Source organism: Malaclemys terrapin, chromosome 3, assembly GCF_027887155.1.
Source record: "Malaclemys terrapin pileata isolate rMalTer1 chromosome 3, rMalTer1.hap1, whole genome shotgun sequence".
In the NCBI taxonomy this organism is placed as follows: Eukaryota; Metazoa; Chordata; order Testudines; family Emydidae; genus Malaclemys; species Malaclemys terrapin.
Window position 1 is genome coordinate 52,860,992 of NC_071507.1, and position 569,106 is coordinate 53,430,097.

The 569,106-nt window shown below is 43.1% G+C and overlaps 7 protein-coding genes and 3 long non-coding RNA genes across 25 annotated transcripts; 4 read left to right on the forward strand and 6 right to left on the reverse strand.

Moving 5' to 3' along the window:
- Positions 1–606: 606 nt before the first annotated feature.
- ENAH (ENAH actin regulator) lies at positions 607–172,511 on the reverse strand. Of its 12 annotated transcripts, none has more exons than XM_054021360.1 (16): positions 172,251–172,511; positions 108,562–108,727; positions 82,328–82,505; positions 50,570–50,654; positions 26,531–26,850; positions 24,463–25,254; positions 21,688–21,986; positions 21,272–21,396; positions 20,726–20,780; positions 20,335–20,383; positions 18,655–18,721; positions 15,775–15,804; positions 15,505–15,567; positions 9,454–9,532; positions 8,422–8,479; positions 607–3,487 (listed from the first exon to the last, which is right to left on the reverse strand). In XM_054021360.1, the coding sequence occupies exons 1-16, from the start codon at positions 172,253–172,255 to the stop codon at positions 3,450–3,452; spliced, it is 2,409 nt and encodes an 802-aa protein (XP_053877335.1). In that variant the 5' UTR covers positions 172,256–172,511; the 3' UTR covers positions 607–3,449. The 12 variants fall into 12 exon arrangements, with proteins under 12 accessions (XP_053877335.1, XP_053877344.1, XP_053877337.1 ...); XM_054021369.1 differs by having other exon boundaries at positions 24,463–24,573; positions 172,251–172,510; XM_054021364.1 differs by lacking the exon at positions 607–3,487 and adding an exon at positions 4,488–5,521 and having other exon boundaries at positions 24,463–24,573.
- A 1,791-nt stretch (positions 172,512–174,302) lies between these two features.
- Positions 174,303–187,350, reverse strand: LOC128834136 (uncharacterized). 2 transcript variants are annotated; one of them, XR_008444392.1, is made up of 3 exons: positions 187,279–187,350; positions 178,021–178,151; positions 174,303–177,349 (listed from the first exon to the last, which is right to left on the reverse strand). It is a non-coding gene; the product is annotated as an uncharacterized LOC128834136 (long non-coding RNA). The 2 variants fall into 2 exon arrangements; XR_008444391.1 differs by having other exon boundaries at positions 178,021–178,182.
- Positions 187,351–190,181: 2,831 nt separating this feature from the next.
- LOC128834137 (uncharacterized) lies at positions 190,182–195,082 on the reverse strand. Its single transcript, XR_008444393.1, has 3 exons — positions 194,560–195,082; positions 193,623–193,695; positions 190,182–190,263 (listed from the first exon to the last, which is right to left on the reverse strand). It is a non-coding gene; the product is annotated as an uncharacterized LOC128834137 (long non-coding RNA).
- A 24,802-nt stretch (positions 195,083–219,884) lies between these two features.
- On the forward strand, positions 219,885–233,198 carry SRP9 (signal recognition particle 9). The gene is made up of 3 exons (XM_054022668.1): positions 219,885–220,053; positions 226,850–226,918; positions 231,115–233,198. The coding sequence occupies exons 1-3, from the start codon at positions 219,982–219,984 to the stop codon at positions 231,232–231,234; spliced, it is 261 nt and encodes an 86-aa protein (XP_053878643.1). The 5' UTR covers positions 219,885–219,981; the 3' UTR covers positions 231,235–233,198.
- A 111-nt stretch (positions 233,199–233,309) lies between these two features.
- LOC128834139 (uncharacterized) lies at positions 233,310–247,988 on the reverse strand. The gene is made up of 3 exons (XR_008444394.1): positions 247,398–247,988; positions 245,439–245,545; positions 233,310–240,660 (listed from the first exon to the last, which is right to left on the reverse strand). It is a non-coding gene; the product is annotated as an uncharacterized LOC128834139 (long non-coding RNA).
- Positions 247,212–298,387, forward strand: EPHX1 (epoxide hydrolase 1). Its single transcript, XM_054022669.1, has 10 exons — positions 247,212–247,393; positions 248,780–248,859; positions 276,078–276,271; positions 279,529–279,709; positions 283,587–283,814; positions 285,334–285,463; positions 285,961–286,175; positions 290,070–290,178; positions 291,501–291,626; positions 297,643–298,387. The coding sequence occupies exons 3-10, from the start codon at positions 276,089–276,091 to the stop codon at positions 297,866–297,868; spliced, it is 1,398 nt and encodes a 465-aa protein (XP_053878644.1). The 5' UTR covers positions 247,212–247,393; positions 248,780–248,859; positions 276,078–276,088; the 3' UTR covers positions 297,869–298,387.
- Positions 298,388–308,375: 9,988 nt separating this feature from the next.
- On the reverse strand, positions 308,376–347,948 carry TMEM63A (transmembrane protein 63A). Of its 4 annotated transcripts, none has more exons than XM_054023078.1 (24): positions 347,847–347,948; positions 343,730–343,798; positions 342,691–342,885; positions 337,808–337,887; positions 336,420–336,480; positions 334,871–334,908; positions 333,364–333,506; positions 331,392–331,443; positions 329,951–330,059; positions 329,455–329,525; positions 328,880–328,960; positions 327,734–327,857; positions 327,235–327,368; positions 324,126–324,263; positions 320,588–320,741; positions 319,634–319,740; positions 316,958–317,044; positions 316,194–316,256; positions 314,946–315,108; positions 313,783–313,888; positions 312,550–312,717; positions 310,641–310,756; positions 310,157–310,219; positions 308,376–309,467 (listed from the first exon to the last, which is right to left on the reverse strand). In XM_054023078.1, exons 3-24 carry the CDS (start codon positions 342,871–342,873, stop codon positions 309,315–309,317), a joined length of 2,394 nt encoding a protein of 797 aa, XP_053879053.1. In that variant the 5' UTR covers positions 342,874–342,885; positions 343,730–343,798; positions 347,847–347,948; the 3' UTR covers positions 308,376–309,314. The 4 variants fall into 4 exon arrangements, with proteins under 4 accessions (XP_053879053.1, XP_053879051.1, XP_053879054.1 ...); XM_054023076.1 differs by having other exon boundaries at positions 343,730–344,008; XM_054023079.1 differs by lacking the exon at positions 343,730–343,798.
- An 18,120-nt stretch (positions 347,949–366,068) lies between these two features.
- Positions 366,069–370,233, forward strand: LOC128835127 (left-right determination factor 2-like). Its single transcript, XM_054024532.1, has 4 exons — positions 366,069–366,333; positions 367,356–367,602; positions 368,682–368,921; positions 369,894–370,233. The coding sequence occupies exons 1-4, from the start codon at positions 366,069–366,071 to the stop codon at positions 370,231–370,233; spliced, it is 1,092 nt and encodes a 363-aa protein (XP_053880507.1).
- A 36,922-nt stretch (positions 370,234–407,155) lies between these two features.
- SDE2 (SDE2 telomere maintenance homolog) lies at positions 407,156–422,493 on the reverse strand. The gene is made up of 7 exons (XM_054023813.1): positions 422,326–422,493; positions 420,597–420,714; positions 418,059–418,170; positions 417,291–417,460; positions 414,682–414,793; positions 412,431–412,797; positions 407,156–408,040 (listed from the first exon to the last, which is right to left on the reverse strand). The coding sequence occupies exons 1-7, from the start codon at positions 422,431–422,433 to the stop codon at positions 407,825–407,827; spliced, it is 1,203 nt and encodes a 400-aa protein (XP_053879788.1). The 5' UTR covers positions 422,434–422,493; the 3' UTR covers positions 407,156–407,824.
- A 29,856-nt stretch (positions 422,494–452,349) lies between these two features.
- LOC128834382 (histone H3.3A) lies at positions 452,350–460,807 on the forward strand. The gene is made up of 4 exons (XM_054023050.1): positions 452,350–452,456; positions 453,980–454,134; positions 456,451–456,604; positions 460,169–460,807. Exons 2-4 carry the CDS (start codon positions 454,007–454,009, stop codon positions 460,295–460,297), a joined length of 411 nt encoding a protein of 136 aa, XP_053879025.1. The 5' UTR covers positions 452,350–452,456; positions 453,980–454,006; the 3' UTR covers positions 460,298–460,807.
- The last annotated feature ends 108,299 nt before the right edge of the window (positions 460,808–569,106 follow it).

The following is a 569,106-nucleotide window of genomic DNA, read 5'->3' on the forward strand; positions in this document are numbered from 1 at the left end:
AAGAGGTAAATGGAGGAAAGAAATCAGTGTTTCCTATGTGGAATAAAATGGAGAGTAGAGAAGTGTTAGTCTCAAGGCTCTAATCCAACAAATATTTAAACAGTTACTTGGAGTATACTTTAAACTTGTCAAGCAAGATTTTTCCTACCTTCTGCACAGCAACGTGAAACTTTAAGGATGGGGTTTCTTTATTACTAGTGTTTAAATATTTTGTTATACCGGGAAACAGCAGAGAAAAAGTTGGGAAAATTCAATCTTGATTTTTTCATAGCATTTTCCTGGACATAAGGGCAAAAGCCTGTGCCAAGTCAGACCAACAAAGAGGGTCAACATAAGCAAGACTGACTACAACTGTCCTGAATTTATGTACAATAGTTTTCATTCATAATTTTCCATATTCCCTTTGATTACATTCTTTGTAGAGCAAGCATTTAAAAAAAATGCCTTGAAATTTATTAACAGAACAGCAATATATAAATCATCAAGTGGTAAAATCATAGACTAAAAAGGTATTTTTCGCATTTCAGTAAGACCCGTTTGGGAATTACAACAGAATCTTCTAGATTTACCATTTATCAAGCTCCAGAAATGAATGGTGGCAACATATATATATTGCAATTTTATTTCATTCGCTCAAACAAAACAAAAGTTAGCATGTAAGAAATTTAAAATGACACAAATATGGTAAAAATAGCAGAGAATGAACTGAAAAAAACTAAAAAGGAGACAAACCTAAATGCATGAAAATTCAACATTCATTAGTGTTTCATCTTCAGTTTTGATTGACACTTGATGCTTGAAAACTTTTTTAAACAATGAACTTGAAATCATGACAACTATCTGAAGAGATTTCAGCACCAGCACTAAGATTTATACATTCAGTTTGTTTGCAACTGACTTGTTAGCCACTTGTGTATAGCACAGATTTATCACAGATCAGATCACAGTGTTGAGGAAAGCAATACCTTCCTGGAATTAGAAAGGATCTCCTAAACTGTACTCAGTTTAAGACATCCACTGTACAAAAGCACAGAACCATCATAATATGGTTTTTAAAGAACTTAGTTCAACAGTGAGCAAAATAACCTTAGCTTCTGTAGTTCATTTTAATTATGGAAATCTCAATATGACAGCAAGTGTTTACAGTAAGCTTTAATTCAATTAGATTTTCTGGAAAGGACCAATTCAGCAATATGAGATTATGTAAAGTATGTATGTAGAAACAGCACACACACAAAAAAAAGACATCTGCTCTTCTTTCTTTTAAACAGAAATCATGTTAATTTTAGACCAAGGCACAAACGTTTAGTGCATAAACCAGGTTCCCCCTCTCCCCCACAATCTGACAGTTTAATTGTTTAATATTACTTTGGACCACTTATACCCATTACATTTCTAGTAGGCTACTCCTGAACTTCCCTAACAAACAAAATCAAACATGATTTCTGACAAGAATAAACTTCCTTAATGTTAAAATGTTTGCAAAAACAAAAGTTATCAAAGATGAAAATGCCTCCTTTTATTTCACGCTTGCTGCAATTTGTTTAATGCCTTCACTAATGCATGCAGAAAGATGATCAGTTTTTGGAAAGATAATTATATATTGATTTAGGTAATATTTCCATTGTAAACAATTTTACAATTTGAGTCTCTATAGAAACAGGAACATGTTTAAACTGGAGAAAAATTCCTCATTCAAGCCTTTCAGAAGCAGAAAGTGCTGTTGATTTGCTTTGGTTTCCAGCACTTAGGAGCTATTTAAAGCTTTTGTTCTATGAATGGAGCTAAGTAAGCTGTAACATGAATAATGCCTCCAAAACCATAGGTATTTTTTTTCCTAATCAGCAGATAGCAAAAAAATATGGCACTATTACAGCTCAGAAAAATTCAAGATGCAATGAAAAAGTGCAGATTTGATCCACAATATTTCCCAAAGTATTACGGATCTGCCTTGCAGGATTTTTATTCCACTGAATTTTATTAGTTTAAACTAAGATTTGCATATATGAGGTATTTTAACAATTTTTTAAACCATGGGAAAGAGGAAAGTGTCATCTGCCCTGAAAAGTTCTCACCTTGTTTTCTAAAGCTAATGCTGCCCCACTACTGTTCTTCTGCTTCCCTTTTTCTGCTTTGACCTAATGCTCCATCATAGCCCTTGCCCTTGTTTCCTCAGAGTCAAAAAGCAGCCTCAGAGAATACAGGAGCAGGTAATTGTTGTGCATCCTGTATTACCACAGGTGCATCACTGGTAATAGCTGATAAATTTAAATCGACTTGGATTTTGATCAAGTAAAGAAATGAAACAAAAATGAGATGGGAGTTTTAGAACCATTACTGAATCGGAAATACAAATAACTCAAGAAATGATACAAAAAGGATTAAGTACCTGGTTCTGTTAACATGGTTACTGATAAAAGTCACAAAATTTTCCTCATTATTACACATGCATGTAATATGAGGAAAAATAGTGCAGAAATTAATCAAAATATTTTTAAACCAAAACTGTCACCTTCCCCCCCCTCCCACCCCAACTTTTTTCCTTGGCATTAATTAAGCCTTAAAAATGAAAAAGGCTACTTAATATTTATGACATGCAATGTTTTTTGTTTAATTAAAAAGCTGATTGTGTTGTGTTACCTTACAAAAATATCCACATGCATAAATCTTAAAAAAAAAAGTCTGAAAATCTACTGTAAATCTACAACATACTAATGATTTACATTTGACCACTGGTTTGTATTATGTAGAAGTCTTAGATTTGGTAAAGCATTGTAACGATTTAGGAAGGCATCTACATCTTTAAACTCTGGACTGCTTGCTTTTTTGTTTACAAAATTGCATGAAGGCTAACTAGAGAGGCTTCCTATCATAAAATTCCAAAAACTTGATATGCCATCGCTTTCTAGGTGATATTCCCTTTAAAGCATACACTTCTAATTATTTCATATTTTGTGATCTGAACTTACATGTCTGCTCTTTGAAGTTATTAATGGAAATATCAAATATGATAGGAAGACAAACCTGAGATACATTTGCAGTACAACAGTATAGCTTGCTAAATCCTTCATTAATAAAGAAAACCTCTCTGAAAAGCCTTCCCAAGCTTTTCTCCTTTTTTGTGTTAACAATGAATTCTGAAATATGTGCAATTTTATCTTGACATGAGAACATCTCAATGCACTGTGATCTTGTCTGACAAATGTGGGAATTTCTGCATAATCATTACAGTAACTTTTAAGACTCTTTTCCACCCTGCTGTAAAGGTCAGAAAAAAGCAGCAAACTAGGAAGGAAAAAGCATATCACCAGAGTGATGTGTCTGAAAGTTTTCAGAATGTCGTTTTCCCCTCCTTCCAAGTGTCTGTCTCCAGTTTCTTCTAACAGCTCACAAAATGTAGTCGACTTTATACCAAGTGAAAGAGTCACATTGGCTTAGTCCTAGTCTTTCTATGCAGTATTTGATTTGCTCAGTTCTTGCCTGATTGCTGATTAGGGAAGGAAAAAAGCATAAATTAACATTACATATTTAAAAAATACACTCGCCTAGACTGACACATCTGTCCTTTGAACAAAAAGTTCATCCTACCAGAAGCCATCTTGTTAAAAATACAGTATACTGGACCTTAAGATTGTTTGACACCACGAAACAGAATTTAATTCTGACCCAGATTACATCTTTTTTCCGGTATAAAATATTCTGATATTTGATACTTCAGTCTGTTTCTCTCTGTCTCCGCCCACACTATTGCCTTTTTAATGGAGGGAACCACCACCAGTTCACATGTCAGGAGGAGGATTTGGGTTCTATACTGACTTCCACCATATTGTTTAAGTGGTCACAGTATGTAGCATAGAAGACAAAGCAAGCAAAAAAGGGAAGAAAAAAGAGGCAAGGGAGTTGCTACATTAATGCATACAATTATTCATCCCAGTATTGAAAAATTAGTGTGGGACCATGAGTAATTCCAGGGGCAAGTTAATGATAGAAAGGGAAGGGAGCTGTCATTTGATTCATAAATATCTACACTATCATAATTTCAATGGTGTCACCCTCTGCAGCATGGCCTGCTAAGGTGAGGAGGTGGTGTCACTGGCCCTTCCACCACTAGTTCCAAGCTCCAGTTCCTCTGTTTTTTGGAAATTTTGATAATACAGTGTCATTGGAAATGGGCTGTGTTGGGTATAATTCAAAAGTCCTTTTCTCCCACAAGCACAATGGCACCAAACATTACAAACTTAGAACAATGACGTAGATACAAATTTGAGAAAATGTTTAAAAGTCAACATTTTTTTTAACATATGCATGTCAAACTTGCAGCCCTCACAAAGTTAAATTGTGGCCTTTGACTGACAGTACTGTGTTATCAGTTAATGCTCAGAACATACCACCTGATTAATTTTTTTAATGTTACAGATTACTATAAATGGAAGGAGTGCTTCAGGTTGATTTGCAATCATCTACAAAAAAGAAGCGGTTCAGAGGTATTGATAATCAGCTTTGTTTATTATGCCAAAGGAGTTATAATGTGGCACTGGTTAGACAACAGCATCTAGACAGAAATTACTGGAATCCATCTGCAAATAGTATGCACACAGTTGCATAACATACATTACATCATATAATTAATTACAATCCCTAAGTAATTTATTATAAAATCCTTGTTTTTACTTTGGTCTTGATCATTTTTAGGCACCAACAAGGAGATGTAAAATACCAACCAGTAGCTGAATTTGTGGAGAATAATATCGCAGAAGACTGGTTAAACACACAATGCTTGGCGGCACTTTACATGCTATAAGAAGTGAACCCATATCATAGAATTATAGAAGATCAGGGTTGGAAGAGACCTCAGGAGGTCATCCAGTCTAACCCCATATCTTTACAGTGATATGTGAAATTGGCTCCTTTGTTGATGGCACTGGCATTCCTGAGACCCCAGGTATTTTGCATAGTGGCAGTACTGTGAACCAAATTCTTAAAGGGAAAAAGTTGAGATATACTATAAAAGAACACACCCAAGCACTTGTTGCCCTTAAAAAATGCTACCTACATGTCTTCTTTGGAAAGCATAAAGATGTGTTTGAACTCCCAAAGGGTACAGGACTTACGAGACCTGTTCCATGCATCTAGTGTGCATTCCACTCTCAATGACCTATTGTGCACAAAGGAGAGCTTCAATATCGCAGAATGGATCAAGCAATTTGAAGAAGATGAATCTGCGACAAAGCCAACTTTCGGGATGGTGCGGTGATACATTAAGATGGTTGAGTCTTTGCTGCTCTTTATTTGATCTGTCAGGACTGCTAATTGGAATTTGCACCTCACAGCACTAGAAGACTTAGTTAAATGCTTTTTTGCTTTCGATTTAACCAACTATTTGGCAATGATTGCCTGGTATCTCACTGAAGTAAGAGGTGTAGAAAAGTCTGACCCTGATATACGAGAGGAATTTCAAAGAGGAAATCGGGTTGTTTAAAGGTTGCCAGTTCCCTTCTCTTCAGCTGGTTCAGACAATGGCCTATCACATGAAAAAGAGAGCAATGGAAGTCATTGGGGGAGTTGGTGGGCATAACACAGCACCCGCATGCTCTTGTTTTTCAGGTATGCAGCAGAATCATTAAAAATATTACCAGAAAGAAGAGACTCAGTAGTACTGTGCCTGTCCAAATCAAAATAATTGACTCCACAAACATCTTCAATGTCACAATGAAGCTACTGTCTCATACTCACACAAACAAGCTGACCACACACACCTTGCAGGAAAAACACTCCAGCACGCATAGAATTACTCAAAGAATTTTGTTGTCGCATGGTGTAATGAAGCTGCTGCCTTGTATTGTTCTGTGAGTTCTTCGTAGGTCCCATGAGGAGGTTGACGCTACAATTATTTTGCATGCCATCAATGCCACAGAAACAGGTGCTCCGGAGCTCTGGATTTTGGATTTCTCTGTGAGACCCTACCCAAGATTTCTGCAAGATTGTTTTAGTGCTTGCTGCTGGGGAACAGACTTGCCATATATCCCTCAGCAATGTGTTCCTATCACTTGAACCACCAAAAGCCACCACACTGCCAGGTTTCCATGCCCTTTCAGGATGTAACACCACTGCAAGGTTAGCTGGAAAGACCAAACGATCTTATTGGAAGGCATTTGATTCAACTAAGCCTCTCTCCCTCATTCTGAAGATGCTTGGCACAGCTGAGACAGTCACTGATGAGATCATAAATGCACTAGGAGTCGTCCATATGTCAAATTTACCATTTGAAGACTAACATTACATCACTTGCAGAGTTACAGTGGTGGATGTTTTCCAAGAAGCAGACAAATGGAGAAAAATTGCCACTGACAAGGGGTGCATTACACCTGCTCCTGAATCAATCCTTCAGCTAATCAAATGCTAGTATATAAAGGCCAGATCCTAACTGCCCTGCAAATGACTGGCCAGAAGCCTGCCTTGTATGGAGATGTATGAGTGCGCCACGGACAAAGATCAATGTGACAATGTGTGTAGCTGTTGTGCCCCTGATGGAGACAATACCAACAGTGACTTTGATGAATAAATGTTTTCAGTTCTACATGTCAAGGCTAACTTCCTTAGGATTAGCCAAGATCATTGTCATTTTTATGTAAGCAATGCAACCCTGTGTTAAAATATAATTAAAAAGGTGATTTTTAAACAGTTTCTCAAGTATATAGCTACATATTTATTTTAGATTTGTCATGTTTTGTACCACTGTGTTAGTGGGAAAAGGGCTTTTGAATGATACCCAACTCAATCCATTCCCAATTACAATGTATTATCAAGATTTCCACCAATCAGAGGACCTGGACCTGGGAGCTGAGGGAGAGGAGTGTCTTCCCCCTGCTATGCTGCAGAGGGCGACACCACTGAAATTATGACTAGATTTTTATGAATCAAATGATACCTCCTTTATCTTTCCATCACTAACTTGGTCCACAGAATAATATTTTCCTAAATTATGCTTCCAGACTACATACTATTTTCTATATAATGTGAAAGTAGCCAACAACCACTCTGCTCAGGGCTGATTAACTCATCACTGGACACTAGGCAAACATACACAGATGCTGCTTAGTTTAAACTAAGCAACATCCATGCACTAGGAGCCAGTCACTGACTGGCTTGGATAGAAAAGGATTAATTTACTCCTCTCCTGTCCATGTCAGTCAGCTATTAGCTCCTGCTGTGTGGACACTGCTCCATTAACCTCCTGGTCCCTGCCTCCCCAGGTCTCTGAGCGGTCCCTCTCCTGGCTGGCTTCCCTATTCCAGCACCTGGATAATGGCAGCCAAGCTCGGGGTGGTCGTCTGGTTCAGTTACTGGTGCAACAGCTAGCCCCATGACAGTCAGGAGGAGCAGCAGTGCTAGCTACCCCATTGCCCATTAAGGTTTGACCTCACCATCCTTCCATCATGACAGGGGGGCAGTGGGACTAAATTTAAATAAGCAGCTTTGTGACCTGGTGAATAGGGTCACAGAACCACTCAGGTTGTCTCTCCTTTGTCTGAATTGGGTCCTAAGTACATGCCTATATTGCCTATTTCTTAATCTGGCCTTGACTCTGCTACTCTGATTATAATGATTAATGATAAATATTAAGTAGTGTCATCAATACTGCCAACCCAAATTAAAAAAAAAAAAAAAAAACTACGCCACCCTCCAAAAAAAATCCTGAGACTGGTTTTCAAATTATGAAATTAAAACAACAATTTTGGAGTTATTTGACTTTTGGTTTTTTGAGCCTTTAATGGTCATATTTTCAAACTCTCCAAAACCCAAGAGGGTTAGAAATCTACTTATTTTAAAATGAAAGCTGTGATTAATGTAAAATCCCACCTCCTTGAATCATGTGATTAAGAAAAACACCAAATATCAAGAATTACGATACAATGTTGAAAGCAGTCATTGGGCTAAAATGGATAAATACTGACTGCTTTGAAATATGTGACTCAACTGCTCTGGCTTTTAAGTGGTACATTATTATATGACAATCTTGCCTTTCCTAAACTAAAGCAACATCATGAGATGGTAAACATCTGCAAGGAGGATCTTGCTCAATTTCTGCACCCATCCATCCACTTTTAAAAGACAGACATTGTTCAGCATCATTGCTCTATCCAAAAACCCTGCAGATAAGGTATAAAGTACCTGATTGTGCAAGAATAATCAAAACAATTAGGATAAGTTAGTTTTTCTTTTACTACAGGATAGTGAGAAAATGAGTGAACATTAGAAAGAGCAGTTCTATCATGAATTTGGCATTCTAGAATCCTCAGAATGTAGACAGAATCTTGAAAGTAAGTTTCCATTTCTGCATCTTTTCACCTTTAAGAAATGCTTATCCATTCTTTAAGACTTGGAGATCCAAAATATGTAGTGAATCAAGTTCATACTCACCATCAATGAGTTCTTCCTTTAATTTTGTTAATTCCTTTCTCATTTCATCTAAAATATCCTATGGTATCAGAATACAAGTAATAATAAATTAGTGTGGTTTAAACTTTCAGGTAAGAAAAAATTTGAAATTCTAATTTTTGTTCATTTTGAAACATCTCAAACTTATATTCCAGTCTGTATCTATATCTTCAAAATTCACCCTTAAACTCCTTTACTATTAGTGAGTAATAAAAATCCTATTTTAAAAATATGCTGCCCAAATCTTATAACTGATTTATACGGCGCTTATCCCACCTAAGGTAGGAGGTACTTGAGTTACAACGATGTATCCACAAATTTCATGTTCTCCCACAACAAGTGGTGGCAATTTATGTAAAACTAGGAGGCATAGCTATAACTATAATTGCCCTGCAGATAAGATGTGAAAGACCAAAACAAAGAAAGAGAGAACCTAGACCAACAAATTATTCTCAGTTACACAGATAAAAATAAGTAGAATCTGACAGTAGTGCTACCATAATGCCCTTCTCTCATCTCTATCGCCTTTCCTATTGCTGATTTGATATTTTAGATAATGATTTTCTGAAAATGCATTTAAATCTAGAGTGTGAAGGAATACAATTCTTGTGAAAATGTACTTTTCAACTTGGCATCATCGATAATCATTGAGAACAACAAAGAAGCATCCAAAGGATTGCTGTCTTGCTAAAACTTTACCATTCTCCTCAATTGTTAAGATGGTACACTTTTTTGTTATAGCTGAAAATATTAAATCAAACACAATATTCATTATCAGTTAAAACAATCTTGAGACTATATTGTTGACTTGCTATATGTCATTGCAAAATTACAGCTTGTAGAAAGTATTTAACCAGATATAAAAAAAACAAAAACAAAAAACACACCTTCCTGGATTTAGGTTTGAAACTAGGAAAAGGTTAAAGTTTGGTATTAAATCAAGAACTGTTGAAAGTCTTTAACAGTTCTGCTATTACTTATTCTGAAAAGGTTTCTACTGAAGGTACTATATACCTGCTTCAATCTGTCATAGTCTAGCCCTTCTGACTGCACTCCATTGGCACTGGTTTGCCCAGATGGTGTAGATTTTGGTCTGTAGAACATAAAAAGAAGCGATGTATTACAGGTCTCTAATTACTGTATGTAGGCTTATTACAAAGCAGACATTCCCCCCCAAAAAATTAATGTGTTTTCTTAATAGTTACTGTCTTCCAAGATTGTGATAAAGAATTAGAATGAAAAGAGGATTTTTACAAAGATGTAGGCAGCCCAAGAAACACCAAAGCTGTACATACAGAATGGAAACCACCAGTAAAGGGCATTTTCCTGACATGGAAATATTACATTAATATATAATGACAAGGTGGGTGAGGTAATATCTTTTATTGGACCAATTTCTGTTAGCAAAAGTAACAAGCTTTTGAGGTATGCAGAGCTGTTCTTCAGGTTACCATAACTAACACAGGTACAACACTGCAAACAAATAATATATAATGAGTTATTAGTTCAAAACAGGAACAATTCAACAAGCAGAACTATTTTTTCAGTGATCTCTTATTTTTTCCTCCAAGAGCACATGAGAAAGGAAGAGTATCCCCTCTAAATTTATCTTGTAAATCTTTTATATATTTTTATTTTTTAGCTTAACTTCTTGCTCATTAAAAAGGGGCCTATGTCACAATGACCTTTCCCCTCTGACTAAAGAAGGCAGTATGCTGACCTTGCTACAATATAATACATGGTGTACCTCCAAAAAGAATGCTGGATTGATCTATTCAAAACATGCTTGCAAACTGTGTGAACCAGATGACTGCAATATTTACAGAAATTACTAGTTTGGAAGTTGTAACACATTTCTGATGCACATAATCTTTTCCTTTAAATCACCTATAAATTTGTTTGCAGAAGACTGCCACATTTAAAAAAAAATTCTGCATGCAGAGCTAACATTCTTAAATAAACAAGCTACATAGGAAGTTTTCAATAAACTCTCCACATTTGTGTTTTCTGCCGTCTTCCATCCATGTAGTGTACATCGCTCACACTTGGGAACATACATACTTACTGCAGATATATTCATGTCTCAGGAAATGTTTGCCTGATGGGCTATTGGGGTACATGCAAGGGATGAAGGTTTTAAGAATAAAATTCAACCATCTTCCTTGAAAATTATGCATTAACTTCCCCTGGATTCCTAGACACTTTTGAGACTTGATAGTAATTCCTGTGTAGTAGCATACCCAGGATCTCAGGCCCTGCAATAAATTGGCTCACATGGGCCTTGATTTAGGTAGGCTACACATGCCTTGGAGAGTTCAGTAGACTCTATATGACCCTCAGAGTGGCATGGGAGGAAGCAGTAGATGCCTGAAGCAGCCATCCTCTGCCCTCCCCTCTACCCGTTGCTATCCAGAATGGGCCACTCCTCTTGTCTAGTTTACCTATTGAGTATTTTAAATAAAATTGTGGCCACTCTGCCAAAGATTCTTGATGTTTGTCTCTCTTCATATTTACCTCATGACACTGAACAACTTAAGCTGAAAATTCATATTTAGTTTTGGTGAATTAATTACTTTTGAAATCCTTTCTTCTTCTAACACCTTGCTTCTGCGTCATTCTGGGACCATTTTTTTAAACCACATGCTTCTGTTTGCAGAATGATTAAGTTTACAGCTGATTTCAACATTTGCTTTTCCTTATGTTAGAATTAACCTGGTGTATTTATGGTAAAGAATCTCCCTAGTGGGGTAGGAGGAAGCAGGTTCTCTTTCACTGTCTCTCTGTGCTGCGCTGCTCTGAATAGGAACGTAGAGCGAGGCTGCAGTTTTTGGCTTTGGAGCTTTTATGTAAGAGAAACACTTAAAAAAAAAAATTGTGTTTCTCCTAGCTTTTGTCATCCCAAGATGAAGCTTTATTTACTGAAAGTAGGGCCGTCTGTGGCTGGGAGCAGAAGCCAGCATGGGGACACAGCTCAGCAACAAATTTCCCCTCCATGCAGGATATATAACATGGCCTCAGTTCTTCCCACAGCTCCATAAACACAAAGCAGAAAATTTACGAGTAATTAAAAAAAAACTGATAAAGTGAGGTGGGAGCTTGTCAAAACTCCCTCCTTTTAATGTCTTCTCTTCTTTCCTTTGCCTTGCCATTTAGCTAATCCCTTTACATTTAGCCAAACTCAGGAAAGCTGTATCCCCCCGGCCCCAAAAGCGAACAGAAAAATATCATGGAACTAATACAATGCTCGCAATTCATCATTATTTTCAAGTTGTATCCCTTTTCCTTATAGCCTAAACAGAAAAGACAAAGGGTAAATTCTTTGGGACATCCACTGTCTATTACACTATGTTTTTACAATGCTTAGAACAGTAGGCCCCATTCTTGGTTAACCTCTAAGTGCTACCTAAGTTGATAGAAATCTCTCTGGAAAATATTTCTAATGGAAGGAGAAAAACTTTACCACTCCCCACCCGCTGCCTCAGCTTTTCAGTTGGACTGGTACTGTACACTCTGCTACCAGATAAGCTTTTTCCAATATTACAGAAACTTTTCTAACTTGTGTGATTCCAAGCAGAACATGGGCTTTCCCCTGCACTATAGTCTAGGCCTGTGGTGTGTGCAAAAGGATATTAATTGAAAAACAAATCTGAGATACAAGAGTTGAGATTTTTTCCCACAACCAATTTATATAGGCCATTTTTTAACCTATTTGAAAAATCTGACACCCAAAATACACATTTATGCCCACAGTATAATACTGGAGAGGAGACACTTGAAACCAATATGTCTGTGGGTTTATCTACACTAGAAATGCTACAGCAGCACAACTGCAGCTGCACTGTCGTAGCATTATTGCAGTTATGGAAGGGGTTCTTTCGTCACTGTAATAAATTCACCTCTACAAGATGCGGTAGCTAGGTCGATGGAAGAATTCTTCCATCGACCTAGAGGTGTCTGTACCGGGGCTTAGGTTGGCTTAATTACATTGCACAGGGTATGAATTTTTTCACAGCTCTAAGTGATGTAGTTAAGATGACCTAGGTGCAGTGTAGAACAGCCCTGAGGCTGTTCACCTTTTCTAGAAAGCAAAATCCTCAGTGCAGATTGAAGAATCCAGCATTTTATTTTAGTAGTTTCATGGGTAACATGAAGAAAAAAAACACCTCAAATTTTCTGAATTAGAGCAAATTGAAATAAAAGTTGATCCAAGGATTTTAAGCTAAACTGTGAGCCAATAAGATGTTAGAATATATGGAAAGTTAAATAATTGTACAGTGGAAGTAGTTGAAAACTATAGTTCACCTTGCACCCCAAAGAACAACTACACAGTCTGTGCTAATGCTATGAAGCCAAGTCACAGACTGAAGTCTGTTGTATAATCTTTAGATACTGAACTCTACTATATTTCTAGATAAAAAAAACTCCTTGTTTGAAACTTACAAAGTTAACTTTCCAGCAATTGCTGTTTCACCGCAAATCTGCAAATACTATTGAAAATGAACAAAGAAGCTGGTAGCAAAATGTGTCCCTCAGACATTTAGTTAAGAGAATCTAAGCATTATTTTTGTTTTCACACAGGTAGTTTTCCATATATCAAAAGTTCTTCTACACACTCCATAGATGGCCCATCAGTCCCTGAGGATTTCCATCAAGTCTCATTTAACTGTTCCCACTCTCAGTGTCTTGCTTTCTGACTAAAAAGCCCTGAGTGGGAAAATGGGAGCTATTATTCCAGAGACCAATAGTGTGATTGCTGACTAATGACAATAGGAACAAAGTACATACATGGAACGGCAGAATTTAGCCCTTACAAACACAGACTGCTTATGGATTAGAGCTTTAAAAAACATTGCCAGTGTTTGCACTCCTAGTCACATTTCCCATCAACATTACAATCATAATTTGTCTGAGAACTGGATAAGAAAGGGTCTATAGAATAGAAAAACCTAAATTCTACTACTCAGTGTGAAGAAATTCAAATTATATGTTTTTCCTTCATCGATGCCTTGGTTTCTTGCAATAAAGGTATTTTGTTCAATCAATCCTATCAACTCTAATTTCCTTTGGAATTTGTTTCCACTTACACTATTTGGTACCCTTCATTTCTCACATCTGCACTTGTAACTGGCTACTGATACTGCCAAGAGAAACTACTATCTAATGAAAACACAGCCTCCAAAATATCTCAACCATGAATTCCTGAAACCTGTCATTATGCAAGGCACTGCATTTAGCCGTATGGAGTGGAAATCCATCAACTTCAAAATTTGTTAGTCTCTAAGGTGCCACAAGTACTCCTGTTCTTTTTGCGGATACAGACCAACAGGGCTGCTACTCTGAAACCTGTCATGAATTCCTGAGATTGCTTCTGAGCTCCCCCATGTGGTGATTCATAGCATTACCTATCAAGACTGTGAGCCAACTATAATGCGCAATAAGAAAACTTGATTTAAACATGCAAGATAAAGCTTTGATTCATGCTAACATGCAAAATACCACCACCAAAGATAATTAGCTAATGGGGGAACTTTTCATACAAAAGAACAGGTAGTCACCACAGTGTTTGCTTTCATGAAAAAGACATTAGCAAAAACAATTTTTAAAAAGTTGAGAAATTTGTCAGTAATTTTCTAGATTGCACCACGCTTTTTTTTTTTTTTTAGTGAAAACTATTTTAATCCTGTACCATTTTGTCCAGAAATATATTTAGTCTTTTAAAGTACTTTCTTAAGGCACTTTATTTAGGCACTTTATTTAAAAACAATTTAACTCTTTGAACACTGGCATTTTAAAAACTGCTAAATTAGTTGCTTTGTATGACAGATGCATAGTTTCACTCCCCGCAAAAGTTTAAAATATGCCCAAAATTACTCAATCACAATTCTGCAAATGTCTTTGCAACATAAACATGTTAATATGTTGAATGAGCAGGGTATGCATTTACCATGTCCTCTCTTTTAAATAAGGATCTTTTAGACATTTATGTTAGACAAAATCTATTCAGTGAGCAGATCAACTTTACTGTATGATGAACAGCATCTATTCTTTTAGATGGTGATAACAGTTGTGAAATACATTCTGGGATGAAATACATTCTCGGGAAGTTAGTAGCTAGATGATTCTATGCGCCAATCTTACTACTTTGAAAAACCGTAGCTTCTCAGGACATTACACCTTAATAAGGTGCTCTTCAGAAGCTGCAATCAGACATACAGTTATACTGTAATCCACATGTTTAAATTACTGTATAATTGAGATATTTTATATAAGTGAAATTAAAAGTTGCACAGCATTACTTTACAATGAGATCTATTTTTGACTATAGGATTGTTCTTTGGGTCACTATTGATGAGATGTTGAATTATTTTAAATCACATGGGAAAACATGGTGCATTCTGCAATTGGGGATGAACAGAAATTATATTGCACCCAAGCAGCATGACATACATCTTAAGCACCTTATTTTGAATTGATAGCAGATAAACTGCCTTGCATTTAAAATTACCAATGAAGCTACCTATCTTTAAGGATTCTGAATATGGATACAACTATAACTGAAGGAAAGACAGACAAATTGTTAAGAGGAGTTTTATGTCAGTGGTTCTCAACCAGAGGTCCGGGGCCCTCTGGAGGGCCACAAGCAGGTTTCAGGGGGGGAGGGGGGAGGCTGCCACGCATGGCGCGCAGTAGACTTGCTAGGGCCCAGGGCAGAAAGCCAAAGCCCCACGGCAAGGGACTGCAGCCCAGGACCCTGAGCCCCGCCACCCTAGGCTGAAGCTGAAGCAAGTTAGCTTTGCGGTGCCCGAGCAACTGCCTGCTTCCTACCCCTTAATGTCGGCCCTGGCTTTTATATGCAGAAAAACAGTTGTTGTGACTCCTGTGGAGTTTTTATTGCATGTGGGGGGGGGGGGGGGGCGAGGCGGGCTCGGAAAGGAAAAGGTTGAGAACCCCTGCTTTATATCATTTGTGTTTGTGGTGATTACCAATCCATGTAGAAAAAGCCCAGCCCTGTTCTAGTCAAGTTGGTTAATTTAAAAAAAGTCTCAAACCCTAACAGGATGATACCTGTTTAATGAATCATAGAACCTGTTTTCAGAAACAATCAGATTTTTCCATGGAGACTCCCGTCTATGAAGGGGGAAAAACACTAACTTAGGCTATATTAGAACTAGGTTATATGCAGTTTTAGAAAATGAGTTATATTACAGTTTAAATTACTATACCAATTAAATCCTGAACACTAAAGGAAAGGATACTTAAGTCATTTAGAAGCTTAATTTTAAATAGGATAAGTAGGTATTTTATTTATTTTGCACATTTACTATGAATACCAACCTCCCTGTTGAGTCTCCTTGCTGAGTTATTCTGGAAAAAAAGATAAAAAAAATCCTGCTTTACTTGTCAATTTTTCCAGACATGTCCAACAATCCTCATATGCAACTTAGGTCTTCTCTGCATATGTTAGAGGGAGACTGAAGCAGGGCCTAGCAAGAAGGAGACTCCTACTACCTGTAAATTGAGCTTTGGTGACAAAGCATTAAACAGTGGACCAATGTACTCTAAGCAGCCGTGCTCACTGACTAACTAGGGACAGAAAGGCCTTCATAAAGACAGTTCTCAGCATACGTCTTTGCTGAGGAACAGACGTCAAGATTTCAGTGACTTGTAAGGTATGAAAGGACCTTCCCATGGCAACCTTAACACACATTCTATTGAAGCTTTTTTCCCCTCAGCCCATGAAGTGTCCGTGGCCAATGCTGATGGGGGAAGAGTCTTGGCAGCTCTAAATAAAAAAGTAAGACCTTTATCCGCTTGGATCTGCTGCTGCTAGAAAAAAAATTACTTTTTTGGATACCTTTCCAGGTGACAAATATGGAGTCCTTGTGTGACTGGATGCGTTCTACATAAATACAACTAAAAGGCTCTGACTCACTCAAAACTATGCCAAAATCTCTCCTTGGAGGATTTAGAAGATGGGCAAAATCTTGGTGGGGCAGTTTCCTGCTATGAAAGAAGACTCAGACTTGTGAATAAATACTTGGACTGTTCTGAAAACAGCTTTATTCTTACAGAGGGTCATAAAACATTCTTAACAGGAGATGGCAGCTCTCCGGCTCATCTGATTGAAGCAATCATGATGATAAAGGCTGTTTTAAAAATGAAGAGGAAGTTATTTAACTGGAGGTTCTTCTAGATGTGTGGTCCCTATCTGTATTCCGCTGAGGGTTTACACATGCGCACCATGCATCCGGCACACCATGAGCCTGGAATCAGAGAATTTAAAAGTAGTAGTGTCTGTTGGTCTGTGCATGTGCCCTGAACTTGCTGCATGGTTTCATCCACGGTTATAAAGGGAGGAGCGGACTGACTGCGTCTCCAGTTCCTTCTCCACTGCAAATCAACAGATCTGCAGCAGAGAGGAAGGAGGGCAGAAAGTGGAATACAGATAGGGACCACACATCTCAAAGAACCTCCAGTTACAGATAAGTAGCCTCTTCCTCATCTTTGAGTGATAGTCCCTATTGCATTCCATTGAGGGCGACCAGCAAGCTAAGTTGGAAAAGGGCACAAGAATGTAGATGGGAGAGATGAGTGGAAGACAGCTGCACTGAAAGAGGCATCTGCCACTGAGTCTTGCACCAAGGCATAATAAGTAGCGAAGGTGTGACTCAAACTCCATGTGGCCACTCTACATATATCCTGAAGTGGCACGTCCTAGAGGGAGGCCATGGTCGCAGCATGGGCTCTTGTTGAGTTGGCCCACGCTCCGAGGGTGACTGCCGCCCCTTAACTCTTTCAGCTATTGCAATAAACAGTCAGAGATCTCCTGATCGATTTTATCCTGTGTAAGTAGAAGGCTAAGGCCCTACGGACATCTAGGGAGTGGAGTCTCTGTTACTCTTCCAAAGTGTGCCATTTTGGGAAGAAAACAGCTAAGTGGATAGGTTGATTAATGTGAAATTGGAAGACTACCTTTGGCAGAAGTTTGGGATGCAGAGGCGAGGAAATTTTATCAGTACAGAAAGTCATGAAAGGAGAGCCCGCCATCATGGCCCCAGGCTCGCCAACTCTTCCTGCTGACATGATAACCAACAAAAACACGAACCAACAAACACAACATGATAACCAACAAAAAACAGGCCCCCAAACTATTTTATTCAAACTACTAGACACTACCTAAAAACAACAATTTGTAAAAATTAACTATATACAAGGTTGCTTGAAAAAGTGCGTCACAAGCAAATGGACAGCAATTGTTCCAACCTGGACCATACGGCGGTGAGAAGGAACTGGAGATGAAGTTGGTCTGCCCTGCCCTTTATCACCTTGGATGAAACCATAAGGCCAGTTCAGGGAGCACGTGCAGTCCAATTGACACTACTACTTTTAAATTCTCCAGCTCTGGATGCATGGTGGTACAGACGCAGGGTGCGCATGTGTAAACCCTCAGTGTAATACAGTAGGTACCATCACTCGAAGAACACCACAGATTTTAAAACCAAGTTTAGACTCCACAGATGGACCACAAGGTTAAACTTGGTTTCAGGCAAGATATAGCACTAACAAAACATCTGATATAGAAATGAACTCCTGTTATGAACTTTTCCATTTTCCTTCTGATTGCGCCAAGAATGTAAATTTATCCCTGAAGGATGGTTGGTCATTGGTTATGAAAGCATGTGTCCCACAGACCATTGTTTAAAACAGCGGTTCTCAAACTGTGGGTCGGGACTCCAAAGTGGGTTGCAACCCCCTTTGAATGGGGTCACCAGGGCAGGCTTAGACTTGTTGGGGCCCGTGGCTGATGCCTGAGCCCCACTGCCCAAGGCCAAAGCCTGTGAGCTTCAGCCCTGGGCGGCAGGCCCCAGGTTGCAGGCCCCCTGCCTGGGACTGAAGCCTTGATCTTCAGCTTTGGCCCACTGCCCAGAGCAGTTGGGCTTGGGCTTTGGCCCCCCCACCCACGGCAGTGGGGCTTGGGTGGACTCAGGCTTCGGTCCCCCCTGCTGGGGTTGCATTCATTCCTCAATCCTCCTCAAAACTCAGTATCAATATTCCTATACCCATAAAAACATCAGAAATGAAATCTATTCAGCTGCCTTACTTACAATAGTTAGATGGTATTTATTATTTTTATTCCAATATTTTTTATGCACAACGAGTAATGACAATGCTGCACATCTGAAAAAGATAAGTACTGGTTTAAAAAGTGTGTACCTGGAGATAACAGGTGACTTGCTTCCATTCACTGTATTTGTTCTTTCCCAAGGTTTCCTTGTTAGTTCTTTAGATATATAAATAAAAACATTAGAGACACCAGCTTTCATATTCATTCATCACTAACAACGCATATGAAGTAACGTCAGGTAGCTATGGACTTAAGATACTTAATTTTTACCATCTTGCATTAATTCTTCAAAATTAAACCACCACCTGGAAAACTATTATCTTTTATTTATTTATTTTTTTTATCAGTTACACTATGTGTAGTGCAGGTATCACCTAACTGTTTCACTTTGTCTTTGTATAGTACATTGTGCAAGAGGGCCATAAGATCGGCTGGGACCTTTAAGTGTTACTCCAACAATCACCTCTTTAGATTCATTGTATTCATATTAATGTTGAAAGCTAGCCTCATGTATACTCAAGTTCTGTGCTCCATCTAGTGGAGTATGTTTTCAGTTCTATTAGAAATTCTCTCCAAGAAGTTTTGGCTCACTACCTTGAGTCACCTACAGCACTCTAGATATAAATAAGGGTACATGATCATGGGCAATGAAATGCACTTCTGTCTAACAGTTAAGGATGACTGCATAAGTCACTGGCAGGGTACAGCCAAGAATCAGCTATTTGTGATTAACTGCAACAAATAAAAGTCCATTACTCTGTCTAGAGTCCTGTTGTAGTTATTATATATCATTTGAGGAGCCATGCTGCAGAGATATTAGAGGTATACACTTTACTAATATAAGTTTAGAGATATTAGTATACAAGTATACTTTGTCAGGATACAGTAATAACTGCCAATAGTCCAGGTCTGACCATAGTTGTCTTTGTTTTTTTCCCCCCATTGAACTCCTATCCCTGCCAGTGTCCTGTGATTGTTGTCAGGCAATTTGCTTGATAGGGAACAGAGAAGAAGGCTGCCAGTTGCCTCTTACTCCCACACACTCAACTCAGTGGGTCCCTGCACTGAGATGGGAGTTCTGGGGCAATTTCTCTTGGTGTATGACACCTGCTCTTCCCCAGTGGTATGAGATGTTTGCACTACTACCGGATAGCAACAGAAACTTAGCCATTCAATGGCAGAATACATGAGGTTTTGATTATGGGACAAAAAACAGATGGCAAATTCAGTAGTCTACATTTACAGCTTTGTCCCCACATAATACTATTATATCAATGACTGCCTATCCTGCAAACACATTGCCATTAGCTTCTGTTAATTTTTTAAAACTTTGAATCCAGTTCACGTGTTTGCAGCTGTACATTTCATGTGCAGTTTTACGTTTAGCTATGTATGGTAAATGCCAGACAACAAACCTATTTAAAAATCGCATGACTTTGTTCACCTCAACTTTGTTCAAAGAGTGTGTACTATTTATATTAAGGCTATCAGTGGATTTGTGGACAGTAACATAAGAGAAAATAGTTAAGATTAACCATAAATGGGGATAATTTGAGCTTTAGACAAATTATTACCAACGAATAAAAACAAGATTTATTTTTAACTACTGATCATACTAAGATACTTATATCATTTCATTTTCATGATAAAACACTCAGGATTATGAATTCTGATATCATAACAAAACAGTTTTTAATAAAACTTCAGCACTAACACTTAAAGGGAATTTTGAAAAGTTAAAGTGCACTTCACAGATTTATACTACTTACCAGGTGTGCTTGTTGAAGAAGGCTTAGAAGTTGAAGGCTCTGATTCTTCCTGATTAAAATGAGGAGAAAAAGCTTTAGAATCCTGCAAATCTGGTCAGATTGATGTAAAGTTGTTTAACGGAATTGTTTATATTTTTATAGCTAAATCTTTTTCAGGCAGTTAATGAGCTCTGTTCACATAAAATCTCACTAGAAGTACAGAAGAAATTTGTAAGAACTAAACTAAATGTTTAAGACAACCCCATTGTACTTGTACCCTTTGAAAAAATGGAGGTTATATTTTTCCATTAAGACAAGCTGTAAATGATTTGTAATTTGAACCACTAGAATAGCTTTCTTATATGGCCTGGTATTAAATAATTCAAAGCCGGCAAAATAATAATCAATTTACAGTTTTATCCTCTTTCTGCTCTGGTTCTGTTGATCCCTTTTCAGCAATTCTTCTCCTAAAAGACAGAAACATGAGTTAAGAATGAAAGGGAGATGGCTTAAGTACCAAAGTTATAGCTACAAAATGGAAAATATTTGTTTAGTAATGTTAAAGGCATACACGACTTGAAATCTAGATCAACTTAAAAACAGGAAAAAGCAGTTTCAAGTATACACTTTCCACTGAGTCTTCTAGCCAACACCAGTGGTTTTGCAATCACATTTTCTTATTTAAAATGTTGGTTTTTGCTCCCACCCCGCTGAGCAAAAGACACACACAGAGGAAACTAGCTACTTGACTATTCACGAGTGAAAATAAAGTTGACTGTACACAAAGTGCTATGAACGCACAAAGGAAAAATATTTCTGTAATTTTTCAGTTGTAGATTACAATAGTAGGTACATTCTAAGATAGAGGAATGATTTTTAAGTTCACAGTATTCCTTTAAGATTACTGTGAAACTATCATACTATCTACAGCTGTGTAAGAATACAATTATTTGTTTACCTCCTGGCCAGCAGGGCGCTCATTTCTTCCATTAATCCACTGCCTCCCAAGGGAAGTGGTCCATTTCCACGAACACTGTCTGTTTTAGATGAAACTCCTCCACTTGAATTAGAGAACTCTTCACTCTTTATGACAGTACACAAAATAATAGTATATTTGAGAACTATTGAATAAATTCATGATTTTACATTCATGCAGAAAAACACTAATGTAACTTACTACAACAAAAATCACCTGGGCATAAAATACAGCTTCAATGAATACATCTAACAACTCTGCTTTAATTAGTCAAGTTGCTCTCTGGGTAGACCTATTCCTGCTATTCAAGTTATTAATATGTTAGTAGAAATTATTTCAAAGTTACCCTCATAGAATTTAGAAGTGTAAGTCACAGACAAATCCAGATTTACATTTACCCGTGACACTTTCCTAAGTTTGGCTCCAGCGAGTGCAGCTGCTAGTCCAGTTAAAGGGCGACTGTCTTCAGACATAGATCCCATAGAAAATCCAGAGGTAGGGAGAGGAGGGGCAGGAGGTGGAGGAGGAACAGGAGGAGGAACTTGGCTAGGAAGAGGAGGCGGTGGCGGTGGCCCTGAGGGTGGAAGTGGAGGTGGTGGTGGTGGACCTGGGGGAGGTGGGATTGCTGCTGAAGACGGGGCTGGGCCAGGTGGTAGTGGAGGTGGGGGTGGAGGTGCAGGTGGTCCTTGGATGACACCTATTTGAAACGAAAAACAACATTAAGAATTAAGACGAGCTGGATTTTATTTCCATTGAAATAAGGGCTTTTCTTCTTAGTACATACTAAGAAAAAAAATAGTCTTCCTAAATTAACTAGAAAAATATTGTGTCTTGTTTAAACACAGGAAAAATAATCCACCTTGGGGAAAACAAGTTTTTTAAAATACATTAATAAGCATTATATTGTACATAATGCTGTAGAAGAAAAGAGGTTAGCCAAGAGAATCCTTAGACATGCAACACAATGACACTAGTCAGTCTTTTCACTATAACAAAAAAACTGCTACATAAACAGAAAAGTGGACAGAATTTTAAAAGAAAACCAATAAGGAGTAACACAAGCACTACAGATTATAAGAGAAAAACACTCCTTCACCTGATAACTCAAAATGGGTCTCAGAATGCAAACCTAAAATGGAATGTTACTTTGCAAGCAGGTGCTCCCACTCCACCCAAACATTTAAACAAACCTTTTAAAAGTTATTGTTAAACTGAAAGTTCTGAAACTTGATTTCTAGACTTACATAAATACATCTTATCTGTAAATATTTCAGAACTTAACTCTAATTATTAAATACAAAATACATTAGTGAGTTAGAGAATTGTTATTCTTGTAAGATAAAGTTTATAGGGAGAGCAACTGTTTTTAATTTTGTGAAAAAAATACATTTCATATGACTCCTTTAATTCTCTAAATTGAGAATGATATGCAGTATGCTTTGAGGAAGAGCATTGTTTAAGTATTACTACAAATGCAAAAAAAGAGTTTATTCCATGAGCACAAACAAGCAAACTATATATGAAACTAACTTAAATTTTTTTTTTAACTTTTTCTGATTATTATAAAACATCTTAATATATTATTTGAGTGGAAGATCATCATCCAACTTAGTAAATTTAAGAGCTTGACTTCACGTAAAAGTTGCACCACTTTAGCTAAAATTAGTATTTAGTTTAACTGGTGCAGACGTATGCATGGATACTCAAATCTTTTTAATCCTTAGAAGATTAAGGTTTAAGGTTTAAGATTGTTTATGTCAACTTAAAACCTGTTGATTGTTGACTTGCATTATTTTAAACTAGGTTTATATCAAATTAAGAGCATGCACAAGCTTTTGCATCACTGTAACTAGAATTTAGAACTAATTGTAGCTAAACTGGTGTGACTCTGTCCGGGGTGGGCAAACTATGGCCCGGGGGCCACATCCGGACCTTCAGTCGTTTTAATCTGGACCTTGAGCTCCAGCTGGGGAGCAGGGTCAGGGGCTTGCCCCACTCTGCGTGTGCCATGACTCTGCGCAGCTCCCAGAAGCAGCAGCATGTCCCCCCTCCGGCTCCTACATGTAGGCACAGCCGGGGGGCTTCACACGCTGCCCCTGCCCCAAACGCTGCCTCCGCAGCTCCCATTGGCTGGGAACCATGGCCAATGTGAGCTGCAGGGGTGGCGCCTGCGGATAGGGCAGTGGGCAGAGCCGCCTGGCCGTGCCTCTGCGGAGGAGTCAGAGGGGAGTCATGCTGCTGCTTCTGGGAGCTGCTTGAGGTAAGTGCCATCCGGAGCCTGCACCCCTGACCCCCTCCTGTGGCCTACCCCCCGCCCCAGCACTGATCCCCTCCCACCCTCCGAACCCCACGGTCCCAGCCCGGAGCACCCTCCTGCACCTCAAACCCCTCATCCCCAGCCCCACCTCAGAGCCCGCACACACACCCCACATCCCTACTCCCCGCCCCAGCCCAGAGCCCCCTCTCGCACCCTAAACTCCTCATTTCTGGCCCGACCCCAGAGCCTGTAAGCCCAGCTGGAGCCCTCGCCCCCTCCCACATCCTAACCCCCAATGTCATGAGTACTGATGGCCCACCACACAATTTCCATACCTAGATGTGGCCCTCGGGCCAAAAAGTTTGCTCACCCCTGCTCTATGTGTAGATCTGGTCTAGCACATGAGTGTGTGTATTCACAAATTCACACAGTCCAGATATATCTTGTAGTAATTACATACATATAGCTAATACTTGAACTACCTCATAAGTATCAGTAAATGGTTCAGATTACTTTTCACTAAGACCAATTCACACATTCAAAGCTCCATCATATGCTCCTTGGTTCACACTGCAATTAGGAATTTACTACTACTACCTAGTTTCAGGGAATTCTAAATAAACTAATGATGCAGAATTCAAATAATCACGACTCAAATAGTTCTTGAAAAATAAGACCCAACGATTCTAGATATGTAGTTAAATCTTTCACAGAGCATATTATCCCAACTCTTCTTCTCTTCAGAGCTTTATAATATCCTCTATCATCCCTTCAAAAACTGTATTTTGTTGCAGTATTAAGATCACTGCAATTTTCAAAAGTATTCTATTAATTTAAGACAATAAAGGGTTTGATGCAAATTGGTTTTGGGTGCGTTCCTGATTAGTTAATTAATAGCAATAACAGAAAGCCTTACCCTGCTGGGTCGGAGGTTCAATCAGCTGAGAGGCTGCCTGCAAGACTGGCTCAGAAGCAGAGGAGTCTCCCAGCACAGAGTTTAGAGAGTTCTCAACAGAGGCAGGGGTAGCTGCAGAGGGAGAAGGGAGAACACTAGGCTTGGATGAGGGAGTTGAGGCATTAGGGGAGCTAGGAGAAGGCGAAGTTTGAGGTCCAGAGAGTGAGATAGGTGGAAAGGAAGGCAGTGGTGGTGGAGGCGGCGGCGTTGAATCTGAGGTAGAAGGTGAAGGAACTGGGTAAGTTACAGACTCAGGAAGCCCATTGGGAGGAGGAGGAGACTGGGGCATTTGGGACACAGAACTAGAAGCAGAAATTGGCAGGACAGGTCTTGGACCAGTAGCTTTGCCTGGTGGGCTGCTGATCATTACTGGCGGAGATGGGGGAAGTGGTGCAAAACTGGGAGCAGACCAGACAATGGACTTTGTATTTGGAGGCAAAGAAGTTGGGGCATTCACAGGAGAAGGTGGTCGAGAATTTTTGTTCAGAGGACGAGGAACTGTAGCATAATGGGGAAGAACAGGGTGGAAGGCAGAGCCTAAAGATGTAGCAAAACGTGATGCGGAATGCCTTAGTGGCGGTGTAGGGGGAGTGGAAGTTGGTGGTGCAGTAGTCACTACAGCGTAATCCGGAGTGGAATCTGACCCTGGAGCTGATATTGCTTTTGCATATGATGGAGGAGGTGCTGAAGGAGGCTGGCAACTGGAGTATTCAGGAAGTGGTGTGCTATACAGGGAGTTGTCGAAAGATGAAGCTGGACAGAAGATGGAAAGCAGCAGCAAAGGCAGGATAAAAAAGGAGAGAGAGAAAAAGGGAGCTAATGAAGCAACAAAATCAGCATTCAAACAAAATGTATAAATGTAGACTATAGTTAGTACCAGAGGATTAGGCACAAGTGAAAATACTGATAGGAAAGTTTTTACATACTATAAAAATCTACTTTTTATTTCACCAACTATTTTTGTGCCAACATTTGAATTTACAAGCACATTTTGGAAATCTAAAGAACTATGGCATAAGTTCTCAAATTCCATTAGTGAAATGGATTAGGCAACAGGATTTACTAATTGGTCCTTCCATATCAGCTTTACCTTTGATTGGTTGCAACTCAAGTGTAGTGATCTTAACATTCATTCTAATTTCACCAATAAAACTAACATTAGACAGTAAGTAAACCTGATTCTTCCCCTCCCCAGAATAGGGAGATCACTCCATACAAGAGTAAAAATATTCAAAGTGTAACACAAAGAAATCAATACTTTCTTCTCAAGCAATTTGTTTTACATTCGATGGTTTAGTTTCACCAGCAGTTGATTTCTCACATGCATTAAGTTAAGTTAAGTAATTAAGAAATGCTTAACTACATGTATCATTACATTACAAAATTCAGAAAGCGAAGTTAGCTCCTGGCTTATCTTTGGATCCCAGCTTGCTGCAGATAGTTTGCTACAGGTTATAGCTACTGATGCATCAAAAACTGATATCTTAATATAAACCATATTAATTGATAAATAAGAAATAAGACTCTTGGTGTGATATTTGCCTTGTGATGTTACCAAGCTGGCCTATGCATGTGCACACATCTAGAGTGTACAGATTCTCTTAAGCCAATGGTATCATTATCAGAATACATAAGAATGTATATGGTCTTGCTTAATTGATCAAAGTAGACTAGAAAGTATTTAGAAATGTTAATCTTCAAATGGTCATGTCTTCGGGTGCCAACAAATTCAAAAACCTTTTGTGCAATTAGAAAATACAGTAAACAATAAGCACCATTTACTCATTTTATTTCAGTTATTGGAAATTATGACAATTCTAGAGAAAAGGATGTTCTCCTGAGGTCAGGCATCCAGAATTACAATAGTTAAATAAAAGAAGCTAATCCCAGAAAAATTAAGATATATGCGATTGAGAAACAGATTTTATCTTCACATAAATACTTACTGTCAACTCTGCCCTGTCCCACTCCATTGACCAAACACACAGTCAAGCCAGTACTTGAATACATTCAGTTTTGAAATTCTTACCAGCATTTGAAATTCTTCTCTCTCTCTCCCACTCCAGTTGTTCCCTTTCTAATTGTTCCTGACGTTCTCTTTCTTGTCTTTCCCGTTCAAGTCGTTCAAGTCTCTCTCGATCTTGCCTCTCCCTTTCTTGTTTCTCCCTTTCTAGGCGTTCCTGCCGTTCCCTTTCTTGCCGCTCTCTCTCCAGCTGCTCCTGTTCTAGTTGCTCTCTCTCAAGTCTTTCCCTTTCTAGTCTCTCTCTCTCCAGCCTCTCCCGTTCCATTCTCTCACGATCCAGTCTCTCCCGTTCAAGCTCCTTCTGCCGTTGCTGCTCTTGCAACTGTCTGCAATAGAGAAAACAAGGGAAAGGTTAAACTGAAGAAAAGATGCAGGAGTACTATAAACTAACAAAATATGTGCAAATTTGCTTTGTCATTAAAGTTTTTTGTGTGTGCATTTGCCTAAGGATGCTGTTGTAAGAAGTCTTGACTAAGATAAAAAGGTGGTTTTTAGAACATGTTGTCTAGCATGTGCTAAATCTATAGTAATAGCTGATGTTTTACACATGCTTAAGTACAACTTGTCTTGTCCACATTAGTTTTAGAATGAGAATGAGTGCCAGCTAACACATTCTAAAACACCTTTTTCCTAGTTTAGTTAAGTCCTTCACGACTGCACTCAGTGTTCCATTTTACCATAATTAACTTTGTTTGCTGGCTAAATGTTTCCAAGTTCTGTGTCCATATTTGTTCAGATCTCTCAAGTTCTGGACAATGTTTTTATAAATCAAAAACAGATTAATGAAAATTTCCTGTTAGAGTCTAAGAAGACAAAAAAAGTCTTGGATTTCAATCAAATATTTAAGAAAATATTACAATAGCACACTGAGACACACAAATAAGATGACTTATGATGGGATTAAAATTCCACACTATTAAGATTAGAAGGCAGGGATTGCTTTGAGGTGCTCCAGACTGAAATTCGATGAAGATGAATCAGTGATGGTGCAGTGATACATTAAGATGGTTGAGTCTTTGCTGTTCTTTATTTGATCTGGTACCTCACTGAAATAAGAGGTGTAGAAAAGTCTGACCCTGACATATGGGAGGATTTCAAAAAGGAAACTGGATTGTTAAATGCTCCCTTCTGTGCAGTTGGTTCAGATAAAGCCCCAGAACATGAAAACAGAGCAATGAAATTTGTTTTGAGGGGTGGGGGGCATAACAGCACTTAAGTGTTCTTTCCAGATTTTTCCTGACATCCTCAGAACTCCATCAAATTTTGAATGAAATATTAAGCATGTCTAGGGTGACTTCTCCAGAAGTAACCAAGCACCATCTAGGCTCATTAGGTGCCGTTAAATGCTAAGAAGGGGCTTACTTGTACTTGCAACCTATTCACATATGATGGACTGGAACTCATTAATATAATGACAGAAGCAATCTTCAGTGATGAGCTAGCTAAAGACGTCAGTCGAATGGATACTCTGGGTCATGACTTATATGAAGCCTTCAAACCCTACAGAATTATCCAAGGCTCTGTCAATCTATGGGCTCCAATCAAGAAGAGCAGACTAAAACTGTACTCGAATGCAAACAAGTCAGAGTGAAACTGGCAGGAACTATTCCAGAGCTAGCCCCAGACAGGTCATTGTTTACTCATCTCCTGGTTATGTCCAGACCTCAGAGTGATGTTGAACTATGTGAGATTTTGGGAAAGTACAAGTGTTTTGTGGCACCACATCTGATGTTTGGATGCAATGGAATAGTTCAAATGTGCCAGGCAAAAAACAAACTAATGCACATCTTGCATCATCTTCCTACACCAGCATCTACTGGCAACATGACCAGTACCTTATGCCTGCGTAGGCCTTTCAGCGTAGCAATCATAGATGGTATGACTGAGGTACAAACTCTTGACAAACCAGAAACTATTAACTCCTGCTGAGATATGGCTGAACGCTTCATGATGAGGCTACAGAGAAAATACTGAATATATGACTAATTGCACCTCGTGTTTGACACGTATGCAATGGAACTGATTAAAAATATTACCAGAGAGAAGAGACTCAATGGCATTGTACTTGTCCAAACCAAAATAACTGACTCCACAAATATCTCCATACTTGTCTCATACTGGCACAAAGGACAAGTTAACCACATACCTTGCAGGAAAAATGCTTCAATATACAAGGTATTGCCTGAAGAATTCTGTCATTTCATGGAGTAATGAAGCTGCTGGCTTGCACTATTCAATGGAGTTTCTTTGTAGTACTCACGAGAAAGCGGACACTAAAATTATCTTGCATGCCAATGCCATCAATGCCATAGAGATGCTACTGAACTCTGGATTTTTGCGTAGACAGAGATGCAAATTATCAAGCAATGGAATGGGTCTGGGATGAGCGAGCACATCCAAAACTACCCTCCTCTATCAGTCTTGGAGGATGGACTGATTACACCAGTTGTGTGTGAAATATTACCCGCTCCAGAATCAATCCTTCAGCTAATCAAATGCTTGTGTGCAAAACCACCTTCAAATGATTGGCCAGCAGCCTGCCTTGTATGGAGATATGAGAGTGCAGCATGGATGAAGATCAATGTGTCTAGCGGTGGTGCCCTAGCAGAGATGACACCAATAATGACTTTGATGAATAAACGTTTTCAGCCCTACACGTCAAGGCTAATTTCCCCAGAATTAGCCAAGGCGAGTGTCGTTTATATGTAAGCAATGCATCCCTATGTTGAAGTATAATTTTTAAAAGTTGATTTTTAAACATTTTCTCAAATATATATCTACACACTTGGCTTGTCATGTTTGGTATCATTGTTTGTGGGAGAAAGGGCGTTTGAATGATCCCTAGCTTGATCTATTTCCAACAATGCTGTATTATCAAAATTTCCACCAATCAGAGGACCTGTAGCTGGGAGCCAAGAGCGGAGGGGGGCGGTGAGTTCCCACAGCCACACTGCAGAGGGTGACATCACTGAAATTATGATTCTGTTGATTTTTATAAATCAAATGATACCTTCCTTACTTTTCTCTCACTAATTTGCCCATGGAATGAGATTTTACTATATTATGCTCCCAGACTATTTCATCACCTTTTTCTTTTCTGTGTCTAAGGGTGTAGGCCTCCAGTCAGACTCTAAAACATTAGTTTCCCAAGGCCACACAGACTACTGTAACAATTGCTCTTGTTCCTACCTAGTTTCTTTTGACTCGGGGGAAATTATAATCTACATTTCCAGGGAAGAAAGACGTGTGCAGTATTTTTTTCCCTCTGTAATAATCATTAAATCAGACCACTCATGCCACTATTAAATAACTACTTAATAATAATTTAGTTATTCTCTTAGGACTTTTTACTCTGGTTGAAATATTACAGAAATGTTAAAACTGTGCCACAAATGCTATCTTGCAGCCAAAAGTTAATTACACAATCACTAGGACAAAATTATTCTAATTACAATTTAAAATGTGGGTTACTAAAAAACTAATATCTGAATGGCACTGAAAATTCAAGATGGTGTATTGTAAAACTGAATGATCTGCATTGCAAGCCTATCTTCAAGAACTCATGGTAAATGGGTGAAGTCCCAGAGGACTAAAGAAGGGCAGACCATAGACTTTAAAAGGGAAAATAGAGGACCCAGGAAATTATAGACCAGTTAGCCAAACTTTGATAAACGGAAAGATACTGGAACAAATTATTAAACAATTAATTTGTAAGAACTTAGAGGACAATAGGGTTATAAGGAATCGCCAGCATGGATTTGTCAAAAACAAAGCATGCCAAACCAACCTAATTTACTTCGACAGGGTTACTGGCCTTCTAGATATGGGGAAGCAGTAGATATGATATATCTTGAATTTAGCAAGGCTTTTGCGACAGTCCCAGATGACATTCATATAAGCAAACTAGGGAAATGTGGTCTAGAGAAAATGACTGCACCGAGGATGCATAACTGGTTAAAAGACTACACAAAGAGCAGTTATCAATGGTTCACTGTCAAACTGGGATGTTGTATCCAGTGAGGTGCCACAGAGATTTATTTTGGGTCTGGTACTATTCAATATTTTCATAAATGATGGAGATAATGGAGTGACTGAGCACTCTTGATCAAAGATTTTCATCAGGAGCATCTACAGGTCTGCGCCTGTGCCCTAGATAGCCTCATGCTCCAGTATGAGGGTATATTTGGGAGGGAGAGGGAGACTGCCACCACTCCAGTTTCTTCTCAACCATAAAAGTCCAGTGAAATGACTCCAAAGCAGCATGGAAGAAGGGTTATTAGTGCAACACCCATCAGGATCACTTCTTGAAGAATTCCAGTTACTGTACAAGGTAAGTAACCTCTCCTACTTTGAGTAGTGTCCCTACAGGTGCGGTACCAACTGTAGAACACACTGGAAGCCTTGCCAGATCTGGAAGCAGCCATAAGAGCGTAATGGTGGTAAGATATGTGTATCGAAGAGCAGGTTGCTGTCCTGTAGATGTCGGAGAGAAGTATGATTTTCAATAGGGCTACAAAGGTAGATTGAGCCCTGGTGGAAAGAGCTATCACCCTTGGAGGGGAGCAACCCCCTGAAGCTTTATAACAGGTTAAGATGCATCCCACAAACCATTTGGATGTTTTTTGCGTGCATCGGATGTCCTCTCATTCATTCTGCAATTGGGATGGAAAGCACTAAAGGACTCAGTCTGTTGAGATAAAAAGGCAAAAGCTCTTATATCCATCATATGGAGGCATGTTTCTTCTCTTAAAGAGCAAAGGGAGAGGCTTGGGACAAAAACACCGGTAGGTAAATCTCCTGATTAATGTGGAATTCTGAAGCAATTTTATGTAGGAAGCAAGGGTGTGAACATAGTGTCGCCTTATCACAACAGCACACTGCGTATAATGGACCAGCCATCAAGGCTCCAATCTCCCCTACCCTCCTGGCTGAGGTGATGGCTATGAGCTGTGAGATTGACAGACAAATGAAGGAGGAAACTGTTCTCCAGGAGTTCAAATGGGGGCCCCCTTAGCACACTGAGAACTAAGTTGAAGTCTGGCAAAGATGGGCTGTGACAAGTGAAAGATCATTGGTAAAAACCCTCAGGGCAGTGGAGAGGCCGAAGGATAGAATGCAGAATACTGTTTGTGGTCCCTGAATACCACAAAACATAGGTAATGTCCATGCAAGCGGATATAAAAATAAGCGTCCTGAAGGTCAAGGGAAACAAACCAATCTTCTGGATCCCAAGAGGGAATTATTTCTGCTAGAACTAGTATTCTGAACCGTTGAGAGTGGACAGAGGTGTTCGCAGACATTAGGTCCAGAATGGGTCTCTACCACCCATTTTCCTTCAGGAACAGTAAGTACCAGGAACAGAACCACTTTCCAATGAAGTCTGGTAGGACAGGATTGATCTCTTCTAGTGTTAGGAGGGATTGTACCTCTCTTCTCAGAAGACCTTTGAGAGAAATAGGGTGACCATATTTCCCTATGCCCAGGCAGTGGGGGAAGGAAGGAGGCTGCTGGTGAGTTGAGCACTCCCACTGGGGGCTAGTTCTCTGCACAGCGCTGGGAGCAGGACGTACCCCACTGGAGGGGGAATATGGAGGAGCAGCAGGGCTGGGGGTGTATGTGTGAAGGGCAATGCAGGGCGAGGACAGCGAGAGGGGGATCACTTAAAGGGCCGATGGGTGGGTAGCAGAGGTGACACATAACTGGCCGCCACCTGGCACCTGCCCGCAATCACCAGCCACAGCAGCTCGCAACCTGTGCCATCTGGAAAAGGGACAGGGTGGGGTCCTGCTGGCCAAGAGCCAGCATGCAGCGGGAGCTGTGCTGAGTGATCAGCAGGTGGAGCAGGCAGGCTTCATGCGCTGCAGCTTTGCCCCACCACCAGCCTTGCACACCCACCCCCATAGTCGACCACTGGACCCCACCACTCACCGCTGGTGAGCCGGCGGCTGGTGAGCAAGGATCCGGCCAGCAGCAGGACCCGCCAGTACTGATTGTGTGGGAGACAGAAAATACAGGACAATTTGCCCTTTTTAAAGAAAAAGTAGGGACACCTACAGGAGGACTTAAAAACAGGACGCCTGGTCACCCTAGAAATATGGAAATAAGCATCCTGAAGATCAAGGGCCAAGAACCAGTCCCCCTGTTCCAAAGTTGGAATAATTGCTGCTAGCGTGACCATCTTGCATTTTTGAGCCTTGATGAACTTGAGTGCTCCGAGCTCCAGTATGGGTCTCCAACCTCCCTTTTTCTGGGGTATTGGAAAGTAAGGAAAGTAAAACCTTTGCCTCGTACTTGCTGAGGTACTGGTTCTATGAATCCTACATGGAGGAAGTGATCTCTCTCGTCACAATAAACTCTTGTGAAAGAGTCCCTGAAGAGGGACAGGAAGGGTGTTGTGGGGAGGGAGGGAGGGAGGTGAAATGAACGATATCCATTACGGATGATTTCTCTCACCCATTTGTTGGATGTTATCCATCCCCACATGCTGCGGAACAGAGCAACGCGGCATCCAAAGGGATGAAAAGGGCTGATCAGTGTCAGGTGGCACTGGAGGGAGTGGTCTGTTTGCACCCCAACCAATCCGTCAAAATTGATGTTTTGAAATGGATGGTTGGGAAGATGATGATTGTGGGCCCAATGTTTTGTGCTTTGAGAATCTAGACTCTCTCTTTGGTGGCTCATAAAAACGTTGAAATTGATAGTATGTGATTTGAGGGCTGAGAACTGTATTCTCTCTTCTGTCCAGGTGTATAAATCCCAAATGACCGCAGGGTAACCCTGAAGTCTTTGAGCATATGGAGAGATGCGCCCATCTTTTCTGCAAACAATTTGGTGCCTTCAAAGGGAAGGTCCTCCACATGTCATCTGTACTTCCTTGGGGAAGCCAAACAAATGTAGCCAATGGGCTTGTTGCATCACAATTGCTGTAGAGATGGATCGTGCCATGGTATCAGCTGCGTCGAGTGCTGACTGAAGTGTCGTCTTGGCCACTTCAGTTGTCCTTCATTGATAACGGCCCTAAACTGATCTCTGTGTGATTCTGAAGCTGATCAATAAACAAACTGATTTTGGAATAACTGAAGTAGTTGTATTTTGCTGTCAGTGCTTGGTAATTTGCAATGCGGAATTATAGCATAGCCGAAGAATAAGCATGGCTGAAGATTAAGAATAAATAAGTTGAGGTGTTTCCAATCCCTATCATATAGGGTGGGCTTTGCCTGGTGTTGACAACCTCTGGAGTTCACCGCATCCATAGTGATAGAATTAGGGTGTGGATGGGAGAAAAGAAATTCTGTATCTTTGGCTGGGATGTAATATTTCTTATCGACTTGTTTACAGGTTGGCACAACCGATGCAGGTGTCTGCCGTAAAAGCTTGGTGGGCTCCAATAGAGCCTCACTGATGGGGAGGGCTACTCTGGATGACAAAGAAGAGTACAAAATGTCTACCAGTTTATGGTGTGATTCTTTTACCTTCTTTAGAGGTAACTGCATAGTGTCTACCACCCTGTTAAGCTAGGTCTTGAAAGAGTTTAAAGTTGTCTATTAGAGATGATGGAGGGGGCATCACTGCTTCATCTGGTGAAGAGGACAAGATGTTGGTCAGGGTTGTGACCTCTTCATCAAGGTTGGCCTCCTGTTCCTCCCTCATCTATTCGGGAAGTTCAGAAATTCTGGATGCAGAGGCAGATGGAAGGTGCCTTTGATTCATGGTGGGCCACGCTAGATGTTTGGGAGGAATGATGTCAATATGCCTCTCATGGGTCCCAGTAAGGCCATTGGAATGGCAGGATGGGTCCCGGTGGACAATACGGCTGTGAAGGCCCAGATTGGTAATGGGCACTATAAGGTGCATGGAAAGAGCAATGGGATACAACGTCGTCCTGCTTGCTGATTCTCGACTGGAGAATCGAGGTGCATGGTATAAATGCCTGTGGAGACTCCAGAGTTCAGGGCAGAGTCAGTACCAAAGCCCCAGTACCAAGTAGTGGAGACTCAGGTACATCAGATACTGTAAGGTCTTTTGAGTATCTGAATTCCTGTGGTGAAGTGGAGGGCAGTATCAGTGGTGGCTATCAGTGCTGAGACAACGGTATCGATAGGGTCAATGACGAAGGCCAGCCTAAACGCTCGAACGTTGTTTAGCATACCATTGATGGTATGGCACAGCAAAAGGAGGGACAGCATGTGTGCGGGGCCGAATGGACATTGCTACCAAAGTTCTCCAATCAACAGCGCAGGGACGCAAGCGCACCTAAAGTGGGGCACCCATAGGGACACTACTCGAAGAAGAAAGGAAAGTTAAGAGGTGAACCCACAATATCCTGCTCTGGGGAAGACCATATTCTAGACCTGGAAGAGCAAAGCTCAGGAACCAGTAGCAAGGCAATACCATTACTTCATCCAAAGCAACCTCCAAATACACAGGCACAAACCTAGCAAGACAACGTAGGACAGCTCTTCATAAGAAGCTTTTGGATTTAAGTTATATGCAGAGTTTTCTTTTGACTAGTGCATATCTTGTTCATGGGCTGTGCTGCCACATACTGCTGAGGTTTCTTACCTGAGACATGCTTCTTTCTTACCTTCTTGACAAGAAAAAAAAGCAGCAGCAAAGCTTAAGAGAAAGATGGTACTGTCTAATCAGAAATCAGAACTGAAGCTCTCTCTAGAAAGTAGCACTGGCTGTGTCACCAAGCTATTGCCTGGTGAGCCAGGATGATCTGACTACCATAAAAAGGGCAGGAAGAAAAACCAGAGAGAATGTAGTAGAGTTCTTTAAGAAGGGTGTATTAGTACTTTATCATCATCTGAAACCTAAGTCTTTAGTCTCATTTCCTCACAAGTTCTCTTGCCTCTCAGGCAAGTCCAAAGTTTACTAAGGAAGCAGGCCCCAGCCTGTGCCAAACTCAATGCCTTTTTCCCCCAACATGAAGACTATTCCCTACTGCTCCTTTCTGGAGTGGTTTTCCCTCCCTTTGACGCTCCTTCAGCATACCAGTCTTCTTGAGTGCATATCCTGTCTCTCCTCCTCCCTCTGGAATGAACTGGGTCTGGTTTATATAGGCCCCAGAACCCTCCCAGCAGTCTCTGAGAGAATTGGTTATTTGGAGTCAGCTGCTTTGATTCCCTGCACAAATGCAACAGTTCACTTTGTCATAGACTGAGCTGCAAAACCAGAAAGCCTTGATCACAACGGGGATCTTGAATATATAGAGGTCCTGGATTGAACAGAATGGCTCAAGGCTAAATCACACTTCTTTGGAATATAACTTAATCCAACAGGCACTAAATCCTTTAGAGGCCCCAAATGAACAGAAACGTGGTCAAATTACTTCGTTTTTAAAACCTCCTGTAGAAGACAAAACAGCTTCAAGCACTGCTCTCTAACACTTTGGGCCCAAGAATGGAAGCTTACACAGACAGAAAAATGCCTCAAGGAATGGCCCTCACTGAAGTAAACAAAGCAGTGAGTGGGTAGGTCTATTGCAGACATTTGAATTAAACAATGCACCATGTTTGAAGCCTGACATCTGTTAGTCTTAACAATAGCTCACACAATACACAGTCAGGTGTTCTGTCCTTATCTCCATCTCTGGGGATTTTTAAGAGCAGGTTGGACAAACACCTGTCAGAAATGGTCTAGATAATACTTAGTCCTGCCTTGAGTGCACGGGACTGGACTAGATGACCTCTCGAGGTCCCTTCCAGTTCTATGAAATCAGATCACAGAAAATCTTCCCAAGTGAAATTTCAAATGATAAAGAACTGATCTAATTTAAAATAATCCAATGTCATAATCTTATCCAGGACAAATCTTTACCATGTGAGACTTCTATATAGGGTTGACAACCCTCCTGGATTGGCCTCAACCTCCCAGTAGGTGTTGCAATGGGGCTAAGGCAGGATCCCTACCTAGGGTGACTAGATGTCCTGATTTTATAGGGACAGTCCCGATTTTTTGGTCTTTTTCTTATATAGGCTCCTACTACCCCCCACCCTCATCCCAATTTTTCACATTTGCTGTTTGATCACCCTATCCCTACCCATCGTGGCTTCATGTGGCTCCCGGAAGCGGCCAGAATCTCTGGCTCCTAGGTGCAGGGGTTCTCTGCGTGCTGTCCCCGCTCCAAGCACCGACTCCGCAGCTCCCATTGGCCAGGAACCGCAGCCAATGGGAGCTGTGGGGGCAGTGCCTGCAAGCAAGGGCAGCGTGCGGAGCCGCCTGGCCGCCCCTGAGCATAGGAGGCGCAAAGACATGCCGCCGCTTCTGGGAGCTGCCTGAGGTAAGCACTGCCCAGCCAGTGCCCGCACCCTCTCCAGTACCCCAAACCGCTGCCCCAGCCCTGAGCCCCCTCCTGTACCCAAACTCCCTCCTAGAGCCCACACCCCAAACCCCCTCCCACAAGCTAACCCCCTGCCCCAGCTCGGAGCCCCCAGCCCAGAGGCCGCACCCCAACTCCCTGCCCGAGCCTGGTGAAAGTGAGTGTTGAGTGTGGGGGAAGAGTGAGCAACAGAGGGAGGGGGGATGGAGTGAGTGGGGTGTGGGGCCTTGGAGAAGGGGCAGGGCAGGGACGTAGCCTCAGGAAGAGGTGGGGAAGGGGGTGGGGCCAGGGTGTTTGGGTTTGTGCGATTAGATAGTTGGCAACCCTACTACTATAGCATGTGTGGTGAGGAATGACAAAACCAGTTCCATAAAAGGGCCTAGGAAAATGTAAAGAGAAACAAAATAAAGATAACCAACATCAGATTACAAACTAGCTAATTTTGTTTTATTTACAAATCATGAAACCCTATTTAAAGAGATTGCAAACAAACATTATTGAAAATAATGAAAGCTAAAATACATAAATTCTCAAATCTACTCTTCAAATAGCAATGTACTTTTCATTAACTGCAGCAACTGAAACTACTATTATACAGTAAAACCATATAGTTACAAACACCAGAGTTACGAACTGACCAGCTAACCACACACCTCATTTGGAACCGGATGTACGCAATCAGGTAACAGCAGAGAGAAAAAAAAAAAGCAAATACAGTACAATACCGTGTTAAATGTAAACTACTAAAAATTTAAAAAATATTTGACAAGATAAAGAAATTGTTTCTGTGCTTGTTTTGTTTAAATTAAAATGGTTAAAAGCAGCATTTTTCCTTTGCATAGTAAAGTTTCAAAGCTGTATTAAGTCAATGTTCAGTTGTAAATGTTTGAAAGAACCATAACACTTTTGTTCATAGTTACGAACATTTCAGAGTTACAAACAACCTCCATTCCTGAGGTGTTCGTAACTCTGAGGTTCTACTGTACATTAAAAAAGTTGCAAGTGTAGTCAAGACAAGACTGCCTAATCTCTCCACCGCCTCCTTTTTCCACTTCTAAAGAAAGGAAGACACTATTCAACTAAAATAACGTTTTGCGGTCTATTAAACACGTCCACATTACCTGACATCTCTATCACATATAATCTGATCAAACTGTGCTTACTAGACCTAAAGGAAGTCAGTTATTCCATTATATTTTAGACTACTAATTATATTTTGTCTACACTTAAGACATTTTGCCAGCATATCTATGTTGGTTAAGGGTGTGAAAAAAAAAAGCTCTACTATGAAAGGAAAGACGGACCCTTTTCTATAAACAAATAGAAGGAGGAGTTCTTAAACTCATTATGGAGAAAACTTTTTCAAGAAACAGGTTTAATTAGAAATCCTTCTAAGGATTTCTGCATACCATAGCCCATTAATCCTACCTACCACACAAAAGTGTATCATCTCTTACCCATTTTCCTTTCCTACACTCTCTTCCTCGATTTTTTTTTTTTGCCCTCTTATTACCCACATAAGTACTCCCCCTTCCACTATGCGGCATAGAGAATCAGGAAAAGCCACAGATCTAACTAGTAACAGGCTGTCTTATGAGGCCATCTCCACAAGCCTTGGCATAAGGGGTGTGATGGGGCAGGGCCATTGCAGATGTCTCTGTGGTGGTTCTGGGTGATGCAGCTGACCATAAGCAGCTCAACTTTGGCTGCCTAAATTATGCAATTTTGGCCCCACAGCAGCCCTGCATTAGGAAGGCACAAATGTGGCTTTTAATACCTCCATATCCCCTACGCCTCCCCAAACTGCGGTGGGGGCTTCGTGCTATTTCAATAAGATACGCAGCACAAAAATCTCAATGTTTTATAGCATTCTGCTGACCACATCAAATGTGAAAAAAATGCTAAATAATTCATATAACATCTTAATGCCATTCAAATCTTTTCAGTTATAGAATTAGGTTAGTTATAATTAGGGTTAAATTAAAGAACTTTCAACAATACTATTAAGCTTTAAGTTTAAAATAAAATATATCCCTTTCTAAATCTTCCAATCCACCTGAAATAAAAATTACATGAGCCAATCTAGCACTATGAACTAAAAACTCCCAAAATATTAGCAGTGGCATAAATCAAAACCATTCTCTGTATACACACTACGCTGTACAGCAGTGTAATTAAACTTCTGTGTTCTGCCTTTACTTCTGTCAGTAACTTAACCTCATGAAAGTAATAAACAAAAGCTATAACAGAACTTTAAGACATTTAACACTTAAGAAAACATCTAACACACGATGTTTCTTCTGAAAACTAATCAGACTCTTGAGTACTTACAACAGGAGCCGGTCAATCCTTGGTCCATTACTTTTTTGAAGGACAATGGGAGGCCTATACACTTTCATTAACCCTACAAGCTATACAATTATTCTCTTCTTATGTGGTTCTTGTCCTCTTTATAAATACTTGTATGCAGTGGTGATGATTTCCAAGACCTTTTTATAGACCTTAACTCAATGAGTTCTCCACTGACATGATACAAGATACTGCTCCCAGTGTCTGACTCAGAGGCCTCACAATATATTATTTATCACAGCTAGACTAGGAGGTACAATATTATAAACACAACATGACTAGCATGCAAAGGCATGATATGAACTAATGTTCTGTATTAAAACAGAAGTTATAATGCTTATTTGTTCTTAAGTCATTTAATACACACACCCATTTGAGAAAATTCATTCAATATTGAATAACCAAAACCAAATCAAATTTACTCAAAGTTTTACATTTCTTTCACACATCCTCTATTGTGTTAATCCCTCCCTATACTGACTACCATTTCCCCCATGACAAAATGGGGGTGAGGTGGGGATTCATATTTGATAATCTAACTGTTTTTATAAAAAAAATTGGCTATAATATGTTGGAAAAACTGCAGCACTATATTTCCTTTATTATGCTTTGAGGTCTATCATTGATCCCATATAAATGAATACTGTTTAGAATAATTGAACCCTTTGCCTTCAGTTTTGCTTAGTCATTCTGCCTAATGCTGGGGGCACTAACTGTTACATGCTAATGTTTTAGAAAAACTTCAATAAATAAAATGAAGATAGCATTAGCAAATTTGAAGAGTAAGATGTCAAATGGCCAGACAAACTATTTAAATATTGATTTGACCGCATGATGTGTAACTACAGCCTTATAAAAATACCTCATGTAAAATGTTTTGAATTGCATGTTTGGTGCTAGTGACTTTATAGATTATTATATCATTAAATGTGCAATAAATAATTTAGGTTCAGATCCATTAGGCCAGCAGTATCAAGTACCCAGTTAAAGTAAAAGAATTTAAAAGCATTTGAGTCTTTTGAGAGGATGAGATTATAAATCTATTATACACCAAAGAGAAAACATTCAGTATACATATGTAATTAAAATTCTTTAATAGATTTTATTTTGTAGCTCATCCAAATGCTTTACATTACTGAGATACGTTCTTTCACCTTGAATAGTTTTAGACTCAGTCACTAATGGCCCAATCTTCCCAGGTGTTTAGCATCCTCAGTTCTTGAGCGCTAAAATGTAATTGAAATACATAGACTCCACAAGATCAACTGGATATAGAAAACATTATTAAATTAAAATGACTAAACAATTTTCTTAAAAATGCAGATTCTCACTAAAAGCTAATGCTAAGAATTTTTTTCAAAAAAATCTTTGTACTAATTACATTCTAGAGAGATAAATTTGATGCAGGATTGGAGAATCTCTTGTTCTCTCCTATATCTGCGAATTCTGTCCTTTCAAATCAATGCAAAGAAAGGCTGAATAGCTGCCTGACTAGAGATAACATCTTCACTAGTTCTGCTATCGAATTCAATAGGTAAAATGTTGGTTGCTATAGCCCAATATATTATAAAGGCACAAAAAGGAATCTTAATACTCCTAACTGAAGTGAACAGCCGGTATTACAAAGTACACCTATGATTAATCAAAAAAAAATAACCAGATTTATTAAAGATTTGAGAGAGAAACCCTTTCTTGTTACTTGTGGACAGGAAGTCCATCTGAGATATTTATATAGGTCTTGCCTGAAAATTCTTGAATATGCCATGTCTCTATCCATGGGTGAAAGTAACTTAAAGGACTTGGTACGCAGGATAGTTGGGATCCTGGCCAAGGTGGTGGTGGGGACCTTCGGGCCCCCGGAAGGGGTGGGGCCTCGGGCAGAAGGGGCAGGGCTGGGGCCAGACTCCCCCAGCCAGCCCTTCAGCGCTGCCCGGGGCTCTGGCTGTGATTTAAAGGGTCCGAAGCTCTGGCTGCTGCCGCAGTAGCAGCAGCCGGGAGCCCCAAGGCTCCAGTGGTGATTTAAAGGGCCGGGGGCTCCAGCTGCTGCCAGGAGCCACGGGCCCTTTTAAATCATTGGGCTCTGGGGTAGCTGCCCCTTCCCTCCCCCCGTCGGCAGTCCTGCTGGTACAGTGCTTACAGCGCTGCCACAGCAGCGCTCTAATGTCGGCTGTGTACCGGCCTGTACCAGCAGCCACTTTCTTACCAGTATGCCATACTGGCCTACTTTCGCCTCAACCTCTATCTCAAATACATATAAATAACCTGCAGTGGAATTCAACTCTCTCTGGGGTAAGGAGCAGCAATAGCTCATAGCAGTTGAAGACCATTTGAATTATACTATATCAGATTAAAACACAAACTCTAGGGTGAATTTAGGTAGGCAAAGTTTCATTATCCAAATAGGCCAGGCCACTGGGACTAGCAAATTTATTCTTCTGCAAATTTACCATGTGCTCTTTAATGACCACAAGTGGCAGAAAACCTTTGTTAAACTGTCCATCCAAATAGTGGCCCTGCAGATTGGGAGGGAGGTTTTAGAGAGGCTGGAAGTGCTGGACATTTGTAAGTCTGGTCTACGCCTAAAAGTTTAGGTCAACCTAGCTCCGTCACTCAGAGGTGTAAAAAGTCACACCCCTGAGATATGTAGTTAAGCCAACTTAAGCCCTGGTAAAGGGCAGATCTACACTAACCCCCCAATTCGAACTAAGGTACGCAACTTCAGCTATGTGAATAACATAGCTGAAGTTCGAAGTACCTTAGTTCGAACTTACCTCGGTCCAGACGCGCCAGGCAGGCTCCCCTGTCGACTTCGCGGTACTCCTCTCGCCGAGCTGGAGTACTGCAGTCGACGGCGAGCACTTCCGAGTTCGACTTATCTCGTCCAGACAAGACGCGATAAGTCAAACCCAGAAGTTCGATTTCCTTGCCGCCGAACTACCGGGTAGTGTAGACCTACCCAAAGAAACTGCTACATTGACGGAAGAATTCTCTTGAGGGGGTGGATTTACTAAAGTGCCAGAAAAACCCTTCTGTCAGTGTAGCAAGTGTCTACACTACAAGTGCTGTAGTGTACATATCTTGATGCATTCAAAATGCACGTAGAACATCTTTCTTAAATGTTCATTATTCCCACAATTATACAAAAAGACTTTTCCTGAATATTTTGGTGGCTTTTTATTATTACAAGGAAGTCTGTGGGAATTTAAAAGATGTTAACACAAACAACTGTACACCTCAAGTTTAAAGTTAACTGAATTATATTCCGTTTAAAGAATGTATTTACTTAAGAAAAACTGGAGAAGGGTTTATAATTACACAAATTCTAGTCAAATATTTCACAAAATTACTAGCTTTTAAAACTATCTTGAAATAATTGAAAAAGCAAGCATGGATGTAGCCTTCTGATTCAATGAGTGGACTCTTCTTGGGCATACGTTTTGAGTTGAGGGGGCACTGACCCTCATCCAAGCTCAGTGTGGAAGGAAAGGGCTGGAGAGTGAGCCCACTGGCATTGCAACCTGGCACACAGGTACACAGCACTACTCGGGTTTGGCCCGGCTGCCCTCTATCATGATCGAGGGGCAGCTGGGCCAAATTTGAGTGAGTGGAATTGGAACCCGGAATAAGGGATCACAGTGCCACTCAGCTCTGGTACCTTTGGTTTCATGATTTCTGTGGGTGAAGCCGAATCCCTGAACCCACACTAAAGCTGCCTCTGTGGAAAAGTGACCAAAATGCAATGCTTTTCCAGCCCTTTTTGCTACAGATAGTAAAGCCACCAGCATATAAACACACATTGAAAGTTCTTTTAAAGAAAAAAGCCCACAATACACCAAACTTGAAAATGGAAGTAAGTTAGACACAAACAAGAAGAGTACAATAAATAGAATTTAACTCCTCTTCTCGTTTCTTAACTAGAACTCTATTTGAATATTCTTTATACTACTGTATTTTCTCAGAAATGTTTTTAAGTCTTAGGGAAAAAGTGTTGGATTGTATTGAATACTACTTAAATCTTCTATCTACTATGTTTCTTTTAAATTTGGCGTGGTACTATAGATTTCAAATAATTACAGTTTTTTGAAAGATGACAATAAGAAACTTCCAAATATTAGAAATAAATATTTCAGGACAAAAAAAATGACACAGAAGAATATGGAGTTATTTAAAATCTCCAGTTAACTGATCATCAGTAAGAAAATTAATGGAGAACAGAAGTCACAGAACAAGCTTTTATCATCTTTTCACGGTCCTTGACAAATGACCAATGTTAAATATGGACGAACAGGAAGATCATTTATTTTTAATACAATTCAATTTGTTTTTAAACACGGAAACTTTATTTAAAGTGATTCCTATATAGATTTAGGAAATTCCACATATTGGGAAGAGTTGCACAAATAACTATAGATTATCTACTATCTGTTTCTGTTCACTACTTCCTACGAAAGTTGCATGCAAAAAAACAAGACTAGAATTAAATCCGTAAGTGTTTTTAAAATTGGTATTTTGTTACTAATTACTTGATATTGAAAATTTAACATTTAACTTGTTTCCTAAATTCCACTGAAAAACACTATCTTGGTTTAAGAAAAAAGTTATACAAGGCATACCCCAAACTGGAAAGGTTAGTAAATATTATACCCTGTTGTTAGAGGGACTGAAATACTCTGTTCACAGAACAGGTACAGCACAAATAGGGAAGCAGAGCAAGTTTTCCAATACTAATTTAACAAAAAACTACAATCCCCTAGAGCATGGGGTAGTCAATTATTTTTTTCAAGGTCTAAATTTCTTGGTCAAGGTATAGTCAAGGCCCACTCCCCCTAATTCCCCCCCACAATCTTCCCAATCACCTGGCAGCTCCCTGCCTGCACTGCCCAGAGAGTAAGGTGACCTTATTTCCCTAAACTGAAACAGGATGCATGGGGATGGACTGATCCACCTATCTCATAGAACTGGAAGGGACCCCGAAAGGTCATCGAGTCCAGCCCCCGCCTTCACTAGCAGGACCAAGTACTGATTTTGCCCCAGATCCCTAAGTGGCCCCCTCAAGGACTGAACTCACAACCCTGGATTTAACACGCTAATGCTCAAACCACTGAGTTATCCCCCCCACCCCCGTGTTGCTGCTTGCCCACTCCCCAAAAAACATTCCTCCGTGCCCCTAATTGAGACAAGTAGCAGAGATGGGGCGGGAGGGAGGAATGGGTATGGCCTGGGATCTGAGCAGCAAAGCAAGGAGTGAATGTATAAGAGTACTTTTGAGCTCGGATCCAGGAGGTGAAGCTGTTGGACTATGATCCAGTTAGTGGTGCATTGCCCCTTTGGGGGCTGAGATAGCAGAGGGGCAGCAAGGAGGCTCTGGGTAGCCGGAAGGACCAAGGAGACTCAAGAAAGTAGCTCTGGGGAGATGCGGGGAAGCTGAGATGTGGCAAAACAGGGTGACTGGAAGTGGACTGGGGAGGAAAAGAGGCTGGTTTGGGGGGGCGGGCTGGAGAGGGCTCTGGGGACTGGCCCTGAAGGTCGGGGGCAGGGTGGGGGACTCTGGGGATCACTCAGGAGCAGTCGGCACAAGGCCAGAGTGGGGGTGGCAGGAGGCATGAGGCCTCAGAGTGGGGTGGGAGGGTGGGCTCCAGGGACCACTTGAAGCACAAGCATGGCTTCAGTCCCATGCACAGAGGCGACACGTGGCTGTGGATAGTGGGAAGGCACAAATGAAAGGTTCGTGGGGGGTGGGGGTGGCATGCGCTTTCTTTCCCCCCCCCCCCCCCCTGAGTTTTCAAGACACCCAGCAGCAAGCAGGCAACACTCCCCCTGGCAGCAGCACTCTTCACGTGTCCCTGCAGCCACGAAGTGAGGAAGCAGGCCGAGTTCCTCCTCTTCCTGCCTATATGGGGCTGCTTCACCTTACCTGCTGCTGAAGTTCCACACGTTGCCTCTCACCTCTAGATGGTCTGCAAAGCAGGCACAGCACTGGGACTCCAGCAGCAGGAAAGGCAAAGCAGCCCCATGAGGGGGGTGGAGGAGGAGCTCACCTTCTGCTTCCTCTCTCTCTGCACAGGAGAGTGTGGCTGCCAGGAGTGCTGCCTCCTTGCTTCTGGGTATACCCTCCAGAGGCATCTGAAGCAATCCCAGGTGGGTGGGAAGGGGGGGGGGGAGGGGAAGAGAGAGAACCAGTGAGCCCACATGCCCCATCCATGCATCTCCTCTGCCCCTGCAGTCCACTCAAAAGCATCTGGCATTCCACATCTGGCAAGTGGTGTTCTCGTCCATCCTCCCTGTGCAAGGAAAAGGCCGGGGTAGAGACCGTCGAATCGTGGAAGTCAACGAATGGCTACGCAGGTGGTGTCGGAGAGAAGGCTTTGGATTCTTCGACCATGGGATGGTGTTCCAAGAAGAAGGAGTGCTAGGCAGAGACGGGCTCCACCTAACGAAGAGAGGGAAGAGCATCTTCGCCAGCAGGCTGGCTAACCTAGTTAGGAGGGCTTTAAACTAGGTTCACCGGGGGAAGGAGACCAAAGCCCTGAGGTAAGTGGGGAAATGGGATCCTGGGAGGAAGCACAAGCAGGAGAGCGCAAGAGGGGAGGACTCCTGTCTCATGCTGAGAAAGAGGGACAATCGATGAGTTATCTTAAGTGCCTATACACAAATGCAAGAAGCCTGGGAAACAAGCAGGGAGAACTGGAAGTCCTGGCACAGTCAGGGAACTATGATGTGATTGGAATAACAGAGACTTGGTGGGATAACTCACATGACTGGAGTACTGTCATGGATGGATATAAACTGTTCAGGAAGGACAGGCAGGGCAGAAAAGGTGGGGGAGTTGCGTTGTATGTAAGAGAGGAGTATGACTGCTCAGAGCTCCGGTATGAAACTGCAGAAAAACCTGAGAGTCTCTGGATAAAGTTGAGAAGTGTGAGCAACAAGGGTGATGTCGTGGTTGGAGTCTGCTATAGACCACCAGACCAGGGGGATGAGGTGGACGAGGCTTTTTTCTGGCAACTAGCAGAAGTTGCTAGATCGCAGGCCCTGGTTCTCATGGGAGACTTTAATCACCCTGATATCTGCTGGGAGAGCAATACAGCGGTGCACAGGCAATCCAGGAAATTTTTGGATAGTGTAGGGGACAATTTCCTGGTGCAAGTGCTGGAGGAACCAACTAGGGGCAAAGCTTTTCTTGACCTGCTACTCACAAACAGAGAAGAATTAGTAGGGGAAGCAAAAGTGGATGGGAACCTGGGAGGCAGTGACCATGAGATGGTCGAGTTCAGGATCCTGACACAGGGAAGAAAGGAGAGCAGCAGAATACGGACCCTGGACTTCAGAAAAGCAGACTTTGACTCCCTCAGGGAACAGATGGGCAGGATCCCCTGGGAGAACAACATGAAGGGCAAAGGGGTCCAGGAGAGCTGGCTGTATTTTAAAGAATCCTTATGGAGGTTGCAGGAACAAACCATCCCGATGTGTAGAAAGAATAGTAAATATGGCAGGCGACCAGCTTGGCTAAACAGTGAAATCCTTGCTGATCTTAAACGCAAAAAAGAAGCTTACAAGAAGTGGAAGATTGGACAATTGACCAGGGAGGAGTATAAAAATATTGCTCAGGCATGCAGGAGTGAAATCAGGAAGGCCAAATCACACTTGGAGTTGCAGTTAGCAAGAGATGTTAAGAGTAACAAGAAGGGTTTCTTCAGGTATGTTAGCAACAGGAAGAAAATCAAGGAAAGTGTGGGCCCCTTACTGAATGAGGGAGGCAACCTAGTGACCGAGGATGTGGAAAAAGCTAATTTACTCAATGATTTTTTTGCCTCTGTCTTCACGAACAAGGTCAGCTCCCAGACTGCTGCACTGGGCAGTACAGCATGGGGAGAAGGTGACCAACCCTCTGTGGAGAAAGAAGTGGTTCGGGACTATTTAGAAAAACTGGACGTGCACAAGTCCATGGGGCCGGATGCGCTGCATCCGAGGGTGCTAAAGGAGTTGGCGGGTGAGATTGCAGAGCCATTAGCCATTATTTTTGAAAACTCATGGCGATCGGGGGAGGTCCCAGATGACTGGAAAAAGGCTAATGTAGTGCCCATCTTTAAAAAAAGGGAAGAAAGAGGATCCGGGGAACTACAGGCCAGTCAGCCTCACCTCAGTCCCTGGAAAAATCATGGGGCAGGTCCTCAAGGAATCAATTATGAAACATTTAGAGGAGAGGAAAGTGATCAGGAACAGTCAGCATGGATTCACGAAGGGGAAGTCGTGCCTGACTAACCTAATTGCCTTCTATGATGAGATAACTGGCTCTGTGGATGAGGGGAAAGCAGTGGATGTGTTATTCCTTGACTTTAGCAAAGCTTTTGATACGGTCTCCCACAGTATTCTTGCCGCCAAGTTAAAGTAGTATGGGCTGGATGAATGGACTGTAAGGTGGATAGAAAGCTGGCTAGATCGTCGGGCTCAACGGGTAGTGATCAATGGCTCCATGTCTAGTTGGCAGCCGGTTTCAAGCGGAGTGCCCCAAGGGTCGGTCCTGGGGCCGGTTTTGTTTAATATCTTTTTTAATGATCTGGAGGATGGTGTGGACTGCACTCTCAGCAAGTTTGCAGATGACACTAAACTAGGAGGTGTGGTAGATACACTAGAGGGTAGGGATCGGATACAGAGGGACCTAGACAAATTAGAAGATTGGGCCGAAAAAAACCTGATGAGGTTCAACAAGGACAAGTGCAGAGTCCTGCACTTAGGACGGAAGAATCCCATGCACTGCTACAGACTAGGGACCGAATGGCTAGGTAGCAGTTCTGCAGAAAAGGACCTAGGGGTCACAGTGGACGAGAAGCTGGATATGAGTCAACAGTGTGCTCTTGTTGCCAAGAAGGCTAACGGCATTTTGGGCTGTATAAGTAGGGGCATTGCCAGCAGATCGAGGGACGTGATCGTTCCCCTTTATTCGACATTGGTGAGGCCTCATCTGGAATACTGTGTCCAGTTTTGGGCCCCACACTACAAGAAGGATGTGGAAAAATTGGAAAGAGTCCAGCGGAGGGCAACAAAAATGATTAGGGGTCTGGAGCACATGACTTATGAGGAGAGGCTGAGGGAACTGGGATTGTTTAGTCTCCAGAAGAGAAGAATGAGGGGGGATTTGATAGCAGCCTTCAACTACCTGAAGGGGGGTTCCAAAGAGGATGGAGCTCGGCTGTTCTCAGTGGTGGCAGACGACAGAACAAGGAGCAATGGTCTCAAGTTGCAGTGGGGGAGGTCCAGGTCGGATATCAGGAAAAACTATTTCACTAGAAGGGTGGTGAAACACTGGAATGCGTTACCTAGGGAGGTGGTGGAGTCTCCTTCCTTGGAGGTTTTTAAGGCCCGGCTTGACAAATCCCTGGCTGGGATGATTTAGCTGGGAATTGGTCCTGCTTTGAGCAGGGGGTTGGACTAGATGACCTCTTGAGGTCCCTTCCAACTCTGATATTCTATGATTCTATGATTCCAAATTTAGACTGCAGTCTGCCTATTGACTACCCCTGCCTGAGAGGAATCACAACCAAAACGGGGGCTATTGAGTCCCCATCCCATTTTAATCCTTTACTTCTTTCTAAGATTAGAGAAAGTGCCCTCCCTGTCACTCTTTGACTGACAGAGAACGTTAATAGGCAGCGATATCTAAAGTTCAAGAATGAAGATATTTAAAAACAGAGACTTGGACTGGAGAATATATCAGTCTGGTTGAAAGGTGTGGTACTGAATTCTCCCAATATTCCTACTAGTAATCACTACCTTAGTGACTGGCCAACGCCAGGAAGGTCTATGTTGTCCAGATTGGTGGATCCCTGACTAAATATTTATCTGCACTAGGTTTTTGCACTGGTATAGCTGCAACAGTATAAGAAATGACTTGGAAAGGGTAAGCTGTATCACTACAAGTCACTTGTTTTTTGCACCAATGTATCTGCACTGGTGGGGAAAATTAAATAAAAACACCATAATATAGATAAGCCCTTGAAGATGGAATTTCTGACATAGCTAATATATTTCCCTTTGTCAACATTATTACATTTCTTTTCTATGCCTCCTTTAACAGATTGGCTCTTGATGACATCTTCAAGAAACGTGTCTGGATGTTCTCTGATGCCATTTAAGCTGCTGGGTTATTGTGGTACTTTGAAAAATTAAATTTTAAAAGGAATATGTCTATTTTAAAATGTGAATTTATCAAAATGCGAGCTTCAATTAAAAAGTTTGTAAGAATAAAGTTACCAGCAGAATATACTAATTAGAAAACGATTTACTTTGTGTAAATAAAAAAATAAAATGGCTGAAATACTAAGGAAGTTAGGTTTAAGAATAGGATCTTATTTTTATGAATGGTTGAAATTGTACTGCAAGGTAAGTACTGTGTACATCAGTGAACTATACTGAACCAATTGAGCATTAGGAGACTTTGAGCATTCATTTTTCTAAAGCGGTCTTCTAACTGATATTGGGAATATAGAGCCTTTAAAGAACATAACTATGTGTGAAGGAATAAGGGATAACAATCCTCTGGATCAGAATGCCTGGAGTTGGCATGGCATGGCTACCTGATCAGACCACCTGCACCCAAGGAAAGAAGTGGAACTTAATTAGCTGACCCTTATAAAAGAGGGCAGCAGGAATCCAGAAAGGAGACTGCAACGTTCTCCAGGAAGCCAAATGCCTGGGCTGGTGCTCCCAACCAACTGCCACAGGAAGTACTGCTGAAAGAAACTGTTCTGAAAACTAAATGGACAAGAGGACAGTCCTTGAGGGCTCAGGCTCTGAGGTAAGAGCCAGGAAATCTTGTTACAGGCATTACTGGTGCAAGAGACGGACTGGAGGGAAGGCACTGCTATGCTTGCACAGACTTAGAAGTAAGAGTTTGCAAGGGGTGGGACTGTGTTCGTAAAGTAAGCTCAATTAAAGAAACTACCCCAGCTAAAGATAGTTTCCCAGGACTACTTGAGAGAAACAGATGAGGGTTCTCCCAGGGAGCGAGCTGACAGGAGAAAGGAACTACAAGATAGGCCCAGTCTATTACACAGTGAAAGAAACTTCATGAGAAAGAAAGCAATGGGGCACCAGGTGGGAGTTAAGACAAAAGAACCGAGTCAAATAACTGATAATATTATATTTCAATTCAGAGGATTGTAAAGCTTGTTTAATAATGTTCAGGTAAATTATTTCAAGGAACACACATTTTACATTTCAATATTAAATCTACATGGTACAATTAATGCACAATAAATCTCTCACTGCTATTACAATGTAAAATTAAGATCTGTTGGTATCTCTCTTCAACGCTGAGTATCAAAACCAGGTAAATATGCCATTAATGTACCCTTGTTCACTAAAAATCTTACCTTCTCTGGATTTCCAACTCTTCATGTGATGGGCCATTTTGCACTTGGGTGGGGAGCTGTGAATTCTGTCGAGGCAATGTTGGACCTGTGAGTGAAGATTAGAAGTGAATGTAGCTTCAACTTTCAAATTACAAAGGCACAGGAAAATAGGAGAGCAAACACATGGAGTTACCTATTTTTTTTTTTCTTTCTAGCAAAATGAAACAAGCTCCATAACACAATATAGCAAATGAAAACGGCAACAAATTGTTTTATGTATTCCCAGACAGATTTTATTTGAAATGGATGAAAGAGTTCAACTGGAATGCAAAAATAAAGTTTTACATATGATGAGACTTAGCACTAAACACATGTATTCAATAAGCTTTGAATAGGCTCACAAATTTGAGATTTTCTGAGACAATAAACACACACTTTTGGGAAAAGGGGAAGACTCAAAGAATTCAAAAACTCACCTAAAAAGAACACTGGAAACAAAAAACAGGAGAGAAAAAACATCAGAAGCTTATCACCATACTGACAGTATGAAGATAAAAATTTGTTCCTCAAGTTGCACTGAAATTTACTTGCCACATTTTAGCTTGTCATCTTGGATCAAATGTAAATTCCTTGGACTAAATGTAAATTTTTGCTAATTATGTCTAACACATTTATCTTAAACGCTGAATTTGCAGTTGGAGCTTAGAAATGTCACTTTCAAGGACACAGACAACTTAAAAAGTACATTATTTTTTCTTTAAACTTACTGTTAGAAGTAACACCTAAGATTACTGTATAAAGTGATTAGTGGAAAAAAGTCATTTTGCTTTGTACATTTGGCAACACTTCATATGTAGTAATTTTCACTGACTACTCTGTATAGTCAGTCCATTTCCTCTTTTGTATGTGTGGGTCTCACATAGCAATAGAAGTGATTAGAATTTTTATAATAGGAAAGTGTCATCCTAAAACCACAAAATTTAGCATTAGGATTCAAAGTACTACCTTAAACCACTCATAACTTATTTTTAACTGACTAGATAGTCAATGTGTTCACTTAAATATGGTGCACTATATACCTAGTTTTACTCTGTGGTCTCAATTTTTCTAAGTTCTCTATCAGGGACAAAATAATCTGTATAGGAGTTAGTTTTGATTCACATCCTTCCTCAAACCAAGGGAATGTCTTGAAAGACCAGTCTTATAGCTTTCACTATTTACTCTGTACTTGTTCTCAGGTTAAATTGAGGTTATAAAAGATTAATAAATATTATATCATATGTGGATGTTCACTATAGCTCCCACTGAAGTAGAAATGTAAAATTATATATTTAATATGTAATGATTTTAGGAATTGCTTGCTATACTCCAAATTGTGTTCCATTATAAATTAGATGACTGACCTATTTATTTAAAAAAAAAAAAAAGTGTTCCATGTTTTCCCAAGTATCCTCAGATATTTCCTATTTTGAGCCAAATAAAGAATTGTTTTGATTTTGACTTTTATATGGCAGTCATACCTAGACATAGTGTGGCTCCCAATACCACCATTTAAAAAAAAAAAAAAAAAAAACCCACCCAAAAAAGCCTTATTTGCATCATAAGCAGATACACTCTGTGGCGAAAAATATGAAGAGTACAATATAATTCCTTAGACATGTCTCAAAGGATACAATGTATTGTTTACCAGTTGGATATCCAACTGAGTTTTTGAAATGTGACAGACAAGGTATCATCCAAGAGAAATAACATTTAAAATATAAAAATAGCAAAGGGGTATTAGACTGTGTGGGTATGATGTTCTCTAAACTATCAATTAAGCAAGGGAAAACAGATTGCTTAGGTCACTGGGGAAAGAGGCTAACCTAGTCAGAGACAAGAAAAGCTATGTAAATGTTAACAGACCATATTCAATAGGGAAGAAATACATGTGCATGTTATGGAAGGCATTAGCAGACACTTAGATACTCTTTTATTGTATATTCACTCTTGAATGTGAGCAAACATCTTTTGATCTGGTCCATGTCAAGAACATACTGAGGGTCCAGAACTCAATGAAAATTATACATACATTAAGCAAAAAAAATAAAAATAAAAAAAAAAAAAAATACATAAAAAGAATGCAGAGTAAAAGCTTACTCAATTGTGTTGTGATTGAGAAAATATGGTTGTCCATATACTGATAGGCGATGACTTCCGGTCTAAAGTGGTAATCAAGGATGTTCACACCTAAACAAAGGGACCTAAAAAGTATAAACAAGAAGGGTACAAGCCAAAGGTGGGGGGGGGGGAGGAGGAGGAGACTTTCAATGACTCAAAGTGGTGTGACTGAGCAGGGTTAATTGACTTGATGCAAATACATGCACCTGGCTCTACCACTGGGTTTACATCGCTGGTAGCACTGATGCAACTACAATTTTGCTGGAAAATGGGCCCAACGCTTTTTAGAACAAAGAAATATTAGCAGATTGAGGAAAGCTTTGGATAACTATAGTGTAAGAAATTGTGGCCGGGGTGGGGAGGCTCCAGTTAGAAGGCAATCATTGCATACATCAAGTATGCGCTCTGTCTGGTGCATGCATAAAATGTATGGGGAAAAATAGGGATGTGCGGAAATTAATTTTTGATTTTTATTATTATTGGATAGGCATTTTTATGGATTTCAATTCTGAAAAATAACGGAACAAGCCAGATTTGCTTATTTCTCCTAAAAACTCAAAAGGCATTTCAAATGTTGAACATCTGTTTTACATCCTGATCATTTTAAAGGACATAAAAAAAGCAAAAAGCTTTAAGCTCTTACAATCTCTATTTGAAAATAACCAGTGAAGTATATGTACAAATTTGAGTACAATATCTTGTGATAAATATACTGTTTCTCTAAAAGAGGATTTTGTACAATGCTATAAAAAAAACAGATGCCTTTGAAGAGATTTACCACGGCCTTAAAAGAACAGGGCAATTGTTTAGATAGTGTATCAGCATCTAAACTCCTGGAATAAAGCGTTTAGGAGAGGAGAAGATAGCACAGAAAGCCCATGTCGAAAGTGTACAGTGGACAAATGTTTTCATTCCTTATTCTTGCTTTTTAAAAAGTGTAATTTCATGCCTAGATTCTGCAAAAATAGTTAGAGAAGGAAAATTCCAATGAGATACATTCACTTTCATATTTTAAAAAAGGTCACAAAATTAAACAACAAAAAACCAGCCAGAAATATAAAAAATGGCTGGTTATGTTGAGGCAGCACAACAGGATATTTGCTGACTATCTGGTGCAAACTTAACACTGTTTTGTTTAAAGAATGCATCTGACACATAAAAGATGGCATGTTTACACAAGAAGGCGGCAGCATTGGTTCTATAGGAGTCAAATGTTTTTCTGGGGTCTGAAAATGTGTTTATTACTGCAGTTTTTTAAAAAACATTTTGCTCTAGCCTGAGTTTTTTTTAAAAAGTACCTGAAGCCAACTCTATTACAGCAGAAAATCCAGTATAGTATTTACAGAGGAGGGTATTCCTGTCCTTCCTGACTTAGTGCCTTATGAATACCATAATAAAAAAAATAATCTAAGTAACATCCCAGTAAATGAACTAGTGCAACTTCTGAACTGCATCTACAGTTTTCTGAGAAGATGTCTTTTTTCATTTAACATTCATGTTTCATGTTGCCCTCCAAGGCATCCTGAAAAATTAGAGTTTATTTCTGGTATGGGGAATTATTTCCATACAATAACTTAGAATTAATTCATTTAGATTACTTGCGAAACCTTCATCTCTCCACTCCTAACTTAAGACTTTACAATGTTAAAAGCACTTGTTTTTCTGAACAGGTAACAGTCAGCACTAAAGGGATTTGTTTACACTGACAGAAAATATTGGCAACAGGTGAAAATTAACTGGTTCAAGTACTTGAATTCTGTGTCACCTACAAGAAAATCATATCCACTGTTGTCCAAAAACTCAGTCTCATCCAAATAAATGTTTTTTGTCTTGACATAAAAATATTGACAGTGCATCTAAGGCTTTTTCTTCTCATGCAGCCCTATATTTCCTTCAAGAACTACTCCATGACAACCCTGTCTGCATTACAATGCAAAAGAGAGCTCAATTCCAAGAGCTAAATGATTTGACTCCAAAGGTGACTGCCTGCCTGCCAAAAGTTGCATGAAAACCTCAGTTCTAAGTGGAACTGTATGCTATTTTTGCCAGTGTAATCTGGAAAAAACTGAGGGGGGAAAATACCATACATAAAACATAGGGACTACATAATGCCTTTCCATTTCTCTCCTTGTGATGTACATAAATGCTTTCCTCATAGTCCACGTGAATTACATTTCCTGTACACAAACAGTTTATCAATAAACAAGACCATTTATTTATTAACAAAAAGCTATGTTTAATATAGGTAACGTTGCATCAGGACCCACTCCACAAACACAAGGCCTTAAAAGCATAGAAAAGAAAAGTTACTTACCTTACAGTAATTGTGGTTCTTTGAGATGTGGATCCTGTTGTTTTAGGTAGACCCTCCCTCAAAATTCAAAGCCCATGTTAGCTGAGGACTCTGGAAGTGGGAATGGAGCAAGGGTCTTGGGATCCACACTGACTAAACATCTCTAACAATCACAGTTACTGTAGGATAAGTAACTGTTCTCTTTGAGATGTTTCAGTGTGTATACCACCTTCGGTGACTGGCGAGCAGTATCCTATTGAGGATTCAGGGCATGAGGAGTATCAGCTGCGATAGAATGAAGGTCTCCCAAACCTGGCATCTGACTTGGCAACCAGGTTCTGTGCATAATGCTTAACAAACATGACTGGATTGCTTCACAAACATGACTGGACTGCTTCACATAGTAACTTTGCAGATTTCAGATACTGGCACATTGCAGAAGCATTTTCAGGATGCTGCTTGAGCTCTGGTGGAGTGAGCTTTAATAGTGGGAGTGGTACACCAGGTAGCTGGTAGCACAGAGATACAATGTATTATCCCATTTAGAAAGTCTTTGGGATTAAATGGCTTGTCCTTTGGACTGGCCAGCACACAGACATGGGGATGGTCTGAAAGATTTGGTCCTGTCAGTACAGTATCGAAGAACCCTGAAAATGGCCAAGGTGTGGAGTTTCTTCTGTCTGCATGGAATGTAGCCTTGAGAAGACACAAGAAAGTTGACTGATTCAAATAGAATTCCAAAACAACGTGAGAAGGAATTTTGCATGAGGAAGGATGAAACTACTACTGCTCAGTGGTACTTTACAGGGGAGTAGATCAACCTGAGCCAGTGCTCAGGTCTCAGGCAAAGTATGGCAAGCAACATCACATATGGATATGGCTTAACAATATAAGGCAGGTCCATACTGTCATCACTGGGTATGAAGTCGCAATGTTTGGTAACAACCAGAGAGTAAGGAAACTTAAGGTAAAAGTATCCCCTTCCTATGGTGGAATTCTTCCTGGCTCCTATGAACTCTATTGTCTGTGATGGGATGAGACACTATTTCTCTTATCAAAGGGGTAGCTGTGTTAGTCTGGATCTGTAAAAGCAGGGAAGAGTCCTGTGGCACCTTATAGACTAACAGACGTTTTGGAGCATGAGCATCCGAAGAAGTGGGCATTCACCCATGAAAGCTCATGCTCCAAAACAACTGTTAGTCTATAAGGTGCCACAGAACTCTTTGCTATTTCTCTTAGTTCACCAAGAGTCCCAGCCAGGTGAACGTGAGAAGGGCACAGCTGAAGCCTATCAAAGCTTCCTGATGTGATCTACCTCCCATCAGCAAATCATTCAGATACGGGTAGCCGTACATGCCCTGGTTCCTTAGGTGGGCTGCCCCTATGGGTAGGCATTTTATAAAAACTTTTAGTACCATGGAGAGTCCAAAGGGTGGTATCTTGTACTGATAATGGCTTGGCCCCACTGTGAATGTTGAGTACTTCCTCGGGGTTGGGTGGATGGCAATGTGGAAGTATGTCTCCTATAAGTTGAGAGCCACAAACCAGTCCTGAGCTTGAAGGGATGGAATAATGGAGGAAAGTATTGCCATCCTGAATCTGAGGTAGCATCTTATTTGTTTAGCTTTCTTAGGTCAAGGAGAGGACAAAGAATCCTTTTCTTCTTCAGAATGATTAAGTATCAGGAGTGCAGACCCCTTCCTCTGTACACCTTGAAACCTGTTCTACAGCTCCTAAGTAATGAGGCCACTTCCATTTGCAAAAGCCTCATGAGGAGGGTCCCTGAACAGGTATTGGGAAAGAGGGTTGGTAGGGGGCAGGGAATCGAACAGAATGGCACAGCCATGGACAACGATGCTCAATACCCATTTGTCAGCTGCAGTGTGCATCTATGCCTGATGAAAAGGGGCAAGCTGATTTCTGGAGGTCAGCTCCAAGGTGGTTTTGGTGTAGCTCCTGATTGTCTTGTCAAATCTGCTGCTCTTCATAGGGAGGTTAGTGCATGATGGAAGAGGTGATGCCAGGCTCCTACATGAATAGAGGGGTAAATTTCTGCATGAATACTGAGGCTGCAGACAGAGAGAAAGATGGCATTCTCTGTCTCTGAGGTGGCACTGGAAAGCTTATAGTATAGTGCTGGGATATACATGCTCTCAAAGAATATAGTGCCTCATCCATTAATATGCTAAATAACTCCACGCCTTCAAAGGCCAAGTCCTCGACTGTGGATGTGCATAAAATGTGCTTGAAGGCCTTGGACAGGACCTGGTAGCACTTTTCCACATGCCTGAAGGTCAAGGGGAGCAAGGCCAGGGTGTGCCATAAACTCTTTGCTGGGTATAAAATGCAATCACTGATTGGGAGAGCAATTCTTGTGGGGCGCAGAGGAACTGAAGATGTCAAACAATTTATGGGTGTTTTCTTGGATCACAGTATGTTTGCCCTCCTTGACAACAGTCACTGGAAAATCCGGAAGTCATCAACAGCGAGGTGTCGGGCCACAGTAATTGCTTCATCTGAGGATGATCAGGATTCTTTAGGCAGGAAACGTTGCAATGTCTTCCTCACTACCTCCGCTGCATCTTCAGGTGGTCTCCTCCTGGTTCTGGTGAGGGTGCTCCAGCAAACAATGCCATTGATGACCATAATCTTCCTCCTTTTTGCCAAGATATAGAAAGGAGCCCCACTCCAGAATCTGTGGGATGGTGGGCCTCAAAGTCAATATGGCCATAATGGTAGGTTGTACTGGTGCTGGCCAGACTGTGGGTGACCCATCTATTGCCAGTTCTGCACCGGGGCTCAGTACTATGTCTTCAGAGTACCAATCTTATCTCTCAGGTGATGGCTCCGCAGTCAAGGTATGGGGAGGAAGAGTGGCCCAGTAAGGAGCAGGAGAAAGCACTCCACAAACTGCAGTTCCAGTGGGCATGGTTCCAGCACTGATGTTAGTGGAGCTGGTATGGTTGTCAGCACTGTTGTCATTGTTAGGTCCAGCGCAGAGAGTAGCCGTGAGGAACTCTCAAAAGGTGTATCTTGTGATCAAGAAGGGTTCCAGTTCCAGGGCTGGAACACTAATTACTTTACATAAAGCTTCAGGCACTCATTACATTACATTACATAATTTGAACATATATTACATCTCAACTGAACTCATTACATTGCATAAAGCTTAAGAAAAATCTCCTCCCCTGACTTCCTGCTATGTCTGCCCCTTCTTAAAATGTCTCTGTAATCAGCATGGCCTTTCCTAGGACAAGAGGGTTAAAGCTTTCCTTAACACCCAGGATGAGGTTTGCACATCCTATTACACATCTTCTCCAGGAATGTAGTTATGAATACACATAATAGAAGCCCTGCTCCTTACCAACCCAGGGATAGGGTCTACATACCCCATCACATCCTGTTTAAAAGTTACTGAACTACACAGACTAAGAGCAACCTGCTGTATTTAAAAGTTAGCTCACTTCCTATAACATGCTGCAGCCTCATGTACTTTTAGAAATTGGACGCAGTCAGATATAGCTATGTCAGAAGGGTGGATGCCGGAACTCCAGCAGCACATCTCCCTACTCTGCTCTTTCCCCCTCTTGGACTCCCATCCCTGTATGAAGCATGCCTCAATATTCAATACCTGAAACCCAAATGTGTTACAAATGACAAAGGTGAAACTCCTGTACAGCATAGCTTAGCCAAAATAATTTAGTGATTATCATAGTTTTTACATTAAAAATGTTTAAAAGATTCTTCTCACTGTATGAAACACATGCAGTTATAACATGCCTCAGAGATCAGCAAAAGAATTTGAACTCTGAGATCTCTACTTCATACCTCTACCCGCTTCTGCTACAAAAGTAACTGATAGTGACTGGTCCAAAAATGACTAAAGCAGGGCTTGGCAAACTTTTTGGCCTGAGGGCCACATTAGGGAATTGAAATTGTATAGCAGGCCATAAATTTGGGGTTGGGGTATGGGGGGCAGGTGAGAGCTCTGGTTGGGGGTGCGGGCTCTGGGTTCGGGCAGGGGATGAGGAGTTTGGGGTGTAGGAGGCTGCTCTGGGCTGGGAACGAGGAGTTCAGAGGGTGGGAGGGGGGATCAGGGCTGGGGCAGAGGTGCGGGAAGGGATGCAGGTTCCACCTGGGGGTGTGGGCTCTGGGGTGGGGCTGGGGATGAGATGGTTAGGGTGCAGGAGGGTGCTCTGTGCTGGGATCGAGGGGTTTGGAGGGTGGGGTGGGATCAGGGCTGGGGTAGGGGGTTAGTGTAGGGGGAGAGGCTCATGGGTGCAGGCTCCAAGAGGTGCTTACATCAAGCGGTTCCCGGAAGTAGCAGCATATCCCTTTTCTGGCTCCTACGTGTGGAGAGGCGCCCAATCCTGCTAGTGCCAGAGCAGGGCCATGCCGCGGCTTCCGGGAGCCGTGTGGTGTGGTCCCCAACCCGGCACCCCGGCTGGAGTGCCAGAGAGGGTCAAGCCACGTGACCCCTGACCCAGAACCCCGGCTGGAGTGCCAGAGGGTGGCCGAGCCGAGCGGCCCCCGAGCCGGCGCCCCAGCTGGAGCGCTGGGCTGAGCCGCGTGGTGCGGCCCCCCGACCTGGTGCCCCAGTTGGAGCGCTGGAGCGGGGCAAGCCCCAGATTCCACTCCCCAGCAGGAGCTCGGGGGCCAGCTTAAAATGACTCACGGGCCAGATTCGGCCTGCGGGCCATAGTATGCCCACCCCCGCACTAGCGGAAGGCTTGTCACACACTTTGCCAGTGGGTTACACACAACTACTTAATTTTTTTCTAAAATAATCATAGAACTATAGGGCTAGAAAGGTCCGCAGGAGGTTAGACGGATGACTATCCAGCTTCCTTTTGAAAACCTCCAGCGAAGGAGCTTCCATGAGTTCCCTAGGCAGTCTGTTTCCTTCTCTTACTGTTCTTACAGTTAGGAAGTTTTTCCTGAGATTTAATCTAAATCTGCTATGCTGTAGTTTGCACCAATTGCATTTTGTCCTGCCCTCTGTAGCAAAAGAGAACTGTTCTCCATCTTTTTTATGGCAGCCTTTCAAGTATCTGAAGACCGCAATCATATCACCCCTTAATCTCTTCTTTTCCAAATAAAAAATACCCAGTTCCTTCAGCCTTTGCTCATGTGGCTTGCATTCCACCCCTTTGATCATCTTTGTTACCTCTGGATCCTTTCCAGTTTCTCTACATCCTTTTTATACATTAGTGACCAAAACTGGACACAGTGCTCCAGCTGAGACCTAACCAGCGCTAAGCAGAGTGGTACTATCACCTCCTATGATTTGTGTGCTATGCCTCTGTTAACCCAACCTAAAACTGCATTTTTTATTTTTATTTTTTTTGCAAAAGCATCGCATTGCTGATCATGTTGAAGTTGTGATCCACCACAAATCCCAGATCCTTCTCAGCAGTGCTTCTGTCAAGCCAGTTTCCCCCTATACTATATTTGTGCATTTAGTTTTTCTTCCCTAAGTATAGCACTTAACAAAATGAAATTCAGCAAAGACAAATGTGATCTATAATTCAGCTCTCCAATTTATCAAGATCCCTCTGAATTTTAGCTCTATCCTCCAAACTACTGGCAACCCCCCCACCTTCAGCTTTGTCTCATCTGCAAACTTGATCAGTATACTCTCTATACCTACTCTGACGGGTTGGATCACAGAAACCCCCTTGGGAGCTGCCACCTGATGTGCAAAGACTACCTCTGCCCCTGTTTTCCCTGCCAGCTCAGGACTCCAGCACCCAGTCTTGCTGAGCCAGACACTCCCATCTGCTCCAACACGGACCCAGGGTCTGAATCACTTGTCCCAAAGCTGCAAGTTTACCTGAAAACAGCTCACAGAAGTGTGCTGGTCTTTAGCACTCAGATGCCCAGCTCCCAATGGGGTCTAAACCCAGATAAACCCGTTTTACCCTGCATAAAACGTATGCAGGGCAAACTCATAAATTGTTCGCCCTCTATAACACTGATAGAGAGATATGCACAGTTGTTTGCTCCCCCAGGTATTAATACATACTCTGAGTAAATTACTAAATAAAAAGTGATTTTATTAAATACAGACAGTAGGATTTAAGTGGTTCCAAGTAGTAACAGACAGAACAAAGTAAGTCACCAAGTAAAATAAAATGTGCAAATGTATGCCTAATCAAACTAAATACAGATAAGTTCCTCACCAGTTCCCCAAGTGTTTCCTGATCAGGTACTTAACCTGGCGAATTCCTCCCTAAAGAAGCTAACCAAATGCCTCACAAAGCTTACTTAGAAACCAAGCAAGTATACAGCCCATATTCTTAACCTCAAGTAGAAAATGATATATATGTACAAATAGGATGAATAGATATAGTAGACCATAACCTTTACGGAGATATGTTACATGGTAAAGGCAGCACAAAACATATTCCAGTTATATCATACATACATTTATAAACACCCCCCCCCATGAAGCTTTATGGGGTACGCTGTCAGACCTACATCCGGGTCATTAATAAAGATGTTAAACAACATCAGACCCAGAACAGATCCCTGTGGAGCCCTACTTAAGACGTCTCTCCAATTCTACATCATTCGATTAATAGTTAGTCTTTGGTCGCAGTTGTTTAATCATCATGTTTATGTATCCACTTAATGGTAGTTCTGCCAAGCCCGCATTTCTCCAGCTTACTTATCAGAATGTCATGTGGGACTGTGTCAAAAGCCTTGCTGAAGTCCAGGTATATTATGTCCACTGCATTACCCTTATCTACTAAATCAGTTACCTGTCAAAGAAGGAAATCAAGCTGGTTTGGCATGATTTGCTCTTGGTAAATCCACAGTGGCTGCTAGTCATTACCCCTTAATGCTCTATAAACAAACATTGCCTATGAGTAACTCAGATTTTCTAAACAGGCACATGAAGAAGGAACATGTAAAGCAAAGCACAGACTGCAGAAATCAAATTTCTTGTAAATGGGATCCCTAAAAAGGTAAGACACTCCTACAAGATGAAAGCTGTAACACAACCTCCTCCTGTTTCAAGAAGCTTTAAATGATAACCGTACAAGATAATTCACAGTTGAGGTTTTCAAAGCAATCTAGGGGATTTAGACATTTCTTCCATTAAAATTAATGGAAGAGATATCTAAATCTCCTAATCCTACTTTGAAAATCTAAATCAAATTTAAAATCATTCAAAGATATCCCACCAAAATACCTACAAGAAATTAGCCAATTAATATCCAGACAAACTATAGATAACTGATATTTATTTTAAAAGCTAATTTGTGTTTTCTACCTCTATCCCATACTTTGTCGTAACTGTGAACTCTTAGAGGCGAAGATAGTTTTTATTTAAATTTGTGTGTTCGGACAATACCTCACACAGAGGGAATTACTTTAACTATCAGCTTCTATATTCTCGTGAAAGAAAAGTCAAACATTTATATTTCAACTTTGGTCTTTAAATGACTAAGCATAAAAAACCAAGTGTAGGCTTTTGGCTTTTTTAAAACAGTTTTATTCTCAACTATGGGAATAAAATTACTACTGTATACCTAGTGAATCTGTTTTTATTGATAAAAATCCTGTAGGAAAAGAAATTATTTAAAAAAAAAACCAAGGAGCTTTTAAAAATGTTTAAAGAGATTATAGTCTACTAGAATGTGTGATCACACACTCCAAACTCCTTTTTTAATACCTTCTTTTCATATCTGTAGTTGTACAAACAAGGCTCTAATGGGAAAAATATTCCATGACTTGCAATGATTACAATGCAGACAACCAGCACCACATCCAAGCACAGTTTTCTGCCAATTGTTGCATTTTTCTGCATATTTATATTTGGTCCATTTGCACTGTCATATGAATACATGTCTCCTAAATTGCCAACAATTAACAATGTTTTCACATTGCATTTGTTATTAAAATATATATTGGAAGTATTAGTGACAGAAACTTACAGAAAGTTTCCACAAAAGGAGTGTTGACATCATAAATTACTGCACTTGTTCTCTGCCCAACTCTCCAGGACAAATGTGAGCTCTAAATGATCAGTATTTACAGGATGTCAAGTTAGAGGTACAGCATCAACTATCCATGACATAGGGTTATGGGTTGGTTCAGTAATACAGAAAGGAGAAATTGTGCACTATCTTAGCAATCTTTAAATCATAACTGTTGAGGGGAGCAGGACGGGTGCCTACTTCACAGCTGGAACACATGCAAAACAGATGCACCAGAAAAGATACTACAGCAAATAAGGGATTAAATAAAAATTTAGAAAGCAAAGCGTGCTACATAATAAATACAAACTCTTATAGCATCTTTCAGAGATCTCAAAGTGCTGTGGAACCATTAAACTCCAAGCTCCTGTAAGACTGGTGTCAATTGGGTAAACTGAAGATTAAATGACTCACTCAAGACATCACATTAAATAATAGTAAGCATCAAAGTGAGGAATGGAATCCATGAGTCTCATATCTTAGTCCCTGCACAAGTCAATACTCCCTCCTCTTCTTAGCAAGAGACATTGGCCATAAGTAGGGCCCTACCAAATTCATAGCCATGAAAAATGTGTAACGGACCATGAAATCTGGTCTCCCCCATGAAATCTGGCTAGTGCAGGGGAGGGGCAGGACTGGGGGCTCCTACCATGCACCAGGCTCCAGCTGCTAGTTCTGGCTGGGCAGGGCAACAATGGGACTTCCACTCCCCCTGCAGGAGCCGCTCCCAGAGCTGGGTCAGACCCACCTCTGGGAACCTCGCCCTGCTGGTGGAAGCTCAATGGCTGCTGGCTGGAAGCTCAACTGTGAAAGCAGCACCGCCAGCAGAAGTGAGCGTGGCATGCTATGGTATTGGCAACCTTACTTCTGCGCTCCCGCCAGTAGCAATGCAGAAATGAGGGTACCAAAACCATACCATGCCACTCTTACTCCTGTGCTGCTGCTGGTGGCAGCCCTACCTTTAGAGCTGGGCACCCAGCCAGAAGCTACTGTTCTCCAGCTGCCCAGTTTGAAGGCAGTGCCACCATCATCAGCAGCAGCACCAGAAGTAAGGGTGGCAATACCACGACCCCCCTACAACAGCTTTGCAGCCCTCTGCCTCCACCACAACCATCTTTTGGCTCGGGACCCCCCTGGTTCCAACACTGTGAAATTTATGATTTTTTAAATCCTCTGATCGTTAATTTGATCAAAATGGACTGTGAATTTGGTAGGGCTCTAGCCATAAAGAAGGATGACCTATGGTACTCTTCAGTCAAATTCTGCTTTCATGTAGCAATTCAAGCATACACGGCATGAGTTACAACAAACAAAAAAACAGAGGCAGCATAGGAAGAGCTGACCTGGTAAAACAGACAGGCAACATTGCTATGCTTTGTCTACGCAATATTATTTTGTAAATATTTAGTAAGCATTATTTGGCTGCACTACAAATTTCAAAGACAAAATTCACGAGGCTGATATGTTTCCAGTAAAATGCTATATTATGACCTTCAAACAATAACCTACCATCCAAAGAGCAAATGCAGTTAGCCATTTTGAAATAGGTTCTCTTTGCAAGCTGTGCTATCATTGGGACAAAATGACGACTTAAAAAAAAAAAACCATCTGTTCCCAGTAAATTAAGTTTGTTCAATCATTCTGTCACTACTTTGCTCAAACCAACTGAAGAAAGAGGGGCATAAGCAAAATAGTGTCAGGATGACTGATTGACCATAATCACTTGCAGAACACATTCTGGAGTCTGTTTACAAGACCATATTATCTTCACAAGTTTAGCGCAGGAATGATAAATCACTAGATTTGGTAGTTCATTCATTCTGTGAACTCATGTTACTGTCACCAGAAGAAGAGCCAAAACGTTCATCCTTTATATTTTTAAATAATCTAAAATGCAAAAAATGCTCTTGTAATTACTGTAATTTTCTCAGCAAATATGTATCATTAAAGACCTTTTGTAAGGCTCTCTTTTTTACCAAAAGAATAAAAGTTATTAAAAAAGAATTCAGTGTTACTGGAAACAGTACAGCTATAACTCAGTCAACTAGGCAAGATCTATACAGCAATACTGTGGTTCAGGAAAGTGAGCTCTCTTTGGAAAAAGTGTTTTGAGATAGACGTAAACACATATGTAATTCACAGCGCAATCGTTTAATAATTAAAAACTGCTAAGTGGTCACGAGCTTAAGTAACATTAACATTAAATTAAAGTAGCCTATCCTAACCCACACTAAAATAGATTGTGAGGGATCTGTTATTCAAATCAAAATATGAAATATAGTTTTCAAAGGAAGAATGGATTGAAGGTAAATGGTGAGTAGACTGATGGGAAAGTATGAATCTTAGAATAGCAATAGTGAATTGTTTAGCTATTTCAAGGAAAGTTTACAGTCACATTTTGTGAAATGAAAACTTCCTCTCTCACATATTTTCCTCCACTAAAACTAAATTATTTTCAGGGACAGGAAAAAGAATTTGCCAGTGAAATTAATTTGATTTTGAGCTAACAGAAGGATCTGAGGACCTGTTATTACAAGAACATCAATCTCATTTTCCCCAAACAAACTAGCTGTTCCATCTACCTGATTTTATTTGAACAGAAGAGATTATATCACCAAGAGGATTTAGCAAGTGTGACATACAAATAAAAACAAAGCTTTATATTCAACACAACAAAATAACTTAATATTGATCATTAAAATTCCTCCTGAAGTAAATATTAGGAGTAGCTCAAGAGCATTTATTAAACAAGGAGCATTTGCAAGAGTTTCAAAACCAGAGTAAATATATATCTGTTTCAGTAAAGAGCACATAGCTCCTTCCTAGAAACTAGTTATTCCTATTAATAAATTACCGTATATACTTGTTCATAAGCCGAATCTTTTTGGGGAAAAAGTGACGCATCAAAGAGCGGGAGTCGGCTTATAAATGGGTCTACACCAAAATTTGATGATTTTAAACTCTATGGAATAATTGAATTGAATATCTAATACATTGTAATTTTGTTTACCTGGAGCATCTGCAAGCATGGAGCCCCTCAACTCCCATTGGCTGAGAACGGCGAACCACGGTCACAGGGAGCGGAGGGGCTCCATGCTTGCAGACGCTCCAGGTAAACAAAACATCCCACCAATGGCTTACCCTGACAGGCCGGGAGCCAAAGTTTGCCGACCCATTTATTGATGTCAATACTGCCTTTTAAAGTTGCAAAGGCTTTGTTTAGTGGACTAGATTGGCTTGAAATGGATCTCATAAGTCTCGAGCCAATATGAAAATATAATGTGCAGAATCGATGGAATCTCTAATAAAACTGAAATAGCCTGTTATCCCTATAGACATGCCAATCTACAGGGCTGCTTTGAAATAAACAAAGAACAATAATAATTTGACAGTGATAAAGCAGGTGACATTCCTATATAAAGTCCTACAAAATCTATAACTATAATAATCTATTTTCATACTAGTATTTAAAATGAACAATGGTGAAATCAAAAGAAAAAGGTCTTATGCAGCGTTCAAACTTAAAGTTGTTGAATATGCAGAAGCAAACAATAATTGCGCCGCTGCTCATGAATTCTGTATCAATGAGAAGCAAGTAAGAGAATGGTGAAAAAATAAAACACTAAAAGACATGCCAAGAAGCAAGAAAAAAATTTCCAATCAGGTGTGCTTCACTTCCTGAGCTAGAGAAAGGTTGTGAATGTCGACATTGTCACTAGAACTGGAATTCATCTGCGTGCTCTGCAAATGTCGAAAGACGACAAATACAAGTCAGTAAAACCGTCAATGTTTGTCGCATCAGCAGGTTGGTGTACTCGCTTCATGAACCGCCCTGGTCTCTGTCTTCATCACCGAACAAAGCGCAAAAATTGCCTAGAGATCTGGAAGAAACAATCAAATCTTTCCAAAGGTTTATTATAAATATCGAAAGAAATATGCATTTGAACGGTCACAAATAGGAAATATGGACGAAACACCAATGACATTCGATCACCCGAGCAATAGAACGGTAACTGGTGTTGGGTGAAAAATAAGTTTTAATTAAAACCACTGGCCATGAAAAAAAATCCATTTTACAGGGGTTTTTATCATGTTTGGCAAATGGATCAAAGCTCCCTCCCGTTATTTTTAAAAGAAAAACCTTGCCTAAAAACATGAAATTTCCTGCTGGTGTCATTGTACGTGCACACGAAAAGGGATGGATGGATGAAAGTGGGACTATTGAATGGCTGGAAAAAGTGTGGAATAAGAGACCAGGAACACTTTTCAAGAAACCTGCTATGCTTGTTTGGGACATGTTCAGGGCACACTAGATGGATGAGGTGAAAAACGTGGCCAAAAATATGAAAACTACTTTGGCTGTAATACCTGGAGGCTTAACTTCAGTTCTACAACCGCTTGATGTCTGCCTGAACAAACCCTTTAAAGACAGGCTACGCAAAATGTGGTCTGAATGGATGTGCTCAGGCATGGCAAAGTTGACAAAAGGTGGGAATCTTATGAAGCCAAAAATCAATCTGGTCGCCTAGTGGATCGAGGACGCGTGGGTGTCCATTCTCTCGGAAATGGTAGAAAAATCATTTAGGAAATGCTGTATCAGCAATGCACTCGACTGGTCAGAAAATGACACAACAGAGGCTGATGATGAGAAGGAATCTGACTTTGAAGATGACACTGCCGACATCTACGATGACAATGCAGGTGCAGCTGTGACTGAAGCTGAGTTTAATGAACTGTTTGGTGAATCAGACTGATTCAGACTTAGAAGGATTTTAAGACTATGCATCTGAAGAAGTGGGCTATAGTCCACGAAAGCTTATGCTCTAATAAATTTGTTAGTCTCTAAGGTGCCACAAGTACTCCTGTTCTTCTTTTTGCGGATACAGACTAACACAGCTGCTACTCTAAGACTTTTTAAAGTCTCATATTGTTCTAAGTTACTTGTTTTAAATATCCATTTACTGATTTTAAATATTGACTAATTTTGAAGGTGAATACATATTTGTTCAGTTATTATAACAACGGGTTTTTCATTAGATTACAGTAAAATAATTCTAGCAAAACTTTTGAGTGTTTGTGATACCAGCTTTTAAAATATAGCAGGGGTCGTCAAACTTTGGCTCCCGGCCCGTCAGGGTAAGCCGCTGGTGGGTTGGGACATTTTGTTTACTTGGAGCGTCTGCAGGCACGGAGCCCCTCAGCTCCCAGTGTCCGCGGTTTGCTGTTCCCAGCCAATGGGAGCTGCAGTAACTTCATTAAGAATATTACTTTTACACTGGGGAAAACATACAATAGTTAAATGACTTGTCTCACCACCTAACCAGAAAAAGAGAGGAAAATGGTTGAAACAAACTCCGACCTGTTTGCAACCCTTTGGAGTTTATGAACCCATGCCAAAACTATGCAGCCTCAGAGATAAAGAAGGCATTAACAGGTGACAAAACCACCCAATAATCCATTTATCAACCCCACTCAGAACTGCCAAATCTTCCCTTTATGGCTTCTTCCTGCCTTTAAAAATCAATTTCCTGCTAGTCATGTGCAAAGTATTACACTTCAGAAAAGAAAAATAAATTTCAGAATTACAAAATGGGAAATAACTGACTAGCTGGTAGTATGGCTGAAAAGGATCTCGGGGTAATATTGGATCACACAGTGCATAAGAATCAACGACGTGATGTAGTGACAGAAAAGGCAAATATCATACTGGGGTGGGTTAACAGGAGTGTTGTGTATAAACCACAGGAGGTAATTTCCCCAATGTACTTGGCACTAGTAAGGCCTCAGATAAAGGACAGTGTCCAATTTTGGGCACTACACTTTAAGACAGATGTGGACAAACTGGAAAGGGTCCGGGGTGGGGATACAGGATTAGAATACCAGACCTATGAGGAAAGGTTAAAAAATGGGCATGTTTAGTCTTGAGAAAAGAAGACCAAGGGGTGACCTGCTAACAGTCTTCAAACATGTTAAAGACTGTTACAAAGAGGACAGTGATCAATTGTTTTCCATGTCCACTGAAGATAGGACAAGTAGTAATTGGCTTAATCTGCATCAAGGGAGATTTAGGTTAGATATTACAAAAAACTTTTTAACTACACCTCTACCCCAATATAACGTGACCTGATATAACATGAATTCGGATATAACGTGGTAAAGCAGCGCTCCGGGGAGGCGGGGCTGCGCACTCCGGTGGATCAAAGCAAGTTCGATATAACGCGGTTTCACCTATAACGCAGTAAGATTTTTTGGCTCCCGAGGACAGCATTATATCCGGGTAGTATAAGTATCGTTGAATATAGGAATAGGCTTCCAAAGAAGGTTGTGGAATTCCTGTCACTAGAGGTTTTTAAGAACAGGTTAGACAAACACCTGTCAGGGATGGTCTACATATATTTGGTCCTGCACCAGTGAAGGGCTAGACTGATGACCTCTCAAGGTCCCTTTCAGCCATACACCTCTATGCTTTTATAGTCATCATCCATTTTATCTATACCAGCCAAATCTCTAGTTTTACTTCAGCCATCACTTTGTTCTTTCTATCTATCTTTAGAGACTGACAAGGGTGTTCATCTTTTATACTTGCAGCAAACCTGCTCTACAAAAGGGGTGCACAATATCTTATAGCAAATCAAATCTGGGTTTTCAGTTAAGGGTTTGGGAAGGTATAGTGTAACAAGAATCCAATAAACACAATTATCCAATAAAGAATAATTGGACCAAACACCCCTAAATTGGAGTATAGAGATTGATCTATTATCTATACCAGTGGTCCCCAACCTTTTCCGTGGGGCGGGCGCCAGACAACTAGCCGCCGAGGACTGTGGCCGCTGGACAAGCAGCCGCCGAAATGCCATCGTGAAGTGGCAACGTCAAGAGGCGTCACCGCCGAAATGCCACCGTGAAGCAGCGTCATCAAGAGGCGTCGCCACCAAAATTCGGAAGCATTTCAGCAATAGCACTTCTTGACGTTGCAGCTTCTCGGTGGCTGCTTTTCTGGCAGCCAGTAGGCGGGCGCACATGGATGCTCCGGTGGGCGCCACGGCACCCGCGGGTACCGCGTTGGGGACCCCTGACCTATACTAACATCAGAAACAAAGCTATGCTGGCGTAGAGGAAAAATCTCTCTTCGTAAGTATCAAAGTTAATTGGTATCAATACTATGATAAAATTGTTGTATTTTACTTTAATTCTATCAGAATTTTTAAATATGAACGCTATTATCTGCTTCAAAGACAACTGTCCATCTTTACCTATAGTACTAAGAAATATGACAGTGTGTTAAAAATAAAGTTGGCATAACATCTGCAAGGTTGTGCATAAAATTGTAAATGCACCACTCAGTTTAAAAAAAAAATTGCTTTAAGACAGTTGCAACTTGTATTAGCTTTACTAAAGATCAATACCTAGCATCAACAGAATTAAAATTAAATAGTTTAACAAAGTTTACATACATTAAACTCTTTTATCCTCAAAATGAAAGATACATCCATGGTTTCTAAGTTAGGCCAATTGTAGAATCTTAAGGACATTCTTTGAATCCTACTCCCAGACTTTCACTCAATGTTTTTATGCAATACATTATTGGAATTTAGGATGCTAGAGGCAAATAGAACCCTGCTAAACACTTAGTGATCCCCAAAACTGTATTACAAATAAAGACAAAGGTAATACTTCTTTCAATAATATTATATGCAATAGGATTATAAAGGAATAGCAATACACCATCAGACAAAGGCTAATTACAAAGTTCCTGTTATTAAAATACATATTTTAGGTTTAATGTTTTGACAGATTGAAAGGGTAATCTTTCCAACTAATCCAAGTTGTTTTGTATTTAATTTGCTTGTGGAAACTCAGTTTCGCTAAAAGAACAACAGCTATTACTATAGAAGCTAACATAAAAAATTGAAGTCTAATAATCTTATACATTTATCCTCCTTTTCTCCTTTAATCAGTTTTACATTTAAACAAGAGAAAAAAAAAAACTTACTAGCAAAAATGGAGATATTATCCCATTTCTGACAACACAGATACTGCCACATCCCATTACTATTCTGGCAAGGAGAGACGACAATGCCCTCCAGAGAACTGTCAGAATGCAAGTAAGCCACCATTATTGCAACTCAGCAGAATCAGCTTTTCCCCCCAATACACATTTTATAGATTCATAATGCAATCTGAAGTTTAGAATTCTTGAAGAGCATTTTTGAAGGGTTTCCCCCCATCGTTAGCAGGATCTTAATTTCATTCTGGTCGCGTACTTTCACATATTCTAATAAGGCTGTTTGAGTTCTTACTGCAGTTTGTATTTCCCGAAGATACTAAATTATTCATTCCACGATATGCACAATGCTAATAGCACTCCCCCTAGCAGCACTGATTCTGTTAACTCTATCTTTGCTGCTTAAAAACTAAAGCACTGCAAATTAACATACATTCTCAGCTTTAAGAGTATTATGAATTTTGTAAGATTTGACTAATAAAAATGAACTATGACTAGTCTGTCTTCAAGCCTTAGTTTAGTAATCAGTAGTAATAACATAATTTCAGAGAAAGATTTAACCCTCAACCTGAATATTATTTGTTAGTTTTCAGATGAAACTAGTATAGCTTTTCCCTTTTCCAATGTGTATTTGTTGTCTCCCCCCTCCCCCTTTTGCAATTTAAGTAAGAGATACCTAGGATTAAGTAAGATTGTTAGGGGAGTTTGGTTCTTTTAAATTGTCCTTATACCCATCTTTATATCCAGAAAACCATACACTCATTAAAAAAACCCACAAGAAACAAACTGATGGTTAGAAAAAAAATGATGCCAATCAAACCCAGAGGATTCTTACATAATCACAATTATTGGGAAATGGAAGCAACTACATGAAACAACCTATGCAACTACTACAGACACCATCTTATAAGCATCTTCTCTCTCTGCCCTCATCTCCTTTCACTACTAACTCAAAGTCCCCTCTAGATACAAGTCGCACATATACATTTATTCTTCTCATGCTCATTCTTAAACCACTCACTTGGGCTAGCATTTCTTGAGTCCCTAAAATAGATACTCCACAATAGCATTTGTTGTTCCTTCCCAGTTCAGATAAAATGTTTTTTTGAGGACTCTATCACAGGTGAATAGATTGTGGTCAATATTGGACACCTCATACTATGTTATTGTTTTTTTATGGACAACCCTGAAGGGAAAAAAAGCAAAGACATGTATGCATACCATTACATGGGTCTTCCCCTATTTACAGCTATTCTCTTAAAAGATTGAATATTGTAAGTGAAGGCTCTCAAAGGATTCTCCTCACAGCTTCGCTCCCTTAACATTTTCATTTCAGACACTTTTGGACTTTCAAATTGAACTTTTCAGGAAGCAGACATCAGGAACTTTCCTTATATGTACTGTGTGAAACAAATTCCCTTCCTTACATCTACAGTATGCAAATGTACTATTGTCTTTGCTATAGGTGATTTTTCTTGTAATCAACAATACCAATTTAAAAATACAATCCTGGAAGATTAACAACTTAAAATCAGACATTCCTTTCAACTGAACTCTGGATAACAGTGCTAGATATCTTTTAGCTGATTAAGGGTCCTGACGCCTTCTGACCCTCTTAGATGTATGACTACCCACTGTTTCATTACATCTTTCAAAGCTTCCTAATATTAATAACATTAAATATTAAATTATTAAGTATAAAAGGAGTTAAACTTCAAACTGAAGATTTTGGGGGCAAAATCAAATTTTTAACATTTACAATAATCCAGATGATCTCAGAAGAATACCAACACAATTAAGTAATATTAATCAGGTTATGAATAATTCTACAATTTGTCTGAAGAATATGCCAAGCATAACTGTCATGCCAAAAGAAAATATGTTAGTGTGTTTTCCACAATGCAAGAAGAGATTCACTAACATATGATCAAACCAATTGCAACTACACTGGCAGTCAAATTTCATTATTTTTCTTCTATATTTTCTTAGCCTGTATAGTAAGCAATTCTTGCACCAGAACTGGACAGGTGCAAATAGGATTCTCCTATTCAATTTGAAGAATGTGAAGGATTTTAATATTGTTACACATAGATCTAGGTAAAGAAACTTTAGAAAGATCATTGCAGGTAAAATACATCCTCTTGAAAATTAATATTTTTAATATAGATTTCTCAAATTTGTTTCACCTATCACTATTCCATCTGGGGTTAAATACATTGTAACTATTTTAATATATAGTAGACAACTCAAAAGGACCAAAAAATCAGATCAACCTACCCAATAAGGAAACTGCTACTAAACACTAAAATTCCCAGTGTATATTCTTAAAAATTTGTACATACTACTTTTTTAAAAAAAGGATTGAGATTTGCTTTTATAAAAAGCTATTTAAGTTTGGGGCAGTTTCAGCACATTTCCTAGCAACAGTCGTGCTGATGACATTTGAACTGCTGAGCCAGTGATTCGTCCAGGTGAAAAAACTTCCATGATGAACGAGTAGTAGAAAAAGGGATAGAGAAAAGCCCTGCATTTTAAAGCTGATGTTATCTAGTGCAGATAAATAGCTTTAACATATGTACATCAAAAGAGGTTTTTGTTTTTTGGTATGGAAAAAGAAGGGAAACTTAGCTATGAGCTCCATAAAACAAGCTGGATGATGAGACATCCTGGTTTTCATATTAAGTTAGCAGGCTGGTTAAACATCCTTGCCTGATGATCAAATGCCCAGGTCCCTTTCCTTTGCCACTGCTAATGTAAAGTGCATCTTGAACCGAAATGTATTAGAGTTTGGGCACACCAAATAAAGATATTTATTTGGATGAGAGCTAGCTAGCCAAGGCTTAATCCTGACAAGACTGACATGATACTGATTAGCAGAGGCAAGCAGCTAGAGATGCCAAGAATAATATCTGGCCCTTTAATTGAGGTTGTATACCTTTAGTTGGGTCAGGTTTATGATGTAAAAATATGGTTGGGCTCTCAGCTGCTACTAGGAAAGCAGGCAGCAGCAATAGCAATGTCAGGTTTGTATCATCCACAGACAGCTTGGGGGTTGCAACCATTCCTTTCAGATTAGGACCTTGCAACTACCATCCATGCCCTTGTCACTTCAAGATTAGACAAATGCAATGACATTTATACAGAGCTGCACCTTAAAAAGCATTCAGAAACAAAAGCAGAGGCAGAATGCAGCACTCTGCTTGGTAAGTAGAGTACCTCACCGTGATTATATTCAATCCATGCTGCATGGGCTGCCTATGGGTTTGTGTGTGATTTTTAAGGTGGTTTTGACCTGTAGAGGTCAAAATGGTTGAGCCTTTATGTACCAGAATGCCTTTACCCATGTCATGCCATCACAGTTGAAAGCAGCAGAAATACTAGACGTGAAGTCCCACTGAAGGGATTGCTGGCAGGGCATTCTCTAGGAGAGCTTTATGGCTTTGGAATTTACTCACTTTGTCCAAAGTTGTCCAAATCCAATGACCTACAGGAACACTGCAAAAGCTCATCTTTGCATCCTTTCTTTTCTTCCCCCAACCCTCCCAGCATTTGGGGAAATTGTTAGGGGGCAGCAGGAAGGGGAAGATTAATTGAGTTGTTTGGTTTGTTGGTAGTAGGTTGAGGTGACTGTATGGCTGTGCTTTAGTTATATTTGGTTATTTTTTTCTTGTTTATACTTTTAAAGTTCTGCCAGGAGTCCCTTGAGAATACAGATAGGCACTCTTTATTTAGACTTGTATGAACTAAAAAAGAAATCAATTGTTCAGAACAGACTAATGTAGGATGTATGTGCAGCAGACTGCTAGAACTTCTGCTACAAAAAAAAGTAGCAAGAGTATACTTGTGTGTGTCTGGATATACTTTGTACTAAATAGTACAAGTCCCATCAAATTTAAGTAACCTGCACACATGGACCATTATAAATATTTCAGTTAAATGAAAAACTGGATGTGTTGGCTGTAATTGTTAAGGCATAAGAGCACTGCTGAGTCTCATGCAACCTCATTGCATATGTCATTTCAGTCTTGATGGCAGCTTAGTTCTGATGAAGAGGTGATTATTAAAGTTGGGTAATGTCAGAATAAGGAAAATTACAAATTGTTCAATGACAACTAAGAAAGAAAAAAGTGCAGAAATACACCGAACCCTCGCTAGAATGCAGATTTGGGATCCATGCACGGTATCGCGTTAACCCAGGGACCGCGTTATAGCAGAGACTGTGTTAAAATGAATTGCGATTAAAGTAATTAAATTTTGGATCCATGGCTGCGACCGCGTTATATGCAAATTTATGCTATATAGACGCGTGTTCTAGCGAGGGTCGATGCATGTTTCCATTTTACCTACTTTGGTTCTTATATTATGCCAGGGACTCATACTATGGTGATCGATACCAGTATAAAACTGTAAGATAGAGGGGTCCAGAATAACATGGCTGCCTGAAGCCTGAGCTCTGAGGGGGATATCAAATTTATCTGCATCCATCAACCCTCAAAACCTATTAAACTCCCCCAAAACCAGCAGATTTGAAGAAAATGGATTCTCCAAAAAATCCAAATATTTAAAAAAGAGATACCTCAACTAAGAAGAGTGTTACTGGCTCAGAATGTGAAGAGCCTTCTCAAACTCCAAGTGGCAGTCAAATCAGGCAGAAATGCCAAGGCTGAAGAAAATCAAATGGCGGGTATTTTTGAGTAGATCTTTGAGTGTAAGGCCATGAAAGAGGATCTGATGCCCAATCTTCTAGCAGTAATGAAGAAAGTTACTGCTGTGAAAAGAGTATGTCACTGTGCCAGAAACTGGCCTAAGAGAAACAAGTGAGACACAGTCATAAGGCACTGATGGAAGACAGACAGACAGAGATGCATCTTAAACTGGATGATATAGAAAAAATAGAGAAGGAAAAATTAAGGGAATAACTGAAAACACTGTTGACTGAAATACAATCTGGTATATAAAAACTTTAATTGCAGAGTCATTACATCTGAGCTCTCTAGAACAGGTGAAGTTGGAGAGAGCACACACAGTGCTGCTTCCCCCACCTGAATCTCATAATAATGGACCCAGAGATCTAATTGTGAAATTTCACGATCTGAATATGAAAAAAAGCCAGAGAGCATTCACTGCTCATACTCAGAGGCTGCAAGCTACAATTTTTCCATGACCCTTCTGTCCTAACTTCAAAAAAGAGAAGGGAGCTGGGGGGGAAATTACAACAGAACTCAGGATGGCAGATATCCGCTACAGATGTGAATTCCTATTTAAACTCTAATTCAGCTTCCTAAGTCAGTATTATACAGTAAGCAACTTTAAACAAGAAAAAAATACACTCCCAATTACTATCTCAGACATACAGAAGAATATTACAGAAGTAGTAACGAAAGATAAATTGCCGAAAAACTCTTGGCAGACAATGAAACACAAGAAAAGGAAGATAGGAGAAGAAAAGACTCTAGAAACTGTACTGGCATTGGAAGAAATGAAGCTGAAAAAGAAACCTCTAATACATGAGGAATAACCTAAATATTAACCAGAAGGAACTTCTTGGGGGTCACCAAGGATGAACAGTAAGTACGTTAATGTTATGAAAAAAATTGTATGAAGTTTGTTTTAATTGGGGCCATCATAACTCTGCTGGTAGATTCTAAAACAGAGGAAAATATATTACAGTAAGAGGGGATTTGGAGGGATGTCCCAGGGATAGTGGAGATTGGAGAAAATAGAGAGGGTATGGGGAGGAGTTTTTAGGGGTTCTTTGTAAATGATCCCCATGTAAATCAGATGGCAATCTGTCCGTAAGAACATATGTTAAGGTCCCACAGATGGAGAATGTGCCTCCTTTAGATTGCAAGAGAAGCAGTGTAAGTGTTCATAGGCCGAGTACAGGGGTTTCAGATTCCACAAAACACAATCATTTTGGAACTGATTTATATGCTATGTTGGTATTTTACTTATGGATTTAAAGTAAGGGGAGAGGAGAGGGAACCAGGGAGGTCGGGGAGATCATTACAAGAAATAAACAGGGAAGCTTACAAACAGAAAGCAAGCCATATTCAGACACACGATCATGAATGCAACATAATAAACGAGAGAAACTAACCATGTAAGGGTTTGTGCCAAACTAAAGAACAGTACGTTTTTCAATAAGCTAAATAGAGACAAGGTGGGTGAGGCAATATCTTTTATTGGACCAGCTTCTGATGGCAAGAGAGACAAGCTTTTGAGCTTACACACAGCTCTTCTTCTTCAGTCATGGGAAAGCTACTCAAAGTGTCACAGCTAAAAACAAGGTGGAACAGATTGTTCAGCATAAGTAGATAGCATATTGTAAGAGGTTGTTCAAGGTGAAGTTGCCAGTTAACACCTTTGGCTAGTTAACACCTTTGCAAGTGTTAACCCCACCTTGCAGGGTCATAGAAACTGGGCTCCACCCTGAGCATCTACATAATTAAACATCCCCTTAGCATGAGCCAGCTGGCATAGGCGCACCGCAGGCGTCTCATTGTCGTGTAGACATGCCCTCTGAGTAGCTTTTCCAGATCTTCATAGAATCATAGAATATCAAGGTTGGAAGGGACCTAGTCCAACCCCCTGTTCAAAGCAGGGCAAATTCCCAGTTATTATTTTTTTTTAAACCCCAGTTCCGTAAATGGCCCCTTCAAGGATTGAACTCACAACCCTGGGTTTAGCAGGCCAATGCTCAAACCACTGAGCTATCCCTCCCCTCTGAAGAAGAGCTCTGTGTAAACTCAAAAGCTTATCTCTTTCACCAACAGAATTTGGTCCAATAAAAGACCCATTTTGTCTCTCTAATATCCTGGGAACAACACAGCTACAACCCCACTGCAAACAATATGTTAAATAGTTTTTCTCAATGGCTCTTCCTTATAAAGTAACCTCTCTGAATGTCAAAGGGCTAAACAAGGTCATTAAAAGGAATAGCGCCTGGAAGAACTTAAAAAACCCACTCTCAGATTATTCCACTCATTTTCAGAAAGGTCAAAGAATGGACATGAAAGGTAATTTGTTTCAGCAGACTTTTTTGCTTCAGCTAAAGAAAAAAAAAACAGGAATGGAAATAATATTTGCTAAACATGAACCTTTTCCATTAAAGATCAATTTAAGCATAAGCAGGGATGGTTTATCTTGTTGGAGGGCGCAACTGCAGGGTTATTAATAACAGTGGGCTCAGTGTATGCTCCCAAACAAAAGCAAACCCCCCCTTTTTTAAGGGCTTCTTTAAAATACTGCAGCACTTTGTGGGAAAAATGGTTACTAACCTTTCATAACTGTTGTTTTTCCAAGATGTGTTGCTCATGTCCATTTCATGCTAGGTGTGTGCGTGCCACGTGCAGAGTTGCTAGAGTTTTTTTCCCTCAGTGGTATCTGTAGGGCCAGCTCTAGCACCCTCTGGAGTCACACTCTTGGTGCTGTTGCTAGACTGAACAGGCGCACTGCAAACTGGTAGTGTGGCTGACCAACCACAAACCACAGGAATCTCCTGTGGCTGGGAAATATCCAGTAAGTACGCATCCTTCAGGTCGAGGGCAACATACCAGTCTCCAGGGAGGGAATGATGAAGGCCAGGGAGACCATATGGAACTTCAAACTTTTGAGGTATTTGTTGAGGTCTCGCACATCCACAATGGGGCGTAGGCCACCTTTGGCCTTCAGAATGAGAAAATACCAGGAGTAAAAAACCTTTCCCTCTTTGTTCCACAGGTACTTCCCCTATGGCCCCCAGTAGTAGGAGGGCTTGCACCTCCTGGGTGAGCAGGTGCTCGTGAGACGGGTCCCTGATGGAGGACGGGGAAGCGGGGTGGGAAAGAGGGACAGAAAGAAATTGGAGGGTGAACTTTATTGCCACAGTATTGAGAACCCAGTGGTCCGTAGTTATAGCGGTCCAAGCAGGGAGCTAAAGCAACAAATGGTGGGAAAATAAAGGATGAGACAGATCCTGGTTGCAGGCTGGGAGGTCGCCCTACCACTAAAGTATACCAAACTAGTAAGAACCGTTAACTATCCACTAAGTGTAACTATTTACAAAGAAAAAAGTTCAAAGAACCACTGAATGGGAACCATTTGCTAGAGCAAGGGGAGCATTCCAGTGCCAACACTGGCAGTAAGAAGGAACTGAAGGAGGCCGGCGGCATCCTTATACCATGCATCTGGGAACCACACCAGAGGACACTAGAGCCAGTTCCCTACGGATACCACTGAGGGTAAAAACTTCTGGCACCGGTGCACGTGGTGAGCACACACATCTACAATAGAATGGACATGAGCAAGCACTTGAAGAATATATGATCATTTGAAGGACTGCTGGAGCAGGTTAAGTTGGTCACAAACTTATTCAACTTATTTCAACATCTAAACAAAATCTCTTTTCAATGTAAAAAATATATAGATAGATATATGATATGATACTTGCCAAATCAGAATGATGATGAAATAATCATTTTCTCCAAACAGGAAGTCTAGTTTTAGATGCATTAGTCTTATAACCTGAAATCATATTTTATTTGCATATCTTTGTTCAATAGCTATGTAATAGCAAGCAGTATTATGCCTAGACAAATAATCTTTGTTTATGATTTTCACTATACACCAATATTCTCTAGGTTATCCATTCCTAAAACAATTTTTAAAGCAGTTATAGTCAAAGTAAAATAATATAAAGTTTCATAGTGATTCTCCCAGTGCCTGATCTGAAGCCCGTTGATGTTAATGGACTTTGTTTCAGGCCCAGGTTATTTCACATCAAATGTACTCAGTTTGTAAGTTAAAAGATGTTTTTCCTAGCTTCTAGCTCAGGGGTTGGCAACCTTCGGCACATGGCCCATCTCGAAGTGGCCACTGCTTCCCGCAGCTCCCATTGACTGGGAACGGTGAACCGCAGTCACTGGGAGCTGCGGAGGGGCCGTGCCTGCGGACGGTCAACGCAAACAAAACGTCTCGCGGCCTGCCAGCGGATTACCCTGATGGGCCGTGTGCCGAAGGTTGCCGACCCCTGTTCTAGCCTGACAAACTCCAAAGAGTTAAACTGTTTTTTTCCCCTCTTACATCACTAGTATCAACAACTTATCCTTGATAGCAAACTATCTGTAGCTATAATAGCATGTTCATAAGAAGGCTGTTGTAAGGGATTATGCTGCTACCATTCACATTTTAGTAGCAGTATTTAAGTATGCTAGCTGGGTTCAGAGCTAAGTGCAAACTGAATATTTTTATTTAACTTAAAATGTAGTGAAATATTTAGGTCAGAATGAATTTAGACTACTTATTCCCACTTTATTTTCTTATATTTAAATAGGTCACAATCTGACTTTATATTCAACTAAGCTTAAGGAACAAAAGGTATGAAGCTAAAGAATACTGTTTACAAAATAAGGAACATGTATACAGGGAAACTGTAATAAAAGACGCAATCTTCTCTTTAGCATTATGTTTACTACTCAATTCTTTCATTTTTGTGCTCAAGACAATCTGATTCTTCTAGGCCTTACCCTTTTCACACATCAAAAGTTCTATATAATCAAAGTTTCTCTAACAATTTAGTTGATGTATGAAGCAGAACATAGTATTTGAAATGCTACTAGTAGAAAGAAATTGTTTTGGTTGGCTAAATAAGTAAGTGGGTTTCACTTGAAGACACAGGTAATATTTTTTGTTGACTAAAACAAAAATCACTTTTCTAAGTAGCCACATCTTACAAAGGGCAAGCATGCCAAAACTTATTCTATTTCAAACTGTTCGCACAGTTTACATGTTGCTGTAATTTCCTTGTCCTTTTCACAAACAAAATATTTGGGTTGAAATAAGAGGTCTCTCCTTAATGGCACAAGCAAGTTATGACTCACTACAGAATCAATGGCAAGTTTGGTAGTGAGGAACAACAATTTTATACATGCATGAGTATCTGGCAGGGAAAATATAAAAAACCCTGGAAAAATAAATTATTACTGTGACTGAGTCTTGCAGAATTATCATGAAAATGTACTATCACATGCAAAACATCTACTTGCTCATTCTCAAAGAGGAAGCAATTTTACTTGCTTACCAAAAAAATTGCCCCAGGTAAACAGCTGAGCAAAATTTTGCATACCAGCTATATTTCTTTCACTTTTCTCTCTTGCATTTAGAACTTTTTCCATTCTCCCTTCCTGTCAGCATACTGCTAATTAAGGTCACATTGTAACTGAAGACATTAAATATCATCTTCATTCCTCATCCAAATTCCCCCCAATGAAGGATTAAGGCAAGAATTTTATCATTTTTTATTTTGATTAAGAATTCACACAAAATAATTAGATCAACTATGAAATGTGTAAAGACTATACATTAAAGCAATGTATTTATGATTAGGGCTAAAAAAAGCAGTTTGTTTCATTTAAGTGTCCTACAAACTTTCAATATCTTTACAAATTTATAAACTGGGAATACAATCCAAGACTTGCATTTGGAATTTACTGCATAATTCCTGTTTATTACATACAATTGTTAATCTAACCAAATGAAATGAAGAATACCCAAGTGTCTGAAACTGACAAGTAGTACAGATACTTTTCAATAGCATTTCCAACTGTTCTAAATTTGAAATCTTCCTTAAAAATTTTAACAATCTGGCAGGAACTGTTCTCTACACTGTTTCAGACAGCACATCTAGGTTAGGCTTAAATTCTAAAGATTCCTTCAGAAAACCTTGCAGATATAGCTCAAGAAGCCAGGATGTTGTTACTCCCTGTTACTAGTGGCTTCTTTAAAAGTGAGAAACTGGAATTAAGACAACAATGTGCCTATTAAGCTTACCAACTTAAAGCACTGGATCCATGGGGGCTAAACTCCCAGGATTGGGAAGAGATGTTAGATTTTCTTCATTTGATTTCCCCTTTTCATAATAAATTAAGATCTTATATAACAAAAAAAAAAAGAAAAATCTGTATAAAATTCACAACATTTTCTCTAGAAAGGAAAATCCTCAAAAACATCTTGAGGAAAGAAAAATTAAGATTTAATATTTAATTTATTTTAAACATTTCCACAAGTAATAGATGAACTGCTCTCAGGAATGGTACTTGTGTGAATGATAGTCAAAGCTGAAACATTCACCAGCTGGTAGGAGAGTTTAGGCATATAAATACACAATCAACTGAGGTTTCTGGAGGCACATCCATACTAAATAAATAGTATCTTCTCTACTAAAAAACTCAGTGTGCATTAAGAATCACAAAACTTGGCACTGAAAGGTCAAGAAATTAAAATTTCAGTTTACATTTTTCATCTAATCTCTATATTTGAACAATTTGCAGTCAGAGGAAAAAGTTTAAAAGCCTTACCAGTTTCCTGTGAATTCAACACTTCTAAGGCATGCATCATGGCACTTGCGAAGACATTGGCATCTTCTTTACTGCCAAAGTTAAGACCATACACCTGTCTAGCATCACGCCACTGGTGGAAGGTCTGTGTAGCTTGATTGTACTTCAATCCTTTTGGAATGGCACAATTTATTACCACCTATAATGACAAAGTAAATACTTGTAAGTAAATTTTAAGTCTCAAATATTTACTGTGATTTTTTTCTAATACAACTGAGCTTTAATTACTTTCCTGTAGCCATTTTTGATTATTTAAATGTTTCATCCCATTTCTAAGAGATACAACAACACTTAGCTACTCATCAGAAGGCCAAGTGAACCTCTCCTTTTAAGCCAAGTCCCAACATTGCGGTGAAAACCTGGGGGCTGTCAATTTCTGCATAATTTTAAGGTTTAATTTTGTACTTCTTTTAACTATATGAACTTTCCGATGTGAGCCAAGACACCGTTTTCTTTCAGACTTTGAGAAGTATGTACTGTCCCCTTTTCTCTCAGTGGGGTGTTACTTTGCTATCATTAAGCTTCAGAGTTCAGTGTCAACTGCTTTTTCTATGACCATTTCATCAGGAATAACCTTGTAAACTGTGAATGTGTGTATGCTTGGATATCAGAAGTTGTTTACAACCCACAATCCAAAAGGCTGTCTCTGAGCTTTAACATGTCTGGTGGAGTGGCTTTCTGTGCATAGCAGGCAGGGAGAAAATTAGAGAGCTCTTGGGGGTGCTAAGTAGATATAGGTAGTTTAACAAGGAGATAAGCTTATTTAAACTCATTTGGCAGGTAATTGCAAGGTTTAACATGGACTCCACTCTAGACAGCTAACCACTCTTTGCCTGCCAAGCAAAGTTGAAAGTTAGATAAGAGTGGTGCTATTTGTGAAGCCTCTGGAGGTACCACTCAAGAGATTAAGAAAAAACTAAGGCTAAGGAAGTGGTCTTCTAATGAGCAGCACTGTACATTAAGTGATCTGTTTAAAGTGTTCCAAATATACTGAGATGGGGGTTGCCTTATATATGGGTCACTACAATGATGAAAAAAGTCTGCATTAAAACACAGCAATTATTTACCCTAGACCATATCAGTTGGCTTACAAATAAAAGCAGTGACCATTCTTATTGATCCTCATATCCCTGTGACCTTCATAATATGTTTTATAATACTTTAGAGCATATAAAAGGAAAAAATGCAACTGCCCCAGACTAAAATCCTACATAAATGTGTATGCAAATATGGTGCAACCCTTGAATTCCTGGCAAGTTACCACCGTGACTCTTTAAACTATCTTGGTGCCCTCCCTGATCCTGATCTGCTCTGTGGACTGGTGAGGTGTCTGATATAACTTAGATATATCCAGGGGCCAAAGTTATGGCAGTCACCCAGGCTCCTGAGCTGCACAGAATCTCTCCAGCCACAGCTCCAGAAGACCCCTCTAGATCAGGACTTGCAAAGGAGTCTTTGGGAAGCTGTCTTATGGCAATCTTCTGCAGTTCCTGAATAGGGGACAGCCAGATATGGGACTTTTGGGGCAAAGCGGAGACCCCTGGCTGCCCCTATGCGTAGGAGATGGAGGGGGCACACGCCGCTGCTTCTGGGAGCCACATGGAGCTGCCCCTGACTGTGCTCCCCGGCTGGAGCGCCGGTGCACCGAAGAGGGGCAAGCCCCAGGCCCTGCTCCCCAGGGGGAGCTGGGCAGCCGGATTTAAATGGCTGGCGGGCCAGATCCGGTCCCCGGGCCATAGTTTCCCCCCCCCCCCCCCCCCCGCTCTACAAGGACGTGTGATGAGACCACATGTCTCTAGACTCCATCTTGGGATGTCAGTAATTTTCCACCGACCGGTCTGGGAACCAAGCTTTGAAACAAAGGGTTACCGCCATATGCAAAAGCTATATAAGGCAGCAAATGACATCATTTGCGGTTCTTCGCTCCCCACAAGACAACCCTGGAAACACCTGGGGAACAAAGACTGAACTGGGGGAAGTGCTGGACACAAGCTACAGAGATTTTTAGCCTAAGAATGAAACACCTGGGGATTCCAGGCTGTAAAGCAAGTGCTAAGTGCAGCTTGCCCCTTAAGAATCTGCAGCCTGCTTATATCATCTCTTAGGCCTGGTCTACACTATGAGTTTAGGTCAAATTTAGCAGCATTAAATCGAATTAAGCCTGGACACGTCCACACGACGAAGCCCTTTTTTTTGACTTAAAGGGCCCTTTAAACCGGTTTCTTTACTCCACCTCCAACGAAGGGATTAGCGCTAAAATCGACCTTTGCGGGTCGGATTTGGGGTAGTGTGGACGGAATTCGTCGTTATTGGCCTCCGGGAGCTATCCCACAGTGCTTCATTGTGACCGCTCTGGACAGCACTCTCAACTCAGATGCAATGACCAGGTAGACAGGAAAAGCCCCGCGAACTTTTGAATTTCATTTCCTGTTTGCCCAGCGTGGAGAGCACAGGTGACCACGCAGAGCTCATCAGCACAGGTAACCATGATGGAGTCCCAGGATCGCAAAAGAGCTCCAGCATAGACAGAACGGGAGGTACAGGATCTGCTCGTCATATGGGGAGACGAATCAGTGCTAGCTGAACTCTGTAGCAGCAGTAATATTTCAAAATATTAGAAAAAGTCTCAAAGGCCATGAAGGACAGAAGCCATAACAGGGACGCACAGCAGTGCCACGTGAAAATTAAGGCGCTAAGGCAAGCCTACCACAAAGCCAGAGAGGCAAACGGAAGGTCCGGGGCAGAGCTGCAAACATGCCGCTTCTATGTGGAGCTGCATGCCATGCTAGGGGGTGCAGCCATCACTACCCCAATCGTGTGCTTTGACTCCATCAATGGAGAATCATGAAACAGGGAAGCAGGTTCGGGGTACGAGGAAGATGATGATGATGATGATGAAGACAATGAAGATAGCTCACAGCAAGGAAGCGGAGAAACCGGTTTCCCCAACAGCCAGGATATATTTATCACCCTGGACCTGGAACCAGTAACCCCCGAACTCACCCAAGGTGTGCTCCCAGACCCTGAGGGCACACAAGGGACCTCTGGTGAGTGTACTTTTGTAAATATTACACATGGTTTAAAAGCAAGCGTGTTTAATGATTCATTTGCCCTGGCAATCACGGCCAGTACAGCTACTGGAAATGTCTGTTAACATGTATGGGGATGGAGCGGAAATCCTCCAAGGACATCTCCAGAAAGCTCTCCTTCATGTACTCCCAAAGCCTTTGCAAAAGGTTTCTGGGGAGGGCTGCCTTATCCCGCCCGCCATGGTAGAACACTTTACCACGCCAGGCCAGTAGCACGTAGTCTGGAATCATTGCACAACAAAGCATGGCAGCGTATGGTCCCGGTGTTTGCTGGCATGCAGACAACATCCATGCCTTATCTCTCTTTGTTATCCTCAGGAGAGTGATATCATTCACGGTCACCTGGTTGAAATGGGATGATTTTATTAAGGGGACATTCAGAGGTGCCCGTTCCTGCTCGGCTGAACAGAAATGTTCCCCGCTGTTAGCCACGCGGTGTGGGGAGGGGTGAAGTGATCATCCCAGAGAATTGGGTGTGTGTGTGTGGGGAGGGGGGTAGTTGGGTTTGTGCTGCATGTTAACCCGGAAACCGCAGCCCCTCCTTTTACACTGCAAACCCATTTTAAATGACCAATCCAACGGGTCCTTGGTATGGGAAACTACTGTTTGAAGCCATTCCCACATGTTAAGAAGGTTAAAAAAGCCAAAAGACTGTGGCTTACCATGGCTGCCTGCAAGCCGAAATCTGTTGCCTGGCACTGCGTGAGTGATCTCTCACACCAAACCGGCAGGCCCTCAATATAAGAGGAAAAATGTGACCTTGTAACGAAAGCACATGTGCTGTGTAATGTGAACAGCAAAATTTAACGTGAAAGAATGTACCCATTGTTCTCTAAAATGTGTCTTTTTTAACCACCTCTCCCTTCTCCTCCACCAGCTGCAAATGTTTCTCCTTCACAGAGGCTAGTGAAGATTAGAAGGAGAAAACGGCGGACTCGGGATGATATGTTCTCGGAGCTCCAGATGTCCTCCCACGCTGATAGAGCACAGCAGAATGCGTGGAGGCAGTCAATGTCAGAGTGCAAAAAAGTACAATATGAATGAGAGGAGGGGTGGTGGGCTGAATCGCGGGCTGAAGAGAGCAAGTGGCGGGCTGAAGAGGATCGGTGGCGTCAGCTTGCTGACAGAAGGCAAGAGTCGATGCTCTGGCTGCTGGAGCATCAAACTGATATGCTCCAGCGTATGGTTGAGCTGCAGGAAAGGCAGCAGGAGCAGAGACCGCCGCTACAGCCCCTGTGTAACCAACAGCCCTCCTCCCCAAGTTCCATAGCCTCCTCACCCAGACGCCCAAGAAAGCAGTGGGGGGCCCCCCCCCTCTGGCCACCCAGTCACTCCACCCCAGATGATTGCCCGAGCATCAGAAGGCTGGCCTTTAATAAGTTTTAAAGTTTTAAACTGCAGTGTGTCCTTTTCCTTCCCTCCTCCCCAACCCCTCCCGGGCTACCTTGGCAGTTATCCTCCTAAGTGTGTGATGAATTAATAAAGAATGCATGAATGTGAAGTAACAATGACTTTATTGCCTCTGCAAGCGGTGCTCGAAGGGGGGAGGGGAGGGTGGTTAGTTTACAGGTAAGTAGAGTGAAGGGGGGGGTGGAGGGTTCATCAAGGAGAAACAAACAGAAGTTTCACACCGTAGTCTGGCCAGTCACAAAACTCGTTTTCAAAGCTTCTCTGATGCGCACCGCGCCCTGCTGTACTCTTCTAACCGCCCTGGTGTCTGGCTGCGCGTAATCAGTGGCCAGGCGATTTGCCTCAACCTCCCACCCTGCCATAAATGTCTCCCCCTTATTCTCACAGATATTGTGGAGCGCACAGCAAGCAGCAATAACAATTGGAATATTGGCTTCGCTGAGCTCTATCCGAGTCAGTAAACTGCGCCAGCGTGCTTTTAAACATCCAAATGCACATTCCACCACCATTCGACACTTGCTCAGCCTATAGCTGAACAGGTCCTGACTACTGTCCAGGCTGCCTGTGTACGGCTTCATGAGCCATGGCATTAAGGGGTAGGCTGGGTCCCCAAGGATAACGATAGGCATTTCAACATCCCCAACGGTTATTTTCTGGTCCGGGAAGAAAGTCCCTTCCTCCAGCTTTCGAAACAGACCAGAGTTCCTGAAGACACGAACATCATGTACCTTTCCTGGCCATCCCACGTTGATGTTAGTTTAATGTCCCTTGTGATCCACCAGGGCTTGCAGCAGCATTGAAAAATACCCCTTGCGGTTTATGTACTCGGTGGCTTGGTGCTCCTGTGACAAGATAGGGATATGGGTTCCGTCTATCGCCCCACCACAGTTTGGGAATCCCACTGCAGCAAAGCCATCCACTATGACCTGCACGTTTCCCAGAGTCACTACCCTTGATATCAGCCGGTCTTTGATTGCGTTGGCTACTTGGATCACAGCAGCCCCCACAGTAAATTTACCCACTCCGAATTGATTCCCGACTGACCGGTAGCTGTCTGGAGTTGCAAGCTTCCACAGGGCTATCGCCACTGGCTTCTCAACTGTGAGGGCTGCTCTCATCTTGGTATTCTGGCGCTTCAGGGCAGGGGAAAGCAAGTCAAAGTTCCATGAAAGTGCCCTTTCGCATGTGAATGTTTCGTAGCCACTGGGAATCGTCCCACACCTGCAACACGATGTGGTCCCACCAGTCTGTGCTTGTTTCCCCAGCCCAGAATCGGCATTCCACGCCATGAACCTGCCCCAGTAACACCATGATTTGCACATTGCTGGGGCCTGTACTTTGTGAGAGGTCTATGTCCATGTCAATTTCCTCATCACTCTCGTCGCCGCGCTGCAATCGCCTCCTTGCCTGGTTTTGCTTTGGCATGTTCTGGCTCTGCATATACTCCAGGACAATGCGCGTGGTGTTCATAGTGCTAATAATTGCCGTGGTGATCTCAGCAGGCTCCATGATCCCAGTGCTATGGCATCTGGGCTGAAAAAAGGTGAGAAACTATTGTCTGACGGAGGGGAGGGAGGGGCGAGTGACGACATGGCTTACAGGGAATTAAAATCAACAAAGGTGGCTGTGCATCAGGGAGAAACACAAACAACTGTCACACAGAATGGCACCCCCAAAGATTGAACTCAAAACCCTGGGTTAGCAGGCCATTGATTTCACAGAGGGAGGGGGAAGCAAATGAATACAGAACAAATCTGGTCCATCTATTTTTTAGATCTTAAGCTGGCAGCAGATGGTGCAGCATGACTGATAGCCATCGGCATCTTCTGGGTGCTTGGCAGAAAATGCTGTATTACGACTGCTAACCATCATCGTCAAGACGGTTCAATAGGACTGCCAGCAGGACTGAGTCTCCAGGAGACAAAACATATCTGCCCAGGTGCCTCTGACTGAACTCACTGAGGAATACGACGATGATGGATATCAATTGTAATACACCATCCACTGCCAGAAGGCAAGGAGCTGCTGCTGTATAGTAATGCAGCCCCATGTCTGCCAGCACCCAGATAGCCAATGAAGGCTACCAGTCATACTGCACCGTCTACTGCCAAAAGGCAATTAGCTGCTGCTGTGTAGCAATACAGTACCACATCTGCTGGCACCCAGATGACATATGGTGACGGTGAGCTGAGCTGAGCGGGCTCCATGCTTGTCGTGGTATGCTGTCTGCACAGGTAAAAAGGCTCGAATCGATTGTTTGCCGTTGCTCTGACAGAGGGGGAGGAGCCTGACGACATGTGCCCAGAACCCCCCGCTACACTGTTTTTGCATCATCAGGCATTGGGATCTCAACCCAGAATTCCAATGGGCGGCAAAGACTGCGGGAACTATGGGATAGCTACCCACAGTGCAACGCTCTGGAAGTCGACGGTAGCCTCAGTACTGTGGATGCGGTCCGCTGACTTAATGCACTTAGAGCATTTTATGTGGGGACACACACAATTGACTGTATAAAACCGATTTCTATAAAACCGGCTTCTATAAATTCGACCTAATTTCGTACTGTAGACATACCCTTAGGGTGAGAATCTGCTATTCATATCCAATCTATTTAGTATATTATGTTTAGTTTGCATTTTGTGTTTATTTGCTAGGTAATCTGCTTTGATCTCTTATAATCACTTAAAATTGATCTTTTGTAGTTAATAAACTTGTTTTTGCTCTGTCCAAACCAGTGAGTTGGAGTAAGGTGTGTGGGAATCATAATTCGGGGCAAAAGGCTGTTGCATATTCCTCTCCAGATTAAGCTCATAAAATTCACCCCCTCCCTCACGCTGTAAAGTTCCCTCTGCAGCGCAAAATGGTATAATTTGGGGTTTATACTCCAGAGGTAGTGTGTGCTTGAGAACTGGAAAGCAACCTTCCTATGCCTGGTCTAGCCAGAGAGCCTGCTTGTAACTGCAGCTGGGTGTGTCCCTACCTGTATGTATGCTAGTGAAAGTGCAGGCTGGAGGGCTTTGTAGCTTGGGACAGCAGTACAGTGTGAGAGGGAGACCAGGCTGGTGGGTCAGAGTACTCAGTGGTACCCCAGGTCCAGGTGGCACTCAGGGGGAGCCCATTACACCTCCATCCTCACAGGGTCCAGGAGCTCAGGCTCCAGTCCAAATCTGAACATCTACACAGCGATTTTTCAGCCCTGGATCCTGAGCCCTGCGAGCCCAAGTCAGCTGACCCAAGACGGCCATGGGTTTTTTAATCCCTGTGTAGACATATCCTCAGATTCCACAGTGAGTTTGTAGGGTTGGCAGTTTGAAACAAAATCTTTACATGTAAACTGCTCGGAGTTGATCTGAAAGCCATTAATACCAAAAATATGTACCTGTGTGATACCAAAGACATTTTACAGAGTAGAACTGCATTATTAAAAGATTTTATGGGCTCAGACCACAAAGTTTTGTATGCAAACATGGTAAGAGATTTCCAGAATAGAAGACTTTCTACCTTTATCTATTTGAGAAAACATGGACCTTATTCTGCTTCCATTACATCAGCTTAAAACCACAGTAATATCAATAGTTATGTCTACAGTCACACCAGTTTAACTAAAACTGCATTTTGTCCATATTTCTTTAATTGAAATTCCCCAATGTACATCTGCATTAATTTACAGTTAAGGTAGTTATACTCAAGTTCTAGCCCTTATTTAGTAAGTTTACTGCTGTTAAAGCTAAACCTTGAGAAGTATGGAAGTGATCAGTTAAGGTAACATTCTATTATTGTTGTAGTTTATGCATTTGCTTAATATTGATGTGAAAATTCACCAGAAACATTCCCATAACCACATTAGGTCTAATTCACAAAATGTATAGTACCAGTGAATTTTCAATATACGCATCAATATACACTTTTCATGGGACATGATAGCCACAGATTAGTGACAAGTAGGTTAACAGTTTTCATACATACCTTGAGAATCAAACAATGTAATTGGAATGTATAATGTAAATGCTGACATTAATACTAAGTAAATCATTAACTATAAGAGCAACAGAATGTTGCCTTAGTTTATCATGTGCATACATTAAAATTCAGTATTTTTGTTTTTGAAATAGTTCCTAGATATTTTCTATAAAGGTTATACTATTCACTCTAGCAACCTTAGCTAAGTTGATATTTTTATAAATGAAAATTTATTTAAAACCAACACTGCCAAACAAAGCATTTATAATCCAATAGCAGGGGTTTTTTTGAAGTTACAGGAGACTGAACAAAATGCACCTGTCAAGATCAGAAACATGACTGACCATACCACCATCAGTAACTGTCATTTTATATTGGAAAGTGGGGATATTGTAAAGTCAAAGTAAATTTGTCAAGTATGCCTTAAGATGCATTATTTTACTATTTATTAAAGTTCCCAAACACAGCCATTTATCATGCAGTTTTAGAATGCATACCGAATACACTATCAATTTTTGCCATAGGTTTATCAGACAATTAATTTGCATGGTCAGCAGTGAAATATCTGAAAAAAGACCCATTAGTTATAAAAAATATTGATATATAAAATTAGAGATGGAACATGAGAAAAATTGACCTCCTTTCTAGTACTATTTTTAATATTTCAGTCAAATGCCGTTAGTGAGGACAAACCATTTTAAGTTACAGAAGTTCACAATTAAACCAGTATTGTCCCCACAATATACACATCCAGATAAGTAATCAGGTAATTATACAAAGATCTGTATAAAATATATCAAGATCAACCTATAACTAAGCTTCAACACAATCTGCATAACAAAAACAGAATCCATCAAGCATTGAATTTCATTAGTGTTTTTTCCTATCAAGACTCCACGGTTAACATAGCAACATCTCAGCTATTATACATTAGAAGCAAGAGGAAAACCAAGGACAGGGCAGGCCCATTACTCAATAAGGGAGGGAAATAACAGAAAATGTGGAAATGGCAGAGGTGCTTAATGACTTCGTTTCGGTTTTCACCAAGAAGGTTGGTGGTGTTTGGACATCTAACATAGTGAATGTCAGTGAAAATGAGGTAGGCTCAGAGGCTAAAATAGGAAAAGAACAAGTTAAAAATTACTTAGACAAGTTAGATGTCTTCAGGTCACCAGGGCCTGATGAAATGCATCCTAGAATACTCAAGTTGCTGACTGAGGCGATATCTGACCCGTTAGCGATTATCTTTGAAAAGTCACGGAAGACAGGAGAGATTCCAGATGACTGGAAAAGGGCAAATATAGTGCCAATCTATAAAAAGGGAAATAAGGATGACCTGGGGAATTACAGACCTGTCCATTTAACTTCTGTACCCGGAAAGATAATGAAGCAAATAATTAAGCAATCAATTTGCAAACATCTGAAAGATAATAAGGTGATAAGTGACAGTCAGCATGGATTTGTCAAGAACAAATAGTGTCAAACCAACCTGATAGCTTTCTTTGACAAGGTAACAAGCCTTGTGGATGGGGGGGGTGGGAGGAGAGGGGCGCGGGGGGAAAGCGGTAGACCTGGTATATCTTGATTTTAGTAAAGCTTTCGATACTGTCTCATATGACCTTCTCATAAACAAACTGGGAAAATACAACCTAGATGGAGCTACTAAGGTGGGTGCAAAACTGGTTGAAAAACCATTCCCAGAGAGTAGTTATCAGTGGTTCACGGTCATGCTGGAAAGACATAATGAGTGGGGTCCCGCAGGGATCAGTGATGGGTCTGGTTCTGTTCAATATTGTCATCAATGATTTAGATTAGCAATTCTCAAACTTCAGGTTTCAGAGTAGCAGCCGTGTTAGTCTGTATCCGCAAACAGAAGAACAGGAGTTAGTCTCTAAGGTGCCACAAGTACTCCTGTAATTCTCAAACTGTGGGTCATGACCTCAAAGTGGGTCGTGACCCCATTTTAATAGGGTTGCTATTGCTAGGACTGCTGGGGTTCGAAGCTGAAGCCGAAGCCTGAGCCCCACCGCCTGGAGCGGAAGTTGAAGCCCGAGGGATTCAGCCCTGGGTGGCAGGGCTCAGGCCCCCTTCCCAGGGCTGCAGACCTTGAGCTTCAGCTTTGTCCTCCGCATCCAGGGTGATTGGACTCGGGCGAGCGCAGGCGTCAGTCTCCCCTCCTGGGGTCGTGTAGTAATTTTTGTTGTCAAAAGGGGCTCGCGGTGCAATGAAGTTTGAGAACCCCTGATTCAGATAATGGCATACAGAGTACACAAAGTTTACAGATGATACCAAGCTGGGAGGGGTTTTGATGTGGAGAAACTGGAGAAATGGTCTGAAATAAACAGGATGAAATTCAATAAGGACAAATGCAAAGTACTCCACTTAGGGTACGTCTTCACTTACCGGAGGGTCCGGCGGCAGGCAATCGATGTTCTGGGATCGATTTATCGCGTCTGGTTAAGACGCGATAAATCGATCCCGGAAGTGCTCGCCGTCGACGCCGGTACTCCAGCTCGCCGAGAGGAGTACGCGGCATCGACGGGGGAGCCTTCCTGCCGCGTCTGGACCCGCGGAAAGTTTGGACTAAGGTACTTCGAATTCAGCTACGTTATTAACGTAGCTGAATTTGCGTACCTTAGTCCGAAGTGGGGGCTTAGTGGGGACCAGGCCTTAGGAAGGAACACTCAGTTGCACACATACAAAATGGGAAATGACTGCCTAGGAAGGAGTACTGTGGATAGGGATCTGGGGGTCATAGTGGACCACAAGCTACATATGAGTCAACAGTATAACGCTGTTGCAAAAAAGAAAAAAAGCGAACATCATTCTGAGATGTATTAGCAGAAGTGTCGTAAGCAAGACACAAAGTAATTCTTTTGCTCTACTCCGCGCTGATTAGGCCTCAACTGGAGTAGTGTGTCCAGTTCTGGGCACCACATTCCAGGAACGATGTGGACAAATTGGAGAAAGTCCAGAGAAGAGCAACAAAAAATGATTATAGGTTTAGAAAGCATGACCTATGAGGGAAGATTGGAAAAATAGGGTTTGTTTAGTCTGGAAAAGAGAAGATCGAGAAGGGACATAACAGTTTTCAAGTACATAAAAGGTTGTTACAAGGAGGGAGAGAAATAGTTAATTTCTGAGGACAGGACAAGAAGCAATGGGCTTAAATTGCGGCAGGGGAAGTTTAGGTTGGACATTAGGAAAAACTTCCTGTCAGGGTGGTTAAATACTGGGATAAATTGCCTAGGGAGGTTGTGGAATCTCCATCATTGGAGATTTTTAAGAGCAGGTTAGACAAACACCTGTCAGGGATGGTCTAGATAATACTTAGTCCTGCCATGAGAGCAGGGGACTGGACTAGATGACCTCTCGAGGTCCCTTCCAGTCCTATGATTCTTTGATTTAAAAAAAGTTTAGACAGTTAACGGCAATCTCAGAGTCATCTGTAATTCTACCAGTTGAGTTAGATCTACAGCAAAGTAATTTCACAAATCACAACATGACAGGAACTAGCGTATCAGCATGCACATTTTGCTTCATGGAAGACTGTCAATCCTAAATACTGTATTATTTCACACCTTAAATTTAGTTCAGCTTCAGAGAAAGATAGTCCAATTAATATTTCTGTATTTTTTTTTCTTTTAAATGAAAATTTGTCAAACTTTGACAGACGTAAAATACCTTGCCCGTATAGTGGAATTATTTTAACACTAGAGAGATTAACATCTACTTATTCTTTGTAGAAAAAAACAAAAATGAAGGTATTGTACTTGATTTTGCTTATTTAATGATTTTTGTCCAAAGCACATGGCATAGTTTTAGGGCATCACCTACACTACAGAAACTGAGTTGGGGACCTTATTACAACATGGTTGTCTCCTGACTAGAATACAGAAGGATAAATTTTGTAGCATTGACTGTGTTGCAATTAAGTTGCACAACGAGGCTAAAGCTTTAGACATGTCCTCAGGTTCCCAAAGTGATTTCTGTAAGGCAAATGTGCCCTTCCACAGCACAGTAGTGTCTGAACAAAAACCATATTCAGTTTCCATGGATTCACATGCATAATCAGTGAATTAGAAGCAGCATGTGCATCTAGATCTTAACATACAAGTTTATCCTGATGCATTACCATGAGTCAGTTGTTCTCTGGATGTCAAACACAGTAGTAGCAGAAGACAAAAACTCCAAACTAAATCTGTATATGTCTATTAGATTTAATTTACAAGGACTGAAAAAAGGGAGAGCTGCACCTTTGACAGCTTCCCTTTAACCATCTCAATGAGAACTGCCAGAAAATAGTTAAACATAAATGAGTTTTGTCACTTTTGCTTCTCACTACATTCACTTTCATGGACAACTGAATGTTGATGAGATACCCAATACAAGAGTACTACTTTCACATCACCCTCCAATAGCATTGGTGCCCAAACTTTTCCTCTCGAAACCCCTCCCCCCCCCCATCAGTAATGGAATGTGTCCGAGGTCCCTTGGGCCAAAAGCCAAGCTGTGGCTGGGAACAGAGCTGCAGCTGTGGCCAGGAACAGCGCCGGAGTGGAGCTGGGAGCAGAGCAGGGCTGGGTGGTGTTCCCTCCCCACCCCACGTGGGGATTGGCCTGGGCCCTGCAGCACCCCCCTTGATGTTCCTGCACAGCCCCTTAAGGGGCACGGCCCACCGTTCTGGGGACCACTGCTCTATGGTGTTGAAAGAGTGGTGGAGCTAAACCATTTCTTGACTCTCAAAGCCTAGGATGCCACCTTCTCCATGCAAGAGATGTAAAACTTAGTTTAAGTTATTCTAAAGACTTGATTATAGGGGAAAGTTATGCTAGTATAAACTAGGATGTTAATTTAAACAAATGTACCAGCATTAACCCCACCCCACCTCATGCAGACACTTATTCCAGTATGACTGCCTTTTTTGATTCACTATGTTGCTTGGAAAAAAGTTGCTCTTTCATCAGAATAAGAGTAACCGCAATGGGTGTCATACTGGTAAAACATGCCAGTGTAGTCATGGCCTAAGAAATGTTTGTCAGACATACTACACTGGACCAGTACACACCATAAAGACTTCATAAAAGACCGAGAAGGCAAAGAATAGAAAAAAGCTTAACTAAAAAGATCTAATAGCTCTCGCCTCCCTGTAGGTACTTGTTATGTTACAATAATAAAAACAGAGTCCTCAGTAAATGATGTTTTATGTGGCAGAGAAGAGATGGTTAGGTAGATCAATCACAGCTCAAGAAAGGTGGTTTCAATTAGACAATGAGGGCCTTAACTCTCCTCATCTTTGTCATGAAGGATAAAGAAATCCTAAGGACTTGCCAAAATGAGAAAGTTTTTGCAAATGTTTTTGTGCACAAACTGTTGTGTAACAACATACTACAATAACTGCATCCACAAAACCAGCTGTCACCTGCTTCCCCCTCAGTGAGCGTGTACACAAAGCACTGACTTTTTTTCCTAAAATAAGTAATCAGTATTCTGGATGAGTATCCTATGGTGCTTTGTCCCGATGCTGGCCTCTATGCACTCTGGGATGTTTCTTGGGATATAGTGTAGAATACATGTTAGAAGCCATTGGAATTCTGGGATTTGGGATCATACTTGCGAGTTTCCATGATTCTTCCCCGGATATCCCATCATTTAACTGCCTTTTACAACCTGGCATCATTTTCAAAACCTCTGTTAACCAGCATGGCGGGATCACTTCTGCATGCCATGATCCTGACATTTACTAATACAGAGGCTGCTGCACATGTATTTGAGATCATGCTTCCAAGTGATGGCTGCTTTGGAGGCTAGCTGTCACACTACCAAGCTGATCTGGCTAAAGGAGGAGGAGGAGGTCAAGCAGCTACTTGTGGATGATCTTTTCTTGGAGCAACTTCACTTACTGCAGAGCAGTTTCTGGACTTGTGAAATGAGCAGTAACTGGTAGGAAAGGAAAGTGATGGAATCCTGGGGATGACTAGCAGAATTTCAGATGACAAAGGCCACTTTCCTAGAGATCTGCAGGGAGCTCACCACAAATGTACAGCATCAGAACACCAACATGAATCCTCCTCTAAACAAGGAGAAATATGTGGGCATTCCCATCTGGAAGCTCAACACCCTGACAGCTTTCAGTCAGTGACTAACCAATTTGGTTTCTTAGGTTGACTGTTGGAGCTGTCATATAGGTGTCATACCAAAAAGAAGGTGCTGATTGGGTGGGCCAACAATGCTCAGGATGTTATTGATGGATTTGCATGCTTGGGATTCCCAAATTGTGCTGGGGACATTGACAGGACCCATTTTTGCCCCCCGCATCAGGCCTCAAGATTTATAAATAAAAAGGGTTATTTCTCCGTGTATTACTCCAAGGCCTGTTTGATCATTCAACAATATTAATGTGGGGTGCTCTGGAAAGGTCCATGATGTGAGGATCTTTTGAAATTCCCATCTGTTTTCCCTAATGAAAAATTGAACTTCTGCTAACAAGATCACTATGGACATTAATGGTGTTGTGATTCCCCGTCATTCTGGGAAACCCAGCTTACTCTCTGCTTCTGTGGCTTGCCAAGTCTTTTACTGAACACGGACAGGAGAAAGGACTTGTTCTTCTATACCTTGAGAAGCTTCAAGATGACAGCGGAGCGTGCATTTGGAGGGCTGAAAGGGAAGTGGGGATGTCTAATAAGACTCGAGGCTGCTGAGCAATATCTGCCCTGTGTTACAACTGCTTGCTGTATTTTGCACATCTGTGAGAATAATGGACAGAGTCCCACTGATATGTGGGAGGTAGAAGTGAATAGACTTTCAGTGGGTTATGAGCAGTGAGATAGCATTCCTCTGCAAACTGCAGCAAATCACCAGAGGCCACATTGTCAGGGATGCTGTGTGCTCCCTACTTTGAACTAAGGGCTGAAAATGCTGAAATGATATTTTATTTTGCTTTCTTGTTTTGTTTCATTGCATTGTGTGTTAGTTGTAGTGTTTTGTGGCTCAACTGTTTTATAAAGGCTTTGCACAACAGTCTATTGAAAAATCATTTGTTGTATTTAAGGGACGTGTAATTATTTTTCAGAAAAGCTCAAAGTTTACATTAAAAACTTTAATAAATATCAAATAGTGCAAACAATAAAGCCTTAACTGAACAAGTCTGTGCAATCTTTAACCATACTCACAAACCACAAAAATTAAACAATGTAAATTTCAGAATAAAAAAAACATGTGAAACATCCTTAAAAGTACTGAGTGCACACATTTGCAGTTGCACTGTTCACAAACACGATAAGGTGCGGGATTTCTGCCTGTTGTCTTTCCCCGAGGTTTAGAATGACAAGGGAAGATGCCATTATTTGTGGTTGTCCACATGAAGGTGGAGTCCCAGATTTAGCTGTTTTCTCTGTCTGGGGGTGTGGAGTGGGGAGAGAAGTGCCTGTGACTGGAATTTTGGAAAGCATACCGCTGCTCCCAAGTAAGCTCTGTTGCCATGGATTGCAAAACATGGCTGAGATGTGATTATAGCTGTAGGAGCTAATATTGCATTAACATGTTCTCCAGCAAAGCTGTCTGCTTCTGCAGGTTCCTGTCTTTTTCTATGGCTTCCCCTTTCAGCTCTTTCTCCTTCTCCACAATGAGAACTTCCCTCCAGTCCTATGTCTTCTTGCTCCTCTCATGTGTAGGAGACAAAAGGTCAAACATTTCATCCTTGTCTTCCTTTTCTTGACACAGATTTGCCAGGCTCTTTGTAGTAGACAACATTCCTATCCTTTCGGGGTTTTGGGGCTTCAGTTGCAGAAGCTGGGCAACTGAGAAATAGAACGAGTAGATACTGTACAAATTCCAGTTTCCATGCCAACAATGAAAAAAAATTTCCTCAGTTTTGGAAGGCCATTCCTATAGCTTCTTCCCATACTGGGATGGGCTTGAAAATGGCAAGACGTTTTCCATGTTACTTCCCTTTTGCATAGAGGTCCTGTTCTTATTATAGGTTGCTGGTGTGGTGAGTGGCAGGGTGGGCAGAAAGGGTAAAGGGCTTGTCATTGGGGTGGGCGATGGGGTGCTTGCTTTGGAGGATATTAACCTGATACAAGTCACCGTGCAATGTTTATGACAGAACAGAATGGCTTCTTTGCCTTAAATTCTGTTTTGTGTCACCTACAGACATTTACAAAGTGCACTGAAAAATAAATAGAGTTCAGCAATAATTGTTGAGAATAGAAGGGGTTAGCAATGCTGGCAGTCTGATTACACCTAGCCGAATGCCTTATAATTTCTATGCCTTTTAGATCCCTCACTTTGGGAAGTATACCTCACAAAATTCTACGTAGAGCTGAAAATTCAGGCCACTGTTCAAAGTACTTTTTATATTACCTTATTTTTATTACATCTGGTTCTGTAATTTATGTCTCTTTATTTAAACCCATCACAGTGCCAACAGCTTGAATGGGATGGGAGGTGGATGAGGCCACAGCAGTCAACTGAGAGGAAGTGGGGAAAAGGATGAGAAATGGGGTTTGGGAGTGGGTGCCAGCCCTGCTGGGGCTCATGGACTATTAAAATATAAGGGTCAACAATCAACTATTGAGTCAGACTCCCCTCCCCAAATTGTGAGGAAATATATCACCTCTTCATGACACTATGAGGATGTGTGAGGCATGGCTGCTGTAGCAGTGCTAAAATAATGAGAAAGGTATGTGGCTCCAGGAGTGTATAATCACAAATGGGGTGATCCTAGTTGCAACATTTAAATAGGGATATAACATTTCATCCATATGACTCCAGAGCATTATAGAGCACACAGGCAAAGAGAGAAGTAGACTCTGGTGTGATGCCATGCAGTGTGGGATAGTAGTTGGACTGCCAATTTAGTTCAAAATACAGATGCATTCACATGAACTTAACACACTAACTCGTTACAAAATTAACTAAATCCATTTTCAAAGTAGGTTATCCAATTTTCAGTTATTGGCTGGTTAATTTGAAAGAAGAATTGCATCATGTGGACCCAGGATATTTTAATTTGAAAAACAAACGTTAGTGCAAAAAAGCCTCTTGGTGTAGATAAACCTTAAGTATACGCATGCAAAGTAAAGCGCCAAGGCTACTGTAATTAAGTTTTAGTTGTATTTAATACCTATTTTCTCCTCCAAACTTTTAAATCTTTCTTAGCTGAATAACTGGACTGCTGTCGATATAAAAGTAAATTACATAAAAATTAAATTGAAATGAGGTTCACTTTTAAAGTGAAAGCCTCTCTCCCCAATCCCCAACACACATACGTAGCAATATCGGTATTTTAGATTGCTACACTACGCTATCCACCTCTCAAACACCAATCAAAAGGATGGCAACCCCTCTCAAAGCCCCCCTTTTTGCAATTGAAAAACAGTGCCTAGTAAAGATTGCCCTAGTACACCTTCAGTAAGATATTCCCTTCTATTTTACTTCCACATCTGGATGAATAGCTTCTTTTAAAAAATATGTTGGAGCTGCAATTTCCAAACTTTATTAGTTCACGTACCATCTTCTTTGAAAAATAATGTTCAAAGTACCATATGTAAACTTGTCCTTTTTGTGCACATTTATTTTAGGCCTTAATAGGCTTAACAGAAGTATTCCCAGACTCTATCGTAACATAATCGCTTAAGGTAGGTTAAAATGGTCAATTGTAACCTTTTTAAACATCTCAGGTTTTTAGACAATGCATCAAAAGAAATATGAAGCAGCCATTATTTGTCTTTTGTCTTACTCAAATGACAAGAAACAATTAAATGTGTCATAAATGACATCTTGATATATTTTGATATGTGGCTGAACTACATTCAATGGCTTGACTTTTTTAACTTGTCTAATTTAAGTTCAGAGTTCCTGCTAATTCTCATCTGGATTATTGTTGAACAAGCCAAAATTCACACTAGAAAATGTAAGTTAAGAGAAATACAAAATGTTTGTATAGCTCTCAAAGAAAACAAAATAAAGTGCCATTAATGAAACAGGTGTGTGCATAAAAGGACAGAGGGTTCAGACAGGAAAGGGTAGAGAGGTAGGGAAGTCTTGGCTGGCAATGGGGTCCTTTATCTGGTCAAAAGGTAGCTTCAGCTCCAGGAGGCCTCTTGGTCCTCAGCAGCTCCGACTCTCACCCAGGCAAGGCCCCTTAATGCCTAAAATGCTGGGCAAACAGCACAGTGGCTCCCCCTGCTAGGAGGCTCAAATTGCAGCCAGCCAGCTACTCTGCTGCTGAAGAACCGACTCTTTAGTCCACAGGCTTTTATCCACCGCACTCAACCACCTCTCAACTTCCCTGCAGAAACAGAAAGGAATTGGTCTGCATCCCAGTCCTGCAGGGCAAGGTCTGAAAAGGGAACTCCCTGCATTGCAGCAGCTTCCTGTGTGGATGCCTTTTGACCTTGGCAGTCACAGGTAGTCCCAGTTTTGCAGCCACTCTAACCAGCCTTGTATGCTTGTGTTTTTTCAGGTGAGACGAGCACTTGCGACATGATAGGTAACTTCACAAATCTGCCTCAGGAGCTCAAGCTTTGTGGGTTGGCACAAGGCTGAAGACTTTGCCTAGCAGAAATCCAGCCTGCTGTGGGCCAGATGAGAATACAGCACCCATCTGCACAGCCACTGCGCACAACATATCGCTAAAAAAACTACTATGCCAGCATGGATGGCAAGTGTTATTCCCCATTATGACTTAAAGCAGCTAGAAGAAGCAAAATGCACTCTCAGGAGTTTTCTTGTGCACTGCAGTGTACATGACAACTTTCAGTTTCAAACACATTTTTTAAAACTGTTTATCGTACCAATTTCAACAAGCTCACATACCACCAACACTACATGTACCAACGTTTGCAAAACCCTATTCTAAAGCAATTTCTTTACAGCCTCCTAGGCAGTTTTATTCCCATGGCACACTACATTTACATCTGTAACTCCAGGGTGAAACAATCATTTTATGAACGTATTTGAGATTAAAAAATTGTATCTAAATCCAAAGATGTAATTGTTTCCTAGCCCCCTTGTCACTGAAGTCAAATTTAGACACTGACATATCAGTGATACTTTACATTATCTCACCAAGTTAAGAATTCACCATCCACAAGCGGACAAATACTCTTGGTAGACATCCAAAACTCAGGTGTAAAGTGCTGAGCCTTTTCTGCCATTATTTTAATCATAGTTCTTTTAATCATAGTGATTATTTTAGTTGCCTTCCACTGCCATTCTAACAAACCTTACACAGTATCTCTAAAGGTGTTTACAGCTACTGACAGTCTCATCCATAAGTTAAAATTAAAGCAGTAATATTACAGAAAGGTTATAGTTAGCGAATCAGAAAAAACTATTTTTTGTAAAAGGAGACAAACTGGGAATATAGGGAAGAAACATGTAAATATGTTGTAGCAGCAGCAGGAAGAAAAGGATAACTTATTTGAGTTGACCTAGTTTAACCTTAATCACCTCAAAACAGAAATAAATGAAATGAAAAGTGATGTCAGTTCCTGGTTACAACAACTTTCTATACTTAAGACATCTGCACTTGGAAGCATTCCATGTAATAATTTAGAAGCCCTATTTCAGAGATTAAAATCACTCATATACTACATACAAGAGAATCATCTCTACTAATATAGTAGAAATTCACTCACATAAGAAGTAGTGCTGTCAATTAAACAGTTTAACTCAAAAGATTAACTCCAAAAAATTGTGATTAAAAAAATTAATCACACTTTTATTCGCACTGTTAAACAATAGAATACCAACTATTTTTTGATGTTTTTCTACATTTTCAAATCTATTGATTTCAATTACAACACAGAATACAAAGTGTACAGTGCTCACTTTATATTATTTTTATTACTAATATTTGTACTGTAAAAATGGTAAACAAAAGAAATCGTATTTTTCAATTCATCTCACAAGTACTGTCGTGCAATCTTTATCATGCAAGTCAAGTATCAGGGGGTAGCCGTGTTAGTCTGTATCTACAAAAACAACAAGGAGTCTGGTGGCACCTTAAAGACTAACAGATTTATTTGGGCATAAGCTTTCGTGAGTAAAAACCTCACTTCTTCGGATGCATAGAGTGAAAGCTACAGATGCAGGCATTATATACTGACACATGGAGAGCAGGGAGTTACTTCACAAGTGGAGAACCAGTGTTGACAGGGCCAATTCAATCAGGGTGGATGTAGTCCACTCCCAATAATAGATGAGGAGGTGTCAATTCCAGGAGAGGAAAAGCTGCTTCTGTAGTGAGCCAGCCACTCCCAATCCCTATTCAAGCCCAGATTAATGGTGTTGAATTTGCAAATGAATTTTAGTTCTGCTGTTTCTCTTTGAAGTCTGTTTCTGAAGTTTTTTTGTTCAATGACAGTGACTTTTAAATCTGTAATAGAATGACCAGGGAGATTGAAGTGTTCACTTACTGGCTTCTGTATGTTACCATTCCTGGTAACAGTCCCTCCGCAAAAGAATAAATGGACACAAATCGGACATCAGGAATGGTAACATACACAAGCCAGTAAGTGAACACTTCAATCTCCCTGGTCATTCTATTACAGATTTAAAAGTCACTGTCATTGAACAAAAAAACTTCAGAAACAGACTTCAAAGAGAAACAGCAGAACTAAAATTCATTTGAGTGCAAGTAAGAATGGCAAAGAAATAATCTTTTTGGAGCTAATTCCAATCGCAAGCCTGTAAAAATTAAAAAAAACCTGAATAACTTCATGGTTTATGATGAATCCATGTTTGCAGAAAGTTGGATGGATACTTGGCACCCTGACCTGGAGCTCAAATGAGGCCATTCAAGAATAGGTAGTTTTAAATACTGGGTAAAGCTTCCATCAGGTGCTTGGATGAGCTCCTCAGGCAAGTAGAGGCTCATATTAAGTACTAGATTCTTATATGCAAATCTTGTGAGATGTGGAGGCTGGTCAACACATGCAAATACTTATTTCATGAGATGTTCTCTGAAGATCGTTGAACATATTAAATGAACCATCTATAAAGCTGTGGAGTATTGTTTTTTGGCGCATATTTCAATCCCAATAGCACACTACAGCTTCTTTTGGATACTATAAAGTGATGAGTAGATTGGGACTCCCGTCAGAGTTTCTGGTTCTATAGTCCTTGCTCTCAGGAACTGGGCAACTTAATCTTTCATATAGACTCTGTTCTGTCAGTTTTGGAGCTGGACAAGTCTATTTCTGGGGAGACTTTTTCAGACTATCCTACTGCATGACTTTTTGCACACCTATCAGTCACTGACGATTATTTTATAAAAATACTGAAGCTATCCTACAAGGAAGCTTTCATGAATGGTTTGGAGAAGAAAAAGTCATGTAATATTTTAGCAAAGAGAGAGGATTTAGGAAAACATATCCACTTTTTGTTAATTCGGGATCAACATCCTTAGCTGTAGCTGGTGTCTATTCTTTGTAGGAACTGAAGCCATAAAAGTGAAAACTGTTCACTGTACTGTAGGATGTAGCCAAGGGATATTGTGCTGAGCACCCACCACTCTGTGGTTACTTGAGATCAAGCTGACCAGAAGGGACAAACTGTTTGAGAAATAAAGTGGGGAGGGGGAGGGGGAGAGATCATGAAATTCGACTGGGGCACAGTTCTCGTACGCACCTTCAAAATGCCTGTCTCGAACCTCCCTGATGTCTCACGGGACCACATTGGGCTGGCAAATGAGAGGAAGAGGGACGACTATGTTTAAACCCTTTGTCTCTCTCCTTTCTCTTAACAGCATACTGTCGAGGAAGCCCCCATGACCTGGATGGTGAAGGCAGCGGGAACTGCTTCCTCGCAGCTTGCGGCGTGTAAAGGCCAAGCGAACTCAGGATAACCTGAGAATCCTTCAGGCCATGCAGCCTTGCATCTGTCTGCTCCGAAAAGAGCACATTCCCTTCAAAGGGAAGGTCCTAGGTGCACAACTGCATTTTCTGGGAGACCCCCGAGGCTTGCAGCCACAAACTGCACCTCATTACCAAGGCAATGACTCTGGTTGCTGAGTCAGCCACATCCCATGCCATCTGGAGAGAGCCCCTCACCACCGCTTGCCGTCCTCCAGGATGGCTGCAAATTCCTGCAGCAGGGAGTTTAATTTATTGAGGGAATCCCATAACTTAAAATTGTATCTCCCCCACAGGGCCTGGTGGTTAGACACCCTGAACTGGAGACTGGAGGTCGGATAAACTTTCCTGCCAAAAAGGCCAAGTCTCTTTGTGTCTTTCTTTTTAGATGTGGCGCTCGCCTGACCCTGCCTATCCCTTTTGTTGGCTGGCGATACTAGCAGCGATTCTGGAGGCAGGTGGGTATGCTGATATTCAAACTCTATGGCAGGGACACAGTACTACTTTTCCACCCATTTGGATGTTGGCAGAACAGATGAAGGGGTTTGCCAGAGTGACTTAGCAATTCTTAATACTCCGTCATGCACTGGTAATGAGACCCTCGCCAGAGCTGCTGCCGTTAACACGTCCAACAGGGTGTCTGATGGCTCTGCCAACTCCTCCGCCTCTTAGCTCAGGTTGGAGGCCACCCTAAGTAAAGCTTGGTGTGCTCTACAGCAAAAGTTCTCAACAGGGGGTCTACGAACCCTTTCAGGGGGGTCCGCAAGGCCCCACAGCTAAAACCCAGAGCCTGAGCCCCAGCACTTCCCGCAGGGCTGAAGCCAGAAGCCGCGGGGTTGAAGCCCTGATCCCCGGTGCCCCCCACAGGGCTGAAGTCAGGAGCAGCAGGGCTGAATTCTGAAGCCCTCGTGCTCCCCCCGGGGCAGAAGCCCATAGACAATGAGCAGAGTTGGGGGAACATGGGGGTGTTGCCCCTCTCTCCCGAAACTACAGTGCAAGAGCAGGGCAGTCATGGGGCAGCTCCACCACCCCCTTCTCTCCCCGCCCTCTGGCCAGGTCGGAGGTGGGAAGCCAGAGCCGGGCAGTGTGGGACAGCTGCTGCTCTGGCTGGTGCCATGAAGCAGGCAGCCGTGGCGTTTCCTCATCGTCGTCTGCTGCTGCTGGGACTTGAAGCTGCTCCTCAGCTCCCAGTCCCCTTTGTTCACACAGCTGGTGAGAGCCACCTGGGCGGGGGACCTGGCCCCATGGCTGGCAGAGCCCTCAGGGAACAGGGACCGCAGGGGAGCCCTCCCAGCACACAGCCCCTAGCTATCCCCCTTCCTGCACCCTGAGCTGTTTTCAAACTTTTTGAGCTGTGCCCCTCACCTTTGAGTTATAATTTTTGGTTGTGCCCTCCTCCCCAACCCAAACAGGCTGGGTGACCTGTTGAAGTGAGTCAGGGGGTGGAGATGGTGCTCCCTTCCTGGACCCCACTATGCGGAGCTGCCTCAAGCCCTGATGGCCCCTGCCCACCCAAAACAGAAGTTAAACTACACCTATGCCCAAGCAGCTGCCCCCTCCCAGCCCCAAGTTCCCCCCTTCTTCCCCCGCTGGGCCTTGAAGGTTTTATAGCATGTTATGGGGGGCCTCAAAGAAAAAAGGTTGAGAATCCCTGCTCTAAAGTCATCTGGAGGGGACAAGTGAGAGGGCCCCGCTACCGCCTCTTCTAGTGACAAAGACGATGATGGCACCACCAGTGGAGGGGCTGGGGCACTCTCCCGCACTGGGGAAGATTCCTTTGGTGTCGGTAACTGCTCCTCTGCCCCTGTGTCAGAGTCCGTGCCTTGTGCTGAACTCTGTACTGGTGGTGTGGGGGTAACTTCTCCAAAGTCACCAGAGAGGAGTGATACGAATATGGCACCAGTATCATTAGAAGGTCCCATGGATTCCAATAGGGCCATTGAGCCACGCAGCCACTGCCAGCGTAGTGCTGGCATCCAGAACCCAAGGGGACTGCTGTTTATGCGGCGAAAGGCTAAACTGTCGGTCCAACTCAGACAAGTCTCCCCTCAGTGACCACGGAGGGCTCTGGAGGCTTGTGTCTACAGCTGACGTCAGGGACGGAAGACCAATGCCTAACAGGTAGTAACCGATGACTCTCCGAAGAGCGGTGCCGGGTTGACGGGGTCTGGTGATGTGAAGGTGAGGAGCAGTCCCATACAGGTGGCAACCGGCACGCCGAAGATCATTTGGGGAAAGGAAACTTGCACCAAGGCGTTGTGGGAGGAGGATTGGTACTGGGAATGTGGAGATCAGTGCCTCGAGGCTGGCGATCCGCACCGCAGACGGTGGGGACTGCAAACCTGGAGCTGACGACCTAGATTGCATGGCCAGGGACCATAGTTGCGGAGCTGGGGATTGAGATCGTGGAGTCAGGGAACAGTGCCTCTGCTCCAGAGACCAGCAATGCTCCACTGCCCTTTGAGGTGGCCCACAGCTAGCCTGCCCTTGGATTGGGGAGCCTTAGCGGTATCTGCCGGCAGACGCAGAGTAGGCAGTGCCGGAAGGGCAAAAATGTCTCTAGCTGCCTGGAAGGCCTCAGGTGTCGAAGGCACTAACAAGCACCGAGGTCCCCTGATCCCACGAGTCAGAGGTGGGCTGAGTGGTCCAGTCAGAGAGGTACCTCCTTGCAGCTCTGGGGTGGGCGGCCTGATACCTTTCCCCTCTGTGCTCGGTGCCAGGGAGCAGCTGCGCTGTTTCTTCTGGCTCTTCTTCCTCACCTCTTCCATTATCTATGGGGGCACGTGAAGGCCCTGCCCGGGGTCAGTTGCTCTTTCGAATTTACAACTTGTCATCCCATCAGCTCACAAACTTCCCCTATCATCACTATACTGAAGACTTTAATGCTCCATTTTGTATGGATAGAAAAACAGTAATACCGAGACATTGGGGGGGGAGGAGAGAAAGAGCTCAAAGAAGAGGGTACAGTGGAGTCGCATCATAGGCGCATTTAACTTACACGATTTTAACTATACGCGTTCGGCAAAACATCAACAATAATTTAAATATTGTACCTGTAGTGCGGGCAATTCCACCTGCCACTCCACTCAGCGTTTGACTATATGCGATTTTCACCTTACGCGCTGAATTCAGAACCTAACCCCCGCATAAGATGCGACTCCACTGTACTGTTGTAGTTGAGTCTGGATCAGGGTCGGCTCCAGGCACCAGCCCTCCAAGCATGTGCTTGGGGCGGCACCTGGAGGGGGGCGGCGCTCACCCCGGGAGAGCGGGGCCCCGGCCGGGCTCAGCGCCCTCCCCTGCTGCGCTCCCCGCCGGCCCTGGTCTGGATACAATAAGGTTCTGAATGACAGATCTGGATACAATAAGGTTCTGGCTTTTAGGATGGCTAGAAAAGGTTGGAGCTGCCAAGTAAGAAGAAGTGAAGCATCTGATTATGGCATTGATGTGTAGGGCAAGGGAGTGGGAGTCAAAAATAATCCCCCAGGATTGCGGGCCTGTAACTGGAAGGATGATGGCATTGACAGTGAGAGAAGAAGGGAAATGGAGCAGGTCTGGGAAGAAAAATTATGTTTTAGCCATATTAGAACTTAAACAGTTTATTGTGAATTAAGTTGGCTTGCACATAAATTGCTTCATGTTGTTCTCCTTCCCTGAACCTCTGTCCACTTGTCTGTCCTTACAGCAATAACCATACTTTCCTCGAATGTTTAGAAAATGCCTAATAAGTCTTGGACAATATCATAAGTTAAATTTGTATTTTATTGTTTTGGATAGTCCCATTACTTTACTGAACAGAGATTTTTTTTAATGGAATAATTATAATAGTTAAAACTAAGTTCCCTTTGAAAATTATTAGAGGTTCACATACCTGATGATCTTGAATCTTCCTGCCCACTACTCTAAATGTATTGTTTCCTGTGTGATGATATATATGAACTCTACTGAATCCAGTCGATCCACCAGCTGGTACCCATTTCTTATTGGTATCATCGTAGACCATAACTGCAGCTCGTGCTTGGCAGATACTCTGTTCACTATTAAGACAAGAAAATAGATATTTAATGTTAAAAAGTAAAAGCAAAGTTAAGGCAAATGAAAGCACTACATGTAAACCAAAAAAAGCAAGTTAAGGTAACCTGACAGGAAATTTTACCTTTCATGCATGTAAAATTGCTAGCACCATATCACAACAATTGTTTCACTTACAGTGTGTCATTCTGAAGTAGAGTTCCGCTAACAAAAGGTATGAACGAAGAGAACTGTATTAAGGGTAAAGATGAACCAATATAATTAGACTTTTCCTGTAGTGTAAAAAAAAAAACACTTTACTACTAAATATGAATTTAAGTTATCAGCACTTTAAAACCCTGGGTAAAATTTGCAAAAAAGAGAATAAGGTACTTAGAAGCCTCAGTCTCATTGACACTATGGCTTTACTTAGGCTTCTATAATTAAACACTTTAATAGAAGAAAAATGTAAATGATGGAATAAGCTAACAGGTAGGAAGTGAGATTAATAAGTATAGGAAGAAGCTCTGCAGTGAATTCAATGGGAAAAAAGTAGATATTGAACACACCTATTTGGGATAAATTTCAACATGTAAATAAACTTGTTTTGTTTCCAAGAAAATAAATTAAGATTTTCTTTTCACATATATTTTACATCATATGGTATCCAGAAATTTCAGATACAGCTATGACCTGTGTTTCCCCTAAGCTGCATGGTTGGGCGGCCGCCCAGGAGTGATTCAAGTGCCGTGCATGTGATTAGCAGAGCCACGCACATCCGGCAGCCTGTGTTCAGGTGTCCCTTTCTCCCCCCGGCTGCTTTACAGCCACATTGCTCCTGCAGCTGCTCCTAGGACTCTCCTGATAGCTGTGCAGAGCTGCTGGAGGCTGGGGGGGGTGGAGAGAGCTGATGTCAGGGTGTCCCCCAACCCCTGTACCTCATCTCCACAGAGCAGGGGAGAGGGGACAGGGCTCAGAGCAGGAGAGCTGCTATTGTCTGAGGTCTGAATGAGCCTTCTGGGCAGTGAGTGCCTTAAAGAGACAGCACACCATCTCTCAGACTTCCCCAGCAGCCAGCACACAATCAATCTCTCTCACAGTCTCTCCTCCTCCCCCCTGACCATGTACCCCATCTCTGCAGAGCAGGGGAGGGGGGACAGGGCTCAGGAGCAAGAGAGCTTTCAGTGAGTGCCTTAAAGCGACAGCGCATGGCATCTCTCAGAAAATTCCCCAGCAGCCAACGTGCAGAATCTCTGTGTCTGTCTGTCTGTCTCTCTCTCTCTCTCTCTCACACACACACACACACACTTTCACAGTCACCTCCCAACAAATCCTTGTATTATTATTATTGTTACTCCTTGGTACTTCCTACAATGCACATATATTCTCTGTAATTTTATTCTTTCAAAGTGTGTTATTTTAGTTTTTTGACTGGTCTATGCATTTCATAATTTTTATTTCTCTTACACTTAAATTCTCTAAGTAGTGAGTTCCAAAATGCCTAACCTGTCCTGTCTGGAGTAATTATCCCTATGGTAACTTTTTAAAAATATATATTATATCTAGGTTTTTTGTTTCTACTGATGGCGCACATCCACACATTACCTCGGTGCACATTAATTTTTTCCATCCATGTGTGGAATAAATTTTGAGGGAACATTGGCTATGACTCCTCCCTCAGCAAGAGGGTGCTCCTTTGATCTGTGAAGCTCCCTTCCATGCTTCAGCTTAATACTTTGAGTAGAATAATCATGCTGAGATCAAGGTACAGTCTAAAGCGGAGAGAGAATTGTCTGACTAAGCAAGGAAGTGGGACAGATCAGAGGCATACTATTTATTGAAAGGGAAGGGGAACCCGAGTTGTTTTTACTAGAAATGTCCAGACACTGTCTGGCAATAAAAGTAAATACTTATCAGTAAATCAAATTCTCCAAGATGATGTATTGGCAGATCCAACACTGCAAGCCATGCATTGCACATGCCTTCCAGAAGGAGTGTTACCTGCCTTTTTTTGGAGGGGAAGGAGGGCAAAAGGAAGAAGGGGGATTCTGCAGAGGCAGTCTATGAAGGAGAAATGCAAGAAAATGAACTATATTTATTTATAAAATATGAAATGTAAAGAAGGGTTTTCCCACATAATTTTAAGCTGGTTTAGTTTCTTCCTTTTCCCAATTTTCTCACTTCCTTCTGTTAGGAAAATGGCAATATGTTTCACTTTTTTTTTTTTTTTAAACTATGTTAACTTTGAAGTTTTGAATGAACGTAGTTTTCCCCTTTGCTATTAAGCAGAGGTGCCTATGTTCAGTAGCCAGTGAAAAGTCTGTGTACAGACAAAAATACATCAGCACACAATACCAGTCATCCAGCTGCAAGAGATAAGAACATGTTTGCATTACTTCATGCATATACTGCACTGCAACTATTTCAGGACGAAGGCTTATATCTGAGTACTCCATAGGTCTAAAGATGAAAAAAATCTACCCCCAAAATTTTGGGCTTTAAGGAATTCTGTTGCATTAAACAAGTGAGGTTTCACCATCTAATACAGTGGCGTACAGCCTTTTTATCCTGAAGATTGAACATATTTCAAGAGGCCACAATCAATAGTTGGAGACAGGTACTGTGCTGCTTTGTTCCTACTGTGCCAATCAGGCAGTGCAAAGGGGACAGCAACCATCCACAAGTTCCCCTACTGGGGATTTCTTCAGTGTGGAGGAAAGCCCAATGGGCAAAGAGTCAGTATAGCTGGGTCCTATGCCTCCCTTTCTGCAGCTTCTTCTGCAGGAGGTAAGCTGGGGTAGGGGAGTGACTGGACTGTGCTACACTGTACTTCTGGCTATTCCAAGTTGGCATAAGGACCTTAAAAACTGTTGCCTGATGACTCAAGTTAGAGGAGTCTGGAGATTGTCCTAATCTCATCTGAGATTATTCTCATTCTCCCAGCCTGCCCTGGGTGGCTGTGAAAGAGAGATATTCTTTGCCAGGTGCTCCCCTAAGCTCAGGAAGCGCAAGATGAACCTCTCCTGCTCTTCCTGTGTCTCCCAGAGCCCAGTAGGTATGCAGGCAATGGAACAACCAGAGCCCTCAGATCTACTGCCAGGACTGCAAGAGAAACAGCAGAGCCAGGGCCCTCACCTCCTTTCCATAGTAACAAGTGTGATAGACCCAGGCCAGTTGGGTACAACAAAGTAGTAGAACGCAGATATACTGGCCACTGGATTGTCAGTTTTCTGTTCCCTGACTGACCAGAACAAGGGCTGCTCCAGGCTAATGAGAACACCTGACTCCCAATTAACCTGCAAAGAGTCAGGTAAGGCCATTAAGGTAATGTGAATACCTGACTAATTTATAGTATCAAAAGGGCCTTAAAGGGCTCACTCCAGTCAGGCTGAGGCGAGCCAGGGAGCCAGAGGAGAGGAAGCACGGCTGAAGGGCTGGTTAATGAAGACACCTTCAAGCCATCGGTAAGGGAGCCCTAAGGTAAGGGTAAAGAAGAGAGAAGCAGGAGAGCTGTGAGGAAGTGGCCCAGGGAAATGTAGCAACTCTGGCAGTGAAAAGTTGGCTGCCAACAGCTGCTACCATTAGGGTCCTTGGGCCGGAACCCAGGGTAGAGGGCGGGCCCGGGTTCCCCCCAACTTGCCACTATAGAAACACCTCCTGGGAGGGGAAGTCAGGCCCCTGTCAGGACAGGAGGCTAAACTGTTCTGAAATAAGCCCGTAGGGGCAACAGAGACTATGGGAGTTCTCTCACCAACCTTCTTGCTGGCTTGTGATGAAAAGGGCTCAGTAGACTGTAACCCTGGCCCTAGAGAGAGAAGGGCTATGTGGAGGGTCGCAGTGAGCCACTGAGGCTAGCATAAACCGTCTAGAAGCGCAGGACCCACGGGGACAAGGTTGGAGCTCTGCCACACAAGGGATTCTGGAATGTCATATGGAGCAGCTCAGGGAACATGTTTTTCCAATTCAAAATCAAATACATTTTCTTAACACAGTCTCAATTTGACAGCCACAATTCAGAGCCTCAAGGACCACAAGTGGCCCCAGGCTAGATACCAATGAGTACGAAGAACACTGGACTTCATTTTAAAAGATGTTTAATGTGTTTCACAGTTCTATTAAAGTATACTGTAACTGGCTAAGAGGTTATCTGATCTGAGAATAGGATTATTTAAACGTGTAACCTACTCCCATACTTAGTGTTTCCTTACATAATTAACTTGTTAAAGTCAAAATCTAAAACCCTCTTACATTGTTTATTTCAAATACCACCAGTAGACAGAACTCCTATGAAGCACAGTATAAGGAATATGTGTAATACTGTTGAATTTCTAGAAAGAGCAAACATGAACACTGGAAGTCTGAAAATGTATAAAGTCAAGTACACTAAATATTTGGTTGACTTTACATGTAAAGTTGATGTGTATACCAGATATTGTAAACAACAACGTAGTCAACAAGTACAAGCTGTAATTCTATTGAGAGGCTCCTTTCAATAATTTGTAGGTAGAATATGGTCCCAACACAATCTACAAAAAGATCATGCTTCAGATTTTCAACATCTCCTCAATTTAGCCTTCCCTATTATTCCTTCCATTTCCTAGTACCTGGAAATAGGCATTTCTAGAGGCAAAGACCATTTCTGATGAGAAATTAGTCTTCTCTCCCCCCTTTCATTACTTAGTTCTCCAAGACCCTTCCCTTCTACCCCTTTGTTGCTACTCACCTCTATTGTCTTGATCACTGTCCCCTTATTGCATGCTAACATCAGATCCTATGTAACATTAGATGTGCTGCCAACATTAGATTTTAAATTCTCATAGCACTTCTAACGGTGCCTGATGGAACAATATACCGGGGGAATTGAAGTCACAATATCAACTTGCACTGGGCACACCAAGGGCATAGTCTCACAGCCCGACAACATCACTGCAAAAACTGTATGAAAATGAGTAACTCGTTTTTTCATGTCATCAGAACCTCCAAACTATAATTTCAACCTTTATTTGTGTATATTTCTGAGGTGCTCTTATCACGTATCGTTTTAAAGAAAGTCTTCTGATGCCAGTTCATTGTCTTCATCTTTTGATACTCAGGTCTCAGTGCCATGACATCTTATTTCATCATTTTTATGCGAACTTTGTGATCAAAACATACACACTCTGAGAGACACACCTAATGCGATCTCTATTATATAAAATAAAACAAATATGCTTTCATTCATGAATCATACATGTTAAACTATGAAGCCCCAGAAGGTAACCATTATATAAGTTTGAAATATTTGAATTCTAAGTTAACTTAAAACATTTCCTATAGTGGTGGGTCATTCTAAACCAATGAAACCAAACAATTTAAACACTAATAATAAGATGCCAAACATTTCTAATTGGCCCATAAAAACGTTGTGCACCAAAATACTTACTTTACTTTAATTTCATTCAGTTCTGCAGATATTAATGAATATATATGTTGATCCGAAATCACAAATTCAAGTTCACAAAGTATACTACGCCTTTTCTATTTCCAAATGCCAATTTAAATATAACAAAACCACGTCCTGCTCTGAATTTTATTCCTAATACCAATACCTTATTTACCAAATTATGCTTAACATATGGTGCACAAACCATAGGTTTACTGTTCTTGTACACATCTTTCAATTTAGCTATGCTGTTTGTAACCATGAAGTCAAGTTAAACTAAAAGTATTTTATTATTTGTGTTAATTCCACTCCCGTCACACATGCACACACTAAAAAAATTTCAGCTTAATTTGCATTAAAAGAACCATGGTACAATACATTAAAATCAGATAAATTAACAGGTTTGAATAGCTACAAACAATGCATATGTAATTCATCCTGAGAGAAAAATAATACCAAGCACATCTGTCATCCGTGAAATATGAATCTACTTGTGACTGATTTTGCTACATAATTTTCCAGCTGTTACTTGGTTGTCCCTTTTTTCTGGGTTCAATAATTCTCTCACTGCTAGCTGAACAGAAATTTTGAATGCACAAATTCCCGAGTCTAAGCAATAGCTAGTGCCAAAACCTCATTTTGCAGAAATGCATTTTGCAAGTGCAAATCTTCTTTCGTTTCTTTATAATTTAATCTCTCATGTGAAAATACAATTCATAGTTGCACATTATAGCTTAATTTTAGTCATTTGTATTCAAAGTTTAAAACATTTATTTTCTTGAAGGACTAGGACAACCTTTTTCTTTTCTTTCCCAATTTATTCTTTTTGGGGAAAGAGACACTGAATATATATAGCAGCGTTACAACCTGGTTGAGTGAGCCCTTCTGTACAGTTAGACTATTGTGACTGGACCCAATCACTCTCAATCCCACTTGCTTCCAAGCCAACATTCTGGGCAGTAGTCGTGGTTTCTAGTTGTGGTACTCTAGGGCACAATCCCAGGCTCAGATCTGCTGTTTGATGCCCCTTCTTGGGAGATTGGATGCCCAACAACCCCAAACCCTGAAATTAGTGTTAGGCTTCCCAAGTCTTCCAGTCTCTTACACACCCTCTTCCCCCACATAGGCTGCAGGTATACTGGACTTTTAGTTAACACCTTTGGGGACATGAAAGGAAAGCAAGGAATACAAGCTTAAAGGAATTTCTTAACCACAGTGACTTTACTCTTAAAGCACAAGAAAATTACATATCTTTGAAAACAAGAGATCTCAAAACAGCCTGGAAACACACCCTTGCCCTAGTCTGATCTCATCCCTTTTGAAAGTTGGAGGTTTGTCAGAATTTCAGGATGGGCAGAATCCTTCCTGCTCTCCTTCTCCTGGCAAGTCCTTGCAGAGATGATCAGCTCCCTGAACAGAGCAGAACCTCACTTGTTCTTGGATAGGGACCCTGTTTCTGAGCTTGTGCTCCAACTGAGATAACACACAGATACCCCCAATCACGCTTGCCCCTTCCTCCTGTGGGCCCCTGAGTAGAAAACCCATTGTTCCAGGTGAGTGGGCTAGTAGTTAAGATGATTAAAGTCACTGGCCCCAGACTCGAGTCATGATGGTTCTTACCATTAGTTCTTCAACAAGGTATCTAACACCCTTCCCAGGCAAGACAGCTGTCTGGAATGATGCACAACTGGTTATCTTTGACATGTTCAGGTTTGTGCAGTCAGTGTCCAGCATTTCCATACAGAGAACAAGACAGAGTTCATGATCTAACTCAGACATATCCCATTCTGTCACACATAGCTCACAGGTAAAAAAAAGTAACTGTCCATACTAGTCAAATCGTGATAGAAACATACAGTAGAACCTCAGAGTTATGAAACCAGAGTTATGAACTGACCAGTCAACCACACAACTCATTTGGAATCGCAAGTACACAATCAGCAGCAGCAGAGAAATTAATAAAGCAAATACAGTACAGTACTGTGTTAAATGAAACTACTAAAAAATAATGGGAAAGTTTAAAAAAGATTTAACAAGGAAACAGTTTCTGTGCTTATTTTGTTTAAATTAAGATGGTTAAAAGCAGCTTTTCTTCTGCACTGTAAAGTTTCAAACCTGTATTAAAGTCAATATTCAGTTATAAACTTTTGAAAGAACAGCCATAACATTTTGTTCAGAGTTATGAACAACCCATTCCTGAGGTGTGCGTAACTCTGAGATTCTACTGTAATAGAAATAAGCTTTTACTTCTTGATTTCAACCTTAATATGGACAGAGTATCACAACAAAATACAATGGAGGGCCCATCATATGACATGAAGTAATTGACCTCATGCTAGCTGCAGTAATTCTGCATGTAAAGTCACTCTTGCAATTCAGTGTCCACACTATTAGTATTAATTCTGTTGTGATTTAAAAGCTAAAAATAGCTCTTAGTAATTACAAAAATAAGTATAGTCTTTCTGCAAGAAGAAAAATGAATGACGGAATCAAGAAAGTGCACTTCCACATTCCATGCATGGCTGCTCAGACAAAGGGCATGAAGTAACACTACCATCTCAGAAAAATCCATGAGTTTCTCATGTGATTGAGCCATCCATTGGGCAATGAAAAAAATAAACTTGATGTTTGCAGAAAGAACTGCTACTTATAGTACAGTAACTGTGGTTTTTAGAGGTCTCAGTGTGGATCCCACTATAGGTGTACATCAGAGTCTCTTGAATAGCAGTGTTCATCAGGGCCATGCATGTGCTCAGACTCTGTGCTAGGGCATAGAACATGGAGTGGCTATAGTTGGCCCTTACTTCCGTCAGAATTCAAAGCCCATTTTAGCAAGACTCCAAAAGCAGGGCTGCAGTGTGGGTTGTGGGGTCCACAGAAAACATCTTGAAGTAACCGTTTTCTTTAAGTATCTGTCAGTGTGGATTCCTCTGTAGGTGACTGGCAAGCAGTATCTTCTTCAGGATAGTGGGAATGAGGAATATCAGTTAAAATAGTGATTGCAGTACTACGCTTCAAACTTGGCATCAGCCCTGGCAGACAACTGCAATGCATAAAGTTTAATGATATGGAGATTTAAAAAAAAAAAAAAAAACTTTCACCATCTTGCAGATTTCAGTAATCAGCACATTCCTGATGAAGACAAAGACGTCACTTGAGCTCTGGTGTGAGCCTTGATGTTCAGCGGGAGAGGTACAGCCAACCAGTAACAAAGCACTGTATTATTCATTTTGATGAGATGGCTCAACTTTTAGAATGACTGGCTGTAACCAGAAATAAACAGGAAGACAGAACCAAACTATCCAGACTATCATATAATAAAGCAAGGCTCTGGAAAACTCCAGTATGCTGAGTGGGGCTTTGGGAAGAAGACTGGTAGATTATGAAACTCAAGAGACCTCCTGGGGGATGAATTTCAAGTGATGTTTCAGCACTACCTTCTTGCTGTAAAATGTTACATAGTGAGGTTCAAATTTACCCTAATTGCAAGCTCAACTGTAAGAAGTGGATAACAGTTTATGCAGCATCACAACAACCTGTAGCAACAAATTTTGATGGGAAAAGGTGTAAAAGGGGAGACAAGCACTGAATTAATCTGAACAAAAAGTCCTACTGATAATTCAAGGACAACATTAAGATCATGGTCGGTAAACAAGAAAAGCATGAAACTGGAAGTTCAGTGAGTCAAGATTGGCATGTCGGAAATTAAGCCTGAAAAAATCTATGAAAAAAGTGAGAGGATGGAATACTTCATCCATCACTTCTTTTCAGGGGTTTTAAAAAATGACTTTGGAGAGATACAGATGGGTAGAGGCAAAGCTAAAGGGGCAACTGCTGATTGAAACAAGGGAAGGAAGGAGCTTCGCCATCATGGCTGCCAACTTCACTATCTTTTGGGATCCCAGGATCGACTGTAACATCAGCCCTTTTTCGTCCTGATTCTGAGATGTCCTGACCATCGGACCAGGCCAGAGAGAGGGAGCCAGATGACACCACCACTTCCATCAGCTAAATCCCGAATCACCACCTGGGACATGAGACTTTGTCTTTCCACCCCCTCCAAGCCCCTTCCAATGTGTCCTTTTCCTTCCCTATCTTATTTCTTCTCTTTCCTATCTCTAGTTTTTCCTTTTGTCTAATGAAAGTCTGGCTTACCTGGCCAAGACTGCATATTTTGCAGCAGTGCTATAAGTCTGTGACCAGAAAAGCAGTTAAGAGCATGCCCAAAACACCCCAATTGTAGTACAAGTTTGCCAGATCTCAGAGTGGCTGGTAAGCCTGTGCGCTGTGCCTGTGTTTTTACAGCAGTGAGGTGGCAAGTGAGAGTCAACACCAAAGACAAAAAACACATTTTCTATTTTTGCTGTTCTTTTCTTTTCCCTTTTGTGTATGTTTGTCTTCTTTTGTCTTCTAGGAAACAGGATTGGACTTCAACAGCAGCAGCGACAGCTGCAGCCCCATCTCCACTAACTTTTTCTCTTTTCCCCCAAAAGGACAGATGATATCATCTAAAGGTCTGTAAAACAAGTTTTTTCCTTCCAAAGACCCTCGCCAGCTAAAGGGAAAGGAAATAAGGGATGGTGTTAAAATGAAGGCCTTATTTCATATTTTGAATCCATTAACTGTTTCTTTTTTCTGTAACCTTAATGAATGGTGTAGAAGATTTTTAATGGTGTGCTTGCCATGGTACTAAACAGGCCAAGGTCTCTGCATACCAAACCCCAAACTTAGTTTAAAGCTGTTTAATATTGGACAGTTGCAGGATCATGTTAACTCCCTTAACTCTTCAGGCCCATATATTCCAATTAAATTAATACAACAGGCTCTTTGATTCATGGATAAGTGTGTAATAGTCTGAGAAACTTTGACACCATTGTGTGAGAAAAGACCACGTGCCACTGCGTAGGTGAATGGCAAGCAGAGATTCCTGCAAGGTGGATCTTAAAGGCCACCTTGTTTCAAGTGGAATAAGTAGTCAAGGATTCCTGATATCAGGCCCTGCACGGAGTCCAGTTGCTGTTAGCTGCCCAAATCAAGAACCTCTTCCATTTTGAAGAGTAGGATTTCTGGTTGATGTCTTTCTACTCTATATCAGGATCTCCTAGACTTGCCTAGAGCAGCCCATAGTACTGAGCCAGCCAACTACCATGTCATACAGTTCAGTGATTTTGGATTCAGAGTATCTGGCCATGGTGCTGTGAAGTCAGATCTGGGCAGAGCAGGAGCTGGATAGGTGTTTGAATGGACATCCATAGCAGGCCTGTCAACCAAAATTGCCTCCGCCAATGGGAAGACAAGGATGATCGTAATCTTGTCCCATTTGATTTTGAACGCTACACTAGAGATCAGGGAAATAAGTGGAAAGGCATATAGAAGGCCTTGAGACCATGGTAAAAGGAGGGCATCTGGAAATAATCCAGGTTCCCACCTCTTCTGGAACAAAAGTTCAGACACTTGGTATGGTCATTGATGGCAAACAGATCTATTAGGAGTTCCCAGTGGAGGAACATCAGCTCTATAATGAAATTCCATAGCAACAATTTGTGGCTGGTCACAGATTGTCTGCATAGGAAGTCCACTAGGTTGTTGCAGACTTCCAGAAAATGAATACCTATTGGGGTTATTCTATTTGGATGGCTTCATGTCCAAAACCTGATGGCCTCAAGCAGAGAAAGAGACTAGCATGGACCTCTTTGCTAACTTACGTAGTGTGTCATGGATGTGTCAATCACGAATAGCACCTTGGCGTTTTGGAGAACAGGACATTTATATGAAAACCAGCATCTCCGAAGAACCAAGTCCCCTACATTTGTTGATAGTTCAGATGGGCTCCCCAACTTGTCACTGACCTGTGATTAAAGGTGTTTGTAGGGGAAAGAGCTGAAAAACATTGAATCATAGAAATTTAGGGCTAGCAGGATCCTCAAGAACGCATCAGATCAGCCCCCCAGTGAGGCAGAACCAAGTACACCTAGACCATCCCTGACAGGTATTTGTCTAATCTGTTCTTAAAAAATTTAAATGATAGGGATTCCACAACCTCTTTTAGTAACTTATTTCAGAGGTGAACTATTCTAGCTAGGAAGTTTTTCCTAATATCTAACCTAAATCTCCCTTACTGCAGATTAAGTCAATTACTTCCTGTTCCACCTTCAGCAGACATGGAGAACAACTGATTACCATCCTCTAACAGCCCTTAACATATCTGAAGACTCTTACCAAGTCTCCTTAGTCTCCTCCCCCCAGATCAATCACACAGTTTTCCAAACCTTTCCTTATAGGTCAGGTTTCTAAACCTTTTATCCTTTCTGTTTCTCTCTTCTAGACTCGCCAATTTATCCACTTCTTTCTTAAAGCATGGTAACCAAAACTGACCACCATGCTCCAGATGAGGCCCCACCAGTACAGAGCAGAGTGGGACAACTACTTCACATATGACACTTGTTATTACATGCCAAAATGATATTAGCCTTTTTCCACCTACTTCACTTTGTAGAGACACAATCAATATGCAATCCATTATAACCCAAAGATCCTTTCAGCAGTATTACTGCCTAGTCAGTTATTCCTCATTTTGTATTTGCGCATTTGATTTTTCTCGCAAATGTAGTACTTTGCATTTGTCTTTATTGAATTTCATCTTGTTCATTTCAGAGCAGCTCTGTAATTTATCAAGGACATTCTGAATTATAGTTCTGTTCTCCAAAGTGCTTGCAAACCCGCACATCTGTAAATTTTACAAGCACACTCTCCACTCTATTATGCAAGTCAATGAAAATATTGAATACCAAACCCCGAACAGACTCCCTGCAGCATGCCACTAGATATTTCCTCCCAGTTTGACAATAAACCATTGATAACTTCTCTGAGTGTGATCTTTCAACCAGTTGTGAACCCACCTTATAGTAATTTAATCTGAGGCACATTTTGCTAGCTCGCTTATGTGACGGTCATGTGGGACTGTGTCAAAAACCGTAGCAAAAAAATCAAGATATATGATATCTACTGCTTCCCCTTTATCCAGTAGACCAATAACCCTAATAAAGAAGGAAATTAGGTTGGTCTGGAGTGATTTGTTCTTGGCAAATCCCTGTTGGCTATTATTTATCATTCTATTATTCTGTAAGTGCTTATAAATTGATTAATAATTTATTCCAGTATCTTTCCAAATATCAAAGTTAGGCTGACTGGTCTATAATTCCCTGCTCCATGTTCCCCTTTTTAAAGAAAGGTACTAGGTTTGCCCTTCTCTAATCCTCTAGGGCCGCACTCAACCTCCATTAGTTCTCAAAAATAATCACTAGTAGTTCCAAGATTGCTTCAGCTAGTTCCTTAAAGTACCTTAAGGTAAATTTCATCAGGCCCTACTGACTTGAATACATCTAACTTCCCTGAACATTGTTCTTTTCCTTATTTTGTCTTGTAAACCTTTTCCTTTGTTGTTAATATTGTGTTAAGCATATGGTGACAATTAACCTTTTCACTGAAGCAAAATAGGCATGAAGTGCCTCTGCCTTCTTGATGTTGTCCATTATTAGTTCTCCCTCCCGGCTAGTGGACTTACACCTTCCTTTGTCATTCTCTTGCTCCCAATATATTTATAAATCTTATTACAAGCTGCTATGTAGACATACATTCTTGGATTCCTGCCACCAGCTCAGATCTCTAATGACATGAGGTGAAACCACATCTTTCTTGTTAATTTGCAATCTCGCTGATCTGAGCCAGAGTTGCAGGGATCGCAACTCTGGACTTGTGAGAGGCTTCAGGCCATTGTAGTTTGAACTGATTCTCACTCAAGTAACCTCATTTGCATTGACAAGACTCTGTCCTTAGGGAAGTATGCTCTCATAGACCTGAAGTCAAAGCTCCTGTGATCTCTATCATCAGTGATGGGATACAAGACAATTTTTTTTTTTTTTTAAATCAGGAGAGGACGCTAGGAGAACAGGTAGACGGCATACTCCAGGCATGCTGCCATTGATGCTAGGATCTGCCTTTAATCATCCAGTCATCAAGGACGGATACATATCAATGTCTTTTCTTCAGAGATAAGCATAGATACACATTTTGTGAAAACCCTCGGTGCCATGGAGTCCAAAGGGGAATAGCAATTGGGTCCCACCATTAGCCTCAAGCACTTCCTGTGGGATGGGTGGATAGCTATGCATACTGCAAGTCATGAATCAGTCTTGAGTCTAAAGTGATGTAATGATGGATGAATGCGTTAAATACTCCACCTCTGACTGTATTTTGTTCAAGTCTCCTCAAGCCTAGGATAGGGCAAACATCATCTTTCTTATTCGGAATAAGGAAATATCAAGCATAGAAGCCTCTTTCCCTGTATTCTGTAGGTTCCTCTCAAGAGTAGCAGATCAAACACCCGCTGCATTCCATGTTGCTGCCACAAGCAGTAAGGAGGAACTGAAGGAGGGTCACAACTGCTCTGCCTTTTATTCCCTTGCATGGGACCACAAGGTGGCACATGTGCAGCCCCACAGACACTACTACTCAAAATACTCTGCTTGTGTGCATGAGACATGTGCATCTACAGTAGGATTCATACTGACATATTTGAAGAACATGGGGGGAGGAATAGCTCAGTGGTTTGAGCATTGGCCTGCTAAATCCAGGGTTGTGAGTTCAATCCTTGAAGGGGCCACCACCTAGGGATCTGGGGCAAAAATCAGTACTTGGTCCTGCTAGTGAACGCAGCGGGTTGGACTCTATGACCTTTCGGAGTCCCTTCCAGTTCTATGAGATAGGCATATCTCCATATATTATAAGCTTTCAATTGATGTGTATCCGATCCAGATCCTTTCCAGAGGAAGTGTTTTTCAAAGGACAACCAGGTACTTGAGAACTACACAAAGAAGAGGACTGTGCTCTTGGTACTTACAGTCCAGAGAAAGCTTGAAGTCTTTATAAAGGTAGGTTTTAATTTTAAGCCTTTCCTAGTTAAATGGACTGATGTAGTAACAAGTGTTTCTGTGACAGCATTTTCAAAAGAAAAAAAAAACTATTTTCTCCACAGTACAGGAAATGGTTAGTACCCCCCAAAGCAGCAAAGATGCAACAGCAACACTAATGCCTCCAGGCAAAGATTCTTTAGTTGTCTTGAAGGGAAATAAGTTCAAATTATTGGCTGCCTCATATTACTAAAAATTAATTCTTACTGATATTCTATATTCCAAATAATTGTACAAATTGGATATCAGTTAAATGTGGGGGAGATAGCTCAGTGGTTTGAGCCCTGGGTTTAGCAGGCCAATGCTCAAACCACTGAGCTATTCTTGAGGGGGCCCATTTAGGGATCCGGTGGGGGGGGGGGGGGAGGGGGAGAAGAGAGACTGTCAGGGACAATACTTGGTCCTGTTACTGAAGGCAGGGGACTGACTCGATGACCTTCAAGGTCCCTTCCAGTTCTATGAGATAGGTATATCTCCAGATATATTCTAGTAGTTAAAGCCACTGTTTTAATGTTAGGGATCTGCAGTGAAAATTAAACCATCAGTTTCAGCTATTTGAGAAATGTAGATGTAAGCATTTAAAAGTAAGTATGCATAATCTCTACTAATGCAACCATGTATTGACAGAAAGAGGTACAAAAATGAAAACCCAGTATTGGCATATCAAGCTATTTAGTTATCAAAAATGGCTGTCACTGGCACTCAACCCAAAAAAGTAATAATTTTTTCTCCCACTTCCCAAAAGGTTGAAACTACTCTGTTATACATTCAACTAGAGAGTAGTTACTTATTTTGCTTTACAATTCTGGATGACCCATACAAAAGCAAGAAAAATATAAGCTATGTCAGAATTGTTCTTTGATGGTCATGGATTGTTAATGGATATGTTACTATCTACAAACATGAATGTTGAAGTAACAATAACTGGCCAACTATTTTTAACAAGCAAGCATGCATCAGTTGCTATAGTTTGGCCACCCCTGCAGTTAATTAAGTTGATATAAAATCACCTGAGCCACATTTAGGACATCTGGATAGCACAGCATTTAGAACACTAAGTGGTAGCCAATATTTACTACTTACATTGACCAGGTATTAATTACTTTTTAAAGACAAATTCTAAAGCCTATTTGGAACTGGTCTAAATACATTAAAGTCGCCAACCAAAGTGAAATAAAAAAGGAGAGTGGGGTACATAGAAGATGAATGCTATTATCAGAGTCACTTCTGGTTTATATGCTTTAGTATTCATTTTACTGTGGGATTCAATATAGTCAGATCTCTCGGTTAAGCTGTTAGAGCTTAACGTTATGGAGTGAAAACCTACAAGATTTTTCTGTTCCAGAAAATGGTGACGGTGGTGAAGTAAATCGTACTCTTCCTTTAAAGAATCAGTAGTGAACCAGTGCCACAGCATGATGGCAAGCATACTCCCAGGGGAATTCTGCACGCAATATTTTAAAATTCTGCATATATTTACCAAAAATTACACAACATAATCCCACCAGTTTCAATTATTTTGGTAATTTATTTCAAAATGCCTGTCAACATGTAGGTCTAACAATACAGACAACAAGAGAGATTCAGGAAATGTTTTTTGACAAAGATTCCTTACTAGTCATATTTTAATACAGAATTTTGAACAAAATACAGAAACATATTTCCCAGAAGCAGTGCAAAGGCTTGGGGAAGTCAGGGGTAATGGAGGAGCTGAGGGAGAGGGAAGTAATTACTGGGAAGGAGGCTGGGAGCAAACCTGAAATGTTGTTGGGTGTGGGGGATTGTTAGGGAGCCTCCCCCATGACAGCCCTGGATGACCCCTAGCCTCTCCCATTCAGTCAGGCACATCTCTCCCCATGTCCCTCCTCCCCCATCCCCACGTGTCCCTGAAACCCCATTCACCCAGCATCCCTGATCCCCCACTCCCATTCAGACCCTGGCTCAAAGCTGTCACTCCACTAGCTCTTGTGTCTCCGTGCCAGTGTTTCCCCGCCCACTAGTGCTTCTGAACCACAGTCTATGAGATTCCCCAGCAGCTCTGTGTGCCCCACTCTGTCTGTTCCCTCCCCCCCATATCTCAGGCCTCCTCACCTGGCCCCATGGGCAGAGCACTGAGGAATGCAGCCACTGCCCCTCTCCATGGCTGACTGTTCCTCAAGTCAACAAAGCTGAAAAGTTTCATCAAGGCTCTACCCTCGATTAGGGCTTTGTACGTGAAGTCAATTAGACTACTTGTTTTAAGTTATTTAGTTGATTTTGAAAATCCCATCTTTAGGAACCTAAACATGGGCTCAGGAACCTAACTCTAGGCTCCTATTTTGAAAACTTTGTCTTGTATGCATAAAAAAATGTTCACAAAGTTCACTAGTAATACATACTGTCATACCTATGTTCATAAACTGATGATCATATGTTGCTTCCTTTGTGCTCTTTAACATCAAGGTAGCAGCAACCTGTCCTTTGTTCATCAATATTTGGTAAAGAAGATGGCGACTTCCTTTAGAAGCAGATCTTGACACATTTTCCAGTGCTTTTGTCACCTTAAGTTTGGACTATTTCAGTATGCTCTGCATCTGAATGCGATTCCAACAGGGGCAAAACATTTTTTAGTAAACACTCTTCCTATTCTTCATACTAATATCCACATAGGCAATAAAATGGGATTTTCATAGCTGCATGCTTCCAGAGTGGGTAGCAGGATCATCCTTTACATATTGACTTCCAAAACAAGGTGCATTATATATAAATATCTCTTCCATCTTCCTCTGCGCACTAAGCATGAAGAAGAGTTCTGCCAAAAGAAAGGAAATGGTATGGGCTAAGAGTGGATGACCAATATGCAAAACTTGGTGAACTTATGTATCGTTCATGTGGCCCTCTAACATATCTCAAATCCAGTAGTCAAATACATGAAGATATAATTGTTGGTACTCCTCAGGAATGAACTTTGATGCTTAACTGAAAGAAATATTGCTTGAATTTACTTATGGAATGAATGCTAAGACAGCTGAGAGGACTACCTGTCTGAATTAAGAGTACAATGCTGTATCTCATTACAGAAACTCCCAATGTCAAATAAAAAACCTCATCTGAGTGGAGATAGTAACCATTGGGATGTATTATCTAATGGACAGGAAACATAATACCACCTCCTGCAGATGTTCCATCTAGGTAGTGCTGTAAGAAGCGGAATGAGGTTCCAAGGTCATGCTCGGTGACCTAGAAGGTTGGAATAAGGTTGATATCCTAAGGAAGCATTTAATGTTTGGATTTGTACAAAATTACTTTTTCTGGAACACGTGAGAACATCATACTACAGATATTTTGACTTATTTGCACTCATACACCCCACATTAAGACCGTCCAATAGGGACTCAAGGCTGTTTCATTGTTGTTTCAGTGATTTTGCCCCAGTCAGTAGAAAACGTTCTATTTGTTGATTTTTCTTTTGGGGTCCATGACAGCAACCATGACTCCAATTATTTATTCACTGTCTGGTCCTGGAAGGACAATTGGTTTTGCAATACCAGACCTCCTCTGAACGGCAGACATCAAAAAAATCAAGGCTAGGTAAACAAGGTCTGAGTCATAGCCTCCAGATCCTAAAAAGGCATAAACAGCATACTACCACTCTCTTGTTCTTATATTTTGTACTGTCCTGGTGACTAGTAGAAGGGGTGGAAAGACATAGCAAGGACTTTGCCCTGCTTTGCAAGAGGTCGTTTACCACTTCTTCTATGTCCTGACACAGAGAGACCTCAGGCCACTTTATTTACTGTTTCCAGATACAAAAGAGGTCAATCATCGGTCCAGCAAATTGACTTACAATGAGTGAGATATTTCTGGGTGTAGAAGACACTCTGCTATTCCAACTTCTGCCACATAAGATTTGGGGTACTCTGGTGTTGACAGCATCTGCTGTGCCTGGTTCCCTCTGGGGGAGTGGGTGAGGAGGTGGGTGAGCAGTTGGAAGAGTGGCTGCTGGTACAGGATACAGGGACTCAGGTGAGACCTTCCATTCGATGCGTTCATTTTCTGGGCTTCACTCCCCTCATGGAGATGGGGAGCTGCTTGCCTCTGTGCCAGTTCTTTTGCAATCCTGCCAGTCTCCTTTCCTGCCAAGGAAGCGGGGGAGCTTAGGCAATTCTGCCCAGCCTGCATTCTCTCTTGCCCAGCACAGCTGACCTCTCCAATCTTCATGGCGCCTTCCTTGCCTGAGGAATTAGGCTGGATACAAATCTATATTTTAAACAAAAAATTAAAGAGAAACCTACCTAATTTAAACTGAAAAAAAAAATCAGATTTTAAATATAAACCTATTTAAAAATAAATTTGAAATTATGACTGCCTATACTAAACCTTAACCTTACTGTAACATATTAAAGTAATTTAAATGAAATCAAAATATTGAAGCAGAACATGTTTGCTGCTAAAGTTTTAAAGAAAGTCAGTGCTGACCTGGTGGAAGTCAGTGGCTAAGCACCTGGAACCAGAGTTTGTTAAAATGTTAAACCAGCTTTTGACAGCAAAAATTTCTTTCTGCAGGTGCAGAGAAAATTTCTCCTTAATTTTAGTTTATTCAAGTAGTTCAGTTTAATCACTAGTTCACGCAAAGTCAAGAAACCAACTGGGAGTTGAAAAAGCAGGAAAGCTTGTTTTTCCTCTTCCAATCTATGAATAAAAATTTGGTGTGAGATCATGAGATTCACTAGTTCTGGAATCCTAAGGATGTGGTGACCAAAAATGAACAGTTCAACTACAGATACTACTACATTTAATAAATTCGTTATAATACAAAACGTCTTCTTATAAGTCCGGCACATTTAAAGTAGTTTTATTTAAGTAATAAATTTTTTTAAAAAGCTGTTTTGTGCATTTTTAATGGAATTCCAATTTCCATCCAAATGCAGTTTAACAAAACAAGTAAAAAAATTAATCTAGTTAATAAAAAAAATCATTCACTGTTTTCTAGCCCAAAAATGTAAAAATTAAGAATCCCATAAAATGTATTTTAAGTTATGTAATTACTTAAATAAATGTCTATAGATATAGTTTATTCTCTTCATTAGAAGTAAGTACCAAATTTAGTGTAAAGACAAATTGTGCACAACCAATAAGAATCAGCTTCTCTCTAGAAAATTTACTAAAACACAAATGAAAGTTAAGATGAAAATCAATTTAAATCATGGTTTCCTATTTGCGGATTGAAATTATTAAAATCAGTTTGATTGAAATAAGTAGTAAAAACCTGACAGACCCAAAAATGATTAGCATCTCTTTCTGGATGAAGATACAGAGACTGCCAATCAGCTTCTGCCTTGGACCATTCTGGCAGGATCCGAAGTGCTCAGCACATACCCTAGGAATCCCCATCATACTGGGAGCAATATCTATACTATATGTACCTCACAGCTTCAGCCCTTCAGTATTCCTACATAGTATCACATGGAAGTCAAAATGAACCATCTAGCTAGACTACAAAGTCCATGCATAATCTGCATGAGCGACCTTCCAACTATTAATTTAATTTCTGCCATTCTGCTAAGAGATTGACTCTAGTTCCCTAGTCCGTATAATACAACAAGGGGCCTATACAAGCTGCATCTGAGTTCACTTCAGCTTGAAGCACCTATACACAGCATGCTTTCCAAAGCTGTTTCAGCAAGCTAGACAGTACCCAATCACGATCAATAGCTAGCTTCAGTACCAGGTGCAAGTAGAAAAGGTGTCCAGCCAATTTTTGTGCCCCAGCACAGGATGATTTATATCTATCAATATTCTAGATTAAAATGTTAAGTCTTTCTGTATTAATGAACCATCTGCACAATTCTAAAAACCGTAAGTACTCTGATATTACCTAAACAGTTCATGAGTGTCTTTCATAATTTCAGAAAGGGAGGAGCCCTTACAATTAAATTTTCTGTGTACCTCCTTTCAGTGCCACTTCTGCTAACCTGCACATGAAGATACTCAGGTAGACTCTAGCCTTGTGAACTATCAAGAAGCCATGCCCTGAGGCAGAGGATCTGAAGTTGGAATGAAGACCTGCATCTTGGGAGAGGAGATTAGGAATGACTTGAAGCTTGATTGCCAGGCAGACAGACAGACGAAATAGGTAAGGATACCAAGTTGGTCTCAGTCAAGTTGGAGCTACAAGGATAACCCCAGCTTTATCCTGTCTGATTCTTGTTCATCACTCTCAGTATTAGGGGGCTTGGAGAGGAAACACACAGAATAGGCCCTTTGTCCAAGATAGGAGAAAGCCGCCTCCCAGAGAGTGACGGTTGCCCTACACCTCCTCTTGAACAGAACAGAGGACACGTCTTGTTCACAGAGGGGACAAAAGAGGTCAATCTCTGGAAATCCCCAATTTTGGAATATACTGTGGAGAATTTGAGAATCCAATTCCTACTTGTAGTCCTGGGAGAAACACCTGCTGAGAGCATCGGCTATGGTGTTTTGAATGCCAGGGAGGCAGACAGCTGAAATATGAATATGATTGGTTATGCAACAGTACCACAACTTCACTGCTTAGTCCCACAAAAAAGGGGCTCTTGTCCCTTCTTGCTTGTTGATATAAATCATACAGGCCATGTTCTTTCCGTCATGATCCTGGTTGATATACCTCTGATGAGGGACAAAAAGGCAGGCATTCCTGGGTGCCCTGAGCTCTAACAGGCTGATGTGGACAGTGGTTTCCTAGGCAACCATTTCCTGGACTTTGAGAGTATTGAGATGGGCTCCCCCATCCCAAAAGGGATGCATCCGTCATCACAATGATCACTGGAGTTGGACGAAGGAATGAATGCCTGAATTGACATTGTGCTGATCTTCCCCCAGACTAGAGAATCTTTAATATGACGGGGAACCAAGACATGTTTGTCTAAAATGTGCTTGTTCAGTGTCATTCTAAGCCAGCCCTGGAAGTAATGACGGCATAACCTTGCATGACTGATAAAAGTACAAGCTGCCATATGACCCACGAGTTGTAGACAGTTTCTTACTGAGGTTTGAGGACACTCTTGAATGGTCCTGACTAGATATGATGTTATGAATTTGTCCATAGGAAGATAGGCCCTGGCTGTCAATGAATCCAAGGATGCCCCAATGAACTCTATTTTCTGTACAGAAATTAACATGCGTATTTTAAGACTGAGTTAAAGACCCAATTCCAGGAATAGAGAAAGGGCCATCTGAGTGGATGACACCATTGCTTTGTAAGAAAGACCCTTGAGCAGCTAGTCATCAAGGTACTGGAATACTAAAATTGCTCTTGAAGATAAGTGGCCACCACCTCCAGGTCCTTTTAAAACACTCCTGGGGCCCAGAAGAGTCTGAAGGGAAGTACCAGGTATTAAAAATGATCCTGGCATATAATAAAGCACAGGTATTTTCTGTGAGATGGGTATATCCCTATCTGGAAATAGGCATCTTTTAGGTAGAGGGCTGAAAACCAAGGGAATTATAACTGCAGATTCACCATCCTGAACTTCTGAGACTTTACGAATTTGTTTAGTAATCTTAGATCCAAAAATAGGTCTCCACCCTCCATCGTTCTTTGGTATGAGGAAATACCTCAAACAGAACTCCTTCTCCTTGTGTAGAGCTGGGACTGGCTCTATCACTCCTATTAGAAATCATAGAATATCAGGAGTTGGAAGGGACCTCAGGAGATCATCTAGTCCAACCCCCTGCTCAGAACAGGACCAATCCCCAGATAGATTTTTGCCCCAGATCCCTAAATAGCCCCCTCAAGGATTGAACTCACAACCCCGGGTTTAGCAGGCCAATGATCAAATCACTGAGCTATCTATTCAAAGAAGGGAGATTATTTCTAGCCTTAGTAAAAGTTCACGAGAGGGGCTCCTGAAGTGGGACAGGGAAGGAGGAATAGAAAATGGACAGATTAGCCCAATTATTACCTCTATGACCCATTCATCTATAGTGATCCGCTTCCATGTATGTTGAAATTGGGAAAAATCAGTCTCAAAAATGGGGGAAAACGGGCTAAATTTGCAGCTGGCAATCTAAAGATCTGAGAGGATTTGGTCCTTGACCAATCTGTCAAAACAGATGTTGATTGAGTAATCATAAGAGGAGAATAAGCATCCCTCTTCCTCTGAACTTTACATCTCTTCTGGGGGAAGGGGGTCAGTGGGTCTTTGAGACCCTGAGAATTGGACCAGAAGAGATTTCTGGGCTGAATTTTCTTTTATTCATAGAAGTACAGACAGCAACAGATTGAAACATGGCTCTGGAGTCTTTCAAAAGTGTCAAGAGACTCACCTGTAGTTTCTGAAAATAACTTCAAACCACTAAAGTGGAGGTACTACACAGTGCTTTGGACCTCTCTGGGAAACCCCAACAGATGGCACCACGATGCCCTGTGCATAACTACTGCTGTAGAGATGGACCAGGCAGCAATGTCAACAGCATCTAAAGATACTTGAGACTGTTCTGGCTAATTGTCCCTCAGCCATGATGGCCTGAAATTGTTCTTTTTTGTTCCTTTTGTGGAAGATGATCAATAAAGATCCATGAATTTACTGTAGTTTGTGGAACTGTATTTTGCCATAATTGCTTGATAGTTAGCAATCAGAAATTGGAGAGTCACAGATAAGTAGGACTTGAACCCAGCGTTGTCTGTGGCCTGCTGAGTGACGGCATAATAAGAGGAAAACGTGTGAACAGAGGACCATGTTGCAGCTCTACAGATGTCCTGGATAGGGATGTGTGCCAGAAAGGCCACCAAAGACACCTGCGCACTCATCAAGTGGGCTCTGACAATTGGCGGCAGCAGAACCCCAGCCAGGTCATAACAGGACCTTATGCACGAGGTAATCCAATTGGAAATCCTCTGTGAGGACACCAGGTGATCCTTCATCCTATCCACTGTAGCAATGAAGGGTTGAGTTGATTTTTGGAAAGGCTTGATACATTCTAAGTAGTAAGCCAAAGTCCCCTCCTCACTGGTCTTGTGTGGTTTGGGACAGAACACCGGGAGGAAGATGTCCTGGTTCTTTTGAAAGGTGGAGACCACCTTTGTCAGGAAGGCCAGGTGGGGGCCGCAACTGAACCTTATCTTTGTAGAAGACAGTGTATGGAGGTCCTGAGATCAAGGCTTTAATTTCAGAGACCCGTCTTGCCGATGTCACCGCCACCAGGAACGCAACAATTTCCATGACATGGAAAAAGGGAGCAGGAACCCAGCGGCTCAAAGGGTGGGCTGGTGAGCCTAGAGAGGACCAAGTTAAGATCCCACTGTGGGACAGGAGTCTCTCAAGGCCTCTCAAGAATCGGTCATGTCATGAGAAAACACCGTCTGGCCCTGGATCAGTGAGTGAAAAGCAGAGATGGCCGCGAGATGCACTCTAATGGAAGAGTGTGCCAGGCCCTGGTTCCTCAGATGAAGCAGGTAGTCTAAGATAGACTGTATGGAAGAGCGTGAGGGAGAGATGCCACACTCGGATGCCCAGCGGGAAAACCTTGTGCACTTGGCAAGGTAAGTCAGTCTGGTTGAGGGCTTCCTATTCCTAGGAGGACCTGTTGGACCTCATCTGAGCAGGTCCGCTCCTCTGGGTTCAGCCACGCAGCATCCACACCAAGAGGTGGAGAAACAAGAGGTTGGGGTTCAGAAGCCGACCATGGTCCTGTGACAGCAGGTCCGGTCACTTGGGCAGGGGCCAGAGAGGGGCTGCTGCCAGGTTCATGAGTGTGCCGAACCAGTGCTAGCGAGGCCACGCCAGGGCGATCATGATAACCTGGTGGCTTGTCTCTCGATCTTTGCCAGGACCTTGCTGATGAGAGGAATCAGAGGAAATGCGTATATCAGGTTCCCTGACAACAACACAAGGAAGGCATCGGAGAGGGAGTTCATGCCCAGGCCTTTCCGTGAACAAAACCAGTGGCATTTCCTGTTTAGCTGGTGGCGAACAGGTCCACTTAGGGAGTTCCCCACCTCTGGAAGATCATGCAGGCTACCTGCGGATGGAGTGACCACTTGTGGTGAGAGGAGAAGCCCCTGATGAGGTGATCCGCTAGCGTGTTCTTGACACCAGGGACATGACAAGCTTTGAGATGGATTTCGTGGCTGATACAGAAGTCCCAAAGACGGAGTGCCTCTTGGCAGAGAGTCGACAAACGTGCTCCCACTCGCCTGTTGATGTAGAACACTGAGGCCGTGTTGTCCGTCAGGACTCTCATCACCTTGCCTGACAGGTGAGGTCGGAAGATGCCACATGCCAAGCGGACCACCCTCAGTTCTTTGACATGTGTGTGCAACGTCATCTCCTCCAGGGACCACATACCCTGGGTCTGGAGGTTGCCACGGTGCACGCCCCAGCCGAAGTCCGAGGTGGCCGGTACCAACTCGACGGAGTGATGGGGGGGTGTCAATCAGAACCCCCTCTAAGACAGTCGTGAGATCGGTCCATCATCGCAGTGAGGAGAGTACCGTCAGGGGAATGGTAAAGTCCTTGTCAAGGTGATCTCTGGACTGGGAATAGACAGTCACCAGCCATTGCTGCAGGGGCTGCATCCGAAGCCGGGCATGGCAGACAACGTATGTGCACACTTCCACGTGATCCAGAAGATGCAGGCAAACCTTGACCGTAGTCAGGGGGAATGCGGAGACCTCCGCGATGAGGTCCGGCAACATTTGGAACCTTTCTAGCGGCAGGAACGCTCTGGTGCAGGTTGAATCGAGCACCGCTCCGATTAACTATCTTTTGCACTGGAACCAATGTAGACTTTTTGTTGTTCACCAATAGGCCCAGGGAGCGGCAGATGGCTTACAGCACCGCAACGTCCTCTTGGACCTGAGACCTGGAATTGCTCTTGACTGGCCAGTCATCAAGATATGGGTAGATCTGGATACCCCGACGCCTGAGGTAAGCAGCCACCACTGACATGCAGTTGGTAAACACTCTGGATGCTGTCGCCAGGTTGAACAGGAGGACCACAAACTGGTAGTGGTGGGGGCCCATTGTAAACCTGAGGAAGCATCTGAGACTTTGAAAGATCGGTATGTGGAAGTATGCATCCTTCAAGTCGAGGGAGGCATACCAGTCTCCCAGATCCAGGGATGGGATACAGGCGCTCTGGTGGGGTTGACTCCCTTGGCCCGGAGATTGCTGTGGTTTGAACTGCTTACGGGCTGGACCTGGAACATACAGCCCCAAAGTTTTCAGGGTAGTGCGGGAGTCCTTAAGGCCATGCAGTTTACTGTCAGTTTGTTCTGCAAACAGGGCCTGACTATTGAAGGGGAGATCCTGCATCAATTGCTGAGCCCCTATTGACAGACCCGAGAGGAGCAGCCAGGACGCCCTTTGCATGGAGATGGCTGAGGCCATGGGGTGAGCTGCAGAGTCTGCTGCGTCCGAGGCTGCTTCAAGAGTCGCGCTCGCTGCAGCCGTGTCCTCTTTGAGGATTGCCCAGAATTCCTTACTGGACCCTTCGGGCAGTAAGACCTCGAATTTGGCCATAGACTGCCACATATTGTAGTCATAGCGGCCAAGGAGGGTTTGGTGGTTGGCTACTCTCAACTGAAGGCTGGAAAACGAATACATTTTTCGCCCAAACAGATCCAGTCTCTTCAAGTCTTTATACTTGGGCATACCCCTGGGTTGACCCTGTCTCTCTCTCTCTGGTTAATGGCCTCAACTATGAAGGAGTTTGGGGCCGGGTAAGTATAGAGATACTAGTGGCCTTTAGCTGGCACAACATATTTGCACTCAGCCCTTTTTGAGATGGGTGGCAAGGAGAAGGGGGTTTGTCATAGGGTCCAGACACTGAAGAGTGCTCCTCTGAACCTACTTCCCAAAGTCCGAGGCCTAACAGCTCCATGCGGACGAGTGCTGGTGAGATGTCCCCCGTGATGGGGAATGGTGCTGCTGAGGTGGGGACACTTGGAACGGTCCCAAGGCGGGTTTACCCCAGACTTCAGTACCACCGGAGCCAGTGTGGGTGGCACTAGTAGAGGGCTTCCCCTTTGAAAGAGGAGCCTTTGGTGCCTCTGCAGCTGACTGGAGATCCTGTGGTGTAGGCGGTACTGGTAGGGCCTCCAGCATTGAAGGCCTCATCAGATGCACGGGTCCTCTACTGTTCCCTGGAGTCAGAGGATTCCTAGCTGCACTAGGAGCCCTTGGTGGTGAGGCTGCCCCTTAGTACTCCAGGGATGGCAGCTGGCCCGACATGAGTCCTTTGCCTGCCGTCCCCTTCCTGCCTTTGGTTGGAGCCGGAGAGCTCCCCCGCTGTTTCTTGTGGGTTTTCGTGGCACTGGTGACAGCAAGTGGCACCAGGGTGAGGTCGGTGCCAGTGGAGCACTCGGTACTGATGCAGACATGCTCAGTGCCGAGTCAGAATAGGATGGCTCCAAGGCTGGTCTAAGAGTCACCTCCATTAACAGGGCTTTTAGATGGATGTGTCTATCCTTCTGAAAGTACCAATAGCGTAACTTTGCTTAATGGTACTGGCTGGGAGGAGTGCTTTTCCTTGCCTTCCTTGTCCTATGTAGATGGTAACGAGGCTTGGTCAGAGCCATGTTTGCCTTTAGACGAGCTTCAAGACTTTCCAGTCCCATGGTACCAAAGGAGTCTTTTGCCTCTATGGTACTGGGCTGAGAAGTCATGGCTTCTGAGACTGTCACTCTAGGAGGGGATTGAGGTCATTTGGAAGCAGGCTCCTTATGAAGGGAGTCTGAGAACCTTTCAATGAAGTCTCTAGGGTCTTCCCTTTCCCTGAGGAGACCTGAGCCAAGATCAAAGGTGTGCCAGATCTGCACAGAGACTGGTGCCTGGGGGAAAAAGGCCTCCTGACCTGCCTCTGAAGCAGGGCAAAGGGAATGATCCATCTGTAGCCTCAACTTGGATCTCCTGATTCTTCCCTGCCCCAGATTTAAGGGCCAGGCAGAAGTTATACTTCTGGGGAATATGCAACTCTCCCAGGCAGCAGACTCTCTCATAGTGGCCATCACTAATCAAGATGGCCTTCCTGCAAGTGAGTTAATGTTTGAACCCTGGGAGAACTGGGCATGCCCTTCCAAGAAAGATAAGCCTCCCTGGAAGGAGGGAGAGGAGCAAACTGATACTTAGTAGTAAGTGTAAGCCTAAATCTAACTATCAACTATTTAAAAACTAAAATAACTATAATATGAAGAACTTTTGCCAAGGCACGCTCAAAGCTGACACTCTAAGGCTCCGTCTCAAGCAGAGGCAGTTGAGACGGAACAGAGTCCTATAGCCTCAGTGTCTGGCACAAAGATGTATAGGACACGTGTGGGCCAAATGGACACTGCTAGCAGAAAAATCTCCAATCAAGGGCTCATGATGCTTATGTGCACCTGAAGCAATTGAAGTGAAGCACTCATAGGGACACTACTCAAAGAAGACAGTATGTTATAGAACCTGTTACAAACACTTTGAAATGAAAAAATATGCCTCAGTGTTATGGTTAACATTCACACAATTGTTGTACAGTAGTTTAACTAGCTGAAATGCTTAGAAATAAGAGTCCTCGTTCTGAATCTCTTTTTCAGTCTTTGAGGAATCAAAAAAATCTGCTTTCCCATATGAAGTGAGCAATAACTTTGGTACTTGTGGCACCTTAGAGACTAACAAATTTATTAGAGCATAAGCTTTCGTGGGCTACAACCCACTTATGCATCCGAAGAAGTGGGTTGTAGCCCATGAAAGCTTATGCTCTAATAAATTTGTTAGTCTCTAAGATGCCACAAGTACTCCTGTTCTTTTTGAGGATACAGACTAACACGGCTGCTACCCTGAAACCTGTCAAAAAATAACTTTGGTGAATTTTTTACAGACAGAACTAGAACTGGTCAGATGTAGATGAAATTTAAATTCCAATTTCTCCCCCTTCCTTCAAATGTGAGAGGGGAAAAAGTTTCTGGAAAGAACAGCTGATGTGGTTCTGTCCAACAAGACAAGTGGCTCTGACAGGTAGTAAAAAAAGCAACTAGCTAGTTCCAAGTCAACAGTCACAGCTAACAGTGTTGCAACTCAGTTGTAAATTATTGTATTGAGGGGTGCAGAAAATCTACAACCATAAAAGAAAACCAGGTGTGACACATAACTCTGTCCTTTAAACTGGGCAACTTTTTTAGATTATTATTTTCACAAGACATCTAGTGAGTTTCACCGGCAAGCATGTGTGATGTTATTAACATGAACTGTGACCATATAGATCATTGTTGCAACCAAAGTCCTATAGTTGCACCAAATATTATTCATAGATTCTAGGACTGGAAGGGACCTCGAGAGGTCATCAAGTCCAGTCCCCTGCCCTCATGGCAGGACCAAATACTGTCTACACCATCCCTGATAGACATTTATCTAACCTATTCTTAAATATCTCCAGAGATGGAGCTCTTGTACAAAGGAGGTCAAGTAAGGTGTCTATGAAAAGGTTGTAATTTGCTGGTTATGATTATGCTGTCTGTATGTGTGTATTATTTTTTTATTTTAAGTTATAAATATTGGATATGTACTTGTATCTCAATGTGTTTGATTCTAAGTAGCATCAGTGAAGCATTTGGTCAGCTTCTTGAGAATGGGTACTTACTCAGAATAGTCCTATCAAGAAACACTTAACTGACAATGGACCTTGGGAGACTCCAATCCACATCTGAGGAGCCTTCCTGGGAATGTTCAAGGTAGCATGTGAGCAATGGCTGCTGTCTGAAAACTGAGTCATGCAAGAACATGTGACTTGCCCATGTGACTCCAAACTCCATCTTGCTGTTGTGATTTTCCACAGTAAGAACAAAAGGGTCCTTCCACATGGCAGAGGATATAAAAAACCCTGGAAACCCCTCCATTTTGTCTTCTATCCTGCTTCTGACCTCTGGAGGAACTATGCTTGAAACTGAAGCTCTGAACAAAGGACTGAATGACCCATCCAAACTGGGATGTCTGTACTCCAGAGACTTGATTGGTTTAAATCAGCAGTAATCCCATCAACCCTGAAACAAGCCTGAACTAAGAACTTTGCAACTGTTGTATGTATTTGATTCCATTTAACCAATTTTAATTCTCATCTATATTTCTTTCTTTTTTATGAATAAACCTTTAGATTCTAAAGGATTGGCAACAGCATGATTTGTGGGTACGATCTGACTGGTATATTGACCTGGGTCCGGGCTTGGCCCTTTGGGATCAGGAGTCTTTTTTTCCCCCCTTCTCCGTTTATTGTTTTTGGTTTGGGTATTGTTTTCATAAACATTCATCCCCATAAGGAGTGGTGTTGGTGGTGACACTGGGAAACTGGAGTGTCTGAAGGAATTGCTTGTATGACTTCTGGTTAGCCAGTGGAGTAAAACCAAAGTCCTCTCTGTTTGGCTAGTTTGGTGTGCCTTAGTAGTGAAGGACCCCCAACCTTGGGCTGCGACCGCCCTGCTCTAAACAATTTGTCCTGAATTGATACTCTCAGTAGTGTCCCGCCAAAGGCCGCTCTGGGGAAAAGTTAACCACCAATGCTATGCACTTTACACGTAGCTCTGGTTCTAGGATGTAATTTTCACTTTCAAATTCTAGCAACAATCCTTCACATTGTTCTTAAACTAAGTATGATCAGACTACAGGCCCAATTTCTTTTATGCCATGAGTGCACACTTGTAGTTGATCAATGGCATACATATAGCCTAAAGTAGTTTAAAAATAACCCTCAAGAAGTCAAATGCCAAAAAGATGATGCCATTTAGATATTTCACTTAACTGGTATCGCACATACATTCTATTTTCCCCTCCATTATTCTAAGGCTGTGGCTACACTCAAAACTTCAAAGCGCTCCCGCAGCAGCGCTTTGAAGTACGAGTGTGGTCGCGTGCCAACGTTGGGAGAGAGCTCTCCCAGCGTTGCAGGTACTCCACCTCCACAAGGGGAGCACGGCTCCCAGCGCTGGGGCACTGTTTACACTGGCGCTTTACAGCACTGTAACTTGCTGTGCTCAGGGGGGGTGTTTTTTCACCTGTAAAGCACCAGTGTAGTCAAGCCCTAAGCCTGTAAACTCCCTCAAATCCAATCTTTAGAGCCATGAAAAGGCAATGTCATAAAGTTGCTTTAGAGTTTACATGCACAGGAATTAAGTAATTGAAATTTGTATTCTCTGAAAAACATACATTTGATTTTGCATGTGTACATACTTTTTTTTTTTTTTTCTGTTAGTGGTTTAATACCTTAGATATATGCAACGTAGAAGCTATTCTTGGGTTGAAAAGAAAGTTTCCTGACTTGTGTGTAAAATCTTCAACATTACACCACATAAATGTATTTTTTTTTCCCCTATTTCTTGTTTGTTTTAGAAGAGTAGCTAGTACCCTTTATTTCAGTACATGGTTTAAATGATTACCGACAAGTCATACACATTACAGTATGTGGCAGCCTAATGTGTGCATACAACTTGAAATAGGGTAGCGAACTAGCAGAAAGGCTTTGAGACGAGCTGTACCCCCTCCAATATTGTTTTAAAACGTGCCTTCGCTGGGGAAGAGAAGACAATGAAATAAAATCCCACCTTTAAAATGGCATCACAAACAGCAGAACAGTTTTGTTTTTTTTTTGTTTTTTTTGCACGCAGTGAACTACATGGCTCAGGCATTTGAGAGCTAGCACAAAGGTTATCATCACACAACTACTCACTTCTGACAAGAATGAAAGCGAGTACCATATATTGAAAGTCATTCTATACCTTTCCTCTTAACATAAACAAAGAAAGGAACAGTTACACAGTTCACCCAGGGATACAACAAACACTTGAAGTGCCTCATCTTGGATGCATTATTCCCCCACTCCTGCAAGGTGGTATACACTCGCTGCCCAGAATTTGGGAGTTTACGAGTGGGGTGGGGTGTCAGGACTACAAACATACCTTCCTTGTCATTTCAACCTCTGTTGTATTTTTCTCCCCATCCCTTCAAGATCAGCACTGTCCCACCTTTCTTCACACCCACTACTGCACCACATCCTATGTCACCAGAATGCCCGCATTGCCATATTTATTAATAGCCTACTCTATCAGCCCTGGCCCAGTAACTGTTCTCACCCTTCGTACCTCATGCTTTCAACTGGTGACTGGTCTGCAGAGACCAAGCCATCCTTCCCCTCCTCTTACTGCTGAGCTCTCAGACCCACCTCACACCTTCTGAGACCACTGACCATCATTCAACTCCTGATTTCACTGAAGTGTCTCATAAGTGATAGTGAGGGGCAGTTATCTACTCACATAACTACTCACTGCATCTCCATCATTGTCAAATTGTTTGCTGAAATCAGCTAGCTCACTGCCAGCTGACCTCTCTCACATCTCATCTCATTGACTGCTTATTGACTCCCTGCCATTATTTTGTTTGTCCCCATTTATTCACTGCTCTTATGTTCTACAATCAAGTTGCCTGCCACTCAAGGCTCTTGCCACACCCCTCTTCTGCATCATAGCATCTACCATCCTCCTGCTTCCACCAGCCCCTACTCTCCCCCTACTGGGTCCAAATCTTTGTTATTGTCACCCCTCTACATTTCTCAGCTGGTCCTCTTCCTCTCTCCAGTGTAATAGAGGGCGAACAATTTAGGAGTTTACCCTGCATAAGCTTTATGCAGGGTAAAACGGATTTATTTGGGATTAGACCCCAATGGGAGATGGGTATCTGAGTGTTAAAGACAGGAACACTTGTTAGCTACTTTCAGGTAAACCTGCAGCTTTGGGGCAAGTAATTCAGACCCTGGGTCTGTGTTGGAACAGATGGGAGTCTCTGGGGGCTCAGCAAGACAGGGTGCTGGGGTCCCGAGCTGGCAGGGAGGCAGGAGTAGAAGTAGTCTTGGCACATCAGGTGGCAGCTCCCAAGGGGGGTTCTGTGATCCAACCCATCACAGTGGCGTAGTCTAGCAGGATCTGTGCACAGCTGATTGCTTTGAGATACTGGTAGTGATTTTAAGTGTGGTGGTTGGAGAACAGACAAAGTGGTTACTGGTTTGTTATTTTCTGTTTGCTTATTTCGGGTAAAGGAAGTAGGGACAGAAAAGGAAGGAAAATAAGTAAGAGTGAAGATCAGAAGAAGCTAGAACTACACAAGTTGCAAATTGCCCAGAAAGGCTGAACACTGGGCACTGAGAAAGTCTCTGTTAACTAAGAAGCCCCTGAGCTGAGTGCATCTCAGTTTCAGTGAACTGCAGATGGGTGTGGCCCAACCTCTGTGTCTGTGCTAAAGCTGACTGGAGTGTCTAACTCAGCAGGACAGGGTGCTGGAGTACTGAGCTGGCAGGGAAAGCAGGGGTAGAAGTAGTCTTGGCATATCGGGTGGCAGCCCCCAAGAGGGTTTCTGTGATCCAACCCATCACACACACCATCTCAATCATCCTTCTTCCATTCATCTCCCTAGTTCACTGATTACATCATCTACAACTGCTATTTGGATTTCCGCTCCTCTCATTTCATTCTGGAAACTCTTCCAATCTTGCTTCTGACACTTGCACACCACTGAAACTGCTCTCAAAGTCTCAATCTCTATTCCTAGCCAAATCCCCAAGCCAGTACTTCATTCTCATCAAGCTTACATGCTTTTCTATGCCACCCCTTATACATAGGGAGCCCCTCATGTGCATCTGCAAAATCACCTCATTGGCTTCCTTCAAACCCCTCCTCTGCTGCCTACAAATAACTTGACAATGATTAGATATCTGATGTGTGGTGACTGCTGTTTATCATACTGATAAGCATTGTTTCATAGTTACACTATGCTCCCCCTGATTTTTATTCTCCTGTTGTCTATTGTCTTATACTAAGATTGTGAACTCTTGAGGGTATATGGGTGGTCCTTCTCTTGTGTTTGTACAGCACCTAGCCAATGGGGCCTTGATCTATGACTGGAGCCCCAACAAGCTATTGTGATACAAAATGATAAATTTACACACCCAAGAGGATTTTGAATACTGAAGTTCCTCTGATAATCTACTACAAAGTACCAATCTTTGGCTTCCATCTTAATTTCAAATTCAAATGTGCAACTACTGTACTTCTGATCCAATACTGGTCATTTTTTCCTCTTGCTATTTAAAAGTAAGCAAATCACCAGGGCTTGGTCTATACTACAGACTTATGTCGGTATAACTACAACACTCAGGGATGTGGATTTTCCACACCCCTGAGCAATGCAGTTATACTGACCTAACCCCCAGTGTGGACAGTGCTATACTGACCTCTCAGGGAGGTGGAGTACCTACACCGATGGGAGAAGCTCTCCCATCACCGTAGATAGCATCTTCACTAAACACTATAGCTGCATCGGTGCAGCTGCAGTCAGGAGCGGCGCCAGGGTTTTTGCTGCCCTAGGCGGCAGCGCTCCTCAGAGCATTTGGTGGCAGGGGTCCTTCCGCTCCGCGTCTTCGGGGCTCTTCAACAGTGAGTCCCGGAGCAAGTGAAGGACCCGCCACCGAAGCACCCCAAAGACACAGTGTGGAAGGACACACACACACACACCCCCGTCGCCGAGGATGGCAAAATGCTGCCCTCCAAATCCTGCCGCTCTAAGCGACCGCCTCGGGTTGCCTAGTGGAAGCACCAGCCCTGGCTGCAATGCTGTTATGCGTAGACAAGCCCAAGATGACATAACACAGGGAATTGCTAACGGGCAAGCAAGTGAATTGGATTACAAGTTTCTTCCCATCATAAACTTATGATTCTATGACTTAATATAATACAAAGCCTGGATGCTTGTCCTGGCAAATGTATTACTCCCCAGCAGGTTACAAGACAGCTCAGAAAAAACCTACATAGAAAACAGAAATAATACGTCAAGGTAACCACTTTTCCTTGAACTTATTCAGGCCTGAAACCAGAATTTTGCACCATCGAAGCAAAAAGCACAGCAACACAGGGACCATAAATAGCAATACTGAGTTGACCTGAGGCAAACTCATAAGACCATGTAAACAGAAGCATGTATTGACAGAGAAAGGGATTCACAAGTGTCAGGTAAGCCGCAAAGCTGTTGTTTTAAGGAACCTGACCAAAGACTTGACACATGGACCTCACACAATGTGCTCTTCCTTGTTTTCAGAACCACCTTTTAGGTTCATTCCCCAATCCTATGTCAGGAAACATAAGCCCACACTTCTCTACTCTGCAGCACACAATGGGCAGAAGGACTCCACCCTGGCAACAGGCAAAGCTACAGTTAGTTTATATTTGCATTTTCTTCCTCCACTTTCTGACATTTTTCTGAAAGGAACACAACACATTGAAAGCCCTGTGCTCCATTTTTTTTGGGGGGGGGCGGAAGGGAGGGGGCAACAGGTTTGCTAAGACAGCCCAACTGAAGCATTGTGATGACTAAAAAGAGGACTGAAGTGGAGAGTCAGCAAATAGACAATGCTAATACCAAAAAAAAAACTGAGTCTGCCAGATTGACAGGAGACCCAGTATGCTCCCAGAAACAAGCCACAATTACAAATTCAATGGCTTATTTGCCATAAGACTAGCAACCATGAAAGTGAAGATTTAGATGGTTGCTACAGAGTTACTGAAAGCATGTTCTAAATACTGGCACACAGTAGTAACAAAGAGATTCAGAACACTATGAAAAAATGCACAGAGTAGGTAGGCAAGAGATGAGATGCACCTGTCTTGTCAGTCAATACAGCTGTGAGATAAGCCACAAGTACTGCTAATTATATCTCAATTAAATTAGTTATAATCCATTCCAAGTTATTACAAGACAAAGATGCTTCAATTCAAAAATTCCTCTCAGCTGAGATATTTTGTTCTAAAAAAAAAAAAAACCAATTACTAGTGTATACTATATTAGAAGAGACAGAATGACTAGCAATTACAAAATCTTGCTTAATATATTAGACTCTCCAAGAAAGTTTGAATTTTAGTATGCAGATTATTGCTACTTTTAAAATAGGGTTTACAATCTCATAGTATTTTGTATACCTAATTCTTGGGAGAAATTTCATGAATTTAAAGAACATGGAAGAAGCGCAAATATTTTGAGCTCAATACAAACACGACTATAATCCAGTATAGTGTGTTCGCTAAGGTTTTTCTAATCACATCACAATTTAGCAGATATAATTCCTTTAAAGGTACTGCCCCCCCAGCCCAGATCTTGTGATAAAGTGTGCACAGCTTCCAGCTCCCACAAATTCCATTGCGACTCCTGCCATTTACTCAGCCTCCTCCAATAATCTCCAGCATTCCAACATCTTTCTAATAGCAGCAATGTATTTAGACTTGCAGCCAGAAAAAAACAGGAGAAAGGCTGGAGAATCACTCCATCATCAGGAAAAGGCCACTAAGAAGAACAGACAGGCCTGTCACCAGAGCTGATCTGGAGAACAGAAGGGTGTGCTGTCTGACAGAAGCTAAGATACTGGATGTGGACCTGAGGCTGAAGAGGATCCTAGTGAGAGCAGAAAAGAATCTACTGATTGTCCTTCATGTGGGAACAAATGATACTAGATTCTCACTGGAACTTATCAAAGGAGACTATGGCACGCTGGGGAAGATGCTTAAGAAAATGGAGGCTTAAATGATCTTCAGCGGGATTCTGCCTATCCCTACATAAGGGGAAAGGCGGAGACACAAGAGGACTATCAACAGATGACTCAGACAGCAGTTGCTAGAAGAAGGGTTTTGGGATGTTTGACCACCGTGAGGCATTTGTGAGCAGAGGACTATTCTCATGGGATGGACTCCACCTGAGGAAGGGAAATAGAATTCTGGGATGGAGGCTGGAACAACTGATTAAAAGAGCTTTAAACTCGGGGAGATGCTCATGTAATCTTCATGCCTATTTTAACACAGAGGGAGGAAAATCAAGAAAGAAAGGATACAGCAATGGAAAGGAACAGCAGTGGGTAGTAGAATGGAAATTAAGAGGAAGGATGGTGCGGATACCAGTCAGATAGGTGATACTGGTAGTAGAATGACTATCCAATCGGGCGAGAAAAGTGAGTCAAAGCCAAGCAGCAACAATTCAGATGATTGTAAACTAACAAGTAGCCGGGGTAACAAAATGGAGGAACTAAAACTACTGGTGCAGGAAGTGAAATCAGGTATTACAGGGATAACAGAAACATGATGGAATAGTAGTCATGACTAAGGCTACGTCACAAGTATTTTTAGTAAAAATCATGGACAGGTGACAGGCAGTAAACAAAAAGTCATGGCCCGTGATCTGTCCATGACTTTTACTATATACCTCGAACGAAAACTTGGGCCGGGGGACTGTGGGTGCTCAAGGGGGCGGGGCGGGGCTGCTAGCTTGGGACCCCTGTAGTGCATGGCCCAGGACCCCAGCTGGTGCTGGAAGGCCAGGCTGGTGATTCCTAACTTCCCAACTAGACCCCCCTTGGGGTCTGTGGCGATGGATTCTCCAGCACTAGAGTCTGACTATGCAGCAGGGGGCACATTCCTTGCTGATTCAAGCTGATGAAAGGAAAGTTCCCCGGCCTGGGTCCGACTGGGGTCTCACGGCTTTCTCCATAAGGTACTTGCAGAGACAAAGTGCCCATCCTTCTTGGGTACAGCTGGGAAATGACCAGCAAATACTGCACCGAGCCAAGATGTGAGCTTACCCCAGGCAGTAGAGGCAGTACTGATGGTCTTCAGTGACCAAGGAGGATAGCAGACAGGAGACGCAGAGTTTGAAGCCCAAAGTCCTGGGCATAGTTTGGTACCTGAACAGGGCACAGAGGGGGGGTCCACCATATATAGGACCCTACCAAATTCACAGCCATGAAAAACACATCATGGACTGTGAAATCTGGTCTTTTGTGTGCTTTTACCCTATACTATACAGATTTCATGGGGGAGACCTGCATTTCTCAAATTGGGGATCCTGACCCAAAAAGGATTGCAGAGGGGGCTGCTGGCAGGTAGCCCAGCTCTGAAGGCAGCTCCCGGCCAGCAGCAGTGCAGAACTGTGTGGGAGGGTGGAGGGGGGAAAAGAGAGAGAGAGAAAAAAAGAGTGTTGCGGTACTGCAACAAGAACCTTACAAACCCTCTCCACATACACCACCTTTTTGGATCAAGACCCCTACAATTACAACAATATGAAATTTCAGATTTAAAATAACTGAAATCGTGAAATTTGCTATTTTAAAAATCCTATGACCATGAAATTGACCAAAATGGACCATGAATTTGGTAGGGCCCTAACCATAGACTAATCTAAATTTAAGTAGTGTTCAAACTAATAAAGTCTATTAAAAGCTATTAAAAACTAAAAAAAAAAACTATGAACCATTTACAACTCGATTGATATTGCAGAATGACATGAAAACTGTGGACATTAAGGGTTCCAACCCAGACCAAGTGGCAGTGAGAAGGAGCTAAAGAGCCTGTCAGTCCATCCTTCTCTTTATCACCTCGGTTGGAGACACAAGGGGAGCCGGGGGGCAGGGGCGGGCACAAACCAACGGACGCTACTTTCAAATTCCCTGACTCCCAGGCATGTGTGGGGAGCATGCGTGACCCACAGTGGAATAAAATAGGGACCATCACTCAAAGTAGTAGTTTTGGTTAACTCAGACAGTCCTGTGCTGAGAACCTGCTGAATTTCTGCAGCCTTCTGGTTCCAGCTCTAAATGCATACACAGCATTAATCAAAGCTTTCAAAGACTCATATGAGGCTTCAAAGACTCTTCAGCGATGCCTGAATCTACCTAGTAGGTTTCTTAGGGATGCTGTCCCTTCTACCTCCAGGACACCTGTACCCATTCTCAGATCCTGTCAGCACTTGTGTCTAATGGTGTCATAGGGTAATGGGATCATGCTCTTACAGGGAGACATTGGTCATGGACCACTTGCTTTCCACTTCTTTGTGTAGGTGGATAACATCTGAGGAATCTTATAGAACAAGGCTGTCTTGCTGCCCCCTACCACTTCCCTTTCCCTCCTCTGGTATCTCTCCTTCCCAGCTCTCATCAGGTGAGGAATACCTTCCCCCAAATCAAGAATTTCCTTCCCTTTATGATATTTATACCCTTTTCTTGCTTTTGTTTTTCCTTCAAGAAGCTGAGGTTTGGAATCCACATGGTAGGAACTATCAGGTGTGAGCTGACATGTTCCTAGTGCCCAGCAGGGTTTTTTTACCTGACTGTGCTACAGAACAAAAGGGAGACAGACCTCTTTCTGGGTATGTCTGTGATGGAAAAGAAGCCTCCAGAGGAGGAGCTGTCTCCACCTGCCAGCTGGGAGGAACTACAGTCTGGGCACAGACTAGTACAGAAGATTAAACAAATTAACCAAGGATGGCATCTCACACTACTCTGGTATGACAGCCAATAATGTGGAATTTAATTAAAATGCTGCTGAGCTGCAGCCCTTCCATTCCCTTTTGTTCATTTTTAAGTTACCACTGTGTTTGTTATGGAGTATTAGTGTGCGAGTCTTAAAAAAAAAAATGAAGGTAACACGAGGGACTCAGGAAGGTAAGGGGAGAGAGAGCAAACCAACCAGAAGACTGAGAAAGAAAGGTAAAGAGTTCACAGCTTTTTAAAATTATGTTTGCTGGCAGTTAACATCTCTAGCTCTCTTGATTGGCCATTGTGTTACCCAGTCACCCAGTTTTGAGAGATCTCTTTGTAACTCTGTTTTGGACTTAACTATCTTGAGTAGTTTCGTATCATCTGCAAATTTTGCCATCTCACTGTTTATCCCTTTTTCCAGATCATTGATGAATATGTTGGACAATTTCACACACGACACATTTCAAGTTTGTGTCCATAATTTAAAAGTTGTACAAATTATAATTAACTTGTCAGCTTCATGTTTAAATTATTTCTTCCTTCCCTTCATCTAAACTAATTCTCCAGAAAAGAACACAGACTATTTCAACTTAGTTTTTTTGTGTACAAAACTTACTGGAAATCCTTAAAGCTGTAAAGTTTAGCTTTAAACAAAGAAGAAAAGTTACTATTGGTAAGCAATTATTAAAAGCCATGGCCAGCCTCAATCCTTTTCCCAAACAGCTCTGGAAAGTAGGGAAGTAGAAGGAAGAGAAGAGAAGCATCTTGGAAGGGGAGAGGCTTTTCAAAGTAATTTCAGTGTTGATATTATAGCAGTGAAGAAGGGGTTTTAAAGTTATTTGGCTGTGGGGACAGCTATGTTGTGATCAGAAGAACGCTGCAGTTTCTTCCAACTCCCTCCCCCAAAAAAGTTATAGGACCTGTGTTAGGTTGTTTTTCTCTACAACATACACACAAATGTCTCTGGAAGTTCCCAACTGCTTATGAAGCATAAAACCAAGCGTACCACAATTAACAAATTAGTGTGGTTAGGTCTATGAAGTTAGCTGCTCCTTTTTGCATATACTTTTCCAAAGTTAAAAGGCATTTTATGTGTAAAATGAGAGAGTAAGATTAAGTAATTTTTAGTCTTGCACAGCTTCATATTGTACATGTTCAATTTCTGCTGCATTTTAATTCAAGTCAACAAGTACAGAACTCATAGGGGATTAACAAAACAATTTATGCATGTCTGCCGTTGCTTTAAAACAAATGGATACCTTACACAAAGCAAAGCTTCAAGCCATAAGAACCAGCAAAAGCAACAGTATTTCATATGCTAATGTCAATGTTTAAATTACTTACAAAATGTAATCTAAAATGAAGTTGGTTTCAAAATCCAGAAGTAAAGGTAAATTATCTTCAAGTGTTAACCAAAATTTAGTTCCACAACCCATTGAATTTTCATATACAAGTGTCAGTTCAGAATTAATAGTGATTACCGTCTCACAAATAGCTATAAACCCTGGACTACAACTGCATGTGCCAATGTGCAGAATCACTTAACATGCATTAACCACAATTTCATACATATACACACACATCCATTTTGTACCTTTTTTTAAAAATTATTTATTTATTTATTTACACAAGTTAACAAATATGTAGGTATAAGGGATAGATTTTTGCATGGTAATATATAAACCACTGCAATACGTACACCTTTTTTCACATGCATGGCATTCTTCCCAGGCATTTTGAAATGAAGATCAAATCAACAGCCCACTAGTTTATTATTTATATTATTAAACCTAGACATTTCTGGTCTCTCATCAAGCAGTTTCATCAAGGCAGTGAAATATTCATTGAAATACAAACTTGCACATTAAAACATTGGCTGCAGCAAAGCGTAGTGAAACATTTATCCTCCAGTGTCTCACTAGTGAATCTGATAAGATCTTAGAGGAGACACTTATTTTGGAGAGTTTATATTATTTTCTACCACTTTTGTCCCCATCCCATGTCCCCTGTGGAAGTCAAACTAGGCTACTAAACATTACATTTTCAGTTATCTTCTTGTCACTTGTCCATTACTTAAGTGTTTGTTTCGCAGACCACATAGAAAGAAAGTAATCTCCCAAACACCACACTACATTTATTCCAGAATCCATCTAGAGACAGTCTCTACAATTTTTTTTTTTAAAGTTTCAAACTCAAATGATAAAGTAATTAAAAGCCAATTTAAGGTTTTGGCCCAGGATTTCATATGCCATTGAAACTGAATTATTTGGCTCGTATTTATATTTAAATGTTTTCAGAATCCACAAACTACTACTAAGCTTTTCCACACAAAAGTCTCTCCTTCTTTTGAAATCTTATGACGTTGCTTGGCAATATAATTCCACTGCCAGGAACACAACAAACACCCTTTTTTGTCTGGCTAGAAGTCTGATCATATTGCACAGGTGTCCTTTACATCTGAAAAATAAAAAATGGCTAGGCAAGTACTTACATGTAACCAGAGTTACAGCAAGCATCTGAAAAAAAACGTAAATGTATACATCACATTAAGTCTTCCATAGAAAGCCTGAACTATAACCTCCCCTTGGAGTATGAACATGCAGAGATATGTGCAGAGAATACAAATTTAATATATCCTGTACTAAGTGACATTCTGTTTGTTGCATAGCAACAGGAATCTGCTGCAGAAAAACAATATGGAACTTCCTTTCTTGACCTGCAAAGCTACAATTAACCGTATCAGTCTTTCTGAAAAATACAGAGCCCCATAGTATACACAACTGCAAATAATATTACAAATGTAACAAACAAGTAAGGTTGCTAGGCCCAATATTTAGCCTATTTTATGTTAGCAGAATCCTTCTACTTGAGAAGCTTTTTAGAAATCAGGTTTCCATACTAATGAGTTTCATTCTTAACATACCCCAGTTCTGGCTTGCAACCTGAAGCATACTAATTCTACAGAATTGTGTCTTGGCAGTTATGGTAATTTTAATAGCTCCTTTAAAAAAAAAGCCAAATATTGTTAACAGAATATCCCCCCCCCCTCCAAAAAGGAATTAAAATACTCCAAGATTACTAGGAAAAACTCAGAATATAGCCTAATATTTGTGAACGGTTTTGATGTTTTTTTAAAATAAGCTTCATAACAAAATAATGAAATTAAGTCCAAACTACCATAAGCTTTTTTCCTTGCCAGGGTGATTTCAAAACTTTAGATGATATTCAAAGTTTCAAAGATGTCAAACTATTCCCATATGGCAGAAAATTACTGAGTACGCTTTAATAGGGTTTTTTATATTTGACAGTACCCTAATTCTTGGGCAGGTTGGGGGGAACTGTGCTCACACTATACTGGATACATTTTCAACTCAGTTACAACGATCAAATACTACTATGAATAACTACTGCTGTTTTCTGCTTTATTCTTCCTTTTATAGCCACTTACTTTATACTGTTGTGGCTATACAAGTTATATTTTAGTTATATTTATGCTCAAAAGTATTAAAAAGAAAACCCCAAAGTGCTGGGAAATTCATGTTTTATATGGAACATGAAAAAGCTGAAACACCAAATTAGATTGACACCAATATCATCACTTGCCACTTCTCCTGACCTTCTCAAAAAAGGCAAGGTTGAGTTCCTCAAGAGCCAGGACCAAAGTAGTCTAAAGATCAGTCAACAGCTAACGTCCCCCACTACAGACATTTCTCCATGACAAGAAACTTAAAGTTATATTTCCTTCTTGGTAAGGAAATGATTTTTAAAGAGGCAGGCAGGTTATGGAATTTATGCAAGTGAAAACTGTGCTCAGTTTACTCCATCACTTAATAAATCAAGACTTGCAACAATAAGGGAAACCAACTTTATAGCTCCTGTTAGACAAGGAAGAAGTCAGTGATTTGCAGTACTAAGTTTTGCAGGTATTTAAAATGCTTTACAGTCACACAGGCCTGAAAAAGAAAGTCTGTTTCTCAGTGCAGAAACAACTGCAGAAAAAGTGACTTGTCAGATGTTTTACTGTCATTAGTATTTTTAATCTTTTGACCATTATGGGTGAAATCCTGCTGCTAGTAAAGAAAATGGCAGAACTTCCATCAACTTCACTGAGAGCATGATTTCACTCTGTGTATCATGAAGAATTATCAACCAAAAAAAATGTTATTTTTCTGCCTGAATAGTTTACTACAAGGTAAACCCAGATGTCTGCAAACAAATCTTGATTCATTAATGAATCAGTTAATAGGCCACCAACAAGTTTCTTACTCTCCTTTTACGAAGGAAAAACCGCAAGAATTCAGACATATCGGACAGCAAGAATAGTTATTTCCTAATGTTTCACGTGAAGCTAGCCAAACCACTTAATCATTAATCACTTTGCAGACAGTTGCCTTAACTCTGAATCTTCATTCTGGAAGTACTTATCAAGCCCGTCTCATTTATGGTGGTTTTCAGGATAGAAGTTAAAATTAACTAAAGATAAAGTCTGCAATTAACGAGGCAAGTCATTTCTTTAATCAGGATAGGAATACACCATAACTATGTTTATTTTATTCAGAATAGTTAATTTTTTCCTATAGAATATAATACGTAAGTGGTCAACTGATTAAGTCTCTGATGCCTTTTTTTGTTAAAAATTGTGTGCCAAAACTAAGTAATTCCTAACGCACCTTTCGCCTACACAGGCAGCACACAGAGGTTAGTATCAGAGTCTATAATAAAAATAGTGTTATTTCTTAACTTACCCCAATGAATAGGTTTGTATGAATTTAAGGTTGGATTTTCAAAGTGCTAAACACTGGCCTAACACGGCTCCATTTGAAGTCAAGGGGATTACTACTATGGTCTTCAATGGAAGCAGAGTTAAATCCCTCCAGTAAGTGATGTGTTTTTTTTTTGGAGTCTTGTTTATGGGTGCCATTTTTGTGGGAAGGCTTGCTGAAAGTTACATCTTGTATCTGAACACAGTCATGCTTAGACTCTGTTTGACCTGTGGAATGCACATAAAGAGTTGGACTCCTTTAACTAAGGATACTCCAGAGTTCACTGATTTAAATCAAGGTGATTTGAAATGGAATTAAATCACCAGGTGAAAAGCCTCAATTTAAATAATCGATTTTAATCAACTTTCCCATTTGTACTTCAGTTATTTTCTAAAGAAAGGTGCATTCTCACTGGCTGACATGCTGATTTACAACTAAAGAGAGTCGTTGGCACTACATTTGGTACATTTGTTTGCTACCTAGGAGGGTATGCTATAACCATATACATTTATTTAAGCAGTTATATAGTTTAATATTTTCAGATTAATTGTACATTTTCAGCATGTTAGAAAATGGTGAATGATATATTGCTTATTTACTAGTTAATTAACTTTTTGCTCATATTTGTGCTAAGCTGCATTAGGAAGGTAACTAATTTAAACATAAAAAGCATATAACATTTGTTTTTATTGAAACAACCTTACATTTTTTTGATACATGAACTTCTCATCAAAACATGTTTCACTTTTACAATTAAATGATTTATTAAAGGAACAGAAAGATTAATTGCAGTCAGTGAATTAAACTGATTGTTTCAGGTTAGACTGCAAAATTTTTCAAATATGACAAAGTGAAAGTAACTAGAGCTTAAGTCGTTACTTGCTAAGTCCCCTGAAAATGAGACCGTCTCCTAAGCTATTCTTCAACCTATAAACCCAGTAGATCTCATCCCCTCCTTCCTTGTTTTTATTCATAGACTGGAAGAGAAAGACAAGTTTTCCTAATTTTTCAGCTCCCAATCAATTTCTCAACTTTGAATGAATTAGTTCAAATGAAGAAAATATTTTTTTATGCCTGCAAAAGAGGCTACTACTCTGAAAAGCTGTTTTAGCACTTCATCAAACTCTAGCTCCAGCCGCTTAGCTAGTGACTTCCACAGTTTCAGTGATGTGACTTTCTTTAAAACCATCAGCAAGCACATACTGCTTGAATGGTTCACCTCCAGCATTGAAATTCATTCATTATAATTGACCTGACTGACTGGGTGATTATTAGATTCCCGTGTCATAGCGGCAGTATCTTCTTCAGCAATTAGGCATCTACCCCGATACTTTAGTTTGAGAATACTGACAAGAAAATGAGGTGGAGTCAGTGCTTCATTAATTGCTTCTTACTGCCTGCAATTTAATTTTGTTGTTGGTTATTTCTTTCTTCAACATCTCTTGGAAGTTCTTTCCAAATTTCAGCAGCATCAGCAATACAGCAGCCATCTTTCTGCCATCTATCCAAGGCTATGGAAATATGCTGAATATACTGAAACCTATCTTCTAACATTGCATTTTAGACCAATGTTGACTACTTTTGCTGTGATATTTCCATCTATTTTGTCAAGATTTTCTTCACAAATTGACAACAAAATAGCCCAGCCCTTAATAAATGTTTAGTTGCAGCACTGCTGGTGGTACCAGCAGAAACTCTGAAGTTGTAGACATTGTAGATGGACGTTCATAATTCCTTTTGTCTAAAATAGACCCTAAAAACAAAAAAGGAGTAAAAAAAAGTTACTCACTATTACTCAGTGCACTGCTTTAAAAAAAGTGAGATTGTAAACAAAAGATTAATAAATCATAAGGATTTAAATCTATTTAAATACTTAAGCAACATACTGAACAGTTTGAAAGACATTAGATGTTAAAATTCATAAATGTCTAATAAAACTACTTTTAAACAGGAAACATCACCTACAATATTTGATTATACTCAGCAATAAAAAATAATTTCAGAAGTCCAGCATTAACAGTTAAAGTTTAACTGATAAATACTCTCACAAATTAACATTCGAATTATATTTTGAACACAAACATTTTGACATTCATAATTAATCCACAAAACCACAAATTTATGACAATCTAAATTTATCATTTACCAGCACAGGAAGACATGGCAGGTAGTCCATAACAATGATGCAAAAATAAATGTACTAACCAGTTGATCCAGATTGTTCAGCCACGGTCACATCATCTTCAGTCATTGCCTTCTGAGGTGTATTTTTCATAGTGCTGTTTCATTCTCACAACCAGGCCTTGCACCTCTTTGTTGTACTGTTTACATTTGGCACACGTTTTGTTTTTTGTTTTTGTTTTTTTAAATAAACCCAGAGGTACAGGCATTTCTTGAAAATATTCCCGAACAGGGTCTTGTTTACAACCTGCAGCCATGGCAGGCTTTTTTCCTTCAGGTCTCCGGTATTGAAATCAACACTTAGAGGCTGTATTCTGAAGAACGTTGTCCCTTCTTTCCATTGAGTCCCACTTTGACACTAGTGTTGCTCCTTTCTGGCTGCAAGCTCTGCACCTTCTCCCTTGTTACATAACTCCTCTCTCCAGCCTCAGAAAAATAAAAACAATTCCAAGACTTCAGCTCATGTAACACACATGCCTTTTGCAGCTCGTTATTCTATTTTTTTTAGAGACAGAAATGGAGGCAATTGAGAAATTAATGGCTCTCTCTTTTTTTGGTATCTGTCTGTATACACAAGAAAGCAAGGCCATTTACCTGAAATGCCAAGATCCATCCAGAAGCAAGGGCAGAGGAGTATTTTTCCATGAGCTAGAGAGTAAATTTCCATGTTGAGTGGAATAACAAATATTCATAATTTGAGAAGTGAACCACTCAGAGCTCAGGTACAGAGAAACCATAAAACAGGAGTATGAGCCCACACAGCTGGGCTTAATGCACGTAAGAACAGCCATAATGGGTTAGACCAAAGGTCCATCTAGCCCAATATTCTGTCTTCTGGCAATGGCCAATGCCAGGTGCTTCAGAGGGAATAAACAGAACAAGTGATCCATCCCCTGTTGCCTATTCCCAGCTTCTGGCAATCAAAGGCTAGGGACACCATTCCTGCCCATCCTGGCTAATAGCCATGGATGGACCTATCCTCCATGAATTTATCTAGTTCTTTTTTGAACCCTGTTATAATCTTGGCCTTCACAACATGTTCTTGCAAAGAGTTCCACAGGTTGACTCTGCATTGTGTGAAGAAATATTTCCTTTTGTTTGTTTTAAACCTGCTGCCTATTAATTTCATTTGGTGACCCTTAGTTCTTGTGTTATGAAAAGGAGTAAACACTTCCTTATTTACTTTCTCCACACCAATTATGATTTTAAACACCTCTATCATATCCTCCCTTGGTCATCTCTATTTCAAGCTGAAAAGCCAGTCTTTTTAATCTCTCCTGATACGGAAGCTGTTCCATACCCCTAATCATTTTTGTTGCCCTTTACTGTACCTTTTCCAATTCCAATATATCTTCTTTGGGATGGGCCAACCAGATCTGCACCCAATATTCAAGATGTGGGCATACCATGGATTTATAAAGAGGCAATATGACATTTTCTGTCTTATCCCTTTCCTAATGATTACAAATATTCTGTTAGCTTTTTTGACTGCTGCTGCACATTGAGTGGATATTTTCAGAGAACTATCCACAAAGACTCTAAGATCTCTTTCTTGAGTGGCAACAGCTAATTTAGACCCCATCATTGTATATGCATAGTTGGGATGATGTTTTCCAGTGTGCTTTACTCGGCATTTATCAACACTGAATTTCATCTGCCATTTTGTTGGCCAGTCACTCAATTTTGAGAGATCCCTTTGTAACTCTCTGCAGTCTGTTTTGGACTTCATTATCTTGAGTAGTTTCTTCTTCTTCTTGCATCTGAAGAAGTGAGGTTCTTACCCACGAAAGCTTATGCTCCCAGTACTTCTGTTAGTCTCAAAGGTGCCACAGGACCCTCTGTTGCTTTTTACAGATTCAGACTAACACGGCTACCCCTCTGATACTTGAGTAGTTTCATATCTGCAAATTTTGCCACCTCACTGTTTACCCCTTTTTCCAGATCATTTATGAATATATTGAATAGTACTGGCCCCAGTACAGACACCTCAGGGGACACCACTTTTTACCTCTTGCCATTCTGAAAACTCTTCATTTATTCCTGATCATGATGGTGTCATCTGGAAACAGAAGCTGGGTCCCAACAGCTGTGATGACTTTGCCAGTCTCTCACACCCAATAGCACAGTCCATGGATCCTGCACAGGATCAAGCCCTTAATACAGTACATGACCTATTGTGCCATATTTATAAAGCTTGACCTCAAAAGTTAGATTTTTTCCCGATTCTTTCTTTGTACAAAAAAGCAGCATTTCACTCAAAGGGGAATTTTGTTTGTTTGTTTAGAACAGAGGGACATGCCAGGAAAACACAAATTTGGAAATAAACCTTTGGGTTCTTTAGGTCTTAGATTATCAGATGTGTATAGAAAGTTAGCAGCCCTCTTCACCCATTTGCTTCTGACAGCACGGATAAGAGTAGGAGCTCACCAGTATATGCCTCATGTTCCTCCTTTGACTAGATGTTTTAGCAGAGCATGGCACGTCTGATTAAGGCAGCAGCTCCACTGCATCTAAAATGTGGATATTCTATATACACGCTCCATACAGTATGCACACGAAATAGATGTTGCCAATCAACCTGTTCCATTCAGACTAGAGTGACCAGATTGAGATTAGATTGAGTGATGCATTAACGTACACTGAGCGACTGAAATATATTTCTCTACATTTACTACAAAGTTATGAGCAGCACACTGGTCACACTATTTTTATGATAACTAATAAAAAACAGAAGTTAAAGTTGCCATAAGAAGTCAGATTAGAAGTGTTATACTCTAGTTTTCAGCTCTGAGCCAACACTTTATTGAATTGGGAACAGAAATTCAGTAGTGTTTTTCAAACTTCTCCCTTTTGAAAGAATGAAGAAGATTGAGCAGGGAACTAAAACAAAAATCTCCCTTGGTATTAGCAAAAGAAAATAAAAATTAACTGAATCAATGTCTATACACATTATTTTAAAATCCATGTTTTCTAGACAAGTCAACACATTGATTATGAAAATATCAGTTTACTAGTAATTAAAATGTTCCTATTAAATTCTAAATCTGATCAGAACTAGGAGTTACACGCGCATTTTCAAACCCTGAAACAGAGCTGAGATTTAAGCATTGTCCAGCCCCTTTTATGCCTTTTGCAATCATTCCACTATTCTGATTTATGACCTCTGCCATAATTAAGTTCATCAGGATTTTTTTTTTTTTTAATTGTTTGGTCATCAAGCCACTCCACTGCATTTCAAACATTGGAATACGTTTGCTGTAATATAGCAAAATTACTTAAGCTTATTTCATAGCAGTTTAGTGAAGTTTTACAAAAACATTAACAATTAACTGCACATACCAAATGTTAAAAGCATTGCACAATTAAGTTCTTCACTAGAATCAGTCATTTCAGTTTTTTTGCAGTTTAAATTCTCAAATCTCGCTTACAAAAAATTTGCTATTTCATTAACTCCTACAAAATCGTTTGGACTCTTAATAAGATATTTATCACTGGATGAAGGGCCAAATTCTGCTAAAAAGTATACACATTTACTTCCCATTGATCTCAACGAGAATTTAACAGAGGGCAGAAAATATGATATTGTGCCCATCAAGGAGTGAATTACATTATGCTGTTTTATTAGCATATTTGGCTCCCCCCACAAGAGGGAAAGAGATTGAAATGGGAATATTCTAGAATACCCAGAGAAATGTAAACAAAAGCAAATAGGTTCTTTTAATGTTTTAAAATTTTACTTGTTTATGTAGTGAACTTGCAAACAGACTGATACTGGTACGTGATCTGGGTAGCGAGCAGATAAAACACCAACATGAAGACTTCACAGCAAGCTGCCTTTTTTTTTTTTTTTTTTTTAAAGTTTACACAGAAATTAAAAATAAGCTACCTAGAGAAAATTATATTGTGTATAATACATAAGAAGGCAAATGAAACATTTGCTATCTTATAGAGATTTAATTTAGCATTTGAGAAGTTTCATTTATTATAAAAGTAGACAGCTCTCATGCATCTTTCCAAAAAAACACTGAAAATTACATTGCAAGGTTCCAGGACAAGATTTGCTCTGTTTGCAAACCAAAGCAATTTTTCTGTCAATACTTTAAAGTCAACCAATGATCTCTCTCTTGTGCTAAAAGTTGTACGAGTGACTTTATAAAAACCTAGATTGTCTACCTCTTCCAAATACAAACAACAACAAAGATTCTGCAATTAGACTTCCATTGACAGTTTTGTTGAAAATGCACAAGACAGAACAGAAACCAGCTCACTCTTGCATTGGTGTAATGACTCTGCAAAGTTAACACTACTGCTAAAATTGTTTGCTAAAGTAAACAAATATGACCCACATAATAAGCGAGCACTTATGTTGAACAAGGGAGTGCCATTTCTGATAGTAACTTTTTTGACAAAAATTCTTGCAACTTCAGTATACTGAATATCTAGGTTATTTGAAAGAAAAAAAAAAGAGTGAACAATTTCAAGTATAAAATTCTGACCAGAATCCACAGAATTAAGCAGCCTATCAATTTTCACTACTAATAAAAAGTTCTCATCTCCACTCCAGCAAAGAAGTAAAAAGAACAAGCATGTTAAATGAAAGCCATCAAATGTACAAAGATTCTGGAAGGGAATTCATCATAAGAACATGGACCATTTAACATTGTGTGTGACACGCTACTACTATCAGTTTGTTTTAATGTTTTGTTTGAAAAAGGTTGACATTTCTATAAATTGAGTTTTTCTAGAATTCCTTCTAATTTACATGCAAAAAACTATTTTCCCAATTGATGGGAAGCATGGGCTGCGAAGAGAACAGATCTTAGCAGTAAGTACTAAAACCTAAAAGGGACATTTTGAGAAGTTATTCTATTTAATGTTTGAGAACCCACAGTGCTCCAAACCGCACAAGGTAATGAAAACAGTCCCTACTTTGAAGAACTTAAAATCTAAATTTAGTTTTCTGTGTAAAATAAAAATATATGGAGATAGATATACCCATCTCATAGAACTGGAAGGGACCCTGAAAGGTCATTGAGTCCAGCCCCCTGCCTTCACTAGCAGGACCAAGTACTGATTTTTACCCTAGATCCCTAAGTGGCCCCGTCAAGGATTGAACTCACAACCCAGGGTTTAGCAAGCCAATGCTCAAACCACTGAGCTATCCCTCCCCCCTGTGTATAGCTGCTTCTGTAATATGAAGTTAATGTGAGGGGTGAGGTTTCGAATTTGGGAAGAAAGGTAAAATACCAGAACCTCTGAACAAAAAACAAAAACACACCACAAAAAATACAGCCACTTAACACAGCTTAAAGTAGAATCCTCCAGAGTCTGTTCATGCTGCAAATCCGCTATAACATAGCAAGTAAGCACTGTTAAATTTACAGATTTGATTTCTGACACCACACAAAAGTGCTACTTTGCTGGACTTGTATCTCGCTACAGGGTGCAATCAACTTCTATTTTTCCTCCCACATGCTACAGTGGATGTAGGCAAGTTTCTTGGCCACACTTTCTTAAAAGGAAACTATTTGTCATTATTGAAAGAATGTACTAATTTTAGACTAAATGGAGATGGTTCTTACTAATGTTTCCTTATGTGCTCCAGCTTGGTCTAGCCACTTTCTAATGTAAATAATTATGAAAGGTAGATTTATTTTCCTTGAGCATGGATCTTATGCTTACCCTTTATTGTCCCCACTTAAATAGAAAGCAAGCAAAAACATGATCAGTCTCATTTAACTCCACAATTTAGCCCCTGTATTGACTTTAAAATGAATACTTATCAGTAACTATCAAGATGCAAATCAAAGGAAGAAAATTAGGTGGAACGATTAATCTGAGGGAACATAAGAAATGCACAGCACTGCATAAAAAGTGAAAGTATGGTCTTTCGACCCCTTTTCTAGAGGCAACTTATTTGTAAATATCTGGTGGAAACCTAGGATGAAACAGAAGTTACAAGAATGAACTAAAATGTCAGTTGTGCAGGGAAGCCAGTGCTAAAAGTTGCTTATTTTCAAAAGCATTAAGGTTGTATAGAAGTGGGGTTTTGTTCTTTAAGTTCTGTCTCTCTGCTATGGAAATGAGCAAAATCCTACAATTAGAAACCTGACTCTAGCCAGGTGGTTTAGATACAATTGGCACATATATTTCTACAATGCTGAATAAAGCAGACATGAAGTATCAGGAATGATTTTAGATGAAAGGTCGAAGTTGAGGGAAAAAAACAACCTGAGTCTAAAAATGGATTTCCCCAGTAGCAGAAGATGCATGCAACTCTGCTTAGTGCTCTGTTCCTACACTAGTTATGCATGAAATGCACTGGGTGCGCAGGGAGACAAGTTCCATTATGAAGTACTCCCAAGTCTGATGCACACATATGCCTAAGGCAGGGTGGAAAATACCTGTCAGATGCTCTTCCTTAGACCAGGTCTACACTACAAACTTTGATCTACATAAGTACGTATATTCCACATAGATACTTGGCTACTTACATCAGCACTTTGTATGCTCAGTAGCAGTGCTTGCATCAATGCAAAGTGCAGTGCACCACAGGTAGGTATCCCAGTGTGCCACATTCCACCTATCCAGCACAATGTCTTTTGGGATATTTTCACAGATTGTTGTGGGATGAAAATTGAGTCATGCAGGTATCTCCAGGAACTAGACATCAAGTTTCCAGCATACAACTTTCTCCATTCCATAATGTAATCCATATCCCATAATTTTCAGACGTTTTTAAGAAAGTGTCCCTCAAACCCGCACAACCCTTTTTGCTATCCACCATCTCTGACAGAAGCATGGAACTTGCGCTGCTCTGTTCTCATGAATGTTGCAAGTACAGGACGTATAGCTCTCCAGCATTTGCAGGGCCATAGGAATAACCATAACAAAGGGGGGGCATGACAATTTCGTTGAATATGAAGTATTGTTGTAGTCGTGTTGGTCCCAGGATATTAGACACATAAGGTGGGTGAGGTAACGTCTTTTATTGGAACCACTTCTATTGGCAAGAGAGAGAAGCTTTCAAGCTTACACAAAGCTCTTCAGAAGAGCAAACTTGAACACGTGTCTCTCTCGCCAACAGAAGTGGATCCAAAAAAGACATTACCTTACCTACGTTGTCAGGGCCGGCTTTAGGGCGATTCAGCCGATTCCCCGAAATCGGGCCCCACGCCCCTAAGAGGGCCCCGCAACGTCCCCAAGGAGCTGCCACCGAAGTCCCGTCACTGTCTTCGGTGGCAGCTCAATCGCTGCCACGGAGGAAGGGCCCTCCGCTGAAGTGCCGCCGAAATCCCGGCACTGGCGGCAGCGGCAGCTCAATCGTTGCCGCTGTCTTCAGCGGCATTTCGGCGGAGGGTCCTTCTTCTGCGACAGCGATTGAGCTGCCACCAAAGACAGCGGCGGGACTGCGGCAGCAGCTCCTTCTAATCGGGCCCTGTGGTGCCTAAAGCTGGCCCTGCATGTCGTCTCTCTGATTCTTTCAAGGCCAGACTGCTAAGGGACATAACAAAACAATTCAGGGATGTTGGTGGCATTTCAAAAGCAGTTGCAGATAGTGAAGCACTGGTTCTGGGCCCAAGAAACAAGCAGAGAATGGTGAGATCACATAGGAATGCAGATTTCGGACGATAAGCAGTAGCTGTAGAACCTTCGGATGTGAAAGAACATGTAATAAGGTTCTTGGCGGGCTCAGCAGTCTAGTGGTTGGCACATCTGACTTCCAGCTCCTTGCTTCCCTGACAGAGGGGTCTCAGTTCTTAAGGAGGTATGGAAAGGGGAGGGCCCAGGTCCCCTTTCCATCAGGTCTCAGTCCAGAGCCCTGTGTGAAGTACACTGGCAGGATCCTTCCTGCAGAGAGTCTAAATCCACTGCCCTGAGCTACTTCCCACCTCTCTCTCTTCAGTTTGGGGCATGGCCATTATAGCCCAATCTGTAGTGGCTTAACTCAAATAGCACCCCCTTTGTGGCATTTTGTGGTGTCCTGCAATGGCTTAAGGGACCTTTGGGCAGGGCAGATGCAAGATTGGAGGGGCCTAATCCCACAGTGTCTCTCTAGTTCATTAACAATTCACTCACTGCAAGGTGCTCTTTGGTCTCTTCAGCCACCTCCCTCAGTCATGGAAGCAGTGCTTCTTCCCCGGTGGCTGTCAGGCTTCTAGCAATGATTCCCTCATGTAAGGAGGCAGCAAGTCAGTCAAGCTCTGAACTGACTCAGGTTCTCTCCTTTTCTTCTCCCTCCAAGCCTGGCATTGGTTACAGATATAGCAAGGCAGAGCTAGCTGGGTGCACTGTCTCTCTCTAACCCTTTTTGTGGTGGTTTGAGGCTTCTCAACTTCATCACAGGCCATATTCCTGGATTTGTGTGCCAAGCTTGCCCAGCCCTCCAGCACAAGGACACTAGAAAGAGATGCACTGACAGCTGAAAAGTGAGTGATAATAGCACGCTGGAAGCTTGCAGCCACAGGTTGTTATTGGTCAGCAGGAAATCATTTGGAGATGGAAAATCCACTACGGGGGCAGGTGTCATACATATATGTAGATCCATTAATCATGTCCTGCTATGAAGGACTGGAACTCTCAGGAACATGTAGGAAATAGTGGATGGATCAGCAGCAATGGGGCTCCCAAATTTCAGTGGGGGCAGAAGACAGCACACATATCCCTATTTTGGCACCAACCATAGAGCAGGGGTGGCCAAACTTACTGACCTGCCAAGCTGCATGTGACAATCTTCAGAAATTCGAGAGCTGGGGTGCAACTGCCAGGGCTTGAGATTTCAGCCCCACTTCTGCTGAAGCCCCGAGCCCTGAAAGATGCACCCCGCAGGGCTGAAGCCCCAAGACTCACCTCCCATTGGACAGCAGTCCCTACGCCACCATCCCATTGCAACGCAGAGGTCCCAAGCTCCCACTCCCATCTGGTGGGTGGAGAATTGGGGGGAGGAGGCTGTGAGGTGCTCCATGAGCCACACTTTAAATGTAAAAGAGCCACATGCAGCTCATGAGCAACTATTTGGCCACCCCGCCATAGAGGCTATCAACAGAAAGGACTACCTTTTATATGATTATGCAAGCATTGGTGGATCACCAGGAAAGCTTCACTGAGATCAGTGTGGGCTGGTCAGGGAACTTGCATGATGCTCACATCTTTAAGAACACAGAACTGTTCACAAAGCTGCAAGCAGCGACATTCAGTAGTGATCCTGAGAGACCAAGCCTACTCCCTGCTTCCCTTGCTCATGAAGCCACACACTGAGCACTCTGACAGCAAAAAGGAAAGATTCAACTACCAGCTCAGCAGATGCAGAATGACAGTTGCTAGATTGGTAGGGATGCTGGTGGTATTTATTCACAAGATTGGATCTTGGTAAGAAAAATATTGCAATGGTTATAGCTGCCTGTTGTGTGCTGCACAATATCTGTGAGGCAAAGGGGTGGGGGGGAGGGGGTTGCTGTCTGCTAAGTCTGAACAGAAAGACAAAAGGGCCATTACAAGAGCTCAAAGTGTACCTATGCAGCTGCAGGATGCTTTGAAAGAGCACTTTAACAGTCAGCCACATTAGTGTGCTGTGCTGTGCTGGACTGTGCTCTGGCCCTGAAGGCTTGGGGGCTGTAAGAATTGTGTGGTGCTTGGTATAGATTTATAAATATTATACTGTGTCTTTTAGTGAATCGAATATGCGGTGCTTACTGTCAATTTACCTATATGACAGGGTGTTCTGTTGAACCTATGAATTCTGTGGTGCTGAACAACAACAAATACTGGGTGCTTTGAGTACTACTATGCATTTTGCAGTATGTGTGGTGAACTAATAAAGGTGACTATTTCAAAAACAATTTTGAGTGACAAATACAATGCAAATAAAGGACAATACAAACTTCTAATTTAAATTAATGGAACAACTTTAACATTAGAGAGGCAGCAAACATTTCTGCCCATTTCCCCGCACAAATGAAGTCCATTTTGGCTACATATACACCAACTGTGCTTCTCCCAGATCAGTGTAGATGAAGCTGTAGAACTGTCTTTCTTCTCTGGAGTTAAGTTGTAGGAGTAGGGATGTGGCCCATGATGCCATGTGGAATGTTGAAGGTACGGGGAGCTGCCACCATGGAATTCTCCAGAGACTGTAAAAGATGGCAAGTCTGTGATTACTGAACCTGTAAGATCGTCACCCAGAGACTACATTATTTGTGTTTGCTGCCTGAGAAGCCGTTTATGTCCTAGTGCATCTTCCTTTTCCTCTCCTTTTCCTGCTGGGATTCATGGATCTTTCTTCATTTTCTCCGATCCTCTCTGTTCCTCTCCATGCCATCCGCCATGTTGGCGCTGAACATATCCTCCCTAGTCTTCTCTCTCATCCTCATTGGGTCAGCCATTCAGTGGGTATGGAGGGGGCACCCCTCAAGGCCACAACAGCAGCAGCTACCGATAAAACAGATGCAATCACTGGATTTACAGCCACAACGGAATGGGAAAGAAGTTTCAAAACTCCCTTCTCTTATTCCCAATGGTGCCTGCTGAGGTCATCACAGAGTGGGCATGGGAAACCATCCTACCACAGAGGAAGAAATAAGGCAGCCATCCCTGGAAACCTTGCAGAGTATCTCCATGAAAGTTTCATCAAGATCTCTGAGGAAGATACAAGGGACATCCCTATATACATAAACAAAGTGATCCCCCCCACCTAACCCTACAGGGAACTAAAAGCAGATAACTCTACCTCTTTGTTGTACTGCTATCTCTTCTTGTACCAAATAAACAATGAAAAGTCAATACCTGTGTCTTGTTAACTTGGGGATGGGCTGGGATCCAACTTTACATTTAAATATTGCAAGGGAAAATATATACACATACTTACCTATGGTTCTTTCCCCTTCATTAGGTTCATCTGTGCTCTGCTTGAGGGACTGGTTAGATTGTGGTAGCATCACAAATGGATCCTGACATAGCTGGACCCTTTCCACCACATCTCCCCCCACACCTTTCTCCTTACTTTCCTTGGCAGGAGTCTGTGTCTAAGGCTCCTCCAAGGTATCCACAGTGGTCTTCAGGGTGGTGGGGTCTCTCTGCCAAATATGGAAGGCAGCTCATGGTAGGTCTGCAGCTCAGCCCCATATCCATTGTTGGCCCCTCTGGCCTTGTGGTATGCCTTCCGCAGTTCCTTCACTTTCACCTGGCACTGCTGCTGACCTCCGTTATACCTCTTCACCTGCATCTCCCCATGCAATCTTTTTGTAGATGTCCACATTTCTACAGGTAGTCTGTAGCTGTGCTTGCACAGCCTCTTCTCCCCAGAGGCCCAGAAGATCCAATACCTCCTGTCTACTCCAGGCAGGAGCATGGTTTAGTGAGCGAAGCCAGCATGGTTGGTTGGGCAGTTGAACACAACAAGGGAGAACTGCTAGGTGTGCTTGCCAAGGTGGGCAATCAGGAAAAGGCATTTCAAAAACACTGAGGGGGTGGATTCCAGTTTCTGAGACCACTGGGCAGTGGAATTCACAACTGTGACCACAGCAGTCACTGCCAGGCATTTTGGGACAGTTGGAGAACCGTTAGGGTTGACAAAGGTCACATAGTATCTACAAAAAGCAAGAGAGAGTCCTGTGGCACCTTTAAGACTAACAGATGTATTGGAGCATAAGCTTTCGTGAGTGAATGCCCACTTCCTCAGACGCATGACATCACGCTTTTTTACAGATCCAGACTAACACGGCTACCCCTCTGATACGGTATCTACACTTGCACTGCACTGACCTCAGTAGGTTTACCATGGCTCAGTGCTGTTCAGGAAGATGGTTTTATTGCACTGCCTTAACAGGATACTTACATCAGCCGGAGACAAATTTGACTATACACACATGCATAAATAGGCTGACAAGTCAACTTACATTAACCTAACTTTGTAGTGTACACCAGACCTCAGTGTGTCAGGTAGGCGTTCAGTGAATAGGTGCTGAATGAACAACTTCTTCCCATTTTGTGGGGAGGTAGAGAAAGGACCATCTGGCCCTTCATGCCCTATAGTTCAAAGTGGGAAGAGAGAAGAGCAAGACAAATTTATCTGACTCTGCTTAAAAATACAGAGCCTTGCATTAGGATCAGGAGGAAGCAGCCTGCATGCATGTATGCTACCAGACCGATGCTGAATTTTAGAATGCCTTCCTGGACCCCCACATCATCTGTAATTTCTAGATCTCTGCAATATAACTTGATAAGATGGCCATAAGTAGCCTTCTATAAAGAATATGCATTTTGGGTGATGTACATTTCATTTACTTAATAATCTTGTGGAATAAAAACTTATAAATCTACTATCAAAATAATTCATTAAACTATCCAGAGACTTTGGAGAGAGCAGTTGTCAGATTCCATGTCAGATGTGGGGTGGCGGGTGCAAGAATTACTTGCAACTGTCACAAATGAAGCGCTAGCTAACAAAATCTGCAATAGTATCAGACAGATGACTCAATGTGTCTGTTAGGCTACATCTATACTAGGAGCGAGAGAGGCAATTCCCAGCTCTCTCTCACATACTTGTGCTAGCTTGATGAGAGCTAGCGTAAGTATAAATAGTAGTGTAAGCCACGCCAAATATGTACCCACAGGGTTCAAGTGGGTTTGTATTCGGCATGCTGCCTCTGCTACTGCAGCTACATTCCTATTTACACTTGCGCTGGCTCTCACTGAGCTAACACAAGTATGTGTACGCGAGCTGGGAATCCCACCCCAAGCTCATTGTGCAGACATAGCCTCACTCTACTTAGAGCAAGGAGAGTAACCTGAACTGAATTCTTGTGCCCACCTGAAAAAGTCTGCCTACACTTCCAATTTTACTCTAGAGAAATGAGCAATTTAGTGATTGGGAACATGTACAGCAATACAGTACGATTTAACTGACTGCTATGCACTGTCAATATTTTGTCAAATATTTCAAAACTAGATTACATTTCCTATTCCAAATATGTAATATGTCATGCAGGTAGTAAAAGCTACAACAAAAGCCCAATTCTGAAATTTTACCCTATACAGCAAAGCATGCTGTAATAATACCCTTCTTATTCTCCCATTCTTGAATTACTGGCTCTTTCTGCTTGACCACTGTACCAACATTAAATTACTATAAATGTATTGTCATGAGTAGTGTCACCTTTTGAAATAACTCTAGGACACACCTGAGATTCCTCAAGAATTTCATATCCTAATGAAGCTAGCTTTGCTACTATTGGCTTGGAACTACTTTTTCTTCCCATTTTCTTAATAGAGTAGTGAATGAAATCGTATCTTAATGCAGCCTCTAAAATATCAAGAAAACGTACCTGCCCAGACCCAAAGTCTGCTTGACTGACTTTTGAGATATTTTATATATATATATATATATATATATATATATATATATATATATATATATATATATTTTACCCAAAGAGAAATTATTTACCCAAGGTAAGTAGAATTTTTGGAAGGTTGTTTTAAAGAAATCTAAAATCAAAATAAAAAAGTTAAATAAATCATGAATGAGGAAACCATATAACTTGCTAAGAAATGGACTTCATTAGAAAGATCAGATCTGCTACTTTTCCTGTTTAGAAATTCAAGTGCTATTAAAAATGTATCAGAGGGGTAGTCGTGTTAGTCTGAATCTGTAAAAAGCAACAGAAGGTCCTGTGGCACCTTTAAGACTAACAGAAGTATTGGAGCATAAGCTTTCGTGGGTGAATGCCCACTTCATCAGATGCAAGTAATGGACATTTCCAGAGGCAGGTATAAATCAGTATGGAGATAATGAGGTTAGTTCAATCAGGGAGGGTGAGGTGCTTTGCTAGCAGTTGAGGTGTGAACACCAAGGGAGGAGAAACTGAGGATAAATGGACACTTGCGTAGTGTCCATTTATCCACTACACAAGAGGATAAATGGACACAAGTCAGATATCAGGAATGGCAATATACAAAAACCTGTAGGAGAACACTTCAACCTCCCTGGCCACACAATAGCAGATGTAAAGGTAGCCATCTTACAGCAAAAAAACTTCAGGACCAGACTCCAAAGAGAAACTGCTGAGCTCCAGTTCATTTGTAAATTTGACACCATCAGATCAGGATTAAACAAAGACTGTGAATGGCTATCCAACTACAGAAGCAGTTTCTCTTTCCTTGGTGTTAACACCTCAACTGCTAGCAGAGCACCTCACCCTCCCTGACTGAACTAACCTCGTTATCTCCACACTGATTTATACCTGCCTCAGGAAATTTCCATTACCTGCATCTGATGAAGTGGGCATTCACCCACGAAAGCTTATGCTCCAATACTTCTGTTAGTCTTAAAGGTGCCACAGGACCCTCTGTTGCTTTTTATTAAAAAATTTAGTATAACCTATAATAAAGGGGGATGGTCAGACCCAGACAATTGTAAACAAAGTAACATATTAGAAGGAACTATCATTAAAAATGAAAATTTTGAACATTTCATTTACTGTTCTTCATGAATTGTAGAAAGATGTCAATCAACCACTAACATACAGATATTCAGAATACTGCTCAATAGAATTTTGTTTAAACAAATTCTGCTATTATATCACAATAAGAAGTCACACCACCACCAAAACAAAAGTTATATCTTGCAACTTGCATGATATACAATTACTGTAAATTATTGCATTCTTAAACTAAGATATTTTAACAGCCACTTTTTTCAGCATTCCAATTGGCTATGGAAATCCCTAGTCATGTATACCTATTTCTGGATACCTATTATGAGATTAGTCCATTCACGTAACACTATAGTCAGACCAACACCTATTCTGTCAGTTACAATGCAAAAAGAGCAACAGACATGTAAGAATCAACTGTTTACTTTCCCAACATGAGAAGGAAAAAAAAAAAGCCTACTGCATAGTTAAGTTTCTGAAACAAAACTTGTTTTATTACAGGCGCTTGTTTTTACTCCTGAGCAATTCAAGATTTAAAATTGACCTGAAGTCTGTGTTCAATACCAAAGATCTACATAGCTGTTATATAATATTCAGACAGCTACAAACAAGCCACTACAAAATCTAATTGCCAAGGTCTGGTATTTACTGTTGATGTTTACATATATAACCTATTGTATTGTCAATTACATTGCACAGATTTCAGAATCTGGTTACAATTACAGCAAGCTGTATTAATAAGGGAAAAATTGGTAAGCTACTGTATTTGCTAACTTCTAACCACCTAGCTACCCCAAATATAGCAGCAGCCATTCATAAGTCAGCCCAGCATAACTTCAGAATTGGGATAGAAGGAGAATAGTTTTCTGATCACTTTGCCGTATGCACCTTATCGCACGCCTGAGAGTGCAGAAGTGTACACTGAAGTTATAGTTCAGAACAATTTTCTCTACCACTGTACACTGGAAAGATTATGCACATCTATTCCTTTTATATCTGCCAGAGTGCCAATTGCATACATTCTGTCTGCTTGTTATAAATCAAACTATAAGCTTGTTTTCTATAGAAAAGTAGAAGAGCCTCCATCTCAGAACTACACCTTAGTTTATGATCATTTATATCTAAATGCTTGTCTAGACTATGATAAGATATTTTAAAAAGGTGTTAGCTATTAAGTTTTAAGACGTGGCCTGTCTCTGGTAAATTATGTTTGACATATTAGCTGGTCACATTGAAGCATAGGCTCTTCCTGTCATCCCGTCCCATCCCCCAAAGGGTTTAGCTTAATCAGAAAACATGTTTTAAGGTATAACATACTTGTCTATAATACTGTTTAAAGACAAGTTAACTAATGCCTTTTAACTAACATGTTTGAGAAATACACCTTTTATCCTAATTTACACAAGCCCTAAGAGAACACATTCACTGAAGTCTTGGCTACACATACATGTTGTACCCATTTAACTAAATAGATTGAGAAACTGATTCAATTTAACACTGACCAACACAAGGGGAATACACTGATTTAACTAGTTAATAAACCAATTTAGTTACATTGATACAATTTGTATGCTTGGGTAAGGCTTGGATTTACACAATTCCTGAAGAATTCTTGAGGTTCCTTTAAAATATCAGCAATCATTCACGATGAACATTTAATTTCAATTTCCCTCTTTAAAAACTGTTGTCATTTAGTATTTAAAGAAAAACACAGATTTTTACCATACTTGTGAGACATTTTGCTTAGACCCTGTAAACATATACAGACAGTTTAAAGTTGATTATACAAACTTCTAATTAGACAGCCTAAGGGGAGGTCTACATTAGAAACTTTTGCTGGTGATGTTGTTGGGGCATGATTTTTTGTAACACTTCTAAACTAGCAAAAATGTTTTTGCCAGTATAGCTTATTTCACTCACTGAACCAGTACAAGCTATAATAGCAAAAGAGAGCTGCGTCTACAATAGGACAGCTAGTTGATATAACTATACCAACAAACCTTTTTTAGTGCAGACATGACCCAAGTACAATAATTGTCTCAAAACTGCCCAAACAAATTCACCTCTAAAATATGCAGCAAATTAGATATAAAACTAGGCTTTTTAAATAATCAAAACAGTCAAAACTACTATGCACAAAATATGCAATTACTATGAATTAACTGAGTATTTTACAAGTGTTGAGAAGCTAGCCACTTCGTGAAATATAGCTGTACGAATAAGAGAAAAAAAGTTATGATTTAATATATAAATTACAAAACAGCTTTAAAAAACCAATTTAAGGCATAAATAACTACAAACAAAATACAATAAAGCCATCCAAGGATTAGAATGCAAGAAAAAAAGAACCAAGCTCTCCATATGCCAAGCCTGCATGCATATTTGCACTTGGGAAAACAAAAAACAAAAAAACCTTAAGAACAAAGTTTAAAATAGAAACTTCTTACATTTGTGAAGAATTCCTATGACTTGACACTTTGTCACAGCAAAGGAATGTGCGGATTATATCATGTAAATCTTACTGTTGCGTTCTAAAGGACTTGGCAACTGCTTATCATTAATCTTTAACACAAAGAAGATTCAAATCTAACTACAAGTAAGACAATACCTTTGAAGGGCAATTTACAGCATCCCCCTCCCCCCCAAAAAAACTGTTTAACCTAATGGGTAGGCCTACATGGATCACAATAATGCATCTCCAAATATACCAGCATTCAGTCTACCAAGTCACATTTCTCACGAAGTCTTGCACCAATCCAAAGAGACCTTATGGACACAGAACAGGCACGAAACGGCTGGAGGGGGTGGAAAATAATCTCCAAGCAAATACGACCACATAAAGATTCAGTCTCTCAGACAAACGGGGAGACACACACACACACACACAAAGGAATTATTAACGTATGGCTCGATGTTTGCATCTGAACTAACAAATCCCAAAAACAATATATTCACCACTGCTGGGGGGGGGGGGGGGGGAATTTTTTGCCTCTATTGATTACACAGGGAAAAACCCAGCTGCTGCTGCAATGCAACACACGCCGATAAAAGGGCAGCGCTTCTCCCTCCCCGCCTTGGGCACGGGATCGCGAGTAGCCTCTAGCCCCGCAAAAAGGACGCGCCAGGAGCTCACGAGCCGCCCCTCGCGCCACACAAATCACGGGGACTCTCTCTATTTACGGACAGCCGCGCCCGGCCCGCTCGCTCCCCAAGGCGCCGGGCGGGTTGGCCATTATCCCTGCGGAGCCAGCCCTGCCCTCGCGGGCCGGGCCGGCGCCCGAACGCCCCTGCCGGGGAACAGACACAACGGCTGAGAACCAATGGCCCCCAGGGTGTTTTCACAGAGCAACAAGCCAACGGCGCAGGAGAACCCGCCCCTGGAACAACGCCCCCCCCCCCCCCCAGACCCACGGGCTGCCCCCCTTCTCGGGCCTCCTCCCACCGGAGATCCCCACAGCGCACCCCATGCAAACACCACGGTGCGGGGTGGGGCGATGAGCCCCGGGGCGGCCGCTCACCTCATGGTGCTGCCCGGGCCGGGGAGCCACTCTCCCCCCCTCCTCTCGAGCCGGTGCTTCAATGGGCAGCGAGTCCCTGAGTGCGAGCGAGTTCTCCGTTCAGCCGCCGGGTCGGGCCGGGCCAGACCCGACCACAGCGGGGAGCCGGGGGTGAGGGGAACGAGGAGGAACAAACCAACTCGCGGAGTAGGGGAAAGTGGAAGGGACGGGAGCGCCTACACCAGCGCGCGGGCGTCTCGAGACACCGGTTTGCTTGAGAGGGTGGGGGGCGCACGGCCGCACGCAGGAGACGCGGTGGGCGGAGCGGCGACGCCACGCCCACTACTGGTCTGCGTTCAGTGCGGATTCTAAAGAGGGGAGAGAGGGGATGTGAAGCAATTGCGGGTAAAACGAACGGGGTTGATGTGCTTTCGCGACCCCTATTGGGGAGTTGTGGTCCTTCTGCACACGTGTATAGTGTAGGGGGTCCTGTGCCCACAAGCACTCCACGTAGTATTGCTGAATCCTCCCGTGCTTTCTATGCAAAACAGAAGTTCATGTAGTGTATGTGACCACTTGGTACTCTCCCTCTATACTTACCTTGTATGCTTACTGTTCAAACCCCAGGTGATTTCTCTGCACAACTGCATTGCATATACTGTTGAACCTTCTTACAGCCCTCTCTACATATCACTGCATTCATTACTGGTGAATACTGTGGTGGTTTTTCTGCATATGTGTATTGCATTCATTGATTTCTCTGGTTGTTCCCCCACCCAGCTGCCCTGCAATCCAATGATCAATGCTCCACTTTTTCTCCTACACAGATGCATTATAATTTCTCTCTCCCTTGGTCCCTGTGAGTCTGCGATATGCATCTACATGATGTTCCCCTGAATACCACTGAGTTTTTTTGCCAGTTGTGAACACATTAGTTCCCCTTGGAGATTCTTCTGTGGCCTCTTTATGCCAGCTCTGCCACTGCAAAGTGCCATAAAGCCCAGTGAACTGACAATATGGGAAGTTTCTGGATAATAGACATCCCACCAGTGAGTTCTATCTCCTTCTCTTGAAGCCCCCTCCCCCCACACACACCTAGGGGCATGGTAGGGTCAGGGAACCAACAGTACACTCACAGAGGGCCATTACAGCTTAATATAAATTAGAGCAGCCCTCGGGCAATGACTGGATCAGTCCGCATGGTCATTTCCACCGCTGCTGAGGCTTAGCTCACCCACAACTAAAAAAGGGAATCATTAATTTTAATTCCCTCCTCCCTGAAATCCATGGAATTGTTTCTTGCCTATCACACCTGGCATAGCATCAGGCTTTAGGGAAAGCGGAGGGCAGTCAATTACATTTACAGAGTCTTCTTTACAGGTAAGGGGGCCCAATCAAATGACTTTGCAAAGCCCCCTTAGACTTTGCAGATTTGATTGAACCAGTTTTGCACATATCATTATTAGGGTTTCCATCCCCCCAGGGTTGTCCTGGAGTCTTTAGGCATTAAAGATTATGTCATCTGATGAAATCTCCAGGAATATGTCCAACCAAAATTGGTAACCCTTGTCACTATACCCAATTCTTTCTTCAACACTTTCTCTACTTAAGGCTTGTTTCAGCCATATTTTCTTATGCTGAGTAATCCTTTACTCCACAAGTAAAGTTGTAGAATTAGGCCCTTAATTTTTCAGGGACGTGTACAATCAGGGCAGCCTACTAAATTAAGTCTACAGGTTTAATTATTCTATGTTTTGTAATTCTTCTAATTACCTTTCTATGCTCCCATGAGCATAAGGTGCAGGATGTGATTTTAGAAAACTGGGAATATTATTTCAGTCTCATGAACATTTCTGTTACATGTTTTAGTAACCACATGTCTATACTAAAAACACATGGTATACAGAACTTCCATCAATTCTTGTTCAGACAATTTCTGTCAATCACTGAATACCCATTCTCTCCCATCTCAGGTATCTGCAGGTACATTAATACCTTTACTGTTTTCTAGCCATAGGGGGTGGGTGGTTGTTTTCTTTTCTTCCCCTTCCAAAAAACAAAAATCAAATCACACCAGTTTCTCTAATTTTTAAGATTAGGAACATTTAGAGGAAACATTTCTTTAAAAATTACATATATCATGGTCACTCTATACATTTCTGTTCTCATTTTCACATAATTGATATTTACTTTAATCCACTTGAAAGCATTTAGGTCACATTTATTTCACATTACACAGCCACCTCTTCACTGGACAGCACCATTTCTTAAACGGTTATCTCAGATAACTAGTCCAGAGATGGAGTAAGAGGGGAGAGAGTGAAGAAATATATTGACCATCTGTTATAAAACAGATTAAGAAAAGGAAAGAAGATCTGAAACTGAAGCTTGTGACCATGTATGTGGAAGGAAAATTATTATACTTCTATTGGCATGAAGATTATGTAAATGAAAATTTTACTGTAGAGGCAAATCACAAATGCAGATAAGTAATCAGAAGACAAACAAGTATCAAATATCCTTCCCAACAGGTAGGTAACTTTGGCCACAATGTAAACACAGACTGAAAAAATGAACTAATTTGAATTGGACAAATAAATCTGTTTACTGTTCTTTGATTACTGCTTTAAATGCATGTAGCTCTCAAAACTAACAAACAAACACAAGCAGTAGAATGGAGATCACCTATACTAAAATCACAGTTTGCAAGGCATGAAATACTACAGGTTCTGATCGCTGATAATGGACCCCAATAGTTAAATACATTATTTCAAGAATTCACTAAAATCTGAGATTATCACCAAAATATCCTCAGAGCAACAGGATGTCTGAGAGAGCTATTCAGACAGACAGTGAAAAGTCTCTTGAAGTCAGCCAACCATAACAATAAGCATCTGTATTTAGTTGCACTGGATTTAAGAATATACCAAGAGAAGGAATGGCATCACCTTCACAGATGGTAATGGGCAAATTAACAAGGCTGTTGCTTTCTACAGGAGCTCAGTTATTCCAAACTAGAGGAAAAACAGAATTTGCTAATAAAACCAAATGAAAGGTAAATTAAACAAAATTTGAGTACGAGAGACCCCGGTTTGTTGAGAGTGTTTAATACCTGCCAACCACCTGCAACAATCTGGTCAATTGTCCTGAATCAACCTGCCATTTATGCAAAAAATTACCAAAGAAACCTTGCAAAAGGGCTATTCCAGTATTCTGCATGTTGGTGGTAAATGTAAAATTGGTGCCTGGAACATCAAAACACATTCTGAAACAGTTAAATCAAGCAATTGAAAAGTCTGAACATTGATATCTGTATTTTATCTAAACTACACTGGCCAGAAGTGGTGAAAAGAAAGTTGAGGATTATCCTTTTTTGTTCTCAGGCCATCCCGACAGGTTTTCCAGCAAGGAATGGCCATTGTACTTTCACCCATTGCCCAACAGGCACTGCAGGGATGGCAGTTGATTAAGAAGTGACTTTTCAGCAGCCAATTCCATAATGGCTGCGGACATCTTACCATCGTTGCCATGTGTGGTCCAACCAAGGCCTATAACGTAGCTGAAGATATTTACCAACAACTGCAATCAATCCATAATGAAACTCTGAGAAGAGAGGTCATCATGATCCTGGGCAACTTTAATACACAAGTAGGAAAGGATAGTGACCTGCACAAGTACTCTCAGGAAGTTTGGTATCCAGCAGATGAACAGAAATGGGCAACTGATAGAATTTGCAGCTGCCAATAACATGGTGATTGCTGATTCACTCTTCCATCACCCAAGATTCACAAACAGAGCAGGTACAGCCCAGATGGTTTCACTAGGACTGTTATTGATCATGTCCTCGTTAACAATCATTGGTGATCAACAGTCACTGATGTATCGGTTCGCAGAGACAAAAAATGTGTCTCCTACTTTGAAAAGAAAAAAAAAAAAAGTTAGTGGGCTGAAATTAGTCTGATTCAGCTCTTCTTACAACCAAGCTATCAAATGGCTTTCTGTTCTGAACTCCTTAGGGCGATCAAAGCATTAGAGACTGAAATCTCTCTCCCTCTGTCATCTGATGAAAAATGGTGTTTCAAGTCATCAGGGCTGATTGCTGCCAGCTCAGCTCTGGGGCCTTTGCCTTCCAAGGTCACCCATGGATCAGTGAAGAGACAGATACAATGGTTGAAGCGGAGAAAAAAAGTGAGGGTACAGTCTGAGTCTTCAGAGACACGTTTGTCAAGAGCAAAAGCAAAGGCTAAATGGGTTCAATTTCAGAACATCAAGTTTTGTGTTTAAAAAAACAAAAACAAACAAACAAACAAAAAAAAAACCGAGAGAGAGAGAAGGAATCCTGGGCTGATTAAGGCAGCCAGTTTAAAACAAACTGCTGCCAGACACAAGCTACACATCCTTTACTCAATTATGCAGTGTTTGTGAAGGAAAGTGCCACCAGCTTATTCAGCATGGAACTGAGATGGCAACATCAGCCCAAATCTGAAGGACCAATTGCATCAATGAGACGATCATTTCAAAATGCTCCTCAACTGTCCATTCCCCGCAGTCCCTCTTCCATTTGAAGTGCCACCTTACTCAAATTATGACCTGACACTTGGTGATGGTGTTTATATGGTTCCGTTTATTGTTTGCCATTTTGGTTTGTAAAGAACAAATAGTCCGCCTTGTTGAACAGCCTTCTTGTTCCTTTCAGGAAAGAAAAGGCGGGAAATCTAGTGGCTTGTTGCTAGGCAACGGGAGGGATTATATAGGCTGGGAAAGAGCAGGAAAGTTCCTTCTCCCTTCTGCTCTTTTCTTGGAAAGAAGGGAAGCAATCAGACACCAGTTATCCGCCTAGAAAACAGCTCATCTCCAAATGGAAAAAGATCTAGTTTGTTGTTGGGGTTTATTATTTTAAGGAAAGCATCCATCCATCCATGGGGTTTTACCTTGAATGGTTAGGACTCTTACCCCCAGAGAGGACGTCGCAAGGGGGTTAGGGTGGGAAGTTAGTTAGGCGTCTTACATGATTCTTCATAGTCATTCATCGCCATTCTCCGCTGCAGTAGCTGTTCCAGTGGTGATCGTGGTCCGGTGGGTCGCTGTCATCTATCGAGTCCTGGTCTCAGCAGCAGCATCTGAACAGGGTATAAAGAGCAGTCATCACTTACCACCTTTTGTAATTCCTGTGTGAAAGAGTACATGGTTATAAATCTGTTCAGTATTATTAATCCTCTCTCCCATTCCTTTTGTTTATCCTATTCCTAATTCCCTAGTTAATAAAAATCAGTTGTTTCAGTTGTGGTCTCTGTAATTATTTTAGATAAGCTCTGATAGATGGACTATACTGAGGGAATCTTGAAGTCTTCTGTTGGCTCCCCGCAGTTTTCTGGAAGTAGGGTCCTGGAATAAACTATAAAAACTAACACCGCCTTCCTTCAGCCAAGAAGAGATGTGCATCACAGTCCATAAGTTGAAGTCTGGGAAGGCAACAGGAGTTTGTAACATTACCCTGAGGTGCTGAAAACAAGTGAGAGTATGTGTAGTGCCATGGCTATAGGCTCTTCTAGACCATCTGCTGTACTAATACCATCCCTGATGACTGGAAGAAGGTTGTTATTCTGCCTCTGTTCAAAAAGGGCAATAAGGCCAAATGCAGCAACTATAGAAGTATTACACTGTTGTCAGCCCCAGGGAAAGTCTTTCTTTCCATGTCAATGTCCTGAATCAACAATACCCTTCATGACAAAGGCCAGGATACTCAGGGCAACTTCAGACCTGGCCATTCCACTGTCAACCAGATCTTTACCTGGAGACAGCTTTTTGAGAAGATGGCTGCATTTCATAAGGCATGAGCAGCACTTTTTATAGACTTCCATCAGGCCTTTGATTCAGTGCATCAAGCAAGTTTGTCGTATCTGATGAAGTGACTTGGCATACCTGGGAAGATAGTGACAATGACAGAAGAGTTCTATAATGGAAAAACAAAACAAAACAGAAGTGGTTCAGTCAATGCCAGATTCATAGATTCCAAGGCCAAAAGGGACCACTATGATCATCCAGATAAGACTAAATTGCTGGCCATTATCATCAAACAGCCTCCAGCTCCAGATTACAACCTGCTCAGTATTAACCTGCTCAGACAGAATATTGAGCAGGTGGCAACTTTCAGGTCAGTAGTGTCATAAACAATGCTGGAGGATGCTTGGAAGATGTGTACACTGCTGCCATGTTTTGGGCCCTTCAGTTGCCTCTGTAGGGCTGTTGTGACATAATGTTTGCTATGAAGCTCTGGGTCTATAGAACCAGTTATACTGACTCTGTTGTACAGCAGCGAAACATAGGCACTGAGGAAAGCTGAAGAACACTGAATTATGCTTTTAAATTCTCATTGTCAGTTGCTCCATATCAAGTAGCAGGACAAGATCAGAAACGAGGATATTCAAAGCTGGTTTCAGCAACTTTATCGGTACAGACTCATTAGAATGGGAAGACCAACAAATTAAAAGAATGCGTACAAAGGAATGCCACTATAAAGCTGGCAATAATGTTGGCATCAAAACCTTCAGTGGCATGAAAGGATTACCAGAGATGGATGTAAACTGAATATCCAACCAGACCACCTTGCCAGAGATCGATCTGGATGGTGCTTGATTTGCAAGAAGGCCACATCCCTTTGGGATCTGCCATCATGATGATCATGGTGGTGATATATAAAACTACTATTCAAAAGCACATCTAGGCAGCCAATCCACCTGAGAAGGGATGGCACAGCCAGAAGCCAGCAAAAGTTATCTCCACAGTAGAGCCACAATCATATAGTACAGAATCTTAAAAAATGTAGGCCTGGAAGGGCCTTGAGAGGTCATCTAGTCCATCCCCTCACTGATGTGGAACCAGGTAAACCTAGACTATCCCCAAAAGGTGTTTCTTGTACCTATTCTTAAACCTCCAATGGCGAGGATTCCACAACCTCTCTTGTAACCTATTCCAGTGCTTAACCATCCTTAGCATTAGAAAGTTTTTTTCCTAATATCTAACCTAAATCTCCCTTGTTGCAGAGTGCCCCCGAGTCTTCTTTTCTCAAGACTAAACATACCCAGGTTTTTTTACCTTTCTTCATAGGACAGGTTTTCTAAGTCTATCATCATTTTTATTGCTCTCCCCTGGACTCTCTCCAATTCATCCACATCATTCCAAAAATGTGGCACACAAAATGATATGTTACTCCAGCTGAGGCCACACTAGTGCCAAGCAGAGTAGGACAATTACCTCCCAGGTCTTACATATAACACTCATGTTAATATGCCTGCCTAATGCCCAGCAGGAGAGAGAAGCCACGGCCCCGCACCTGCCAGGGACAGAGAACTCCAGGACTGCAGGCGCCGGCGTTCTCGGTCCCAGGCAGGCGTGGGGCCGCAGCTTAAACTGGAGAAAAGCCACGGCCCCGCACCTGCCAGGCACAGAGAACTCCAAGGCTGCAGAGGTTGGTGTTCTCTGTCCCTGGCTGGTGTGGGGCCCGTCTAGTGTCCAGCAGGGGAGAGAAGCCGGGGCCCCGCACCTGCTGGGGACAGAGTACTCCGGGGCTGCGGGCGCCGGTATTCTCTGTCCTCGCGGCTTCTCTCTGGATTCATATATTATGTAATATTAAATATGATGTTTTTCATATTATTTAATGTACAAATACAAAATAAGCCTTGAAAAATTGTTGGCACCCGTCACACTCTTCTGAAAACACGAATGTGTTACTGGCCACAAAAAGGTTGGGGACCACTGCCCTAGACTGATATTAGCCTTTTTTGCAACTGCATCACAATGTAGACTCATATTCAATTTGTGATCCACTATAAACCCCAGATCCTTTTCTCCTGTACTACTGCCTAGCCAGTTATTTCCCATTTTGTAGTTGTGTATTCGATTTTTTCCTTCTTACATGTAGTACTTTGCATTTGTCTTAAGTGAATTTCATCTTGCTGATTTAAGACCAATTCTCTAATTTGTCAAGGTCATTTTGAATTGTAATCCTGTCCTCTAAAGCAATAAGAATCCCTCCCACCTTGGTGTCATCTGCAAATTTTATAAGCATACTCTCCAAGTAATTAATGAAGATATTGACTAATACCAAACCTATGACAAACCCCTGCAGGACCCCACTAGATATTTTCCCAGTTTTACAGTGAATCATTGATAACTACTCTTTGATATGGTTTTTCAACCAATTTTGTACCACTAAATAGTAAATTTAATCTAGACCACTTTTCCCTAGTTTGATTATAAGAACATAATGCGGGACTGTGTCAAAAGTGTTTCTAAAATCAAGATATATCACATCTACTACGCCAGTAACCCTGTCAAAGAAGGGAATTACGCTGTTTTGGCACTATTTGTTCTTGAAAAATCCATGTTGGTTATTCCATGTAACTATTATCCCCTAGGTGCTTACAAAGTGATAGTTTAATAATTTGTTCCACTATCTTTCCAGGTATCGCAGTTAGGCTGACTGGTCTATAAATTTCTAAGGTGTTCTTTGTTCCCCCTTTTAAAAATAGGTATTATGTTTGCTCTTCTCCAATATAAAACATTGTGGAAATGAACAGCAAGAAATACTACAGAAATAAATTAAGATTACTTGAAATACCTAAACAACCCAGATTCCTGTTAATACAAGAGAAACAGGTGAAAGATTGATTCCTCAAGACAGAGTGAGCTGCGACAGGATCTGTAACAGTGCTAGAAACATCATTTCACATCTTGGACTCACAGAGGGCACCAAATACAGAGTTATTCTGGGGGATCAGCATTGTCAAAATAACCAAGCCCAAAAAGCACCTGGATTAAGATGTAACATAACAATCATGGAATGAGTCATTAGCAGCCATATGCAGGAAAAACCAGACTGATTAATACAGGGTTAAAATAAACTACAATTGATGAGTTAATTGACTTTTCCTTTGCAGGTCACCTTTAAAGATGCTATCATAGAGGAATTAAAGTAGTTTATTGGGGCGGGGGGGAGAATAGGTACATACGTTACCAGTATATAAGTATCTGCTACTGAAATTAGCATAAAAATATATTATGCCTCAGACTTTGCCTGTATATACACTAGAGAGCTAATCCTCAGATATATTAGGGTCATCCCTCTGTGTAGGGGGATCCACTGGTAGCGTAGAATTTGTGCCAATACCTCCTCCATTGCCCCACCTAGACCAAGTTCCTGTGGACAACACAAGGTCCTGGCCAGGGGGAAAAAATTATGTGACAGAAGCTTGCCCAGGCCCCAACAATCCCTGACTGCCATATAGATGTCTTGGGGCTATTAACAGCTCACAAATTAGAACAGCCTTCAGGCTGCTGGATTTGACGTCAAGGGATTAGATTGGTGCTCACCGTCCCCAGGATCAGAGGACTTCAAGATGGTGTAAAGCCACCTTTGCCTCCTTCTCCAGAGTTGTGCTTCTCAGCTCTGGCTGAGGTTTGAGATCTAGATGTTACCAGAAGGCTAAGAGATCTCAATCTGAGTTGAGTGTCATGCTTTCTCTTCAACCAGCCTGACTCCTGGGAGCTTATTGGATACTAGAGACATGGCTCAATCAGGCATAAGCCTGTTTGAAGACCGAGTGTTTCTATTTAATATCAGCCAGCTGCAGGAAACTTGGCAGTCTACTCCTGAGGGCTGTTTGTGAGCAGACCCAACTGAGTCAGTCTCACAATAGTGTGGGCCACCTTCCATATAGGGTCATGAGGGGGAAGCATGACTCATGCTTTGGAGGCATCAATAATCCGGTCTGAATGCATCAAAGGAAGCCTGACTCTTTCAGGGAAATTTTCCCCCGTTTTCTCTGAAATAATTTCCCATTTTGAAATATTTGTTTCTTTGGGACTGTCACGGGGTCTTCTCACTGCTAGTGCGCCTCCTCTTGGTCACTCTGGGGTTTACCTGGTTCTAGGTCTGATGACTCCTTTCCGCCTCTTGCTGTGCACACTACCTTTTCTTCCTGGTTCTCAGCAAGGCAAGATGCTCAATGTTCGTGGCTTAGCCCTCTAGCCAAGTCACACATGTCCTCCCCTTCTAGAATATCAAAGTCTCTTCTTATGAACAGGCTCAGGCAATCTTCTGATTCACTGGCCAGCTGATGCCACTTCTTCAAGGGCTGGCAGGGGAACCCAAGCCAGATTCCAGCTCCAGGATCCTCTAATCTGCAGTCAAGGTCTGCTCCGTTCCGGACAGACCTTATCGCCTTTTCTATGAGCCTTTCCTAACCTTCTGGTTCCCCCCCCTTTCTCTGGGTTTGCCAACCCCAACACTCCCTCCTCCCAGGGGTAACTGTAGTCTACACTAGCTCTGTAGTCCCCAAACACACCTCCCTTCTCCCCAGGAGTGAACACAGAGTACTTTTTTACAGTCTCCCCTCTGCTGCTAACTTCCTGTCTTTATAAACCAAGCCCAGCTCATTTCTCCTCAGCTGGGCTCCCTCTTTATTCAGTCAAGGGATTAGTTAAGCCACCTGATTCCTCTCACCTATGGCCAGTTTGGTTAACTGGCCCCCTTCTTAGCCTACATTAAGTCCTTCAGGGCAAGTGTGGGATGAACACCCCATCACAGGTTTGTGTGTATTTAAGAAAAAAAAATGTGGCTAAGAATAGATCTTATAAGATACATGTCTCACTGTTCCAACGGTCCTAGGGCAGCAGTATTCATTCAAGGTCACTTCAGCCTGCTTCAGTACACTATAAACAGCACTATACTCAGTTTGAGAGATTTCTGGAGGTGGCCAAAATGGTTTGTTTATTTTCTCTTCTTTTGAAGGCTGTTTTTTTTTTTTAAATCTGTTTAGGATTTTTTTTTTTGGGGGGGGGGGGGGGGAAGACATTTGTTTGATTATTTTCTGTAGAGGTATTACATGGAAAGAAAACAACATTTATAAAACAGACAGAACCTGAGAAGTTCTGTGATGGAAAGTTAGGTGAAAGAAGTTAAATTAAAGGAGTAATTTGAGGGAGAAGACAGATGTTTAACCCATGAAAAGAAGGAGTTTGTTCCAAGAATATAGGCCAAGGCAAAAGAGCATAGCTGTGTCACTGTGCCCGTATTAACTCATTACATGATCAAAACAGAAAGAATTTAAATAATTTATTACCACCACTGATGATGCTTGTCATAACTATAAAGGGTAGGATAACAGTTGTCCTGTGTACAGTACTATAAAATCCCTCCTGGCCAGAGACTCCAAAATCCTTTTCCCTGTAAAGGGTTAAGAAGCTCAGGTAACCTGGCTGGCATCTGACCTAAAGGACCAATAAGGGGACAAGATACATTCAAATCTTGGGGGGGGGGGGGAAGCTTTTGTTTGTGCTCTTTGTTTTGGTTTTTACATTCGCTCTCGGGACTGAGAGGGACCAGACATCAATCCAGGTTCTCCACATCTTTCTAAACAAGTCTCTCCTATTTCAAACTTGTAAGTAAATAGCCAGGCAAGGCGTGTTAAGTTTTCCTTTGTTTTCTCAACTTGTAAATGTACCTTTTACTAGAGTGTTTATCTTTGTTTGCTGTACTTTGAACCTAAGACTAGAGGGGAGTCCTCTGAGCTCTTTAAGTTTGATTACCCTGTAAGGTTAATTTCCATACTGATTTTACAGAGATGATTTTTACCTTTTTCTTTAATTAAAAGCCTTCTTTTTAAGAACCTGATTGATTTTTCCTTGTTTTAAGTTCCAAGGGGTTTGGATTTTGATTCACCAGGAAATTGGTGAAGGTTTCTCAAGGCTTCCCAGGCATGGGAATTCTGGGGATGGTGGCAGCGGACCAGAGCTAAGCTGGTAGTTAAGCTTAGAAGTTTTCATGCAGGCCCCTACATTTGTACACTAAAGTTCAAAGTGGGGATACAGCCTTGACAATGCTCATTTATCGATTTCACTCAGGACTAGACCATTAAAGTGATGTAGCTCTGTACAATGCAATGGAGCTATACTAATTTACACAGATTGAGGATCTGACCTTTAGTTTAGACAATGAAAATATGCTGGTCAGTGTTATTTTAAGTGACTTTTAATGGCAGGTTGCCATGTGTCAGCACATTGCTTGTGTTTGAGTAGCACATCCTGAAAGGAAATGCTTGTGACCAAAACAAAGAACTATTTAAATTTATATGTCAAAGGTTTTCTATTCAAATTACATGTGTACTCCTCAACCTTGTTCTTGTGAGGGTCACAATCTGTTATTTTAGCATTTTTAAAGATTGTCAAATGTATAGATTGGTAGAATGACTCAGCAGAAAAAAAATACAGGAACAGTCAGCAAGGTCTTTTCTTCAAGGGATAATGTTTACTAAAAATAAAAATAAGCAGAAAAGAAAGCAGAAAACTTGCCAGGATGGGGTTCAACCCAGTCCAAAAACCCATGAGTGTGCAGCACAATCTTTGTAACATGAGCATTTTTTTTCTCCTATGTTACCCAAGCAAACAATCTATAGCACTTAATTCAAACCCCTCTATAACAGGAAGGGAAACATGAGCCTAGATTAACCCTTTTTTCACCCCTACATCCTATCACTCATTATAAAGAATCAAGAAAGCTAACCACAAATCAGGGCAGTGCGTGTCCTCCAATACATTCCCAGCACTGACTAAAATATTTTGGAATTTTTTCCCCCCCAAAAATGAAACAGTTTTGTAGAGAGATTTATTTTTTGTTTTCTCAGATTATCACAAAATTATTATTCAAGTTACAGATTATTACTCATTAAGGGTTTTACATTGTGCTGTTGGCTACTTTGTGGGGGCAAAAATCTGTCTATAAGCACCGTCCATTAAATACAATTAATTGTGTGCTGTGTCAAATGATTCCCTGACATCCAAAAACATTATGATTGTTGTGTTGACCCTTGTCTTTCATTCACCTCTGCCCAGTCTCTGCATTGTTAATTTTAACTTCTTTTGTGGTTTCTGGGGTGACATTTAATTTAGACCCTGTATGATATCATCAACCTCATCTTTTACTTTCCATCTCATTTTCCTCTCCCATCTCTTAATGGTTTTACTTACCATCAATCTGTGTACTTTTTATGCAGTACAAATAAAATCTTTTTAATCATTATGTACTTTGCTATATTAATCTTTCCTGTTAATGTTTTAGGAGAAATTGTACCTGGCTGCTCTAAGTTACACTGGGAAATTGGTCCAGCACACAGCTGGTTCAGTACTGCGGGAGTGCAAAACTGTTTAAAGCCATTTTTGCCCCATTTCCTCTTGAGCTGGGTTGTATGATCCTCAGTCACAGTCAAGGATCTGAGCCATTAATTATCATTATTAATTTGGTGCCAACAGTGCACTTGGAGCTGTACATGACAGGAAAGAAGACATGCTCCCTGACCTAAAGATTTTCAATCTAAGGCCTTGGCTACACTGGCAATTCACAGCGCTGCACTTGCTGCGCTCAGGGGTGTGAAAAAACACCCCCCCCCCCGAGCGCAGCGAGTGCAGCGCTGTAAAGCGCCAGTGTAATCAGCGCCTGCTGCACGCTCACTCGCAGCGCTGCAAGCTATTCCCCTCGGAGAGGTGGAGTACTTGCAGCGCTGCGAGAGCTCTTGCAGCGCTGGCGGCGCGACTACACTCGCGCTTCACAGCACTGCCGCGGCAGCCCTGTGAATCCGCAAGTGTAGCCAAGGCCTAAGGGTGTAGTTTTGCAGGCATTGTACACCAGTGAAATTCTTGGGAGTTGAGGGTGCTCAGCACCTCACAGAAGTGGGCCTCAAACAGATACAAATGTCCTCCACTATGCTGTCAAATATAATGGAGAGGGATGACTGCAGGCGGAATGATTGTGGCTCCCTGAGATAAGGCCACCCTGGATAAGGGGTCCAGCTATAACTTATGCTACTGGCATTGCTCACATAAGGTCCCTTACAGCAAGAGAGGATTAAGTATAGCAGAGGTTCAGGTCTGCCATGCCCCCTCTTTTCCTTTACATCAGAGGATATCAGGACAGGAAATGGCCACCTTGCTTCTACCAGCTGTAAGCCATTGGAGAAGTCTCCCCAAATCTCCAATTAGTTTAAAGCTACTTTGCACTGTGCAAAGTGTCCTTAGTGGACCAAAGAATCCAGACCAAAATGTATTGGCTGACCCAGGGAAAGGCTCTACCCTGATTTCAGTGGTAACAAGATCAGCCTTTTGAACATCCTTCTCTTTCCTCCCCTCCCCTCACCACGGGTGGGTGAAAATACTTTTACTAAAGGGACAAGGTGGGTGAGGTAATATCTTTTATTGGGCCAACTTCTGTTGGTGAAAGAGACAGAGCTCTTTTACTGACATTGGTTAGTGTTTGTGGACTATAAATTTAGAAATAACTTAAAATAACAATAGTGCCTGAATAAAGGAGATGATGATCGCCTCTTCACTTCTTCCCAACACTGCAGTATTTGCTTTTTGGCAACAGCTATAGCCAAATCCACAATTTGGATTTCAAATTTAGCAAATGATAAATCATCCATAAGACCCAAAATACACAAAGCAGCAGTTGTAAAAATATCCTTTTTCAGTGTTTCAGAAGTAGCATCACAAACATGTTGCCAAGTGAATTAATGTTTCTATAGAAAGATACAAGGAGAAATGAACGCTATAAGATCTTAGAACACCAACACATACTGTTATCATTACTATAACTAACATTAAATTCCAAAGTAAGGTACACTCTATAAAATAAATAATGAATAGCTTGCAATCGAACCTCCTCCACACATTTAAGAATATGGTTCCATATTTAAACCACCTTTGAAGTGAAATATTAACTCCACTGAGCATTTATTCTATACTTCCTCCATTAGTTCAGTTCCCATTTTTCATAAAATAACTACAGAAATACAGTAATGGACCTTCTACTGTTCCTATTGGTCTTAGTGGAGCAGGAGCAGGCCTGATATCTTTTTTCTTGATATTGTAATCCTATCTGTTTGTTGTAAACAAACTTCTATATTATTATTCCATTTATCATGTGGTCCAGCCAGGATTTATTCACTTACACCCATAATGTAAATATTACAACGAACTGATTATGTACATCACTTACCTCAAGTGGATGGAATCAGAACTGTTAAATGATGTGTCATAGCTCTATACTGCTAATGGAGATTTGCCTTTTAAAGAAAAGAGAAGAATTTTGCAATGCCTCTGTATACACACCTGAATTCACTTTTCACCAAAACAATTCCAGTAGGGGTGTTGTCTGTAGATACTGTATATTAAAAACTAGGTAATACTAGTTGTGTGAAGCAAAGAAAGAGAGATTTATAACAAAGCCCTGAGGGATGTTCAGACAATCTGTTTATTTAACTGTGATGACGGGCTGAATATTCCTAACTCTCTAATTGTGAATAGAGGTTGCCTTATGCAGTGGAATGACTCTCATCACAGTAGAATGAATGTTTCATTGTTAATACACCGGGGGGGAGGGGAGGGGAGGGGAGGGAAGAGAAGGAAGGGCAGGACAAAATGACAGCTTTGTATAGTTTTAAATTATTATTCTTATAAAAAAATACTACAACTATAGGACTGAGATAAGCAACCTGTCACCTCTCAGCTGCTGCTGGTTCAAAACCAACCCAGGTTGGTTGTAACCATAACCATTAGCATCTGATAGATACAGAGTATACATCAAATAATCTGTAAAATGAACAGACATAATGCCAGGAGGATGTACTTAATATTTTTACCTATTTTTGTTGGCAAATCCTGCCCCTTTAGCCACAGAGGGCCCCAGATGCAGTGGATCCAATGCAGCACTGAGTGCAGGGAGAAAGGGACAGGATTTTTGGCCTTGCAATGCTTGGGGCCATGCTCTGTGGGGGTCCTTGGATGTCCCTTTGCAGCAGGATCTGGGGTTGGAGAGAAAGAGGTTATCTAATAAAAGGGAGAAAGAAAACATTGACAACAATGTTAAAATATTATGGGCTATATCCAGCATTTGTTCTCCGCCTCACCCACCCGGACAAGGCAATAGGTGACCCTATGTGTATGTATGTGTGTGTGTGTATATATGTTTGGATATTGGTTTTGAACAAAACTGTTTTATACGGTACTATTTTAAGCTTGAAGTTGAACTTGTAGCAGAGACATAATTCTAAGATCATTAGATATTTGAACAGGTGGACTTCAAATTTATTGTTCCAAATTATGTTTCTAAAACATAAAGGTCCAGCCACTCAGCCCAAAAAAGCTGCTATGCATCACTCTGATAGCACAAAGCTGGCTTAATCAGTTAAATGAAAAATTCTCTGGCTCAGGCAAATGCCAACCACCACATGCTTGTCCCCACCCAAGCTGGTGTAGGTAACACGTCTTGGGCATGGTTGGGGAAAAGGATGTGGCTGGAGTACTACTGAAGTCCGGTGATCCCAGCTGCAGAATGGCCCTTCAGGGACTGTTCAAACTTTGTGAAATTTAGAACAGCCCTGAGGCTGTTCCAAGCTATGCCAGGGGCTGAACCAGGCATGGCAACTGTGATGATTAGATCACAACACTTGCTTAAAGCTATCTTTGCCTATTGTTCTCCTCTGCTGCACATAGTGGAGCTGCAGCACAGATGAGGAGCAAGCCCAAAGAATCCCGAACATCTGTTAAAGTCTTTAAACATAGATCAGATCATATTTAGTCATTTATTCCAATTAATCTTTCTGTGCACTGAGGTGATGGGTTTTAAATACTTGGCCTGGTTCATTCACACCCTTTAGCACTTCTCATTCCTTAGCGTATATATGTTTCATGATCTGCTTCTTGCTTGGCTATTTGGAATGTCCTTTTCGTAACATCAGGTAATAAAATCTTTATAAATTGTCGTCTTTGGTTCAAAAACAGAAAATATGTTTTGTAGCTATTGCTTTTGTGAAGTTTGAAAGAGATGCACAAAATTCCAGCTGGATTTGTGTGTGAATGTAACAAGCAAAATGTGTTAGCTAACAAGAGCCATATTCTACTCGCCTTCTGCATGTGGAATCCTGAGCAAGGGCTGAGGCAGTTCTTGGATTTCTATGTGACAATCAAGATATTAGACTCTATGAGAGTCTGACACACAGAAATTCTGTTTATTCATTTTGATTCCTTTGTTCTGTAAAACTTTTCATGTGTGTCAGTTGCAGGTAAATCTTGGCATGGAGCCTTGTGCTCTAAGAAATAAATTATTTCAGTACATTATAGGCTGATTCTTGACACAACTACATTTTACACACTTCAAAATCTGTGCAAATTTTGGTAATATGGCTTTTCTAGACTTAATGGACCAGATCCTCAGCTGGTGTAGGTTGTACACAAGTTGAGGATCTGGTCTTGTATTAATATGTTTCTTTTTTCATTTGGTGTAAAACAAACCTGGCCAGATTCTCTTTTATAGAAAGGCCCCTTTACAACATTCTGTAATTGACACCCAGTTTTAAGTCCCTTTACACTGAGAGGCTAGTGCAAAGGGGCCTTAGTGTGAATAAGAATCTGGCTCAGAGTCTTTGATTCTGCAAGGCCTTGTGCAGTGTGCAATGGAGTGTGAAAAGTTATTGGGCTCCATAACTACCTTTCCCACAATTTATATCACTGCCACCTTTCATGGGCCTCCCAACTGTTTCTTTCGAGACTCCCAAGGCGTCATAAAGGTGTTTTTATTTCCTGCCTCCTGCTGAAGTGAATTTGCTAAATCACTCTTTTACAAATGCTCTTCTTCAGAAACTTAGAATACCTCATAAGCCACTTTTCACAAGCAAAGTCTCTTGACTTTAGCAGGAAACTCCTGACTTCAACTATACCCGCCTGAGGTTCTGACATCTTCCAGATGTCTGCTGATTTTTGTCCTACTATTGCATTCTCAGAGCTACTATGTGGATCGCGTATAAATTATTCTATTCTAGTTCTTCCACTTCACATGAGTGGCATGTTGTGAAGTGCTTGGGAGTTGAGAGCAGGTGATCCAGGAGACACTGGAGAGAGAGTCAGCCTTCCCACCTGCCCAACATTTTCAGCATTAAAAATCTTCTTCCCCTCTTCCACACTATTGCTGTTTTGAAACCTAGAACTGAAAAATACTATATATAAAAAAGAGAGTTAAGTATTACTATTATTGTTAATTGGGAGAAATAAAATTATCCAGGAGGCCAGAAATGGCAGAGGATGCTTGTACTGCAGGGATCATTGGTGGGGGGACACAGCAAGAATGTTTAACCAGAATCAGTGCTCCACTAGATCCTGATTTCTACATCTTCAACTTCGAAGTAAAGTAAACTTTTCCTCTTAACATCGTTTGGAATAGAATTTTATCCTAGGAGAGGCACTGTATACTATATTGCCAGTTCCTGAGGCACCTTCTTTGCAGCACTATGGGAACAAATAAACAGCAATCTGGTGTGCATCAGAGATGGGCCACTAGTGAGTGGCTAACTGTGGAGGCATGGTATACAGAAGGATGAGAACCCGATTTAGTAGAGAGAGATGTACATTCATATTGTATGCTCCAGATTGGGGATGCAGTAGGTCTGGTAAGAGGACATATCCAGTTACATTGTCTCTTCAGCACTTTCTGTTGAGAGGAAAAGGCAAGAGAGCTGGGCATCCTTCACGCTCTTGCCTTTCAGCACCATGCCACTGCCAAACATTCCTTCACTTTAGTGTGCATGTTCTTTTACCTCTCAGCAGCAACCACATCAGTTACACGACAGGGGTCATGTCTGGAAATAAGCCATTCATTTGAGTAATCTCCCAAAACTAAAATAATTTTAAAAACAGACAATTGATTTCATAAGCAGACATGGTCCTGAACCAGATCTAAACACCCATGGGTGTCTGGAATCTAAATTGGGTCTATCTTCTGCAGCTGAAGCAGCACAAGGGTCTGAACCAAAGCCCCAGATTCAAATATGCATGAACTTCAGGAGTGTGGGTTGAAATCTGGATCTAGATCCAAATTTACAATTTTAGTTTAATTTATAGACTGTTTCTTAGAGACAAAATCCCATTATTCTGGTTCAACTAGATTGTGAATTGGATTAATTCACTAATCATTCTCCTCTAGAAGCCTACGCTTAGATCTTGGGCCAGATCATCTGGGAAAGGAATGGACAATTCCCATTGATTTAAAAGGAAGCTATGTATTTATATCCTTCGGATTGATTGGATCCCTAGATTATTACTCTGTTAAAGTATCAGACCTGTACATTAGCAAAATTTGTGAGAAGAGAAAAAGTGGCAGTTTGATCAGCAAAGCACAATATAACTACCAAGAGAGGGAGTGAACTGGAATGACACAAGTGTTATAGGTCAGAACTGGACTGGAGAGCTTCAAATGTATCTGTCCCTACTATACCTGTTAGGGCTTCACTTCGAAAAATATTTAAATTATCACTTATGAATGTGTGTAAATTGTCCCACGTTAATTATTATGCCAATAGAATGCTTGCTTCACACTGCACTGTAACATAAATGAAGTTCGTAATTAAACTAGGAGTCCATGCATCTTAATTAGGGTCTCCAAAACATCCCACCAGTTGATGCAATGAAACAACACCAGTTTCTCTCTCCTCCAGGGCTTTCGATGGCAGGAGGCGGCAAAGGTAAGATTCGCCCCTATATATTTTGTCTGTAGACTGAGTTGGAACTCTTCTGGATGAAAGGTACTATGGGCCAAATTCTGCCATCTTTATTCATGCTGAATATCATCTTACTCCACAAGTAGTCCCATTTAAATCAATCCCTTTTCCAAAGGGAACAGCCCTACAGCCTCTTAAAATGGTGTCATGTTTATACAGCAGCAAGCCTTTGAATAAACCAAGACTTAGGACTTTCTCACAAAACATGAACCACTCCATTTTCACAATTATAAATCATCTCTTGTTATCAGAATTTCACATACAAGGGAAACAAACCTCCTGAATGATTCCCATATGGACTCAATTAACAAGTTTCATTATGTGGCAGGGATACACATCAGCTGAGGACTAAAATGGCTGCTCAACTTTGCATTTTTCAATGTTTGTTAATATGTTTCACAACTGTGCATATTCCAGCTCCAGTTCTAGCCCAATACTGAACTACAAATGAACAACTGGATCCATGGGTGGTTCTTATAGTTTATAATAAAAAAAATGAACTTGATAGTGGTCAATTTTGTAGCACTGGAAGTGACTCCATTCCTTATATAACTCATAGATGCCTATAATTGGCCATTTACCAAACTTCTGTTTTAAAATCATACTGGGTGAAGTTTGTATTACAGCCAACTCCATCCTTCTAGCAGCTTCAGAGCATCACACTTTTAGAAAGGGAGAATGGAGATCTGGAAACAAAAGACATACAATTATGTGTGAACTACATGTACTCATGTAGTTATCCGGACTGCACAAGCAAATCAGGTGTTTGTGTACACAAATGGTAAGATAAACATCTAAATCGCCAATGGCATGCACAAAAACTTGAGCTTAATGTACAATTGTAGTAAATTTGTCTACTGACTTAAGTGTCCAAGTACACCTGTATTTTACAAGCAAACCTCCAATCTTCCTGACATTGTGGGTCTCTCTCTCTTGGTAATAACTGTGGTCTATATCTATTATTAAAATAATATACAGTAATGCTATGTCAGAGTGGCTAGTCCTTTAAGGGGAGTTGGGCCCAGCCTCATCTGTGACTGATCAGCTACCTCCCAAATGAGATTGATTAAGTGATCATACAGCAAGTGGCTCAGTTGAAAAGAACAGCTGTAGAGGAAATTTGGTTCCTGTGGCAGACCCTGAAGTAAGGGGGAAAAGAAGAGATGTAAGGGGAAAGGGCTCTGGTCACCTGCGGAAGTCCTTGGATCGGGCGGGGCGGGGCGGGGCGGGGGGGGGGGGAGAGAGAGAAAACAAGGTTTATACATTGAACTTATGTTGAACTGTTTTTTGTGTGTCTGACGAATAAACTTTCCTGCAGAGAGGACTTGAAAAAAGAAAGAAAGACTTTGCTTACATGCTGTAACTATCTCATAATTAAGGCTCTTTTTTTCCCCCCCCACAGAGGTCATGGAAGCTGTGGGGTACCCCTGCCACATGGTGGGGGTCCCTCCCCTGGAGCTCCTGGCCACCATGGGCAGCGGGGACCCTAGAGCTCAGAGCAAGCCCCCACAGCTGCCCGAGGCATGTGGGGACCCTGCAACTGAGCTCCCCATTTTGTCATGGATATTTTTAGTAAAAGTCACGGACAGGTCACAGGCTTCTGTGAATTTTTCTTTATTGCCTGTGACCTGTCTGTGACTTTTACCAAAAATATCCATGACAAAAATCTGAGCCTTACTCATATTTATTTATTATTTTAATTTAATCACGTGCTTAATAGTACTTTACAAAAGAATCAGTCCCTTGCCTAAGGAGGTTGCAATATAGCTCAGAAATGGACAAGAGAGCATACATGAACAGTGCACAGCATCAGAAACTGGAGGTAGATCTTGCACTGGTTATTTCCAAAACTCTTGTAGATGGATCTGAAAGAGAAGGACTTTCTAAGGGATTTTAAATCTCAAAATTATGATAACATTAACATGCTACTTAAGCTTCACTTTCATGGCTGCTCTATGAAGTCACCAGACTTTGTGGATAAGAGTATAACCCTATATACTGCTGAGGGTACATCATCATCAATCTAGTATCCACTGTATTTCTGATTATGTTTTGATTTGATTCACTTGAATTTCTTTAACATTCCCTCCCTTAAACAGGTATGCATCTAAAAGAGCTCCACTGCAGGACAATAAATGCTACATAGCTTTCAGTCCTGAGGGTTAAATTATGGCTTGTAGCCATAGCTCTCAGCAGAAGCCATACAGAGGCACACCACCCCAAAGGAAGCTCCAAGAAACATTTAACCTGAGATGCAGGCTCCATGGTTCACAAGTGCTGGAGTAGGATAGGTGCTGTTATGCCCTCTTATAATTATAGCATGTGCTCCCCTTTTGCCTCACCAGGCCAATACCATTGACTAGTGCAAAATTTGAAGGAGATGTCTGCCCTGACTCTTCCCATCCTGTTTGGGATTTCTAGAGTCGCTAGTATGTAGAGGTCTCGATGACCAGAGCAGTGCTTGGGTCCATCTATCCAAGTGCTAGGGAAGGGAGCCTCAAATCAGCCCTAACTTTGTAGATAAAGTACTGGTATCTGATAGTAAAACTCCATTTATATTAGCTGATCTCATAAGAATTACTTTTCATAGAGAGTAGTTGGTCCTGAAAAAAAAAGCTATAATCTAAAAGATCTTTGTACACTGAAGACATATAGGACAGAAAGCAACCAGCATATTACCATTACAGTATCTTAACTATCAAGAGTACTGTAACGGTGCGATGACTCACCCGACAGCACCTCCTGATGGTCATCCAGGGAATTAGCTCTTTCCACTCAGGAGCGCCCTCTGCAGGTCGGTGTCCTGCTTGCCGCTGGCCCTGGTGCCCCTTACCTCAGGGTTCCGCCCCATACAGTACCCCGCAGTCTCGCTGGGTCTCCCCTCCACAGGGAACCACCAACCCCTTATCCCCACCTCGCCTCTGTCTTTGGCTACTGCCAGTCACCATCTAGCCCCCGCTCACTGAGGTGAATTGCAATATAATTGCCACTCATGATCGGCAAGGAGGGTTTAGACCTGCTGCCTCTGCCTACCCTTGGGCTGCTCATCTGCAACCCCAGTACCCTTCTTGGCCTTTAACAAGGCCTGCAGCCTGGGGGTTTTCCAGGACAAAGCTCCCCAGCTCTTCTGGCCTTTCCCCAGCCCTGCTCCACTTTAGGTACCCTGCTCAGCTCCCAGCAGCCAGGCCCATCCCTCTCAACAACTAGAGAGAGACTCTCTATGTGTTCAGCTTCTGGCCCCAGCCCTCTTATAAGGGCCAGCTGCGCCCTGATTAGGCGGCCAACAGCTGTGGCTGCTTTTCTAATCAGCCTAGCTGTCTCCGCTGCAGCCCTCTCCAGGACTGCTTTTACCCTTCCAGGGTTGGAGCGGAGTCATCACCTCGCTACAAGTACCTTTGGAATTATGCTTTTTTCATGTAAAAAAATGGTTTGTATTGGAACTGAATATAACAACTATAACGTATCATACTTGACAGTTGCTTTCGAAGTCTCATTCACTAATAGAATATGAGCCTGTTTCTCCTCTGTGTTATACCAATTTTACACTGGTGTAATTCTACTAAAGTAACTGAGTTACTTAGGCATTACAGAGAGGAAGACTAGACCTTAAGTATTATTTTTATTACTTCTCAACAGCACTAAGCAGTTAACTGAAACAAATATTTAACAACAGTGGCAGCAACGTAAGCAGTCCCCCTTTCGACAAGCTTGCAAGTAGGAAAAATATTGCTTAGGGTCATACTCTGTATTTTCATACACAGATTTAGTGAATGGAATGCATGATATGCTTACTAAGCTAGTTTGGATAAACATGGAAAAAAATCTGGCGGAGCTGTCACAGACCACAGTGGTTTCATGTGCTATGTAATTTGAAGAAGAGATTCCTTTGCTATGTGTCACTTACCTTTATACATCACTGTCACCCAATATTTCGTAACCATTAATTCTTTTCTGATGTCCACATGCAGATTTTTTTAATAGAGAAGCATAAAAAAAGATGAGAACTGCACATTCTTATGTGGTCACACAATGTTCCAAGAGCAGCTTTGCTGCTCTTCTTTACCATGTTTGGAAACAAAGGGAGAGGATGTTATTGACTTATCATGCTACAGATACATCAATTTCCCTTTCACATTTTGAAAACAGAGCTACTATATATTATGATATGGACTGCACAGCTAACACAGCCTATACTTAAGAGTACTTGACACTTTCCACAATAAGACCCTGTTTTCAGTCGTTTAGGACTTTGCCAGATTTTAACTGTTTTGACTGAAATTTTCCATGCTGGATATCTGGTCCCAGTTGAGAACGAACACGTGCACGCATGCGCACACCCACCCACCCACCCTCTCTTACACTTTAATTTCAGATAAAATAATTCAGCCATTTATCAGGATGAAGTCAGGCAAAACAATGTATTTTCCCTCTTAAAACATTCTTACAGCTGTTCTGTTGTCTAGAGCTTCCATGCTTTGAAGCAGGGATTTGAAATTTGACAAAAGGGTTGCACTGGTGTGCCTGCCTTTTGCTATTCCCATAAAAATCTGCCAAAATTTGGCCAAGCTATAAGCCTCTCAGTTCACACATGCTTAGTAGAGACAAAGAGTGAGGAGACTGAACAAAGTGGTGGAAGAATGAGGGAAAGAGCTGTGGGACTGGGACTGGGACAAGGATTCCAGGTGGGAGGGTGAGGGACTGGTATGTGTACCCTGGGGGGGGGGGGGGGAAGGAGACTGGGATGAGGAAATACAGGGTCGGGTACTGGGACAAGCAGCCAGGCTGGGGGGATTTGAGGAGAGAACCTGGCACTGGGCCAAGGAGCCAAGGTTGTGAGTGAAGAGACTGCGACTGACATAGGCTGGAGAAGCTGGGCTAGATAGAAGGATTCAAGTGGGTCTATACCACTAGATACCCTTCCCTCAGAACCTGGAATAGAAACCAGGATTCCTGAGTTTCAACATTTCTCTGCTAGCAGCAAATAGCTATGAAACCCACTGGCAAAATGTACACCTCATCTTCCTCTGGCCCACTTAGAAGATGACAACCTATTACTACTATCACTTACTCTGTTTGTTCATGTGGCAATGGTCTTTGAGCAGGGGGTTGGACTAGATGACCTCTTGAGGTCCCTTCCAACCCTGATGTTCTAGGATTCTATGTATTATGAATCTAAAAGTTCTAACCCTATTAACGAACCATGTGGGTGTCAATAATGATGCTGCATGATGAAATTTTTGTTCTTTTTTAAAAAGAAAACTGAAAGCAAGGAAATTCATGCAAAAAATCTATGTTAAAAGAACATTAGAATGTACAGGCAAGCATTCAAAAGTTAGGAAATACTAGAATTAAAGTTTCCCATGCAACCTTAATTCAGCCCCTTTATATGCATGCATTAGGATAGTCTTCAATTATATGATCACATGCTATTGTTTCCATAAGACACCTGCCTCTTCCAGAGCACAGGAATTCTTCAAACCTTTTGTAATTAGCAGGAATGGCAAATTTTGTATTATACTGGTGCATGATGACAATTTAATAATTAGGGGCTTTTTCTATAATGGGACAAACTGGAAACCTGACTTTAACCACCCCCAAACTTTCACTTCTGGTCTTTTCTTTCACCAGCCTCCTTTCTCTCCCCGTTTCTTTTATTTTCCCTCTCTCTCCAGGGCCGGCTCTAGGCACCAGCAAAGCAAGCAGTTGCTTGGGGCGGCAGATTTGCAAAGGGCGCAAGAATCCAGCATGGGAGCTAAGAACCAACAGGGGCCCCTGGGAGCTGTAGTTCCTTGGTTAGCTCCCTGCCTATAGAGCCAGCCCTGGAGCAGGGAAAGAACTACATTTCCCAGCATTCTCTTGGCCACTAGCAACAGGAAGGGGTGTGGGAAAGGCGTATGGAACTGAAATCTGCAGCTTGCTGTGAATGGTAGGAACAGAGCCAGCTCTAGGTTTTTTGCCGCCTCCCCACCCTGGGCTCTCCCCCCACTCGCAACCCCTGCCGCCCCAGCCCTGGGCTCCCCCCGCCTACACCCCCTGCTGCCCCAGTCCTGGGCTCTTCCCCTCCCCCCCCCGCACCACCTGCCACCCCAGCTCTGGCTCCCACCCGCACCCCCTACCGCCCCAGCCCTGGGCTCTCCCCCAAAGAAGGAATTGGGAGGACTAAATGGACGGTGCACCTCTCTATCTGAAGCCTAGCAAGGGAGGTATGTGGATCCCACTAGAATTTAAAATGAAAAGTAAGGGAGGGGAGGCTCTGGACCTGGGCAGCTTTAGATACAGTACCAGGCACTTAGGAGGATTTCCACTTCTGAGCCATGGAAGCAGAAATTGACTTTTCCTCTCCAGATATAGCTAATATTCAGAAAGGGAATCTAGCACCTGCCTTCCAGATTTGAACACCCTCAAAATTCAGGAGAGCTCAAGCTCAATTTGGGCAGCTGTTACTTCATTTCTCCCAAATCAAATATACTGATCCACTGTAACTTGCTGTAGAAAAAGAAGAATAAATTGAGCAAGAAATGCTTCCCAGTGGTTATTAGGACTGGAATTGCTATTTTCAACAGCCATTGCTTTTTTTTTTTTTTTTAAGTTTTAGTTTTGTTTAAAAGAAAGACCGTGGTAGTGCATTCCCCATAGAAACAAAGAATGGAACAAAAGAATAATAAAGGCACCTCAACTTTTCCTCATTTATGTAGGATAGTCTTATAATGTGCATCCAGATATCCTCCAATCACACAAGCTGAAAATTGTTCCACTTTACTGCAGTTCTGTAACCATATGAGAACCAATCCTGTCTGTGTTCTGTGCTCATCCAAAATTCCTGCTGAATGACCCGCCCTGGGAGCGAGTTACCAGTGACCCAGAGCTGAGGCAGCAGGAAGGTGCAGTTGGGAGGGGGAGAGCCCAGGGCTGGGGTGAGGGGCAGCCAAAAATTTTTTTGCTTGGGGCAGCAAAAAACCTAGAGCCGGCCCTGCCTCTTTCCCCCCACCCCCCTTTTTTTTTTTTTTAAAAACAAACACTTTCCCTATTTGCTCTTTTCTTCTTACTTGTATTTTTCCCCACAGCCTATTTTCCCTTCTTCCTTGCTTTTTTCCCCATAATTTCCTCACCCTCTTTCTTTCCCTTTTTTATCATCCCCATTTCCTTCCTCTGTGACAGTGATGTCAAAAAGACCAATAGACTAAGTTTTTTGGGACAGGGATAGTCTTAGTTCTGTGTTTACACAGCAACTAGCACAGTTGGGTCGTGTTGCATGACTGGGGATTCTAGGCACTATAGCAATACAAATAATTAACAATGATAATGGATCCAGCTCACTCTTGTAATTATATTGCCCACAATAGATATTCAGATTAAAGCTGAGATTCCAAACAATTTTAGAAAAAGTAGGTTTCTAGTCCTTGTGGCTACAAAGAAACATTCCAAACGTGAACCAATTGTAAATCAACGTCATGATGTTTACCTGAGTCTGCAGACAGCCTGGATGAACTTCCCTGCTCCTAAAGCCCAAAGTCAACATTTAAATATCAACACTAAGTATTCCACTGCTGATCATTTTAGCGGATGGAATGGGAAAGGGAGTGGGAGTGAAGCCTGGAAGGGGTGGGATCTGGGAGTCATGGCAGGGAAGTAAATGCAGAGGGAAGAACACAGAACACTTGCAATGAAGGTAAGAGAACATAGAAAAAAAGATGGTGAAGGATGAGAAACAAAAAGCAGAAGTGGTGGTGGCCTAAAGGAGATCAGATTTTCTCAATGAGTGATACGGTATGTGACGAAGTACTGGATAAAGTGTAGTTACTTCATTAAGGATGTATATCCCTTTAGTCTCTGTGCAAATCTCTCACTGATATCAGAGGGAGACCCAGTGTGAACTTAGGATAGTATGAAATCCTGAATTTATATCCCAGCCCACAGACCACAACAAAACATGGAATCCAGCCTACTCCTCTGTCTGATATCTCTGCTCTATTATCTTCCTTATCTATCTACAGGGTAGTCAATTATTTTTAAGTCGAGGTCCAAATTTCTAGGTCAAGGTATAGTCAAGGTCCAGACTCCAGAGAAATATTTTCAAACCTCAATAACAATTATGATAATAAGTAAATAAAAAGATTTCACAGTCCGTTCAAAAGCGTCTCATGATCCAGATTTGGCCCACAGTCCGCCTATTGACTACCTCTAGTCTACTATCTTCTCTTGTAAGGGTCTGCTCCTGCTTTCACTGAAGTTAATGGAAATTTTGCAATTGACTTCAACGGGAACAGAGTTGGGCCCCATTTGTGAATTACTGTAAATAGAGGCCAGCCTTGGCAACCTGCTTGCTGAAGAGCCAGTTCCACTCCAGAAAGTAAAGGATGTTTTACCGACAGCATTAATATACTATGAAGCAATAATACTCCTGGACTCTGGCAAATTATGGAGCAACATGACGAAAATTGCAAAATCCACAATATTATTCTACCCACCGTTTTCCACTGGCCCTAATTACAGCTTTGTTGCTAAACCCATATAATTTGATTTTTAACAGCATACCAAAAAGGCAAAAGCTCAGCAGTTTACAGAGCAATTCCATATAGTTTGTGGGACACAAATACTTTGGTTGTACTTGATGTTATGATGAATAATTAGTATAAATTGTTTTCTATTCTGAGAAAATATAAGCACAGCAGATACGAATTACTAAACATTGGAGAGACAGAGGATCCAATCCTCTGACTAAAGTCAATGCAATTTGAAGGTACTAAACACCTCCCAGGATTAGACCCTAATACTTTTTCTCTGAGTTCACTCTGATAAAAAAAGAAATATTTTTGTATTCCAAAAAGCTTAATGTTATACAATTGTTTATTTTAGTGCTGATCAAAGGTGGTAGATTGAGAGCCTGGGGACCTATTCCCAGAAGATGTAATTCACCCCTGTACAGAAGGCCAGGAAGAGATCCAGACAGCACTAAAGTGGTGCCTAGGCCATGTTCACAGGGCAATAAAATGCAAACTTCCTCTTTCAGCCCACAGCAGTCTGTCCATATTCCTCACCCCTGACTTGGGGTCTGTTGTCACTCAGGCTAGGTCTACACTACCCGCCTGAATCAGCGGGTAGAAATCGATCTCTCGGGGATCAAATTATCACGTCTCGTCGGGACGTGACAATCGATCCCCGAATCAACGCTCTTACTCCACCAGCGGAGGTGGGAGTAAGCGCCGTCGACGGGGAGCCGCGGAGGTAGATTTTGCTGCCGTCCTCACAGCGGGGTAAGTCGGCTCCGACAGGTCGAATTCAGCTACGCTATTCGTGTAGCTGTAGCTGAATTTGCGTATCTTAAATTGACCCCCCCCGTAGTGAAGACCTGCCCTATGTGATACGATAGCTCGGACTCCAATGGCCATTCAGTCCGTGGCCTTTCTGCTATGAATGCCAACTACTAGGGGGTAAGTAGTGCTAATTGTGGTGCTGATTTTCATTATAGCCACTAGAAACTGAACTAAAACCACCAACTCATTTCACACAAGCTACAGGCTAATAGATGGTACCAACTCTCAGGGCATGTCTACACTTAAAACGCAACAGTGGCACAGCTACAGCTGCCTGCTTCTCCCATCCGCATACCTAATACACCTCCCCGAGAGGCAGTAGCTAGGTCCACAAAGAATTCTTCCATTGACCTAGCACTGTCTACATGAGGAGTTAGGTCATTATAGCTATGTCTCTCAGGGGTGTGGATTTTTCATAGACGTACCATTGTTAAATCCTAGCATACACCAGGTCTCAGTCACAACCAACCTGGGCTGCATTTCAACCAGTGACTTAGACTGTGGAGCCTTTCACTCCAATTACCAATCTCCATAGTCATCCAGTCCCTGTAGCTCTCTCTCTCTTTTTTTTTAAAATGAGCTGATTTGCAGGCCACAGAGATTGAAGTTTAAATGGAAAGAAACACTTGTAAAAATGGGAATGCAGACCTCCCAACAGTCCTGGGTTTAACAGGACTGTACCCTTTGACCCTCAAAGGCCCCTGTCCCAGTTGAAGAGAAGTTTGCTCTGGGCCCCCCTTATGATAGGGCCCCCTAACAGAATGGTGTTCTGAAACAGCAAACAGGACACACCACCAGTAAAATTTGACCCTGCTGCCTCTCTATCTAGGACCATGCACTAGGTCGCAATGCCAATTAAACTTGACCCTTCTGCTTCCACCTATGGAGGGGCAGATGGGCCAAATTTGAGTGGCACTGCATCCTGCTTTTAGCCACTTGAAATGTTAGGAGGTATGGGAATGCTGAGTTCTCGCTATAAAATAAATTGCTATTTATATACCCTGTGGTTTCTAGGTCAAGTCATACAGCATTTATTACAGCTCTTTTATTTCCATCAGTATGGTTTTTGCCATTTGAGTCCCTGACATCTCTCACTTCATTTACTGATTACCTGCAGTTTTCATATCTGAGGCCTGATCATGCTCTCACTGACCAAAAAATGAGTTTGGCTGCTGACTTTATTGGGGGCAGCACTTGGGAACTGGGCCCAAGCAACTAGTGTGGAAGGCAGCATAGGACACTATTTTAGAGGTTAAGGGAGTATTTTCCCCTCATTATCTTGCCTTTCTGTTTTAATTGCAGCAAGGTGCTTAGATGCCAAGGCAACAGAGACATTATTTATAAAGCTTTAAATAAGGAAATAAGCATCTGGTGAGATGTCTCCTACAAGATTCTTTTACTGTAACAGTTGAGGACCAGCCACTGATTGTTACTGATTTTATTTTGCTTTCAAAGCAGCATGATTAAAATCTGGATTCTTATTAATTTAACTTTTTTGAAGCAGCAATGCTCTCCTAACTAACTCCCTTAGCTGCTATCCTCAAGATCAGAAGCAAAGCTGTCATTAATGCATTTTATAGTTACCAAAATGGTAGTGTAAAAGGAATGACCCAAGAGCATCAATTCTGCGGAGCTTGCATTCTGCATTTAATTATAAAATAAAAATATTTATATTTATAAGGGGCCTGATCCTACAAGATACTGGGCATCCCTTGTGAGCTGGAAGTCTGACCCCAGTTCTAAATGACAGAGGAAGTTGAGTGAACTTAGTATTTATCAGATTCTGTTTAGATATTTGTGCTGGCATGAAATATGACCGATCATTTTTTTCCTCATTCACATAGTCCATCTTAGGGGATTGAATATCATTGTGTCCAGTCATCCAAGTAACCTCTCAGATATTTTGTAAGATATTCATACTTTTTTACTGCAGGGCTTTTAATAAGTTACATAGGCTACCCATCGTCACATATGCTGTACGGAAGCTTCCCCTGCTTTTAAACTTGTTCCTTCTGTTTCATATCTCAATCCTTAAAGTGGAGATTTGTGTTTCGTCACTGGCTAAAACTTCTACCCAGATGCTTCTTCCCACTTGAATTATTGTATTTTCTTCTCAATCTTCTTGCTTCCCTGTGTAATGTCAGAACTTTACTACTGCTTAGCTTAATGTTATCCTGGCAGAATTCCAATTCAGGTAATTATACCCAGGTCTATCTAAAGTTTCCTGCTGTAGTTTCATTGGGAGAAGTCATTCCTCAGTTCCTATCCTAAATTGTTCTAGTGTGTTGTTGATGCTGGTAAATTCCGTAGCTAAGTCAGAGGTGGCTGCATTTCAGTGTTCACTGAATATAAAACTTTCTGATGGGAGAATGATAATATGGTAAAAACAGTTTATAAAAAAAAATCCAGAGATTTCCCCTCTTACTAAGACAGTTACCACATGTAGTAAAGCAGAGGGAGAAGAGAAAATTTCGGTCACACTTGAAATAGAGACCTTAAACTGTAGATTACCACTCTGAATTCAGTCCACATTTGTTACGCACAAAATGGCTATTCAGTGACCTCTTGTATATGACATGAGTTGGTGGTCACAGTCCACAAATGTACATATCAATATACCATTCTCACTACTTGGCATTCTGATTAGCAATCTCAGAAGAGAGGCTAAGGACTGAATGGGTATGTCTACACTGCAACAAAACACCCACAGCTGGCCCAAAACACCTGTCAGCTGAATCAGGCTTTGGAGGCTCAGGCTGCAAGATTATAAAATTGCAGCATAGGTTAAGCCTAGGCTCTGGAACCCCATGAAGGGTGAAGGTCCCAGAGCCCAGGCTCCAGCCTGGACTTATACACTACAATTTTATAGCAGTCAGTTGACACGGGCCTGGCACAGGTGTTTTATAGACATACCCAATGAGACATGGAAAGAAAACTATGCTCTCACAGCTAAAGGTGGTCCTTTCAAGTCAAAGATGAGGCACGTTGGAGGGAGACAGTATGAAGAAAATTTGGGTTGCTGATGTCTGCATTGTACCTACTTAAGAAGTTGTAGCGCCTCGATTCTGAGGCTAGTTCAATGCTGGTCCCAATGTACATTAGCACAACCTGTAGCAAGGGGGTGTGGCCTCCCTCCCAGATGGGAGGAGGGACAGCTGCAACTGCCTCCTGGTGGGCAGAGCCAGGGCACCCAGGCTCACCCTGCCGGAAGCAAAGGGGAGGGACAGGAACCGGAAGTATAAAAGGCAGGCCCTCCAGCTCAGAGCCTTTTTCACTGGCAGCTTATTTACCTGACCTTCTCCAAGGTCCCCAGCAACTCAGTCTTTCTATATGTGGTTTTCTTTGATGTCCTGCATAGTTCATGGTATTCACTGAATGTTCTCTTGTACTGTGTGGCTTTCTCTAATGTCCCTAGCTGCTCAGGGTCTTATAGGGGATCCTCTGTCCTGGGGAGGCCTTCTCTCGTTTTCTCTGTCACTGTGAGGCCTTCTTTGAGATACCCTGCAGCTATTATTCTCCTCCAAACACCTTGACACCCCTGATGTCCCCCAGCACCTACATCGTTAGCAGCTTTTATCCTTTTCTGATGCCCCCTGGCTGTAGTTAGGTTCTCTTTGATCTTTCCCAGCTGACACTTAGCACTATCCTGTTATCCCCTCTTCCTCCTCTCTGATCTTCACAAGTGCCTCTTGCTCTTTAATGGTCATTTCCCCATTTTATTTATTAATTTATGTTTGGTGCAAATCATTGTCACATCTACATATTAGTCACTCATCTACATTAGTGACCACATAGCCAAAAATGCCCATTTAAACTTTTGCTTTGCTTCTATGAAGAACCTGCTTTATGTGGTAGATCCAATTGCCCGGTCATTGAAATGTAGCAAACAATGACCATAGATTGTCCCACCTCTCTGCAGGAAGTGGAGCAGCATTTCCCCAGCTTGAGAACAAAACACTGAGGAGGGTGTGGTGGTGGTTGAGTGTGGACTGCGGGAAGTAGTTGGGGCACACCTGGGAGTCCAACAAAGGAGATCAGATGGACTGAGGTAGATGGACCTTGAACAATGGGGTTCATCTACAGCTTGGCTAGGCTCTGAGCTAACCAGAATGGACTATGCTTTAACCATCATTCCTCCATGCTAGCCTATTTTCTATACTGCATTCCAAATGACGAATAAACCCAACTGTTTTGACAACACTGTGTGGCACTGCACATCCTTGGAGAGGTGCATTGATCCCTAAAAAGTGTATAAAAGTTTCCATCGGGGTCTGTCGCAGTTGGACTCACTAAACAGAACTCATGATCTGAAGCAGGAGTGCTACAGGCACAGAGATCCAGTCTAAGGAAGCACTGAAGCCATGTGGCTTACCCTGGAGGAAGACTGAGGCCCATAGGAGTTCTGGCACACTGAAGGGGTTCCTCCTAGAAATCGTTCCAAAGCTGGGGCCATAGCACTGATCCTGTGGATCTGTGACAGACCATATAGTGCTAGGAAACATCAGGAGAAGATATGAGCTTCCGGAGGCATGGAGGAAGAGTCAAGACTGCAAGTTGAATGGGATATTGTAGAAGGCTGCATAGTGCCAAGAAACATCCGAGAAGACCATGAGTAGCTATTGCGCAGTCTGGGGGAAACTAGAGAAGACAGTGAATTGCTGGAGAAGTTGGTCACATAGTGCCACAGAAACCAGGGGAAGCACAAGAAAGGATGCAAGTTGTCAGAGGAACTAGAGAATCCAGCGTATAAACAAGGGTCAGGGACAATAGAGAGAATATAAGATCTGTCAGACAGGAGAGAGGAAGGTCAGATATCTGTTTTCCCCAAGTGGCTCACAGAAAAAGGCTGTACTCTGAGAGAATCCTGCCTGCTTCTTTCTTGAAGCTGAGAACATAATCCCTTTCAGTGCTAACTCAAAGAGATGAATGCCTCCTAATAAGCTGCCAACACCATTTGTGGGAAATAACACTATAAGGACTCATGTGTCTCCCTTAGCATTTAAACTGGTCTTGGAAACCACAGAATAGGAAGGGGAAATAATAATTTAAGGGAAAATGAAACACTGTAAGGACTACAATTATACCTGCTCCTATGAAGGTATGTAGGGGGAGAAGACACAGGGAATCCTTTTACCCTCCTTCTCCAGCATACTCATGCAGCAGGCAGTCATCATTTCAGTTTTTAAAAAAAGCAATACAAAAACAATGCTTAAAATGTATTTTATTCCTGCCACTTCCAGCTCCATAGCATTCTCTATACCGGGGCCAACACATTCTCTACTTGTAGTGCTGATTGGCTCTGAAAGGGTGTCTCTTGGTGGAGCCTGGCCAGGACCAGGGCCTCAATTCTAGTATGCTGATATGGTTGTACTGTGAAGCACATTTGCTATATTCCTATTTAAAACCCTCTCTACACTGCACTCCTCCCCAAGGGAATGCCACTGTACACTGGTGCTCCAGCAGTGAATCTCCTCCCTTTCTCCAGCACAACTGAGTCTTGAGAGAGACAGATTCCATCATCTGCATTTTGATTTAAAAAAAATAAAACTCCTGTTTTTGGTGAGGCTTTATTAAGGGCAGCATACCAGTAAAAGATTTCCAGTCCTTTTAGGTATAGGCTCTCAGATTCTGCATCAGGCTCTGATTCAGCCTCCATTAATGCTTCCTCATCAACATCACTAACAATGGTCTCCTCACTGGGGGTATAACTAGGATTACACTTACTGCCAGAATCCTCTGGCACAGAGTCACTGTGAGTCAGAGCAGGAAAATAATTAACCCTCATGATACTTCTCTGAGGAATGAAGAGAATACATAATAAGATTTATGGGGTACTGAATTATTCCTGCTTCTGAGGAAAAGAACTTCTAGACTCTGAGGTTAGCATTGCCACTCTTGAGATAGGAGGTTGCTGTATCAATGCAGGAAAATTCTCCACCACATATATAACCAGTGTGTATTCTCCACTTACTCTAGTTATTTAAACAGCAAACTGCTACCACTTAGTAATCACTTAATTCCCTCATGAGAGTAGGGCTCTTTGAGGGCCCACACAGAGCTCCCGGCACAATTATTCAGAGTAACTCCATCAAAGTCAATGGCGTCACAATATTGTGAAGCTAGCGAGAGATCAGAATCAGATACTTCAACTCCCTTATACTAAACTACCAATGTTTAACTGACACAGCACCTTCAAATTTGTCCCTCAGCATTGTCTCAGCGCAGAAGACCAGATTGATGAGTATATGGTTAAATTTACAACTCCACATGTTGAAGAGGCTTACTAGAAAATGTGCACCACACATGGGGAATTTCGCTGCTTCCTGGAAGAGAAGCTACATAACGAGTCAGATACACAGGTTTACATTTTTGGAGCTTTGTTCAACTCTAAAGGAACAATAATAAAAATCAATCAATTCAGCAGCAGGCATCCCCAGCAAAGCACATTAACATTCTTGATCACCACCCATAAACCAGTGATTTGCTTTAATGGATCTGGAGGAGAGGTAGTATGGTCCCTGCTGGCCTGCAGAAATCTCCAGAGAAGTGCATACCATAGAGATTTCTGTCTGTGAAAAGCAAGACATCCAAGATCTGGAAGCCACTGTGACCCTAAGAGCATCCTCACGCCAGAAGGCAAAGGGCTCCCTGCTATCTAGCAGTGAGTTTCAGCTAGTCTGACCAGCTCAGTGTAGCTCAACTCACTACTGTTATGAGTATCTAAAAAGGTGTCGTCATGTAATACATCATTGGAAAACTAATAACTCACTGATCACTAATATTCTTGCATGATTTATGTATCGTCAACCCACAAAGGATTATGAAAATGTGCTGAAATTATAACTAAAATGTATTTAAACCGGACCTGTCAGGAGGGATTGATATAGAGGTTTTTCCAGACAAAGGAAGAGGCCAACACCTCAACCCAGGTGTGATCGAATTCAATCTGCTATTAATCTGTATTGGAGACTTAGGAAGAGAGAATTTGCATTGTAAAAATCCCTAGTAGAGAAGACAGTACGGAGTCTACACCAGACAGCATGGCATCCACACCCCGCAGGGAAAAGGAACTCTATCTGGGGATACATTTCCGAAGAATTCATCTGAAAGGTTTATTGGGCTATAAAGGGGAGAGAGGGGGAGAGAGAACAAACCTTAAGTTATCTTTCACCTGAGGCGACAAGGAATACCAGCATCTTGGATTCTGTGGGGATCCTGACTAAAAGTAGATTGCTGAGGAAACTACCTTGAACAAAGACTATTGCTTGTTAAGTCAAGTCTTAGCTATTAGAAAGCGTATTTTTGTTTGTACTCCTTTCTATCTGTCCCTTATACTTGAACTCACTTTAAAAGTAAAATAATTAAAAAGAGAGGTTTTATCTGAACAAACCCACTGCTTTGATTGAAGTGAAGTGACTGTGAACTCCAGTCAAGGTAACAAGTTGCTGTTTCTATCTTTAAAGGAGCAACAAAATTAATAACTTTCTGTGAGTGTTCCAGGAGAGAGCTGGTCACTGCAGGGAGACCGTTTGGGGGCAATTTGGGACTAGGTATGTGTGTGCTGGTGTCACTAACAGTAAATGGACAGTGGAAGCCATGGTGTGCCCTGAATGCCTGTAGGCTGGGTGTTAGCCTCCAGGCTGTTAGCCACAGCAGCATAGCATTTAAGGTACCCAGACTTGCAGGACAGGTGGTGACAAAACACCTGTACTGGTCTTTGTTGAATCCTAGAATGTGACAGCCTCACAATCTTTTGCACCTCTGTAGGGAATTTAGTTCAAAGCAACTGTGTGTATATTTTTGCATAGCAAATGCTAAGTTTGCAAATGTTCCTGGCATGACCTTTGTTTTTAAATTAACAAAAGTAAACTATACAGAAGGAAAGTTAATATTACAGCAACACAGACTTACCCTGTTTCTAAAGAAAAATGGATAATATGGTAGGAGATGAACAACTGGTTTGTACAGGCAGATGATCAGCCTTGCTCCAACCTCTTTGTGCTGTTCAGGTGGCACAAGGAGTAGAGACTGGCTGCATCCCCATAGCTGGGAATTCCTCTGGATGGGGGAGTCCATAGGAAGCACAGCTAGCTCCTACACTACACTCCCAGGGGCAGGAAGTAGATCAGGGGCCAGGAGGAGGTATGGCCTGAGTGAACTGAGCTCTGGCTATGTTCAGCAGCTAGATGGTCACTCAGGGACATGAGGAAACTCAGGGAGCCACAATCAGCTTCCTGATGGCCCCTCATCTCTCCTGTGCCTGCGGAGAATCTAGTTGGAGATTTTTGTTTATAAATTCACATCCTTCATGTATATACTTTTGACATGACTTGATCTGATACAGTCAGGACATAATCCCACTCCTGTAAAAGTGACTGGGAGTTTTGCCATTAACTCTTGTGGGAGCAAGATTAGGCTCATAATCTGCTTTGTATTTACCAACAAACAGGTCAGCAATACTTGCTAATATAACAGGCAAATACTCTAATCACTTAGGAGGAGATTGTCTGTATGTGTATTTCAAATCTTGACAGAGCTTATCCCCTTCCATATAAAGTTACAGTACAAATCCTTGCATGGAATTAATCGACTCCTCCCACTCCTACACACATTTCTCCCCCTCCTTATTTTTGAAACTGTTTTAAATCTTATAAATGTTGCCAGATTGATAGCTTTGAAGATTTAATTCCTCTGCAACAACAAACTAAGCCTATCAAAGGCCCAGATCAACACAGTGACCTCTGTGTCAAGGTGCATAATGGGAATTCTGCAAGCTGGGTATGGAGAAGCAATTCAAGGCATGGATCTTGGCTTTCAGATGTCTCTACTGGACCTCTTGATCAGTATAATGCCCTACAGCTACTCCAGGTCTGGGTAAAACATACTTTATATGTATAATATTTCAGGGTTTACAATATTGTAGAGCTAGAAAAATGAAGTTGAGTGTTTCACGCCATTCCAGGAATGGGGAGGGGGATAAAAACGTTCATTAATCTCCTTTAAAACTTTCATTTTAAATGTAAATCTAAAAACTCTACCTGCACCAACATTCTATGAAATACAAATACCCCTTCAGTGTTCCAATCTGCTATAAGAAAATAGGGTGATAAATAATCAACAGAATGTCAAGAACAAATAATGCTAAACCAACTCTCTTTGACAGGGTGTCCAGCCTAGTGGATTAGGAAGAAGCAGCAGACATGAAATATCCAGATTTTAGTAAGACTTTTGACAAAGTCTCACATGACAGTCTCATGAGCAAACGAGGAAAATATGCTCTAGATAAAATTATAAGGTATGTGAACAACTGATTGAAAAATATTTTCATTAACAACTTGGATTATGAAGTAGAGTACATTTACAACATTTTCAGATGACACTAAAGTGGGAGGGATTATAAGCACTTTGGAGGACAGGATCAGAATTTTAAATGACCTTGATAAATTTTGGAATTGGTGTGAAATCAAAAGCTAAAATTCAATAAAGACAAGTGCAAAGTATTACACTTAGTAAGGAAAAAAATCATATGCACAAATACAAAATGGGGAATAACTGGGCTGGCAGCAGTTCTGCAGACAAGGACTTAGGGGTTATCATTGACTCATTGAATTTGTGACCCACAATGTGGTGCTGTTGTGAAAAAGGGAAATATTATGGGATGCATTAACAAAACAGGGGTGTTATATACAGGACACAGGAGGTAATTGCCCCACTCTACTCAGCACTAGTGAGGCCTCAACTGGAGTACTGTGTTCCGTTCTGGCCACCACACTTTAAGATAGATAAGGACAAATTGGATTAAGAGGTTTAAAAAACCATGACCTATGAGGAAAGATTGAGAGAACTGGGCATGTTTAGTCCTGAGAAAAAAAGACCGAAGAGGGACCTGATGTTAGTCTTCAAATATGTAAAAGGTTGCTTTAGGGAGGACAGAGATCAATTGTTCTCCATGTCCACTAAGTGTAGGACAGGAAGTTTGCAGCTAGGAAGATTTAGATTAGATATCATCATAAAGCAATCTTTTCCTAAGGCACCCTCTTGCAGCAGGCACTGACATGACCAGTGTGCCTGCCTCAATTTCCCATTTCTACAGCCCATGCAAAGGAACAGTCTCTGAGTGTCCAATACAAAAAATACATCTGGGAATAATTTATTCACATACACTGTGATGCTGTATGGAATCTGGGGGACACTTTAGGATATTATGAATACCAATATTGTGAAATTGCACTGAGTTATGCCAGATATGTCGTGTAAGGTATCTGCAAAAATGTTATAATTTGCCAGGTATGATAATCTCGTTTATGTGTTTGTATCACCTTTGTATTGTAAGTTATATGTTTGGTATGTCTGTAGTTCCAAACTTACGCTGTGCATCAGGGTGACACCTCCAGACAGATTGGCATTAGCACCACCTAGCCTGCTAGGACCATCAAGGGACATCAGCTATACAACATCAGGTATACAACTGACCCATTGAGAGAAGGCAAGGGATACACCTTATGACTCAGCAAGGCATGCAGGGGCATGCCTATGAACAGAACTCTAAGGCTTCCAGGCCGTGTGCTGGGCAGCTTGTGTTTGGAACAAAGGAAATCAAGCTGCATGGCAAAAGGCTATAAAAGGCAGCTGCACCTTCTCCATTTTGTCTTCAGGCCTGCTTCTTACCTCTGGAGTAGCCTTTCTACAAATGAAGCTCTGAACAAAGGACTGAATGACTCATCTAAGCTGTGGATGTGTTCCAGAGGGACTTTCAAGCCAGCAAGCTCACTAATACTGCTAGGAACCTGATACAACTTTGAAGTCTTTGTTTTTATGTGATTTTTACCATTTAACATCTCTCTTCTTGTTCTTACTTTTTCCTTTATAATAAACCTTTAGTATTAGACACTAAAGGATTGGCTGCCAGCATGATATTTTGGATAAGATGCAAACCTATACTGACCTGGTAATGTGGCTGACCCTTTGGGGTCAGATGAACATTTTGTATATGTGAGCAGAGTTTTTTAAATAACTTCTCACTGTACTGGATGTATGTGCTGAAGAGAGCCAGCAAACTGGAATGCAATAAAGGCGTGATTTCTGTTTGGCTTCTTGATAACCAGCATGGAGGATCAGAAGCACAGTTTTTGACTGGTTGGGGGAGTTTAACTTCAGTGTTACCCACCAGTCTTGGGAGCATCTGCTCTCCCTTTTGCAGCCTGCCCTGACCTTGACATTTCCAGTGAAGGCTACCGCAGGCACCCTAGGTCACATACACAAGTGCAGTAATTCCCTCAAAGCTTTGTAGTAAAACTATTTTCCAATTTCCACAGTAAACAATCAGCAAGTTTTTCCTCATTCCCCTCTCCCAGGAATATCACCAGCAAGTCACCCACCCAAGAGTCAATAGCAGTATTTTGTTCTCAGTTCCCTTGGCCCCCAGTCCAGGGCCACACTGCCTGAGTGAGTAGGCTTCCCTCAGCCCTTCACTCATGTCTTCACCCTGAGGGCTCCCCCTCTGGCAGTATTCCACTCTTCCAGGCCTACCTGCCCAGGAGTCCTGCTGCTGCTCAGGGGATCCCCATCCTCCCACAACCACCCTCCTGTCTGTAGAGTCAGCTTCCCCTGACCAAGCTGGATCTTCTCCATTTTGCTAGAGGACACTGCCCAAGCCTTCTGCTCATCAGGGGTCCCCTTCAGCTATGGTCAGTTCTCACCAACAGCTTTCCTCCAAGCTCTTCATGAGCTCAATTACTGCTCTCCTTCCAACCAACCCCTGCAGCTCTTGCTTGGTGTTTCTCTCTCTCAGCTCTCAGGCAACTAGGCCCATTGAGAGAAGTTTGGGGACTCAGTACATCATATTCGTTGACACCTCACACCCTCACATTTCATTTTATTTACACAGACATTACAAACATTTTAGGGGCCCACGGTACAATTGTCCCCCATTTCACCCCCCTCATCAGCCCTGCAGGCAGCTCTCACCAGCCCGTTCCTGACTCTCCCTCAGACTCTAATCCACCAACTCTCTGATTTGGCCAATCTCCTCCCTTGTGGGGGCTAGATGCCCTCTTTTAAGCCCAGCTGGGATCAGCTTATAGGTCACAGGTGCACTAGCTTCTTTCATCTTAAACAACCAATGTCACTCTGAAACAGATAGTTAAGCATTGGAACAGGTTGTGGAATCCCCACCACGGGAAGTTTTTAAGAACAGATTAGATTAACACCAGTCAGGAGTGGTCTAGGCATACTTGGTCCTGCTTCAGCACAGTGGGAAGGACAACATAACCTCTTGACGTGCCTTCCAGCCCTACTTTTCTACACCAGTATGCAAGGAGCCTGTAACAATTTTATTACGCTATGTACTTTATGTAAGAGATGGTTTATGCCAGAGGTCCCCAATCTGTGGGGCATGCCCCTCTGCGGGGGGCATGGAGGAATGTTCAGGGGGGCATGGCTGGGGTCTGGGCCAGCCCCCAGAGGGAGTGGGGAGGGAGGGGAAATACCTGCACCAGCGCTTATCATGCTGTCACACTAAGAACAGCAATGTAGCCGTAGTGGCGCGAGCAGGAGAGGCTAGCATCCCCGAGTACTATTGCAGCTGAGACCATAGCTATATACTCTCCTGCCAGTCTTGCCATGGCAGATACACTTCTATTTTTAGCATGCTAGCTTTACTCCTTCCAGCTTCAGCGCACACATACCTTATAAAGTGGTACAACCCCTAGAGTGGACACAGTTATACCTGTATAAAGGAACTTAAGCTACACCCACATAAGCATCTTTTTACTGGTATAACCATGTCCACACCAGGGGGTTGTGCCGCTTTAACTACATCAGTGTCTAGTTCAATATAGCTCTAGTGGTACAAAGGTGTAGTTTACTGTCAAGTAAAAGGTCCCTTCTATTTACAGAGTAATGTCAGAGATCAATGCATCTCCCATTTACACAAGCTGATGATCTGGCCCTATCCTCCGTAAGCTCAGAAATTCCACTGAACGGTGATATGAAATCTACAAGTAGTTAATACGAACAACATCTGACTGTTTGAAAAGCGGCACAATTGCTGCTTCGTGAGCTGGCAGCCAGATGCTGTTCTTTTCCCTGCAGACCAATTCTAGGACTGCTAGAACACTTTCAGTCTCCATGGCCAGAGTAGTGACAATATAGATTCTGCTCTCGACCATATGTCTCCTGTATGACAGCACATTACTTTGAATAAATTATTACGCTGATGGGATTAAACTGAGCACGATCACCACTTAACAGAAAAGGACATATCTCCCTAACAGATATAAACATTCAGGGTAGCTTGAAAATTTTCAGAGCAGTGCCCAGAAAGTGAAAGAGTAACTTCTGTTAACAGCAGGCTGAAATGCATTTGTGGTGATACATCCCTTGACATTTCAATGGCTATTCAAATATGTGCCTACAAATCCTTGCAATTATATTATGCAAAATCACCTCATTAAATGACAAAGGTCTAGTGGTTAGAGCAAAAGGCTGGCAATCAAATCTCCTGAATTCTATTCCTACCTCTACAGTTAACTTATTGTGTGACCTTGGAAAAGTCACAACCACACTGTGTCTTATTTCAGCATCTGTAAAATGGCTATAGCAATACTTAATTATCTTGTAAGACCATTATGATTATTGGTGAAAAGTCCTTAGAGCTTCTCAGGTGATGGATGCTACAGAAGTGAAAATCAGTAATTTATTTATTTAATAATATAATTAATAAACGTCTCTATTTAGTAATTGCTCAGACAAGACTGTGATTCAAGGACACAGCCCATAGAAAGGTGCAGCACATACCTGTGTTCCTTCAGGAGCAGTGCAATGAAGGAATTACAGTTTGGTTGTCCATGTTATAAACCACCACAGAGCTTGGGTTGCTTGTGATTGTGGGCCAGATTTTCAAAGGTATTTAGGTGCCTAAAAGTTCATAGATGTCTTTTGAGATTTTCAAAAGCGTCTAAGCAGGTTAGCCTCCTAACATGCTTAGACACTTCAAAAATCCCAGTAGGTGCTTATCTGCATCTTTAGGCACCTAAAGACCTTGAAAATCTGGCCTTGCCAGACTGATATTTAGATCAGTTCAAGCCCATGGTGCATTACAGTATACACAAATGAACAGAAGGGATGGTCACTGGCTTCTATGACAGAGATCTCCAAGCCTGATTTGCTCTCATTGAAATCAACCGGAGTTTTGCCATTAACTTCAATGGGAGCAGGATTGGACCTATCATGAACAAAAGTGAAAATGTCAACTTTAAACATGAACCAGTTTCTAGGCTGTAATAATTATCTTATTCTAACTTCCTTAGTAGCGCCTCATTCTACTATAGGTGTCCAAAGTCACTGGGCCGGATTCTAGTCTCTCTGCTCTTTTATACCCAGATAACTTCATGGACTTCACGTTACTCCTGGTGTGAGATCAGCCACGCTAGACCAAATTCTGCTCTAAGTTACAACATTATATGCACAAAATAGTGACTCTGTATTTACAACAGTGTCACTAAGAGCAGAGTTTGGCCTATGTTTCTATTCACATCCATAATGTAACAACATAGAGTACAATGAAGAGCCTGCTTGGTCTAGTAGCAGTGTTTTAGCAATGACAGAAAAGAGCATTAAGTTCTACCCCAAGCTTCAGAAATTAATCATTTGGACTCTATCCAGGAATGAAAAATATATTTGCACATGGGATCATGGCACCTGCTTCTTAGTCTAGACAAAAGCATAAAATATGAAAAACGGGAAAACAAATGCCTTATCCTCAGAGGTGCTGAGTATCTGCAACTCCCATTAATGTCAGTAGGGGCTGTGGGAGCTCAGCATCTCTGAGAATCAGACCCTAAAATGTGATGACAAGGAAGGTGGTAGACATAAAACAAAGAACGCACCATGTGGAATTCAGGTACAGAAATATAACTATACAGAGCTGAACTTGCAGTGGCAAGGCATGTAGAAGCTTGCTCTAAGAGACATCGTTAATCATGCACATGCAGGTTAGATGAAAGGAGAAGGCCTGAGGGAAAAACACATGTGAGATCCACTCTGCTACACCAGTGCTTACGTTATTTCTTCACAGTTTCTCATGGCACAAAATCCCAGGAAGGAAAGGCATTATCTAAGGTGGTATAAGAGACTATAGCTAGGATACATTAAATGAGACTGAGAAAGGAAAACTGAGGCTGCATATCATATACAACTTCCTAACAGTGATGGAAGAGTCAGAGTCACTAGAATAAGTTTTCAAATGGAAAGTACACAAGAACACAATTCAAGAAAGGAGGCCAAAAAAGAAAAGGAAGTTCAATACTTGTGTCTTATTTTTAAATAGAGCTGCTTTTTTATTCCCAAGTACTCAAATATTATTGGCTCAACAGACATGAATGTTCAATATATATTACATTTCACTAGACAGGCAGCCTACAGAAAAAATTCTAGGATTCATATCTATCACTGTACTCACTGGAGATTACTTGGGCAGTTTTGGACACATTCAAAAATATAATTTATAAATAAATAACTGCCAAGCTCAAAGTTATGACTATGTTTCAAACACAGCAAGAAAATACTCTGGCCTCCAAACAAGTTAAAAACAACACAGTGAAGTGGCAGATTATATACCTGGAACAGGTCATTCACCAGGGCTCAAATTTTCAAAAATAACCTTTGATTTTAGGTACCTAAATAATTGGGCCTGATTTTCAGAGGAACTGAGCACTTACAGATTCAGTTGACTTCACCCCAGAAAATTAGACCTAAAGTGATGCACACTAGGCACCGAAAAAGTGAGGCTCACAGAATCAAGGGCCACTTTTGAAACTTTTGGCCTAAATCTGGTGGGAGGTTAAACTGCAGAATGTTACATATTTTTGGCCTTATTTTCTACTGTCTTACACCTTGTGTAATCATTACCACCTCTTCAGTGGGCATAAAACACTACCAAATCAAAATGGTAACATTTTTACACCCACTTTGCAGAGCTGTCAAGGACTATACAAGATGCAAGATAGTAGAGAATCAGACCATCTGGGCTGGACTGTCTAGTCTGCTAAGGCCCCAGCAATGCACCCACTTTGTTCAATTAGAGTTGAGTTGGTCATGACCTATGAAAGTCAGACCCAAGGTATCTGAAGTTGAGTACTTGAAAATGAGGCAAAAGTCTGGCCACCTTTGAAAAAATTAGGCTGAAGATTTTATTCTACACATTGCCTTCACTCACTGTTGCATACGCTCTCCCCTTTCCACCAGGATTGTTGATACTACTAGGGTGACCAGATAGCAAGTGTGAAAAATCAGGACGGGGTGGGGGGTAATAGAAGCCTATATAAGAAAAAGATACCAAAATTGGGACTGTCCCTATAAAATCGGGACATCTGGTCACCCTAGATACTACATATAATATTCACAGTAGCAATTTATTAACTGGTGGCAGCACAAGTACTAAAGGCTCTTCCACAATAACAACTAACTAATCTGATTTACTGACTCAGAGAAATATATTCCTCCTTAGTCTTCCCTTCTTCCTCTCCTGCCAAGTCTCCCACTCTTTCCCTTGCAACCCTCCCCCCCCACCCTTCCTTTTATGGTCAGCAAAACCACAGCTAGCATTTCCTCATTTTATTAGTGGAGTCTGGAGCTGCTCTGGTTAATTTGTCCTCTCATATTTGTAGACCCGCACTGCTAGCTGCTTTCCTAGTTGTTTACATGGCCACATGACTGAGGTTTGTTCATTTCAATATAAGTAACCTGAAATAACAGCTTCCATTGTGATTCAGATCTGGGAGTTTTGGGTTTTAAGTATATCTCCCTAAGGCAGATAATAGCTCGCTACTATTTTTGCTTGTTTGTTAGTTCTAAAAGGGCAATTAGATGAGCTTTATAACATGGGCAGGTCTAAGGAAACAATCTGATGGGCCATGGTCTCTACCTCTGCAATTATGGGGGTAACAATCACAGATCAGTAAGCCGAAGAAAAATAAAATTTTTAAAAAATTAAACAGGGAAAAACATGAATGATTGTTCCTGCTTTTTGCTTTTTTAAATTAAAATTATTCAGTGTTAAATGAATTTAGAAAAAAAAAAACAGGAGTCCCTAGGAGCACTATAATTCTATAACATCTAGTCTCTTGCTGAAATTAGCAGCTTTAATTTCAGTTTAAGCCTGAGACACAGTGTCTGCTGCGAGTCAAGCCTTTGAAATAGCTGTGGCTGATGTGTCTCTGAGCTAAACAGAGAAACCAGTGATTTTTTTTTTTTTTTTTTTTTTTTTTTTTTAAACACAAATCTATTTTGCACATAGCCAAGTTCCAGCTTAACGAGGGGCCTTCCAACTTGGGAAAACTTGAAATATATTCAACTTTAAAAGAAACCCATTTCCGTTTCACAGGGTTTATATAACTTTTGTGATCATGTTTGCTAGTTACTACAATGTTTAAATCCAGATTTGGCTCTCTTGTGGCCCCATGTTCTCAGTTCTCAACAGACCTTGCTTTCTCACAGCCCTCATCTTCTCACTAGGAAGCTGGGATTAGGCAATTACCTGGATGATTACCTGTTCTGTTCATTCCCTCTGGGGCACCTAGCATTATCCTCTGTGGATGAAGACCGGATACTAGGCTAAATGGACCTTTGGTCTGATTCAGTATGGCAGTTTATATGTTCACTCCCCACAAGCCCACCCTCCCTCACCCCCTCCACATTTTCCCATTTTCCACACAGCCTTGCTCCTTCACTATCTTTCTGCAAGGCCTCTCTCCTTTGAGGCCATATTTTTTTTTTAATGTCATCCCTTCGGGGATTTCCTCCTGTTTGCCCCCATGTTATCATTCACCCAGAGCAGAACCTACCTTCTTTAAGGCCAGGGTTCAAATCTAAGCCAGAAACCTGAGGCAATGGGCGTTTAAACTGATATAGAGTCCAAAGGCATATGAACCTGCATAGGAGCCCAGTATTGCCAACACCAAATGTTTCAAAATCATGATCCAAGCATCCCCCCGAAAACAAAACAAAACTTGGTCTGTTTCTGTTTTCTGAGCCCTGGGGCTGGAGTTGCTTCACAGTTTCAAGATTTTTTTCTGCAGGAAGGAGGATGTGAACTAGAACAGTTTGATGTGAACTAGAACAGATTCTCACGCACTCTCCTGACCCTAGCAGCTGGGGCGGCCATAGAGACACCCACTCTGCGAAGCTCCCCAGGAAGGTGCTAGAGTCGGCAGCTGGGAGCCCCAAGGGCAGGGACTCAAAGCCACGAGCCCCGGGCCTGAGCCCCAACCCCGCGGCACACCCGTGCTCTGCCACTCACCCGGGCTGGGGCCCGCAAGAATACACCAGCTTCGAGGCCGAGCTGAAGGATACAGACCTGAGCCCCCCAGCGGCGTCCAGCCTGAGACTAGAACCAGGGACCTCAGGAGCCGCCTTCACGCCTCAGGCTTACAGTTATTATCGGCATAACAGCTCCCGTCCTGATTGGGCGGCGCAGCAGCCAATGAATGCGCTTGCCCCCAGCAGGCGGCAAGGCGGGAGGGGCTCTTTGGGAGGAGGAGGCTGCCCGGGTAGTTCTGTCCCGCCAGGCCTGCAAGTGGCGTTGTGACACGTGAGCCTAGAGCAGCGACTGTCCGCAAGCCGGATAGACCCGCCCCGTTCCCGCACTTCCGCTATCAGCGGAGGGGACCGCTCACTAATGCGCTTGGCGATTGGACAGTCTGTTCTTGCCACCCATTAGAGAGGCGCGATACAGAACTTCGCTCCGCCCCCCCGCGCCATCTTGCTGCGTGTGCGCTAGGGAGGGAGTGCTGAGTTGTGAGAGTGAGTCTGAGCCGGCCCGCAGGATCTGTTCCCGCCATGCCGCACTACCAGACCTGGGAGGAGTTCACCCGTGCTGCCGAAAAGCTCTACCTCGCCGACCCCATGAAGGTACGGAGGGCGGGCGCAGAGCGCCTAGGGGGTGGTCCCGGTCCCCTTTAGAGACCGGCTTGTGCGGGCGAGGCGCCTGCCTTGCGGGTCCTGGACGAGCGAGCTCCCCTAGAAGTGGCCGGAGGCTGGGCTGACTGGGAGCCCAGCGATTCCGGAGACACCGGTTCGGGTGACTGGGTGGGCGCCTCCCCCAGCCAGCCACTGGCTGTGTTCCCGAGCAGAGCCCGGGGTCTCCCAACAGAATTGTCTGCCGCTGGGAAGAGCCTGACTCGCCTAAGGTGGCGTAGCAGGAATAGCTAACACCCGGAGCTGCCTGGCACTCGTGTAGCATCCATGAGACGTGAATCTGCCCGGGACGCTGATATGCCACGAAGCCATCAATGCAGTCTGCTCTTTGCTCTTCATACTGGTTCTTCTGGTCTTACTTATTCCTCCAAACACACAAACTCTTAGGGCAGGTCTTCACTGGGGAGGGGGGTCGATTTAAGATACGCAAATTCGACCTATCGGAGCTGACTTACCCCGCTGTGAGGACGGCGGCAAAATTGACTTCCGCAGCTCCTGGTTGACGGCGCTTACTCCACTGGTGGAGTAAGAGCGTCGATTCAGGGATCGATTGTCGTGTCCCGACGAGACGTGATAATTTGATCCCCGAGAGATCGATTTCTACCCACCAATTCAGGCGGATAGCGTAGACCTAGTCTTAAAGCTCTAGATCTGGTGTGTCAGCCTCCCTCCTACTCTGAGGTGAGGCTGGATTGGTTCTTCCGATATTGGAGTCGCCGGTCTTGCTTCTGTTGCGCGCAGCTTCATAACAATGACTTGCCCCTATCTCACTATCTGGAAGGTTTTTTTGTTTCATAATAGTCTTAATGCGCTTGTCTTAGTTTTACTCCATTACTTCTAATTATACTACCTTAGACTTAACACTGAGAAGGGAGAAATTATTTGTACTTTCAAATACTCTTGAATGGTTATCATGAGCCACCTTACACCCATATCCTTTAATGGGGCTGTTCATAGGCAGACCTCATCGACTAAAGTGGGGCTCCATGTCGGCCCAATGGGCTGCCTATATGGAGAATATGGGCATTTATGATCACTCAGTCAAGCTGTATATATTTAGCTCTTAGTCTTTCAATATTGTGACATATATCCTAATATTCAAAGAATTTTATCTTAAAGCAAAATCTAATTTTGTAACAAACTGTTAAATGAAATGGTAAAGAATTATTTATTAACTAAAACTTACTCTACTAAACCTTTTTATTGTAGCAACACACCATTTAATCCATCTGATGCCAAAATGGGTCATATAGCACGCTTGGCCCTCTTAAATGTTGTAGCTGTAGTCATATTTGATGTTTTGGCAACTGGTCTGACAGCGGTATTTGAACATAGCATATTCAGGATCAGTGCCACACTATTTATATGTTAAAGCTTTAAATACAGAATGTATGTATTATTTTTGTTAGAAGCTTTGGTGAATTTCAATATGGCAGCTCCATCTTTTGGCCCGTTTGTTCCTTCACAGTAATGCAGAGGATGCCATTATTGTGTGCAGTATAACTCAAGTTATGCAACTTCTTCAGGAAAATGAAGTGACTTCAGGAAGGATACTACACTTGACCAGAGCTCAAAACTCAACAGTTTCCTAGTCAGCACCTGCTGTTAGAATAGTGTGGGTCTCCCAAAAGTAATTATTGGAATAATTCCTTCTAGTGATATATTGCTCACTACACTTTGAGCAGGGTTGAGAATCTTTCTCTAATTCTTGAAAAGAGAAATTAATGTTGAGATCCAATATCTCTGTATATCTGCTTTTTTGCATTTTAAATCTGGCATTAATACTTCAAAAAGGAAATGGTTACATTAAATTTCTTGCTATTGCCTTCTAGGAATAGGATGTTTTTTATTTTCTTGAGATAAGGTTGATATTATTGCAATAAAGTAGCAAAGTTTTTTTTTAATAGCAGCTGTTGTATAGGCAAGTCCTGTGCAATACTATAACCAGTTCAATAGCTCCATTTTCCATTGAAGTAATGTTCATTTTTAGATTGGCTGCATTACATCAAATCCAATCCATTTCATTGTCTGTCACATGACAATGACACTGCACTAGCCTCAAATGGAGTTTTGAATGGGTGATTGTGGAGCAGAGTGGAATCTATGTACGGTTACTACTGTTTGTTTATAGGGAAAGTGTTTCTCCATTTGGGTTACATGGAAATCTTAGTGGGAATGTCCACCTACAGTGACACCATAACTGACTAAATGCAGCATTAACCATTTTAACATTGATTCACCATGTCAGTCTGACCAGAATTTGGCTGGTGACTGTTATGTTTGATCTAGTGTGCCCCAAGAAAGGAGGCAAAGTGTGCAGTGCTTTTTCTGCCATTGCCCTTGTACTTGCTAATTTAGAACTTGGAAAAATTTACTTGAAACCTGTGAGCCAGAGTGAACAATACATATGCTGCCTTGCTCCTGTAGCTGTGGCCTCCAAAGCCACAAACCCTGATGTGTATATTACAACTTGTTAAATATATGTTGCAAATTTAAATGTAAATGCCCTTGCTTTTGTCATACTTTGACATCATTCCAAGCTTTTTTCCTTGTTGTTCCTTTTATTGTTTGTCGTTTTTGCTCTTCCTGATCTTTTCCTATATTGTGTTCTCCCTTCCCCATATTTTCTCCCTTCTTCTGTCACATCTTTCTCTTTCCTTGTATATACGTGCACCACAGTACTCTTCCACTCATCCAAACAATACATTTGTCCCTATCCCTAAACACCTGGATTGTAATTTTGCTGGACACTAGTCTGGAGGACTAAAGCCTAGTTATACCCTGGTGACAGTGAGGTCGGGGAGGAAAAGAGCTACTGTCCAGGAACAGTGCTCAAGTGAAACTAAATTCCAGCACTACTTCTCCTCTCTTCTCCTCAGCCCAGCAGGAGTTCAATAAATCTACTACACCCCCCTCTCTGGCCAAACCTGTTTGGGTTGCTGGAAAGGCGCATTCTTCTGAGGCCTTTTCCTCTGCACTCGCATCCCCTCCAGAGCTGTGTTTCACTGTGAAAGTGGGTAGGGTCCGTCCTACTCTACCCCTTCCTCAAGCTCTTTGCTTATGTAGTGGAGGCATTATCTCTATCTTACCTGTTTCCTCAGTTTTTTTAGCTCCCAGGGGCAGGTCAGCCCCCACTTTGCTTCTTGTCAAGTTTCTGCTTGACTACTCCCCCAGTGTCTGCCTCTGCTCAGCTTTGCTGAGCTACAGCAGTATGAAATTGACCTGATACTTGTCAGTTTAACTGTTTCCCAAAGAGTTCTGAATAGGAATTGCAAAGGTGGTCAGTCTTAGCTTTCCCAAGGCAGCAGAGTGAAACTAGGAGCAACATGAGGGGTATTGGAACTATTCTCTGCAGACATAGGAAAATAGCATTGCATTGTCTTACATTTAGTTATAATTTGGAAGGTTATCTAGAACTATAAGAACTAGAAATATAATTCTTTTAAATTCTGCGGAAGTTGATGGCACTTGCCAGGAAAGCTTCCTACTTGTTATGGATGAGTGGATTTTTCAAGGTCTATGCTAATATTCTTGGGGGGGGGGGGGGGAGGGTTTCAATGGCAGGGAGGAAAGAAAGGAGTTAAAAAAAATCTTTTATGCTAATTGGTAACTGATACATTAAAGCATAATTCTTTTCAGTAAGCAGGCATTTAAGATTTGATTCGGCAAATGCTGAAAGTGGTTTGTGGGAAACATTTCAAAAGTTATTATAGTGACCTATGTATGCAAAGAGATGGCAACTTATTTAAATGTGTTGTGCATTTGCTTACTTGGCAGTATGGCTGTGTTGTAAAATAGGAATTCAGTCCGATGGAGAATATGTTTGAAGGTTGGCTGGGATTAAATATTTTTGTCTTGTGGGTATACTAAGGCCCGTATAGCTCCAGTTTTAGATTCCTTCTCTTGAAAAGAAAAGGAGGATAGTAATTGCTAAGTTCTATTATATGCAAATGTCGTCTTGCATAATATTGCATACTGGGTTAAACCTGTTTAAAGGATATCTTCATAAACAAGAAACTAACTGCTTTGGGTACTTGGATTTTACCCTTATTTTCCAAAATTTCTTCAGGAATTATCTTGTGCCAGAACAAATGATTATCTGGTTTTTAAGATTATTTCAATGTTGATAGTCAGGATTTACAAAACTTACTGGACACCTACCGGCCAGAGGCTGATTTGGAAGCTCGTGGTGGAGGAGAGCCAGTGAGGTCCTGGTAAAAATCTGTTTATACTAGTACTTGTGTAGGAGAGCGTGCTGGGGTTCTTCTGAGATGCTGTTCCTGAACCTTGCTCAGGAGTCTCTGTCACTGACTAGTAAGTGTCTGATAAGTTTATTTGCAACTACCTTCCTACCCACTCAGCTGTCCTTTTGGCTTCTGGAAAGAAGCAGTTATTTTCTCCCATATATCCCAGAACCACCTGACTTCTGCAAGGATGAGGAGTTTTTTCACTGCTTTGCTATGTGGGGGGTGTCCACCTTTGGCTGTTCTAATAATCTCTGCTATTCTGTCCCTCCATCTCATCTAAGTAATCACATGGAACACATCACTGTAGTATCAGAGTGCCTCAAAAGTATTTAGAAATTAAAAATAGGAACGTAGCTGTCATAGTTGAGGGAGAGGCAATCTCTTGAGTAACTAAGGCCAGTCCTGTGAGGAGGAACTAAGACGACGGGGACTTCGAGCTGCTTTTTGTATTTAATGGGGTGCCATTGCAGAGAATGAAGCACCAGGGTTGCATGTTAATAATGACCAGATTGCTGTGTCCTGTACCATTTGGAAGATTTTCAGGGTGTATATGGCTTCATTTCTAGAAATGAGTTGAAATCAAACTTGAAGGTCACAAGTGCATGGATCACCATGGCCAGTTCTGCATTCAGTAGGATGGACTACAGTCTTCTGGCCAGATGTAGATGGAAGTGGACTTCTTTTGTCAAAATGGTTTTGGGGTATTGAATACATTGAGGAATCCAAAAGGATCCAAGGCTGCAGACAGACTTAATCAGAGGGCAGATGCCCTCAATAGCTGGAGATATCATAGAGAAGGCAATTTCTTCAAAGTTCTTCCCTCTTTTCCAAGAAGCAGCAGGGTGAAATTGAGAATTCTTTCTGGTTTCATTGCTGTCTATAGGGTTCTGATTTTAGCAGATTTGAAACAGATAGCCTTATCAGTTTCTGCTCGGGAAAACTATTAACAGCAGAGGCATTGGAATAATCTGCCCACAGACTCTCAAACTCAAATAACTTCATTGGTTGGTATTTGAAAGGATTTCTTTACCACAGTGGCTAAAACCTTTTTAATATTAAGGTTTAGATACTGCAGAAATGAATAGCATAATGGTGAGCTGACCCCTTCCACACTTACCACAGCCAGTAGCAAAAGTGAATTTTTCAAGTCATTCCAATGTGAAAATCGCTCTGAAAAGTTGAGTGGAACATTTTAAGTTAAGCATAGATTTCTTTAGTATATGTCCCCACTAACATGGCAGTGGGGAGAGAAGGGATGTCTCAACAGTTTTAATTGGTCTCCTATAAAATTATTTCCCCTTTATGAAGTCCTCCATCTTCCCTGAAGATATCACTAAATGTATTGCAGATGCCATGGATTATTTGGCTTGCAACAAGGACCATTTGATCTTAAAACTGTTGTAGAAAGTAGTTGACCATACCAGTTTCTTATTACACTACCTATCTAGTCTTCTTGACCTCAGGCCTCTTGGAGACCTCAGAGTGGGGGAGCCTGGCAGCTTTCCTTGTATGTTAGTGACAATGTTTGAGACAAATCCTGACTTAGGGCAAAAAATTCTTCTTAAGTATGTGATGATCTTAGCATTTCTGGTCCCTTTTCTGAGCCAGTCCCATAATGATCTCCATCCCACAAACCAAATGGGTAACTGGGTAATTCCCAGTTGTAATTAATCCTTCACCCATCCTACCTATATCTCTTGGGGAATGTCTGCACAGCAAAAAAACAAAACAAACCCAACCCTGTGGCTAGCCTGTGCCAGCTGGCTCGGGCTACAGGGCTGTTTCCTTGTTGTGTAGGCTTCTGGGCTTGGGCTGGAGCCTGGGCTCTAGGATCCTGCGGGATGGGATCGTCCTGTAGCTCAGAAGTCTACACAGCAATGAAACAGCCTGAGCTGGCTGGCACAGACTAGCCACAGATTTTTCTTTGCTGTGTAGATGTATCCTTGGTATCAAACTTGTAACATTCCTTTCCCCCATAGCCTCTCTTATACCAGACCCAAAGCAATCCCTGACTCCATGTTGAACACCTGGGGAGTGGTGGTGTGTATAAAAAATTATTCCCCCCCCCCCCCAGTCTGATTTGGCTATAACCATGCGGATATTCTAACCATAGAACCTCAGTTATGAACACCAAAGTTTTGAACTAACCGCTCAACCATGCAAATAAAAAGCAAGTACAGTACTGTGTTAAACATAATCTACTGGGAAAAAAGGGCGGGGGGGAGAAGCAGCAGGTGAGCAAACCCCACTTTTTGTTGAAATGAACACTTTCCTGAGCATTGAGGAACCAAACAGTAAACATTTTGGTAATGCCTGGGTGCTAAGTGAAATGGATCATGAATTGACAAGTAGTTTCCTTGACCAAACTGAATGAAATGTAAAATAACACTTTTTTAAATATTAAGTTGGTCTATGCTAGAAAATCTTTGTGTGATGTGAAAACCTTGTCTATCAGTGATTCCTAAAATGTTTTCTCATTTCAGGTGCGTGTGGTTCTTAAATACCGACACTGTGATGGGAATCTGTGTATCAAAGTAACAGATGATGTAGTTGTAAGTAAAGAATGTTGACTGTAGAGCTTGGTTCTGCAAGCTTGCATTTTAAGCCAGTCTATCATTTAATTTGATTGAGAGTAAAAATTGCTATTGAGAACTTCATATACAGATGGTTCTGTAAGCTAACTTTCTCAAACCACCAAGCTTCTTGTACTCTTGAGTGTGTGTTTGAGAGCCTCTGATGCTAGCTTGGTACCCCATTCTGCACCCATTGAATCTAAGACAAAGTTGCTAATGATTTCAAGGGGCATAGGATTGGGCCCTTATTTAACTTTAAGGGAACTTACTGGGTTTCTTTTGAGGGATATAACTGAAAATGCTGCTATTCTTATTTTGCTTGTATAAAAGTATTGCAGTTAAAGGTAACTCCTTTCTTTGTTTTTTCTTATTACCACACAAACTAAAGAACCACTACCAGAGAGAGGGGAAATGAATAAGGTTAGGTCTATGCTAGAAAAGGTTTGCTGGTATAGCTATTCTGGCAAACCCTCATACAGCTTAAAGCACCATAAAAGGGCTTTTGGCAGTATAACTTACACTGGTTTGTGTAAAATAAGCTCTACTGGCAAAAGCGCTTTTATGGTGTTATAACTCCATCTGCACTAGGGGTTTTGCCAGCATAGAAATGTTGTCCACCCCTCCAAAAAAGAAGACCCCACACCCCTTCCAGATGTTATATTGGCAAAAATTTCTAGTATTGAACTGTCCTGAAAGTCTAAAACTTTTAAATATTTAATGTACACGTTTGTTTGTTGGCATAAAATGTAAATAAGGTAGACTTTCAGAGGAGTATGTTTATAATACAATAAAAAAACCTCACGGAAGTAAGGAAAAGACAAACTTCAAACAGCAAACAAACACAAAATTCTAGACATGGAGGCTTTCGCCCAACACCCCCCCAACCCCACCCCCAGAAGCTTGGAGAAATTATCTAGGTATCTGGCTACTCCACTTTTCATAGGGGTCTCCATGAATGCAGTATTGCCAACTCTCATAATTTTATCATGACTCTTGTGATTTCTTTGGGTGTTTTAACTTGTCTGAAAACATAATGAAAGGCTGCCAACTCACAAAATTTCCCTTACTCAAAGTGGCCCCATCTCCTGCTACTGTCAGTGGGGCTGAAGCTAGCAAGATAGACAGTAGGGAAATGGCAGCCCGACTGCATGTGGAAAAGCTGCTGTTAACAAAGCTGGCTGCCACTTCTCACTGTTTTCAGTTAAAGTACAGCTATGCCTACAGGTAAAATGGCTGTCACTCTGGTTTAGGGGCTAGACAGGACACAGGGATTGAGGAGCAGCAGACGCACTAAAAGGTGGATGGAAAGGATTGAGGGGAGGAAGGAGCTGAACTCAAGAGTTGCAGGGGATATTACGGAGGTCTGGAGCAATGGGAGGCAGGGGAGAAGTTGGGGGTAGGAAGTGTTGTTCAGTCTTAGGTGTTCTCTAAGGAGGGGTCAATAGTTCTTTCAAATTTAAGCCTACTTCTGTTACCCGAATGTCCTGTATAACCCCAATATGTCGGACTGAATTCAAAAGTTGATGTTAGAACTTGCATCTTTTATGACCATACCGTATGACCAGCTATATGTTCAGTGGCATCTCTTGGGAGTATTTCTCACATTTTTGTAACCTTTCCTCCCCTGAATTAGAATACAGCAGGTTTTTTTTTTTTTTTTTTAAAGGCTTTAGTATTTAGTGTCTCCTCTAGCTGACTTCTGTCCAAACACACTGGAGGGATGTTTAGGAAAGGAAGGGTAGGAGGAAGAGGAAAGGGCAACACACAGAACAATAAAGAAGGGAGAACAGGACATGTGTAACAGTCCAATAGTACATATTGCTAGTAGTTTGCCTTTTAAGATACTGTTTCTTCAGGGATGAGGCAAACTAAATCCACCTAGTCTGTTCAGATTCTTCCTAGAAGAGTTGGTCCATGTCAGCGTCCAGACTGTGGAGGAGAAATAGTCAGGCATCTGTGGATGGCTAATTACAGTACAAGGGATGGGCTCTGAAGGCCAGAGGGATGTTGAATTAGGGGAATTGTTAATTGAAAAGACAGATTTGTTGGGAGAAATCCCACAAAATAGGAAATTTGGGGTAAGTGGAATCCTGAGCTTACATGCATTTAAAACAGCCCCTTTTTACACTCATCTGCTTGTGTCAGCAAGTCAGTGTAGTCAACTTTACTGACAAAGGCAAGTTTTACTGTTGTTGGCTCTGCGGAGGCAGTATACCCGTGGAAAGACTGAACTAGGTTCTGTACTGCATGCCTCAATTTAAAGAAGTTTTAATGTGAACTTAATGTGGGCAAAGCTGCTATATTGACAGCCCTGGAGACTGAAGCTTTCTATTTTTATTCCTTTGCTAAATCAATCTGGACAGCTGGGTTGTTGCTGTATTCATGCTATACAGGCAGAGGGAACTAATCATTCTTGACAGAAATGTTGGCTGTATTCCAAGTCACCTGCTGTTTCAGCTGGTATCCCCAAATCTATGAGCTGCCTCTTAGGCAAACAAAAGCATTTGTGGCCTCCAGCTGCAGTAAATTTAAAATTCCAGTTTGCCATGTATCAGTACTAGTGTCTAGTATGTAATCATGATGCTCAGACAGTGGAATCCTACTTCTGTCCTTAATGTGCAATGGGGAGGGAAAACCTCACATGAAGAGAACTTCTCCTTATCTTAATCAACAAAGTGGTTCTCTGATCCTTCAAGACTTATCAGGAGGTATTTCCCTATAGAGCATAGAGACAATGGACTAATTCCAAAGACACACAATCTTGACTTTTATTCACTTCTAAGCAATGCTTAATCTAGCACTGCTAGTGACAAAATAAGTATATCCCTAATAGTATGAAGATCTAAGCTGGGGAAACCCAAGGAGAGAATAATTTCAGGTTAAAAAAATCTGCTTTGGTGATTACAGAATACAACAGGAAAGACTCTGTTTCATGTGTTACCACAATAATTTCTTCCATCACAGGGCAGCTTTTGGCCTGCTGCTGAGATTGTTTTTGTTTTATTGAGAACTCCTCTCATTATGAAAAGAGACCTTAGCCTTTGCAGGAAAATTTAGGCAAAAGAGAATCCATATAAACCCCCTTTAGTTTTAAAATACACCATTTCTCTGTATCAAACCTCAGTCTTTTGTATCCTGCTTAAATTTTTCATTGAACCATTACTGTAGTTCAAGGGTTTTTGTGCTAACCAACTGGTCTGTGGTTCTTTGTAGAAGATACTTGAAAGCACAGTAGTGCTTGTATAATTGTAAGACAAGTTACTGAGAGAAGAAAGTTAAACTTTATCTGACCACTGGAATATTCACACTTCAAATAGAATGTAAACCTGTATAGCACACTGCTAAAGGGGAAAGACAAAACTATTAATCTGAGTTTTGAGTGGATGTAAACTACAACCGTTTAACATTATCCAGAATCAAAGGGGTAGTCCTGTGGCACTTTATAGACTAACAGATGTATTGGAGCATGAGCTTTTGTGGGTGAATACCCACTTCTTCAGATGCATGTATCACCCACGAAAGCTCATGCTCCGATACGTCTGTTAGTCTATAAGGTGCCACAGGACTCTTTGCTTTTATTATCCAGAATGTTACACATGGTGCTCTAAGGAATTTCAATATTAAAAATGTTTAGTAGGCATATATTATTTTATTCCAGATTGTTTTCTTTTAGTGTTAAACAGATTATAACTTTAGAATTTTATCTGTATGCAACACTGAATATAATGTACTGTATTCAATGCTAGCCTTATGGCACCCAAAATTTTGCAAGTTACAATGAGGCTTTATAAAAGTGGAGTTCTAAGTGCAAACTGTATGCTCGGTAACTTTCCAAACAGAAAGCAGTCCCTGGCATTAGAGTTTGCAGTGTTAACACAAACACATTATATGGGGGACCCAAAGGAAAATTGATTGATTTTATTTTTTATATATAATATAAAAAAATAATTGAGTAAATTGTTGTAATAGGAGTTGGAAGTTTAAGGGTAGCTTTATATTGCCTTTTCAAGTCTGGGACACAGTACAGATGGCACTGATCAGAGTCCTTGAAGTCTTTCACTTTATAGTGTAAGCTTTCTGGTGTCCGAAATATGTGAAATTAATATTGAAACTATAAATCACAGATTTAAATAGCTTGAAATAAAACCTGACATTCAGTAACTTTCTTTTGACAGTGTCTGCTATACAGAACAGACCAGGCTCAAGATGTAAAGAAGATTGAGAAATTCCACAGTCAGCTAATGCGACTCATGGTAGCTAAGGAATCCCGCAGTGCTGCCATGGAAACAGACTGAATTGCTGAAAATAAAATGAAAGCTCCAGTCATATTTCATGGGAAGAAAATATCACTTGGATTTGAGCAAACATTGGGACAGGAGATGTTTTATGTAACGAAGTGGACTATGAAAAGTCTGAAGCATTTTTCCCCCCACCCTAGACGCCACTTCAGATAACTAGGAAAATAAATGCTTTCAGTTGAAAGCCTCTATTTATTTTTGAAAATTAAGCAAGAAAAATATATCCTCCATGGAAAACATTCTTACAAGTCTTGCTTAACATACTTTAACCTGTAAATATTTTCTTTTGTAAATCTACAGTCCTCTAATTTGAAAGTGAAAGGAAACAAGTGTATCCTTCTGGAAAGTGAGAGCATGTCTTCATGTAGATTAAATTGATCTTATTTGCATTCATATACCTGTGCTGGTGTATTTTCACAAATGAGAATATATATTAATCTGACCAACTAATACTATAACACTAAAACTGGATCTAATAACCCTATATATCTGACATGTTATAACAGAATTTAGAAATAGAACAGACATCTTCTAAATTAAAATTGCCAAAAATTGTGTGTAATACAGTGCAACTGGCAAATTATTCTGTAAAAGGTTTTTAGCTTTTAATATTATGGCCACAAGCTGTATAACACGTCTAAAAGCCTGTGCATAATAGTTCCACAGAACATGTTCTAGATTGCTGGTTCAAATACAAAGTTGTCCTTGATCAGGTCATCACCATCTGAAAACTGTTCAGTAGCCTATGTGAATTTGGAAGGTCCCAATCCAGTTATTAGGCAGTGTTCATATAAAAAGAATCAAGGTCATATTTAGAAGTAATTGGCAGAGAGGCTGAACTTCCCTCTGGCTGGTAGAGGTTTGACTTCCAGGGCAGAGTTGAGGCATGCTAGAAAGGGCAGTGTGGAAGCTTGCACATGTAATGCCCAGGGTGTGACCTGTTCTATGGATAAATTATTTCAGTGTCCCAAGTCTTAGTAACTTGCCAATGTTACATTCACTTTACTTTTTTTTTTAAATGAGACTGTAACAACTTGCATTCACAAATGCTAACATGTTTACCAAACTTGTACCTTTAAACATCAAAGCAAAAGAATGTAGTCTAGTGGTTCTCAAACTTTTGTACTGGTGACCCCTTTCACATAGCAAGCCTCTGAGTGCGACCCCCCCCTCCCAATAAATTAAAAACCACTTTTAAATATATTTAACACCATTATAAATGCTGGAGGCAAAGCAGGGTTTGGGGTGGAGGCTGACAACTCGCGACCCCCTGAGGGGTCCCGACCCACAGTTTGAGAACCCCTGATGTAGTCATTCTTGACACGCATGTGGCTTAGGAAGCAATGCTTCTTATTGCTACCTTTGTTTAATGGTAGAAGACTCTGTTTACTCTTCTCTTGAAGGATTCCTGCTTGAAGACCCAAATGTTGGAGTTGGACACTTGCTTTGAATAGATACTGTATACTGTTGTGAACTGAACTCCATTTTGTTAAATGCCAAGCTGACTTCCTGTATGTAACCATGCTACTGCTGTAACTGAGTTTTCTCCTGTGCTAATATTTTGGCCAACTCCAAACCTTTAAAAGAAAAGAGCCTCACAAACTGAGTGTAAATGCTGTACTTAAATACTAGTTATCTGCTGTATTTTTTTTAATAGAAACAATTGGGTTCTCAAACTTAATTGGTAATGCTGCTACTTAGAAGAAATGGAATTCCCAGTTTTTTGCCGAAGGTTTCATAAATACCCACAAAATTAGTTTATTCCATTAAATTATTCTTTCAGTAGAATATATGTTGCATATTATTGGAAGATATTTTAGCATGGTGAACTGCCGTTTGCCATGTTGAGTTCTGGCCTGTAAGGTTTGATGTCAGCAAAATACATTCAAACCAAAACAAAGGTTCTAATGAAGTCTTACTGCTTGGATATTTTGTCATGTCAACAAGACTTTGAGTTTGTTTTTGTGGTGTCGTCTTCCCCCTCCTCCCCTCCAAAAAGCCCTGGTTTCTATTTCAACTTTACTTCTTCATCCTGTTTAATGGGTGTGATGTTGAGCAACAACCATCAAGCATAACACTCTTGCAAAGCTAAGGGTAGTGGCATATAACAATGTAAAACTCTCAAACCTGGACAAAAACACCTGCCACTATAATGCTGAGGATTTTTTTAATAGGTACTTCAAATGATCTTAAAGTTTACTACAAGTATTCGAACAATGTAGTGTTTTTAGAGTAGTTTGTGTTAAACCTACTGCACCTTTCTTAGCCTTGTGCTTTAGTACAGAATACTTATCTCCTCGAGCAGCGGTTCTCAGACTGGGTCAGGACCCCAATGTGGGTCACAACCCCGTTTTAATGGGGGCGCAAGGGCTGGCATTAGCCTTCCTGGGGCTGAGGTGTAAGCTTAAACCCAAGCCCTACTGGCCACGGCCGAAACCTGAGGGCTTCAGGTTGTAGGCCTCCTGCCTGGGACTGAAGCCCTTGAGGTTCAGCTTTGACACCCCACCCCTGCCCAGGGCAGTGGGGCTTTGGTTCCCCCTCACCCCACTGCCTGGGTCAGTGGGGCTTGGGTGGGCTTAGGCTTCAGTCCTCCCTTCTGGGGTCATGTAGTAATTTTTGTTGTCAGAAGGGGGTCATAGTACAATGAAGTTTGAGAACCCTATAGGACAGGGGTTATTTGCATACAGGAAAAGTCAACAGTACAGAACTAAGGACAGATTTAAATACGCTCTCTGCAAGCAAAATGGATACAGGGGACAAATGAAGTACGCTAATAGTTTTCTCCAGATGTGGTTCCTGGAAGTCGTTGTGTAAACAGGCAACATGTCAGAAGGTATATTCTCAATCTGCCTTTCAGTACTAAATATAACAGTAGTGTTCTAGTGTGGGATGTGATCAGCAGGATGGCGGTTTAGTAAACTTAAGCTTAAGATCCCACTCTAGAAATGCCTTTAGACCTTGGGAGAAAAGTCCAGAGCATAATAGTCAATTTGGCAAACTGTAGCCATGAAATGCCAATAACACTGCAATCTGCTATCCCCCCTGAGTAATTTCTGACTTGTGGAAACTTCCAGCAAGGGTACATACTACAGAGATGTTGGTCACCAAGGCTTTTTACTGTTCATAGATTTCAATCAGTGAGTTGATCTGTGTCCTACTGCCAGTCACCTGTGTCATCCAACTTTTGAGGTCCATATTTTTCATTAAGCTGTGTGGGCCATACAGCATGGATCTTCATGGAGACATTTTAATTGGACTTCCACATGGAGTCCAGTCTGTCCTTTGTTTTAATGTTGTAATTCTCTTGGTGTGGTTTTTCCCTCTTCTCTTCCCCCCCCCCCCATTTGAATATCTTCTCTTGCGGGGGAAGGATAGCTCAATGGTTTGCGTATGGGCCTGCTAAACCCAGGGTTGTGAGTTCAATCCTTGAGGGGGCCATTTGGGGATTGGTCCCGCTTTGAGAAAGGGGTTGGACTAGATGACCACCTGAGGTCCCTTCCAACTCTGATAGTCTATGATTCTCAAAGGAAGAGGTGAAACCCTTACTCCCACTGGTTTGGGATGTGTCTGTTCTTATGTGAAGCTATGTCCTTCTATTTTCCTGTGGGAGTTCAAACCCTAGTTGTTGTATACATATCCATCAACAATTTTTGTAAAAGTTAGACCCCTGAATGTGGGAAGGTACTTAACTGAGCTATAAAAGTAAGAGTTTAGTCACAAATTTAACTTTATTCTTTAAGCTTCTGGTGGAAGAAGTCAAGTGCAATTCTGCAAATGGAATTTAGCATCCTAGGGGCTTTAGGACCATTTTGAAAATTTTACTGCTTTTTTTTTTTTTTTTTTGTCTTAGTGAGTAACTTACTCCATATTTATATAAAGGCATGCAGAATACTCAACACACTTTTGTCTCCTTCCAGCTCAATTAAAAACTATCTCTTGGTTTCTGGGTGAGACAGCTGGGAGCACTCTCAATTTTAAGTAGATTTTCAACACTCAGAGACTATCAAACAATTTATCTCAATACCGTAGTCTGATATTTGTAGGAAGACTAAGTTGTCATAAGATTCAGTTACTCCTACAGTATGAAAAAATAAAAAGACCATCCTTATCAAGCATCATCCTTATCGACAAAATGACAACTGAGGTGAAGGAGAGATTTGCTTGAGTAAGGTCTGCAACGCAACACTGTTGTCTTGTAGTAATGCGGCACCTCATGGTCTCAGACACCATCTGATGGTCCAGGGACATCTACACCAAACACATCACCGGCCACCAACAGTACCAGGAGGCGTGAGTTGGAGTGATACTGTGCATTGACTACAAGAAAGGGACCAAGAAACTTTTTCCGTTGGACCATATGAACTGGAACTATAAACTCACTGAACGTTAAATCTCACCAAATGAGGGTCAATCCATCCTCATCATTGTATCCACTCATTACACTCCACACCCGAACATAGCCATCATCTGAACAACATACCCTTAGATCTCAATGTCTATACTTTGACCCGTTAACCTTTTACTCCCAATCGGGGATATTGCAGATTATGTATTCCTTATGCCATCCGATCTTAAACTGAACTTCGCACCCCTTGATAATCTGTATGTTATTCCCTGATAACCAGAAACTTCTACGCTTAAACTCTGTACCGTTCACTTTTTAAAAAACATCTTAATAAAAGCTTTAAATCTGTGCTTTCCCTCCTGTTCTCTGGTCAGTTCTTCTATTTTGCTCAAGATTTTTACTTGATTTTTAATGAGCCCATTAATTCTCATCTCAAGTCATGTTTCTTTAGAGAACTGCATTTCCTGTATCAGCCCTTCTAAGTCTTCAAGAAGCAGTGGGTGACCTTCGAGGAGGGGAACTTAGCTAAAACCTCCGAACTGTTGTTTAGATATTGTACTTTTGAAAATACTGAATGTGAAGGAACCTTTTTAAAACTTTGTCTACCTTCATGGTGAAGCTAGATCACTTTCCTCCTGATTAATCAAAGACGTGTCTTGTGCAGGAATGGTTAAGGTGTTTATCATTCATGCTTTTTTGAGGCTATTGGGGGCAGTAGGGACACTTTCTTGGCATTGTCCAACAATCTTAAACCCCACTTCAAAAAACCTTTTAGAAATGCAATTGCTTAAATACCAGTCTTTGCTCAAGCTATTGCTCAGGATGATATAGGTGGAAAAGGCACAGAAGCACCTGTAAAAAGTCTCTTCACCCTCAAACGGGTTCATGCTTGTCAGTTCAAAGAAACGATGTTATGTGACTCACTCAAACAACACAATTGTTTATAAGAACTTTTTTTTTTTTTTTTAAAGCCTTAAAATACTCAAGCGTTGGTGGGTCTAATATATAGGTAGTGCTAGGACTAGATTCTTCTTTGAGTGCTGGTCCTTGTGTACTCCACCAATGGATATGCATGTGCCTGAGCCCAGGATTTTACAAGTAGTATCTGTTGGCCCATATATGTGCCATATCTTTCCTTATGCTCTGAAACAAGGGCACAAAGGGTAGTGTGGGCTAAGACCTCTCCAGTTCCTTCTTACCGTGGCATAATCTGAGTCAGGATCTCAGGGCAAGAAAGATTCTTTCTACTATATCATTGCTCTAAATATATTGGCTGGGAACGGTGAACCGCAGCCACTGGGAGCTGCACGGGGCCATGCCTGCAGACGATCTACATAAACAAAACGTCTCGCAGCCCGCCAGCGGATTACCCTGATGGGCTGTGTGCTGAAGGTTGCCAACCCTTGGTATATAACTTCATTTTTATAGTCTATTCTAGCACAGTGTAGTTAGTTTCTCCCTTCCCTGGAGAATTTTTCTGCTTCAGAAGTCTGGGATTATGCCCAGGGTCCTGGTGTTCCAAAACTGTTTTCTGTGAGCAACAACCATCAACGCTGCCTCTGCTGCCTGGGTGAGGTTCATATCTCTTTCAACTGCAGCATCTGCCATTCTTTTCTGCCCAGAACTTGAGGGTCAGTAACTAAAACTTAGAAAATATCTGGTGGAGAAGGTAGCGAGACCCCAATCAGGTTCGGCTTGGGAACATCCTCCCCTGACCTATACATCAGTCTCAGGAAGCAGGCTGCATCTCTCCAAGCATGACTTCAGGAATGGAAGCTAAAACTGCTAAGACTAAGGAGAGGCTTCACATGAGAGTAAGGGGCACTTTCATAGATACAAGGAAAAATCATCTTTGTCAAAAACTGTCATGAAGAGAGGATTCCTCCCTGACTCAGGCAAAGTCGTGAGAGACTGCGTGCACAGGTGCTGTAGGATGATAAAAATTAGAGCTATCTTAAATTTGGTTAAGGGGAAAAAACTTTCACTTTATGGTTCATGGCCCGTAGAAAGAAGGCCCCAATCACCAAATAAATGAAAGCCGTGAGACTAGTAAGTAGTGTTACTTTAATGTGGGAAGGATATACGGTTCCAAAAATAATTAGAAAATAAAAGCTACAGTAATATGACAAACAAAAATTGTCTCAAGAAACAAACCCAAACCTTCCCACTGTTCTGCTAAGCACGGCTGGGAGGGGGCAGAAAGAAGATAAGAGAAGGCCTTGGAGAATGGAAAGAAGATAAACTGCTTCAAACTAGGTTTTTGCTAAAGCTAGTTAGCTGAAGGGTATAAAGAGAGCCATGAATCTGAAGGTTTTGTCAGACCCTACCTGATCATGCTGGAGCATGCCAGAATGAGATGGTCATCCCTAAGGTCTGGCCTATTTGTAAGTATACTGATCACATGCTTATAAACATTAATACTGTATTGGATGTATAACTGCTTATTTTTAGGATGTTAGACATGTTTAGAGCAACTGCATAAAGTACCATTTTTGCTTTCAGATTTAATAAAGAAATTCATGGTTATATTGGTGTTTGAGTTCCCAGAATATTAACAATATTTGAAATTATTAATTCCAACAGATGCTAAGGATTAAGACCAAAACAAATCTCTGCAGGAGATGGTAGTGTGCAAGGGTAGGGATCTGACAGCTCTGATGGCAAAGACTCAAGATAAATAGCTTGCGGTGCTCTTATCCACGTCTAGATCCGATGTTGTACCTGTATCAACACTGTCCCATGTGGCTCTGACTTCCAGTGTGACTGGGGAAGCTCTGGTTCTGATAGTTTCCGCAGGTGGACCTTCCTCATACTCCAGCGTGGTCTGAGACCTTTGATCTGATCTGGCCACATTCATCACTCCTATCAGGATCTTCTTTATTCCAGGACATTGTTACACCAGAGGAAGAGACTATCCTGATGATCCTCCGCTGGCAATACTGGAGACCATGGGAGTCCCACCCTAGACGCCCAGGATCGATGCATGAGCCCCATTTGCTATCATCTAGCCATCCACAACCTGCCCCATGGGAGTATTTGGAGGAAGGTGAGCCAGTTCCAACGGTTCCATGAACAATTTTGTCATCATCACCGGCTGAGACGGTTACTCCATCTTCTCTGTCTCCACCAGATCATTTTAAACAGTATCAATAGCTCATTCATTACATAAACTCATAAATTGTTTGCCCTCTATAACACTGATAGAGAGGTATGCACAGCTGTTTGCCCCCCCTCCTCCCCCAGCTATTAATACATTCTGTGGGTTAATTAATAAGTAAAAAGTGATTGTATTAATACAGAAAGTAGGATTTAAGTGGTTCCAAGTAGTAACAGACAGAACAAAGTGAATTACCAAGCAAAATAAAATAGAACATGCAAGTCTGTCTAATTCAGTAAAAAAACTGAATACAGATAAAAACCTCACCCTCAGAGGAATTCCAGTAAGCTTCCTTTTACAGAGTAGTCTCCTTCTAGTCTGGGTCTAGCAATCACTCACATCCCCTGTAGTTACTGTCCTTTGTTCCAGTTTCTTTCAAGTGTGTTTGGGGGTGGAGAGGCTATCTCTTTAGCCAGCTGAAGACAAAACGGAGGGGTTTCCCAGGGGTTTAAATAGACTTTCTCTTGTGGGTGGAGACCCCCTCCTCTCTCCTATGCAAAGACCAGCTCCAAGATGGAGTTTTGGAGTCACATGGGCAAGTCACATGTACATGCATGATTCAGTTTTTACAGGCAGCAGCCATTGCTTACATGCTACCTTCTTATGTGGATTGGAGCCTTCCAAGATTCATTGTCCTTTAAGTGTTTCTTGACTGGGCACTTAATTAACACATTCCTTTCTCAAGAAGCTGATCAAATGCTCTACTAAGGCTACTTATGAATATTGGCTGTATACTTGCTTGATTTCTAACTTCAAGTTAAAAAAATGATACATGTATACAAACAGGAGGAACGTATTCAGTAGATCATAACCTTTACAGAGAGATGTTACATGGCATATGTAGCATAAAACATATTCCAGTTATCTCACATATACATTCATAAGCATATTTCCATAAAGCCTCAGGGGGGTATACTGTCACACGGGTATTTCGATGGGCATTGGAAATAGAATTCTTGTGTTCTGGAAGATGCATTCCATCTTTAACCAATGCAGAAAGGCCTCCGCAAGGAACTGTTATTCAGCAAAATGGAGCACTTCTCCTCTTGGACTCAGCAACACCATTTGTCTGGAATATGCTGAGATCCCTGCTATCCTAGAAAATCTACTTACCCTTAAGTCTCTGTGTCTTGCACCCAGTTCTCTTTGAGTGCATTTAGCAGTAATCAGAGCTTTTCAGCCAGGGGTAACCCTATGATCTTCACTTATTCTAGCACACCTAGATTTCTGAAGGGACTTCTTAGATCCTTTCCAACATTGGTGGTGATCATATCTCAGTAGGACCTCCAGTTTTGTTCAATCATCTCTCATTAAACCTCCCTTTCAAGCCTCTAGCCACATGCTCAAAGGCCCCTCTGTCTATGAAGGTGGCCTTTGTTACGGCTATATCAGCTAGAAGAGTCGGTGAGCTGGGGATGCTCATGGGGAACCCACCATACACTACCATCTATAAAGAAAAGGTCTATTTAAACCCCCACTCCACATTTGTCCCTGAAGTAGTTTGTTTCATGAGTCAGATCATCCACTTACCAATATTTTTTCCTAAACTATATGCCGCAGATGGAGAGAAGGCTGTATTCTCTGAATGTCCAAAGGGCTTTGTCTTTTTATCTACAAAGAACATTAGAAAGACATCTAAACTATTTTTCCATAGCAGAAAATCAAGGGGCACACTCTATTGGGGCAGAGACTTTTTAAATGGATCTCTGGTTGTATTATCTTTTGTTACCAACTAGTCTACATCCCCCTGCCCCACACCCAGTGGAAGGGGAGAGGGCTCATTCCATCAGAGAGCAAGCAGTCTCTGCTATGTAGCTGAGAGACCTGCCCCTACTAGAGAGATGTAGGGGAGCTACTTGGAGCTCTTTCTGTATCTTCACCAGACATTATGCTCTGGTCCTGGTTTCCACTGCAGATATACCTGTGGGGACAGCAGTATTACAGTCAGTTATCACTTCTGCATCCTTGCACTCACCTCCTGTTTGATTGCTGTTTGTTTATTCTCCCCCATGTGGATTACACAGAGGGACCATCACTTGAAAAAGAAATGGAGGTTACTTACCTGTAACTGGAGGTTCTTTGAGATGTGTATCTGTACTCCACACCCTCCCTATCTGTATTCCACTACCCGTCATCCATCCCCTCTGCTGCAGATTTAGACTTCAGTAAGAATAGGAACTGGAAAATCGTCGGACCACACCAACCTTTATGCCCTTGCTTTGGGGCATGAGAAAAGTTATGGTGAATGTGCAGGCCAATGGACGTTGCTTGCAAAAAAATTCCAGACTCAAGTGCATGGTGTGCATGCATACCCACATATGGAATACAGATAGGGACCACACCTCTCAAAGAACCTCCAGTTACACATAAATAACCTCCATTATTTGTTGTTGCTGGAGGCACTATAGAAAATATCTACCTCTTCCATCTCTCTCATTTGTACAATAAACTCTCTCTCCACCCTAATGTTGTTCTGCCTTTAGTGAATATCTGTTCTCTGCATTAGTGTGGTCCCAAGGGAGAAACTTGTTCTCCTGGTAAGGCTGCATTATTTTCCCAATAAGGAGAATACCATGATTTTTTTAAAAAGTGGAGTAGTTATTTAGCAGAGTAATCAACATCAAGAGTTCACCATCCTTTGTTTATTATATACACTTTATAGCTCTCATTCCTGTGGTATTTAATGCCTTGCATTATAATGGCCTTGTTGCTGTTAGGAGAATGTGGACTTAAATAAGTTTATCTGAAGTTAGTCTGGTGGGAGTAAAGTCAAAAATAAAAAAGTGTAGTCACTGTAGTCACTAAATGTTTCTAGGGTTTGTTACTCTGATACAAGTACAAACCCCATTGTTGCAGATATAACCACAGTCCATGCCAGAACCAAGGATTATTTTAATTTTGTGTGCCAAAGTTCATTTTTTCCTTGAGCAGCATGATGGTAATACATTTGCTTTCTGCCACTGTAAAAATGTCTTGCAACTATTAAAGAAAGGTCAACTGAAAAGGCACGGAGACATGCATCTAATAGAGAGACCTGGTCTCTTATATCCATTATATATTTTTTCCTGTAACAGAGATTGGATTTGTGCCCAGAAGTTGTGAATTTGGGATATAGCCATGATATTTGGGCACATAGTCCTTCCTTACTGCATTTTCTCTATTACAAACCCGAAACAGCTATGTTCATTTTTATTCTGTACTGTTGTATTTATAAAAGATATTAACTAGTATTTTCTATTGAAATTCAAGGCAGCCTTGAAGATGCTGTATATACTACAGCTGCCTGACAACTTTGATCTTGTGCTCATGTTTCCTTTTTTGAACTGATGCTATGGTATTTTGTTCACTAGAATTTAAACAAGAGTAGTAGTGACAAGTGTCTCTCTAGGGTGTGTTATCTTTTGAAGATCTAGGACACAGTGAGTACATCTTGTGTCTAAGAGGAGCCTACATTCAGAAAGGGACTTATTTATAAAGCACTGTCTACGCAAGGAGCAAAATTTCCCAGATCAGTGTGGGATGGATTTTTTTTTTTCTTAAACATTACTATATAGATAAAAACACTCCATGGATTGTAGTTTGGCTAATATAGGTCTGGGGGTGGGGGAAAAGAATTCCCTCCCCACACTGGTTAAGGAAAACGTGTTCAAATCATGTTAGCAACTTACCAAGTTTAAACATGCATGGCCACATGTGTAACATGGTTCTGCAACCACTATGTGGCAAAGGCCTAAAAGGCTTGCCAAAGTAATTTAAGCCTTGGAACTGCATAGCCTCCCTAGCACACCTGTAAAACACATTCCTGTCAATAAATAAGTGCTTCCCAATGGTTTACATGGTGTCAAATAATGTTTTTTTATTAGACTTGCTTTTATCAAGGCTAAATACTGATTGAGTCTGAATCATTTCAGTCTGCATCATTTTATTGTCAATGTGGATTAAAAACTACCTGAAAGCTCTCACTTCTGGCCTATAGTTCACTAGTGGCTTTCCAAAAGCTCCCAAAATCCATTGCTTCGGGGAGCTGTGCAACAAATAAGCATTGCCTCTGAAAAAGTTTACACGACCACTAGAGTGGATGCTGGTAAAATTGCAACAGTTCAAAACACCAGTAATCAGAGCTAGTAAGGAGGCATTGAATTGTGTGTGCTTCAATCACATCAATTTGATAAGGGACCCTTTAATTCTCTAGTGTAGACAGTCATATGCCCTGTTCGCAGTGGCTTTACAGTTGGTGTTTAAACATGGTTTAACCGTGGTTGCAGCCATGTTAAAACTGGTATAAACATGTTGGAAAAGCCACTATGGACAGTGTGGTGCTTAAATATCAAATTAGAACCTTTCTAACTACTTTAATATGGGGTTTTCACGAGTGGGTGAGCCATGCAAATCAGATTTGCATCCTCACATTTATGTTCTGTAGGAAAAGGGAGTTGAATTCTAGGCTAATTATTCTCATTAGAAGACGCATCTAATTTGTTTCTTATATCTTGTTTTAGGGATAGTCTGCATGGGGGTTAGTGGCTGGTAGTTGGGACAGATAACTATTCTGAAATCATTGCAACCACGCAGCTGGCTTTTACCTACTTTCCCCTGAATCAGTGTGCACTGATTTTTATTTTTTTAAATAAGCACTTAACATTGTGGGTGAGAATCCCCTGGTGCTTTGTCCTACTACTGGGCTCACTTCATTTTGGGATTTTTCTCACAGGGTGTTGTGGGATGCCTACCACAAGCTACTGGAATTCTGGGACTTGGAGTCACAGTAGCAAAATTTCCAAGATTCCTCTCCTGGCATCCCAAGATTCATCTTTTGCAAGTCAAAACATTTTCAAACTACTGCCAACCAACCCAGGGGTAATACAGCTGCATGCTGTGGACTTTCCAGAGCAGGAGGCATGATTGGATTAATCTAGATAAATGTTCTCTTTCTGGTTAAACTATCAACTTAACATTTCATTCATCTAGGCTTTTATGGTCATGCTTGCTTATAGAAGTACAGGGATTTGTACTGGAACACTGAAAGTAATAACTCCAATACACACAGAGGTAGGTCTTGACTTCTGTCAGATCAGATACAACTCTATAACAACATACAAGACAACTTAACACTAAGGGCTTGTCTACACTACCATTTTTGTCAGTATTATGTGTTTACTTCTGCTAAACAATCTGTTCCACCTTGTGTTTAGCTGTAACACACTGAATAGGTTTCTCAGGTATGAGGAAGACTTATGTGTAAGCTTGTCTCTTTCGCTAAGAAGTTGGTCCAATAAAACACGTCCTCACCTTGTTTCTCTAAGATCCTGGGACCGATATGCCTACAACAACACTGCGTACACCAAAGTTTACCAATGGCATCTCTACAGCTATCATTATAGGCTTGGACCATATAGAGCCTGGGTTTGTGGAAAGGAAACTCATTCTTCCTGACTTCAACAAAAGCAGTCTGCAAGCTCTTCAAGGATCTGTACACTGAAAATATATATATTCAAAATCTTTGCTGGAGACTTATTAGAATCCAGCAATCCATTTTTGTCTGCCCTGTGTTCCATGCTCTTTGATACTTTTACATGCTACCTTTGCTGATTAATCTATAAGCTGCTTCTCACTATGATTAGATATTGGCAGGTCTATAGCCATTTCTATCACAGACAGCTGGTTTTTGTTTTGTTTTTTAAACCACTCTCACTATTCCCACAAGATAAAAGCAACTCTCTAATCATGTTTATAATTCCATTTCATCAGTGAATTTTTTTTCTTTTCTGGTTCATCACAATCCTATGTACTTTCACAGACAGCCCTGTAATAGTCTCTGCTGTGGCCATATCCTCTTTCTCTGGATCTATCTCATTATGTTATCACCACTCCCTGCTTGAAGTCCCTTTTTCTGACATATAGCATCTTGGGCTTAGCACATTTTCCAGGGAGGCCAGTGTGTTTACAGATTTAAGAATTTTATTAAGATGATGTTAAAAAAAATAGTGAACAGAGTTTGAGCATAGAAGTTTCTGGTTATCAGGGAATAACATACAGATTATCGAGGGTGCAAAGTTTGGTTTAAGATCAGGTGGCATGAGAAATACATAGTCTGCAATATCCCCGATTGGGGGTAAAAGGTTGATGGGTCAAAGTACAGACATTGAGATATGAGTGCATGAAGTTCATAGAGTGGTTGTGTTTGGGTGTGGAGTATAATGAGTGGATATGATGATGATGGATTGACCCTCATTTGGTTAGATTTAAAGTTTAGGGAGTTTAATACTACATCATCCACACAGTTTTCACTCCTTTGTTTCCTGTCCTCAGAGTCTTCTGTTGTAGTTGCTCATGTTTTCTGCTTTCATTCCATTGACATTTGCATACTCATATTTCCCAGTGAACTGCATGCTCCTTCACTTTCATGCACATTTCTTCTGCTCTGGAATTAGGTCAGATGTTATCTGCCTCATCTTGCATTATGTATGAGAATTTACTCTGTACCCATTGCTCTTAAATGTCTATCTGTAAACAGGTTTCAGAGTGGTAGCCATGTTAGTCTGTATCAATAAAAATAACAAGGAGTCCTTGTGGCACCTTAGAGACTAACAAATTTATTTGGGCATAAGCTTTTGTGGGCTAGAATCCATTTCATCAGATGCATGGAGTGGAAAATACAGGAGTAGGTATAAATACATGAAAAGATGTGAGTTGTCTTACCAAGTGTGAGGTCAGTTTAACGAGACAATTAAATTAACAGCAGGATACCAAGGGAGGAAAAATAACTTTTGAAGCCACTCATTACTGGGATTCCTCATTATTTTTATCTGTAAATAGACATGTTAAAGTATTAATATAACAGCCCTAATGATATCACAACATTGAGACACTGCAGGGCATAAAAAACCTGTAGTTTTCTAAAGTACATTCCTTCAGAACAGTGTTTCTCAACCTTTTTATGCGGCTCTGCCTCCCCAACCAGCCAGGCGTGACCCCCACCACCGGCCATGACCACTCCCTACATGTGGCTCCAGTCCTCCAGCTCTAGCCCCACAGTGCTCCGGCTGGGGTGGGGGTGTGCCGCTCGCCTTCCCGTGCTCTGCGGCGGGGCACTCCAGGGCTGGGGGCCGCACGCCACCCACCTTCCTGGTGCTCCGGGGCTGGGGCCTCCCATGCTCTGGGGATGGAGAGGCTGGGGTCATATGCCACCTGCCCTTCTGGTGCTCCTTTGGGTCAGCAGGGCTAGCTGCTGGACTAGACTGGTGGCCGTGCGGAAGGGATGGCTCTGGGCTCTGGTGAGGGGCAGGGCCTCAGGCAGAAGGGGCGGGGTTGGGGGCTAGCCATAGCGGGTGACAATGTTTGGATTTAAAAGCCTGGTTTAGGCTCTGGGCAGTGGAGGCTGAAACATGCAAATTAGCTTTGCAGGGCCTCAGGCAATTGCCCTGCTTCCTACTCCCTAATGCTAGCGCTGTTTTTAACCCTCCTAAACCTGTCCCATGGCCTCTAGGTTGAGAAACACTGCTTTATAAGTTCTTACATTACTTTGCAAACAATGTGCTAAGCCTCACAATACCCCATTTTACAGATGGAGAAACTGAGCCACAGCAAGGTAGAGACTTGTCCAAGGTCACACAATGACAGTGTTTACTGCTGTGATTCCAAGACCTCAACTTGACTTCATGCTTCATGTTGATCAGTCTGTTGCTGTAGGGTCTGTTGGTTAAGGAACTACCCTGACACATGGGTTCAGGTCCCTGCTCTGCCACAAGCTTCCTGTCTCCTTATCAAGTCATTCAGCAGCTCTCTGTGCCTTCCCCAGCTGTGATATGGGACTAGTATAGGGTGACTAGACAGCAAGTGTGAAAAATTGGGACAGAGGGTGGGGTAATAGGAGCCTATATAAGAAAAAGACTCCAAAATCGGGACTGTTCCTATAAAATCAGGACATCTGGTCACCTTAGAATGGTAATACTTCCTTCCCTCAGTGCTGGGAGGATAAAGGCACTGCTGTGAAGAGCTTTGAGCTCTGCTGTTGAAAAGCTCTAGGTTAGAACCAGGGGCTACTGCAATGGGGGCTGGATTACCTGACTGTTTTCGGGCCCAGGCTTGGCCAGCAATCCCACTGGAGACAACAAACCGCTCTTCCCTGGAGCCTTGCAGGGGCTTGGATCGGACTTCTTGTTATTTGCATTTCTAAGGGGTCTGGCCCTGCAGCATACGGGGGTTCACTCCCCTCCACGCAGCCCACCCCCGCACGGGCACTGGGAGCTTCTCTCCCACGCGCCGTGTCCACCCTCCCATCACTCCGGGTCCGACTCCCGCGAGGCACGGCAGGCCCAGGAGGGGCGGGCTCTGCTCCCGGGGCAGGTACCACGGCGGCCAGGGACCCCGCGGGGCCTCCACTCCCAGCCTGTCGGCGTGTGTGCGGGCGGGGCCGGCCCGCTGAGGAGGGGATGCCGATACCGGTCCCTCTCGCCCGGTCAGTGCGGCTACTCCGGGTCCCCCGCCTCAGGGGGCGGACGGGGCATGTGCCCCGCCCTCTCCTCCCCCTGGCGGGCGGGCTCGCGTGGGCCGCCCCTCCCCCTGTCCCCGGCGGAGCGCAGCGCAGCGCACAGCTCGCAGGGCCAGGCCCGCGTGCCGGACACAGCGACGGATCCGCCCCCGCCAGCTCGCAGGTACCTGCAGCCTCTGGGGTCGCTTTAGCGGGAGGTCGATTCCCGCCGCGCCGCGCCGCGAAGCTCCGGCCCCTGCTGGCCCTAAGACACCGACCCCTCAGCCCCGGCGCGCTGAGCGGGGATGTCCTGCTTCGCCCCCGCGGGAGAGAGCCGCTGGCCCTGCGGGCCGGCCGGGCCGCCTAGCGGTACAACCCTGCTGCGGGACGGGTGCGGGCCAGGGCTGAGACCTGCTGCCGCTGCGCACGGCTCGGAGTCTGGGCGCACCCACGCTCTGATTTCAGACTTCAGCCTGGCAGAAGGCCCCCCGGCGCCTCTCGCAGTGCCCTGTTAGTGGTTATTGCTGGGAGGGGCACGAGTTAATACTGTAATACAATTAAAATAAAAACATGACTTTTCAAAGCTGTTACCAGTAACTCTGTCTTACGGGGGTGAGTGTCAGTGTCCATTTCATTTTAAAACGAGCATTAGGGCGAGTCAAAAATGAAACGGGATTTCCCCCTCCCCCCAAATTGTATTGTTTTCTACCTTAAAAAAAAAAACAATTTGGAATAAGACTTTGAAAAATATAGAAATGTCCCATTTCGATGTTTCTGGAACAAAAAAAAAGTGTTCATATTTTTGTTTTAAAATGAAATTTTGTTTAGAAATTTATTTTATATAACAATTATAAAGGGTTGAAGCTGAAACATTTCAGATTTGTCAAAAGAAATGTTTAGGCTGACATTAAAAGATTTGTTTTCTAATTTTGTGAAAATTTTTAAAACTCTTGCAATTTTGTCCTGTTTTGTGATGATTTTTTTTTTATTTTGAATTTTTTTGTGGGATGGAAAATATGTTTTCCAACTAGCTCTGAGCATAATGGTTATCAGGCTGCACTCTGCTCTGGCCACTTTCAGGCATTAAAACAAATAATCTTAAACATTTAATTTACTTCTTCCCTATTTCCTCAGTTTGGACACTGAAAAAAGATGGATCGCTCTCACTTTTGTTTATTCTATTTTCTAGTCAACAGAACTTTCGTGTTTTTATGCATTTAGCACAACATTCAATGTTTTGGTTGTAAATACTGCAGAGGAGTGCATTAAACTGTTTTCACTGAAGGCTGAAATCTAGAGAAAGATATGATGATGATGTTTCTGTTAGTCTCAAGTTTTGTAAACATTTACTTTTTCTACCCAGTGACGTCTTGTAATCATACTCCCATTCATGGGCATTAAAGACCAATTTTAGCTCTCAGATACATGCATTGTGAGCAGCTTCATTGGAAACTTCCGGAGTTTAAGATTTGGTACTTCACTACCACTAGCCACCCTCCTCACAATTGAAAAACAAATGGTTTTCTGGATTTTCTTTTACTTTCTCTTCTGTTCTGCTTTTTGTTTTGAGGGTGACAGAGAAAAAGATCTGAGCTGAATCCAGTTTCTTCTAGCCCTTGGTGAGAATTACTTCAGCGCACATAGAGAGCAGTAAGTATCAAAGTACAGTAGTTTCATTGAGATTAATCCTATTTCTTTTGTGTGTTGTGTCTAGATTAAGTTACAAAAGGGCCTTGCTTACTATTACTGGAGGTTTGCCACTTGAATATGAGCCTCCCAAAAAACTTGGCTAACTTTTTTCTTCATTACTTACTAGCCCTTTAGTAAGTGAGAGTGGATTCCTAAGATTCTGCTGCTGTCTCTGTGGAGAAAAGGGCTCTGGATCCAAACAGGAGAACCGAGAAATCAGAGCTTGGTAATGACTTTTAGCAGAATGATTACCCTGAATTAGTTTTATTAGAGGGCCACCACTCCAAGTCATCCAAAACTAGGAATAGGAATCTAAAATATTTTAAAACATTTTTGTTATGTGTGATTTAATCCTCTTTAGCCTACGATGAAGAACCTCCCAGAAAAGTGCACCCTAGGTATGAAGGAAAAGCATTGTTTTCAGCCTTGATTTGAATTATAGATTAATTATATAGACCGGGAAGGACCAGATGTGATGGTTTGTTGTTCCACCTGCCACCCCCACTACAGTGCTAAACTTTTGCTCCTACACTAGTCCCATTATCTCCATTCCTTCCCTCCTCCCCCACAAAAAAGCCAAAATACAGAATGTGCAGTTTAAATCAAGCTAGGCAGCCATGAGATCTCCGTGCCATTTGCGGGGAGCGATGCTTTTTTTTTTTTTTCAATTGCCAGTGAAGATGGTGTTAAAGTAAACGGGTGAGGTGGAGATCGTTTGAGGCTATGTCTACACTACAGAGTAAAATCAACACAAGTTACACCAATGATCATAAACTGCTATAATTGCATCGCTTGCGCATGTTCACACAACACTCTTTGTGTCGTCGGAGCCCATCCACAGTTGGTGCTCTAGCGTTGACAGAGAGAGCAGTGCACTGTGGGTAGCTATCCCACTGTGCAACTTGCCACCTTTTGCATCGTCCCATGATGCAGTTTTTTCTGTCTCATTATTCCATGGACTTCCGACTACATTTTGTGCTGTTTTTTAACAGTCCCTGTAAACTGTGCGCCCTCCATCTCTGCCTGAAAGCATGGATCCTGCACTGCTCTCTAGTTTTGTGATCAGTGTTACGAACACACTGCGGCAGATCATGCAGTATTTCATGAGCTTCAAATCTGAACAGGAATCCATGCTGCCTGTCCTGCTGTGTGCCGTGGAAAGAAACAATTCCAGATTAAGTTTGGTATTCATGGAGTAGCTGCAGATGGTGGACCGTCGCTTTTGGGCTCAGGAAACAAGCACAGAGCAGTGGGATCACATCGTTATGCAGGTCTGGGATGATGAGCAGTGGCTGCAGAACTTTTGGATGCGTACAGCTACCTTTCTGGAACTGTGTGCTGAGCTCTCCTGCCCTGTCCTGTGGCGCAAGGACACCAGAATAAGAGCTGCCCTCTCAGTGGAGAAGTGCATGGGAATAGGCGTGTGGAAGCTGGCAACTCCCGATTGCTACTGGTCAGTCGCGAATCAGTTTGGAGTTGGGAAGTCCACTGTGGGGGTTGTGTTCACGCAAGTGTTCAGGGCCATTAATTGCATCCTTTTATGAAGGACTGTGAGTGTGAAATGTGTGTGAAATAGTGGGTGGCTTTGTGGCAATGGGATTCCCTAACTGCAGCAAGGTGATAGATGACACGCATATCTCAATGTTGGCCCTGGACCATCTTGTGATGGAGTATATCAATAAAAAGGGGTACTTCTCTGTGGTATTGCAGGCGCTTGTGGGTCACTGGAGTCATTTCACTGATATCAACATGGGGTTGTCAGGGCTAGTGCATGATGCATGCATTTTCAGGAACACTGGCCTGTACAGAAAGCTGCAAGCAGGGACTTTCTTTCCAGACCAGAAGATTCCAATGGGGGTGTTGAAATGCCTAAAGTGATCCTGGAAGACCCAGCATATCCCTTACTGCCATAGCTGATTAAGCCTTACACAGGAAACCTGGACAGCATCAAGGAGCGCTTCAACAATAGACTGAGCAGATGCAGAATGACTGTTGAATGTGTGTTTGGCAGGTTAAAGGCTCGCTGGCACTGCCTTTTTGGCAGGTTAGACCTCAGTGAAGCAAATATTCCCATGGTCAAAGCAGCCTGATGTAGGCTGCATAATATTTGTGAGGCTATGGGTGAAAAGTTTCTCCAGGGGTGGAGCGGGGAGGCGGATTTCCTTGTGGCTGATTTTGAGCAGCCAGATACCAGGGCTATTAAAGGGGCACAAGGCGGGGCTATTTGAATCAGGGAGGCTATGAGGCACCATTTTGACAATGAGCACCAGTAACATGTTTTACTATAAAGCATTTTGCCATGCTTTGTTAACTTGTTGCCTTGAATGAAAATTTGGATGATTGCTTCCTGAACGTGATTTGTTGTCTGCAAATGTGCAAATTGCCACTGTGTATGAATTCCAGCAGCAGCCATCGTGTGTGGGAGATAAATAAAGATTAATAAAAATGTACTCTCTGAAAGAAAATCAAACAGCAATAACCAATACACACAAAAATCGCTTTCTTTATAGGGACATAACACTAAGAGGAGCACTCTCTTGATGGAGGCTCTCATAGCTGTGTCTAAGTCCAGCTATCACTGGGGAACCTGTCCAAAGGAATGGACTGAACGGGGTATACGACAGGCTGGGAAGATGCAAGGAGTTTTGGGAGGGCATAGCTAGCGGTTCCTTATGGGCTGCAGGAGGGAGCGAGCTCACATGTGTTGCGCCTGCAGCACGATTAGGGACTTCAGTATCTCTTTGGTCTCCATCACTTTTATCATCCACTCCTGGTCCTCTAAAATTCTCTCCTCGCCCTGCTTCTTCTCTTGGCTATCTATTTTTAATTTTTCATTGATTGTCTCTCTCCACACCCTGTGTTCTTGTTCTGCGGCGTCAAAGGATTGGAGCACTCCTCAGAACATTTGCTCCTGGGTCACTTCCTTATCTGGCAGAGGCACTCCACCAGTGTCTAAGGGGTTCTCCTCAAGGCCACATCTGCAGAAACACAGGAAACAATAAACAGAGGCATGATAGTGCACTCACAGCATTGAATCATGATAGTAAAAAACCTCTTTCTGACTGTCCCTTGGCAAGCACATAACTCAAGCAAATGCCTTAAATATGGTGAGTTTGGCAGGGGTGGGGAAGAGGGCGTTCAAGATGAGGCAAAGGATCTAGGTGTTTTTTTAAGGGGATCACTGCAAGTGACTAGGGACAATATTGTAAATTCTGCCACCATTTTCCATAGGCGGGGGTCATTGAAGCTGATATCTCACTCCTGAGGGTAAGCAAGGTTGCAAAGATTCATTTCCTGCATAGGTGCAACTTCAGACTGAGTCCCTATGCTGCTCACCTATGTGCCGCTTTGGTCCCTGCACAAGTGATTGCCGATTGACACGGGAAAGTTTCCTACAGCGGGGGAAGGAACAAAGCAGCTCTGCCAAGGAACCTTCCACAGAGTAATCCTCCGTGAGTACCTCCGTGAAAGTTTCCTAGAGATTTCACTGGAGGATTTATGTGACATCTCAGTGTGCATCTGCAGGGCCCCACTGTGTAGTTGCATAGGAGAATGTGAAGCAGAGGTGTAAACAGCTAGTCTTGTACATTTCTATCTCTTAACCCACTTCTAGCATGTAACAAAGCAAAGGACAGCTCTACCTCATTTAACCGAGCAGTATCAACTCAAAATGAGCACTTACCAGAGCTCCCCTCCCCTACATCATGTGCACCACAGACGGACTGCTGGGACTGGCTTGAACCTTCCGGGGTTGAGAAGAGATCCTGGCTCCTCATGGTATTGGACAACCCTGTCACCTGCCCCATCTCATCCACCACTTCATCCTTGGGGTTCAGTCCACTGTCTCCAGCCTCTCCCTGCCCCCCCCCCGAAATATCCACGGGGCTCGTGGAGGTGGGGTCACTGCTGAGGGTGGCATCTAGCTCCTTATAGAAGCAGCAGGTCTTTGGCACAGCATCAAAGTGATGGTTTGACTCCCTTGCTTTTTGGTAGGCCTGCCTCAGCTCCTTGATCTTCACGTGGCAGTGATGCGTGTCCCATTGATAGCCTTTATCCAACATGCCACGAGAAATTTGGCAGTAGATACCAAAATTCCTATGGCTGGAGCGGAGCTGGAACTGCACAGCCTCCTCTCCCCACAGAGCCAGCAGATCCAACAACTCTGGTGTATTCCACACGGGAAATTGTTTAGTGCATGGAGCCACCATGGTCAGTTGGAAAGATGCCATGTGAGCAGTCCACGCCAAGCAAACAGGAAGTGGAATTTTAAAAATTTCTGGTCCCTTAAAGGGAGAGGGGCAGAGGCCTGTGTACCTGGGTGCAGGGCAGGGAAGTTCAAAGTGCTGACCAGAGCAGTCATGATGGGCATTGTGGGACACCTCCAGGAGGCCATTTACAGTGACATAACCAAGCACAGTGTATACATTGACACTGCGTCAATCTAACTTTGCTGCAAAAAGCTCTATGCCTCTTGTTGAAGTGGTTTTTATTTTGTTGGCATAGCAGGAGAGTTAAATCAGCGGGAGGAGCATTGTTGTGTGTACACCTCCACTGTTTTGTCGACGAAAGCTGACTTTTGTCGACAAAACTGTGTAGTGTAGATGAGGCCTTAGTTTGGTCTCGGTAGCATGAACAGGAAGTTTCCCCTAAGCAGACTTTCTAAGCAGATGGAATGCGAACTACAGTTCTCAGGCAGTCTTTCTAAGTATGATCTCACTTGCCTAATTGCATGTTCCACCCAAGCTATGCGTATTCCTGATAGCATTTTATTATTGCTTGCTTATTTTATTTGTAACAGTCAGGGCCGGCTCTGGTTTTTTGGCCGCCCCAAGCAAAAAAAAAAAAAAAAACCACGGGGTGGCCAGAACTGCAAAGCAAACAAAAACCTGCGGCGCGGCCGGAGCGCAGGTGCAGGGGGACCGGCTAGCGGGGGGGGAGGGAGAGGGAGCGGGCGGGAGAGAAAGAGAAGAGGGGCGGCCAGGTCTACAGCGGGGCGCTGCCACACGGCCCCTCCTGCCGCGCCGCCTGCCGGGAGGGCTCCAGTCGGCGGGGAGGGAAAGACGAGGACTGCCCTGCCGGGCTTGCTGCAGGGCACTCCTGTCCTCCGCGCCGCCGCCCCCTACAGGGCGGCCGGAGCGGAACAACAACAACACCAAAAAAAGCGGCTGTGCTGCCCTAGAATTGGGCGGAATGCGGCCTCATTCAATCTGCCGCCCCAAGCACCAGCTTGCTCAGCTGGTGCCTGGAGCCGGCCCTGGTAACTGTTATTTGGCATCCACTAAAGATTTGTCCATATTTTTTGGTTCAGACAGAATAAAAAAACTAGAAATCTTTTCAGGGTATTTCACAACACATAGTCTCTGATGTGGGGGATAGCAGAGTGGTTGTTTTTTTAAATAGACTCTAAATGGGGATCTGATGTTGAACTTTTTGTCTCATGGGCCATTTGCCAATCCTGAAATCTGTGATGGGTACCCATTCGAACACAGTGTCCCTTGCTGAGCAAGCGTATCAGGGGTGAGGGAAGAAAATCTTTTAAGGTCTAATAACCATATTTTATCGCATAACTGAACAAACTGAAAAGGATAAGACAGAATCCTCAAGTCTGGCTAAGTTTATTGGAACTCATCTTTAATTTGACCCTGCTGCTGCTGGCATGCAATTAAAATATAATCCTATCGGGGATGTTGTTGATCTTTTCTTTAATGGTTGTGAAATAGGCCATTCTTTCCTCCCATACTTTCATGCAGTTGAGCCTGTGAGACGAGATCACTCTTCATGGGATACATTCTGGAATTATATTCTGTTTGGCTACAAAGGCAGTGTTCTTGTACGCAGCCATATTTTGGTTGGCATACCTCCCTCCCCTGACAAACATCAGACCCAAAATGGTAATAATTTGTGTGTGAGGCAGTTGTGTAGGTTCTTATGCTGGGTCAGGAAATATACATGTACAGACATGTAAACCAAGCCCGTTAAACTGTAGGCTTCTTTCCAATAACACCACTCCCTTCCTTGGAGTGGATTTTCAGGTGTACGGTAGAACAGGCAAAGATAGCTTCTGTTACATGCTGCTCCTGAACATTCAAAAAGCAAAGCAAAGCACTGTATTTTTTTTTAAGTGTATAATGGTTTGTCTAAATTAAAAGTTGGTGTGGGTTAACTTGAACTGTTTTGTGAGAAAGTGCTTTGTGTTCACACATATTTTTTTCATAGAATATCAGGATTGGAAGGGACCTCAGGAGGTCATTTAGTTCAACCCCCTGCTCAAAGCAGGGCCAATCCCCAGACAGATTTTTGCCCCAGATACCTAAATGCCCCCCCTTAAGGATTGAACTCACAACCCTGGGTGTAGCAGGCCAATGCTCAAACCACTGAGCTGCTACCCCCTACTCCCATTTGTTGCAAATCATCTGATGTTTTAACCCACATTAATACACTCCCTTTGGGAGTGTGTATACCGAGGTGTAGGATGAATTTACCCAAAACAAAGTAGGTGTAGATGTAACCCCATCCCGAAACAACTGTTCTATATCTGGCAGTCCTGCTGTTATCACTGGTCTACAATTTTTGAGAAGTCGTCTGCTTCAGAGACAAAATGTGCTATTTATTATGTATTTTGATGTGCTGAATTCAAATATGACAATTAAAACAACTGATTGGCTACTGTTTCTAAGATATTTAAGTTTTTACATTTTATGTCTATGTATATCGTGTAGATAGTAGAGTTTTAATCATAAATTGTAAACCTAGGTCTTTTCATGTGTTTATGGTTGCTTTACATGATAATATTTCACCTGTCCTGTTTATGTAACACTTTTAAAATCAGCAAAAGGGTTATATAAATTAAATTTTATTATGAAACAAAAGGCAAAAAACTATTATGTACGTAGTTTAGTCCTATTCAGTGTCTACTTGGCGCTTCTTGGCTTGTCTCTTGTATTCATTAAATGGAGCATCTCTTGTCACTGTCCAGCAATAGTCTGCAAGCATTGATGGGCTCCATTTGCCGTGATAACGTTTCTCCATTGTTGCAATATCCTGGTGAAATCGCTCGCCGTGCTCGTCGCTCACTGCTCTGCAGTTCGGTGGAAAAAAATCTAGATGAGAGTGCAAAAAATGTATCTTTAGTGACATGTTGCAACCAAAGCTTTTGTATACCTTGAGGAGGTTTTCCACCAACAAACAACCTGTAGTTGTCTGCCTTGTTGTTTCTGAGAAAATTTATCGCCACTAACTGGAAGGCTTTCCATGCCGTCTTTTCCTTGCCATGCAGTGCATGGTCAAATGCATCATCTCGAAGAAGTTCACAAATCTGAGGACCAACAAAGACACCTTCCTTTATCTTAGCTTCACTTAACCTTGGAAATTTTCCACGGAGGTACTTGAAAGCTGCTTGTGTTTTGTCAATGGCCTTGACAAAGTTCTTCATCAGACCCAGCTTGATGTGTAAGGATGGTAACAAAATCTTCCTTGATTCAACAAGTGGTGGATGCTGAACACTTTTTCTCCCAGGCTCCAATGACTGTCGGAGTGGCCAATCTTTCCTGATGTAGTGGGAATCTTTCCTCTTTCCTAGTGGGAATCTCTTGCACGACTATCCCATTCGCAGAGAAAAGAGCAGTACTTTGTGTATCCAGTCTGCAGACCAAGCAAGAGAGCAACAACCTTCAGATCGCCACAAAGCTGCCACTGATGTTGGTCATAGTTTATGCACCTCAAAAGTTGTTTCATGTTGTCATAGGTTTCCTTCATATGGACTGCATGACCAACTGGAATTGATGGCAAAACATTGCCATTATGCAGTAAAACAGCTTTAAGACTCGTCTTCAATGAATCAATGAACAGTCTCCACTCATCTGGATCGTGAACGATGTTGAGGGCTGCCATCACACCATCGATGTTGTTGCAGGCTACAAGATCACCTTCCATGAAGAAGAATGGGACAAGATCCTTTTGATGGTCACGGAACATGGAAACCCTAACATCACCTGCCAGGAGATTCCACTGCTGTAGTCTGGAGCCCAACAGCTCTGCCTTACTCTTGGGTAGTTCCAAATCCCTGACAAGATCATTCAGTTCACCTTGTGTTATGAGGTGTGGTTCAGAGGAGGAGGATGGGAGAAAATGCGGGTCCTGTGACATTGCTGGTTCAGGACCAGAAGTTTCATCCTCTTCCTCTTCCTCGTCTGACCCAAGTGAGAATGATTCTGGTGCATCAGGAACCGGCAGTCCTTCTCCGTAGGGTACTGGACGTATAGCTGATGGAATGTTTGGATAATGCACAGTCCACTTTTTCTTCTTTGACACACCTTTCCCAACTGGAGGCACCATGCAGAAGTAACAATTGCTGGTATGATCTGTTGGCTCTCTCCAAATCATTGGCACTGCAAAAGGCATAGATTTCCTGTACAACCACTGGCGAAGATTTGTTGCACAAGTGTTGCCGCATATGTGTGGGGCCCACCTCTTGTCCTGATCTCCAGTTTTGCAGCCAAAATAAAGGTGATAGGCTTTCTTAACCATAGTGGTTATACTGCGCTTCTGTGATGCAAAAGTCACTTCACCACAAACATAGCAGAAGTTATCTGCACTGTTCACACAAGTACGAGGCATCTCTGCTCACTTTGGCTAAACAGAAATGTGTCCCTTTGCAAAATCAAACACTGACAAATAAGAGAGCACGACACTGTATGATTTCTAGAGCTGATATAGGGCAATTTGTTCAGCAGAGTGATGTAAGCTTCGTTAGGATTGCATCTTCCATGAGTTCTAGGAATAACATGATGCAATTCATATCCTGTATGATGCAATACCAGCTTCAGATTGCATCATTCATTGTTTTGCCTAAAAAGCAAGTACTGTCCAAACCTAGTCATAGATTTATTCATAGATCCAGTCAAAGGTGTATTTTAGTCATTTCTGGTTTAAATTGAGATCCCTTCTCTTTATAACTCACTTATCCTCTGCCATTCCCAAGTCACGGGTCGTATATACTGACCCAATAGCATATCTTGAAAACTAGAGCCAATCAACAATTTTAAGCATCATTTTCGTTCTCAGTGACCCAGAATTAATAACGTTTGACTACATTTATTTCAGAAGCATTTTGGCTGTAGAACAGTGTATCCCATGCTGCTTTGCTGGCTACCTGGGTCAGCTTGTCTATGTACCTGTGTGCCCTCTACTGTTCTGGAATCATCTTGACGTGACTGTCACCTCCCTATTTAAATGGTGTTATGCAGCCAAGTGTCGCTGTTCGTGATTCCAGCTCATGGAAATGATTATTCAGCAGCCATGCCTCATGCTCCTGTGTGGTCCCGGGCTGAGGTCCTGGACTTCAATGTCTTCTGGGGAGAGGTGCGAATTCCAGCCTATCTGAAGAACAGTCACCATAATTCACATGTCTGCAAGTGTCTATCAAAACAAACAAAGGAGAGGGGGCACTCCAAGAACCTGATCTGATGCTACCACAAGGGAAAGGAGCTCTGGCTGTGTTTTAGTAATGTCAGGGTCAATAGTAAGGACCCTGGTTGAACTTGCATGGTTTGGCAGCTATTGTTATGAGCTGGACTATTATTTTGCACTGGACTTTTAACTTTGCATCATGTTATGTTTGTTCAATAAAGTTTTTTTCTTTTACTATTCACAATGTTAAACTTGATGTATTATTTGTTTTTTTATTAATCATTAATTGAAAATGTCATTACATTCTTTTTTTGAAAATTTCATAAGAGCCTTATGTGATTCAATAAAATCCCCACCTGCAGTGTACTAAACTCCATCCACTAGTAGATATAAATGTTAAGACACATGCACTGATCATTTCTATCCTGTTTCATTAGTCAGTGCTAATACTGGAAATAAGGTGTAAATTTTTAACTGAGAACAAAATGGAACAAATTACCAAGGGTCATGGTGGATTCTCCATCACTGACAAATTTTAAATCAAAATTGGATGTTTTTCTAAAAGCTGTAGGAATTGTTTTGGGGAAGTTCTATGGCCTGTGCTATACAGGAGGTCAGACTACATGATCACAATGGTTCCTTCTGTCGTTGGAAACTATTAATCTAGTTGGCTGAGCTCACAAGTGGTGGCTAACTTGCTGAAGCCACTGCAGGAAAAGATTAAGCACTAGTATCTTCTCGATTCCATCTTCCTCAGGGGCCTATATGTCCTTGGCTCTGAAATCATTGCACAATATGACGTATATTTGCAGTATTCTGTTTGAATTAATCACTGTGATGATCACAATGCTCAGCAATGTTTCTTCCATGCTGTCTGACACTGCTTTAAAAATATCGCTGGCTTGTAACGATGGATGATAGAATGAAATGAGAGGAATCATGGGAATTATTTATTTTAATCCCAAGTCCCAGAATTCAAGTGCCTTTTGGTAATTATCTCACAGTCATAGAAATGTAGGTCTGGAATGGACCTCAAGAGGTCATCTAGTCCATTCCTCCATACTGAGACAAGACCAAGTACACATAGATCATATCTGATGGGTGTTTGTCTAACTTGTTCTTAAAAACCTCCAAGGATGGGGATTCTACAACCTCCCTTTGGAACTTATTTCAGTATTTAACTATGTGCAGCAAAAATAATCCCAGAATGCATAGAGTTTAGTGGGGAAGCACTGTACCAGGAGATGTCTGCCCAGAATGCTGACTGCTTGTTTTGAAACCGTGCAGCGCTGTGTGCATGCAGTGATCCCAAAGGGTGCTTAGCTGGGGATTACAATGTGGTGTTGACAGGCTGCTTGTGCAGCCATTGTTCTGGATCACATAATGCAGATACACAAAACCTGCAACAGCTTTCAAGTGCAGACAAGCTTAGTCCAGAACTCTGATGCTTTAAAATGTAAATGTAATGGAGACTTGGCTAAAATTGGAACAGATTCACCCTTGTTAAATGTACAATCCAGTCTTGATGTAGCTGGTGAACAGATATCTGTTGTTTAGGAACAGCATGGGAGGTCCACAATACTGCTTTTTTATAATATGTGTATATATTTAATATTTTGGGGAATATTATATTAGGAGGAAGAGATGAAATAATCAGAACTATAGTGAGGCAGAAATGATACTGAAACATTGTTCTGTATAGACAATATGGATTCATATTTCAAGTTAGAAAGGTAAATATTTTGCTACATTGTTCAGGATTAGTGCAGTATATTCCAATTTAGATTTTTTTTATTTTTAATTTAAAAATTAGTTGGCTAGCAGGAATCATGCACACAAAACTTGTTGTGGGGACGCTACCCTGGTACAGTATCATAGAAATGCAGGGCTGAAAGGTACCTTGAGAAATCATCAAATTCTCTGAGCTGAAGCAGGACCAAGTAAACCTAGACCAGCCCTGAAAGATGTTTGTCCAGCTAGTTTTTAAAATCTTCCAATGATGGGGACTCCATGTCCTCCTTTGGAAACCTATTCCAATGTTAACTACCCCTAGAATTAGGAAGTTTTTCCTAATATCTAACCTAAATCTCCCTTGCTTGAGATGAAGCTCATTACTTTTTGTCCAATCTTCAGTGGACATGAAGAACAACTGATCACCAGTCCTCTTTATAATAGCCCTTAACATACTGGAAGACAGTTATCAGGTCCCCCCTCAGTTTTCTTTTCTCAAGACTAAACATTCCTAATTTTTTTAACCTGTCCTCATAGGTCAGTTTTCCTAAACCTTTTATCATTTTTGTTGCTCTCCTGTGGACTTTTTCCAATTTTTCCACATCTTTCTTGAGTTGGTGGTGCCCAAAACTGGACATAGTTCTCCAGCTGGGGCCTCACCAGTGCTGAGTAGAGCGGAACAGTTACCTCCTGCATCTTACATACAACACTCCTGTTAATACACCTCAGAATCATATTAGTCTTTTTTGCAACTGCATCACATTGACGACACATATTCTGTTTGTGGTCCACTATAATCCCCAGATCCTTTTAAGCAGTAAGACCACCTAGGCAGTTATCCCCCATTTTGTAATTGTGCATTTGATTTTTCCTTCCTAAGTGAAGTACTTTGTACTTGTCTGTATTTAATTTTATCTTGTTGAATTCAGACCAATTCTCCAATTTGTCAAGGTCATTTTGAATTTTAAACCGGTCCTCCAAAGTGCTTGCAACCTCTCCCTTGGTGTCATCTGCAGATTTTTATAAGCATACTCGCTACTCCATTATCCAAGTCATTAATGTAACTATTGAATAGTACCAGATCCAGGACTGACCCCTACGGGATACAACTAGATATGCCCTCCCAATTTCAGAGCAAACTATTGAGGCATAAGAGAGGAAACATTTTCTCTGCTTCAGACCAGTGTAACGGAACGCTTTTTTTTAAGAGTCCTGAGGGGCAAAGATAATGCTGCAGTTTCAACTTACATAAAAATCACTATCACAGCACATGATCTGGTACAAAGGTCCTGGAAGGTAATAGTAGAAAGCAAATGGCATAAGGGAACCAGAAAAAAGCATATTTTTACACAGTCTGAAAGCTTTGTAAGGGCATCTTTGTTTAACCTATGAAATTGCATTTGGTCTGTAATTAAAACCATTTGCTTTAGTACTACTTTTAGGTAGCACTTCTGCTATATTTACATTTTGTACGGTGAATGTAGGAGGAAACCAGACCTTTCTATTTTAATCTCATTGATTGTTTTACAGTCAGTCTTTGTGTGAGATAATTTGGAGATCTTAAATATATCATAAATGCCTTTCCTGGTTTATTACTATACCATTGTCTGACAGTTAAATTGCATCTTTAGATGTAAATACTTGGGGATTGAACCTGGTCTCACAAGGCTGTGCTATCAGAATCAGGCCCTTATTTTCTCTTTACTTGACTACAATAACAATGCTCTTCATTTTCAAAGCATTCTAGGAACATTGACTAATCCTCACAAAACCTGTCAAAGGAGACCAGTGTTGTGTATCTTTTACCAATGGGGAAATTGAGGTAGAGAGGCTAAATGGGGAGATTTTCAAAGGCACAAAGAGCAGTTAGGCACCTAACATATAAAAAATCAGTGGAAGTTAGATGCCTAACTGCCATTTGTGCCTTTGACAATCAGTCTGTGAGTGAATAGCCCCTAGGACACAGATGAAATCTTAGGCTAGGTCTACACTACGTGGGGGGGTCGACCTAAGATACGCAACTTCAACTACGTGAATAGCATAGCTGAAGTTGCGTATTTTAGGTCGACTTACCTGGCTGTGAGGACGGCGGTGAGTCGACCGCTGCCACGCCTCCGTCGACTCCGCTTCCGCCTCTTGCCGCGGTGGATTTCCGGAGTCGACGGCAGAGCCATCGGGGATCGATTTTATCGCGTCTTCACTAGACGCGATAAGTCGATCCCCGATAGATCGATTGCTACCCGCTGATCCGGCGGGTAGTGAAGACGTGCCCTTAGTCTGAGCAGGTTTTACTGTACTAGAGTTTCTGGCTGTAGCATTGGGCTCGTACATCCTGACTAGATGTTTTACCCAAGTAAATTTCATAAGTGTAAATGTGTGTACCGCAACTTGTTTAACTTGTGGGTTTTTAAAATCCATTTGTTCTGAATTAATTAGTTCCTTCATTAGAGGATATGGTGCTGCAGTCAAAATCCACTACAGATATCATATAGTCAGGGAACTGTAGGTGGAAAAGTTAAGTCCTCCTAAATAGCCAAAATCCAACATAACCTTTACCTATATGAGATGCACAATATGTGTTTTTTGCCATAATTAGATTTAGAATGCATGAATACGATATCATCCAAGAATTTCTGCTAATTATAAGCCTTCCTTAAAAGTATGTACTGTACTATAATCTTTTAATCGTTATTTTTATATATATATATATATATATATAAAGAAATTACTTTTAGCAAAGCCTATATACATGTAATTATCCTTTTAAGTAGCTTTATAGCCACAAAAACTTAGTGTGAGAAGGACTGTGAAACAAGTTATAACTCCACAGTAAAACAGACACAGTCATTACACCATAGTTAATTGCTGTTTGTAAGTATACATACTTCAAGAAAGGTTGGTGTAATTAACATCTGAAAACCAGAGTTCTCAGGAAATTTTGCTTCAGGGGTAACAGTATTGTTCAGTAAGGTGCAGTTTTTGGCTTAAAAGGTAATAAAATGAGATGGGGTAGAGGAAACTTAATGTTTAGTTGTAGGCAAAATTAATGGATTATCTCATACATACTTCACTAGGGATTTCTTAATGTTACAGATGGAACATTAGAATTCCATAGTCAGGCAGACAGAGGTAAAACCTTATCCTTACAGTTGAGGCGAAGTAGCCTGTGTCCCAGAGAGGTTGTGAGAGAGCTTTTCTCTAACAACACACAGAGAAATCCAGAACAAGGACAATCTCCTTTAACTTGCAGACTCAGAACACAGCAAACAGAGTTCCAATTACTGTCAGTGCCCCCAGAGAATAGTTACTTGGGAAATAGAGTCCCAGGCCACTTTCTGAAGAGCTTTTGTCTGCTCATAATTAATACTGAAGACACTTTCCCCTTTCTGAATACTTGTACTGAATAATTCCTGAATTCTTTTTCTCTGAATAAATTAATTAAAAGCACTATGATGTATGTGAATGGGATGTTTGCATAAATAATAGTGTGATTTATTTGTTCTCTCTCTTATAACTACAAATAATTTTTCCTTATTTTTGTTCTAGTCTGCAGCAGACTTGATTTTTTTTCGTTTGAACTTGGTGTGAAGAAACTTAAATGAGACTTCTCATTTTCCTTTATGTAGCAAGGCTACCATTGCATCTGTGTTCTGAACACATCCCACGAAACTGATGTGAGACAGAGCTTGCTCTCAAGTTAAACAGTTCAGTACTATGAGGACGTGCCAAAGTAAACTCTAATTGAGAACACTGTTTCCTCTCTACTTCTTCTCGTCTCTTAGTGGTAATTACTCTGATGTTGTTGTGGATACAGATATGACATTTAGAAATGCAGCTTTTAAATCTAGCATAACGTAAGAGCTTCAGTTGTTGCTAACCAAAAAGCTGAAATAGCAAGGAGATATGTGCCTGTTACATATTTACTTTGGCACATCCTTCTGGTGCTGCAGTGTCTAACAGAAAGTGACGATTACCATCTGTTCTCTCCCATCTTATCATCAAAGATTCCCTTCTTCACTTAGAATCAGCTCTTCATCGGGAGATTCTATCCCTTTCTCCATGGACACAATTCTTTTTTTAAACAAACATTCCTGTTTTTTACTCCCAGCTTTAGGCTGTCATTTTCTCTGTCTCCTTCTGCTTGGAACTATCCCATTACTTTAAATCCACCAGGAACATCCTCATCTTCACCCTCCTGAAAATGCTTCCTTAAAAGTAAACCCAGGTCTTCCAATAATCCTTGCCTTATTCTCACCAATAATTTCTTCACACCTTACCTTTGCTGAACTGTTGTCCTATGTCTTGTCTTCTCCCTGCTAATCTTCGATTATAACTCTGCCTGGCATGAACACCCTGTACATTGCTACATACTCTGCTATATAAATTATTACTACAGCATGGGCAAGTTTTACTGACTTAGTTTGCTAATAGTGGTTGGATAGGAAGAGGTTTATAGATTTACTGAATGAGAAATACGTTCTCACTCTCTGATCTGCTTGGAATCATCATAAAGAATTAGTAAATGAATATCATACTGTATACAGAAGACATATGTCTAATACCAGTTTGCGTAGAATGTATCTCGTTCATTTAGATCAGGGGTCAGCAACCTTTCAGAAGTGATGTGCGGAATCTTCATTTATTCACTCTCATTTAAGGTTTCGCGTGCCAGTAATACATTTTAACGTTTTTAGAAGGTCTCTTTCTGTAAGTCTATAACATATAACTAAACTATTGTTGTATGTAAAGTAAATAAGGTTTTTAAAATGTTTAAAAAGTTTCATTTAAAATTAAATTAAAATGCAGAGCCCTCCGGACCGGTGGCCAGGACTGGTGTGAGTGCCACTGAAAATCAGCTCGCGTGTCACCTTCAGCATGCGTGCCATAGGTTGCCTACCCCTGATTTAGATAAAGACCAGACTAAGGGAAGCGTTGGAATTGATACTACCAACACAGGGGAGAAAGAATAAGATCCTGGAAGAATATGACACTTGTTAGACACAGGACTCTGGGTTTGGGAGACCTAGATTCTATTTTTAGCTTTTCCTTCAGATTTTCTGTTAATGTTTTGGGATCACTTATTGACTTGAGTCTGAGTTTTACTTTAATATCTTGCAATAGTGTTGTGCCCTATGCCTCAGTTTTCCTACCTATAGCAGGAGGATATTAATGTACCTTAAAGTGATGTTGAGGCAAACTTCATTAGTCTTTGTAAAGTGCTTTGAGATTCTGATGGAAGTGTGGATTATTAATATTTCTTTTCATATATTAAAACTTAACAGTTAAAGTAAGGATCAAGGTGTGGTGGTCCCATCTGGCCTTAAACTCTGACTTTAAGACAGTTCTTTGGGGAGTTTATTTTTGGATTGTGGGGTTTTCTAGTTGACTCTTAGTTGCTGGTTTTTATTGCTGATTTTTACATGCATGTTGCACTCTTTTTTGTTTACTTGTAACTTTTGTTTTTAGTTATTACTGTTTAGGTGTCCAAAAGTGTCAGCCATAGGCACTCACAGGCTACATTTTAGCAAAATTATTTCACATTGATTTTTGTGTACTGAATTGTATTGACTGAACTACTGTTTTGTAAGGATCAGGGAATGTGTACTTGGTAATTAAAGGACCCAATCCTGCAAGCCTTCTGCGTGGAACTCCCTGGAACATCAATGGGAGGTCATGTATGGGGGACTTGCAAGACTGAACCCAAGTTGAGGTAATTGTGTAAAGTTATATGCCTGAGTTGAGACCATTTAATACATCTGGTTTACTTATATGGCTGGAATGTTGAAATTGGAGTTAAAGATAGCTGTGTTAATTAAAAACACCCACAACTGGATTACATTGAAGAGTATACAACAGCAATTGATTATAAAGTTGTATAAAAGTAGCATGTGAAAGACAAGAAATTAATAGTTGAATACTGGATGATCTACTAGAAAATATTATACAATAGTGAATTTGCCTGGGAAATAGAGTAGGAGTAAAACTGTTGGAGATGACTCGTGAAACCCCTATTCCTGATTAAAAATCCTGGTGTGTGTATGTACATGCAATCCTGTGTATATGTGGTGCCAGATTCTGTCCTTGGTGGAGTCGGTGGGGATTGCAAAAGTAATGTAACTGAGAGGAAACTTTCATCTGTATTATTTGCTAAATAAAAGGGGTGTCAATAGTATTTTGTGCCAGACTGTTTTACTAGAGTAATTCCATAGAGGCACTTTTTTATGTGGGTGTGAGAAACTGGATGCTTTTGCTCTTTTTGGGGTTACAGTCTGAAGTTTATTAGTGGGATAATGGAAATTAAAATCCTACTCGATCCAACCCATGTTGTTGAGTATAAAACTGATTTCTGTAGAGCAGGGATAGGCAACCTATGGCACGCGTGCCAAAGGCGGCATGCGAGCTGATTTTCAGTGGCGCTCACACTGCCCGGGTCCTGGCCACTGGTCTGGGGGGCTCTGCATTTTAATTTAATTTTAAATGAAGCTTCTTAAACATTTTAAAAACCTTATTTACTTTATATGCAACAATAGTTTAGTTATATATTATAGACTTATAGAAAGAAACCTTCTAAAAACGTTAAAATGTATTACTGGCACTCAAAACCTTACATTAGAGTGAATAAATGAAGACTTGGCTCACCACTTCTGAAAGGTTGCCGACCCCTACTGTAGAGTCATGACAAATTCCGAACAAATTTTCCACCCTGGTGGATTGTGCCAAAAATTATTTGACTAAACTTTGGCACTGCAGAAATCCTCCAGCAGCTGCTGTGTGTATATTGTCCCAAACAGAAATGTTTGAAAATAGAGAAATGTATACATATTTCAAAAACAAGGCTTGTTCTTGATCTTTGAATCACTGTTATACATGTGCAGAGATGATAGGTCAGATTTTGCCCTCTCACTCCATGCAGCCCCACAAACTTTTTTTGGATTCAGTGGGGTTGCAAAGGTGTAATTGAGAGTAGAACCACAAGTACAGTGTTTTAGGCACAGATGCACAATGCCAACTAATGTTTGGATACAGATGTTTACAGTTGTAATTCTGCCATTGGAACACATCAGTAATAACTTTTTAAATCACATGTGCTATAGTTTTTTGGTTTTGTTTTTTACTTAAGCCTGAAAAATACACTTGTAATTTTGTTGCTTTTAAATTAAATTAATGGAGATATCCCATCTCCTAGAACTGGACGGGACCTTGAAAGGTCAGCGAGTCCAGCCTCCTGCCTTCACTAGCAGGACCAAGTACTGATTTTTCCCCAGATCCCTAAGTGGCCCCCTCAAGGATTGAGCTCACAACCCTGGGTTTAGCAGGCCAATGCTCAAACCACTGAGCTATCCCTTCCCACATAATTAGAAGGTTGCCAGATAATAGTAATGTATTAAACTCAACCCCACTCACCGATGTGGGTTTTTTCCCCACTTTTTTCTCCTGGATGGTCCTCTGAACTCCTGAGACCCAGGTATTGGAAAACCATTCCCAGAGAGTAGTTATCAGTGGTTCACGGTCATGCTGGAAGGGCATAATAGGTGGGGTCCTGCAGGGATCAGTTCTGGGTCCAGTTCTATTCAATATCTTCATCAGTGATGTAGATCAGTGGTCTCCAAACTTTTTTGATCGCGCACCCCATCAGTAAACAATTTTTTGAGCATGCACCCCCTGCCGTGCTGGCTCTACCATTTTTGCCAAAGCAAAAAAAAAAAAGCCACTCGGACTCCTGCCATTTTGGGGGGGGGGGGGGAAGCGCTCCTCCTGCTGTTCACCCCCCAGGATCCTCTTGCGCACCCCACTTTGGGAGACCACTGATGTAGGTAATGGCATATAGAGTACACTTTTAAAGTTTGCAGGCAATACCAAGCTGGGAGGGGTTGCAAGTGCAATGGTCTGAAGTAAATAGGATGAAATTCAATAAGGACAAATGCAGAGTACTCCATTTAGGAAGGAACAATCAGTTGTACACATACAAAATGGGAAATGGCTGTCTAAGAAGGAGTACTGTGGATAGGGATCTGGAGGTCATAGTGGACCACAAGCTAAATATAAGTCAACAGTGTAATGCTGTTGCCAAAAAAGCGAACATATTTCTGGGATGTATTAGCAGGAGTGTTGTAAGCAAGATGCGAGAAGTAATTCTTCCGCTCTACTCTGCGCTGATTAGGCTTCGACTGGAGTATTGTGTCCAGTTCTGGGCGCCACATTTCAGAAAGGATGTGGACAAATTGGAGAGAGTCCAGAGAAGAGCGACAAAAATGATTAACGGTCTAGAAAACATGACCTATGAGGGAAGATTGAAAAAATTGGGTTTGTTTAGTTTGGAAAAGAGAAGACTGATAGGGGACATGATAACAGTTTTCAAGTATGTAAAAGATTGTTACAAGGAGGAGGAAGAAAAATTGTTTTTCTTAACCACCGAGGACAGGACAAGAAGCAATGGGCTTAAATTGCAGCAAGGGAGGTTTAGGTTGGACATTAGCAAAAAACTTCCTAACTGACAGGGTGGTTAAGCACTGGAATAAATTGCCTAGGGAGGTTGTAGAATCTCCATCATTGGAGATTGCTAAGAACTGGTGTCAAGGCTGATACCCCACTCTGGCACTTCGAGTGCAGAAGGTGAGGGCCTGCAAGGATTCTAAAAATTAATACTGGCCACTCCAGGCTTGTATTAAACTCCCAAGGTTACAGCTTTTCTCTGACCTTGGATTGGTAGATGCTGCCACCACCCAAGTGTAGAACCCCTTTGAGAGACCAGGAAGGCTCACTTGGGAATTCCTTCCCATGGGGTACCCTCAAGCCCTTTAACCCCCCCTTTGGGGAAGAGCTGAAAAAGGGGGGGGGGAAGAAATCAGCTGTTGCCACCAGCTTATTAAACAACATGTGCACAAACCTCTTAAGATATAAAGATCCAATTCTGTTCTTAAAAAAGGTAAATGTTATTAATAAAAAAAAGGAAGAAAATACATCTGGGAATTTAGGCATTTGCTATATTTAAAAAACAAACACTACAAGGATTAAGCATCAAGAATAGCTTTCTTGAGGTCCAGCTTAAAGGTTACAAGCAAAACAAAAAGCACCTGGGGTTACTACAGAGGAATCCACAAGCCACAACGAAATAAAAGGAATAAATGTAATTGCGTCTTCCTAGACATTTCCTGATCTACTAACATATCTGGAGTTTTTGAATTAGTAGTTTCGAGATATGATATTGATGATTTTTTCATACCTGTCCCAAGTGCTTACAGCATAGCTCTGTCCTGTCCACCTCTCCCCAGAGAACAACCACAGACAGAGTCCTAGCCTTCCCATTGGCTCTCTTGGCCAGGTGCCCATTCACCTCTTTTTACCTATGCATAGCAGTGAGACTTTTTAACCCTTTACAGGTAGAGCAATTAGAGAACAGCTACTAAGAAGGATTTTATAACTACTGGCTAGCTGGGTGTCCATCAAAGGGAGCTCCCTCCCCCCCCTTTCATTTATCACAACAGGTTAGACAAACACCTGTCAGGAATGGTCTCGACTTAGTCCTGCCACAAGTGCAGGGGACTGGTCTAGATGACCTCTCAAGGTCCCTTCCAGTTCTATGATTTTCCCCCACTTTTCTGTTGTTTGTTCCTTCAAGGATCCACATTGTGACTAATCTAGTTCCAGTCAAATAGGGGCCCCTTCTAGAGCAAAAAAATAGCACTTCTGAATCAGGCAGCAGATTACTATTTAGCATCAGAAGAGTACACTGGAAAAGAAGATCCCTGCCTTGCTCCTGACCTGTTAGAGCTGCAGAACATTGTCAAGCACTCCCAGTGGTTTAGTTGAGCAAGTTCAAGCTGATTTATACCTTAATGTTTTTAAACCCTGTAATAAAATTTTTGTCCCATTAGATATACACCTCTACCCCGATATAACTTGACCCAATATAACACATATTCAGATAGAACGCGGTAAAGCAGTGCTCTGGGAAGGTGGGGCTGCGCACTCCGGTGGATCAAAGCAAGTTCGATATAACGCAGTGTCACCTATAACGTGGTAAGATTTTTTGTCTCCCGAGGACCGCGTTATATTGAGGTAGAGGTGTATTTGCAAAGAGTGATCTGTCTGGAGAGGTACTAGTGTAAGGGCTTATTGTAAATCTGTAAATAAAGGGAGTGATTGCAAGCATGTTATCAATAAAACATAAAGAGTGTTTGTATAACAGCATGAAAATACATTTAAACTTAAATAACTTCCAAATTGAATTATTTTTCCAGCACAGAAGTTATAGACGAATCAATGCTAAGTCTGCTTGCAGTAACCTCACGGTCTGTTGGTAAATAAAAATTAGTGAGAACAAAACATATTAAATCAGAGTCATCATAATCTCAGATATCTGACTGAAAGTAGCGAGCCCGGTCTTAAGGCTAATGCTCCATCCATATAGTCGTTTACATTCTTGGGCCTGTGTGATTAACAGCACCTCTAGGAACCATATGTCTTGCATATTATGTGTTCTGCGATATCTGGGCGAAGTAGGGTGAGGTAATCCTTTATATTTTTAGAGTGGCATTCTGTTGTAGGGGGAAGAGCTTTAGCTCTGAGACTCACTAACATGGGTTTTAAAGTCCTGCCTGTCACTTACCCACCCTGCTGTAAATTTTCTGCAAAGGCAGGCTGATTGTCTTTCTTTTAACCCTTAATGTTGTTTTAACTGATTTTTAAAAATAACTTGTTGGCTTTTTGTTGTTGCTAAGAACAGCTATGTTACCTTCAGGCACCTCCATTTCAATCCAGGCTTGACCAAATCTATGGCAGTTTGAGGTGCAGCAGGGTACATTTCACTATCCTCTCAGAACTCTGCACCTTGGTGGGAAAAGATCCCAGCAGTAAGCATTGGAAGTACAATGCATCATTCTGCCTCTCTTTCTCCAACTTAATCTAACTAAGAATTATTTTAACAATCTTAGATTCATCAGATGATGAAAAATGACTTATTTCAAGGGTGCATATGGAGAAGACCATTTTGTTTTGTAATGTGCCCAGGAAAGTTCAGCTCAGATGCAACGTCTGGCTGTCAGCTTAGTTTCTAGCCCTCTTGATTGAAGCACAAAGAATTGAAATGACTTCTCCTTGGCTAACACAGTAAGACAATGGTTCAGTTAAGGTTTGAAACCAAGACTTTCTTTGCTTCCTGATCTCTGCAAGAGCCACTAGAAACCATTTGGTTGTCTTAATCATGAATGCTTAATATTAATGCTTCCCACCATGCCCACTGAATGAAGAAATAATTGGATACGGATGGGTAGAGCAGAATGTGTCTAATTCATTGCTCTGATATGACTTGTAGGAATACTACCAAAACAAAAGCACCCCAAAAAAAAAAGTTGCAGAACTAATATGATGTTTGTAATCGTCAAATTGTTCACTCTACTTGTGTGGTTGATCCCTTTCCCCTGTCCTTTGTCTCTTTAGATGGTCATTTCTTTAGGGTAAGGACTGTCACTTATTCTATATATGTACAGTAAGCTAGGACAGTGGAACCCTGTTCTTGACTGGCCCCTAGGCAGTATTGCAATAAACGTAAGTAACAGAAGTTGGGTGCTATTGAGTAATTCTCCGAATTGAAAATGGATCCTATCAATGTAATGCTTTAACTTTCTTTGATCTATGGGTGTGCTGAATTTGTTTTATTGAAAGTTTTACAAAGCCTAGTGTTGTTAAAAGAAACGGCTGCTATGAATATTAAAAAAATAGAGGTTTTTTTTTTATTGTGACTTAAACATTCCTGTGCAGTGTCTGCAAATATTTCAGTTTTGGATTAGTGCACTAGATTCAAAAAGTGAAACTGACCATAAACAAAATTGAATGTGAACAAGAGTTCAGTCAATGAAATTAAAGGTAACAAACTTAAAACTGGTAAAAAGGAAATACTCCCCCCTCCCTCCCACAAAGCACAGTAAAACTTTGGAACTAATTGCCTAGGCATCATTGAGGCCAACAGCTTAACAGTGTTTAAAAAAGGATGAGTTGCTTGTATGGATAATGAGAACATCCACAGTTACATTTATATTTATTGTAAGGGACAAACTCTTCAAGGCTTAAGGCACTAAGTGATGGGAATTAGGAGGAAAGTCCCCCTATGGGCAAGGGAGCCATTATGGTGATGGCTGCTGTTGGAGACAGGGTATCAGAGTAGATGTGGTCTGATGTCATATGGCTGTCTCCATGTTCCTATGAAACTGTTCAGTCTATTTTTACTGTACATATGGAGAGAAATGGAAACCAAACTGAGAATATGGTGAAAAATAAACTAGATTTTAATATTCACTTTTAATCATTTAAGGTGTTGTAAGGAAATGTTTTTTTAAAATGAGATTTTTAAGCAGACAATATCTGTTTTCAAATGGATGAGTTTCGTTTTTATAAAAATTTAAAAAAACAAAAAAAATGTGCTAAGTCTTTGTTACTTTATTTAGCTGTTAAGAATATGTCTTAAAATGTGTTTTTGAAAGGAGCAAAACAAAAACATAATTCTTTGCTCGACTGCTCATAAGAAGGTACCATCTAGGATATTTATTTAAACAATATTCACGAAGGGTCATTTATTCTGAGGAATAGTTAATTTCCAGACTGTAAATGTGTTACTGGAGGATGAATGGAAAGATCTCTTTCTAAGATCTGGCATTGAGCCACCACAAAAAATAAATAATGTTAGCTTGCTTTGAAGTTATAATCTCAAAGGCAACATGCCAACAATGCCACATCAAGAGACCTTAGAGAGTAAAAACACTAACAGTTTATTGTTTACATCTCTGAAAAATGCAAGAACATTAATATAGCATCACAAAAGTTAAAGAAGAAATAGGTGGAATGAATCCTTCCCTTACCAAGAGAGAACTAGAACCAGTGTAAAGGGGTTTTAACTTTCATGTCTGGGGACAGTACTGTTCAGTTGTTAGAGGAAAAGATTCTGGGCCAGATTCTCAGCCTTGCTGAAGATGCTTTCCATTGCTCCAGTAGCACAAAGCAGCTTTAAAGAACTGGCCTGAGTAGCAAACTGGGGAATCTGCAAGTGGTGTAAAGCTGGTTTAGTTGACTCAATACCATCTCCTTCTGGCTCCCACGACCCAGCACAGGAGCATAAGGTAGCAGGGGGCGTATGCTGTGCTCTAGCGATCTGTCACTAACATAATGGTTTTTTGGAGGCCATTACAAGCCAGTGCAGGTTAGAACAGCTCTGTGTCTCTTTGCCCTGTCTCCCTGTCCTCAGGTGCAATGGTCAAGCAAAGTGCAGTATCGGGGCCTCTGTGTTCTTATATACCACAGTGATTGGGAGTTTTATACGTACTTCCAAGAGGACTGAGAGGTGTACACTGAATACAGAAAGCAACTCAGGGTCTGTGTCTTGATATGCAAACTCCTCCATTGGGTTGGCGGTGGCTACCGGAGAGATTACCTGTCCCTTTATAGCCAGTACCTCCCATGACAGCTACATTTAACTGACACCATGACCCTTTTGACCAATAGGGGAAGACCTGTGCAGTGAACAGAATTTTCACAGGTGCTGAATGTGCTTTATGGAACTCACTACCAGATAAGATCAGAATAACCACTTACCTCAGTGCGTTTGGAATGAATTGCAAAACAAATGTCTTTGAATTGGCTTTTCCATAGCAAGTTCTTCATGTGCTCTTGCACAGACACAGAATACACCCACACAATTAAAAAAAGTCTAACTACACCTCTACCCCAATATAACGCTGTCCTCGGGAGCCAAAAAATCTTACCGCGTTATAGATGAAACCGCGTTATATCGAACTTGCTTTGATCCGCTGGAGTGTGCAGCCCCGCCCCCCCGGAGCGCTGCTTTACTGCGTTATATCCAAATTCGTGTTATATCGGGTCGTATTATATCAGGGTAGAGGTGTATTTAAGGTTTTTAGCCCCACAGATGGAGATGGGAGAGGAGGAGAGAGATATTTTGTTTTAAACGTTTGTGAGGCATTTGGTTACTATTGTGATGGGGCCATATAGATTCCTAGACGGTCCAGAATAGAACCCATATCTGAGTTGTGGTGTGACCTGGGGTAAGTCACTTCATTTCTCTGTGCCTCAGTTTCACCATCTATTAAATAGTGATGATATTTACAAGCCTCTGCCAAGTGCTTTGCAATTTTTAAATGGCCCTTCAGTTCTGACATGTAGCACCACTGCTATGTTATTCCTAAACTGATTGCTCTTGAAGAAAGGCTACTAAAATGTTTTGTATTGGATGATTTTTATGGGGACTAACTTCCAGTCTGAAACTGGCATGTCATCCAGGGTTTTGTGCAAACCTGGGGAGAATCTGGATTAGGACTCTGAAGAGTGTGGCTAAAAGAAATTAGCACTTTCTCAGAGGATACAGAGGTATTTATGGAATTTTGACTGAAACTGGTCAGCTGATTCAATCCTTAACTTGCCTTTAATTTCCATTTTCTAGGCTGAGAGGGTTTCTGAGGAATTTGAGGTCAATTTGAAAAATTGCAACATTTCCATGTGCACCCTGTGCATCCTTAAAACTTCTGAATGTATGCACACAAGTATCTGATTTTTCTCCAAATGCTGTTTTTATGGGTGCTAATTGTGCTAGAACAATTTATATGCCAGCCTTTGCAAAACTGACCCCAGAAGTTTAACAACATCTCCTGCCTTACAATAATTTTAAAGGACATTGGTCAATTTTAGCCCTTAGATAACTGGGTGAACTCCCTTAACTTAGATGCTACAGTTCTTGTTTAGCTTCATGGATGAATTTGGCCCAGCATTTTCAGTGAATATTTTATTTATCCCCTAGAGCAATTTTAAAGCATCATATTACTCTTTGCAACAACAGCAACAACTACAACAAAAACCCTTCCGCACTGGAGAGAGTATGGAATAGTATGTGTCATAAATAATGTCTGCCATACAGAACAGTTTTGAAATAATTAATATTTTAACAATAATTCCTCAAGCATGATGGGTCTTTCAAATGTGACATACTTTAAAAACAACAACAACAAAACCCAAACCGCCGCACACACATTTCTTGTATTTAAAAGGCTACTCAGAAACATTAATATTAAAGAGAAACTGGTTTCGGGGTTGTTGTTTTTTTTCTTGAGGCACAAAACAGTTTAAAGATCTTCCAAATGGAATTGTTTAATATTTTAAGTATTCTATATCTAGTGCTCTTAAAAAAGTACAACCAGCCTGAAGCAATGATTATGGGATTAAGAAAAGTGAAACCAGGGTGGCTTTGGTTTGGCAAAATTTCATCACTTGGGGAGGTGTTTTGGATCCTGGAGTCTCTGTACTTTTTTTCTTTTGGAGGGTCCACAAGAAGTCTGTGAGGGAGTATAGTAAATGTAGAATATCTTTTCTCCCAGCAGCATTCAAGTATGCAAAATTGTCTGCTTCAGTGTTCTTCACTAGTTTAGTAGTATGGGTGTGTGCAAGAATCTGAAGCCTTGATATATGTATTCTATGAATTTTCAGGGATAGGCTGGGAGGTTCAAGTGACTAATAATATTTTTGTAGAAGGCAATAGTGACCAAAAGTTACAACAATCTGATAATATAGCCATGGTATCTACCATGTTATAATATGATTGGGCCACAGCATAGATAGGCTTCTAGCCGCTTACATTAATTTTGAAAGTGGGACTTAGGGCTTATCTATACTACCGCGTGCGGTCGATTTAAGATACGCAACTTCAGCTATGTGAATAGCGTAGCTGAAGTCAACATACTTAGATCTACTTTCCACGGTGTCTTCATTGTGGTAAGTCAACAGCTGATGCTCTCCCGTCGACTCCGCTTGTGCTCCTCATTCTGGTGGAGAACCAGAGTCAACAGGAGAGCGTTCAGCAGTTGATTTATCGCATCTATACTAGACGCGATAAATCGACCCCCGCTGGATCGATCTCTGCCTGCCGATCCGGCGGGTAGTGTAAACAAGCCCTTAGGCTCCTAAATTACTTAAGCTCTTTTGAAAATTGTATGTGACATGCCTCAATCAGTTAACAACAGGGTTGTGCTTTTCTTTTGCAGTTGCAGTCATTATGTTGCTTGAAATATTCCTGACACTGGCCTTGGGGATCGTCGTCTATCTGTTCCTTACCAGAAAGAAGGAGGAGACGCTACCCATTGAAGAGGGATGGTGGGGCAAAGGGCAGAAACCTGACTCTGAAGAAGATACAACTGTTCATCCATTTAAGGTGGAAACCACAGAAGCAGAGCTGAATGTAAGGAAACATCTCTCCTGGGGAGAGGAGAGTATGAAATGGCAGAATAAATGCGTGCTTTGTTTTGGAGCGATTTTAAATTAAACTAGTAACTAAATTTATAGAAGTGAAATAGAACTATTGAAATTGAGGTGTGATGCACAAATCTTAATAACAAGGGACTTCCCCTTGCTCTCAAAGTAGTAGTGATAAATAGACTTCTGTATCCCAATGTTTTGTTTTGTTTCCAGCTGACTGCTATCATGTTAGCGTATGAGTCTACTTTGTGAAGTCTGATAATTCCAGAAAATATAGCACATAAAAGTGGAATTTGGTTTTAGTGATCATTCAACTTTGTGCTGCTGTACTTGCCCCTCCCTCTGACTGATTATTGAGGCTCTAGATTATAAAAAACAGATTCGGGAAATGTCTTTAATTTACTCATTTCAGAAGCAGATAAGAATTTCTCACCTTCTTGAGTGCCACTTGGCTGCAAGTAAAGAACAGCACAGCTCTTGAAAATGTTAGTTAAAGCCTTTTATAGGATGACTGACCTGCCTTGGCATTAAAACACTGATACCATGGTAATGAATACAGTGAAAATATGTAGGTGGTGGAATCTTGCAAGTGATAGAGATTTTGCTTTTACATGTACATGTTTGTATATATTTGGGAAAGTTGCAGCTTTATAGAGCTGCTTGGAGTGATTATTCAAATATTATGCACAAAATGGGGTTGTCCCTATAGTTCCTTATAATAGGTTTCCATTTCTTTTATTGGTCATGGCTTCTGTAACTCTTACCTTCTTCCACTTTTGAGTTTAAATAGAAGGTGGCCTCTTAAATGTTCTCTTCTGTTGCATGATAAAATTGTGGATAGCTGCTTACTTGAGGGTTGTCTCTAAATTAAATACAGTTTTGTTTTGTATAAAAGCTATTGTAAAATAACAACCCAGCAGCAATAAACGATATTGGTTGGGCATAAATAAGGCCTTGTCTAGACTAGGATTTAAAGTAGTGATGTTAGCACGTTAGCTAACACATTTTATATAAATGTAGGCTAGACAAGTCACTTTACCTTCAACACCTGTTAGCTGCAATAGGAGTTATCCATGTACATTGACATCAGAAAATACCTCCCAGGTCAAAACCCCCATAATTGCAAGTATGAGAAGTCTCTTGCTTCATATAGGCCGCTTGTCTCTGCTGAGTGATTATTTAGGGCTACCATATGTCCGGATTTCCCCAGACATGTCCGGCTTTTCGGTCTATAAATAGCCGTCCGGGGGGGATTTTTAAAAATCTAAAAATGTCTGGGATTTCCCCCCGGTCGGCTATTTATAGACAGAAAAGCGGCGGCCAAGTGCCGCTGGGCACCCAAAGCCCCTTACCGGCTCCCCCCATCCAGTGCAGCCTTACCACGCTGTCCAGCCCCGCAGCTGTCTTCCCCCTCCTCCCCTCCCCTGAACGCTCTGCCCATCTGCTCCTCCCTCTCCCCTGCTTCCCGCGAATCAGATCTTCGCGGGAAGTCTGAAAAGAAGCAGGGCAGGCGGGCGGCAGCAGCAGGTAAGCTGGGGCGGGGGGGGGGAGGAGCGCTCCGGGGAGGCGCGGCCCTGGCCAAGCGGCTCCCTCTGGCCCGGGCCGAGCAGCGCCTGGCGGCCCCAGCCCAGCTCAGGCCCCAGCGGCTCCGGCCCCGGTTCCAGCCCCAGGGTGGTGACCCCGGTTCCAGCCGAGCAGCCCCGGCTTGGGCCCCAGCAGCGCTGGCCCGGGCCCAGCCCAGCTCGGGCCCCAGCAGCGCCAGCCCTGGTTCTGGCCGAGCGTGCCGGCCCAGCCCCGGCCGAGCACCCCCGGCCCGGCCCAGCTCGGGCCCCAGCAGCGCCGGCCCCGGTTCCGGCCGAGCGTGCCGGCCCAGCCCCGGCCGAACACCTCCGGCCCGGCTCCAAACCCCACAACCCCGGCCAGAGTGCAGCCCGATTTCTGGGCTCTTTAAAGCCGGTCCTGGTCAGGGGACAGGGAGGGAGGGGTTGGATGGGTCGGGAGTTTGGGGGGGGAGCTGTCAGGGGGCAGGGGTGTGGAGAGGGGTTGGGACAGTCAGGTAGCAGAGGGGGTTGGATGGGTCAGGAGTTCCAGGGGGTCCTGTCAGGGGGTGGGGAGCAGTTGGATAGGGCATGGGAGTCCCCGGGGGTCTGTCTGGGGGCGGGGGTGTGAATATGGGGTGGGGGTGTGGATAAGGGTCAGGGCAGTCAGGGGACAGGTAGGGTCGTAGGAGGTTCTCAGGAGGGGGCAGTCAGGGGACAAGAAGCAGGGCGGCTTAGATAGGGGGTGGGGTCCTAGGGGGCAGTTAGTGGCAGGGGTCCCAGGAGGGGGCAGTCAGGGGACAAGGAGCGGGGGGGGGGGGTTGGAGGTTCTAAGGGGGGCAATCGGGGTGGGAAGTGGGAGGGAGTGGATGGGGGCAGGACGGGGCGGGGCTAGAGCGGGGCTCCTCTCCCCCCCTCCCCCAGTGTCCTCTTTTTTGCTTGTGGAAATATGGTAACCCTAGATTATTAGCTGACTGTACCATATCTGCAGCATTCCACATGAGCCCTGAATCCACATTAGGAGTGTCACTTTTGTAGACTCGACAAATCCACCAAAATAAATTTGCAGGGAAAATATCCAGCTCACTGACTGAGGGGAGCAAGAGAAAGGGATTTGTTGGAGTTCCATGTGTGGAGGGATTGCAGGACTGGGCTCCAACAGTAGGATTTTCCAAAGTACCTAAATAACATGGAGCACAAGTACCACTGGAAGGAAATGGGACTTGTATTCCTAAGTCACTTAAGGTGGTTTTGAAAATCCCACCCTAAAGCACCTTATTCAGTATCCAAATAAATGGAAAAGGGAAGGTATCCTTGTGACACAGAATGGGAGCGAGCATTGTAAAGAAGACTCTTTGATCTCCTGCCCATCAGATGCTAGAAAAAGACTTCTCTCCCCCTGTGGTCTGACTGAACAAGGACAGCCAAGACAGTGTGACAGGTATGCTACAGTCAGGAGAGAAAGGGCAGAGGCTTTAACAAGGGGAGAGGGCATTGACGGGGGCTCTATAAGTACATCAGCAAACAGTAAATTACACAAGTATCACAGGAGGTTTTATTTTCACTTCAGTTACTATTTTGCTTGGCAGTAAACTAGGAAATGTGCCAAGTAAAACACGTAAGAGAATCTATAGTATCTTTATCTTATCATCCTTCCTCTTTTCTTTTCCCTTCAACCTCTTTCTCTTCTTGTTTACTCTAGGATTTATTTAGAAGACTGGATCAGGCTCGATTCACTGAGCCCCTGGAGAACAGTTGCTTCCAATATGGATTTAACTCCGTTTATCTCCGGAAGGTCATCTCCTACTGGAGAAATCAATTCAACTGGAAGAAGCAAGTGGAAGTTCTCAACAAATTCCCACAATTCAAAACTAAGATTGAGGGTACGTGGCTTTGCCCTAAAAAGAGCACGTGATAAAATTTAAAGATCACATCTAGCCTGTTGGAATCATTCCAGTGCCATTTAAAACTGGCCAGTTATAAAGCCTGTTCCTAAGAGGTTTTTAAAATGAAAATTCTAGCAGATACTGATGCATAGTGGTGCTGTTGTTAACAAATCTTTGCCGAGGGGTGGTTCTGATGCCATGAAATAAAAATACTTTACTCTCATGAGCAGTCTCGCTAAGATCGGAGTGCTGCATATGAGTAAAGTTTGCAGGATCAGGCTTTGCACTTCAATACAGGACTGCTATAAACTACTTAGTACCAGTAGTTTGGTGCATCCATTACCATTAGAAGGAGTGACACCAAGAAATCCAAATCTTGGTGCTAAAGTTAAACCCCAAGAGTGGCTGCATCTGCAGTGAGAAATATAGGGGATGTCTCCCACCATGGTTGTAGCATTGGTACTAGCTGTGGTGGGAGCAATAGTGTTGACTGACTGCTCAGAGGTTTACCACTGTGTAATCTAAGCTTATCTCTGAGTAGGTCTGGGTGTCACAGAGGTAAAAATGCTTGTGGCCAGGCTATACAAGCGAGTATCAGTGAAACTGCACCACTGCTACAGCGATGGTGAGAAATTTCTCTAAATGTTTCAGTTTAAACAAGGCCAAAGAATGCCAGATGGAGTCCTCTGATGCCTGCACAGATTTTCTGTTGAGGTCACTGGGAGCCAAGTACAAGTATCTTAAGGCAGAATTTGACCTTAAGACTTTAAAATACTGATTTGTTCTCAAGCCTACAAAATATCAAAATCATCTGTTGTATCATCCACAGATTCCTTACCTTCTTTCCCTGTCCTATTTTATCCTATGTACTTGCCCAGCCACCGTCAGTACCCATAGGTTCTATATCTCGGTAACCCTCTCTAGGACTAAAGCCTAGATGTGGCTCCCTATGATGGATCCCATCAGATTTTCTGCAGTGCAAATTCAGGTGATCCCTTCCCCATAACAACTGCTCGGTCTGCCTCCACTGCACTCTCTGTCAGCCTAGGAACACGTTTCCCTTTGTATCAATTTAATGTGCTTCTGGCACTTGATGAGCAGGCTAGCTTATTCTGTTTGCTTAATTATTTATTTATTTAAAATACTGTACATCAAAGGGACCTCTTGAAAGTGACTGGGGAGATTTTGAGATTTACCAGTCATTGCCCAATGGAAGCTTTGAAATGCTTGGAGCAGAATAATGCTTTATATGTTTGTGTGCTTTTTGGGTACAAGGTGTAGATTCAGGGCAAAGCAGCCAATTGTCCCATATTAAGAAATCTATGAAAGCAAAATTCAAGCTTAGGATGATGCCTTTTTTTATTTGAACCCATAAATGAATGTTGTTAGAAATGGACTAACTGACCCTAAGAGGCATTCTGGGTTTGTCACACTGAGACAGTGCCGTTTAGTGGTTAGAACTTGGTGCCTTTATTTAAGCACTGACAGTGTACTTTTATCTTGTGTAGCATCCAGCAAAGAGACGCTGCCTTAAAAAGGATTTGCAGTTTGCCCTGGTCTACACTACAAGTTTAGGTTGTATTTAGCAGCGTTACATCGATTTAACCCTGCACCCGTCCACACGACGAAGCCGTTTTTTCCGACTTAAAGGGCTCTTAAAATCGATTTCTGTACTCCCCTGACGAAGGGATTAGCGCTGAAATCAACATTGCTGGGTCAAATTTGGGGTAATGTGGACGCAATTCGATGGTATTGGCCTCCAGGAGCTATCCCAGAGTGCTCCATTGTGACTGCTCTGGACAGCACTTTGAACTCAGATGCACTAGCCAGGTACACAGGAAAAGCCCCGGGAACTTTTGAATTTCATTTCCTGTTTGGCCAGCGTGACGAACTCAGCAGCACAGGTGACCATGCAGTCCCCCCAGAATGTGTCTACGTTCCCCCTATCATCTCTGTCCCTGAGGTTATTAGAAGGCGAAAAAAATGCACTCGCAATGACATGTTTTCCAAGCTCATGCAGTCCTCCCACACTGATAGGGCACAGTGTAATGCATGGAGGCATTCAGTGGCAGAGGCCAAGAAAGAATTGCTGTGTTTGCTTAATGGCAAAAGTATCATGCCTCGCTAGCAGTCCGGCCCGAGCCAGGTCGCTGTGTCAGCCTTGGGCGGGGCCTGACCACTTTGTGAGCAGGAAGGCCATAGATAGAGACATTGCATTAGGTAGCTTCTGTAGCTAGAGAAAACATTCCTGTGCATTCGGCAAAGTCTGTGGCAAAAAAAGAGAAGCCCCATAGTGCAGTGGTTATCACATTCACCCAACACACGAAAGCCCTGTAGTGTAGTGGTGATCACGTTCACCTAACACATGAAACGTCACCAGTTCAAAACAGGTCACTGTTCCTTTTTCTGACTCCCCTCCTGCATTTTAAGTCTTAGAACAGACTGCGCTGTGAAATTTTACTTTGAATTATATCAATTATGAGTTAAATAATATGGAAGCGCTGTCTCAGTTATAGTCCTGGGTTCCTTATCCTTTCAGCTGCTCTGATAAATTAACATTTTTGTTAGGGGTGGGGGGAAATTTTCATGAAGCCTTTTATAGGGACTAATGCTATCTAGGACTCTGAAATAATCTTAACGTGGCCCATAGAGTGCAATCCTTCCTTCTGGATTTGTCATTCCACAAGTTGAACTGCTCCTTACTATTGTCCAGGCTTCATGAGCCATGGGAGCAAGGGGCAGGCTGGGGTAGGTGTGACCGCACGGTCACAGGCAGAAGCCTCCAGCTCGTATGATATTCCAAGCAGGACTGAATCTTCATGAGACGAAACTTAAAGAAGAGAATGACCTGGAATCACTCCCATTCGATGCTCTAAGAGGAGGATAGCCATGTCTGTCCAGGCAGCCCTGATCGACCTCACCGAGGTCTGCCGGCTGAGCGGGACCCTGGCTGGCAGGAGCCGGTGGACGGAGCCTCAGACCGGCAGCAGGCCGACCCGCTCAGCCCACTGCCTGCCTGGGGTTCCGATCATCCAGGCAGGTAGCAGGCTGAGCGGGTCCAGTGGACGGGACCCCGGAAAAAAGGCGCAAAACGATTGTCTGCCGTTGCTTTCACCCCGGGGGGGGGGGGAGGCGCTGACGACATGTGCCCAGAACCACCCGCGACAAAATTTTTGCCCCATCAGGCATTGGGAGCTCAACCCAGAATTCCAATGGGCAGTGGAGAGTGTGGGAACTGTGGGATAGCTATCCACAGTGCCACACTCTGAAAGTCGACGCTAGCCTCGATACTGTGGATGCACTCCGCCGAGTTAATGGTCTTAAGTGGGGACACACACAATCGACTGTATAAAATCGATTTCTAAAAAATCAACTTCTATAAATTGGACCTAATTTCGTAGTGTAGAAAGGTAGACTTGAAGAAGACCAGGAGAGGATATCCTGGGCAATGCACTGGAAGGAATAGTTTTCATATTAATAATGGTTATTAAGATGGGCAGGAGACCAGGATAAAAAACAAGTTCAAATGTGTAGAAATTCAGACTCCTGGGTTCCATTCCTGCCACTGACTCATTGTCTGACTTTTGATGAATTACTTAACTTCTGTGCTTCATTTTGCTAATCTGTTGGAAATCATATTTGCCTTCCTCAGTTGGCTGTTGTGGGACTTAATTGGCATTTGTAAAGCACTTTGAGATCCTTAGATAAAAGGATCCATAGCCGTGCAGAGTGTTGTTTATAATAATTATAAAAAATACTTTATGAACAGATTTATTCATAACCCTCAGTTCTGTATGATTGGTCTCAGAAGCCTTTTTGTGTGTGTGTGTGTGTTTGATATTTTATTTATTTATTCATTCATTTATTTTTACAGGCCTTGATGTCCATTTTGTTCATGTAAAGCCTCCTAGCTTGCCTGAGGGCCGCTCTGCAAAGCCATTATTAATGGTTCATGGTTGGCCTGGCTCAGTCTATGAGTTTTACAAAATTATCCCTCTCTTGACGGACCCTGCTAGCCACGGCCTGAGTGATGAACATATTTTTGAGATCATTTGCCCATCAATCCCTGGCTATGGCTTCTCGGAAGCATCACACAAAAAAGGTATATTGTGAGTGGAGTAGAAACTATAGCAATACAGCAGATAGCCTCCTTGTGGTAAAGTAATCCTTTTAGTGGCTGATGCATCTTCTGTAGTAATTTGATGCTCTATGCAGAGTAGGAGATAATACACCTCTATCTCAATATAATGCTGTCCTCGGGAGCCAAAAAATCTTACCATGTTATAGGTGAAACCACATTATAGCGAACTTGCTTTGATCCGCTGAAGTGTGCAGCCCCGCCCCCCCGGAGCACTGCTTTACCTCATTATATCCAAATTCGTATTATATCGGGTCGCGTTCTATCGGGGTAGAGGTGTATGTTAATAATGAAGTTAAATAATTTATTGTACAGATATAAGGTACTTTTATGTGATGTGGAGAAATCGGTGTGATTTTAAAATGACTTAGTTTTAGGGCCAATGTATCAATATTTATTTAAAACAAAATAGGGTTTAGAAAAGTTAATATGAAGAGAAACCTCATGAAGTAAATGAAAAACACAAACAGTACCTCTCCCCATAAATGGTGGGTTTTTTTAGTAGTAACTGTTCCATCTAGTATCTTTAGTCAAGCTGAGTTCAGAACAAAAAGTAAGAAAACAGCATAAATGGTGAAACATAAATTTAAGGCAGTTAAAGGATAATGCAACTGAGAAATTATTTGTTAATGTCACTTCAAACAAATGTGGAAACAAGATACTATTTTTAATGAATTAACACTGTTAACTGTCAGATCAGAATAACACTTGGATGAGGAAAGCAGAGTTAAATGACTGCATGTTAGGTCAGGGCCATGAAGCCTCTGAGGAGGGGAATAAGGGCAGAAAGGCCAGTCTTATCTGTTGAAGTAGCTTGTCTGCTGTGCTCTGTAACAGGGTGTGCTGTCATTTATCAAATAGAGTGCACAGTGTTAATTCATCCAGTGGTCTTGGGGAGGAGGCAGGAGGAAAGGGAAGTTTGTTTGGTCTTCGAAAGCTGGGCAGCTTCTCCGATAATGTATGTGTGGTTTATGTTAGCACCAAGTTTATGGACTGACACACTGTGTGTGTATTCTGTAAATGACCCAAGGCATAGCAGTGGAGCATTGTATCACCATTGAGGCTTGAAATTTCCAGCTCTGGCTAACCTGAAGTTTTCTCCTCCTTGTGGGAATACATTGCAGTGGCAGTGCTCAAGAATACCCACTAGGGGCTAGTTTAGAGCAGTGTTATAGTCTCCAGGGAGACCACCAACCCTGTGGTACAGCATGTGCATGAGGAAGGTTGACAATTAGGAAATGGGTTGGGGTCTCTCCCCCCCGGCTTCTGCTCAGTGGCCAAGAGCCTCTCTAGTCCTTGCCTTAATGAAGTGAAGGGAGCCCCAGTGGATAACTCTGTGGGGTGGGGGGGAGAAAGCTAGGCAAGGGAAAGCTGCTGTTCATTTTGTAGGGTTTTGACAGCACCACTAAAATAATACCGTCTATACCATGTGGTAGTTGGTAACTGTTAGTCAATAACACTTGGTGCCTTTTTCTTTTCACAGGATTTAATTCTGTGAGTGCCGCCTGCATATTTTATAAATTGATGCTCAGGCTGGGATTCCATGAATTCTATGCTCAGGGTGGTGACTGGGGCTGGCTGATCTGTACCAACCTGGCCCAGATAGCTCCCAAGTGAGTATCCTTTAAATAGTACATTTAATGCTCATGCATGTGAGGGTCTCCTGATTTGCCTTTACCTGGGCAGTGTGTAATTTCCCCCTCTGGATTGCTCTGCACACAGTCCTGACCTGGATCACCCTTTCTGCTCAGGTCCTGGGCTTCTCTCAAATAGAGATGGCCAGTTGTGTGGTGCTTTTGGCATGGCCACAAATCAGGTCTAGCAAGGGACCCAGCATGTGCATTTGAACCCTTCTCTCTGCAATTGAGTCTAGTGGACTGTGCAATAAACATTGTCCCACTGAATTGTGAAACTGATCAAGCTGTGTACTCATCTTGCAGCTTGAACCCGGAAGTCTGGGATGGGGGTGCCACTGCCTTGAGCTACAACAGAACCCTATGATTGGAACTAGATAAAATGCATCTAATGCATTAAATTTATAGATTAAAAATACTTGTAATTTAGTTTCCAAATACTATTTTTGTTAATTTGTATTTTTTATTGTGTTTAGCCACGTGAAAGGCCTTCACTTAAATATGGTTTCAGTTACGAGCATGAGATTTACCCAGCTGCTGTCCATTCTGTTGGGACGTTATTTCCCAGGACTCTTTGGTTTCCAGGATGAAGATGTCAGGCGGATGTTTCCTTTCTTGAAAAAGGGACTCTATAAGATCTTGATGGAGGCTGGCTACGCTCACATACAGGCTACAAAGCCTGACACTGTTGGTAAAAAGACTTATTACTGTAAAACTCCACAGCAGAGCCCTGCAGCAGGACTGGGATCCCACCAGTTCTGCAGGACCCGCTTCCATAATAGTGGGAGTGGGTAAAATCTACTTTATTGCAGGTGGGATTGGGTGGACAAAAAAAACAGATTGCAGTAATTTGCAGGAAAACACTTAACTTTTAATACTTAAATTTAAGTGAGGGGCAGAAAGAGATTTGATGTCTATTATAACAGGAGTTAAAGTATTTTTTTACAAGGTTTAAGCAAGGTTTGTTTTATTCTTTTAGTGGTAAAAATTGTGTCTGAATTCCATTTATATATATAATATCTTAACCAACCGTGTTTTGTTTTGTTTTTTAAGTAACATGGGGGAATCTGTCTCACGGGATTTGTGGGATCTAAGGTTTTTGCGGGTGGAAGCAGGATAAAAATATAAGAAACAATACGGGAACAGGTGGGAGTGGGTAGTGCAGGGCGGGACAGGACTGGGATTAAAAGGATAGTCCCGCGCAGGGCTCTGCTCCACAGCACTGTGCACTCATCCTGTGATCACAGGGAAAACTACACTTGGAGCTATTCCGTTTTTGTTTTCTTAAATACAGAGTACATTTGAGAAAATCTGCAGAAAATCAGTGTTTGCGGGGGCGGGGGGAGAAATACTGGAGGTTTGTGTTTTCAAAAGGTATGCACCTATTCTGTGCATGCAGATAGCAGGGTTGTGCATGCATATCAAGTATTTAGGTGCACATGTGGCCAGCTGTGCAGCTAACTGGCCCTTTGAATGCACAAATAAGCAACTTGCGAGTAAAAGTTGGGCATGCAGTTGTGTGCCTGACCCTCTGTAAATGCTGTTGGCATGTTTTTCAGTTTATATAACTAATGTATTTGTACATATCCATTAAGACTTAACCACTTCTATTATGATGTTATGGGGTTCCAAAGTCCATTCCTACTACCACATTCCTGATGAGTGTAGTCGCTCAACAGAGAATGTATCAGATATTAAACTGATGCTACACTTGATGCTGAAAATGGCCACATTTATTATTACACCAATGTGTTATTCCTCATAGACTATCTAATTCATTCAGATCGCTAGGCCACTTTGGTAACTGTCCAGGATTAAAAGTGGGAGACAAGAGCTGCAGTGCTCACACACAGTGGTACAGCGCTCAACAGGAGAGATTGAGAGACCTGCCCAGAATACCCCCTCCCCCGCCAGCCCAGTAGTCAGGGCATTCTCTTTGGAGATGAGGAACCCAAGTCCTTATTCCACATCAGGCAGATGAATCTAGGCCTCCCACATCCTGACTGAGTGCTCTAACCACTGGGCTAAATGTTATATGGGGGCGGGAGGCAGCGTCTCCTCCTCCTCTTGTAGCTTTTGTGTGGATTAAAAATGTGCTCAAATCACATCTACAAGATCAGGCCCCAAAGACAAGGTAAGTGGGGAATGCTTAGTTTGTGAATCCTGCTTGGGTTTAGGCATGAGTTAAGTGCTGAGTTGCTGGGCACTTTCAGGACTTAGGCAGCTGAGCACATGCTGAAATTTAGGCTCTTTGGTGACCTTAGTGGTGGAAAATTGGTAGCCTACAGGGTTGGGCAGGAGCAGAACAGAGGTTTTGTGGATGCCAGTGGACTAAATGTTGACTTAGGTGCCTGAAGTGGCAGTTAGATGCTTAAGTCTCCCTTGTGAATCCCACTCTAAGTGCTTCCATTTAAAAGCACCTTTTGTAACTGAATGGGACAACTTACTCCAGAAGGTGGAATGAGACACTTACTTTCCTTAGCTGTATTCAGTTAAATTACATGAAATAGAGTGAAATATCGCTGTGCTAAAAAAATTGTGCTGTAATGCTTTTTTTTTAAAATGTAGCCACAGAAATTATATTGAATAATAATAGCTGGTTTTTAAGAATGCTGCAGTATACAATCAAAATGGTTACCTCAGACTAAGAGTCCATGGTACCTGGAAAAAGTTCTGGCTGACTTTCAGAGATTTTCTTTTTTTAGAAAGTTACTAGTCACTAATTAAATTATTTTGTCCAATTAACTTTTTAATTTAAATTTAATTAATTTTTAAAAATATATTTACAGAAAAAACAAACAATGATCTATGCATAAATTTCTCATAATACAACAATCATTTGCAACTATACCTTAGCTATACTTAAGTCACTAATTAAATTATGGTTAAGGTTAGCTGATGGACTGACAGGTGACTGCAGTTGGCAACTCTGCTCCTCCTGCTGTGGGGTTTGCTGGCTGAGAGTCTTGCTCTTACAAATCATCTATGATTTGTCAGAGTGGAACTTTCAGGCTGTGAATCATTGGTAATTCGATGGCTCAGGAGTCGCAGAGCTGGAGCCAGGGGCATTACTGAAATTGTGGGGGTAGGGGAATATGGAGGGGGGGAGGAGAGGGGCATGGCAGAGGCTAGATTGCCATCTGGGCACCTGTGGAGTTGTGGTAGGGAGCATTCCCGGGGGGGGGGAAGGATAATGTGTGTGCTGGATGGGGCATGGTCAAGTGGGGAAACCAGTGCTCGGTGGGATGTCTGATGAAGAGAGTATGCTGCTGGGAGGGCATGACAGTGGCAGAGCAGGGATTCTCAGCCAGTGAACTATGGAGGTTTGCGAGCTGAGTAAGCTGTCATCTGACTGTCCGTTGACAGTGCACCATTTGTGCCATTGTATTTTATCCACATTGGCAGTTAATTAAATGAACCTGCATGGATTAGTGTTTATGCCTACAAATTCTTGGGGAAACGTGCACTGATGGTTGGTTCACTGCAGTTGACTGAAGCACTTTGGGATGTGCATGGAAGTTGCATTTCAAGTGAGCATCAGAGAACAATGGTCCTTTACTCCAGCAGATGTCTCTAGTGGAGACAATGTCTCAGTTTTTCCCATTTGGAAAATGGAGACACTTATCTACTCCGCCCACCTCACTATGGTGTTACAAGGATCACTGCATGCCTGTACAGTGAAATTGGAAAGTATGATGTTCAGGCCAAATACTGTTATGACAACATTTGGTAGCTTGCTTTTTAAGCCTCAGCCACCAGATGGTTAAAACTTTGCTAGCATTATTCATGTTTAAATAGAAGTTGTCGCTAACATAATTTCATCCATGAACCTTAAATGCACCCTGTGAGCGTGTTTGGGATTTTAAAGATGCTCGTTCCTCATTTCAGTATCATCCTTTGGAAGCCAGAATTGGGCATGTGTGAAGCTGTGAAATGTCAGGATCCCTATATCACAGAAACCTAGGAGAAACCCTTATGGCACCCAGTGTTAACATATTCTGACTTGGGAGAAAAACCTAGAAGCAGGTGTAAGTTCACTGTCCAAGCTTTGTGCAAAAAATAAAGAGCAGAAATGGTGAAAAGCAAACTCTAAAGCAATGGGTATTTGTAATATAGGACACGACAGTATTCCCTAAAAAGAGTTTCTTCTGTTTGATACAATGTGCTAAATCCTGCTTGTCTTCTCTTCATACAAGTAGCCCTTAAGGCAAGCAGAATTTGTCCCAGTAATACTCTTAGTATTTGACAGTAGCTTCCACTTAATAACGGAGGCAATCTTACTTGGCACATAAAGCTTAATCTTATTAGCTTGCAGAAAAAGCCATTAGAAATACGACTCTTACATTTAATTTTAAATACATACGGTATCCGAGTAATGCTGAGTCTATTACCATATTTAATTAGATTAGACAATAATAGGTTCTGACTTGTTCTCTTTATGATAGCTTAAAAAAAAACCCCACACCCTCACAAAGCTGTTCCAACAGCTGTAACTGTTCTGTACTATAATGGGGAGCTTCTAATGTAGTTTGAGATTAATAGCAGGTATGCCAGACTTATTTTTAATTTTTCTCCTCCTTTTCAGGCTGTGGCCTGAATGACTCTCCAGTAGGGCTGGCTGCATACATCTTGGAGAAGTTTTCTACATGGACTGATCCTGAATTCCAGAAACTAGAGGATGGAGGTCTAGAAAGGTGGGAACAACCTCTTCCTCTGACTCACCATTGGCCTCTTTCCCTATTCTAGAGGAGGTCACTCAGCCCAGACTTATGTTTAGATCACATTAGTCTCAAATAAAGTTTTGTTTGGGGTAATTTGGTTTACCTGCCATCCTGCAAGGAAACTGTATGGCCACAATAGCACAAAATTACACTTGTGTTGGCAATCATAGAAAAGAGGCCAAAAGTGAATGGGCCTTGAAGACTGAACTACACCCTCACACCTATCTGTGATCCCTCCAGGCCATGGTAGAGGTACACTGGTAGTGTATGGAAGAAACTTGCCCTGCCACTGCCTATGCGGTGTCTGTTTTATGGATAAGCAGAGGACTTTCGTTTCTAGGGTTGTCATTCTGGCACCTCTCACTAGTACTAATATTACATTTAAAAAACAGCAGAGAAAATGTCAGGGAAGGTGGAGGGAGGAGAAATCTGTTTTATACCAAAGATTTTTTGCTCACAAAATATCATTTCTGATTCAATCTAATGCAAATCTTTGTCTCTTCTCAGATTTATTTACTTTAAGTTAAACCATTGTCATAAAAATGTATACTTACAGTTTGCTACCAATGGGTCAGTCTTGGCTTGGGGTGATATTCTAAAGCCCTAAAATTTGCTGAACTACCTGGCTGAAGCTGAGCCAGAGTGCACATTAGAAAAAGACCAATGAAAATGATTTGAATATAATGTCTCCCCTGTGACGGGTTTACTGTGGGGTATGAAACCTATATTCATAGCAAAGATTGGCCAAGTTTCTGTCGTTTTTTTAACTTAGTCTTTTATTGAAAACATATGTTAGTGTTCAGTGTTTATGAAAATAAATGGCACAAGCTGCCCAACATGCTCTTCTGGTCTCCCTGTTCACTGAAGGGACGATATAGGTGGTGCTAGGTCATGGCCTCTTTTGACAGCGTTATTGGAGCTGGGATATTTTTTGGAGTCTGTCTCCCTTGTAAGGATGTTAAAGTGTTAGGATTTTCATGTCTATATGAGCACTAAATACTCAGGCTAGCAGGAAGGGAGAGTGCTAAAATGTTTGGGCTAGCAGGAATGGGAAATGCTAAAATAGTTGGGGTAGCTCTGAAATACTTGGCTAGTAGGAATGGAGGGTTGGGGTGAGGAAGTGTGTCAAGTCCCTTCTGAATTAGGGGGCTAGTACTATTTTTCGTTAGCCATTTTTGCTTTAATTTTTATAATTTAACCAAAGTAAATAGCCAAAAAGATTTGAAATGATTCTTCTACCATAAACTAAACTACATTCAACTCTCATGAGGCCATTTCTATGCTGACCTTTTCAGGAAGTACTCTCTGGATGACCTTCTCACTAACGTCATGCTCTATTGGGTGCCAGGCTGCATGGTTTCTGCAATGCGTTTCTACAAGGAGAATATCGGGAAGGGGATTGGTACGCAGAAACATGAGAAGTAAGAGGCTTGCACTCACATGCATGCTAGTGGCACAGTGTGTGTTAGTGAGTATTGTGGGGGGAGAAGCTGCATCACAATATGTATTTTGTTCATTGATTGGACAAGCCTACTTATTTACTTCTGCTGTATTTTCCAAATGTGCTGCAGTATATCACTCAGAAATAAGAGACTTCACTACAGCAACTCTACTGTTAAACTTCTGGTGAGAATTATCATGTTTGCACCTTAGTCAAGCGAGAGAGAGAGTGTGTGCGCAAACCATTTGAGACCCTACTTCAGCTAATGAATTAAACTGTATTTGCCATCTTGACTGAATCTTGTAGTCAGCATTCACTTACATAGCTTAAACCCTTGGTCATCTGGTTTTGTTATCCTGCTTATCTTGATTTGGGGTGAAGTTTTCAAAAGGGCTTAAGTCCCACTTTCAAAATTGACTTAAGCTTGTAGAAGCCTTTGTCTCATTGAAAGTCAGTGGTACTTAGGCTCTTAAGTGCTAAAGGGGAAGAGTTTCAAAGACCCCAGTGGGACTTAGGGATCTGATTCCCATTGATTTTCAATGGGGGTTAGGTGCCTAACTGACTTTTGTACCTTTGGCTACATCTTCAGTAGAAATGCTGCACCTGTGCCATGGTAACGCTTCAGTAGATGCTCACTCCAGCGATAGGAGGAGGATTCCCATTGCTGAAGTTAATCCACTTCACCGACAGGCAGTAGCTAGGTCAAGGAGAGAATTATTCTGTTGGCCTAGCGCTGTCAACACCAGGTGTTAGGTTGGCTTAACTATATTGCTCAGGGATGTGGAGTTTTCACACCCCTGAGCAACATTGCTGGGTCGACCTAACTTTTTAGTGTAGACCTGGCCTTAGAAAAAAAGCCTCTTTAAGTTACTGTTGAAAATGGGACTTAGGCTCCTAAGTCACTTAGGGCCAAGTTTGCAAAGATATTTGGGCACCTAAAGATGCAAATAGGTTAATAGTGGGATTTACAAAAATGCCTGAGCCCGATCAAAATAAGTGGGAATTAGATGACTATAGGGCTTAGGAACGTCTGAAAATTGCAGTAGGCGCCGTTTGCATCTTTAGCATCTTAAATACTTTGAAAATCTGGCCCTTACACCCTTGTGAGAATTTTACCCTTGGTTTACAACAAATGCAATAAGATCCTAGAAACTGGACCCTTGAGGTCATAACTGTTCGCTTCCATTCCACCTGCCACTGCAGAATTGTTCCCCACAGTATATTCTTGTGTATTTTGTGCAGTCCAGTTTTAAATTGCCATAGATGGGAGAGTTTCACCCACGGGAGACTATTCCACAGGCTGAGCAACCTCAGTGCTATGAAATATTTCCTGATATCCAGCCTAAATTTACCTTTGTTCAACTTCATCCCATCATCCCTACCGAAAGCTCCTTGGAGCATTCTAAACGATTCCTTTCCATCACTGCTGTTTACACCCTTCAAATACACAGACTCTTAATACATTTCCCACCCTTCAGTTGTCTTGGCAAGTTCCCCATATTTAGTTCTAATCTTCCTTCCTGCATAAATAACCCGTCCAGTTCCATCAACATTTTTGTTGCAGTCCTTTGAATTCCTGTCAAACACATGATCCTTGGTATAGTTTGATCAGACTTCCATTCAGTGGTTACTTTGCTCCCACCCCCCTCCTCTGGAAGGAAGCTCAGAGGAACCTCAACTAATCATATAATCCAACCTCCTGTGCTGAGGTAGGGCCAAGTAAACCTAGACCATCCCTGACAGGTATTTGTCCAACCTGTTCTTAAAAACCTCTGATGATGGGGATTCCACAACCTCCCTTAGAAGCCCGTTCTGGAGTTTAGCTAACCTTATAGTTAGAAAGTATTTCCTAATATTTAACCTAAATTGCCCATTACTTCTTGTCCTACCTTCAAATGGAAATGGAGAACAATTGATTAATAACAGCCCTTAACATATTTGAAGACTGTTATTTGGTCCTCCCTCAGTCTTCTCTTCTCAAGACTAAACATGCCCAGTTGGGTCAAACAACTTTCCTTATAGGCCAGGTTTTTCCTAAACCTTTTATTTGCTCTCCTCAGGACTCTCTCCCATTTATCCACATCTGTCCTAAAGTGTGGTGCCCAGAATAGGGGACAGTACAATTACCTTCCGCATCTTATATACGACTCTCCTGTTAATACACCCCAGCACATTAGCCCTTTTTGCACCTGCATCATGTTGATTCATATTCAATATGTGATCCACTATAATCCCAGATCCTCTGTAGTAGTACTACCACTTAGCCAGTTATTCCCCATGTTGTAGTTGTGCATTTGATTTTTCCTTCCTAAGTGTAATACTTTAGTTATCCCAGCTTGGTGTCAGCCACAGATTTTATAAGCATACTCTACACTCTATTATCCAAGTTATTAATGAAAACATTGCATAGTACCAGACCCAGGACAAACCCCTGCAGTACCCCACTAGATATGCTCTCCCCAGTTTGACAGTAAAACATTGATAACTACTCTTTGAGTATAGTCTTTCAGCCAGTTATGCACCCATCTTATAGTAATATCAGCTAGACTATGTTTCCCTAGTTTGCTTACGAGAATGTCTCATAGGACTGTGTTGAAAGCCTTACTAAAATAAGATACATCACAGGTCGATTGCTCCTCCCCTTCCACTTGGCCAGTAACACTGTCAAAGCAGGAAGTTAGGTTGCTTTGGCATGATTTGTTCTTGACAAATCCATGCTGGCTATTCCTTATAACACTATTATCCTCTGATGCTAACCAGTTGATTGTTTAATAATTGTACCAGTATCTTTCTAGTTATTGAAGTAGGGCTGGCTGGTCTGTAATTCCTTGGGTGCTCTTTGTTCCCCTTTTTAAAGACAGGTTCTATGTTTGCCCTTCTCCAGTCCTCTGGGACCTCCCCTGTCATCCAGGAGTTGTTGTAGATAACACTGCTCTACAGGCAAAATGCTTCTGAAATAAATGTAGTCAAACTTTACTAATTCTGGGTCACTGAGAACGAAAATGATGCTTAAAATTGTTGATTGGCTCTAGTTTTCAAGATATGCTATTGGGTTAGTATATACGACCCTTGACTTGGGAATGGCGGAGGATAAGTGAGTTATAAAGGGAAGGGATCTCAATTTAAACCAAAAATGACTAAAATACATCTTTGACTGGATCTATGAATAAATCTATGACTGAGTTTGGATAGTACTTGCTTTTTAGGCAAAACAATGAATGATGCAATCTGAAGCTAGTATTGCATCATACATGATATGAATTGCATCATGTTATTCCTAGAAGTCATGGAGGATGCAATCCTAACGAAGCTTACATCACTCTGCTGAACAAATTGCCCTATATCAGCTCTAGAAATCACACAGTGTCATGCTCTCTTATTTGTCAGTGTTTGATTTCGCAAAGGGACACATTTCTGTTTAGCCAAAGTGAGCGGAGATGCCTCGTACTTGTGTGAACAGTGCAGATCACCACAAACATAGCAGAAGTTAAGTGACTTTTGCATCACAAAAACGCAGTATAACCACTATGGTTAAGAAAGCCTATCACCTTTATTTTGGCTGCAAAATTGGAGATCAGGACAAGAGGTAGGCCCCACACATATGCTGCAACACTTGTGCAACAAGTCTTTGCCAGTGGTTGAACAGGTAAAGGAAATCTATGCCTTTTGCAATGCCAATGATTTGGAGAGAGCCAACAGATCGTAACAGCAATTGTTACTTCTGCATGGTGCCTCCAGTTGGGAAAGGTGTGTCAAAGAAGAAAAAGTGGACTGTGCATTATCCAAACATTCCATCAGCTATACGCCCAGTACCCCACGGAGAAGGACTGCCGGTTCCTGATGCACCAGAATCATTCTCACTTGGGTCAGACGAGGAAGAGGAAGAGGATGAAACTTCTGGTCCTGAACCAGCAATGTCACAGGACCCGCATTTTCTCCCATCCTCCTCCTCTGAACCACATCTCATAACACAAGGTGAACTGAATGACCTTGTCAGGGATTTGGAACTACCCAAGAGTAAGGCAGAGCTGTTGGGCTCCAGACTACAGCAGTGGAATCTCCTGGCAGGTGATGTTGGGGTTTCCGTGTTCCGTTACCGTCAAAAGGATCTTGTCCCATTCTTCTTCATGGAAGGTGATCTTGTAGCCTGCAACAACATCGATGGTGTGATGGCAGCCCTCAACATCATTCACGATCCAGATGAGTGGAGACTGTTCATTGATTCATCGAAGACGAGTCTTAAAGCTGTTTTACTGCATAATGGCAATGTTTTGCCATCAATTCCAGTTGGTCATGCAGTCCATATGAAGGAAACCTATGACAACATGAAACAACTTTTGAGGTGCATAAACTATGACCAACATCAGTGGCAGCTTTGTGGCGATTTTAAGGTTGTTGCTCTCTTGCTTGGTCTGCAGACTGGATACAAAAAGTACTGCACTTTTCTCTGCGAATGGGATAGTCGTGCAAGAGATTCCCACTACCTCAGGAAAGATTGGCCACTCGGACAGTCATTGGAGCCTGGGAGGAAAAGTGTTCAGCATCCACCACTTGTTGAATCAAGGAAGATTTTGTTACCACCTTTACACATCAAGCTGGGTCTGATGAAGAACTTTGTCAAGGCCATTGACAAAACACAAGCAGCTTTCAAGTACCTCTGTGGAAAATTTCCAAGGTTAAGTGAAGCTAAGATAAAGGAAGGTGTCTTTGTTGGTCCTCAGATTCGTGAACTTCTTCGAGATGATGCATTTGACCATGCACTGCATGGCAAGGAAAAGACGGCATGGAAAGCCTTCCAGTTAGTGGCAATAAATTTTCTCGGAAACAACAAGGCAGACAACTACAGGTTGTTGGTGGAAAACCCCCTCAAGGCATACAAAAGCCTTGGTTGCAACATGTCACTAAAGATACATTTTTTGCTCTCTCATGTAGATTTTTTTCCACCGAACTGCAAAGCAGTGAGCGACGAGCATGGCGAACGATTTCACCAGGACATTGCAACAATGGAGAAACGCTATCAGGGCAAATGGAGCCCATCTATGCTTGCAGACTATTGCTGGACAATGACAAGATATGCTCCATTTAATGAATACAAGAGACAAGCCAAGAAGCGCCGAGTAGACACTGAATAGGACTAAACTATGTACATAATAGTTTTTTGCCTTTTGTTTCATAATAAAGTTTAATTTATATAACCCTTTTGCTGATTTTAAAAGTGTTACATAAACAGGACAGGTGAAATATTATCATGTAAAGCAACCATAAACACATGAAAAGACCTAGGTTTACAATTTATGATTAAAACTCTACTATCTACACAATATACATAGACATAAAATGTAAAAACTTAAATATCTTATAAACAGTAGCCAATCAGTTGTTTTAATTGTCATATTTGAATTCAGCACATCAAAATACATAATAAATAGCACATTTTATCTCTGAAGCAGACGACTTCTCAAAAATTGTAGACCAGTGTAATTGCTAACAGTTCAGCGATTGCTTTAGCTAGTTTCTGAAGTATCTTGCCAGCTATTTCATCAGGTCCTGCTGACTTGAATACATCTTTCTTCTCTAAATATTCTTTAACCTCTTCTTTCCCTATTTTGGCTTGCATTCCTTCCCCCTTGTTACTCAACGCAATTAATGTTAAGATCTGTGCCCCTTCTGAGGGTACTTCACAAATAGTATGAAGTCCTATATTTACATAAAATTTGTAGCTATGTCCTTTTAAAGTCTTTTCAGGAATTGGAGGTGATGGTGTCTAGTGGTTAGAGCCAGGACCTGGGAGTCAGTTGGATTATATTCTTAGCTCTGTCACAACCCTGTCACCACTTAACTTCTGTCTTAGTTTCTCCATCTGTAGAAGGGGCATATAATTCTTATTTCAGCAGCGTTCTGAGTCTTGCTAACCTGTTTGTAAAGCACTTTGATTCGCTATTGAAAGGTGTTCTAGAAGGACAAAGTTATTTTCTCTTCTCTCTATCCCCTTGCAGGCTCCCTGTGCGAGTGCCTACAGGTGTTGCTTCCTTCCCCAATGAAGTCCTGCACACTCCTCGGTCCTGGGCGCAGCAGAAGTACATCAATATCATCTCCTTCAGTTTTATGCCGCGAGGTGGCCACTTCGCAGCCTTTGAAGAACCGGAACTTCTTGCCACAGATATTCAGCAATTTGTGGGGAGAGTGGAAAAGGAGGAACCCTGGAGCGAGAAGAGAAAATAACTCCCCCATGTAAGGTGCCTTTAACTTCAGGCACTTGTAAACTCAGTATGGCCTGTGCTAGGATATGCAAGCTTACCTTGAACCAGATATAATAGAAAATAAAATAGAGCAACAGTATATTCAGATATAGTATTCTTAGGGTGTAATAGTTACTCTTCACCAGCAGGCTGAACTAAAACAGTATAAGAATGTAAGATGAAAATGTATCTTTTCACATGCAGAACTCTGAATGTCAGCATTGACACGTGTTAATTCTCTTTGCTTTGGAGATGCAGTGGGAAGTAGATCTTATTTGATTTAAATGTGTCTTTGGAAGAGTAAATTTCCTTAGTTACTACAACCATGTGGCAGCTTGAGATTTTCAGCTGATGGTAATCTATAGTCAGGGGTTATGGCTTCACTTCTCTGCTAATAGGATGCATTAGATTTCTGTACTGAAAGGTGGGAAATGTAGCATTTTAATGCATAACTAACAACTACTACAGCAGTTAATCGTTCAATAAAGAAAAGCCTATTGAATGTCTCTGGTGAATTTTTAAGCTCTATTCTGAGCAAAAGGAAAAACCTGACCTGGAAGGTTTTTGCTTACTTCCTCCCTTGCTAATATCCCAGTATGTTTCATGCTGTGGCATCTGATTGTAATGAGATTTCTGCTAGGCATGATGGGATGACTTAACCGTGTAACAGGAGAATTTGGGAGTCTGGGATGGAAGGGAAATTTTAAAAAGTTCAGCTCAAACTTCTCCAAGTATTGACTGTCCCCCAGCTTGGCAGGGACATGAGCAACAAAATCTGCACTTGCTTTACCTCTGTTTTCATTAGTAAAATATTTTGTTGTGTTCTCACTCTAGTCTCTGTTGCTTGCAGGCACAGGATGTAAGCGAAGAATCATCCTCTTGTTCCTAGAAAGAATTTGCTGCAGGGAGGGGCCTTTCTTGAGTTATTCCAGGTACACTGTGAGGAAAGTGCTTTCCCATGGGGTGGGGGGTGTCAGTTCTTTTGCTCATGATACTACCAGCTGTTTGCAGGCCCTGATATGTTCCTTTTTTGGTTAAGTCCTTGGCTTCTGGACACTCATATTTGTCTTCCTTCCCTCCTATCCCCACGTGTGGTCTTACATTTCAGGGCAATAGGTCACCCTGTCACATCTTTATTGCATATGCAGACATCTGCTACAGCATCAGGAAACATTGCTGTATACTAATATAAATGAATATTTCCCCAGGGACTGATCAGTCACAGCAAAGACAAAATAAGTGGAAGTGAAGTTTGCTATATGATTCCTGCCAGATCAGTTTTCTAATGCGAGTAGGTGGAAAACTCAGAAGCAGTTTCATCTCCTTTCTGGTATAGTTCTACTTTTAGGGGCCGGGTCTGAACAAAAGGAGGTAGAGGAAAGTAAATGAGTCTGTTCCAAGTTCTTATGTTACAGCAGCCCTCCTAGGCCCAGTCTTTAACAAGAGAGGGTTTTTTTTCCTTTTAAATGTTCCTGATGATGATTCAGCATTTGTTGCACTGAGTAATTTGAGTCACTGATTAGATAAAGCCCACCAGCCACTGAGAGAAAATGAGTGGGCACCACAGTGCCACATTCTGTACAACAAAGGAAACAGAATTTTATATTAAATTCGTCAATTTTCCATGTTAAATTTTTTCTTTTATCAAGAGACACTGTAAAGGCTACAAGAAAATGGAATTGACTGACCAGATCTGGACATTAAATTTAGGTTTTTCAAAGCTCAGTAGAAATATCTGTCAATTTTTTAATTAAGTTTGACTTTGACTCAAATGTTCTCCTGTTGTCTCTTCTTCAAGTTTCTAAAATACAGAAATCCAATTGCAGCAGGGGCTACTACTCTCTTTTCATCATCTCGGAAGGGTGAAATGCAAACCTTACCAACCTATGTAGGGAAAACTACATTTTTTTTAAAGTTACATTTTTAATCAATCACATCTGCTAATAACACATTTAAAGTACTATGTCCAAAACTTTAACCTATGTTCTGTCACTATCCTTATCACTTGCGTACCCAGTTTATTTAAAAAACAAAACAAAGCACCCTGCTATCCACTTCTTGCTTTATTTATCACAAAAATCTACTTTAGCAAACTTGAAGCAACTCCAGTGTCTAAACTGCAGGTTTTGACATTATCCAAATGTGGTGATGGAGGAGATCTGTTTGCTTCGCCGCTTTTATGGACAAAACTCTGGTGTGACCCTAACAGCTGGATTTGATATCTGGCTATCACTGCTTTGAGCGAATTAGAAATACATAACCCTTGCCTCCCCTCTACCCTAGCGTGGGATGGAGGGCTCTTTATTGGGAGCATATGGTAGTTGGTCATATTCTAAAGGGTTCAAAAGAAGAGCCAGTCAACATTTTTTTTGAATTTTCATGTTCTCCATTAGCTAATGATTGTGATGCAGTGATGATGAATAATGCTGATAAGAATGACGAATAGCTCCTTTCACAAAGAATGGGATTTGTTCCTAAGCCAGCTGCGCATCTTGGCATTCATCAGAGTAGCAGCTGATTTGTTGGAGATTCTGTTCTTTGTGAAACTTTTCAACCAGCAAAAGAGCTCCACTCGGCACCTGGTTGAATAATTTCTATCCTAAGCTGTTCCAAAAAGGATCCTCAAAGCAGTAGCCGTGGCTTTCACAAACACAAACTGCTTCTCTGATCCAGGAGCAGAGCTCTTTCGCTGCTGACTGGTTTCATTAACATGGTTCCTTTCCTCCACATCATTTTCTGTAAAACAAAGTCTTACAAGGCTGTTCGGTGAAGCTACTATTCTGGTCAGCCAGTTCTGAAGTAAAGACAGTAAAGTAGTTGTTACTTTCAGCAGGTACAATATACAAAATGCATTAAATGAAGATAAATCTTTGCTTGGAAAGTTTGGACAGGAAAGGCTCTGGTGGGTACAGTCAAAGGAGACCAGGCATAAATCCATATTGATTTCAGGCCAGTTGCTTTAAACACTGAAAATGATGCCTTCATTTCACTTGCTATGACATGATTCTTATGACTGAAGTCTAAAACCCCTCCCTTATGGCAAATTTTCCACTCTCAGTGAATATATAATGCCAGTAGCATTGATGAGGTTTATGCTGATGCTTATAGGAGAATTAGGCCCATTTAGGCTTTGTCAGTTGTTTTTCCAGCTTTGCAATTACTCCTCTTTCTTAAATTGCAATCAGGAAGGGGACACCAGTTACAGCAGCAAAGTGCACTGTAGAGCTTGCCCGGCTCCAACTGGGCCTTGGCCCTTCCATGAACAGGGACTATATTCATGCAAACCACCCCATCTTAAGGGAGCAAATGAAAACTACGCCATTTCAGGTAACCCTGCCTTTCTTCTCAAAGCTGACTGCATGAAGTTTAGTCCCATAAAGGAAAAGGTTCTCTCTCTCTCTCCTGAGTTTTAATTAGAGCTTTGAAGACAGCAAATCAGGATGTATTATTTTTGGCTAGTTCAATATGGGAACAGGTCCACCTCAAAATAAAAGAATCCACTTCTACAGCCGCTGTTTCAAACTGCCATAGGGCCTCATTATTTCCGTTTTACAGAGTGGCAAACTGAGGTGTAAGTGGAGGCAGTGACGCTCCCAGCAGGTGAGCCCACCTCCTTCTGTCATTGCCTCCAGCAACAAGAACATCGTACATACTCCACTCTGGAGAAAGCACGAATTGTTCGTGTGCACTGTTAGAGGTCAGGTAATCTGAGGCTGAGTGAAGAACAAGCAAGACAGGAGGTGGAGCTTAGATAAATGATAGAAACAGGGAGTATCTTTGCTGTCAGCATTTCTCAAATGAAATCTGAAGAAGGTGTGCTCCTGCTAAGATTTGCCTTTGTTCTCAGGGTAGCTCTGGTTCAGTCCAACCTAGTGGGGGTGAGGGTTCACCCTGCTTACAGTCCTTTAGATTGTACTAATTCCCCTCCAGCTGAGCCCAGTCACATTTCCATCCTGGTCTAGGGCAGTCTCTGCAACAGCAGTTGTAGACTGTGCTCCGATAGCATGTAGTAACCTTTCATCGGTCAGAGTCTGAGTGACACTTCTATGAGCGTCTCTCTGCTGAGCAGATGGGAACCTGTTTTAGAAATAGGCTGACATTGCTGGGTTTTTTCCTCTAAAAATATATTTGTGCCTATTGTGCTCTAGCATTGCTCTTGCCTGGATGTAGAGACTGAAAGGAAATCTGTCCCTGCACTCTCTCGTACTGTAACAGTAATACTTTGATATTAACCTAGTTAGCTGACGGTGGCAGAAGGTTGAACAAAGGTGGGGAAAAGTTTTTACCCCATTTTTCAGATGGGGAAACTTGGGTAAAGAAAAATTAAGCAACTTGCCCGACCCATCTCACTAACTTCCTGGTACCCAGATATAATGCTGGCCCCTGCTCTAACCCATAGACAACACTCTCTCCTCACTTTTTTTTTTTTAATTGGGAAGTGGAAGGTGTTAATTATTTCTATTCGTCCCCAACATACAGCTCATTTTATGTCTCAGAATTCTTGAATATTTCTCTCGAGAAGCAGATTTTGATTGTATGCTGTTTGGGGTAGGGATCTGCACTTCAGAGCCACCTGAAGCACCTGGGACACTACACAGAAGCAAAAGAATGAGAAAAGCCTGACTAAAGCTTAAACAACCTCCAACAGAAAACTCCCCTAGAGCTGCCACAGACAGGTTGAGAGACACCAGATCTTAAAAATGATGCCTTATGGCTTCATAGAAAAGATTTTGCTCCAAGACACTTACAGAAACCTGGTTTTACAGTCAGAAGAATTAAATAGTACCAATACATTTTAAAAAATCTTGGGTATTATGCAGTAAAATCTGTAAGATATACAGAGTAGAGGATGGTGTGGTATGAAGGTTGTATTGGCACTTATTTAGGGTGATCAGTATAACTCAGTCATGGCTTCACCATCAATGAAGCAGCCATCCTAAACTCTCAGTGATCAAACCTTGATACCCCAGCACACCCTCATGCATAGGGCTATGATTTTGTCACAGAGGTCTTGGTAATCTTGAATAAGGATATGAAATAAATAAATCCATGAAATCTTGGAAAGAACTGTAAAAACACATTTGATGAAGCCCCGAGTGGCATTTCAGCGCTACTCAGGGTTAGCCATCAGCTCCTCTTGGAGATAGAGGGCCAGACAGGCATGCACCAGGTTGCAACGCCCAGAGTGGGGAGTCCGACTCAGCCCTGGGGCACAGGAGCTGCTGCTGTGCGGTGAGTTTGCTCTCCACCCCAGCCTTGCCGCTATACTCTTGTGTATGTTGATGAAGCAAAAATGACATTTGGTGACCTGTGACTTACCATTTTTTTCCCCCTTCACCACTGCAGAATAGATCAGAAAGGGATTCCTTTTCCAGCACCTGTGGAGGGGGAGCTTGTCTGTTGGTTAGAACAAGGGGACAGAGTCAGAAGACCTAGGTTCTTGTCACAGCTCTGCTGCTGACTTGAGATCCTGGAATTCAGATCCAATTTCACAAAATTGTTAACTAAAGTGAGCACCTCTGACAGTCAGGCCTGAGCACCTGAAAAATCCAACTGAAGTTAAATGGGACCTGCAGATATTCAACACCTTTGAAAAATCAATAGCTGGGGCTGCCACTGAAGCCCAACTTTAGCCATCCAGGACAGTCAATTGTTGCTTCCTCAATTCATTCTCAGGGCTCTTCTCTGAACTGTTTTTTCCATTTTTCAACATCCTTTTTTAAGTGTTAACACGCTGTTCCAATATGGTCTGACCAATCCCAGATACAGTGCCATATTTTCTCCCCCAGCAACTCTTTTTGGGTGAGGGTAGCTGCTGTACATGTCTATGGGGGAGAACATTGTGCTCTAGATCCTCATTTAGAAACCATGTTGACTCAGTAACCCCCCCTCGAGCCTCAGGGAAAAGTGACTGCAGCTAAAGCGAGTGGCCACTATTAAGCTGCAGTTCTCGGTACAGCTTTCAAATGTAGATACACAACATACACACACGCTTAGGAGAGAGGGATTAGACAGTCAGTGATAGGAGGGTAGGGAAGTATTATGACTAGTCCTGTTATTTGCTTGCTATAACAAACAGGAGCAGGCCAAAATTCTTTGTTATGCTGCTGTTAAACCAATTCTCCAGGCTCCTGCTATCATACTCTATCCACTGGACCATGCTGCCTCTTACTGTTTTTTAGTCTAATAAATACACATGTAAATACCTACACGCTGCATAAAGCTAGTCCTAGGCCTGACATTTAAAAATAAGTATATTTTTATACATCTAAAAAAGAAGGAAATTCTAAATTGGTCTAAATCTAATTGCCAGAATTGAGGCAAAATTGCACTGCTGCTTTTGCCATTTCTAAACAGGATTTATAGTGCTCGATACAAAATTAACATTGCAAATATATATTTAGCTTCCTTAAGTTAGTGAAATCCATACTTAATACTACAAAAAAGCCACATACTATCCTCTAGTCATAAAACCTGGTCTCCAGGAGGGAATTTCAGTGCATTCAGGTCTGTGACAATCAATTGTATGCTGTACCAGAGCTTCAGGAAAGAAGGGAATAAGCAACCACAGAAGAAAACTAATCCTACGCCCCCAGGAGAGGGGACAGCTTATGGTGTCAGCCAGGAATCCAGATTCATTGAACTGGGGATTGCAAGCTCCAAATTGGAAGAGATTAGTAATGGAGACACATTAAATGTGGAAGGGTAGTTTCACATACTGGGCCAGCTAATTCACGGAGCCCCATTCTCTATGTTCTGTCAGAAGGATTAGACGTTAATGCCTGGTGTAGACAGCAAAAAGACAGCTGGCCCCAATTCATGCCCTTCCCAAAGGGCAACTACTTATAGACTGTACTAACAAAGACCAATTCGAGATCATCCAGAAATTCTCTACTTGAGAGAACAAAATTGGGAAGTCACACTTGCTGCCGCTGAGATCCGAGAGCTCTGCACACAGACCTGATCAATTTGATGTCAGATGTTAGCAAGAGCCAGGAGACATATCAGCAAGCCAGAGACTTGACCCAATGGGTCAATTTTCAGTGCATCTGCTGTTATTGGTTTGTTCATTGTTATGACCTGGGGAACAGCTGCCCTCAGGATACAAAATACCCAAGCTTTGCTACTTTAAACTATCTGAAGCAGACACTTGCAGCTGTTAGGGGCAGAGTACGAGCACAGCTGCCTGTTAAGTCACTTCGGGATCTAGCAGAAATACTTGTATGGCCATTAGGGCACAATAGGAAAATGGACATTGAGTTTGTTAATAGAGAGGGTTATAGAGCATTAAAAGAAAAATATTCTCTTTAGCAGAGGCAATCCATCCAGTAGAGATAAAAATCTGTATGTTTCGAAGTATTGTTCCATCCAAGAGTAGGCAGAGGCCCTGCCTCTGCACTACATAGACAGTATGTCATAACCTTTGGTGTGATCAGGTTAGTGATGAAACTTAGGCAGGAGAAAAAAAATCTTTCATAAAGATCCTACTATCCTACCCACCACACTTCAACTAATGGCTGAGAAAACTCCCCCCTCCGCATCTCTGCTTCTGCAAGGATGACTCCATCTTTTCATAAAACATTCGGTTGTCAGTGCTCGCACTTCACTTTTTTCTTCTTTCTAAATGGAATTCAGTCCTTGCACAACTGCATGAAGGTGAACAGAAATGCACCCAGTTACAGGACAGGCTCCATACTTCCACTCTAGCTTCAGTCTAGGAGAACGTGTTTTTTGCTGTGTGTACAGTAATTAGCATCTCACGCTTTCTAGCTTTTAGTCACACTTGAATGTCAGGCTTCCCCAACATTCAAGTTCCATAGAAACACCAAGTTCCCGGACACAGCTGCTGCTCAGAAAGCAAGTAGTGACTTAGCAAGAAGTTGGAGGGAGAGGACGTTGTTCTTTCTGAGCTATACCAGGCAGGTTTGCAGGCCTCGAATCTCAGGAAATACAGCTTCTGAGAGTTAGGATCGGCAACTCCAGCTGGGTCATTGGCTTAGGATGCTTGCCAAAGGATTTATAAGAGGTTCAGTAAAGAATGTACAATGCCTTTAAATATGGATTTCATGTATGGTACAGTCCAATATCCACATTTGCTGAAGTTTCCATCCCTTACTGTGAAATGCTTTTTCTCTAAGGCTCATCGAGGAATGTGAGGAGTTCCTATTACTGATCTAATTTTATCCTCTTGGAAACTTTCACCAGCACAAAAGAATGAACTACAATCAGTGCAGTTTCTGAGTTTCTTCCAGCCCTGAAATAGACCCAAAGGAGAACATAGCAAACTTAGTTAGGTCAGAGCAGCCTTTATTCTGTGCTGGTAGGCAGGGATCTTGTAATTTTCTAGTGGATGCTTCCATCCCCCAGCCAAACTGAGAAAGTGAGTGCACTAGATCATGCTACAGTGGCTACAAAAATGGAAAGGGACTGGATGGCTCAGGGAACTGATAATGGACACAGCTTCTCACAGGTACAGTTTGTGAGTTCAACATCATCATAGGTTGGTGGTGACCAAGAGTGGTTGCTACATGGTGGTTTGGTGGCGTAGGTAAAATAAGCTTCTGCATCAGACCCCTTACTAGCACTCAGCAGAGGCCACATAATGACTACTCAGTGAGATGGAAATTCCTCCCAGTTTTAACTCTTGTTTTTGATCTAGAATCTTGAGCAGGTCTGAAGCACATTGACAGGGCTGCGTGTGGAAGCTGGCACTATTATTGCCACTGTCCATGATGAATCTGTCCTGAAGATGAGAAGCTTCACTGTCAAGGACTGTCAGCCTCCCGCCTTTCACGAGCGCAGAGAGGACAGACACCAAAGCTAACTAAGCCAACACTTGTCCTAGATATCAGACCCGGGACCTCACTCAGTAGATCAATGGCAACAAGTGTGAAAGAACTGAGTTCTACTGTGGAAGACAAGGATTCCTGACTGGTGTCCAGCCACAGCTAATAGGACAAGTGTGGGAGTCAAACCCTTCAGCACCATGATTACCAGTGAAGGTGCCTACAAAAGGGGTGAGAACTGCTTAAATAGATGCATGTGAAGAGGATGTTAAACTTTAACTTGAACCAGACAATTGAGAAGTCAGTGGGACGGCAGAATTACCAGGCTTCCTTCTGGTATTGCCTCTAACATGGCCATGAGTAGCAGGATTCCCAAAACTTAGGGCCCTACCAAATTCAAAGCCATGAAAAACACTTCATGGGGCGTGAAATCTGGTCTTTTGGGTGCTTTTACCTTATACTATACAGATTTCACAGGGGAGACCAGCATTTCCCAAACTGGGGGTCCTAACCCAAAAGGGAGATGCGGGATGAGGGTGTCAAGATTTTTTTAAGGGGGTCACGGTATTGCCATCCTTAGTTCTGCACTGCCTTCAGTGCAGGGCAGCTGGAGAGCAGTGGCTGTTAGCCAGGTGCCCAGCTCTGAAGGCAGTGCCCTGCCAGCAGGAGCACAGAAGGGTGGCAATACCATATCATGCCACCTTTCCTTCTGCGCTGCTGCTCTCCAGCTGCTTAGCTCTGAAGGCAGCGCTACCACCAGCAGCAGTGCAGAAGTAAGGGTAGCAGTACTGTAACCCCCCCTACAATAACCTTGCGACCCTCCTCACCTCCTTTTTGGGTTGGGATCCCTATAATTACAACACCGTGAAATTTCAGATTTAAATAGCTGAAATCATGAAATTTACAATTTTTAAAATCCTATGACCCTGAAATTGACCAAAATGGACTGTGAATTTGGTAGGGCCCTACTCATAACCACATGTAATACCTGCACAAGTCAGAATATGGAGTAGAAGCTGTAGCTCAGAATATCCTTTTTTACTTGGTTTCAGTCCACACCTTAAAGTAGTGGTTTGCATCCAATGCACATTTCACTTCTGGCAATTCTATCACAGTTTTAAAAAGGAAAGGGACAATATATAATGACTTAAGGCAAAAGAGTCTGGCACAAATGCAGCCCTTTTTAATAGGAGGGTCCTCTCACTTACTTCTGTAGAACCAGGTGTTTTTATGTATCCTCCGACTCACAGGATAGGACTCTTCTCCAAAACTCTGCCAATTTGTTCCTTCCATCATCTCCTCTGACATTCTCAGCATTAGTCTGGCAAGAGAGCAGGAAACAGATCTTTGGGAATATAGGGCTAATCTGGCAAGACACTGAACACCTTAATTTTTGGTACCACTCAAGACACATTCGTCAGTCATTTTTCAGACATTCAAGAACAACACTCCTGGCCTGAGGAGTTCACAGTTTAAGGAGAGAAGTAGAAAACTCAGAACAAGAACAAAAGGATTTTCTATACAAATCATCAAGATTCATTCTCAGAGTGTCAAGGGTACTCACTTTCTCGGCAGCCACTTAGCACATTGCAGGATTGGGCCCTAGAGGTCCACTCACTTGTTAGTGTCCCAATAGTGGTAGGTCTCTGAGGTGGCACATGAGTGTTTAAATATGCAAAGAAAGACAGTCAATAAAGACAGCTCTGGAATTTCGCTGAACTCAGTGTTTTATTGTTATGTGATTATTGCTTAGTTACGTTTTGACACAATGTAGCTTTAGGATAAATTGGCTCCTACTACATAATTTAAAAACAGTGTAACATCTTACAGTTCATACCATTGGCACTTACCAGGGAAGTGCAGAAATGTGTCACTGTAACCAGAGAGATTAAAAAAAGAAAACGATAAAATGTTTATATCCTTTATTGTTGGCAGGTGAATGTTTCTTGTGCAAGGCCCCTAACATAGTCACCAGAAAGTAACTAATGCACCCTGCAAAAATATATAAAACTTATAGCAGATCAATCCCTTATTCACAAAAGTCCTCTGGGTTTGGTACATTCACAATCAAAGTGCACAATAAAGCCCTCATCTCTTTCAGAAAAGTAACGTTGTGTGGACTGGTTTGGAGTGGTGGGAGAGGAGACACCACAAGCCTTTTTCCTGGCTCTCACCAGTAGGGATAGTATTTGCTTGCAAGTTTTCATCAAGACTGACAATTTCGGGATATATCAATCTCAAGTGGTTAATAAATCCTTGGCGCTGGTTAAAATTCAAGGGGAGTCATTTCAAATAAATTGACACCTAAAATTGTGGGGCTGCTTTGCTTCAGTGACCTTTTATCTCTGTGAAGAGTGAAATCTCTCCATAAAGCAAGTGATTAAACAGTAAACCCAAAATAGTAGTCCCTGAGGATTGTCTCCTTCATACCATTCAGCACACTTGTTTCACAATGTGTGTAGATGGCCTGTAAAACAATCGGTCCCAAGGTGGCTGCTTTTTAATCTCCAAGTAGAGCTGCAGATCACAAGCTGAATTATTTCTGTGCCTCTTCTGCTGACAGAATGCTTGAGGGATCAGTTCTATTAAGGCTGGACCAAGTGCACCACCTTGTGTTAGTCCTGGAGATCAGCAGAAATACTTCTATGCCTCTTCAGTTTCTGCAGGCTCCCCAAAGTAGGTTATGCTGTCTTCTGCCAGTGCATCAGCACCCATGGTGCCATATGACTGCTGCTCATTCTGAGCCAGTGCTGTCCTTTCCGTAGGATGGCTAAGCAGGACCCGTGGGACATACATCTGAAATTGCAAACGTTAAATAATAAAACTCCAAGTCTCTAGTATAATTTTAAAATATTGGGATAAATTTATTATTTAAAATCTTTCCCCACAATTCCTCCTTTTTACTTTCATGTTCCCCCCCCCCACACTCTGTCCCCTTCATCTTAACTTTGCCCTTTGTCCCTCAAAATAAATTTCCTAGTGCAAAACTCAAGTGTGCCTGCATATCACATGGGCTCTTGCACACTGAGGTGTCTGTATTCACCCAAACAGTATTTCAAAACCCAGTGCAAATATCAAAGTCTTGTGGTCATTTTTTGTTGATGTGGCATTGAAGCTCTGCTGACCATATCACACCTCGCGTAGACTCCAAGCAGTGTGATTGCATAGTCAGCATTCAAATGCAACTAATCATCTAGTGTTTGGTGTGAGACCCAGCTAATCAGAACACAACACATGTAGCTATTGGAAGTAAAGGGCATTTAAAATCTCTCTGTTATTCCTATCATGCTCAAGTCAGAAGGTATTTTTAGAGCAGCCCTTTCAAATAGGTAAGCGCATTGTTCTGATCATCTGACCCTCAAGTCAGATAATACCTGCCCTGACACCATTCAGACTAGCAATCTCTGACACTGCCCAGAAAAGGGCTTGTGTAGGGAGTTTGTTTTCCTTGAAAGAGTAAAAAATACTTTTTGCTGAGGGCTTACAGCAGATCTTGGAGCTGTGTCTGCATCAGTGTCACTTCCTCTTCCACTTGGCAATTCTTCTATCTATATAAAGACAGTAAGGACGAAGTATTAAACTAGTAAATCAACCAGTTACATGGAATCGATCATAAACATCAGGTTATTAGTAAACAGATTTAGTACAATGTCCCATTATATATTACACCGAAACCTCTGCTGCTGCCTGTGCTCCTCCAAAGCCTCCCACTTCGTACCTGCCTCCCATATTGCTCTTCATGCTTGGAACGCCTCCCTCCCTCCCTCCCCTTGTGCGCAAAACAATCTGCCTCTTTATTCAGCAGCATGTTTTCACCATCTTGGAGGACTGAACCCTTGTGGCTAGATCCTGCTCCTACTTAAGTAAACATGAATTTTGCCATGTGTTTCCCTGGGACTAGTTTGTGCAGTACCAAGCACAGTGCTAATGCTGGTGGTTATTTCCCCAATACATTCAATAGGAGTTTACCTTGTAATTCAGTGGGCTCAGGTACTTGAAGCAGACAAAACAAGTATAAGCTAAACAAACGAGAATTGTGATGCTGACAACTAGGAACGTAAAGAGGGTCGTGGGAGCTTTAAAACCTTAAAAGCAAACAAACAGAATACAAAATTGAATGTATCCATCACTGGTTCAAGTAGGTAAAAGCAACAAACAAACAAATCACACTGATCACAAAATAGCTTATCTGAAAAGAGCGCTCACTCTCTGGAGAATGGAACAAAACAGAAAAAAAACCCTACAGAGGAAAAAAAAATAGCTAACAAAGCACCACGCGGGACACACTCATTTCATGATCTGCTCATTACATACAGCACAATACAAGGATCTTTTCCTGACCCTTATATAGAGGAGCTCTCCAAGTCCACGTCTTAACCTATAAGACTTTCCCCGGTTTTCTCTCCCCCATCCTCAGAAGCCCCATATTTCAGGCATCATCCTCAGGGTAACAGACAAAGCTGCTTTCAGTGCCAGTCAATACCACCTGAGCATTCACAGAAACCGTTGTGGAGAGATACAAACCACTCTCCTGAGCCATGTGAGCTGCTGTCACTGCACTCTAAGCCACTACTGCACTAGAGACCAAAACTCCAAGACTAAGAATGTGAGCTGACTGGAGCAGGGACCATCCTTCTAAGGAAGTGCTTAGCTCCCAGTGGGTGCTATCCTAAGTCAACAAACAGGATCAAACGGAGGTATCCAGCATGGCAGGGCAGATCATCACACCAACAGACAATTTGATTAATCAGCATTTAGCTTCCTAGTTGCAAAACAAAACAATCATATATTTTTAACTATTAGCCAGTGCATATCGTGGGCATTTGCCTTCCTCTGAAACATCAGGAATAGGCCTTTGCTAGAAGCAGGATACTGGCCCTACTAGATCATACAATACTTTAACAGTAATTACAGTGTCATAAGTGGTTATGTCAAGGGAATGGAATCTCAATATTTTCCAGCTAGACTGAGGCATTTATGGACTATCCTGAACATATCTTTAATGAACAGTACAAATAAATTATTAATAAGGCTCTAGGTTTAAAAAGTCACCTCCATCCCCAACCCAAAGGGAAAAGCTGGGGGAAGAAAAAAGATGCTGAATCTCCTTCACAGCACCAAAAGCCTCAAGTGCATCATGCGTAACAAAACCCCCAAACAACCTCCCATACTGTTCTGGGTGCCCAAAGGTCAAGCCACCAACTTCCCCCAGCACCTCTGTTAATACAGCACGTTTGTGACACAATGAACATTTCTAATTTGAGGCTAATGTGAGTGGGGATCAGTGAGAGAATGTGTCAACTAACAGCTTAAAAGTTAAATGTAATAGAATCATAGGACAGGAAGGGACCTCGAGAGGTCATCTAGTCCAATCCCCCGCACTCAGGACTAAGTATTATCCAGACCATTCTTGACAGGTGTTTGTCTACTTTGCCTTCCCCTATTAGCTCCTGTTAGATGATCTCAAAGTACACCTCTACCTCGATATAACGCTGTCCTTGGGAGCCAAAAAATCTTACCGCGTTATAGGTGAAACCGTGTTATATTGAACTTGCTTTGATCCACCAGAGTGCGCAGCCCCGCCCCGCACCCCGGAGCACTGCTTTACCGCGTTATATCCGAATTCATGTTATATTGGGTCGCGTTATATCGGGGTAGAGGTGTACTGTGAAGACGGTAAGCCTTGCAATATTCCCATGATGCAGGTAAGGATTATTCTCCCTGTATTAAAAATGCACAACTCAGAGACGTTAAGAAGCTTCCCACATGACTTTAGACAACTTAGTGACAGAGCTGGGAGCAGAATCTCAGTCCCTCTGCTTTAACCACAAGATCATAGAGCAATATTTCAAGCTTATCACGGACAGATAACCCTTACCTAGTCGCAAAAATGAAAAAAAATAGAGCCAAAACAGACAGAGGATCGGAGCTGTAAGGGCCTGATTCACAGCTGCAAAGTGGATCTTCTTCTCCAGTTTAGCAGGGAGAAATGCATAGTAAAGATTGTGGCGATCAACCATATGCTTCAGCAGTATATATATTAAACCTGAAGAAGAGGATAGAGACAGGTTACTGAAAACTGTGAATATAAAAATCACAAATTGGTAGGGCGACCCAGACATGTGATTCCTGTAAATGACTATTTCAAGTCAGCTGTGTCCCTATAAAAGCCAAGATGTTCCAAGTTCCAGTGGCAGCTGGGGATTGCAGCACTGTATGCAGCAGTACCCTCAAATCTTTACAATATGGAGCACAGAGAATTGAGAGAGAGAAAATGGTCTTAAATGTATTGGTGTGGGTTTAGATCTTACACGTTTCCCACTGCCATTTAATAGATACGAAGTTTAGTTCACAAACTTTCCCCTGAGAAAATAGCTTTACTTTTATGTTAATCTAGGACCTAGAGTAATGACATGTTTGTGCAGCTGTATATTTGTTCTGTTCCTATCAGCATTCAGGATTCCATCTAGCCCTTTTTTCTTTTATTATTCACCTAGGACATAAAAACATTCATAGATACCAGGGCCAGAAGGCACGACTGTGATCTGGTTTGCACTGTGTTTATTTTTATGTTGTATTTTATCTGTTTTGATGGAACTCTGGGGTGAGATTCTCAGAAGTGCCTAAGGGATTTAGCAACAAAAGTCCCATTGAAAGTTTGGCTACTTTGCAGAACCTCTTTGGCTGAAAGTCACATGTAGACATCCTCTCTGAGAGCACAGAGGAAAGCAGAAATGAAACGCTAATATGGTTGGAAAGCATGGTACTAAACCTTTTCAATTGAAAATTCCATCCTTAATTGTTAAAGCTATACAGAAGTCAGAGTTAATATATTCCTCAAGTTACAGAAATAGAATTATCATCATATACCCTAGTGCTTTTCCGCTTCCAAACACTGTACAGACATTAATTCACCCCAACACCACATTGTGAGGTTGCGTATTGCCCTATTTTTCACGACAGAGCAGATGTGTGTTTTGGTCCAAGGACACAGAAAGTCACTATCAAAGCTGAGATAAGGACTCAGGAATTCCAGTCTCCTGGTCATGTGCTCAGACCAAACCTCTCCCCCCTTCCCTGCTCTGTGCACACAACTCATTGGCAAACTTACCAAATGGGACAATAATGGGGCATGTAATGCTATAGGCCATGATGACAGTGAATACACACAACATCCAGGCATACATTGCTCCAAATTCATACTCAAATGCTTGATGCTAGGGAAAAAACAAACACAAATGTTAGCTTTCCAAGGATTAAACTAGATTCAAAAAGGGAACAATTCAGTTTGCCCCTTCCTTATTCTCGCCTCACAACAGAGGGATGTGTTGTTGGTTTTTTGAGACACCCAGGCAAACTAGTTACAGATGCACAAGTGGTATGTAAATTAATTACGTGCTTTCAACATTGTTGTATGCAGTGTTGTAGCCACATTAATCCCAGAATATGAGAGAAAGAAGTTGAAAGCTTACACAGAGCACGCTTGCAGCAAACTGATATTTCTGTCAAGAGAATTCCCCAAGGAGTCTGTTTTCAGTCTCCTCCTTAAATTCAGCTCTGGGGAAAAGCTATGCCCAGCCACAGGGCAAAAAATGATTGTGCCCGTGCTGCCAGAACTTTGATCTCTATAGCGATTATAGTTTAACCTCTGTGGTGCTGGGTGCGTTGGCTTTCAGAGCAGGCAGAGCTCTAGAGGTTCAGAGGTTGCAGTTTGGCTTGATAAATATCCCAAGTGTTTGAGCGGTCAGCTGAACCTCTCAGGCTGGAATCCTAGTCCAGAGAGCCTCTCTCACACCCTCAGAGCACAGCAGAGATTAACAGAAGTGAAAGCTAATGAGCCAACTTTTTTCAAACCTACAAAGAGATCAATTTCATATGAAGTTTTGAGGAAAGAGGGAAACAAAGTGGTGGTTAAGGGTGGGCTTAAACTAAGCCTGCTTGCCAACTCTCTAATTAAAGTTCTCATTTTGAGGTGGTGTGGAGACGGAGGACCTGATTTTCAGGCCCCGAGTAAGGACGAATGGGCCCTGAATGGCTTGTTTTAATCAGGCATGGGCTCAAACTGCACAGTCTCCTATATCCACACTGTGCTGCTCAGGGAGGGGACATGTACCTGTTAGTCTGAGCAAAAGAAAGGCCACAAGGAATGATCACAGATGATAGTTAGCAGCTGTGAAGGAAGAGGGCACATACTGTTCTTATGTAAGGATTGTAGTTTCCGATAGGCTGCTTAGGATTTTATTGCCCCCATGCTATTGAGAGAAGCTCTTATACCTGTTTAATGTTTTTCCTCTCCGCAGGGGACTTGGCCATTATCATGCGTATGGTGTAGAGGATGAGGCCAGGCAAGCGCAGGAGCTCCATCCCGTTGCCAATGAAAGCTGAGGCAATCACGTAGTTCACAAAGAAGGCTCCCTGGTCAGGCAAGAAGACACATCTACAAGGAAACAGAGTCAGTGATTAGAAGGCAGAGGGTTTGCAATGGGGACAGGTATCAGAGGGGTAGCCGTGTTAGTCTGAATCTGTAAAAAGCAACAGAGGGTCCTGTGGCACCTTTGAGACTAACAGAAGTATTGGGAGCATAAGCTTTCGTGGGTAAGAACCTCACTTCTTCAGATGCAATGGGGACAGGTTACATTTGGAAATAGCTCCTCTTCAGAACAAACACTGCAAAGCTTTACAAAAGATGGTTGCAAAATCTTTGATGCAGTGGTTTAATTACAAGTGCCTACTGCTGAATTCTCTACCTGCAGTAGTAAGGGCATATTTTGTAGGATGCCATCAAACATGGATCCACAAGAATATAAACAGCATCTGAAGTTAAACTAATTTGAAAAGAATATACAGTACAATCTGATAGGTGGCTTATGTTGGATGAGGGAGTCATTTGATACCTCAAGTCACTGTTGGCGGCAAGATGCTACACTAGTGGTTTCTTTCAGCAGAGACGCCTTAAATATTTGTTTTGTGATCGTGCCTAGGAGCCCTAGTCATTGACCAGGATCCCATTGTGCTAGATGCTGTACAAAAAAACAGAACAAAAAACAGCCGCTGCCCAACATCTGCAAATGTTGATCTTCGATACCACTATGCCAAACAACAACATGAAGATTTCTTCTCCTCTTCTAAATCAATTTCTGTAACAACAAGATCTTAGTGCGGTTCTAGGGAAGATTCCTGTTCCAATGATATGGCACAACCTTCAACATACTGTCTCACTGTGCTCTCTCCCTGCCCCCATCTGTTTGTTGCATCCATCTTCTGTCTTATACTTCGGCTGTAAGCTTCTCGGGGCAGGGACCATCTCTTTGTTATGTGTTTCTCTACAGTGCCCAGCACAAAGGGGCTTGGATCGATGACTCCTCTTCCTAATAACCTAGAAGGAGTTCACATCCCACCATTCATTCTGAATCCCCACGTTATAGTATAAGGCATCCATAATGATGCACATTCATTATGCACTAAAAAAGGTTAGTTGGCAAAAAGACTACAGTGAAATATCAGAGGGTAGCTAATACTTACTCCAACCTGACTGCAGATTCAGCCGACTCTCTGTCAAACAGCCAGCGGAAGAAAAAATCAAGACTAGAAGAAAGATAGTTAATTAATATAATTCACTCTCCATAGTTCAACACAGTGGTGACATACAAAACCAACCAACCTCGCTCTTCTAAAATGGAGGGAGTTGTAACTGTATAAACTGCAGTTTACTCTAGCCTACTGTAATGACTGAACACTGTTCGGTCAAAGGTGGGAAGGGACACTTGGAATCCAATAAAATGGAAGTGTTTCATTTAATGCTCATGTTTCTGTTTCATCTTCAGCAGACAGTGTGCCGAAGGCAGCCATTCACAGTGCCCAGGGAGACAGCCAGATGGGTGTTACAGGAGCAAAGAAGGTGGGGAACGAAAAGGATAATTTTGTGGCTAAAGCACAAGAGTGGGAGTCAGGAGGTCTGGGTTCCTGGCTCTGCCACTGACTTTCTATGTGACCCTCAGTGCCGTAGCCATTTAATCTCTCAATGCCTTGTATTGCTTATCTACAGAAAGCAGCTGGAAATACTTTCCAACCTCACAGGGGATTTGTGAGGCCTAATTCCTTACGTGCTTGTCAGTGCTTTGAGATCCCCACATGAAAGGCAATTTAGGGTATTATGACTACAAAACACAGATTAAACAAAAACAAAAACAGCTATACATCTCTAGGAGGGGTGGTTACAAAAACAAAGCAGACAAACTCCAATTATAAAATATTCAAACTTTAAGATACAAGAACAAGGTGAATACCTGGTTAGACCAAGGGAAGGCAAAATCAACACCATGAAGATCAAAAAAATGTACACTTTATGCATCATTATTCTGTTTTCTCCAGACCTACCGAAGAGGAAAAGGTTATTGAGTAAGAGACTGTTATTGCTAAACACAAGCTTTCATCCTCTTCCAACTCCACTAGTTCTTCTGTCAGAAGTGGAGGAATCTATAATGTTTTCTGAACACAAACTAAGTCAGTTATTTTTGAATTTCCCCCCAACTTTTAGTTCAGCTAAGTGAGGTCTCCAAGTATTCTCCCCTCCCCACCTCCAATAAATATATCTTTACATGGAATATACTACTACTCCTGAAGGACCTTGGCTGTAAAACGTTAGCTGCTGTGAGAGGACTGAGTGCCCTTCACTGAGAGAAGCAGGGTGGAGTTAATTTAAATCACTAGTCAGGAAAACTCGATTTAATCATGGTTTTCTACATAAAAGTGCATTCTTGTTGGCTATTATAACCTTAATGCATATTCTTCACAACTCAGAGATAGATGTAGGTTTCATTTTTAGAAGGTACACACGCTACATTTTTAAACAGTGATTTATTTTGAAAACTTTTCAGATGAGTTTTACAGCTATATCAGAAAATGAATGATTGTTTGGTTATTTCATTTACCAAAGGTAATTGAAGCAGATATTTATGAAGTCATTGGGAGGTGATCTATCTCCAATTCAACAGGTTAATCATTAGTATTTGGAGGATTTTCTTGCCATGCTATATTAGGAGGAAAACATCACCAGACAGATATTTAATTGTTTTATTTAACTAAAACAACAACGTTATGTAGTCTGGATTTTTTTCTTCAACAGCAAACATATAATATTTTAACAAAACAAGCATATGTTCCTCGCGTCTCACATTTAACTCCTTGTCCAGATCTATTCTGCCCCCAACAATCTTCTATTCATTGAACTTTTTGAAACTTTACACTTTTAGAGAGGTAAGGGATTGATTCTGTGTACACAGATTTGCAGAGGGACAATAGGGTTGAGGTCTTATTTCTCACCTCTGTATATTTGTTTATTTGTTTTAAAACATTTTTGCTGTTAACAAGCATGTTACCTTTGGAGACACAAATCCACAGTTTGAGAACTGCAAAACTAAGCATCTCTGATGGTATCTTCTAGACTGAGCACTGAGTCCCATTGAGTAGATAGAAAGATTAACCTAATAATCTATATGAAGCCTGTGGAACCCCATAAAATTGGGTCCCTAATCCATGTATTAGTGGAACTCATTTATAAAACTTTTCTTAAATATTACACGAATATATTGTCTCATACTACAGAATTAGAATTTATAATCCCTATTCCATGATGAGATATCTTTGAGCTATAATGTAGCTTAAGTAAAACTATCTTTAGATTGCTTTTTGAGGAAAAAAACTTTTATCAAAACACTCAGATTTAAATTTAAAAAAAATCGGATTTAAAAAAAAAAAAAAAAAATCATTGATTTTTATCCACCCTGGAGACAAGAGTGTCTAAGGGCCACCAGTGTATCTATAAACCTGAGCCAAGCAGGCCCGTGTCTCTCTTTATGGAGAAATGGAAGTTGTTTCTGATCATTAATCCAGATCACAGCTGGATTAGTAATACCACAGGCCCCCACCACAGGCATGTAGACTTGAGGCACCTGTCATCTGGATATTCAAGGCTAGTCTCCAAACACATGTGATGCTCAGAGCCTCTTGGTTGCTCATATTCAATCTCGTCTTTCAGACAGCATTGTGCCAGTTTCACTAGGGCAGCGTGCCAAAAAACAAAACAAAACAAAAAAACACAGATTCAGATGGGCTGCTTGACTAACACTGTTAGTGTCATCTCTTCTGAGAAAAAATGGTTTTTATCTAAAAAACATCAGTTACAAATGTTATGGGCAAAGGCAGAACAAGAGATTGTTAATTTGGCTCCTATCCACGACAAGCCTCAGGTGGAAGTATTTCAAGAAATCTGGTGGGCCAAACCCTAGGTATGTCCATTAGAGCTCCATCTATCAAAAGCAAGAACCCTGCATTTCCCTTAGAACCACTGCAGTCCATTAGTGTAATCTTAGTGTTCTACGTCCAGGTCCCCAAGAACGCTCCTTTAAGACAAATGTACGTGATACTCAGTAAGGATGATTTTTCACATACAGACATAGGGGAAGGTAGTATTTTTGTAATTCAGATTAGTCTGTGACAGATCACCAGTGTCTGTAGTTAGAGGTCCAAACAAGCTGTATGGAGAGTTTGCTTCTGAATGATAGAGATTCTGTCAGTCAAGCACAAAGTTTCTCTGTTAAATAGAGGCCTGGCCAAAAAAAAAAAAAAAGGGGGGGGGGGAGGGGCTGCCACACGGGGGACCAAAACAAAAACAACAACAAAAACCAAGACAAGGCTGGATACTATTCACTGGATCTACTACGAAACAGGGAAAATTCCTTGAGTGTTTATCAAGAAGACCTATTAGACTGTGGAATAATCTGCCAATGCATAAAGCTCTCGACAGAGGATAGACTTCCCTGTACTGGGCAAGGAATGGTCTAGATGGGGCTTAATAGGTCTTTTCCAGCTATAATTTTTATGACGTTTACCCATTTTCTCCAGTTTTCCCAGTGACTCAGTTTATGGGACAAGGTTAAAAAGAGAGGAAAATCGATGCTTACTTTGTCCAGTGGGATTCGAATAGTGTGGAGTAGTACACAATTGTTGGTAACAGAGCTGAAAAGGACCACAGGAGGAGCGTTGGGAAGAACTGACTAATGATAGGAGTCTAAAAACAATAAATAAAAAGTAAAGACAGGTATAATATTCTAATACTATTGTGGCTGAAGAATAGATGCTGCAAAAATTAGCTTTTATAGGTAAGCAACCCATTTATATTGGAGTTGGACAGAGGAAACTATGTTCTGATGCAGATTAGGGTTCAGTTAGCATTCAGAGTTTTTGGTACAAGGCAAAAACCAGAGCTAGGGTTTGAGGTTAGACTCCAAGATACTGAAATCTCAGTTTGTGTGAAATTTCAGCTGGAACTGAACAGGAACCAGATGTAGATATCTTCCTGGTTTTGGATCCAACTTGAACCAAAATGTAAGAATGAAGTTTTATTTCAGAGTTTCAGATCTGAGTTGTAATCCCCACACACATATAATTCTAAACTTTAAAAAGGAGTTTGGATTGGAGGTTCTGTTTTTTGCTTCAAGTTACTATATTTAAAGTTATATAATTTAAGATACATTTTAATTGTTCACATAAAATAAAAATGTATGATCACAGAAAGTCTCAAATGAACTGATTTCAGGCTAATCCTTATCAAGAAACATAAAAAAAATCCAAATTATGAGGACATCGTTTTGAATTTATTTTTTAAAAATCGGCATCAGTTTCAGCCCTTGCTGGGGATTTGAACTGGTTGAGATTGACTAACACATAGGCATGGATGATCCTCAGCTGGTGTAAATTGGTGTAGCTCCACTGGCTTCAGCTTACACCAGCTGATAATGTTGTCCATAGTATCTTAGTGTGAAGACATATCATCCTTGCCAGCTCACTTCCTTGTTCACTTTCTATAACATTTTGATATTGGTGTATTAATAAACTCAAAAACAAGTGATACTCACATTAAGGTAACGAATAGGTTTGGTGACATTGAACTTGTCAATGGTGGAGATGATTATGGAAGGAGTAGTCAGAAAAAACAGCACAATAAAAAGGAGAAAATTAATGCAAAACCATCTAAACCACCATCTTAGCCCACGCACTGAAAAATTATTCCTGTTAAGCAAAAGGACAGAACAGAAAACAATCAGCAAGTGTTTTGTGAGTACACAGATATACTAACTGTCAAGTGACAGGTGATTTTTTTTTTTTAAACTGGGTTTTTCATAACTAGAAATCAATAAAAAAAAACAGAAATTCACTAATGAAGCCCAAATTGCCATTAGTTATTAATTACTAAATGAAAAATTAGCATAATTGCATGGGCTGGACTGCTGGAGAGTCACTTTTTACTCCTATGTAATCAATAAAATGAACCCAAATTAAAAACTTTTTCCAGTTTGGGCTCTGATTGGGGGAGGGGGGGGGAGGGCGCTAATAGACTGAATTTTCTCCAAGTTTTATTTAACCAAATTGATATTGCTGTTAGGAACTGATCCTTACAGCAATTTGCAACAGAACATCTAGCTGAAGACAATAAATGAGATATTCATGTTTGAAGTATTGCTGAGTTTTCAACGGAAGTCTAAACAGTAGGCCCAGTGGGACCACTAGTCAAATACCAATAGCGAGGTCTAAGTGTCTTTAAGGTGCTCAGCTGCTATGGTGATGGGGGCCATATAAGCAACTAAGTATATAATTGGTAAGGTCTTAAATGTCCTACATTTTTCTATTTTATAGCATGAACACCAACTAAGAGTAAAATCCATTCTTGCCCTACTGTCTCTCCAAATGTCATTTCTTTCCTTGCCATAAGATATAGCTTTTGTAGTTTGACTGATGTTGGTATTTTAAACAACAGAAAAGCAGACATGGCATCAGCTAAGAAAAGCCTAAAGTGTTAAAGAAACATAATTGGTAATGTGGTGGAGGAATGGAGGTGGGAAGGAAAAACAGTAGCCCTTTTCTCCGGGGCAGCAGGGCTCGGGTGGCGATTTAAAGGGCCCGGGGGCTCCCCGCAGCGGCTGGAGCCCTGGGCCCTTTAAATCACCGCTGGAGAAGCCGGTCCAGGCCGGTACGCCAGACCAGACCAGCTTACTTTCACCTCTGGTGTAAGGCCCTATCGAATTCAGGGTCCATTTTGGTCAATTTCATGGTCAAAGGATTTTTAAAATAGTAAATTTCATGATTTCTGCTATTTAAATCTGAAATTTCATGGTGTTGTAATTGTAGGGGTCCTGACCCAAAAAGGAGTTTGGGGGGGGGGGTGGAGGGGTCACGGTACTGCTACCCGTACTTCTGCACTGCTGCTGGCGGCGGCGCTGGGCAGCTGGAGGATGGTGGCTGCTGGCTGGGAGCCCAGCTCTGAAGGCAGAGCCGCTGCCAGCAGCGGCAGCCCAGAAGTGAGGATGGCACGGTACGGTATTGCCACCCTTACTTCTGCGCTGCTGCCTGTAGAGCCGGGCCCTCAGTCAGCAGCTGCCTCCCTCCAGCCGCCCAGGCATCGTATGGTACTGCCACCCTTACTTCTGGGCTGCTCCTGGTGGGGTGCTGCCTTCAGGGCTGGGCACCAGGCCAACAGCTGCTGCTCTCCAGCCACCCAGCCCTGAAGGCAGCACAGAAGTAAGGGTGACAATACCGCAACCCTCCTAAAATAACCTTGCAACCCCCATGCAACTCCCTTTTGGGTCAGGATCCCCAATTTGAGAAACACTGGTCTCTCCCATGAAATCTGTACAATATAAAAGCGTACACACACACACACACACACACACACACACACTTCAGTGAGGGAGACCAGATTTCATGGTCCGTGGCACGTTTTTCATGGCTGTGAATTTTGTAGGGCCCTAGCTATGCGAGTGCTTCCCCACCAACATCACCACTGCCAACTCAGAGGGAAGAATGTCACCTACTTAGCCGTTAGTGTAACTATCTGCAGTACTGAGGTATTCCTTGGGGGTCTCCAATCCAAGTACTGATTAAACCTAACCCCGCTCATTGCAGCTTACCAGAACTGTGTAATTCACATCTCAAGGTACCATGGTTGCAAATATAAAGGTACAAACCACACTGTTAAATTATAAGAAGCTAGATTCTGTATTTTAACCTGATGGTAGAATTGCGGTGATGGAGAAAATAAACTTCTGGAGTACCAGAAGTCAGATGGAACAACACTGCATTTTTAAATGGATGCTCCGACATTAAAGATGATTCAAACATTGAAAAGAATCACAAGTTAAAAGGGAGCAGATTACTGGTATTTAATAAGGATATTTTGCAATAAATCATGGCTCAACACTTCTACAGTATTATGAATAAATGTGTTATCGAAAACTCCCTGTGATTTTGTGGTGGACAGTGAGGAAGGTCACACACAAAAAAATCAGTGTCTCATAATTAAGGCTAAGATTTTGTCATGGATATTTTTAGTAAAAGTCACAGACCGGTGACGGGCAATAAAGAAAAATTCAGGGAAGCCCGTGACCAGTATGGGACTTTTACTAAAAATATCCATGACAAAATGGGGAGCTCAGCTGCAGGGTCCCCACACCGCCTGCAGAGGCTGGGCAGCTCTGGGGTTCTCCTGCTGCCTGCAGCGGCCGGGAGCTCCAGGGGGACCCCCGCTGCTGCCCCTGAACAGCAGCCCCGCCGTCCACGGTGGCCAGGAGCTCAGGGGTACCACCCTGCCACCCACAGCAGCCAGGAACTGGGGCTGAATTCACAGAGGTCACTGGAAGTCACGGATTCCATGACCTCTGTGAAAAAATCTGTAACCTGCATTATGAGTAAGGCTACATCACATGCAAGCCACTTGCAAGGTAACTGGAAAGATTTCAATGATCTTTGGTGTACCCCTCTAGCTTTTGTGACAGGAAGGGAGAAAAAAGCAATTCAACATAATTTGCTTATTTTCAAAAACTTTCCCCCCAAGTGGCACATAATGGCTGGGAAATTTACTGTTACAGCAATAAGATTTTAAAAGAATGTTTCATTATACAGTGGGTTTAGCTATTGCTATAATGTGGCAGCTAATACTAAAAGTCAGATATTTTTATAATACTTAGCACTAATATAGGGCTTTTTCATCCATACAGCTCACAAAAATAGGTATGCATTATCCCCATTTTGCAGATGAAAAAGCTGAGGCACAGGTGTTAAGGGGATGATTTTCAGAGGTGCTGAGCAACCACAGTTCCCATTCATTTCAATTGTCCCTGAAGTCAATAGGAGATACGGGTACCCACAACCTCTGAAAAATATCAGGCCATGAGTGACTTGCCCAGTGTCAACTAAGCATTTCAGTGGTAGAGGTGGCAACAGGACCCAGATATCCCGACTCACAGTCTTGTGTTCAATCTACTAGTCCACAAGTGTTCAATGTGACAATGGTTCAAACTCTCAGTATCTGGGCAAAAAATCATTTTCTTCTGAGGAGAACCTCCAACTCCAAATTTATATTCTGGATTATAAATTGATGTAAAGTGATCAAGAATTTACCAACAAATATTCTCTGGATAGGTGGCATATGTAACATTCCAGTTTGAAATGCAGAGTTCTTTGCTGTAGGCTGATGGCTGAGGTTCCCCTTTACATTTAAAACTCTGGCATTTGCAGGCATTGAAGTCTTTCAGAATACTGCAATAAAGAAACAACAATGTAGCTTTGCAGCTGGAAATGTCACATGTTTAAGCAGGGAGATTGCCAATAAAGGGAAAAGCTTTTATCACACCCTCTTGAGACAGTATTTTGGACTTCACCATATGCATGTGTGACATTATAATAGTCATCATTTAAACAATCACCCAAGCTCGATCACAGTTTATGGACACCTAAGCAGTCTTGCTTTGAGCTGCACAGCACTATCATGAAAGTAGAGTTTGTGATGATTAATATAATAAATATAAAAGCTCTACAGGCCGCTAATTACACAGCAGTGAATGTGTCTGTTCTTACGGATGATACTGAAACCAACATCAGCCACCAGTTTAGAATAGCACTTTTGAGCATGTTTTTACTATGCTGATTATTCTCACTGCCTGAAACCCCTTCTTCCCCTTCCCAAAGTGTAAACTTAAGACTTGATTATATCTTCTAGAGTTATTATTTAATTGACATTTGGTGCATTCACACCCAATCCAATTATGGCCACAAGCAGAGCACTTATAACCTTCCCAAATGCAATGGGGGGAGGGATAGCTCAGTGGTTTGAGCATTGGCCTGCTAAACCCAGAGTTGTGAGTTTAATCCTTGAGGGGGCCACTTAGGGATCTGGGGCAAAATCAGTACTTGGTCCTGGTAGTGAAGGCAGGGGGCTGGACTTAATGACCTTTCAAGATCCCTTCCAGTTCTAGGAGATAGGATATCTCCATTAATTTATTTTTAATAGTCTTAGGCACAAATTTCAAAAGGTATGACTGTTAACAATAAAACTAAAAAACCCAGTTCCAGATGAGTTTTGATATGTAAGCATGGCAGGGATATGCATTATATTTAAATGGCGTGCCTCTCTGAAGTTTGTGAATATAATCATGACTATTCTTCATTTACATAAAAGGATACAGGGCAACACATACAAATATCAACCAGGGAAAGAGGGATTTTTTCCCTTACTGCAATAATAGTACTGCCATAAAAATTCCACATCCTGCAGCAGAAGATATTTAATTAGTGACTGCTCTTGTACTTGTTTTAACAATGCAAGCAACATCTGAAATAAAAGTTAGTATCCTCAGTATCAACAAGGAGTCTGGTGGCACCTTAAAGACTAAGATTTATTTGGGCATAAACTTTCGTGGGTAAAAACCTCACTTCTTCGGATGCATAGGAAAAATGCATAGGAAAAATGCATCCGAAGAAGTGAGGTTTTTACCCACGAAAGCTTATGCTCAAATAAATCTGTTAGTCTTTAAGGTGCCACCAGACTCCTTGTTGTTTTTGTAGATACAGACTAACACTGCTACCCCCTGATACTTATCCTCAGTATGTGATGCCCAAGCATTATGATGAAGCTTCCACATTAAAATGAATCAAAGCATCTTAATCCTGGCTTGCAACACCTTTGTTATTCCACTACTGTTTTCTCTGGAGCAGAGACTGCCATTGGTACTCAACTGCCTGGTCATTTGATGTGGAACTTTTATTCACGTATAGTATAACCCAGGTTCCAGAAGAAAAAGTCCATTGCATCGACCCAAAACTAAATGAAACCACCAAACAGACTGCAACATCTTTTTCAGTTCCTCTTGGTCATGCTAATCAGAAATTCAAGTACAACCTCCCTGACACCTCAAATTCCCACAAGAAATCCCACATCCTACACCTCTTCAAACCCACATTCAAGACCAGCTTTACAGCATGCCCTGAAAGTCAAGAGATTATGGATATTTTGACAAAAGGGGGCATATGTATGACAAAGCTGAGGGGCCCACAGAGAATGATCTGTTGTCCTATAGGAACCACATTTTTATAAAATAAAGACCTTGATCTCCTTCCTTAATCCTCTTTGTGATCCTGTTAATAAGAGATAGGCAGACAGCTGATAGCCCACTAAGAACAATGGGACTAAGTTAATTATCCCTACCAATAACCCAATTTAGCAATGCTGAGCGTGATCACTCCCCCTGAACTCAATGGGAGCTGAGGGTGCTTAGCAACTTCCAGGTTCAGGTCGATAAATATCTATAGCTATAGTAAATGTCAAGCATAGATTGAGTTAGAAAATGCAAGTTGCAGAGCTGAACTGTGAGGGTTGAGCAGTGTGCTGCAAACAGAAGGGATTTTGAAAGAACATGAAGTTGTGTCAAGTAACCCTCTATCCTTTCATCACAGTTAGCAGTAACATCATTACTTAATAGTATCATATTCAGCCTTTTGCCCAACACCGGCCATTGTACATTTCTGTATCTTTAAACTCAATTCAGAGAGCCCTATTCATCATCCCAGAAATCTGAATATTAATAACTAAAAAGAAAGCAAAGTTGCTATGTATGTAAATTTGGACACACACAAATATATACTTTAGCACCCCGCATCGGTGCAAAGTTCACTGAAGTCCTGTTTATCAGAACAGATGTAAGACAGCCAGCACAAAAATCGCCATGCTACCCTGACAATGTTCCACCCCCTAGTATGGACGGTGTACCTACAAAAGACAGAATAGTTTGGCATCTATGGCCAATTCAATTGCTGACTTCTCCTTTGTTGAAACTACTAACAAGGATGCTAGTTTGCACCACTGTGATGGAGGTTTGGTGATTGGGTCATCTGCTCACTAGAAAATGAACGGAGATCAGTAACTCATTTCCCATAAGCCACCTATTCACCTAGTCCAAGATGCACTTAGATTTGAATCCAGACTAGAACTGAAAGGCTCTTTATCCCATAAAGTCCCAGACCCATCCAGTTCCTTGCTACTCTGATTTCTAATTCAAAGTCTGGGGACTATGTGCATCTCTGGGAAAGCATACAAGTGAGCAAAATAAACCAGATTGAGAAAGTGGGTGAAGAAAGAGAAACTGACCTAGGTGTATAAGATAGACAAGAAGGGGCTTGCTCAGTCACGACTATGGTGTTCACAAAACAAAAAGACACACTACACAAAACTTACTACGTTGCCATGGATTTCTCCTGGAATGTTACGAAAGCCATTCCCAGTGGGCTATCATGAACAGTTTGTTCCTCTTTCAAGTACTCATCCAGAAGCTTATTTGTCACTTGGGTATAGTAATCTATAGCATCTACCTGTTGGAAAATTGATTCCTGTTACATATCAATACCAAATGGCTCAAACATTCATCAAACACAAGCTCCACAAACTGCAGTCCCTCCTCCCATTCCATGGATTACAATTCACATTGTGGTGTGGAATAAAAACAGGAAGTTTTTCTTGACCTATAGTAAGGTACGAGCAAGACCACACTTCAAATGTTCTTGGCAATTCTAGTTGCCACTTGCCAGGAAGGATGTTGCAGAAATTGAAACATACAACGAAAAGGATGCTAAATTCTTTGCATAAATCAGGAAGCTGTCTGTAAGCTTTGCAATTTTTTTGTTGCAGATTTCCATTTGTTCTGGCTAATAACTCAGTGATAGAAACTATCCCTTACCCTTTCACATCCTCTGATTTCACAACAGCAGAATTGACCACATGGCTTTGGGTTGATTCGGACCCGCCTGCCACTCTTCTCATGCAGGTGCGTAAAATAAATCAGACTTTTTTCTGTTTTTTTTCTGGATTAAAAAAAAAAAATACATATAAGATTTTGCAATGGAACAGTAGATTCATAACAACAAACCTAAGGAGAGTATAATCCTGGGAGAAACAAAAAGTTAGCCCAAGGACTGATAAAGAAACGTCATATGAATAGACGAGACAAGGAATAAACCTACACTCCCTTCTCCCATCCCCAATAAATAAATAAAATCTCCACAAACATTCTGGCTGCCGCTTTTGTATTGTTCGTACATATAACGGGGTTCTCTTCAGTCCTGTTTTTCACTAAAATAAGAGTTTCTTCAGTAATACTAGTGCTTATTTTCAGAATTACAGTTAATCTAGAATGCCAGCCCAGATCTAATCTAGAACTGCCTAAACTGCACTCTGGACATTCACTATAGATTACCCCGGGTTCATTGTATTTAACAAATTTCTTCCTAAAATACCAAGTACCACCAAGGATTATTATTTTGTGGTGCAGGGCTAGAGTCAAAGTCCTGAACTACGTGCCAGATTTTGGAAAGCTACTTCAAGGACATGGCATTTAAAAACAAAAACAAAAACACACCAATATGAGTTCTGTTCTTGTTTTCCCATCCAGCTACAAGTTGCAATGGATCCAGCACTGCTTACTCAAGAGTTTTCAGTATACACACGTTTAAATAAAGTTACTTCTCTACCAGACCAGGGCCACCTTAGCAAACCTTTCCACAAAACCAAGGTGTCTGGAGGACAATCTGGCTTTTGTTACTGAGCACCTTCTGTGTGCACCTAGCCCCACTGTGCTGGGAACCAGAGTTCCAAAGTTAATAATTCAAAACTAAGGTTTCATACCTTGACAATCACTATACTGCCTTGTCAAATCACCTAGTCAGGGCAACTCATTCATGTGAGGCGTGTAGCACCTACTGGAGATGGCCCAGTCAGATTCATCTCTGGCATCTACAAGCTTTCTGCTTTTGCCATGTTTTCAATAAAGCTTGACATTGTTTCTATAGCACTATAATAACTATAGCTAGAATATAAACCAGGGTACCTTTCCTTGTGCAAACGGATAAGCCTAGCTACATCATAACACAGCTGGACCTCTAGCACATTACAGGTCGGATATGCAGCACTGGAAAGGAAAAGAGACATCTTAGAAGAGAGTGGACACTACGAAGAATGTCTCATAAGGTTATCACTGATTTCTAATTAACATCAGAATCAATCATTTAGCTCCCAACACAAACTCCTGACAAACAGATATTGGGGAACTGGAAACAGTTGCTGTAATTTAATTTACAGTGATTATGATTAACAGGACACAAGCTGCTCTGCTTTCAAGCAAAGGCCAGGTGAGAGCATAAAAAAATTAGTGTGAATATGCAGCCACTTCTTTGCAATTAAAATTAAAAACAATTAACTTTTTTTTCCCCTTTGAAAAGCTGATAATTTGCATTCTATCCTCTTAATCTGACAAAACCAGATTAATAAGATTTTTCCAATTATGGAAATTAGAATACAGGTTTTAAACAGTTTAAAAACAAGGACATGTCTAGTTTGGATAGTTAAAACTGCCACGACATTGCTTTAAACCCCTTTCCCTACACACGCTAGTTCTTGACTTACATGAAGTGGTTTTCTATAGCCTCTTTCTTTGCATTTTTGGGAAGGCCAGTTATAAACAGTGTGCGCCTGACCTGTAGAAGAAAAACATCTCAGTTTCTCACAACCAAAAGGAAGAGAGCCCAAGGGAACATTGGGGGTGGAAACTATGACACAGCACATCAAAATAGCTTTACTAAATAAACAAACAGAATAGAAAACAGAAGACCAGCTTCTGACTTCAGTGGGTGTTGCATCCACTTACAACAGCACTGAATTTGGCCCTATACTGGCAACAGGCCAAAACAAAATCTCAGGTGTGTTTTTACTCCTCTTGTGATTTACTCTACCTGGTCTTTCTGGCTGTGATTAGAACCTATTATATTAGAGTGTTTACCTTTTATGGATTCCTTCACATCTATTGACATTTTGGCAGGGTGGGAAAGTATTTTTGTATTTGATTTTTCAACATTTTCCCCTTTCAAACGTGCTGCATATTTCTCCGAGTAAATGAACTTACTGTGTTTTCCTCTTTATACTTGATGTACGTGGTGTGACGTCTCATGAAGACAACAGTCAAAATCAGGTAAATAACAGCAAAAACAGTGTGCAACCAAAGAAGATTGTTGCTGTGGGAACAAAACATTTAAGACTATTAGAAATTAATGGAATTTAGAGCCATATCTGCATAAATATTAAAATGCTATTAAGAATAAAACAGTTCATCAGGCATTAGGGTAGGAAAACTGGTCTCTGATTGTTTGATGGGTTGTTTTGCCCATGCAGGTATCTGGTCTAACCATATGACTTACCAGCCCATCATATAAAAATAGTAGCTCTCCAAGGAATGCAACTATTCTAGGAGCGCCACATTTTTTGGGTAGCCTTTGAACATATGCCTGCTTGTCCAGCTGTGTACAGGCACACTTTGCCACACAGTTGATTTACAGACAATTTTTCTGTAGATATTACAATTCACTGCACTAAGTAACTAGCTGAATTCTCCATGGGCCCAATCCTTACCCAAATCTAAAACATGATTTTGGTTGGCCAGAAGAATTAAGAGACACAACTGACCATTTGAGGAAAGATGAGTGAAATGGAATGAACTGAAAAAATAATATACATATCTAATGTAACAGCCTATGCAACCTTAACTCTGCTGAACTCCGTTACCTTCTGTGTTTGTCAGCCTCTCTTTCAAAACTTACATAACAAAATGTGTATTGTCAACAATCTGCTTATCTGTAATAGGACCAATAATTAAAATATGGTTTCAAAGCCTCTATTTGAAAACGGATAAGACAGACAGATTTTTATACTTTAAACTTTTTTAAATACCCATTTACTAAGTATTATGTTACTAAAAAAAATATAACAAGTTGTCAATTACAGTAGCTGGGCTTTTTAGGAATGGGATTTTTTTTTTTTTAAGATGAGATCAATACATAATAGAATTATGTTTGTATTTAGTCATCCAACTATTTTTATGGCATTTCTTCAAATGCATGACTGATTTTAATAGTCTTGTCAAGAGACAGAGGCACATAAGTTTAGTGTAAGAAAGAATTTTAATCAATTAAACCATACATTGTATTAAAGCTGTGAGATCAAAACAATACTGACAAGTATAGTTTCTTCTAGTGTGGAAATTTCTGCCAACAACATTGCTACATCAACATCTATTATTCAACGGAAGCATGTGGTCTAGTAAAAGCAGATTGTAGAAACCAGGACTCCAGGTTCTCTTCCCCGCACCATAACTGTCTTGCTGTGTAGCCTCAAGTGAGTCGCATAACTTCTGTTTCAGTTTACACACCCATAAAATAGCAATAAATAATAATACCATCACCAAGCATGTTGTAAAATTTTATATTTTTAAGACTAAGGTAAGCCTCAGAAATGCATAATATTTCCAGCAAATATAAAATACCATCTAATACTTTCCAACATTTACTTACCCAGTTTGTAAATTTGCTATAGTTGTTCTCCCAAAACTATAAGGATCTTTATCTAAAAAAAAGGACAAAATACATGGTATATTTATCTGGTGCAGCATTCATATGAAAAGTGTAAGGAAATAAAATATAAAACACTTCAAAAATAAATTTATGTTTATTGTTAATGTTCATCACATTTAATGTTAATAAATATTCCAAATAAGACAGATACTTAATGCTGGCCTAACCATGGTTTTATTTTAAAATTTAGTAAAACAAGAAGATACTGCATTCAGCCTGCAAAGGGAAACAGCAGCTGATTTTTTAACATTTGGACGCTGGATAGCTATAGGTTTGCAAAAAAAAGCTGATAGGGGACTAGTCCAATTTCCCACCTTTAATTATGTTTTATCTCAAATATTTGTTCAAATTACAGAACTATTATTTCCACAACTGTACTGACAGCATCGCTAATCATGATAACAAGGAAGTAGACAATCCAAAGAAACACTGGTCTGTCAGGGAAAAGAGAAAAAAGAGTAATAGTATTTCTGGAAAAACAAAAATACAACCCCATGACTAAAGCTCCGTGTTTGTCACAGAAATCAAGGATTCCATGACGTTCCATGACTTCTGCAGCAGCCCGGGAGCCACCTGAGCAGCTTGGGCAGCCCCTGGGCCAGTCACAGTGGCTGCTGCTGGGGCAGTCTCGGGCCACCCAGCCCTCCAGCAACAGGAGTCTGGGGGCAGGGGGCCTCAGGGCTGGGGATTGGGGTGCGAGGTGGTGCTTACCTTAGGGAAGCTCCCTGGAAGGACAACAGGAACTCCCCTCCTCCTAGCTGGGGGGGAAGGGATAGCTCAGTGGTTTGAGCATGGCCTGCTAAACACAGGGTTGTGAGTTCAATCCTTGAAGGGGCCACCTAGGGATCTGGGGCAAAATCAGTACTTGGTCCTGCTAGTGAAGGCAGGGGGCTGGACTTAATGACCTTTCAAGGTCCCTTCCAGTTCTAGAAGATAGGATATCTCCATTTATTTATTTATTAGCTCCACGTGCTGCCTCCACCTGCAGGCACTGCTCCCGCAGCTCTCATTGGCTGCGGTTCCCAATCAATGGGAGCTGCAGAACCGGGGCTGTGGAGTGGAGACAGCATGCGGAGCTAGGGTCACCGCTTCCCAGGAGCTGGGTATGGAGCCTGCCTCAGTCCCATCAACCCGCACCCTCCCCCCTGGGCTGCATCTTTGTGCCCCTCAGGGCCACCACCCCTCCCCGAGCTGCTCCCCACCTCCAAGTTTTAGTCAGGGGTATATATTAAAAGGTCATGGACAGGTCACATTTTTGTTTACTGCCTGTGACTTATCCATGACTTTTACTAAAAATACCCATGACTAAAATGTAGCCTAACCCATGACCTTCCACCACAGGTTGGATAAAATACTTAATCACATCACAAGGTTGGCTACTCTCTAAACCACCAGAGCAAAAAGCACCATGAACATACAAAAGTGACAAATTTAGTATAGTGTAGTATGCTACACATTGTGGCTACTCAGAACCTAATGCAGCAGCATGACCAGAACTTGATCCTCCTATTCCAGAAAGAACAGGCCCCCTGCCACTTGAGCTAAAAGAGAATCTCTGTCAGCAGTAGAGTGTCTATGACACAGTTGAGCAGTTCCAATTCTACCCAATGGAGAGCAGTAGTGCGTGCGTGCACACACACATACATACCCACACACCCCAGCCAGCATATTACAATATGTTTATTGAGGCATACAAACATAGAATTGCTACACCAGAACAGGGAAATAAACCATGTAGTCTGTCATCCTATTTCTGACAGTGGCCTTTGTCAGATGTATCTAGCTGCATAGTATTACACTACAGACTGGGGGACTACGTTTATCAAGTTTATCACAATAGGAGGTATCCTGAGAGCTCTGACAGTAACACAGAATACACCCCTCTCTTCAGGAGATGAAAAGCTTTTCTTACCAAGTAAGTCACCTGAAAGATTGACAGGCAATATGATACAAACAGACAAAATGCTGACAGCAACCAGCAGGCAAATGATGTGGCGCTGAAAGGCGAGGTAGTGCATGGCATCATCACCACATTTGTCACGAATCTCTTCATCGCTGCACCATAGACAAAAAGGCAGCAGGTCAGTCTGGATGCTTTACCAGTTGGATTGTGCTTATAAATACTGACTTCTAAATAAGCCCTATAACTTGTACCTTCTACACGGCTGTTACTCTGAAACTTGAGAAATGAAAGACCAACTTGGGATGGTTTATTAAAATAAATGTGAGAAACTAGGTAGGTGAGGTAATATCTTACAGCAAATACCTTCCATCAATACAAGTTGGTCCAATACAAGATGTTACCTCACCTACCTTGTCTGTCTCATATCATGGACCAACACACAATCACTAATGAGAGGTTATTCTGAAATCCAAATAGGCACTTACAGCAACATTCACATGTACATCTTCATCAACTGAATACACAGCAAAAGACACAGAGTACTAGAAAAATGCTTTGTGCCACCAAAGGGGAAGAAGGGTTTTATTTTGACTGCCTTCTACTGACCCATCTGGGGTATGAAATACATAAAGAATTAAACCAGGTCAGCAAAATTCTATTCCTTTGGGCTGGCAATATTTTTGACAAGTAAAATTCTCATTATCAGCCTGGAAAAAGATGAGTAAATATATTTTGCACCTGTGTTGCTTTTCCATGGCAGTTTTGCAAGACTGAATTAAACATAGATCTTAATATCTGGGATGGGGCTCCTACAGCAGAAGTACACTCCGCCCCAGGGAAGACTGAGGAGGAAGGTGACTACATGTTAGTCTTGGACCCACTCCCAACCAATTAAGGAAAGGCACTGAAGGGCTTTGCAAGAAACCACATCTATTGTCAGGAGGACAAAAATCAGTCCAACATGGGTTCTTGGGAGGGGGAGAATAAATTGGAAAAATGGAGGACAGCATGGAAAAGGAGTCCCAGAGAATTCCCTATTACCTACCCTCAACAATTTCCTTAAAAAAAAAAAAAAAATCTGTTTACTCAAATAGGACAAAAAAATCATGATTTCCTAGGCAGATAGGTACTAAGAACCAATATCAAATCTTGAATATTCAACTACTGAGAAACTGTTCTGGGGATAGACTCATTCCCTCTTTACTGAAGCACCAATTCTGCAAGGAGAACCCTGTGGGCAGACCTCCATGCCCGCTTAGAGCCCCACTGGCTTTCCTGGGAGTCTGCTTACATGGTTCTCTTTGAAGAATGGGAGCTTACAATCCTAGACCCACCTCATGCTCTCAGACTTCAAAGGGAGCCAGTTTGGGCTCATATACTGTCAGTTCTATCCCTATGTATTATGCCTCGATACAGTCTATCACTTTCCATCTTTGAAACTGTCTCCCTATTTTAAAAATATATACACATCAAAAAAAGTAAACCATGGCTCACTGTTTCTGCTTCATGTACTTACTGCATTCGAAAGGCAGATGTCATCCAGGAACAAAACCCCTAGAAAAAAAGAGGAAGTATGTTAGCTTCTAAATGTTGATTGTTTCCAAGAGACAATAGTGTCTGCAATTTTTACAACTAATAGGAGTGTTTCATATAAACTAATCTCTTAGTAGGTTAAAAAAAGAGCTGCTAAATGGGTCTTGATAATTTCAGGGCATCATATTCAATTTATGGTCTATAAACACAGAGAACATATGCTTTAAACTCATCCCAATAATCAATTTACAATTAGCAAAACATTAGAAAGTCCAAGGGATGAATATTCAAGTAATTAAAGAAGTGCAAAATCTTAGCTGTGATTGTAAAACAAATATATAGGTTTTAGTCCCAATCCTGTTCCCATTAAATTCAATTCAGGATCAAGCCCCATAAGTAGAACTGGATTTAACTAGTAGTTTCAGAACGAAAACAAAAGAAATTTGAAGACCTTTCAATGGTCCCTCACAATTTTAAATAAAATCCACATGGAAGAGTCCTATATAATTTAATAGGGATGAAGCCAGTATTTTGAAGACTTCAATTGTAACCATCTATGAAGAAGGTAATAGAAAATTACATCTTTCATATAAGACTGTGAACCATCCTTTAGAATTTTATAGCAGAGATATAATTCTCTATTAAATTCTATATTAGGGTTCAAAAAGCTACAGAAAAAAAGTTATTTTTTATTAAGTTCCCTAGGCCTTTTCCATAATAGAATACTCCCAAGCTAGAGAAATATGTCTTTATTTATCAATTTAAATGATAAAGTTTCTCCAGAGCTGAAGAAGGATTTAAAATAAAACATATTAAAGAGCAATCTTCAGGTAACAGCAAGATGCTCATCTGCAATTAAGCAGATGGATCTTTAAAACAACATTAATTGGACAGCACTTCCATAGTTTGAGTCTGTAGCCAAACATAGGATGACTAAGGCACTTTGAATCAGAGCCATTTAAAGAGTCCCTCAAAATCAACGGCTGTGGATGAGGCCAACTAAAATTTGGCCTAAGAGTTGTTTTCCTTTCTGTCCAGCTTCTCCACTAAAATTATATATGGCCTTATTACATGATTTTCCCATATGTGCCCCAATTTCCCGTTCTGTAAAACGTGGATAACACCACCAGGTATGTTGAGATAATTAGTAGGCAATATTTGCCAAGTGCTTTGAACATAAAAAATACTGTGTACGTGTAAATTAGTATTTTATTTCTTCAAAATATTAAGAACTATTATCCCTCTCTCAAAAATAAAAAAAATATTTTTAAGTGACAACAGGATGTTGGTTTATAACAGTGTTTATTGAGGGCTGGAAACAAGATGCCATAAAGCCATCAAAGGTTCCAGTATAAGCACACCTTTCATGATGTGTTACTGCGTCCTAAGTTGAAGTTGTAGAGATTGCCTCTGAGCAGAGTCGGGTTATCTATGCTAGGTGCAAGACAATTATGGCAGATTCCATTGTACCTGCATATTTTTACATACATACATACACCAAAATGCTTCATGTGTCTAATTCAAATACTGACACTGTCATATTCAGGATCATGTATCGACGAAGAAAAAGACAGTGGGCGGTATCTTGATTCACTAAAACACAAAGAGACATTTAAGTGACTATGGAAATGCTGCAGTTAATCACTAGCTCTTAAACTAGCTTTTACAATTCTCAAGTCACCATGTGAGGCAACTTGAATACAAAGTTATATTTTTTCCCCCCAATATTGTAGTATACAGAATTATACTTAATTACAAAAGCGTGTCCTTTTATTCAGCGTAAATAAAAGAGCATGTAACTGAACAAAAAAAAAAAAAAAAAAAGGATAGAATACTTCAAATACTTCATGGGACACTAATGTTAATACAATTTTAAAAACAGGTAGTCTGGAACCTGGTAGGACCAATTCTGCAGGCTTCATCCCTGCACAGCCTCAGGTTACAGCTTTATCAGAGTTCCTCCTGCATTCTGCTCCTCAGCTCAGACCTGTACTGCAATGTTACAAAAGCTAATCTTCTCTCCTTTACCCCACAACAGTTTCAGCCTCTTAGCTCAGACCCTCCCCTGCAGCATTACAATAATTCCTCTGATTCACCTCTCTCCCAGGGCTCTACCTCCCAGCTCACTTCTGTCCTGTAGCATTGCAAAGCGCCATTAGAGAGTCTGGGGTCTTTGATGAAATGGGAAGTTACTGTTTTCAGTTTGTTCTTGAAAAACAAAATTATTTCATAACACATAAAACACACATGCCCTTCCTTCAGACAAATGCATCAGTGCTCAAGTTTAACCCCACTTTCCAAGAATAGTTAGATCACTAGCTTCTACGTGTCCTAAGATGACATCAAGAAATTTAAAATCATAGGCTCAATCTAGCTTCCATTAAAATCAGTGCCAAAACTCTCATTGACTTCAACGAAAGCAGAATCAGGTCCTTTGACTGTAAACAGTAAATTTAGCCATGACAAGTTCCGTGGAGAGCTGCATCCTCTATATCAACATGGGAAGATCTTGGGTTTGAACCCAGCTAAATGTAGTAGCTCACATTCTTACACTGTATTTCTGTAGCAGAAGCACTAAGTGTGCAGATAAATGTTTACAGACTAGAGCAGCCTATTGCTTTTTCTTCTTCCTGACACTTCCTTCAACCATGAGAACGGAGAAAGTCTTAATGACAACTGTAAACACACAGCTTTATTTACTGACAGTGTCCTACAGTGAGAGACTGTTGGAAGGAGAGGTGTGTTTCACACAGTAAAGTCAGGAGAGAATTTTAAACAGGAAAGTAAGTAAAGAAAAATACATGATTACAATATCACCTTATTTACGCAAAGTTCAGTTACCTAAAATCCCATTTCTCTTACTTAATTCTATATCCACCAACCGGTTTCAACAAAGGAACTTGGCTGTGCATCATTTTACCTTTCAGTTTCCGACATCAAGGCAAGGCGACCATAGTCCCAGAATCGCTTCCTTATAATGGAAAACGCTAATATTAAAATCTAGAAAATAGAAATAAAAATCATTGATTTCAATTTTGAAACTGAAAATACCTTTCTTAGAAACTCAGACTTTACTGTATCGGATCAAGCCAGTGGTCCATCAAAGCTGGTATCCCATCTCTGGGACTAACCCGTACTGTGTAAGACATCCAGTGGCCACAATGCCACAAACCAGTTTGTTTGGGACTACAGAGTCAGCAGGCCTAGAACTCCAGTCCTCCTGCTCTCATAACACAGGCCTGAAGTTTTAGCTAAAGAAAAATTTCTTAACTAGACTTGTATTAATGTTTATGACAGACTAGGAACAGTACTGACACAATCCAGTGGCAGGCAGTAGCATGCATACACATTAATCAGTATGTTACAACTAAATGTTTCAGAAGAGGCTAAAACTTTCATAATGGACCATTACTATTATTTAACAGTGCCCAAATGTATGATGAATGCTTCATAATGGCAAGTTTTACAGTGATGCAGACAGTTGTGGTGAGTCCTTGTGCAGGTAAAGCTTGAAATCTGCTTACATCCCCCTCAATGTAGATAATTACAATCATTATTATGGCTCATAAAAGCCATCACCAAGGCCTTTTTTAAATCCTGCCCTTAAATTAACTCCTTTGTAGCAAGACAAACAATTAGGACCATGCAAGTTAGAAAACAAGCCATATTTCATAGATTTACAGAGAACTTTTTAAAAAAACAACTCTGAGAAGAAATCAGATAGGAGATGGAGTCCTTATTAAAAGAAGTCTGCAAACATCTCTGTCACAAACAGAGGAACACAGGAGTTGTCAGATGAGTTCAGGTCATTGGACCTTCAAGTCTGGCATCCAGAAGCAAATAAGTGATAGCTGGAGAAAGGCAAAAATGCTCCACAATGTGCCTGGCTCACTGTGCAATGTTGTTCATGGAGAGAGAAAATACCTCCCTGTGCTCTATGGAAAGCAGCCCGAAAGCAAAGACTCAATGTTTTAAAAGTCAAGTGTCAGTATGAAGTACAACTGTACCCAAACAATGGCCAGCACAGAATTCTACATGGTGGCTCACAGTCACCTTCCTCTTTAATAAGGACTACAAGTCCAGGATTAAGTACTTCAGATCTAAACTGGCACCCAGGCACAGCATTGCACATTGGACTGTGCCTCCATACTGAAAATGAAGATGGCCACTAGCTGTTTCACTGTGTTTTATTTTATTTTAAACAAGTTAGGGGGGTCCTCTGGGTTCCTAGAGAATTGCCAGCACGGCCTTCAGATGAGCAAAGTTTGGACTACTCTTCAGTATAGTTTCTTAAACTCGGTAATTGGATGATTCCTTGATTCTCACTTTACTACTAGGAACCTCAATTACCAAGTCTGTTTGCTGGTTTTAAATTTCTTTTCCTGGTGGCTTAAAACTATGTTTATTTAAGATATTGTAGCCAAATTCATCCCTGGTGTATATCTTTAGCCTTCACTGCAGTTTCATCAGGGATGGATTTGATCCTCTGTGTTCAACACACTGGCTATTAACTTTCACTGGAAAACTTGTTCCCAAACAAACCTCCAGAAATAATAGCATTAAAATCCCTTATAATGCTGCTTATTTCTCATCAGGGGCTCGTAAATGAAACTCAGCATGCAGTCAGCAAAAGTTATGCTCCTACTTTGGAAGAGGTGAAAGGACAACAGTGTTTTATGTCAATCCTAAGGAGCTCTTTATTGATGTTCTAATCTACTTTGCCACTTTCCAAAGGGGATCTGGAGCTCTCCTTCTTGGTTGGGGACAGGCTAGTATTGTGTCTTTTCAAGCGTCAATAATCTTAGCTTGGGGGAGGGGGTGTGTGCAGCCTGCCACAAAGTGATACAGGTCAAGCATTAAGAACTGTAGCCACTGACCCCCATCATCCTTGACCAGATTAGCCCAACAGAAATATGGTGAGGACAAAGTAGGTAGCAGCTTTTGGTCAGTGGACAGGGATGCTAGAGAGTGGAACTTGCACCCACAAGTTTCTGCCTCAGCCCATCCTCCTCTACTTCCAACAGTCATCATCTGAGAAATATTTATAAATATTAGACATACCGTTACAATTGACAAATGAAAGAAGTCACAGCCAGTGTGGAGTGATATAAATCACTTATTTTTAATCCACTTATTTAAAACAGGGTGAGGTTTTGTAAGACTAAATTTGGAAATTTTTACCATTGCAATTTTAGATTAAAATGCATAATAAATTGAATTGTAACACTGGTTGGTTTGTTTTTAAAATGCTACTGCTGGCAGGGTATCATATTTGAGTTCTACAAAATTGCTATAAACAAAAAACAAAATATTGAAAGTTAAGGCCCAGATTTTGCAAATATTTAAGCAGGAACATAATTTTACTCATATGAATTAGTCTCACTGATTTCCAGTGGAATTATTCACATGCTTAAGGTTAAGCATGTATATAACTGTTTGTGGCATAAGGGGCTAACATTTTATTTTTATTAAAAACTTTTTAGTGGCATAACATCAGGCACTTCAAAACTCCTTCAGTGTTAACAATAAAAGGTTATTTAGACTTCTAATACATTCAAAATGTTATTGTGAAAAATACATCAACATTTTCAAAAATATTTTGGCACCTATGGGCAACATTTTCAAAAGCACCCCAGTGACTTAGGAGCACAAGTCCCATCGACTTCACACTGCAAACCCTAATGGAGAAGTGCAGCCTGGTCGAAGCATTTAAGCTTTCTTGAATAGAGGAAGTTCAATAGATTGGAAGATGGTGCTGGTTAGCAAATAGCCTACAGCAGTGGTCTCCAACCTTTTCACACCCAAGATCACTTTTTGAATTTAAGGGCAACCCAGGATCTACCCCGCCCCTTCCCCAAGGCCCCACCCCTTCCCCAAAGCCCCGCCCCACTCACTCCATCATTCCCTCCTCCGTTGCTTGTACTCCTCCACCCTCACTCGCTTTCACTGGGCTGGGGTAGGGGGTTGGGGTTCGGGAGGGGGTGCGGGCTCTGGGCTAGCGCCGAGGGGTTTGCAGTGTGGGAGGGGGCTCTGGGCTAAGCCTGGGGCAGGGGGTTAGGGTGCAGAAGGGGGTGAGGGGTGCAAGCTCTGGGAGGGAGTTTGTGTGCAGGAGAGGGCTCTGGGCTGCAGCAAAGTGTTGGGGTGTAGGAGGGGATAGAGGGTGCTGGCTCTGGGACGGGGCTCAGGGCTGGGGCAAAATGTTGGTGCAGGAGGGGTTGCAGGGTTCTGGCTCTGGGGGGGGTCAGGGCTGGGGCAGGGGGTTGGGGTTCAGGAAAGGGTTTGGGGTGCTGGCTCCAGGAGGGTGCTGGGGGTTGGGGTGCGGCCTCCTGCCAGGCAGCACTTACCTTGGGTGTCTCCAGGTTGGCGGCGCAGCAAGGCTAAAGCAGGCTCCCTGCCTGCCCCAGCCCCACGCCGCTCCCAGAAGGGAGCAACACGCCCCTGACACCCCTGGGGACAGGGGCACGTGGCTCCGCATGCTGCCCCTCTGCAAGCACCACCGCTGCAGCTCCCATTGGCCATAGCTCCATGTTCCTGGCCAATGGGAGCTGCGGGGGTGGCGCTTGCAGGCAGGAGCAGCACGCAGAGGGAGACTCCGGCCCCAGGGCCATGCTGGCCGCTTCCAGGAGTGGCATGGGGCAGGGACAGGCCAGGCAGGGAGCCTGCCTTAGCGGGAGCCACGCTGCACCACCAGAGATTGCAATCGACTAGGAGATCCTCTAGGATCAACCAGTCGATCGCGATCGACCAGTTGGTGACCACTGACCTACAGAGTATTGCAATCAACTTTTTGTTTCAATTTTGTGCTGTTCTCATAGTAAGGTTGGCAATGAGGCCCTGGGTGTCACTTTTTCAGCACAGATGAGCATTTTAAGTATATTTCTTAACAGAAAAAAAGAAAAAAAAAATCTTTAGGTAAATTCTGAAATTCTGCTAACAATTAGGAAACTAGTTAAACAGGGACAAAATATCCACTTTAGCAATTTAAAAGCTATAAAATAAGAAGAAAGTAAAAAATAGCAATCAGTAAATAAGCTATGATTTAAATTAAATCATATGTAGATGTTCAAGGAAATTTCTTCCCAATTGTATTTTAGACCTCTCTTTGAAATTCTAGCACCATGCCTTGTCATCTTGTTCCTCCTTCTTCCAGTCCAGATTGTTCTGTACATCGTTTTCTCCACTGCTTTATACACTCTAATTTGAAGGGTCTAGAGTGATAGAATTTCCACCTTCTGCTTTCTTTAGGAGACTATTTCACCATCTAATAGATCTCACCATTAGGAAGTTTTTCCTCAATATAGTAACAGTATTCAGCATTAGCTTTCGTTTCTTGAGAAATCTTCAGATGCCAGCTGACCCTCACATCCCATAAGAATGACCAATAGGGAGAAAGGATGTTCTTGTGGCTAAGGCACAGAACCAGTAGCCTACGGTGTTATTCCTAGTACTACCATTGACTCAGTGCATAACCGTGGCAAGTCCCTTAGCTCCTCTGTGCCTACCCATCAGAATCCCATCACATGGATATTGTGAAGCTTAATTCATTAATACTTGTGAAGTGCTTTGGAGTTCCCTGATGAAAGGTGGTTTAGAAGAGCAAAAAGCAGGACATATGAAACTTATGAGGCCAGCTTGCAGTCCTGGCTCTCTAGCAACCTCCTAAAATATTTCTGTTCTAAAGATTCTGGAAAACAAATCCCTCTTTCCTAAATCCCCATCAGACAGCGAGAGTATTCTACACAACACTGAGCTTCTGGACAGGCCAGAAGTATTACAGCTGCAAGAGTTAAGAAGAAAGCTTACCAAAAAGCACGTAACATCAAGCAGCAGAACAGTAGGGATTCCACCAAAAGTTACTCCTTGGAGCACAGTACTGCCCTGTGCAGTGCTGTAGCAGTAAGTCTTATCTGTGTCGTCAGATCCATTTCTATTCCTGAAGTAGGCAAGACGGGAATGTCCAACATCCAGAAACAGGAAAGGAAACATCTCGTGTCTCCCCTGAAAAAGGAAGTGAGCAGTCACATTACCAGCCTGCCTAATGGGTCAGGAGACTCATATTTGTGAAATGTGCAAACAAAACAAGCATCCAAATTGGAAACATCCCAGTGCAGAAAGATTCAAAAGAAAGTGTCCTCATACAGAATGAATATTTTACCATCATCCCCAACCACCATTGAGAAAAGATTTCGCAATAACGCCACTGAGCAGCATCTGTTACCAAAATATTCTTTGGTGCAGGATTTCTATCCATGTACTCTGAACATCAAACAAAACATAGGCCTCTTAGAAACCAGGCATCAAAGCTCAAATGCTTAAAATACAAGTGCAATCTAAGGAAGGTTGCATGAGATCAATGTGTAAACTTTGCTATTCTCCCATCTAGAATATTAAAACTACTAAGTATTTGAGCTTTGATTCCTGGTTCTTGGAGTGACATAAGAAGTTAGCTATTCCAATGATCTATGATGATTTGAAGGACTTTGTCTCCTGTTGAGGGCTCGTGGACATATGAGATTGTGAATATTAGACTTATCAAATGTAAAGACCTTGGAACTTAATAAAACTGACTATAAATTCCACAAAAAGCCACAAAACAAACGTATAACAGGCATGTTGTGAGGTTTAATCAATGTTTTTAAAGAAGTTAGAGATTGTTATCTGACAGGGTAAAGTGTTAAATATGCGATATCTAACAAGAAAGAACTGTGCATGTTTCCGAGTTCTCTACTTTTGTTCAATTATTAATTAAACTGCTCAGTTAACTTAGCAACATCTGGAAAATGGCAAAATTCTTCCAGTCATACAAAGGTGTCTTTACAAGTGGAAGAAATTGCTCACTTACTTCTGGGTTTGCTGTTTTTAAAGTTTCTTTTCAAATCTTCTAAACTTGATTCCCAGTAGCTCTCAATTACTTGGAATAAAAGAACATCATATGAAAGGTGTCTGTAAATTACAAATCCATAGGGAGAATACACCCTAGAGAGCTCAATTTCTTGGGAGCAAAGATTGCAAGTCTCTGAACCTGTGCTGAAGACGGTGACATCCAGTACATCCGATTGCAAGCATATACTTCTCACAAAAGTATTTCCCAAATTTGACAAAGAAAACACTGCTCTGGATGCTGAAAGAAACAAACAGAAATTATTCTTTCCCCTCCCCTTCCTTTTCTTTGTTTAGTGCTGGTGAAAGGTCCTGGCTTAACAATCTTGGAGAAGACTTCAGTCTTCTCTATAGAGCAAATACAGCATGAGCAGAGGCAATGCAAGCTTCCTCTCCTGTCTTAGCTATATGCTTCACCCCTGGCCTGAAGGGAACGTTCTTTGGGATGTTACCCATTGTGCTGATTTTTTAAAAATGTGCAACAGTGTCCACTAGAGGTCCTTGATGGGGACCTCCAAATTCATTGCATATAGTCCCTTTCATAACCTTCAACTTGTAATGATTTTTAGGTCACTACAAACTGGTCTGAATTTATACTGGTGGCCAAAAGGTGAAAAGCTTTATAGCACATTATCAATACCCAGAGCCTCCCAGTACCCCCTTATTATAACTTTAAACAACAGTACTACCGCCTGACCCATGAGCTACAGATGGTCTGCAAGATACTGTCATGCAGATAGTAAAATGTACAGCATTTCAGAACAAGTGACCTTTAGGTCCTACTTCTATTAATTCTCTATTGGAGTTTGTAGGCCCTCAATCCATCACAGTGCAGTGATATCTTCAACAGAGAGAGATGTGATTACCTCTGTTCCAGATCATCAAATACATAAATGTTGTCTTGAGTAGCCTTAAAAATTCAAGTAAGAGTAACACTGTCATGGCATAGAAAAAAGGCCAGATTGATTTAAGTGATCAAAGTGATTTACATCAATAATTTTAATCATGATTTAAATCAGCAAGCCAAAAACCTTAAATAATCAGTTTTAACACTGTTTTGCATTTGTAGTTTTTAGTTATTTTTCTAAAGAAAGGCTGATTTTAATTGGTTGGTAACCATTAAATCATGTTGATTTGCAACTAAATATAGCCTTTACACCACGTTACATACCACTTTTTTACTAACCAGAAAGATACACTATATCTATACACATTTATTTAAACAGCTATATAGCTTAATGCATTTATTCAGATTTTTAATTTTTACATTATTTTACATTTTAAATTATGTTAAAAAATTGTAAGGTAGCTATCTAGCTGGTCTCATCACAGGAAACATGGGTTTTCTGCCATGAGATTGTCCATGCTCCTACGAATTGGGATTTGATGCTTGACAGAAGGAAGTTAAGAGCATTTTTTAAATTTATTTTGGGAATGGGTGCTACGGCAACTGTGAAGACTATCTGTCTAAATTAAAATACAATACTAGGTCTCGTCACAGATGGCAACCACACTGGAAAACTTGCCTGTTTGGAAGCAGTAGCTAGCAGGAAGACCGATGGAGATGGCAAATATAATGGCATCTCCCACAGGGATTCCATTGAGGTACTGCTGCACCATATTTTCACTGGGAATCTCTGCTGGGTCTGCTGATCTGTCAGACCCTGAGTCCACTGGGTTCTAGAGAGAGAAAGGGCTGGCAGCAGCGGCTCTGAAGTACTTCTCTGGAGAGCTGCGCAGGGTTTTTGCACCTTTTGCTAGCTTCTCCAGTCCTGCCTGCCTCCTTTTGAGCCCAGGCAAGGCAATCCCATCAGGAATGGGCTACTGAGATAGTTCCTACACCTTGCCCAGCAAAATCAGCCTCTCCTTTCCTACCCCAGGAAGCGGGGACTGAGACAACTCCACACAACCTGCACAGTGAGGGGAAAACTGCCCTTTGACCATGGAGCTGGGTGAGCTCCAAAGGACACTCTCTCTAAGGGGCGGGGAGCAGGAGACACAGACCTTTCCTTTTGTCTCTGGCTTTCTCGGCCTAACTCTCTGTCCGAAGCCTGTCAGGGCACCAGCTACTCCAACGCCTCAGCAGGGAAAGCAAAGCCAAGGGGACAATCTCCCCAAAAGGCAAACAGCCTCAGTCGTGGCTGGGGATTTGATGGACAGTTCCGGAGCTGAATGGCTCACCAGCAATTGGAAATAGAAGGCTGGAGTCTTCCTCTGAAAAGCTGGAGCAGGGAGGGCTGGAGAGGCCTCCTGCCAACCTCTGTGGAGACAGAAAACTGGAGGGAACTGCAGGGGGCGGGCATTCCCCTGCAGCTGGTGACTGACAGGGCTGGCTCTACTGCAAGTAGGCCTAAGCACTTAAGCCCCAGTGAATTGTGGGAGAACTTGTCTGTCCTTTCTGGGCACAGGGTGTATTGTGGGGAGGCACTGGGGAACTACTAGCACTCGAGGGCAGCTAGCCTGGGTCCACACTACAGAGTGGTCATGTTAGCAGCTGACAAATTGCACTAACTTGAGCATTAGCCTATGCCCTCTGCTAGGCCAGTCAACTTGAGTCAAAAGCACCACTATATTCAAGGTAAAGGTTTTTGTGTGGCTGGGCCTTGAGCTGGGGCCAATGCAACTCCAATCAACTTTACAATGAAGACAAGCCCACTGAGACTATCTCCTGCAGAGGGCAGTAGGGAGCCAGATTTGTAGCCAATCAGCCAAGTCCAATATGCTGTGTTTTTACCAGGAGAGCCCAGGTTTTCTGCCATGACAAGTGGCTGTGTAAGCAACCAAAAGTATGTATATTTGCATATTTTTCTGTGTATCAAAAAAACAAAGACACTTTGTTAATATTTCCTTATGCTTTTACCTGCCCTAGAGAGACAAAGTGGGTGAGGTAATACTGGACCTACTTCTGTTGGTAAGATAGATAAGCTTTCGAGCCACACAGCTCTGATCTGAAGAAGAGCTTTGTGTGGCTTGAAAGTTTGTCTCTCTCACCAAGAGAAGTTGGCCCAATAAAAGATATTACCTTACTCCCCTAGTGTCTCTAACATCCTACCACAAATACAGCTACCTTTACCTGCCTTGGCAGATGTCCTGGAGCTGGTTGTTGGTGGAATTCAGCAGCAATGGAAAAAAAACAAACTCCCTAGTGCATGCCCAGAAGCAGTAGAGGAAGAATAGCAAATTTGGTATCTGCCTAGCAAGAAGTATTTGTAGTTTCCAGGGGCTTTATTTCCCATATAGGGAATAGGAATATACCCACAGACTGACTTCTACAAAAATGGCTCATTGTACATACACTATTTGAGAGCCATAGAATTTCACAAAAAAAGCTTGTTAAAATGGTGTGCACACACACACATTATACACTAATAATACTAAAGAGCGATACAAGAGCATCTCCAAAGTGCTGTATGTTGACCAGTTAATCTACAAAACACTCCTGGGAGGCAGGGAAGTATTACTGTCCCCATTTTACAGATAGGAAAACAGAGGCTACAGGGAGATGAAAGGTCTTGCTCAAGATCACAAAGCAGGTCAATGGCAGAGCCAGATTAGTGCTCGGGGATTCCTAGCCCCTAACCCCATACGCTATCCACTGGTCCCTTTGCTCCTGATCTGCACAATACAGTGGAGAGAGGGCCACCGTCCTCCACTGGCTCCCCCTGGGCCGGGAAGAGGGTCCAAGCAAGGCATGGTGGGCTCTCAGCACACGTACTAGGTGGTTGGTAACAACCAGGAACGGGGCCTGGGGAGCGGCTGACCCTGGATCTCAAGCACGAACTGCAGGAAAACTCTTCTGGCTTTGATCAGCCACCGCCACCACGCACCAGCCTGCACGGACACCGCACCGCAGCCAGGCCCGCAAGTGGCTAGGGGCCTGGCGGGCGCGCGGGGGGTTGGAGGTAGGCGCTCAGTGGGTCTCCCGCCCGTAAGTTTGGGGGGCGCCTCCCGCAGCTCTCAAGGCCGGAAGCCGGCCCGCCCGGGACGGGACCGCCCCCTAACTGGAGCTGGGCTCCTGCTGGCAGCTCACAGCACAGGACGTGGCAGCCCCGGGAGCTTCCCAGCCGCAGCCCCATTACCTGCAGCGGCGTCTGCCCGCTGTCTCCAGCCGCTCGGGCGAGTTCCTCCTGCCCAGGGCGGGAGCAGCGCCCGGAGCCCAAAAGTAACAAAGTCAAAGCAACAAGTACTGGGAGCCGCGCATGCGCCCCCGCCTACAGCCGCGGCGCCGAGCTCGGACATTGCAAGCCCCGCCCGTGTGTCAGAGCCGGTCCGGTGCCTGCCCCGTTTGGAGCTCCTCTGTGCTCCTGAACCGCCACCATCCGCTCATCTGAGCGCTCCCCACGGCCCACTTCTCAGTGCCCTCCCCAGACCGCGCTGTCCGCTCGGAGCCTTCTGCCCTCCCCGTCCCCACGGTCCACTTGGTGCTCGCTCCCCTTGCGCCCCACAGTCTGGCCTGTGCCCCCCCAGCCTGCTTGCTGCTATGCTGCCCTCTCACTGCCCTGTCTGTGTGTCCCCCACACACACACACTCCCTCTGTGGCCCCCTGCCACTCCCAAGTTCTGTGTCTTCCCCTTGTGATGAAGGACCCCCTCCCCCCCTCATGCATTTCTTGTTACTTCTTGTTTTCACAACGCTGAAATGGTAGCGTTGTCGAGAATATTGCGGAAGAGGCAAAAGTGTTCAATAAATATTTCTGTTCTGTATTAGGGAGAAAAAGAGAATGTCCAGTTTTACTGTGGTGAGTAAGCACTTTCCACTCCAACAGTAACTCAAGAGGATGTTCAACAGTACTAGCGGCTACTGAAGTTGGACATACTTTAATCAGCAGATCCTGATAACTTGCATCCTAAGTTTTAGAAGAGCTGACTGAAGCACTCCCTGAACCAATACTGTTAATTTCCAATAACTCTTGGAACACTGGGGAAGTTTGAGAAGACTGAAAGAAAACTAATGTTATGCCAGTATTTTAAAAAGGTAAATGGGACAACCTGGGTAATTTATAGGCCTGTCAGCCTGACATCAGTCCTTGACAAAATAATGGAGTAGCTGATATGGAACTAGATTAATAAAGAATTAAAGGATGGCAATATAATTAAAGCCAGTCAACATGGATTTATGGAAAATACATCTTCCCAAACTAGGTATCATTTTTTTTACAAGATTAGAATTTTGATTGATAAAAATCATAAAGTAATAATGTGGATATAATACTCTTAGTCGTCTGTAAGGCATTTGACTTGGTACTGTATGATGTTTTGATGAAGAAACTTAAATGATACAGAATAATAGGCAAACATTAAATGGATTAAAACTGGCTAAGGAACAGGTCTCAAAATGTAATTGTAAACGGGGAATCACCATCAATAGTGTCTGTTTCTAGTGGGATCCTGCAGGGATTGGTTCTTGGCTGTACACTGAAAAAAATATAAAATCATCACTGATAAACTTTGCAGATGACACAAAGACTAGGGTTGTGTGTAAGTAAGCTGAAAGGTAACTCATAATGAATAACAAAGAGTCTGGTGGCACCTTAAAGACTAACAGATTTATTTGGGCATAAGCTTTCGTGAGTAAAAACCTCACTTCTTCGGATGCATAATGAATAATCTGATTTGCCTGGTAAAATGGACACAAGCAAATAACATGCATTTTAATAGAAATCATACACCATGTATGATCAAAGAATGTAGGCCACACATACTGGATGGGGGATTCTATGCTGGAAGCAGTGAATCTGAAAAAGATTTGGAGGTCATAGTGGATAATCAGCTGAACATGAGCTCCCAATGCCACGTGGTGGCTAAAAGGACTAATATTAGCCTTGGGTACATAAACAGGGGAATCTACCTTTGTATTTGGCACTGGTGCGACTGCAACTGGAATATTGTGTCCAGTGCTGGTGTCCCCAATTCAGGAAGGATGTTGATACAATGAAGCAGGTTCAGAAAAAAGCCACAAAAATTATTATGGGACTAGAAAACATGCCTTATATGAAAAACACAAGGAGCACAATCTATTTATCTTAACAAACAGAAGATTAAGGGATGACTTGATCATATTTTGTAAGTACCTACATGAGGAACAAACATTTGATAATGGGTTCTTCCGTCTAACAGACAAATGTATACAGTAATACAATCCAATATCCGGAAGTTGAAGCAAGATAAGTTCACACTGGAAATAAAGTGTAAATTTTTAACAGTTAGGATAATTAACCATTTGAACAATTTACCAAGTGTTGTGGTTCATCCATCACTGGCAATTTTTAAATCAATAGTGGATGTTTTTCTAAAAGATATGGTGAAGTTCAAACAGGAATTATTTTGGAGAAGTTCTATGGCCTATGTTACACAGGAGGTCAGACTAAATGATCACAATGATCCTTTCTGGCCTTGGAATGTATTAGTCTATGAGACAGTTGCAATCTCCCTCCAAATTTATTAAGATTTCCCCACCAGGATTATCACATCTGCAGACACAGCCCTTAGGAACCAGATTCATAAGGCATTTGCTTCCTGAGAGCTTACTTCAAAGCCACCTCTCTCTGCCACTCAGAGTGCTCAGGATTCTGATGCCACAGGCAAACCTGCTGTGGCCGAGAGCTGCAGCTCTCACTGTAAAGCAGTCCTTCTCCAAGCTGGTCCGCCACTTGTGCAGGGAAAGCCCCTGGTGGTCCCGGCCGGTTTGTTTACCTGCCGCGTCCGCAGGTTCGGCCGATCGCAGCTCCCACTGGCGGCGGTTCGCCATTCCAGGCCAGTGGGGGCTGCGGGAAGCGGTGCGGGCCAAGGGATGTGCTGGCCGCCCTTCCTGCAGCCCCCATTGGCCTGGAGTGGCGAACCGCGGCCAGTGGGAGCCACGATCGGCCAAACCTGCGGATGCAGCAGGTAAACAAACCGGCCCAGCCCGCCAGGGGCTTTCCCTGCACAAGCAGCAGACTGGCTTTGAGAAGCACTGCTGTAAAGCACAGCCTGTGGCCTACTCCAATTACCCCATTTTGGCATCTCCAAACAGTCATGGGACCGCAGAAAACCAGCCGTGCTGTAAGCAGGGGTGCTTGCAAGTCAGTAGGGGCGCTCTTCCCTCGAGGCTGTGTTGTGAATGTCATGCTATGCTGTAAAGGGATGTGGTGCTGCTAGAAGGGCTGCATTTTCCAGACTGAGGCAGAAAACTGAAGTTCAGATAACTGGCAGTCCTTACAGACCCCACATGGTGCTTGTTAGGATTCCACGACACGTGTGCTGGCCAGTTTCTAATTCAGGAAGTTACATTTTGCTTACGGGTGTCAGTTCAAGGTTTGCCTATGATGTGTATCATTGTGCCCCTGCTTAGCTGTACTTCTCATTGAAGAAGGGCACTTTAACAAATGCCCTTCAGTCTTTTGCTGGGCCGTTTGATGAACCGTGAGTGACCTCTCTGAAGTCCTGCTCCTGCTTTAAAGCTCCCTAGTGAACACAGTAGCAGCTTTTCCCACATGGATTTTTCATCTGGAAGATGGCCATACTAGTTAAAAGAACAGCTTAGAATGGTACATACATAGTAATATATCTATATTGGGAGGGGGTTGATGAGTTTTATTCTTTTCTGTGTAATTTTGTGTGGAAGGGGAACATGTTCCTAATTGTCTGGGGGCAGTCCACAATTAAACAAGTTGTCCCATGGTATGAAAGCACTGCTTTCTGAATCCCCACCTCTCCTATAGTGTCTGACCAGCACCCTGGTTCTGCCCAGACTAGAGCACATGGGCGTAGTTAGCAGCCAAATAGTGGGGAAAGCTCTCCTGGTCAGAGCTCTGAGCCTCACTTTACCACATACTTCAAGAATGGAGAATGCTGATCAAAGGTGCAGCAGGAGCAGCCCTCAGTTGTTAGAGCACAATGGGACACTATCAGTCTAGCTTGGGAGGAAACAAAGTAAGGGCTAACCAGGAGGAGGATAAACCAAAGTGGAAAGGAAGAGAGATGTGGAGACAAAACTGGGAAGCACAGGGGAGTGAATGTGGAACAGAGGCTGGATCTCCTGAACCACCACTGCAGTGTACATAGGGATTAATTCTGCTCCCAGCTACTCAGTGGTTAAAATAGATTGAAACAAGACGGGGAGCTCTCTTTGCTCCAGCCAAGGAGGAGGAGCTGTGGGGGACCTCTTCTCAAGTCAGGGAGAAGAGGGAGGGCTACACTCCACTTTTAGCAGAGGAAGGAGGGCTGGTCCCCCACCTCTAACTCTTATGATAATTGCTGGATATACGTATGTGCTTGCCACATACGTTACACGTAAGTTTAATCACTGTACGTGAGCTAAACTAAAGTTGAGTAAATAAAGGTGCAGTTATGTAATCATTACACTGTACACTGATATCTGTAGATTAAGATATATTTAAAGCAGAAAACTGGGAGTCAGGAGACTTGGATTCTGTCTTGGTTCTTTACTGACTGCATACTCTGCATATGTAATCCACATAAATCTCTTAATTAGAGATGGTCCCAAGCCAAAGCTTGGATCCAGACATCCCTTAATTTTGGGGCAGCATGGCTCCAAACTGTCCATTACCTCTTTAATGGGGACATCACTCTCCACAACTTATATGTTCTTGTTTTTCCATCAGTAACATGGGGGTGATCATGATTACTTGAGAGGAAAGTCCTATATAATAGTACCTTTGGGACATGTTGCTATTATTTATCCTTCACTACATCTTCCCTTTTCATAATGGTGCCCATTAGCACTGCTATCATGGCAGCTAGGAGACTCTCATCTTACAGCAGCAGAATGCTAATAGGCTGTCTGTGACAGAATTGGGAATAGAACCCAGAACTCTAGACTCCCAGTCATCTGTCTTACCCAAAAAAACATCCTCCCTCTTTTGAATATAAATTCTTGCCAGACAATAGGCCAGAAGCGTAGTGCATATGTTCTATGAGTTTACCTAATGTTCTATGGTTCCCCCCCTCTCTGGATCTCCTTCTCCCTTCCTCCACAAAAAGCACCAAATCATCTGCAGTAACAAGACACATGGCAAGGAAATTTTGAAATAGAGCTTCAGCATTAAGTCAGCCAGGGTCTCCATTGTAAATGATTGTTCTAGGGGATTTAGAAATTGGCCATAAACATTTATACAAATTTAAAACTTAGCCCCAAGACAAGTGGGTCAAATTCACTGCTCAAGTAAACAGGTGCAATTCTATTCTAAACCACTAATGCCAATGGTGAATTTACCTGAATGTATGTATTCTCTTCTAATTAGGTTCCCACACCTTAACCATAGCCATGGTATCAAAGGTCTTGGCTACACGGGGAAATTGACTGGCAGAGCTACAGTGGAACAACTATTCTGGAATAATTCCCCTGTATGGACACTCTATTTCAAAATAAAAGTGAATTTATTCTGGAATAATCACTCTGCTTTGGAAAAGGAGTAATTATTCTGAAATAATATTGTTCCAGAATAGAGTATCCATATGAAGGAGTTATTCTGAAATAGATAAATTATATTGGACTAGCTATAGCAGGATAGATATTCCTCTATAGCTATTCTAGGAAATTATACCCAAGTAGGCAAGGCCTTAGTGTATGTATTTTACATAGTCTCAAAACCAAGACTCATTTGGTTGGTTGTTTTACTGGTTTCATAAGCTATTTGTGCTCTTCTTTCTTGTCTTTTTTAGGATTAAGAAGATTTGACTCCCATAACCTCACTTTGGTTAGAACATCTGATTTTGTGGCGGCATACAGGTGATGTTCAGTTATCTTGACATTGAACTGGATCTTGTTGTTAGTGCCTTTTGCCTATGTGTAACATAGCTTTTTTTCTCTTTCACAATGGTTGGTAACTTACAGCCTTTGCATTTGCTTCTTTCTTGCCCTGTCTAGACAGGCTTTTTAGCTAAGTAGTGTGATTTTGTTTATCTCTGATTTCAACAGCAGCACCACATTTCACAAGAAGGGGGGGGTCTTGTAAACAGTTTTTTGTTTGACACTGTCTGTTCTTCTGGTGACAAAAGCCACATCCTTCCACTAGTTAATAAACATTAAATTTCACTGCTGGGGACATATGGAAACCCAGTGTAGGACCTGGGGAGCAGGTCAACAAAATTTGAAATCCTTCCACATTAACTTTATTTTGGATGTTCTCCATCCACTTTGACAGCTCTTTAGCATCCAGTTCAACAAGTGTGCAAGTATTTACATTTACATGTGTGACTCTCTTCCTATGTGGCTTCTATCCTTGATCAAGACCACTCTCTATGCAACTGCCTTCATCCTCTCACTTGTGGCTTTATCCTTCACAGCAGGACTTTCCTTGATGGGTGAACTCCCAACATGGACATAGATATGCTCAGGACCTTGGGCAGCAGGTGGTCTGAGGCTTTACCATGCATAGCACCTCTCCCTGTGGTTTTGGAGTTTTCATTACTGCTGCTCTCTGACTGAAGAGATCTATATGCCTGGATTGCTGTTACTTACACATCTGCCTATTCAAGTCTATCTTAATGGATCTAATTCAGGTTTCTAGCCTGATGGCCCATTGCTACCTCTTAATCCTTGCTTTCATCTAGCAATCTGTTTTACAAGCCTCATAAAGGATTTGATGTAGCCACTATGGCTATGTCTACACTACACTTCCTATGCCAGCTTAGCTATGTATTCTTCCGTTTAAAGACCCAAACCGTTATATGTAACAAAGAAACCCAAAAAACAAAAAAACTTACCTACACAAAAATTAAAAGTGATTTTGCTACTCTTCCTTGGTTATGGAGCGGGAAGAAACTTGCTGGGTTCAGACTGTGTGGATTTCACAGAACTTTGATTTGAATTTCAACTCAATATAAACCAAAGGAGAAAAGGCAAAACTCAAAATGAAACTGCTACATTTCATTAAGTTCTGTAAATTGCTTATGGATTTGTAAAAGATAATATCTGTGAGGTTTCATTTAACTTAAGAGTCCTACCATGTGGCCATTAGAAATAGGCTTGAACTCTAAAATTCTGATTTTGATTGTACAAAAGCCAGGAAATTCAGTGTTATGGTTCCCACAGCAACAGGAACTCTTTGCTGCTTTGCGCATATGCATTACTTCCGGAAGGTGGTATGAGGTCTCCACTAATGACAGTAGGATGATCCTACTGAGCATTCCCAGGGAGCTGAGTGCCAGGAACACACGCCAGGAGTGTTACAGGCAGATTGGCAGCAGGCTTCCTGGTGACAGGATGAAGAATGCCTTACATATGAAAACATATAGTGTAGTTGTAAAAGCGGACAGCTCTGAGCATGAGCAAAATGTCTGGGGCCCAGTCATCAGGCCACCATTTGCATAGACCACTCCCACTGAAGTCAACTGACAGGATGCTCAGGCCCCTGGTGGGCACTCACTAACACCTTCACTTCCTTGGAAAGGAGGAAGACAAACACGGAATAAAGAAAGAAGGAAAGACAACAAAGACTGTCCAATGATTCTCACACCCACATACAGCTTTAAAAAATACATGTCATTACCTAGCATAGATTGAATTGTTTTTCAATAGATTTTTTTTCTCTGTAGTGTTCTGCTTTCTTTCAGTACCTCCTCTTTCTCTCTCCCCCCCCTTTTTTTTGTACATATCTTTCCTTCTCTGTTTCCAATGTTCTCTCCTTTTTCCTCTTTTTTGTTACTTCCCTTCTGTTCCCTCATTCCTGCTCTCAATTTTATAGTATTCTCTCCTTCTGTTTCATTCTTCCTTTCTCATGCCTGCTCTTTCCTTTTACTGTGATCCTTATTTCTCTGGATATCGCTCTCTTTTTTGTTCCCTCCTCCCACATCTGAACATAAAAGAAGGGTGCATGCGTCTTTGATGCATCTCCTCCAGCCATAGGCAGCATATTTCACCAGATTGCGAGCCATGTCTGACTTGGGAGCAGTAGTATGGTCTGCTCTGTATAAAGGGGAAGAAAATGGAATGCAGTTATTGCAACCTGAGCTCAAGCATCTCACTTGTCATCTGTGAATTCATGGAGGAGAATAATATCTTTTTCAATAAGCAATAGCAGCTTGCAAGGTGCATATTGTTTAGCTTACCAGGATGCTTTGTGTGCTGTACCTTGTTAGAGTTAATTGCTTAAGAGAGCTTTGTCAACAAAGGCTGAGTTTGTTCAGCAACTTTGAAAATCAGGTTGCTCATTTAGGTGTCTAAATATGGACTTAATTTTGGCCTGTATGATTTGCTCAAGGTCTTTTCCTGACAGAGCTGGGAAGAGTGACCAAGTCTTCTAGACTCCCCATTCCCAATGCTACACAACACTGCTTCAGAAGAGCAGATGGTACTTAGGAGATGCTAACTGGTTATAATTAAATTTACCTAATCAGGAAGACTTCGAGCAAATTGTGAAAACATCCACAGTGTGATTCTGATAGCCATCCTGGGGGAGAGAGTTTTATGAGTGAGATAGGCCTTAACAGTGGGAAGGCATTGTCTCTAACTGGTTAACTAGTTGTCCATTATACTTGGGAATGGCAAGAAAGATAAACCAGTCAATCTGAATTGCCTTGGAGGTACCTTAGGTGATAGATGGGTTCACAAAATCTTTCTCCTAGATTAGGCTTTTATATATCAATAATAAGTTTGTGGCAGCCAGTGCATTTCATAGAGGGCAGTTGCCCCACCCAGACACTTATATTAAGGAGTAAGCAGGCAACTGCATTCTGCAACTACTGCAGTTTCTGGATCAATTTCAAGAGAAGCCCAAGAAGTAGAGAATTTAATAATCTAGTATGATGACTGTGAGTCCTGATACAAGAAATTATCCCTATGTGCAATATACCAGCATATGCTAAAGTGTCTTCCTGACCCAGACCCATAATGAGAGCCACAACTGAGCTGGCACTGTCGTGAAGGGCTGAGAGTGAATCAAGCTGTGAAAAGATTGAAGAAGACTTTCGGGGCCTAATCTCGCAAAGCTGATGCATGTGGAATTCCTGCTGAAGTCGATTGAAATTCTATACGTATTGGATTTGCTGGATCTGGATCTTATTGAAGTCACTATCTCCTGATATATGTGTAACTATAGGTCACAGCAAAAAATGGATATGTGACTCAAATGAATTTCCAGCTCTGACAGAGCTGTTCTGGTCTTTGGGAGCAGTGAGCTATTCCTACTTGTTTTGCAATTTTAGGGGGAGATTTAAAAAGCACAAAGGGGAGTTTAGGTACCCAACTCTCATTGACAGTCAGCGGGAATTGGGCTCCTAACTCCCCTTTGTGCCTTTGAAAATCTCCCCCATACATATGACTTGCTACAGGAGCACCTTTACTCAAGACTGGATTGGTAGTTGTCCAGAAACCTGAGGGTTACAACAAGTTTGCATAAAATGGAGTAGATTTCAGCCACAGTATCTTTATTAGAGAGGTGCTGCATGGGAAGCCCACAGGTTCCAGCATTGGATGGATGATATTGTCTGCAGGGACCTATGGTTTCCATGGGCTGAACATCAAGATTAAGCCTCAGGAACGCAGCCAGCTTCACTGTAGAACTCTCTGCTTGCAGGCTGCACTTTGGCCACTGCTGATTTAATACATTTGTATAAGCAGATGGTCAGGTAAGAAAATATTAGCAGACGTGCTTGCATGTTTGTGTTTCACACATCAAAGGACCTGACAAAGCCTGGTTAGTCTTCCTTTAAAAATCAATTGAGCAAGATGCATCTCCCTGGGCTCTACAGTATGGATGTTAAATGGATTAAGTCTAGTGTGGGTTGCACAGCTTTATTTTTTGGCCTTGCAAGGACCATGTTAAATCCAGGGTTTTAGTCCCTTTGTTTTAACTGATGTAGTTACCTGGCAGGAAATGGCACAATTTAACCTATGTCCTGAAATAAAATATTCTTTTGTGTTCTGGTTTAGAATCAAACAAATAAAGAATTTTAATTCTTTCTTTGTGATTTTCCTTTTAAGTAGCAGAACAGAAAAAGGTTATAGGGACTCCAAAATACAGGATTAATTAAAAAGATTTATAAAGTTATTACAAATATTGTCATGAGTTTTTTATTAATTTATTTTATTTTTATTTAAATGAAAACAGTTTTGATTGTTGTTATTTGTTGGATATAAACACTCTCCTGAAACTTCTGCAACCTAAACATTGCAGCATTGTTCTAGGACATGAGAACCAGACAATAAAACTTCATATTAGGATTTCATTTTATTACTTATTTTTGTACCAGGCTCCAAAGTAGGTGCTTTACAGAACAAAGGGAAAAGGAACCAAATATAGACAAAAGGGAAACAGGTCAAACAGTTGTCATTGTCCAAGATGAGTAAAAAGTATAATGGAAATAATCAGCATAAATAGTAAAAAGTACAGTAGATTTTTACACATTGGTTTAGTTTTAATGATTTGAAATGTTATTAACAGACTTAAGGTATTTTTTAAAAATACAGACTTTTTAACCAGACTGTATCATTTCAAGTTTATGGCAAAGAAAAGCTGTCTCTAAAATAAGAAAAATAAGAGAATTATTTCACATCTTTTTAACCCTATCCATTCTGAAACCCTTTCAAGCATTCCTCCTCTGTATTATTCAGGTCTGTCCAGGACTCAGACATGTTAGGTTTGGCACTGTTGTTGGATCCATTCAGAACTCCACTTCATCATTATTTTGATTATGGAGCTCATGTGCTGTTAAGAACAGGAAAAGAAGCCAGGCACAAGTAATTATTTTGGTATTGAATAAATCTGGGTCCCACAATGTAAAACCTATTGACACATAGTCACATATAAAGAACAGGAGTACTTGTGGCACCTTAGAGACTAACAAATTTATTAGAGCATAAGCTTTCGTGGGCTACAGCCCACTTCTTTGGATGCATATAGAAGAAGTGGGCTGTAGCCCACGAAAGCTTATGCTCTAATAAATTTGTTAGTCTCTAAGGTGCCACAAGTACTCCTGTTCTTTTTGCGGATACAGACTAACACAGCTGATAGTCACATATGTTACTATAGCCACATATGTCAGAGAAAAGATGTATAAGCATCATTTAGCTCACCTTCCTGCCAATGTAGGTTTGTTTTCTCCAGTATACTTTCTAGTGCTTTGCCCAGAAAGTCTTAAATACAGTATCTCAAGTAGTGGGACTTCTTCCATTATTTCCCTTGGGCAACTAATCCACGGTGTAACAGATGTTACCATTAGTAATGTATAGCCACATGTATGTCTCACTTCTTCTTTTCTATGTATATATTACAGTCTAACATCATCCTCTGCAATTTATCTTGATCTGACTTTTGCCGTTATCACCACAAAGAACTGTTTCTTTCCTTATTTACACTCTACCAAAGAATGCAAGTTATTTGCACATGAATCCTCACAGATGTTTAGCAGAAGACACTCACTTAAAATTTCCTTCAGTTTGGCCTTTAATATGTATTTTTTGCTTACTGAGAAGACACCTCCTAGTAAATTTGATAATGTAAATTATTCGCTGTTCATTAGCACGTGCTTTGTAACAGTTCTGCCATTGCAGGCTCTGTATTAATGGAACTAAATGACACCTAGCAGAGAGTCGTGTGTTATACCAGTATAGAAGTGTTTATACCGGTATAGCTTATTCCAGGCCTTTTCTATGCTTAAAAGGGTTTCCCAATATAGATATACTGGAAAAACTATACCTGCAAATGCCTCTAGGAGATGCAGCTTATATTGGCAAAAGAGTTTTTTAGCTGGTATAGCTTAAACTAGTTCCCCAAGTGGAATAAGCATACATAATACATCTTTTGCCTATTCTGGCAAAAGGACTTTTTTTACTGGCATAACTGTGTCTATACTAGGGCTTTTGCTGGTATACCTGTGTCTGTTAGGGATGTGTTTTTTTCACACTCCTAACCAACATAGCTATGCTGGTAAAACTTTCTAGTGTAGACCAGGCCCCAGTTTGGGAACCAAAGTAAGTTATACCAGTAGAAAGCACCTCTGTATTAGTTCAACTGCATCTATGCTAGAGTTTTTACTGGCATAACTATGCCAGCAAAAAAAAAATCACATCCCTAATTGACAGTTATACTGTAAGGCCTTGTCTACACTGCCACTTTACAGTGCTGCAACTTTCTCGCTCAGGGGTGTGAAAAAACCCCCTCTGAGCGCTGCAAGTTTCATCACTATAAAGTGGCAATGTAGACAGTGCACCAGGACTGGGAGCTACTCCCCGCGTGGAGGTGGGTTTTTTTAAAGCAAGCGCTGGTGCCGCGACTACACAGCCACGTTAAAGCACTGCCGCAGCAACACTGCTTAGCGTTGCTAATGAAGACATGCCCTGAAACTTTTAAAATGTAGACCAGCCTTACGTTGTTTCGAAAAAACAAAGTGGATCCCCATTGTTAAGATATAGGCAATTAAGTGTGTGCTTAGTAGACAAGTAAGTGGCACCTGCAAACCAGTCCCTCTACACAGGTACTAATTAGGGCCAGTATTGCAGTTCTTACACAACCTTTCTGCGCGGCAAAACTCCCATTGTCTTAAGAACTGCAAAATTGAATCCTGAGAAAGAGTTCCCAAGTCATAGAGCAGTTAGTGACATAAAACAATGTGTAATAAACAGGCTGTGGTGTGCCACAGACTTTTTAAGGTCATATGACTGAGAAATTTTATGTATTTGATTTGACAGCATTCACCAGTATTTTGGCCTAGCACAGTAACAAACACAACTTCTCCAGCTACCGACTGGCAGGGAATGGCTGGAGAGGAGGACACTGAAGTAAGAGAAAAAGCTGTATATTTAAACAGTTGTATTTGTTATTGCTGTAAAAATAACATAGAGAGACTTTTGTGCCAGGACTGTGGCACTTTGCAAATGCTGATAACACAAATAATGTGAGCAAGCTATCTGACCTGGCTGGCATCACCTGATCTGTGGCACAGTAAGAGGCCAAACATTTCTATCCATTCCCACCATAACAGTCAACCTCTTGTCTGAGTTATTTGACTGGAGAAAGTCCATAAGGAAAAGCAGAACTCAGAGTATAGAAGCAGAGAGTCTGAATGTCAGAGTAATCTGGACTGCACAGTTAAAGGGAGACTGCCTTCATCATGGTAGTGCTTATGATATCCTGGAGTTCAAGGTCAGATGAGTTGTAGAGCCTTTTTTACACTGAAATGTGGCTCTTGTTACATTAGTTAAATATACTTTTTTTTTACTTTGTGGGACAGATGCAGCCCTGGTCTCTGGCATAAGTGAGCACAACTTCCATCGATTTCAGAGGCTTCACTGACTGAATATGGTGTTTTGGCTATAAGGAGGACTTGATAGGTTATGAAACTGGCCTGGGCTACAAGACTTTCTCTGATGTAGATTGCTGGTTCCAATCCAGCCCAGGCTGATAGTAAGTAAAGGCTGTTATTCTCTAATGGCTCTTTGGTGGCCTAGATGTGATGATTTTGATCCAGTTGTTAGCAGACAAGTGTCCACATCACAAAACCTGACATCAAAATTGGCTCCCTTTCTGGCAGCCACAGCAGACAGGCAAAGGATTGGGTGGACCATGGAAACTGATGAGCTCTTCTCTCAAGTCTAAAATGAATCCTTCCAGGGCAGGGTTGAAGCACACTGGAGGACAACATTGGGGAGGCTCACACTGCTACTATCAAGCTGTACCTGTCCCATGGACACATAGAAGTATGGAGGGCTGGTAGTTTGTCACTTTTCACCAGCAAGTTATTCATATCTGAATGAAAGAGGAGTTGCTTGCAGATATAGTATTGAGGGAAGGCCACCACCAGGTAAAGATTCCTTTACAGTATCTTGCAATGGGCTAAGTGCCGTTTTAATGAACTGTATGTGGTAGTTTTTGGACTGGAGGGTGCTGTTGCAAGAGGGTACTCGGGGCTAAAGTGGCAAACAAGTATAATAGTGACCCTGTGTCCTCCTGCTTACTCATCCTTAGCAGTGAAGGAATTTCTCAAAGGAAGAACCTCAGTGGAAAAAACTACTTAGGAACCAGTAACCTAGAGCTCTACACTGCCATGTTGAAGAACTGCATTTGACAGTGGGACCCAGGTTCCTGTCCCAAGGACTGAGGGTTTGCAGAACCATAGAAAAGGATACGGAACTTTTCTTTTCTTGGTCACCATTTTGAATTTGGCCCAAATCTATAATGACCTAGAGTTTCTGTTAGGTCGTCTTTGTGAAATAAGCTTGATCGCTTCCCTTCAGTTCTTAGGAGCCAATCCTGGGCCCATTGAATTAAATGTCCAAATTCCCATTGACTTGCATGGTACTTTTTCTTAGTGGAAAAGTGTCACAGACAGCATTCCCAGAACTAATACTAATTGGCAGTCACAAGAGAGAGGCCAAAGACTGAATGCAAATACAACTCTGAGTCAGAATGTGAGGGACTATCTTTACTAAAAATTAGGGGAAAAATACTGAATTGCCCCATCTTCCCCCCACAGGTCAGGGATGAGATCCATTGGGCAGTTTACACAGCTGCTACATGTACTGTACCTGTTCTGTGGATAAAACGATTATGTCAGTTTTCAAAGGTGTAGGCCCAGCACTTACCATGAACATTACATTCTGTGGGTTTACTTGATAAATGTCTAACACTCAATGTGCTTTAAATTAAACAGAGATGAATAAGAAAATATTAGAGATAGGGATCAAACCTGCGGCCCCAAACTGAGCACTTCTGAAATGTGGGGAAGTTTGTATATGAGCCTGAACATCACAGCTCCAGATCCATAGACCCAAACACCATATCCAGATATCATGCTACACAGCTGCAGCCTGGGCCCACTTCTGTTCAATACACACGATGCACAAACCACACGTGGCATTTTTCCTAACATGCAGAAAATGTCATATTAACATTTTCTCAAGCAGGAGCTGTTCAAACATGGCTCTAGTTATAACACAAAATAGTTGTGTACATGGAAATATAAATCTCAAAAAGTTAAGGACACAAATCTTCACCCACACTCAGCAAATAGACTTTCCTGCTGGGCACAACAAATCTGTTTGAAATGTCCATGTTGCTTAGGTTAAATCTGTACGATTAAGTCTAAGTCTTTCACACTTTCTCTTTTAACCCATTACAAAAGGCTTGTAAACATTGTGCAGATATGCCCAGCCAACAAAGCAGCCATGTCTGAGAGCTGCTTTGGAATGAAACTAAAATCTTGTATTTATTGACCCCCTCTCCCCCCACCAACTATTGACTTGTATTGAAACTGTCAGTCCCTCATATTTCATTCCTTGCAGCCACCTTAAATCCCCTGTCTGACATTTTAAATGCACCATATAGGTTCCAATACACATTTCACAGAAAGAGCTAGTATAAAATTCCTGACTTTTCTTGTTTGCATGACAAAGAGAGAATGGCAAATCCTGCAATTGGAGCAGATAATCACTATCCTGTGAAAAGCCTGCAATCCACATCCTTTTTTTTTTTTCAAAGCTGAGCTTCAACTGTGTTTGCTCAATAATTTTATTTTACATGTGGAGCCTATAAATCTCTTCCAATACACATTTGACAACGAAGAGTCTTCAACCTAATAGGCTGGACACCAGCCATGAGAGAAATCACTTTCTGATGAGAAGATTTTTGCCGCTGAAGGATCTACCAGTAGCTTTCACTTTCCATAATAGTACTTTTTTGAATAGCTCTTACAAGTGACTACTGACATGAACAAGGACTGTGTGGGTAGATAAGGGTTCCAGGATCAGGCCCTCTGACTGGTTCAAAGAAAAATCAGAATGCATGGACTATAACTATTTTACAACTGTTGACTCTTCTCACTCCCCAAAATTCTCCAAATTCAAGGTTATGAGTTCATCACTGGAAATGATTTGTTGGAAAATCTGTGTCTTAGGGAAGATTTTGTCAACTACAGTCTTGCCACTGTCCTTCATTTCAATGCAACTCATTGCTAATGCTATATCTGTCCATGCTACCATTATGTAACTCAGTGGCTCTCAACCTTTCCAAACTACTGTACCCCTTTCAAGAATCTGATTTGTCTTGCATACCACCAAGTTTCACCTCACTTAAAAACAACTTGCTTACAAAATCAGACATAAAAATACAAAAGTGTCACAGCACACTATTACTGAAACATTGGTTACTTTCTCATTTTGACCAAATGATTATGAAATAAATCAACTGAAATATAAATATTGCCCTTACATTTCAGTGTATAGTATATAGAGCAGTATAAACAAGTCATTGTCTGTATGAAATTTTAGTTTGTACTGACTTCCCTAGTGCTTTTTATGTAGCCTGTTAAACTAGACAAATAGTTAGATGAGTTGATGTGCCCCCTGGAAGACCTCTGCATACCCCCAAGGGTATACATACCCCTGGTTGAGAACCACTGATGTAACTCAAAATGTTGCATCCCGATGTATCAGTGTTCAAAACAGCGTTACATTTAAATTGTTATGCAGTGTGGAATGCCAGAAGGAATGCAGGAAAGGGCCCAATTCCTACAAACACATCTGACACTTACACTTGCAACATAACTCATGGGAGTAATCCCATTGAAGTCAGGAGGATCAGAATTGTCTTAATCTATATTTTGTAAACCAATGAGCACACTGATGGTGCTTAAATAAGCTAATGAATTAGTGTATAATATCATACTTCATAAATAGAATCTAAACATCCCCAAATTTTGGTTTGGGAATCTGGCCATAGATCTGAATTTTATGGGTTATCCTATCCATGACAACATAATGGAGAATGTAAATCTATAAAGAAAGCTGCTTATGAAAAGCCTTTAGAGACAATTTGGGCAGTTACTAAAGTAAAGTAACCTTTATTAACCTTAACCTTTAGTTAGTAAAATAACTTTTTTCAAAAGGTTCTGTTCCTTTCCTTCACCCTTTTACACCAGTAGGCTCAGGTTTATGTAAACTATAGATGGGCCAAAAGAGGGTAGTTTTATTTTGGCTTGACAGAACCTTAGTAGTTGGGTCCTCAAACCAGGCCCTATTCAGAAAGAATCAAGGGGTTGGGTCACATTTTTTCAAGTTTGCCTTATCTCTGTAGAAACAAGCAAAAACAGTGGAGGCTGGTGACATCTGAAGGTGGGCTCAACTTCAGGCCCATCTACAATTAGAAGAAACGTCAATGTCATGTGACCTCCCTGTCTGGAAAGGATGAAACCTTAGAACTCTCAAAAAATGTCAAGTTGCTCTAACATTTCATTGATCAAGATGCTATTTTTCAATTCCCTCCTCGTGGGGCTTGTGAGGAATTAGTCTTCCAGTTGTTATGCATGCAAACTCCAGGGAAGCAAATGATGTAGACGTTTCAAAGTTGAAAAGGTAACTTAAAAAACAACAACCTGATTTACCAGGTTAGCTTTATTTCGCACGGACAGCCATCTGCTGTGATAATTGATATTGCTGAAGCAATGGGATGGGTGATGGGGACTGTTGGGCAGACAGTATCCCCCAAAAGCAGAGTTTGGTTTCTGACAATTGCCAAAAGATAATCTATGTTTGTATAATGCAGCCTTTTTAAAAACACAAGCTATGTTTAAATCTACAAGAGATAAAATTGAGGACACTTTTCTAAAATGTAGAAACAGTACATTTTCAGAGTTCTATAATTCAGAAATATCTTGTTGGGTTTACAAGGCAATAAGCCATCAAAATGGTAGGATTTGTGATTATTTATCACTGAGCATGGGCTTGGCACAGTCCACAAAGATAAAAGCAGTCCCTGCCCTAAAGACCTTATGATTTAGAATTAAATATTCTTAATATCTGTATCGTTTTGAGACTGAACTTTCACCTGTCCCGCTGATGAATTATGCATCTTAAAGCTATTGTCCGCCCAATTGTAGTTGTGAGCTCCTTATGATAGGAACTGTGTCTTCCGGGGAGTAGTACTGTGGTGGTGTACATAAATGATAATTTCATACTCTGCAGAAATGTTCCCTTTGACCCAGACTGAGCCTGAGACATTTCAGGCCACTCAGAGCTTTGGAGGGCAAAAGTGAAAAAGGAGCTAAAAAGCCTGGAAACCCTGTTCCAACCTAAAATAACTGGAGACTCTCCTAAATATTTCTTATATTAACTTCACAGCACATGAAGGTGTTAATATGTCTTGTTACTACCAATGTGAGAGTATCCCTTTCAAGTCCTCTGCTTCACCTCCACTTGTGGAATTTGTTGTGCCAGTGGGACCGGACTTGCTATAAAAATCCAGCACATTAGGTCCCTTTCCCATTCAGGCAGCCTGGGAGCTTGAAGAGACATCTCTGCCAAGAGCAGCCTCCAGGGAGAGTGATCGGTTCATCCATTCTGATAAGCTGTTTGGTGACTGACAGAGGATGAGTGTGAGGCTTGGCTGGATGGTCTGTGTACTCTGCCTAGCCACCACTGCCAGTGGATTAACCCAGAAAAAGCTGAAGGAGGCTTTGCTGGAGAAACTGGGGCTTTCTGAGGTTCCAAAACTTCAGAAGAGAGACCTAGTGAATCTAGTTATCCCAGATCACATAAGGAACAAATATATCTCCATGTTGAGGAGCCACAGAGTGAAGAGAAGAGCCTTGCCAAGTTTGGCTGGCATCCTGAGAGGAATCCCGGGCAATGCAGGTAAAAATGCTAGCATTATTACAATTCGTTTAGCAAAGCCCAGATCCAAACATCCACTGAATTTGGGGGAAGTTCAGATCCAGATATGCATCCAGACTTTCTGGATTCCAAATATATAATGGGCTGAACAAAAACCATAGTGCCAAACTTGGGGGAATTTCACTTTGGATCTGTTTCTGGAGCTGAACGTTACAGCTTAGGACCCTTCTCTATTTATTATTATGTGGATAAAATAGATGTGCATAAAGTAATGGTGGTTTAAAGACTAAAGCATAAAAAGGAGGATTGCATGGTCATTACAATTGCTATTGGAGCAGGTTGAAAAGTGGGTTTATTCCTACAGAAAATTTTGACAAAAAAATAAAAAATATTTTTAAATCAAAACCTCCTCCCCTCCCCCACCAGTTTCTAGCTAAAAACTGCAAAAATGTCAGTTTTCATTTTTTTGACCAAAAAAAAAAAATCAAAACATTGTGAGGAAAGCCGGTACTTTCCATGCAAAGTATTGTTTAGTCAAAACTCAGTTTTCAGTCAGAAAAAATTTCAGCAGGGAAGTTCTGGTTAGCCTTACATGTTATATTAGTGCTATTTATACCCAAAATCTCAGCAGGCTCAGCATTCAAAAGATTTACATTGTTTTCCGGGGCAGTTACCAAAGCCAGTTGTCTGTTTAAAACAGTCCAACAGTCTGTTTTCGTACAGAGATCTGTAAAATAAATATGCCCAGTCATTGGTGTTTTTGAGTTCTGGGGGAAATAAAATACTTATTCCTTCCCATTATCCACCAGGTTACAGAGAGCCATGCAGAGGGAGATGATGAGGGCATTTACAAGGCATTGATTCAAATGTGCATTAGAAAAGACGTGCTTAGTACCTGTGTAGGGACTAAGAGGCCCACTCTTTGGAGTATGAGATGAGTGTGTTGTGATAATTAGGAATGAAAGGGAAGTGTTAGGGCTTTGCTTGTGTGGGATGGACATGATCCTGAGCCGGGCTCTCCTTGTTGTTCCCAATGTACACAGATATTGCAGGAGAAGTTCTCTATTCTGATACCACACGCCAGAATCTGGTCTTTGACATGGAAGGGAGAATACCTGAAAACAGTGAAGTGACCATGGCTGAACTAAAACTTTTCAAAAAGCCCCTGAACAGAACGAACATGCCTACAACCAAGCAATCTCACAGGCCAGTCACTAATGCCAGAGTCAGCGTGTACTGGGTGCAGATCCAAGCTGACGGCACCAACAGGACTTCCCTAATTGATTCCAGGTAAGAAATTACCTTTAATGTGGATATAGCTGCATTTTAGGGACTTGGTTTTACTAGGCCTGATTCTGATGTCACCTACACTTGTGTAAATCAGGAGACACTCTAATGAACCCAGTGGAGCTACACCTGTAAACAACTGGTGTGAGATCAGAATCAGGCCCACAGGCCTTGCTCTGGCACAATTCCCACCTGGGTAAAGACTGCAGGCTCTGGCTTTGTATCCTCTTTTAATTCCGTAATGAGTTCGTAAGAGCAAGGGCGTCTTTATTTCTTACAAAGATTGCAATATTCATCTTGAAGTGGCTGTATTTCTGTAATTTGTCTGAAAGCTATACATTATAATACAGTTAAAAAATTGCAATCTTAATCATTAGTTCTAGTCTTTTGCTCTGGGATAGCCTTCTGTCTCATTCACATCTCTCTCTCTCTCTCTTTCTGTTTCCTATTTTGAAAACACTGATGGATTGCTGGCTTTTCTTCTTCTGAAGATTTATTTCATTGGTCATTGACTATGCAAATTCCGTACAGTGGCTGTGATTCTGCACCACTGAAGTCTATGAAAGCTTTGCAGTTGACTTCAGTGGGGGCAAGATCAGACACAAAAGCTATAAAACTCATTTCTGCGTAGAACTTTATAGACCCAATTCAGTTCTGGCAAAAACAGATGTAAATGACATTGTTTTTAAAGGGCTTGCACTTGTTTATGCCAGGGCTGAATATGGTCCTGCATTGTCAAAACTCTGTCAAATCCTAAGGAATTCTTTAATGTGAATGGATGTAGTAGTTCTTTAGTTAGTACCTCAACATTTGCTACATGAGTATATCTATATATCTCTTAAAAATAAGTGTTATTATTTTTGACTAAAGTTTAATAATAATTGCCATCCATTAAGAATTATTGTACAGTCAGGGCACATGGCAAACTAGAGGGACTAAATTCATCTCTGGTGTAATACCATTGTTATAAACAGAGTTTCACCAGGCATTATCTGGCTGAAGACAGCTATGAGTTGCAGGTCCTATGCCTTCAATTCCCTGAAATAGACTCTTTTTTTTTTTGTCCCGACCTTGTCACACAGGTTGGTTCCAATAATGGAATCTGGTTGGAGGAATTTTGATGTGACCCAGGCTGTACATTACTGGCTAAGAGCCAAGAAGCCGGGACCAATGCTCCTGGAGATTTGGATTGAAGGAGAAAGGCTAGGCAGCTATGCCTCAGAAATGGCCAAAGTCGTGCGGTTTACCTCTCAGGATCCTTTGGATAAAGCCCTGGGCAAACCCGAGTTGGTACTTTATACCCTCAACCTGGAAGAATATGGGTATGTGTCAAATCCAAGTCTATGCTATCTTTGGTATTTGGTCGCTAATTCATACTGAAGATAACATTTCAGGCCAGGTTTAGATAGGTATGATTTAGTTGCAAAACTCCTAGAGTGGGTACGGTAGGCGAAAATACAAGGTGGTCTTAAAGTTGAATAGAGAGGTAAATAATGTTTCACAATTAGAAATGAAATGAGCCACAAAGTTTGGATAAAGATCTGGTTCCAAACTTCCTAAAATTTGGACTATTTGGACATGGGGTTTTAGTTAGGCCCATTCTAGAGCTAGGAACCAGCTGTGAAGTTCAGATCTAGATCCAAACTATCCCAAAGGGTTTTGATTAGGGTCTCTAGTTGTAATATATTTTACAAATAATCATTCAGATCACGGAAACACAGAGAGAGTAGAGGAGACAAACATATCTGGGCTGGGAAGGATATTATTGAATTTTTAGAGCCAGAGAACAGAAGGACTGATTCTCCATGGCCTTGCATCTTGTGTAGTCATTTACACAGAGGAAAAGTAAGTGCAAGAGTTTGTAAAACACTCCTGTTCTGATATGATAGCATTTTACACTTTGCACTGTGTAAAGGACTGCACAAGGTGGACAGCAATGGAGACTCAGGCCCAAAGGATGCAGCTTTCCCAGTTAGAAATAAATCACTGCAAATGGAATAGCTAGGAAGTTTCTTTACTTTAAAGCCTCTCCTCTCCCCAGATTTACTGAGCTCATTTCTGTACTTAAATACTTGAACTAAGAATGGGTCTGAACCCTCACCTTGGATCTAAACATCCCTGAATTCTGGGGGCAGGCGGGGTGCTAATCCAGAGCCAAGCTTTGCAGCTCAGGCCCTTTTCTGATGTTAATGACAAGGACTGTTCTCCCCCCGACCCCCCCCCCCCCAATCTTTCAGCATGAGTCCTGATTTTCAGTCACAGAGACATTATTCCTTGGCTTTGCTTTTTGATAGGGGGCCTGGAGACTGCAAGGAGGAAAGCATGACGAAGAAACCTATCTGCTGCCGGCAGGAACACTACATCAACTTCCGAGAGCTGACCTGGACTCAGTACTGGATTATTGAGCCTGCGGGGTACCAGGCCTACCTCTGCATGGGGGGCTGTGTGCAGGCCAAGGGCCTCTTGCGCCACTTTGGCTATGGAGAAAGAACCTGTGCCGTGGCGGAGAGCTCCCCACTTCCCATGATGTACCTAGTCAAGAAGGGAAACTACACGGAAATCGAAGTGGCTGAATTTCCTAACATGATCGTAGAAAAATGTGGCTGCGTTATGGACAACATAGCAGTGGTGTAAAATAAAGACACATGGCGCGGGGCCTGGCTGCTCTTGCAAGGGGGAGGGGACCTTCAGGAGTCCTTTCCTCCCTTACATTCCACAGAGGTAGACACAGTCCTAGAGCTTGCACTCCCTGTGTGCATGGTGCAGGTAAGTGCTGCCATCAACCCTAGGTGCTGCAAAAGGGTTCCTAGACATGCCAGCTGGTTGTCGGGGCTGGCGCAAAGGACTTTGCATATTGCATCCTGTAAAAAGGTTTGGGCAGTTGCTTGGAACTGCATTTGCTCCTGTTGAGGAATTGTGCCTGCCTGTGTCTTCTGCTGGCCATGTGACTCCGGTCATTGCATCCAGTGTGGTGCTCGCCACTAATGCAGCCATGGCCGATAAAGACAGTCCGTATATACACATGTGTTTTGCTGCCCTGTGTACTTGATAAATATGAAGCCTGGCTCTCTCCTTACACCGGTGTAATGCCATTGACTTCAGAATCAGACTCATAGCGAACGCCTGCAGAGGAAAGCAGAAGTAGCAGTGATGTTTTCCAGCTGAAGAACTGTTGAACCAATCATTCTTAACTGTGTGTTGAAATCTCATACCCAGTAATTTTGTCTGTGTGTCAGTCCTGACCATAAAAACATACTTACCGTGAATCACAGACCAGAAGCACTTAAATGTAAATACTTTACAACTCAAAACTGTCTATTTCTCATCTTTATACCATAAGTTTAGGGTCTGATCCTTCAATCCTGAAGTCAATGGGGATGCTGGGGGGTAAAGACTGCTCACATGATGAGTAAGGGTTTGCAGGATCAGGCCCTTATTTTTTCAAGTTGTATGTCACAATTATTCCAGAGTCGATTTTTTCCCCTTCCATCTTGTATATTTTGAAACACTAGGAAAACAATAAAAGTATAAAATTAAAATGTTGATGTCTTTTGTTGGTAACTATTACTAGCAAGGAGGGTGCTTTATTGTGGGACAGATTACTGACAAATCTAAACTGATAAATCCACATTCATGTAAAATATACCTGTAATGACTAGACAAAACGTACATCTGGTAAATGAATATGCATATATCCTATATTTCTGTATGAGCCAGATTCTGCTTTCAGTTACAAATCTGGAGTACCTCCATTGAATTTAATGCACTTATTCCAGATCGACCTCAATCTGAATGAGATCAGAATCTGGATCTAAGTATATATATATGATGACTTTTTATATGTCTATCTATCTTTCTATACAGACAGCGGGTTGAGCCATTAAGTGGCAACACACATCCAGGGCCGGCTCCAAGCACCAGCGCAGCAAGCAGCTGCTTGGGGTGGCCAATGGTAGGGGCGGCACGTCCGGGTCTTTGGTGGCAATTCGGCGGTGGGTCCCTTAATCCCTCTCGATCCCACCGAAGCAGCGGCAGTAGAGCTGCCGCCGAAGTGCCGCCGATCTCAGCTTTTTTTTATTTTTATTTTTTCGCTGCTTGGGGCGGCAAAAACGCTGGAGCCAGCCCTGCACACAGCACAAGTGCTTCTCTCCCGACTCCATCAGTTTCTGTAGAATTTGAGCTTTTATTTTCTTTTAAAAAAGAAACTTTACATCCTTGTGAAAGGCAAAATCTTCTGAACATGATCCGATGCATTGCTAACGCTGCCCCTGCAGCCAATAAGGCTGAAATAACAACACTGAAAGGTGTGAACTGCCCCATTCATGGTTAAGGCTGTTGACTCTGAAGATTAATTGAGACACTTTTAAATAATAGGAACACAGGAATGGGCACACTGAATCAGACCAGTGATCTGTCTATTGTCTGTCAGTATATTGTGTCTGTCTCAGTGGCTCCAGAGAAAGGTGCAAGAAACCCTGAAGTGGACAATTACGGAATAATTAATCAGAGGGGAATTTTCGTGCTCAACCCCATCATAAAGACATAAAGATTTTCTATGCCTGAAGCATGAGGGTTTATATCCCTTCTAAAGTGTTTTATCCTATCTAATGTAACTGTGGATTTTCTTATCCACATAAAGGCCTAATCCTTTTTTGAATCCTTCTAGGCTCTAGACCTCAGTGTTAGCTAATGGCAATGAGCTCCACACATTAAGTTTATCAGTTTTAAATTGGTTATATTTCAATTTCATTTAATAAATTGTCCAGCTGTTCCAGGAGTGTGAGTGGTGCTTGAGTATGGTATTAGCATGTGAGAATGCAAGTGGCCCAACTGACAGAGAGGGAGGTGTCTTTCCCCACACTAGTGGGGCACAGAGAGTATGACAGGTTTCAGAGTAGCAGAAAGCAAATACTCACCAGCAACCACACATCACTGAACAAAACCACTGACCCAGGAACCTATCCTTGTAACAAACCCCGATGCCAACTCTGTCCACATATCTATTCAAGTGACATCATCATAGGACCTAATCACATCAGCCATACCATCAGGGGCTCGTTCACCTGCACATCTACCAATGTGATATATGCCATCATGTGCCAGCAATGCCCCTCTGCTATGTACATTGGCCAAACCGGACAGTCTCTACGCAAAAGAATTAATGGACACAAATCTGACATCAGGAATCATAATACTCAAAAACCAGTGGGAGAACACTTTAACCTGTCTGGCCATTCAATGTCAGACCTGCGGGTGGCTATCTTACAACAGAAAAACTTCAAAACCAGACTCCAACGAGAGACTGCTGAGCTGGAATTGATATGCAAACTAGACACAATCAACTCAGGATTGAATAAGGACTGGGAATGGCTGAGCCATTACAAACATTGAATCTATCTCCCCTTGTAAGTATTATCACACTTCTTATCAAACTGTCTGTACTGGGCTATCACTTCAAAAGTTTTTTTTTTCTCTTACTTAATTGGTCTCTCAGAGTTGGTAAGACAACTCCCACCTGTTTATGCTCTCTGTATGTGTGTATATATATCTCCTCAATATATGTTCCATTCTATATGCATCCGAAGAAGTGGGCTGTAGTCCACGAAAGCTTATGCTCTAATAAATGTGTTAGTCTCTAAGGTGCCACAAGTACTCCTGTTCTTTTTACACCGAGAGTAGTTATGGGAAAGCTGCTGGGAAAAGGTGCATCTGATCAAAGGGTAACCACGCCTAGCCCAGAGAGCACAGATCACAGTCCTCTAGGAAAAGGGGCCAAGGAAGGACTCAGTGCTGGGAGGGGAAAACACTGGGTAACCCCAAAAAGGGAGCTGGATTTTTTGCATATGTACCATCCTGGGATTGGGAGACAAATCCCCAAAGGGCCAACCAATATGCAGGATCCCCCTGGATCCCTATCTTGCTAGATCCTGAGGTACCAAAATCCCAGAAACATGATTAAATTAAGAGCCCACATAGAGGGGAACACTGGAGGGAAAGAAAAGCCAGTAACTGATTAGGTGGGAGGAAGTCAAATGTCACCATGGGTAATGAAGAAATCAACCTCAAACCAGACTGTCTGAACAGAAGGCGTGGGATCATAAAGATACTTGTAAACACCTATCTGTGATAAAAATGTTGGTAGTAATGTTAAATTTTGGGATGAGAATTTTGATTCTGATGTTAAACCTTATGATAATGCTACTTCTCGTTAATACTTGTAAACAGATTTGACGCTTACCATAGCAGAAAAACCATAACAAACCTGGTTTGCTGTGTGAGGGGGAAACTGAGGCTCACCCCCTCATGGCCTTGATGGCTGGATGCCAAGAGAACTATAAAACAAACTGCCTTTGAGTTAGTCAATGACTAACTCTCTTTCAGTAAACTAAGGAGGGAGGTGTGACATTCTGTATTTTGGGGGAATACCCTGGACCCCCCATATTCCTCACTTGTATATGGTTATGATCTTGCATATAAAGCATGCCTTGTAAGGTATCTGGAAAGGTAATGATGTGCTGAAAGTCATATCTCTATCCATATATGTATTTCATTAACGTATATGGAGTTATGAGAATTGTGTTGTATGGTTGTCACTAAAACATGCTGTAAGTTGGGAAATCAACCAGATATTAGCCCCCCAGAAGCAACAGCAAGGAAAGTAACCAACACTCGGGCTGGGTGCCAATCAATCCATCAACAACCATTGTCCGGCAAGGGAGCTACAATGCATGAGGGGAAGCATGAGGCCACCCCAGTGGAATTGCTCAACCTTGCCTGGAGACTCAGCAATGGCCACTCAGACATGCCTGAACTTGTGTTTTCCAGGCACACGGACTGAGGGTATAAAACAGACACAGTAGCCACATGCTGGGCCTTTCTCCTTCACCCACTGACGCTGCAAGCAACAAGGACACTGAAGACTCCAACTGAGGGGACTGGCCCAAATTTCAAGGGTGAAATCTGTGTACTATGAACAGCAATATCCAGTGGGGTGAGAAAAACGACTTAATCTGGATGTTGCCCAGTCTAACAGGATTGAGAGTTTGGACTGTGTGCTTATATTTTATTTCTGTTGGTAACTAACTCTGACTTTTTGCCTATCACTTAAAATCTATCTTTTGTAGTCAATACATTTGTTTAACTGTAAGGCTGGTGTATATCCACTTTCCATTGATGAAGTGGTGAACCAATTAATAAATCTGCATTGCTAGTCTTGAGCAGTGCAAGACAGTATATTCCTAAGTACAGTGCTGGGAGGTTCTGTCTGGTGCCTTCCTCTGTGTGATTCATGAGTGGCTCTGGGAGCATTCATGCAATATAGTTAGGTGTGGGGCTCCACATGCAGTTGTGCTGAGTGATCACAGGGCCTGGAGGGGTTTGCTGCTGGTCACTAGGCTGGAGAGTTCAGGGAGTACAGTGGTCCCATGGTCCCAGGCTGCACCCCAGGGATCCCATCACAGCAGAGGGCAGGGAGCAGGCTGGGGAAAGTATGCTCCCTAACAGCCACAAGGGGTTGCAGGGGGCACGGGCAACTATGTTACCAAAAGGGCACCAGGGGCAGCAGAGAGAGGGGCAGCTATGCTGCCTAATGGCCACTAGGGGCAGCAGAGGATGGGGAGCAAGCAGAGGCAGATGTGCGGCCTACCAACCCCTAGGGGCAGCAGAGGGCAGAGAGTGGCCAGGGTCAGCCATGTGGCCCAACAGACACTAGGGGCAGCAGAGGTCATGGGCACCAGCCCTGGCCCCAGCACCCCCTGCGAGCCTGGCTAGCTCTGCAGCATGGCACCAGCCCTGGCCCTGGCCCTGCCCCAGAGCCTGGCTGGCCCCCCAACAAGTCACAGGCCCTGGTCCCGAGTATGGCGCTGGCCCTGGACTTGCTCCTGCGTCTGGCTGGACCCACAGCAAGGTGCCAACCTTGGCCCTGCCTCCAACCTGGCCACCCTCCCAGTGTGGCGTTGGCCATGGCCCCACCCTCAAGCCTGGATGGCCCCCCCAACAAGGTGCCAGCCCCTGGCCCCACCTCCAAAGCCAGGCCAACCCCCAACAAGGTGCCGGTGCTGGCCCTGCCTACGAGCCAGGCAAGCCCCAAAGCAAGATGCAAGCCCTGGACCCACCCCCAAGCCTGGCCACCCTCCACTATGGTGTTGGCGCTGGCTCCACCCCTGAATCTGGCCAGCCTCCAGCATGGTGCCATCCCTGGTCCTGCCCCCAAGCCTGGCGGCCTTCCCAACCTGGTGCCCACCCTGGTTCCTCCTCTGAGACTAGCCAGCCCCCCAGGAAGGTGCAGGCTCTGGCCCTGCCCTCGAGACTGGCTGGCCCCACAATAAGGCCCAGGCCCCACCCCTGAGCTTTTGTCTTTGGTCTCTCTAACTCATTTAGTGATGAGCCTAAGGCCTGAAACACTTCTCATACCTTTGGGCTGGTCAGGTCTGAGACACGGGAAAGTTTGCACTGGTGCTGTCCATGCTCAATCTTTTCTATGGTTAAATGATGGCCCTCAGTTTGGTGTTCTGGCACCTTTCTCTGCCATAAATTCCCTTTACTAAAATAAAGGAGCTTTAGGGAGAGAAAAAGAAATAAACAGACTCATTAGTCCTCAATGAGGTGATCTGTGGCACTCAGTACCTTTCTGAGAGTTATTTGAATACAAATAGATGAGCCCCATTATCTCTGGACACCTTCTTCCCATGATTATGCAGAAGTCTGCCTTTATTGTCATTAAAATTCAGGCCCAGCTTCTTATTCCATTTCAGGGAGTAGCCTGAAGGCTCTGACAAACACCAAGACAGCATAACAGTGCAAAGTAGCCAATTTCTCAACAAACTAGCCACATCCAGTACTCTCTGAGGGAGGAAGGGATTGGTTCCTTGCATGAGAATGAGATTGATTGCCCTGGCTAAATCCTAATGTGGGTATTTACATTGTGTTCAGCTAAAGAGAGGGGAAAGATGGTGGCTAAAGCACAGAACTAGGAGTCCCAGCTTGTGGGTACTATTCTTGGCCCTGCCACAAACCTGCCTTTGAGACTTTGGATGAGTCACCTAACCTCTTGCAGCTTTAGTTTCCCTGTGGGGGTAATAATGCTTCCCCAATTCACAAAGCTGTTGTGGGGCTTCATTCATTAGTATTTGAAAGTGGTTTGAGATTGAGATCCTCAGATAAAAGGTTTTGCGTGCGCACACACACACACACACCCTTCTTATAAATTGTAAGTCAATGGAAGAGTTGGGAATACAACCCATGGGGCGTGATTTCCATTCCTTTCTAGAACCACTGGACACAAGCATGATGATAAACTAGAAAGCACCAAAATGATATAGGCCCAATTCTCTTGACATCCATGATGTTTTCTCAAATCTCCTTTAACTCCATTCTGCATTTGTAACTTCAATATGCTTCACAGTGAAAAAGAGAGACAGACACCAGGGACTGTTTGAGGTGAGGGGATGAGGAGAACAGAGTTTTGGACAGGAGTTCCCATAATGAGTCAGACTACTAGGTTGAAAGGAGTTTGTGAAATACAAGGTGAGAAACTCATCCTTGCCTGGGGCTGTTTCATCCCCAGCCATTATCACAGCAGCATCTCCCAGCACATCATCTTGCATCCAGAATGCCTTTTGCGTGGTGTCTTTTTGTGCATTGGCCTGCTGTTTTAACAGCTGTACAAATTGTAACACATAAAAAGCTCGCTGAGCTGTCATATTTTTCCTTCTGTTTGAGTGATAACAGGCCTTCTGAGGAAAGATATGAAAACATTTTAGTTACACCCTGTCATCTTAGTTTAGGCTCAACATTCAGGTTCTCTTATAAGAAAGGAAGGAGCAGAGGGAGGGGCTTACAAAACCAAGTATGAACAGAAATGGTTCCATAAAAGTAAGATTTTTGTTAGAAAGTGAAAACAGGGTTTTTAAAAGGTAACATCCTCTTGCAATGTTGAAAGTACAAAAACACTGGGTTAGTACATGAGAAAAAGAAAAAGTGAACCCTAGAAGTGGAAAGGGAAACTGACTATACTGAGTAAAATGCAGAAATTGAACAAATCTAATTAATATCAATAAGGAAAGTAGAGTCTGATCCTGCAGTTGAATCCATACAAGCAGATCTGTGCACCCCCATTGACTTCAGCAGTGCTCCGTGAGGGCATAAGGGGCTATTAATATGGATCAGATTGCAGGATTTGGGCCCAGTTTTTTAAACATCTTCCAATGTTAGTTACCAGTGTAAAAGACAATGGCATATTAAAAATATAGTTTTTCATCTCAACAGAGTCCCACTAATAGATCCATTACAATCTAGCTATACAAATACAAGATTTTTCACCAACTTACTAGATCACTTGTTCCAGACTCATATTATGTTGGTCTTCATTGAAGGTTTACCTCAAATTTGGCATAAAATGTCAGTTAAACCTTGAGCTGTGTCCTAATTTTTCAAACATTAGAAAGACACTCTCTACTTAAAAAACATGGGGCCAGAGCCTCAGTTGATGTAAAACAAATGCAGCTCCATTTGGCCCTAAGGAGTTACAGTGGAGTAAAACTGCTGTAACAGGAGAATCAAGCCCTAAGTACAGGAAGATGTTATAAAAATCTTCTGCATTTCACTGATAGGTGCTGTTTTAAACCCCAATCCTGCAAATCCTTAACATTAAGCACATAAGTAGTCCCACTGAAATCAATTAGTCTACTTAATGTAAAGCACATGTGTAAATGTTTGTGGGATCAGGACCTTGCTGGCTATCATGAGGTTTTCCACTAGAACTCATTACTGTTGTACCTGAGTTAAACCTAATCTTCAATGTCATAATAAGATGTGGGCTTCTTGATCTGTACTTCTAAGATGACATTTAAATGTGCAGTGCTGGCATGGGATCCTAATGGAATTCTGTAGGGAAATTTGTTATATGACTGTTCCCTCATTTAAGTAGTAGGAAGGTTTTTTCCTCCTAATGCATGTATGTGACTTTATCAGAATAGATAAGATTACTTAACTTGTATCTTTGTATTATATTATTTCAGTATTTTGGAGGGGGAAAAAACAAAACAGAAAACAGATGTTTTCATACCACATTAGATATGATTTTTTGATTAATTAAATTGCCTCACTGTCTTTGATCCTTAGATCTGTTATCATTTTAAGTTATGTTGCTCTGTTATTTGCTGTCTCAATCTACATTACTATGATAAGTCACAACCTTATCTGTTGGTGGGACCTTATTTTCTCTCCTCTTTATTTATTTATTGCATTTCACAAAGTCCTGCAAATAGTGTCTGACACTTAGCCTATCAGGGCCGGTCCTAAGTGGTAATCTAAGTAGAATGGCAAATGCCCAATCCACATCTGAACAAAGGTGGCAATCAGTGAAGTTCCACTGGGCTTCTACAAAAAACAGGTGAAGGTCTGGGAAAGGAGAACTCAAGACAAATACAGAGAGGAAAAAAACTGAAGGGGAAGTAAGCAGTTTTCAGGACACAGTGCTGTCATATTTTTAAAGAGCTATTTCACATTACACCTCGACCCGATATAACATGAATTCGGATATAACGCGGTAAAGCAGCGCTCCGGCGGGGGCGGGGCTGCGCACTCTGGCGGATCAAAGCAAGTTTGGCTCCCGAGGACAGCGTTATATCGGGGTAGAGGGTGTATCTTTATATGACATTTTACATTTGATGTGAATGTCTTTCTTGTGAAAAGAGCTGGATTGACAGAGATGGGCAGCAACTGTGCAAGTCCTACCACACCCTACATCAATGTGCTTCAGCTGTGACCTGCAGGGACCACTTGTACAGAGGAGTTCACTCTCTATAATCCCATCAGCCTTGACTGTTCTCATGAGATACTAAGGGCATGTCTACACTTGCAAAGTTACAGCACTGGTAGTTACAGCGCCGCTCAGAGAGCGCTGAAGGAAAACCACTGTTGTGTGTTCACACTGTGAGCTGCCTGCGCAATAGCGTGTTCACACTTGCGGCACTTGCAGCGGTATTTGGAGTAGTGCGCTCTGGGCAGCTATCCGACAGAGCACCTCTTTCTCTGTTGCTACTAAGACTTGTGGGAAGGCGGAGGGGGTCGCAGGGCATCTTGGGTCCAGTCCCAATGCCCCATGATGCATTGCTTTGCATCCCAGCAATCCCTGTGCTTCCGTCCACATTTGGTGCCATCTTTCAATGGTTTGTGTACTGCGCGTCCTGCAGTATGCTGCTCACTCTGATCAACACATCACGAGTGGCAGTGGAGTTATTCCTTAAACTACAAAGGCAAGAGGAGTGCGACACTGATCTCGCCACGCGTAGTAGCTACAACACAAGATTGCTTGTGGCATTCCTGGAGGTGCTGACCACAGTGTAATGCCGCTTTTGGGCTTGGGAAACAAGCACTGAATGGTGGGATCACATCGTGATGCACGTCTGGGATGACAAGCAATGGCTGCAGAACTTTCTCATGAGGAAAGCCACATTCATGAGACTGTGTGATGAGCTCGCCCCGACCCTGCGGCACAAGGACATGAGAATGAGAGCTTCCCTGTCACTGGAGAAGCGCGTGGAAATTGAACTGTGGAAGATGGCAGACTGCTACTGATCAGTTGCTAACCAGTTCGGAGTGGGAAAGTTGAAAGTTGGAGTCGTGTTGATGGAAGTGTGCAGGGCCATTAATCACATCTGAAAGACCGTGACTCTGGGCAATGTGCATGACATTGTGGATGGCTTTGCACAAATGGGCTTTTCCAACTGCGGAGGGGCGATAGATGGTACGCACATTCCAATTCTGGCACCAGACCACCTAGCCACCGAGTACATTAATCGCAAGGGGTATTTCTCAATGGTTCTCCAGGCGCTTGCCTGGGCATTTCACAGACATTAACGTAGGCTGGTCCAGAAAGGTGCATGACGCACGCATGTTTCGGAACACTGGCCTGTTCAGGAAGCTGCAAGCCGGGACTTTCTTCCCGGACCAGAAGATCACCGTAGGGGAAGTCGAAATGTCCATTGTGATGCTGGGAGACCTCACCACTTTGTATGGCTCCCAGGTGCAATATGACCAGGTCAAGGCCGCTCTCCAGCCACTCCCCATAATTGAGGTTCTGTTTCAGCATGTAGCTGTGGATATTCTGGGACCCTTCCCTAAGAAGACACCCAGAGGAAAGCTGTACATAGTGACTTGCATGGCTGCAAGGCCAGGGCCGGTGCCGACTGTGGCTGCAAGTTTCGTAAAGATGTTTCAGCTATTGAGGATCTAATCCTTCCAGAAGAAATTTCACATTTTCATGGACTCTCATTGTGATTGTGATATGTTTTCACCCAATAGCATACACAACTCCATTGGTGAAATGCTGTTTAACTAATATGGAAGTATAATTAGTCCAAATAATAACGGCCAAACTATGGTAATCTTTGCTTGTGAGGTACTTCACAGTAAGGCAGGGAGAGCTTGTATTTAACAAACTATTTATATTTAAACATAGTGGAACACAGGAACCAGGGCCTGCAGTTATGGTCTGCTGTTCCAGCTCTCAAGATGCAGGATGCCCTCTGTCTGCAGTTACCCCCTCATCCTTATGTAACAATAGCAGCTCCACACAGCAGGGGTATTTCTAGTGGTGAATGGGGTGAAAGCATCCCCTTCTTCATAGTTTCTGTAGAGGGAGCAGCCATAATAAATCTGCATACACTGACTGAGGCTTGGCCTACACTAAAAAATATAGGTCCACATAGCTACGGCACTGAGGTGAGAAAGAGCTATATCCCTGAGCACTGTAGCTATGCCAACTTAACCCCCAGTGTAGCTGCAGCTAGGTCAATAGAAGAATGCGTCTGTCCATCTAGCTACCATTGCTCAGAGACAGGGGCGGCTCTATGTATTTTGCCGCCCCAAGCACGGCAGTCAGGCGGCTTTCGGCGGCATGCCTGCGGGAGGTCCGCTGGTAATGTGGATTCGGTGGCATGCCTGTGGGAGGTCCGTCGGTCCCGTGGCTTCAGCTTACCCGCCGCCGAATTGCCACCAAAAGCACGGGACGGCGGACCTCCCGCAGGCATGCCGCCACAGGCAGCCTGACTGCCACCCTCACGGCAACTGGCATGCTGCCCCCCTGCAGCTTGCTGCCCCAGGCATGTGCTTGCTGCACTGGTGCCTGGAGCCGCCCCTGCTCAGAGATGGAGTTCCTACAGCAATGGCGGGGGGAAAAAACCCTTCCGTTGCTGTTGTCTGTCTACACTACACACTGACAGCAGCATAGCTACAATACCATAACTATGCTGCTGTAGTCCCATAGTGTAGACGTGGCCTGAGTGGTATCCATCAGCCCCCAATGTGGCCGGTGGGTGAAGAGCATGACCATAGACACACCCCATATATGCACATGCAGTGGTGGTGGGCAGGGTGGGGTGGCTATAACTCTCCAGGCAAGTGTGTGTAGGCCTGCAACCAAAGAGAGCATGTGTTATTATTGGTCTGTAGATGCAGAAATTGCCACTGAAGGGCACTGTGAGAGTATGCTCCCAAGACTAGGAATGCCTTTAGCCTCCATCACTCAGGCAGTGCAGCTCCCCCTCCCACTCTTAGAGCCATAACTGAGTCCCACATGTATGTATTTGTTATAACATTGCAATGGCTATGAAGGATCACTTTATATTGTACATGCTACATGGTGACTATAAAAACATATTTCCTTTGGTAAAGATGTAATCACCTTATGTAAAATTGAGCAAAATGCTTAAAACAGTTCAGGCACATTATGTGATGAAAATATACACACTGAAAATGTGTTGCGGTTACAGAAGTATTTCCCCAGGCATATCTCATTCAGTCCTGCATCTCAGGATATAAGATACTCTAGATCTGCTATACGGTGTACAAAGGGAGACTGTCTCTACAATGTAAATAGGTGACGTGGTCTAAGACATCCTTGCTTTTCTTGAGCAAGACCTCATAAGATCAGATTACACGTCCTTCATTTTTGCTCAGTTTTGCTATGTAAAAGAATGAAAGCTGGCACCTCCTAGAGTAGAAAACCTCCCAAACATGTTAGAAACTAATCAGCCACTATATTAAGTCACACATGCTGCCCTACCCTCTGTTTATATACAAAACCAGAATACAAGCAGAATAGCTGTACTGTGCTGAGAGCAAGGTGTGTGCTGGGAAGTCTCTATGCCCCTTGGACTCTGTCGTGCCTTTCTTTGCAACAGAATGGACGGCTGCAGGTGTAGCCACTAGACAGGTCTGTGCTGTAGTAAGTGACAACCAATGTATGAGGTGTATAGGAACCCCATTTGTCTCTACCATTAGAGCACCAGTGCAGCTATTCCATGCCAACCCAGCAGGCTAAGGGGCAACATATTCCACCCAAAGCCAGATTTTTGAGCTTTGTTGAGAGGTGGCACCATTTGGCCCCATGTGTTCTGTGTTTCTTGCTAAGGATATTTGCATACCATAATCTTCCCTTTCCTGTGACCTCATAACTTCCATAGCAAGTTGTTTCTAATATCATAAGCAGTGATGATATGCGGTAGATAAACAGCAGTAGATGAACTTAAGATATACAATGTATAGCGTGTCCTCAAGCTTAAGGAAAAAAAAGCCCTAGTATTGATTTGTTCTTAATCCTTATTTACAACCTTCTACCAAATTTTTCAAATGTATTTGAACAAATTGGATTAGAATGAACAATCCTGGATACTTGGATAATTAGGGTAGTTTAATGGAAACCAAGTGCTCCACCTAATAAAAAGCAGTAACTTGGGAGTTCTCAGGACTAGGCAGATACAGGTCCAGAATAAAGTGTAGTGATCCTTTCCCCAAGTACAGGGTATATATCAGTGGTTCCCAAACTTTTGTACTGGTGACCCCTTTCACATAGCAAGCCTCTGAGTGCAACCCCCCTTATAAATTAAAGCACTTTTTAATATATTTAACACCATTATAAATGCTGGAGGCAATGTGGGGTTTGGGGTGGAGGCTGACAGCTCATGACCCCCCATGTAATAACCCCGTGACCCCCTGAGGGTTTGAGAACCCCTGGTATATATCTAGTGCTCGAGATAATGTTAAAAGGTGCAGTCCAGGTACCCGCACTACTACATTGCCCAAGGAAATGTGGTTCAACAACAAGGGGACAAAGCTATGCACCAGCTAGTGCATTCCAAGTTGCTAATACATAGTTGTCGTCTTCTGCACAGAAGCACAATGTATGTGCATTGTCATGAACAAAATTATGCTTCTTTGACTAATGGCAAAATTGTCAATTCCATATCCATGCCATCTTATTTTATCCTTTTGTCTGACCACTTTTCCTTGCCTAACTCTAAATCAAAGATCAAGCAGAGTGCACACTAGCTGTCCTGAAGCACCAAGGTAAATCCGTTTGATGTCAAAATTGCAAAACTGATATGGAGTGAGGCTAACCAGATAGGATCCCATACTTTATTGCATTTGATAACGTGCCACACAGAATTGAAAATGGTGGTATATTACATTATAATACAAACAAGTAGCATCATGGTTTTTCTATATTTCCCAAACTTGGATGATCTGCTGAGGGGGGAAATTGCTCTAATGACAACACTAGAGGTTAGCATATAAAGTGTAGACACTTTACTTTGACAGAATGGGCAAGAAAAATATTGGCCCAGCCAAAGCATAGAAGCAACTTGATGTAACCTCTCTTCAAGCAGGCCATTTTAACTCTGCACGTTTACATACTATCTTCAGAGGCTTTATGTAAACTCCGCGTCAGTAATGACTAAACTGGGAAAAGCATAGCATAGAAAAAGCAGATGTAGATCATCCAAATAGACTGTTGTTGCCAAATCTGTTGTCATCTACAGGAACCAAGAAAGTCATCAAGGCCAGGGCCGGCACCAACTCTTTTCATGAAAAAAAAAAGCCTTTTTAGACCCGCTCGTGAGATTTTGGCTACTTTATAACTGGACCCGGAAGAAGCACACCTACTGATTTTTGGATCTGTTTTCGATTCTTAACCGTGGAGCAAATTCATATCCCACCTGTCAAAAAACACAGAAAGCGAGATACGTATTTTTCGTGGTGGTTTCTTTTCACAATTTTTAGTGTCTTTTTTTCTTCATGTTCATCCCTGTATATTTATACAAGGCACCCAGTTTACTGATCCACCATCTTTGTTTTGGGGAGGATGTTTTCTCCATTCTACTAGACACTGTTATGTTTATTCTCCTGCCACCATCATAAAAACTGTTTCACAAAGCTAGAGGTTTTATAAAATGCCAAACGCGGTTGGGCTGTCCAGGCAATAAATACCTTTTAGAAAAATAACAGATCTTCCAATGAGGTCTAAATAATTATCTTCTATATTTCCCTTACTCCTACTGTTCATCTAACAATTATGGCACCACAACAAAATTCATGGCATATTTCCCACATCATTTCTCCTCCTTTTCCTCTCAGTCTGTGTCAAGCTTGTCTGTACTTTTCCTTTTGTGTATAGCGTCATCTCCCTGTTAGACCAAAACTGTGCTAGATAACCAGTCAGGGCCATCAAATAAAACCCTTTAATCCTAATTTCCCTTCCCTTGAGAGGCTTTCCAACCTTGGAGAGCTTTTTGGCTAAAAGACAAGCTCATCTTGGCCTAACTTCTGACAATGTGGCAACCCTTCAGCACAGCTCCTTTTGCAAAAGAACAATTTCATATCTAGTGGGGTGATTGTTTTCAATTACTTGACTATGTATTCATGCTGTTGATGGTCAAACGCACAGATAATTGCAGCATGCATGCAACTGACATTTGCAAAATAATAAAATGTTAAACTATCTTCTATGTTGAAATTTTATGACTTTCAAAAACATATACTAAATATACAAGTCAGAATGCATCAATTCTCCCCATGTATAAATCTGCTCCTTGAACATCTGTCAGATATTTCTTTGTATAATGTATGAGAAAATGTAAGTGCATTGATATGACACACAGGATCACAACACAGACTGACGTACAAGCAGAAGGACATAAATAGACAAGACAGAGTTGCTATAGTTGTTACCTAAACACAAAATCTTACACAAGGTGAGGAACCTCCACAGGTTATGGCAAAGGTGATTCCAAGTCACAGGAACAATATTTTCATGCTCATGCTCACAGAGTAAAATATACTCTTCAGTCTAGATTTGTTTTCATTTCAGGTCAAGGAAAAACATCAAAGAAAGGGCTTAACCCTAAGAGGCACTAACCTCTTCCTGCAAGGTACTGATCACCCTGAACTCCCACTGAAATAGTGGGTGCTTAGCACTTCTCAGAATTCGGTCCAAAGACTGAACAAAGAGAAATTTTCCATGACAGAGAAAACACAGTTACTGTAACATGCTGCATCTTAAGGACAAGATGGCAGCTGCATTAGGCAGGGAGAAAATCTACTTTAAAAAGTGTAGTATTTAGAAAACAGCTTTAATGTACATTCCTACATGTAGAAAGAATAGTTAGACATAATAGGCAAGATTCTGCCACCCCTACTCACACTGAGTAATACCTCACTCTACTAACACTGATTTCAATGGGGCTTGCTTGTGGGGTATTGTACTAGTCAACATAAGGGTGGCCGTATTGGCAAACCGGGAAGTGGGCGGGCTTAGCCGCCCACTACTAAAGGCCCCTCCCCCAGCCTAGCGGGAGGGAACACTGGACCCAGTACCAAATGATTACGTGGGACAACTAATAAAAAAACAAGGAACAAGGTGACGGTCAAAGGTTCAAAATCAGGGAACCAGATGGGGACACCGAGCAGAGAACCCCGGACAGCGCCCACTGCTCCTCGAAGGTGGCAAGGGAGCCAGCGGACGCTGCCCAGTGGAACTCCGCACGGAGACGTGAAACCAAAGAGGTATGAAAGTAGGCCCCACAGTCGCAAAGCACCCCCTCGTCCAACATCTTTTCCCTGGTATTATAGATGGTGAGTTTGGCCAGGGCCAGGAAGAGGTTGACGAGGAGGTCTCGCGACTTAGTGGGGCCACGGATAGGGTGTGCATAAATAAACAAGTGCGGGGAAAAGTGTAACCAGAACCTCAACAAGAGGTTCTGGAGAAGCAACATAAGGGTGGCAGAATCTGGCCCAACATGAGAACAAAGGGCAGATCCTCAGCTCATGGAATGCAGCATGGCACTATTGGCTGGCCCAATATCATTAGAAGAATCCAGATAACCCAGAATAGAAGTCAGTTACAGTGATTGGTGTAAGAGAGCCAGAGCCTGACAATAAAATTCATATATATATATATATATAGAGAGAGAGAGAGAGATCAACACTGAGAGATCATCCAGAGCTCTGAGATAATAATAGAGAGCCCCTGACTAAGTCAGCCCTGATTACAGAATGGGACCCACCTGGCAGAAATTAGGTTTAACTACTGAGTGGGCCCAGCTGAGGAAGGGCTGGAGGAAAGAGAATGCAGGGAGTCAAAAGGTGCCTGCAGGGTCTTGAGTGAGTAGGGAGGTACCATGAATAGCCAGGTAATAGATTGGGCAACTAGAATGGAAGTAAAGAGGTGAGGAAGGAAATAGCATAGGGAAAACTGTAATATGGGTAGAGGATTTGACTTAGCTGTGCAGTACAGGGCCCTGGGCTATAACCCAGAATTGAGGTTGGGACTGGATTCCCCTATCAGCCCCAAGGAAGTGGTGTACAAGGGTAACTGAGCCAGTGAGAGGGCTGCAGGCTGAATGTGACCTTGCTGAAGAAGAGCTGTGGAGAGGGTGGAAGCTTTTTATTTCTGTTAAGATAGTTTTGAATTTTAGTTTAGATGGCTGACCCTGGAAGGAATGGGCTAAAGATTGTACCCTGGCTAGAGGGATGAGTTATCTGAAAGAAACCACCACAGCCCCAGAGTGACTGTTGACAAGGGCTGCTACCCCACAAGGACACTGATGCCATGCCTGGCCACGAGGGAGTGCATAGTGGTGAGTAAACTCTGTTACAATGCTTTTTTTCTTGCATTACTTTAACTGTAGCATGTCTGAAACAGCTATATTTTTTTGTAGTTGTCCACTCTCTTTTCCTACACCTCATGGCAAGCACTATATCTCAGCCCTAGTCTACATCCAGCTCCTACTTCCTTCAAAGGCAGTCTGTCTCACTGATGATAGCACCTTTGGTAAACAGTAAATGACTGACTGTCACTGGCCACTTTTATATTGTGTGAGTACATGTGCTGGCAGACCCCTGTCTGCAGAAGGGATTCTTTCAGCAGCAAGATTAAGGGGGTTGGGGGAATCACTCCAAGTTGCACTCACTTTTGAAATCTTTACTTCCATATTCCATAAATCCTTTGGAAGAAATTTCATTCAAAATGAAATCAAAGATTGCCTACTTGAAACTTCTCTCTCTTTTGGATGGATACGTATTGCTGGTAAGTAATAGTGTTGCTAAGATTTGAATTTACTTAGCTCCTGGCCTAGCCCCCAATTTGGTTAGGTGTGTTTTTTAATTCTACATAGATTGTGCTGCCTTGCAACAATACATAAACTAGAAAAGGTGCATTCTGTGCATTAAGGCTGTCTTACTCTCTCCTTTAATTTCACTGAGCAATAATCTTATTCCATGAGTCATCCCCCTGATTTCAGTGGGAAAATTTACTAATAAGATACTAAAAGTATGTGCTATAGCAGACTGGATCCCTTCTTGACATATTTTCAAGAGCTCTGTTCCCATTTGGGTGCTTTAGTGAAGTGGTCAGACTTTCAAAAGTGCTCCATACCTGCCCGCTCCCACCATTCTAGCCTTTTGAAAATCTGATGCTAAATGTCTGTCAGTGCCCCAATTATGTTGTTCAAAGGCAGAAGGAATGTGGGATCTCTTATGGTAGAGTAGTTCTGAGACATTTTAGCTCAGGATACTAGAACAGATTTGATGCTGCAATTCAGCTAATTAAAATTATTGTAGCTGCTTGCTGAACTAAATTTCCCGGGATTATTTATTTCAACCTAAGATCAGAACTCTTCCTCTTCCCAGGTATAAATGCCAAGCTCTGGAAAGTCTTGCTAGAGGGTCTTAAACAGCATAATGTAGAGACCATCCAACCAGGTACGCATGTATGTCTAAATGACTTAGTTTCATTAGCCCTGATTTAGCTACTCCTCCAAAAACTGTAATTTAAATTTTCCTGTAATTATATGCTTTCTGAAATACTCCTTTTTCACCAGTTCATTACCTGTCTGAGGTCATGAGTGGCATGGTTTAGGATTGCTTGTGTTTGTCAGTCTTAAGATGCTGGACAGCGCGCAAAAAAAAAAAAAAAAAAAAAAAAAGTAGGGGGGTGGGGTGAAGCAGACATCAGTTCATTTGTATATATGCATGTGCCTATTCATATACACACGCGTGCGCACACACACACACACAGGAACCTGAGATTGCTATGCCAGTGAGCAAATGAGTCAAGCAAACTGTGATTTCCCCAAATAAGAAAATAAACCCAAATAAAGGATCACCTCTTCCACCCCCCCACCCCCAGTCTAATTCACAAAATAGAAGCACTAGGTAATTGTGCAGCTGGTGCCATATCCAACTGCTGCAGAGTATGTATCTGCCCTAGCCATGAGTATAACAACCATCACCATAGTACTTTATATAGGTGGCTAACACCATTATACTATATATATTCATTGCTGTATAGAAAATGAACCCTTTGGGATGCATTGTGTATTTATGCAATGGGACACATTTTGAAGTTTGCTGCATTGTCCTCTATTGGGGGGCAGGCCTTCAAGGATGTTCCAGCATTTTATTTTGTAAAATATATGGGCTCTTCCTGATTGCCAGCAGAGGGATGCTCCACAGGTGAGGGCTCTCCGCTCCTGAGGGAAGTGTAACTTGAGCAGTGAGTGGTGTTTTTTAATTTTCTTTATTTCCCTCTCCAAGCTCTGTCAGTCGTTTCTTGTGTGGATTGGTGTATTCTTGAAGGGTTGCACAGAGCCCCTGACCTAGCTCACATTATTGAGGCTTTATAGGTTAGGATCTCAAAGCAAATTCTGCACTGGGGAGACACTGCAGTGCATTGAACATGGCCTAATAATCTGTTGCCAAGGTGATGCTGTCAGGAGTTGTTCCAGCATGCTGGACCAGTTGAAGCTTCATCTAGATTGGGCTGATTGAGGAAGTAGAGTGGAAGGTAAAGACATGTATTGCTGCAGCTAGGGCTTAATCTGGGATGGGTGGTGGTGGGGGAGGTTCCTGTTGTGCATACCTGGAAATATAAAACAAAAATCTGTTTCTTTACCAATTGTGCTCCCCTCAAGTTAACATATGCATGATAACTTGTTGTAGGGAGTTAGGACAACTCACTTTGATGGTGTCCCTTCTTAGCATGCAAATATTTTATTTATAAAAGCGGATATTATTGTTACTGACCTTCTAGGAAGGACTAATGAACAGGCAGATACTGAAGAGGTGGAGCCAATAAACAAATTACTGATCTGCTTTAGAAGTAGGTTTTAGTTTCCTGTTTGAGTGCTAGCTAACAGATCTTTTAGGGTCAAACCTTGGCAATTGCACAAAGTCTTATGCAAATCCAGCGCCAGCAAGTTCCCTTAGCTTCTCTAAGGAGGGAATCCTTCTGCAGCTCGGCCTGGAATTCAGCAGCTGGGGAAGGGCAGACACTCAGTTGCACTGTGAGGAAAGATTTTGTGTTCTGTGCAGAAACCATTGGGTCTTCTATTTCTATGATGAAGGCTCGGGGAAACTATTTCTTCCTGCCTGTTAGTGGGATGATAAGGGAGAGCTTAAGTGGGAATGTATTAGTGGTGTTTTTCCTCCCTTTTTATCCACCTGTGGTGGCTTTCCCACAGGAAGACCTAAAGTCATAGATGATGGATAACCTCAAATGGCTCTTAAGTAGATTAAAAGATTCTTCCACGTAGCACAGATTAAAAAAACATGGAATGCTGCAGGTAGAGAGTGGAGCCAGGAGGTTGATAACTGTGTGTGTGGGGTGGGGCGGGAGGGGGGGAGGGTGTGAGGGCACATGGGACAGAGTTTTGCCACAGCAGCTGCAGGGGAGGGAGGGCGCGGTTTGAAGAGCTAGTATTGTTTGAAGCGTGTCCACTTGGCGCTCAATAACTATTAGGAGCCACTCTGTGGCTTCTTTCAGGTGTGCCGCGTTCTCCTTTCGGTCCTTCTCGCTGTCCCACCACTCCTTCAATTCCTGTTTCTTGGCAACTGAGTGCATCATAACCTCACGCAGAAAGTCCCCTTTAGTTCTTCTTGGGCGCTTTCTAATTCTGGGCAGCTGTTCTGCCACGGATAAGAGAGGCTGGCCTCCCAAGGTGCTTTAAAACACAGCCAGTACTCTCACACCTGTCACAAACTGGCTGACCCCAGGCAGGCACACATGAGCTACAAGACCTCCAAAATGGTGAGTAACCACAGGGACAAGATAAATCACTCTTCCTGGACACTTGGTATGTCTCTCTTGGGGAAAGCCAGCACTGCAGGGTGGGCCTAATAATAATAATTCCTGTCCCCACACTTTCCACAGGAGGTGATCATTATGGAAGATATCTCGCTGCTATGGGTGAGCAGGGAATCAAGGGAGGGTCTTCTCCAAGCCTGTGGCTTCCGCCCAGGCGCCTGTTTGGCTAGGCTGTGTGCAGCAATGGTCCTGCCCCCATCACTGCAAAGTGGCGCAAGAAAAAAAGCAGCTCTGCTGAGGAACCTGAGAAACCTGCAGATTGCCCAGTATCTCCACAAGAGTTTCCTGGATATCTCTGAGGGAGATTCCTGTGAAGTGAGGGAGTCTATCAACAGCCTGTTCTGCCACTCAGACTAGGCATGTGGTAGGAGACAAGCCTGCTTCCTGCAACCCTCCTGCCTACAACAACTCGCTTCAGCAATTCCCAAAATCAGATCCACTTACCAGGGGCCTCTTCTCCTGTTTGTGATTTGACAAGCTTTGACTGTGACTGGCTAGACTCCTCCAGGGTAGAAAAGAGCTCCTGACCATGCATCTCTGGCCTCTGAGTCATCCTCTGCCTCTGGGTCTCCTTCCCCGTCTTGTCCAAGATTTCTTCCTCCTGGCTCCGTCCACTCTCAGCTGGCACGTGAGCCAACGAAGTATCCACAGGGGCCTTTGCAGTGGAGGTGGGGTCGCCACCAAGTATCACGTGCAGCTCTTTGTAGAACCAGCAGCTTGTGGGCGCAGCACCAGAGTGGTGGTTTGTCTCCCATGCCTTGTGGTAGGCGTTCCGCGGCTCCTTCACTTTTACCCTACGCAGCAATGAGTCCTGGTCATGGCTCCTTTCTATCATGCATCATGAAATCTGTCCGTAGGTGGTATAATTCCTACGGCTAGAGCACAGCTGGGACTGCACAGCTTCCTCTCCCCAAATGCTGACAAGGTCCAGCAGCTTGGCATTGCTCCAAGAGGGGAATCACCTGGTGCGTGGAGCAGATATGGCCACCTGGTAAGATGCGCTGAGACCACTGCACGCAGCAGCGAGCAAACGGGAAGGGGACTTTCAAATCTGCAAAAGAATGTATAGGGTGGGGCTGACGGTTGGTGACCTGAAAGCAGGGCAGTAGAGTTCAAACCGATGACCAGAGAGGTGAGAACAAGCGTTGTGGGACACCTCCCAGAGGCCAATCGCAGCATTGTAATCGCCACTGTCTACACTGGCATCGCAGTGCTTTAGCCCTGGCGCAGAAAGCTGTACGCTTCTCACCGGGGTGTGGTGTGGTTTTTTAAAAATAGCACTGCAACTATTTTAATAGCACTGCAGTTTGTGCACACTAAGTGGCTTGGCAGTGTGTACACCTTGGGAGTTACGCGCTCAAAGCTGCTTTAGTGGGCAGAAACCTGCCAGTGTAGACGGGGCCTAAGGCTATGTGTGGATTACAGCCTATGTTGGCATAATTTATATCACTCAGGGGTATGAATAAACCACCCCTCTGAGCAACACAAGTTAGACCAACATAAGCACTCGTATGCACAGCGCTACGTTGGTGGGAGAGCTTCCCCCATCGACAGAGCTTCTGTTGCTTATGAAGGTGGGTATTTTCATGCCAACTCTGATGGAAAATCTGTCTTCTGTCAGCATCTTCACTTATTGCTGATGCCTCAATGATGGGCATCAGTTGTTCAAGCTTTTTGTAGCACTGATGTTGGCCCTAGACAGTCAGTGCATAGATTATTTCCATAGGGGCTATCATCATATTTTAGATACTGGACCGAGACCCATCAGCTCATTAATATCAAACACTAAGCAGCCAACTGATTTTTAATTTAATTTTTTTTTTTTTTTTTTTTTTTGTCACCTGGGCTGTATTTGAACAAAGATTCCATAACACATTTCTAGTCCCTGCACATCCAGTCCCACTGCAGAGGGAGAATGATCTAGTCATATACCATGGTGAGGATTTATTTTGTTCATGAGCTACTTAAAAAAAACTCCTTGTGCTGGGACCTGTCAGCTGCTGATTTTTTCCATGATGTCTTTAGTTTCTCTTCTCAAGTTTCTACACTATTATTTCTAATTTATATTGATAGCTATTTCACTTTTTTCCATTTATTATATAATTTCTAATTTCTGCCTTCACTTCCCCTTGTAACCAGGATGAGCTTTTAACCAAGGTTGACATCTTTTGGGATCGGGACTTTTTGGCTTTCTAAAACTCTCTTTAAGAACTCCTAATTTTCATTTTACAGTCTTTTCCTCCCCCCTCCCCCCCCTATCAATTTTGCTCATAAATTTCCTGAGCTTTGGGAAATTAACTCTTTTGGAGCCATATTACCAGCTGTCCTCTGTCTGCCAGTAATGAATGTAATCAGGCCACGATCCCTGCGCCCTAGCAACTGCCAACTTTGAGTCCACTGATCAATTAATGTTTTTTTGATCATAATAAGGTCTCACATAGTTAGTTACCCCACATTGGGTAGAATACCTTTTTGTGTTAGAAATTATCTATAATTTTTAGAAACTCCAATGATGCTTTACTACTAGCTACAGGAGCCTTTCAGCATGTCTGAGTGACAGTTCCTCATGATTACGCAGTGTTTCTTTCCACACATTACAAGAAGGTGCTTAAGTAGCGCATTGCCCTCTGTAGTGCTCAAAGATCAGGCTTCTTTTATGTAGGGTTACCATACATCCGGATTTTCCCGGACATGTCCAGCTTTTTGGGACTCTAATCCCCGTCCGGGGGGAAATCCCAAAAAGCCGAACATGTCCGGGAAAATCTGGCGCCGCTGGCCCGGGGCCGGCGGTGCCGGGCGGGTGCGCCGGCGGTGCTGGGCGGGCCGGGGGGTGCACCGGGCCGGCAGTGCTGGGCGGGCCGGGGGTGCTCGGCCGGGGGCCCGGGGGCCGGGGGTGCTCGGCCGGGGGCCGGCAGTGCTGGGCGGGCCGGGGGTGGTCGGCCGGGGCCGGCACCCCAGGGCCCGAGCCGACCCAGGCTGGAGCCGCCGGGGGGGCCAGCCTGGGCCATGCCTCCTCCCCCCACACCCCCCTTACCTGCTTCAGGCTTCCCATGAATCAAATGTTCGCGGGAAGCAGGGGAGGGGCGGAGACTTTGGGGAAGGGGCGGAGTTGGGGCATGGGCGGGGCTGGGGGCGGGGCCGGGGCCCTGTGGAGTGTCCTCCATTTGGAGGCACAAAATATGGTAACCCTACTTTTATGTTTCAAGCCCTTGTGCTGAGCAGAGGGAGGGCACTAAGTGTCCACATACATTCATGCCACTTAGGCACCTCCAAAAGAAATCACAGCTGCTCTGTCTAATTTCAGACCAACCATTTTGGACAGAGTGTATGTATCCTGCTTAAAGCTGGAATGATCTGCAAAAGTAAAGTGGCAGGTCTAACCCCTCCAATAGTCAGAGCAATTTAAAATAATTGATGCCTCCTTATCTTTAGGCTGCATTTACTATGTTAATATGTGAAGTCACTATAATTAATCAGCTAGAATTGAAATCAAAGCTGTAGCATAGCTGTATTAACCAGAGCACTCTTTCTAACAACCAGAGCTGCTAAAAACTTGAGGAAACTTTTCTATTTAAAAGTAGAGCGGTGTGAAGAATGGAAATTCCATTTTGCAAAGGATTTTCAGATTTCAAAATGTTTTCATTCTGATTAGGAACAAAATCTAAACTTCAAAATGCCTGATGAAAACTCTGAAAAAAGTTTGCTTTGAGTGGATGGTTTCGATTTTGACTTTTTAAAATTTTATTATACATAATAGAGGGGAAAAAAATTTGAAGTCATTTTGAAAGGAAAAATTGAAACATTTAATTGCTGAAATGTAAAAATGCCACATTTTTTCCTCCTTTTCCCCTCCACGGTGAAATTTTGGCAACACCAACATGATTTTGCAAAGTGATTTGATTTCAATGAAACTACATTCTCCAACAGTAAATGGTTCTATCAAAATTTTTTACAATCCACTCTCTTTAAAAGGAGAAGTTGCAGGCAATTTCAGAGTTCTGCTCTATGATAGATTTGTTAGTCTCATAGGCTGTAGCCCTGCTCAGAATAAGTTAACTAACTTCATATCTAAAACTTTCTTTTCTAGCTTCTATTTACTAGATTTTACATTTAAATTTATTCTTGAATTATTAATTACTATGATTTATTATGTGTAAAGCACCAACAAAGTGCAAGCTGCCTTATGAATATACATGAAAACAGAGATGAGATGGTCTACTGGCACTGCTTTGACTACAATAGGTTTGTAAACTAGTTCTGTTAACCTTGTGTAAACCCACTTAGGCCTTGTCTACATGAACAAATTGTATCTGTTTAACTAAATCAGTTTTAGTTACTTGCACACAGAAGTTGTACTGCTTAAACTATACCAATTGTGACAGACCCAGACCAGTGGGGTACAGGAGTCTGGTAGAGGGCAAATATACTGGTCACTGGATGAGTAGTTTTCTATTCCCCGAGTGACCAGAGCAGGGGCTGCACTAGAGTAATCAGGAACCTGCTAGAACCAGTTAAGGCAGACAGGCTAATTAGGACACATGGAGCCAATTAAGAAGCTGCTAGAATCAATTAAGGCAGGCTAATCAGGGCACCTGGGTTTTAAAAAGGAGCTCACTTCAGTTTGTGGTGTGAGTGTGAGGCGCTGGGAGCAAGAGGTTATGCTGCTGGAGGACTGAGGAGCACAAGCGTTATCAGACATCAGGAGGAAGGTCCTGTAGTGAGACTAAGGAAGGTGTTTGGAGGAGGCCATGGGGAAGTAGCCCAGGGAGTTGTAGCTGTCATGCAGCTGTTACAGGAGGCACTATAGACAGCTGAAGTCCACAGGGCCCTGGGCTGGAACCTGGAGTAAAGGGCAGGCCCAGGTTCCCCCCCAAACCTCCCAATTGACCTGGACTGTGGGTTCTTCCAGAGGGGAAGGTCTCTGGGCGGTTCCCCAACCCACATGGTGAATCTCTGAGGCAAGAAAATCCACCAATAAGCGCAGGACCTACCAAGATAGAGGAGGAACTTTGTCACACAATATCGTTTTAAATGGTACAAACTCTCCAGCATGTCTGCAGTTATATCAGTATAAAGGTGCCTTATCCCATATATATAAGGCATCTTTATATTGGTTTAACCATCCACACTGGGGGTTGTAATGGAATAGCTATTGCATGGACAATGTAACTAAATCAGTTTCTAAACAAATGTAGTCAAATTGATACAAATTTCTTATGTAGCCAGGCCCTTAAATTAGTCTACAACTGGCTTATTACTTAAGGTAAATCTTACAAGCCAGTTGTAAACTAAGTGTTCACACAGGGCTTTGCAGCAGTTTAACCAAATTGATTTGAAAGCAGGTTTTAGTTAAAATCAATGCAAGTTTTGGGTGTAGACGAGGCCTAATTTCCCAACCTTGCAATATTAATTTTCAGGATCAGTGCCTATAATTATACCTCTTGTTCAGCTATATGGAGGGAAGAGGAGATCTCATGAAGGTTGAGGAAAATCCTAGAATAGATCCAGTATGAACAATGGCAGTGTAAGCTTTACTTCACTCCACTTCACAAATTGTGCCTCAACCCTACCAGAGGGAACTCCTCTGGTGCTGAGAGGGTGGATCAGGGCTTGCCTACGAGCCAGGTGCTCTAGCCGCACAGCTATGGCACTGTAGCTATGCTGCTGTAGCACCATAGAATAGATGCTTCCTACAGTGATGGAAAAGTTTTTTCTGTTGCTGTAGGTAATCCACTTCCCTGAGCAAGGGTAGCTAGGTCAAAGGAAGCATTCTTCCATTGATCTAAATGTATCTGCACTAGGAGATAAGTCTGCATAGCTACGGAGCATGTGAAATTTTCACACCCCTGAGCAATGTCAATCTAAGGGTATGTCTACACTACGAGGGTAGTTCGATTTCACTTAAATTGAATATGTGGAATCGATATTACAAAGTCGAACGTGTGCATCCACACTAAGGACAGTAATTCGACTGTGTGAGTCCACACTAACAGGGCAAGCGTCAACATTGGAAGCAGTGCACTGTGGGCAGCTATCCCACAGTTCCCACAGTCCCCGCTGCCCATTGGAATTCTGGGTCGAGCCCCCAATGCCTGCTGGGGGAAAAAAGTGTCGAGGGTGGTTTTGGGTAACTGTCATCATCCAACCGTCACTCCTGCCCTCCCTCCCTGAAAGCGCCGGCAGGCAATCAGTTCGCACACTTTTCTGCTGAATGACAGTGCGGACGCCACAGCACTGTGAGCATGGAGCCCACTGCGACCATCGCTGCAGTTATGGCCATTGTCAACACCTCGCACCTTATCATCCACCTTTTCCAGAGGCAGATGCTGAGAAATCGGGCAAGGAGGCTACGGCAGCGTGATGAGGACATGAAGTCTGAGAGTGGCACAGACCTGTCAAAGCACGGGACCCCACGCCGTGGACATCATGGTGGCACTGGGTTATGTTGATGCCGTGGAATGGCGATTCTGGGCACGTGAAACAAGCACGGACTGGTGGGACCGCATAGTGCTGCAGGTCTGGGATGAATCCCAGTGGCTGAGATCCTTTTGCATGTGGAAGGGAACTTTCCTTGAACTTTGTGAGTTGCTGTCCCCTGCCCTGAAGTGCAAGGACACCCAGATGCGAGCAGCCCTGACTGTCCAGAAGCGAGTGGCCATAGCCCTCTGGAAGCTTGCAACGCCAGACAGCTACCAGTCAGTCGCGAACCACTTTGGCGTGGGCAAATCTATCGTGGAGGGGGTTGTGATGCAAGTAGCCAATGCAATCGTTGATGTACTGCTGTCAAAGGTAGTGACCCTGGGGAAACATGGAGGTCATCATAGATGGCTTCGCCGCGATGGGATTCCTAAACTGCGGTGGGGCTATAGATGGAACTTGCATCCCTATCCTGGGACCGGACCACCAGGCCGGCCAGTACATTAACCGAAAGGGCTACTTTTCAATGGTGCTGCAAGCACTGGTGAACCATAGGGGACGTTTTACCAACACCAACGTCGGATGGCCGGGCAAGGTTCATGACGCTCACGTTTTTCAGGAACTCTGGTCTGTTTAGACGGCTGCAGGAAGGTATTTACTTCCCGGACCACAAAATAACTGTTGGGGATGTGGAGATGCCTATAGTGATCCTTGGGGACCCAGCCTACCCACCAATGCCCTGGCTCATGAAGCCCTATACAGGCGCCCTGGACAGTGAAAAGGAACTCTTCAACTACCATCTGAGCAAGTGCAGAATAGTGGTGGAGTGCCCTTCTGGCCGTCTGAAGGGGAGATGGAGAAGCTTACTGACTCGCTCTGATCTCAGTAAAACTAATATCCCCATTGTTATTGCAGCTTGCTGTGTGCTCCACAATCTCTGAGAGCAAGGGGGAGACCTTTATGGCAGGGTGGGAGGTTGAGGCAAGTCGCCTGGCTGCTGATTACGCACAGCCAGACAGCCGTGCGATTAGAAGAGCCCAGCGGGAGGCTTTGAAAGCTAGGTTCCTGAGTGAGCAGGGTAACCTGTGACTATGTAGTTTGTTTACAGAGAAGCTGAACCTGCCCCTGTTTCTTTACCCAGTGAATGTTCACTATCCTCTCCAGTTTCATACCCCGTTCACCCCCTTCCAACCCACATTTAAAAATAAAATCACTGAATTTGTTAATGAACATTTTCTTTATTATTGTTTTCGCGGTCAAGTGTTGAAACTGGGACACAGACTGTGGTGGGGAACGGGTGTAGTGTAGTGATGCAAAGGACGCTTCTATACTCGTGGAATGATAGGCTCCTGCTTCTAGAGTGGTCCGCACTGGTGGACTGATTGTTTCAACGGAGCCTGCCACCCCTCCTGTTCGGGACTCTGTGTGTGGGGGCTATGTGACTTTGTGGCAGGGGGAGGACGGTTACAGATCCCCTGCTGCGTGGCTCTCTGATCCTGCATAAGGACTGCTGCATAAGATCTCTAACTGCCCTCCCCTGCCACAAAGTCACATAGCCGCCCCCCCATCCCCCCTCCCCGAAAATGAAAAACGCCTCCAGACTGACCAGGGTGCCTAGTGACTGCACTGTGTGTGTGTGTGTGTGTGTGTGTGTGACCTGTTGCTGAACCTGCTCCTGTGTCTGTACCAACCTCCTTCCCCTCCCCCCCCCTTCAAACAGACTGTCCTCTTAAAAAAAAAAACATGATGGAAACAGTAACAAATGTATTTTTTTTATTAGCAACTAGACAGTTAGGGGATAAAACTGGGATGGGGGCTTGGGTGAGGCAGGAAGGAAAGGACTTGTCAAATTTTGGGGAATGACAGCCTTCTGGTACTTGAGCAGTCTGCAGGGGTAGAGTGACAGTTTTCACAGACTCTGCAGCCCCTCCTTCTTGGTACTCTGGGTGAGGGGGCGGGGGGGTATGGGACTTTGTGGCGGGGGACTGTGGTTACAGATAGAGCCCCGCTGCAGTCTGTCCTCCTGCCTCCGGTTCTGCAGAACATCCACAAGGCGCCGGAGCGTGTCCGTTTGCTCCCTCATTAGTCCAAGCAGCGTTTGAGTCGCCTGCTGGTCTTCCTGCTGCCACCTCTCCTCCCATTTGCTGTGTGCTCGCTGGTATTGCAACATGTTCTCCCTCCACTGGGTCTGCTGGGTTGCCTCGGCTTGGGAGCAGCCCATAAGTTCTGAGAACATGTCGTCCCGTGTCCTTTTCTTTCTACACCTAATCTGCGCCAGCCTCTGGGAGTCTGATGACCGGGTAGGTCGGGAGACAGTCATACTGTGGGATGGGAAAAAGGGAGTGAATTCCTCAGAAAGATAAATTTTTTTGGTGAACAAAGAAAATAGTCTCTCTGTGAACAAGACCATTCACAGCACCTATCACATGCGCACTCAGGACAAGGTTGAATTTTCAGCCTTGGCATTCAGTCCCTGGGGTCTTGCAGTGCAGATCACACAAGCAGAACAGGACAGTGGGATTTGGGTAGCAGGCTGACATGGGAAGCCGTAGACTCGTGGCAGCTTAAAACTTTAATAATAGCACTGCCCTACTCTCACGTTCAAAGCAATGCTCCTAGCGTTGGCCAGTTCCTGCTGCCAGCAATCTGGCAAGCATGAACTCTGCCCCTGTCCCACCCCCTCGCGGCTGTCCCCGGGAAAGATCCCTCTATGCTGCCCCTCTCCTGCCTCCACCGCATGGCTGTAAACCGCTGGTTACAGTTCTGTAAAGGAACAGGCAAGCAGTCCCATTACTAACATTCCCTAATTCAAAGCAGATCACCATGAGCGACATCACTCTGAGGATTTCAGACAGCGACAAAGAACGCATGCTTCGTGAAAGCCTGCAAAGACCAGGGCCGTATGCCGCCATGCTGTGCAAGGCAATGATACCGGAGTACTTGATGATAGCCTGGCGCGGAAACGTTTCCTACTACGGAGGACACAGCAAGGCCGCTCTCCCAAGGAACCTCATGCAAAGGCTTTCCAATTACCTCCAGGAGAGCTTCATGGAGATGTCCCATGAGGATGTCTGCTCTATCCCCAGACATATAGACCAAATTTTACTGTAGCTGCACTGGCAAGGACTAAACAGTAGAGCGCCTAGGGCAAACCAATCAAGATAAACCAGACGTTGTTAAATTTTTTTGCAGCAGTTGCACTGCCAAAGACTAAAACTTTAAGTGCCTAGGACAATCTAATCATGAAAAACCCACAGTTAATATTAATGTTCTGTTCAAAATAAATGTTTACATGTTTAAAACACTTACCGGCTGATCCTTCCCCTGATTCTGGGTCCGGGTTAATGCCTGGGGACGGTTGGTAGGGGATCTCTGTGAGGGTGATGAAGAGATCCTGGCTGTCTGGGAAATCAGCGTTGTAAGCGCTGTCGACTGCCTCGTCCTCCTCATCTTTCCCATCCACTACCATCTCTGAGGAAGCGGGTGTCGACAATATCCCATCGTCAGAGTCCACGGTCAGTGGTGACGGCCGCACCTAGGATGGAATGCAATGCCTCGTAGAAACGGCATGTCTGGGGCTGGGATCCGGAGCGTCTGTTTGCCTCTTTGGTCTTCTGGTACCCTTTTCTCAGTTCCTTGATTTTCACGCAGCACTGCGTTGCATCCTAGCTGTATCCTCTCTCTGTCATGGCTTTTGAGATCCTCTCGTAGATTTTTGTATTCAGTCTTTTCATCGCAGCTCCGAAAGCACGGACTCATCGCCCCACACAGCGATCAGATCCAAGACTTCCCGATCAGTCCATGCTGGGGCCCTCTTTCTATTCTGCGATTGCATGGTCACCTCTGCTGGAGAGCTCTGCATCATTGCCAGTGCTGCTGAGCTTGCCATGATGTCCAAATAGGAAATGAGATTCAAACTGCCCAGATGGGAAAAGGAATTTAAATTTTCCTGTGTGGCTGGTCAGAGCATCTGAGCTCGGACTGCTGTCCAGAGCGTCAGAGTGGTGCACTGTGGGATAGTTCCTGGAGCTATTAGCGTCTATTTCCATCCACATCTACCCTAATTAGACATGGCCATGTCTAATTTAGTGCTACTCCCCTCGTTGGGGAAGAGTACAGAAGCCTAATTTAAGAGCCCTCTATGTCGAACTAAATAGCTTTGTTGTGTGGACGGGTGCAGAGTTAATTCGATTTAACGCTGCTAAATTCAACATCACCTCCTAGTGTAGACCAGGCCTTGGTCTCGACACTCATTCCTGGTGAAAGTATCCATGAGGGTGCCCCATATCGAGTAGGAACTGAAGTGGACTTCAGATATTACTAGACACTGGGAGATTAGGGAACCATTCAGAGGATGTTAGATTCTCTATGTGCCTTGGATGACTTTCAGGACCCCTCAGAGCACTTCCCCTTGTCACTGAGGGATCATTTGCATGTTTATGTAACATTTTTATGTTTAGTCTTTATCACACAATCTTCTGAAGGCTGCCAGCTGGGCATATAACATTCTGGTCTCATGGCAGAGAATACTCAATGGGTTAAACTAAATAGGGACAAGGCACTTTTATTCCAGAGTGAGTGTCCACACATGGAGCTAATCATGAACAACTCCATGTGTAGACCATTCCTTCCAGCAATACAAACAAGTGTTTCCCTTCTGTGGAAAAGGGGAACTCTGATACACCCTTGTTTCTGAGCTCAATGGTGCCAGGATTTCACCATTTATTTCAGGCCCCTAGTAAAACACATGCTTGGAAAACAAGCTTCCTTGTCTCCAGTGGCTGTTCGCCCTGTCATGGTCCCTACAAGATGTGGTTTTCAAATGGGCTTTTCCCCTCCTCCCCACTTGAGAATGACTAAAAGGTTCTTTATGAGCATAATTTCAAGTCTGTCCCTTTTTTGCCACCAAATCTCCATTATCCTTTGTAGTCATCTGCTCAATCTGAGTAACTGCTCCTCATGGCAATAAGAGCCCTTACACTTTAAAGCAAATGGGATTATACTAGTGCTAATCTGTTCAAAGGCACACCTATTATCTTTAGATTACATACACATGTAAAAAAACCCCAGATTTCCATGTGTTATAATAGATGGGCACTTAAATATTACACCCTACATTTTCAGAAAACTCTATGCGCAAGTCGACTTCCTATAACCCAGCAGTAGCTGTGATGATAGACTCCGACTTTAAGGCCATTGATCCAGCAGGCATAATTAACATTAGTGAAAATGTATGTATATCCTTTTGTACCTTAGGGTGTTATGAAGCTTAATTAGTGAATGCTTGTAAAGCACTCCAAGATCCTCAGATGAAAGGCCCCCTGTGAATGCTAAGTGTTGTTATAGAATACTTCACACCTCTATAGAGCATTTTTTTTTTTCAATGGCCTTGTGTTTTCAGATGCATTGTAAAGATGGTGACACCAAGGCACAGAGAAATGTAATTACTTGCCTTATACCACTCAAGTTAGTTGCGGAGTTGATCTTCTGATTCCCAGGGCCATGTTTTAACTCCATGAGAACTCTAATACACCCAAACTGACTTTAGGAATATTAGCTCAGGAGTTCTAATGAAAAGTACGTGTCACACCTCTAATAGTCCAGCTCTATACTGTTAGGAATAGTTTCCTTTCTATAGACCAGGGGTGCCCACACCTACAGCCCCCAAGAGCACATCATAAGGCCTGCAGCCTGCTTCAACATTATATACTAACAGCTGATTCATTAGCATTTTAATCATCGTGTAAATAGACAATACTGTACCTAGAAACAACCTCTCTCAATGCCTACAAAACGAGCTGAACTTAAAATATAAATAGGTAGAATCTGTTTGGCCCACACAAGGTTGTGCTTCGGTTTATGTGGCCCTCCTGTGTAATAAGGTTGGGCACCACTGCTGTAGAGCATATTTGCCAACAAGCCACTTGTGAATCCTAATGGCCAGACTTTGATTCTAGGTACACTTCCTGGTCCACACTAACCCCCCCACTTCGGACTAAGGTATGCAAATTCAGCTACGTTAATAACATAGCTGAATTCGAAGTACCTTAGTCCGAACTTACCGCGGGTCCAGACGCGGCAGGCAGGCTCCCCTGTCGATGCCGCGTACTTCTCTCGCTGAGCTGGAGTACCGGCATCGACGGCAAGCACTTCCGGGATCGATTTCTCGCATCTAGACAAGACACGATAAATCGATCCCAGAAGATCGATCGCTTACATCCGGACCAGGAAGTAAGTATAGACGGACCCTAAGGTAAATCCAGATGGTTCCACTGAATTACTCCTCAGAGTTTCTGATCTCTGCTGTAAATCCAGAGTAACTCCACTGTAAGTTTATGGGCCAGGTTAATATTTATTAACTCAATTTGGTGTCTAATCAATTTTTCATAAAAAAAAATTAGCCACAAAAACAAAACTCTGTCCATGAAAATATAACTTGGACCTACTTCCCCTCTTCAAGCTGCTGTGCAACCCAACAGCCTTCCCTGTGTTATCAGTGACATCTAGTGGAAGAATGATGCTTCTCTGCTCTCCTACTCTGGGAGCAGGGCCATGTGTCCATTAATATAGTGGTATTAGCAAAACAAGGCTACTGAAGGATACAAGTCGTACTAAAAACATCTTCAGACAAAGCACTGGTGAATGATGGATAAGTTTGTAATCATGGTAGGTAAGGTGGAGAGGAACTAGTAAAAGGTCAGTTTCCACCATAAATTAGTCTAGGGCAGATTTTTTTTCCCCCCCAAAACAAGAAGCTCACAGCATATAGATTTTCTGTAGAATTAACTCAGGTGGTCAGCATCCAGCTGTGAGCACGTGCATCCACACTGCTGCTGTACTAACTTGTCTAGGTTCTAGGACTTCTCGCGGCATATCCCACAGTTCTGCAGTAAGCTGTGCGGCTTTAATTCTTTCCCAATGAGTCATGGGAGAACTTGTCTGTCTGGGCACACAAGGAAAAGTGTGCGAAAGCACTGGAGGAGTGCCAGCACTAGAACTGTGTGAATAACTGGTTTTTCAGTTCTGGGGGGGGGAAAAAAATTGTTTAGGTTAACCTTAAACTACAATTTTTCAAGCCAACCAAAAAGTAGAAAAACTTAAAACATTCCCTTTAGATTGATCATTTAGCTTTAAAAAATAAAAACTGAAGGTAACTCCAAAAGTTATTTCAAATAAATTAAAAATGATTTATTCTGTAAATGTCAAAGAATTTGATCTCAAAGTGCTTTTCAAATATTAACTAAGCATCACAACAGCCTTAAGATATCTCCTACCCCTATTCAATAGATGGATAACTAAGATTCAGAGAGCTTACAGAGGGTTACCATACGTCTGGATTTTCCTGGACATGTCTAGCTTTTTGGGCCTCAAATCCCTGTCTGGGGGGAAATCCCCAAAAAGCCGAACATTTCCGGGAAAATAGGGAGGGGCTGGTGCCACTGGGTGCCGGGCCAGGCCGAGCCAGGCTGGAGACGCTGGGGCCGGGGCCGGCCGCCGGAGGGAGCTGCTCGGTTGGGGGGGGCCAGACTGAGCCGCGCCTCCTCCCCCACCTGCCCCAGCTTACCTGCTGCCTGCTTCAGGTTTCCCGCGAATCAAATGTTCATGGGAAGCAGGGGAAGGGGTGGAGTTGGGGTGGGGGCATGGGTGGGGCCGGGGCCCTGTGGAGTGTCCTCTTTTTGGACACTCAAAATATGGTAACCCTAGCTTACACATCTTGGTTAAAACCAGACACAGAAGCAGTGGAAAAGCCCCCCAGAGTTAATTCTTAGGCTTATGCTCTAACTGCTACAGAAATAATTAAACTTACTAGAGCAATATTACTCCTTACAAGAAACAGTGCCTGTCCAATAATCAATGGGGAAGAGCACTCTGTGACTTTCATATTCCTGTGGGAAATACAATATAGGCCATGGTAGTGAGGGGAGCATAAGGCCACAGGCTTACAATAGTTGCAAAGCGGCTGCATGAACATTGTATAACTCTGTGGCTAACTGGGAAAGAGGTAAGGTTATTCCTAGACTAGAAGATTCAGTTGCTGATGACTGAATATTGCGAAGAGGGCAGGAGCTGGAAATGGAATATTGATACACAAACTGTTTATGTTAAAAGCAACGAAGGTGAACTGGTTGCCTGATACCTATTTCATATTAGTTACTGCAATCCTCGACTACACCTTCTTCTGAAGCAAACCCTTCAGATAGTACAAATAAACTGCTCCTAGTCTCAGGGAAGGAAAGAAGAAATTGCTCTTTCCATTTTTCAAATGTGTCAAATTAAGCAAATCAACTTCTTTGCTTAATTTGAAGATAAATCTAAACCATTTGCACTGGATAAAGATGGGACAGGATGCTAGTGAAAACCTCCACCACCTTAGTACATACCACCTCAGAGCCCCAGCTACACAGGAGCTGCCCTAGGTGAAGAACTCAAGTGGTGTCTGCATAAAAGAGACACACACACACTGTATATACCTAAATGGTCAAGTTTTCACCCTCCAAAGTTGCACTACCTAGCTTCAAAACATAGTATGACAACTGCTCTCACTCTACATTCAGTATTCCCTTATTTTATAAGTGACACTTATCTTACACTATCCACCCAATTGCCCCATGTTTCTGTAATTAAAAGCCACGGTTCTGCAAAGAACAGGATGAGCAGGAAGCACTTAATGAGATTGCCTACTGTGCTAGAAAGATTCACCTTTCTGGGAAAGCATTCATAGCATATCTAAGACAATCATCAACTGGGAAATGCCCATCATAGCAGGACCATGGAGACCTCTCCCATGCTGAACTTTTGAAGATCAGGCTGATCTTCAAAGAGCAGTTTCTATCTGTATGCTCTGCCTATCACTCGAGTGTCCATCACATACAGGGTTTCTTGCTGATACTTTACAATCAGCTCTATATTTTATTTTCTATAGTATTGCCTCTAGCCAATACAACTATATTTTGGATTAAGGAAGTGGCAGCGAATGCAACAGAGCTCCTAAGCTGGATTGTAACCTACACATTACTCTGGGAAAGAGGTTACAACAGCCTTGGCAAGTAGTTATGCAAGAAGTGTATTCCTGCAGAGGACAGAAACTTTCATATTCAGGCTGTAAGTGGATTTCTTGCAGGATCACCAGCAGCTGTGATCAAAGTGTAAGTGCTAGAGGTCAAGATTACCCAGTTCTGTATTAGATACCTGCATGCAGTCTTAGTGATTTCATGCAGCAATTCCACAGGTTGACAATCCATTGCATAAAGGATCTTTTCTTTGCTTCTACTGTCTCTAAGCCGAAGTGAAATAAAAATGGTGGTGAACATATTTCATAGGCAGCAACAGGCAGAAAGACCACTTGTGGAATCTATCCTACTCTTTTTATACAAACCTCTACTGAAGACAATGAAAGTTGCACCCATGAATCCATGGCAGCATATGGCCCTTGGTTTTCCACACGTGGCCTCTAACTTTGTAGGACCACTCGTGACAGCCATCTCCACTATTGTGGTATAAAACATGCTTTAGAATACCTACAATAAGAGTGCTTCATCCAGCTCCCTGGAGAACATACTCTGCTGCTTTTATTAGGAAGATGTCTCATTAAGCTTCAAGCCATTGCTCCACATTGTCTTCCAATTAATTTGCCTCCTTCATGTGTATTACTTACTTCAAAAGTATTTAAGTGATGTCTTCTCCTTTTCCCCCATTCAGAGTCTCTTCTACACCTTCATATATAAAGATTCCTTTATTAAACTGCTTTTCATATGAAGAAAACATATTTACACCAATAAGTCATCACATACAAAACAGCAATGTTTTCACTTGTATTAGCCTGTTATACTAACGCTTGACAGCACCACCAAGCCAATTCACAAAGAGTATTTATCCATATCTGAAGTCACCCATACAACAGTTTTCCCTTTCCCTCAAGACAGACTTCAGTTGTCAAGGCTGAATCATGTTTTAACTAAATTTTCACTATCTGAAGGGTATAGCTGGGCTAACTGGAGATTAAAGCAGATTAGTAATCCTATATTAACTCAGTTAGTTTGACTTTTACTTAATTGGGTACTGACCGTGTTGAACATCCATTTCTGGAAAGCGCACTCTCTTCTGAGCATCACTTTCTCCTACCCTCCCAGGACACTCTGTGTGCTGTTAATTACATGATTTAATGTAGCAGTTTATATTTTTAACTCTCTTTAATACTCACTTACTACTATGCAATTTACTGTGTGTTATGGTAACAACTGATGCTTTTATTAAGACCATTAAAAATGGAAATCAGTATCTAAACACATCAAGTGCAAGTGGCAAGTTACAGAGTGACAACAGAACAGAAGCTGTTTTTCTGAAGTGTGCAAATATAAACAGAGATTAACAACAGCATATATTTTATTTCTTTTTCCCTTTAGAGGGCTTTGCAAACAGGGCCGGATCTATCTGGTCTTTAGACAGACCTCTCACTGAGAAAAGCCTTGCAGCTCTTTCCTGTAAAGTGCCTCCACATTTCAGACCCAGAGCCATCAGTTCAATCTTCAGCTTCTCTAATCCTAGCTCTTCCATCTCGGCAGCAGAGTTGAATGCCAGCAAATCTATTCGTGTAGGCTCCTGTAGAGAGAACATGCAATTAATTCAATGTTTTAACAGATTAACAATATGCTCTTCTTGATTTATGCTCATTTGGTCTCCAACAAGAATTCATTTTACAGAAGACTACTACTCCAGGCTTATTTGGAAGTCACCCAAACACTTTCAAAGTATGACAATATAATTAAACATCTATGTACAGTAAGTGGGATATTTTCACAATTAAACTTGAATTCCAGTAATCTAAGGCTCCTTTTTGTGATCTACAGATAACTATTTCTAAGTTATCCCGCCAAAATACCATGGACCAAATTAATGGTCAGAGTTTAACAGTCTGTTTGTAAGAGAGAGGGCTGAACAAACTTGAAATAAAAACAAGTGACCTGTTATCTTCTTGTTCTTCGGAAGAAAGATAAATAATCCCATGAACAGAGAATTTTTAAACACTTAGCAGTTCAACAGCCTTATCCTTCAGTTGCACAGGCCATCCACTACCCAGGACATAAAGCTACAAGCCTTCTGCATTCAGAATATAGCCCAGATGAAATAGTCACCATGAGTAGCAGGAAAGAGGGTGGGACAGCCTACATGTCTATTGCAACCACCCTGAAGTTACAAGAACTGCAGACAAAATATTCTTTTTATAAAGGTGTTTAGGAAAGCTCCAGGAGTGCATCTTATCTTGACGCATAGCATAGCTGACACAAACCATGCCTTAGATGGAGAAAATAGGTATCTTCAGCTTCTAGGAAGACTCAAATCAATGCAATTTATTAGTATCCGCTGAACTGAATATGGAATGTGGGACAACTCTTACACCACTTATTAACAAGCATAGTGCTGTCTATGAAGTATCATGCTGGAGTTAACAAAAGGGACTTAATAATAAACAGTCCCAGTGACTGAAATGAGACCACTCATTTGTCAGCCCAATACCCAGCAGTAAGTGTTTACTTAAGAACAGGGTCCGATTCTGTACAGTATCGCACACTGCCAAGCTACACATACAAAAATATCACCTGGCTGTGTCTTAGCACCAACTGGAGTTGTTATGAGGTCTTATTACTTTAGTCACTACTTTTACAAAATGCAACGGGCACCATCATAATATTTGCCAACTGCAAGAAGAATTTACCATGCCATTGGTGAAGTTTCCTGTTCTCAGAGGAGGGAACGCTGCAAATAATGAGGGAAAGATAAAACACTGCAGCGTTGCAAATATCCAGTTTAAGATGGTTCCTACTGTGCACTCAAGTGTATACTACAAAGTTTCAGTTAACTGAACTACACCTTTCAGAGTAACAGCCGTGTTAGTCTGTATCCACTGTCTGTACTCGGCTAGCTTGATTATCACTTCAAAAGTTTTTTTTTTTTTTTTTTTTTTTTTTTCTCTTAATTAATTGGCCTCTCAGAGTTAGTAAGACAACTCCCACCTGTTTATGCTCTCTGTATGTGTGTATATATATCTCCTCATTATATGTTCCATTCTATATGCATCCGAAGAAGTGGGCTGTAGTCCACGAAAGCTTATGCTCTAATAAATTTGTTAGTCTCTAAGGTGCCACAAGTACTCCTGTTCTTCTTTTTGAACTACACCTGTTAAAAACTGAAGTACATTTTGTGGTGGGTTTTCCCTCATTCAATTATGTTTGTTCACTTACTTGCCAACTGCCAAGATTCAACTTTTTGGAATGAATGTGTCCAAACTGACTAATAAAGACTCTGCAGGAATCAAAGGCTGAAAATCGAGATTTCATTGGCTAGAAAGCTAATCCAGGCCTCTCACGTAGCTAACAAAAATTCAACAAAGTAATATACCATGTCAGTGATGTGACTGAATGAGCTTTCAGAAGACTCTGAACTGCACATCTATTAAGGAAATATGAGTAAGCAGGTTACTCCACTGCTGAGATAATGGATTCATTGTTTCCTTTAAATCTGCTCTTCCACCAAGATTTGTAAACAACTGTGGCACATCACATTCTTGCTCCCACCTCCCAGGAGCTGCTACTGTCTAAGGGCTTGTCTATATTTACGCGCTGGTTCAGTGGCAGGCAATTGAACTTCTGGGTTCGATTTATCACGTCTTGTCTGGACGCGATAAATCGAACCCAGAAGTGCTCGCTGTCGACTCCGGTAATCCTGCTCGGCGAGAGGAGTACACGGAGTCGACAGGGGAGCCTGCCTGCCGCGTCTGGACCACGGTAAGTTCGAACTAAGGTATGTCGACTTCAGCTACATTAGTCACGTAGCTGAAGTTGCGTACCTTAGTTCGAATTGGGGGGGTTAGTGTTGACTAGGCTTAAGAGACATACTGGAACCAAATCTTATTGCCTGAATGAGAGCTGCAGTCTCAGCCACATCTAAGGTGGTTTGTCCAAGCACCACACTGAAGTGTTTATATAAGAGAAAACCAAGATAGATGAACTAGTCAATTGGCTTTTGTCTGCTCCAAATAAGACCCAAGTGACTAACTTCTAACTTAGGTGACCTTCAAGGATGAATATTAAGGTCAACCTACACTTACAGGTGATGTGACCAACCCTGATACAGTGAGCTGGAAAATCTTTCATCCTACAAAGTAGATTATATTTTCCCAGAGGAAGAACTTTTCACACAAAGGGGATGATCTCTGACTACGCTTATGGGAGAGAAGGGAAGATACTCACAAGGAGTGCCTAACCCTTTCAGGACAGAGAGAACAGATATCTGAGATAGGGAGAGCCCTAAAGATGCTAGGACTTGGCTATCTCAGAGATTAACATTCCCCCATGACCTATCACTCCAGTTACAATCTGAGGCATTACTGCTTTGATTCCAGTGCGGAACTCATGGGGGTTTTGTGATAGGTGTCAGTGGAGGACCCTCTCTGGGGTTAGTTTCCATTAGAGCTAGTACATGGCTACATTTAGTCCATAGTGCAGGATGCATCTTTCATTGATCTTCCTCCTGTCCTAACCAGTGGGATTTTTCAATTGAGTGAAGGTGATGGCTTCAGGGGAATATTGTATTTAAGATAATTAAGTGGCCTCAAGACACTAGTATAATGATCACTTTACATCACCTCACCAACAGATATATGGACCACATGATACTGAGGCAATATAGCCACTTAGGGAGCATTCTAGTTACCATCCCCTGCAGGAGCCCAGGTGCACTAGTAGGTTTTTTATGAATACTTCTACTGAATGAATAGTCATACAAAAGGCAAACCAAAGCCCACTGTACACATCCATACTCAGATGTTTAGAGGCAAACCCCTTCTGATAGATAAGTGTATTCTAAACAAACATAATAGCAGTTAACAGGATTTTTGTTTGATATATTCTGGATCTCTTCTAGATCAATTTACAATAGCAACAGAGATGCATTGTTCAGTTTGTATTTATTGTGCTTCCCTGATGACAGTCCAGCGTAGTCACTCCTCAATTAAAAGAGCCCAGGCTACTTCTATGTGGAGTAGCTTAGAGAAGAAAGAAAGTTTCTTTTCTAAATATCCTACATTTCCCAAGAGCCAAGGAACACATTCCAATAAGCCAAAAAACTGATTTGACAATTTATCATATTGGAATTCTTGCCTCAAGAATTCTGGTCTCTTTGATCCTTGCCTCTGATTGCAGAACAAGACTCTTGCATACAGATTATAAGAGGATCTAGCACAGGGATCTCAAAATCAAATCACCACGAGGGCCACATGAGGACTAGTACATTGGCCCAAGGGCCACATCATATAAAGGTACAAAAGCCACTTCCCCCGCCCCCACTCCACCCCTTCCATGAGGCCCCACCCCTGCCCTGCCCCTTCCAACCCCTTCCCCCAAGTCCCCACCCCAACTCCCGACCCCTCCCTGCCCCTGCCCTGCCTCCTCCTCTGAGCGTGCAGCTCCCTGCTCCTCCTCCCCCCTCCAGGAAAGCACTAAGTGCCGCCAAACAGCTGTTTGGCAGCGGGAAGCGCCTGGAAGTACGCAGAGGAGCAGAGACATGGTGCGCTGGAGGGGAAGGGGGGCGGTGGGTGAGGGGAGCTTGGAAGCCACAGGAAATAACTCCGGGGGGAGGAGGGGCACACAGGGAGCTTGGCGGGCCGGCTGTGTGTTTGAGACCCCTGATCTAGCATATCTAACCCAATTTGTTTTAAAGTAGTATATGCAGTGATTTGGGAATTGTTTTGAGCTGCTATAAGGACCTATTGAGAGCCCAGAGTGAGCATTCTTTAGAAATACGAATTATCATGAGAACCATCAAGGCAAGTTAATTTTTAGACCCAACTACTTTGGCCGGGTCCCTTTATGTCCGTTAGGTAGGTCATTCACTAACTGGATGATAGAAAAAGTGGTTCAAAGATAGATGATAGGCAGAGAGGAAAAAGCAGCAATAGGTCCATCTCTAGACATTCAAATTTAGTACTGCTTACTATGCTCTGCAATTGGTTTGTTTCCTGCTGAGTAGCTGAAACAGTCTCTTGCTCCCCATCCTTCAGGGTCTTCACTGCTTCATTTTTTTCATCAGCTGCTGGAGTTTCAGTCTGACCACCTGCAGGCACCTCCTCTGGTAGATCTTTTCCAAGATCTTCTGGTTGTTCCTGCGATTTCTCAGTAGCATTGGAGGCTGAACTGCATCCGATGGAATCTTCTGAGCTACTGGGCCACTCACTTGCGAGTTCAGTCTTTTCAACATGGCTGACAGTTGATTGCCAACTACCTTCTGCCATGCTAGGAGAATCATCTTCACTATCACCATCACTGGAGCTCTCAGGATCCGCTAGTCCTTCCACACCCATCCTGTCACAAACAACACTTGTTAAAAAATTTAAATTAAAAAGAGTCACTTTCCCCTTCACGTGCCCTGAAGAGCTCACTGTACTAGAAGGGGCGGCTCCAGGCACCAGCGCACCAAGCGTGTGCCTGGGGCGGCAAGCCGCGGGGGGCGGCCTGCCGGTCACCGTGAGGGCGGCAGTCAGGCTGCCTTCGGTGGCATGCCTGCGTGAGGTCCGCCGGTCCCGTGGCTTCGGTGGCAATTCGGCAGTGGGTACGCCAAAGGCACGGGACTGGCAGACCTCCCGCAGGCATGCGGCCGAATCCGCATTTCCAGCGGACCTCCCATAGGCATGCCGCCAAAGCCTGCCTCACTGCCGTGCTTGGTGCGGCAAAATACATAGAGCCGCCCCTGTGTACTAGCCTAGCAAAGGAGGACTAGACTGGATTGTCTCCAGCCAATTTAATTCCTGCACTCAAAAGGGTAGAAGTCACTGTTACTGTACATAACTCCAAGCACTCCCTCAGGCGCCAGATATACTTTCTGAAGCACTCCTAGTAAAGAATGAGCCAAATCTACTACTGCCACATGGCAGACCTTTAGCCACATGAGCATCTTTACTATGCCTAACCATTCTAGTCCATCATTTTAAATAATGGAATTCAAAAACTCATTTTGTTAAAAGAACAGAACAATTTGTGATTCTCTCACTGTTTTCTCTATGAAAGATGAACAAACTGGAGTGTGAGAAGATTCGAGAGGTCAAAAAAGTCTTCAAGTTACATAAGGTAGGAAAGGTTGAGCCCAGTTTAATTATCCAGATGAATACTGATGAGGGAAGGGCAGCAGAAGGCATGAGGGCATGAAGTAGTACAGTAACTCCTCGCTTAACATTGTAGTTATGTTCCTGAAAAATGCTACTTTAAGCGAAACGATGTTAAGTGAATCCAATTTCCCCATAAGAATTAATGTAAACGGGGGGGGATAGGGGGTGTGTGGCTTAGGTACATTATACATATACAGTACAAGTTTTAAACAATTTTAAACAAACAATGTAATACTGTACTCAGCAATGATGATTGTGAAGCTTGGTTGAGGTGGTGGAGTCAGAGGGTGAATCGTCCGGCTGCTCCTTTTGCTGTTCTTTCCAAAGTGCCGGGGGTGCTCAACCCCAGGCCTGCCCCCACTCCACCCCTTGCCCCAAGGCCCCTGCCCCGCCTCTTCCCATCCTCACTCTATCCCTGCTCCGCCTCTTCCTGCCCCTGCTCCATCCCCTCCCTACCCCGAGCATGCCGTGTCCTCGCTCCTCCCTCGTCCCCCCAGCCTCCTGAATGCCGCGAAAAAGCTGATTGCTGCAGGCGGGACAGGGGAGGCTGCGTGCCGCATCCTCACTCCTTCCCACTCTCCCCCAGAGGCTCCTGAATGCCAGGAAACAGCTGATTGCTGCAGGCAGCAGGCGCGGGGCCAACAGCAGGTGGGAGGTACTGGGTGGTGTTGAAGGGGAACTGATGGGGGGCGGGGGGGCTGCCAGCCCATCCTGGTTCCAAGCCCCCAGGGCTAAACAACGTTATAAGCAAACATAGCGCAACTTTAAATGAGTATGTTCTCTAATAGATCATCGACGAAACAATGTTAACCGGGACGATGTGAAGTGAGGTGCAACTGTATGAGGGAAAGACGAGAGGGGTCAAAGCTCCTTCCGATTAGATTTCCTTGGTGCCTGTAGAATGGCGGTAGCACTGTTCTGGGGAGTGCTCAGCTGTCTGACTTTTACTGGTGATTAGTTAAAATAGTATTTTAATTTTATTTTTAAATCTGTACCAGTGGTACAAAAAGTGATCATTTCCCCTTGGTAATTATCTATTGCTTTTCTTATTCTTTACAAAGCTTGTTCAAGCCATAACACTTACCAAAAACATTGTCTTTTCCCAAATTTTGCTCCACTCTTTTCAGACTCGTTTGGGCGCTTCCGACAATCACTGGTTTCTGGAGACACCATCTTACTGGAAGAGGCCTGCATTCCTTCAAAGCAAAGTTAAAAGTTTAGTACCTTTGCAGATTTATTCTACTCTATTAGGTTATTATGTGATTACCAAGTCCATATAAGAAGATTTTAAAGCTCCAAATAGCTGCTCAAGGAGAACTCTATGGTTCCAGTTACTTTCCATAAATATTTGAGAGGTCTTTCTTTAGTATTCGTGGAAGGTGCTGGACTGAGAGCCCTGGAGAATGAAGTCTTCCACATAAACTCAGAACAGGCATAAGTGTGGGCAGCAGCAGCAAAAGCTTCCCCACAGGAGTAGAGAGTCAACCCTGTACTGGAGAGAGCCCTTCTGAGGTGAAAAGGTATCTTGTGCCCCTGCTGAACCTCCCAACAGAGTAACAATCAGTGGCTAAACAAAGTAACTGCAAAAGACACTTGTGTAATCCAGATATTTTAATTATATTCAATTTCTAAACTCTCCATAAAATGTGTTAATTATGATCTTTTGACTACAAAAAAGTTTACATAAAGAGCTTAGCAGTAAGAATCAATCAGCATCTTCAGAGAGTTCTTGATGGCACTGCTGCTAACCTGGGACTCATGTAGCCTACCTGTAGATTACATTGGTGTAAAATGATATATCATTTGTATCTGTGTTGCAACTTTTGTGTAATATTCCAATTAATTTTATTCAAAGGAGGAAAACCTAATTCTATTGGTTTTCATTAGAAGTAGGGCTGTCGATTAATCGCAGTTAACTCACGTGTAACTCAAAAAAATTAATTTTGATTAAAATTGCACTATTAAACTATAGAATACCAATTGAAATTTATTAAATATTTTGGATGTTTCTCTACATTTTCAAATATATCTATTTCTATTATAATAGAAAATACAAAGCATACAGTGCTCACTTTATATTATTTTTTATAATATTTGCTCTGTAAAAATGATAAAAGAAAATATTTTTCAATTCACCTCATACAAGTACTGTAGTGCAATCTCTTTATCGTGAAAGTGCAACTTACAAATGTAGGTGTTTTGGTTACATAACTACACTCAAACACAACACAATGTAAAACGTTAGAGCCTACAAGTCCACTCAGTCCTACTTCTTGTTCAGCCAATCATTAAGAGAAACAAGTTTGTTTACATTTATGGGAGAGAATGCTGCCCACTTCTTAATTACAATGTCACCTGAAAGTGAGAACAGGCATTCGCATGGCACTTTTGTAACTGGCGTTGCAAGATATTTATGTGCCAGATGCACTAAAGATTCATATGCCTCTTCATGCTTCAGCCATCATTCCAGAGGACATGCTGATCAAGCTTGTTAAAAAAATAATGCGTTAATTAAATTTGTGACAACTCCTTGGGGGAGAATTGTATGTCTCCTGCTCTGTTCTACCCTCATTCTGCCATATATTTCATATTATAGCAGTCTTGGATGATGACCCACACATGTTCGTTTTAAGAACACTAACTGCAAATTTGACAAAATGTAAAGAAGATACCAATTGGAAATTTCTAAAGATAGCTACAGCACTCGATCCAAGATTTAAGAATCTGAAGTGTCTTCCAAAATCTGTGAGGGATGGGGTGTGGAGCATGCTTTCAGAAGTCTTAAAAGAGCAACACTCTGATGCGGAAACTACAGAACCCAAACCATCAACAAAAAGTCAACCTGCTGCTGGTAGCATCTGACTCAGATGATGAAAATGAACAAGCGTCGGTCCGCCCTGCTTTGGATTGTTATCGAGCAGAACCAGTCATCGGCATGGACACATGTCCTCTGGAATGGTGGTTGAAGCAACAAGAGACATATGGATCTTTAGTGCATCTGGCACGTAAATATCTTGTGATGTCAGCTACAAAAATGACATGCAAAAACCTGTTCTCACTTTCTGGTGACATTGTAAACAAGAAGCAGGCAGCATTACTTTCTGCAAATGTAAACAAACTTGTTTGTCTGAGCGATTGGCTGAACAAGAAGTAGGACTGATTGAACATGTAGGCTCTAAAGTTTTACATTTTTATTTTTGAATGCAGGTTTTTTTTTTTTTACATAATTCTACATTTGTAAGTTCAACTTTCACAATAAAGAGATTGCACTACAGTACTTGTATTAGGTAAAAAATACTATTTCTTTTGTTTTTTACATTGCAAAAATTTGTAATAAAAATAAACAAAGACAGCGCTGTACACTTTCTATTCTGTGTTGTAACTGAAATCAATATATTTAAAAATGTAGAAAACATCCAACAATATTTAAATGATATTCTATTATTGTTTAACAGTGCGATTAATCACACGATTAATATTTTTAATCACTTCACAGGCCTAATTAGAAGTCAAATTTGTTCTATTTCACCCAGATGAAATAGTGAGATGTAGCCCACAATATTTAAGGTCAGTAACAATTTCTCAAATAGTGTTAGTAAAATATGGCTGTTTGAATTAAGATATGATTGAAAACAGCCCTATGTTGACTGATAGCGGTTATTTTAAGGAGTCATTCCAAGTGCTCAGTAGTACCTTTAAGGACTGAATCCTCTAGCCGCTCAGCCATCTCGTGACACTGTTGCTGGTAGTCTGGATTAGTGAAAAAGTGCTTTGGTTCTGCAAGTTTACGCTGCAGCCTTTCCAGGCGTCTTTGTTCTTTTTCTGCTTCTCGCTCTGCTTGCTGCTTCACCCACTCGGCCATTCTGCAGAGAAAAAAAGGTCCAGGAAATAGGAACCATTTGGTCATTTTAATCTAACAATGATTATTGCTCTGCAGTTACAGAACACTTTCACCCACTGATGGGGACAGAAAAAGGAAGAGGACAGGAAATAAGTGAGTTAGTCATAAAAAAAGAGGCACCCTGCAGCAACTCAAGGAAATTTCACTACAGGAGGGAGAAATGTTTATTTATGCAAGATAGACTATTGATGAGCTCCATAGCTCCCTGGCCTGCAGCTACAGGGTAGTGTGCTTTGAGGATTCTTTATTTTTTCTTTTGCGTGAGAACATTCTTCTACCCCCGAGAAACACTTTCAAGAGGTGCGGACAAGCATGTCACAAACAGGTTGCAGTATGGTCACCTTTAATTTACACTAGCTATATACTCTTCAAGCAGACAGTTGACTCCTCCTGGCTTCTATCCATATTGTGCTAAGGGTTTCAACGAGCTAAAAGCTCCTTTTAATATCCATAAAGTTTCATTATTCTGACTATAACAGCCTCTCGTTTGACCTCTTCTAACAATGAAAGATAGGTCATTGTATTTTATAATGATATTTCTGAGAAAGTAAATGCCTCACGCTTTTTCGTGGTTAACGTCGCGTAGTCTCCTTCCACTAAGATCTCGGCAAGCCTCTCGATTCGTTGTCTTTTCAATTTGAGCACCAAGTGCTCGGAGCATAGATCCAAAACCTGAAAGTTACCAGAAGTCAGCTACAAAGCTGTGATAGAGAGATCTACAGGATCAGGACCATTACAGTTTTTAAAAATAGCTATTCCCCTTCCTCCCCACACCCCAGTAATAAAGATCAAGGTAATGAGACATAATATACCAGAGAAAAAAATCTTGTTAGTCCCACCATTGGTGAAGAAAGAGATACTGAAAGTTTAGTGACTTGCTTTCTCTCAGAATAACTGAGGCCAAAGATGAGCTGTAAATATTTAACGGATACAATGTGATAAATTATATTATTGAGCTGAATGTCTCAAACATCAAGTCAAAGAGAGGCATTCCAGGTATAACTAAGTTTAAACTATCTTTTAATTTTAGCTCTCCTCAAGTCATGCCAGCTGGATTCCTGAGCTTCTGATATCCCTAGAATATGTATTCCTGATACTACCGGCTACTGGAGTCCTCTAGCACAGTGGTTCTCAATCTTTTCCATATCACGAATACTTGAGCCTCCCCTCCCCTCTATCCAGGATCTCCCAATGGGACCATTATCATGACCCCCATATACTGAGGACACCTGCACAGGGGCTGGGAAATGATTTTTGTAGACTATTGCCTGGATTTTGCAGAGTGCCAACAAAAAATAATTGCCCAAGAGAGGTAGTCAGATAAAGCAATGTGGTCTGGTGGAGACCCAGTAATGTTAGAGTTCTACTTACACCTCTACCACTGACTTGCTCTTGTCATGTCACTTAACTTCTGTTTCAATCCCACCCCCTCACCAGTTACGGATAATACTTACCTAACTACCGTGAAGAAACACAGTGAGGATTAATGTCAGTGCAGAGCTTTAAAGTACTACGTAAGTGCCATTTATTACACTATTCTTTAACTATAAGTTGAACAAAACTGTACTAGAATCCTTGAAGCTCCTTTAAAGTAGCCTTGAAAAAAATGCCATGGAAATTTACCAGGCCAGGCATCTACCCATACAATAAGAGAGTCACCTATTCACTCCCCTATTAAAACGAACTATTGCCATAGGTGAATAGAATTTTGCAAAGCTGATTCCAAGCAGACACTTGTGAGGAAGTTGCTTATTACAGGTTTCATTGGATTTTATATTCTTTAAAAAAAAAAAAAAAAAAAAAGCAGCTATTTTCTAAACCTAGGCCCAATTCTGCTCCTTTTTGAAGTCAATGGCTCCCAAGCCCTATCATAAACTTTTCAGTTTCTCTGTGACTGTCTGATTTTGAGCCCAAAGGGACCATTAAGCAGGCCTTCAGAGGCTGAATGCCTTGTTTTACCCCACATTTTCATTTTAAAACTCAAACAACAGAAGTACTTGACAAGGCCAATGGTATGATTTTGAAAAATACTATTTAGTTGACTAGGCCCAGCAGGGCTCCAATGGCAACTGTGACATCACAGAATGATGCATGCTGGATTGTCACAGTAGAGTAGATGCTGGCAGGCATGACGGTGGGTGTTTGGAAGTTATAAACAGATACCAGCAGCCAGTTGTCTTTGGGGGGATTAAAAAGGTCACAGAAGCACTATTTACTTTCATTCTGCCTAATTCTATAAACAAGGTGTAGCAAGCTGGACTGGAATTCTAAAGGAAGCCCCCTTGATTTCTGTGGCCTGCAGATAGGAAATGCTGGGGAACTTTACTGAACCTTTTACAATGAATGCATTTATCTATCAAATATGAAAATATAATTAGTCCAGTAACCTGCTTAACTTTGTTATTAAATTCAGTTTTATAATGCGCCTACATTTCAGTGTTTCAGAGCGGTGCATATCTTTGTAGTGATGATACAGAATATATTTAATGCAGTTATTGAGAGGGAAATGGGTTGTTCGGGCAGCTGAGTCTTTTGAAACTTAACTGGGTGGGAGGCCATTTGAGTTTGTGCGATAAACACATTATAGTTGAATCTTTCACTGATAATTACTTTAGCAGAAACAGTTTATTTTGACATTTAAATGGTCAAGTTTAGGTTTCACAGGTACAATTTCAGATTGTTTGCACTGCAGACCCAGGAAACCAACACTGCATCAGTTACACTCACTTCACATTTTTATGTTCATAAAGGTTAGAATTTTTTTTTTAAATGAAAGCTTGAATTCTGGAGCAGGACTGCAGGGCAAGTAGTAGATTCTGCGATGAGCTTTATGGCCATGAAATCTTAGAATGAAGGAGTTCTGGCTATCACGGATTTTTCTGACTCAAGTTTATTGTAGACTAAAATAAGCTAAGAACCTCCATAGGTCAGGGTTTAGGGTGAACTTTTCAAAAACATCAAAGTGACTGAGGAGCCTAACTCCTGTTGATTTTCATTGAAATTTAGTTTCTGAAAATCCCTTAGCTTTTGAAATTTTATCCTTAGACTCCTAATACATTAAAAATTTGACAGTCCCCCATCCAGCATCAGCAACTAACCTCCTTTTCCACCACAAAGTCTTGGCTCCAGACTATAAACAACCCCATCCTGTAGCAAGTCTTCAGTATTAACCAGTCGTCCATTACATTTCACATAGAAACTGTCCTCAGGAATGCCCTAGAAACAAAAACATTGTCTATAAAAACGGATTTTAATCAGTCTGAGTAATCCATTTTAAAACAATAAAAGGAGAATAGACTTTTTACCTCCTTTTTAATAAGAAATTAAAAACAAAGAAGCTTTCTAAGACTCCCAATCATTCACTGAATATGTATAATCTTAAAAATTACAAATACATTTTTAAATCAAGTTATGGGTAACTCACTTGATGAACTGGAATTAAAGTACAAAGTGCAAGTTATTAGTGAAGGTTATTGTTTTGTACATATTCAATTCAAGTTATTAGTGAAGGTTAAAGGTGCTTATAGAGTAGTTTACATTCACCTACAAATGGATTCTACTGTTAAAATGCACTTTATATCACTTACTAGAGGTGCTTAAGGTTTGTATTAGCCAAAAAATAAAATAAGCACCTCCTCTTCCTCCACTCATCTAGGGCAATTAGAGGAAGGAAAGAAGATACCCACAACCCCAGGATGTCGAAGTTTGTCTAGTGCATTGTTAACGCCTCCAGTAATAGTAGGAAGAAAAGATCAGAGATTCCTGGCTCCCTGTATGGCAAGTGGGCAGAGCATGTCTGATGCAGTTTGCCAGAAAGAGTGAAAGATTTCACTGCTGTCACCTGCAGATGTTGGGAGTGCGAGCCTTGCTGTTCTCCCTAAGGCTGTGAAGGTGGAAGAGGATACAAAACCGGATTTTTTTAAGAAGGTAGCCTTTGGCTATAGCAGACCATCATTTGTAATTGAGAGAAATAATGTTCTTATATTTATGGCACCAGATGTGGACTCAGGAAATCTGGGCTCAGTTCTTTACTCTGCCACAGATTTCCTGTGTGACTTTAAGCACATCACATAATATCTTGTGTCTCAGTTCCTCATCTCTCTTGCTATTTAGATTGCATGCCCTTAAGAGAAAGAAGATTGCTCTTATGCATTTGTACAATATCTGGCAAAAAGGGGCATCAATCTCAGCTGGGGCCTCTAAATGCTACTGCACTAAGTTATTGTTTTGTACATATTAAGAAAAACATAATAATCAACAGGACCCTACTAGAGTTTTTAAAGAATCAGCTCCTCATTTATTTGCCAAGACCCCAAACCAGGGTCTCCTCTATTACAGTTTAAGTGTCAGTGAGATCCCAAAACAGCCCAAGAAGCTGCAAGTATGGGGACTATTGATATTTCAGTGACTGCCTCAACTACTGAAGATTTAGAGGGGGAGGGACAGGTCTTCAAGCTCACGTCTTTGCTGGTAAAGAGATTTTCTAGTTTGTCAAACAAAAGCAAACTCTCCAGTAGCAGGACACTAGAACCTAGTCCCCACAGACACACCCGGGCAGGTTTTGTAGCGAAGAGACAGATCCATGAGCAGGCCCAAGACACGGGCAGGGACAGCGCCAGGTTCTGAGGACAACAGTCCTTAGGGACCAGATCAACATCACCTTCCTCCGCGCCCCCTCCCGCAGGGCAGCCCCTGCCTGCCCCCCAAAGCGCCGGGGGACTCCCCCAGCTGCCTGCCCACCCCCAGTGCGCGGGTGGCCCCTGACCCCCAGAGCCGGGACACCCCCAATAGGGGCAGGGCCGCCCCCAGCTGCCCTCCCGCTCCTACCTGTGCCCGGCAGCGAATGCGGAGCCAGTCCCGCACCGACGCGCCCCCGGGGGGCAGCGGCACTAGCTGCGCTCGAGAAGCGTCCGGGTCCCGCACCAGCAGCGCCATCTTCCCCCGCTCAGCAGCTCCGGCCTAGCCGCGACAGGAAGCGCCGCAGGGCAGGCAGCGGGCACAGCGCACGCTGATGACGCAGGAAGCCAACCCGGAAGCTGGGCACCCGTCACGTGGCTGGAAGGGGGGCGCTGCTCGTGGGTCGCAGCGGGAGGGGCAGGTCTGGAGAAGACCGATAAAGAAGGGCGGGTCCGCCGGGGCGGGTCGCCTCCTCCTGGGCCCGGGCAGCAGAGAAGGGTACAGCAGCTGCTGCTTTTGCTTTGCCCCCTCTGCAGCCTTTGCGCTCTCGGAGCTACAAGGTAGCCGCCTGTGTCAGACTGAAATCTCCCCCCAGCCCGTCATGTGAACCGGGAGCTTTTTCTTCTTGCGGCTGATGTAGTGTTGAAGCCCCACGGGATATTTACCTACAAAGCGATCGGTACACCAGCAGAAATTCAGTGCAACCGTCACACGATCTGTAATCTCCAGTGTGTCCTTGCTTTACTATCTAGGTGCTTAGGCCAACTTTTTCAGGCTTTGAATCCTAAAATTAGGCATTGAAACTAAAAATTTGCAACATAAATACCTGCTTAAAACTCCCAGTGACTAATGTAGGCACCTAAATATGGATTTAGGAGGAGACTTTCAAAACTCTCTCCAGGGTTAAGGAGCAAAAATGCCAATGGGATTTGTGCTCCTAGGTCCCTCAAGTGTTTTTGAAAATGTCCCCTTTAATTATTTGAGTTTAGGCACACACAGTTGAAAATTTTGGCCTGAGTATTTACACCAAAACAAAGATATCTGTGGGTAACAGAGAATACAGTGCATTTTCCAGGCAGTGTTCCTGGAAACTTCACTTTTTAAAATCAGTGCAAGTTTTATTAGGGCCCTGGTATTTGGGAGATAGATACTATTTTTATTTGTGTATTGCAGAAGCAACCCCCAATATGTAAGTTATTATTCAAACCTTTTTATGAGACAGTTCCTTCCCTAAAGAGCCCACAATCAAAAAAATCAACACCTAGCGCGGCAGCTCTCTCTTAACTGCTTCTACATGAGGAAAATTAGGCCACATAATTCTCCACCAGTGTAAACTCCATTAGTTGCACTCATGGTGAAGACTGGAGTGAAGAAAGGACTCTGCTGCCAACTCTCATCTTCCTCGTGAGTCTTGCAATATTGAGTATTGTACTTGAAGTCTCAGATTCTAGAATTGTGATTGTGTAAGATTCTCAGCTTTCACAAAAAAAGGAAGTTTCTACTACACCTTATGGTTGAAGAGAGTTTAAAAACACATACACTAAAGCGTCAACAATCAAAAAGCAAATAAAAAGAACCCCCCAAATCATTACTTTTTAAAATCCCATGGGTTTTTTTGCACTTGATTCACAATTTTTGAACACTTGAAATTGGCAATACCAAGGCATTTTTAACCACCATGTTGGTAGTGGCAAAAATGTCCACCTCTTGGATTGGTGAAGAATTGCAGATCCCAATATTCTTTGTGTAGTGCAGGAATTTATACTTGGTGTGAGATCATGGTAACCATGAAAACATGTTAAATGTAGCTTCCTGGGGTGGTAAGCCTAACCCCATCAGACAAGGTGCCAGAGCATAATTTGTAGAATGGTTTGGAGTATGCTGGCTAGAGAAACTACTTAAGGTGTTACCTTCTTTTAACACCTTTCTTGCACAAACAATATTAAAAATGGTTTTAACATGGTTTCTTTAAGCACCACTTCAGTTCCTTTGGAGGTAGCAATGGTAGTAGAGCTACTGAGAGCTAGCTGCTGACATTTTTACCTCGGTCATCCAATCCTGCTCAAAGCAGGCCTAGATCATAAGGTAATTAAAATGCCACTGGCTAGTCCACGATGCAATGGTGGCCAGTCCACACTAGTAGTCCAACTGTTGTTGTGTCACTGGTGGGGGTTTGCACTGGCGGTAGGGCAGTGGTTCGAACCTCAATATTGAAAGGCACTCAGATACTGTAGTGATGGGAGCAATAAGAACCTATATGGAACAGAATAGGGGGAAATTTAGCAAGGAAGCTCACTGTAGTCAAAGATTAATGGAATACTGAAGTTCCCTTGTAAGCATAACTTGGCAAAGTATCAAACCACATTTCCAGCATTCTCGGAATGTCCCAACTGTGATGTTTAAAGGACCAGTCTCACACTTCATTCTGATTGTAACTTCGGTGGGTGCTCCAGGAATTCATGAGTGAGCCAGAAGTCAGGCTTCTATCACTGTTTTTGTGATTTAAAGTTTACACATTTGCTTTATTAATTGGACACAACACTCCAGATTAATGGCTGGCGGTCTTCAAGGAGATACTTTATTCTTTTCAGTAAGTGATCTGCATTTAAAAACAATTGTAAATGATGTCTTTATCTGAGGTGGACTGGAATGATTCTTTTAGCCAACTGTTTAAGTAATATTCACATTAAATATGTATACATTAGAAGAGGCCTCAACTGACTGTGTGGTAATAACACCATTCGGATCATAGACTAGATGATCATAATGGTCCCTTCTGACCTTGAAGTCTATGATTCTATAACATTTACCTGAGATATGTGCCTTGCTTTGTAATCTTCATTTAGCCCCCTCCTCCCCCCATCTAAATTATGGTAATAACAGCTGTATTTACAGTACTTGTAAAGTGAATTCAATGGTAGTAAAAGGTTCCAAATTAATATTTCTGGGGACTGGCGTCTAAGTAGATGTAGGATAGGAAACAGCAGTACACATTGCTCTGCCCATGGGCTTCTTTTCCACCTGAGGTATTGTTCAGAGTGCAGTTCAGTCTCCATAACCTATTCAATTCTTGGCTTTGTTGCTGCAGCAGCGCCCAAGAAGGGGACCAGTTAGTGCCAAATTAGATGGTGGCTTTTGTAATGTGTTCACCAGGAATGGCAATAAGACCCTCCAACTCATTTTATGAAGGCTACTGCATAGATTTCAGATGCAGTCACATCAGCTGATCTGAATGAACTGCCACTGTAGAAATGAAAATATCTGCAGCCCAGTGTCAGTCCCTTCAGACATCCAGTTCCCCTCTTTTTTTAAAGGAAATCAAATAATGTTGAAATTATGACACAAACCTATAAACCAGGAAACCCAAAGGATCAAATCCATGCAAAATTGTCCTCAGCGGCTGTTGGCCCATCTGATAGTCCTGAGATCTACAGTTGCAGCCCTCTGTAGTACTGCAGCAACAGCCAAACACCAGCTTAGCCAGCCGTTTGTACAAGACTCCACCCAGCCAGAGAGCCATATATGGCATGGCAACTGGCCTTAGGAGTGACGTCAGAGTCTCACTATGCTTTACTGGGGCGGGGAGGCAGATTTTCCCCTGGCTGATTGACAGCCAGAGAGATGGTTACAGGAGCTCCTGACAGCTTCTTTCCAGAGGTCAGTCAAGGGGAGGCAACAAGGTCCCTTGCAGCCTGAAGAGATATGGTCACAGAGAGCTCAGACGCAGGCACCCAGTCTCACAATCCTTGACAAGTGGGAGGAAGGAGGCTCCTCTGCACAGGCAGTTGTTGGTGACTGGAGGTGGGAGACCCCTAATCACAGATTTCTAGTTACCAGGGAGTAAGGGAAGCCTTCATTCAGGGGTGCCTGAACAAGAGGTGCTGGGGGTGTGGCACAGCAGCCCCCCCGGCTTGAAGTGATTTCCATCATATATAGGGTTTACAGTTTTGTTCACTGGCTTTCAGAACCCCACTATAAAAATTGTTCCAATGCCACTGCCCTCATTCAGTAATTATTTTATTTTTGTTCTTAACCCACGCTTTACTACAGCACCAGTAACTCTTGTGAGTGTATGAGACAGATGGCCCCAAATACTGGGGAGTGCAGGAGCAGAGAGCCTCTAGGGCAGTGATTCTCAAACTTTTTTTTTCCGCGGACCACCTGAAAATTGCTGAGGGTCTCGGCAGAGCACTTAATAATCTTTCCAAATGTTGTTTGTACCGTTAGCTAACTATTGTAAAGCACTTTGGATAAAAGCGCTGTATAAAAAACCCCTTAATAATAAAGGTTTTTTTGTTCTACAAATAAAAGCACACAATTCATATTTTAATATCAGTAGTCTTACCTTTCTAATGTGATGGATGTGCCCTCTCTCCCCCGCCACAGAAGCCCCCGAGCTGGGTTCTGGGAAGGAGGGGGGTCTCTCTCCCGCCGTGGCAGCCCCCGAGATGGGGCTGGGAAGGAGGGGGGGGGTCTCTTCCCGGCAGCCCCAGCCCTGGAGCTGGGGAAAGTCGCCTCTTTCTCTGGCCGCTATAGCCCTGCATGTCTCAAATTCCCCCCACCCCCTCTTCTCACCCCACTTCTGCCTCCCACCTACCCCGTATTCCCCCCAAGGCCACCAGCTCACCTTACATGTGCATCTTCTCCAGGGTCTAGGCACCTAATTAATGGAGCCATGCCTGCGCAGCATGCACCTTAGAGGGAACTATCCGCGGACAACCTGAATGGGGACCACACTCTGAGAACCTCTGCTCTAGGGCACAGCCCTGCAAAACCCTTATTCATGTGTGTCCCACTGGGAGAGGAATAACGGTCTTGTTATTAACACACTGGTCTGAGACTCAGGACATCTGGATTCATTTCCTAGTTCTGCCACAGACGTCCTATGTAGCTTGGACAAGTCACTTAGTCTCTCTGTACTTCATTTCCCTATTTGTAAAGCAGGGCTACTACTAATACTTTTCTTCCACCTTTTGTCATTTTAGATTAAGAACATAAGAACGACCGTACTGGGTCAGACCAAAGGTCCATCTAGCCCAGTATCCTGTCTACTGACAGTGGCCAATGCCAGGTGCCCCAGAGGGAGTGGACCAACAGGCAATGATCAAGTGATCTCTCTCCTGCCATCCATCTCCACCCTCTGACAAACAGAGGCTAGGGACACCATTCCTTACCCATCCTGGCTAATAGCCATTAATGGACTTAACCACCATGAATTTATCCAGTTCTCTTTTAAACGCTGTTATAGTCCTAGCGTTCACAACCTCCTCAGGTAAGGAGTTCCACAAGTTGACTGTGCGCTGCGTGAAGAAGAACTTCCTTGTATTTGTTTTAAACCTGCTGCCTATTAATTTCATTTGGTGACCCCTAGTTCTTGTATTATGGGAATAAGTAAATAACTTTTCCTTATCCACTTTCTCCACATCACTCATGATTTTATATACCTCTATCATATCCCCCCTTAGTCTCCTCTTTTCCAAGCTGAAGATTCCTAGCCTCTTTAATCTCTCCTCATATGGGACCCATTCCAAACCCCTAATCATTTTAGTTGCGCTTTTCTGAACCTTTTCTAGTGCCAGTATATCTTTTTTGAGATGAGGAGATCACATCTGTACGCAGTATTCGAGATGTGGGTGTACCATCAATTTATATAAAGGCAATAATATATTCTCAGGCTTATTCTCTATCCCCTTTTTAATGATCCCTAACATCCTGTTTGCTTTTTTGACCGCCTCTGCACACTGCGCGGACATCTTCAGATTATAAGCTCTTCAGGGCAGGGACAGTTTCTTACCACATGTGGGTAAAACTGTCAGATGCACCTAAGTCACTTAGGAGTCTGTCATTTTTAAAAGTGACTTAGGGTTTGTCTATATAGCAAAAGCTGTGCATGGGCTAGCCTACCTGAGCAAGCTTGAATCCAGCTAGCCTGGGTAGCAATAGCAGAGAAGACAGGGCAGCACAGGCTTCAGTGTGGGCTAATGAGTCACATATATACCCAGGTTCTGTGTTGAGTTTGTACCACCTGTGCTGCGCTGTCTTCACTGCTATCATTATCTGCACTAGCTCAGGCAGGCTAGCCCATGCACAACTTTTGCTTTGTACACATACCCGCAGGCATATAGTCAGGGCCCGCTCCAGGGTTTTGGCCGCCCCAAGCAGCCAAAAAAAAAAAAAAAATCTGCGATCGCGATCTGCGGCGGCAATTTGGCGGGAGGGCCTTCGCTCCAAGCGGGAGTGAGGGACCGTCCGCCGAATTACCACTGAATAGCTGGACGTGCCGCCCCTCTCCGGAGCGGCCGCCCCAAGCACCTGCTTGCCAGGCTGGTGCCTGGAGCCGGCCCTGCATATAGTAGCCTATGTCTCATTACGAGTCAGTAAGACTTAGACTACTACATGCTTAAATTGCTTTTGAAAATGGGACTTAGTTTTACCTTGTATGTACAATGCTTGCAAATATTAGTATTTGTAGTAGCATCTGGAGACCCCAACCAAAACCAAGGCCCGATTGTGTTAAGCACTGTATGAATACATAGTAGAGACAGACCCTGCTCCAAAGAGTTTATCATCTAAATAGACAAGATAGACAAAGAATGAGAGGGGAAATAGGGGCATAGAGAAGTGAAATGACTTACAGTAGTGCTTAAAGCCTCTAAATGTAATACAAATTAACGATAACTGAAGGCAACAGGTTCCTTCCAGGGTTTACCTCCACCAGCTAACACATTAAAATACAACTTTCCCTGTCTATTGTACATTAGAGGTTTAAAACGTGTTAGCTAACACATTTAAAAAAAAGCATACACTTTTTATCCAAGCCTAGACAAGCCCTTAGCATCTTAGCTTCCAAAAGCAAGCTGATACATCTCAAGCATAGGCCATCCTACTACAGAGCTAACATCCAAAACCTTCCGAGGTCTTCATAACCTGGTAAGCTGTTGTTTGTTTGTACTGGATCAGGTCCAAAGTTCAGGCTAACATTTTCTCCTGAATTCAACTGGTAGTGGCCTTTTCATTCAGAACCATGTGACTCACCTTTGGAATGTCACTTTTAATTCGGAATTCCCTGTTTTTTTCCTGAGTATTTTTAATCATAACCAGAATATTGTTTAAATGTAATATTTAAGAGGTATACACATAACTTTAGATCTTAGGAATTTCAATTGCTCTCTGAATGTATGATTTACTTCCTATGCGGGAACCCAGGCTGCTGGCAGTGAGGGTCTGGAGTTCACCAAACAGCCCTATGAATATGTGGTTTTGTCCAGGGACGAGGAGAACCAGGAAACCCATGAGATGAACTGATTCAGTACATCTCCTAGGCAATCTTTACTGGTGGGGCTTGTATTGAGCTCTGGCTAGAGCTATAACTCCCCATCTTCCCTGAGACTGAACACCTTAGCTAATACAGTTGCTGCCCCAGCCATAGCAGGAACAAATTACATCTCCCTCTGCACCCACCATCATTTAGAACTTTTTTAGGGCCAAATACTATCCTCAACTACATTAGTTGCTTTATGGACACATACACCAGTGTAAATTAGAATTGAATGCAATGGAGTCACAGTAATGTAAAATCTACGTAAGTGAGAGGAGAGTCAGTTCCTATACCTATAATATATAATCATGTAAGGGGTATTGGTGCATTACTATCAAGTATTTTCTTATGTATAATGCTTTATTTCGGGGCATCCAAAGCTTCCAACCACATGTCCCGGGTTGCAGATGGGGACATGTTCACATGTGGACAGCTCTGAATAATGAATAAGGAGCCATGGACCTAAGGTTGTGCACAGGGCTGTTAACCCCACCACAAAGAAACAAACTTACTACAGAAAACCAGTAGCTATATCAGTGTTCAGCATACTAGAACAATGTATCAGCTTCCTGTGAAGAATATGACGGGCATTGGTCAAACTCATAAAGTCCCTTGCTCAAAGCCAGATCAATAATGAAAATCAGGTTTTGGATTGCAAGATTGCAATTAGTATGAAGCTACTAAAACTGTTACAATAATTAAAGAAATGGACAGATACCATTTTGATTTCTCTTGGAATCAGTGAGTGTAGATGCACAGGTTCGAACAAACTACACTTTAGAGAAATAAATGAGACCATCATCTATTCTGGGAATGTGGATGGTAAACATGAAACATGTAGTAATCCTAATATCCAATGAACAAGAGCAGGCACTGAGTGTGAATTAGTCAATGAAAGAATTATTAGAGCTCGCTTTCAGACTAGATTCTTCAAATTAAGAGTTATACAATGCTATACACCAACCAAAAAAAAAAAAAAAAAAAAAAGTCAGATGAGGAAAAACATACTTTTTAGTATTTGTTACAGGACATGTTAACCAAGATCCCAAAACATGATATCAAAGTGACCATGGGCGATTTTAATGCAAAGGTTGAAAGTAACAATGATGGATTGGATAAAATTATGGGACAAAGTGTGGCAGGTGTTTGAACATGAACCAGAATGGTGAACAATTAGTAGAAATGTGCAGTGTCAACCACCTAGTGATAGGTAGGACAATATTTCCTCATAAAGAAATCCATAAAGTAACATGGAACTCCCCAGATAGAATACTTCTGCATTTCAAGAAGGTTTCACAGCTCATTGGCAGATGTACATGTGTACAGGGAAGCAGATGTAAGCAGTGACCATAACTTTTGTACTGCTAAACTGATGAAGTTAAAGGGGATGAAGGAGTTTAAAAGAAGACTGTGCATCAACAGCACACAATTAAAAGACCCAAACACAAAAAGTGCTTTTCAGCTTGAACTGAAGAACAGGTTCAGTGTTCTAATAGACTTAACTGAAGAAAACCAGGACACTGATTCTCTGATGTTTTCCCACAGAGTGTGTTATCTAAAAAAATGCAAACAGTTCTAACAACAATGAAAACTGAAAGGAAAGAATGGATTAGTGATGCTACTTGGACAGCAGTGGAAAAAAGAAGAAAGCAAAAAATCATGAATGCTGACACGTGAAGAGGCAAGCAAGTTACAGGAAAAATATAGAGATAGAGATAAAAAGAGTGCTATAAGAGATAAAAAGGCATATATTGATAGAAAATGTCAAGAGGCCGAAAATGCTAGCCACACAGCCTTGTATAAAACAATCAAACAGCTAAAGAGGAAACTTAAGCAGTAGTGGAAGCCCTATTAAAGATGCAATCGATAGACTCTTAGTGCAGAAAAAGAACAAAGGAAAAGATGGGCAGAAACATTTTCAGGCTGTTTTAAATAGACAAGCCCAAGCAAACTACCAGAAATATGTGATGAAGATCTACAACTAGAGCTTGATATTGATTTTGGAGATGTTACAATGAAAGAAGTTAGAAAAGCCATCAGTAAACTCAAAAATGGAGAAGCGGCTGGAAAGGATAACGTTTCTGGAGTTATGCAAAAAGCAAGTGATGAAACAACTCTCCGGACTTTCCTTGTGTTTTTTGACAGAATATAGAATGAAGAAAAGAACCCAACCTAGTCAAAGAGAGGCCTTATAGTACCTATATAGTAAAATGTATAGTAAAATTGCCAAAGATTTGCCAACTGCAATAACTGGAGAGGAATCACACTGCTGTCAGTTCCTGGGAATATCATGTGTTACATCATTATCCTGGAACATACCAAGAAACAAATAGACCTTCAACTTAGAGAGGAACAAGCAAGTTTTTGATCACTGAGGTCGTTTGCAAGCCATATGGTTGTCCGTAGACATATTATACAGCAAAATGTTGAGTGGCAAGCACCTTTAGTGATAAAATTTATAGATTTCCAGAGGCTTTTGACAGTGTACACAAAGATGTTCTTTGGAAAATTATGGCACATTACAGAATACTAGCAAAAATAATTACAATAAGAAAGGATCTCTATGATAACACAGAACGGGCAGTCAGACATAGTGACAACATCAGGCAATGATTTGTAGTGACAACTGGAGTAAGGCAAGGATATATTATGTCCCCACAATTGTTTACACTGGTCATGGCTATGTCATAAGGAAAATAACTGCAGAAGGCAACCAATGAATTTTATGGACAAATGATAAAGCACAATTGAATGACTTTGTTTTTTCTGATGACATTGTCCTGTCCAGTTCAACACATCATTTAATGGAAGAAAAGAACCAGCTTTTTCCAGATGCAGCAAAACAAATTGGTTTGTTCATCAACAAGGGCAAGACAAAATATATAGCTATCAATGTCCCCAAAGTAACCATTAAAGAGGATGAAGAAACTCTAGAAAAAGTAAATGATTTTACCTATCTAGGGAGTGAGATGTGCAATGAGGGTGACACCATGATAGATGTCAAGCAATGAATATCAAAAGCAGCAAACAACTGTTATAAACTTGAAAAGATTTGGAAAAGTAGCATGATTGGCATGGACACAAAAATACAAATTATTAACACCAGCATTATGTCTGTCCTCCTTTATGAAGCAGAGTCATGGAAATCTACAACAGAAATTGATAAGATGATCAGCTTATTCCAGAGTAAATCCCTGTGGAAGATCTCCAGAGTTGACTGGAAAGAGTTTCTTGCAACATTGGAAATTCTATGTAGAGCAAACCAATCTAAGGCTTGGTCTTGTCTTCATTGTTTTCTCCCAAAGGAAAAACAAAACTTTCAGCTAGGTCTTCTTACCCCGCCCCACTCCCTTCTTTGGGGACCACTTCCTCTGACCCTTATAGCCCAGGTGCAGCCCCGTATCCTTAATTGGCTCAGCTGAGAGCATCTGGTCTGGCATAGGGGAGCTAGACTTACTTCAGTTACAGAGGCTAGCCACCCTGAGACAACTACTTCAAGAAACATTACACAGAACAATAGAGAAAGAAGCCAAACCCATCAACATGACACTCGGAAGCCTGAACAGACCAACACAATACCAAAAGAAATGGCTGAAACTGATGGACTCCTTATACACCTGAGGGTGCAGGAGAATAAAGAATGGAGAATCCTGTATATCTAAATGGGAGCCCCATGCAAAAAGCTCAAGTGAACAGGCTTTAAGCAAGAGACCTCTAATGTTTGGGGGATGTCATTGGATGGACTAGCACTCCCTGCTCTACAGCCCCTTCTTGAGTTTTTCTTTCCCCCCACAAGTCCTCTAGCATGTCAGTTCTTTCAGGGCTATGATGGTATGTCTAGGGTTACTACATGCTGCACCTGGAGGGCCTACACTCATGAACTCTTTACATGGACCCACTTGTTGGAGTCTCTCCCTCCATCATCTGCCTTATTTACATACTGCAGACAGAGTCCAGTCAGTTCCTAGCATTGCTGAGCAAGGCAACAACTTTAAACTTTCTTTCCACTGACAATGGAACAACCATCATGGGATAAGTGTTCTTTTCCCCATGTACACAATACATTGTTATCATCCCCTCTTGTCACCTCTACAGCCTAACCAAAGCACTCAGTACAAGGGAACATGCTGCTGCTGAATCTACAATGGTCCTTGTAGTTCTCCAGCACACTTTGATGGAAATTATCTTCATCCCAGGTCCCCCTTTTATGCCTGTCCACACACAGAACTCTGCAAACCCACAATCCATGTAGGTTCAGTCTTCCTTCTCATGATCGTTACCCCCTGCACTGGTAACAAACCATTGAGTGATTGATTGGGGCACCTTTGTTCATGTCTTGTGACCAATTCTCAGGCTTCGATGAATGAGGTTCCTCAAGCTTCCTTCCCCCTTCCCTTTCTGTAGGAGGGCAGAGCTCTTTTCATGGAAGGTGTGATTCCACATACTCCTCTTAATTTTACAGCAGCTTCTAACAATTCCGGTTGATGTCTCCAGACCCCCAGGCTCAGCATCCAGAATACTTGAGTCTATTTGGGCCTTTAAGTCCTGACTATCTGGCCTTAACCACCAGTTGGCCCAGTCTAATGATTTCTGTGCAAAAACCCTGGGGGCATATCCTGCCATTGCATGTGGCTGCTCTGAAATTTTGGTGGTATTTCTCCTTTCACCACATGTGCTTTTAATCTTCAGTTGCAAAGCATAACAGAAGGAACCACAGATATACAGTAGGAGCAGACTTCCATGCAGTTTCCTCTCCTTTCCGAGGCTCCTCCTTTACTTCCTGTTCCTCCCAAATATATATCCTCCCTATTATTGAGCCGATTGCCTCATCAGATTACCTCATCAGCAATTACCACCCAAGTATCAGTAATTCCCAACAGAAATGGTTTAATTTACTTCAATTAAACCTGCAGTTTTCCTGTGCTGCAGCAATCTCAGGGTTCGTCTGCACTACAATAAAATACCTGCCACACAGCTGCAGCTGGCCTGGGTCAACTGACTTGGGCTCCCGGGGCTCAGGCTATGGGCTATTAAAATTGCAGTGTAGAGATTTGGGCTGGAGCCTGGGCTCTGAGACCCAGTGAGGAGGGAGGGTCTCAGACCCAGGCTCCTGCCTCAGCCCAAACCTTTACACTGCTATGTTTAGCCCAATAGCCCAAGCCCTGCAAGCCTGAGTCAGCTGACTTGGCTCTGAGACTCAGTGCTGCTGAGGGTTTTTTATCTCAGTGTAGTCCTACTCTCAGTATGCACCCTGTCACAGAGGAGAGAAACGCAATTCTTCCTCAATCTGGTCACAGGATAAGGTACATCAGTACAGCAACTTCTATAGCCTATGTTCTTGTGAACGGCCCAAAGGCATACACCAGTGGCAAAGGTGGAATTTAGAGCTCTGGCGTTCCTGTGTCTGTTGGCCTTGATTACCAGAACCTATTCTACAGCCCCTCTGCCTCCTTTCCAAAAATCTATAAATCAATGAGCTGGAAAAAAAAAACTGTCATCACAGCAGACAGGTATTTCCATAATTTTCTGTTTTGCATTTACTTTACATTGAGCTTGGGCAGCATGAGTTTTATTCTCTTGATAATTAATGAGTAGTCCTTGGCTCCACAGTGGTGTTTTGAAACATAATTATTAAATAATACTTACCACTTTTCACACTGAAAATGTTTTACAGACATTGATTTATTAATCCTCACACCTCTTTTTGGGATGAGAAAATATTAGTTCAACTTTTCAGGTGGGAAACCAAGGCAGGCAGGCTACATTACTTGCCTTAGATCACATGGCAAGTCAGTGGCAGGGCCAGGATTAGAATTTAGAATGTCTTACTGCCCTGATTTATGCTTAAACAACTAGACTACACATCTTTGTCCTATTTCACTTTGAAATTCCTAAATGAAATGTCCAGACTATTGGGTCAGGTAAAGCCTGTGTTATGCAGGAGGTTAAAATAGATGATCATAGTAGTCCCCTCTGGTCTTAAAATCGATGAATCTACTAATCTAATTATGTGTAAATTTTAAAAAAATCTATTATCTCTATACAAAGTCAGTGTGATCCTCACGTACAGTCATTTGATTCAAAATATCTGTTCATCGTTTTTCATCATCATTGTGATCATCATCCCACAGTGCATAGAGGCCCAAACCAAGATTATGGTCCTATTATGGTAGGCATTATGCAGACAGAGTGTGAGGCAGTTCCTGCCCCAAAGAACTTGCAATCTAAACGGACATGGGGTGAAAGGATATAAGATACAAGCAGGGAGAACAGAGTAAACTTCTTTAAAAATATCAGTATAAAACATTCCCCTGAACGCACAAGGTACCCCATATTAACAAAAAACGTGTGTGTGAGTGGTGTTGAAAAAATACATTCTGATAAAGAAACAGGATTGGGTGTTATTAAACATAACAGAGAGAAAGAGATGTTATTTAAAAACATGAAAAATACTTCTCTATTTTAAAAGGACAGTGTCCCTTTAAAATATTATTGTTGTAGGATGAATCATGAAGGTAAAATATATCATATTTAAGTAATCATTACAGGTGTTTGAAGAAATATCTTTTATGAATGTTTTCTAATCTGCAGAACAGTATTTTGAGTAATACAGTGTACACAGAGATTGGCTAATGTGAATAAGTAGAGACATTTTCTATTAAGTTTTAATGTGCTAAGCTACAAATTGCAGGTGGTCTATTTTCAATCTATAAATGTTTGTAAGCAATTTCATTTTTTTTTATGGAGGCTTCATGAAAACATATAGAAAAGCCTTAGTGTGTGTTCTCAGGATAATAAATTTAAATGCTGTATTAAATTAGGGAACATTTTTCATTTCAGATGCTATGACATCATGCCATTTGACAAAAATGTAATTAAGTGGAATTAATCTAAGTTGATATCTGCAAGTGCAGCTTCCTGCCAAATGTCAATAGTCATCTGTTCCACTTGCTGTGTCATCAGCATAATGGGTAAAAGCAATGTGTTATGATACCTGATACTGGACTGGGCGCACTATACTACACTGGGAGAATACAATCTTATATTACGTTAGCATCAATATTATAGCTACTGTCAAATTTACCAAATGCCTTATAGTCAGTTTTTTGATATTAATGGCCTGAAACGAAGCTGAGGCTGATTAATTCTCTTAACAAATCATGTGTAAATGTGATAAATAACTCCAAGAGTTTTATTATTGTGATAAACTCCTATCAGTGATTTACCACCGCTAGTAATATGGATATATATTTTTAAACTCTGGCAACAATAGCTCAAGTTGAGCAGGTATATTGAAAAGCCAAGTAATTTTCAAGAAGTTAATATTGCTCCACCAATCAGACTTTTTAGAGCCTTGACCTCTCACTCTGTATCTCCTCTAATTTGCAAGTCTATTTTTTGTTTTGATTTGGTCTGATTTGATTGACTTTAGCTGACTAGGACTGGTAAGAAATGAGTGGGTAAACTGCAATGTACAGTGGATTTTATAGAAGAAAAACAATTCCAAAAATAGGTCTCTGCCTCTCTTTATTTTTGCTCTGCCTGTAATGAAGTTCTCTGCCTTTAATTACAGCTTGCAGAGACACAGTGCTGAATTACTTAATCTCTGTCTAAGCATTGGATTCTAGTTTCCTAATTGGCATGTGAGTGTTTGGCAACGGTGCCAAAATCCAAACCTAAGAATGAACATGCAGTATGAGATGTGTACTATCTACAGCACATTTCTACTATCTGTCAGCCAGGCCCCTGAGCATCAAAATGTTTAGGAAATAGGAGAGGGCAAACGTCACATGGCTTTGTAATATGGCTTCTTCATCTGAACACAACACTGAAATAATTTGAAGTTCACAAACCAAAGCAAATACTAAGATGATCAGCCGAAGTAAAAAACCAGATGTGTCCTTGTTTTTCAACAGAGCTGAGTGTTGATTTGGAAACTCCTGGCTAAGAGTCTCCTTGCATTTCCAGTTGCTGGGAGTAACTCCAAAATTATAGTGCCCCACCCACATCTGCTTGGTATTGGCTCACTTGGGACACTGACTGAAACTAACACAGAAAGAAAGGGCATCAATAAAAGGGAGGGAGCACAGAAGAAAGGTCTACACAAGAGGGTGGTTTACGGCATGATACCTGGATCCAAGCCTTCTCATTCAGAGTTAAGTGTAGCCCCTTCACACCAGCTCCCTCACCATACAATGGTCATAAACAGCAGAAGCAGCTACTAGATAATCCCCAGGCAGGAGATTTCTTGAACAACATAGAGACAGTGGAATGGCTACATGGCCCCACATTATAGCCACTGGTGTCAAGAGCATGCTTTGGGGGCAGAAGAGGTGTGGCCAGAACACACAGGGGCATGTCGATAACACCATTGCACTTCAGCTACTCCGTGCTGCTGGACAGCATCTATAAAAGTGGGGAGTGTAATAGTGAGCATTTGGGGCTGTTCAAAGAAAAAGGAGGGAGTATCTCTATACCTTAGACCTTTTACACTAAAAGTAAAACAGTGTTTTTAACTTGTGACACTGTCACCTAACCTGGATACAACCAACACAGTTGGGTTGTGTCTACACAGCAGCTTTTTTTGGTCAACTGTGGTTGTGCATTCACATCTACCACACTGAATTTTTTTCCTTTGCAGGTCACCTCCGGTTATACCTTCATAACAGTGACAGCATGGGTAAGTTCCAGTCCAGTTTTATGCCTTTTGAGGGGCCAGAAACTATATTAGTCACAGTCATGAATAGCCTCCTGTTGGCTTTGGACTCAGTCAGTTTGCCTTTTTGGTTATACTAGATCTGTGATCACCTATGTAATTAACCATAGTTTGTTGCTTTGGTGTTTAAAGGGTGTTGGTCCTATACAGCTATGGTTCTCAGCCAGGGGTATGCATACTTCTGGGGGTATGCAGAGGTCTTCCGGGGTACATCAACTCATCTAGATATTTGCCTAGTTTTATAACAGGCTACATAAAAAGCACTAGTGAAGTCAGTACAAACTAAAATTTCATACAGACAATGACTTCTTTATACTGCTCTATATACTGAACACTGAAATGTAAGTACAATATTTATATTTCAACTGATTTATTTCATAATTTTATGGTAAAAGTGAGAAAGTAAGCAATTTTTCAGTAATAGTATGCTTTGATACTTTTGTATTTTTATGTTTTATTTTGTAAGCAAGTAGTTTTTAAGTGAGGTGAAACTTGGGGGTACGCAGGACAAATCAGACTCATAATTTGTGTGGACTGTCCCTTTATTTAATCTGTGAAGATTCTACAACTGAACCTCATCCCCTCATGACCAAGAACTAGGGCTGTCAAGTGATTAAAAAATTAATCACAATTAATTGCACTGTTAAACAATAATAGAATACCATTTATTTAAATATTTTTGAATATTTTCTACATTTTCAAATATATTGATTTTAATTTCAACACTGCATATAAAGTGTACAGTGCTCACTTTATATTTATGTTTATTACAAACATTTGCCCTGTAAAAAACAAAAGAAATAGTATTTTTCAATTCACCTCATACAAGTACTGTAATGCAATCTCTTTATCATGAAAGTTGAACTTACAAATGTAGAATTATGTACAAAAAATAACTGCATTCAAAAATAAAACAATATAAAACTTTAGACCCTACAATACACTCAGTCCTATTTCTTGTTCAGTCAATTGCTCAGATAAACAAGTTTGTTTACATTTGCAGGAAATAATACTGCCCGCTTTTGTTTACAATATCACCTGAAAGTGAGAACAGACATTCGCATGGGATTGTTGTAGCTGAAGTTGCAAGATATTTATGTGCCAGATGCGCTAAAGATTCATATGTCCCTTCATCTTCAACTACCATTCCAGGGGACATGCGTCCATGCTGATAATGGGTTCTGCTCGATAACAATCCAAAGTAGTGCAGACTGACGCATGTTCATTTTCATCATGAGTCAGATGCCACCAACAGAAAGGTTGATTTTCTTTTTTGATGGTTCGGGTTCTGTAGTTCCACTCTGTATGCATCCGAAGAAGTGGGCAATTTTCAAGTAGTCCACGAAAGTTTATGCTCTAATAAATTTGTTAGTCTCTAAGGTGCCACAAGTACTCCTGTTCTTTTTGCATTGGAGTGTTGCTCTTTTAAGACTTCTGAAAGCATGCTCCACACCTCATCCCTTTCAGATTTTGGAAGGCACTTCAGATTCTTAAACCTTGGATTAAGTGCTGTAGCTATCTTTAGAAATCTCATGTTGGTACCTTCTTTGCGTTTTGTCAAATCTGCATAAAAAGTGTTCTTAAAATGAACAACATGTCCTGGGTCATCACCTGAGACTGCTATAATATGAAATACATGGCAGAATGCGGGTAAAACAGAGCAGGAGACATACTATTCTCCCCCCAAAGAGTTCAGTCAAAATTTAATGAACACATTATATTTTTAACAAGCGTCATCAGCATGGAAGCATGTCCTCTGGAATGGTAGCTGAAGCATGAAGGGGCATATGAATGTTTAGCATATCTGGCACGTAAATACCTTGCAATGCCAGCTACAAAAATGCCATGCGAATGCCTGTTCTCACTTGCAGGTGACGTTGTAAATAAGAAGACAGCAGAATTATCTCCTGTAAATGTAAACAAACTTGTTTGTCTTAGCGATTGCCTGAATAAGAAATAGGACTGAGTGGACTTGTAGGCTCTAAAGTTTTACATTGTTTTGTTTCTGAGTGCAGTTATGTAACCAAAAAAAAAATCTACATTTGTAAATTGCACTTTCACAATAGAGAGATTGCACTACAATACTTGTATGAGGTGAATTGAAAAATACTATTTCTTTTATTTATAATTTTACAGTGCAAATATTTGTAATAAAAATAATAATATAAAGTGAGCATTGTACACTTTATATTCTGTGTTGTAATTTAAATCAATATATTTGAAAATGTAGAAAAACATCCAAAAATAATAAATAAATTCAAAAAGTTAATAAATTCAATTGGTATTCTATTTTTTGACAGTGCGATTAAAACTGTGTTTAATCGTGATTAATTGTCTTGAGTTAATCATGTGAGTTAACTGCGATTAATCGACTGTCCTACGAAGAACCTCTAGTACTGTAGTTTGTTAGAAAGGTTTTCATTAGTGGTTCCTCACTGCTTGTGGCTTGAGGCCTGCTTTTGCTATTCAGTAGCCACAATCATGTTAAACTCAACCCTGTGTTCTCTACCTTAATGGCCCAGATTGTGGTGGTTTAATTTTAAGACATCGTTTTTGGATGTTAAAGCCACTAAGGGTGAAGGACCCTGCTATATTTGACACTTCCTCTTTAAGCCCCGTCAAAGAATCATAGACGTTTAGGACTGGAAGGGACCTCAATAGGTCATCTAGTCCAGTCCCCTGCCCTCAAGGCAGGACTAAATAATAACTAGACCATTCCTGGGAGGTATTTGTCTAATCTGTTCTTAAAAGCCTCCAATGATGGAGATTTCACAACCCCTTTAGGCCAATGGTTCTCAAACTTTTTTTTTCGTGGACCACTTGAAAATTGCTGAGGGTCTTGAGTAGACCACTTAATGATCTTTCCAAATGTTGTTTCTACTGTTAACTAACTATTATAAAGCGCTTTGGATAAAAGCACTATATAAAAATAACCTTAATAATAATAATAAACTTTTTTTGTTCTACAAATAAAGGCACACAAATAACCTTAATAATAATAAACTTTTTTTGTTCTACAAATAAAAGCACACAACTCATATTTTAATATCAGTAGACTTACCTTTCTAATGCGATGGATGTGCCCTCTCACCCCGCCGCAACAGCCCCCGAGCTGGGGCTGGGAAGGAGGGGGTCTCTCCCTCTCTTCACCACTGCAGCAGCCCCCGAGCTGGGGCTGGGAAGGAGGGGGGTCTCTCCTTCGCCACAGCACCCACAGAGCTGAGGCTGGGAAGGAGGGCCGTCTCTCCCCGGCAGCCGCAGCCCTGGGGCGGGGGAAAATTGCTTCTTTCTCTGGCCACCACAGCCCTGCATGTCCCAAATTCCCCCCACCACCTCTTCTCACCCCACTACCCTTCCGACCTACCCTCTATTCCCCCCAAGGCCACCACCTCGCCTTATGTGTGCATCTTCTCCAGGATCCAGGCACCTAATTAGCGGAGCCAGGCCTGCGCAGCTCCACTAATTAGGTGGGTGGCCCTTCATTCTCTCGTGTGCGGCCACCCAGGCACGCACCTTAGACGGAACTATCTGTGGACCACCTCATAATCAGGATGTTTTTCCTAATGTCCTCCAATCTAAACCTCCCTTGCTGCAATTTAATCTTATTGCTTCTTGTCTTATCCTCAGAGGTGAACAAGAAGAATTTTTCACCCTCCTTCTTGTAACAGCCAATTTGCTCCTGAGAAGCTATGCATTACCATATCAATCCTTTGGACCCAGTACTGCCAACTCATATTCCTCTCAGAAGAGAGGTGTGGTCCAAACACAGGTCTGGGAGCCAGGCACTCCTGAATTCTAATTCTAGTTACAACACTGACTTCTCCTGTGGCCTTCAGCAAGTTACTTGGGGCAACACTTCCAAAGGTACCCTCCAGTTTTGCGGTTACTCATTTTTTATGTGCCCAGCTTGAGACATCTTGGCCTGATTTTCAGACGTGTCTGGTGCCTACAGATCCCTTTGTCCTCAGCTGTAATTGGGGTATCCCGCACTTCTGAAAGTTATACTCAAGGTATCTCAAGTTGGGTACTGTCAGAGTTAGATTCAGGACTCACAATTTGTTAGACCACTCTACTTATTAGCACAGTGCTCTGCTAATACACCCAGATAATGTGAGCACCATGCAAGACCCACACTACCTTATTTTATACAGATAAAAAGGGCGCGAACTTAACAAGAGGACAAAGAAAGCAGAACTGACAAGTTTACCTGAGACTAGACATACATATTCAATTTCCTTACTAACTTTTACAGATCTCCGGTTAATGTTCCACCATTAGCTTAAGTGGACTCATTGTTTATGCCTTAATGTTTCTTTTCCTGACACCTGTATTTCAACATTCCTTATTTCTGCTTAAAGGTACATACAGCATTTCTTTAATCCATTCTATTTTTACAATATAATTCATTCTACTTTCACAGTACCTAAAATCAGAGGCCAGTTCTGGAAAACTTTGGCCCCAACCTCTGCCTTAATTTCTTTGTCCATAAAAATTAAGCATAATATTAATATCTAACTTGCAGGATGTAGTGGCAGCTAGTTAGTTAATTTTTGTAAATCTCTTTGAAAGTGAAGAGTACTGCGTAAGTGCTAAGCATTGTTAAATTGTCATTGTAGTGAATTTCCAGATCTCAGTTATGCTGGCTGTGGGGATCACTCCGGTGATGAGAGCAGTTGACTTGGAATGGGTAGACAGAAGAAGAACAGAGAATGGATATTGTGTCATTCTGGCCCCACTCTCCATATGCATACACTGGGGTGAGCACTGTGTAAGCAGAGTTTTTAGGGGAGCCAACCTATCTAATCTGTGGTATTTATATGACAATAATCTAGGCACCTATTCTTCACAGTGATTGCTGCTTTTGCCTTGAGATGCCTCATGAAAAATGAGTGTGAGGTGAAGGGGAGGGGGGGAAATTATTGCTAAGGAGAAAAGGCAGGTTGGAACTGTGGCACAGTGATCTGTGTGATTGACAAAGAATTTGGAAAAACGTGCTTTCCTAGGAAGCTCTCTTTTATTTAAAAAACAAAACCTTCTAGGCTCATAAGACTGAGAAGCATGTAAAGTTACCTGCTGTCATTTTAAAATATGCTGCCTGCCATTCTGGCTCCTCATTCCCTCTTCAATTGTCCCTCAAGAGTCCAGTTTTCCTGAAAGTGGGTTTTGAGACTTGGGAGTACTCATTAAAAAAGATGGGATGCTGCAGAGTGTGACATTCCCCTCTGGTGTTATCTGGACCGGTGATCTGCTAGGTCACTCCAGTCTTGACTCTGGGAGCCAGCCTTACCCTGCTCTGCTGTGAGAACCCCCACTCCTGGGCTGTTCACGCACAGCCTCTAGCATGTAAGCTGCTCCTTGGATTGTGCAACCGAATGACACTAGTCAATATCTCCAGTCCCAGACACAACCCTAGGAACCTCCATCTTGCAGTATCCAGTTATGCCGGCTGGACGCTGCAAGCTGATATGAGTTTGTCAATTTAACAAAGAAATTGATATGTACCAGGCTTGTTATCCCAAGGGGAGTCTCTGACACCCTTCAAATCAAACGCACTGCTTCAGGTAGAATAAACAAACAGATTTATTAACTACAAAGATAAATTTTAAGTGATTATAAGTCAAAGCACAAGAAGTCAGATTTGGTCAAATGAAATAAAAGCAAAACACATTCTAAGAGGAGCGTAACACTTTCAATGCCCTTACAAATTTAGATGCTTCTCACCACAGACTGGCTTGTTGCCTTTCAGCCAGGCTCTCCCCTTTAATCAGCACTTCAGTCACTTGGTGTAGTGTCTGTAGATGTAGGTGGAAGAGAGAGGAAGAGTATGGCAAACGTCTCTCCCTTTTATCATGTTCTTTCTTCCCTCTTGGCTTTGCCTGCCCCCCTTTCAGAGTCAGATGAGCATTACCTCATTGCAATCCCAAACTGACCAAAGGAAGGGGGGTGACTCCCTGGAGAGTCCAACAGATCCTTTTGTTGCTGCGTAGGCCAGTGTCCTTTGTTCCTGTGAGGCTGGGTTGGGTTTGTCCCATACATGCCCTGATGAGGTGTGAACTGCCTCTCTGCTCTTGGAGAGTTTTTGCCTGGGCTTATTTTAAGCCATGAGGCTACATTTTCAGCCTCATAACTATATACATGAAATTATAACCTATAACATTACTGTAACAACAATTACTATAACATCACTATAACAACAATGCTCAGTGCATCATGAGCCTTCGAAAGACACCCAACATGACAAACTTTGCATTGGATACCACACAATTATTGTACAAGGATGAATATGGGGGTGCTGGGTGTTCCACCGAGCTACAGAGCGTCATACAGAGTATCTCAAAATTGTATTAGGATCAGATCACAAAATAATGATACCATTACTGAGAACGTATCTCAGCAGATGTTCAAAATTAGACCCATAATGCTTTAATGCTGTTTCAAGAGGACCTTACTCCTGTACTTTCACAATGAGGTGAACATACATATTTTGAAAGTACTGGGTCAAAAGAGCCTTGGTTTTTCAAATAAACTAATGATATTGAGGATCACACCTGATACTGAGGACTGCTGTTTGCTGGGGTATCCTGCATTGTGTTGTTTGCCTTGCACTGCAGTATGCTTGAGTACCGCTGTATGACTGCTGCCCCCCTGGGCACTCCTGAAACTGAGATGCATATCTCCTGAGTCTATTCCACTGAGAAAAAATATTAATTAAATAATACATCTCTTTTAGTTCTCCAAAATACGGTGCCTCCGAGAAAGTCAGAGCCTTTCAAGGAAACTTCAGCCTGGGTTGGATACCGCATCAGTGCAGAAGTGAGCGTATTTTATAAGAAAATGGCACTATGAAATCAGGCCAATGTGAGACTAAATGGATGGAAAATAGTAAGCCTGTGTTTTTTGTAATGCAAACCTACAGGGGCTTGTTTGCCAGAGTCCTGGGGCAACCCAACTCACTGAGGTTCTGCTAAATAGGAGATCAAAATAAATCATTGGAGTTGTAGGAATCTCATTTGAGAACTAATTAGACTTTATCCTGGTTGTTTCTCCTCAGCAGCTTAAACTCAGTCTATCAACACAGAAGTAAAGTACTAGGAAATAAAAGATTTGTCAGTAGCCTCCTTTGGGATGAGGCTCATGGGATAATCAGTTTCTTGCACAGGAAAGCATGAGCATTAAAAAAAGACCAAAAAAGTTATAACTTGGTCATGTATGAAGGACCTGGACAGCTAGAATGAGGTTAATTATTTTGATACTGTAACTTTAGGAAGCTATGTTTCCTCACATGTTTATGCTACCATCCTCTATATTAGGGGTTCTCAACCTTTTTCTTTCTGAGGTTCCCCCAACATGCTATAAAAACGCCATGGCCCACCTGTGTCACAATATCGGGTTTTCTGCATATAAAAGCCTGGGCCAGCGTTAAGGGGGTAACAAGCAGGGCAATTGCCCGGGGCCTCATGCCACAGGAGCCTCTGCAAAACTACATTGCTCAGACTTCGGCTTAAGCCTGAACTTCAATCCCATGTGGCAGGGCTTTGGCTTTCTGTCTGGGGCCCCAGTGAGTCTAATGCTGGCCCTGCTTTGAGAACCACTGCTCTGTATGCAGAAGACCTTTTAATCTCCCTCAAAATATCTTTATCTGTGCAAAATAACTTTTGCTTGTTGGGCTTAGTTTCAAATCTGTTTCTCTTTGTCCACCAGTTTTCCTTATAATGAATACAAATTTGCATTAGTACAGCAACTTTCGTCCAAGAACCTAAAAGCATTTTATAAATATCAATCAAGCCACACAATACCTCTCACATATGTATTATCACAGATACATTACGATGGGTAAACTAAGGCAGAGGTTAAATGGTATGCCCCACGTCAAACATAATAAGTGGAAATGTTGAGATAGAGCCTTGACTCCCAGCTCCCTTCTCTAAAGATTAGACCACATTTCCCCTAAAAATCACTTTCTGAGATATCATAGTATTTCCAGTCTTTGGTCCTGTTGTAAATTAACCCTGTAAGCATCTGTCTTACCCATAAGCCATACTAAATCTTTTTTGAGGTTGCTTAGAGCCCTGGTATGCATTCCTTTATTTTGTGTCTGATTCATTTAACTCTTTGGTACCTTAGGAGGTCACAGTGCCCTGTTTAATAAAAGTGTGTGGGTTTTTTTAAACTATGTACTTTGAAAGTTTTAACAAGTTTATAAATCCTTGCCATGTAAATATCAGAAACAAAACAATATTAGCTTTTGTTTAGAGAAACATTATCCAAGAATATAATCATCAGATCTTTCTGTTTAACAGGATGTTACCATATTACAGAGCATCATTACAACATCTAGCTTGGAAAAGAGGAGACTAAGGGGGGATATGATAGAGGTATATAAAATCATGAGTGGTGTGGAGAAAGTGAATAAGGAAAAGTTATTTACTTTTTCTCATAATAAAAGAACTAGCGGCCACCAAATGAAATTAATGGGCAGCAGGTTTAAAACAAATAAAAGGACGTTCTTATTCACACAGCGTATAGTCAACCTGTGGAACTCCTTGCCTGAGGAGGTTGTGAAGGCTAGGACTATAACAGCGTTTAAAAGAGAACTGGATAAATTCATGGAGGTTAAGTCCATTAATAGCTATTAGCCAGGATGGGTAAGGAATGGTGTCCCTAGCCTCTGTTTGTCAGAGGGTGGTGATGGATGGCAGGCGAGAGATCACTTGATCATTGCCTGTTAGGTTCACCCCCTCTGGGGTACCTGGCATTGGCCACTGTCGGCAGACAGGATATTGGGCTGGATGGACCTTTGGTCTGACCCAGTATGGCTGTTCTAATGTTCTTATAATATGTCAAAAATGTGTTTTTAGTAGTATAATGTTATGCAGAGGAAAGAAAAACAAAATGCACAAGTTTAGAGAGTCAAGTGAACTCTTCAGCAAGAGGCTGCAGCTTCCATGATGAGAGCAGGCCCACAGATGTATTAAAAATATAGTAGTGGTATTTATTCATGTCAGTTATCCATTCACTGAAACAATTTAACATATAATAAAAAGCAGCATAAACATGTGGATTATAAGGACAATCAAAGGAAATGGAAACATAGTGTAAAACCAAGCACAACTATTTAAAAGTTCCTCAGTATTATGTTTGGGACTTTTGTAATGTGTATTAGGAATATTGATTCTTTTGTACTGTTAGATTTTAAGTGTTCACCCCCCCCCATACAGTGGATATTGGTACACAAGACTTTCATAGCTGATATATATAATAAGATTTAAAAACAGCTATTGCAATACATATGTCAAACAGTGGATGATCCCACACATCATGAACTCTATGGTCCCTCTGCAATGTGCTGTGTGGCGGGCAGCAAAGATGTTATAAAAATCTGGTGCTGGTGTGGAGGGGATGTGGTTATACGGGATGTTCTCTTCTCTGTGTAGCCATCACTTTCTCCTCCACAGGAAATTCTGTAAAAAGTAGGGATTAGTTAATGCTGCTTCAAGTAGCATTTATTACCCTTCCATGCTCTATGGCCCCCATTTGGAAGGGTCAGAGAGTACAGACCACTGTCCAGAAATCAATGGCAGTATAAGTTTGCTTGTGCGTATGTGGTGGTGATGTTAGGGGGAGCCTGGAAGATGCAGACAGGATCAGTGTAAAATTAAGCTTTGAGTCAATTGGACTAAGAACATTCATAAGTCTTTGCAGGACTGAAGCCATAATGATGGGGGCAGAACTCATTTTATTCAAACCCACAGCAAATCAGTGATGATCCAGAATCAGAAATAGAACTCAGGAGCCCTGATTCTCAGTTCTCTGTGCTAATTCACCCCTATTTTCTCTCGTATAATGTTGTCTTTGAAATTCCTTTGGGGATAAAATTTCTCACGCTTAGGTGTCTCACAAAATGGGCTCATCTAGTTTCAATTGTCCAATTGATGTCTAGCTCACACAAGGTAGCTCAAAAAAGGTCTTTCTGTGACCTAAATACAAAATGTGTTCAGCTGTAGGCTCTGCCTAGTTTCTTGGGTTTTGGTAGAGGGAAGACCATCCATCCCCCGGCTTTACTTGAGGCCTGGTCTTTTAGTGCTACTAGAACACCTGCTGTGCTGTGCCTGGTCTGAAACCTGATTGTGAGGCATCCAACATTTGTTAGTTTGCTTCTGTGTTAACCTTTTAACTCAATGTCTGAAAAACACTTAAGAGACAAGATCTCTCAGTAGCACCCTCAGCTCTATTAACTGTTCTCTGGTTCTCAAAAGTGTCCTCTCTCATAGGTGCTGGAACTAAGGGTGCGGGGGGGTGCTGCATCACCCCCTGGCTTGAAGTGTTTTCCATTGTATACAGGGTTTATAGTTTGGTTCAATGGCTGTCAGCACCCCAACTATAAAAATTGTTCCAGCACGCCATCCTCCAGCAAAACATTGTGAAGGTAAAACTTGATATTCTCTGGTACTTTTAAGGTACAAACAAGAAAAAAAAAATGAATATTGTTTCAAATATTTTTTATATATTCATAAATAAATCCATTTTTCTTTCTTTTGCAAGTTGCCTTTAAGGATATTAGAAACATCAGTAAGAAAAGAGGAATTGAGATGAAGACAATGTAAAGAATTTAAATTTAAAGAAAGTTGAAAGATTTTGGGACAGATTCTCCCCTCAAATACGTGATTAATTTTGGCTTCAATGTGCATGGTTAACTGAGGGTACAGCTTGGTCCTAAAGATATTATTGTTGTAAGGTTTCAGTTCAACAGCAGGACAACAGCACAGCTGTAAGACCTGATGGGTAGATGCACATTTGATTTCCTCTTATTCCTTGCTCATGGGTTGCTTATAGGGGTTTCTTTCATTCACTATCTCCTGAATGGTTTGGTTTGGACCTGTGAGAAGGGAAAGGAACTGTGTTTTGTATCTTGGGAACCAGAAGAAGTGACTAGGTAAAGAGCAGGAGACAGGCTGAGCCAGAATATTCATGCTTTGTCCCACCCCCTATGACATCATGGAATTCAAGGGAATTTCCACCAAAGGCAGTGCTCCTGGCTGGGACAGCAGAATAGAATCATAGAATCATAGAATGTCAAGGTTGGAAGGGACCTCAGGAGATCATCTAGTCCAACCCCCTGCTCAAAGCAGGGCAGTTGTTTTCAAACTTTTTTTCCGGGGACCCAGTTGAAGAAAACTGTTGATGCCCACTATCTGGCGATGAGGGGTTTGGGGTGTGGAGGGGCTCAGGGCTGGGGCAGAGGGTTGGGGTGCAGAGGTAAGGGGTTCAGGATGTGGGAGGGGGCTCAGAGCTGGGGCAGGGGGTTGAGGTGTGGGAAGGGGTCTGGGCTCGGGGTGCAGGCTCTGGGGTGGGGCTGGGGATGAGGGCTTTGGGGTGGAGGAGGGGCTCCAGGTTTGGGGGGGGCTCAGGGCTGTGTCAGGGGGTTGGGGCACAGAGTTGGGGTGCGGACTTACCTCCAGCGGCTCCCGGTCAGCGGCGCAGCTGGGGTGCAGAGGCAGGCTTCTCTAGAAGCCAGACCTGCTGCTGGCCACTTCCAGGGTGCAGCGCAGTGTCGAAACAGGTAGGCTCTAGCCTGCCTTCGCTGGGCAGCACCACTGATGGGACTTTTAACATCCTGGTTGGCAGTGCTGACCAGAGCAACCCAGTGCCTGACATGCTGCAACCCAGTACTGGGTCGCGACCCGAAGTTTGAAAAACGCTGGAATAGGGCATCATTCAAAGCAATGTTGAACTTGAGTTAAGCATAGTTTAATGTTATTAATACAAATTATATTAAACCTAATGGTATGTTGAGAATGGAATGCAGCTTCCCCCTGCTCACTAGACTGTAAGCTAATGGCTCAATCCTCCAGTCCTTATTTACATGAAGATTCCCACTGAAATCAATAGGACTACTCGTGCTAATCAAGACTGCAGAGTCAGATCCTAACTGCTAAGAAAAGACCTATATTGTAAATGGAATCCCATATCCAATGCAACATTTCAATACATGAAAGCATAGTTACTTTATTTTTACATTTTAATATTTTTACAGTTAATACCAACAATAATGGCCTTTAGGCTGGGCACTTTCTCGCATTTAATAATTGTCTGTGCTAATGGCCGTTAACTCTTCCAACTAGTCATTGAAGTCTGTTTGCACTGTATCAGTAATAATGTTAATTTTGAGTGCCTGGCCTTTATTATTTTATATTGTATTTTATAATATCCTATTCTATACTATTATAATGATTTACTCTGGGCCTTCTTTCTTGTTAACTCTTAAAGTGCAGTTCTACTTTAAAAAATGATTGTAAAAGTAGTATCAGAGGATAACAGGTTTGTTTTCTCTATTGATTTTTCCAAAGTTTACAAGTAAAATGATATTTTTTTCTAACTGCTAGCTTCACAAACTCATCTTAAGATCAGAGAGTCAAACTATTTTTTCTGGCTCTTGCATCATCACCTGTGGTAAAGGTTCAGCTTAGTTATATACCTGTACAACTCAAGACAATTGGGTTGCACAGGTCTAACCGACTACAGAAGTTGACCCTGCAGCTACAACTTAGCAATCTGTTCATGATGGAAGAACAGGAGTACTTGTGGCACCTTAGAGACTAACAAATTTATTAGTCCACGAAAGCTTATGCTCTAATAAATTTGTTAGTCTCTAAGGTGCCACAAGTACTCCTGTTCTTCTTTTTGCGGATACAGACTAACACGGCTGCTACTCTGAAACCTGTTCATGATGGGTAAGTCAGACTAGAATTCAGTTCACTCTCCCATAGATATTTGAGCTTCTCAGGTTTAACAAAAATATAAAGGAAAATGCATGTTCTCATTAAATAATAAGGCAACAAATATAACTCTGAATGAACACAGGGATTAGATGAGTTGGATGAGCGGGCGGCATTTTTACATAGTCACTTTTCTGACCATAACTGCACTTTCACCTTGGAATAACCTCCTACTACTGATCCTCCAAGTACCTTCTCTCGTTCCCACTCTTTTCAAATCCCTCCTTATAACCCATTTCTCCCACAAATATTTTCCAAGCTGAGCTTCTCAGCAGTGATCCCTTCCCAATCTCATGCACCCTAAAGTCTGATTTTGCAGGGAGGGGGAAGAGAATTCTTTTATTGTAGATTGATTTTAAGGTGATTCTAAAAGTCTCACCTGGTTGCACTACAGGGTTTTGTTTTTATGTGTTTGAACTAGATACCTGCAGTTTCCCTAAAATACTTTTCCAGACCTAGGACTGATACAGCTCTTCAGATCTGAGCATCCTCAAACTTTGGATGTGTCAAGAACCAGCTCTAGATCTGAGTTTTTCCAGCCATGTCTAATTTCATTTTTTAACCTCCCAACATTCACTGTTCCAGCCTGTCAGTCCCTCAGACATTTTGCTTCTGTTCTTTGGGGGCAGGGACTGCGTCAGGCTCCCTAAAGCACCTTTGACATGTATGAATTACATTGGTGCCAAGGGTGCAGTGTTTGTTTGCACTGTTGTACATTGCAGTGTCCCAGCAAGAGGAGCCTGTGGGACCTATCCGGGCAGTGCCCCACAGGTGAGCCAGGAGCACGACTAATATTTTTATTTGTTCAGCAATTAGGGGCCCCTTGACATGGATGGGAGCAGGAGTTTACCCCGCACAAGAGTGTGGGGTTGCCTGGCCCTAGCCATCTCGGAGGGGGAAGGGCCATGTGGCGGGGTGGAGACAGGGCAGCGGCCGGGTCTGGTTGCGAGGTGCGGGGCTGGATACAGTTGGGGTAGGGGAGGGGCGGACTGGGACTGGGGGCCGGTTGCCGTTGGTCTGATCTCGCGCTGGCTGTTGGGCTCACGCCCGCGGTCGTTAGCCGCGGCAGAGTCCCCGAAGTGGCCTCGCGCTCCCTCCTGGCCGCTGGCCTCCCCCTCTGCTCGCGGGAAAAGGGAGGAGGGGAGGGAATCCCTCTCGCGCGCGCGGCGTGTCTTTTGTGTTTGTACACACAGAGCCCGGCTCAGAGGTTGAGCGGGGGCAGAGATGAGGGAGGGAGGAAGGGGAGTGGGCGTGGCCAAGCCTTCCCTCCATTGTGCACCATTGGCCGCTTGGCGGGCGATGGGGCGTGTCCGGGGCGGGATGGGGCGGAGCCAGGCGGCGGGGACGGCCCTCGCGAGTCAGCCATCTTTCAATTGTGCTCTCAGCCGCCGCCGCCAGCAGCAGTAGCTGTAGCTCCTCCTCGCTTCCTCCCTCCCTGCTCGGCAGCCGCTCTCAGCCCAAGCGGACGGGGGTAAGTCCCTAGCTCTCCCCCCAAGACTCCCCGCGCCCCGCAACCCGGCGGGGGCCCCCATGGCCGCCCCCCAACCCGCCGCACAAACTTTTGGGGGCCAGAAATCGCTGCTGGGAAGCGGCAGCATCCGGAGTCCCCCTTCTCCTCGCCACCTTCCCCTGCTCAGCCAAGGAGCCTGAGCTGCTCCCTTCCCCAGCACCCCCAGCCCCTCTTCGCTCGATCATTGCCCCCCTGTGCCCCCCTTACCCCCACTCCAAACCCCCCCCAACACCCTCCCCAGCCCCTTAGCTACCTCCTGAGCCCAACATCTCCCCGGATCAGGGCTGGGAAGCAGCTGCAAAGAGGAGCCACTTGCCAGCCCAGGGTAACTCTCCTGCCTTCCTTCCCCTGCTCCCCACAGTTGTTGCTCAGCTTCACCATCTTGTCTCTTTTCTCTGGTCACCGACCATATTTTTTTCCTATTGCATAAAAAACAATAAAAAAGGAAAGAAAATTGTAAAAGAAACAACCGCAACCCAGTGCATTTTTTTGCATTTTGATTGCAAACTTTTCCCCCATTCCCACTTGATCTGCACCCACATGGTTTGGAGTTCCTTGTATTTTTTGCATTATTTTTTGCAATTTTATTTTTTTCCCTCTTTGCAAAAGGACTAGGGCTGCATTTCGTGATTGTTTCCATTTTGTTCGGGTCTGGGAGATGAGTTTGCCAGTGAGAGGCGCTTGGGAGCGAGGCAGCCTTGGAAAAGCAATTGCACAGAAAGAGACAGAGAGGCAGCACCAAAAACAACCCCCCAAAAAAGTTTGTTGCTTTCTTGAACTTAAGTCAGACTCTTTTTGTTTGCAACATAAATAGCGATTTGCGTGTATTTGCTTTTTAATTTGCGGGCATAGCCGAGCGATTGCAATGGGCAGGTTGCTTTGCAGAAAGCTTTGAGGGGCTGCTTGTCTACTTTCCCCCTCTCTACTGTTTTGAAAGAGGTATTTTTGTTCAATGCAGACTATAAATTGGATGCAAGCCCCCCAATGTTTTTGAGGTAATATTTGTAGCACTTTTCAGCTGACGGGGGGAGAGCTACAGGGGGCGGTAATAATCTCTTATCTGTTGTTTGAATCGACCTATTTAGGTTTTGCTGCTGCATCGTTCATGTTTAACTCTTGGGTGAAACTGCATTTTAATAATAATCTGAGGTCTTCAGACACTTAATTTCTTTTGCAATTAGATAAATTAGGCCGATGGTCCTTTTTGGCTAGTGTGTTTTCTCCTAATTCAGCAGTTGAAAGGGAAGGATTCCTTTATGTGGCAAGCAGTTACCTAGGGTCGCAGTTTCTGTTGTGAGAAGTGTGGTGTTTGCATGGTACAGAGGTATAATCGGGATCATTTTAATTGTTCAATGTTGTACGTCTTTTGATTCTTGTTAGACAATATTTTTAAGGTGTAAAAGGTAAATCTGCATTTCCGGAACATCTGAGCTAGTGGTTAGGTTGTTGCAGTGTGTGATCGCATGGTAATTTTTTACCGATAGGTGTAAGGAAGAGAAGTTTTCAGGAACATGGCTCGTACCAAGCAAACTGCCCGTAAATCCACTGGTGGTAAGGCACCTAGGAAGCAACTCGCTACGAAAGCAGCTCGCAAGAGTGCGCCCTCTACTGGAGGGGTCAAGAAACCTCATCGCTACAGGTACAGAAATTACCAGGGACAAAGCTTGTGATGCAACATCCCCTTAACCAAACGGAAACGTTTATCGGAGCAGAACTTTTTGCATTGGGGGAACTTTGGTGGTTTTCATTTTAATTCTTGATCAGGGTGATTTTTACAATGCTTTCATTATTTCACCACTTGATTATGAACAAGTTTTAAATAATCCATAATATGTTTTATGTTGAACATTTGCACAGTGGCTTAAATTTATGTGTAGTAATAATAGGCTTATTTTATTTAACAGATTATGCATTTTAAATTATTTATGCAATTAAGACCTCGTTTAAGCTTAATCACATAAATGTCATCCAAACATATATGCACTTTGGTGATTTGGCTTCTAATTAATTTCTGTATTGTAACAGAATTAGACTGGAACAAACTTTAATGCACAGAACTGATCTTCATTTACTTAAACTGGTACAACACTGTCTTCACAGCTATTTCGCTATTTAATGAACTGACAGTGTAGTTAAGAGATTCTACCATTAGAGGGCAGAACATGTCTACATATAAGCAGAACCTCTGCAAATAATTTTATCTTCAGTTAACCTAAAATGAAGACTTAAATAGAGGAGGAAATAGGCTAGAATTACAGGTAAATCTCTTGCTGACAATTATGTTGTAATAAACTCTTTCATCCGGAAGGATCCTTGCGCAATCAAGAGTTTTAACATACGATTGTTCATCTTGAGGGATGGTCATTGTTGTTAAAGCGTGTGTGTGTGTTTCCTTTTGAGAAGAGGAACAGAAAGACATTTGGGAAAGTGAATGTAATCTTGAAACATTGCAAATGCATATTTTAAGAATGTTTTAGTCTGCATTCATGGTCCATAAGTAGTAGTAGAGAATACAGATGAGAAGAGGGAGATGGAAATTAATACTACAAATTAGTAAGTAACTTAAGGCAAAAAATGCAAAATTTTCATAATAAATGAAATATACACACAAATCATGACAGAAATGAACTGTGTTTTTGCAGAAAGATGGTATTAACATGAATTTTTAGTTAAAACGCTAATGTAAGGAAATTTCATGAATAGATTTTAAGTTCTTCGTATAAAATATAACCAAGGATATGATGTCTTTCAATGCCATTTTTATGGTCATAGCTACAGAGTAGGGAGGGAGTGACCTGTTTTTGACATTAATTAGCTCAGGGGTGGGCAAACTACGGCCTGCGGACTGGGTCCGGCCCCTCAGGGCTTTGGATCCGGCCCCTCAGGGCTTTGGATCCGGCCCACAGGATTGCCCCCTGTGGCGCCGCGGGCCCCGTGCCGCTCTCGGAAGCGGCCAGCACCACTTCCCGTGCGTTGCCCTTGTCTCCAGGCACCACCCCCTGCAGCTCCCATTGGCTGAGAACGGGCAACCGCGGCCAATGGGAGGTGCCTGGAGGTGCGGCAAGGGCAGAGCACGCAGAGCCCTCTGGTGCCCGCCCCCCCCTGCAGGGGCTGCAGCGCTTCCTGGAGCAGCGCGGGGCCGGGGACAGGGCAGGCATGCAGGGAGCCTGCCCTGGCCCTGGTGCGTGCCACTGCCACCCCGGAGCCACTTTAGGTAAGCCGGGCCGGAGCCTGAACTCTGCCTGCACCCCGCTCCAAGCCCCCTGCCTGGACCTTGCACCCCAACTCCCTGCCCTGAGCCCCCTTGTATACCCCGAACCCCTCCTGCACCCCAACTCCTTGTCCGTAACCCCTTCCCTCAGTCCGCACCCCTCCTGCGCCCCTGCCCTGAGCCCCCTCCTGCACTCTGCACCTCTCCTCTGCCCCAATTCCTTGCCCTGAGCCTCTTCCTGCACACTGCACCCCAACCCCCTGCCCCGGCCCTGCATACAATTTCCCCGCCCAGATGTGGCCCTTGGTCCAAAAAGTTTGCCCACCCCTGAATTAGCTGGTTGAGGTAAATCCTTGGGGAGAGTCTGGCTTAATTTGACCAGAAAACTCATGTTAACTCTACAACTTGCCTTATCTACACTTAGTTTAACACATGTTGATTAGTGTACGTTAGCTAATGTGTTGTACACCTTTTTTCATGCTGAAGACAAGGCTTAGGAGGGCCTACTCTTGTTGCTTATCCATAGGTGGAATGCCTGTTGAAGCTAATATACAAATGAATGATGAGATCAGGCCCTCTTTGTAAGTCAAGATGTTTTTGTGTTGTAAATACTGAGATGCTTCTAGTAAAAACAGAGCATATACAAAACGTTCCTCGTTCAGATTAGAAGAACGTGAGTTATTTGATATTCTAAAACGATATAAATTATTTGTAAATGTTAATTATTTTTTTATTAATTAAAAGGCCGGGTACTGTGGCTCTCCGTGAAATCAGACGTTATCAGAAGTCTACTGAACTTCTGATCCGCAAACTTCCCTTCCAGCGTCTGGTGCGTGAAATTGCTCAGGACTTCAAAACAGATCTGCGCTTCCAGAGCGCTGCTATTGGTGCTTTGCAGGTAAAACTTAAAGGAAGACTGTGATTTATTTTTAGGCCTAATTTAAATGAATTATTTTTGTGCGTGGATATCTATAGACGACGAGCTTGTGAAACTCAAGGCAGTTATTCTGCTTAGATTTGTATGCATCTGTATTCATATTCAGAAGGTGGTTAAATGATGTCCCTGTCTGCTAGTGTGGATTCCTAATAGTTTGAGTACTGTCTAACAAAATAAGTTACCTGGTGTTTCCTCATGCGAATATCTAAAAACATCACAAAGAACTAAAGAAGCATCCCTAACTGAAAGCTCTAATATTTTTAAAAAAATAATTTAAGCAGATTAACTTAGAGTACCCTGAATACCTGAAAAAAGGTTTATCAAGGAAATAATTCATCATGGCTGGAGTGGAACTGCTGGGATATTGCTGTAAATATGCACACAAATTAATCTGCAGTAACTTTTATAGAAGTATCCTTATGCTGGTAAAACATGGACATGATTTAAAAGAATATTTTCTTTAGAGCAGTAGCTGATAGGGCCATGCTGTTGCCTTTGTTACTATGGGAGAGAGGATGTGATAGGTCAGTTCCATAAAGTCATGTAATTGGCTAGGCTGTTTCTATGGTTAGTCAAAATTTCACTTGATTGGTGAACTTCAGAAGTAGGCATCTACCGATTCAATTCTAGGTGAATTGATGCTACAGCATTCAATTTGCCCAAAGTAATTAACTTTTTGTTGTTGAATCATTTATAATTTGATAAAATCTAGTCAATAAAACAATTTTATAAAAATGCCATAAATATATTATTAACATTGGAAATAGCTCTCATAAAAAAATCTCCTAACTTATTAAATGCAGAAATAGTAATTTTCTCATATTAAACTGAGATAAATCTTGTATTCCTTCCCTCTCACTTAAATTTTGTAATAATTTAACATCTTTTAAAGCCAAGCACTTTGAGAGTAGATAATCTGTGTGTTTTTAATTTAAGGTTTCAGGACACTCAAAAACAAACTTCACTGAGCACACATTTAGGTAACCAGTTCTTGCCTAAAATACAGTTAGTATGACCAGGATTAATAATTGCATATTTGCCAGCATTTCAGTTATGTACCACAAAGTATATTGGGAAATTGGTGGCTTTTTATTGATCCTGCTTTTGCAACTTAAATCCTGAATAGTTAAATTTTTGTTATCGCTGCATATAAAAATGATTTGGCAATTTTCAGTATTAAATCTTAATACAACTGTAACTTAATATAACTGGATAAAGCTGCTATATTATAGCATAGCATAGCAGGGGTGGCCAACAGTGGCTTGCCAGCCGCATGCGGTTCTTTTACAGTTAGTGTGTTCCCCTCCACGTCTCCCCCCCCCCCATTCTCTATCTACCAGACTGGGGGTGGGAGGGGAGCTCAGGGCTTCTGCCCTGCGGCAGCATAGTGAGGCTAGGGGCTTCTGCCAGAGACAACTGGTGCCTGTTGAGAGTTGGGGGGGGGGGGGGGGCAAACATTTAAATTGTGCCCCCCCAACAGCTTGAGGCGTGCCTCTTCCCCCCCCCCCCCCCCCCCCCAGCAGCCCTTCTCTGCAGCTCCCAGGTGTTAGCTCTGTTGTGTGGAGAGGCAGCAGCATAAGGAGAGGCGCTCCAGCAGCTGCTGTGCAGGGAGGGGGGCTGGCGGCACCATGTGACCGAGTGGGGCCAGCAAACCCTGGCAAAAATCGGGGGGGAGGGCACGTGACCCCATATGCTCCCCCCATGTGTTGCCTCTGGCTTCTGCCCAATGGAGAAGGGAGTCTTGGGGTTTCAGCCCCACGGAGCATGCCTGCCGAGGCTTAGGACTTCAGCAGGAGTGGGGATGAAGCCCTGAGCCTGGGCGGGGTCCTCGTGCAGGGCTGTAGCCCTGAGGCCCTCCCCTCCGCACAGGGCTGAAACCCCAAGCCCTGACAGGCACACCCCAAATCTTGAGCTTTTGAAGATTGTTGTATGCGACTCGGGGGGTCAGTAAGTTTGGCCACCCCTGCATTATAGCATCCTTTCTTCTCTTCTCATTGTGAAAAATAGTAGTGCCTACTTGTCTTGATAAAGTTCTATTAAAGTTCTGTGTTCAGGTAATTAGAAGGACCAAATATTTCAAGTGGGTGGCTTGTCTCTAAATGATTTTGCTTATTATTTCTAAAGCAAACGTCTGTGGTTAGTGACCCATACATGCTTAATTTCAACAGCTGATTTCAGTGGGGCTCACATGCTTAAAGTTAAGCATGTGTGTAAGTGAGGGATTGTGGCATGAGGCTTTTAAATCCTTAAATGGTGTTTTAAAATCTAGTGGGAGACTCTCAAGATTTTTGGGTTTGTCTACACTAGTTTTTTTTACCTGGAATTAACTGATTGCAGATTAACTCAAATGCTAAAACATTTCAAAGGCTAATCTGGATACATCCCACTTATCCCTTTTGTTTCAGGATAGAAACCTTTGGTTTACTCTAGTGCTCAGCCTAGTGGTAGATCTTGCCAGGCAAAAAGGGTACATGTCTTTATTTTTCCAATCCTGTTGGCTCATCCTAGTTACCTGAACGTGATTGAAAAGCCCTGTTAAGATGCAGGCTGATTTGTATTGAGTCTATGTTGTAGACTGCGCTCCCTTCCCCCACAGGCTTTAACTTGACCACTTCACTATATGTTAATGGCAGAGTATCTGGTCTACGCTAGGCTTCTAATGTATGTTCGGCCTTGTTGTCAGTAGGAAAAGCTGTGTGCTGAACTCAAAATAACGAATTCCAGGAAAAATCCTAGTGTAGAAAGGTAGTTACTAGTTTTCACATGAATTAGCAGGTCAAGTTAAAGAACATGTGGGAGCCTAGATACACCTTTTGCTCATCGAGACACACCTTTTAATGCTACAGTTGTCCTATTATTCCATTCACAAGTACAGGTCAAAAGAAAGTTCAGCATCAATCTATATACTGTGTAAAAAATTTAAGCAGTCTTCCAAATTTGCTTTACAGGTATAGAAGCTGCAGAACATCTGTATGGGCTTCGTACCTGTTTCTGTATTGTGTATTTTAGAAGCTAACTTGAACGTTACTTGATGTTAGAATTCAGACTCTTGCTCACTTCAAACAGTGTAAGCTGTTCTACTGAGTTTAGTGTCACTCTTAATCATAATAATGGGCTTCAAGTTCCTCGTCAAAGTATTTTAAAATGATTAAATATTTCTTTATTTAATTGTAGGAGTACTGTTGTAGCTATATTTCCCAATATCTTACGTTTTGGTCAAAGTATTTCTGTAATCATCTTCCAGAGAATAACCGCTAAATAGCAGTGGTATACCAAACTTTATTTGACCGAAGGTACAGAAAATCTTTATCTGTGGAAGTAAAAGTAATACAGGTTGGCTGTTTGTAGGGAAGCAGTGAGAGAGACTGCCACACTATTGAAAATACTAAACTGTTGGTATCTTTAATAGATACGTTCATAGACTTGTAATTATTACGATTACTTGAGATTCTGTCATGGACTCCTCTATTCTTTTACGTGCTGCGTGTGTAAAAAGTCTTTAACTCTTTGTTTCTTCTATAATAGGAGGCAAGTGAAGCCTACCTGGTTGGCCTGTTTGAAGATACCAACCTCTGTGCTATCCATGCCAAACGTGTCACAATCATGCCAAAAGATATCCAGCTAGCACGCCGCATACGTGGAGAGCGTGCTTAAACTCCACTATGGTGGGTTTGTCCTTCTCAATACAAATCTCTTCTTCCTGTTATTGGTAGTAATGAACGTTAGATATTTTTTTTCCATGGGGTTAAAAGGTACCTAAGTATATGGTTGCAAATGGAAACATAGGGGACAGAATCGGGTATTGGCAAGTTTTTTTCCATTTTCATTTGTGTGTGGATTTTTAATATAAATGCGGAGACATAAAGCATTAATGCAGTCAAAAATGTTTCAGTGAACAAGTTTCAACAATTCAACTTTATATCAATTATAAATAAACCTGTCAAATTTTTCTGGACGATGCCAGCATTTGGATTTTTTTAAAACAAGTAAATTTCTTATCGATGGCAATTAAATGGTGTTTGTAGCGTTTTTATCATACAGTAGATTCCATCCATTCGCTATACTTTTCTAACTGAGTTGTCCTACATGCAAGTACATGTTTTTAATGTTGTCTGTCTTCTGTGCTGTTCCTGTAAGTTTGCTATTAAAATACATTAAATGACACCTGCTTTTATTCTTGTTTTTTAAACCTTCTACTTGGATCGTCATAGATATAAGTGTTCAGTGTATAGGTTTTGGACAACTTTTCTACAGATTCCTCTTCCTGCTCCAGTTTTAATACTGAAAAATAACATTTCCAGCATTGTTTTAACATTAGCTTAGTTCCATAAGAGTGTGTCCTCACACTATCTGTGAAGTAGCTGCTTTTTTAAAAGAAAATAAAGTTACTTCATTGTTGGAGGAAAGTGAGTTTTGAGCCTCTAATCGCTTCAGGGTTAAGCAGTGCTTTTTTTTGATAAGTGTATTAAATAGGTAGAGACTAGGATGTGGAAGCAGTATGGAAACCACGAAGAAAGTCACTGGGTAAGAGTTCTACATTTCATTATATATTAAAAAAAATTGTTGGTAATTTGACTCTTTTTTTACTTCAAGTAAAAACTGTTCATTCATGCAGAGTCTGGAAGTAAACCTTCAGTCCATGCAGAACATAATCAAAAGAACCCAGGGCAAACCAAGGCAAAATGTAATTTTTTTTTTTTTATTATTAATCTCTTCCTCTGTGCACACCGCCCATCTCATTCTGAACTAGGTAATGTTTGCTTTGTTTTGATGAGTGCCTTTTTTAAACAGTTCTTTGCCCTGGTTGAGAACTCAGCATATGCACCATTGCCTGTAATTCCTACTCCCTGTTCAAAATAATAATATACTACCTGCATGATAAGTCGTCTTTTAGTTTTGAGCTCTCATGCAAGTAGTGAATCAAGCTGAGTAGGTACTGCAAAGGCTCGTATTGGAATATCAGTTTTATTTTTTTAAACTCTCCTTGATTGTGCCTCTGTGTTCATTTTAAATGAATGTTCCAAACTTCTGTCTGTAAAACTTGATTAATTTGTTAATTTTGAATTCATAATAGTGGTTAACTTCATTGGAAACTTGACTTTAAGGTTTCTTATCATCCAGCTGAGGAAGAACATACCACATTACTCTTTTTTAGTCAACAGCTCTAATATCTAACTAATTTCTGCTCTGTAACTCATTTACAGGTAATAATCTGAGTGAAATTCTCCCCGTGCATAGTCCCTACAAAACCTGTGTGCCCCTGAGTCCCTCAAAAAAGGACTTCATGTCACAGAGGTTTTATGCAAGGGTGAGTTTCATCCTCTGCAGATACCTTGAAACAATAGATTCATGATCTGTTTTGGCAGTTCCTGAAGAGAGAGAGCCAAAACTTATTCAATAAATCATGTTCATAACTTGCCCAGCTCCAGTAGTAATGAATACTATCTGCCAGCATTGTTAAGAGTGAAGTCTCTTAATGGAGTAGCTTGTCAAGGAAAAGTAATGCCATACAGTGTAGTTAGAGCAGATCGTTTGATGCTAAACCTGTCCAAATCTGTGAACCAAATATCGATGAATATTTGATTGACTGTCTTGCAAGAACCAACCCAATAGAACTGTTAAAGGTGAGCAGCAAAGATTGTTTAAGTAAATTGAGATTTCAAGCCTGCCCTCTCTGCACATATGTCTGGTAAACTCTCTTTAATACAAACAGCCTATATTCAAACATTAACTGCCTACAATGTCATATAGTTAGGGCCCTACCAAATTCTCGGCCATGAAAAACGCACTACAGGCCATGAAATATGGTCTTTTGTGTGCTTTTACCCTATACTATACAGATTTCACGGGGAAGACCCCCAATTTGAGAAATGCTGGTCATGATCCAAAAGGGAGTTGCAGGGGGGTCACAAGGTTATTTTAAAAGCGTCATGGTATTGCCACCCTTACTTCTGCGCTGACTTCAGAGCTGGCTGGCCAGAGAGCAGCGGCAGTTGGCCGGGTGCCCAGCTCTGAAGGCTGTGCCCTGCCAGTAGCAGTGCAGAAGTAAGGGTGGCAGTACCATACCATGCCACTCTTATTTCTGCGTTGCTACCTTCAGAGCTGGGTGGCTGGAGAGCAACGGCTGCTAACTTGAGGGCCCAGTTCTGCAGGCAGCAGCAAAGAAGTAAGGGTAGCAATACCATACTATGCCATCCTTACTTCTGTGCTGCTGTTGGTGGTGGCTCTGCCTTCAGAGCTAGGCTCCTGGCTAGCAGCTGGAGAACGGCAGCTCTGTCACCAGCAGCAGCACAGAAGTAAGGGTAGCAGTACTGTAACCACCCTTAGAAAAACCTTGTGACCCTCCCCCAACTTCTTTTTAGGTCAGGAGGGACCCCTACAATTACAACACAGTGAAATTTCAGATTTATATAGCTGAAATAATGAATTAATAATTTTAAAAATCCTATGACCATGAAATTGACCAAAATGGACCGTGAATTTGGTAGTAGGGCCCTCCTATATTTGGATTTCCAATTTATATACATCAGCTGATAACACCTAAACTAGTTAAATTTATCCAATTTTCTGTAGCTGGCAATGATGTTGGGTATTTTTCCTATAACTTGAACTCAAGTATTGGTAGGTAAAGGAGTGGAGGGACTTAATTTCCCCCTCCCACATGTCAGAAAAATAAGTCTAAATGTGTTGGTATGGGATATTAGTACTTTTTTTTTCTTTTAATTGGGTTGGGGAGAACGGAACGATAAGGCACCAACTGACTATAGACTGCAAAACGTTTTCTCAAAGAATTTAAAACTTTTATTTAAAGCTAATAAATTAAAACAAAAGTTTTAAATCGACCAAAGCAAGAGAATTCAGAATGGAAGGAAGGCTGATACCCAAACCTAAACTTGCCATGTTTTTCTTGCAGTCAGTATTGAAGCATGTAATGTTAGACTGTTCTTAGATTCTTGCATCTTTCCAAAGTGCTAGTTACAACTGTTACACCCCTAAAGAAGTGGTGTGCAGTGAATCCTGGTATGATTTGTTAGGAGCATATTTTCCCCCAAATCTTTTATTAAGAGCTCGTAATTTGTATATTAAGTACCCTTCCCCTGTAAGTTATTCCTGTGGAATTTTGGGCCTTTAGCTTTCTGCCCCCATTGTAAAGAAAGCAATAGATTTGTGAATATAATCTACACCAGAGTATTGCTTTACATTCAGTTGTTTCTATAATGTCCCCCTCCCACCTTGCCCTTTCAATATTTACCATGAGAAGCAGCAGAAGAGCTCCTGAATTGATCTGATTTTTTTAAAAATAAAATGATCTTACTATAAGACAGGTGTCACTTACTTTTTTTTTAAAACTTGCACTCAATAGGCTACTTCATCTCCTAGCTCAGTGAATATGCAAATGCTAAATAAATAAATCTAGGTGGCTATTCTCATGGGAATGGACAGGAAATGTGAAGTCTCCATATTTTTTTTTTGGTCAGGTCTTGGAATGAGATCTACATGGATTTAACAGTTTTTTGTTTTTGTTTTTGTTTTTTTTAAGTGGGGAGAGAATCAGGCTGTAGACCAGGGAGTTCTTAAACTAGCATATGAGCTTCATGTTCCGTCCATTCACTTAAGAACAATTTTTTTTAATAGGATGGCATGCGAACCAATAAAGCTTAAGAGCCACTGTTCTAGATCCTTCTCAGCGTAATGTCTCTAAGAGCTGTGATGACAATGACTTCCTTGCTGGATTGGGAATTTGCCTTAAAGGCAACTTCTACAGGGCTGGGAGGACAAACATTCTGGTGTTAATTTAAGTACAGAAATTGCCCAGGGAGAGAGGACTAAGCTTCTGCTGCTGCTAGCTTTAACCCACTCTTTCCCACTGCTGTAGCTCCCCTGCTTTTGGTGTCAGGGAAGGAAAACGGTATTAAGGCACTGCTTCAGCCTAGCCAAAACTGTGGGGTGTGCCTCCTTCCCCCCACCCGGGAGGGCATGGAGGAACGTTTGGGGTGGCATGCAGCAGGACCTGGGGCAGTCCTCATGGGGTGTGGGAAGGGAATGCCACCCAGCCCTGCCCTGTCTTCAGCTGCAGCCCCATCCCCAACTCTGTCCTCATTCCCTCTCTGCCCCCAGGTCAGCTCTGCCTCTAGCCCCAGCTCCTTCCCCATCCCCAGTTCTGCCCCCAGCTCTGCCTTCAGCACAAACTCCTCTGCTGAGCTAAGAGTGCAGTAATGGAGGGGTGGGGCGTGACAGGAAAAGTTTGAGCCCACTGGTCTGGGCTGAGAGCTGCTAGATGTGTGTACACTTTACTCATGGAAGGGATGTGTATGATATAGCCCGGCTAAGTTTTAAGATGCTGACCTTGATTGTGTGTCCTTTTCTATGGTGACTAGGAATGGATTACTATGAAACACTAAAGTGGTTTAGTAGAGTGCAGCTCCAGTCACTCCTTCAGTTGGGAGACAGAATATACTTGTAATGTGTTAAAATTAACTCAAGAAATTATATTTTAACCAGTGCAGTGTCGTTCCCCCCCTCTCCCCCCCCAATTTGCACATTAGCATACAGCCATTGTATTGTTTGACTGGTGTGAGCAGCAGCTATCAATGGGTCTGGTTGCTGTCTGTATATGCAAAGTGGGCATCAACTGCAAAGAAATTCAGCCTATAATTGAAAAGACTCTTAAAGCTCAGTTGTATTAACTGAATATACTTTAACCAGTCTCTTTACATTAAGAAAATACTGCTGTTAAAAAGCAAAACCAGGAAGTTGGCTGGAGTTCTCCCTCCTCTTGCTGACAGGTGAAGAAATGGAAGTTATATGGGGGGAAATAACTATCAGCTGATAACTATTAAAACATTTTATTGCTGTCAACGTTTTTAATTTTCTTCTGATAAAATCAATGCGCCATCCTTCTGAGAATCAGGAAATCTGTGCTCCTTGGGTGAGATCAGCCATGAGGAAGCTATTTGCAAAATAATCTAAATTCACCCACTTGGTTGTGCAAAAGTGTCCCTCTAAAATAGCTCACCTGAACAATGGCAGGCGTGTGATGTGAGTCCTGTGGTTTTATACTTTTACTAGACATACAAACTAACATGATATTAAGGGGTGTTTCTTCCTATACCAATTTTAAAAACAATATTTTTCTATAATGAAAGGTTGCTTGTGGGAGGGAGATAGTCTGACGGTACAAATCACTGGTGCAGGGGTGTGAATGTTCAGTAGGAACTGGTTTGTGACCACCATATGATCAGAATACACCAATGGCTTTTGTTTACTAGTAGCATGGTCTTATTTGTCTAACATTTAACTTACCCAACTACCACTTTGTAGAACTGGTTTTAATTAAACTAACAAGGAATTAGATAAGTCTCTGTATTTGCTTACCGGTCTTGTATGATACCACATCTGGCACCCTGGGTAATAGAGAGGCCATGATTGAGTGTGCATAAAAACTGACCTGTTTGTGCACCCTCAGAAGGGATGGTCTCTCCATGTTAGGATTCAGGTACACCGGGCACTATTAGGCAAAATTGTCCTGCAGCTGCTGCTTGTGAAGCATCTGTTTGTGTGGATAAATATAGAGTTGCCATTCTAGCATGTTTCTCAAGCACTATGCTTTTTTTAAAGTCTATTGTAAAATCCCCACCAATGTCTGTTGCTAACGAAGAGCATCTCCATGTTCTTTGGAGTCTAGAAAAGCCAACAATTAAAAAGAAATAAATATTATTTTGAAGTAGCAGAGTTAAACATGACCCATCTTTGGCATTTTCTATGTGAAAATTCACTGTGAACTGTCCATGGATGCATGCAAATTTATTATTTATAAAGAGACTTTAGAGTATAAATTATGGATTATCCTTTGAATTCTCAAGGAATGGTTAGCATTTAGGGTTGGGGAAAGGTATGATATTTCTTATACACAAATATTGCCTTGTTTGACACTGAAATAAAACCAGAAATATTGCATTGTCTGCAAAACATGCAAACGGGGCATATCTGCAACAGAAAGGCACAAGGAGAGTAATGGAAATTAGAAGACAGTGGTGTCATTTGCCTAAAAAAGGTTTTGATGAAAGCTTAGTGTCCATCTGAAATTTCATATTTAAAACAATCTGGTTGGAATGTAGGTTTCTGAAATAAAGTTCCCCGTTGTAGACAACAAAAATTAAATAGGTAATTTATTTAATCATAGCTGCAACTTTGCTGCACGCAGGGGTAAAATCTATTATCATGTGAACATACACTAGGGGATGAGTTTAACCTAGTAACTGTATTGACTCCAGTACCGTGGGGATGAAAATGAACTGGCCCATTGCCTGTTAATTGTCACAGATATGTTAGATTCCTTTCAACGTTTTAAATACTTGTGAGCAAAGCATTTATGAGCATATATACATTCCTGAACAATTTTACTTGGTCACACTTCCCCTATACATTTTATGAAGACTCAGACATTCCAGAAAATATGCTGCCGGAAGAGCTGAATTAAAAGCAAGGTGTCCATATTTACTAAATTAATATGCCAAATTCAAACATAAAACATCCAAGATTTTATACATCTATTAGAAACAAATTGCATGTAATATGAAAGAAACGGAAATATAAAATTGTTAGTGTCTTTATGATGCTGCTGTATCAAATCCTTCAGATGGTATAGACCTTGACAGCAGGGCTACTTAGTTACCAAGAAACTTTAGGCCCAAAATTTTATCATGTTTTAAATATATAAGAAATGCAACACATTTAAAACATTTATTTTAGTAAAAATAATTGTTGGATTTGATCACCTCGTGTGCAGGATTTACAGCCCCAACATTATGGCACTGGGCTAGTACATTAGAACCTGAAAATAACTTGGTTCTAACTTCAAACTCATTAGTCTGTTTTCACTGTCTAAGCAAAGTGACTTATGAAACGTTAGCCAGCAATAGAAAGTGAAAAATGAACTCAATTTTTAGCAGTATTGTATTTTACTATATAACTATGTAGTATTAACAATATAACATGGTTAGTAGCAAGTATTTGTAATAAGGTAATTTTTTTTTAAGTATAATCAGGTTACTGTCCCAATTCAGCGCTCTTCAAAGTTTTATAAAGCTGGGTCTATGGTTTTGCTATTTTCCCAGAACGTCTTTATATTTTTGAAGAGCAAACTTCAAAAATGTGTTCTGTATAGTCAATGCAAAAATGGAACAATGGAGCTAATAATTATGGTATTAAAATATTAGTAAAATTATATGTAATCCACCCACCAATTTATTCAATATAAATTAAGTACTACAGGTACAACATAAATTGACTGCAAATGCTTTGCCATGTGGTAATCTCCTATATTGTTTGATTTATGATTTAATTATTCATTGTTTTATAAATGTTAATTGCATAGATGCAAACTGTGCTCCATTGACAAGTGAACACATGAGGCAGCAGTGAGGCAGGATTCCAGGAGGGCATAGAAGCCTTGTCATGTAGGACCAAAAAGGCGGCTGATCTGGAAATAACAAGGAGGAAAAAAAATCAATCTGTGCCTGACTGTGATATTAGTGACTTCCTGATAATTTCCCCAGATAGCTACTATCTGCTGAGATGGGCATTAAATAGAGAATGTCGGAGTGGAGAGCAAGCTATCAGTGTGGGTTAAATTCTCCTCTGCAGAAATGCAATATCCACTGGTATCTAGTAATCGGCAGATGGTATCTGAGCATCTGCAGGGGATAGTGATTAGTATATAGCAGGAGGAGAATTGAGAGGGGAAACTAGGGCAAAAGGACAAGAATGAAAAGGAATTTGTAAGGGTTCTTCATCAGGATGATTAAAGACTCTCCTAGGACACCATGCTGAAGTCAAAGGCAAATTCTCACTATATCTGCTTTGATAGTATCCTACATTTATATAGTGCTTTATATGCCAAAACCTTTTACAATCATCCATTTACAGTGGCAGCACCTGGCCTGCAGTCAGTCAATGCAGTCCCAAAAGTAGGCAGAGTCAGCATAGTAAGCGTGAGGTGAGGCCAGCCAGAAGGGTGATATACTGTTTCCATGCTTTCCCTTAACAGTCTCTGCTGGAATATGAAGTAGCCTCCCTTGGCTTGAACTTCCCCTCCAACATAGCTGCTTCAGGAGTGCCAGTGGGGCTTGCAGCCCTTATATCAGCAAGGAATGAATCTGTCCCTTTGTATAATCGAATCTCACATCACTGAAATGTCATCACCTCTGGGGTGGAACATGGCATCCAGCAACACTACACATTTTTTAGGAAGGAAAGTGAAGAGTAATTCATGCAGCTGAAACACAGACTCAGTTTCAGATAATACATAAAGTGATGTGAATTATGTCAACAAGTGGGTGAAAGGGAAACTACATTGGTAAGGGGGCGGAAGAAGGTGCAAGCTATGGTTTGGGAGGGCACTAGTTCAGCTTATGCTTTCTGCCACCCTCTTAATAGTTGATTTTCCTGCTACACCCATTTCTCTGAGTCCCACAGTGTGTGTTACCCCAGTTTAGATTTTGGATCTGGATCTGAATTTCCCCAAGGTTTGGTAACTTCAGATTCAGAATTTTGATTCCACCTTGTCTCTATGCACGTCTATCACTTCCTATAACGAGCAAATGTGTGTAACTCTTCTCAAGTCATTATGAGTAAAGGATTATAAAACCCTTAACATCACATACATTGCAGATTTAAGTCTAGAAATTAGAGTTCTCCCTTTCAGTTCAAAATACTCTCAGTAGATGATTAGAAGTTTCTGCTCAGCATTTACCTGCACTTCATGACAATCAGCACTGCACAGGCTTGATTAGTGCAGGTTTGCTGCCAGAGATGAGCAACAAGGGGTTGTGTTCAGCAAAAAGTCACTGCTATGTGGTTAAGGAGACTTCATGGTCTGCTACAGTTTGGCTGCAGAGGTGTCCATGTCAATTTCAGGAGCTGAAAATTGCTGCATCCCACCTATAGGTTCATAGATTTCAAGGCCTGAAGGGACTATTATGATTATCTAGTCTGATGTGCATAATACATCTGTCTAGTTAGAGCAAATATTTTAGAAAGCTCTTGATTTAAAAACATCAAGAAACAGAGACTCCACCACATCCCTAGGCAAGTTGTTCCAATGGTTAGTCACCCTCAATACAAATAATTGTGCCTTATTTTTAGTATGTAGCACTCGTCCTGTCACACACATGATTAGACGACAGCCAGAAATCACACTTTCTCCTTCCCTCAAAAGTCCATGAAAAGAAATGGCCATAATGATACATTATTTATCACAGATGTGAAGTGCTTCAGTGTTTTATCTGGGTGCACTTTACATAATTAATTACAAGCAATATTTCCCTACTAGACGGAGGAAAACCTCTATAACCACTGTCCACAATACTTGCAAAGTTCCAGGAGAGAGGGCGCAAAATCTCGCTAATGGTTTGGATGCTAGGTGTACTGCAGTGATTGTTGTGCGCTCTTAATGAATGAACCACGTGTGGGGAGATGGTAATGTTGACATAGGGAGCATGAACCATGCCTGAAAAAGCCTGAGTTCTTCATCTTGACTGCTTCCCAGACACCATCTCCAAGGATTCTCTTTGCTGCAGGACCAAAAACCAATTGACATAAAAGAAATGTATTTATTTAAAACCAGGAGCAAAATGTATTCACAATTTTAAGTTACTGCACAACAGTGGGTCTCAGAAACTGTCTTCACTGCAGCTGAGCTAGACAGAATCCATCTCTATTCCTCCTGTACTCTACTCAATGTCACTTTCACAGCTGCAGCACTGAAAGTCCTGAGATTCTGGAGGCTGGTGAGTGAACTCCAAAAACCAGAATCTTGGACCAAATGCCTCAGGTTTGGCGGGTATGGCATGTGCTCTCTCCAAGGCTGGGTGACACAACCCTCAAGACGAATAATTTCTGAGTGGAAAATACAAGTCTCATGCTTATTTCCACCAAGGTTTTGATAACAGGCATTTCAAGGCCTGGGTGAAGCTAGTGATCTGAAATTTATACACACACAATCTTATCTGTTGCCTCACTGCTGGCAGAATCTCCCTGATTTTCCAGTGTAGGCAGATACAACGTGGTCACTAACACAATAGGTGTACTTAGAGAGCCATGACTTGCTAAAAGGCATAATGAAGATCAAAAATAAAAAAATATGCCAGCATAATATGAAAAATTTGTCCTCAAAGAAATTTAAATTGTGTGTGATGTCTGCTGCCTATACTCATGGCTCCAGGTTCTCTCCTCTAGTGTATCTTCACTTCTTCCCATCAGATGATCTCTCCTTTGTGTTTGTCTTTGCCAGTGTGCCATGTAATAAAAGTCTCTCCCATGCAGAACCAATGTGGGCAAAGTTTATTTTTTACATCCACCCCACCACTAGTCACCTGTTATGGGCATTATACACCTACTGCTTTGGCAAATGTAAACCTTGTGACTTGTTAAATTTGTCCACAAGTTTGGTTGTCAGTTATGGGGCTTGATATAGATTTTGAAAACTTGAGGAGTTTCCTTGGGACCTTGATGGTGGGCACAAGGGTCTACAAACATGGCATCATCTATAGCTCTACTGTGCAGGTGACTCAAGGGGGGAGGGGATAGAATGGGAAGATACAGCTGCTGTCATCAGGTAAAGAGATGTGGTTACAATGTAGCAGGGAAGGGAAGCCCTGCAAGAGAGATGGCATTTACAGTCCTGTCGAAATGCAGGGTTCCTGTCTAAACGCATCATTGCCTGGCAGCTGAGACCTTGTCAAACAGCTAGTGAATGGGGACATTGCCAGACGAACACATGGGCATGAATGCAGGCAACTAAGAGGCTATCACATGGCCGATGTGATCACAAATTCTGGATGGCTAGGATACAAGTCCCAGCTGGGAACATCCTCGGGACAGATTATGGCTAAGGAACTGTGTCAATCCATCTAATGGCTGGAGTGACTTCAAACAATTTCGGTGTGTCTGTTAATTTAGAGCTTGGGAAAAGTGCCAGGCTGAGGCTCACACAGTCCTGAAGACTGCAGGCCTCTGCTTAGCCACAAAGCAGATACAGAGCTGGCAGCAGCAGCATTGCAAGCTTCCTCACACTAGCCTGCCAATGTGCCTGACCTGGAGAGGCCACCTCTAGTGGAATGGGGATGGCTTCTTCTTCATGCCCCATGCTGACCAGCCTCTCTGCTGAGAATGCTAACCAGGGGCCAGATTGGGAGCCGAAGGAGAGAAGAAGATGCTACAAGGCTTCTGACCTTTGCACAGAGGACAGGCACAATGGCAGTCCTTGTGTTCAGCAACTGCTCTTTCCTAATACTCCTTGGGGCTCTGGCCATGCAAAACAGGCAGGGCAGAGCCTGGAGCATGACCAACCATGGAAGGGAGACAGACAAATGCACAGGGAAGCACATGCTATGCTGTCCTAAGGGATGGTGCAGTGGGCATGTTCCCCTGGTTCCTGGGGATGCTGTTGTGTTGGGGCATAATGTCTCCCCAACTTCCCCTGGCATAGTACAGCTTTGTACCATTCTCAACATGGGCCTGGCCCAGAGTTTGCCAGTTAGTACTTGCTGATAATCTTTTGAGTTGGACATTTGTCCCCTAGGAACAGAATTGACACCAGCAAACTTACTTCGTAGAGGCTGACAATAAGTCATCAACTTTAGATTACTACTGACCTGAACTGGATTTGAACCAGAGACTTGTAGTTTCAGTTTTTGCATGACGCGTGATAAACAGACAAGGTGAAGCTTTTCATTTTATTATATAAAATATTATTGGTGGTAGTGGCAGTCAGTCATTGATCTATATACAAGATGCCACGATTTCAGCCACCTACTCACCCACACAAATTCACTTTCAAAACTGCTGTGAGAAGACCAAGATTGGATGGAAGTATTTCTCTCTTTTACAGCAATCCCAGCAACATTTGTTTCCATTAAACCAGATTAAAAAACAAACAAACCTAAAACAAGTTTTTTTTGTAATTAAAAGAGAAAAGAATCAGTTCATGGCTTATATTCCTAGGTGCACAAAGTGGTTTAAATTGACAGGTGTTTTCCAAGAGATATTTTTGTGTTCCTAGAACAATAATTTGATAGACAGCAGCTATCCGTGGATTGAGTCTGAGTAAAGTTCTCCATTTACAGTGATTCGCCCTCCCGCCCCCGCCCCTTTCTGGTGTCAGCTTGAGGCCTAGAAAGCAAGAATTTCCCAAGAGATGGGCACATCTGGTTAGGAATCTGATCTCATTTCTGCCTTAAAGATCCTCCGACTAAATGGACCATTCGCTTTCACAAGAGGAGTTGCTTTGAATGCCGTGAAAAAAGGGAGCCAGAGCCACGGATATCATCCAACTTCTTTGGTGTTTATCGAATAAATTTATGTAATAAAATAAATAATAATAATTAAAGTAGCATTCAATTTTTTAAAGAATACGTTCACTATTTCTAAGCCTGCCTTGGCTATATCTGGCACAGGGCATCACAAAGCAAACACAATCTCTGTGCTGTAAGGAATCTGTGACTAGTCATACAGACATCACAGGCATCACTTATACTGCACACATGGCATTTTGGCCCCATAGAGAGGGACCTACCAGATTCATGGCCGTGAAAAACATGTCACTGAATGTGAAATCTGGTCTCCCTCATGAAATCTGTATAGTATAGGGTAAAATTACACAAAAGTCCAGATTTCATGGGGAGACAAGCGTTTCTCAAACTGGGGGTCCCGACCCAAACAGAGGATTGGGGGGGGGGGGAGTTGCAAGGTTATTGTAGGGGGGTTGTGGTATTGCCACTCTTACTTCTGTGCTGCCTTCAGAGCTGGGTGGCCACAGAACGGTGGCTACTGGCCGTGCGGCACCCCACCAGCAGCAGCACCAAAGTAAAGGTGGCAATACTATACCATGCCACCCTTACTCATGCGCTGCTGTCTTCAGAGCTGGGTGGCCAAAGAGTGGCAACTGCTGGCTGAGGACCCATCTCTGAAGGCAGCAGCACAGAAGTAAGGGTGGCAATACCATACCATGCCATCCTTCTGTGCTGCTGCTGGCAGTGGTACTGCCTTTCATGCTGGGCAGCTGGAGAGCGGTGGCTGCTGGCCGGGAGCCCAGCTCTGAAGGCAACACTGCCGCCAGTTGCAGTGCAGAAGTAAGGGTGGCAATACTGCGACCTCCTTACATTAACCTTTTGACCCTTCCCACAAACCCATATTGGGTCAGGCCCCCTACAGTTACAGCACTGTGAAATTTCAGATTCAAATATCTGAAATCATGAAATTTATGATTTTTAAAATCCCATGACTGTGAAATTAACCAAAATGGGCCGTGAATTTGGTAGGGCCCTACCCATAGAACACAGAGCTGCTCTCAGTCACACTGGTGTGCATCCAGAATAATTCCACTGACTTCTGGGATACCTGAGACTGAGTTTGTCCACAAGCCTTAACTACCTGAACTATAGGAGGCTCTATAATACATGACATTAGTATTAAAATACTGTTGGTCTCACCACCTTCTCCCTGAAAAAAACCATGCTTCCAGGGGTGCTGGAACAATTTTTATAGCGGGGGTGCTGAGAGCCATTGAACTAAATTGTAAACCCTAAATATAATGGAAACCACTTCAAGCCAGGGGGTGCAGCAGCAACCCCTGCACTCCTAGTTCCATGATGTGGACGTGACAACTCCGGATCAGGAAGTGGCAAGCTTGGAAGCTCTTAATGTAGATGCCTTCATCACCTAAATGACATCTATTTGCCTTCTCTTATTTCCTCATGTGTTAACCCCCGCCCATCTCCAAATAAGTGGAAAAGGCACTGCTGCACTCCCTACTTTAAGCAGCAACAGAAATGAACTTTTGCTGAAAGTTTGCTTCCTTCCCTGGCTCCAGGCACCAGCTAAGGAAGCAGGTGCTTGGGGCGGCCAATACAGAGGGGCAGCACTCCGTCCCCTATTGGGGCGGCCCGTCTGGGTTTTTGGTGGGAATTCGGCGGCGGGTCCCTCAGTCCCTCTCTTCCTCTTTATGCTGCCACCGAAGTGGGAGTGAAGGACCCACCACCAAACTGCCGCCGAAGAATGCAGTGGCGCGATTGAGCTGCTGCCGAACCACCGCCAATCGGCTTTTTTTCTTTTTGCTGCTTGGGGCGGCAGAAAACCTGGAGCTGGCCCTGCTCCCCTGCTCTCAGTCCCCACATGTGTACCATCACCCTCTTCCTGCTCCATGCAGGAACCATCCCTCAATCTCCCTGTCTTATATCCACAGAAGAAGGGACATGCTGCACTCCCTACCTCAAGGAGCAGAAATGAATTGGTGGTGTATCTTTCCCCATGCACAAACTTACTCTCCCCTATCCTACCCACCATGCACTCCCAGTCCCCAGCCTCCCAAACTTCAAACAAGCAGATGCACTGATAAACTCCTCCTCCCAGGCTCCCAGCAGGTATATTTGCTGCAGTAGCCTGGGGGCTTCTTGCCTGCTCTTAGCACTTTCTCTGAAGCAGGCAGCTGCGCTCCATGATAGCATTTGGATCACCCATTGTGTGTTTATTTATATATATATAAACACACAATGGGTGATCAAATGGGGATATATATTGCTTTCTATTTTTACAAGTACCAAATGGTCAGTGGATTCTTCACTATAAGTGGGTTAGTGTGTGGAATGTGTTTTTTTTTTTAAATAAAAATAGAGCAGAAAAAATGGTATAAACAAAACATTAAGGCTTGTAACTGCTATGTAGGCTGCAGTCACTAGCGGGCAATGCAATCATCACCACCCACCCCCAGCAGATGTACCCACCCCTTTAGTGGCTGCCTTTTTCTCAGGCAGCTGATCTCCTGGTACATACACGGGAAGAGCTCATTGAGATTCCCCCAATGTCCTACCATTATATAGGTTCCAAAGTGTACTAGGTACTTTACAAAACAATTAGACGTTGAAGTCCCTGCCCCAAGAACATACAATCTAGATAGACAATGTGCAGAAGTGAGGATGCAATGAAGCCAGTGACTCTGCGAGTGCTTAGCTTTAGCAGGAGTCCTACAGGTTGACTCTTAAGTTGTACAAAGAAGCAGTTCCTTCTACTGGGGTCAAAGGTTTTTTGAATGGTCACAATTCACGCTACAGATAAATAAAGATGGGTCCACTGACAGGGGCGGCAGGTTTGTATAATTTTTGGTGGTGCCCAGAACGGGTCCAAGTCCCGCTCTTCCCCACACACCTGCCTAAGGTTCTGGGAGGGAGTTTGGGTGTGGGTGAGAGGTGCAGGCTCTGGGAGGGAGTTTGGGTGCGGGAGGGGGTGTGGGCTCTGGGAGGGAATTTGGGTGTGGGAGTGGGTGAGGGATGTGGGCTCTGGGAGGGAGTTTGGGTACGGGCTCTGTACTGGGGCAGGGGGTTGGGGTGCACGAGAGATTGAGGGGTATGGTACTTACCTTGTGCAGCTCCCAAAAGTGACCTGCACACCCCTCTGGCAGCGGCACCTAGGTGGGAGGGCCGGGGGGGGGGTCACCGCATGCTGCTGCCTGCAGGCACCGCCCCTGCAGCTCCCATTGGCTGCAGTTTCCGGCCAATGGGAGCTGCGGAGTGGGCACTCGGGGCGGGGGCCGCACGCCGAGACACCCCCCCCCTTGGGGCACAGGGATTTGCCGGCCGCTTCCAGGAGTGGCATGGAGGGAGAGTGGGCAGGAAGCCGCCTTAGCTCCGCTGCACTGCTGGTGGTGGCAGCAGTGGCCGGGGGCCCCCGTGCCCTTTTAAATCGCTCCGGGGTGGCAGGTGGGGCTGGGAGACACTCCGGGGGAGGCGCGTGGTGGTGGCAGGCGGGTCTGGGGGACATTCCGGGGGAAGTGCACGGGGGCGGCAGGCGGGGCTGGGGGAGAGACCCAGCCCCAAACATTGGTGGAGCTGGGCCCCCAGGCCCTGAATATTCCTGGAGCATGGGCACCACGGGCCCATATAACTCACCGCCTCTGTCCACTGGAGACCAGGGTCAGAACCAGCTCCCTTCTCCTCAACCCGTCGGGACATCTGAACCAGACCCAAATTAGCAGTGTGGTCCAGGAGATGTCATTTATCCCTCTGAATCAACTCTGAATGGCTATCCCAACAAAAAAAAGAGAAGCAGAGAAAATGAGCCATGTTCATTACAATCCTGTTAGACACAAACAAACAAATCAGAATTTGTCAAATAGAAAAAGAATTAAATTGGTAGTGAAAGCCATTTTGCTTTTCAAGCTTCCAAGAGGGTGTTACAAGCCATGGAGAATCAAAAATCTATTACACCACGTAACACTGGTGTCTTTCTCAGTACTGGATCATCAAAAGACTTCTAGTTGAAATGCTCTATGGAAGAATATTAGGCTATCAAGCTTCAGAAGACATTCTTAATGATAAGATATAGGAGGGCAGTTAATTGAAGTTCCCTACAGAACCTCATCCCATAAGAGAATCCCTATAAAAAAGCATGTGACATTTACCAGCAACATAAGCAATGAAGCTTTATACAGGGGCAACCTTCTCCTCCTCCTCTTCATAGTTATTTTTACAGTGTTTAGGTGTGCTAAGCACTTTGCAGAACAAATAAAACAAATGAGGCACTTGCAGGCTTTTTCTTTTTTAAGAACCTCAGACAACAAGGTCCATCACCTGACAGGGAGCGGTCCAAGTTCATTGGCAAATGTTCAACAAATCACATCATCCTTCCAGATGGAAAAATTACCGGACACTAGCACCCGAATAACTCTCATAAAGAAGGGAAGGTTCTTCAAGCATTGGCAGCACTCAGCCCAATCAATCACCCCTAAAACTAGATATATTTAGTTGCTGGGAACAGGATTAGTGTTCCTTATATAGGGCAGATGCTTGCAAATATTCAGCCGTGCTCCACAACATGCCATAACCAAGGGGTCATGGTGAGTGATATGGACAGGACTGCCTACCCACACATACTTGTCCAGCACTGCTACAATGAACTGCTAGAAGCACTGTACACCTGTAATCCCCAGCAAGCCCATCAAGAAAAGATGTGACAGGACATCACTAAACAAGTTAAGATGGCCCATGGGTAGCAGATGATCTAGGCCACAGCCTCACCACATAGCTCAGGATGGGTAGTGAATGAGAAAGGCACCCTGAACCAGGACCAGCCTGCCCCCGGCCTGAAACAGGCCTGACTGCCTGGTTTCTTCTAGGTAAACCCAGGGAACAGGGAAGTAGAGTGGTAGCAAGCTAGGTCAGACTAGCAAGGTATAGGGGCTTGGGAAGGGGAAAATAGGGGAAATGCTCTAATTTGAGCTACCAATAAAAGGACCTACCAAAGGCAACCATAGAATTAGCCAGCAGCCAGAGGGACTGGAAGAGTAATGCATGGTAATTAGCCTTGCAGGTAGGACTGGACAATGACATGCAAAACATTTTTGTGCCTAAAATCAGTCCCCCAAAGCAGCTGTATAACTGTCCTTCCTGCAGGCCTGGCTGAGAGAATGTCCTGTAGAGAACCTGCATTTGCACATACTGAAGATGGAGATAAGCAGCAATTATTATAGTGGTGACCCAGGCCAGCCCCCCCACCCCTCCCCGAGCTCACTCTGCATCAAAGCATCCTCCATGAGAAGGAAGGTGGAGACAGAGGGAGATACTGCCAGTGTGGAGCTAAGGGATCAAGGTGGGGGAAGTGGCTTGGACTCCATCACTTCCCATGTACTGAGTTCTATACCATTGTTTTATTGTGTGGGACACCCCCTAGTGATTATTAAAGAACTCTCTGTTCCTAACCACTAGGTGGCTTATGGAGATGTTAGGTCAGATTGGAGAGTGTTGGCCATTACTCCTGAATTCATTCACCCCGAATAATTGATTACACACAAAGAAAGATTTCATAAAAACAGTAAGGTTGCAAAGTCAAGCACTCAAAAATTAGGAAATGCCAGAATGAAGGTTGCCTGTGCGACTATCGTTTGGCCCATGAGTGGTAGGTATAATAGGGCAGGGGAGGCTAAGCCTCCCTTGGTGCAGATGCTGCTGCCTCACCTCCAGACTCCTGAACCGTGGTGGCCCCGCCTGCGCTTCGCCCCTTCCCCTCCCTGCTCCACCCGTTCCCCGAGACCCCCACCACCCGGCGCTGCCTGGCGAGTCCTTCCTCTCCTCCACTCTACCCCCGACTCCAGAGATCCCTGCCGCTCACTGCATCCCTCCTCTCCTCCAGCCCCATGTCCCGCAAGACTCCCACCACATCCCTCCTCACCCCCATGAGACCCCCTGCACCCACCACATCCCTCCTCACTCCTCCTCCCCGTGAGACCCCCCCCACTGCTGCTTGCCATGTCCCTCCTCACCTCCATCCTCCTCCCCCATGAGACCCCACAGCTCACCACTTGCTGTGTCCCTCCTCACCCACCCACAAAACTCCCTGCCTGTCACTCACTGTGTCCCTCCTCACACCCACTCCCCCATGAGACTCCCCTGCCTGCCACTCGCTGTGGCCCCCCTCTCCTCCACTCCCCTCCCCTGCAATACCCCCCATTTGTCATGTCTCTCCTCACCCCTGTGGGAGAGGGGGTGGAGGAGAGGAGGGACACAGAAAGTGTGAGCAGGGGGGTGGAGGAGAGGAGGATGCAGGGAGCAGTGGTGGGGGGGGCTGAGTAGGGAAGGGGGTGGGACTGGAGGGGGCTGGGGCATAGCAGGGGTAGAGTGTGGGTCGGGCCACAGGCAGAAGAGGTGGGACAGGGAGCTAGCCTCCCCCAGGGGAAGATACATCTGCTGCCCCTGGTTTGGCCCCCATGTGCCTGGGCATTATGAGAGAGTCTTTAATTACATGACCACATACTATTTTTTTCCACAGGACCCATGCCTCATTCAGTGCACAGGACGGATTGTGCTCACTTAGTGCAGCTCTTTCTTTTCTTGTTTGTTCAGTGTGAGGCCCCAGGCCTTATTTACTGCGCACTATTCAACCCGTGCTCTGAAGACACAATTATTAATCTCCTCATGAGATTTTTCTATGGTGCTCATCACTACACGATTGAGTGCTTCACAAACAGTAATGAATTTATTTGCACAACATCCGTGGGAGATAAATGAGTGTGATCCCCATTTTACAGATGGGGAACTGAGACACTGAGGGATTAAGGTCAGAAGTAGCCACTAATTTTGAGTGCCTAAACACCTAGAACCTGATTTTTCAGACTTCTTAGCCTTATAAAGCACTTTATAGGTTCAAAGCACAGCTCCCATTGATTTCACCTACAGCTGTGAGTGCTCAGCACCCTTCAAATCAGATCTCAGACTGTGCACACAGAAAATGAGAAACCCAGGATTAGTGACCCTGTGAAAAGTTTGGCTTAAGTGACAAGATTAATGTGCTGGAAGTTAGTCTTTCCCCTTAAGAGTAATAGAGCCTGGCCTTTTACTGTTTCTTTAGAGGCTTGGGACTAGAAGCCTTGCAGGGTAAGTGGAGCAAAGCCCTCCTCTCTCCCAGCTCAGTCAGATGAGCTTTTGGAAGGGGACCATATATATGCTGCTTCTTTCCTTATGGAGGGGAAGGTGTGTCTGTGGAACTTTCACAGCCTAAAGGGCTGCGTGGGCTCAGCTGGAGAGAAAGCTGGCTGAGGGCCTGCAGCTAGCCTGAACTGGAGCCCAGCTTTAGGAGGAGAGCTGGGGGGATGCCTGATCTAAGGCAAGTGCTAATAAGAATTTAAAATACAGCCAAGTTCCAGGAGCGGAGGCTGCCTTAAGGAGGGACAATGTAACTACCTGAAGCATGAACTGGCTGCCAGAAAGGCCATGGGTGGACTTGAGGAATCTCCTCAGTAGCCAGCTGGGATGAAGCCAGGTGAGGAGACCAAACTACAGAACAGGAATAGTGTAATCTCCAGCCCAGGGAAATGGAAGGAGCAGTTTGCTGCCTAACGCAGGGTCCCTGGGCTGAAACTCAGCCTAGAGGGTGGGCCTGGGTTCCCTGACCTCTCTGCCAGCAAGAGGTGGGACTACAAGCCTCTAGACCAGACGTGGGTAAACTACGGCCCGCGGGCCATCCTGCCCGCCCCCTGAGCTCCCAGCCAGGGAACCTAGTCCCTGGCCCCTCCCCTGCCTTCCCCTCTCCCCCGCAGCCATGCCACCGCACGGGTCACGCTCTGGCCTGCTGCTCCCACTGGGCAACGTGGGGAGGTCAGGTGTCATGGCTGTGAGCGCCTGCTGCTGGTAAGGGGGTGGGGAGTGAGGGGTTCTGGGGGACAGTCAGGGAGGAGGGGTTGGTTGGATGGGGTGGAGATTCTGGGGGTGGTGGTCAAGGGATGGGGGAACAAGGAGGGTTGGGAGTGGGAGTCCTGGGGGGCCTGTCAGTGGGTGGGGATGTGGATAGGGGTCGGGGCAGTCAGAGGACAGGGAGCGGGGGGGTTGGTTGGGAGTCCTGAGGAGGGCAGTCAGGGGGCAGGAAGTGGGAGGGGGTGGATAGGGGGCAGGGGCCAGGCTGTTTGAGGAGGAACAGCCTTCTCTACCCAGCCCCCCATACAGTTGCACATCCCCAATTTGGCCCTCGGGCCAAAAAGTTTGCCCACCCCGCTCTAGACTAAGGGTATGTCTACACTACGAGGGTAGTTCGATTTTACTTAAAGCAAATTTGTGGAACCGATATTACAAAGTCGAATGTGTGTATCCACACTAAGGACAGTAATTCGACTTTGTGAGTCCACACTAACGGGGCAAGCGTCGACATTGGAAGCGGTGCACTGTGGGTAGCTATCCCACAGTTCCTGCAGTCCCCACTGCCCACTGGAATTCTGGGTCGAGCCCCCAATGCCTACTGAGGCAAAAAATGTGTCGCGGGTGGTTTTGGGTAACTGTCGTCATTCAACCCTCACTCCTGCCCTCCCTTCGTGAAAGCGCTGGCGGGCAATCAGTTCGCGCACTTTTCTGGTGATTGACAGCGCGGACGCCACAGCACCGCGAGCATGGAGCCCGCTGCGATCATCGCTGCAGTTATGGCCGTTGTCAACACCTTGCGCCTTATCATCCACCTTTTTCAGAGGCAGATGCTGAGAAATCGGGTGAGGAGGCTACGGCAGCGTGGTGAGGACATGAAGTCTGAGAGGGGCACAGACCTCTCACAAAGCACTGGACCCCGCGCCATGGACATCATGGTGGCAATGGGTCATGTTGATGCTGTGGAACGGCGATTCTGGGCCCGGGAAACAAGCACGGATTGGTGGGACCGCATAGTGCTGCAGGTCTGGGATGAATCACAGTGGCTGCGAAACTTTCAGATGTGTAAGGGAACTTTCCTTGAACTTTGTGAGTTGCTGTCCCCTGCCCTGAAGCGCAAGGACACCTGGATGCAAGCAGCCCTGACTGTCCAGAAATGAGTGGCCATAGCCCTCTGGAAGCTTGCAACACCAGACAGCTACCGGTCAGTCGCGAATCAATTTGGATTGGGCAAATCTACCATAGGGGTTGCTGTGATGCAAGTAGCCAACGCAATCGTTGAGCTACTGCTCTCCAAGGTAGTGACCCTGGGAAATGTGCAGGTGATCATAGATGGCTTTGCTGCAATGGGATTCCCAAACTGCGGTGGGGCTATAGATGGAACTCACATCCCTATCCTGGGACCGGACCACCAGGCCAGCCAGTACATTAACCGAAAGGGCTACTTTTCAATGGTGCTGCAAGCACTGGTGGACCATAGGGGACGTTTTACCAACACCAACGTCGGATGGCTGGGCAAGGTTCATGACGCTCACGTTTTCAGGAACTCTGGTCTGCTTAGACGGCTGCAGGAAGGTATTTACTTCCCGGACCACAAAATAACTGTTGGGGATGTGGAGATGCCTATAGTGATCCTTGGGGACCCAGCCTACCCGCTAATGCCCTGGCTCATGAAGCCCTATTCAGGCGCCCTGGACAGTGAAAGACAACTCTTCAACTACCGGCTGAGCAAGTGCAGAATGGTGGTGGAGTGTGCTTTTGGACGTCTGAAGGGGAGCTGGAGAAGCTTACTGACTCGCTCTTATCTCAGCGAAAACAGTATCCCCATTGTTCTTGCAGCTTGCTGTGTGCTCCACAATCTCTGTGAGAGCAAGGGGGAGATGTTTATGGCGGGGTGGGAGGTTGAGGCAAATCGCCTGGCTGCTGATTACGCCCAACCAGACACCCGGGCGATTAGAAGAGCCCAGCGGGATGCGCTGTGCACCCGGGAAGCTTTGAAAGCTAGGTTCCAGAGTAACCAGGGTAACCTGTGACTATTACGTTTTTTTAAACAAAAGCTGAACCTGCCCCTGTTTCTTTACCCAGTTAATGTTGACTATCCTCTCCAGTTACCAACCTCCTTTTCCCCCCCCCTTCCTACACACCTTTAAAAATAAAATAAATGAAACTTTGTTCATTAACACCGTTTTCTTTATTGAGGATTTCGCGGTAAAGGGTTGAAACTGGGACGCAGACTGTGGTGGGGAGCGGGTGTAGTGATGGAAAGGACGCTTCTAAACTCGAGGAATGACAGGCTCCTGCTCCTAGAGCGGTCTGCAGTGGTGGACTGGTTGTTTCAACGGAACCTGCCACCCCTCCTTCTCGGGATTCTGTGTGTGGTGGCTATGTGAGTTTGTGGCAGGGGAGGGCGGTTACAGATCCCCTGTTGCGTGGCTCTGTCATCCAGGCTAAGGACCACTGCATAAGATCTGTAACCGCCCTCCCCCGCCACAAACTCACATAGCCCCCCCCACAGAACATGAAAACCACCTCCCAGACTGACCAGTGTGCCTAGTGACTGCAATGTGTGTGTGATCTTCTGCTGAACCTGCCCCCGTATCTGTACCCTGGTAAAGGTGACTGTCTTCTCCAATTACCAACCCCCTTCCCCCCCTTCAAACACACTGTCCTCTAAAAGAACATGACAGAAACAGTAATTAACAGAAATGTATTTTTTATTAAGAACTACACAGTTAGGGGATGAAACTGGGACAGTGGCTTGGGTGAGGTGCATTTGGAGGGAAGGAAAGGACGTATCAAATTTTTGGGAATGAGAGCCTTCTGTTACTTGAGCAGTCTGCAGGGGTGGAGTGACTGTTTTCACAGCCCCTGCCGCCCCTCCTTCTTGGGACATTGGGTGAGGGGGGGATGGGACTTGTGGCGGGGGAGGGCAGTTAGCGATAGAATGCAGCGGGGCTCTGTCCTCCTGCCTCCAGTTCTGCAGAACATCTACAAGGCGCTGGAGCGTGTCTGTTTGCTCCCTCATTAGTCCAAGCAGCTTTTGAGTCACTTGCTGGTCTTCCTGCCGCCACCTGTCCTCCCGTTCGCTGTGTGATCGCTCGTATTGCAACATGTTCTCCCTCCACTGGGTCTGCTGTGCCACCTTGGCTCGGGAACAGACCATAAGTTCTGAGAACATCTCGTCCCGGGTCCTTTTCTTTCACCGCCTGATTTGCGCCGGGATCTGGGAGGGGGATGCCGGGGTAGCTCGGGAGACACTCGCAGCTGTGGGATAGGAAAAAGGGAGTGAATTCCTCAAAAAGATACATTTTTGCAAACAATGAATATAGTCTTTCTCTGTGAACAAGACCATGCACAGTACCTATCACATGTGCACTCAATACAAGGTCAAATTTTCTGTCTTCACATTGAGTGCCTGGGGTCTTGCTGTACAGATCACACAAGCGGGGCTGGACAACAGAATTCTGCTAGCAGGCAGCCATGGTAAGCCGTAGACTTTTGGCTGCTTAAAGCTTAATTTACAGCAGTGCCCTCCTTTCACGTTCCAAGCAATGCTCCTAGCATTGGCCAGTTCCTGCTGCCGGTGATCTGGCCAGCATGAACTGCCCCTGTCCCACCCCCGTCGTGGTTGTCCCCGGGAAAGATCCCTGCATGCTGCCGGTGAACCGCTCAGCAGGAACGGTTCGCCTCCCCACCCCCACCGTGTGGCTGTCCCCGGGAAAGATCCCTGCACGCTGCAGGCGAACCGCTCAGCAAGAACGGTTCGCCTCCCCGCCCCCACCGCGTGGCTGTAAACTGCCGGTTACAGTTATTTAAAGGAACAGGCAATCAGTCCCCATACTAAAATTTCCCTAATTCAAAGCAGGTCACCATGAGTGATATCATTCTGATGAGGATTACGGAGACAGAGAAAGACCACATGCTGCGTGAATGCCAGCAAACACCAGGGCCGTATGCCGCCATGCTTTGCCAGGCAATGATACCGGAGTACCTGCTGCTAGCCTGGCGTGGAAAAGTTTCCTACCATGGAGGAGGCAAAAAGGCCACTCTCCCCAGGAACCTGATGCAAAGACTTTCACATTACCTCCAGGAGAGCTTCGTGGAGATGTCCCAGGAGGATTTCTACTCTATCCCCAGACATGTTAACAGACTTTTCCAGTAGCTGCACTGGCAAGGACTAAAAAGTTAAGTGCCTAGGGCAAACTAATCATTAAAAACCCATTGCTAACATACCATGCCTATTCTATTCAAAATAAATGTTTAAAACACTTACCTACTGATCCTTCCCCTGATTCACGGTCCGGGTTACCGCCTTGGGAGGGTTGGTAGGGGATCTCCGTGAGGGTGATGAAGAGATCCTGGCTGTCGGGGAAATCAGCGTTGAAAGTGCTGTCGACTGCCTCGTCCTCCTCATCTCCTTCCTCATCTTCCCCGTCCGTGAACAGCTCCAAGGAAGCAGCTGTCGACAATACCCCATTGTCAGAGTCCACGGACAGTGGTGGGATAGTGGTGGCGGCCGCACCTAGAATGGAATGCAGTGCCTCGTAGAAACAGCATGTCTGGGGCTGGGATCCGGAGTGTCCGTTTGACTCTTTGGTCTTCTGGTACGCTTGTCTCCGCTCCCTGATTTTCACGCGGCACTGCGTTGCATCCCAGCTGTATCCTCTCTCCATCATGGCTTTTGAGATCTTCTCGTAGATCTTCGCATTCCATCTTTTCGATCGCAGCTCCGAAAGCACGGACTCATCGCCCCACACAGCGATCAGATCCAAGACTTCCCGATCAGTCCATGCTGGGGCCCTCTTTCTATTCTGCGATTGCATGGTCACCTCTGCTGGAGAGCTCTGCATCGTTGCCAGTGCTGCTGAGCTCGCCACGATGTCCAAACAGAAAATGAGATTCAAACTGGCCAGACAGGAAAAGGAATTCAAATTTTCCCGGGGCTTTTCCTGTGTAGCTGTTCAGAGCATCTGAGCTCGGACTGCTGTCCAGAGCGTCAACAGAGTGGTGCACTGTGGGATAGCTCCCGGAGCTATTAGCGTCGAATTCCGTCCACACTAACCCTAATTCAACATGGCCATGTCAAATTTAGCGCTACTCCCCTTGTCGGGGAGGAGTACAGAAATCGATTTAAAGAGACCTCTATGTCGAAATAAATAGCTTCATTGTGTGGACGGGTGCAGGGTTAATTCGAATTAACGCTGCTAAATTCGACATAACCTCCTAGTGTAGACCAGGCCTAAAAGAAGCAGAGATTGATGGGGCCACAGATGAGGGCCAAAGGCATAAAGGCCAGTAGACTTGGGTTTGGTTCTGTCTGGGCTTTTCTGCAAACCCCTACCCCTTGGAAGAGGATTGAACTCTAAAGGCCCAGGCAACGGAAGCTGCAGACCACTATAAAACCAGAACAGTGGATGACAGGCAGTGCTAGAGTAGAAGAGCCCCTGCAATGCTGGTGTTTAGCCCATGAAGGGTGCTCTGATGGTGAGTGTGCCTCATGACCACTAACATCACATAGGAGCTCTGGGGTGGAGATAGGGGATAGAATCCAATTCCCTAGGGTGGTATTGAACTGTCTTAACCATGCAATTGTCCTTTCTCTTCCTGCAGTCCTCTGCCTTGTTTTCTAGGCGCGTTCCAATGTCTGCAACAAACAGAGCAGAAGCCTTAGAGAACAACATTTTTTCTCTACACAACCCTGACTCATCCCAAGAGCCAGTCCATCCTGTGCACTGAATGAGGTAAGGGTCCTGGGGAAAAACAATATGGAATCATAATGGATATGCACAAGGGGGCTGAATTAATCTTGCACAACCTTAATTCTGGTGTTTCTTAACTTTTCAGTGCTTGAGTTTGTGACATTAATGTTCTCTTAACATTGCATTTTTGTGTGTAATTGCTTTAAAAAACAAAACAAAACAGCAAAACCACAATTTTGAACCCGTGGTGGCATATTGACACCTATCTGGGTCATCAGCAGGGTTTTAGCCCTTAGATCCACTACATGAACCTCTGCCACTTGCACTAATTAAACGCTGGCCTATACTGTATAGTTATGTTGGCTTAACTACATCACTCAGGACTGTGAAAAAGTTAATCCCCTGTGTGAGGTAATTAAGCAGACTTAAACTCCAGTGTGGACACCCCTAAATCCACAGAAGAAATTTTTCCATCGACTTAGCTCCTGCCTCTTGGAGAGGTGGATTTCCTACAGTGATGAAGAACCCCTTATGTTGCTGTGGTGCAGCTGTGGCTGCCACAGTAGCATTTCTAGTGTAGACATACCCTGTGTAACTGATAGCAGTAGTAGACCATTATCCTCTGTGGACAGTATTAGAAGGGGATGGGACACTTTGCCAGTGGGTTTCACAGATATAAGCTGATAGCTGAAGAAGGTGAGGCTTGGGAATCTTGGTTTCCATTTCAGGTTCTGAAGGGGAGTCTTCTCCAGTGGGCACAGACTCTTCTGCTCTCTTCCCTCAATTCTGACCCCTTCTGTCCCACTCCAGTCTCTTCCCCACCCCTTGTTTCCGTCTCCTTACCCAGCAAGTCCTGGTCTCACCTTTCGAGATGCTCTGTCCCAGTCTCCTTGTCCAGATAGCCCCAATCTTTTCCCACCCCAAATCTTCATCTCTGTTTCCTTCTCTTCTCCCCCCAGGCTCCTTGTTCCAATCTACTTTCCCCAGGCTTTTGTTCCTTCTGCATTGGACTCAGACTTCTTCCTGTAAGGGCCCAGTGGGGGATGGGGACAGAGAGGCTCCTCTTAGTTCTGGTGCCCAGCTCCAGCCTGGCTCACAGCAGGCCTGAGCTGTAACTGCAAGGAAATTCCTTCTCAGCCTTGGGCTGGAGCATACTAAATGCAGACAAAGCTTGGGGGCATTTAGCTGTGAAGCTCTAGTAAGTCCCTAATGAGCATGTGCAAAATACATCATTTTTTTCAAATGCTTAAAATTTGGCCAAATCTGGGCAGCTTTTCATGGGGATGGCTAAAGGTGCTACCCTGACACACAGGCCACTCCTTGCCAAATTCCTAGTCTCTGCTCCAAACTCTGGGGGCATTAGAACTTTTCAATGCCAAAAAAGGATGCCAAAATCTTTAATGTGGGCAAAACGAAACATTATTCCCTAACCTCATTCTCAGAAACAGCTGAACCATTCTGGCTGATATTTCCCCCCCCCCCCCCAAAATTGAGCATGAGGTAGGTGTGGAAAATTTTAGCCAAAGCAGTTAGTTTGGCAAAGTTATAAACAACCAAAAACAGAATCTCATAAATGGGATGTGCTGGGCAACATTAATAGCTGGGGCTGGTAGCACCACCTACAATACCGTGGTAACAGCAACAAAATGCAGCTTCACCATTTGAAAAGAATGGCCTGACAATTACTGATATTAAATAAATGTCACAGGTATGCACGGTGCTTCACAGATATAGAAGAAGACAAAGAGCTGTCCAGGGGGATTTTTTGTAGTCTGTTATAGACAGATAACAGAACCTGTGTGTGTATTAAATCAAACCATGGGATGGGGAGGAATGAGGAGACAAATGAAGAGTGTGGGAGGGAAAACTCTTGGAAGGCTTGTCCTAGCTGTGTAATGATCAGAGAGGGGCATGATCGAGTGGTCTGAGCCCAGGCCTGGGTACTAGAAACTCCTCTGCTTCGACTCTTGGCTCTGACACTGACTTTCTCTGTGACCTTGGGCAAGTTGCTTCATCTTTGCTCCTCAGTTTCCTCATCTTTAAAATGAGGCTGATGATGCATCTTGCCCTCCCAGGGGTGTTGTGAAGATTACAATGAATGTGCGTAGAGCATTCTGAAGAACTAACTGGTTTACAGGATTTTTCCTGCTTTGTTGGCAGTCTAGTCCCAAGTATGCTGTCTCAGCTTGTTATGCATCTTGTGAAAACTGGATGGATACAAAATCCTGGGCAGAAATGGAGAAGACATTGGAGAGAAAGGTGTGTGTTGGCAGGTCTGGCTCCAAGTTTTTTGCTGCCCCAAGCAAAAAAAATTTTCCCACATCCCCTGGCCCCGCCCCAACTCCACCCCATTCCAACCCCTTCCCCAAATTCCGCCGCTCCACCTCTCCCCCAGGCTTGCCACATTTACCCTCCTACCCCTCCCTCCCAGGCAAGCTTCTGTAGAGAAGGGGAAGGAGGCAGAGGTGAGCAGGGGGGGAACAGTTCCTCTGCCTCCCCAGATTACTTCCTGCGGCCCTCCCCATGCCCCCCACCACCGCAGCTCACCTCCGCTCCACCTGCTCCCCTAAGCGCGCCTCCACCGCTGCTCCGCTTCTCCCCTCTCCCTCCCAGGCTTGCCGCAAAACATCTGATTCATGTGGCAAGCCTGGGAGGGAGGGGGAGAAGTGGAGCAGCGGTAGCGCACTCAGGGGAGCAGGTGGAGCGGCGGTGGGGGGCAGTTCCTCTGCCCCCCCAGGGTTACTTCCTGCAGCCCTCCCCATGCCCCCCACTGCCGCAGCTCACCTCCATTCACGGCTGGCTCCTGGCTTTCTGCGCTCCAAGGGGAGGAGGGGGAGATTGGAGCCGGAGTGCTGCCCCTTGGAAAGTGCTGCCCCAAGCACATGCTTGGAGCGCTGGTGCCTAGAGCCGGCCCTGTGTGTTGGTTTGTAGATTCTTCTGGAAGCTAGCGTTTGATGTCAGCACTGCTCCATGCTGGACTGCTCCTAGCTAATTATACTTCCCCCAGTTATCCATCTTTGCTACAAAGATCATGGGACAAAGGAGATAGAATAGCTTATGCTTTATAAGAAAGCATTAGTGTGATGCTAAATACAATCTGCTGATGAAAATCCACTTTTAATAACATCACTGAGTTTCCTGCTGCTTTGCATTTTAGCATAGATATTAATAATTGTTTATGAAATTCTTGAACAGATACTAACAGCAGGAAATGCACCTGCATTATTTAAAGGCTATTAAATAAGCAGATTTTATTTACCAAAATACCACAGTACTCCTTAAGCTATTAAACCTGTCCTTGGTTTTGGCAGGATGGGTGCTTATTTCTGTGTTGAGCAATTGGCTATATGTTGCTGATGTCAACGGACAAAACGGACTTTTAAATGAGAAACAGTGGCATCGTTGGCTGTGAATTTTGGCTCCTGTTTAGGACTCTGCAATCAACCAGTGATATTCACATATTGAATAACTTGGGGGGGGGGGTGTTGTACAATACTGTGGCTAATCCATTTTAATGGGAAATCAGTATGTATTGAACTGGCTTGTGTGTGTACCCCCCTGATGGATGGAATTAGATTTGATCAACTGTGTGTCATCAGCCCAATGCTGCTAGTGGTGATTCTCCTTTAGCTTAAATGGCAGGAGGCTATGGTTTTGGAGCATAAGGATCTGAGTTCTGTCATTGTTGCTACTCTTAGCATTTCATGGTTACTCAGTGTAATTACACTAGGGATGAAGGTGACTCATTGGGTCCATTGTAACATCAGGAAAAATATCACAAAGCAATCACTTTATGGCTCTCTGCAACACAACTGCTTGATATTCCCTTCAGTTTTTTTCACTCCTTCCTGACTACTGAAGGGGGGAAGAGAGGGTGGATTCTCTTCTCTCCCTTTCTCCCTTATTTTGACTGTCTAGAGGAACAGAGATCTAAGAAGCTCCACCTCATTTACTCAACTTTTCCTGCAGAGCCTCCAGTGAGTTTGGGTAGCATGAGGAGTACGCCTTTGATTGGCCGTGCAGTCATTCTGCCTGATAATAGGCACAGCCAGGAAAGGGCCTGTTCACATATTAATACCACCCCTCCCCTCCTCTCCCGCCAAGGAATGCATTTGGCATTAGATCCATAGTCTGAGGTTCATGTGGTAGAGTCTATGCTGGGTGAACCTGTTGCTTGGATAAGTATCCACAATCAAGGCACTTGTCTGAAGCCCAGCCAGACCTCCTGTGTCTGCAAAATTGGCCTGGAAACTTGGTGTTACTGTTAACAGATGCTCTCGAGATTTCCAGTATATCCTACTTATGTCTGGCCTAAAAACCTTGGAGATACTCTTGTATTATTTCAGCACCTCTGGGGCTGGTCCTGGTTGGAACCCAGAACCTTCCTGGTCTGAGGAAAAGGCCAAAGCTAGAAGAATGCTTCAGAACCTTCAAAGATTTCCCTTAAAAGAATGTGTGGAGGGTTCTGGGATAGATGTAGGAGCCTTATTATTGTGTCAGGTTCAGGCAAGCTGCTTCAAACTCATGACACAAGGTTATCACACTTGGCTCTTGCCTCTCATTTGAAGTTCTCAGTATTTGTGATGCACTTTAATTCTCATAACATAGTGTGGTGGGTATTAATTATTCCCAGTTTACAAGTGGGGGAAACTTAGGCACAGAGTGTCAAATGATTTGCCTGACCTCATACAGCATGTCAGTGCCAGAGCTAAAAATGAACTTAGAAATCTTTACTCCTAGTCCCATTTGGGATCATTCGATCACTCTGCCTCATGTACAAAAATTTGATAGGGGAAAACACCACATTACTAGACCGGTTGTACAAATTTGTATTGCAGTAGCTCCTAGAGACCCAACTTGGATGTGTGTATGTTGCTACTCAATGTACATACACACAATAAGAGACAGTCCCTGTACAATTTAAATAGATAAGACAGACAAAAGGTGATGGTGGTGGGGAAATCCAGCTAATCATCCCCATTTTATAGATAAGAAACTGAGGAGATTTGCCTAAGGTCTTATGAGATGTCTGTGGCAGAACTGGAAATTGGACCAATATCCTCCCCAACTGCTGGTCCAGTACCTTAACTACACCACCATCCTTCCTCTTAATCACAGAGTTTTATCTATGTAAATAATTGTTTAAAAAAGCCCACATGATTCTATGCAAATTATTTTAATTGCACAAGTGACATCTGTGCAGATCTAAGAAAGTTAAGACCTCAATTAAAACTGTAGCCAATGGCTGTTTGCATAGTAAGGTGTCAGTGCAGAATGCTGCAACATCCGATGCAGCAGCAGAATTGTTAAATTAGCACAGGGGTTCTCAAACTTCATTGCACCATAACCCCCTCCTTACAATAAAAATTACTACGTGACCCCAGGGGGTGGGCTTCAGCCCTGGGTGGTGAGCCTCGGGCTTTGGCCCCAGGCAGTGGGGCTAGGGCTTTGGCCCCAGGGTCCTGCAAGTATAATGCCAGTCCTGGTGACCCCATTAAAATGGGGTCGCTACCCACTTTGGGGTCCCGACCCACAGTTTGAGAACCTCTGAATTAGCACATTTAATGGGGGGGGGAAGAAGAAAGATGCATTTCTCCCCCTCTCCCCCCCACGCTGTTACAGAATAAATCCATCATTCATGAGAGAGGCTTTAATCCAGATGTCTGACAAGAAAAGTTTTCATTTTAACAGCAGCATAATGGTCAACACAATAGGACGCCCATAGCAGAAATGATCTTGCAGCCATATTGAGTGAAAGGTCTGTGGTTCACAGTGTGCCGCAGAAGTGACATTCAGCAGGGTGATTTCCTCCTCTCAGCAGCAGAAAAATTTCAGTGTGTGTATTGAGACTGCTGACAGCTGTTGAAATTGTGGTGGGTCAAAGGCTACCATGATGCTACTGCCCACCATAATCAAACATTATTCCTTTATAGACCCTTTCATCCTAAAGCCCTTCACAGGCTACATACAGTACCATTAAGGCTTAGCAGAATTTTGATTTTTAATTTTTATAAATTTGGATATTGTTTTTAAGCACTTTATTTTTATAAATGTTCAGTTGTGGGAAATTATTTATGGCAGTAGATGTTGAGCTTAAAAAAGTTACAGCTTTATATAACTGTTAGAACACAAATTGTCAACATCATATGTCAAAACATACAATGTAAATATCTTTAAATCAAGCTCTAAGTTCTCAAGCAGCATTTTCTTTTACTTTGCCCATCTGTAAATTTCAGTTGTTATGGCTGGCAATACTGGTTTGGGTATATAGGGTGAAATTGATGTTTACTGATTTTTAAAAAATCAAATGCTTTGAAGTCTAACTACAATGCAGCCATCTCTAGCTTGCAGTACAGCACTGGAGAGGGGAAATTTGATCCACTAATGCAGCCAATCACTGCCCTTTCAAAACGTGCCATGGGGTCTTTAATGGGCTGTAATATCAGACTAAATCCTGCTCTCCAGTTATTGGTCATTTTGCCATTGACTTCAATTGCAAGGAGCTCTAAATCATCTGCTTTCTGTAGCCTACTCCCCCTGCTCAAGTGACTATTCTACAGCATCTTTCTCCTCTCTCTCTCGCCCACTGCCTATCTAACTACATCGCCAAAGTGGAATGGCTTCAACAGGAGAGGCTGAGAGAACTCTATCAGACTATCTAAAAGCTCAGTGGTTGGAGCACACACTCAGGATTTGAACAGGGATCTGCTACCATTTTTTCTCCCCGTCAGGCAGACAGGGGACTTAAGCTTGAGTCTCCAATCTCTCAGGTGGGTGCTGTAATCGCTAGGCTGAAAGTTATAAGAGGCACCAGCCCCTCCTTTGGCCAGATTTTGAATGGGGCCTAATCCATTAGGTGTGCTTTGAACGCACCTACTGGAATGGGCCCCAGAAGCAAGACAGGTATTCCACCACCCGTCTTCCCCTGGCTGGTGGATCGTACTAGGGCTTAGGTGTGAGGTAGACCTTCAGATGCCTTGAGTGAGGCAGCAACGCTCGTGCCCAGGGCAGAAACTTAAACGCCTATGGAACTTTTTTAAAGCGAAAATTTAGGTGCCGAGTGAGTTAAGTGTCTACAGGGTGAGGAGGCAGCTGAGCAGGGGTTTTGTGGGTCACAGTTGCACCTAAATCCTTTGTGGATCTGGGCTTTGGAGTTTTTGGAGAAGAATAAACATTTCCCCATAAAAGAGGGGGGTGGGGAATAAAGAACCTTTCCCTACTAAACCTGGATCTCATTGATCAGTTAGTCTATTGAAGACCTGGCTGTTCCTGCCCCTTACAACTTGCCATGCCATGCCATAGCACCAAATAGCTTAGCCAGAAGCTTAACTAGAATATATTGTGTATGTCAGGGCGCTTTTCTTGGGAGGTTTCCTGTTCTCATTGCAAATCAAACCTAAAGAATTGGAGGTGAAACTCATGAAGAGTAGCTCTGGGAAGAATTTTCCCAGCGTGCAGAATCCGTTGAGAGGAAATCAGTGTATTTAAAGACATGACAGAAAAATATAACAGTTTTTTTTTTCAAAAGGCCTAATTTTAATCTAGCTAATTCAGGCACTGAAGCCATGAAACTGTGGCAGCATACACTTTAGCATGGGCTGTACAAGCATACCCTGGGTAATTACTCACAGGGCTAGTCTGCTCTGAAGTGCATGCTGCTTCAGCTTCATGCTCTGGGTTGTGAGCTAGCTAAATTAAAGCTAGCTCAGGTATGTCTGCTCCAGCTGCAATCACACCCTGTGATTGCCGTTTAGACCTACTCAAAGACAAAAGGCTGCTGATTCCAGCTATGGCAGGATTGTCTTATGATGAAAGCTTAGGAAAATTGGGGTCATTTAGCTTGGAGAGCAGAAGCGAACTTGTAGAGGGAATGTTATTTCAGCATTGTAGAAGGAAGAGTGAAAACTGATCAGTCCCTCCTTCTTACCCTGTCCCATCAGACCACAACAAGAGGTCAGAGGCTGACCTTAATGGTCGATACATTTAGAATACATTAAAGAAAATATTTTACTTGCCCAAGTGTGGCAAGGAGCAGGCCCAGTCTCTCCCATGGGAACTCTGAGGAGGCCTTTGCCCTGCAATGGGCTAAGAATGACTGATCTTGATGGCACTGACCAGGTGCTACAGTAATGGATGGTATAGAAAACACTGAGATAGATCGATCAGACTTAAAATATGAGGTAAGTTACCTAATTTTGTTGAAAGAACGAGGCGTACTTGTGGCACCTTAGACTAACAAATTTATGTGGGCATTATTTGTGGGCTAAAACCCACTTCATCAGATGCATGGAGTGGAAAATACAGTAGGAAGATTATACACACATACATACACAGAGAACATGAAAAGATGGGGGTTGCCTTAACAACTCTAATGAGACAAATCAATTAAAGTGTGCTATTAAGACCAGGAGGAAAAATCACTTTTGTAGTGGTAATCAGGATGACCCATTTCAAACAGTTGACAAGAAGATGTGAATAACAGTTGGCTGGAAAAATTAGCATGGGAAAATAGTTTTTAGTTTGTGTAATGACCCATCCACTCCCTGTCTTTATTCAGGCCTAATTTGATGGTGTCCAGTTTGCAAATTAATTCCAGTTCTGCAGTTTCTTGTTGGAGTCTGTTTTTGAAGGTTTTTTTGTTGAATTGTCACTTTTAGCTCTGTAATTGAGTGTCCAGGGAGGCTGAAGTGTTCTCTGACTGGTTTTTGAATATTATATTTCTTGATGTCTGATTTGTGTCCATTAATTCTTTTACGTAGAGACTGTCCGGTTTGGCCAATGTACATGGCAGAGGGGCATCGCTGGCACATGATGGCATATATCACATTGGTAGATGTGCAGATGAATGAGCCCCTGATGGTGTGGCTGATGTGATTAGGTCCTATGATTGTGTCCCTTGAATAGATATGTGGACAGAGTTGGCAATGGGGTTTGTTGCAAGGATAGGTTCCTGGGTTAGTATTTTTGTTGTGTGGTGAGTATTTGCTTCAGGTTGGGGGGCTGTCTGTAAGCGAGGACTGGTCTGTCTCCCAAGGTCTGTGTGAGTGAGGGATCGTCCTTCAGGATAGGTGGTAGATCCTTGATGATATGCTGAAGTGGCTTTAGTTGGGGGCTAGTGGTGTTCTGTTACTTTCTTTGTTGGTCCTGTCCTGGAGTAGTTGACTGTGATGGGTTGGACCACAGATGTGCTGAGACTACCCCGGAGCCCATTTTCCCTGGCAGCTTGGGACTCCAGAAACTTGCCTTGTTTGAGCCAGACACGCTAGCCTGCTGCAAACACAGGTCCAAGTCTGAACCACGTCGCCCAAAAGCTGCAGGTTTAACTGAAAACAGCTTAGGAAGTGTTCCTGTCTCCAATACCCAGATGCCCAGTTCCCAATGGGGTCCAAACCCCAAATAAATCCATTTTGCCCTGTATAAAGCTTATACAGGATAAACTCATAAATTGTTCATCCTCTATATCACTGATAGAGAGAGATGCACAGCTATTTCTCTCTCCCTCTCCCCCCCCCCCAGGTATTATACATACTCTGGGTTAATTAATAAGTAAAAGTGATTTTATTAAATACAGACAGTAGGATTTAAGTGGTTCCAAGTAGTAACAGACAGAACAAAGTAAATTACCAAACAAAATAAAATAAAACACACAAGTCTATGCCTAATACAGTAAGAAAGTGATTACAGATGAAACCTCACCCTCAGAGGTGTTCCAGTAAGCTTCTTTTACTAGCTGCCTCCTAGTCTGGGTCCACACCCCCGTGGTTACTGTCCTCTGTTTCAGTTTCTTTCGGGTAGCCTCTCCACCCCCAAAGGATATCTCTTGAGCCAGCTGAAGACCAAATGGAGGCGTCTCCCAGGGGCTTAAATAGACCTTCTCTTGTGGGTGGAGACCCCTCTCCTCTCTCCTATGCAAAATCCAACTCCAAGATGGAATTTTGCAGTCGCATGTCCATCCATGACTGTGTTCCTTACCAGCCAGGCCACATTCCTGGGAAAGCTCAGATGTGGATTGGCGTCTCCAAGTTCATAGTCGGCGTAAGTGTTTCTTGATTGGGCACTTACTGAGAATAGTCTTTTCTCAGGAAGCTGACCAACTGCTTCACTGAGGGCTACTTAAAATTAAACAAGTACATAGCCAATATTCATAACTTCAAATACAAAAACGATACATGCATACAAATAGGATGAATATATTCAGTAGATCATAACCTTTACGGAGATATGTTACATGGCATATGTAGCATAGAACATATTCCAGTTATGTCATATATACATTCATAAGCATATTCCCTTAAAGCATTATGGGGTGCAACGTCTATGTAGCATAGAACATATTCCAGTTATGTCATATATACATTCATAAGCATATTCCCTTAAAACATTATGGGGTGCAACATCACAGTGACTTCTGGGTACTCTTCTGGCTCTGTCAATCTGTTTCTTCACTTCAGCAGGTGGGTATTGTAGTTTTAAGAACGCTTGATAGAATCCTGTAGGTGTTTGTCTGAGGGATTGGAGCAAATGCGATTATATCTTAGAGCTTGGCTGTAGACTATGGATTGTGTGATGTGGTCTGGAGGCATGTAGGTAAGTATAGCGGTCAGTAGGTTTCCGGTATAGGGTGATGTTTATGTGACCATCGTTTATTTGCACTGTAGTGTCCAGGAAGTGGATCTCTTGTGTGGACTGGTCCAGGCCAGAATCCTATTTACAAACTCCTGGAACTGGCAGGCATGAGTTGTTGACAACACAGGAATATGCTCAGACCACAGGCCAGATTCTGATCTCTGTTATACTGGTGTAAATCCAGAGCAATTTCAGTGGAATTGCTCCTGCTTTACATTGGTATAACTGAGATGAGTATCGGGGCCCCATGTCTCTTGCAAGTCTCCAGAGGGTTCACGTGCCACCTTGGCCTCTTTCTAAGGCAGACATGTATAAGCAACATAGAGCAGTGATAGCCAGCCTGTGGTTATTTCAGACAGTACTTGTGCCTCTCAAAGGGCCTGTTCAACATTCCATCCACCCTGCCCAAGACCAGGTGGAGAAAAAGAGGAACTCATCCCCTACTTCACCTGTTCATTCCCAGAAGGAGAAGAGAGAAGGGAATTCCTTGTCAAGTTGCAAAGTCACCAGATAACAGTGCTGTGATGGCTTTCCGCTGCATTGCAGTGTTTTGTTACAGCATTGTCAGTGCAGAACGATGCTGTGCCACAACAGTGCCACTCTGGGCAAAATAACAGCAGAAGGACATGCCATGACTCTCTGCATCTTCTTTCAGTGAAGGTTGAGTAGCACTGGCACAGAGCAGGCTTCTTCGTGACTGCAAGATGTTGCTTATCTTATGCTTGTATTTCTAGACTATATTGTGGATCACTCCATCCTCTCATAGACGTTTCCCCATCCAACTTCCCAGTTCCACACTCTGCTATAACCACAGGGCTTGGGAATGTAAGAGGATATTATCAGGGCAGTATTAAGGAGATAAGATGAAAATTATCTCCATTTATTCAGATGGGTGTGGCGGCCTGGTTTTACTCCCTATTTCTTGGGTTAGGGTGTTTGATTATTACTGACTTTCCCATCATTGCTTGCATCTCAGCAGTCTGGTCTCCCTTCTTTGTAGTTGGGGTCTGTCCTCCAGTGAGTTTTGCTATCCCTCTAATTTTATTTCCTGCATTTTTGATCATTGCTTAATTTATACCAAAAACAACTGACAAAGGAGGCGCAGCGTGAGGGGGGAGAGGCTTGGTCCAAAAAAGCTCTGGAAACCATAGCAGAGTCCTGGACTGGGTTGCAGTTTAAGTAGCAGGAAGCATAACTGCTTAAAGCCTGGCAGATGCAATGCCATTGTGAGAGCAGGCCACTTGGGAAGGCTTTGTAGAGCACAGATTGAATCATTGTTTTATGGTATCTTCAGGGTTAAAACTTCAAGTGGAGGGAAATCGTTCCTTTTAGACTAGCAGCAGAAAACCTTCCAAGTGCTGGATCTGAGTAGATCATTAGCGTATGTAGCTTATGGATTTTGTATTGCTGATTATTGCCATATCTGAGAACATTCCTTTAAAAGTAGTCTAGAGTCATCTGAGTGCCCATGACTTCATTTTCACTGGGACTCTAGTTTGTCTTGCTTTTTGTTATTCAGCAGCTCTGCCAGTCCCAACAGAAGCAGGCAGTAAATCATCACCATCTTTTCCGGTGTTATTGGCAGCTGTTGGGCACAACAGAAATGCTAAGGGACTATGTAGAATCACCTGTCAATCACTTGGTGGGTGGAGAAGTGAACTGACTTCCAAGCAGATTTGGGGATGTGTGTAGTGAGGCGGAGGGAACATTACAATGACTGGGGCCATGTAAGAACCTAAACACACACACATGGCTCAAGTGAGTGCAATTTGAGTCTGACCATCCCAGCTTGGACATTGCTAGTCAGGTTCTGTCACGTGCAAGGATACTCACCACTACAGTTTTCATGAAAAATTTCAGCCAATAGCTTTTGGCTGAAAAATGTAGATTTGGGTCAACTGAAACTATTTTGTAAACTTGAGTTAGTTTTGGTAAATAGTTTTGGTCAAAAACTTTTACCCCCACCCAAAAATAAGTCAGAACAGCTTGTTTCGACATTTCCAAACCAAAACACCTAGATTCCTTTTTGTCAGAAAGATGGTTGTTTTTTGTTTTTTGTTAAATGTAGGGAAATTCCAAAAAACAAAACCTTAAATGTCTGAAACCCCCCCAACAAATAAATGAAACCTCTTATTCAACCTGAAATGAAAGGTTTTCAATTTTTTCATCCAGAAATTCAGACAATTTTTGGTTGGTTTCTGAATGAATTTGCGTGCGCACACACCATGACTTTTTTTTTTTTTAAGTTTGGTTCACGGAAACAAAAGAAATATGGTGTTTATCCAGCTCTACTCACCACTTTTCAGACTTTGTCCCTCCAGGACAGAATCACCATCTCATGGTGCAAATGTTGTCATGTCTTCCTATAAGGTGAAGAGCCCAGCACTGAGATGTGGGCAAAAGGAGGAGGTGAGGTTTGATGATGTGTTCTGTAGGTTCTCTAAGTCTGCCCTTCCCTACTTATGTTTTACCATTTCTCACTTGTGCAGAAGTTTGTCAATTACCACATTTAAAATATATTGTAAAAAAGAAAGTGGTGGCAGTTCCAGAATGACCATCCTCAGTGCTACTGAGGAGTGGATGGCTCCCGGGCTAATGATATTTGCATGAGGATATTTTTACCCCTAGGTGGCTAGTTCAAATCCATCTCTGATAACTATGAACTAAAAGTTTAACAGCCAGCAGAAGGTAAGGTGGCCTATATGAAATGAGTGGGTGGATCTCAATCCAGTTCCATGTAGGCATATGTCCATCTCACAAATCCAACACCCTATTTGGCACTAATAGGCAATCTTAGGAAAGTACAAGGATCAAGTGAGACATGGGGACTGAACTCCCATTGCACGGAGTTCCTTCCAGGGCATAGCTGACACATTGAGGGGACAACGTTAAGAAGATTGTGTTGTCTATGCCTGTTCTATGGATAAACTTCACTCTTTAGGATTGTCCATCCAGCCTGTTTAATGAGCATTGAATTCATTAACTAAGAGAACAAACATGAACAGGACCAGCTAAGGCTGGCAGAAGAACTTGAGAAGATTGGGAAGAAAAGGGCAAGCGAAGGAGGGAAAAAATGATTAGAACTAAACCCCCCAATCGTTAAGAGCCTGATTCTTCTCTCTGTTAAATAATCTGCATGTAAGGCCAAGTAGTGCACGTTCAGGTCCAGATTCTACCACCCCTACTCACGTTGAGGAGCACCTTACTCCCATTGGCTTCAATGGGCCCACTTGGGGAGTAAGGCACTATTCAATGTGAATAAAGGGGATCCAAATCCAGACTTCTATCTGGGTATAGGCTTTGGTTCTGTAATATAACTTACCTTGGGGCGCTCCTCCTCTGCGCGCGCAAACAGCTTAGTGGAGCAGACTACATTGGAAAGTTTAAATTTTATTCTCAGTTGTATGTCTCCTTTTTCTTAAAGGTTGCTGATCCATTTGTGCAAGCAATAAAGATGACAAGGTGTTCGCTTATGGTGAAAATAAAGGCATTCCTTAGGCATAGGTGCTGGAACTACCAGGTGAAGAGCCCAGCTACTGCACCCTCTGGCTTGAAGTGGGTTTCACCATACACAGGGTTTACAGTTTGGTTCAATGGCTGTCAGCATCCCCTATACAAATTGTTCCAGCGCCCCTGTTGCTGGGTGCGTTGGCTGAAGCAGATGCAGCTATTTGACAAGTGCACAAACCAAGCCTGGCATTAGTACAATAATAAAAAAAGCTTAATTTTTGCTAAGAGGTTAAATTTTTTTTTAAATGGTACCACTATCAATGGGTTTTATAATACAGCTGACCCTACTCTGTTGAGCAAGGGAGAAGAGAGAACGGTAAACTTGAAATGGGACAAGCTTTGGTAGCCCATGTATTTAGTAAGTAAATGGACCTAATCCTGCAAGGTGCTGAGCACCCAGAAACAGATCTAAAAAGATCTTAAATGTACCAGATTTCACTTTCGAACCCTTAATTCAAAATGGGTAGTCTGATGGATTGGAGAACCTATAGCCCCAATCCTGAAATCACTTACTACTGTGACCAGTCCCAGGACTTTGCAAGTTAAGCACTTGCATAAATGTTTGCAGAATCAGGGCCTTATGGAGGTCCACAGCATAATCTTATGTTTCTCATTCGCTAACAACTGTGAAGAAACTTTTAAAAAGAAACTGAACCGTTCACAATTATGACCTTATAGCTTGTTAATATTTTTTTGGTTTCTAGCAGTGACACTAAAATCATTCCAGGAAGTTCTACCTATTAATATTTCAGTTCCTGGCAGCATGGTTTAAGTACTGCATGTGGGAAATGGCTGATTTTTTTTCAATAAAGGCCATGGAACTATCCGCTTATGGCACAGAAGAAATCATAGGTATAGGAATGCTTAGCAACCAATACAGATCTGTAAAACTAAATGCTTTCTGTGACATGTATTAACAGTCTACTGTAAAGCACTCCGGGGGAAAAAAATCATCTCGGGTCACTGGTTGGCAGAAAGTTTCGTACTATGAAGTATGTTGGAAAGATTCTGCATTGATTAAGTCTAATATATGATACAGGCCAATGTAGTATGCCTATATCTTGATTGTTATATTTACAAAGCATCTAGTGCTTTATAAGTTTTACCCAATGCCAGTCACTGAAAAGCAGCCCTCCCTGGGATGAAAGGATGCAATGTTTTTTTAAAAGCTGACTGCAAAGAAGGCAAAGCAGTTTAGGTCAAGAAATGAAGTGCACTGGATCCAATTAAAACCACAGAACTTTGGCCAGGACCCCCTGGATCTTTATAAAATATCCAGGGGTGTATCAACAGTGCAGCTGACTTGGGCTCCGGCTATAAGATTATAAAACTGCAGTGTAAACATTCCGACTTGGGGATCCCGTGAAGGCGGGGGGGGGAGGGGGAGTGGGGGAGGGTCCTGGAACTGGGCTCCAGCCTGAGCCAAGATGTCTACACTGCAATTATACAGCCCCACAGCCTGAGCCCAAGTCAGCTGGCCCAGGCCAGCCATGGGGGTCTTATTGCAGTAGATGTACCCATGATGTCTTTAACGACTTCAAGTGATCAGGATCTTAATTTTTATCTCTTATCCAAAAGATGACCCCTCCATCAACTCGGGTGAGAATATATTACAAATAAAACATGAAGACCCAGGATGAAATTAACATGTTTAAAGGGATCCTGCCAGCTCTCATTTAGGCATAAACCCCAAACTGATATTACAGAATCTGATATGAAGAGATTTATTTATTTAAAGGCACTCAACCAAAACTTTAATTAAACAATCTCCAGAAATGCTACCACCACACTGCTAGAGCAGGAGAACCAGGAAGTGAAATTGATAAGTTTAGTTTAATTGTTCAAACTTCATAAAATAGAAGAAAAGTAAACAATACGCAATGAAAACAGTATTGCCAACTTAAAGCGATCAAAAGTCAGGATGAGGACACCTAAAAATCATGAGATTTTTAAAATGTTTTTTGGTGTCTCCATTTTTATTTATTTTATTAAACTGCTCACCCCCAGCATGTGTGAGAATCAATTTAGTGTTGGCCACTCTCCCAAATTCATTGGGCAGGGTGAGCTTGGCCTCTACTGCAGGAGCTCTCACCCCCACATCTGCCTATTCCCTGTCCAGTAATGAATCCTGTCCTCCAGCCCCCATCAGTTCAGCTCTCCAGTCTCACTTCTGCTCCTCCTGGGTTCTTCACTCCTTTCTCCCAGGCCTGGAAGGCTGCAGCAGGGTCTCCTCGCCTCCTTCCCTGGCTCGGGGGCAGCTCCAGGGGCTCTTCACCCCCCCCTTCTCCTTTGCCAGGTGCTGCAGAGAAGCAGAGGCAACAGCCTGTCCCTGTCGCTCACTGGATGGGACGTGGAGGAGTTGCTGAGCTCTTTGCTCCCTATTCTGTGAGAACAGCAAGAGGAGGGGAGAGAAACTGATGGCTTCTGACCGGGCTGAACTTTGTGAGGGGGCTGAAGCTTTTTGTGTAATCATGAAATGAGCTCCAGCCCCATCTGAAATCCCTCGCTCATGAAAAAAATCATGAGTGTTGCTAACGCTGTGAAAGGTCAATTCAATTTCTAAAAAATTGTTTCAGTTCATACTCTAAAAGTACTAAACAATTTTAGAAAGCCCATCTGCTTTACTTGGCAACATCCCCTTAAAATATATGAACTGAATCTCATAATACTTGTAATAGAAGGCCCTGCCCTTGCATTATGATCTAGGCAGGTAGACCCCGCTGCACAGAGAACCAGTGAAGACCATGGGACTCTGCGTGAGCACAGGGCTTGACCTATGCAGAGCTCATTGCAGGGTTGGCACCTACGTCCTCTAACTGCACATGGCATGTAAGTAATTTTTTAAAGAATTGCTGGGCTTTAGGACCAGTCGGTGATAACTCAGGAAAAAGTGCTATATAGAATTTTCTGTGTGCCCTCTGCATCTCTGCTAGTGGCACTTCCTATGCATGGCTAATTTTGCCCAATGCACTTAGAAGTAAGGGGAGAAGGGACGTTAAGCTGGGGAAACCAGATTCTTCTATTAAGGCCTGCGCTTCGCGATCCCCCCACCCCCTGCCCCTTCAGACTGCTTCAGCTAGCCACCAGCTGTCAGCAATTAAATAGGTTCTACCTGGGCTGGCAATAGAAATGGAAGTAATTAACAGCACACAAAGGGGGAGAGGACCAGTGCGGGGGGGGGTACAAAGAAGCAGACAGAATAGGACTAGTAAAGGTGGCTGGGTCTAGACTACAAAGTTAGGTCAACCTAAGCTGCTATGCATTGACCTAGGTGTGTATGTCTGCGCACTTAAATTTTGTCTGTTATGCCAACATAGTAACACTAGTTCCATGAGTGGCATTGAACCATGGTTGATGTACTGAGGTCAACGTAGTGGGTGTGTAGGCACTGCATTACTTATGTCGACCCTAACAGTCTTCCAGCAGCTATCCCACAATTCCTGACGCTGACTGCTCTGGTCACAATTGTGGACTTCACTGCTCAGGGGTCACAGAGATTTGAAGTTCTCCTCCCCTTTAAAGCCCTGCAAATTTTTGAAGTGACTTTTCCTGATTTCCCAGCTTGACGAGCACACCTAGCAGCTCTCCACTGTTGGGTACAACTGCCAAGCTGACCATGCTGGCTACAAGCTCCACACGTGCTCTGTCTTGGAGTGGATGGGAGATACTGGATCTCCTGGGCCTGTGGGGAGAAGAGGCTGTGCAGGCACAGCTACTGACCAGCTGTAGAAATGTGGACATCTATGAGCTGATTGCACAGGGGATGCAGGAGAAGGGATAGGATGGACCAGAAGCAGTGCCACATGAAAGTGAAGGAGCTTCTACCTAATGTGGTGGATCGGGCACTGGGCTTGGAACCAGGAGACTGGCTTTCCTTTCTGAACTCTGCCACTCAGTTGCTATCTGCCCTTGGACACTTCCTTTAACTTCTCCATGCCTCAGTTTCCCCATCTATCAAACTGAAAACTCTTACTTATCTGTGTAAAGCACATTTCATTCTATGGAGGAAAAGTGCTGTATAAGTGCTCAGTATCATTACCGTTAGAACAAGCAAGTGTGTTCAGTACCTAAATCAGTGGATTTCCTAAGATACGCAGAGAGCCTGTACTCCACACAGCCAATCCTGTTGGCCTTCTCTCCTCCCGGCAACATGGCTTCTAAAGGGGAGAGGCAAGGAGATCTGAAAGGAGATGTGCTGCAGCCAGTGGCTGACTCTGCCTGTGGTGGCAGTAGAGCAGCTGTAAAGGGTTCTCTGTGCATGTTAATCTTGCTTAAGTTCAAACAGCCTTCAGACCTGATTGAATGGAGAACATAATGGACAGCAGGTGCTCACTGGAGTTCTCATGAAGTCTATCTGCCATGGAGATGTAGTGGAGGGACTTCTGGGTGGAGCTAGGAATTCTATCAAGTGCTGCTATTCCACCTCTTCCAAGAGGCTGTTGATATTAGCTTGTTTAGGCTCTTCTGTCCACATTTTCAGCAGAAGCAGAGAAAATCTGGCCTCTGGTGAGTAAATGATGCACTTTTCAATAAACCGTTTATAGTCAATTAAAGGGAAAAACCTCTTACCTTTTTGAGAGGTGTAGGATAGACCTAAGTAGACTTGGATAGTTTCAACACATCCTGGTTTGTGCAAACATTTCCTCTGGGTTCAGTCCATGTGGGTTTGCCAGCCTGACAAACCTCAAAAGTCAAGTGGAACTCTGTTACAAATGTAACGTTTGACCTGGTTGGAAACCTAGGCAGGTTCTCTCATGCTTTGATGCAGAACTACGCACTAGCCTCAGGTCCCATCATAATCTCAGTGACTCTTTTGACAAACCTGGGATGACCTTTGAGCTTGTAATGAACCAGCAAAGCAGTTGAATTGTGGCTGGTGTTTGAAGTGTTTTGGGGCGTCTCTGCTAGGTGGCTGCTTGAAGGTGCAGGCTCCATTTGGGATGCTGAAATCTTTAACTGGCAAGTAAGCTTATTCAAGATGGTTTTGAATATTTAGAGGTGGGGCCCAAGCTAATAGACTGGACCCAAGTGCCTACAAACTTGGAGAAAGTTCTCTGCTGGGTCCTCACTTTATGACTCGGGCTCTGCTTTATTTTATTAGTAGTATTTATTTGCTGACTGGGCCAATTTAGACATCAGAGCATAGGCAAAGATAGACCTTTTTCTTCTACTTTTTAACTTGTTAAGGGACTTTTTTTCTGGATGTGATTTTGTGTTCATGGTAATTAGACTGACTGCAGCAAAGGTTTTCATGTAGCAGTAGCCCAAGGCTTTGTGGCCCTGTAAGTGAGTTTTAAGCAGGCCTGGAAAATAGGGCCTGCCTTCCAGAGCTTCTGAATCCTAGGGGCCAAACTTATCCCAGAAATCTCTGCACTGCAGTCAGTAGACCTAAACCAGGGATGAGTTAGGCCCCAAGAGTTCCAGCTGAAACCAATGAGCGCTGTGGGTGCTGGCTCCTCTGAAAAATCAGGCTCATAATAACTAACCCACAATGATGGCTTTTATGGAGGTTAATATGGAGAAGGTAAAAAGATTGTGCCTGTAGGGAAGTGATTGGCCATGCTTTTTCTTACATGGGCCCCTAGCTTTTGTTCTTTTACTTGCTCCATGGCCAGGGGAAATTTGTGGTTCAGTATTTCCCCATCCGTAGAATAGGAGTAATATTTTTCTCCTGCACTAGATTATTAACTCAGGGCTGTTACTATGTGTCTGTACAGTGCCTAGCACAGTGCGGAGCCTTGATCTCAATAAGGACCTCTAGACATTACTGCAATCCAACTAACACCACTTCCTCCCTCATCTGGTGGCAGTGGCTGCAGCCTACAGAGGCAATAAATATTGGCAAGTGGTATACTGTGAAGTAATAGTGGTTGACTATAAAGGGGGAACCTGTTTAGCTGTCTTCCTCAGCCTTAGATTATTTTAGCTGAGGGATGGGAGAAAGAGAGTGGGGGAATCCTCACAGATCCTTCAGGGATGTTGACTTTGTAATAACCCAGCTGTTTAATGGCACCTGCACAAAGTGCAGGCAAAGTTTCTTTTTAAAAAGTTAACTTCCTCCCCTTCCGCCCCCAAGCTTATGACAAAAGCTTTTCGTTTGTCCCAGCTGAAATTTGGCATATTCGAATAAGGGCAGATGTCGCTGGTTAAGTGCTGAGGTGTGAAGCTTGTGAGGTGCTGAGCCCCTGTTGTGAGTTACTAAGGGTACATCTACCCAGCAATAAAAGACCCACGACATGGCCGCAGCTGGCTTGAGTCAGCTGACTCGGTCTGTGGGGCTATAAAATTGCGGTGTAGATGTTCAGGCTTTGGCTGGAGTCCAGTCTCTGAGACCCTCCCCCATCATGGGGTCTTAGGGCCCCGGCCTCCAGCCGGAGCCCAGTGTCTACGTAGCAATCTTATTGAGTCAGCTGGCCTAGGCTCTGAGACGCCAGGCTGGGGGTATTTTATTGCAGTGTAGACATCAGGGCCGGCTCTAGGCACCAGCAAAACAAACTGGTGCTTGGGGCGGCAGATTTTAGGGGCGGCATGGCTGGCGCCAGAATGCCGCCCCTAAAAATGTGCCCCGGCCGCTCTAGATCACCTCCGCTGCTGCTGCCAAGGTGCGCAAAACAGCTGATTTGCGCGCTGCTACTCGCCCTCCCTCCCAGGCTCGCTCTCAAGCCTGGGAGGGAGGGGGACCAGCGCCACGCGAATCAGCTGTTTCACACGCCGCGGCGGCTCGGGGTCTCCCCCTCCCTCCCAGGCTCTCAAACCTGGGAGGGAGGGGGAGATCCCGAGCAGCCATTTCGTGTGCCGCTGCTCCCCCTCCCTCCCAGGCTTGGGAGCCAGGCTCTCAAACCTGGGAAGGGGGGGAGACTCCGAGTGGCCGCGGCGCAGGCGCCGCTTCTCTCCCTCCCTCCCTCCCTCCCTCCTAGGCTTGAGAGCCTGGGGGGAGGAGGCAGGGCTGGGGATTTGGGGAAGGGGAGGAGTTGAGGCGGGGCCGGGGGTGGGTTAATTAAAGAACCGGGGGGGGGGGGGGGCGGCCAAAATTGTTTTTGCTTTGGGCGGCAAAAATCCTAGAGCCGGCCCTGGTAGACATACCCTGAATGTCCTGGGAACTCAGCGTGCACAGTTCTTGGCAGGTACTAGACTCCTGAATCATGTAAAATTTGGTATGACCTGAACTGTCCCCTGAATGATGCACTGTTTAAGAAGTGCTGTTTTCAGATTTACATACTATACTTAGCCAGAGCTGAGCTGTTATTCAGTAAATATTTCCTGGCTTCCAATGAGCGGAAAACTGTTTGAGGATGCTGCGGAAACTCTGTTTCCTCTCCCCTCTTCGCCGGTTTGCCTCCACTTCCTCTCTTCTCTCCTGCTTAACTCTTGGCCTGCAGTGAATTCATCAGGCTATAGTGTAGCTTTGTTACCCTTTATTACAGTTATTGTTTATACTGTGATAGCACCTGGAGGCCTCAACTGCATCAGAGCCCAGCTGTGTTGGGCTCTATACAAACATACAATAAATAACAGCCCCTATCATGGCCCAGATCATGAATGTCCAGTGACTTTCTCATTGGTGATGCAAGACGGCAAGAGATTTCTGTGGCCCGACCCAGGTTGCACATAGTGGAAAATCTATTCATTTTAGTGACCAGATAATATTTGAGTCCGTGTCTCTCACCTGCATCTTGCCTAATGCAAAATGATCACGCTGTAAGTTACCAGTGATTATAGGACATATTTAAGAGCCACTGTGCGGCTTTTCACAGAAGACATAGGTCCCCCAAGGAACATACGACTTCAGTTTTACTGTTTGAAAGTAAAATAGATGGAAAGTTTTACTATTTTAAGGTGGCTAGTACATAAGAACGGCCGTACCAGGTCAGACCAAAGGTCCATCTAGCCCAGTATTCTGTCTACCGACAGTGGCCAATGCCAGGTGCCCCAGAGGGAGTGGACCAACAGGCAATGATCAAGTGATCTCTCTCCTGCCATCCAGCTCCACCCTCTGACAAACAGAGGCTAGGGACACCATTCCTTACCCATCCTGGCTAATAGCCATTAATGGACTTAACCACCATGAATTTATCCAGTTCTCTTTTAAACGCTGTTATAGTCCTAGCGTTCACAACCTCCTCAGGTAAGGAGTTCCACAAGTTGACTGTGCGCTGCATGAAGAAGAACTTCCTTGTATTTGTTTTAAACCTGCTGCCTATTAATTTCATTTGGTGACCCCTAGTTCTTGTATTATGGGAATAAGTAAATAACTTTTCCTTATCCACTTTCTCCACATCACTCATGATTTTATATACCTCTATCATATCCCCCCTTAGTCTCCTCTTTTCCAAGCTAAAGAGTCCTAGCCTCTTTAATCTCTCCTCATATGGGACCCGTTCCAAACCCCTAATCATTTTAGTTGCCCTTTTCTGAACCTTTTCTTGTGCCAGTCTATCTTTTTTTCGATGAGGAGACCACATCTGTACGCAGTATTCGAGATATGGGCATACCATCGATTTATATAAGGGCAATAATATATTCTCAGTCTTATTCTCTATCCCCTTTTTAATGATCCCTAACATCCTGTTTGCTTTTTTGACTGCCTCTGCACACTGCACGGACATCTTCAGAGAACTATCCACGATGACTCCAAGATCTTTTTCCTGACTTGTTTTAGCTAAATTAGCCCCCATCACATTGTATGTATAGTTGGGGTTATTTTTTCCAATGTGCATTACTCTACATTTAGCCACATTAAATTTCATTTGCCATTTTGTTGCCCAATCATTTAGTTTTGTGAGATCTTTTTGAAGTTCATCACAGTCTGCTTTGGTCTTAACTATCTTGAGCAGTTTAATATCATCTGCAAACTTTGCCACCTCACTGTTTACCCCTTTCTCCAGATCATTTATAAATAAGTTGAATAGGATTGGTCCGAGCACTGACCCTTGGGGAACACCACTAGTTACCCCTCTCCATTCTGAGAATTTACCATTAATTCCTACCCTTTGTTCCTGGTCTTTTAACCAGTTCTTAATCCATGAAAGGACCTTCCCTTTTATCCCATGACAACTTAATTTATGTAAGAGCCTTTGGTGAGGGACCTTGTCAAAGGCTTTCTGGAAATCTAAGTACACTATGTCCACTGGATCCCTCTTGTCCACATGTTTGTTGACCCCTTCAAAGAACTCTAATAGATTAGTAAGACACGATTTCCCTTTACAGAAACCATGTTGACTATTGCTCAACAGTTTGTTTTTCTATGTGTCTGACAATTTTATTCTTAACTATTGTTTCGACTAATTTGCCCGGTACCGACGTTAGACTTACCGGTCTGTAATTGCCGGGATCACCTCTAGAGCCCTTTTTAAATATTGGCGTTAAATTAGCTAACTTCCAGTCATTGGGTACAGAAGCCGATTTAAAGGACAGGTTACAAACCTTAGTTAACAGTTCCGCAACTTCACATTTGAATTCTTTCAGTACAGTAATCTAATTCTCATGCTGTGGACATACAGTTAAAGGAGTGTGCCTTCTTTGACACCAACATTGTAATCATGGTAATGTGTCTCGTATGCCTGATTTTAATGAAAGATTAAAGATTTGGATCAGATAGAAATAAGAACTCAGATTTAGGGCCATTCATTGTGAAGTACTTGAAGGATGTGTGAATTGAAGCTGCTGCTAGAGCGGAAGACAGCCCCCAGTAATGCTATACAAAAACTTAAGGTAGGACACAAAGATTCTTGTATCTAACAAACTGGAAGGAAACTTAAGGAAGCAGAATGTAATTGCCTGAAGTAGAATTAAACCAGGACGCCAGGGTCAATAACCTTTTTCAGACAAAACTGAGCCTCAGTTTTTGATGCCATATGAAAGATAATAGCCTCATTATAGCCTAAACCCAGGCTGGTGAATGTTTCAGTACTAAGAGAGATGAGTACCACCCACTAAATGACCAACTGTCCTTTCTGCAGCACAAGGGGTTCATTAGAGGTCTCAGATTTAAGTTCTGATCCTGCTTTACCCTGTGAGATGTTAAGATCACAGCATGATGAAGTATGGTTTATGCCAACTGTCCCTCCGGAAGGACAATTTTATTCTTTAGAGGAAAAAAAAGTATCTCCCCACTTCCCCTTCTGCCCCTCCAAACAATTCCTGAAGTGCAGTGCATTTCAATGCAGGCTAAAGGCCTGGCCCTACTTCCTCTTTATTGTCTATATTCATTAATTTCAAATAGAGTACTGGCAGCTGTGAGGCTGCAAATCAAGTGCACTGCCAAGATACTGTCGGTTTCTGTCAACGTTAAGGCTCTTCCTGGAGTTCCCTTTGTTGTGGATTGAAAATTCAATTAAAAAGAAAACTTAAACAATACTGGAAGACCCAGTACTTCAGAAATCTAGCCACATCCAGGCTTTGGTGCCATAGGCCAGTGGTTCACAACCAGGGGCAGACGTACTCCTGGGGGTACACAGAGGTCTTCTGAGGGGGGGGGGGTACATCAACTCATCTAGGTATTTGCCTAGTTTTACAACAGGCTACATAAAAAGCACTAGTGCAGTTGGTGCAAACTGAAATTTCATACAGACAATGTGGTGTTTATACTGCTCTCTATACTATACACTGAAATGTAAGTACAATTTTTTATACTCCATGGTAAAAGTGAGAAAGTAAGCAATGTTTCAGTAATAGTGGCTGTGACACATTTTGTATTTTTCTATCTGATTTTGTAAGCAAGTAGTTTTCAAGTGAGGTGAAACTTGGAGATGCACAAGACAAATCAGACTCCTGAAAGGGGCACAAATAGTGTCTGGAAAGGTTCAGAGCTACTGCCATAGGCCCAGCTTCACAAAGGAATTTAGGCACCTATGCCCAAGATTTAGTTGCCTAAGCCCTAGATTTAGGCACTATTGCGATCCCTTGCTCAGCTGCCCCTAAGCTCACTTGGTGCCTAAATCTTTACTGTAAAAGTTTCCTAAGTGCTTAAAGCTTCTGCCTCTGGGCATGTGTGCTGCTTCGTCGGGCTGGTGCCCGGATGCCTATCTCATACCTAAGCCCAGCACGATCCTCAAATCAGGTGCAGATAGGCATTCCCTTATTTGTCTCACTTGCAGGGCATGATCTGGTAGGTGTGCTCAGAGCATGCCTAATGGCTGGTGGGAAGGGTGGAGGAGATGGCAGCCTCCCTTCTAGTCTTTAGCCTGGTGGTTACTGTAGGGCTTCTTAGTAGCGTTGGTCATAGATAACATGAGACAGTGTTAAGTGTTTCCAGTTGTGTGGTCAGCATGGAGAGGAAGGGTTACATGCCAAGCAGCTCTATTTGAATCAGGAGGTCGCTTCTGGTTCCTGGGAATCAAGTGAGATGTTTTGGGAAAGAAGGGCTGGGAAACACAGGCTTAGGGGATTGTGGGATAACATTGGTGGATTCTCTGGACACAACTCTGGTGACTCAAGCTTGAGCTGGGCAAAATGGCAAAATGACTGGGCTTGGACTAGAGTCCTAGCAGGACTCTGGCTTGGAACCAAACCCCTGGGTGGGTCCGCAGGCCTGAGTCAGAAAGAGCTGTGTGTAGACAGTAGGGGGCTTTGAGGTTTAAACCTGAATCTGAGCCTAGATTTACTATCCTGAGCCGACATACCCTTAGGTGCCTGACTCCAGGCAAGGTGGATTCCCAGCTGTGGGTTGCAACCAGAGATAGGTGTCTCCCTGCAGCCTGGGCTTAGGCGCTGAACTCTGTGAGAGGGCAAGGGCTTAAGACACACCCCTCCTGTTGGAACTTCCCATTGGCTAGCATGCTGGCTTCTGTGGATCCAATTCTTAAGTGCCTATCTTCCCATGAATTATACAGGGAGTCTAAGTGCCTAACCCAGGGTTTGTAGGTTCCAGTGATTTTTCCAATGTGCCTACAAGTTAGATGTTACAACACTGAGTGGTGTGATGCATAAGTCCCTATGTGTGTCTGGGCACTAATGCCTGAACGTAGTGTAGCAAATTCATAATCACAAACAAGCCACCGTTGCCAAGATTTTCTAAAGTTACTAGTGATTTTTGGGTACCTCAATTTTTTTAGATACTCAAATTGACACATTAAAGGATTCTCAAAGTTGTGAGCACTCACCCTTTGAAAATCAGGCTCTTTGAAAATCATGGTGTCTGAAGTTGATTGCTCAGAGTCACTGGTCCCTTTGGAAAATGTTGGCCAAGGTTGCTGGCTAAAATGTACATGCTTGGCACAGAGACAGAGAATTCGGCGTCCTCTGTGCCAAATGCAGACCTCTACATCACTGGAGTTTCCAGTTGCCTGTAGTAACATTGGTAGAGGTTTGACCTTCATCCAGCTGAAAGAAATATCTTAGTAGGGCTAGTATGGGGGAGAGAGAGAACTTTGGGCTTGGCTGCATTAGAGAGAGATCAAATGATTGCAGTGTCCCCCAGTTGATTACAATGCATCTTGCATCCACAGGTAAAAGTACTTCAGCTGATTGCTTGAGGGAGACAGCAGTTGACTGACATTACTCTTGATACCTCAATTAACTGAGGCTTGATGACAGGGGTGGCAGGGGGAAGGATGTGCACAACACACAGGTACCATTGATGCATTCAGCTCTGCCCTCCTTGACAGCTGTCAGATGCCTGCTCCTTCAGCTGGAAGCTTCTTCTGTACCCGGCACCCCACTATGCCCCTTCCAGCCTTCCATTTTCAGAAATGTCTTCACCCCCCCCCCCCACACTCTACCCCCTTGCTATGAAGGTCTTTGGCTGACAATCCAGCTGTGGGTTGATGACTGACCGTACTCACTGGTCCCCTGCCCAGCCACGCTCCCCCTGGTAAATCCCCCAGTTGAATTCAAGGCTAACTGCAAATTACCTATTACCAGTCCCTTGAGCCATACAGACAAGACTCCTTGGAGTATAGTATAAAGTAGAAGAAGCGACTCTAGCACACTCTCTCCATATTGTGATGCTACCATAACCGCTGCCAACGATTCATAGATTCATAGATTATAGGACTGGAAGGGACCTCGAGAGGTCATCGAGTCCAGTCCCCTGCCCGCATGGCAGGGCCAAATACTGTCTAGACCATCCCTGATAGACATTTATCTAACCTAATTTTAAATATCTCCAGAGACGGAGATTCCACAACCTCCCTAGGCAATTTGTTCCAGTGTTTAACCACCCTGACAGTTAGGAACTTTTTCCTAATGTCCAACCTAGACCTCCCTTGCTGCAGTTTAAACCCATTGTTTCTGGTTCTATCCTTAGAGGCTAAGGTGAACAAGTTCTCTCCCTCCTCCTTATGACACTCTTTTAGATACCTGAAAACTGCTATCATGTCCCCTCTCAGTCTTCTCTTTTCCAAACTAAACAAACCCAATTCTTTCAGCCTTCCTTCATAGGTCATGTTCTCAAGACCTTTAATCATTCTTGTTGCTCTTCTTTGGACCCTTTCCAATTTCTCCACATCTTTTTTAAAATGCGGTGCCCAGAACTGGACACAATACTCCAGCTGAGGCCTAACCAGAGCAGAGTAGAGCGGAAGAATGACTTCTCGTGTCTTGCTCACCACACACCTGTTAATACATCCCAGAATCAGGTTTGCTTTTTTTGCAACAGCATCACACTGTTGACTCATATTTAGCTTGTGGTCCACTATAACCCCTAGATCCCTTTCTGCCGTACTCCTTCCTAGACAGTCTTTTCCCATTCTGTATGTGTGAAATTGATTTTTCCTTCCTAAGTGGAGCACTTTGCATTTGTCTTTGTTAAACTTCATCCTGTTTAACTCAGACCATTTCTCCAATTTGTCCAGATCATTTTGAATTATGACCCTGTCCTCCAAAGTAGTTGCAATCCCTCCCAGTTTGGTATCATCCGCAAACTTAATAAGCGTACTTTCTATGCCAATATCTAAGTCGTTGATGAAGATATTGAACAGAGCCGGTCCCAAAACAGACCCCTGCGGTACCCCACTCGTTACGCCTTTCCAGCAGGATTGGGAACCATTAATAACAACTCTCTGAGTACGGTTATCCAGCCAGTTGTGCACCCATCTCATAGTAGCCCCATCTAAATTGTATTTGCCTAGTTTATCGATAAGAATATCATGCGAGACCATATCAAATGCCTTACTAAAGTCTAGGTATACCACATCCACCGCTTCACCCTTATCCACAAGGCTCGTTATCCTATCAAAGAAAGCTATCAGATTGGTTTGACATGATTTGTTCTTCACAAATCCATGCTGGCTGTTCCCTATCACCTTACCACCTTCAGTATCTTTGGTAACAATGGATGAAGCCATTGACCCCAGAGTAGTCACTGGCCAGAAGGACTCTATTCTGATGCCCCAAAGAAGCAGCTATTAGAACAGAAAGTCAATAAGGCAACAGCTACCTCAGCTGTTCTGTAACAGTAAAGTCGTCAAGGAGGGACTGAGCCTGGAACCAAATTGCTTATTGCAACAGTAGTCTGGAATACTCTCAAATGGACTTGTGGAATACAAACAGAAACTGAGGGAGTGGGGGAAGAGATTGTGTTTGTATTGACCATAAGCAATGACATGGAAGATTAAGTGGTGGTGTATCCTGGACTATATGGAGCAGAAGAAATAGACATATATAATATTACCCTAGAATACCTTGGAATGGAATATCATAGCAAACAGTTGTCTCTGTATAACCTGCCTACTCCCTTTGAGGCTATATTTAGCAATTCACTGCAAACCTGCTTTGGAGGAAAATAAAACACTTGTACAATGGGGGGTGAGGGAAATACTAGAAGAACGTATATACCCACCTGGTGGGGAAGACAAGCCTCTTTATACTGAGTGCAATGCAGAAGTTATTCATCCCTGTAGAAAGGATTCCCTCCTGATGCTGCTGTGATCAGTGCTAGCATGAATTCAGCCCATGATTTCCAGCAGCTTTAAATCTACTAACTTTCCCATCCCTCTCCCCCAACCCTCTGCCAAACCATGTTCTCCATTTCGTATCTAAGAATGATTATCCTGGGCTTGTTGGGTCCTCTGTCCCTTTTCCCTTCCTCGGTCCTGATACGAGTTTGCACGCTAATCTATTTAAGAACTTTGCCATTGCAGCAACCTCACCATGCATTTGGGTCCCATAACAAGAGTTATGGAGGAAGAATGCTCTCTTGGTTAAGGAACAGTTCTGGATGAAAGAAATTCTGGATTCTATTTATGGCTGTACCACTCACTTGCTGGGAAAGTCCCCTTTTCCCCCTTCTCTGTGCTCCAGCTTCCCCATCTGTAAGAGCAAGATGCATAGATTCCAATACCAGGAGAGACCTTTGTGATGATGTGGTCTGACCTACTGTATAACGCAGGCCATAGAACTTCCCCAGAATCATTCCTAGAGCAGAGCCTTTAGAAAAACATCCCATCTTGATTTAAAAACTGCCACTGATGGAAAATCCACCCAAACCCTTAGTAAATTACCCTCACTGTTAAATATTTAGGCCTTATTTCCTGACCGAATTTGTCTAGCTTAATCTTTCCAGCCTTTGGATTGCATTATGCCTTTCTCTTCCAGATTGAAGAGCCCATTATTAAATATTTGTTCCCCATGTAGGTACCTATAGATTGTAATCAAGATACGCCTTAACCTTCTCTTTGCTAAACTAAATAGATTGAGTTCCTTGAATCTATCACTATGAAGCATGTTTTTCAGTCGCTTTACTAATTTTCATGGCTCTTCTCTGACCCCTCTCCAATGTATCAACATCCTTCTTGAACCGTGGACACCAGAACTGGACACAATATGCTAGCAGCAGTCTCACCAGTGCCAAATACAAACATAAAATAACCCCTCCTACTCAAGAATCCCTTATTTATGCATCCAAGGATCTCATTAGCCCTTTTGGCCACAGTGATGCACCGGGCGCTCATGGTCAGCTGATTATACACTGTGATCCCCAAATCTTTTTCAGTGTCACTGCTTCCCAGGATAGGCTCCCGTCCTGTAAGTGTGGCCTGCATTCTTTGTTCCCAGATGTCAATATTTACATTTAGCTGTGTTAAAACACGTTTTATTTGCTTGTGCCCAGCTTACCAAGCAATCCAGGTCACTCTGTATCAGTGGCCTGTCCTCTTTATTTACTCCTCCCCCAATTTTTGTGTCATCTGCCAATTTTATCAGTGATGATTTTATGTTTTCCTCCAAGTTATTGATGAACATGTTAAATAGTGTAGGACCAAGAACCGATCCCTGGGGGCCGCCCTAGAAACACACCTGCTCGATGATGATGATTCCCTGTTTACAGTTACATTTTGAGATCTGTAAGTTAGCCAGTTTTAAGTCCATTTAGTGTGTGCCATGTTAACTTTGTATCATTCAACTTTTTTCAGAATGTCATGTGGGAGGAAATCAAACACCTTATAGAAGTCTAAATATCAACACTATTACCTTTATTAACCAAACTGCTAATCTAATTTAAAAAAAAGATATCAGGTTAGTCTGACAGTATCTACTTTTCATAAAACAATGTTGATTGGCATTAATTATCTTCCTTTAATTTTCTATTAATTGAGTCTCTTATCAGCCGCTCCATTATCTTGCCCTGGATCGATGTCAGATTGAGAGATCTATAATTACCTGGGTCATCTCTTTTACCCTTTTTAAATATTGGCACAATTTTAGCATTTAGTCCTGAGCATCTTAAAGCTTAATTCATGACTGTAGAGTGTTTAGAAATCCTCCAATGGGAGGTGCAAGGTATTGTTATCCCTTTTGACCCGAGCAATTAGCCAGTATTCAGGATCTTGCAGGCTGTTTCTATTAGGAAGAGAAATTGATGATGGAGTCAGGTATTTCTTTAATGCAATCCTGTTTACTTACCAAAATAGCACATAAAGTTCTGTTTCCCTGAATGTAGTAGAAATGAGGCATTTTCTTGGCTCAGAGTGCCAACCCTCTTTCCAGCCAGCACTCTGCCCCAAAGTGTGCTCGCTTCGCATTCTCTCAGGGTCCTGTTTCCGGTGTTTCTCCTGCTAACTGCTTGACTTCTGTCGTCTGCCTGTTCTCTAGCTTCTTCCAGATGCAACTCAATGTTTCTGCTCACAGACACCTTTCCATCAAACCACACCCAGTCCCTTGTATTTGCATTCCATTTCAGTAAAACCCCTCTGCCTGCATAGCTCAGCTTCCGACCAGCCTTCCATGTGGCCTCTGTTTTGGGTGGTGGCTCCTATTGTTTCGCCTATCTTACTCCAAAAAATGAGCTTCACTGTTTCTTACATTTTGTTTTGAATAAAGGGCAGGTATCATGCCACCAGCTTCCACAAGGTTTCACCCAACCTCCATCCTAACAACATTTTTAATAATCTCGCTTCCTCATTGTTAATGTTCTAGAAGGATCCTTTCTGGGGCCTGAATTGTTTGGAAAAACCCACAGGATGGGGCACAAGGGAGAAGAAAACCCTGTGAGAATCTGTTTGGGACTTCTTAATGCTTCCATTGGGCTAGGGGAGAGTTTGTCCCTTATAGAAGAAATCTGGTCTGTACAGTAACTCCTCACTTAACGTTGTAGTTATGTTCCTGAAAAATGTGACTTTAATTGAAACGATGTTAAGCAAATCCAATTTCCCCATAAGAATTAATGTAAATGAGGGGCTTAGGTTCCAGGGATTTTTTTTCCACCAGACAAGACACACATACACGTGCGCAGTATAAGTTTTAAACAAACAATTTAATACTGGTACACATTGATGAGGATTGTGAAGCTTGGTTGAGGTAGAGGAGTCAGATGGTGGGATATTTCCCAGGAAATGACTTACTGCTAAATGATGAACTAGCAATTGGCTGAGCTCTCAAGGGTTAACTCTCTCACTCTGCAAGGCAGCAGGAATGGAGGGAGGGGAGACAGCATCGCAGACAGAGACACACACCCTCTGTGTGTGTGTGTGTGTGTGTGTGTGTGTGTGAGAGAGAGAGAGAGATGTGCATTTCCTCTTTAAGTACACTGCCTTGTTAATTAGATCAGCTTGCTGAGACCACATCTGCTGCCAGCAAGCTCCCTCTGTCCTGAGCCCTGTCATGTGTCCCCCCTGCTCTATGGAAGATGGGGCAAGTGGGGTGAAGGAGCAGGGGGGAGGGGGACACCCTGACACTAGCCCCCCTCTTCCTCTCCTCTCCCCCCCCCCCCCCAGCAAGCAGGAGTCTCAGGGAGCAGCTCCAAGGTAGAGGGCAGGAGCAGCACATGGCAGTGGGGGGAGGGATATCTGCAATTGCTAGCCTGCTGGGCAGCTGCTGCACAGGGAACTTAGGGGGAGCTGGTAGGGGAGCTGCCGGTCCACCCTGGTTCCAAGCCCCCACCAGCTAGCTCCACCGGGCTGTTCTTCCTGCAAGCCGTGGACAAAGCAGGTGGCTGCCAAATGACGTTAGAAGGGAGCATTGCACAACTTTAAACGAGCATGTTCCCTATTTGATCAGCAACATAACAACGTTAACCGGGATGACTTTAAGTGAAGAGTTACTGTATTGCCCCTGGATTTCCTGAGATGCAGCCTCCTGTGTGGACCAACAGACTATTTCTATCTCCAGGATGGTCAGTGACAGTTCAGTCTGTCCCTAGCATTCCCTGCCAATGTGCCTCATCCTTAGAATGGAGAGCGTGAGAGAGAGCATTCACATGTTTGAGTCTATGAAATTAGACTGAAAACTTCAAACTCTGGACAAAAGCAAATGTTCTTCCCCCACTGGCAGTTACCAGACTCCAGTGCTGATTAGAGGGGTTACTGGTGATACCAGGGCAATGCATGCTGGGAGGTCTGATCTGTGGGAGAACTAGAGGACTGTGGAAGAGCAGCTTCATATGTGAGTGTAGACACAGATCGGCTTCCTTAAAGTCCTGGTTTGTTCTATTGTTAAATATGGCACAGAATGTTTAAAACAAACAAACAAAAAAACAACAACACCCCAACTACTGACTGGTCTTTTGACTTCCAACAATAGCAGTAACTTGTACTTCTCTTACCTCTTTCATCTGAGTCCTTCAAAGGGCTTTTACACACACTCCCTCCTTCCCCTGGCAGCTAGGGGAGATTACCCTCATTTTCAAATATGAGCTTAGATAGCTTGTCTGAGGTCTCAGAGCCAGGAATAGTACCCGGGAGTCTTGACTCTTCAAAACTTTAAACAACGCTGCCTCCCGCCTGGCCCCGCCTCCTGGTGTTATCCAATCTGCTGCTGCTTAAAGTCTTGTAAAACTTCATATGTATTCCAGCTGATGCACATATCTACAGTGAGATTATCCTAACCAGCTCCCATTGTGTGGCTTAAGTTGGGGCTTCTTGCTGTTCTGAGTAAGTGTCAGTAAAATAACTAGAGGGCCAAGACTGGTGCTTTGAATGTTCCAAAGCCTTGAGGCAGAGGCAGCAGCTGCTGCTCCTGCTGCTGCCACAAAGCTTGGCCGCGCCTCGGACTCGGGCCATGCATCGAGCTATTCTTTGCTATGCTGGTAGTTTGTTGTTTTTGATTTTTTTTTTTTTCCAGAGGCCGCACTTCCTCCAGCAATTGTCAGGAAACAGCAACTTGGCTGGCAATAACGCAGCCTGAAGGCTTTACCTGACTCTGCTTTCCAGATTGATAGACGCTGTGAAGTGGACTGCGGGCACAGCTTTTGCTTTAATAATTAAAGCTTTGGAATGTGGGGGATCTGTCTTTGCACCTCTGAAAATAATATAAGCAGAGAGGGGGCTCAAGCTGCCAAGTTAGGAACTGGATCCAAAGAGCAGGGATATTCCGATGCTTGTCACCGAGGGATTTAGCCAGCAGGGAAGTTTGGACTTGGATCTGAACTTCTCCAAAGGCTCTTGAGGCTTCAAATCGAGCATTTAATTTTATTTTTAACGGGGTCTGAAAATGAGCCCAAGAGACCGGGGAGAATTTTGCTGGCACAGGCGCATTGTAAGATTTAAGTGGGCAGCTTTATGCTACACCTCCTCCCTTGAAGACCCCAGCATAAAGGGCTTGAATATAGTGTCAGGCACTATGGGGATTGTGGGCTGCTGTGAGTTTAAAGCAGTCCCAGGGCTGATCTAACTTACGCTAGGGGATGATTTGGCTCTGTAGCAACCCAGAATCTAGGTGGTGTAAAAGTGGCTTGAGAAATCCCTGTCGCAAGCTAATCCTCCCCCGAGAAGTCTAGATCGAGACTATGATCCTTGGACAAAATTCTTTGCTGACATTGAAATCAGTGGGATTCTGTCAGCAGAGAATTTGCCCTCTTCATCCATAGTGGTGGTGGGGGGAACCTGCTAGAAAACGGTCCCTGGCACTGGTTATTGCTAGCACAGTCCCAGCTGTAGCACGGACAGAACAATGCCAGAGCAGGAGAGGCCTAACAGGGTAACAAGTTCTTCTGCTGCCTCACCCTGTTTGCCAGTGTAGGAACCTTGCAGGGGGATGCTAGCTGAGTCAGTCTGACTCCTTGTATCAGATGTGTAAGGGAGGTGGGTGAGACCCTCGGGAGAGAGGGTGCTAGAGTGTGGGAGAGAGAGGTCCTGAAGGGAAATCCTAGGAACAGCCAAGCTGGGGAAAGGAAGCGTCATGTTGGCTAGTGAGTTCGGGTATTAGCGGTTATGCTCTCTTCACTCCGGTTCCTCCTTGTCCTGCTTGTAAACACCTTCTATCTATGCTGCAGCTGGGGACCTCATGCAGAGATTTGCTCCATGGCAACCAGGAGTGAAGATGCCACACCCTGCATTCCCATTCCGGGCGGCAGAGTCACAGCTGTTCAGCGGCCTTCAAGCCTTTGCATGGCTCTGATTTGCCCCATAGAGACACATAAACCTGCACCTGTTCTCTTCTGTGCACACCATCCTCCTCCTGCTCCTCCAAATCCCTCCACAAAGCCGCTCGCTTTCCGTTCTTTTTCCTTTGTTGATCTCTGCTGTGGTGCTACCCAGTCCCCTCTCAGGCCTGATTATGGCCCATTAAACACACATAGACTGTGGCAAACATGAAACAGACACACACTGAGCATGCTGGCATTGCTGCATAATGCTCTTCCCATGAGCAGCCTGTCTCATCCCCTCTGTCCCTACATCTTATCTCCCTTTAGGTCAGGGATCGGCAACCGTTAGCACTGGCCCCTGCTTTAGGTCACCATCTCCTTCAGGTTTTAAACCTCTTGAGGCAAAGCCTCTGTCTCCTTACTTTACCATAAAGCCCTATACTATAACTATAGCTCCACTGATGTGTAACTCAAAGTTTAAGGCCAGAGGGACAATTGGATCATCTCGTCTGATCCTCTGTGTATCACAGGCCATTAGTTTTCACCCAGTTACCCCTGTATTGAGCCCAGTAACTTGTCTGACTATAAGCAAAGGCATATCTTCCTGTAAGGCAGTGTTTTTCAAAGTTTGGGTAGTGACCCAATACTGGGTCGTGGCAGGTAAGGCACTGGGTTGTCTTGCTCAGCACCCAGGGACCCTAGTGGCTCTGGTCAGCAGCGCTGACCTTAAAAGTCCTGTTGGCGGTGCTGCCCAGCTAAGGCAGGCTAGTGCCTACTTGTTCTGAAACCGGGTTGTGCCCCGGAAGTGGCCAGCAGTGGGTCTGGCTTCGAGGCAGGGGGCTACAGGGCTCTGCGTGCTGCCCTGTCCCGAGCACCAGTTCTGCCAGTTCCTGGCCCATAGGAGCTGGGGGTGGTGGTGCCTGCTGGCAAGAGCCATGTGGAGCTGCTTGCGCGCCTCCGCCTAGGAGCTGGGCCTGCTGCTGGCTGCTTCTGGGGTGCAGCATGGTCTGTAGTGCCAGGACGTGTGGGAAGCCTGCCTCTGCACCCCTGCTGCACTGCTGACCGGGAGCCGCCGGAGGTAACCCTGTGCCCTGAGCCCCCCCCCGCCCCCAAACCGAGCCCCTTCCTGTTAAATCTGTTCCCCTAAGAACCAACCCGGGGTCACACTTGTATTAGTTTTATTACAATGCCACTGTTGGGTCAGATAGAAAAGAGATGGAGCTTATTCATACACGCACACATTCACCGCATTCAGACCCTCATGCACCCACACACTTACACAGGCGGAGAGTTACCGGAGACAGCATGGAGGCTGAGAAGCCGAAGTGGGGGAGATCTGGTGTGTCCGCCAGCGGTCACGAATCCAGGCTGCTGAGCAGGTCAAGGAGCAGCTGCTTGTGTGCATGGCTGCTTCCTTTTACTTTGGATGTGGGCAGCTCCTGTCACATACACCGAGTTTTTCTGAGAAGCATTCCCAGTCCCTGTTCCTTTCATGCATCTTTTCTTTACAGCACTCCATGATTGCCTTCTCAGGGCAGATAACATCAGGCGCTCCTGGCTCTATTCTCCTTGCAGTTCCTCTCCGCCCAGTCCCACACACACTCCCTTGTTCCCACTCCCTTATCTTCCCCACACACTCCCTCGTTCACACTCTCTCTGAGTGATGGGATATTACAAAGCTTGGAAGTTCATACAAGTGGTAACTTGAAAAGGTTACAGAGCTTGCAAAGGTTACAAAACTTCAAAGGCTATGCTAACAATCACTGAAGTTACAAAGTCTGCAAAAAGGTTGCAGAACTTAATGATACAAGTTACAGATCTTACAATCGCATTTGAGCAGAGGCTTTACATAACACTTCCTGCACCCCAAACCCCTCATCCCCAGCCCTACCCCAGAGCCTGCACCCAGAGTCCTTACCCCCTCCCACAGCCCAACCCCGTGCCCAAGCCCAGAGCCCCCTCCCACACCCTGAACCTCTCATTCCCTGCCCCACCCTGCAGCCCTCTTCCCTGCACCCCAACCCTCTGCCTCGGCCCTGAGCCCTTCCCGCATCCCAAACCCCTCATCCCCAGCTCCATTCGGTCATGGGCACCAACAATTTTCTTCAACTGGATCCCCAGAAAAAAAGTTTGAAATCCACTGCTGTAAGGTATCCAGGCTTGAGCTGAAGACATCACAAAATGGAGGAATAATAATAATAATCTCCCTATAATTCAGATTCTGTCCAGTGCTGCAAATGAGGCAATGACAGAGATTAAAGAACATGAGAAATGATTGAGGATAGGGAATGCTGCATGGATGGCTTTGTCCTGTATCCTCTTGGAGGATATTTTCCTGTCTCTGTTTTGTGTATTACAGACTCTCAGGTACTTACTTGTTTCATAAAAGAGTTCAGCAAACAGAAGAGCTTTCAAAGGCTGAGAGAGCAGAACAGTAATGTATTAAACACAGGTGCAGACTAAAACATTAGTTGCAACAATTTGTCACTCTTGACTGTTCCCAGCCTCTTCTGACTCGCAAGGACACTGCTACTCATGCTGAGATCCTTCTGGTAAAAGGTGTTATAGAAAGGCAACATATGAACTTCCTAAGTCCACACACAAGCTAAGTTGGAGTCAGAGTGCTGTGCAAACATTAATGAAATAAGCCTAAAAGCACCCTATGAGGAATCAAGGTAGTATTTCCCCCATTTCACATGGGTAAACTGGGGCACGTGGGTAAAGTGACTGGCCCAAGGTCACACAGCAAGTGTGTGGCAGAGTTGGAGGTAGAGCCCAGATCTCTTCACCTGTTAAAAACCCTCAAAACAATCATCATTTTCTAAGTGATGCTTCCAGTTACTTCACAAAGCCCATATGAGCATTACTGTTGTCTTTGTGTGCTTGTGCATGAGAACCACCTTCCTTGCCGTAGGCAGGGGCAGCTCTATGTATTTTGCCACCCCAAGCACAGCAGTCAGGCAGCCTTCGGCGGCGCACCTGCGGGAGGTCCGCTGGTAACACGGATTTGGCAGCATGCCTGCGGGAGGTAGGGTGACCAGATGTCCTGATTTTATAGGGATAGTCTCGATTTTGGGGCCTTTTTCTTATATAGGCTCCTATAACCTCCCACCCCCATCCTGATTTTTCACATTTGCTGTCTGGTCACCCTAGCGGGAGGTCCACCGGTCCTGTGCCTTCAGCATACCCGCCGCCGAATTGCCGCCGCAACTGCGGGACCGGCGGACCTCCTGCAGGCATGCCACTGAAGGCAGCCTGACTGCCGCCCTCATGGTGTCTGGCAGGCCGCCCCCCGCGGCTTGGTGCGCTGGTGCCTGGAGCCGTCCCTGGCTATAGGAACTGGAAATAGAATTGTAAAAAAAGTTCAGCTTTCCTGAAAGGTCAGTAATGGCTGATGCAACAGCCCAGATCCAAACACCTCTGAACATAGGGATAGCCAAAATCCAAATTTTGGAACTCAGCTGTCCTAAAAAGTGGTGTAGAAACACATCAACTCCCTCTGTGTTTATACTCCTTCCTAAAGATAAATGGATGGGATTTACCCCTGTGCCCTTTGTAAGCTTTTCCCCACATCTGTATATTATTCTGATGTCACAAACGTTTGGCATGCTGTGCATATCGACAGCGGAATCCTGATTATCTGAACAGCTTGGATGACACCCAGTTTGTTAGGATAACCACAAATCAAGAGGCAGGGCTAGGAGAGTGGGAATTGGGGATAACAGAGATTTGATTTGTGTGTTAGATTAAATAAACCTAATTTTCACTGAATGAAATTAAAGAGCCATCAAGGGTGAGGAATTAGATTTGTTTCCCCCTTTCCCTCCAGTCCTTTCCTGGAAGCTGTGAACCCCTATTTGAACAATGGTAAATCTGGACTTTGCATCCTCTGCTGGTTTAAGTGGAAACCTAGCAGTGCTGTGAATTTATTGCTTTGTGAATTTTGGGAGGTGGGGGGGAGGGCGAGAAACTTCACTGTACCCTAATTGCAGATTTGTTCGTTTATTACATCCTGCCTTGTGCGTTAGCCACAGAACTTTCTAAGCATCAGCACAAGCCAAGTTCGCATATGACAGCAGCAGAAGGCTGGGGAGAGGTTCATTAAGGAATTCTGTAATATTAATAGCACCAAGATAAAAAATAATGAGGATTAATGCACAGCAAGGTAAACCATAGATCCTGGTTATGGCACTATTCCTCTTTAAAAGTGCTTCATCATAAAACTGGTCAGACTTATTTCATGCAGCATTTTGTTCTGTTAATCGCAGTAATTTGAACTTTCTCTGGTAGGAGACTGTTACTTCTTTGGATGGATTTTTCTCTGACCTTGTGTTTTTTAGAGATAAAAGATATTACCTCCTCCACCTTGTCTCTCTAATATCCTGGGACCAACATGGCTACAACACTGCAAACAACTTGTTTTAGGTCATTCTTGGAAGTGCCAGCAGACAGTTACTGTTTTTATAGCAGTGCTTGCAGTTTGTGTGATATGCTTATACCATTGACACCCAACACCTCAAGAAGTGTATTAATCATACGGCCCTAACCTGCCCTTGTTTGCCATCACCTATTCTCATCTTGAGGATGCTCTGTGAATGATGGGAAATGTTTGATTATAAGGCAGGCCTGAAAGGTAGGGGTGTGTGTTAACATTAGAAATTCAGGTCTTGTCTACCTTATTTTTCCAGAAGACTTTTATGAAGGACTGGGAAACCAATTGTCGTAAGACAGCCGAGATCTCAAGCAAGTGAAACTTGATTTAGGATTTGTGTAGGCTGCGTGGCCATCCCTCCCTGTCAGTCTCTGGAGGCAATGCATGCCTCCTCGCTGTCACGTACCTGTAAAGGTGAGCTCAAAGCGGGAAATTAGCTTCACCTAATGCTCCGGTCTGCCGGCTGGGCAGAACAGTACAGCAGTCTATGAGCCCCAGGCCCAGTCAGGGCAGGGCAGCAAAGCAAAGCAATGAGTGGGCTCTGGCCTGCAGTCAGGACAGAACAGCTAAGCAGTCCACGAGCCTCAGCAGGGGTGAGCACCAATGACATCTAGAAGCTCAGAGAAGGGTGAGCACCAATAAAAGACTATGGGGCTCAGGTAGCGTTGAGCACCAAGAGAGTTTATGGGGCTTAGGTGGCGCAGGCCTCCCGGCCTATGGAGCAGGAGTACTGTCTTCCCAGGGGTGTGGTGGCAGGGGGGATGCAGACCTGCCCAACTCAACCGCATCCCAGCCCAGGGCCCAACAGCGGCAGAGTGGTCCGCCATTGGGTCAGTGGGGATCCACCTGCAACACACTGACCTTGTATCAGGCCAGCTCCCAACCAGACTGTTGCCTGGTTTCCCTGGGCTGCTTCCTATCCTCCTGGTAACTCCTCAGCATCTTAGTTGGCCAGCGGTCCTGGGAGCTCTGGCCAGTCCTCAGGGGGCAGCCCCGACAGCTCTTCTGCAGGCTCCAGCAGCAGGCTGGATGCATCCATCTCCTGTGGTGGCTCCTGCACAACTGAGCTGCAGGGCCCGCCTTTTATACTTTCTCTTCCTGTTCCACCCTTCCGCTTCCTGGTGTCTCTCCTGGTTCGGCCCACCAGGGGGCCTGTTGTAGTATATCTACACTACAGGGGGGAGTCGATTTAAGATACGCAAATTCAGCTACGTGAATAGCGTAGCTGAATTCGACGTATCGCAGCCGACTTACCCCGCTGTGAGGACGGCGGCAAAATCGACTTCTGCGGCTTTCTGTCAGCGGCGCTTACTCCCACCTCCGCTAGTGGAGTAAGAGCGCCGATTCGGGGATCGATTGTCGCGTCCCGACGGGACGCGATAAATCGATCCCCGAGAGGTCGATTTCTACCCGCCGATTCAGGCGGGTAGTGTAGATCTAGCCTCTGAGGGAGGCTACACCTCCTCACTACACTTGTCTACACAGAAAGTGTTTACCAATAGACTATAATTATATTGGTTTAACTCCCCATGTGGACACTCTAATTCCAGTATAAGAAGGCCTTCTGATATAGCTTATGTTGCTTTGGAAGGGATGTAAGCTAAACTAAAGTCCCTCTTCTGCTGGAATTAGGTCATGTCTACACTACAAACTTAGTATATTGCTTGTGCATGTGCATACATGACTCCTTGCATCAGCACTCCATGAACTCACCAGGAGTGCTTGTGTATCCCACTGTACATCCCACCATTGTCCAGCCCACTGTCTTTTGGGAAGCTTTGGCAATGCATGATGGGACAGAAAAGAGTTGCACAGGGGTGACTGGGAGAAAGGGGTCAACTTCCCAGCGTCCAACTGACTCCATCCCATAATGTCATCTCTAACCCATAACTTCTGCGCCTTTTTTTGAAATCCTACAAACCCACGTGGCCCTTCTCACTGTCCGCCATCTCTGACAGAAGCATGGAGCCTGCTCAGCTCTGCACTATTGTCATAAGCGTTGCAAGAACAGGACACAGGATCCTCTGGTATTTGCAGAGCCGTAAGAAGCACTGAATCAGCAGGGAACATGATGATTCCTTGGAGGACCGATTGCTGTGGGACATAGCGAGAGCCAATTCAAAGTTTTTGGTGGCATTCACAAAGCAGTTGCAAATGGTGGAGTGACACTTCTGGGTCTGAGAAACAAGTACTGATTGGTGCGATCGCATCGTAATGCAGGCTTGGGATGATGAGCAGTGGCTGCAGAACTTTGGATGCACAAGGCCAAGTTCTGGATCTGTGTGCTGAGCTCACCCCCCGTCCTTCAGCGCAGGGGCACCAGAATGAGAGCTGCACTGACGATGGAGACGCGAGTGGCTATCACACTGTGGTAACTTGCAACACTGGATTGCTACTGGTCAGTGGGAAATTATTTTGGAGTTGGAAAATCCACTGCACGGGTCATTGTCCTGCAAGTGTGCAGGGCCATTAATTGCCTCCTGCTACGCAGGACTATGACTCTCAGCAACGTGCAGGACATAGTGGATGAATTTGCGGCGATGGGTTTCCTGAACTGCAGGGGAGTGATAGATGACAGCATATCCTTATTTTGGCACCAGGCCACCTTGCCACAGAGTACATCAACAGAAAGGGCTACTTTTTGATGGTTTTGCAAACACTGGTGGATCACTGGGGATGAGTCACTGACATCAGTGTTGGCTGGTCAGGGAGTGTGCCTGGATGCTCACATCTTTAAGAACACCAGACTGTTCAGAAAGCTACAAGCAGGGACTTTCTTTCCCAACCAGCAGATTACCATTACTTTGAGGAAAACATTAGTATCTTCAGACAGTGTAGTGTAGCTCCTCTATGCAAAAATCCCTCCATGCCAATGTTCCCTCTAATTTTTTTGCATCCATGTGTGGAATGAATTTTATGTGCATCAATATAGAGGTGATATGTGGTGGGGGTGGGGCTGAGGAGTTTGGAGTGTGGGAGGGGGCAGAGGGTTGGGGTATGGGGGGGTGAGGACTCTAGTTGGGGGTGCGGGCTCTGGGGTGGGGCCGAGGAGTTTGGGGTGCAGGAGGGGACTCAGGGCTGGGGCAGACAGTTGGGGTGTTGGGAGGTGAGGGCTCTGGCTGGGGGTGTGGGCTCTGGGGTGGGGCTGAGGGGCTTGGGGTGCAGGAGGAGGCTCAGGGCTAGGGCAGAGGGTTGGGGTGAGGGTTCTGGCTTGGGGTGTGGGCTTTGGGGTGAAGCCAGGAATGAGGGGTTTGGGGTGCAGGAGGAAGCTCAGGGCTGGGGCAGAGGGTTGGGGTGTGGAGAATGAGGGTTCTGGCTGGGGGTGCAGGCTCTGGGGTGGGGCCGGGGAGGAGGGGTTCAGGGTGCAGGCTGTCCTGGGGCTGCGGTGGGGAGAGAGGACTCCACCCAGCCCTCTCTCACCGCAGCAGCCCGGGGCCAGGAGAGAGCACCTCTCCCTGCCGGGATAGCTCCGGGGCTGGGACCGGGGAAGAGGCGCCTCTCCCCACCTGCATCGCCCTTGATAGCCTGCTGTGCGGCCACGCAGCTTAGAGGGAACTTAGCTCCATTCCCACTTCCATTTGTTGGTTATACACACTTGTTGTATCAGCTCTTAAACTTTAGAGTGTAGGTAATTACTGACAGGCCTTGTCCGTTACTATGTGTATGGATACCACTTAATGCAATGGGGCCCTGATTGGGATTTTTTTCTCCAATCTCATTCAGTGTCTCCTGGGAGGTGTTGAACACCCTCCGATCCCATTGCAGTCAATGGGAGTTAAGGGCACTCAACATCATAAAGAATTGGGCCTCTGTATTATACTTCGTGCTAGTGCAATATTTGTGCAAGCCATTAGGGGATGTTAGCTGCTCATCAAACCTACTTTATTTTTAATGGGAAATTCTGAACTGGTGAGTGATTCAAGGGGAATTCTGAGGCCTATATGCTGATGGAATATGGTCTTGCTAAGACCCAGCCAAGCCAGCCCCTAGGGTGGCAGATTCATATATGTAAAGGGGGTTAAAATACACTGGAGGAAAAACGCACCATTGCCACTTGCTGTAATCTTTAGGTTAATGGGGAGGATTCATCAAATCCAAACTCTGATACGAGGTTCTGCAGATAAAAACAATCAAACTCCCTGAACAGATTGCAGTCTGTGGTAGTGCCAGTTAAATCTGCTGTGGAGAGTGGACATTTGTTGAGGATCTGGATGACTGCACTAATGAAGGCTTCAGGCCTGGCATGTCTCTTCTCTGAATGGCCCAAGGGGCATTAACCTATCCAGGTCAAATGAGGGGAAATAGAATTGTTATGATGTGGTTTGTGTTGCTTAATGTAAACACACAAAGGTTTCTGACAGAGACTGGCGCAGCCCTCCAGACTCAAATATCTCTTGCACAGAGTGCCTGAAATCTTACTACCTTTCATTCTAGAGTTGGCTTCTTCCTTCATTTAGTGACCAATTGATCAATTAGTCATTTCATTGAACTTGGAAAAGAGCCCTTTGTCCAGAGTGCAAAGTGCTCAGGATAGGGCTGGAGTAGATTTGCCAATCCATTTCCAAAGGGCATCCCCAGATTTTTCTAAAGGGGAACCTGTAATTTCTTCACATTCACTCTTAAGTCACTGATGTGCATTTACACCCCTAGCTTGGCTACTTCCCCAGAATTACATCAGTTATTTCTTGCAATGCTGTCTCCCTTCCTGGAAATACGTTGTTACCAGATTTGCCTGTTACTTTGGGCTACGCTCATTTATTAGGGTTACTCTTCGGGGGGGAGGGAGTGTCTGTAATTCTATCAATGTACTGCTTGTGTCACTTGTGTTTTCATACGGAGCTCTACTTCTCCCTGCTGCAAGTTCCCTCCCAATGGAGCTATCTGGCAGGACCTAGGTTCCCCAGGGCTGGGTTCTTCCAGCCCCAGATTCAGAGAGAGAGAGAGACACACACACACACACATATTAACAGAGCGGGTCTGAGAGGACCGGATTAATCAGCACTCCCAAGCTGACCCCTTATATGTCCCTGGACTCAATAGGCTGGGTTGAGCAGCATTTCCAAGCTGTCACCCTCATAGGCCCTTGGACTCAGCAGGCTGGGTCGAACAGCACCTCCAAGCTGTCACACTCAGATGCCATGGGCGCTGCACTGGAATAGAGCACGCCTTAGCAGGCTGGGTCAAGCAGCACTTTCAATCTGCCATCCTTATATGCCCTGGACTCAGCAGACTGGGTCGAGCAGCACTTCCAAGCTGCCACCCTCATATTCCCGAGGTTCAGCATGTCCCTATCTCCACTTTCACGTTACAATTATTCTGGTAGTAACCCACTTGATGAGCAAACCCCACAGGATTTTTGGGCACTGCAGGGATCTTTAGCTTAGATACGAGGAGCATTTCTGCAAGCGAATGGGGAAGCCAAAAAAACCACCCACGGGGTGGGGAGAAGCAACCAGCTTAACCATGAAAGTTATTTATTGCCAGGTAATAACCATACAAGGGGAGCCAAACAAACAAAACTGTTATTATATTAAATCTAACTTACATTTGATTATAAAAGTCAGGTTTAGAAACCTATAACTGATCACACAAGTCAGGGTCAGAAGGCTGTACCTAGAGAGAGAGCTTGGTTCTCACCACTCTGTGAAGCTTGAATTGATTGGGGTTCCCAGGTGGTGGTGGTAGATGAGGGTCCAAAGGGCTGGAGACAGGCAGAGCCCGCAGTACAATCAGTCAGGAGAAGATGAAGTCCCAATGGAACTGATGCAGATTTTGGATCCAAGCATCAGACCATTTACTTGAGCATGGGTAGGGGTTTTTGTAGGGAAAGAACAGTGATTCAAGGGAGAACACTAGATTGTTTATGTGTAAACTGATGGCTCAAGGGAATATACCAAAGTTGTTTTGTTCAGGCTAGACCATAGGAATTGATTATTCCTGGCTATGGGCATTGTTCCTTCAAGGGAGCCCACAATGCAATTAGGCAGCTTCAGAACTTTGGATACCAGTAAAGAATTTATTACTAGAATTGGTCTGATAACTACTGAGCTGGGGGTGTGCAGGCGTGGGTTCATTAACATCTGGAGCAGAGATTCCCCCATCATGCAGTGCTTCCCTGCTTTTCTGGTCCCAGAGTTCTGTGTGGTTCTTGCCTTGGAATCTCTGTTCTCCATTCTGTATTCTAATGGGAATGCCTCCTGGTCCCATCTTCAATGCAAATGAGGCTAGGGGAGTTTGCTTAATCCTGTCACCCTTGTCTGGAGGGGTTAGGTGTGTCTCCCACTGCCTTTTCATTACTTTTTGTAAGTCTTTCTTCTGATCGGCTTTGGTTCAAGCAGAGGCTGGCGGGGAAGGTCTTTCGTGAGTCAGACAGACAGGGTACTGCGCCCTGGTTCCCCAAGAACACAGAGCTGATAGGTAACAACGTGAGCAGATCTGGGACCCCATGGTTTGGTCCAGTCCACAACTGGCCCTAATCTGCCTCTGTCTCCATTTCTGCACAGTATGGAAAATCCTTGGTGTTATCTTTTTTTGCTCTTTACACAACATAAAATGAAGAAACCATCCAGGCACAGTGGGGTCCAAATAACTGAATTTACTAACTAAACGCAACATGCAAGACCTAGCTACAGATATACCCTGCTGTTCTGCCAGGGCTCTGGGGGCGTCTGAAACACAGAAGACAGTGAAGGCCACTCGAATGCTTACAACATGTTTAAAGGGAGACTACCCAATTCCTATAGATGGATTTTGGTTCAGGCCAGTGTCTAGCTGAAGCCAGATCTCCCGCAGCAATGTGCAGGGTTGTGTCCCCTGTTGGCGCTGCGGTTTAGACCGCCCCATAACATTTCCCTGGCTCTTCCAGCAGCTGAGCAATTTCTCATTTTTATGACACGCTCACAGTCTGGCATTCTGTAAAGCATACGTTGGGGGACGGGGGAGGGGGGAGGGAAGAGATGCTGAGTGCTTGCTCCTGGCTGGATTCTCCTCTTGCTTTCCCCGGTGATTGGGACCAATTCTGCTGAAGTCAGTGGACTTGCATCAGTATAAGTGAGGCTGGATTTGAGCCCACTGTCTTCAGTGGAGACAGGATCCAGGCCCTAAATACAGTCTGGAAGTGGGGTCTCATCTTGCAGGCTGCAAAGAGTTGCTGTTGCATTACCAAGCCAACCTCTTATTTTCACATTAGGACCTAAATAAAGGGTAATAACAAACACGATCATCCCAGTATAGAGAACTAAAAGCAGGTTATTTGTTTCAATTATTTAAAAAACAGAAAAGCACCTCTTTTTTTAGAATAAGCTCCATTCCTTTAAACCAGCGTAGGGTTACCATATTTCAACAATCAAAAAAGAGGATGGGAGGAGCCCCACCCTAGCCCCACCCCCATCCTGCCCTAGCCCCGCCCCTTCCCCTTCCACTCCCTCCCACTTCCCGCCCCCCTCTGAACCCCCAACCCTCCCCCCCACTCCTTGTCCCCTGACTGTCCCCTCCTGGGACACCTGCCCCTAGCTGCCCCCCAGGACTCCACCCACTACCTAAGCCTCCCTGCTCCTTGTCCCCTGACTGCCCCCTCCTGAGACCCTCCCCCCCATCCTAACTGGCCCCCTAAGGCCCTACTCCCTACCTGTCCCCTGACTGTCCCAACCCTTATCCACCCCCCCACTCCCAGACAGACACCAGGGACTCCCACACACCATCCAACCACTCCCCACCCCCTGACAGCCCCCCCCAGAACTCCCGACCCATCTAAACCCCTCTGCTCCCTGTCCCCTGACTGCCCCCTCCTGGGACCCCTGCTCCTAACTGCCCTCCAGAACCCCACCCCCTACCTAAGCCTCCCTGTTCCTTGTCCCCTAACTGCCCCCACCTGAGACCCCCCCCACCCTAACTGCCCCCCTAGGATCCTACCCCCTACCTGTACCCTGACTGCGCAAAACCTTACACCCCCAACCCCCAGACAGCCCCGCCCCTGAACTCCCGACCCATCCAACCCTCCCCCCTGCTCCCTGTCTCTTGACTGCCCCCTCCAGAACCTCCCTGCCCCTTCTCCGACCCCCTGGTCTCCTTACCGTGCTGCTCAGGACAGAGTGCTGCGGAGCGGCGCGCTGGGCAGCAGGGGAGGAAGGAGGAGCTCCAGACTGCCGGAGGCCCGAGGCAAATGGCCGCCGGTGATCTGCGAATGCAGGGAGGGGGAGCGAGGGACAGAGAGGAGGGGAGTGGTCTCAAGTTGCCAGGGAGAGGAGGGGGAAGTGGAGGAAGGGCTCTGGCTGTCAGAGACCCATGCGAGTGGCACGATCCGGCCGGCTGCCCTGTCAGCCGCGCGCGCTCTGCTTGGGGGGGAAATCTGGACATTTACAAATTCCCCCCGGACGCTATTTTTAACTCAAAAAAGCCGGATATGTCTGGCAGAATCTGGACGAATGGTAACCCTAAACCAGCGGCCCCCAAACTTTTGAGGGCCGTGCCCCCACTCCCCGCCTCCCCACGCGAGCCAGGGCCAGGAGCAGGGCCGTGGCTCTGGGGGGCTGGGAGGATGTTGACAGGAGTAAGGGGGCTGAGGCTGCAGCTAGGCCGCTGCTGGGGGCAGGAGCGGAGCTGCAGCTGGGCTGTGGTGGGGGCCAGCAGCCAGGCCTGTGGCCAGGTGAGGCTCCACTCCCAGCCTTGCCCCCAGCCTTGGCCTCAGGCTGGGAACAGAGCCGTAGCCTGGGGACGGGGCCAGGAGCCAGGCACGTGGCTGGGGGCTGGACTGGAGCAGAGCTGGGTGTGGAGAGGGTCTGGGTGGCTCTCCCTTCCTGCCCCCATGGGGGCTGGCCTGGTCCTCCATGTCCCTCTAGAGGGGTGCACCCCACACTTTGGGGACCTCTGCTTTAAACCCTCGAATAACAATTCAGCCCTGATATTTCACGGCATCAGATTTCTGCTGGGAAAGATAGCTTTGGCTGCAGATCATCTAACAGAGGAAATGTGAGAGTGGCCTGAGAATTTTCCCCTCTCTGAATTATATGGGCTGTGATCCAATGCGTTTCAACATGGAGGCTAATGGCAGTATTATAGGAGGTTCCCTGGGAGCTTCTACAAGGACAACAGGCTCTGGCAGTGCGTGGGGCAAATTTTAGTGCTTTACGGGCAAAGCAGAAGTTGGCTTTTGTGATAGCTACAGGCAGCACTTACTGTATGGAAGGCCTACTCTGCCCTACAGCTTCCGAGAGGCAACAGGGCCTCTTCAGTGCAGATCTACAGCCCTACTCTCCTTCCTATATGTAATAGCCACCCTGGCTAATAAGATAGCAGATTTCACGAGCCATCTGCATACTTCTTTATGGACATCTGCTCTTCCTCCACTTGGCCTGTCCTAGCTGGATAATACTACATAGCTATCTGCACTTCCAATGCATCCCTTGCAGTGGTTATCTACAGACCTTTCTTAAGTAGCAATGGCAGCAGTTTAGAGACTCCTGTTGGTACAAGAGAGGCAGGCACTCTTTATTGTAAATTGCAGCCTTTCAAAGCAGTTAGCTAGAGCAGCATCTGGAGCTTGGCTTTAGTCCATCTCCAGGCAGCTTTGGTTTTGGTACACTTGTTACTTACAATAGGGCAAATCCAGCCTGCCCCTCCCTCCTGTGACTACAGAGGGCTGCAGGTGTAATGGTTCTACTGCACCTGATGGAGTAGGGAACAGGATTTTGGAATCCCATGCAGAGGGTCTGCTGCACCCTGTACCCCGTCCCATGGAGCTGAGCTCTGCAGGGCCCTCCTGTGCCCCAACATGCAAGGAGGAACTCTAGGTGCAGGGCAGGGCTAGTGGACCCAGGTGACATGGATCCACTGGCCATTTCCCCCTGCCCCCCAGCACGAAGCATAGAGATCAGAGATGTTGTTAAAGGTGTGTGTATCTGTCTGTTTCTCACTCATATTCACGCACCTGCCCCATTGCACAGCTGGATTGCCAAGGCTGTGCAGTAGGCACAGGGTTTGACCCACTGTAGGTTGCACAAAAGAAATTAGAAACTCCAAAATGATACAGGTTGGGCATGTACTCTGGCTCTCCTAACAGAAGGTCCTATGCAGATCCCTAGATTCTGTGTAGGTGGAACAGGAAATCCTCTGTCTCCCTGAGGCATGATGGCTAGAACCTCCCATGCTCTGTGTTTCCTATTCTGTTTCCCCTCCCAGGGGCTTTTCTGATGCCAGTATGGCTGGTTCTGCATAGTTCAAGACACAGGAAATGATGGTGAGCATGAGAAACAGGGTTGTTGTAAAATCTATTTTTGGGTTAGTGGCTAATTTCAGAAAGGCACTTGCATTCTCTCTCTCTCTCTCTCTTTCTTTGCAACTCCCCCTGCAGCACTGCTGAAAGTTGCCTACCTCTCATGCTTTCACATGCAGAGCTGAACTTCCCATGTGTCAAACTACAGGCCAGATCATGTCCTGTGCATGAGTGGGAGATGCCCTGCATGCATAGGGTTACCATATTTTGTGCCTCCAAATGGAGGACACTCCCCGGGGCCCCGCCCCCGCCCCCAGCCCCGCCCCCGCCCCAACTCCGCCCCCTCCCCTGCTTCCCGCGAACATTTGAGTCGCGGGAAGCCTGTAGCAGGTAAGGGGGTGTGGGGGGAGGAGGCGCGGCCCAGGCTGGCCCCCGGCGGCTCCAGCCTGGGTCGGCTCGGGCCCTGGGGTGCCGGCCCCGGCCGACCACCCCTGGCGGCCCGGCGCACCCCCCGGCTCCCGGCCCCGCGACCCCGGCCCCCGGCCCCGCGGGCCCGGCCCGGCTTCCCAACCCCGGCCCGGCTCCCGGCCCCGCGGGCCCGGACCGGCACTGCGCCCCCGGCTCCCGACCCCGCGGGCCCGGCCCCCCGGCTCCCAGCCCGGCCCCCGGCCCGGCCCCGTGCCCAGCCCGGCACTGCGACCCTGGCCCGGCCTGGCCCCCGGCCCGGCACCGCGCGCCCGGCCCGGCTCCCGGCCCGGCACCATGCCCCCGGCCCCGCGACCCCGGCCCCGCACCGGCCCCGGCCCCAGACAAAGAGGCCCCGGCCGAGCCCTCCCAATTTTCCCGGACATGCCCGGCTTTTGGGGATTTCCCCCCGGACGGGGATTTGAGCCCCCAAAAGCCGGACATGTCCGGGAAAATCCGGACTTATGGTAACCCTATGCATGCAGATCTCCCCCCTGCCTGCACAGAAGAGCATTCACCAACCATTGTGGCATTGTATCCCCTCGCACCGGGACCTAGTACAGGGGCAGGGATCTGAGTGGGGACAGATTAACATTCCAGTTCTCCTTCACTAGCAGATTCTACCATACAGCACCCCAGGGGAACATTCTAAGTAATGAGCAAACTGGGTTTGTAGATAGCCTAGAAACATGTCTGTTTATATTGGTTTTTATAAGTACCTAAATCTTGGGCCCAATCTACCTGACCAATGTCCCTTTACAATACTGACTGACTTAAAGATTTGCTTCCATCCATCTTCCTGCCCAAACCAGGATTGTTCCCTGCTTTCTAGTGTTCGCCTCGGTCTCCTTTTAAATATCCCATGCAGTGAGGCCTGCATTTCTTCCCTTGGCTGGGCCATTGTGCAGCCTAAGAAGCCTGTTAGGAAGTGCAGTGTAAAGCCCGGATCCCTGCAAGGAGTTCTGTATGGGAGGATCCTGGTTCTCACGCGGAGAAACTTGTGGTAGGGTTGGGTGCTTCATGTTTTCCCATTGCTTGTAATCATGCCCCACTGCACCACCCTGCGCTTTTCTTCCCTCCTGGGGGATTGATCCTTCTCCCCCTGAACTCAATGGCAAAGCTCCTGTTGACTTCAATAGGAGCAAGATCTAGCGTTTTGTAAGCTGTCTGAGGCCTGGACTGCCTGTTTGTGCTATTTATAAGGCCTCGTATAATGGGTATGTTTACATGGCAATCATGGGTGTGATTGCAGCTTGTGTAGACAGACCTGAGCCAGTTTTATGTAGCCAGCCCAGCTCAGATACCTGAGCCATGAAGCTGCATCATATCAGCAGGGGTTGCACCAGCCCTCCCAGAATCCCATGTACTTGCAGGGCTAGCTCACGGTGCGTAACTAGTTAGATCAGGGGCTGGCAACGTTCGGCACGCGGCTCGCCAGGGTAAGCACCCTGGCGGGCCGGGCCAGTTTTATTTACCTGCTGACGTGGCAGGTTTGGCCGATCGCAGCCCCCACTGGCCACGGTTCGCCTTCCCGGGCCAATGGGGGCGGCAAGAAGCTGCAGCCAGCACATCGCTCGCCCATGCCGCTTGTCGCCGCCCCCATTGGCCGGGACGGCGAACCGCGGCTAGTGGGGGCCGCGATCGGCCGAACCTGCCGCGTCAGCAGGTAAATAAAACTGGCCCGGACCGCCAGGGTGCTTACCCTGGAGAGCCGCGTGCCGAACGTTGCCGACCCCTGAGTTAGATTAAAGCTAGCTCAGGTATTTCTACATAGGTGTATTTACAGGGGCTCACACAACGGGTGTGTCTACACGGCAGCCAGGGGAGTGTTTGCAGCTCCTCTAGATACCTGCATACATAGACGTAGACACAGCATACATACACCAACAGAAGTTATTCTGCCGGCAGGGCGGCTCCAGGCATCAGCTGACCAAGCACGTGGTTGGGGTGGCACCTTAGAAGGGGTGGCCAATATTGGGATGGAGGGGGGCGCTCGCTGTGGGTTTTTTTTGTTTGTTTGGCGGGGCAGCGCTCAAGGGTTTTTTTTGTTTGTTTGTTTCGTCTGGGCAGCGTGGGAGTGTTTCAGCAGCGCGGTGCTGGGGAGGGCGGGGGCTTCGGCGGCCCAGCCTGATGCTCCGGGTGTTTGGGCGGCACGGCATGGCGGCAGGGGTTTGGGCAGTCCAGCCCGGCGCAGCGCTCAGGGGGTTTGGGCGGTCTGGCCCAGCTCAGCGCTCGGCGGGGTTTGGGCGGTCCTGCTCGGCGCGGCGCTCGGGGTAGGAGTTTGGCCGGTCTGGCCCAGCGCAGCGCCCCGGGGGTTTGGGCGGCCCGGCGCGGCACTCCGGGAGGGCTGGGGTTTGGGCAGTCTGGCGTGGTGCTTGGGGGAGTTGGGTGGGGCGGCGCGGCACTCGGGGGTTTGGGCAGCCCGGCGCAGCGCTGGTGGGGGGGGTTGGTGGCGTGGCGCTGGGGCGCTGGATGTTACGGCAGGGCGGTGCTCTTCTTTTTTGCCTGGGGCAGCAAAAAAGTTACAGCTGGCCCTGTCTGCCGGAGTAGGAGCATCCCCTCCCCGAGTGACACTGACACTTCTGTCTGTGTCTACACTGGGGGTTTTGTTGGCATAGCTCGGCCAGGGTAAGTTTTACGTGTAGACCAAGCCTTGAACAACAATAAAAAAAATCTGGCCCCAGGAGTGGAGGAGGAAGGATGATTCAGTGTTTACGGAACTAGCTTAGGATTTGGGAGATCTGGGTTCAAGTGCCTGCTCTCAGACTTTCTGTGTAACTTTGTCTGTCCAACGGGGTGGCACTGCCCTACCTCGCAGGGATGTTGAGAGGTTAAATACATGACAGACTGTGAGATGCTACGTTACTGTGGTCATGTAAGTTACCATAAATAGGTAGGAGGGGAGCTGCGTTAAAGGAAGGGGAACTTAGGAAGAAATTCCTGATATATTCAGCCTACCGGTGGTGCTATTGGATCCGCAAGGTGAACCGTGCTGAGTTTCCTTCAAATGCTTCCCATGATGGAGAGGCTGCCAAGAATGTTGGGTGTGGCATCCAAACCCTGGATATCTCTGGGAGAAGGAGAGAGCAACCCGATGGAAGGGTCTCCCTGCCCTTTGGGTGGCACATTCTCCTTGGGTGCCAAAAACTGTCGTCGGCTGAGGTGCAGGCATGGAATGGTATTAAATGCTACTGGGAGTAACTTGAATGCCAGTGCTGTGTGTGTGAGGTAGGGGGAAGCATGCTGTGGAGATGGGCTTCTTCTTTGCTCTCTGCTGCACATCCCTTCTGCATCTACTGAGCCTCCCCACGTGGGTGGGACGTGGTGGGGGGAGAACACGCTGTGGAGCTTTTGTTCACCCCAGTAAATGTGCAGGAGGGAGCCCCTGGTTAAAATTCTGTTCCTAAACTGAAGGAAAGGTTCCTGGCACCTGGCAGAGTCGCCTCTCTCTGGGTAGTGCTGAGATTTTCCTGCCACAGAAGATGTGTCGAGGAGGCCCACAAAAATGCTTCCCAAGAGTAAGTGGTCTTTGCATTTGCACAGCAGCAGATTTGTCTTCACCCCTACCTTCAGACACACAGACTGAGCACAGGACTAGACTGGCCACCTATTCAGGATACTATGGGTAAAACAGGACAGATTGCCAGTCCTTTTCCCTGCCTGCCCGTGAATACGTGCATCTCTGGGACATGGGCATCTAGAAGAGCCCAAGGAGGGCAGGGCCGGCTCCAGGCACCAGCCGACCAAGCACGTGCTTGGGGCGGCACCTTGGAAGAGGCGGCCAATCTTGGGGTGGTGGGGGTCGCTCAGGGTTTTTTGTTTTTTTTTTTTTGTTTTTTTTTGGTTCGGCGCTCAAGGTTTTTTGTTTGTTTTTGTTTTGGCGGCGCGGCGCTGGGGAGGGCGGGGGTTGGCATGGCGCGGGGCTTGGGGGGTTTGGGCGGCCCAGCCCGGCACTCGGGGGGGGCGAGGGTTTGGGCGGCCCGGCGCAGCGCTCAGGGTGGAGGTTTGGGCGGCGCGGTGCTCAGGGGGTTTGGGCAGCCTGACCCGGCGCGGTGCGGCACTCGGGGGGGTGGGGAGCGGGGGTTTGGGCAGCGCAGCAGTTGGGGGGGGGTTGGACGGCGCAGTGCTGGGGGGGCGGGGGGGTTGGGCGGCGGCGCTCGGGGGGGGCGGGGGTTTGGGCGGCCCAGCCCGGCGTGGCGCTGGTGGGGACGGGGGTTTGGGCGATGCGGTGCTGGGGGGGGGTGTTACGGTGGGGCGGTGTTCTTTTTTTTTTGGCCTGGGGCGGCAAAAAAGTTAGAGCCGGACCTGAAGGAGGGACTCTGCAGGTAACCCACCAACCCCTGGTTTCATTCCCCTCTTTACACGCTAGTGGAGAGGGACAGAGATCGTAGTCTGTGAGTCTACAAAGGGGAGGCGGAAGCCATTTAAACTAGACTGTCCAAAGCCTAGATAGGAGGAAGGATGGCCCAATGGTTAGGGTGTTAGCCTGGGACTTGGGAGGCCTGGGGTCAATTCCTTGTTCTGTTACAGCTGTAGAAAGGGGATAATGGTACTGTACTGTACCCTTACAGGTTGACAATAAATACATTAGATTGTGAGGCACTCAGTTACTACAACAATGGGGCTATACAAGTCCCTTAGACAGAGCCATGTCCTGGTACTGCCAACCCCAAGCCTTCCAATAGTGTGAGGCAAGCTTAAAAATCCTGATTTATTTTTGAAATCCCTATTGGGTTCCCTTTCTTTACCTCTTGCGTTTTGAGCCTATAGGTTACACGTGGGTCAAAGTGTGGATCAGCTTTTCCCTCCCATCATGAGGGCTAGAAATTAAAAAAAGAAGAAGAAATCTGAGACTCTCAACACGCCTGGAGTTGGGGCTTTTGGAGAAACACCAAATATGGGGAGACCCGTGTGCTGGCAACATTGACTCCAACTCCTCACTCTCGTTTATTCCCCTCAATATGGTTGTTGGGCATGTATGGCTGGAACGCATTCTTGCCCATGGTCCCTCCCCCTAAGCCCAAAGTTCTAGTGTGGTTGCACAAAGTACCAGGAGAGAGCAATCCCGCATTGACCACAAGATAGGTGGGCGAAAACACTGATTGGCGGACCTAGCACGGCTTTTCCAGTTCTGATTTCTGTGAGAGTTTATGAAGAGCTACTTTGGCTCATGGATGTAGCTGGCACAAGAGGAAAACTATTTCAAGGACATCTTTGTGTGATCTGTACGTAAGAGCTTTTGTGTTTGTTTAACATTCACTCCAGTTTTAGGGTTTCATTTTATTAGTCCAGTTCATTCCCCCTAGATCCATGTGTGGATGGATCCTTCTGGGTGAAAAGAGAGCTTGGTTTTCCTCCAGGGCTGATTTTTCCATCTCCAGCTGCTCTGGGGCAGGAGGTGGAGGGGGGGATAGCTGGTGAGGGTGTGTCTGGTAATGTGGTTCCCATGGAGCCTCACTGTACAGAAACTGGGGATTATGAGAGCCACAGCTGGGGGGTTACAAAGCTTCTGCATGTCCCAGACCTCCTGAGGATCCAGTGTTAGGGATGACATTTCTCTCTGGTTTTGGGGTGGTAACGCCCCCACCTCCTGTCCAGAAAAGGTGACGTGGTGTTTAACGCAGCAAGGAACAACCTGAACCATTGATTCTGTCACCCACTATTAGCGTTGTCTATTCCAAATCCTGGATCTCTGACATAACAGAGCAGAATAACTTACGTTGCTACAGACATGGGCCAGGGTTCTGTGGGTTCATTTTTAAATGCGTCTTCCTCTATAAGCCCACTGGTGTAAACTCCATGAGCACTACATCTGTGTGTTCAGAGACGGCATGCTGGCCGACTCTGCTGTTCTAACTGACTCTCTGGGCCCTACCACTATCATTGGCTTTGAAGGGAGCAGGCTCTGGTTGGGATGTAATTTGTAAGCAACTGAAATGGACGATGGTATTGGCTGAAATGGTCAATTCTTGGGACAAACTCCCGGGAGAGCACCTGCTTCCCGCTGCCATTCTTCACCAGAATGAGTCTTGGTGGAAAGCAAATCTCACTTTTTCTCTCCATAAAGGACTTTTAAGGTCCAGGCTGCTGCAGATGTACAGTGAGAGAACTCTCTCTGGCATGTTTCTAGTTGTCCTGGGCCTGCTGGGATGGGATAAATGGTTGGGGGAAACTGGAGGAGTGTGTGGAGGTAGGAGAAAGGGGTGAGGGTTCCTTTCCACCCTGGGGATGGGTGCAAAACCCTTCAATCACATTGACATTGGCACTGATCTCTGGGTGCCTGGATGGAGCACTAGGTCATTTCCTTGTTCTATTCTCTGGGCTCTCATGCAACCATTTGTTCTCTGCAGCACTTGTGCCCTTCCTACTGTCCCTCCTCCTCCCGCCCCTCAGGGAGTTAGAAATTAAAGTTGCAGTAAGTAATACCAAAACACTTGAATTCTAAACACTTCCACGCTGTGGGGATGGTCAAATCTGACCTTGGGGAGGGCTAAATCTGCAATGGGCTGAACCAAAATCTTGCATCTAAACTCCCTGCACTTCATGGAGTGGGCCATCTCTGTTACGACTTGTGTGTCTGTTTCCCCTCCCACCCTCTTCTTGGGTAGTAAGCTCTTTGGGGCCTGCAGTATCTGTTACTATGTGTCTGTGCACTGTCCAATACAAAGGGCGGGGGGACGGGGGACTGATCTTGGCTGGAGTTTCTGAGCACTACCACAATAAACTATTTTAAATTATTTGTAAACAGGGCTTTTCCCTCATGCCAATGCCCTATGCTGCATTACAGATTTCAGTGGCAAAGTTTTGCTGTATCTGCTGATGAACATGGGATGCCAGACCTTGGTGAGAGCTAGAACTCTGTCCAGGTTCTGTTTCCCTTCGCGACTCACTAGTCATGTTCCCACTCTATTTCCTTCCAGTAACATCTCTGTACCCAATCTTCCTCTGCCTTTCAACACTGGGTTCTTACAGAGACATCTCGTGGATCATTGTATGTACTACAGGGCATTCACATTTCAACTTGCAAACTGACACTTATTGTTAACTTGAGACCAAGGAAAATAGGCCAATCAAGGATCTTCCCCTTTTTTTGTTTGTTTGTTGGGGTGAGGGTGGGAACTTTGTTACTTTTGAGAAAATATATGGCAGTAGATTTTACTTTGACTCATTAGAACACATTGTGATTTTAAATCTTGTACTCAGATACCATGTGATGGGTGCATTACAAATGAGACTGATCACATTTACATTACTGAAGAGGACAGGAATATTTCTAATTCCCACTCCACCCACAAACATTTTTTTCCTGTCTCTTCCGTATGAAGCTTAGTAACAAAATAAAATATATCTTCTCCCTATAGCAGTGGTTTTTGTATTTAAATATCATATGCCCCTCCGTGTCAGGGTCATAGTCTCTTCCCATCCCTCAGCTCACTAATCCACACAATGGACTCCTCTGTCCCATTTTAGTGTGTGCATACAGTGCTCCTATGGATATCAGTGGAAAGACTGCAGGCTACACCGGGAAATCCAAGAAGCACGTTGGAGATGAGATGCTCATCCCTGATTTTTGTCTTGCTTTAGAAAGTTTAAAAAGAAAACCTCTTTGATTCTGGCCCTCAGATCTCAAATCTAGAAATGGCTCCAAATGCTTTTTTCCTCGTGCTTTTTTTTTTTTTCCCCTTTCTTCTTCTTTTTAGGATTTTTTTGATTCACGTACCCACTGAAATGTCATTGGTCAGTTGAAACAGCTTGACGGCTGCCATGTTTAAAGAAAGAGAGTGATATTCGGTTCGACAATTGCTATTCCCTAGTAAATCCAAATGGTGGTTCTTTCTAGTTAAGAACTCTTGAGAGTGTATGGCATTCCTAACGAGGAAAAAACAGATCAAATCCAACCTGAATTACATTTGTACATATGCTACAGCTAAAAGGGCATGCAAGTTGTCTCTGCTAACGCATAGATAACTTCTAGAGCAGTGGTCCCCAATGTGATGCCCATGGGCGCCATGGCACCCGCTGGGGCATTTATGTGTGCCCGCCTAGTGCCCAGCAGGTCAGAGAAGCTGGGCCCTGTGCCTGCTGGGGACAGAGTACTCCGGGGCTGCGGGCGCCAGTGTTGATGTTTTTTGTATTATTTAATGTACAAATACAAAATAAGCCTTGAAAAATTGTTGGCGCCCACCACACTCTTCTGAAAACATGAATGTGCTACTGGCTACAAAAAGGTTGGGGACCACTGTTCTAGAGCACTGCTTCTTTATGCAAATAATGTTGTTGTCTCTTCTTGTTTGTGTTTCCTTTGGCCTCTGGTTCAAGAATTTCAAGATGGGATCGTGAACCCTTTCAAATGCATCTTGCTGGCAACACACACTATGAAATAATTAGCTCAGATTCTGAGAAACTGAGTCCAGCAATTTTCGAATAGGTCCTTTGAGGGGATTCCCAATGGAGCAAAACTATCATCTGCTTCATTCATGGAAGAAAGGGCTTGGATGTATTTTCTCTCTTTCCTGTCCCTCACTTTTGATTCCACTTGGGGCTTGTCTTTAAAATGATTGCAGTGGAATTATAAAGTGATCAGATATACCATTGAGCACTCTTTAATAATGGGATACAGCTGTGCCTTGGCTGTAGGACTGACTTCTGGAGTTACTTGTTTCTATAGCTGGGGTTACAAGCTTGATGCATTCCAGATGTTTTCCTTCATCCTTTTGTATGGACTTAAGTGCTGCAAGGCATGTTTTCTAATCCTTCAGTCATTCTCACGGCTCTTCTCTGAACTCTCTCCAATTTATCAACATCCTTCTTGAATTGCGGACACCACAACTGGACAAATTATTCCAGCAACGGTCACACCAGTGCCAAATACAGATTTAAAATAACCCCTCTACTCCTGATTCCCCTTTGTGAGCCTTGGATAGATAAAAACTTTTGTGGCTACAGCGTCCCCCTAAGAGCTCCTGTTCAGCTGATAGTCCATCATGCCCCCAAATCTTTTTCAGAGTCACTGCTTCCCAGGGTAGAGTCCCCCATCCTGTAAGTTTGGCCTACGTTCATTGTTCCTAGATGTAAACATTTATGTTTAGCTTTATTAAATGCATATTGTTTGCCTGTGCCCAGTTTACCAAGCAATTCAAATCCCTCTGTGTCAGTGATCCTTTATTTTCATTATTGACCACTCCCCTGAATTTGTGTGTCATCTGCAAACTTTATCAGTGATGATTTTGTTTTCTTCCAGGTGTGACAGACCCAGACCAGTGGAGTACAGGAGTCTGGTAGAGGGTAAATATACTGGTCACTGGATGACTAGTTTTCTGTTCCCTGAGTGACCAGCGAAGGGGCTGCACTAGAGTAATCAGGAACTTGCTAGAACCAGTTAAGGCAAGCAGGCTAATTAGGACATCTGGAGCCAATTAAGAGGAAGCTGCTAGAATCAATTAAGGCAGGCTAATCAGGGCACCTGGGTTTTAAAAAGGAGCTCACTTCAGTTTGTGGTGTGAGTGTGAGGAGCTGGGAGCAAAGGTGCAAGGAGCTGAGAGTGAGAGGGTGTGCTGCTGGAGGACTGAGTAGCACAAGCGTTATCAGACACCAGCAGGAAGGTCCTGTGGTGGGACTAAGGAAGGTGTTTGGAGGAGGCCATGGGGAAGTAGTCCAGGTTGTTGTAGCTGTCATGCAGCTGTTACAGGAGGCACTATAGACAGCTGCAGTCCACAGGGCCCTGGAACCTGGAGTAGAGGGCGGGCCTGGGTTCCCCCCAAACCTCCCCATTGACCCGGACTGTGGGTTCTTCCAGAGGAGAAGGTATCTGGGCTGTTCCCCAACCCACATGGGATATCTCTGAGGCAAGAAAATCCGCCAATAAGCGCAGGACCCACCAAGATAGAGGAGGAACTTGGTCACAGAGGTCATTGATAAAAATATTAATGAGTGTGTAAAGCCAAGCATTGATACCCATGGGACTCCATTAGAAAAACACCTGTTCCATGAGTCCCCCTTTATAATTACATTTGGAAATCTATCATTTGATGCTGGATAATGTCATCTTCCCCATAATATCCTCACTGTAGCACTCCACTTACTGTTAGAATTGTAGAAAGATGTCAGTCATCAAGCCCTCAGATACAGATTTTCTGAGTACTTCTCAAAGAAATACTGTTTCATCAAATTCTTCAATTACATCACAGCAAGAAGTTATGCTACCACCAAAACCGGAAAGTTATAAAATGGAAGTAGCAAGACGTGCAATTACTTAAAAAAAATTTGCATTCTTAAACTGTAACAGTGGCAGAGGGATAGCTCAGTGGTTTGAGCATATGCCTGCTAAACCCAGGGTTGTGAGTTCAATCCTTGAAAGGGCCACTTAGGAATCTGGGGCAAAAATCTTTCTGGGGATAGGTCCTGCTTTGAGCAGATGACCTCCTGAGGTCCCTTCCAACCTTGATATTCTATGATTGCTGGAAAAAAAAAAAAAAAAAAAAAAAGATTTTAACCTAGGCACTCTTTTCAGCACTCCCATTGACTATAGGAATTCCTAGTCTCATGTAACTCTTTCTGGAGTCCTATTATGAGATAAGTACATTCAACACTATATTAAGAACACCACTTAGTCAGTCAAGCACAACCCTCCAAGCAAAGAGCAACAGATGTGTGTAGAAATCAATTGTTTACCTACCTACTGTGCAAAAATAAATATGAGCCCATTGCAAAGTTAGGTTTGTGAAACAAATAGCTTTATACAGGCACTTGTCTGTACAGCGGAGTAACTCAAGGTTTAAAATTCACTTGAAGCCTGTATTCAACACCAAGTATCTACAGAGATATTATGCAATTAAGACAATTACAAAAAAAAAAAGCCACCACAAAATGTAATTGCCATGGTCTGGTATTGAGTGTTGATGTTTATATACATATACTACTGGGTTGTCTATTACATTGAACGGACTTAAGAATTTCCTCACAGTGACAGCACATTGTATTTGACACAGGAAAAATTGGTAAGCTATTTGTTAACTTTATCAGCTAGCGACCCCAAATATGGCAGCAGCCATTCATCAGAGTCAGCCCAGCGTTACTTCAGAATTGGGATGGCAGGAAAATAGTTTTCTGATCACTTTGCCATATGCACCTTATGTGCCTGAGAGTGCAAAGAGTTACAATGACGTTCTTCTAGTTCAGAGTGATTTTCTCTACCAGTGTACATTGCAATGATTACGCACAGCTATTCCTTTTATATTTGTCAGAGTGCCAATTGTATACATGCTGTCAGCTTCTTATAAATCCGGCTATAAGCTTTTCTTCTATAGAAAACTAGAAGAGCCTCCATCTCAGAACTACCCCTTAGTTTACTATTTTATATATATGGGCTTGTCTAGACTGTGACAAGAGAGTTTTAAAAGGTCTTTGCTAATACATTTTAATACCTTAGCATAGACAGTCAACTTGTGTTTGACACGCGTTAGCTGGTCATGTTGTGGCATTGGCTCCCCCTGGGAGGGTTCACTCCACCAGCAGACGTGTTTTAAACTATAACTTGCCTTTCTACAAGAGTGTGTGTGAAGACAAGTTAGCGAATGCCTTTTAACTAACATGTTTCAGAAATGCACTTTTATCCTGGTTGAGACAAGCCCTGCGAACATGCTCACTGAAGCCTTGCCTACACAGCCACGTACCAATTTAACAAAATAGCTTTAGAAACTGATTCCATTTCATAGTGGCCACACAAGTGGACTATGCTGATTTAACTAGTTTTAAACCAGTTTAGTCACATGGGTACAACTTGTGTGTTTAGGCAAGGCTTGGAGCTCGTGCAGTTCTCCATCTCTGATAAACAGGGCCGGCTCCAAGTTTTTTGCTGCCCCAAGCAAAAAAAATTCCCACATCCCCTGGTCCCACCCCAACTCCACCCCATTCCAACCCCTTCCCCAAATCCCTGGCTCCACCTCCTCCCCCAAGCATGCCACATTTACCCTCTTACCCCTCCCTCCCAGGCAAGCTTCTGTGGAGAAGGGGAAGGAGGCAGAGGTGAGCGGGGGGAGGGGGGGGAAGACAGTTCCTCTGCCCCCCAGATTACTTCCTGTGGCCCTCCCCACAGCTCACCTCCGCTCCACCTGCTCCCCTAAGCATGCCTCCACCACTGCTCCCCTCTCCCTCCCAGGCTTGCCGCAAAACAGCTGATTCAGGTGGCAAGCCTGGGAGGGAGAGGGGAGAAGCAGAGCGGCGGCAGTTCCTCTGCCCGCCCCTCAGGGTTCTTCCTGCAGCCCTCCCCATGCCCCCCACTGCCACAGCTCACCTCCACTCAGGGCTGGCTCCTGGCTTTCTGCGCTCCAAGGGTCAGGGGGGCACACCAGGGGGAGAATGGAGCCAGAGTGCTGCCCCTTGGAAAGTGCTGCCCCAAGCGCATGCTTGGAGCGCTGGTGCCTAGAGCCAGCCCTGCTGATAAATATGGGTCTTGTAAAAGGAGCAGACTCACCCCTGCAGCACCCCCTATTGGTCACTCCAGGGAATCAGCTCATCCAGCATCTGGAGCACCCTCTGCAGGCCAGTGATCCACCTTGTCCCTACTTCTGGCCCCTGTGTCCCTCCCAGGACCCCAGTGCCCCTTACTCTGGGTGCTGCCCCCTGGCAGTACCCACACAGATCTGGGTCTCCCCCACCCCCCAGGAAACCCCCACCCACTAGCCCCACCTTGCCTCAGCACTAGGCCACTGCCAGTCACCAACTAGCCCCCATTCCCTGGGGCAGACTGCAGTATAGGCCACTCATCACTGGCAAGGGGGGGGGGGGGAGGTTGGACCTGCTGCCTTGGCCTAGCCCTGGGCTGCCCTCTACAACCCCCAGTACCCCTTGGCTTACTACCAGGCCACAGCCTGGGGCTAGCCAGACTGGAACAGAGCTAGGTATCCTGCCTAGCACCCTTCTCTCTCTGAGAGGAGAGAGAGTCTGCCCTGAGCACCTGGCTCCCAGCCTTTATAGGGCCTGCTGAGTCTGTTTGGGGCGTGGCCCCAGCTGCAGCCACTTCCCCTAATCAGCTCAGCCTTCACACTGCCTGCTCCCTGGACTATCTCAGGCCCTTCCAGGCAGGAGCAGGTGTCCACCCTGCTGCAGTGTACAATAATGTTTTAAAGTGTAATTATGGACCCTGATTTCAGGAGGGTGCTAAAGTACATGCCCATCTTCATGCCCATGAGCAGTCTCAATGAAGCCAAAGTCAAGCATGTGCTGAGAGCATCTTGCTGAACAGAGGCCTATGTCAGAAAAGTAACTAGAAAAATGACTAGAGCAAGACACTCGTTGTATCGCTGTATCAAGTGAAAGCCTGACTTTCTAGCTTCCAGCACCACAGATTTCTTCCCTAGTGCCAAAGTTCAGCTATCAGAACTTAACTGGAATGTTGTGGACTGTGAAAGCTTGAATAGAGCTCCTTGCTCTCCCATAGCTGCATGGCATCTACTGGGTTAATTCTAGTTTGTGTTTGCAAATTGAGTTAGATACTAATTATATGGTGACTATTTGGCCCCGTTCAAACATCAACGATATAGATTCCCTTCCCTGAAGATCTTCCCAGACTAAAAGAATTTGAACTGATTATCCACTTGGTGTCTAGCTACACGCCACGGATCCACAGGGAGCAAATATGCTGAGTTCAATAGTGCCATTTTTACATAGCATATGGTCAGAAAATATCCTTACTTTTTAATTACATTTAGAAAAGACTTCTCCCACAGCAAGAGCACTTCCTAGCTTACCTCCACCTTTCTCAGAAATCATGGTAGAAACTCAGGACCCACAACGTGTGCTGGGATTATTCAATAATAATACTCCCCTTGGCATGTAAAGATCCAGTGTGTGTCCTTTTCTCAGTGGGCAAAAAAACATGCGTGGCCAGCAGCAGCAGAGTCGTCTCCGTGTGCTGTATTCATGGCTCCTATGTTCTCCTATATGAGCAAAAGAATGGAAATTCCCCAGGTGTACCCAGGAAATGCTTGGTCTTCCCCAATCCTCTCCCCACATTTGCATGCTCGTGTGTATTTCTGATGGTTGAAGTATCAGCCAGAATAATATATTCCATGCTGCTGGCTAAGCAAAAGATTGGGTATAGGTGTGCCAATAAAGAGAGAGTCAAATTACAGTCCCTAGTAGGGCCAGAACCATGTGATGACTTTAAGCTCCATCAAGGCTGGTCCAAGAAATACTCCAAGAAATACTCACCTACATCACAAAAGCTTGGAGATATAGATAGAATTCAGCTGGGTTATTTTAAGCATTTCTTATCTCTGTATAGGTAGGTGCCATACAAGATTTATAAAAGCCAGTGGGACCTATCCAGGGATACACTGTTTGAAAACTTTAACCCACTCGGGTCTGCAAACTGAGGGGGATTGTGGGGGAAATCTCTTTAACAGCCCTATTTGTGGTATTTTAATACTTCTGCTTCCAGCTCTGCTAAATCCAGAAGCTCAAAGGGTCCAGAAATGGTAAAATACTAGGGTGAGTGGAAGGGGGTGGGGGGTAACTGAAGTCTCTCAAACATCACACACAGTTTTTGGTGAGAGGTACTAATCTAATTCTCCCATTCCCCCCACCTTTGGTTCCTCCATCGGGAGACCCAGCTGGCTAATTTAGCCTTATTTCCAAAACTCTGTTCAGCTTCAATTTTGTCTCTACTTATTTCTGTCACAGACTGCTTTGGACAGTTGGTTCTCTGTTCAGCAACCTTTGTGTAAAGAAATCCTGACTGCAGCTTTGTGTATCAGTCCCTTATTCAACCCCCGGCCATTGCCTCTTATCTTAAAATTCAAGGGCAATCTCAGGTAGTGTATTGATGGTGATCAGTTCCCTAGAAGATCTTGCAGTCTGGCTTTAAGAGATCCATTTATCAATGTACCTGGATTGCCAGCTGTCCCATTTCCTCTGCCTCCAAGATCTTCCCCATTTTGGAATAGTGGTCAAGCTTGCAGGACCCAAAAGGGTCCTAGGGAACTACAATAATGTTTCATTGTCAAATCACAATGGGGTGAGGGCAAGTTTGTCCTGGAGGTGGAGACTGTTTTGTTTCTGTATCTAACGGCAAAGGGTTTGAGCCACGTGCAGAGACAGCGTGAACAAGTTACGAGGGGGAAGTCACCATGGATCAATGAAATACAAGTTGATCAGAAAGCCAGGCCAAGGGGCTCAGCTTTGGGACATCATCTTTCTCTAAAAATGGGTTTTATCAGTTGCTGTAGACTTGTGGTGGGGATTAGCTGGTTAGATTTTTTTTCGAGGTGCTTTACAAACATGAAAGTGCTATACAGATCCTAGAGTACGTGACAAGCTGGATAGGGGGTATGTGGTATGTGCTGGACTGTTAGAACTGGATGTGCTCGGCTATGTGCCATAGCACTGATGCTGCTCATGGAGCCGCTGCCTTAGCTCCAATGGCAGGGGTCTGTGCTTTCGGACGAGGATGATTTGAATCCTAGCCCTGCCATTGTATTTTGGTGGCCACAATCTGTGGTATAATGACAGCTGTGAAGTTCCTAAATGGCCATGAATGTTACACTTTTATTATACATCTTGAGTCTTGGAATAACTCTGCAGCACGTTCAACACAAACTCTTCTGGTATTACTTCTTCAACCCTCATTTTCCTATTTTTTATCACAGAACTTTGCCTGGTCCCTTAGGTAAGAATAACACTGGCGCCCTCTGCTGCTCATAGCTAACATAACAGGATATTTTGGCAATACAATATTGAAAGTTGCTTTTGTTTATAGAGCATTGCAGAGGAGGAAAACGTTTTTTCCTGGACATTGTGGGGGAAGCAAAGGAATATTGAGCAAAAGTGAGATGCGACTTCCTTCAGCAGAGGTGGAAGAAGCAAAGTTTGTCTAACAGAAGTTGCAATGGTTTAACTAAATCAATTGGCGTTGAACTAGTACAACTTCTGCTGATGCTCATCTGTTTAAACATGGCTTGTATCCATTTTAGCTTGTGCCTAGAGTGTGCACATTATAGTTTGTACTGACGTCACTCGTGCTTTCTATGTAGCCTGTTGTAAATCTAAGCAAATATTTAGATGAGTTGATGTACTCCCTGGAAGACCTCTGCATCTCCTTTGTTGAGAACCACTGGACTAGATTTTTTTAATCTCTTCCCTCCCCCCGTCCACCACCAGCTGCCAGTGGCGGATTAATGATTTTGCCACCCCTAGGCCCTGAAACAATTGCCGCCCCCGGCCCCATATGAACTTGTTTTCGTTTTTTACAAATTCGTTTGAACTAAAATGAATCTAAATATCATTAAAATAATTGAACATTTACAAGTTTTATTATAAATAAAATTACAAGTACAGCGGACCCTCGCATGGATCCAAAACTGAGAACCGCTTCATTTCTTCCTTCCGATCATATTATTAACGTTTAGGATTCTCGCGAGTATGTTTACTAAATGGCGTTACGCCGTCATTGGTGGTTTCAATACGCGCTATGATTGGTAGAATCGCGGCATCACTGATGCTGCGATTACAAAAATGCTGCTATTATAAATTTGCCGCCCTAGGCCTAGGCCTTGTTGGCCTAGGCGATAATACGCCGCTGCCAACTGCCCTATAAGAACCTATCAACTCCCATAGACTCAATGGGAATGAGTCTTCACTTGCTGTCCTAAAACACTGGTGTAGTATTGCTGAGTGTGTTAAGCAATTGTCATATTGCACCCAGAGGTGACTGCATTTTAGTGGTGGGTGGATCAAAATGAAAAGTTCCTAGCCAACCTAAGTTCCCTCTAAGTTGCGTGGCCACGCAGCTGCTGCCGCGGAGAGGCGCCTCTCCCTCAGCCCTGAGCTGCTGTGGTCAAAGAGGGCTGGGGGGAGTCCTCTCTCCCCACCGCAGCGCCCCTGGGCATCCTGCACCCCAAACCCCTCATCCCCAGCCCCACCCCTGAGTCTGCACCCCCTGCACCTGAACCCTCTGCCCCAGCCCTGAGCCCCCTCCTGCACTGTGAACCCCTCATCCCCGGCCCCACCCCAGAACCTGCACCTCCAGCCAGAGCCATCACCCCCCACACACACACCCGCACCAAACCCTCTGCCCAAGCCCTGAGCCCCCTCCCATACTCCGAACCCTTCGGCCCCACCCCACCACACGAATTTTGTTATGTGCACTACTATGAAGGTGATGTGTGACACATCACCTCCATATTGGTGCACATAACAAAATTAATTCCGCACATGGACGTAAAAAAAGTAGAGAGTACACTGTACCCAACTGTAAGGTATTAATAATATATGTCATTTGTTTCTTGTTTGGCCCACAAATCATACTCTGGATATGATTCAGGGCTTTGTGGTAAATGACCTTAAAGTGAATAACCTGCCACCCAGTATTTCTTAGACAAAACCAACTCTTGGCCTTATGCCACAGGTTGTTTAATAAAATGGGCAGTCAGAGCCTATTAAATCTGAACCAGTGAGGAGGAAGGAGTAGTTGTTTTCCCCCCTCTCTTGGTGCTACAAGTCTTTGTGGCTATAGAATGCAGTGAAGGGGAAATGTGAGCATGGATTAATAGGAAAACACTGTGTGCAATGTGATTTACTCCACAACAGGTCTGAGTGCTGAGAAAAATAGTGCACTGGATTATATCAACCTTCTAGGCTCTGGAGGAGCAAAATGTGCTTAATGGCGCTAACATAAACCCCTGACATTCAGTCTATTGGGGTTAAAACATGATTCCTTAAGTCAAAGGCCTTAAAAAGTCTAAACATATGACATCTATGCAGTTACCTTTATCCACCAAACTTATATTCTCCTCAAAGAATTAAATCAGGTTTATTTGATGAGACCCATTTTCCATAAAACCATGTCTACTGGCACTGATTCTATTGCTATCCTTTAATTCTTTATTAATAGAATCCATTATCAACTTTTTCATTATTTTGCCTGGGATTGATGTCAGGCTAACTGGCCTATGGTTGCCCGGGGTCATCCTGCTTGCCCTGTTGGAATAGGGCACAACATTATCACACTTGTAGCCTTCTGAATTTCTTAGGTGTTTGAACCTGGGTCTCCCACATGCCAGGTAAGTACTTTAACCACCAGGCTATTAGGCAAAAGAACAGTGGCACTTAAGAATGTAAGAACTGCCATACTGGGTCAGTCCATGCTTCATCTTGCCCAGGATCCTGTCTCTGACAGTGGCTTGTACCAGAGATTCAGGGGCAGTGTACAGAACAGGACAATTATGGGGGTTGCCCTGAGCATGGGGTTGCGTCCCTGACCATCTTGGATAAATACCATTGATGGACCTAACCACCATGAACGTATCCAGTCCTGTTTTTGAACCCACTTACACTTTTGGCCATCACAACATCCCGTGGCAGTGAGCTCCACAGATTAGTTATGTACTGCATGAGAAGTACTTCCTCTTGTTTGTATCAAACCTGCAGCCTAATGTCACCAAGCGACTCCTAGTTTTTATATTGTATGACAGGGTCAACAACACGTCTTTATTCATTTTTTTTCCATACCAGTCATGATTGTATACATCTCAGTGGTATCCATCCTTGGTAGTCTCTCTTCTCAGCTGAACAGCCTTCATCTTTATCGTCTGTTCTCTTTATCACCTCTGCTGCCCTTCTCTGAAACTTTTCCATTTCCTCTATATCCTTTTTGAGATGGGGTGCCCAGAACTGCACGCGGTATTCAAGGGGAGGTGCTCACCAGGCATTTACATAATGGCATTGTGATATTTTCTATCCCTTTCCTAACTTTCTGTTAGCCTTTTTGACCACTGCTGCACATTGAGCAGAAGTTTTCAGAGAACTATCCACAGTGATGCCAAGATCTTTCTTGCATAATGAAAATTAATTTAAACCCCACCATTGTTTATGTATAGTTGGGATTATTTTTCCAGTGTGCATTACTTTGCACTTACCTGCATTGAATTTCGTCTGCCATTTTGTTGCCCAGTCACCCTCATAGACTCATAGACTCTAAGGTCAGAAGGGACCATTATGATCATCTAGTCTGACCTCCCGCATGATGCGGGCCACAAAAGCTGACCCACCCACTCCTGGAATAATTCTCTCCCTTGACTCAGCTGTTGAAGTCCCCAAATCATGATTTAAAGACTTCAAATCGCTGAGAATCCTCCAGCAAGCGACCCCTGCCCCATGCTGTGGAGGAAGGCGAAAAACCTCCAGGGCCTCTGCCAATCTACCCTGGAGGAAAATTCCTTCCCAACCCCAAATATGGCGATCAGCTGAACCCCGAGCGTGCGGGCAAGATTCTCTAGCCAGACCCTCTGGAAAAAGTTCTCTATAGTAACTTTTAATATCCCATCATTGACCATTGTTACTAATTACCAGCGATGGCACATTATTGACCTATTGACTAAAATCACTTTATCCCATCAAACCATCCCCTCCATAAACTTATTAAGCTTAATCTTAAAGCCAGAGAGGTCTTTCGCCCCCACTGTTTCCCTCGGAAGGCTGTTCCAAAACTTCACCCCTCTGATGGTTAGAAACCTTCGTCTAATTTCAAGCCTAAACTTCCCCACGGCCAGTTTATATCCATTTGTTCTCGTGTCCACATTAGTACTGAGCTGAAATAATTCCTCTCCCTCCCTGGTATTTATCCCTCTGATATATTTAAAGAGCGATCATATCCCCCCCCACCCTGTTTTGTGAGATCCCTTTGTAATTCCTCCCACTTCCTCCTCCATAATTTGTGTTTGTGATATATGACCTGGCTTAGTCGCTGTCACAGACCTGGTTGGGCTCCCACTGTTCGTGGCTCACCGGATTGCTGTGAGGGGATCCAGTCCTTGAATCCCTGGGTGTTTCAAACCCCAGAGTCAGAACAGAGCCTGGGCACTGTCCCAAGGCACAAGTTTGGGGAGAAGATCCTTTATCTAGCACCCTCTCCCGAGAGCTGTGACTACAGAGTCCCCCTGTTCACTCTCTGGAAGTAGTGCTGATTCCTCCACCTCCCCCTGTAGCTTAAACATGCCTTCTCCCAGAACTTCACCCAAAGATTTCAGACCATTGGTCGGTCTCTCTCTCTCTCTCTCTCTCTCTCTCACACACACACACACTGCACAGAAGTCTAACACATTATCGCTCTTTACTTAATCATATGAGAAATACACAGATCTACACAAGAATAATAAACCCTACATGCATTTCCTTGCCTCAGTTTCCTCACCGCTCCAGGGAAGTCCTGAGGCTGGGGTTGGAGTCCTTTGGGCCCATCCAGCATCCTTCTGTTCCAGTGCATGGCTTGTGTTCTGAAACTTGGAGCCTTCTCTTCCCCCAGGTCAGCTTGCTTCCTCTGACCTCGGTCAGTCTGTCTGCTTCCCTCCTCCTGGCCAGACTTCCTGAGCACGTCTCTCCAAGTCTTCTTCCTGTGAGTGCTTTCATAACCCTTTGCTTCGGTCATCACCTGCTGCCTTTCTCCTGCTTTGGAAACTTTCCACTGCTCCACTTCCCCCCTCCCATCAGACAGAGAAGGACGGATCTCCTTACAGCTCAAGCAAATTCCCTTAGCATACCTATCATCCAGTCAAAACACAGTTGCTAAAGTTAAGTTCCTCTCGCTGGCCTCCAGTTTGTGTGTACCTGCTACGGGCCCTGTCAGCAATGGTGAATACTTATTGAGAAGCCCCGTTCCATGAAACAGCAATTCCATAATAACTTCGTAATGTCACTTAGAATTCATAAGCTGCACTGGCAGATTCCCAGATCACCACAGGAACTCACTCCAGGAAAGGGTTCAAGGTCGTAAATCCTGAGTGGAGGAGGCACCTCCCTCTAGCCCCCAGAAGTAGACACGTAACTCCCTTTGAGGGGTGGGAGGTAGGCCACACCCCTCTCCTCAGGATTTCTTATTGGGTAGGTTAGGCAGCTCCCTGCTCAGCATGATGTCCATTTTGAATTCCATTCTTAAAGGCCTAATTCTCTCCATGAACTGTACAGGCATCCGGGTGCCTAACCCAGGTTGTGAAGTGCAGTAGGCCCCAGAGAACTTAAAAGTCAGGCAATGCCGTGCTCAGTGTTACAGTGCCCCTTGGGAATCCCAGCCCTTAGAGGACAAGCAACTCAACATGAGCTCCCAGTGTGATGCTGTGACAAAAAGGCTAATATGATCCTTGGGAATGTGAATGGGGATGGTAAGTGGGAGCAGGGAGGTGATTTTACCTCTGTGTGTGGCATAGGTGGGACCGATACTGGAATACTGCGTACAGTTCTGGTGTCCACATTTTTGAAAGGATGTTAAAAAATTGGAGTGTGTACCAAAAAGAACCACAAAAACACTTGAAGGGCTGGAGACGACTCCTTATAGCGAGGGACTTGGAGCTCAGTCTGTGAGTTTGGCAAACTTGAGGTGACTTGATTACAGTGTGTAAGTACCTTCCCAAGGAGAAAATACTGACTGTGAAGGCTATGTCTTCACTGCAATTACACCTGTGCCTGGCCTGTGTCAGCTGACTTGAGCTCACAGGGCTCGGGCTAAGAGGCTGTTTAATTGGACAGTTGGGTTTGGGCTGGAACCCGAGCTCTGGAACCCTGCCCCCTTGTTGGGGGTCTCAGAGCTCAGGCTCCAGCCTGAGCCCGAATGTCTACACTGCAATTAAATAGCCTCTTAGCCTGCATCAGCTGACATAGCCCCACTGCAGGTGTTTAATTGCAGTGTAGATGTATCCTAAATGTCTCTAATTCAGAAGAAGGCATAACAAGAACCAATGGCAGGAAGCTAAAGTCAGACAAATAAGAGGAGAAATCAGGCACAAATTCTTAACAGTGAGGGTGATTAACCAGTGGTACAAACTACCAGGTGAAGTGTGGTCTTGATGGTCTCTTGCTGTCCTCAAATTGACTGCCTGCCTTTCTCGGAGATATGCTTTAGCCAAACACAGGTGGTTTTTGTCGAACACAAGTAATTGTGCGTAATACAGGGATAACTGGGTGTTAGGGAGGAGGTCAGACTAGATCAGTGGCTCTCAACCTTTCCAGGCTACTGTACCCGTTTCAGGAGTCTGATTTGTCTTGCGTGCCCCCAAGTTTCATCTCACTTAAAAAGTACTTGCTTACAAAATCAGACATAAAAATACGAAAGTGTGACAGTGCACTATTACTGAAACATTGCTTACTTTCTGATTTTGACCATATAATTATAAAATAAATCAATTGGAATATAAATATTGTTCATACATTTCAGGGCATAAAGCAGTATAAACAAGTAATTTGTCTGTATGATATTTGTTTTATACTGACTTCGCTAGTGCTTTTTATGTAGCCTGTTGTAGAACTAGGCAAATATCTAGTTGAGCTGAGGTACCCCCTGGAAGACCTCTGCTTACCCCGAGGAGTATCCATACTCCTGGTTGAGACCCACTGAACTAGATGATCTAATGGTCCCTTGTGGCTGTGAACTATGAATTAAAGAAGCAAGGATAGGCACCAACCTAACTGTTTTCTAGCTCACCTTTGTAGGCTGGAAGCTAATGGACTGAGGGGTAAAGTGAAGGATCGAATCCTGCCCCTATTGACTTCAACAGAAGTAGGATTCAAAGTGCAAATGAATAAATTTCAGCAGAGAACAGCTTGGGGGTACAGTGAACACAAGTTTGTGCTGCTGCTTGGGTCTAGACATGGGTATCTGGTGCCAGCAGTGGCACAAAGCAAGCCATTTTTATGGTAGAGGACTCTGATCTCCCTGGGTCCCATGGGTCGGAGGTAGGGTTACCATACGTCCTCTTTTTCCCGGACATGTCCGGCTTTTCGGCAGTCAAACCCCCGTCCGGGGGGAATTGCCAAAAAGCAGAACATGTCCGGGAAAATGGCGGCTCTGTTTAAGAGCCCGGCTGCCTGAACGCTACCGGCTTCGGGCAGCCCCGTGCCTGGAGACCCTGCGCCGCTGGAGCCCGGGAGGGGAAGTGCCCGGCTGGGGGCGCAGGGTCTGGAGGCACGGGGCTGCCCGAAGCCGGTAGCGCTTGGGCAGCCCAGCTCTTAAACAGAGCGGGGGCGGCTGGAGCCTACAGCCCCCGGGGCTCTGTGTAACTGACCCAGTGTCAGTTACACACAGCCCCAGCCGCTGGAGGCTCTGTTTAAGAACCGGGCTGCCCGAGAGCTACCGGCTTCGGGCAGCCCCCTTGCCTCCGGACCCTGCGCCCCCAGCCGGGCACTTCCCCTCCCGGGCTCCGGCGGCGCAGGGTCCGGAGGCACGGGTGCTGCCCAAAGCCGGTAGCGCTGGGGCAGCCCAGCTCTTAAACAGAGCCTAAGAGGAGCAGAGCCTCCAGCTGCGGGGGCTCTGCTCCTCTTCGGCTCTGTGTAACTTATACAGTGTAAGTTACGCAGAGCCGCCGGAGCCCCGGAGGGGAAGTGCCCGGCTGGGGGCACAGGGTCCGGAGGCATGGGGGCTGCCCAAAGCCCGAGCGCTACCGGCTTCACGGTTTGCTGGGCAGCCCCCAGACCCTGCGCCCCCGGCTGGGCGCTTCCCCTCCCGGGCACCAGCTGCGCTGGGGAAGCGCCGGCTGGGGGCGCAGGGTCTGGGGGCTGCCCGGGAAACCGTGATGCTGGTAGCACTGGGGCAGCCCTTTCCCCCTGGCTGGGAGTGGGAGGGAGGAGGGGGCGGAGTTAGGGTGGGGGAAGGGGCGGAGTTGGGGCGGGGCGAGGGGTGGGGAAATGGGCGGGGCCATGGCCCGTGGAGGGTCCTCTTTTTTTATTTATGAGATATGGTAACCCTATCGGAGGGTATTGTACTGCTGATAGCCGAGAGCATTGTCAGCTGTGAGTGGCATTGCTGGCCTGCTCTTTCCAGCAGAGGAACAGTGCGAGTGCCGAGAGCCGCAGCCAAAGGAAGGGGCAGACACTGCAGAGCCAGTGGAGGTATTCATTAGAAGGAGAAGCCAGAAAGGCCTCTCCTTGTTCATAGCAGGGTGGGGGAAGGGGAGGGGGAGGAATGAGGGATGAAGAGAGAGAGCAGTATGCAGACTTCTAGAAGCAGCTATCACAGGCACACACCTTCAATGTTTGGCTTTAGACAAGACAAAATGCTGCCTGTGTAATAAATATCTGAAGCTTGTTCAGTTATCGGCTGAAGCTGTCTCTGCAGTATGACAGGAGCAGAGATAAGTACCAATCAGTTACAGCTGGGATTGGGAATGAGGGAAAGTCTCACTGCCTACCTGTAATTCTTTCCCAAGGATAGCAGTGTATTTCCATGCTGGTCATGTGGACTTTAGAGAGCATCATTCAGGCTCACGTGGTCTCCAGGGTTGTGGGGGCTCCAGGCACTGATACTGGGTCTGAAGTTAATGGCAGCAGCGCTGTATGGCATGGAGATATCCCATCTCCTAGAACTGGAAGGGACCTTGAAAGGTCATCGAGTCCAGCCCCCTGCCTTCACTAGCAGGACCAAGTACTGATTTTGCCCCAGATCCCCAAGTGGCCCCCTCAAGGATTGAACTCACAACCCTGGGTTTAGCAGGCCAATGCTCAAACCACTGAGCTATCCCTCCCCCCGCATGTCTGAGTCATGTGGACCTTAGAGAAATGGTTTGATCAGAGACAGGAATTCACAAATTTGAATGCTCAGTCCCTTGCGTTTGGCAAATTACTTAATCCCTCTCTGTTTCCCCATCTGTAAAATGGGGATAATGCTACTCCTTTACCTTCTTACAGGTATGATTAGGTAGTTATGGGTAAAATGCCTTGAAGGTGTAAAGCAATGTGTGTTATCAAGATTGGTCAGTCTGGTGACGGTATCTGAAGAATTTTGTATAGCCCTGAGTACCTGCAAGCCAAACTCCTGATAAACAAAAGGGAGACTGACCTTGCTGACATTCATGCGGAAAGGAAAAGGCAAAAGGTAAACAAACAAATGGTGACAGGCTGGCTTTTAAGGATTTGCTATTGACGGAGTTTGCGGTGTAGTTGTAGCTGTATTGGGCCTAGGATATGAAAGGGACGGGCAGGTGAGGTAGGTAATATCTTTTAGTGGACCCACTTCTGTTGGTGAGGGAGACGAGCTTCTGAGCCGCACAGAGCTCTTCATCAGACCTGAAGCTCAGAAGCTCGTCTCCCTCACCAATAGAAGTGGGTCCACTAAAAGATATTACCTCCCCCCCCCCCTTATCTCTCTCGGAGGAGCAGTAAGGAACAGAAGTACTGAAATCTGCCTGTTTCCAAGATAGGATTTTGTAAAGGGACAGTCTTCCCCTTTAACTTGTGTCAAACTTAATGTGTTGGTGTAAAAGGAATGAAACACTAGTGTGGATTTAGGTGGCCAAATCATTCCTGGTGTAACTCCACAGACAGTGGGGATTATACCAGGCCCAGAAAGCTGTTTTAACTTCAGGGCCCAGTCCTGTAGCAGGCTTTTACCCTGGCAAAACACCCACTGAGTCATGGGTAGTAGCATGAATTAAGTGGGTGCAACCTTTCTCCAAGTCTGTGGACCAGGTCAGTGCTGTAGGTTACTCAGCAGGTGTAAGTGGCAAAGTAGTGTACTCAGTGGTGTGCCCAACAAGTACGTGTTCCAGACAAAAGATGGAAGGTGCAAGATAAAATTGCTGTTCTTGTCCACTGTACACATAGGGCTAGATTCTTGTAAGAACCTGAAAGCCAGCATCAGTGGCTAGCAGGGAATGGCCCTTTCCAAAAGGGAATCCCTGAGTGTCAGCACATTCATGCAGTTTTCAGGGGACAGTTCAGCATGTTAAGAATAGAATATCTATACTTTAATGCCTTAGCCTTGAATAACTTCAAATAAGTATAGGCAATTGGTATTAAAAAAAGAAATTGGTTGATTTGTACAGTGCTTTGAATGCAGCTGTGTATAAGTGCAGGTTTTTGGTTTTTTTTTTTTTTTGGTTGTTCCTTCAGTTTCACCCTATTATGTTCACATAGAATGGTCATTCCTTCCCCCGCTGTTTGGGGACATTATTTAAATCTTTATCTCTGGGCTATTAATCTTTGAGCTTCTTGCCCCAAGGGAGAAGCCTTTTTGGTTTTGAATTTGGGAATCCAGTTTTAGGCTTTCTGCCAAAAGAGACTTTTGCACATTTTATTTATGGTTTTAGGCTGGTCTATTTGTAATGTTCTAATCTGTATTTTTACCATAAACTACTCTCTGTATTTCTGGAGTTAGACTGTCCCTCTCCCAATAGATTTCAGAGAGGATTTTGATAGGGACAGCTTGAGGGTGGGAGGAGGTCTCTTTCAATGAGTTAATAATATTGGGCACAATGAGAAAGCAGCTTGATTTGTCTCTGTTACAGGAAAGGCTATTCTTCTTGGAGATGCAATCTTTTATTTTAGAGTGTGTGAGAGAAAACTAAAGTGTTACATTTGTAAACTCACCCTCCAACTCTAATGATTGGTTTTGGAAGGAGTGTTGCACAAACTTCATCTAAATGGGGCACCTAGAGTGATAGGTACCCTAGAAATACCTTATGGACTGTTTGGACTTTGGCTAGTATGTGGCCAGCCTACAGAGCAGAGAGAACCTCCTCCTGCCTCTTTAAGGGTTGAGACTTGTGCTGTCAGGGTTTGACCCTGTACCATTCACCTCAGTTGTCACAGGATCAGGGTTATAGTGAAAATTATCTAGTCATTGCATCTGCCTGCAGTTTCTGGCTCAGTTATGAATGCTAAATGAATCGTCACCCCTTGTAAACACATTCTTGGTTAAAGGACATGGTATCAACACAGGTTCCCATCCTAGGTGTAACTTGGCCCTCCTGCAGGGTTTAAAAATTGACTTTACTGTGCAGAAACTGTCAGCATGCCTGACCCTGAGCCAGGGCAGGTAAGGGATGAGAGGATAGTTCAACATCTTGGCCTATTCAGTCCTCTCTAGGGCAGTTAAGGAGAGGAACATAAGAACTGACCTACCGCATCAGAGCAGTGGTCATTTCCAGTCCACTATCCTGGCTGTGCTGGTAGCCACTAACAGATGCTTTAGATGCAGTTTAAAAGAAGCCCTAAACTTTCCGTTATAGGCTGGCTTATGCCCTGAAGCCATCAGCATTTACTGCTTCTGCAAAATGTTTTATCCTCTTTAATGTAGCTGTTCTAACTATGGAGGCACTAGTGGCAGCTCCATAGTTAAGGCTGAGCGTACATAGATTCAAAATAATATCGGCCATTTAATTGATACTAGTTTGTCTACTAAGAATTTGAGACCAACTCATTATCCATGGGCCAGCCAATGGTTAACAGCTTCTGGGTAGAATCAACTTGAACTGTTCTTCAGCTCCCTTGGGAGAGGGACTGAAAGGTCACTTTCGGGGGCACCTCTGAGTCAGTCACTTCCTTTCAATTTTTAGCCACAATGCTGCACAGTGCATTGTAACCACTGATGTTTATTTCCTGCCTCTTGTATTAACTGGACCTCTGTATAATTACAACATTAAGCAAACATGAAGAGTCCTGCCACGTACAACCATAACCTCAGTAAAATTATCTGCCATGGGAGGTGGTCCATGTACTAAGTAGGTGGATAAAATACACCTTAGTTCTATAGTGCTTCCCATCCAACGAGCTCAAAGCAAATAGCGAATTAAGCTGCCTAGGAGGTGGCTATTGCTAACCCCATTTTACAGTTGGAGAAATAGAGCTAATGTTACCAAGAGCTGCATCCACAGGTATCCTGCCAGCCAGTGAACGCTTCAGCACTGGCCTAGGCTCCCTGTACACTGCATGGACAGAGTTAGGCACCAAAGAAAGGGATTCACAAGCCAGCCTGCTGAGTGGGGAGCTGCCTAAGCTAGGCAGTCGGAAATGCTGAGGAGATCATAGCTGTGACCCCGCGCCTAGATTTAGGTGCCTAAGTCAGCTCAGCCCTTTCTCATGAAAAATGATGGCGCCAGAGGGTATTTCTCAATCTCTCCTAGCGAAGCTGCTCCACTTCAGCCCAATGACTAATTTATACAGAAGGATGGACTTTAGGGATTAGCGCACACTCCCAGGAAACTGTTTTTTCCCAGACATGTCCGGCTTTTTGGTAATCAAACCCCCGTCCGGGGGAATTGCCAAAAAGCTGAACATGGCCGGTAGGGTGACCAGACATCCCGATTTTATCGGGACCGTCCCGATATTTGCTTGTTTGTCCCAGGAAACTGGGAGTGTGCTGGAGCCCGGGAGCGGAAGCACCCAGCCGGGGGTGCAGCGTCTGAGGGCTGCCCGGCAAACCGTGAAGCCGGTACCACTCGGGCTTCGGGCAGCCCCTATGCCTCCGGACCCTGTGCCCCCAGCTGGGCACATCCCCTCCCGGGCTCCGGCTGCTATGCTCCTCCCCTGACTCTTTGGCTCTGTTTAAGAGCCGAGCTGCCCAAGCGCTACCGGCTTTGGGCAGCCCCCTTGCCTCTGGACCCTGCGCCCCCGGAGCCTGGGAGGGGAAGTGCCCGGCCGGCGGCTCAGGGTCCGGAAGCATGGGGGCTGCCCGAAGCCGGTAGCGCTCGGCCAGCTCAGCTTTAAACAGAGCAGAAGAGTCAAGGTGGAGAGCACAGCAGCTGCAAGAGGGGAAGTGCTCGGCCGGCGGTATTTTTCCTGGACATAGGGTGACCAGATCACTGATGGGAACTATTGGGATGCGGGGGGGAGGGAGGGGGAAAGGGGGGCAGCAGAGCAAAAAAAAGCGCTGTTTTGCAGGTGCCGCTGCCCCTCCCCCAGGGCCCCGGACACATGCAGCACGTCCTGCCGCCCCACGGGGAAGGAGCCGCTGGAGCGAGAGGCGCGGGGCTCTGGACCCCAGCAGTGGTGGGGGAGAGCGGCTCAGGGCCACGCGAGTGGGCATGTAAAGTTAGGGTTACCATATTTAGTGCCTCCGAAAGGAGGACACTCCACAGGGCCCCAGCCCCACCCCCGCCCCAACTCCGCCCCATCCCCAAAGTCTCCGCCCCCTCCCCTGCTTCCAGCAAACATTTGAGTCGCGGGAAGCCTGAAGCAGGTAAGGGGGGGTGTGGGGGGAGGAGGCGTGCCCCCCCCGGCCCCGCCGGCCCGGCCCCGCATGTCCCAATTTTCCCGGACATGTCCGGCTTTTTGGGATTTCCCCCCGGACGGGGATTTGGAGCCCAAAAAGCCGGACATGTCTGGGAAAATCCGGACATATGGTAACCCTAGTAAAGTTTATCAGCTGAGGGGGGGACTCCGGCCGGCTCCTCGCCCTGCCCTGTGGGGGGGGGGGGTAGCGTCCCTGTCCCGCACCAGCATGTCTCGCCGGCCGCCACAGGCCAGGTAAGGAACTGAGTCCCTCCCTCCCCCCGGCTCCTCAGCTGAGCGGCATTCCTCCTCCCTCCTAGGCTTGCAGCTGTAATGGAGGGACAAGCCTGGAGGGAGGGGGTGGTGGCCGGCTTCCAGTTCCTGCAGCTAGTGAGTACGGGCACCGGGCGGGCAAGGGGGCTGCTCCCCCAGGAGGGTGACGGGTGGGGGCTCAGCTGAGGAGCCAGGATGAGGGGGGAGGGGGCGACCCGGCTCCTTACCTGGCCTGTGGCGGCCGGCGCGACATGCTGGCGCGGGGCGGGGAGCCGGCCGGGGTCCCATCCAAGCTGATAAACTTTACATGGCCACTTGTGTGGCCCCGAGCCGCTCTCCCCCGCCACTGCTGGGGTCTGGAGCCCCCCTGTCTACCTCCTGGGGGAGCAGCCCCCGGATGTACGGTAACCCTAGTATAGCTTCATTTCGCGGGTGTGGATTTTTCACACCCCTGAGACACATAGCTATCCCATGTAAATTTCTAGTGTAGACCAGGCTTGAGCATGTATACAGAAGCAAGGTAAGCTAGAGGATCACACTGCATCATGGTGCACAATGCAAGAGGCAATTGAAAAGGAGTAGTTACAAGCAGATATTTCTCTTTGGGTACCTGCTAGAGCAGTGATCAAGTTGTACACAGCAGGAATAAATCCAATCAGCTAAGATACAGAGGAAGTTTTCCGCTTTACATTATGTAATTTTAATCCCCCCAAAGCTACATATATTTTTAGCCCTCAGTATGTTTGACATTGTTTCATAGGAAGCAAACAAAAAACAACACCTTACCTCTCATTCACAGCAGTGTCTTGCACAAGTATCTCTTCAGGTAGCAGACTATACAGAAAACCATTTTAATTTTGGTTCAATTATTTACAAAGAAGCATTAGCAGTTGCTGGAGGAATATATATTTTAGGACAAGTTTCTCAATACTAGAACAAGCAACAGAGGGTCCTGTGGCACTTTTGAGACTAACAGAAGTACTGGGAGCATAAGCTTTCGTGGGTCAGAACCTCACTTCTTCAGATGCAAGGGAGCACATTCATGCAGTTTTCAGGGGACAGTTCAGCATGTTAAGAATAGAATATCTATACTTTAATGCCTTAGCCTTGAATAACTTCAAATAAGTATAGGCAATTGGTATTAAAAAAAGAAATTGGTTGATTTGTACAGTGCTTTGAATGCAGCTGTGTATAAGTGCAGGTTTTTGGTTTTTTTTTTTTTGGTTGTTCCTTCAGTTTCACCCTATTATGTTCACATAGAATGGTCATTCCTTCCCCCGCTGTTTGGGGACATTATTTAAATCTTTATCTCTGGGCTATTAATCTTTGAGCTTCTTGCCCCAAGGGAGAAGCCTTTTTGGTTTTGAATTTGGGAATCCAGTTTTAGGCTTTCTGCCAAAAGAAACTTTTGCACATTTTATTTATGGTTTTAAGCTGGTCTATTTGTAATGTTCTAATCTGTTAGTCTCAAAAGTGCCACAGGACCCTCTGTTGCTTTTTACAGATTCAGACTAACACGGCTACCCCTCTGATACTTAATACTAGAACAGTTCTTCTAAATTCATATTTAGAGAGGTTTTAAGCTAATGTTGGGGTAGAAACATTAACTTATATTGCTGAATCATGAGGAGCTTGGACTGAGTTTTTTTTTTTTATTTTATTTTTTTATTAAAGGGACAGAGGGTTTGAAAACCAAACTCTTTAGAAGGGGAATATCTAAATGCAAACATTCCAGCCTTGTGCTAGCACCTGAAAGAAAAGTTTTGTTTTAATTATCCAAGATGAGTGGAGAAAATAAATGGTGTAAAGTTCAGTTGAAATAATTACTCTGACCCTAGCTAAAGTAGTATGTATAACCCCTTGGTGTCACTTATTTTGGAATATCTGACTTCACTTTGCACCAGTCCCATTGCTGGCATTAGGATATGAGTGGGTTGTGTAAGAATTAGCTACAGTGTTTTTTCCCCCACACAAAGCATTATTTCCAAAGAAGCTTTCACAAACTATAGTCCTAAATTACAGAACAACTATGATACTCAGGTAGGGAAGCTATTTTGCATATACAGAAGGGAAGAGCATATATGGCTCATCCCCATAACTATCTGGCTTTCACATTAACCTAGTCTACACCTAGATGTGATGAGAAATACAAATGAACTATGCTGCTTACTAGTATATGTTCTGCTGATCTAAGTTTATTTTATGACTGAACAGCATGAGAATCAGATCTCTCCCCTGTGGACTGTGACAAAAGAGCACAAACTAATTAAGAAAAATACAGTAACTCCTCACTTAACGTTGTAGTTATTTTCCTGAAAAATGTGACTTTAAGCAAAATGATGTTAAGCGAATCCAGTTTCCCCATAAGAATTAATGTAAATGAGGGGGGTTAAGTTCCAGGGAAATTTTTTTCACCAAAAGACTAATTATATTTATATATATATATATAAATACACACACTAAATTTTAAACAAACAATTTAATACTGGAACACAGTGATGATGATTGTGAAGCTTGGTTGAGGTGGAGGAGTCAGACAGTGGGATATTTCCCTTACTGCTAAATGATGAACTAGCAATTGGCTGAGCCCTCAAGGGTTAACTCTCTCACTCTGCAAGGCAGCAGGAATGGAGGGAGATTTTTGCATTTCCCTTAAGTACACTGCCTTGTTAACTAGATCAGCTTGCTGAGACACAGCTGCTGCAAGCTCCCTCCATCCTGGGCCCTGCTCTATGGAAGATGGGGTAAGCAGGGTGCTGGGGGACACCCTGACATTAGCCCCCCCCTTCCTTCCCTCCCCCCGCCATACCAAGGAGTCATCTCAAGGAGCTGCTCCAAGGCAGAGGGCAGGAGCAGCACATGGCAGTGGGGGGGAGGGACACAGCTGAACTGCAGGCAGCTGCTGCACGGAGAGCAGGGAGCTGATAGGGGCTGCTCTTCCTGCAAGCAGTAGACAGGCAGCTGCCAAATGATGTTAGAAGGGAGCATTACACAACTCTTTTAAATGAGCATGTTCCCTAATTGATCAGCAATGTAACAACGAAACAATGTTAACCGGGACGACTTTAAGTGAGGAGTTACTGTCTGGAGGGTAGTCACTGCTATGAAGCACTTGCATGGCTATAGTACAGAACCACAGTTGTTGGGGTACCCTCATGTCACTCCTCAACCCTCCATGTGAGCTGGGGTTGGGAGGTACCACCCTAAGGATTTGGATGTGCTAAAGTAGGATCTAAACTTGATTAAACATGGGCCTTTGAAGGCAGTATACAGATGCACCCTCTGCAGGAGAGCAACCAGCCTGCACAAGTTTTCCCCTTACCATTCACTGCTCTCTGTAGCTGGAAGGGGAGCTCTAGTCACCTTG

Bases quoted from the DNA above. Each gene is read 5' to 3' on its own strand.
- ENAH (XM_054021358.1), bottom strand. The intron at 20,384-20,725 runs GTAAATTGATTA...CATTTTAATCAG, and splicing joins AGCAGAAAGAGGATAAAACT to GAAGAATCAGAGCCTTCAAC. The intron at 5,522-8,421 runs GTGAGTATGAAC...TTCATGTGATAG, and splicing joins AAAGGAAGAACTCATTGATG to GCCATTGTCTGAACCAGCTG.
- SRP9 (XM_054022668.1), top strand. From the start codon at position 219,982: ATGCCGCACTACCAGACCTGGGAGGAGTTCACCCGTGCTGCCGAAAAG. The intron at 220,054-226,849 runs GTACGGAGGGCG...TTCTCATTTCAG, and splicing joins ACCTCGCCGACCCCATGAAG to GTGCGTGTGGTTCTTAAATA. The intron at 226,919-231,114 runs GTAAGTAAAGAA...TTCTTTTGACAG, and splicing joins AAGTAACAGATGATGTAGTT to TGTCTGCTATACAGAACAGA.
- EPHX1 (XM_054022669.1), top strand. From the start codon at position 276,089: ATGTTGCTTGAAATATTCCTGACACTGGCCTTGGGGATCGTCGTCTAT. The intron at 283,815-285,333 runs GTATATTGTGAG...TTCTTTTCACAG, and splicing joins GGAAGCATCACACAAAAAAG to GATTTAATTCTGTGAGTGCC. The intron at 291,627-297,642 runs GTAAGAGGCTTG...ATCCCCTTGCAG, and splicing joins GGTACGCAGAAACATGAGAA to GCTCCCTGTGCGAGTGCCTA.
- TMEM63A (XM_054023079.1), bottom strand. From the start codon at position 342,873: ATGTTTCCTTTCCTGTTTCTGGATGTTGGACATTCCCGTCTTGCCTAC. The intron at 337,888-342,690 runs GTAAGCTTTCTT...TCTATTTTCTAG, and splicing joins TTGATGTTACGTGCTTTTTG to ATTTTAATATTAGCGTTTTC. The intron at 320,742-324,125 runs GTAAATTCTTGA...TTTGCTTAACAG, and splicing joins TATCCAGAGAATATTTGTTG to GAATAATTTTTCAGTGCGTG.
- LOC128835127 (XM_054024532.1), top strand. From the start codon at position 366,069: ATGAGTGTGAGGCTTGGCTGGATGGTCTGTGTACTCTGCCTAGCCACC. The intron at 366,334-367,355 runs GTAAAAATGCTA...CAATGTACACAG, and splicing joins AGGAATCCCGGGCAATGCAG to ATATTGCAGGAGAAGTTCTC. The intron at 367,603-368,681 runs GTAAGAAATTAC...CTTGTCACACAG, and splicing joins ACTTCCCTAATTGATTCCAG to GTTGGTTCCAATAATGGAAT.
- SDE2 (XM_054023813.1), bottom strand. From the start codon at position 422,433: ATGGCGCTGCTGGTGCGGGACCCGGACGCTTCTCGAGCGCAGCTAGTG. The intron at 418,171-420,596 runs GTTAGTTGCTGA...GGTAACTTTCAG, and splicing joins ACTTTGTGGTGGAAAAGGAG to GTTTTGGATCTATGCTCCGA. The intron at 417,461-418,058 runs GTGAGGCATTTA...TTTTCTCTGCAG, and splicing joins GACGTTAACCACGAAAAAGC to AATGGCCGAGTGGGTGAAGC.
- LOC128834382 (XM_054023050.1), top strand. From the start codon at position 454,007: ATGGCTCGTACCAAGCAAACTGCCCGTAAATCCACTGGTGGTAAGGCA. The intron at 454,135-456,450 runs GTACAGAAATTA...ATTAATTAAAAG, and splicing joins AAGAAACCTCATCGCTACAG to GCCGGGTACTGTGGCTCTCC. The intron at 456,605-460,168 runs GTAAAACTTAAA...CTTCTATAATAG, and splicing joins CTGCTATTGGTGCTTTGCAG to GAGGCAAGTGAAGCCTACCT.